This window comes from Festucalex cinctus, chromosome 6, assembly GCF_051991245.1.
Source record: "Festucalex cinctus isolate MCC-2025b chromosome 6, RoL_Fcin_1.0, whole genome shotgun sequence".
Taxonomy (NCBI): domain Eukaryota; kingdom Metazoa; phylum Chordata; class Actinopteri; order Syngnathiformes; family Syngnathidae; genus Festucalex; species Festucalex cinctus.
Window position 1 is genome coordinate 857,051 of NC_135416.1, and position 525,955 is coordinate 1,383,005.

A 525,955-nucleotide genomic window follows, 5' to 3' on the forward strand; every position below is an offset into this window, starting at 1 on the left:
TCCGCGAGGGCCGGAGTCCTGCAGGTTTTGGATGTTTCCCTGCTCTCAACGTTCCTGTTCCAATGATCATGATCTTTATTACGCTTGTGCAGAGCTTGCTGATGAGCTTCAGGTGTGTTGGAGAAGGGAAACATCCAAAACCTGCAAGGACTCGGACCCTCGAGGACCGAGTTTGGACACCACTGCCTTCGATGATGCCCAGTACGTTTCTTGACATCGTTTTTTTTTTTTTTTTTTTTTTTTTAAATGTTTTTCTTGTTGGGCTACTGGTTTGCCTCACATTTCTTTGAGATTTTTCTTTCTTTACCTCCAAGATTGTCGTCTCGCATGGTCGCTCGGACGTTTCTTCACATGCTTTTCAGATCGCTTTCCTCGTTCAAGTCCCAGATTGTCTTCTCACATGATCGAGGATTACGTTTGTTGACATAGTTTTCAGTTTGTCGTCTTGTTTGGACCGCTTTTCCCCTTTTCCAGCTTGCCAGGATTGTCTCCTCACCTGTTTTCTTCCCTGGAAACAGGAAAGCAAAAACATACAAACCAACGTGAAGACGAGCGTTTTGTGTTTCATCACGCAGCAAACGTGCAATGAAAGAGAGCGAGACGTAGAAAAATGTAACCTTTACTTATTTACACATTGTACAGAGGTACTGAGTGACAAGTCTTATGTACAACACAACCAGTAGCTTAGAAACCCCTGAACTTATGCACAAGTGAGAACAAAAGCACACACGCACGCACACCATTGACGACCACACGCAGACACACCACCAGCATAGAATGTGTATGTGGGTGTGTGTCTGTGTGTTGCGTGTGTGCGCGCGCTGGTCAAAAAATAAATACATAATAATAATTGAAAAAAAAAAAAGAAACCACCAGAAACACGAGCACAGTCATGCAAGTTGAAATAATAATTTAAAAAAAAAAAAAAAAAAAAAAAAAAAGGAAAAATCTCCAGTGATGGTACACGCACACACACAAATTGTTGTGTGTGCGTGTTGTGTTACATGAGTGGGTCAAATGTTACGAGTGGGATGAAGGGAAGAACAGAACAGAACAGGAAAGTACGCACACACACAAACTTCATCCATTGTCTTATATAAATGCCTACTTGGTGTAAAACGCGCGCGCGCACGCACACACAGGAGGTGAAACAGCACAAACTGGTAGTGAAAGAGAAGCGGGTAGGCGGCGGACTCGCAACCGCGCGCTCCTCATTGATCCCCTTGTTCCCGACGACCGCTGACATCACAGCAAGAATCCCCCCCAAAAAAAGAATCGAAAAACATGCCCGTTTATCGTCATAAGAATCGAAAGTTGTCATTGAAATGAAGCATCGGTAGCGTCCCGATCCAAGCAAACCCAAAGAAAAGAAGAACAAGAAAACGTCTGTACATAAATGTCATCATATTGCAACCTGATATTGTGCATATTACTCACACGAGGCCACGAACAGCAGATCCGAAAACGACGACGTGTGTGCGTGTTTGTGCCAGAAAGACGGTTTTGAAGGAAGGGGGAACATCGGTCCGCTTTTGACATCAAAATCCTGGTCCGCGCCCTCAAAAAGTCCTCGTTCAGAGTTACATGAGTATGTTATCAGCGGCTCCAGCTGTGTCCCGATTGAGGGCAACGTCCTTTGGAGGATGCATTTGAAGGCGGATGACGCCGTGAGAAGGTGGTTTGAATTGGAAGAAGGCTGCATTTGAAGGTTGTTGACATTATTTTCCCGGATAAAGTTGGCCCCTAAAGTAAGGTTCCTTCAAAAGCAGCCTCCGAAGGATGTATTTGAAGGTTGACGATGTAATTTTGGCAATTAAAAGTTGCTCCTAATCTGATTCCTTCAAATACAGCATCCGAAGTTTACAATTGAAGGTGAATGACATTTTCCCAGATAAAAACGGCTCCTAATCTAAGGTTCCTTCAAATGCAGCCTCCGAAGGTTACATTTGAAGGTTGATTGTTATTTTGGTAGGTTGACATCTTAACGTCACTTACAAATTCCCCAAATCATAGCGTCCTTGAAAAATATCCTTTCCAGGCTGTTTTGAAGGATGCTGTCTCAAAGCAAATGTACGTCTGAAGGACACATTTGAAGGCAAAAGTTTGATTATTTTTCTCCAACTTTTTTTTTTTTTTTTTAACTTGACCTGGGCTGGACCCGCCTTCAATTAGGACACAGCGTGCGTGTGTGCGTGTGAGTAAACCTCCCACATGATCTTGGTCTCCGACACAGTGTTATTATTATTATTTATTTATTTGTTTTCCAGAATCCATGCGACGCAAGTGTGCATTCATCTTCCGGGACCTTCCATCGAGTCCAAACTCAACATTTGGCCAAAAATTGCAACTTTAGAAAGCACGGCTAATCGATAGCCCTATCAGGCCTACGCACACTCGCACGTACATGTGAAAAATTAAGCCGCTAAAAAGGAATATGATGTTAGCTAACACTCGCCAAAAAACCCCCAAAAAAAACCAATAATAATAAATAAATAAATGAGAGAGAAAACATCAAATCCAGCCAATTGTGTGAGTATCAAAAAAGTGTTTTTGGTTCGTGTTTGGTGGCAGGTTAGAAAATGTACAAAGTGCACAAAGGCTAGGCTAGCTCACTGCATCAACACGCACATCGACTCGCGCACGCACGCGCACACGCACGCACGGTGTGCGCGTGCGTGCGCATATATGACCCTGCATACAGTACGTGTGTGTGCGTGAGTGTCGCGCAGGGCCGATTAAGGAAGCATGCAAAGTGTGTGTGTGACCTGAAGGCTAGGAGCTAAGAGAGGAAGGAAGCTAGGATGCTAAATGCTATATATATTATGTTGTGTGTGTGCGTGTGTGTGTGTGTGTCCATCTTGGGTCCCCCTCGGACCACGCCTCATCCTGAGAGCAACCCCCCCCCCCCCAACAAAATGATTGATTTTGTTTGGAATGTTCAATTGGCTGACATCAACATTCGCAAACAGTCTGTCCCCGTGTGCGTCTACTTGTACATACTACATTGTGAGGACCAAAATACATTTTTGTCAAGTGGGGACATTTTGGCAACTCAAGACCTCTTTTTGAGGGTCAAGACTTGCTTTTAGAGTTTCGGTTTGAATTGGGTTATGGTTAGGGTATAAGGGGGTTAGGCAATCAGTTGTGAAGGTTAAGGGTCAGGGCCTAGGAAATGCATTATGTCAATGGATGTCCCCACAATGATATATGTACAAGTATGTGTGTTTGTGTGTGAGGACCATCGGGACCCCGGATCACACAGCCACCCCCACTTTGGAGTCCATCTGTAGGTTCAATTCCTGCGTCACGTGCTCAAACAAGACCCAAAAAAGGGAGGGGCCAGGGAGGTGGGTGTCTCCCCTTGGTCCCGGGAAGGCTGGTGAGAGGGGCCGGGGCGTTCCAGAATTCCGTGCGTGTGAGCCAGTGACAGGAAGTGGCGAGTCTCACACGTCAGACTCGATGCTGGGCATGCGTCGGTACAGGCGGGGCCGGTTGCCGCCGGCACTGGAAGCTCGCGGCGCCGTCACGTAGCTCATGGGCTGGGCGGCGGCGGGCGGCACCATGTAGGCCACCACGGGGGCCTCCGGTTGGGGGTAGAAGACCTGCGGGTTCACGTGGTGATTGCCGTGGTGGCCTCCGTGGTTGCCCAGTGTGAGCGAGAGCGGCAGGCGCTGCTTATAGAGCGGCCGGGCGGCGGTCTGGGACACGGTGTGAGCGTGGGCGGCGGAGGAGTCGCGCTGCGCCGTGCCGGGGGCCGACTGGAGGAAGGGGTTGTGCGAGGGCCGGTCGGGGAAGAGGCTCTTGGAACGGCGGGGCAGGGGCAGGGGGGCGTCCAAGCTGTGGTGGTGGGAAGGCGACGGCGAGGGCGGACTGCGGCCGCTGTAGGGGCGGTCGGAGCGCATGGTGAGCACGTTGGCGTAGGCGCCCTCGTCCAGGGTCATCTCTCGGTCCCGGTCGGGTAGGCTCAGGCCCCGCAGTTGGTTGACGCCATCCGGAAGCACGTTCTCGTACGAGTGCTGGCGACTCAGCTGCAAATGTTGCGCCACGGGCGAGGAGGCGGCGGTCAGGGCGGAGGGCGAGCAGGGCGCCGCCGGCTCGAAGTGGCTGACCAGGTCGTCGCCCTCGCCCACCATCCCCAGCTGGCTCTGGGGCAGGAAGTGGGCAAACATGTCGGCGGCGTGCGAGTAGTTCAGGTGGTCCTCGCTGATGTCGTACAGGTTGCCGAGGTGGGCGCAGGCGTCGCAGCGGGCCTGCGGCGGGCGCACCGTGTACAGACCCGAGTAGCCGCTCAGCTTAGTTAGGCAGGAGCGGCAGTGGCCCGGACGCACGCCCTGGGAGCCGATGGCCGAACCGGGGGCCTCGAAGGAGCTGCTAGACTTGTCCTTTGCACTGGCGGGAGAAGAAACACGTTCATTTAGAACATGAAGCGTGAACACCAAAGACATTTACAAATAGATGCTTCATTGAGTGGAATGTCGCAGTCCTGAGATAAGGTACGAGTCACCAGAGAAAGTTGTAGTCCAGGAAAAGGTACTTATTTCAAGAGAATGTTTTCACCTCGAGAGAGGATAGAAGGCCTGAGAGAAGGTACTGGTCCTTAGGGATTATTCTAGTCCTTAGACAAGGTTGTTTAAGAAGGTCCTAGTATCTTTGTTAAGGTTTTAGTCCAGAGGCACAGTTGCAGTCCAAAAGGAAGGTTTGAGTTTTTAACTTTAAATCCAAAGATTAGAAATGTTTAGTCCTTACAAATTTAGGATACGCAACAGGTAAGCCCCAAATCCATGAGATGCTTCTTGTTCCCAAAGGAATGTCTAGTACTGAGAGATACTTCTCGTCTAGGGATGGTACAAGTCCCCAGAGAACGTTTTAGTGCCAAGAGAAGATACAAGTCCCCAGAGACGGTTGCAGTCCGAAAACAATGTTTTAGTCCTCGGTGAAGGTTCTAATTCCAATACAAGCTTGTAGTCAGGGAGAAAAGGTTCTTGTCTCAAGAGAAATTATAGTCCTAAGGGGGATGTACTGGTCTAGATCCCCAGGGAATGTTCTAGTCTATCGAGAAAGTTGTAGTCCAGAGAGAAAATTCTAGTCTGAGCAGATTCTACTCTTGCGAGGAGGTGCTAATAAGTTGTAGTAAGATACTAGTCTGTAGCAAAGGTACTATTTCCAAGGCAAAGTTCTAGTCCTCGAGGGAAGACTGGAAGTTTGCGAAAAGGTGCTAATCCACAGGATGGTTAGAATTAGGTTCTAGTCAAGTGGAAAAAGTAGCCTACATGTTTATCATTTTAAATCTGATATGTTTAGTATATAAGCACTGAAACAAAGAGAGAAGGACCCAATCCTAAGAGGGACAAAAGAGCAGGTTCTTATCTGAAGAGAAGGTTCTAGTTCTCAGAGAAGGTCTCAGTCCAGTAAAAGGTACAGTCTCAAGAGAAGGTGTTCGTCCCATGAGAAAGTCTTAGTCCAGAAAAAAAAAAAAGTTCTACACAGTAAATTCTGTGAAGTATATTTGACTCTCTTTAGAGTGGGACCAAATAGACTCAGTTTTAGGGTCAACTAAGATTTACGCTAAACAGAGTCAAATTTACACTACGGAAATTAATGTCTAGTTGCAAGAGAAGGTTCTAATCCTGCGTGCTGTCTATATAGAAGTCGTAGCGAGGTTAAACATGAAAATATCGATTGTGTTGTAATACACGAGATATTTCTGACCGAAGAATCAAAGCGATTTTGATTTAGATTTGTAGCTATTTGCACCTGCTGTGCGCGTAGGTGCTGTACTTCTTGTCCTTCATGGAGTGCAGGTCGGCCTCGGCGCTGTGGCTGTGGTGCAGCAAGGTGGCGCTCAACTGCAGGATGGGCGCGTCCGCCTTGTGCGGGTACGTGCCGTCGGGGGGGAACAGGTCTGGCGGGTACGGCTGCTCGTCGCTGCCCCCTTGGCTGTCGCGCTGGTAGGGTGGCGCCGACTGCAGGCTGGCCTGGTCCGAGTCGATGGAGTAGATCTTGGACCCGCCGCCGCCGCTGCCGCCCCCTGCGCCGCCGCCTCGCTTTCTCAACTGGTTCACGGACTTGAACCCGCCCCTGGCCGCCATGGAGTCCGAGTCTTTGTGTGACGCGGGCCGGCTGGAGCACTCGGAGATGTCCGAGTGGGGCGGGGGCGGCGGATCTTCGGGGAGATAGCGCTGGCTCTTCATGGCCGCGGGTACGACTGCGGTCGCGGTGGGACTGGGGCCGCCTCCCGGCGCCGCCCCGCCAGGCTGCGTCTTCAGGGTCTCCACACTTTTCTTCCAAAGGGCGCGGGGCTTGGATGGAGGCCCCCCGGGGCCTCCTGGGGGGCCGGGTCGGGTCTTGCTGTTGTCGTTGGTGACGGAGGGCGGCGGCTTGTTGGTGGGGCTGGCCTGGTGGGTGGCGGCCGCCTTCTGCGGGGCCGGGAATGGTGCCGCGTTGTTCAGGAGGTTCTTGTGGCGCCCGGACAGAGACAGGAAGGCCTGCGGGCCGCTGGCGTTGCTATAGAGACCGGGACCCTTCGGAGCGAGGCTGTGCAGCGAGTTACCTAGGAAACGAGGAGACGGTGGTGAGTGTGCGTGTGTATGCGTGCCCACGCCCCCTCCAACATGTTCCATAATCCATTTCAAACCCTAAGCCTGTCTTGAACCTCTCACCGAGGCTTGAGCCCATTATTTAAAACCCTAACTTGATTTGAAAGCCAAAGCCTGTCTCAAAACCCTAATGTGAAACCTTAACCATTGTTTAAAACCCCAAACTTGTCTTGAAACTGCAAACGAGATTTGAAACTGTACAATGAAACTCTCACCCATGTTTGAAATCCTAATCTGCCATAAAACCCAAAACCATGGCTCGAAACCCTAACCTATTTTTGAAACAATACCTTGAAACCCAAACCAGTGCTTAAAATCCTAACTCAGGCTTGAAATTTCAATTTGAAACCCTATCCCTGCCTTCAAACTCCACTTTGATTTGAAAGGCTTAAACCCCAACTCAGACAAAACAAACTCAGATTCTTGATTACAACCCTATCCAAGCCTTGAAACCAAACTACAAACCCTAAAACAGGCTTGAAACCCCAAATTCAGAGGTGTTTGATCCTCGGTTTCAAATTGGGGCTTCATGCCAGAATTAGGGTTTCACGCCTTCATTAGAAACTGTAACCCACAGGCTTGAAATTAAATCTGAAACTGCAGCACAGGCTCGAAAGCCGAATGTAGTCTTAACTTCTCAATTCCCGCACCTTTTCCCGTCATGACGTCGAGGATGCTGGGCTGCAGCAGCACCGTGTTGCGTTTGGGCGACGACATGGCGATGGACTTGGCCGACTTGAGCAGGTGCAGCATGTTGGCCTGAGGGCTGAAGCCCAGCTCGGGCGCCTTCTTCTTCATGTCGATGTGAACGCCGTGGATGCAGCTCCAGATGCCCTTGGGGGAGGCAAGGAGAGCCAGAGCGAGAGAGAAAAGGGAGACATGGTCAAAAAAAGAGAGAAAAAAAAAAGTGGTATATACTAGGGGTGTAACGATACCGTCATCAATATTCACATTCCTGGTGAAAACAGTGGTGTAAAGAGGTTGTTGCAACATGGTTGATCTCTTTTACTCTGCTGCCACCTGCTGTCCGTTTTTGATCATAACTACCATTGCTTTAAGCAACCTCTTCAGGTCAGAAGCTACATCAAAGCCTTCTGTGTGCTCTAGCATAGAAAAAAACAAACAAAAAAAACATACGTTTTTGGTAGGTAAGTATTAAAAAACGTATTTATACGTTTTTGGGTTTGAATGAGTAAAAACTGCCACAAACTGCCGCAAATTTGAATCTCTAAGTCTTAAATTCAAATTGAAACCCGAACCAATGCTTAGAAATCTTTATTAGAAAGCTCAACTTTTATTTGGTAACTAGAAACCATAATTTGAAGCCCTAATTTTTGTTTGTAAACCTTCACAACTGGCTTGGTACCTTAACTCGAAACCCTAACATTTGTTTGAAACACTAAGCACAGCTGAAAACCCAAATTTGGAATCCTAACCCAGTCCTCAAAACTCTAACCCTGACATGAAAACTTAATTAGAAGCTCAACTTGAAACCTGACAAAATGAGGCTTGAAATAGACCCTCGAAACCTGAACCCAGGCTAGAAATATCAAGTTAAAACATGAAACCTTGGACTTAACCGAAACCCTCATTTGTAATCCTAACCCGGTTCAACTTGAAACCCGACTTGCAAACTGAAACCGAAATTGAAGCCGTCGTTTAAAAAGCCCAATTCAACCGTAACCCTCGTGTGAAATCCGAAGCCTGCCTTAACCCCCGCCCCTCCCGTCAGCAAGCAGTAAGCCCCGCCTCCATGGCGACTCACCCTGCTGATGGTGAAGAGCAGGCCGGGGCGTCCCGAGCAGACGCCGGTGAAGCAGTAGCGCAGCCGCCAGTAGAAGAGATGCTCGGAGACGAAGGTGAGGATGGACAGGCCCATGGCCGTGGCCAGCATGTAGAAGACGCCCGCCATGTTGTCCACGTCCAGCTGGCTGGACATCACCTCGTTCTTCTCGTTGTGGCAGATGCCCGTCAGCCACTGCGCCTCCAGCTCCTCCATTTCGCCTGGGGAGGTGAACAAAAACAAAAATTAATAATAATTGAGACAGGTCAAAAAATGACAAAGGTTCAATTAAAAAAAAAAAAAAAGGTAGGGATGTAACGGTATTATCACGATATGAAGCTCACGATACGATTTTGTGGGGAGGTTGGCGATATTTCAAAAAGTTCACAATATTGTTAAAAAAAAAAAAAGTACAATATTGCACTTTTGTACATAACACTAATTTTATGTTATTATTATTATTATGTTATGTTGTCAATGCACACACATATTGAGTTGCTGCACAGGCATATTATGTTCCCCTTCATCTGACAATTAGTGTAGATTTGAAACATAGAAGGGCCAAAACATTCCTAATGAAAACTAAATTCCACAAAAAAAAAATAGCCAACAGAGGGTGCTAGAGCAACTCCATTCGCTCCCTGCTGTTTTACTGGATTTTGACTGATTTTGCAAGGCCCACAGAATATTGTTATTGCTATAAAAACATGGAACCTACCAAAAGACAGATTAGTCTATTTTTTTCATTAGGAAAAAAAAAGTATATTTCTATTTGTTTCCGTTTTGCAACAATTAGCATTAGAATATAGCTAAGTTTCGTCAATATTCACATTCCTGGTGAAAACACTGTCAAAAAGAGCTTGTTGCAACATGGCCCTGGCTGATCTCTTATTCTCTGCTGCCACTTGCTGGCCATTTTTTGTAATAACTACCATTGCTTTAAGCTACATCTTCATGTCAGAAACTGCATCAAAACCTTCTGTATGCTCTTGAATAAAAAAAACAAAACAAAACAAAAAAAACAACGTAAAAATACGTTTTTGGGAGTGAAGGATAAAGCATTAAAAAACGTTTTTGGGTTTGAATGAGTTAGATATAAACATGACGAGGACGATATTGTGGCAGTTTTAATATCACGATGTCACGCTTATCGTTCCATCCCTAATAAGGGAGAGGAAGGGGGGGGGGGGGGGGGGAGGTTGTGAAACACAATTAAGGGGTTTAAAGGAAAAGATGAGAGGAGTTGAAAAAACGGAATTGAAGGGAGGCAGAGAGAAAAATCGTTGGAAAAAGAGGAATAGAGGGGAAGCAAAGACAAGTGTTGAAAAAAGGCAATGCAGACGATGGAGGGGAAAAACGATAAAAGGGGAGGAAGTGAAAAACAAGTCGAAAGGAGAAGGGAGGATGTGAAAATGAAGGAAGGAAGTTAAAGACGAGTTGAAAAGGGGAATAGAGGGCATGCAAAGAGAAGAAAGAAGGAGTTTAATAAGGGACATGAAAGGAGGTAAAAAAAAAAACAAGTGACGAATGAAAAGGGAACAGAAGCCACGTAAAGAAGAGACGGATGTGAAAATGAATGAAAGGAGGTGAAGAGAGGAGGCAGAAGAGTTTGAAAAATGAAATCGAAGGTGGTGAAGGTGCAAAATGATTTGAGGGACGTAAAAAGAAACGGACGTGAGGAAGTGAAAATAGAAATTAAAAGGAGGTGAAACATTTATTTGAGTTAAAAAAAAAAAAGAGGAGAGGCGAGGAGCAAAGATAATTGAGGCAAACGGTTGAGCGGGAGGCATGAAAGAAATTGATGGAAAACAATTGAGAGAGGTCAAAAGAAAAGAGTGAACGACAAAATGAGAGCAGAAGAGATGAAAAATGAGGGAAAAAGTAGAAAAGGGGAATTGAGCAAGGTAAAAAAAAAAGGGCGAGGGGGCATTTACGTTCCAAAGAAGTCGACGTGAGGAGGTGGAATGAATCGAGGGAGGTAAAAAGGAGATAAAAAAAAAAAAAAAGCAGACGGAGACAAACAAAAAAGGGGAATTGAGAAACAGGCGTCTAAATAGATCCGTAATGGAACGTCAGGAGGCGACGGAATTGATCGTGATGGATTGATCACGAACGATCAGCACAACGTGCGTGCGTGCGTGCGTGCGGTTAGGAAGCACTTTAGCGGTCTTGATTTGTGTCTGGTCGGCCTCTCGAGGGGGCCGCGCGCGCACACACAAATTGAGAGGCAGTAATGATGATGAAATGCCGCGTTTGAGGCCGGCGGCGGCTAACGCTAACGCTAACGCGAACGCACCGTCGCCGATGATGCCGAGGATGGCGAGGTCCACCAGCCTCTTCCAGTACGAGCCCTTCTGCAGCGCGATGCCGTAGCCGGTGGTGGCGAAGATGTAGCCGCTGCCGATGGTCACCAGCTTGCAGCCGTCGTCGCGGCCCGCCATGTAGTTGAGCACCGCCGCGTCGTAGATGAACGCGTCCAGCTTGCTGCCGAGGGCGGGCAAAGACGCCGTCAGGCAACACGGCCAAGGCACGCTCAAAGACACTGCATACTCAAAGACACCTCATCAAACACACCATCAAAGACATCACCGTTGAAGCAACCTTCAAAGAAAACAAATCACAACATCAAAGACACCACATCGTAGACACCATTAAAAACTTCATCACCAACACTAAAATTCAGGAGAGACACCATCAAAAACACCACATAAAAAAACCACAATTAGACACCACATTAAAATACCATCAAAGACACACCGGACACCATTTAAATACCTTAAAAGAAAAAAAATCACAACCTCAAAGACACCACATCATAGACACCATCAAAGACATCACCGTTTAAACAAACTTCAAAGAAAACCTCGCCACCAATATCAAAACTCAGGAAAGACACCATCAAAGACACCATAAAAAAAACACAATTTAAATAACCTTAAAAGAAAACAAATCACAACCTCAAAGACACCAGATCATAGACACCATCAAAAACTTCACCACCAACATCAAAACTCAGGAAAGACACCATCAAAGACACCACAAAAACAACAATTAGACACCACATTAAAATATCATCAAAGACACAGCGGACCAGAATCAAACACACCACATCAGAAACGGTATCAAAGACAACACATCAGGTACACCATCAAATACAACTTCATGAACGCCACATCAAAAACACCACGTGACAAAAAGCTTTCGACGCTACATCACAACATCATCAAAAACACATCAGATTCACCATAAAAAAAAACATCAGGAGGGACATTAAGACACCATCAAAGATGTAGTAAATGAGAAGATGGAATACATTGCTTACCAAACTTCAAAAACACTACTTCAGATACACCATCAAAAACCACCCACCAAAGACACCATATCAGAACAGAACCAAATGTACCAAATCAAACACACAAGCAAGGACTCTGCATCAAAATTAAAGACACCATCAAAAACACCAAAGAGGGCAGAATTCACATTTGGCTAAAAACGATTTGAACAAACCCAAAACCATAAAAATCAAATGGTCGCGTGGAAGCCAACGAGATTCAAGCAAGTCAAACGAGGTCAAATCCCATTGGAGGAAAGCAAAAAAAAAAAAAAAAAAAAAAAAAAAAAAAAAAAAAAAAAAAAAAAAAAAAAAAAAAAAAAAAGCAAAGAAATGAGGCGGCGGCGCAAGAAGAAGATGAATGACGAGGACGCTCCAGTTCCTCGCCAACAATCGCACCTTTGTGAATCCTTTTTGTTCTCGGCTTGTTGTCGTCGTCATTCCGAGACGACGGCTTCAATTCAAAGACGCCGCGTGCGTGCGTGCGTGCGTGCGTGCGTGCGTGACATAACGAGCCGCCTGTGCGGGCCCGATACCGACCGACTCAGCATAAACACAAACTTTGATGTATGGCTGCTAAAAGTGACACACAATCGGAGCCCACCTGCAGCCAAAGTGTAATCTGGTCCACACACAACCTGGACTTGGAAATGGGTCAATTTGACCCGGAACTACGGAAGAACTTTTAAATTTCAGTAAGAACAAGTTCAGTGGAACAGTTCCAGACGGGACCGAGTCCGAGTTCTGAGCCAGCACCTACACCCTACTTTTCGAGATTCCAAAAAAAAAAAAAAAAACATTATGGTGGGTCAATATGACCCGGAATTGTAGAACAGCTTTGCAAGACATTTCAAGCTGGAGCGGGACTACTAGAAAACAAGTCCAAGCACTGATTCAGGAGCTTCACTTCTAGATTTCTTTCTATAATTTTTTATTTTTTTTTAAAACGGGTCAGTTTGACCCTGAACTGCAAAAGAATTTTGAATTTATTCCAAGCTGAAGCAGGAACATTAGTAACTTGGACGAAGCACTGGTGGTACATGACCTCCGCTTTTTCTTGGAATTTTTTTTTTTCAACATTTTTTAATTGGGTCAATATGACCCAGAACTGGAGAATAGTTGCAATTTCAAGTGCATTGGGGCCTCTAGAACCCAGGCTAAACGCCTTTATCCACAACCACTACTTTTCTTATAGGTTCCTTTCAACGTTTTTAAAGCGGGTCAATATGACCCAGAACTGGAGAACAGTTGCAATTTCAAGTGCATTGGGGCCTCTAGAACCCAGGCTAAAAACCTTTATCCACAATCTCTACTTTTTTTTTTTTTTTATATATAGATTCCTTTCAAAGTTTTGAAAACGGGTCAATATGACCCAGGACTGGAGAACAGTTGCAATATCAAGTGCATTGGGGCCTCTAGAACCCAGGCTAAAAACCTTGATCCACGATCTCTACTTTTCTTATAGGTTCCCTAAAACGTTTTTAAAACGGGTCAATATGACCCGCAACTTACAGAGCAATTTGAAGTTATTTCTTGCACATTTCAAGCTGGAACGAAGCTAATATTTTTTTTGAATGGGTCAATTGGACCCAGAACTACAGAAGAGCTTTTATTTTTCGTAAGCACTCGTGTTCCACAAATCACCAGTCCCAAGTGGAGCTGCAAGACCTCCAATTTGGAATCGGCGTTTACCCTGACGGCTTTTAGAAGTGGCAAGCGGGTCAGTTTGACCCGAGACGTCCGGCGACGTGACGTCGGTCTTACCCGGTTTTGAGGCTGACCAGGGCGTCCTGCACTCCAGTCTGGTGGTACTTGGTCATGTACTGGTGCATGTCCGGGTAGTTCTTGCGGATGTTGCGCTCCGTGCTGCCGTTGGGCACCGTGCCGAAACGGAAGGGCGGCGAGTACGAGTACGGACTCTGAAACTGGACCAGGACAGGACAGGACAGGACAGGACAGGAGGACCACGTTAAAGAGGAGACTGGCAATCTCTGTCGTGTGCGCGCGTTTGTGACAGCGGTGAAAGTGACAACCGGCAAACGGGTCCCCAGAGGGACCCGTGTGGCCACAGGGTTGGCATCCATGACAACAGCCTGCAGATGAAACGTGTCATGGCCGCTCAATATCATGAGGGACACATTTTTTACATTCTTTTGTTTTGCTTGTTTAGTTCCACTAAATAGAATAAAGGTGACAATTTGAATTATGACAATTATTAAAAAAAAAAAAAACAAACTCAACAATTAAATAGAAATAAAAGAAAAAATAAAGAAGGATTAAGTAACTAATTTATCTACGACATAAAAGAGTTATACCTTACTTAATTTTCATTTATTTATTTTTCCCCCCCCAAAAAAAGAAAGTTTACATTCATATTTATTACATTTTCTTTTTTTTCACGGAAGAGGATTAGGGCCAGTGAAGAGAGAACTTTTTTTTTTTTTTTCCAGGATTCTCATTTTAAAGTCAGAATTCTGAGATTAAAGTCCGAATTCTCATTTTAAAGAATTTTTAGATTAAAGTCAATTCTCACGAATTCTGAGATTAAAGTGGGAATCCTGCCAAACTTTTTTGTCTCTCTTCACTGGCCCTAATCTCTTATGGATATTTATTTTATTATTATTATTATTATTATTATTTTTTTTAACAAAATAAAGAAGACTATATATTTTTTAAATCAACTGAATTTATTATTTTCCCCCTCAAAATAAAACAAATGCTAAATTTAAATGTCATAAATATTGATGAAATATTTCTCAGAAAATACAATAAATGTCTAAAAGCAAAAACCTGGACGTCGGCCCCTCCCCCACTTCCCTACCTTCTTGTCCGAGAGTCCGGTGACCTGGTCCACAAACTCCTCCTGGATCATGAAGGCGGCCAGGTTGGCGGTGTACGAGGCCAAGAAGATGACGGCGAAGAAAGCCCACACGGACACGATGAACTTGCTGGTGGTGCCTTTGGGGTTCTGCACCGGCACCGAGTTGTTGAACACCAGACCCCACAGCAGCCAGATGGCCTTGCCGATGGTGAACGACGGACCGTGGGGGTCTGGGAGGGGCATGAATAACTCATTGGCTCCCAAAAAACGTACAAATACGTTCTATTTTAAATGTATTAAATGTCCCAAAGATGTTTTTATACGTTTTTTTTTTTTTTTTTTTGTGTGACTGGTGCGATTTATACTCTGGAGTGATTTATAGTCCCAAAAAAATGATGGTAATTCATTAAAATTCTTAGATAAAACGATGAATAGAGTTTTGAATATATGAAGTGTGGAAACAAATTAATTTAAAATTGCCTATTTAAAATTATTAATAATAATGATAATAATAAAAATTTATTCTTTAAAAATGATTAAAATTACTATTGATAATGTATTACAAATTAAAAATAAAAAAAATGTCACAGTGGCTAAAATGATTAAAATCATAATTCAAAAGACTAAATTAAAATTATTCAATTGTGTGTGACTTAAAATGATCAAATTAATAGTGTCAAAATATAAAAAAAAAATATATTTTAAATAAATTATTTAAAATAAATGCATTCAAATTCCTTTTCAATATATTCAAAAGTAATCAGAATTGTTGCAATGAATTAAAGAATAAAACATAAGTGAAATTCCTGAAATATTTAAAATCACCAACAATATTACAATTCCTAAACGTTGCATAATAAAAAAAAAAAAAATAGAAAATCATAACAAATATTACTAACATTCCGCTACCCGCATCCTTGATTGACTTTCAAGTTACCCACTGCTGCCCTCCAGGGTTTGCAAAACTTGTTTTTCTCCAAACGCGTCATTCCGAATGAAATGAGGCTAAAAATAGAAACGTCTAATTGACTGCCGGCTTTTTGGGGAGCGAATTAGCAACACACACTTGCCAAAAAAAGAAAAGAAAAAAGTCCATGTTATAATAGCGCCGCCTCCGGGGGGCCGAGGAAGGAAGGATGCTTGGATGCCTTCTGTTGTTTGTGCGTTTGTGTTTTTGTACCTTTTCCTTGGGCCAAGTTGCGGTTGAAGCCCAGCGGAGAAACAAACTCGAAAAGGAAGACGGCGATGGCCGTGACGATCAGCAGCATCACAAACATCATCACCCAAACGGACGCGCTGAACGGCTCTGAGGGACGAAGACGAGGAAGACGAGGAAGACGAGAGTCAGTCACAACGGCTTGGAAGAATTTGCATATTTCTTATTACTCCAGTGGAGGAGGAAGAGGAGGGGTGGGGGGGGTGGGGGGGATCAAACCCACACTGAAGCAGACAAAGTGTGTGCGTGTGTGAGAGCGATTGTGCGGCCAAGTGAACGACGACGGAGATACTCGAGCATCACTGATACCCCGGCAAACGCGCACACGCAGCAACATATTCGCATCGCTCAGCCACCGTGTTGCGTAACCTCGCAGGGTGGACGATAGCGTCACGTCCGCTACGGCGTGGAAATGGTGCAGGTTTTCCGTTGACACCAAAAGTGCGAGCAAATTGGCGTTCTCGTGCCTCAGAAGGACTGTTTTTACGGAATATTATTTTTTTTTTTTTTTGCTGTTTGACTGAATATTTTTTCCTGTCATAAGAAAAAAAAAAAATATTCGGAAAAAAATATTCAGAAAAACAGGAGGAAAAAAATACTCAGAAAACAGGGGGAAAAAACATTATTTAAAAAAAAAAGAAAAAAAATATTTAAAAAAAAACAGATAAAAAAATTCAGAAAAACAGAAAAACTTGTGTTTTTCGGAGTATTAGTATGATTATTATTATGATTATGATCTCTGAACAACAGTCATATATACAGATCAGTGGTCTGCAACAAGTCACTTGGAGTTCAGAGGTAAGAATAAATAAATAAATGAATTAAAAAAACAAACAGATATTGGTGCTCTGTTTTTTGGAATAATTTTTTTTTTTATGTTATTTTTATTTTTATTTTAAATAATGTTAACCCCCGTTTTTCTGAATATTTTTTTTCTCTAGATTTTCTGACCAATTTTGTTCCCCCGTTTTTTTGGATTTTTTTTTTTTTTTATGACAGAAGAAAATATTTAGAAAAACAGAAAGAATATTAAAAAAACGGGAAAAAAAATATTTTAACCCCCCCCCCCCTAAAAACTCCCCAAAAAATTAGTCAGAAAATTTTTTTTTTTTTCAAGTGAATGCAAGACGCTTCTGTAGACGTCTATTGACAATTTTTTTTTTTTAAACTCCAATATTTAACAAACCCTAAAGTAAACATTCAGTAAACATTCTAAAGAATAAAAAAAAAAAATCATTTTTTTCTTTTTTTTTTTCCCCCCAAATTTGGATGTCAACATTTTCCCTTTTAGAAAATGAATATCAGCTCCAAATATCAGCGTCCTTGATTATTAATAATCAGTATCAATACCGGCCTGAAAAAAACCCATTTCGGTCTATCTCTTAAGCAGTCTGTTTCTTAAGCCACATTTCCACCTAAAGTACCAGGAACTTGTAGATTTTGGTACTTGTAGTTCCGGGAAGGAAAATGTTGGAGTCAGAAATATTCCGTGACGGTACCTGGATTCTCAAAAGTAAAAAGTAAGTAAAAAAAGCAAAAAGTTTTGCTGGCGGTCACCGAGGAAGGCCGACGGCGAGACGGTGCCGTTGCTGCGCGACACCATCACGCTGATGCCCGTCTCCACGAAGGGCACCGAGAAGTCGATGACCTCCGACCTCTCCTCGTTGATGGTCAGGGAGCCCACGGCCATGGCGGCTTTCTTGTACACCACCTGGTGGACACACGGGGAGGCGCATTCAGTTCAAGAAAAGATTTTGTTTACATCCTACACCCTTCAAACCAATAGGTCAAAAAGAACCCAATTTTGGTAAAAAAAATAAAATAAAAAATGGACCGACCCGCTACTTGGATCAATTTGACCAACTTTGAGTTGGGTTAAATTGACCCAGTGTCGGAGTTACCTGTTTGACATCGATTGAACGCGACACAAAAAAGGAGGGAAGACATTCAGTTCAAGGATGACTGATTGGGGAAAAAAAAAAAAAAAATCCCCTCCTCACCCTCTCTTTTTATTTGGTTTCCACGCCCCGAGTTCCATAGTTGTTCCAACCCTAATAATGCAAATGCAAAACAGTGGAAGATTTCTGAGTACGTGTGTTGACGTTTGCAATCATTTAGTGCAGAAAAAAAACCTGCTGTCGCTAAGCAACATTTCCCAACCTGAAACGTTGCCACAGTATCACAACCGGAGTGACGATTGCGATACTGCCGACGTCAAAACTGTCGTGCCGCTGACTCCGCCTAAAAAGGGGGTTAGCATGACATGCTAACACCTGCTAAAGGAAGGAGAAGGATGCGCTCGTGCGCTCGTGCGCTCTTCCTGCTCTCTCGTTCTCTCTGTGGCCCGTAAAAGCAAGTCAAGCATCAGCACGAATGTCAGCCAGCGTTCGGGGGCATTTTCGGAGCACGAAAAAACAAATGGCGGTTGTCATCTTTAGCCGCCGAGCGAGCGAACGTATGTTGACGCGTGACGCCGGGACGGCGCCATCTCCTGGAGGGATTCCTTGTTTTTATTTGATTGCTTCCTCAACGATTCCGTTCGCATTCACGAGCTGATGGCGGAGACGGAAGGACAGCGGATGACTTATTGTGACTGGGACGCTGTTCAAAAAGCTGGGCCAAAAAAGGGGGGGGGGGCTGTTAATCGTGAATTTGGATCGATTTCGCCGCGGTGAAATATGAAATGTTTTTTGATGGGCCGGCGTGCGAGAGGTCCGCGCGACGAATAACGAGCAACGAGGCTTTAATTGCGCCGCATGTAACACGTTTGGAATGTTTTTATGAAAGCTGGCAGAAGTCCCGATTTGGCTGCTTTCAGAGGAAATACACACTTGACCTACTTTTTTTTTTTTTTTTTTTTTTTTAAACGTTTACCAATCAGAACATCAATTTTACAGTTGTTGAACCTTACCTACCTACTTTTACATCCTGCCTACCTAACTACAAGATCAATCTACCTATCAACCTTCCGCACTTAACTCCATCCATCCGTCCGTCCGTCCATCCATCCGTCCGTCCATCCATGGAAGATTCCAGCTAACACGAGTGATATGCTAACACGCAGCAGTTGAGTTGCGTGTCTCAGGGAGTCGATCAGCTGTCTCCCAAGCTGAAGGTCGTTTGTTTGTTTGTTCCTCAACCCTTGAGTGACTTTTATTGATTTTTTTTGGTCAAATTCTTTATTTTACTCTCTATCAAGTGTAAATATTACTCTAAAACTGAGTCCATTTGGTCCCACTCTAAATAAACTCAAATTTACTCTACAGAGAGTCAAATGTACTCGAAATAGAGTAAAATATACTTGAGAGTAGGGGTATTAAAAAAAAAATCAATTCGGCGATATATCACGATACTACATCGCGCGATTCTCGAATCGATTTTTTTTTTTTTTTTTTTTTAATTTTTTTTTAGGATTCACACCTTGAGCATGGAAGAATGTTATATGAACGGCACATTAAGCCTTAATATTTTTATTTTAATGCTGTTCAAATGTGAAACAGATTGCAAACTGTTTGTGTACAGTGGCTCACGGTTATAAGCCTCAAGTTTTAGATAAATATATTCATACAAATCTTACAGTGTACATGTACAAATTTACTGATAGTATTTTCTAAATTTGAATGGAAAAAAATCGCAACAATCGACTTATAAATTCGTATCGGGATTAATCGGTATCGAATCGTGACCATTTGTATCGGGATTAATCGGTATCGAATCGAATCGTGACCTGTGAATCGTGATACGAATCGAATCGTCAGGTACTAGGCAATTCACACCCCTACTTGAGAGTCAGATGTGCTCTACATTGTCAAATTTGCTCTAAATAGTGTCAAATTAACTCTACATAGGGTTAAATTTACTCTAGAGTGAAATTTACTCCAATAGTCCAATTTAGTCTACATAGAGTCAAATTTACAATAATCAAATTAACTCTACATAGAGTCAAATCTACTCTACATAGAGTTAAATTTACTCTACATAGAGTTACATTTACTCACACAGATTTAAAATTACTCTAAATAGTCAAAATTACTCTACAGAGTCAAATTTATTCTCCATCGAGTTAAATTTACTCTATATAGACTCAGATTTATTCTACTTTTAAATTACAGTGACATTTTTTACATTTACATACAAATTACAATTACATTTAAAGTCAAATTTACTCCGTATTGTCAAATTTACTCTCCATAGAGTTAAATTTACTTTACATTGAGTCAAATTTACTCATATAGAGTCAAAATCTACCCAACATATACATAGAGTCGAATTTACTCTAAATAATCAAATTTACTCTCCATAGAGTCAAATTGACTCTAAATGGAGTCAAATGACTCGACCTCGAGTTGAATCGATTGACTCTCCAAAGAGCCAAATCGACTGTAAATCGAGTCCAATTGACACGATGGAATTGACGGCGATGGTTTGCGTGTGCGTACCTCTCCGACCATGCCGTTCCACACGTTGTTGATCTTCTTGCCGTGCTTGCCGTTGGTGACCAGGTAGAGGTCGTAGGTGAACTTGACGTTGCGGGCGATCTTCTTGAGGATGTCGATGCAGAAGCCCTTGCAGCACTGCTTGATGTACGAGCCCCCCGAAGTGCTGTTGCTGCGCACACACAGACGCGCATTACGACAACATTTTGTTGTTGTTGTGTAGACCCGCAAAGACGCGGCGCGATCGATGTCAAACGAGCTTTCCACGCATTTGATGCGACCGTTTTCTCTCGTGCGAATGCGTCCGTCACCTTTCGGGACGTTCTGCCCGCATGGCGACATAACGGCTGATAAAAAAAAAAGAAAATGTTGATTTCCACTTGTGCAGTTCGAGCACCCTCTGGCGGCTAGATTTTGAACTTTTACAATGCATGTTTTGGCCCTTCTATGTTTAAAATCTATTTTAATGCTCAGATAAAGGGGAAGATAATATGCTTGTGAACCGAGTCAAAATCGTAATCGGCCTGAATGACTGGAAGAAAAAAAAAAAAAAAAAAAAAAATGGGGATTTTATTTTTGGGCCATATCACCCAATTACTAGGGATGTAATGATATCCAAACATCAAGATATGAGGTTATTATGATATTGTGGTGAGGTTGCATCGATACAAAAGAAGGCCACAATATTGTAAAAAAAAAAAAAAAAGTGCATACAAAAAAAACACGCACACAATATTGTGTTTTTGTACATTACAGTAATGAAAAACCTAAAAAAAAAAAATATATATATATATATATATAAATACTACACTACTACATCCATCACAATAAATTGATACATTTTTATTATTAACAAAATTAATAACTTAACACATGAGTAAATAATGAATTAAATTAAATAAGAAATGAATACATACAATAAATTGAGAAGATGATGATGATGTTCCTTCATCTGACCATGAGTGTAGATTTGAAACATAGAAGGGCCAAAATATGCCTGATAAAAATTAAGATGCACGAAAAAAATAAATAAACAAGCCACCAGAGGGTGCGACGACTGCACAAGTGGAAATCAACCCGACTTTTTGAACAGATGTGCTGCTTTTAAGAGCGCGACGTGACGACGACGACGATATATTGTGGCAGCTTTAATATCGCGTCATCACGATACTGTCATGATCGTTACATCCCGACTAATCGCTAGTCAACATCAAGTGGGTACACGACACAGACGGATGAGTCGCAATTGAAGAAGTTTGGCTCTGCTCTGCTCATCTCATCGCAAAGATCAGCGGCTTAACCGGACGGGATCAACAAGCCGCTCGTGTGTTAAGAACGAGCAAACGCGCTCAACCGGATACGACACGGAGATCAAGTTTTGTGCTTCACGCAGGGGAACAAAAAAAAAGCGAGAGAGAGAAAGGAGGCCGAGTGATGAAGAGGCAGGCAGGTATGGAGGAACAAAACTCAACAAAATTCAAAATAAATCAATACGTGACGAAAAGTGAAAATAAAAATGGATTGAAAAAAAATCTAATTTGAAAATTAGATAAAAAGAGAAATATATATATATATATATTTTTTTTTTTATTTAATTTTTGAATTATATTTTTTATATCCGTTTATATTTTGACTTTTATTTATTTATTGAGTCGTGTATTTATTTAGTCATTTATTCATTTAGTAGAGAAATTACTAAATAAATAAAAATTGTTATAATAAAAATGCACTTTGAAAATTATATTAAAAAAAACACACAAATGGAAATAAAAAGAGAAAAATATATGTAAATAAATAAATAAGTAAATATATTTGTCTTTAATTTTTGAATGATATTTATTTATATCATTTTTATTTTCACTTGCATTTATTTATTTCTGTATTTATTTAGCAAAAATTATATCCCAAAGATATAAAAATGGAAATTAAAAAGAGGAAAATATATATTTGTTTTGCTCTTTTTATTTCCATTTATATTTATTTTTTTGGATATGATTTTTTATAAATGATATCTTGTTATCTCCATTGTATTTTCCCTTTTATTACTTAATGTCGTCATTTATTTCTTGAGAATTTGGACAGTTTTGGTCCGCCATGCTCGTGCGTTGACGCTGAACCGGAGCTTCCGTTTTGCGCTTCCCGCAGGGGGAAAAAGAAGCGAGAGCGATGAAGAGGCAGGCAGGTAACAGGAAGCCGTGTCGGAACGGGAGTTGGAATGGGAAGACGCCCGGGAGAATCGTGGCAGGTTGAAGGCGGCGGGCGGCGTTCCAAATGGGACACGAGCAAAGTTTGAGAAGCGTCCCGTGAGAAAAGTCTCCTGATTTATTCACAAGTTTGTGTAAGAAATCGCCAAGCGTCTCGTTAAGCATCCGCCACCCAATTTGCACGCTGAAGTGGTGTCAATTTAAAAAGCGCCCGAGTCATCTCTTGCGCACATAATCGAGTCAAAAAAAAAAAGAAAAAAAAGAAATGGATGCAGCTCAAGCGGCCACGTTACCGTCTTTTTTCTTTTTTTCTTTTTTGCTTGATTGCACACAAGCTGGAAACAAACAAACAGCTGGAATATAAATATGAATGCTAATAAGGATGACGAAGAACAAAACCGTGATTAATAAATGCAATATTGGGACAACGCGTGAATCACAATGAATTAAACGCGGCGCTCGTCGTTAGCCTCGGCGCTAACGGCGCAACAAAAATAATCGAGCGGGAAACAGATTGTCATGGAGCAGTGAGACGGCGCTAATGAGCTGGCGGTCACGTGACCGTGAACGCGTCGCCAACGTGTGCGAGCCGTCGAACGGCCCCCAGGAAACGTTTGCTATTAATTACAAAAATCGAAACTGCACCCTTCAACATCTCAATGTCATTATCAAAACAAATTCTGCGCTTTTTCTTGGGGGAATCGTCATTACACAAACGCGCATTATTATTATTAGTATTTTTTTTTGCAAGCGTGTATTCGACTGAGAATTTATTAAAGAAAGAATAAACAAGACTGTGATGACTTGACATACACCAAAAACAACCAAACAAACATTTGATTATTTTATATATATATATATATATATATATAAATATATACAGAGCTCACGATATGATAATTATCACAATATTGTGCGGCGGTATAGCGATATTGTAAAAAAAAAAAAATCGAATTTATTTAATACAATTTGAATATATACTAGAATATATTAATCAATATTAATTCATATTAATATATGAATTCATATAATATAATACATTTTAATAAAATAAAATAAATATTTTTTTAATTAAATTTTTTAATCAAATTTAAATTAAAATAAAATTTGAATATATAATAAGAATAATATTAATAAGGAGAAGAATAATCATGGGGGGTGCTGGAGCCTATCCCAGCTGGCTCTGGGCAGTAGATGAGGTACACCCTGGACTGGTCGCCAGCCAATCGCAGGGCATATTTTAATCATTTAATTAATTTAATTTAGAATTAGAATTTTTTTAGAATTAGATTTTTTTTTTTTTTTTAATTGAAGGGCCAAAAGATGCCTTTTGAAAATTAAACTGCACTAAAAAAAAAATAGCCACCAATTTTACAAAGTTGCTGATTTTGTAATTGTGGAGTGCAATAATTGAAATTGAATTTCTCTGAATTGCACAGCCTTATGCGGCAACATGAAATTTGGTCGATTATGAGTAAACCCACCAAAAATTTCAGGAACTGAAAAAGAAACCGGAAGAACAATTAGCAGCAAATCATAAATGTTTTGAAAATTCAGCCGAAAGCAATTTCACTTTAAATCATAACAACATGAAATTTTGGCACAAAACAAAACAACAAAAAATGAGAGAGGAAACGTCTTCTTACTCTTTGACATGCTTGCGACAGGGCACCGAGTTCCTCATGCAGGTGCCGGTGAGGATGTCGACGTTGTCCACGATGACGAAAGGTTTCTCCTCCAGCGTGACGATGGACAGGTGGTTCTCGTCGGCGTCCTCGTCGCCGTGCGAGTTGTAGCGCGGCCACACGGGGAACATCAGCGACAGCGTGCCGTTCTCCCAGCGGCCCATCTGAAGAAAAAAAAAAAAGAAGATGATAGTTCGAATAATAACAATAATAAGAAGAATTATAATAATAATAATAATAGTAAATAAATAAACAAACAAAAATAATACGGAAAAATTATAAATATAATAATAATAATAATAATAAATAAACCAAGCTAGCCCCCCAAAAATAAAATGAAAAATAATAATAAATAAAAAAATAATATATAATAATAGTAGTAGTAATAAACAAAATAACACTAATAATTATAATAATAAGAAAATAAATAAAAAAATAAATAATAACAGTAAATAAATAAAAATAAATAATAACAATAGTAATAATAAAATATAAATAAAATAAAAAAATATATAAATTAAAAAAACAAAAAGAAATCAAGCCTGCCTGCCCCAAAATAAATAAATAAATAAATAAATAAATAAATAAATAATAATGATGATACTACTACTAACAATAAATAAATACAAAATTAATAATACTAATAATAATAAAAAACAAATCAAGCAAGCAAGGGCAAAATGTAACGTGATTTATGTGCTGGCCACCTTCTCCCACGTCCTTTCGCTGTTGAGGACGATGACCACCAGCTTGGGGTTGGCCTGGTAACCGTCGGGCGTGAAGGACAAATCTCGCCCGTCGTTCCACACGTGCATCATGTGTCTGCGAGGGTTGCGTCACAACGACCACACAGTTATTTCCTTGCGCGTCAACATGGGACCTGCGAGCTCCCTAAACGGGCTGCTGAGCCAATTACGGAGCCGCTTCATGGGACCATTTCTGGCTTGTTTCATACAAAATCAGACCATTTTTTTTTTTTACGCTGACCCATTCCTTGACTCAAATCGACCCGAGTTGAGGTCCATTTTGCATCCATAGTTGGCTTATTTTTGACCCAAATGTTTACATGTTAAAAAAACGTCACGTGCGCAAGCTAACTTTGAAACAAGTTCAGCGACTAGTAAGAGATCCTCTTCACATTGATGCTGCCTTCACGTACGTGGGAGGGGGAGGAGTCAGAGGGCACATTTCTCACCTGTCAACGCTCGCCAGTGATTTCTAAGAGTCGCTCGCTCGCTCTTACTCACCAGCCACATACGCACACGCACAACCAACACTTCAACGCAGACATGGAAAACGAGCAGGTGGAAAATACATAAAAAACATTCTGAGCAGTTACCAATCAATATCGAACGACACTGTTGGTTTTCTTCACCACCCCGTTTAGGTAGCACTACTCACAGCATCATTTATATTTATAGTACTATGCAACGTTGCTAATAACGTTCGAAGCACAACATCAAATGTTTTTTTCAAGTTGACTTTCTTCAGCTGCCCGTTGAGGCAGCGCGACTAATGATGGAGTACGATTTGCAGCAATGTTGATATCAATGTAAGGGAATTGATACTTGAGCACATTTGAGCTCGTTTTGTTTATGTTCACATTCTCCAAACAGCCCGTCTAGGCAGCATTAGCAACATTTAATAGTACAGCAACTACTACACAACGACTGATGTCGGTGTGAGCGACCTGCCGCCGACCATTCCAAACTTCAGTTTGTTTTTTTATCATGTTTACTTTCTTCAGCAGCCCGTTTAGGCAGGAAGAGCAACGACCCATTGCTACTTCGTGCCACACAATATTGTTGAAGTCAACATTTGAGACATGACGCTTACTAAACCAAACTGCACCTTGCTTCTTTTAAGTTAACTTTCTTCAGCTGCCCATTTAGGCAGCACTACTAATGATGGAGTACGATATGCAAGCAATGTTGTCGTCAATGCAAGGGAGTCGATACCTTGATAACACTTACAGTACAGCAAATACTACACAACGACTGATGTCGGTGTTAGCGACCTGCCGCCGACCATTCCAAACTTCAGTTTGTTTTTTTATCATGTTTACTTTCTTCAGCAGCCCGTTTAGGCAGGAAGAACAACGATCCTTAGGTACTTTGTGCCACGCAACATTGCTGAAGTCAACATTAGAAACATGTCGCTTACTACAACTTCACCTTGTTGCTGTTTGTTGACATCTTTCCACTGCCCATCTAGGCAGCATTAATAGTGACCTATTACGCCAACATGTCGCAAAGGTAGCGATGTCGGTGTCAACATCAGAGACACGATTCCAACCAGGACAAATTTCAACTTGCTTCTGATATGTGTGGATGTACTGTCAGCAGCAACCCGTTTAGGCAGCACTTTGGACGACGTAGAACTGCACAACATTGTTGTCGACGCCTAATTATGTTTACTGTATTCAGCAGCCCGTTTAGGCGGCCCTACTAACTACATAGTACTTGACTGCACCTGTAAGTAGTACATGACAACATTAGAGACGCAACACCGTACTTGCCAAATGGTTTCTTTTATGTTTTGTGTTCTTCAGCAGCCCGTTGATGCAGCGCAACTAACAACGCAGCGCTGACTGAAAGCACCGCAGTCCTACTCAACACTCGTGTTTTGAAAACATTTTGAAAACATTCGAGACGTGAGATTTGTTTTTTTTCCCACTTGTTTCTTTTGAGTCTTACATCGTTCAGCAGCCCGTTCAGGCGTCAATCGCGCTTGTCCTCTGTGCCTTCCCTGCTGTGTTTGTGTACTGTATTCTATTATTAAATGTGTGTTGCGCTGTTGTGTGAGCACTTTCACCCCCCAAAAGTATAAATAGTCAGTCAAATGGGCCTCAGACATTTTATTTCTGTGTTTCGGAACATCTTTTTTCGGAATAAAAACGAAAAGTGCTTCGGGTTTTGGAGTTTTGCACACTTCAGCGGCTCCATTAAATGTATAAAAACTTTCAAATGGATGACAGCACTCACAAAAAAAACCCCAAAAAGCACAAAGACACATACGTGTAATAGTCATTCAGTTGTTGTGACAAATCCGCAAATTGGACGTAATAAGTTAGCGAGACAAACGAGCCGCCGGCGAGCGTTCGAGGAGTAATTTCGGATCAAGCTGTCAGCGGCGGCGATATTGAAACGCGCTTTGATATATTTGCTAGCATGTGCTAATAGGAGAGGCGGCGGGAAGATAGTCGTAACGAAGCCGCTCATAAATCAGCCAACGTGACTTTGAGAGACAAAAAAAAAAACAACAACAACAACATGACCTTGGCTCTACTCGCGCTGCATAAACGGGACGCGGAAGAAATCCTGAGTCAATTGGTGATTGATGAAGGAACAGTAACTTTTTAACTAATTAACTCACAATAATGTGTAAATACGTTTTTTTTTTAATGTTCTAAGTGTCCCAAAGACGTATTTATACGTTTGTTTGTTTGTTTTTATGCTAGAGCATACAGAAGGCTTTGATGCAGCCTCTCAACTGCAAAGAACGGTTGCAGATGCAATGGTAGTTATTACACAAACGGCCAGCAGGTGGCAGCAGAGCAAAGGAGATCAACCAGGGCCATGTAGAAAAAAAGCTAAATTACTTACAATTCCATCAAGTTTCAGAATTTGTTGAAAAGAATCACCCAGAAAAAGTTGGGCGATCGCTCACTAAGATGATGTTTGTTTTGGATTGTTTAAAAAAAAAAAAAAAAAAAAAAAAAACATCCTTGGATCAGTTCTTTATAAAACAGCAGGCAAAAAACACTTCTAAGAGAGAACATGAACCAAAAAGAGGGCAAAAAATGATGATGACAGCAGTTAAAAAGGTAAATGACCATCATTTTTATTCGTTACTCTATTCTTTATTTACATTATGCACAACTCTCATTTATTGTGCAATAATCTAATTGTAACATGTATTTGTTACATGTTTTGATGCATTTTAACGCGTTATAAAACATTTATGTCTGAATTTTAGGAGGCTCGGAACGGATTAGGGCGTTTACATGGAAAATGCGTCTCGACTTACAAAATTTTCTACATAAGAACTTGTTTGGTTTTTTTTCAGCTACTGTTTTGATGCGTTTCTTCCCTAGCAGCCCATTTAGGCGGAATCTTGCTCAGTCCCAAATCAATCATATTTTCTGCCGGTTTGCTCCCAAAGTCGTGCAAACGCCTTCGCCTTGCGAGACCCGCTGGAGCGACCACGCAACCGAATCTCGCTTGTTCGCTCATCACAGGAAAGACACGCGCGCGGGCAAAAGGTGTGTGCGTGCGTGCGTGCGAGTCAAACAAGACGGAACGGAGAACAAAAGCGGCTTTCATCCCGACTATGCGTCCAGTCATGCGACGATAACGCGCCAAACGCCACCTTGTTTCTTTCAGGTTTGCTTTCTTCAGCGGCCCGTTTATGCGGCGCCGGCGACAGCGCAGAAAAAAAAGAAAAAAAAAATTGCCGTAAAAACGACACGACATTGTTGATGGCGACGTTATTAAACGAGAAACGTTGATATCGGCCCGCGTGAAGAGTTATCTTTATTTCACAAAACTAAATCGACTTTGTTTTTGTTTACTTTATTCCGCAGCCTGTTCAGGTCGCACTAGTAGTGACATACAACTGAAGTCTCAGAAACATGAGAGCAACATTAGCGCTGTGATAGCTGCCGCAGAAAATTGCAGTTTGTAGTTTGTTTAGGATATCCAGCAGCCCGTTTAGGCGCTAGTTCTTCCTGTAAGTACGACACAATATAGTCGATATCAACGATAAACATACAAACATGATACTAACCACTTCCTATTGTTTGTTTACATTGTTAACATTGTTCATAGTGACATGAAAAGAAATCATTCCAAATCAGTCTTCATTTTTTTTTCAGCCTGACGAGGCACCACAACCCAACTCGGAAGCAATATTAACTCATTTGCTCCCAAAAACGTATAAATACGTTCTATTTTAAGTATTACCAGTGTCTCAACGACATATTTATATGTATTTTTTTTATGCTTTTTTTTTTCCAGACAGAAGGCTTTGATGCAGCCCCTGAACTGAAGAGAACGGTTTTAAGCAATGGTAGTTATTACAAAAACAGCCAGCGGGTGGCAACAGAGTATAAGAGACCAACCAGGGCCATGTTGAAAACAAGCTGTTTTCCCCACAGTTTTAAACAGATTTGTGAATAATAATGAAACGTAGCTACATTTGAATGCTAATTGCTGTAAAACGGAAACAGATTCTTCTGATGAAAGAAGAGACTCGAATCTTTCTTTTGGTTGTTTCCAAGTTCTTGTAGCAATATTACAAAATATTCTGTGGGCCTTGCAAAATCAGTCAAAATCCAGTAAAACAGCCGTGAGTGGAGGGTGTTGCTTCAGTCAAAATGGCTGCCAGTCAATGAGTTAATGAACTACGACTACTCTGAATAATTACTACATCTTTTTTTTTTGTCCACATTGAATGCTTACTGCACCCAAACTGCACTTTGTTTCTATTTTGTTGATGATATTCCGCCACCTGTTTACTACTCGTCGTACGTTCTTTGCAACATTGTTTTGGCCGCATTAGAGACAATAAACAACAAACTTCAGCTGGTATCGCTTGGGTTTACCTTCATACCCGTTCAGGCACCGGATGGCAAACGGATTGTAAACGCACCTGCGCAGGGCGCTGGGCGGCAGCTTGCCCGGGCTGCGGTCGGCCGGCGTGCTGTAGCAGCCGCCCTGCGCTTCGGGCAGCTCGCCCTTCTCCCGCAGCATGGCGGTGGCGGCCGACGAGATGATGCCCACGCCGTCCCGCACCCGCGTCTCCAGCGGGTACTCCCAGTCGTCGTACGACACCGAGATCATGCCCAGCGGAAACGCCTGCGAGCGAGCGAGGAACATCCAAGGCATTAGCGGGTTTCTTTTTGTTCCTTCATTGGGGTGAAAACGGTGTCAATTAGTGTTGAAATTCATCTTCGTTGTTGCGGCGATGTTAAGTGACAGCAACTTATGGCGATACATCAACCCGCTATTGATCTTCTTGCTCGCTAGATTCCCTGCCAAAAAAGCGACAAAGTGCATTCACAAAAAGTGCTGAATGTGCGCGCTAGTCTTTCTTTTTTCTTTTTTTTTTTAAGCAACCAAGGGATTAAAAGCCGGCATAAGAGCTCAGCTGGGAGAACAAAAAAATCGACTTCAGCCTTTTGCTTCTTCTTCGGCTTTTTGGACGGAAAAATGAGGATCGTCTATTTTATGTGCCAAGTTTTTTTTTTGGTTACCAAAATGGGTTTATAATTGAAAATAAAATAAAATCATATAATTAATAATAATAAAAATATATATAATAAATAATAAAATAAATAAAATATATCGTGGTTGCCAAAATCCATAACAGCATGAAAACCCGGGTTTTTCCTGTGCACAAAATTCAGAGGCAGCCACCTCCAGCTTATGTGACTGATCATGAATGAATGCTTTAACATAATAATTAATAGTCATATTCTTATTGGAAGTATTATGATTAGAATTGCAACATGGAATTATTATGTTGCCTGTAAGTTGCCTTTTGCATTCATATAATTTCTTGTCCCTGATTGTAAAACGGCTGCAGGACGGCGGCAGATAATAATCGGTCACAGCCATCAGTACCGATACCTGAAAATAAGACTTGTATCGATATTTATGTATATATATGCGGTCAAATCGATATTTAAACATCCATTTTTGATGGAAATATTCGACAAAAAAGTTTTACTTAGGGTTACGCTTCACACTTTAAGCATGGAAAAATGTTATATTAACTCACTTGCTCCCAAACATGTACAAATACGTTCTATTTTAAATGTTTTAAGTGCCCCAAAGACATATTTATACTTTTTGTTTTATGCTAGAGCATACAGAAGGCTTTGATGAAGCCTCTCAATTGCAAAGAACGGTTGAAGAAATGGTAGTTATGACATAAACGGCCAGCAGGTGGCAGCAGAGTATAAGAGAGCAACCAGGGCCATGTTGAAAATGATGAAACTTAGCAATATTCTAATGCTAATTGCTACAAAATGGAAACAGATAGAAATATACTTTTTTTTTTTCCTGATGAAAGAAGAGACTTTAATCTTTCTTTTGGTAGGTTTCATGTTTTGATAGCAGCAGAACACAATATTCTGAAAAATTTTGCCTTAATATTTCATTTTAACGCTGTTCAAACATGAAACAGTTTGCAACCGGTTTGTTCAATATAATATTGAAGTTTGAGTCAATTACATTCCAAATCTTACAAGTTTCCTGATTTTTCTAAAATTGAGTTATAAATAAATCGCAATAATCGACTTACAGATTCGTATCGGGATTAATCGGTATCGTTACCTATGACGAGAAGAATTGAACGCTCAATCGTACCTCTGGAGTAAAATCCGGATTTCCCGTGGTGAGACTGGACACGATCCAGATGTAACCGGCCCCGATCAGGCCCAACGAGCGCGCCTCCTCCAAGATGTAGCTGTCGGGGGAGGGGAGGGGAGGGGGCGGGGTCAGAGTCTGGATGACATTTATTCGGTCAGAAAAAAATGCTCTTACACGGCCTCGTCCTTGGAGCAGTACAGCAGGATGACGGGACTCTGGATCCTCTTGAGGGCGATGTGAGACTTGGAGTTGGGGTCTCCGTCCACGGCGTCCAGAGTCACCACGCTCTGGAGGTCCCAGCGCACAAAACTGAAAAGAACAGAATCAACGACTTTGACCAAAGACGACGCACGGAGAACGCGTGACAGGTTAAAACAAGCAGCGAAGACGTTCAGAATCGACACGTTGGACCGACCGGCCGACCGACGACTCTCGGACTGACCTGTGGTCCACGGTGACCCTGAGGGTGCCGATGAAGTCCTGGTATCCGGGGAACTTGGAGGTGACGATGGAGAAGACGTGCCAGTCGTACTCCTCCATGATGGCCAGCATGAGGAGCGCCTCCTGCTGCAGAGCCGCGCCGAACTGGAAGAACGTCGACTTCTCATCCTTGAGAAAAACAACACACACACAAAAATAGTCAGCATTTTTTTTGTCCTTCCCTTCCAGCTTCATTTATTTCATTGCGGCGCGGATGTAATTAGAAGCGTTTTCAATTGTGTAATCGCTAAGTACAAGATAAGAGCCCGAGAGGACGCGAGAGGAAGGAAAAGGCAAACACGGCGCGGAGAGCTTCAAAGTCGTCTTTTGCAAACCGCTGGAAAATTATGCAGCGCGAACGGGCAACACGATGCTCGACAATGACTGGATGAGGAGATCATCTGTTTTTTGTTGTTTTTTTTATTTGATTTGATTTTTTTTCAAACTGGCCAAACCAACCAATCACTGTTTCAGTCATATTTTGTTTTCTTTTTTTTTTCTTTTCGGACACATGACAGCAAAGGTGTCCAAACTACGGAATCTTTGACTGTCTCACGATTCGATTCGATTACGATTTTTGGGTCTACGATTTGATTCAGAATTGATATTCGATTCTCCATTCAAACGATTTTCGCTTCAAAATGATTTGATTGACAAATGATTTTCTGCTTCAATTGACAGATATGCACAATAGGGCTGGGAATCTTTGACTGTCTTGATTCGATTCAGAATCGATTTTTGATTCTCGATTCAAAATGATTTGATTGACAAATGATTTTCTGCTTCACTTTACAGATATGCACAACATTGTCATGATCTGTTTTGCAAGACAAAATGACAAATAGAGACATTAAAGTGTTTTTTTTTTTTTTGTTTCAACATTTATTAATTTTGTATCGTATGTGCCTTTTTCCACAAAAACAGCATGTGGGCTACAACTGCCTTTTCTCCTTCGTCTTCATTTCTAATTGAAATAAAATTGATTTTTGGATATTAAATATTGATTCGATTGTATTAATAAATGAGAATTCGATTCTTTTGTGAATCGATTTTTTGGCACACCCCTACTGACCAATGACCGGCCCGGCGTCCCAATACTTTCGTACAGCACAATGCTGCAAACTTCAGCGAGATTTTGATGTTTCCCAAAAAAGTTTTGTTCGGGAGAAAGCTGATGCGGCACTTTTCTTTTATTTATTTATTTATGTTTTTTTTGTTTTTTTTCCTGACGTCCGAATGCTGACTTTGATCACTCTCTCATCCTTTTTTTTTTTTTTTTTCTTTTTTCTTGACTTCACCTTCTCAAAGGCAAAAGTCCTCAGGCGGGCATATTTGATCCAAACGGATTAACTGTTTTTGGCTTTTTCTTTCTTTCTTTCTCTTCTTTTGCGAGGCCACGCGAGACTTCCGCTCAAGTCTGTTGCATTTCCCAAACACCTGCTGCTGCATGCACGCAGGTTGGGAAAAGTGCAGCCACACATCAAAAGCGTCCTCCCGCAGTGCGTACGATAGCGCGCGCACACACGGAGACCGCGACACATTTAGCATCAAAGGCGTCACAACAAAATCGGCTGTCAGCGCCTGTCTACCTTCACCTTTGTGTGTGCATGCGGTTTTTTTGTGTTGTGTGTCCAAGTGTTGGCCAACAGACACACGAATGCAAAATACACACTGAGACGACCCTGCGGAGATTTTCGACAGCCTCTCGTCACGTGTGAGCGGAGAGAGGATGAAATCGTGCTTCAAAAAGATCCGTGTCGCCACATCTGCGTGTGTGCGCGTGCGCGTCTCGCTGCAGGTGAGACTTTGTACTCGGGTTTTGTTTTTTTAAGAGGAGAAGAAGACAAAGACGAAGAAGAAGAATCCCTGTGCGGCAACAGGCTTATCGTCGCTCGGCAGCGATGGCGCGATCGCGCCTGCGGGTGCGCACAGTACGACACACACAAAAAACAGACACGCACGCGCACACGTTTCACCTTGATGAGCGCATGTTTGTTTGTTTGTTTGTTTGTTTTCCCAGATCATTCATGAAACCAGACCTGCTCAAGATGTTGCGCTGCACATTGAGTGGGAAGAAGAAGAAAAAAACTAGTTGACGGCAATTAACGTTAACGGCGTTACTCATTGGAATTTACATTAACGATAATTAACGTTAACGGCACGAAAAGAGTTAAGACCCGTTGAAACTAGATGCCGGTTAACATCGGTTCAAAACAGACACTTGACCTCACGGTCATGACCCAAACATAACCCTGGCATGACACAGTCATGACAAGAAAGTGGAAGACAGAAAAGTAACAGGACAGGAAAGAAAAGTAAAAAAAAAAGAAAAAAAAAAGGGAAGAGTTGGAAATAAAAAGACGGTAGAAGACAAATCAAGTCACATAAAGCAAACAAAACAACGAAAGGGAAGAAATGGATAAGAAAAATGAAAGAAGTTGTCCATCAAGGAAAGGACATATACGAAGAAAAGAGAAAATGTGATCCGGAAGCAACTTGAGAGGAAATCACGTGAAAATGTGGAAGGACGAGGAAAAAAGAAAAAAAAAAAAAAAGGATGACGACACGTCATTTGAGTTAAGTGGCGGAGATCGCGCGCATCGATTATACCCGCGCGCGTGCGCGCGTGTCGCCTCACCTCGACGTTCGCTCGTGACATCTCGCATTCATGATGCAAATTGGGCGAAGTCGGCGCGCGCGTCCAAATCCAGCCGTGCCGACGGTTCGGGGGAAGGCGGGAGCGAGCGCATGAATAATGGAGCGGGCCGCGCCGAATCGCGCGAATCGCGAATTGCTCCGCTGGCCCGTGGAAAAACTCGCAGCCACGCGTGTGAGCTCGCGTCCGATTTCATCGGCTCGTGCGTCCGATGCGTGTGCGTGTGCACACTTCAACACATACAACAATATATTGAGTATTTGGTACATTTTGAAACATGTACTACGCTCCGTTTCAGTAAACAAACACGTTAACATTCTTCTTTTTGTTTGAATTCATCTTAGTAAGTCACAATGTCCCATCACTGGTGAGCTATTTTTCAAACAGACCTGTGGGCTACTCATGTGTCCATGGGGCTAACAAGTACAAGCACTTTATTTTGGCCTAAAGTGAGAGTAAACGGGGTGAACGATTCATTTATAGAGCAAAAAGGGCTGTTGACGATGTTGACTGATGCACAAATAAGACATTCCGGTTTTTGTTTCCTTCATGTTGTTGTTTAGCACTTAAAAGCTTTTCCAAATGTGTCCTAACAAGGATAATAAGAGCTGACGGGTCACAAAGCAGACAAGCTAAGAGACGCAGAGATAAACGACGATTAAGTCAAGCAGCGTGAATGCAAAAACCTCATGTGTGAAGTGCGCTACGCTATCTTTTAATACGCGCCCACGGAACGTCTCGATAAGGGTGCCAGACCGCTTCGTTATCCCGCTTTTTTGGGGTTTTTTTTTAAATCGTCATCATCAGGGTGCAGAAAGTCAAAAGGTTTTGGCGAGACGTTTCCTTAAATGCGCGACGCCGCTTAATCTTGGAAAACAAGAGCAGCCGGTTTAAACGCGGGTGTGTTTTTTTCCCGTTGTCTCGCTAATTCTCCCTAAACGCCCAGCAGATGTTCTTTCAAATCCGAACGCTAACAAAGAATTAGCGCTGACAAAAGACGGGGTGGTGGGGGGGGGCACAAAAACAGTCTGGAAGAGGAAGATTATACAAAAAAGAAACACCTTTTTTAAAAAAAATAAAATATTTCTTACCAAGTTTAAAGACGATGCTAAGCGCAAACAAAATAAAATAAAAAAAGAATACTGCGCTAAGCCAATCAGTACATAGATTAATTTTAAAAAAATATGGGGAAAAAAAAACTCCATGTTTGGTCACTTACAACAATAATAAAAATAATTTAAAGGCATTTAAACCAGGGGTGTCCAAACTTTTTCCTCTGAGGGCCACATACAGAAAAATAGAAAGCTGCAAGGGCCACTTTGATTTTTTTTTTTTTTTTTTTTTTTAAGTTATTTATTAACACATACATTGCCAGACCAGCAAAAAAATGCATCATTTGACGTCTTTTTCCGTCAATGGCAGTGAAGGAGTTAAACATGGTAAAAATCAATGAAGCAATTATAAATTGTTGATATGTACAGTTACTTATTGAAAACTGCTAACAGTCACAAGGCAAACCGTGACCGCTGTGTGCCACTACAATAGATGAACCACAAGAACAATCTTTTTTCTTTTTTTTTCTCCTGGCCGAAACGCTGGAGGGAATCAGGTGGTAGACATAAATGAAACGTCTAGACAAGGGGGCCAAGACGCAACAGGGAACTTGAAGATGCGTTTGAGTCAGCGACACTCCCGAGGATTTCAAAACGACCGACGCGGGGCAAATCTGCATCCGGGCGCGTTTGAATCGCCGCCTCTGTTGCCTTCGCGACTTTCTTTCTTTCTTTTTGCGGGAGGAGCCCGCGGTGAAAAAACATTTTGCTCCATTAAGCAAGCCGCAAAGTCGGCGGGAGAAAAAGTTGAGCGCAGACAAGACGCTGCAATCCATCATACCCGACTCGTGTATTTCCACCGCCTGTCACGACGGCAGTCCGCTTTCTACCCTGATTTTCAGGGGGATCTGTTGTTTTTATGGCCACACATGGGTAAGCGCGCTCACAAAACACCAGAATATTGCAGATGTTAGCATACCAACTCTTAGCATGTTAGCAATTCACATTAGAAACCATACATGTGAAATCAGTATTTACTCGGCTTAGTTAGCGCTTTCTGTACTCGGTTTGCTAACCCGGCTAGTAGCGTACCACTTGTTAGCATGTTAGCAGTTCTCATTAGAAATCATACCCGACCACACACAGTCACATATGATGTCAGTATTAACTCGCCTTTAGTTAGCGCTTTCTGTACTATGTTTGGTAACTGGCTAGTAGCGTACCACTTGTTAGCATATTAGCAGTTCTTATTAGAAATGATACCCATGTACACACTCTCAGGTATGATTTCAGTATCAACTTGTCTTTGTTAGCATGTTGCTATTTGTAAGCATGCCAACTGCTAGTAAGTTTGAATTTTTGCCATTCAGATTAGAAATTATACATAAAGGTCACTTGTATCTCAAGGCACCAGTGTATACTAAATAGTAAATATTGTTAGGGTTTCTATTATTTGTACATTTTTAGAGCTCGGCCGAATTTAATTGGCCGACAGCGCTTTTAAAACTGGCCAACTTTTTGCGTTTTTTTTAAGTTTTTTTTTTAAATCAGCCTATTTTGCTCATTTTTCTCTCTGTTGTAAATCTAAACAAATACAAAAGTACCAAGTAGTCAAATGTTGTGCCTGTAATTCATATCTTTATTGTTCTAAGCGTTATGGGACCAAATAAGTTACTTCATTAAATTAATTGCCCAACAATCAGCCAAATAAATATCAGACTCTGCTTCAGCCTCAAAAAATAAATATTGGTTATAGCCCCAGCAGGTTTTTTTTTGCAATTGATGTCAGGAGTTGTTGTCTAACCCCCCCGCAAGTCGCAAGGTTTTACTGTCCATACAATAGTGTCGCGTATAAAAATGAGATGAGTCATAATAAGCGTTTGACTTATGGCACTTGGAAGACAAAGAGATGCTAATGTGGTTTTGCGGCCGGCGCGGCAGATAATCGACGGCGCGGAGCCTCCATCTTGGGAAAAAACTCCACTTCCCTTCTCCTCTGGCAGAATCAGAGAATTGCCACTTGGATATTTATAGCAGGGAAGAAAAAAAAATATGTATCCCACTCTTGTTTCACTCACTGCCCACTGATGATGACTCGGTTGGACTGGAGCGACCCGAGGCCGGATGGAAAAATGGCAGCAGGCGCTATGAGACAAGCCAAAGGACCGGACAGACTCGCGGACGGATGGACGTGCGTCGCAGGTTCCAAACCAGGAACGGCGCATAAAAAAAAATATTGAGTAATGATTGTCTGTCAGCTGTCGTGTAATTCGGGCGCGCTATGTGCGTCTTGGTGTTTGTACGGAATCGTCTCGAAATCTGTTGAAATGTTTTAAAAATCATCATTCTAAAAATGTCAGCGGGCAAAATCATGGAATCTTCGTCAATCTGAACAAATGAACGACAACTTTCAGTGATGCGACTTTTGAAAACGGTCAAATTTGACCAGAAGATTACACAATCGTGAACACGTCTACATATCATCATTTTTGTTGATGTGATACGGATATTGATATTGATACTTACAAAAACATGCAGTCAACGAAAGAATTGTCGTATTGATAGCTCGGCATCGATCCATCTGACACTAGAAACCAAAACATTTGATGGAGGACCAAGACAAAAGACAGCAGTTCAGTGTTTTGTTTTTTTGTTTTTTTTTAAACGAGAGCCCGGTCATTTGTGCAATTACTAAATGCCACCGACTGTTCCTCGCCTGAGAGCAGGATGCATTCTGGGAGAAACGGCGGCAACAGGACCACAAGGAGGTTTTAGCCAAATCGCTAATTGTGCAGACAGAGGAAGAGCGAACGAGCGAGCGAGAGAAAAATAAACGGCGCTCGCTAAAGGCGGATTTGCTCATTATACAAAAGCCTTCGTGGGGTCTGTGTAAGCCTTATTAGAACTCTTCGTGTACACTTTGCCAAACACACGCGCGCACACGCACACACAGATTCAAGCAGCAACAGGCGAGCGATCTCGGCTGGCTTCGGCTTCAGCATAGCGAGTGAAACTTCTTACAGGACTGTCGTCAAACATGTCACACTTCAGGAAATCTTAAGAGACGTCCACAAATCTTGCAAACTGCTGCAAATCTCACAAATCATCAGCAAATATTGTGAGTCGTTCAAACAGTTTGGCAGACTTAAGCAAACGCTTTCAGACTCAAATAAAATAAAAATAAATACTCGTGATTTTGTGAGATTTAACGAAATCTCTTCCGATTTCATCAAATATTGCAAGGCTTCTGAACATGCCATCAGACTTGTAAAAATCCCATCAGTCTTTAGCAAATCTCTTTAGTAAATCACCTGCAATTGACACAAATATTGCAAGACTTCAATAAATCTCACAAGACTTCAGAAAATGCCGTTAGATTTAATAAAACCTTGTGAAACTAGTAAATCCCATCAGACTTTAGTATATCGTGAGACTTTCGCAAATCTTGTCAGACTTTGGGTAATCTTTCGAGACTCAAGCAAATATTTTGAGATTTCAACAACTCCAGCAAGACTTCTGAAAATCCCATCAGACTTCAGCAAACATCGCAATTCTGACTTTAGCAAATCACATGATGCAACTTCCACAAATCCTATAAGAGTTGTGCAAATCTTGCAAATCACCGGCAATTGTCACAAATATTGCAAGACTTCAATAAATCTCGTAAGATTTCAGAAAATGCTGTCAGATTTAATAACCTTTTGAAACCAGTAAATCCCATCAGACTTCAGTAAATGTCGTGAGACTTTAGCAAATCTTGTCAGACTTTGGGTAATCTTGCGAGACTCAAGCAAATGCATTGAGATTTCAACAAATCTAGCAAGACTTCTGACAATCCCATCAGACTTCAGCCAACCTCACTGACTTTCACATGATGCAACTTCCACAAATCCTATAAGATTTGTGCAAACCTTCAACAAATCAGGTAGGAATTGTGCAAATCTCATCAGACTTCAGCAAAATCTCACAAATCCTCATCACATCTCTTCCTCTCCTTTAGCTTTAGTCTCTTGCCCTCCCAAATTCCAACATTGCCGCTCGGCCATCGCTGCTTTTGTTCACACAACCGCCACTGTTTCCATGGCGAATCGATGGCCGGTCCGCAGAAGGCAGCGCGTTTATTTCTCTCTCGCGCACACGCCCCGACTGGTTCTGCGAAAACGGCTGATGGATGGGATAGGTCGTCGCGTACGGACGAACGCGCGGGGGGAGGCAGGTGCGCGTGTGCACGTGTGTGTGTGTGTTGAGCGTACGGCCCACGTGTCAAAGAGCAGATAAGTGAATCTATTTCCCGCACTAATTAAAAGCTGGCTGGCCATTCCCGGCGGGAAAAAGGAGCACCCGCCCGCCGCGCGTGCCTGCATATGCGCAAAAACACTTTTGGCCATTTCATCTGTGGGGGTGGATGGCGTGCGTGTGCGTGTGTGTGTGTGTGCGTAAGCGTCCTGTGGGGGGTGCTTGATGCCAGATGCTTAAAGCCAGTGGCTATTAGACAGCAGAGCAGAGATAATAGGCTTCGGATGCCATCACCTACTACGCCCTATTAGCCACAACATGAGACCCCCAATCACACACACACACACACACACCCAAACATGAGCAACCAATGTTAACGCACTAAATTTGGAACATTTTGGAAAATGACCAAGATTTGCATGACAAATGTAAAAATGGTAGAAACTGACAAAATGTCCGCATATTGAGCAAGATGTGTCGCGAACCTTGTGATACTTCAGATAATTTTGCAAGACTTTTGCAAGAAAATTTGGTGGGTTTTCAAGCAAATCAATCTAGACTTCAGAAAATCTCATGAGACTTTAGAAAATTGTGTGAGACTTCCAAAAATCTCATTATACGTCAGGAAAATCTATCGAGGCAACAGAAAATCTCAAGAAAGTTCAAGAAATCTTTTAAGACTTCAGCAAATCCTACAAAAATTTAGAAAATCTCACGAATCGTCCGCAAATCTTGTGAAACTCTAGAAAAAGACTTCAACAAATCAGGTCAATAAATCTGCTAAAACGCCAGAAAAATCTACTGAAATTTCAGAAAACTTCTCAAGACTTTAGCAAATTGCACAATACTTCAGCACATCCCATCAGCTGTCAGTAAATTTCATGAGACTTCAGCAAAATCCTGGCAGACTTGAACAGATATTAGGATTTCTGAAAACGCTATCGGAAGTGAGAAAATTTTGTAAGATTTCAGAAACTCATTCAGACAACATCACAAGATTTTAAGAAAGGATTGAAAGATTTTGGGTAATGTTGAATTAAGCAAATCTTCAGAGACTTCACCTAATTTTGGTTGAAAAATCCCATCTGACTCCATCAAATCTTGTGAGACTTCAGAACATCTTGCAAAATTTCATAAAAGTCATCCAAATCTTCAGCAAATCTCCTAAACAAATTATGTGGGGCTTCAACAAGTCACACCAGATGTCGGAAAATTCTCTCAAACTTAGTCAAATCCTGGCAGATATGATTAAATCTCACAAGCCTTCAGCCAATTTGACAGAATTTTAGAAAACCTGATTGGCAGTGAGCAAATTTTGTAAGATTTCAGAAACTCACGTGAGATTTCAGAAAACATCACAAGATTTTAAGAAAAAAATTGCAATATTTTGGGTAAACAATATTTAGCAAAGTATAAGAGACTTTTCACCTCATTTTGGCTGAAAAAAATCCCATCTGAATCTTGTGAAGAACATCTTGCAAAATTTCATAAAAATCCCCCAAAATCTTCAGCAAATCTCCTGAAAAAATGACGCGGGGCTTCGACAAATCACACCAGATTTCGGAAAATCCTCTCAAACTTAGTTAAATCCTGACAGGCATGATCAAATCTCACAATCCTTCAGCAAATTTTTATAGGATTTTTTAAATTCACAACAAACTTCAGCAAATTTTGTGAGATTTCATCAAATCTTACCAGACTAAATCACATGAGACTTTGGAAAATTGTGTGCAAGGTTTTGGGGAAAGCCCATCAAACCAGCAAATCTTGTGAGATTTCAACAAATCTTATAAGATTGTTAATGAAGTTGTTTCTTAGTGATTTGTGTGATGGAACGTCTACGTTTGAAAGCCGAGTGTCATATCGACATGGCGGCACAGCGGCAAGGTACAAGTGAACGACGGCTGAGAGGAAAAAAGCTCCTGTTTGAGCCCCTCACATGGAATCCAGAACAGCACTTTTTGAGCGGAGTAGCACTAGCTCGATGCTAATAAGAGGCAATTCACTGCACTCCGCGCTTCCATCACTTCCTCTTTCCCTCTCATCAATCTCTGCAAAGCCCTCGCTGCCCACTCCGCACCTCACTCACGCACTCACAAACACTCTCTCGCTATATGTGGATTATTAACTCACTCAGTCACTCACTGATGGAGTGGAAAAGCCAAGTCAAAGAACAGACTGACAATTAAACCGTCGAGATGGTAACCAAAAAGCTTCCCAGAGCTGGACGCGTGTGCGGTAGTTTAGTCGGAGGCAAGCTTGGTGCTCGTCAAACTGCATTAACCAGCTAGCAACGAGCTTACGTTGGCTCGCTATGTGGCTAAACACAGTTTGTAATGATGGCGTCCGCCATGGCGGCGAATGAGCTGCACTTCTGACAAGTATCGTTCCCACAATTCTGACTTGAGCAAATCACATGATGCAACTTCCACAAATCCTATAAGATTTGTGAAAATCACCTGCAACTGACACAAATATTGCAAGACTTGAATAAATCTCACAAGACTTCAGAAAATGCCATCAGATTTAATGAAACCTTGTGAAACTAGTAAATCCCATCAGACTTCAGTAAATATCGTGAGACTTTAGTAAATCTTGTCAGACGTTGGGTAATCTTTCGAGACTCAAGCAAAACTTTGATATTTGAACAAATCTAGCAAGACTTCTGAAAGTCCCATCAGACTTCAGCAAACGTCGCAATTCTGACTTTTCAGCAAATCACATGATGCAACTTCCACAAATCCTATAAGATTTGTGCAAATCTTGCAAATCACCTGCAACTGACACAAATATTGCAAGACTTGAACAAATCTCGCAACACTTCAGAAAATGCTGTCAAGATTTAATAAAACCTTGTGAAACTAGTAAATCCCATCAGACTTCTGGAAGACTGAGAAGCCATGCTAATTGCTAAGCTAACCTTAGATTGACACGTAACCGTTTATCCTCACAATTAAGTGCTTGTGTGATTATCCTTTTACAGAGAAGTGGCTCGAAGTTGGGATAGACCGATTAATGGCCGGGATGATTTTCAGGGCCGATATCCAGCATTGTGATACCTTAAATTGCTTCCTGTGTTCTATGGTTCTGATCACAAAACCAAACTACAGAACCTAAATTCAATTTCTTCCACGTGGTTAAGTCCTACTTCTTGGTCTATCCTTATATCCAATAAATAAAGTAACCCAGGCCCTTTCCTATTCGGTCCTACTTCCTGTACTATGGTTATCATCACAGCTCGCGAGCAGTAAAGAAACTGGATGGATCCGAAAAACTAACCTACATAAAACGATTGTGGCTATATCGGGCATGTACTCGTCCTGAAAAGCAGCGCGGATGACACTCCTCCAGCTCGCTCCAGTGCTGCTTAATACACTTAACGCCGTGCGTGAGTGTGTGTGTGCGTACGTCGTGCCGAGATGGGCCGAAAGAGATGATTCAGTGTTGGGAAAAAAAAAAAAAAAAGTGGAGCGTCATCTCCTCCTCCAGTCTCTCATTGGAGTGCAGATGAACAACAGTTGTATTCGCATACTTTCACATAAATGCCTTCACATGCGCGCGCACACAATGTGAAGGCGATTAAGCAGCGACTCACTCAATCACTCTCACTGACGCACTCACGCAGTTTTCTCACTTTTTCCATTCACTCACTCACTCAGCCCCACCTTCCATTTCTCTCACTCACTGTCATACGTTCTAATTCTTTCACTCACTCACTCACTATCATACTTTCTAATTCTTTCACTCACACATTCACTCACCCACTTCCTAATTCTATCACTCTCATTCCCTAATTCTTTCACTCACTCACTCGCTCAATCACTTGCTCATTCACTCACTCGTCATAATTTCTAATTATTTCACTCACTAATTATTTCACTCACTGTCATACTTTGTAATTCTTTCACTCACTCACACTGTCATACTTTATTTCACTTCCTCTTTTTCATTCTTTCTATTTTCAAATTTTTTCACTCACTCACTGTCACACACACACGAGGTCACTCACTCACTTTCTAATCTTTCTTTCACTCACTCACTCACTGTCACACTTTAGAATTCTTTCACTCACTCACTCACTGTCATACTTTCTACTTTCTAAATCTTTCACTCACTCGCTGTTACACTTTAGAATTCTCTTTCACTCACTCACTCACTCTCATACTTTCAAATTCTTTCACTCACTCACTCACTCTCCCACAGATGAGGCTGAGTTTTGTGCGCACACTTTGAGACAAACGCCTTCCCACGAGTGCACGCCCGAGTGCAGTCAGAGTTTCTCCATCAGGAGCTTGCTGAATAATTGAGTGGGAGGGAAGTACACAAGACTGTGGCGAGCGTATCGGGCGCTGGCTGGCCTGAGGGCCGCTCGCTCGCTCGCTCGCTCGCTCGCCCGTCGCCGCTCTAAAAGCAATGATGTCACCACCAGCCAGCTCTTGTCCCTTTTTCGCCTTTTAGCTCTGCGCACCCCCCGCTTGGCAACTTTGCCTTTTTGATGCCCCCCCCACCCCAACAGTACTCCAAAAAAGAAAACAAGTCGACGCTTAGCAACAGGATGCAATAAAAGCTTCCAACATGAAGGGACGTCCTCGTGGAATTGTCGTCGGGTCACTCTTTCAATTAAGACAATTGCAGACAGAAAACAATCATACGATGGCTCCACTTCACAATTGTTTGTCTTTCTCCAAATAGGCAGCTGCGTTTGCTTCCACCTCTAACTTGTCGTTACAGGAAAACAAAAAACAAAAAAATTTGCATCGCCAGTCCAGATGTAAACATCTGCATTACAAAAAACAAAAACAATCATTTGGATTCACAATTGCTTGTTTTTCCCCAATTGGCAGGTAATCCATTAATTTGCTTTGCGTTTCACAATTGCTTGTTTATCACTTCAACTTCACAGGTCGAAGTTGTGCATCCAATCCAAATTGATGATGATGAGGAATACCTGAAGCCATAACAAAATGTATATCCGCAACATCCACGTTTCCTCGATTTCACAATTGCTTGTTTGTCACCCATAGACAAGTCTCTCTGACTTACACGGCCTTGACACTGCCAACTAGTTTTTACAGGCCAACGTTGTGTTACCAAGCAAGATGTAAACACCTGAATTGATGGATGGAAAACAGCATTCTATGTTCACAATTGCTTGTTTTTCACCAATCGGCAAATCTGTTTTTGACGTTGGTGAGATGATTTGCTGATCATTTCCTCAGCACAACTCACTGCTTTTATTGTTTACGCCTCAAACTAGAAGGAATCATCCAAGGGGGGGATGCAATACATGTTCAGTCAGCTTTACAATTGTTTGTTTTTCACCCATAAGCAGCTTTCTGAATCTCGTGTTGGTTAAACCTCTAACGAGTACAAATGTAGTTTACCGAAAACAGGAAAAATGTTTGGCCATTCGTCGCTCACATTTCACAATTGTTTGTTTATCACCGATATACAACGCTGGTTTTTCGATGCTAGTGACGCCTTTAGCTGGTATTAACCACTGATCTATATATATGACTGGATAGCCGATAGGCCAAGACATTTAAAGTCGCGAGGCCGCCATATTTATGCGCTCAGCCCAAAACTCCCAGCATGCATTGCCAGGACGACACCATCAAAAGCTCCCGATGACATCACGACGGCGTCGACATCACTCAACGAGGGATGAAAGCTGTCATAAAACGGCGATTCAATTTGCTTTTATTGGCTTTTAACAAGCTTATAAAAGTGTGGCTTGTTCGCCCTCTGGCCAGCAAATCATCGTCACAAAAACTGCCACCATGCCCCATCCAAACCGCCAGGATGACAAATGACTAAAAATAATGAAGCGCTGATGTGACGCAAAGCTTCGGGAAGCGTGTTAAAAGTCACCTGACGAGTTGAAGCGGACCTTTTGGGAGGAGGGGACCTGAGAGACTCGAGTCAGCGCCAACCAGCCAACGAGCGAGCGAGCGAGCGAGCGAGCGAGCGAGCGGCAGCCGGGTCGCTGCCTTGATGACTTGTGACGCGACGGCAAAGAAATGACACGGGCGAGTTTAATCGCGCGTGACAGGATGACTTCCAGGACTTTTTTGGAGGTTAGATGCAAAAAGTTTCACCCCCCACCCCCCTTCCGTGAGCTCCACATCTTTATAATCACCTTTTCAAGGACGGCAAACCAACTCGTTTGAAAAGTTCAAGCAAATGTTTTCTACAATTAGCTTAGTCCATATGAATTTGTCCCTGCTAATTTGTCACAGTGACACTGTCATGTGACCCACAGTTGACACGCCCCCTTTCAAATCTGCAGCTAGCGAGTGCAACATGTACAAACACATGAGGCAGACAGGAGGTGGATTCACCGTGAACGGTTAAAAAAAAAAAAAAAAAAAAAGGTTATTTCTAGTTATAATGTAACATTAATATAACGGCTATAAAATCTGACCACTAGCTAAAGCTAGCTAATTTACAAGTTCATAGCATGGCGTCAGAGTAGCCACTTGTTGATAATACTGTACTGTAATTGTGCGTCAAGTTTCACCAGAAAAGATGAGAGAAAATTTGATGTGACAAAAAACAAAAAAAATACTGGTGTTAAATGATTGTCCTGACGAAAACGAGACTAAAATGTTGACTAAATTAGATAAATAAAATGATGTTTTCTTGGACTAGAATAAAGACTAAAATGCTCGATTTATAGTCGACTAAAACATACTAAATAAAAAAGGGGTGCGGTTGAATTACTAGAATAATTTCCGCAGAAATTTGGGATGTGACTGCGGACTCTTGCAATCCTGTCGAAATCAAGTCACTTCCTGTTGGAATCGGGCCAGTTCTGGGTCACTTCCTGTTGAAATCAGGTCACTTCCTGTAGCTTTTAAGCCATTCCTGGGTGACTTCCTGTTGAAATCAAGTCACTTCCTGTTGAAGTCAAGTCACTTCCTGTTGGAATCAGGTCAGTTCCAGGTCAGTTCCTGTTGAAATCAGGTCTCTTCCTGTTGCTTTTAGGTTAGGCCACTCCCAGGTCACTTCCTGTTGAAATCAAGTCACTTCCTGTTGAAATCAGGTCAGTTTCTGTTGAAATCAGGTCTCTTCCTGTTGCTTTTAGGTTAGGCCACTCCCAGGTCACTTCCTGTTGAAGTCAGGTCACTTCCTGTTGAAATCAAGTCACTTCCTGTTGAAATCGGGTCAGTTCCAGGTCACTTCCTGTTGAAATCGGGTCAATCCCTAGGTGCTTCATTTGTGGATTTCTGGGTTTGGCGTAAGATTCTGGTTTTGTAACCATGTGGGTTGGCAGGTGGTGTTTGGTTGCTGCTGGATTTCACTTTCTTTCCTTTGACCTTTTCTCTGGTCTCCTGACCTTCTGAACTTTACGACTCTGGCGAGACTCTGAAGTATGTGGATTTTTATTCGGTTTTAGGTGAACTATTGAGTACAAATTGACACGAATTCACCACCAGCCAGTGCTGATTCCACCTAAATGAATACCACGTAGGATGTTTTGTAGTCGTGCTGATCCCCGGACGGGCGCTACCTTCAACGCTATTAATCATGGCGGGTCGGTGACTAACGCCGATGGTGTCATACGAGCGCCAACACGCTCAGTTTTTTGAAGGCTTGATCTTCACATCGCACTTGTTCCCTCTCATCTTCTCAACAGTTACCAAATATGGTGCAATCATCGCAAACGCCGTCAACTCCGTCCTCCCCGCTCCCTACTTTTTTTTCTTTTTTTCCTTCTCCCTTGCGAACGTCCTTCCCCTCAACCCCGCCTCCTCCCGCGTCGCCCTTCTTTCTGCCGCTCTCCCATTGGCTGGCAGAGTTTTATTTATACAGCAAGAAGCGGCGGCGTTGGCGGCCCACGCAGCAGCGGCGGCGGCAGCGGAGAGGAGCGGAATTGGACTTGCCAGAGAGCGGGCGGCCATCACCTCGCAAACTCCGACCGCAAACTTGCCTCGTTGTGCCGTTGTTGCAGTTTTTTTTTTGTTTTCATCTGCATTTAATACCGACAGCGCATTGGCAAAAGTATTCACAATGCGTCACTTTTTCCACACATTTATGAGTATTATGTTACAGCCTAAAATGGAGTCAATTCAATTGTTTCCTCAAAATTCGACACGGAATACTATAATATATATATAAAATGTAAAAAAAATAATAAAATAAAATAAAATAAATACATACTAATTATAATAATAATAATAATATAAAATATAAAATCTTCTTCTTTCTTCAAAAGCTGTGCCGATCGCAAACCGAAAGCGAAGCAACGGCGCCATCTATGTGGATCTGTTTGTCATTACAGTGCCGCTCCAAACCTGAAGTTCACAGACGAAGAAGGGCGACGCCAAAAATTCAGAAATGTCAAAAAAAAAAAAAATAATTCTCGTGATAGACTGATATGTTTTTTTTTCAAGGCTGATACTGATACAGATTATTAGTTGTCAAGCAGGTCGATAACCGATATTTCAAGCCGATATTCATTTGCAGTAAGATAGAAAAAAATATATATTTTAAACAATATTGACAGATTTGTTTAACTCTGACTGCCAAATGTTATACAAAAAAACGTTTTAGAGCATTTTCACTCATCTTTTAAAGCAAACAGAATATTATGACGACATAAATATGGTGGATACCATATGAAAGATTGGATTCCATTCTTTCATGAGAAAAAAAAAGTATGTTTCTACCATATTCCGTTCTTTCGTAATCACCATTTGAAATGAGGTCATTTGAGTGACATAAGCGAAAATACAAAAATATTAAGAGAAAAACAAGCTTTTTGTGAAAAGATAACATTTTTTTGCACAGCAGTGACTTTGACACTAATATTTTTGTTTAGTGAAAAGGCAGCACTGCACAAGACGTTGCGCTGCCCATTGAGAGAAGAAAAAAAACAAAACAAAAAAAACGTAATAAACGTAAATTAACGTTTGTGGCGGGATTCGTTATGATTTTACGTCATTAAACGTTTTGGGCAGTCAAAGAGTTAAAAAATTAAAACAAAAATTGTGGAGGTTCCAGGGTCATTAGCATGTGCTAAGCTAAGGGTTACGCCATTTAATCCGTGAAAAAAATAACCGAACATTTTTCAAACCATAAATGAGAAAGAAAAAAGTAAACACATTGAACACATTTTACAACTAATTAAAAATTTGACGTTAACTTTAGCTTGTGCTGCAACCATGACTTTGCGTTCCAATGCTAACATTAGCCATAGCCGCCACCAGGAGACTCGTCGATGGCCGCTCAAATTCATGATTTCAAACTCGACGCACGCGCCGTCCCCGCTTTACGTTCCACATGTCAAACGCGACATGAAAACACAAAGGGTCCATAAGTTCCCGCTAACGAGACGTCGTGCATTATTAACCAGACGGAACAAAAGCCGCGCCGGTCGCGAGGGTCCGCAATTGAAATATTTACAAGATGAAGACGATGAGGAAGAAGAAGAAGCGAGCGCGTTTTAAGCAGCAGCAAAATGGCTGCTTTGTTGCCGCTTGAACCCAAAAACTCGCATGATTTATTTAGCGCGGCCTTGTGTCCACAGACACTTAAAAGCACACTTTCACACCAGCTGCCTTCAAGAAAAAAATGATTTCATAATATTTTGAACCCTCCCACATGCTTTGAACTTATTACAACATACTTATGAAAAAACGTATGAAAAACCCCCAACAGTTTTTAAAGTATCACAGCTGTCCAAATATTGGCACAGCGTGCTTGCACTGTCACTCCCAATTTTCAAAATGGAAGGTCAAAATATTCAACCAAACCTTTAAATTTCAGCTCATAAAAGTCCGCTAGCTTAATGCTAATATGTAATTGTAGACGCCTCAAATGGAAATTAGCATCGCTGTGAAGTTAGCGTCAAACTATTTCGACTTGATTCACTCACAGAGCAGCTAACAAGTCGCACATTCAAAACCACGCAAACTTTCCATCAGCAGTTTGACGATACGCAAAACGTGATTATGATGTTAGCGACACATTAGCGCCGCAAGTTAGCTTGTCTACGATCGCCTTGTCTTGAGGCAGCTAACATGGCTAGCATGGATAACGTCAGTTGGTTTCTGCTCTGACGTGACATTTTATGACATTTGAAAATATCATAATACAATGAAAAATGAAATTTTCGCTGAAGATTATCAGGGTACGACGCTGAAGGCGCACATTCTCTTGCATGTACACTGCACTCCCAAAAAACGTATAAATACGTTCTATTTTGAATGTTTCAAGAGTCCCAAAGACATAATTACACGGTTTTTTTTTGTTTTTGTTTTTTTTTATGCTAGAGCATACAGAAGGCTTTGATGCAGCCTCTCAATTGCACAGAACGGTTGAAGAAATGGTAGTTATTACACAAACGGCCAGCAGGTGGCAGCAGAGCAAAGGAGATCAACCAGGGCCAAAAAAATAAAAATAAAAAATACAATTCGAAATAGATTTGTGAATAATGATGAAACTCCAATGTCGCACATTTACATCATACTTAACGCAATACGTTCTATTTTTAATGTATTAAGGTCATGTTTTTTAAAAAATGTTTTTTTTTTTTTCATGCTAGAGCAGAAGACTTTGATGCAGCCTCAATCGCAAAGAACGGTTGAATAAATGGTAGTTATTACACTAACGGCTAGCAGGTGGCAGCAGAGTATAAGAGATCAACCAGGGCCATGTTGCAACAAGCTCTTTTGGACAGTGTTTTCACCAGGAATGTGAATATTGATAAAAGTTAGCTATATTCTAATGCTAATTGCTGCAAAACGGAAACAGATAGAAATATACTTTTTTTTTCCTGATGAAAGACGAGACTTTAATCTTTCTTATGGTATGTTCCATGCTTTTATAGCAATAGAACACAATATTCTGTGGGCCTTAAGGTAAATAATATGGAGCATTCGAAGTGTATAGATCTTGTACCTGCGGTGTCCAGGCGAGTCGTTAGGTCTTTGCTACAAGATGTCCGCCCAGACACAGTTGGGGGGGGGGCGGGGAAGCGACCCTGTCAGCTGTGCGACATTTTGAATCGCGCCGTTGCTTTCGAGACGGCCAGCAGCTCTCTGAAGACGGGCGAAGCGTGAATTGGATTTTGTGCGACCACGGCGACGCGAAGGCACCTGGCGCCAAAAACACTTTTTAGGGACAAAAGCACTTTCACCACCTTCAAGTTTACGCCGCTTTAAAAGGGCCAGGTAGTATAAAAAAAAAAAAAAAAAAAAAAAAAAAAGGACGGTGCCCGTCTGTCACATGCGATGAGGAGAGAGAAAAAAAAAAGAAAAAAGACCAAAAAAAAGACGACCGACCGCCGCCGTCTCTCGTCATCCATCGTCATAAAATAAAAAGTCAAGTAAAGAATAAAGGCAAAGGAGCCATTAGTATGTCTAAATAGTCACTTTTGTTTTTTTTGTTTTTTTACAGCCTCTTCCTGCTAGCTGCTCATCTGCATATGCTGTTGACTGACTGAAAGAGGAAATTGTAAACATGTCCTCTCGACTCGAACGTTCACAGTTTGAACATTTAATTCAGTCATTTCTTTCGAGGACCACACTTGGAGAAAAAAAAAATGGCCGACAAGGTTTACTTTAGACAGCTAACATAACCACATCGCACCTACGCAATTACATACGCGATTCGCATTAGCTTGCTAACATGAAAACAACACACCTCTGTTTTAAACACGCGCTTAGTATTTAGTTTGCTAACATAACCACATCGAAGCTCTGTTTAAACACATTCTTAGTATTAGCATGCTTTTTTAACATGTCCTTAGCTTGCTAATACAACCACAGCGTACATCTATTTTATATACAGTTAGCGTTAACTTACACCAGCTAGCACAAACACAACGTACATCTATTTTACATGCGCAGTTAGCATTAGCTTCAACAACAATATGTTTGTGAATTACAGTTATGTTGTGTTGAACGAGGACCACATTTTGAGAAAAAACTGGCATAAAGCTAACATGACCGCATCTACGCGATTACATACGCGATTCGCGTTAGCTTGCTAACATGAACACATCACTTTTTTTTTTTTTAAACACGCGCTTAGTATTTAGTTTGCTAACATAACCACATCGCACCTACGCGTTTACATACGCGAGTCGCATTAGCTTGCTAACGTGACCACAACGTACCTGTTTGACGTACACGCTTAGCATTAGCTCGCTAACATGAGCACACCACTTTTTTTTTTTTTTTTTTTTTTTTTAAACACGCGCTTAGTATTTAGTTTGCTAACATAACCACATCGCACCTACGCGTTTACATACGCGAGTCGCATTAGCTTGCTAACATGAATACGCACTAAAAAAAAAAAAAAAAAAGGTGCAAACAATCATCCAAAGTCTTGGTGCAGCTGACGCGCACGCGTGTGTGCGTGAGCCTGAATCAAGCTCCACTTTTTAGCGCAGACGTTGACAAACGAGCCGCCACCACCATCGTGGTCGTCGTGGTGATACAAATGGCATCAGAGTGGCACAAATGCACGCAGCAGAAGAAGGTGGAGCAGAAGTTTGAGTGCACTTATGCCGTCTTCTCTGCAGCCATGGCAACAACAGACTTTAACTTATATGAACAGTTTTTTTTTTTACACAATCCATGCACCTCCACTGTCGCATATTTACGTCATATTTACATATAACATCCCAAAAATGTTCAAAATAAATAAATAAATAAATAAATAAAAATACAATAAAAATAATTAATTAATAAATAACTTTTTCTCAGTCCCTTAATAAAAAAAATAAGATTGTGTTTAACAATACTTTGTTTTTTAGCAGTATTCATTTAACTTTACAACAAAGATAAAAATGGGCAAAAATCGGCAAATTTTTCTTCTGTTAACATCTGGAGGAGACGAGCAGAAAGTGACCCACAACCAGCAAAAAGATGCCGTCAGCACGTATGTTGACGTGCCGATATGCTAAATGTGTCAAATGTTGGACTCGCGGCGTGTTTGTTTACATGTTTACATTATAAAACAAAAAAAACACTATAATTCATAATGTAATAAAAATAATATAATTAAACTCATTCACTCGCCGCCGTTTTCACATTTCGCAATCCCGTTCGCTCGCGGCTGTTTTACTGGAATTTGACTGATTTTGCAAGGCCCACAGAATATTGTGTTCGATTGCTATAAAAGCATGGAACATATCAAAAGAAAGATTAAAGTCTCTTCTTTCATCAGGAAAGAAAAAGTATGTTTCTATCTGTTTCTGTTTTGCAGCAATTAGCATTAGAAGAGAGCTAAGTTTCATCAGTTTTCACAAATTATTCAAAATTGGAAGTAATTGAGCTTTTTTTCGACATGGCCCTGGTTGATCTCCTTTGCTCTGCTGCCACCTGCTGGCCGTTTGTGTAATAACTACCATTTCTGCAACCGTTCTTTGCAGTTGAGAGGCTGCATCAAAGCCTTCTGTATGCTCTAAAAACAAAAACAAAAACGTATAAATACGTCTTTGGGACACTTAAAACATTTCAAAAAAACGTATTTACACGTTATCGGGAGCAAATGAGTTAAATCTAAAATACATCATATAATATACATATATAATATCTAATAATAATAATAATAATAATAATAATGGCGTGAGGTGACGGGATGAGAGCGGCCAAGCGGACGACGGGGAAAAAAAAAAAAAAAAAAACGGAGGCAGGAAGAGAGTGTTTCCAAGGGCGAGAAGGACGCGTGGGAGATGACACGGCGTGGGCTCGCGTCCGCCCACTCGCGCAACAACACGCACGATTTGTGCCAGCCAAAACCAAGAAAGAAAATAAACAAACAATCTCGCCGCCTAAACGGGTTGCCGTAGAAACGTGCACCCGTTGACGTATTTTTAGCGTTTGCCAAAAGGGCGTGGTCAACTGCTCAATCAAAATGTTTGGATCGTGAAATTTTAGGAGAATTGAGCTTGTGGGGATGCACGCAAGTTTGATGGCCAAATCGATTTTTATTGTCATTCTGTTTAAAAATGGATTCGAAAATTGAATCGATTGGCAAAAATTGAAATTTATTGCAATTAATCGAAATTCAATTACAATGTCAGTTATTACACTCCATAATTACAAAATCAGCATAATCATTAAGATTATTAATACTAATTTTGAGTTGTTTAAATTTTTACATTTGGACATTTAAAAAAAAAAATTAAAACAACAAATTTAAGCAATTTTGTTTTCATCCAAAAGGAATTTGCATAATTAAAGTGTTTCAAATAATTTTATTTGTCTTAAAAAAATTTTTTTTACATTAAAACATTTTCTTGTTTTGTACCAAAATAATGAGCGTTATTTCAATTACCAAAATAATCATTACTAATAGTATCTTCATAATCCAGTGCAATTAATCGGAATTAAATTGCAATTACACTCTACAATTACAAAATCAGCATAATTGTTAAAAAAAATCTCAATATTAATTTTGAGTTGTTTAAATTTATACATTTGCATATTTCTTATTGTTATTTTTTTAAATAACCAACTTAATCAATTTTGTTTCATCCAAAAGGAACTTGCATAATTATAGTGTTTAAAAGAATTTTATTTAATATTTTTTACATTAAAACATTTTCATGTTATGGACCAAAAAAAATAAAAATAATAAAATAATCATGCTTAATATTATCTTCATAATCCAGTGCAATTAATCTAAATTCAATTAAAATTTCAATTTTTCCACTCCACAATTACAAAATAAGCATAATCATATAAAAAGATTCTTAATACTAATTTTGAGTTTTTTTTTAATATATTTGCACTTTTTTTTATACTAAATATTATAATAATAATAATCAGCAGCCCATCAATGGGTTTGCTACACAACCACAAAATAAATAATTGTCCATCTCAAATATATCATTTACAAAAAAACAAATAATCTGAAATAATAAAAAGAAATGATACATTTAATTAATACCGCTGCCTTTTTAGGCAGAAAACTACTCCATAATCTTATTATGCAAACTCTGTATTGATCAAACACCACACGATTGACTCGAAAGAGAGAGAAAAAATAACGGAATAATTGAGAGAAATGTATGAATTTCGAAAAAAAATTCCGTTGCTGTACTGTTGCGAAATTGTTTGCCAGTGCACAAGTTGCGGCGTTCAACAGATGTTGCTCACCACTAAACCGCTGTGACACGCCGTCATCTGACACCATCTTGGTGGGGGGGGCGACATGGCCGGGGGGCGGGGTTCAAGTGGGCGCCTCGCCAATCGTACCATTGCTAGTTTGCCCCCCCCACCCGTCTCACAACCTGTCAACGATTTCTGGAGGAAGAAGCCCACAAGTTGCGCCTGACCGATGTTACGCTGTCAATCGCATTTTCTTCTCTTTGGTTTTGCCCGCGTGCAATTACAAAAAAAAGATAAAAAAACATTCATTTCGACAGCAGTCTGTTTAGGTGGCAAATAGACGGGTAACATACAATCACATAATAGGCAAACATGAAAAAAATATTAACAAATGGCTTCACGCATTATTAGGGCTGGCTCTAAAATATCCATACAAAGATATCGAATCGATATTTCCTTAAATTAACTCATTGACTGGCAGCCATTATGACAACGACATGCGATATAGTTGCTGAATATAGCGATAGCGATATTATTGCAATATTTAACGTGTGCCTAAAGAAATGACATTTTTATTTTCATGCAGCAAAATAAGCAAAGAATATATTCTTAATTAATTGTAATTATTCATGAATAACTATTGGACGTTCCATTTGAAACTTATTGCACGTCTTTTGCATATTGCATGGGCCAATATCGCGATATCGATATTTGTTCCATATATTGTGCAGCTCGACTGTATATAAACGAAAATGTCTTCCACTGCCCATGCAGCAAACTTGTCAGGTCAGTGCCTAACCTTAATATTTTTTTTTATCAATTAGCTAAAAATTAGTTCAATTGAACGATGAAAAAATGGCTCTAATTTCCACCGCAGTTTGCATTTTTAGCACCATCGTTTGTTTCCTTTGTACTTGTTTGCATGGACAAATTGCATCTGTGTTAAAAAAATAATAAATAAAAAATCAATAGCATCCAAAGTGCTATAACGAGGATGTTCTGAACTTTTTTTTTTTTTTTTCCTTCCCCCCATGTGTAAAAGTGCCTTGGGAACTTTGCAGCGAGACGTCTTGACATTTATCACCGGTATTGTTTTTCAGACCGGCTCGTCATATTTTGTTGCTGCTTCCACTCTTGGTATTTTGTTTCCATTTAATGTGACATTTGTGTTTGTTTCCTCGCAATATTTTCAACACCGCTGCCATCACTCCATTGGATTTTTTTTTTTTTTTTTTTTACCGATACCGTATGTGGCATATACGACGTATACGCTCTACAATCTATACAAGATTGTTTTGTTTTTTAAATATGCTTTACTGGATTTGGACTGATTTCAAAAGGTCCACAGAATATTCTGTTCTATTGCTATCAAAACATGGAACCCACCAAAAGAAAGATTAGAGTCTCTTCTTTCATCGGGGGGGAAAAAAAGAAGGTATATTTCTATCTGTTTCCGTTTTGCAGTAATTAGCGTTAGAATATAGCTAAGTTTCATCATTATTCACAAACCTGTTGACATGGCCCTAATTGAGCTCTTATACTCTGCTGCCACCTGCTGGTCATTTTTTGTAATGCCTACCATTGCTTTACGTGACCACTTCATGTCAGATGCGGTATCAAAGCCTTCTGTGTGCTAGCATTTAAAAAACAACAACAACAAAAACGTATAAACGTATTTTTGATATTCTTTACCTATGAAAATATAAAGAGTCAAATGCAAAATAGCCGAACGTTGGTCAAAAAAGACACAAGAGTTAAGCGGTTTTGTATAAACTGGATTGTGCCAAAATAGTTTGCCGCTTCAACGTGGATGCTGCAGAAATGGATGTATGCCTGTATTCATTTTTCCGGATCATTCGATTTCAATTTTTGCGGGGTATTTGATCAGTTACTGTATGTAGCGACACGACTGGTTTGCTGCCTAAACGGGCTGTGGTAAAAAAAAAAAAAAAAAAAAAAATCATATATCCATTATGTTTATCAGGCTATTTAATTTTTTGTCAATCGTGTGATATTTGCAATATTAAAAGTTTGTCTAAAGAGTTTGTGTAGCATTTTGCTTAACTTCAAGACGCGTTGAGTGGAGATCAATGAAACACATCAGAGGAAAAAGTTTTTCCTTCGGACGTGGACGTGATGCAGACGACGGGCAGACGCGTCTGCGGCCTCGTCGGGCATCTCAACGAGCCGCCGCTTATAAGTGCAGACATCTTTCACTGTCATACTAATACGCCGCCTCCCAATTAAGCTTCCGTACTGTCAGCACGGATATATTTCATGTCAATTAATCATCTCTCCGGTGTCCCGCATTAGCGCCGGGCCCCGCTTGGTTAATATTCCAGCGGCGCTGTTTAGGATCAAACTTGAGCGAGAAGGCGCCGTCTGGCCGCATCGACGCCCGTTAACGCGACCAATAACTGAGTGGTGACACTTTCTTGACATTTTCCATGACGGTGATTAGTAGAAAACTTTTTAGAGCAGAGAAGAAGAAAAAAAAAAAAAACTCAACAACTATGAAATGCCTGGCATACAAAAAATATTTTTAAAAAATGTCTAAAATCATAAAGTCATGTTAAGCTCAAACAATATCATTTTTTAAATAATTACAAAATAAAAAGAAAATATATATAATATAAAACACAAAAATATTAAAAAATGCTTTCCATAAATAATAATAAAAAAAAAAAAAGTCTTTGTCTCATCTCTCCAAGTTTTGGTCTCAAGTCACCCTAAACCCCACAAGTTTCTGGTCTTGTCCCAAACTCAGTCGAGAACCTTCAAAGTCTTGGTCTCAACTTGGCCTGTACGCCTCAAATTCTTGGTCCTGATTCGGTCTCTAACCCTTAAGTTCTCAGTCTTGATTTGACCTGGACCCCTCAAAACTCTTGGTCGAGACTTGGTCTTGACCACTCAAAGTCTTGGTCTTGATTCTCCAACCATTTGTCGCAACTCTTAATTCTTCATCTTGGGCACTCCAATCCAAAAGTCTTGTCCCAAACTCAGTCTCGGACCTTCAAAGTCTTGGTCTCAACTTGACCTGTACGCCTCAAATTCTTGGTCTTGACTCAACTTTTACTCCTCAAAGATTTGGCCATTAAAGTCTTGGTATTAATTCAGTCTAGAACCGTCAAAGTCTTGGTCTTGACTCAGCTTTTACCCCTCAAAGATTTGGTCATTAAGGTCTTGGTATCAATTCATTCTCGACCCTCCAAAGTCTTAATCTTGACTCTGTCTCAACCCTTCAGTATCTTGGTCTTGACAATTCCCGTCCACCCCCCCATGTCTTGGTTAAGACTCTCAAAGACTTTTTCTCAACTCGGGTTTCACCCCTCAACGTGCAACATGTTGCAATTGAAGCATTTTTGATGGGAATTTAAGGCAGTAAATGAATTGATTGCACACTTGTGTGTTATCACTGAGGCCACATGCTCGCTGAAAGAACCTGGCATGGCAACCCTGACTTTTTATTTATTTATTTATTTGTTGTCTTTTTTTTTTTTATTCCCATGTTTTCGGGAGATAACATGGGTCTCCGGCTCGGATGAACTGCGGCCACCGGAGTTGGCATTTCGCAAACGCCGACAACTTCCCCCACCATCGGCGCGCAGATGCCGGCGTGGATTATTTCCTGGGGGGGATTACGCGCTGTCACGACGCCTGGCGCATATTCAAGGGGAAAATAAAAAAAAATAAAAAAGTGGAGGGAGAGAGAGAGAGAGAAAGGGAGGGAGGGAGAAGGTCAAGCCCCCGGAAACGGCCAGAAAAAGTTTGGACTGCCGGTTGAAAAGGGCAAAAAGAGGCGCTGGCACTCTCTACACACGTCGTCTTTGTCAAACATGACGGCTTGCAGCAAAAGTGCATCCATGGAATTGGGCGGCGGGAAAACCGCAACAGACATTAGTCTGATTGACCAACAGCGCCGACGGGAGTCCACTGGTGAAGTTCACTGATGACACTGATAAGGGTCACAATATGGATCCTGACACTGATTGCTTTTGAAGTTGTTCTCATCCCAAAAGAAGTCTGAAGGTCTTGGTTTTGAGTCAGTCTCAAACTCACAAAGTCTTTGTCTCGATCCCTCACTGTCTTGAAGATCTTGACCGCTCACATTAAAAGTCTTGATCTTGACTCTGCGTTAACCCATCCAACTGTTTGTCTTGATGCCCTGATGTAAAGTCCCAAGTCTTGGTTTGATTCAGGCTCGGTCTTCCAAGTTTTGGTCTGTACGTGGTCTCCGCACTTCTACGTTTTTGTATTGCCTCGGTTTTAACCCCCCCCAAAGACTTGGTCTCAACTCTGAAATTCTTGGTCTTGACACAGTCTCAACCAGTCAAGGCCTTGGTCTGGAGTCTCGAAGCTCTGAACTTGTTCAAATATTTGTTTTGACCCATTTTAAGACCCTTCTTGTCTCTGGCTCAACCTGTTCAAAGTCTTGCTCTTTATCCATGAAAGTTTTGGTCTTAACTCGGTTTTATTTTGAGCCTTAGGAAATACTAGATACATTTCAAAAATTCCACTTCACAGGAGTGATAAGACCTCAACTCGAAGGCCACATCAAAAAGGGGAAACTATTGTGCGTAAAGTTACGGGGAAAAAAATATTTTAGTCAAGTAAATAAATCAAATAAAAGTCAACTGAACCAAAGTAGACGCAATTATAGCGTTAACGTGTATGGGAACGTTCAGTATTGATGGTCGAAGTGAGTTTTGAGTGAACGATGTCGAGTATGTGAATGTGTTGAAAGGTGCAAACGTCGAACAAAACAACCGAACCAAGAACCACACATGTGGAGTGCAGGCCGGATGTGCTCTGCCTAGAAGCCGGAAGAAGAAGAAGAAGAGAGGAAAATGAAAGTGTTTCGCAACATCCCCCACATGACCAAGGGACTCCTGGGGGCCACCAGACTCCCAAATCACATCATCAACAGCAGAAACGTAGTTCAGGACAAGGTACCCACTAGTGGATCTCAGGGGCCATAATAAGAGCATTCCACTTCGTTGGTTTCCCAGTGCTACTTGGCGTGCAACTCGGTCCCTCTCTCTGTCCCGCTTCCTCTCTCGCTCGCTCGCTCTTCAATGCAGCCGTGACAGAATATTTCAAGTGTCTCTGGTGATGGAGTTCATTAGCGAGTGTACCTAATGCCGTGTCCTGAGCATGCGGCTAAAAGCCTGATGGAAGCACTTTTGAGTCGCAGGGAACAGCGGGAGGGGAAAATGTAACAGACGTACGTGTACATTAATCCGAAATCAGAATGCTGAACCAAAGCCTTGGTCTTGAGTCTCAGTCTTGCTTTCGTCATGAAAGTCTCGGTCTCGACTCGGTCTTGCTGTTCTTGCTGCCTAAAAAGTCTTGGCCTTCGCTCGGTCTTGACCCCGCAAAATCTTGGTCCTCAGTCTGTCTCTAACGGTCAAGTCTTTGCTCTCAAATCACCACGTCTTGGTTTTGGTCCATGAAACAAAAACAAACAAATAAAGAAATAAAATAACTTTTAAAAGTGTTTGTCTTGACTCAGTCTGGACCCTCGAAGTCTTTGTCTTGAAAGTCTTTCTCTTACATTGGCCTCAATCCCTCAGCCTTGGTCTAGACGAGGTCTTGACAATTCAAAGCCTTGATTTCGACTCTGTCTTGACCCTTCAAAGTCTTGGTCTTGTAAGCCTTGATCTGTACTTGTGAAGACGTGTTCTTCGATGTTTTAAAGTCTTGGTCTTGACTCAAGTCTCAACACCCTTTAAAGGCTTGGTTTTGAAAATCTCGGTCTTGACCCGGTCTTGTTGTTCTTGCAAATTCTTGCTCTCCAAAAGTCTTGGCCTTCACTCGACCGTGACCACCCAAAATCTAATCTTGGTCTTCAGTCTTGGTCTTGATTTCGTCTCTAACAGTCAAGTCTTTGCTCCCAACTCACCACGTCTTGGTCTTGATCCATGACTCAGTCTGGACTCTCAAAGTCTTTGTCTAGAAAGTCTTTCTCTTCCATTGGTCTCAATCCCTCAGCCTTGGTCTAGACTAGGTCTTGACAACTCAAGGCCTTGATTTCGACCCTGTCTTGAGCCTACAAAGTCTTAGTCTTGTAAGCCTTGGTCTGTACTTGTGAAGACGTGTTCTCGACTTTTATAGTCTTGGTCTTGACTCACTCTCAACACCCTTTTTTAAAGGCTTGGTCTTAAAAATCTCAATCTTGACCCCTTTAAGATTTGGTCTAGATTCCATCTCGGCCCATCAAAGTCTTGGTCTTAACTCTGTCAGCTATAATTTAGTCCACTTTCCATTCCACCTGCAATCTCCTTTTAAATGTTTTTTTTTAATCCCCATGCAAATTTGCACCGGCGGGCTTTGATTGCTCATCAAGAATTCATCATGGCGGAAGCACGTTGCAAATGAAATGGCGTGACTTGACCTTTGGCGACGGGGAACTCGACGGCGTGACGGAGAGCCGCTGAGGAAAAATAGTGTTTTGTTTTTTTCTTTCCAAATGACAGCTGATTTAATCAAGACGCAAAAATCCATGCGCCTGAAATTAATCGGTGTTGTTGTGTCGGACACAAACACACACGCACACACACTCGGTTGGGTGACGTATGACCCGGCACGTTTGCTCATGCACACAATTATTTGAATGTGATTATTCCTCGCCGGTTATTCACGATAACCGCCACCTCACACCATAGAAATAAGCAAAACGATTTGAAATAATCCACAAAGAAAGTGCACCAGCCACGGCACGTTCCGTACCGTCATAAAATTAAATATTAAAATGAATGCATGCAATCCATCCTCTTGTCAGTAATTTATTATAACCGCCATTTCGCACGGTAGAAAAAAAACCCAAGCAGACTACAAATAATCCACAAATTCCCCTCCCCAAAAAGTCTTACAATAACCTTTAAACCGAGTCTGTTCGTGGAACCAAAGCTTAATTGTCAGCAATCAGTAGAGGTCCATTAAGAGTTTAGCTCACAAGCTGCCCAGACGGGCTGCAGAAGCAAGTAAAGACGCTTCGATTTCACAACAACAATAATCGGTCGTCTCGAGTCACATTATTACAGTTTACGGGTTACAGTCGGCCGGGCCGCAATTAAAACTTAAATGTTTCATTGTTGCTCTAATTTGTTATTGGAAGAAAGATTTCATTTGGGCAAACAATGACAAATTAATCCATAAGTCATTTCGATTCTCCCACTGAGCTTTTTTCCCGAATGTCCACCGGCTCAATAAACAACATTTTCCAAATAAACTTCATTGAAGCGAGACGCTACTTGAGATAAAGTGGTTGCTTAAACTCAAATAGTGGATGACATTATTTCAAGATCGGCTATTTAGAACTCTTTATTTTTTTGCACAGTCTTTATTTTGCGATTTGGTTGATTCCATCTGTTAGTGAAAGGGAGTAACAGTTCATAAGACGTGCTAGCTAACTAGTAACTAGCAGTTCTGTGAGGGAAGAAACGCTGGCTAAAGACGTAGCCTGCTTTGCTAGCGTCTCATGCTAGCCACCTGTCACGTACTTGCCACATTTCAGTACCCAATTTCACAGGCTGGGTCACTGCGAATCTTTGGAGGAACAGACGTCGCATGTACTGGCTTGCTAGCTCATGCTACATGCGATTTAGCGGTTTTGTGTAAGTAAATAGGGTTGATCTCGAATGACGTCACCTTTTTCTGATTCATATGCATGAGGCGGACAAAATAACAGCGTAGTACACATCATTTTGGAAGGGAACGACGTCCCAGGCGTGTTAAATCGACCTGTTTTGCATATATATTGTTCCCAGAATGCATTGCGTGGCGCAGTTAATGACATTATAAGGACGGGAATTCTTGTCATATCTATTTATGTTACCAGTAATTGAATTTGTGTCGTATTTAACATGTTTATGTCCGTCTATGATTTAAAATAATAATAATAAACATAAAGTTGTGTGTAAAATAATGACATCCAGGACGATTCCCCATACAAGTTTCATTGCTCATCTGAGGACTGCTTGTGAAATTACTAATTTTATATATTTTGATTGTGGCCGGCTAATTAACTCATTCACTTGCCACCATTTTCACATTTCGCAATCCCGTTCGCTCCCGGCTGTTTTACTGGATTTTGACTGATTTTGCAAGGCCCACAGAATATTGTGTTCAATTGCTATAAAAGCATGGAACCTACCAAAAGAAAGATTAAAGTCTCTTCTTTCATTAGGAAAAAAAAGTATGTTTCTATCTGTTTCCGTTTTGCAGCAATTAGCATTAGAAGAGAGCTAAGTTTCATCAGTTTTCACAAATCTATTCAAAATTGGAAGTAATTGAGCTTTTTTTTCTAGATGGCCCTGGTTGATCTCCTTTGCTCTGCTGCCACCTGCTGGCCGTTTGTGTAATAACTACCATTTCTGCAACCATTCTTTGCAGTTGAGAGGCTGCATCAAAGCCTTCTGTATGCTCTAGCATAAAAAACAAAAAACAAAAAAACGTATAAATACGTCCTTGGGACAGTTAAAACAAAAAAAACGTATTTACAAGTTATTGGGAGCAAATGAGTTAATTAGTCTGACATTGCCATTTATTTATTTTTTAACTTTACAAAATCATCTTGCGGGCCGGAATAAACGCCTTTGCGGGCCTGATCCGGCCCGCGGGCCGTCTGTTTGACACACCTGGTGTATAGTAAGTACGTCGGTTAACAGAATCGTGAGACATCGGTGTGGGCTATCCTAACGCGCTAGCTCATGCTACGTGCTAGGTGGAAGTTCTGCGTGAGACGATTGAGGTGTTAGCTTCTCGTGCTAGCATCTAGCGAGCCATCCGCCACACACGCATTAGACCAAAAAACTTGGGAAGTTTTTGCCGCATTTTTGCAAGTTGAATCCTATTTTTGGATGATGCAGCAAGCCAAAGAGAAAGACGCAAGCGGGCAAACGGCTCCCAGGTTGGACTTTAAGACGGACCCGGTGGAAAGATGAAGAAGAAGCAGAAGAAAACGCAATCTTTTGAAATCTGTTGGGCCAACGACGCCTTAAGCGTCTTTTTCTTTTTTTCCTCCGAGTGTCCGAGCAGTCGCGTCTACGCTTTGATTCGTACACGACGTCGATTATTCCCTCCGTATTATTATTCTTTGGCGTTTGATGATCTCGCTGCCGCTGTCCGACTCCATTTTGGTGCGAGGCCCTCCGGTGAGGCGACGGCGCCATTCAATCAAAATCTGTTTTCCATATTTGCTGAGCTGCTGTCTGGATACGAGACGGATAAAAAAAAAAAATAAAAAAAATCGTGTCGACTTTATTATCAGCGTCTTTCAAATCCAACACTTGAACTCTTAAGAGGCGATTTCATCATTTACACGACGTGCGTTCAAGTAGTAAAGATGAAATATGATGTGCGGTGAATATGGAACGTTAGATGGACATCACATGAAATGAATCAAATATGTTGCATTAAAAGGTGCGCAAAATCTGAAAAAGATATGAGGCCTAATTTTACAAGAGTAAAGTCACGATGTTATAGATTAAAAATTGTAATATTCAAAAAGGGGAAAAAGGCAACTTCATGCAAATAAAATCATAGTATGACTTAAAATTTAACATTTTGAGAAAAAAGTTGCAATTTTACGGAATGAAAAGCATCAAAGTATGACAAAAAAATAAAGTCAAAATTTTATGAGTGAGAAAATAGTTCAGGAAAACAAGACAAATTTAGGAGGTTAAAAACAATCCTAATTCTAGGACACTTAAATTGCAATATTATATGAATAAATTCAAAATATTAAAAACATTTCAGTACGAGGAAAAACATTTTAGGACAAAGTAGGACAAGGAAAAGTAATGAGAGATTAAAGAAATGCAACTATAATAGTATAGTAAAATACAAGAATAGTGTTGAAAAAAATATGTTTCCCTACAGTAATATTACAGGAAAAAAAATCAGAGTATTATTTAATATTAAATTATTAAAGTAATACACCAATATTATAGGGAAAAAGTGACAACAGTATGAGGTTAATATTTGTAAAATGTTATAAATTCTGAATATTACTCACAAAAAAAATCAACATTTAAAGAAATAGTGTCACAAAATTATGAGAATAATATTTCAAATTTATAACAAAGGCACAATAAAAGAGTAGTGTTAAAAAAATGAAGTAAAAAATATTTTTAATATTATAGGAAAAAAGTATGAGGTTAATATTTGCAAAATGTTATAAATTCCGAATATTACTCGCGAAAAAAATCAACATTTAAAGAAATAGTGTCACAAAATTATGAGAATAATATTTTGAATTTATAACAATAAAGTCACAATAAAAGAGTAGCGTTAAAAAAATGAAGTAAAAAATATTTTTAATATTATAGGGAAAAAGTTAATATTTGTAAAATGCTATAAATTCTGAATATTACTCCTGAAAAATGTAAATTTTATAGCTGTTATGTTGGAAAAAATCTGAATGAGAAGAAACATGTTTTTTTTTTTTTTTTTTTTTTTTTTTTGGAAGAGTGCTGACGCGGCCGTCACGTTTCCAAAAGCGGAAGACGAAGAAAAGTGGTCATGAAAAGCAACAAACGGATATTAAAAGGAAAAGGACGCGTCTCTCTTTCTCTCGCAGCAGCAGCAGCAGCGGCAGCAGATGCCAATCGGCCATTTTTCGGCGGCGTCAAGAGTGCGCCCGCGTGTTTGACATTCACGTTTTCGCATCTCCGCCCGTGGCCGCTCGCGCTCAGGTGAGTTTTGGTGACTCACCGGAGCATCACGGCTCGTGACGCTTCAAAACAAATAATACATCAATAAATACATTAAAACAATGTTGAAGACGTCGTCTCCTCAAAACGCAAAATGAAGTTGTAATATTGCAGGAATATGAAGTCATATCTTTCCGACACGTCTGGTGAGAGCGCGAGCAAAATTTTTGGTCTCTTGAGCCGCTGAGCAGTTAAAAAAAAAAAATGGAAGTTTGGAGGATATTTTCTGTTGTTGCTCCCAAACTATGGAATGATTTGCCCAAGCCACTTCACTGTCCAGTTTTCAAAAACCTGCCTTGGAGCCATTTTATTTATTATTTTAAAAAACCTTGGTTTTCAATTCCCACGATTAATCATTTATAGGATTTCTGCAAGTATCAGCAAATCAAACGTAATGCTTTTTTTTTAAATGCTATTTTTATGCAACTTAATAAAACTAATTTAACTCATTTGCTCCCAAAAAACACATAAATACGTTTTTTAAAACGTTTTGTGTCCCAAAGACGTATTTATACGTTTTTTGTTTTTGTTTTTTATGTTAGAGCATGCAGCCTCTCAACGGCAAACAACGGTTGCAAAAATGGCAGCTATTACACAAACAGCCTGCAGGTGGCAGCAGATTATAAGAGATCAACCAGGGCTATGTTGCAACAAGCTCTTTTTGACCAGGAATGTGAACGTTAGCTATATTCTAATGCTAATTGCTACAAAACGGAAACAGATACAACTGTACTTTTTTTTTTTTTTTTTTTTTTTTTTTTTTCTCAGAATTGTTCATTCGGTAGTCTTACCGATTCAACGTCTTGTCATCATTGCTCTTTTCTTTTTTTTTTTTTTTTTTTTTTTTTTTTTGTGTGTGTGTATGTGTGCGTGCGTTTGCGTGCGTGCGTTTGCGTGCGTGCGTGCGTTTGCGTGTGTGCGTTTGCGTGCGTTTGCGTGCGTGCGTGTGCGTGCGTGCAAATACTTATAAATTTATACTCATTCATTCACCTAAAACCTTATAAATATCCCCTTACCCTTCGCCTTAACCAGGTACTTCAGAATCTTGCCAGAGTCGTGAGATTTAAATGGTCAGGAGACCAGAGAAAAGGTCAGAAAAAAAAAGAAATAAAGAGAAAAGAAAGGTAAATCAAAGTGACATCCAGCACCGACCAAACACTTCCTGCCTTCCCCATGATTACAAAATCAAAGTCTTACGCCAACCCCGGAAGCCTCTAAATTCCAGCAAATTTAGCGAGGTCTCAAGAGCCCAGAGGAAAAACTAAAGAGAGGAAGGAGGGAAGGATCGATAAGGCAGAGTGAGATCAATAGAAGCCAGTACATCCAATCCATCAAAGTGAAGTCCAGCACCAACAAGACCCCTCCTGCGTGGTTACAAAACCGGAGTCTTATGCCAACCCCAGAAACCTCATACTTCTAATAAATTAAGATCTCAAGTGACCAGAGGAAAAACTAAAGAGAGGAAGGAGGGAAGGATAGATAAAGCAAAGTGAGAACCACAGACACCAGCACCAACTGATTCAAGGGGCTGTGGGAGGGAGAGGGTACTTCTGTTGAGTTTCAGTAGATGCTGGTGCGACAGATCTGGCATGCATAAGGACCACCACCAAAGAAAGAAGCCGTCAACCGCGGTCCAGCAAAGCGAGCCCCCCCCCCCCCCCCCCCCCGCCGGAATCCCCAGGCCGCGGAAGCACCAAGGCCACCCCCAAGCCACCCGAGCGGACACCGGTCGGCGAGCCGACCCAGACACCCGGAACACCCCCGCCCCAGCCCCGGCCCACACCCCCGAGCCCAAGGCCGCAGAACGAGGCCCAGCGGGCCCCCACAGCGCCCCACCGGTCCCCAGCCCCCATCCCCCCACGACCCCCCCGCACCCCACCCAAACCCGCCATCCACCACGACCCAGGCCCCACCACCCCCGACCCCCAAACCCCCGAACACACCCCGACCCCCAGCACCCAACCCCCCACCCACCCATACCTCCACCCCCCCCCCAAACAAGCCGCCCCCCCCCGACGGCCGCCACCCCCCCCCGCGAACCCGGCCCCCCGCGAGAACCCCCCACCCCCCCCCGGAAACCGGCACCGGGCAGCAGCGCAGAGAGGGAAGATGTGCCCACCCCACCTCCAGCCGCGCGAGATTTGCACAGCGGCGGGAGGGGGGAAGCAGAGGAGGAAGCACCAGGGGAGAAGGCGGAACACCAGAACACCGAGCCCGGTGGGGAGAGGCCCCGGTCGTCACGCCAGAGTACAAGTGACACCTAACCCTGTTACTGAGTCCGCCAGCTCGCCGACTGGCGAGCTCTACCCTACATCGTGAATGTGGCCCCACCCAGTGTATATACAAGTGTGTGCGTGTGGTGCATTAAAATTGGGAGCAGGTGAGTCGGAGCAGAGGGAAAAAATTTACCCTATTCCGACACACCCGTATCCCCCCCCAAAAAATGAATATGTATATGTGTGGTGCATTAAAAAAGGGAATGGAGGGACAAAGTGGTGGGGCAGGGACACAAATGGGGGGGACCACAGCGCTGCCAGGCACTGCAGTCCATCCCCTCTGATGGCTCCCCGCCCCAACTCACCCCTCCCCTTGGACGTGAGGTGCATTAAAATTGGAGGGGAGTTGAAGGGTGAAGACGGTGTTTCCACCCTTCCCCACCCCACCAAGAAATGTGTTGTGTGCCCTATGTGTATATTTACAAAGTGTATAGTGCAAGCTAGTGAAGTGAGTAAGAGGAGCGACCAGCGGGGCCTCACCCAACCCGGCGGGTGTAGGTGGCACGCCCGCCCCCCAGCACCCCCACCCCCTGCCGCCCCCCACCTCATCCACCCGGCACCACAATGGGCGGACAGCCAGCGCAGCAGGGCTACCGGACAGCCCACCGGCCACCGGAGCCCGCCCGGGGCGCCAGGAGTTATACCGGAGTGGGGCAGGCCCCAAACCCTCGCCCGGCCCCCGGAGCCCGACGCCCGGGCCGGGGAGGGAGCCCCAGGCCCAGGGAGAGGGAGGGGGAGGGGCCGCAGGGCAGACAGGGAAGGGGGGGGGGGGGGGCGGGGGAAGCGGGGAGAAGACGACAAGAAGGCGAAAGGGCGGCTGCAGGGCAGGAGGCGGGGGGGGAGAGGAGTAGGGAGGGCGACAAGGGAAAAGGGACCGGGAGGCAGAGGAGGATGGGCGGGAGGAGGCGAGGAGGGAGAGGCGACGGGGGGGAGGAAGGGGGAGGGGAGAGGGAACCACGGGGCACACCGGAGGCCCACCCACCCCGAACCGCGCCGCCGGGCACGGAGCAGCGGACCGCGCCGGGACGGCACCGCCCCGGGCACCAGGGGAAGCACCCCAACACCGCACCCCACAGGGGGCCCAGGGAGCGGCCAAGACGCAACCGCTCCTGATAAAGAAGAGACTCTAATCTTTCTTTTGGTAGGTTCCATGTTTTTATAGCAATAGAACACAATATTCTGTGTCAAAATCTAGTAAAACTGCCGGGTTGCTTCATTGAAATTGGATGGAAGTGAGTTTAAATAAATAAAAAAAAATGCAGCCAAAGAGACTAACAAAGGACCCTAGTAAAAAAAAATGACAAAAAATAAAATAATTGTTTGAAAACCAAAGCCTCCCCCGATGCAAATGTGGAGCAAGACTGTGTAAACCTCGAGAGCGAGCGTCGGAATACGCGAGCTGATGTCGTCACGTCTTCTTTCGGAGCAGGTGTTAAATATTGAAAGCCGCTGCAAATGGCCCCCGACCGATGTGGGACATCCCAGGCGGGGCACACGTACACTAGCCCCGCCCCCGCCGTCGTAAACAACCTCGAAGATGCGCCGGCTGGCGAGGGGGGTTGTCGGGTTGGCGGGTTAGCGGGAGGGCGGCGTCCCACGACGCGGTAAGACAACGACGGCCATGTTTAATTCACAACCTTCCATTTCCACGTCGCCGAGCGCCGCTGCCACGCCGCCGTGTGACCCCATTTTTCTTTTCTTTTTTTTTTCTTTTTTTTTGACCACCGCATGTAACGGAAGTTACGACGTCTCACGCGGCCGTTCGCCATGTTGGTTCCGTGACGACGGCTGAACCCGATTCACGCAAAATTCGCCTGACACAAAATGACGAGGACGTGGAAAAACGTGCACAAGCGGGTTGCTCTGCAGTTTGGTTTTTTGGTTTTTCTGATACGGAGTCAAATTTTAAACAATACAAGAATACACAAGAATAAATGATTCCACCTTTTTGATTTTTGGATGTATATTCAGTTTGTATGGATTTATGTATTCATGAAATGTAGCCAGATTATTCAACGTTGCACCAAATGTGATATTGAATGCACATAAATAAATCAGGCTACAAAATGTTTATTTTTAAAATGTCCTAAAAAAAATAAAAATAAATAAATAAAAAAATAAAGGAGGGAACTGTAAAAATCCAAAAGTTTTATGCACAAACTAAATAATGGTGCAAAATGTGATACTGACTGAAAAAAATGTATTATATTAAAAATTGTCATATATATATATATATATATATATATATATATATATATATATATATGTATTTTCTTCATTTTATTTAAAAAAAAATTATTTTGTGACCAAAAAAAAAGTTAAAAATACTACTACTAAATAATAATACCTTAATAATATGTATCCAGTCATGTATTTGTGTGTTCTTATACGTAGCCTAATAATTATTCAACGGTTGCACCAAATTTGATACTGAATGCACATAAATTAATAAGGCTACAAAATGTGTATTTTGAAAATGTCCTTAAAAAAAAAAAACATTCATAAACTGAATAATGGTGCAAAATTTGATATCGATTTAAAAAAAAGCCAAAAAAATGTATATTTTAAAAATTGTCACAAATATATATATTATTTCTCAATTTTCTTTAAAAAAATAATTGACAAAAAAGTTAATAATAATAATAATAATAACAATAATAATAATAATAATAATAATAATACCCGCGACCCTTGTGAGGAATAAGTGGTCAAGAAATGGATGGATGGATGGATGGATAATAATAATACATATAATATGTATTCAGTTTGTATGTATTTATGTATTCATGTATGCAGCCTAATTATTCAACGTTGCACCAAATTTGATATTGAATGCACATAAATAAATAAGGTTACAAAATGTTCATTTTTAAAATGTCCTTAGAGGGGGAAAAAAAAAAAAAAAAAAAAAAAGAGGGAACTGTAAAAGTCCAAACATTTTATGCACAAACTAAATAATAAATAGAGGGGAAGTCAGGTCAAAAATGTTCTTTAAAGTCGTGTTCTATGTGTGCCTGCGTTTGTCGCTATTCTGATTGTGTTAATTAAGCAGAAAGCACCACAACTTGGACCTGCTTTTAGTTGGTCTAAATTCAAGTCAGTCATTCTCTCACACACAATTTTGCTCTCTCTCGCTCTCTCTCTCCTCCTCACAATGTTCTTTTCTTCCCCCATTCAGCCTGATGGTCAATGCAGTCAATCATCATTATGTACGTGACGCTTATTCCACTGAAGCGCAAGTAAAAACATTTGTTGGCTAGAAAATAGAGCAAAGAAATGACTGGAGCAGACATTTGTTTTCAAGAAAAACAAAGCTTGTTTTTGTTTTTTTGGTGAAAGGTAAAGAGCGCGGCGCTAATTAGGCTCGGCTCGCGCTGACAAGCAACATTATCTCTCTCGCGGTCGCCCATCGACATCCAGTTGAAGCCCATCGAGCCGGCGATGCTCGCGCGGTGATTTACTGCCCGTCCGGTGGGCGACCAATCTTGTGCCGCGTGGCTGCCGGTTGGGAGGAAGATATCGGAGGCGTTCGATAGCTTGTTAAATGGCACGTCGCCATCCGCGTTTCGCGCAATTTATTCATTTCCCACGTCATTATTTACCCGACGGGGCGTTTCAAAAGCCGCTGACCTTCACACGGACGACCGACGGTCGACCGACGGACGAGCGACGGACGGCCGACGTCTCCGTGCTGATCTTAAGAAGGTCGTCGTTTAAAAAGGACGAGTTCATGTTGCTATTTTCAAAACATTTTTCTTCCTGGCTTTTGTTTGGAGCTTAATGGCAAGTGATTTTTTTTGGGAATGTGATATTTTGCTCGACTCCTGATAGTAGAGCCACAAACAAAAAAGAAAACGTCTCAAAGAGCTATGCCCGAAAATGGACGGGAAGGCGGCCATATTGTTGAAAAGCTTCCCAGAATTGGACCGATCTGATTTTTTATTTTATTTTATTTTTTTTTTAAGAAAATTCACCTCGGAAGACAGTTAAACATAAACTTGACATTTTCTATCAATGATTAAAACGAGCAGACCCACCCAAATATTGATTTCAAATATTTCCAATATTTAAATTGTTTTATTTTATTTTTTTATTGTGTGCTTTTATTACTTTTATTGTTACCTGAGTTGTGCACTTTTTTGTTTAACAAATAAAATCTATTATTATTGTTATTTAAAAAGGTATGCCTGAAAATAGACAGGAAGTTCTTGAAGCCCCAATAGAATTAGACACGTTTTTGAAAATTCAGCCCCTAATATAGCGACAAGAAATAGGTTAGAAAATTTGATCGTGAGTACAACCGCAATAAAACCGGTAAGCACCCAGGATGTCTTCTATTTTTGCTCGGTATCACTATGCAGAATCTTAACTCATTTGCTCCCAAAAAACGTATAAATACGTTCTTTTTTTAAATATTTGAAGTGTCCCAAAGATGTTTTTATACGTTTTTTGTTTTTTTTTATGCTAGAGCATACAGGAGGCTTCGATGCGGCCTCTCAACTGCAAAGAACGGTTGAAGAAATGGTAGTTATGACACAAATGGCCAGCAGGGTGGCAGCAGAGTATAAGAGATCAACCAGGGCCACATTAAAACAAGCTGTTTCCTCACAATTCTAAGCAGATCTGCGAATAACGCTGAAAATTTGCTAGATTCTAATGCTAATTGCTGCAAAACGGAAACGGATAGAAATATGTTTTGTTTTTTTTCCTGGCCATTTATTTGCAAGCATCCTTCAAATTTGAAACGCTAATATCCAAAACCACGACTCGAGCCCATTTCGGCTTAGATTCCATCGAAACACATCATTTTCCAACACATTCTTCTCCCCGTTTCAAGCGCTAACCTCTCTTAGCGTCGCCATCCATTTGAACAAGCCGACCTTCAACAAAGTTTGGTCAACGCTCGCCGACGACAGTCGCCATCAGGCGTCGCTCGCTCGCTCACCTTGTCGGCCATGATCATGGAGGAGCCCCCGTGCACGCCCAGCACGGGAAGTTGTGTCTGCACGGACAGGAAGTCGAGGATCTGAGAGATGGCCTCCTGGTCGGTGCCGTCGGCGAACACGATGCCGTGGAGGCGGGAACGCGACAGCAGCTCGCATACCTTGAAAAACAGGAAACCATCCGTGATAGGGAAGCGCTCGTGGTTTTAGCGAAGGGGCGGGAACCTCCGAGTGCCTCACGATACGCGATACAAGGCTCACGACAACGATGATCTCGCCGGATGACGAGACCGGGATTAGCGATGGATTGCTAATAAATCCACGATAAAACTACTCAAGACATAAGCTGATGTTTTTTCAATGAGAAAATCGTTTCATTTGGTACCGTCACCGAAACACAATATTAAAACTGGGGTCTTCTTCAAAGTGAGTACTTGAGTGATTTATTTTTTTTTTCTTAACAGAGACAACTTTCTGTCAACGAATTTGTGTCTTTTTTTGGCATGCAACATGTCATTTTTTTAAAGTAACATAAATAAAACATTAAAGTAAATCAAATAAATCCAATTACTTAAATATTAAATCAATTAAATCAATATTAACTAATTTAATCCCAAAAACCTATAAATACGTTCTATTTTAAATGTTTTAGGTGTCCCAAAGACGTATTTATACGTTTTCTGTTTTATGCTAGAGCATACAGAAGGCTTCGATGTAGCGTAGCCTCTCAACTGCAAAGAACGGTTGAAGAAATGGTAGTTATTACACAAACGGCCAGCAGGTGGCAGCAAGGTATAAGAGATCAACCAGGGCCATGTTGGAAAAAAAAAAAAAAAAAACTCATTTACTCAGAATTCTAAATAGATTTGTGAATAATGATGAAAAGAAATTACTTTTTTTTCCTGATGAAAGAAGAGACTTTAATCTTTCTTTTGGTAGGTTGCATGTTTTTTTTTTTTTTTATACCAATAGAACACAATATTCTGTGGGCCTTGCAAAATCAGTCCAAATCCAGTCAAAGAGAGTGAAGGGGATTGCTTCTGTGAAAATGAGTGAATGAGTTAATATTCCTCGGAAATTTTGTGCTTCAAAAAGTCGAAACACAAAATCTGTTTTAAAATGTTAAAACTCAAGCAATAAAACACATTTTTCATAGAAATGCAAAACCGAGTCAGTTGCTGGGCAGATAAATGTCTTCCACAAGTCAAAGTGTCGTCCATTTCCACGGCACTCTTATGAGGCGCTCCCCCTAGTGGCCTGCCAAGTAATTGCTCAATAAGTCATGAACAACGGAGCCGTTATAGTGGCTGCATATTAACTACAAATATTGTGAGACTTGCGTAGGCGCATCGATAATCTATCGGGAGGCAAATGATCACGATTTATCCCGATATCGATATATCGTCACATTCTTAGTTTTACCCCTTTCCATATAATCACGTGAAGAAAATTAGCCAATCGAACCACCCAGAAGAGATTTGCAGGATTTTAGACACACAAAGTCTAAAAGTAAAAAAAAATAAAAAATTGTCCGGATGATAGTTGGTATCTGGAATTAATTTTGCTTCCCAATTTTTTTTTTAACCTTGTGTGCAAACTAAAACAAATAATTGTAAAAACCCTTGCGGTGGGCGCTGCCTGTCTCACCTGCGTGATGACAGACTTGGGGTCGGTCTGGTTGATCCTTAAGGGCACCACCGACACGTCCAGGGCGTCGTCGGGGCCCCGTGGGGGACGCAGCTCCTGGTCCGGGACCAGCCGGGTCTGGCCCATCACCACGCCCACGCTGAGCCCCGGAGGCTTCTGGGACGCGGCCGGCGACGCCCAGAGCGAGAGGAGCAGCACAATCCACAACGCCGCAGACATCCTAACCTGGAAACACACAACACAAAACAAAAAACGTTAATACATTTCATTATTTGATCAATAATGGTGAAGTTAAACGGAAAATCGCAAAAACAATTTCCATTTGTTGGCCTTCAAACGATGCAAATACATAAAATGACCTGAACTTCTCATTGAACCAAGGGCTGCTCGGTTATGGAAAAATAATAATAATAATCACTATTATTTTGGCAATAATTGATAAATTAATCATAAAATAATAAATAAACACAATCGTGATTATTCAAATGATTATTTATTTTTGGTCCAAAACAAGAAAATGTTTAAACATTTTAAAAAGTTGAGACCAATTTAAAAAAAAAAAAGAAACAGTATAATTATGTAAGTTCCTTTTGGACCAAACCGAATTTCTAATAATTTATTTATATAGGATGATCGTTTACTTTTTGGTACAAAACAAGAAAATGTTTAAAAGTAAAAACAAAACAAAAACTGTTAATTTAATTTATTTCTTTGAAGCAATGAAACACATTTATTAAATGAGTTATTTAAAAAGAAGAAGAAGAAGAAGAAGAAGAAGAATGATTGTTAAAGATATTTTGAGTGACTCAGGCGGCCGATTTGTAAACGAAGAAGAAAGTTGCTGACGTCTTTCGATCCAAATCAGGAAACAACGGCGCCGGAATGTCGGAACTTTTGCAGGGAGCAAAAGTAATGGGACGATTGTTTGCTCCGCCCTTCGATGTTCGACTGCCAATGGAACGACTTCCCTTTGTATTTGCTGATGAAATCGGAAGCCTTTTGGGCGACCTGCTCCGATTCAGCCAAACGCGTCGCAACCGATCGGCCGGACATCGAAATCCGAAGTCTGCTGACGTCATCCGCGCCTCCCGGACTTCAGCTTGCAATCCACTTTGGGTCCCGTCGGCGTTGAAGAAGATGAGAAGCGCGAGGGGGTCGTGACTCACTTTCATATTACGCTTATGAGGTCGCCAGGATAAACAGCGTGCCGCCGACGCCTCTTCACGGGCAACTTTGCGGTAAACGACACCTCGGCCAAGATGATGACACGTTAGCGCTGATTGATGCTTATTGCGCAGCGCCGACATCAACAAAACTCGTCTCAGCCAGGCGACGCGTTGGAAAGAACACAATTGACTGGTCGCCAGCCAATCACGTTAAGGCAAACAAACGAGCGAGCGAGCGATCCCACTCGCGTTTTTTCACGTCTCTGGACAAAATCTTGGACGCAATCTTCACAGATGTTTTAAAACGGAGATTCGAACTGGGACCTCCCGACTGTGAGGCAGCTGTGCCGACCACTACGCCACCATGTCAAGCATGAACCTGTTCTCGAAACCCTACTTTGAAACACCCGAGCCAGGTTTAAACTCAACAACACTGGATTAAAACAAAACAAAAACACATTTCAAACCCTAACTACTTTGAAAGCTTAAACTCTAGTTTAAAACCCTAACCCAGGCTTAAAACTGTAACCAAGGCCTGAAACCTCAATTTCAAACCTTAAACTTTTTTTTTTTTTTTTAAACCATAACCGAGGCTTGAATTCGCCCATCCTTGAAAGCATTTTTTTTTAATCCTAACCATCTTGAAACTACGGATATTTGATAACTTTATTATTTTTTTCAGACCGATATAAGTATGATTATTCACTCGTTGAGTCCTCACCAAATACTTAATACGTTTTACCAATAAAAAAAAAAAAAAAGGTGACTAAAGACCTCTCTTTCTAACGCAGATGATGATCCGCCAATGCGTCAGCGCCAACTACTGCCGAGGAAGACTTACTTCATCATATTTTTTTTAGGTATGCACGATAATATCGGTGGCCGATAAATATCGGCAATTACCGACCAATTTGATGTCATGCAGATAAACCAAATAAAAAAAAATCCGGCAATAATAATAATAATAAACATGCCATGGGTTTATCGGTATCGGTTGAAAATAGCTTTATCGTGCATCCCTATTTTTGTTTTGCCTTAATATCTGGTATTTCCATCATGAATACATGATACCTTAAAAACCTTAACTTGGGACTTAAGCCATAACTTGAAACCCCAATTTCAAACCGTTTACCTTTTTTTTTGTAACCGAAACGTAGGCTTGAAACGTCATTTATAAACCTAAACTTGAAACCCTAATTTTGAAAACGCCACCCTTCCTAACATAGACTTGAAACCTTAATTTAAAACCCTAATCCCATCTTTATCATTTGAAAAACCTAATTTTGAAACGCTAATCCCATCTTGAAACCCTAATTTGAAAGCCAAGTCCGAGCTTGAAAAACCCTAACTTTGGTGATTGCATTCCAATGGTTAGGTCGAAAGGGCTTTAAAAAAAAAAAAAATTAAAAAAAAAGCCTCCTCATTGCTGTTTGTTGCAAACCTTCTGACGCGCTTTCCACTTGGCCCAAAGACGAGCGGCGAGCAGCAGATGCGGCGGGTAATAAACGCGCAGCGAAAAGGACCCGTCGGCGCAACCGGCGCTAATGAAAGCGCCACAAGAACGCCGCTTTGCATCTCGGCCAATTTCCGACAACGCCGCCATCCGGTCGAGCCCCGCAAGAAAACCCGAAGGGCGAAACGACAAACCGATGATCTTTTTTGTTTTGTTTTGTTTTCTTCCTCCCTGCTAACTCGGTCAAACAAGTCCGCATTGTGTCTTTCCGACCAATTTTTGTGATCTTGGCACCCGGAAAAATCAGGCCAGTGAGCGGGTAAAGCGCCAGGCCCTGACGGATGCCGCCCCCACCCGCAGACGAGCCCCGCGGCCTTCGCGCCGCTTAGCGTACTTCGCAAAATCACGAAAGCGCTACGCTCACGTCCCTGACAATTAGCTTCAGCTAAACCCCGGCGGCTCAAGATGACGCTAACTTTTATCCTGCCCTGCAGTTAGCATCCTGGCTAACTGGCTTGAAACCCTACTTTCAAACCCTCCGCCTGTCAAATAAACCTCATTTGAAACCGTACCCTTGACTCAAAACCCTGTTTTGAAACACTAACCCTGTATTAAAACCCTTGAAAACCTAAGTATATCTTGAAAACCAAATTTGAAACCTTAAAACCCTGTGTTGAATCCTTATTTTCAAACCCTAACCCTGTCTTAAAACCCTGCTTTAAAACATAATGGCTTCAAACCCTACTTTGATACCTTAACATGTCTTGAAACCCTAACCCTGGCACAAAAACCCTACTTTCAAACGGTTATCCTATCTTGAAACCCCACACTTGGAACTTGTGACACACTCAAATGGCTTCACCCGATTCCCGTCTTGAAACTTTGACACCCTATGTATGTCTTAAACCCTAATTTAAAATGCCAACTGTGACGTCAAACTGTCTTTAGACCAAGCTGTTAGCTAGGTAGCTAGCTAGCTAGCTCCCTAGCTAGCTCCCATGGTGCTTGTTTACGACTGCTAAAGAGCTAGCTAGCTATCTAGCTAGCTAGCACCAGGGGCTAACGCAGGCAAGGTATTTACTTTCTGGACCTGGATTTGCCACCTCTAGCTATTATTATTGTAGCATGCCTTGCTATTAGCAGAGGTGTCAAATCCAGGTCCAGAAAGTAACAACCCTTCCCCGTTTGGCTTTAGCCTCAGGTGTTAGCTAGCTAGCTAGCTCCCTGGATAGCTCCCGTAGTGCTCGTTTACCTGCTAAAGAGCTACATAGCTAGTTAGCACAAGGGGCTAAAGCAGGCAGGGTACTTTGTGGACTTGGATTTGCCACCTCTAGCTATTATTATTGTAGCATGTCTTGCTATTAGCAGAGGTGTCAAATCCAGGTCCAGAAAGTAAAAACCCTGCCACTGTTTGGCTATAAGTCCCAGCTGTTAGCTAGCTGGCTCCCTCCCGAGATAGGTCCCAGGCAGGGTACCTGGATTTGCCACCTCTGCTAATAGCAAGACATACTGCAATAGTAATAGTTAGAGGTGTCAAATCCAGGTCCAGAAAGTAAAAACCCTGCCAGCATTTGGCTTTCATCTCAGGTGTTAGCTAGCTAGCTAGCCAGCACCCCAGATAGCTCCCGTGGTGCTCATTTAGCTGCTAAAGCGCTACCTTGCTAACTAGCACAAGGGGCTAAAGCAGGCTGGGTACTTTGTGGACTTGGATTTGCCACCTCTAGCTATTATTATTGTAGCATGTCTTGCTATTAGCAGAGGTGTCAAATCCAGGTCCAGAAAGTAAAAACCCTGCCACTGTTTGGCTATAAGTCCCAGCTGTTAGCTAGCTAGCTCCCTCCCGAGCTAGCTCCCATGGTGCTTGTTTACTTGCTAAAGAGCTAGCTACCTAGCTAGCTAGCACAAGGCGCTAAAGCCAAACTGTGGCAAGGTATTTACTTTCTGGACCTGGATTTTCCACCTCTAGCTCAGGATTTCTTTCATGTATTCACGGCCAGTGATTTCTAGAGCAGTAGCAGAATTTTCAAATCTATTTTACAGCTGCCTGGGAGCCCGCGTAAAGCATTTCGGACCGGACTCTGAAGTAGGCGCACGCAATCGGTCCATTCCGTCGCGTATAGTCACAGAAGTTAATTTCTTCCGCCGTATGCTCGGCTTGTGATCATTCAAATGCGTTTGGCTTAAAAAAAAAAAAGAAGTACAGATTTGCCTCCCGGCGGTGAAAATTAGCAGCCGACCAAATTTGGCGAGAAAGATGACGCTCGGTCAAAAAAAAAAAAAAAAAACGCCGGGAGACGAGAGACGGCATTAAAAGCGGCGACGGCGGCAGCTGGAGCGGGAAAGAAGAAATCAGACGACATGATTGCTCAGCGTGAGCCCAACCTCGGGCTTTGTTTTCACCCCCGCCGCGCTCCAGCGCATTTTCCGGTTCAGCGCCGTTAGCCTTAACGGCGAGCGGATAACGCGCTGGCTGCAACGTATCGGTTGAAAAATGTCATTATTTCCATTCGCGGCCGCTCAAGCGACTTTCATTTGGGGCTACGGATTCCAAATCGGGTGCGAGGTTGCACCCAAAAAAATACAAAAATAAAAAAGTGAACGTCTTGCCCTTTAAAAACTTTCTTCGTGGATCATAATCAAGTCTGCGGCTATTGCATGCTTCAACAAGAACAAAACATCATAGAGCAGCAGTCTATTTAAGGGGAGGCATTTATTTGCACATTTGTATTTAACGATATTTGAAAGACTGTTAACTCTAATGTCGGAACGTGTAAAACTGAGGCCATTACACTCGCCGCCAGTTTTTTGTTGTTGTTGCTCCTACTGGGAAAGTAGGTGTTGATTTCAGGGAGGCATTTTTATTTGAGTCATTTTGCAGTCTGACAAATTAATCTAATCTTTCATTCTGTTTTGCGAGAAAACTTTCAAACTGAGGTAAACGTCAGCAACACACCAACGGCTCAAGATTATCTTCCTTAAAGGGACAAAAACTAAGCAACTATTCTGTGAAATGCTTCATTTCAAATCTTCCCTGAAAAAAAAATGCAATTTTTTGTTGAGCAATTATGATTTGATAGCACTTTTTTTTTATGAATATTTTTGCGTGACGTACTGTATCGGGCATTTTGGACGGTCACGTGATCATCGTGACGAATCGCGTGCGTAAAATACACATTGAATGACAACAAAAACACTCACGAGGACGAATGTCTGAATGTCCATATACGCGGACATCATCTATGAAGTTTTTTTTTTTTTTCATTTGTTAGTTTTTTTCTAATTACAGTTACTACTTTTTCTTCTTTTTTTTCCCCCTGCTGCGAATAATAAATATTTCAGGTCGGCATTTATTGGAACAACTGACATGTACAAAAATGTATAAATTAAATAGACTTTCCCCCCCCCCCTACATATTTTAATATTTAGTATTAATATAAATATTTATTTTATATATAAATAAAAATTGTTAGATTGAAATTAAATTAAATTTATATTTTTTTTTTCCTGCTGGGAATAATAAATATTTGAGGGAGACATTTATTGGTACAACTGACATTTTGATAAACAGATTTTTTTCCCATACATATTTTAATACTTAGTATAATACAAATATTTATTTTACAATATAAATGATAATTGTTCAATAGAAATTTAATTAAATTTTTTTTCCTGCTGGGAATAATAAATATTTGAGGGAGGCATTTATTGGTACGACTGACATGTACAAAAATTGATAAATTTTACCTTTGTAAAAAAAACATATATTGAATGTTTATTAATTTTTTTAGGGGGCTTTATTCATTTTAATGGGCATCAATTACACTCGCACTGTTTTTAGACTAAAGGGAGCAAAAATGGCGGTTAAGTTTAAAAGCGACAGTAGCGCCTCAACCATTTTTTTTTTTTTTTGCCGCCATCCTCAACTGCTTTGATTTAATTTGGTGTTGTTAATCTCCCCCACTCATCAGATTTCTGCGCATATCCGCGCTCTCAATCTGCATGAAAATGAGCGTCGAAATTAGCGGCTAATTATCGCTAAACAGGAAGTGAAACGGGAGCTAAAATGAGTCCATGGAAACGAGATCAGGAAGCATTTGATGACGCGCCATCCCGCTTTTGTTATGCTAATTGAAGTCGTCGTGATGAAGCCAAACATTCATCAAACATAGAAGAGCATCTTCTTCAGAAAAGGGAAAAAAAAGAAAAAAAAAGCCGCACGTTTTGTCAAAAAAGTGGACCGGGCCTCTTCAACGCGATCCTCAATCTTGTCATCTCGCAAGCGTCGGCTCTTTTTTTTTTTTTTTGGATGCTAAATGCATTTGCATGTCGAAGACGAGCGCGCAACTCCGCTGATGGCACGCGAGCCGCGTCTCGGATGACAGGAAAAAAAAAAAAAAAAAAAAAAAACTTCCGGGCGGGTTGTTTGATAAATAGCACGCATGCTATGTCGTGCGTTTGCACAACAACAACAACAACAACAATTGGATGACATGAGCAAAAAAGTTGGAGGTCTTGTCCTGAATAGTCAGTGGCCAGTGGCTAATGCAAAGCCGAGAGACCAACCAAGCAAAGGCTTAAATCCCCCAAAAATTAAAAATAACTGCAATATTTTGTTTTGTACATAATAACAGCAAAGAACTAGACTTGGCCAGTCATTTTATTTTAATGCCTCGTGGCCATTTTGATTCAAAATATCACAATCTTGCCGTTATCCCTACAAATTAACTCATTCACTCGCCGCCATTTTCACATTTCGCAATCCCGTTCGCTCCCGGCTGTTTTACTGGATTTGGACTGAATATTGTGTTTAATTGCTATAAAAATATGGAACCTATCAAAAGAAAGATTAAAGTCTCTTCTTTCATCAGGAAAAAAAGTATGTTTCTATCTGTTTCCGTTTTGCAGCAATTAGCATTAGAAGAGAGCTAAGTTTCATCAGTTTTCACAAATTATTCAAAATTGGAAGTAATTCAGCTTTTTTTTCTAGATGGCCCTGGTTGACTTGCTGGCCGTTTGTGTAATAACTACCATTTCTGCAACCGTTCTTTGCAGTTCAGAGGCTGCATCAAAGCCTTCTGTATGCTCTAGCATAAAAAAAACAAAAAAACAAAAAAACGTATAAATACGTCTTTGGGACACTTAGAACATTAAAAAGAAAAAAGGTATTTACACGTTATTGGGAGAAAATGAGTTAATCAGCCAATATGAGCCCTCTAACATTTTTTAATAGTCACACGAAATGTCAATCAGCGTTTATATTTATGATCTCATATTCATATTTTTTCTTCAAATTATTTTTCTTCGATTGCACACTATGTATCACTGTATCACGATACTATTAGATGCTAATCATCTCATCCAGCAAGGCAGCGACGCACGCACGCACGCGGACGCACACGCGCAGGTGAGGAATTAGTAATGCAGTCAGGACGTGGGTCACCTTGAGATGGAGATGAGGTGTCATTTGAGGGGTGTCAGCACTTTTGCAGGAGAGGTCGAAATGAGCTCATAAGAGACATTTGAAAAAGCGTCTAATGCGCCACTCGGGTTCACGAGGACAACGACCGCAATCATCCTCCAAAGAGAATTAAAAATAAAATTGAAAAATGATATAATTTCCGGGGAAGAGTGTTTGTGATGAATGCGCTATAAAAAAAAATAAATAAAAAAAAAGATAAAATGTCCGACATTGATCGGTCAGTGATGCTGCCGCTTGTCGTCATTTCAGCTCTTAATTTAATCGAAAATATTGGACCAATCGGGTAATAAATCAAAGTGATAAAAAGTGTAAAAGTAATTGCTTGCTTGCTAATTTGGTTCGACAAGAAAGTGTTTGAAACATCTCCATATTAACACCCACGTTTTTGTTTTTTTTTGTGGGGGGGGGTAAAAATTAGGACTGGACAAATTAAGTCATTTGATACCAAAAAACATATAAATACGTTCTATTTTAATTTGAAATAAACTGCATGCCCATCTAAGATATCCTATTGGCCCTTGAATGCCCTGAACCAATGGCAGGACAGCTTTTTCATGTTGAGGGAAAAAAAACTGAAATATCGGTATCGGCCGATACTGCAAAGCTGGGTATCGGTATCGGAAGCCAAAAAACGGTATCGGAACAACACTAGTTTTAAGTGTCCCAAAGACGTATTTATATGCTTCATAAGTCAATGAAGAATCCCATTGACATGCTAACGCTAATGCTAAATTAGCATCAGAGTGGTATCCCTTCAAGTAACAAATATTATTTAACATACAAACACTGTGAAAATTTACAGAAGTGTGCAACTGCCAATGTGGAGTAAACAGTTTTGAGCGTGACTACAAGGTCTTTGTGATGTGACGTCTGTGGAATTATGGGGAAAAAAAATGTAATGCGTTTAAAGGCTACCGTTCTCAGGGTAACACTTTTTGGGAGATTTACGGTAATCCTGCACAACCTTTGCGGTTTTGCAGTTGTCTTATTCATTCAACCTGTTTTTGTTTTTAACTCATTTACTCCCAAAAACGTATAAAAACGTTCTATTTTAAATATTGCCATGGTCCCAAAGACGTAACTATACGTTTTTTTATGCTAATGCACACAGAAGGCTTTGATGCAGCCTCTGACATGAAGAGGTCATGTCATGGTAATGGTAGTTATTACAACAACGGCCAGCAGGTGGCAGCAGAGTATAAGAGATCAACCAGAGCCATGTTGCAACAAGCTGTTTTCAACACATTTGTGAATAATGATGCTACATTCTAATGCTAATTGCTGCATAACAGAAACAGATACAAATATACTTTTAAATCCTGCTGAAAGAAGAGACTCTAATTTTTCTTTTGATAGGTTCCATGTTTTTATAGCAATAGAATACAATATTCTGTGGGCCTTGCAAAAAAGTCAGTCCAAATCCAGTAAAACAGCCGTGAGTGAAGGTAAAATGGCGGCGAGTGAATGAGTTAACTGCACAACTTCACAGCAGTCTCATTTCACTTCATGTACTTTTTGGGGGATGTAAGTGCAGCCGCGCAAACATTGACTCAGTGCTCATCTTTTTTTCAAAATATGACATTGTTAAAAAGGTGAAAGTGGATCTGAATCGATAGTTCCCAACATTTTGGGAAGGTTGCAGGCAGCCGAGCCAAGATGACGACGGCAGGCATGTGTCACCTTCTTGAAGGTTTTTTTAGCTGAGCTTTTTTGAAGGAGCTCGGGAAAAAAAAAAAAAAGAAAAAAAAAAAAAGTCACATTTCCATTCAATATTTGATGAGGGACTTTTTACACGCGAGCGCCATCGGCGACTCATCTTAAAACAGTTGCAGTCGGATCATCAAAGTCATCGCAGACACGCGCACGTCAAAACGGGAACTTGCTTCATACGTGGATGATTTTTTTTGTGGGGGTGCATCGGTGGGATTAATGCTGTGATTACAAAAGCAAGCACTAATAATAAGAGGAAGAAGAAGAAGAAAAACAGGAAGTGATGCGCAGCATATTTGGCCATTTTTAAAAGTCTAACGACCTATTAAAAAGAAAAAAAAATCCATTTAAAACTGTGGTAATCTCAGGGAACTATTTTTAGTTAACTTTCTCAGAGATGCAACATATATTACCCTCATATGTCATAATTAAAAATTGGGTTCGCTAATATGATATATTGAAATCAAACCTTTCATGCTTTGATCTGAATTTGGCCAGTCGGCCGCTCACTAAAATGTGCACCACCATCCAATAGTTACAATTAATTACATGCATACTGTCCGAAGCCAGCTGGGATAGGCTCCAGCACCCCCCAAGATCCTTGTGAGGAAAAGCGGCTCGTAAAATTAAGTGGTTCAGAAAAGGGATGGACGGATGGATATATTGAGTTTGCTTATTTTGCTGCATGAAAAAAATTCACTTTTATTAGACTAAAAATGTCATTTCTTTAGGTTCATGCTAAATATTGCAATAATAATATCGATATCGCTATATTCAGCAACCATATCGCATGATTTTCCAAGATGGTGCAGCCCTACTTCAGAGTCTCGCCAGAGTCGCGAAGTTCAGAAGGTCAGGAGACCAGAGGAAAGATCAAAGGAAAGTAAGATGAAGCAAAGCGAAATCCAGCACCAACCAGACAACATTTGCCGCCCAAATGGTTCCAAAACCAGAATCTTTCACTCCCATTTTCTATCTATAAAAATCTCGCAAGAAAGTAACTAGTGCAGTATGTTGACACATACGCACGCTTACAAGAAGAAGAAGAAGTTTTGTGGTCAGAGGTGCTGGGGATTTTGCAGCACATTTCTCCCCATCCGCTTCCTTGCAGGACATCGTGTGCCATTTGTCCAACAGCCACAATGACACTCAAGTGCGAAGCGCGCCTGGATGCGGCACGCTCGGGGATTTGCGGTGCGCGCCCGACTAGCCAGACACTTTTTAATGAACTCCTTTTAAGGAAGGGACGAAGGCTTGCGGTAGGAAAGAAGCCAGGAAGGGCGGAAAGGAAGGATGGGAGGAGAGATGGAATCATGTAAGAATGGAAGGAAGGAGAGACGAAAGAGCGAGGACAAAGGAAGGAAGGACAAACAAAGGAAGAAAAGAAGGGAGGGAGGGAGGAAGGATGGAAGAGCGTTATGAGAAAAAGCAAGAGAAGAAGGTTGAAAGGTTGTTCAGGGAGGAAGGCCGAATGCAGTGTAAAAAAGGAAGAAAGAATGTAAGACAGAAAAAAAGGTATAAGAGAGGAAGTAGAAAAGGAAAGAAGGATGTAGGAAAGGAATAACTAATGCAAGGAAGGGGAAGGGAGGGAAGATGATGTGAAAGGAAGTAAGGGATGATAGAAAGGAGGGAAGGAAGGAAGGAAGGAAGGAAGGAAGGAAGGAAGGAAAGAAGAAATGGATGAAGGAATGATGAAGGAAGGAAGGAAAAAATGAAAGAAGGAATGGATGAAGGAATGAAGGAAGGAAGGGATGAAGGAAGGAAGGAAGGAAGGAAGGAATGAAGGAGGGGATGAAGGAAGGAAGGAAGGAAGGAAGGAAGGAATGGATGAAGGAAGGAATGGATGAAGGAAGGAATGAAAGAAGGAAGGAAGGAAGAAATGGATGAAGGAATGAAGGAGCGGGATGAAGGAAGGAAGGAAGGAAGGAAAGAAGGAAGGAAGAAATGGATGAAGGAATGAAGGAGGGGGATGAAGGAAGGAAGGAAGGAAGGAAGGAAGAAATGGATGAAGGAATGAAGGAGGGGGATGAAGGAAGGAAGGAAAGAAGGAAGGAAGGAATGGATGAAGGAATGAAGGAGGGGGATGAAGGAAGGAAGGAAGGAAAGAAGGAAGGAAGAAATGGATGAAGGAATGAAGGAGGGGGATGAAGGAAGGAAGGAAGGAAGGAAGGAAGAAGGGAAGGAAGAAATGAAGGAAGGAATGATGAAGCAATGGATGAAGGAAGGAAGGAAGAAATGAAAGAAGGAATGGATGAAGACATGAAGGAAGGAAGGAAGGAACGCAGGAAGAAATGAAGGACGGAATGAAGGAAGGATAGAGGGACAGAGAGATGAGAAGAAAAAGAAAATTGAAAGAAAGTAAGAAAGAAGTAAAGAAAGAAAATGTGAGAGAGATGGGAAGGAATGAAGGCAATTTGTATGAAATATGGGCAGGCTTGAAGCGCACCTATTTTGAAATTGTCCACTAAACGTGAAAAGTGCAAATGCCAAGAAAAAGAATTGTTGCGTTTGTCTTTGAACTTTTGACGCGGCCTCCATCTAAAAACGAGCGGAAAAGACAAAAAGGAAGTCAAAAGCGGCCTTCAACTGCCCGTTGTCCCTCGAGCCGCCTCAAGACTCCAATGCATCAAACTTTGACAAGGTCCGGGGCCGGCGTGGAAACATTTTGCGGCCATTTTGCCGTTCTTTCCCTTTTGCGGCACACGCGGCGGCCAAGCAGGCCCAACACGTCGCGTCATTCATATTTCATGGCTGATAAATATGAATAAGAAGGACGGGGGCAGCCAGAAAGGACACGCCGTCTTTCAGCCGTGCGCCTCGATGACTTTTTTGGTTTGTTTTGTTTTGTTTCTTTCAGCGCGTTGGGTAGAGGTGAGCGGGGGGGGAAAAGAAGACATATTTCAAAAAATAAAGTTGGGATGGAGCGGCGCCAGTTTTCGGAGGTCTTATTGACCGTTTAGCCGACGCGCTCGGCGACCTTGGAGACGATCCGACGGGCGCGCCAGATAAGATTGATGGGCCGCATCGGCGTTCGGCAGCGACTTCGACCGTATCGCAACGGCGGAAAGTTGGAGAGTGCACTTCACTTCACAAATACGCCACTTTACTGTATTGTACTGTATTTATTTGCATTTATTTCATTCAATCTCCGGTGTAATAACCTTATTTATTGATTGATTGAATTGTTTATTATTATTATTATTACTATTAATTCAATCTCTGGTGTAATAACCTTATTTATTGATTGATTGAATTTTTATTATTATTATTATTATTATTTCAATCTCTGGTGTAATAACCTTATTTATTGATTGATTGAATTTTTATTTTTTATTTTATGATTATTATTATTATTATTATTATTATTAATTTAATCTCTGGTGTAATAACCTTATTTATTGATTGAATTTTTATTTTATTATTATTATTATCATTATTATTATTTGTAATAGTATTAATTCAATCTCTGGCGTAATAACCTTATTTATTGATTGATTGATTGAATTTTTATTTTTTATTTTATTATTATTATTATTATTAATTCAATCTCAGGTGTAATAACCTTATTTATTGATTGAGTGAATGTTTTTTATTATTTTATTTTATTATTATTATTATTAATTCAATCTCTGGTGTAATAACCTTATTTATTGATTGAATTTTTATTTTTTATTTTTATTATTATTATTATTATTATTATTGTTGTTATTAATTTAATCTCTGGCGTAATAACCTTATTTATTGATTGAATTTTTATTTTTTATTTTATTATTATTATTATTATTATTTCAATCTCTGGTGTAATAACCTTATTTATTGATTGATTGAATTTTTTTTTAATTTTATTATATTATCTGTTCTTATTGCTGCTGGAAATGTAAATTTCCCAAAGGGATCAATAAAGTCAAGTCTAAGTCTTTATTAAAAAAATAAATAAAACATAAATTGAAGCAAGTTGAAATTTGAGCGGTGTAAATCGTAAGTATTATGTGGGAGTTGTTTCTCGGCAAATAAGTGAAAAAGAAAATGCATGCACAATTGCAGTAAAAAAAAAAAAAAGAACAAATCTGGGGAAAGGGCGAGGTCATGAAAAGTGAGCCGCATTATAGCAAGGGAGCACTTATTAATTTTTAAAAGCTTGGAGCTAATCGGCGTGACTTTTCGCAGATGAAAGCGGCCGGTCGGCGTCTCATCACAAATCCGATTCGACTTCATTTTTCATCCAAATTGACTGTCAACTTTGGCCTCGGGCGAAGGAGAAAGGTTGATCATTTGTATGCCACATGCTAGGCTAGCAGTTGGCGCAACATGTGCCTGCTAAAAATAAATTAATATTATATTTTTTTTTGTTTAAACTATCATTTATTCGGCCGGCGGCTTGAAATGCTCGCTGTCCAGATGTGGCATATGGCAGAAACACAGCGACCTGTCACAGCTGTGAGAACACCTCACATGATGGATGACGCCACAATATTATTATTATTTTTTTTTTTTATTTATCTCAATGACTCTTCAAATGAAAAGATCAGTTCACAGGTATTTGAAACCCTAACCATGGCTTGGAACTCTAAATTGAAACCTTAAACATGGTTTAAGATCCTAAACCTGACCTGAAACTAAAAGTGGAGCCTTCATTATTGGTTGAAACCTTAACTCATTGAAACCCAAAAACGTGTATACACGCTTTTAATAATTTGTCATTCGCTCCCAAAAACCTACCTATACGTTTTGATGTTTGTTTTTTTAATGCGAGAGAGCATACAGAAGGCTTTGATGCAGCTTCTGACATGAAGAGGTTGCTTAAAGCAATGGTAGTTATTACAAAAAACGGCCAGTAAATGGCAGCAGAGTATAAGAGACCAGCCAGGACATGTTGCAACAAGCTCTTTTGTTTTCAACAGGTTCGTGAATCATGTTGAAACTTAGCTATATGCTAATGCTAATTGCTGCAAAACGGAAACCGATACAAATACACTTATTTTTTTTCCTGATTAAAATAAGAGACTCTGTTTCTTTTGGTGGGTTCCATGTTTTTATAGCAATAGAACATAATATTCTGCGGACCTTGCAAAATCCGTCAAAATCCAGTAAAACAGCCGGCTGTTTTACTGGATTTTGACGGATTTTGGGATTGCTTCAGTGAAAATTTGCTGGGCGTGAATGAGTTCATTTAAATCTTCATCTTGAAACACTAAAATTTAAACCCCAACCTTGTCTCTGAGCCCTAATTTGGTATCCTTAACTCTTGAAACCTGGAAATCCAACCCTAACCATGGTTGGAGACCCTAATTTGAAACCTTAACCAAGTCTTTGAAACTGGTTTGAAAACCTTAACCTCACTTCAAAAGCTCACTAAACTTTGATTAAACCCAAATCTGGGATAAAACCTTAATCCGGTCTGGAAACCCTCCTTACAAACCCTAATCCTTGTTTCAAAGCCTAATCCATTCGATCGACTCCCTTAACCCCGCCTCCAAAACCTCATTTTCCCTCCCCCTTGCTTTGGCAGAAACGTTGTCAGTTGATGTTGTCGGCATCCGGTAGCGACTTCATGTAGAACACGAGCGCGCTTGTCACTTCTCATTCCGCCTTGTAAACATCTTTAAATATGGAACGCAAATCAGCAGGCAAAGATACGGACGCGCTTAACGAGACCAACGTCGACGACATCCTGCGTGGCGCCGGAACCTTCTTCTTCTTCTTCTTCTTTTAAACCGCTATCGATCCTCACCGGCTGTTTACAGCGCTTGCCCGCTCACCTGTGAGGCACTTCGTCAAAGGTCCGTTAGGCGCACCTTTATTGATTCCGCCGTAGAGAGTTTTATGCGTGTTATTTATCCACTCGAGATTACCGTGGTCGTGATTTGAACAACACAACAAGGTGGAAGGTGGGGGGAGGAGTTTAGATTATTACTGGCGGTCACATCATTCTCCTTGTAAGCGGTCACAAATCTTGCTAGCCGCTAATAGCATTTGGGAAGCAGACAAGATGTTGGCAAACGTGCTCATATTGAGGTACAAGTACAGTGATGCCTTGGTCTCTTTTTTTTTTTTTTTTTTTTTTTTGAATGGGCTGTTCACAAATCAGTGGCAACTCAAATTGAGATGTTAAAAACAAATATACCTAGCATAATTGTCGCGTGCGCTAGTGTCACGGGAACGCCACACGTGTGGCGCACGTACGTGTGCGGGTGGGGGGGGTCACAACATCATCTCTTTGTTAGCATGCGCTAGCCAGCTAATGAACATGAAGTAATCAGTCAATAAAGCCCAATCTGACAACGTCCTAGCATAAACAAGTGTGCTAACCTGGATGCTAAGGTTAGCTTAGCGCTGGCTAACTAGCTAACAATAAAACAAGGATGGATTTCAAACTTGAATGTGGATTTTTTGGTGCGAGTCTGAGCTCCAGTTCTTCCTTAGTAAGGGATAGTGTCCATTTTGTCTGACATTTTTTAAATTTAGTCTCAGTTTTCGTACAATTTCAGTCACGCTTGTTAGTTTTTAATCAGTTAGTCAACCTCATCCCATTTTTTATTGAGTCCATTTTCAGTCGACTATAAATCTAGCTTTTTAGTTTTTATTTTAGTCCAAGAAAACGTCATTTTATTCATCTAGTTTTAGTCAGCAAAAATTGTCGTTTTAATCGACAACCATTTTTACTGCTGTCTGTTTTTTTGTTTGTTTGTTTTGTCAGCAGATTATATTGAACCTTTTCAGATCTAAAATTATTTCACATCAAATTTTCTCTCCTCTTTTTGATGGAAAACAACTTCACATTCACTTCAATTACAGTGGCTACTACGGACGGCTCCATGCTATGAGCTAGTAAGTTAGCCAGTTTTCGTTAGCAGTCGCGTTAGCATTATTGTTGGAACGTTACAGCCGTTGTATTAATGTTAAATTATAACTTAATTTATTATTGGTTTTTTTTAACCTTTCACCGTGAATCCGCCTCCTGATTGTTCCATTTGTTTGGCGCTACGTGTCAATTAACAGTAGGGATGTAACGATAAGGGAAAATATCGTAATATTAAAACTGCCACAATATCGTCGTCATCATGTTCAAGAACACATCTGTTAAAAAAAAAAAGTCAGGTTGATTTCCATTTGTGCAGTTCTAGCACCCTCTAGTTGCTAGTTTAGTTTCATTAGGGATGTTTTGGCCTTCTACGTTTAAATACACTTAAATGTACTCAAGTACAAAAGCAGAAATTCATTTTTTTTTTTACTGTCAGTACTATAAAATGTTTTGGCAACTTGGCACGATGGAAAAAAAACCCCAAACCAAATGTGTTTCTCCTCTTTTACATTGTGAGCAGAAAACATTTTTATCTTGCTTCTCCACAAATGTTGCGTCATATTCGTGGTAAAGCATTTTGAGTTTGAAATACATAACGAGCCTATTTGGACACATTAAAAAAGGAGTAGAAAGTAAGTCAAATGTATAATGTTAGAAAATGAAATACTCAAGTACAGTCATGAAATATTTGTTCTGCTTTCCTGACATGAGAGGACCTCAAATTGAAGGCCGACCCGGCGGCGGCGGCGGTCACGTGACCTGCTCTAAGCCAATCGGCGGAGAGGGAGAGCGGACGTCGTCCCTGATGAGAGCCGGACAGACTGTCAAGCGTGTTTTGTTGACACGGCCGCCAGAGATGGTTCAAATTGAGATGGCGCCACTTCTCCCTCAGGACAACGTTTGATTTCTTTTTTTATTTACCTTCCGTGTTGAAGGCAGGCAGGCGCTCAGGCGGTCATTTGATTGGCTGATGGGAAAAGCTGCGGCGTGTCCAGCACCAACGCCGACTTCTGACCGATGTCCTCAGAACTGCAGGACGTCACGGAAGTACAAAACATCCCCGGAAAACATTCTTGACTGTGAAGAATGACGTTGACCGATGTGTCAACAAATGGGAAATAGAGGGTTAGGGTAGCAAATTTGGGTTTTCAAGACAGGGTTAAGTCTTCAAAATTTGGGTTTTAAGGCAGCGCAGTTGTTTCAATTGGGGGTTTAAGGTGGAAAAACTGGTTAAAACTACAAGTTAGGGTTTCAAGCTATGGTTAATATTTCAAAATATGTGTTTTAAGACATGGTTAGGGTTGTAAAGTCGGGTTTCAAACCCGTCATGATCTGTCTTTTGCATTGTTGTCCTTGTGTGTCTTGTCAAGCATTGTCAGGTCCACCTCTTTGTATTATTACTATTATACATATTTATTCATATTTCATATTTATTTGGTTTTCATCAGTCCGTCAGTCAGTTAGTTAGTTAGCTAATAGGCGGACACATATTTCATATTTACGTTGTGTTAGTTCACACATTCTTTGACAAAGGTTAGTCGGTTTGTTTTTGTTAACATTCTTTGGTCATTGTTAATTACCTCGTCACTTGTTTCATAGAGAAAAAAAATACAGAGTTAAATAATTGTTTACTCGCCTATTGGTCAATTTTGTATTATGCTAGTTAGTTAGTTAGTTAGTTGAAAGTTTGCCAGCTCATATGTTTTGGTTTTTTTTTACACGTATTTGGTATTTAAGTTAGGTTAGTTTACACATTCTTTGACCAAGGTTAGTTAGTTTTGGATAACATTCTTTAGCAACCAAGTCACTTGTTTTTTTGTTTTTTTTGTTTTTTTTTAGTAAGATCGAAACTAGAAAGTAAAACAATTGTTTATTCGCCTGTTTGTCCATTTTGCATTATGTTGAGTATGAGTTAGTTAGTTAGTTAGTTAGTTAGTGACCTCTTTGGACTTTTCAACCACTACGTGTTTCTCATAGTATCGCTTTTGTCTGCCTACTTCTGGACCAGTTAATTCATTTGTGTTTTTTTTTGGTTTGTTCATTTATGGTCTCGGTTATGTTTTGCCCAGGGGCAGGATCACTAATGGGACCACTCTGAGCTACAAGCAGGAGGGGGAAGCTATCAGTGTCGCTGCTACATGCGGCACTAATCAAGTGAAATCAAGCTCTTTGAAAAATAAAATAAAAAATAAAAAAATCGAGTCAGGGACACGCGAAAAACATCTTGGACGTTAGCGCCAGGCGCATCTGCGCCTTCCTCCACAATGGCCGCCGCGTATCAATATTGAGCTTGCCTTTGCTTTCAAAATGGATGACAGATGGCGTAAATCCACACCAAGCCGCGGCGTTAATATTCCTCGACGCCGAAGGTGTTTGTGGCGGCGCTGACGAGCCGCGAGAGAATTCGCATCCTGGCGGCTAAACGTGGCTCGTCGGTCGGTCTGGCTTTCCAGATGCCGCCGACAGATGTTGACATTTGCTGGGAAATCTTGCGTTTTGCCGGAGAAACGCAATTATACGACGCCGCCGAGACCGGCGAGGAGGAGGCGGTACGGCCACGTCGTTACGGCGGCGAGCGTCGGGGGATCGCGGCGACAGCTGGTACGGCTTTCAAATTAGGGTTTCAAAGTCCAGACTTCAGGGGGTTTCAACATTTTCAACCAAGGTTACAGCTTCAAAAAAGTGAGATTCAAGTCTGGTTTGGGATTTTAAAAATGGGTTTGGGTTTCAATTCATGAAGCATTTGGGTTTCAAAGTATGGTTTCAAGACAGGGTTAGGGATAAAAAGTTGGGTTTTAAATCTGGTTTGGGGGGGGGGGGGAAACAGTTTGGGTTTTAAGATAGGGTCACGGCTTCAAATTGGGGTTTAAACATTTGGCACAGATTTTAAACCGAGGTTGCAGTTTCAAAGTAAGGTTTCAAGTCTGGATTGGGATTTCAAAAAAAGGGTTAGCGTTTTACAATTAAGCACTTGGGTTTCAAAATATGGTTTCATGTCAAAGTCTGGGTTAGGGGGGAAATAAAAGGTAGGGTTTTAAGCCAGGGTCACTGTAAAAAAATAACAAAAAAGAAGGGTTTCAAGGGGTCAAATTAGGGTTTCAACATTTGTCACAGGTTTTAAAACAAGGTTACAGTTTCAACGTAAGGTTTCAAGTTTGGATTGGGGTTTCAAATTCGAGTTTTCAATTAAGCATTTGGGTTTCAAAGTACGGTTTCAAGCCAGGTTTAGGGGTACAAAGTTGGGTTTTAAGTCTGGGGGAAAAAAAACAGGGTTTTAAAAGAAACGTTTCAAGCCAGGGTCACCTTAAAAAAACATACACAAAAACCGGTTTTAAAAGAAGGGTTTTAAATATAGGATCAGGGTTGGAGTTTCAAAAACAGTTAGAGACGAGTGTTTCACAATCTGGTTCCAAGCCAGGTTTGGGGTTTTAAAAAAAAGGGTTACGGTTTTCAAGTCAGCATTGATGTGACAAGGTCAGCGAGAAGATTTCAAATGTGAATTCCAAAGCAGGGTCGGGCTTTCAATCCATGTCGCAATGCGAACGCGTCTCCACCAGACATGACGCAATGAGGCGATCGGATGAGGGAATCTCCCAAAGGCTTGACGTCACATTTCCTCCTTGTCACGCCGGCCCCCCTCCAGCAGGGGGACCCAGCTTGCATCCGACTCACAAAACCCCCCAAACATTTTGTGGGGCCCGGCGGTCCGGAATGATGTCGCCGGCGCGACGAGGCGGCGTCGTTTTTTGGCGGAACCAGTCGGAGGCACAAGCGGCCTGACTCGAGGGGGCGGGGCCGCAGATGTTCCGGAATTTGAATTTGACTTTCAAGTCGCTCGTCCGCTTCTTCCTTTTCACCCGCTCGGTGGCCAGCTGACGGCCGGCGGCCGGCCGGACGGACGGACGGACGGCTGCGCACGCTAACGCTACAAGTGGAAAAGAAACACTCGAACACTCGGAAGGAGAAAACGTGTCACCTTCAAACAATAACTCGCATCTGGCAAGGCGGGAAGGCTTCCAGGACCTTTTTTTTGTTTTTGTTTGCTTCCAGGACTTCAATGCCTGCTTTTGTTTAGAAGGAACTTCCCATTTTCGAGTCAAGGTTAGGGATTCAAGTTGGGTTTTTAACAAGGTTTGCAGTTTGAAATTTGCATTTCAAGCCTGGGTGAGGGTTTCTAGCTAAGATCAGGGCTTCAAATTAGGGTTTTAAAAGAGGTAGGATTTCAAACAAATCAGAGTTTCATAGTAGAGCTGCAAGATTTGAATCTGGTTTCACATTAGAGTATAAAACCAGGGTTAGGGTTTCAAATTAAGGTGTCAGGATTGGGGTTTCAAGTGAAGACTGGGGTTTCACAAGCTTTGGGTATGGTTTCAAATGATGGTTTAAAGCTAGAGTTAGGGTTTTAAGTTGGGGGTTTCCTAGAATGCTCGGAGTTTTAAATTAGGGTTTCAAGCCTTGTTTGGGGTTTGAAGGCAGTGTTTTAAATAAGGCTTAGGGTTTCAAATTAAGGTGTCAAGATAGGATCAGGGTTTCAAGTGAAGCCTGGGGCTTCACAAGCTTTGGGTATGGTTTCAAATGATGGTTTAAAGCTACAACTATGAACAGCAAGGATTAAGGTTTCTTCGTAGTAGGGCTTCAGGCTAAGATTAAGTTTTCAAAGTAGGGTTATGGTTTCAAATTACGGGTGAGGGTTGCAAATTAGGGTCTCGGGATTCTATACTAGTTTTAAATGAGGTTTTTCAAATTATGCATAGTTAGTTAGTTATGATCAGTTATGTTTGTATCACAGAACACTCCCAAGTTAGTTGATTTGTTTACGTTCTGATCGTGGCATGTTAGAGATGATAGTTTGGTTATGATGGTTAGTTCACTGGTTAGTCAGCTAATACGCATTTCATTTGAACAAATCAATCAATCAGTCAGTTTTTACTATTGGTAATCTCATGTTATTTTGTTAGCAATCAAGACAGTTGGTTGGGTCCAATCGGTCAAATCGTTTTTGTCGTCGACTGCTTCCGTTTGTTTCGCTGCTTGGTTAAGCTTTCACCATTGCTGGTTGGTCAGTTAGTTAGTCGGGTTGATTATGTTTTTGATCGCCATTTGTTATCTTGTTAGAGATCGCGAGTTTGCTAGAACTGAGCGATTTGCGAATCGGAGAGCTTTCAACTGTTGAAGTAGTCTGCATCCCCCATCAAGCGCTTGAGAAAACATGGCAGTCGGGGAGCGCAGACGGTCGACGTGACCAGGTTTTATGTGTCGGAAAATCCCAAGTGGGTCATCTTTTTATAACCCAGCACAAGAAGAAGACGGCGCGAGCGCTGCAAAAAGAGAGCGAACGAGCGAGCGGCGTTTAACGGAACGGATTAGGTGGGTTATAAACGGAGGCGAGGCGAGGCGAGGAGACGCCGCCGAATGCCGAATGCCGAACGCCGAACGCCGAACCCGCTCGGCTCAACCGCGACGGCAGCGGCGGATCAGGTACGACTGACGAGCAGCTCGGGGCGACTCGGCGTCACCTCGGCGCCGCTCGTGTCACGCTCCGGCCTAAAACGGGGCCTTTCCGATGCACTCGCATCACATCTCGTCACAGACTTCCTCTCTCGCTCGCTCGCTCGCTCGCCCTGCGTGATGTGGCCTGCTTTTTCGCCGCTCGGACTTTTACAGCAAATTAGCATCGTTTCAGCCATCGCCATGAAATTCCATGCACGTCTTTAACTCGTTCACTTCCAGGACATTTTCGCTGTTTTACTGGATTTGGACTCATTTTGCATATTGTGTCCTATTGATATCAAAACAAGAAAGATTAAAGTCTCTTCTTTCATCAGGGAAAAAAAAAAAAGTGTATTTCTAGCGGTTTCCATTTTGCATCAATTAGCATTAGAACATGGTTAAGTTTCATCATTATTCACAAATCTGTTTAAAATAGTGGGGGGGGGGGGGGGGGGAGCTTTTTGATCTCTTATACTCTGCTGCCATCTGCTGGCCGTTTTTGTAATAACTACCATTGCTTCAAGCGTTCTCTTCAGTTCAGAGGTTGCATCAAAGCCAAAACGTAGAATTACATCTTTGGGAGTATGGTAATATTTAAAATAGAACGTAAAAGGACGCAGCAAAAATAAAAAAAATAAAAAAAAAGGAAAAAAAAGTATCAAGGACCCCAAAAAAGAAAAAAGAAAAAAAGATTGCCTACCCTCAACCATAAGCCAATTCAAACCTAAACTCGAAAACAAAGTCTTGTCTCTCAAAAAGAGATCTGAACTTGTAGTGGGGGCACCAAAATGTCCCCCACAATTTCAAGTCCGTCCCCACAATGGTAGTTAAATCTGGGGGGGGGGGGGGGAAACCCACTCACATTTACATGCATACTGAGTGAACTGACTGCAGCGTTTTTTTTTTTTTTTTTTGCACAAGTTATTTATATTAATGAAGATTGTCAGTACATTCCACTCAGTCGTGCCCCACAGAGGCCGGAGATGCCCTCTCTTTTTTTCCTCTTTTTTTTTGGGTTGTGTGTGTGTGTGTGTGTGTGTGCGCACACACACACACACACACACACACACACACACACACACAAACAGGGTCCCCATACGAGCCATTCCTCATATATTTCCCTTTTATTGGCATGTCGATATTAAGCTTCATGTTTTCTATTAAAGTAAGGGCAGTTATAAAAAGTCAGTCTTCTCTTCTCCCTTTTTAGTCCGATCGAGTCGATGAAAGAGTGCATTTTATACACACATGCGCACACACTGAACACAGCTGAAACGATACGCCTGATGGAGAATGAGGAGGCTGCTTGACTTCCATGCAAGTGCGAGAGAGAGCGAGGGAGAAGATGCGGGTGTGTCTATAAAACGTGACCGTATTCAAAGTGTAATTTGAGAGCGCATTTGCATGGCCTCTCTCGTCAGCATCATCACGAGCGTCACCATGTGATTGCGCCAGCCGGGCGATGCAACAGCGCCGCCAAGCGTCAGGCGCCTCAACAACAGGCTGCGGCGGCGGCGGCGGCGGCGGCGGCGGCGGCACACGCGCGCGTGCGCGCGCCCATCTATTGCTCGTCTCGTCTTTTCTTTTATTTTCTCTTTTTTCTTACCTTGGCTGTCACAAGGCGCGTTTTGCGCCTCGGTCCCGCGGCTCCGCGCGCGCCGCCGCCGTGGCCGCTTCCCTGAGCCGCGCGTCGCCGCCGCCGTCGTCGCGGCCGGCCATCGCGCCTCTTCTCCGGCTCCTTGTCCTCCTCGTCCTCGTCTTCTTTCCGCCTCCTCCTGGTGCCAAAGTGTTTCAACTTGATCTGCCAATCATACACAAACGTACACGCGCGCGTGTGGGATGAGTACAGGTGTGGGGAACATCTGGCTACCTGACGATACGATACGGTTCACGATAACGATTCTCTCGCGACGTGACGATACCACAATTATCAATATATTGCTCAGGTAATAAATCCAACGATAATCTACACTAAAACTAACCATAAAATAATAATAATAACAATGATAACAATAATATAAATAAATAATAAAAAATAAAATTAATAAATATATAAAAATAAATAATAAATCCATCCATCCATTTTCTAAACCGCTTACTCCTCACAAGGGCTGCAGGGGGTGCTGGAGCCTATCCCAGCTGGCTTCGGACAGGTGGGGGACACCCTGAACTGGTTGCCAGTAAATTGTTGAATAAATAAATAATGATAAAAATGTAAAAAAAAAATCATAATAATTATATTATAATAAAATAAATATAAATATATAATATATAAGTCGTATATAAATATGTATATAATAATAATAATAATAAATACAGAATTCATAATGTAATAAAAATATAATTAAAAATCAAATATATAACATATATGAATATATATAATATATATAAATTATAAAGAAAATAATAATATAATAATAATAATAATAATAATAATAATAAATTATTATTATTATTATTATTATTATTATCATCTAAAATTAAATTATTATTAAAAAAGAATAAGAAGAAGAAAAACTAAGCTCATGAGTCTTCTTCGCCCGAAGACTTGCGTCGATTTCACCGCCACTCTCATGAGGCCCTCCCCCTAGTGGCCCGCCAAATAATTGCTCAACAAGTCATGAACAACGGAGCCGTTCTAGTGGCTATATATGAACTACAAATATCGCCATACTTACGTCGGCGTATCGATAATCTATCGGGAGACAAAAGTATGACGATCTATCTCGATATCGATATATCGTCACACTCCGAGTGACGAGCGTATGTGCTTGTTGTCACTGTTGTGGTGGTGGTGGCGGCGCGCGTGCACCGCATGCAGCGACTTGTTGAATCCTGCCAGGCAGGCACGGCAGCGTGATTCATTAGCAATATTTAACAGCGCGTGCGCGCGCGTCAGCATCGGAGTTGAATTAAAAAGTGTGCGTGGGAAAAAAAAAAAAAAAAAAAAAAAAAAAAAGAGAGAGAGAGAGAGAGAGAGAGAGAGAGTTGCGGGGAAAATGACGCCTCCCCTCGCTCCGGTAACACGCAGCAGGTTGTGATCCACTTTCCCCTCCGATGCATCCCCATTCCAAACCACAAGCAGAGCTCCGTGCAAAAAACAAAAAAAAACACAAAAAAAGCAAACAAGGATTCCCAAGCAAAAGCCTGCATGCACGCCACTCACCCCATTCCCGTGACACATCTCTCCAGGCGGCCGGGCGGAGATGACATTGCAGCCTGTTACTCCATTCGGGTTGCCCTCCAAGGGGTGAGTCTCCCCACCTCCACCCCCAGCACGTCAAATTAATCCATCAATTGCACCTCCATCCGTGGGAAACAAGTCGGGGTGGAAAACCACGCACGCACGCACGCACGCGCGCACGCACCAGGATCACCTCCAGCCAGAAAAGGAGAAGCAGCACGCTGGGATTAATCCACCTGTCGTTGTCCGTGAAGAAGACCCAAATCCCCCCACCCACCCGCCCGCCGGCCGTGGACACCCTCCCGGACCGGACCGGACCGGACCGGACCGGAGCTCAGGTGCCGATTCCCTCCTGCTCCCGATGGAGTCAAACGTCCGCGGAGTGCAGGCGGTGGAGGGATCGGCCGATTATTCGGGATCGGCAGCTCCGCGCGCGCGTTCCGCAGTGTGAGAGCCTGTGGACAGCCTCCTCCAACTCCTCCTCCTCCTCCTCCTCCTCCTCCTCCTCCTCTTCTTCTTCTGTCCTCCTCCGCGTGGATTCTTGGAGACTCGAGAGCGTGTGTGCGTGGAGGGGAGATTCCGTCACACACGCACATATATTGATACGTACGTATGTAATCCTCACAGGGACAAAAAACATACAAAACAAAAAAAACCAAAAAAAAGCGAGCTCACCCAAGTTGGTAGTTGGCGAGTGGAGACGCGGCCGGAAACGTTCCCCGCGCTCGGAGTGTCTCGGTTCGCCCACGCATGCACCGCTGGCTGACGGCACTTCCACAGCAGCAGACTGGTTAATTAAACATAAGGACGCCGGGGCCTGAATGAGAGCAGGATGCATGCTGGGACGGGGTGGGGTTTGGTGCGGTTTGGTGGGGGGGTTGCGCACAGTCGCTGACTTCATCTTCCGTTTATAAAATATTATCAGATGTCTATTTAGCAAGTGCATGACGGGAAAATGACACGCGGCAATATAATTCCGCCGGGAGAATCCGACTCGTGCGCTTGTCAGAAAAAAAAAAAGAAAAAAAAAAAGAAAAAAAAAAAGAAAAAAAAGTCAGTCGTGTTTTTTTCTCTGCCGCCTTTTAAAAAGCGATTCGGAGATTTATCGCGATATTACAACGCGCAATTCTCGTATCGATACAATATGCGGCCGAATCGATATTTAAACATCATTTTTTGATGGAAATAGTCAAAAAAAGAAAAAAAAAGTCTTACTTGGGGTTAGGGTTCGCACTTTAACTCATTCACTTCCAGCCATTTTGACTGAAGCAACTCCCTTCGCTCCTACGCCCAGACAATTGTGTTCTATTGCTATGAAGAAAAAAAAATGGAATCTACCAAAAGAAAGATTAGAGTCAGGAAAAAAAAACTATTAGACTTCTGTTTCCGTTTTGCAGCAATTAGCATTAGAATATAGTTGAGTTTCATCATTATTCACAAATCTGTTGAAAACAGTGCGGAAAAGAGCTTTTTGCAACATGGTTGATCTCTTATACTCTGCTGCCACCTGCTGGCCGGTTTTGTAACAACTACCATTGCTTCAAGCAATTCTCTTCAGTTCAGCGGCTGCATCAAAGCCTTCTGTATGTTTTAGCATAAAATAAAAAAGAAAAAGGTAGAAATACGTCTTTGGGAGCAAATGAGTTAAGCATGCACTGTAAAAAGAAAAACGCTGTTTATACGGTAAAATACCGGCAGCTGTGGTTGCCAAAAACGTACCGATGAATTCCGGTAACACATTTTCTACATTTACGGTAAAAATTTGCATTGACACTGTTGATTTTACAATTACAAAATGTACTTAATCCAAGATTTTACTGTTAAAAAAAAAAAGTTTTGACATTTTAAAAATAATGTTTTTCCTGGAAAATTTACATTTAAAAAATGCTTTCTATATGGTAAAATATGGTAATAAAGCGCTTCCCTACCTTCACATGTGCCCTCAAAGAACATATTTATTTTATTTGTACCATAATAGAATAAAGTGTAATTGCACATCCACTACAGTAGGTGTCAGTGGCGCTCTCAGCTCTCATTGAATTTGCAAAGAGTATTAGCTGATATGCAAGGGGGGGGGGGGGCATGCACAATATATTTTTCTTCTTCCCTGGGGAAAACGGTAATTGGGATCCATCGGAGGGGAAAAATTGGCCGATTTATGCCGATTTTACAAGAGCTACGATCAGCTGATGATTTCCGAGGCCGAATGACTAATTCATTTGAATGTGCGTGTACACATGTGGGTGGCGGGTATACGCCCGCACTTGTGCGCGTGCACGCTACGCGCGCATGCGTTATTCACGCGTCACCACCGTCACACACACACAACAGCAGCATCGGTCCCGCTCAGTGCGCATGCACAAGACTGAAGAACATTTCAATATCCGCTCAGCCGCTCGCTCGCGCCTTCACTCACGCGCACGCGCGCGCTCGCGCAAACGAGCCCGATGATGTGTCATGTTCCCCGTCAGTGGCTTTTGCTCGTTAAAGCGGGAGCGAGATGGGGGAGGGGGGGGGGGGGGGGGGGGGGGTACTGGAGAGGCTTGTGAGCCGCGCGCATGAGCCTCAATTAGACGTAATTAGCCCATCAAAACTGCAGCTGGGGGGGGGGGGGGGTATGCGCGTGTGAAGGGGGGGGGTCCTCGGGGAGCCCCCCCCCCACCTCCCCTCGTGTCTCTCTAGAGAGAGAGCGAGAGAGTCGCCTTGTCGTCCCGACGCAGACAGATGGCGTGCACTCGGGTCACGTCGGCTCGAATCGGGCTATAAGCATTAAAAAAAAACAAAAAAAAAAGGAGACTGCGGGGCTCATTGGCCTTTTCCTCGTCATCTCCTCACATCCCGAGGATAACATTCTCCACCTGTTGACGCCCCCCCACCCGCGGGAGCCCGCCAGGCTGGGACGAAAGGAAACTGACGCTTGCGTAACGTCAACATGAAAGAGGAACGAACGAGTGCGCTTTTCTTTGGAGGAAAAAAATAAATAAACTCCAAACAGAAACGATTTGACTTTTTTTTTTTTTGTTTTTTTTTTTTGTCTTTGATTGTTGTCAAAAAAAAAAAACAACAAAAAAAACGAGCCTGCAGTGCAGATGCGACACCAGGTCCGTTTTGCCAAGCAAAAAAAAAAAACAAGAGCCCCGGTGGAGCAATATTGCAAAGCTGCTCTTCGATATTCTTGCAATGAAGGTTTGGTTTTCTGCTTATAAAAGCCGCGCCAGGCTATACGTGACCTTGACAGAAAAAAAAATGCTTGCTCGGCCAATCCGGAAGGAGAAGAAAGTCATCATGGGGCAGACAAGAAAAGAGGAGATACGTGATGAACACTTGTTGTGGAAGGAGCACTTGACGTTTGTAAACAAGAGCACTTTTAAAAAAAAAAAAAATGTGACGAGCTCCGCCAAACAAGGATGCCAGATTCCACTGAAACAAAAACAAAACAAAAAAAACAACTTACTTCTCAATAAATGTTAGATATTCTTCTAAAAGAATGTTTGAGAAATTGCCGCTTAAAAAAAAAAAAAAAAAAAAAAAAAAAAAAAGCAATGCTAATTACTCGTTGCATATTGAAAACGAGCTTCAAGTTTATTGGGATACTTGAAACATTTTCAGCAGTAAGAATTTTTTATTATTATTATTTTTAATTCATTTTCAGGGTGGTTTTGTTATTTATTTAATAAATGCTTAGTTTTAATTTTGTTTTAGTTAGTTTCATTATTAGTTTTAGTTTTTAAAAATAATGTTTATTACTTGTATTATTTACAAATAACACCATGGGAGTGATGTCACCTGAAGGTGCTTTTCTATTGGCTGCTGCCGGATGACGTCACTTCTGTGTGACACATTAATAGTTTGTTTTCATTTTTTAAACGTAAAATGTAGCCTCAGTTAGTTTTCGTTTTTTTTAAAAAAAAGCATTTTCGTTTTATTTCGTTAACAAAATTGTTTTTTGAATTTTAGTTTTAGTTTTTTCGTTAGTTTTAGTGAACTAAACTAAACTTGCTCCTTACTGAGTCAAAAAGGTCCCGCCCACCGTAAAACCACACCCACACATATCCAAACACAAAATCAGACGCAGCTACACACAAAAAGTGAGCCGGCCGCCGCCGCTAATCGCTCCAACGAGTGTGTGATTATGGAAAATCTGTGCGGGAAAAAAGAAAAGAAAAAAAAAAGCCATTATCGCGGTGCGCTATGTCGCGCTAACAATCAACTAGTTTTCCTTTTGTTGCATAATTAGCCAAGACAAAAAAAAAGGCTGGCGCCGCTAACGACGTGTTGCTAGCATAGCGGCGGAAATGAAAAGACGAAATCAAAGGCGGCGATATGAAAAAAAAGAAAAGAAAAACGAGTGCCAGGCAGCCAGTGCACAAACTGATAAATATGAATGTACATAAATAGATTAGAGAGGAGAGAAAACCATTACACAAGGCCTCTGACAAAAAAAATAAAAAAAATAAAAATGATGTGGGCAATTTCTGGTTGCCATGGTAACTACTTTATCAGTGTCACCACTTTTTTTTTTTTTTTTTTTGTGAAGGCAGCAGAGCAATCCCAGTTACGGGCTAGCGTCCCACTCGTAGATGAGCGCACCAGGGAAAGCTAAAAAAAACAAAAAAAAACACCCAGGACCAAGCTGATAGCGAGACTCGTTTCCATGACAACAGGAACGGAGGGTGCAACTCCAGGAAAAAAAAAAAAAAAAAAAAGTGCAGATTTGGATTACGGCGTGAAAGAGAAATGTTCTTCATGCGCGAGAGGGAGACGAGGGAGGTGAGAAGTTAGCGTTAGGGTTTCAAATTAGGGTTGAGAGAAAGCTTGGATTAGGATTTCAAGTCAGGTTTAGAAAATCCGGGTTTGAAGTCACAATTAGACTTCAAATTTAGGCATTATTGATTTAAGTTTTTGTTTGGTTTTTTTCACTCCTGACTGTTTTACTGGATTTGGACTAATCTTACAAAGGCCCACAGAAAATTCTGTTCTTTTGCTATGAAAACATGGAACCTACCAAAAGAAAGATTAGAGTCTCTTCTGTCATCAGGAAAAAAAAAGGATATTTCTAACCATTTCCATTTCGCAGTAATTAGCATTAGAATATAGCTAGCTTTCATCAAAATTCACATTCTTGGTGAAAACACTGACAAAAAGAGCTTGTTGCATACTCTGATGCCACCTGCTGGCCGTTTTTATAATAACTACATTGCCATTACATGCTCTTCAGTTCAGAGGCTGCATCAAAGCCTTCTGTATCTAGCGTTTAAAAAAAAAATAAAAAATAAAAAAAAATTTAAAACGTATAAATACGTCTTTGGGAGAATGGTAATATTTAGAATGGAACGTATTTATACGTTTTTGGGAGCAAATGAGTTAATCGGTTATTAAAATAATTGTGAGTGAGCAGCACTAAAATTGAAAAGATAAATGGATAAATTGCAATCCATATGATCGGCATCGGATTCGGTATCGAGCCGATCTAAGTCATGGATGATCGGTATCGGAATCGGCTGCATAAAACCCTCATCAGAAGAAATAATAATAATAATTAAAAAAAAGTAGTTCCTTTATTTTATTCTGCCAAATATTGGAATTGGTCTAAAAAAATATATAAATTTTTTTGGTCCTTGGACAATCTATGTTTTCAAGAACTTGTTAGGGTTTTTAAAGCTGTATTAAGGATTTCATATTAAAGTTTGAGGCCAAGTTCAGGTTTTCAAAGCAGGGTTTCAAGCCTAACTTAAGGTATCAAACTAGAGTTGGGGTTTAAAGTTAAGAGTTTCAGGCCCAGGGTTCCAGTTTCTTCAAGTTAGGGTTTCAAGACTGACTTAGAGATTTAACCAAGGTCAAACGTTCCATATTAGGGTTTCAAGCCAGGGTTGGAGTTTTAAAGGTGAGTTTCAAGCTGGTGTTAGGGTTTTAAACTAGGATTTATGAGACACGAAAAGCCTGAATCACTCGCGGCGTTGTGCAAGTGGAAAGTGCGGACGGCGTCGGTGGGCCGCGCTCGCGAATCCCCCTCGTGCCCGCACGCCCTCGCTCGCTCGCTCGCTCGCTTCCGTGCGCTCAGTCAGCGCGCCGGGTTTTATTTAGACGCAGGAAGTGAATCACCGCGTCAGTCAGCGTACCTTTCGTTTCGCTTGCCATTTATCACTCGCTCTTCCTTCACCCACAGGGGGAGCCGCTGAGCGAGTGGGTGACCTGGCATGATGTGGTAGGGTTTCAAATTAAGGCTTCAAGAAAAACGTCGAGGTTGAAATGACCAAGTCAGTGTTTCAAGTTATTAATGGGTAAAGATTCAAGACAGTGTTAGGGTTTCAAGCCTGGCTTACACTTTTAAACTAGTGTTAGGGTTTGAAGCCAGGATTGGCATTTCAAAGTGGTATTCAAAACAGGGTTAGGGTTCCAAACTGGGCTTTCATGCCTAGGCTAAGGTTTACAGTGGGGTTTGATGCATCAAACTAAGGGTAGGGTTTCAATTCATGATTTTAAGCCAACGTTACTTTAGTTTAGGGTTACGGTTTTATATCAGGATTGGCATTTCAAAGTAAGGTCTCAAGACAGTGTTAGGGATTTATATTAGGGTTTCAAGCCTAGGTTGAGGTTCTAAATTGGGGTTTAAAACCTGCATTACGGTTTCAAATTAGTGTTAGGGTTTCAAGCCTTGATTAGGGTTCTAATGTGGGATTTCAAATTGTAGTTGTTTTTTTTAATTCAAATTAATGTAATGGTTTCAACCATGAGTGTTTTAAACTCGGGTTCGAATTTCAAACCAGGATTGGCATTTCAAGGTAGGGACTCAAGGCAGTGTTGGGGTTTCAAGCCGGGGTTACCATTTTAAACTAGTGTCAGGGTTTCCAGTCAGCAATGGGATTTGAAAGCAGGGATTCAAAACAGTGTTTGGATTTTATATTAGGGTTTCAAGGATAGGTTAGGGTTGAAGAAAAAAATGACTGCTTGATTCCTATTTGACCAATACAAACATTATTCCATGTTTAGACTAGGCATGTTTTTTTTGTTTTGTTTTTTTAAACGACTTCATTTTGAAGCTCAGGTTAGGGCTTCAAATTGATTTTGCGAGTTGACGCCGGCCACAGCCGTCCGCCCGGTGACTTGTTAGGTGGGTGCGTTGGAGCGTGGCAAAAGTTGCAAGCAGCGGCGGTGGCGGCAGGCTGCAGCTAATTGGCGCAGGCCACTGAACAATTCAAAATAGCTCATCTGGAGGCCATGTTGTTGTTGTTGTTGTTGTTTTTTTTTTGATGGTCCTTCTATACCAGCGCAGCCAGAGGGTGCATTAAATATGTTCGGTGAAAGAAAGATGTCGATGAAAGGGAGCGGGGCCCCCGTGGCCTCCGCATGCAACATTCATCGAGGCTTTGACTGCGCTTGTATGATTGAAGCATTAGTCGGGTTTTTTTTTTTTTCAGCGTCCGCCGGACACTCGGCGCCGAACGCTTTCGCCCATTTGCGCTGTATTTTTAGGTGCGCCCTCGAGCCGCCGACTGGGGACAAGTTGGATTACATCACCACTTTTCAAGTGCTCTCAAACGAGGATTAAGGCTCCGAAATGGGCTTTCAAACCGGGGTCAGGGTTTTTAGGGGTTCAAATAAGTTTTCGAGACAGGGTTGGGTTTCAATCCATTGTTAAGAGTTTCAAATTCGGGTTTTCACTTTTCAGCCAAGGTTAGGGTTTCAAATGAAGGTTTCAAAGCCAGGTTACTTCGAGTTTCAAGGTAACTGGGGTCGGGGTTTAAAGCAGGGTTTTTAGAGGTTCTGATTTGAGTTTCAAGCCAGGGATAGGGTTTGAAATGAGGTTATCCAGCCAAGGTTAGGGCTTCAAATGAGAGTTTCAAGCCAAGGTTAGACCTTCAAGCCAGTCTTAAATCAAGGTTTCAAGCCAGGGTTACTTTGAGTTTCACAAGGTAACTGGGGATTAAAGCAAGAATATTTGAGGTTCAAAATTTTCAAAGCAGGGACAGAGTTTGAAAATAGGGAACCTCTCGCTACCCGACAGTACGATATATGTGATACAAGGCTTGCGATAACAATTATCTCACGATATGACGATGCCGCGATGATCGATATATCGGTCAGGTAATAAATCCATGATAAAACTAATCATAATCTAATAATAATAATAATAATATAAATATCTAATAATAAATAAAATAATACAATAAATAATAAAAATTAAAAAAATAATTCATAACCTAATAATAATAATGATAAAAGTTATATATATATATATATATATATATATATATATAAAATAAAAAAAACTAAGCTCATGGGTCTTCTTCGCTTGAAGACTTCCGCCCATTTCCCAGCCACGCTAATTAGGTGCTCCCCCTAGTGGCCACCAAGTAATTGCTCAATAAGTCATGAACAATGGAGCCGTTATAGTGGCTGTATGTGTACTACAAATATGGCGATACTTGCATAGATGTATCGATAATCTATCGGGAGACAATATCGATATATCGTCTCACACCTAGTTTAGAGTGGGGGTGCATTGGATTTTTTATTTTTTTTTTAATCTAAGATCTGCAAACTCGGGTCAATTAGTGTAGCCCAGAGTTCGCAGCAAACATGGTGAAGCAGCATTTAGCTGTGATGCTGCACATAAATCGAATAATTTAAGTCAGCCAGAAGTGAACATTTTTTCAAGGCATTTTAAAAATCATGTTCTCCAAATTCATGTTCGCACGACCTATTTTTGTCACATATTACTTTTTCCTCAATTTTCCCCCTCATATGTCATTCGATTCAAGCGGTTGTAAATTGCAGGATGGTTTTTTTTTGTTTTTTTTTTCGGCGCATTTGCGAATCTCCCCTTTTTACTGGAGACTATCGTGAGGTTGCAGAACTGGCAGCGCCCGGCGAGGCGAGAACGACGGCGGCGGAGGCATCCTCGGGCGACAGATCGGTCGCACGGATCACCGACGTCGGCTTCATCGCGCCGACGGAGTGGGCGGGCGACGGCAGCGGGACCAGCTGCTCGGAGAGCGAGCGGCGCAAGTGGGCGATAGGCGGACGGGTCTCGGCCCGCCTGACACCGACGCCTGAAGCCGCGCTTGAAAAAATACAAAATAAAAAAAAAAGTCAGCAAGTGGATGTGCCAAAAGCGGCTGCGGTAAAAGGCCCCTGCATGCCCGCCCACCCGCCCGCCAGCCTGCGTGCGTGCATGCGTGTGTGGGATTTTCAATGTTCTATTTGCAGCAGGAGACACAATATCATCTTCACATCAAAGACGCGGGCCCTCCGCTACTGTATAATCCACACATGCAAGGCAGTCGGAGGACGTTCCCGGGATAGCGCGCTACTCTTTACTGCTGCTTCGTGTCCCACATTTGACATATTTGCATCTAATAACTTTGTGTGGGGGGGCCAGGGATGTAACGTTGACGGCAATATCGTGATATTCAAACTGACAATATTCGTCGTGGTCATGTCACGATATTAAAAGCAGCACATCTTTAAAAAAAAAAAAAAAAAAAAAAAAAAAAAAAAAAAAAAAGTCAGGTTGATTTCCATTTGTGCAGTTCTAGCACCCTCTGGTGGCTAGTTTTTTTTTTTTGTGCAGTTTGATTTCATAAGGCATGTTTTGGCCCTTTGATGTTTAACTCTTACTGCCACCTGTTATCAAAAAAACTTTAATAATGATGAAGGATTTGATCATTTCACGTCGTCCTTGAAAACGTTACATCAGATTTAATTATATTATGCAAGTTCCTTTTGGACCAAAGAGAATTTATAATAATATGTATTTCTTTATTTATTTATTTGTGTTGGCAAAAACTTGAAGTTGGAGAGCAACATGTGCACTGTGCAGTAGGATGATCATTTATTTATTTAATTTGGTACAAAAAAAATGTTTAAACATAAAAAAAAACACACAAAATATTTAGACAAGTTAAATTCTTTGAAACACTATAATTAACAAAATGTATTAGTTACTTTAAAAATTTAAAAAAATTGTGCAAATGTATACATTTAAACAACTCAAAAATTAATACAGTATTAATAATCTTTTTTTTACGAATATGCTGATTTTGTAAGTCTATTTCTGTTTATTTTCATATTTTTGTTTTTCCAAATGTTCTTACCATTCTTTTTTTAATTGTTTATTTATATTTTGGTTTTTCATTACTATTTTTACTATCCCAATAATTGCATTTCTTATTTTATTTATTTAACAATTATTTCTAACATTTTTTCCCATTAATAGTTTGTAACTTTCATCAAATATTGTCATTTTTTTTTAATCATCTATTTTGATTATACCTGTTGTCATTTTTCTCTTTCCATTTTTTCCCCCATTGCCACTTACTCAACAGAAGTCGGAATCAAGCATTTTGTATTTATTTATTTTTTGTATTTTTTTTTTTCCTGAAGAAAAGACTTTGATTTAGATCTGATGTCCCCTGAGCTACACAATCGCAACTGCACCAAAAAAAAAAAAAAAACTCGACACTTGCACCAAAAAAAACCTGCAAACGTGTCCTATTGGTTAAAAACCTATCTATGTCACTCCAGGAAACGCTGCTAAAAATAGCCCAAATGTTGCCAAAATGTTCTAGAGGAGAAAAAAAAAAAAAAAAAAAGGAGCAAGCGAGGGAAAAAAAAAAATCCAATGACGTGTGGCACTGGGATGCAGAACCTCTGGACTTGTATGATCAAAAAAGCAGGCGAGCTAGTGCGCGTGCGCGTGGTGGGGAGCAAGGTCGACTGGCTTGCGGAGACGAACCAGAGATGATGATGATGATGTTGATGAGGATGATGAGCAAAGTCGGCTGCTGTTTGTTCTGCAGGCGGGCTCCCCCTGGCGGCCCGCGGGGGGACCACATGGGGAGTAACTGGGGTGGGGGTGAGAGAAACAAACGCGCCTCACCTTCATCTGTTATGCTCCATTTAGCCCTTTAAGCCATCTCCTGACACACTTTTCCATCGTGCGCGGGCTCGGCCTGAGAAGAAAGGCGAAAATAAATGAGGGGAACATGACGTTTTTTTGTTTTGTTTTTTTGTTTGCTAGACGAGGCAATTTCAGAGGTGAAAAGGCCAGTTTGGAAATGCACTAAACATATTTGGCCCGACATGTAACTGGTCAGGTGAAACTCGGATTTGACAATTTGCTGACTTACCTTGCTTATTCACAGAAAAAGTGGCCTATTTGCTGTTTTTTTTAAGACCCTATCTTCCATTATTCACTAAAAAAAAAAAAAACTCCATATATGAATGTTTGTTTTTCCGACGCTGTGAAGGTACCCTGAATGCACCCATTTTGCTTGCGTAGCATTAGCAACTAGCAAGTGTGTAGCGTATGTTATTCTTTTATCCCAAAAGCGTCCTTCAAGCTGTATAATGACACCGCAGTTGGAGTTAACTGTAAAACTAAACACAAAACGTTAAGAATTACATCCCTTGTATATTTAAACACTAAACATGCTTCGTTTTTAAAACATCGCTAGCCTGGCGCTAACAGGAAGTTCGCAAATGCTAACAAGAAGTTAGCATCGACTTCGGGAGTGTTTTTAACGAATATCCTCACAACAATGTTGTGGGAACACATACCCATGATATGAGATAACACTACGCAAAGGCACAAATTCTTCCCATTGTGTGAAAAACAAGTTATTTTAATAGAATTCAAATTGAATCGCAACTTTCTTGTGTGTACGCAATGGCTGCATGGCACCACACTGCCCCCAAGAGGCCTAAACGCACAGGAACAGTCAATACGTGTTCTATTTTTTTTTTTATTTGCCATTATTTGAGTTTATTCTATTCTTATTTCTTTAATTTAGTTATAAATACTTACCATGTTTGTCGTTACGGGCCACCCGCGGCGTCCACGTCATTACGGTGTGAGCGTGTGGAACTCAAGCCCCCACAGCCGGGGCGGTCACCACCGAAGAATGGCCGGTCGTTAAAAATTCATCCTGCGGCTGGGCCGTGGCAACGTATCTCTCTCTCTCTCTCTCTGCCTCATTTGCTCCACTTCCGGTCGACTTGGAGCGTCCAGTCTCCCTCGGTCGAAGCTGCAAATTCGAAGCCACCTGCGCCATTTAGGTGAGCAAAACCAATCATTCGCTTTCCCCACTTTTTTTTCCCGCACTTCCGCATTCTTTGGCGACACCCCTGAGGGATGACGGGTGTCACGTGACGTGGGAACTCCAGTGACGCTAGAAAAAAAAAAAAAAAAAGGTGAGCAAAAAAAAAAGGGGGTGTTTCCCGAAGCTTCTCACCTAATTTTCATGTTTCTTATCGTGACTGTCAACATACTTTCTCTTTCATCCTTTTGCCACTCAAGACACTTATTAAATTTATTATAACACAAAAAGGAAACTTACTAAGTTTGTTGATTCGTGTGTCAAAGTGGATGAGGAAAGCAGCTCAGGGAAAATTACCAACATCCGGGCATTTCTGATATGTCCGCAATACAACGGAAATCAAATGTTTTCCTTTACACGGTGACAACAAATGGCGTATTATATTGCTTTTGTTTTGTGACTAACACACAAACCAGTAAAAGATTTCATTGCATTTTGAAATCAAAATAATCCTCACAAATCAAATTACACCAATCCAAAGTCCAATGCTGTTCAATGAGCGGAGCGCATTACTTCACCGAGCCAGTCCGCCATTTTGGTTTGTGACGTAAGTTCGGAGTTGTCAATTGTGATACAGTGTATCGATGCACAACTGTCAAACATTTATAGGAGGCACATTTTATGTCAATTTTGCACCTAATATGAATTTCATTACATAAAGTACTGGACTATAATCACTACATATCTTAGTAACGTGATTAGCTTTGTAAATATTTTTAGGTCAACCCACTTGTTTCAAATTCAAGGTCATATGTAGTCAGCAAAACCTTGCTAGTCATAAAAAAAAATTAATAATAATAGCCATGTGCAGAGGGAGTATGTAATGAGAAAGTGTTCCCACAAAGAATATTATCTGCTCCTCTGTAAAGAAATAAAGTGACTTGAAACCCTACTTTGAGATACTTGAAAAACGTTTTTTTTTTTTTTTTGTAATTATAATTTTGGCTAAGTTTACGCTCGCGTGGGCGTACTGGAGCCTATCCCAGCTGTATTTGGGTGCAAAACCCTGAACTGGTCGCCAGTCAATCGTAGAGGTTTTTCAGCATAATAATTATGTTTAAACTGAAAACTCAAGAGAAGTAAATCTACAAATGTTGCACTTTTCTAAAATGAAAATTAGGGCCTGACCGATTTTTTTAGGCCGATGCCAAAACAGAGTTCAGAGATAGGCTCCAGCACCCCCCGCGACCCTTGTGAGGAATAAGCAGTCAAGAAAATGGATGGATGGAGAAAAGATTGTTCACCAGCATCAATATGATAACGTGGTACCGATGTTTCGTATGTTATCGTTGGCATTCGCAGTGGCATCGCATCATTGGTTCCCTTGCCATTTCCAGCCGTTGTGTCAACCAACCAGGAGAGCCGCTTGTAGGTGTCATGCAGGACCGCTAGATAGCAGCAGTGTGTGTGTGTGTGTGTGTGTGTGCGAACGCCTTTGATGAACCCTGATCAGTGTGCTTCTTTGTTGTATTCACCCCCTATTGCCCCCTCCTCCGTGTTGGAAGACCACCCGCCTTGCTTCCTCTCTGATTGGACCTTTTCATTCCCGTTCAAAGTCGGGCATGTACAATTATAGATCCAAATCGTAAAAAAAAAGGGGAAAAGACACAAACTGGCGCGCCAGCCGATGTGTGTGCTCTTTGCCGCTTGGTAATGATCAGATAGGCTTACGCTTCGGGGAGCAAAAGATCACTATCTGGCAACCCGACACCAGGACACGGGACAGATCTGGCAATCCGACCCCTGAGGAATAATTTGGTTGATGGCACTCATAATCACAGCCCTGACACCGATCCTTCTCGAGGGCCTATGTGTCGGAACTGAGTCGTCTGCCCTGATACCGATACCCGGCGGGAAGACGTCACATACAATGAACCTTTAATCTGCAAAAATGTACAAATAATGGACAACTAAACATTTTTGTAATAGTCTATCTTAATATAGTCGCCCTTAAATGTACCCATCATATGATCAAAAAACACTTTAATGCAATTTCAAATGAATCTTATATTACTCTTAAAACTTAATTGATTCTTTTTTTTTTTATGATGTAAAAAAAAAAAAATGCACTAGCAAAAACATGCTGCTGACGACCCAGGTTAAAACTTAGCTTCTACTCGATATACAAACATCTTTATACAACTAAAATAAGTGCAATTTCTGGAGAAATTGCGTGGGAATGCTGAAAGCTGAATGCTAATAGCTGAATACTAAGCTGAATGCTAATAACTGAATGCTAAGCTGAATGTCTATGAGGGAAATTGAAGGAAAAAACTATGTTAAAATTACAAAGTAATTACATAACTAGTAATTATTCGTAATAGTGGTAGTAGTATAGTAATATTATTATAGAAGTTGTGTATTTAGTGCAGTTAGAAATGTTTTTATTAGGGATGCACAATAATACTATTTTCAACCAATACCGAAAAACCAATAATTTAGAGTGCCTATGTCGATAACCGATAAGCTAATTGTTGTTTTGTTTAAAGTTTAGCATTAGCTTAGCATTAACTTAGCATAAGCATTAGCTTAGCATGCTAACCTAACATGATAATTTAGCATTAGCTTAACATTAGCTAAGCATTAGCTTATCATTAACTTCGTTTTGGAGTCAGCCAGTTCTCCTTCAAGCGTCTACAGTTGGTCCATAATGCTGAAGCTCGCCTCCCAAATGGTGCTCGCAAGAGGGAACATAACTCCGTCTTTGCGTTTTCATAACTCACCGGAGGACACATTTTTTTTATTCCTCTTCGACTTTCGACTCAGCATGAGACTGTATTTATTGTTTTTATATTATTCGTTGTTTTAACTGTCTTTGCTCTTATAAGTATGATTTATTTCTTTTTGGACAGTACTTTGTATGCAACTCTGATTGAAACTGGCTGGGAAAAAATTGCACATGACGGCAGATTTACTACATGGCCTGATGCGGTGATGTCATCTGAGGAAAACACGGCCTTGTCCTTTTGCGCTTTATCTTGAGCGTCCCAACGTCTCATCCTTTCTCTCGGCCCCTCGTTGTCGTCTCTGTCAACCTTTTGTATTATTTATGCCCCGCCCCCTCCGCCGCTACCCGGCACTCTCGGGTTTCACCTGTAGAGCCGGATGACAAATTAAGACTCCTTGCGCCAGCCGGCGCAAGAAACTCCTATCAGAGTCGTGCTGGAAAAACACAGCAGACAGAGCAAGTGTTGAGTGAGAGGGACGCGCTACCGACAGAAGATGGTGTAAGGGTAGAAGAAGAGTACATCCTAAAGACTTTTCTTTGTATTTTTTTTTTCTATCTAGCAGCCTCCAGAGGAAGAAGGCGTTGGAATACCGCCAAGATCCTGGCAACCTCAACGGTTCCATTTCTGTACTTGTTGCTGGTTGAGTGCGGAGGTGACTATAACCTGGTGTTGTGCGTGTGTGTGTTTCAATTGCCAGATTGAGATTTACGGGAGGTGTTTGTCCTCCTGACCCGATATCAGAGCTTATACACATCGTGATGGCGGCCATGACAGGTCTTGGAAGACCTCAACTAAATTAAAAAAACAAAGGCAATAGGTTAGTCTGGGTTTAGTTTAAATAGTTCTTAAGAGATGGGCATTTCCCCCACCACACAATTTAACAAACTTTAAGACTGTGTGTCCCTGTGCCTGCGCTATAATAACAATAAAGGCATACTATCCAACACGATCAATGTATGTATCGGTCTTAATAGGGGGTCTCGTGATACGTCAACTAAACTAACAAACAAGGGCAGTTGGTCTGAAATCATGTTTAGACCAAATATCTTGTTAACTGTTCTTTTTTTTTTCACTCACAATTTAAACCACCACCCAAAGTCTTAATGACATGGCCATGATGAGGATTTATTTATTTTTTTGTCAAACCACCCCAAGGATCTTGAAGTTTGAAATTGTCCTGTTTTGAGAGGGCAGCCCTGTCTCATGCAAATGAGCAGCTGCTCACCCTGCCCCCCTTAACTCAAGGACCAATGCCTCTTAAGGTTTTCCTTACTCGTACAGTGTCCTGGTGTAAATGTATATATATTTTAGGTGTCACATCTTCATGTTTTGTTTTTACACTCATTTTTAAGGGTATTGAAATACTAAGTGTCTGCATATCCGTGTCCTTCCAGGAGGCTTCATGGGGACCAGGTGCAGACAGTGTAGAGCTCTTGAGAGGCAGGCGTGCCGTCACACGGCACCAATCCACCAAGGCATATCGAAACTCTCTTAAAGGTCAGACTCTGGAGAATTTTGTTTCTCTCTTCTGAACCTATCAGCCCCTATTTTTCATGCTAAAAGTCAACCTGATGTTTGTGTTTAAATCTCTTCCAGTATTTGGGAGGGGGTGTGATGGTGGTGCACTCTAAATAACTCGTTGCAAAATGCCTGGCAAGAAAGACCCCAAGAAGGACGACAAAAAGAAGGGTGGGAAACCTGAACCCGAGAAAAAGAAAGAGGAAGAAAAGAAAGGTAAAGATGACAAGAAAGGAGGGAAGGAGGACAAGAAATCTGCCAAGGATGACAAGAAAGGAGTGAAAGATGACAAGAAGGGAGGGAAGGATGATAAAAAAGGAGGTAAAGATGACAAGAAAGGGAAGGATAAGAAAGGAAAGGATGATAAGAAAGGAGGGAAAGACAAAGGAAAGGGAAAGAAAGTGGAATCAGAGGAGGAGGAGGAAGAGGATGAACTCCTGGATGACGAAGAAGAGGATGAGGAGTTCAGTGAAGATGAAGAAGAGGAGGAGGATTACAGGGGAGGCCGGGGGCGAGGAGGACGCGGGGCGGCGGCAAAGGGAAGACGGAGAGGTGGTGAAGATTCGGAGGAAGATGAGGAGGAAGATTATGAAGATGACGAGGAGTACGAAGAGGAGGAACCCATAAGGAAATCCAAAGACGGCCACCACCACCGCCATAAAAACGGAAGGTCAGATGCCGATATGACAAAGAAGAAAGGGAAGAAGAGCGAGGGCGCAGCTCCAATTCCCATTCGGGAAATCCCCAAAAAAGGCCTAAAGAACATGTCCCGTATGTTCATGAAGTTTTCCGGCTTCAAGCGGCGGAGAAACAGCCGGAAGAAGCTCAAGAGCACCTCACGTTTGTTCCTAGGCCTGGGCAAGAGACGGAACCGAATGGCCAAAAAAAAGCGCCGCAAGTCTATGCTGAAGAACACGTCTCGCTTCATGATGAGGTTCAAGGCCAGCAAGAAGAAAAAGAAGGAGGCAAAGGAGAATGCAGCGAACGATGGGAAGAAGGCCACCTACATGCTGCTGCGCCTGGGAGCAGGCGGCAACTCGTCTGAGAAGAAAAGCGGCTTCTTCAAGGGCTTGTTTGGGAAGAAAAACGGTGGACTCAAGGGCAGGAGTACAGTGCTCGGTCGGGTTGCCGCGGCAGCGAAATGGCTGAACAACCGTTTCGTGTTCAACAAGATGCGAAGGCATGCGGAACAGCATGACTGGGAGGGACACCGTGGGCACAGCCGCCGACGCCACATCCATGGCTACCACAACCATGGCTATGAGCAATGGGAAGACCCCCATGAATACGATCAAAATGGTTACGGACACTTCGATGATGGCTATGGCGGTTTTAGTGACCAAGTAGCATACGGTGGCCAAGATCCATATAGTTATTATGATGATGGAGGAGGGGCAGACTACCAGGACTTGGGGTACTACGAAGATGAGGGCATCTATGACCCCAATGTAGAATATTATGCGCAAGGTCTTTATGACGAGGACACAGGAGCTTACTTTGGCCCCCATCTGGTTGCCCAAGGGTACTACGACAACCAGGAACCAGCGTTATATGGCTATGAGCAACAACAACAAACAATACCAATGTACAATGAAGTGGGTGTGGACTACTATGCGCCAATGGGTGAGGATCCAGTGTATGGGCTTCATCAGGCTCAGGTTCACTATGACGAAAATGGGCACTCTGGTTATTATGACAACAGGCTAGCATATTACAATAATGCCCATGCAACAGCTTTTGGAATGCAAGGCGAAGCTCTACCAAGTCACCATGATGTTGTGGGTGTGCCTTACCAAGACTACAATTCTCAGCAGATGGTTGGTTATCCCCCAGGAGTCCAGCAGGTCTCTGGAGGGCAAGTGATGGGTGTACAGGGTCTGTATGGGGACCAGTATGCAGACCAGATGGATCAGTATGGGGGCGATACTGGGGGCCCTCAAGGGGTCGAGACATTCCGAGTTCCCAGACCTCAAGTGCGCCTCTTTGGTAAAGAGCGCCTCGAAGTACCGCTTCCCCCTCCACCGAATCTTCCACCTGATCCAGAATTTGAAGACATGTCCGATATCCAGTACGAAGACCAGATACCCCTCGCACCAGGTCATTCAGCTGGCGTGATGTTACAGCATCAAATGATGTCTCCGCAAGAGCAAATGATGATGTCCTCTCAGCAGCTAATGCCAATAATGTCACCACAGCAGCAAATGTTAGCGGATCAAAGTATGGCATCCCAAATACTACTACACCAGGCCATGTCCCCACAACACATGTTAACCCCACAGCAAGGGATGTTACCGCAGCAAGCTTTTTCGCCACAGCAAGGGATGTTGCCTTCAATTGTTATTCCCCAATCAATGATGCCGCCAGAGGAGCAAGTAGCAATCTCACAGCAACCAGTGATGTCGCCACAAATGATGCTTCCCCAAGCCATGATGTCGCAAGGAGAGGATATGATGTTGCAGCAGCCGATGATGTCACCACAAATGATGATTCCCCATGCAATGATGTCACCGGAAGAACAGATGGTGTCACAGCAAATGGCATCACCCCATCCACAGACGATATCCCAGCAGCGGTATGGCCTTCCGCCAATCCCCACACCAACTGCGATGATTATCAAGCAAGCGGGTATGTCCCCACTTCCCGCCCGTCGCAGGCCACCCTCACAGAGTCCATCCCGACGCTCTGTCATAATCCCCCCACCTCAGGTACCACATCACCCCAATCCTATGGCCTCAATGGTACCTTCACCAGTCCCACCACAAAGACAAATCCCCTCCCCACATTCAGCCATGAACACCCAAAGAGCCCCCTCTGTCATTTCACGGCAGATCTCGCATCCGCCCTCTCCCGTTGCCTCGCCACTGGCTCGGCCCAGAATGCGACCTCAGTCCCCCCAAGCTCGGGTAACCTCGCCATCATTTTCACCTCGTGCCTCCATGATTCAGAGAAGTCCTCCATCTTCACCGAGGACCTCAATGATACAGCGTTCTCCTCCCTCTTCACCGCGTGCCTCAATAAGGATGCGAAGTCCACCGGCAACTCTTGCCAGGAGTCCGTTTGGAGGAAGAAGGTTGACTGGACAGCCCTCTCCAGATCCTGTATCTCCGGCCGTCTCTCCTCAACTCAGTAGAAGACAATCTCCCACTCAATCGCACCGAAGTTTATCCCCCGAAGGGCCTCGACCAACGTCCCCCACTCTCTCACGTCGCTCGACACGGCTACTAAGGGATCCCACACCACAAGCCAGACCCAGGATGGGGGGAAATCTTCCATTAGGAACTGTCAGACCCTCACCTATGGGTCTTAGAGGGCGTCCAGTACCCCCACCCACCCAGAATGTGCGTCCATTCCGTGCCGGCTCTATAAGAAGCAATAGATCATCTGTCCTTACGATAGACTCTTCTCATCAGTCTTCTCCTTTTCAGTCACCTCACATGATTCACCGTGCGCCCCTTGTGAGGCGGGAGTCTGGTCGTTTTCCTCCGCGTCCTGTGGCCCGCGGGCGTCCCCTTGTGGCCCAAAATTCCTTAAGGAGGATGCCTCCTGCTACGGCCTCGCTCAAGCAAATTTCGCATCCTGCATCCCCACGCCTTTCTCCTCGACATTCTCATATGTCCACGCCCCTCTTGCCTCCTCCGGAGCTGTACGGCTCGGCTCCATACGTGGATCCTTTCACCGATCCAGTTGCCACACCTGCTTCACCGATGCTATCTAGCGCCTTACAAAATCAAACTATCAGACAGGCCTCTTTATCTTCCCCTTTTGGCCCTCAAGCCGTCCCAGTGGTGGACATGGACAGAACGGCAGCCCAATATGCAGTGCCGCATCCTCCATCATCCCCTTTGCTCTCAGCTGCAATACAAAACCAAGCACTTCAAGATGCTTCCTACCTTTCCCCTTTGGCCCCCGGCATTCCTTCTTCTCCACTCTTGGCCGGAGCACTGCAGAATCAAGCAGTGAGAGATGCATCCTACGTTTCACCTTTGCTGAGGCCACTATCCCCTTATGAGCAACCTGTAGCCCCTTCCTCCCCGATGGTGTCTCGAGCACTGCAAAACCAGGCAGTGAGGGATGCATCCTATGCTTCACCTCTACCAAGGTCACTATCTCCGTATGAGCAGCCCATGGCCCCTTCCTCCCCGATGGTGTCTAGAGCGCTGCAAAACCAGTCGCTGAGAGATGCATCCTATGCTTCTCCTCTACCTAGACCGTTATCTCCTTATCAGCAGCCCCTTCCTCCAACTTCCCCAATGGTCTCCAGAGCGCTGCAAAACCAGGCGCTAAGAGATGCCTCCTATGTTTCTCCCCTTCAAAGGCCTCAGTCCCCATACGGTCAGTCTGGGCCTTCACCTCCACTGCTTTCTGGAGCTATGAGACATAGTCAAGCACTCAGAGGTATGACTGCCTATCCCACTCCGCAGCTCCAGTCGCCATATGGACAGACATATGTTACCGGGTACGATTACATATCTGAGCCTGGCCCAGCGCCGCTGCTGCATGATGCTTTGCAGAACCGTGCCGACTTTCAGGGCATGGCATCTTTAAGATCCCCAATAATGCAGCGCTATAACCCTTACGCGCCTGCCAGCCCCAAGCTCCATAGCGCACTGCAGCAGAACCCTAACCTCCGCCACGCATCCTATCAGACTCCTTTGCAACTCAGCCGATCCCCCTACGGACCACCGCCACCTTCTTCACCAATGCTGGCGAGTGCCATACAGAATCCACAGCTGGTGCGGGCATCATATCGGCTACCAGACGGAACTGTAGTGTCGCCTTATGTGGAACCACGTTCCTCACCGCAGCTCGTCCAAGCCTTGCAGAACCAACAAATCCGAGGAGCCTCATACATTTTGCCTGATGGATCAGTTATCAGGGTGGGTATTAAAAGCCTTTTTTCTCCATATACAGTGTGTCCCAAAGATATATACTTCCTCTTTGACGGGCCATGACTTATATATAACATTTTTATTTTTATTTTTGTGTTTGTTGATAAAGACACAAGTCTGATCAGTTAAATTACTGACAAAAATAACATAAAATCTATGACGATTTAATGTCTAGTCTGCTTATTCCTGCACATTAAAAAATATTAAAATTGGTTTCCACCATTTTCCAAATATAACTTGTAACGTGAACCAATGGATTTTACAACATTACAGAACATTTCTTTTGGAATTGTGAGACATTGTTATCTTCTGTGGTACCTGTGGATAAGTATATACGTAATGGACAATCAAAGAAAGAATACTTTTAATACTAAATATTTTTCTGGGGGACAGCCTGTTTAAGCGTTTTTGTGTAGTTCTCACCAAGTAGAATGTCACTTTTAATTCTGCAAAATGCAGGACCCGCGAATTCCCCAGAAACCCATGTCTCCTAACCTTGCCAGAGCGCTTCAGAACCAGGATCTCAGGACTGCTACGTACACTCTACCTGATGGTACAATTATAGACCCTAAAAATCAAGTAATGTATGATTTATAAATCATGATTTGAATATACATTGTTTCTGCCTTTGATAACCGTTAACCAAATCTCTTCGCATACAGCAACCTGTTTCCCCAGACCTCGCTAAGGCCCTAAAGAACCCCGCTTTACGTGACGCTTCCTACTCACTGCCCGATGGTACCATCGTCATTGACCCGAAAAAACAGAAATCCCCCAACCTGGCGGCAGCACTTCAGAACCCTTTCCTGAAATCGGCATCTTACACGCTGCCCGATGGCACGATCATCATCGACCCACGCAAGCCAGTCTCTCCGAGTCTGGCCAATGCCCTTCAGAACCCTGCCCTCAAGAATGCCTCCTTTAACCTGCCAGAGGGAGTTCGAGACCCCAATACGCCCATCCCACCAGACTTGTTGAAGGTTTGTTATTAACCCCTCATTGAAATGCACCAACGTGACTAAATAGTTTGTCTCTAATGCCGTCACCTTACCTTACCTGAAACTAGCTGTCAACCTTCTCCGTAACAGGCTCTCAATAACCCGGCCTTGAAGGGGGCAACCCTCACCCTCCCCGATGGAACCATGATTGTCGACCCAAGAAAACCAAAGAGTCCCACCCTGACCGCTGCCCTTCAGAACCCCTTCCTGAAGGGTGTATCATACACCCTGCCTGACGGAACCATCATCATCGACCCGCGTAAACCGCTCACTCCTGACTTGTCAAAGGTACATAATCCGATTAACCCTGTTTGTTTTCACACTTCTCCAGGTGGTGTAGACTTTTCAAATAGTTTCTCACTTTTACCGCCTGGTAGGCTCTTGCCAATCGAGGCATGCGGAATGCTTCATATCAACTCCCTGATGGTTCCCTGGTCATCCCTGGTCAGCCTCCAAACCTCACCGGTGCTCTAAGAAAGAACATGGCCCTCCGTTCTACTGATCGCTTTCACCTCCCTCAAAACTCTGTGTTCACGGGGGCACCACAACCCGACAGTCCGAAACTCTCCTCCGCCCTGAAGAACGATGAACTGCGCGGCGTCCGTTACAGGTCAAGAAGAACGAAAAACAGACATAAATCAGGGCATTCTTACGAAAGGCAGCAAACAGCGCATAGTTAAGTTATAACTTAAGACACGTTTAACCCACAGGCTGCCGGACGGCTCCGTCCTGACAAGACGGTTCCACAATCCCAGCCTGGCCAACGGCATCCAAAACCAGCAGCTTCGCTACGCTTCGTACAGGCCCCCAGCAGCGCTATACGGTGAGGATAATCGCTACGCTGCAGTCCCACCCTATGGGCCGCGCTCAGGCCACTGGGCTCGGAATGCCAGAGGTGGTGGTGAAACAGGGGAGGACGTGTGGGCTGCTGAGAGAGTTTTACCTCACGGCACAGTCCAGCATCTGACCAAGTGGTCCATGTATAGAGAAACGGGTGTGTTAGATGGCTACTTACCCACGCCCAATGTTGAGAATGGACAGCTTCAGGATCCAGACTGGACTCCTGTCCGAGAAAGGGTTCCTGGTCAGAGCTGGTATGACAAGGTAACAGAGAATCATCTCAAATCTGGACCATGAAGACCAAATCTTTCAGAATAACTAGACCATTATTTTTCAGATCTACTCCATCCTAAGCATGCCGACAACCAGCCACAGGGTGAAGCGCTGGGCTGAGGGCATGGAGGATTTGACGCAGCTGCCGTAAGCTCCACAAGTCTAATATTTGGGTGCCCGTTTGTAGACCCGTTCTCAACATCTTGACCTGTTTAATTTCAGTGAACTGAATGAGACCACCGTCCTGATGAACCTCAAGAAACGGTACGACCAGGATCTCATTTACGTAAGTGTCCCCGTGCGCATTTAATAACCTCAAAAATGTACACTTCCTAATACAAAACACTTTGATTTTTGTCTTCCAAAAGACGTACATCGGCAGCATCCTGATCTCCGTCAACCCCTACAAGCTGCTCAACATCTACGGGACAGACGTGGTGCTGCAGTATGAGGGTCACGGCCTGGGCGACAACCCTCCGTAAGACCCTCGTTTTGCTGTGCGCGTCCAACACTGACACTTTTATGTCCTAATGTATTCTCAAAATTGTATTCAGCTTAGTGTAATACTATACTTCAAATTCCACTCTTCTAGATTTGTGGCTATGATAATACTGTATTGTACCGCTGTTTTAGTTATTAGCATATTACTGTACTTAAGAGTCCAACCTGCTAGATTAGTTGTTAGTGTAATATGTTATTAAAAAAGAGCCCCCGCTGCTAGTTTGGTGGATATTGTAGAAGAAGAATCCACCTGAAGAAGAATCCACTAGTGGCTAACTGTTCTTCTGTACTTCAGGCCATCCTGCTAGCTTAGCGAGTAAACCTAGCTAATGTGCTAACTAGTATAATACGTTACTGAAATGTCCACTCTGCTTGTTGACTTGTTTTTGTCAGACCGGAAAGAACAGTCTGCTTTGCTAGCTTAGCGGTATTAATGTCATATGTTATTGAATATTGAGCTTAAACGTATGCCTGTGTTGCAGTCATCTTTTTGCCCTCGCTAACCTCTCCTACACCAACATGATGGATGCCAAAGACAACCAGTGTATTGTGATCAGGTACCAAGTTTGTGTCCCTTTTGTTCCAGAACCTCATTCCGTTTTTTTTTGTTTTTTTTTAAACTGATATTTTTTTTTCTTTTTTTTTTTGGGAATGATTTATTTACAGTGGAGAAAGCGGATCCGGGAAGACGGAAGCCACCAAACTGATCTTGCGTTACCTGACAGCCATACACCACAAGCGCAATGTGACGCAACAGGTACATCTGCCATTTTTCATACTTTTTTTTTACATAATAAATCCATATACTGCGTATATAAGCAAAAAAATTAGGCTAACTCAATTGTCACTTTCCTTTGTCGTGACCGTGTCCTGTCAGATAGAGGTAAGGTTCTTCAAGTGGATTGTTGTCGAAGCCTGTTGGAGGTTGCCAAGCTAACACATATTTACATATTCATTAGATCCTGGAAGCCACGCCCCTATTGGAGTCCTTTGGCAATGCCAAAACGGTGCGCAATGACAACTCATCACGCTTTGGGAAATTCACCCAGATCTGCATGGAGGAGTGAGTAGTTTGAACGTTCATACTTTTCCCATAATTCCATGGGTGGGGGAGGAGGAGGGGGGTCACATTGACAAGAATTTTCCCAATTGAATTCATCCTGCTGAATTTCTCGACATACTCAAATATTGAAATCATTCCAACTTCGAAATGTTGACATTGTTTTTGTTTTTTTTTTCCCCGCCGACATTTCCCAAATTCCAACATTTTCCATGACAGAATTCCTGAATCAATGCAGAAATGGTCAAATTCAAATTGTTCAGCTCAGTCGGGACATCTTCGGGAACAATTTTGCCACATTCTAATAATTCTCATTTTTTTCAAGAATTTACACTTTTGTTTTGTTTTGTTTTTTTACATTCTGTCATTCACCTTTATATTTCTGTGTTAAGATTTTATATATATGAGAAAAACAAAACAAAACGAAAAAAAACTCCAGTCCAGTTGCCAATTAAACACGATAATCTTGATTTTTTTTTTTTTTTTTATGAAAACATGACCTCTATGGTGTGGAATTTAAAAAAAAAATAATTATATATATATATATATATATATATACATATATATATATATATATAAAACCATTGTAATGATGAGTAATGGCCTCCAACGTTAGCGATACGACACATGCAGAGGAATCGAACACTCGTAACTTTGGAACATTAACAGACCAAACACATGACACATGCACGGCTTGTTACTTAACTCTCAAATGTGTTTTTTGTGCGTGTGCTTTGTGTCCACTCCCACCTAATGAACCAGGGGTGTCATCAGCGGTGCCATAACGTCTCAGTACCTGTTGGAGAAGTCTCGCATTGTCTTTCAGGTAAACTGGACACACGCGCGCACCAACGGCGTTTTCTTACAAGTGAGTCAGAGTGTGAGAAAGAGGAGCCAGATGAGTCAGTCAGTCAGTCAGTCAAGTCGGTGTGAGGTGTCAAACACGAAGCGTGCGTCCCTTTAATCCCGAATGTCCATCAAACGTCTCCATCGATAGCGTCTGCTGTCGTCCGCGGGACGAAGATGACCTCGCGCTCGCACGCGCAAACGTCTGTTCTGATTGCGATCACTCAGACGCACCTGTCCGACTTTCCCATGCACACGTCTGATTGGTATTTTTCTTGGCACATGTCATGCCGTCTATATCTGACCTGAAAGTGGCATTTCATTTGTAATGTTTCTTTTATTTTGTATTCAGTGTTTGTTCGGAATTTGCAAATTCACGTATTAGCGCATTTTATTTTTTTAACCAGTTTTTTGTTGTTTGAGGAAACAAGTCGCTTATTTTTGAGGGGGTTTGCATGTTGAGATGTTTTTGTTCATGGCAAAATTTTTATCCATCCTTTAAAAAAATATATACTATCCCACCACCCATTTTGTACTGCTTGTCACGTTCAGGGTGACAGGTGAGTTGGACACATTATTATTATTATGAATTAATTTGTTTATTACCCATCCTTTTAAATCATCAATATTAATGTAACTATCATAATTATCCATACATCCATTTTCTAGCTTCTTTCCTAGCTGGAGTGGGGTTTGGAACGTATATTGTTTTTATTTTGATATTTAATTTGTTGAGTTAGGATTAGTTCATTCTTTTTTATTATTTTTTTAATTTCTAAAATAGTTATTAGCTATTATTTAAAATTACTATTTAAAATCATTATTTAATTTTTTTATTTAAAATAATAATAATAATAATTTGTATTATTATGATAACAATAATAGCGTATTATTATTATTATTTTAAATACAAAGTTTAAATAACAATTTTAAATTGTAGTTTTGAATAATAGCTAATTATTATTATTACAATGATAACAATAATGGTGTACTAATTATTATTATAGTATTATATTATTAGAAATAGTATTATTGTAACGATAATAATAACAATAATAGTGTATTATTATTATTATTATTATTATACATTAATAATAATAATTAGTATTATGTTAATAACAACAATAATTGATGGTTATTATTATTATTATTTTAAATACAAAGTTTAAATAATAATTTTAAATAGTAATTTTGAATAATAGCTAATTAGCATTATTATAATGATAATAACAATCATGGTATATTATAATTCTTAGTAGTAGTAGTAGTATTATAATAACAACAATAATAGTGTATTATTATTATTATTATTATTTTAAATCCAAATTTAAATAATGATTTTGTTCAGGCACTTTTGCACAAGGTACCTTAGTTACAAATGTTAGTTACATTCTGAAACGTAGTACAGGAGAAACTCAGTTAGCCATTTAGCTTAGCATAAAAAGTGAAATGACAGTCAACCACTAATACAGTACAGGATGCGAATACTGTTTGTATTTCACATTGAAATGTCCGACATATCTTGAGTGTGTTTTTGTTTTTCAGGCCAAATCGGAGAGGAACTACCACATTTTCTACGAGATGCTGGCGGGCCTCCCTCCGCACGAGAAGCGCTCGCTGTATCTGCAGGATGCCGAGACCTACTACTATCTCAATCAGGTGCGTGCACACGCCGAGAAGAGCGCAGCTCATCACTTTCTGGCTTCACAAACGTCTCTGCGCCAAGGTGACGTTCATTCGGCGGCCGTTGACGAATGGCCACAAATGTGAACGTGGCTGGCGTAAGCTTTCGTTTGAAGTCAATGCACTGACGTGATGAAAATGCCGTTCTGCGACGCTCGCCTTCATCCCGGCCGACTGACACATTTTTACTTACCTATTTTTGTGGACTTTTAGTTTTTTTTGAGAGGCCTCTTTGTGTGTGCACGTGAGCGCAGGGGGGCGACTGCAAAATCGAAGGCAAGGACGACGGCGAGGATTTCCGGCGCCTGGCGAGCGCCATGGACGTCCTGCGATTCGGCGCCGAGGAGCAAAAGGACATCTACCGCCTCCTGTCATCCATCCTCCATCTCGGAAACGTCTACTTCCAGTCGCACCAGGTCAACAACGTCGCACACGTGGATGCTAAACCAAACTTTTTTTTTGAGAGAGAGAAAGAGAGCTGAGTATTCTTCATTCAGCAGTTTCACCGATTCAGCATGTCATCATCATTGCTCTCCTATATGCGTGCGTGCGTGTGAGTTTGTGCTCATGAATTCACCTGAAACAAAAATCCCGTCACCCTTCACCTGAAGCGGATACTTCAAAAGTCTCGCCAGGGTCGTTAAGTTCAAGAAGGTCAGGAGATCAGAGGAAAGATCAAAGAAAAGAAAGAGGAAGCAAAGCGAAATCCAGCACCAACCTGCCACTCAGTCATGAAGCGCGGAGCGAGTGGATGAGGGGAGATGGACCCAAAGGAGGAGAAACAAGGCAGGGAGACAGACCGGAAGCGCAACGTGAGGAAATTGACAATAAAGATGGTGACAGACAGGACGGGATGGAACGTGAGCAGACTGGTTGCCATGACTGGAGTGAACGTGGACAGACTTGGCAGGACAGACTTGGCATGACGTGGACCGACTTGGCAGAACATGGACAGACGTGGACAGACTTGGCAGGACAGACTTGGCAGGACAGACTTGGCAGAACATGGACAGACATGTCATGACGTGGACAGACTTGGCAGAACGTGGACAGACTTGTCATGACGTGGACAGACTTGGCAGAACGGGGACAGACTTGTCATGACGTGGACAGACTTGGCAGCACGTGGACAGACTTGGCAGGACAGACTTGGCAGAACGGGGACAGACTTGTCATGACGTGGACAGACTTGGCAGAACGTGGACATTGGCAGGACAGATTTGGCAGAACGTGGACAGACATGGCAGGACAGACGTGGACAGACTTGGCAGAACGTGGACTAACTTGTCAGGACAGACTTGGCAGAACATGGACAGACATGTCATGACGTGGACAGACTTGGCAGAACGTGGACAGACTTGTCCTGACGTGGACAGACTTGGCAGCACGTGGACAGACTTGGCAGGACAGACTTGGCAGAACGGGGACAGACTTGTCATGACGTGGACAGACTTGGCAGAACATGGACAGACATGTCATGACGTGGACAGACTTGGCAGAATGGGGACATTGGCAGGACAGATTTGGCAGAACGTGGACAGACTTGGCAGGACAGACGTGGACAGACTTGGCAGAACGTGGACTAACTTGTCAGGACAGACTTGGCAGAACATGGACAGACATGTCATGACGTGGACAGACTTGTCATGACGTGGACAGACTTGGCAGCACGTGGACAGACTTGGCAGGACAGACTTGGCAGAACGGGGACAGACTTGTCATGACGTGGACAGACTTGGCAGAACATGGACAGACATGTCATGACGTGGACAGACTTGGCAGAACGGGGACAGACTTGTCATGACGTGGACAGACTTGGCAGAACGTGGACATTGGCAGGACAGACTTGGCAGAACATGGACAGACATGTCATGACGTGGACAGACTTGGCAGCACGTGGACAGACTTGGCAGAACGTGGACATTGGCAGGACAGATTTGGCAGAACGTGGACAGACTTGGCAGGACAGACTTGGACAAATGTGGACAGACTTGGCAGAACGTGGACATTGGCAGGACAGATTTGGCTGAACATGGACAGAGTTGGCAGGACATGGACAGACGTGAACAGACTTGGCAGGACAGACTTGAAAGAAAGAAGGAAGGACGGAAGGAAGGATAGATCCACAGACACCAGCCTCCACTGTTTCCGTGAATTTAACAAGCCCCGCCTCCACCAAACACTTGTTAATGACACTGATTGGCGCCCCCTGCAGGCTGGAGGTGCTCAGGAGGCGTCGGCGTCGGTGGCGAGCACTCAGGAGATCCGAGTGGTCGCCGAGCTGCTGCAGGTGTCGCCCGAAGGCCTGCAGAAGTGCGTCACCTTCAAAGTGATGGTGAGCGCCGCGACGCGCCGACTACACGCCAACGACACGCAACCGACATAAACGACATCATGATGTCGGCATGCTCCCGTTGCAGGACACAGTCAGGGAAAAAATATCCACTCCGCTCACGGTGGAAAGCGCCGTGGATGCCAGGTCAGTTTTTTTTCTATTTACAATTATTTGATGTTAGACTATTTTAATTGGATTTTTTTTTTTTTTGCGCTTTAGCAGTCACAAAAAAATATTTGTTAACAGAAGTGTGGCCCTTCACCCTTAAAACAAAATGATTTTTAACATAAAATCCTTTTAAAAATTGTAAAATTGTTGTCAAAAATTTTCTTTGTATTATTTTCTATGCACCCCCACTAGTAAAGATATATCGTTATGTGTTTTTTTTTTTTTTTTTATGTTTTTTTTTCAGGGCCGATACAGATGCCAATTACAGTATTAGTAGTCGAGGAGGCCGGTAACCGATATTTGAAGCCAATATTCATTTTTAGTAAAAAAAAAAGGGGGACAAAATAAGAAGAAATAAAAAAGGTTTTAAAAAAATTAATGAAAACTTAAAGTAGCAAATACCATAGCTCTATCTTCCCCCCCCCCCCCCAAAAAAAAAACAAACAAAAAAAACAGAAATTTTAAACTTCCACATTTCTTTGTTTTAATGTCAAACAAAAACAGGTTCCAGTCATACTCCACAATATTAATCAGAATACCGTGTTTACACTGTTTTTTTTGTTAGTAACAAAACTTTGAAAAAATCAACTTGAATTGCTCTGACTTTACGTTATTGCTGAGTGAGACCTCTTTGATATCCTCTTCCCATCTTTGACGGAGCCAAGTAAGGACAGAGGATGTAAAGACAAAAGGGGTTTCAGGGGGGTTTGGAGACGTGACGGGGGGGGGGTCATATCTTTTCAGATGCCCTCTTGTTTCCATAGGAACCAGGTTCCCTTGTTTCCATAGCAACCCTGTTGTGTGTGTTTGTGTGTGCGTGTCTGGTAGAGACGCCGTTGCCAAGATCCTCTACTCGCTGCTCTTCAACTGGCTGACGGAGCGTATCAACGGGCGGGTGTACCCTCGCAACGAGGCGCTCTCCGTCGCCATACTGGACATTTATGGATTTGAGGTCCCGCTCATATTAGTCCAAATTGTGGTTGGTGTTGACCCCCGCCCGCTCACTTTTAATGAATAAAATCTCTGTAGGAGCTACAGGTGAACAGTTTTGAGCAGCTGTGCATCAACTACGCCAACGAAACTTTGCAGTTCTTCTTTAACAAAGTCATCATCCAGCAGGAGCAGGTCAGGGAAATCCTTGGGCTTTTTTTTTTTTTTGCACGTCTCCTTTTACTATACTTATTACTATACCAAGAACTTCCACAATAGCAAAAAAAACAAAAAAAAAAACAAAGAAAAGTAATTGACGCACTCATAAATTATTTTGAATCGTCTATCTGGTATATGAATTAAGCAGCAAAGTCCACCTGTTTGTAATCATCACGTGGGTGGCCATTTTGCCACTTCAACATCACATTTCTCATGTTGTGATTAGATTAACTGTATATGTCAGGCTTTCTTTTAACTTTTACTTTTTTTGCATAAGCGTTTATAACGTACACTAATATTTGGAAAGTCCATGTTCTGTTTATTTTCAATTCTTTTTTTCCTTCATTCCTTTCTTTTGTTTTCTATTTTAATGATACACGAGAAAAATGTTCGTGGAAATTTTGGATATGACTGCTGACTCTTGCAAGGTGCAAAGCCGCATGCACTGAACAGTTTGCCAAATCCTGTTGAAATCAGGGCACTTCCTGTTGAAATCAGGTCACTTCTGGGTCACTTCCTGTTGAAATCAAGTCACTTCCTGTTGAAATCAGGTCAGTTCCGGGTCACGTCCTGTTGAAATCAGGTCACTTCCTGTTGAAATCAGGTCACTTCCTGTTGATTTTAGGCCACTTCTGGGTCACTTCCTGTTGAAATCAGGTCACTTCCTATTGAATCAAATCACTTCTTGTTGAAATCAGGTCACTTCCTGTTGAAATCAGGTCAGTTCTGGGTCACTTCTTGTTAAAATCTAGTCACTTCTGGGTCACTTCCTGTTAAAAATAAAGTCACTTCCTGTTGAAATCAGGTCAGTCCTGGGTCACTTCCTGTTGAAATCAGGTCACTTCCTGTTGATTTTAGGCCACTTCCGGGTCAATTCCTGTTGAAATAAGGTCACTTCCTGTTAAAATCAAGTCACTTCCTGTTGAAATCAGGTCAGTTCCGGGTCACTTCCTGTTGAAACAGGTCACTTCCTGGTCGCTTCCTATCAAGTCACTTCCTGTTGAAATCAGGTTCGATGTTCAATAAACCAAACCAAACCAAACGTCACAGTCGCTCAGGTACTGACCAGTCGTGGCTCACCTGTTTTCCGAATTTGGTCATGTGACATTTGAGAGCTGATCCAAGATTGGTTGTTACCGGGAGCCCTGAGCAACTGTGATGTCATCTTCAGAAAGTGACAAAATGGCCGCCCCCTTGAGATGGATAAAAATTGGTGGCTTTTTCTGCTTAATTCATATTCCAGAATCGCAACATTAATCAGAATGCTGTGTTTAGATTATGGACGGTGCGTAGAACAGATTTTTGTCAAGATTTTTGTTTAGCTTGACTTCAAACAGTCAAAATCTATCACTTCAACACAATTACTAATTTCCTATTTTGCCACTCTATGATGGCATTTTAGGGAGTTACAGCAAACACGTAAATGTGAAAAAAATGTGAATCGATGAATTCAGAAATAGCATTTACTGTATACTATTTTTTTGAAAATGAAAAAAAAATGCAAAGCAGCTCATTGAAAAGTAGTAATTGATATTTTTAGGTTCTAAGCCGTGATATACACACCAACGCTGTATTAATGATAACATGAAAATAATAAGCTAACAGTTTTATACAGTACATGTTATACATAAAAAAAATTTTTTTAAAAGTATGAAAATGTCCACGGTTTGACTGTAATGGTAAAAATTGCGCCCATAAGGAGGAGTACATGCGCGAGCAGATCGAGTGGCAGCAGCAAGCCTTCAGCCACAACCAGGCCTGCCTGGACCTGATTGCCGCAAAGCCTCATGGGATACTACGCATACTTGACGACCAGTGTGGTTTCCCTCAGGTAGCCTTTTGTTTTTTTTGCTGCCAAATGTCCCCAAGAAAAAAAGGGACCTAACGAGCGCTGACCACCTGCTCTTGTGTCAATTAGGCCACAGACCACACGTTCCTGCAGAAGTGCCATTATCACCATGGTAACGACCCCCTGTACGCCAAGCCAAAGATGCCGCTGCCCGAGTTCACCCTCAAGCACTATGCCGGCAAAGTCACCTACCAGGTATGCATTTTTCCATTGCTTGCAAATTTGCAAATAAACGTTTTGTTTATTGCCATGACTTATGAATATAAATTTGGGACCGAGTGGTGAGTAGTGATCATTTGGTTAACAAAAAATTAAACAAAAATACATTTGACTTTTTATAATATTTATTTTATGATTACTATACTATATTATATTATTATATATAATATATACTATACATTACTATACTATTTTATTATTATTTTATATATAATATAATATTTATATTATAAAAACTTGTAAAATAAAAAATAAAAAACTGGGCTAAAATCTATGGACATTTTAGTTCATGAGCAAAGATGAGAGACAAAAATTATATGATTTTGTGAAATTACTATACTATATTATATGATATGATATGTGAAATCGTGTCTCTGCTAATATGTCACCGTGACACTGTCATGTGACACACAAAGACACACCCCCTTTTCAAATGAAAACACATCGGACAATACAGGAGCTGGATTCAAGGTGAAAGATTAAAAAAAAAAAAAAAAATTGGGGGTAGTTTTAGACCCGAAATGTTCAACATTATCCGTTGACAAAAAATATATACGGTATATATACGGGTATAAAATGACTGTCCTGACTAAGACTAGACTTGTTTTCTTAGACTAAACTTGAGACTAAAATACTAGATTTATAGTTGACTAACAATAATAAAAACTAACAAGCGTGATTGAAAACAAACAAAATTTAAAAATCGCGGATAAAATTACCACGAGTGGTGAAAAACCTCATAAGTTACAATTTGGCTAGTGGCTAAAGTACGGTAGTTTAATTGGTAGGTCACTTGCTAAAAATGCTTTTTGGCTCTTAGGTGAACAAGTTTCTGGACAAGAACTTCGACATGGTCCGCCAAGATGTTCTGGACCTTTTCATCCTCAGCAAAAACCGAGTCAGACTTGGACTATTTTGAAGCAGTCTTCCTTGTTCGTCGACTCGGCGCTTACCCGTGTTTGCGTGCGTCACCAGATGGTGTCCGAGCTCTTCCTGAAGCATTCCGAGGCGGCGGCGCGGCATCGGTCCAGCGCCGCTCGCTGCTTCCAGGCCGGCACGGTCAGCGCCAAGTTCCAGAGCAGCTTGCAGGAGCTGCTGGAGAAGATGGAGAGGTAAGAAAATCACGCCGGCAATTTGCCGTTATAGCTCCTTTCATTCCCCCTTTTCTTTTTCAAGGTGTCACCCGTATTTTGTACGCTGCATCAAGCCAAATCAGCGTAAGGTTAGCTAACGACGAGAACTCCGCATGATGTTTTTCTGCACCAAATAAAGTGCTCATGCGGTTGTTTTTTTGTTTTTTGGTGCCGGTTCAGGAAGCTGCACTGTTTGACATGGACCTGGTGTGCACGCAACTGCGCTACTCCGGAATCATGGAGACCATCCGGATACGCAAGGACGGCTATCCCGTCAGATTGACTTTTCACAGCTTCCTAACCAGGTGGGTGGGTAGCAGTGGCATGATGTGAGGATCACGGCTGGTCAGGCAGACATTTAAAAAAAAAAAAAAAAATTTTTATACAAATTTCTGAGCCAAAAACCGTGGCTTCTATACCATCAAATTAACCTAACATAGATTGGGAAGCTGGATGTTTGGAACAGAGCTTGCTTCAATCGCTTTATTCAACAGATCCAGTTTCAATTGGCATCTAGTTTTGGAAAGAAAAAAAAAAAATACTTATATACATTCCATGTATGTACGACTGCGTATTAGAGCCACGTATAAATGTTTTTTTAGGGGGGAGAGGGATAATATTCACAGAAACAGCTTGCAAATTTGCCACTTTAAATAGCGGCAAATTTGTGACTTTATAAAGTGGCAAATTTGTGACTTTATAAAGTGGCAAATTTGCAAGAAAAAAATGCTAGAATTTGCCAATTGAGAGTGACTTTATAAAGTGGCAAATTCGTGAGAAAACAAAAACCTTTGCCACTTTACAAAGCAGCAAATTAGGGACTTTCTAAAGTGGCAAATTTGCGAGGTTTTTCTCACAAATTTGCCACTTTATAAAGTAGCAATTTTGTGACTTTATAAAGTGGCAAATTTGTGAGAGGGAAAAAAAAACTCAGAAATTTGCCACTTTATCAAGGGGTAAATTTGCCACTTAATAAAGTGGCAAATTTGTGAGAAAAATTGATAATGTGACTTTATAAAGTGGCAAATTTGGTAGAAAAAAACTTTTCCACTTTACAATGTGGGAAATTTGTGACTTTATAAAGTGGCAAATTTGCGAGAAAAAAAAAAAAATTGCACTCTTGCCACTTTGTAGAGTGGCAAATTTCCAAGTTTGTTTTCTCAGATTACAGACAAGTTTTTCCCACCTATATATATATATATATATATATATATATATATATATATATATATATATATATATATATATATATATATATAGATCCCCCACCAGATGCACTGCATGCACGACTTTTCATAAGCATCTCTTAAGTGCACTAAACGAGACCACATCCTATTACCTCATTCACTGCCATTGACGGTTATACACGTCAAAAATCCATTTATTAACTGGACTGGCAGCGAATGAGTTCATGTACTGTATAATGTTGAAATTGAATGTATATATATTGTATGCGCATCTGCAGGTACAAAGCGCTGCTCTGCTTGAAGGACCCGCCCATGGGCGACGGAGAAAATTGCGTCATCATGCTGCGAAAGCTGGGACCCGTCAAGGTGGGCTCCTACCAGCTGGGAGTCACGAAGGTCCGCTGACACGCAAACAGGCACGCGCGACGTGTTGTTTAACTTCCCGCGCGCGTGTGCAGATCTTCCTGAAGGAGGAGCTGCACCGGCTGCTGGAGGGCAAGCGCGAGCGCGTGCTCAACATCGCCGCCCTGACGCTGCAGCGATACGTGCGCATGTACTTCATCCGCAAGAACTTTGTGGACTTCCGCCGCTGCATGACGCTGCTGCAGGCCCGTTGCAGAGGCTACATTGTCAGGTTGACGGTCACGCGGCGTTCTCCAAAAGCGAAAAAGTGCCTCCGCTCACGCTCACTTTGTTGTTGTTGTTGTTTTCCATTGACAGAAAGAAGTTTGCTCGCAGGAGGAAATGTCTCGTCAGGTTACGCGCCGCCATGCGAATCGTAGTCAACCGGCAGCGGTACATGAGGGTACGGACGCGGGCATGCGTGTGGAATGGAAATAATTTGAATTATGGAAATTTGACAAATTGATTCACTGACAAATTACAACAAAATAAATGTGTGGGTGCTATTTTGGCCATTAGAATTATTTTTGTATTGCATTTTTTTTGTATAGAAAAAAAACTATATGCAACAAAAGCTATGATTCTAATGACATATCTTATGAATGACGTGTTGACTTATATTTGGCTGGAAAATTTAAATTAAATACATCATGAATAAATTTTTTATATAAATTAATTTGGAATTCAATTAAATTTGGCAGTTTAAACTGAAAAGAAAAATAAATAACGTAAAGTAGCTGGTATTAAAAAAATATTACAATTATTTTAAATAATCTTTTTCCAGTTTTAACAGTTTTTTTATACGGATAATTGATTAATACTTGATTAAATACAATGCTTCCGCATTTTTTCTTCATCCTTGTCTTCCTCTTCTTTTGTCTTCTTCTCTCTTATTCTTTTGTCTTCTTTTTTCTTCATCTTCTTTTGTCTTCTTTCTTCTTTTGTCTTTTTCCTCTTTACTCTTCTTTGTCATGTTTTATTGAGTGCCAAATAATGAAATTCAACATATATATATATATTTTTTTTTAAAAGATCATTTAATCAAACATGAAAAAAAACATGTCACCACATGAAATTAAAATGTGCAACTTTAACTTCAGCCAGATGTGCACCAACAATTTGCCTTTGCCGATTTCCCTCTGTTATACAAACTTCCATCGAAACTCCTTAAGAAGACGTCTGTCTGCACATTGTTGCCTAATAACAAAGCAGCAGCCATGAAACAAAACAGTATTGATCTGATTTGACTTTTTTTCTTTTTTTTTTTACTAGACGGTGGTGCAGCCAGCGAGGAAGGCTGAGGAGGTGAGCGATGAAGAGGAGGATGAGGATGATGACAAGTTGAGACAAATGTCCCGTCCGTGTGCGTGTGTGCGCAGGACCGCGTCAACCGCGAAGTGGTGAACGTGAGCGCGCTGCCCATCCCCGCCGAGTTGGCGCCGCTGCTTCAGGCGGCCTCAGGTGCGCACGGGACGGGGCTATAAATAAACACGTGCCGTTTGTGCATGCGCGTGCGTAAAAGTGTGAGCGTGCGCGTTGGCAGGTGGCACCGAGCTGCACTCGGACTGCCTGGCGCTGGTCCAGGCTCCCAAAGTTCAGGTTGAACCGCAGCTGACCTTGCCCCTGGACATCAACAACTACCTCATGACTCATTTTGTCCGCGCCATATTTCGGGTGAACGCGCGCACAAACACGCACGCACGCACGTACGTGGAAGAAGCAGTGCTTCTCGGTTATGTATGTTTTGGTTTGTTTTGTTTTTTTTAGGAGCCACACTTTGGGATGCTGACAGCCCCTCTGGAGGACTCCCTGACCCGTTTGGATCCCAACTTGAAGCAAGGAGCCCTCAACATCTTTCTTCTGGTAAATTCACAAATCTTCATTAACTGGTAACATTTTAATTTGGACCGTTTTACCACCTAACTCGCTTACAACCAACTAACTAGCCAAGCATACATACAGCTAACTAAATTGACAATCGACATCATTTTCACGTAACCATGCAAACAACCGCCTACCTTACAGTCGTCTAACCAACTAACCATGCCACTAACTAACTACCAATCTCACAGACTTCCTAGTTTGACAGTGCTAACTAACTGTCCACCACTGACCTAACTAGCCATACAATTAACAGCCAACTAACTATTGTTTACAGAACCCCCACTGACCAGCTGAACATCAACCTAACCAACCAACCAACCACATTCCTTACTACAACCAACCAACTAACCAAGCATACATACAGCTAACTAAATTGACAATCTACTGTACTTAATATTCACATAACCGTGCAAACACTCGCCTACCTTACAGTCAACTAACCATGCCACTAACTAAATAACTAGTTTGACAGTGCTAACTAACTGTCCACCGCTGACCTAGCTAACCATACAACAAACAGGCAACTAACTAGTGTTTACAGAACCCCACTGACCAGCTGAACATCAACCTAACTAGCCAACCACATTCCTCACGAGCTAACTAGTATTTACTAGGGGTGTCAAAATTAGTGCGTTAATTTGAAGTTCCTTTAATGCCACAATTTTTTTTTTGATTTTATGCGCGATTTTCATGCAAGCGTCTGCGTCAGATTCTACGTTTCATGGGCGACCCGGAGTTGAACGGAGCTCAGGAGAACCTGTTTGGGAATTACATCATCCAGAGGGGACTTGCCAACGCCGAGCTCCGGGATGAGATCTTTGCTCAAGTGGCCAACCAGGTCCAAACGACATTCGCTGAAATCGAACGAACGTGGACGTCGTCTTTTACGTCTACGTCTTTGGTTTGCCCCCTCGCAGGTTTGGAGGAATCCCAACGTGCTGAATTGCGAGCGCGGTTGGCTCCTCATGTCCTCGTGTCTGTCCGCCTTCCTGCCGTCCCCGAGGCTGGCCAAGCACCTGCTCAAGTAAGTCTGCAAACGCAGAGCGCACATTTGCCGCTCAACACGAACAATCGCTCGCTTTGACGTGTTAGCGCGCGTGGCCGTACTTCTCGAGGAGGCACGAACTTTGACAACTTTGCAACAGTAACTCCAATTAGTTCATGACTATCGAGCTAACTAATTTGCTAGAACTTATAAGAATGAACAACCAACTAGTTTTGCAAAAAGCGGTACGTACATGTTAGTTAGTTCAGGGGTGGCAAACTGCGGTCCTCGAGGGTCCTGCAGGTTTTATAGATTTCCCTACTCGAAGTGCAGCTGATTCCAATTAACAGGCTCGTTGTCAGGATTCTGCAGAGCTTGCTGATGAGCTGATCATGAATCAGCTGTGTTGAAGAAGGGAAATATCCAAAACCAGCAGGACTGCGGCCCTCGAGGACCGGATCTCGCCACCCCTGAGTTAGTTAGTTAGTTAGTTAGTTAGTTAGTTAGTTAGTGCCGTGTCTGGTTAGTTAGTTAGTTAGTGCATTGTCTGGTTAGTTAGTTAGTTAGTTAGTTAGTTAGTTAGTTAGTTAGTTAGTTAGTTAGCTAGCTAGGTAGTTAGTTAGTACTTTGTCTGGTTAGTTAGTTAACTAGTGAGTTGGTTCGTACCTTGCCTGGTTGGTTAGTTCGTTAGTTAAATAGTTAGTTAGTTGATATGCCGGGTGTGTTTAGTTAGTTAGTTGGTGAGTTAGCTAGTTAGTTAGTTGGTTAGTTAGCTAGTTAGCTAATTGGTACCTTGTCTGGTTTGTTTATGGTGAGCTACTTGGTCAGTTATTGAGTGAGTTGGTTCGTTGGTTGGTTACACAATTACATACAAATAAGTCTGTGAGTTAGTTTGCTTGTTGGGTTATTTTTTCAGTTGGTTCGCTAGCTCGTTAGTGGGTCAGTTTGTCAGTGATTACGTTTCTTAATGAGTTGGTTAGTTATTCAGTTAGTTGGTTCTAATTTGTTCAAAATAAGCCAATCGACCACTATCCATGCAACTAACCAATAACCATGCCTAACCAACTGGATTAGTCATGCTTATGTCATTTTTGTTAAGTGACCAACTAACTTGCAAACGACCACGACACTTAATTCATCCGACTCCATATTTTGGGGAATTAATGTGTTAACGTGTTGTTTGTCGTGCTGAAATAATCACGTACTAGTTTTGGTCGTGTGCATCTGGGTCCCGTTCTCAGGTTCGTGTCAGACTACGGGCCCGAGGGCTACGACGCGGTGTGTCAGCACGCTCTGCTGCAGGCCATGCAGCGGTGCGGCGGCGGCGGGCCCGAGTACACGCGCACCTACCCGCCATGTCTGCTGGAGTGGACCGCCAACCGCAAGAGAGCGCACACCTTACTCCACGTGCACTGCTTTGACGGTACTCGGTCACAACACGGCACCATTTACTTTATAACACACTCAGAGGAACATCGTCTATACATGGTGGGGGATATTCTTTCAATAAAAGTCTTAAAAACATGTAACCCATTCATTAGTTGGATGTCATGATTTACAGTAGATTCACATTATTATTACTATTAGTAGTAGTAGTAGTGGTAGTACTGGTAGTAGTACTAGTAGTAATTAATATTTCGAATAACTTTTTTATGCAACTAGGTTTAGGCTTTTTATTTGATACAAGACATTTGTTTGTTTGGTTTGTCGTATGGTCAGTTTAGTTTTTTTTTGTTTAGAAAGTCACGTGTCAGCTGGTTATTTGCTTAATTGGTCAGTTAGTCGGTTAGCATGACTGCATAGAAAGTAGTTACTATGTTGGCTGGCTGGTTGATTAGTTGGTTAATTGTTAGGTGGTCATTTAGCACAGTTGTGTTAAGTCGGTTTGAGCTGTGATTTTATGAGTGGTGAGGTGCTTATTTTAATCTTTGTATTAGTTAGTTAGTTAGTTAGTTGTTCAACTTGTGTGTCCCTCCAGGCGTATCCGTCCTGTGCCCTGTACACTCCTGGACTACAGGGGAGAAGATGGCTAAAGACATCTTGCAACACAGGTAACGGAAAAGATGACGGGTTAAGTTAGCGCGAGTTATGTGAATGTCATGTGAAAGTGAGCCTGGTATATGCGTGCATCCGTGCGTGCGTGTGTGTGTGTTGTCAGGGGCGTGACAGAGGGCCGTCGGGGCTGGTCTGTGCTGCTGAAGGAGTCGGCGCAGTGGGTGGAACTGGAAGGATCGGACTATGTCCTGGACCTGATGTCGGACCTGGAGTTGCCTGCCCAATTCCCCAAGCACAGCAGCTACTTCATCATCTCTGCGCAGGAGCCGGGACGTGTGCGGGCCAATGCCAGCATGTAAGACACTTACGCACATATTAGTTAGTTAGTTAGTTAGTTAGTTAGTTAGTTAGTTAGTTAGTTAGTTGGTTGGTTACACGATTACATTGAGTTAGTTGGCTTGCTTGTTGGGTTGTTTTTGGGTTTGTTCGCCATCAGGTTAGTCAATCAGTTTCACAGTTAGTTATTCGGTTACTTCATGAGCTGGTTGGTTAGTTATTCAGGTAATTTGTTGGTTGGTTGGTGGACAGTTAGATGGTCACTGTTAATAAGAAGTTAGTTCGACGGTTGATTGTATTGTACGCCAGTTGGTTGATAGTTTGTCAGTTGGTCCGTTGGTTTGTGGTTAGCTAGGTGGCCAGATAAGCTGGTCACCAGCTGGACCAGCCAGCTAGTTGCTTGATTAGTCAGTTAGTTGTGTGTTAGTTGGTTGTTATTTAGGTGATTATTAAGTTGATTACAACCATTGCATCAAAACTCGTTGAATGTTTGGTTAGTAGTTTTGTAGTCTGCTAGCACAAACGCATACAAGCTAGTTTCTTGGTTGTATGGCACATCGACTAAAAGTCCTGAATGTTAAATATTTGCTTTCAGTTTTTTGAATCTGAAAAACAACAACACATTTTTTCTCCTAACTTGTTTTTGTAGAAGTCTTCTGGGTGTTGGCTTTGATGACAATGACGAATTCATAACCTCGGCCATCATCGCCCGCGATGGATTTGCTAGCCAAGGTAAGCGCATGCGCGCGCGCACGCACGCACGCACGCACGCACGCACGCACGCACGCACGCACGCACGCACGCACGCACGACAGTATGTTTGACGGAAGCAGGCATCCTCTCCTTAGACTTGGAGCCTCATCGAGGAATGGATCGCTATCTGGATAGCCTGTTTGACCCGGTGCTGTCCGACGGGAGTGCAGTAAGTTACAATACACAGACATCAACCAAAGCGGGTGACGAGTCATGGATTTTCAGTTGTTTTTGGTCAACACACAGAGACAATTTCAAAACTTTAAGACTCTAAGATACATAGTTGACGTCAAAACTCACACTAGAAGCTGTGTAAGATTCTTGTCACCTTGTAAGCTCCGCAACTCAAATATTCTTTAACCGCCTTCAAAGTTCAACACACGACAATGAAGTTGCTTCAATTTCCACCCGCGGCCTCCGTCAGTCACTCGCTATCGGATGTAGCCGACAGGAATTCACGTGTATCAGATGTGTCGGACAGCGTTCTCTCGGGCCGATTACGTTACCCGGTTACCGCAACTGGCGCAGGTACCAGATGGCCACGGTGATTTCACTCGGCTGGGCGGGCGACGGTGGCAGTGGATCCGCTTACCAGGCAGGAACTGACACTTTCCTGAGGAAGGGCGACTTCTCCACTTACTGACGCATGACTGCTTTGATTCAAAACGGAAGACAATACTGTACGTCTCTCTCGGTTGGTTGGTTATGTTAGTTAGCATGATCACTACTTTGCGTGCTGGTTGGTTGGCTTGGGTAGTGTGCTGGTTGGTCAGTGGGTTAGATCATTTATTTTGTTAGTTATCAAATAATGGATCAGATTGGATTATGTATAAAGTAGTTAATGTGTTTGTTTGTTTGTTTTTTACAGTTTGTCCGTTTGTCAGTCAGCATGATTACTTACAAACTGGTTTACTTGTTTAGCACAATTACGCGGCATCCTGTAAGTGAAGTTAGTGCTTAGTTGGTCATTTGTCAGTGTATTAGTTACTTAGCATGATTTTAGTGGGTTTGTCGGCTGTTTAGTTAGTTAGTTAGTTAGTTAGTGTGTAGGTTGTTTTGTTGGTTATATCCTGATCAAGTATAAACTAAATAGTTGGTTGGTTGGTCGGGCATTTTTTTTTTTTTAGTAGGTCTGAATATGTCAAGTTAGTTAGTTAGTTAATTAGTTAGTTTTTTATTTGTTAGTGTATAGGTTGTTTTGTTGGTTATATCCTGATCAAGTACAAGCTAAATGGTTGGTTGGTTTTTATTTATTTTTTTTAGGTATCCTGAATATGTCAAATGAGTTACCATGTTAGTTAGTTAGTTAGTTAGTTAGTTCATTCAGGTTTTGTTGGTTATATCCTGATTGAAAAAAAAAAAAAAAAAACTAAATGGTTGGTTGGTCGGTCGGACATTTTTTATTTATTTTTTTTGTTTTTCTTTTTTGTTAAGCCTGAATATGTCAAATGAGTTAGCATGTTGGTTGGTCGGTAGGTTAGTTAGTTAGTCACATTAGTTAGCTATTTAGTCAGTTAGCGAACTAGTTAGATAGTTATTGTGTATGTTGTTTTGTTGGTTATGTCCTGATCAAGTACAAACTAAATAGTTGGTTGGTTGTTCGGTCTGTCAGTCAATTGTGTTTTTTTTAAGTTAGCCTGAATATGTCAAATTGAGTTAGCATGTTGGTTGATCGGCAGGTCAGTTAGTTTGTTAGTTACTGTAGGTGGTTACGGTTACCTGCATGTACAGTAAGTGTCCACAGAAGCTTTTGCACGTTCCACAAAGTCCACGGTGTGGATTCCCAACAGCACATTCCCACATACAGCACTTGCATTTTCGTCTCCTTTATTATTTATTGCCCCAGTGCTTTCCAAAGCTTTCCCTCAAGTGTATTCCGACCATGTTTTATTCACCAAGCTGTGCTCAGAGACCGCCGCAACGCACTCATAGGATTTGGCCTCCGGTGAGCACCCTCACCCCGATCCGCTTGTGCTGCTTCACAGCCAGACCGCCATTGATTTGAAACGATATCTGACAAATGCTGCTCGAGTCGTGTTCAGTTTCGGTGATGTGCGAGCTTTCGGCCTGGGCTCAATTCTTTCATCCAAATAAGCGGAGGCCTTGCATTTCTTCAGTTAACTTAAACAACCTTGGACTATCATGATTTGTTTTGTTTTTTTAAATTTTCCGTGTATTTTTCAGAACTTAGCAGAGACAATACAACTGCCTTGTAACCACCGTTTGTGGTCCCTGACAGGAGGCGGACTCGACCGCGCTGCTCTCCAGCAGGCTGAAGGGCCGCGGAGGAGTCGGTTGGCAAGACGAGGGCCCCTCGAGTGGCCCCCCGCCACCACCTGGCGGTCAGACCACCCTCAGGAAAACGCCGCCTCACATCGTATCGTGAAAGCTTTTCGTGTCTGACACAAACCATTTTGCGTCCTGCAGCCGTGCGAGTGCTTCCCGTCGGAGCTGTGATGTCACTTCCTGTTGCCGCCGTGGCCCCCGCCGTGACGCACGCCCCCCCCTCACCCATCACGAGCCCCCCCACCAGCCCCCTACCCCGGCACCCGCCCAGCCCGTACGCCGCCGACATCCCGCCGAGTCCCTACGCCAACATCCCGCCCAGCCCGTACGCCAACTTCACGCCGTCTCCCTACGCCGCCGCCGGCTTGCCGTCCGCTTCCGATGCTCCGACGGACGAGCCCGAGCTGCCGGAACCTCGGACGGGCGACGCCCACGCCGACGGGGGCGGGTCCACCTCGCCGCCGCGGGCTAATGCGCAGGTTGCTGCATCCGGACACTCAAAGACAATAAATCGTCTTCGAAAATCGGCACTCAAAGACACCGAGTTGTCTTGAAAATTTAACGCTCAAGACGGTTTGATGCTTTGTCGCCTTCAAAATTCAGCATCAGAGACCATTTGTGGCCTAAAAAAAAAAAAAAAAACTTAAAACTCAAGATGCTTAAAAGCTCAAAACTCAAAGACCCTCAAAAACACCTTTTGACCATAAAAAGTCAACGTTAAAGTCAGCACTCTAAGACACTGTCGCCATGAAAACTTACACTCAACAAGTTACTCAGATGCTTAGTTGCCTTAAAAACTCAATGCTCAAAGACACTCAAATGTGCTTTGTCATTTTAAGAAGAATTGAAAGATGTGTTATCACCTGAAAGGCAACTCTCAAAGATGCCGAGTCACCCTAAAACTCACCATTTAAAGACACTGAGACATGTTTAATGCCTTGAAAAGTCAATACTCAAAGACGCGTCATCGCCTTAAAACTCAAGATTATTAGCTGTCTTTAAAAACGCTCAACGCTCAAAGACCCTCAAAAACGCATAAAATGTCAACATGAGTCAGCACTCTAAGACAGTCGCTATGAAAAATTAACACTCAGAAGGTGCCTTAAAAACGCAATGCTCAAAGACACTCAAATATGCTTTGCCATTTTAAGAAGAATTGAAAGATGTGTTATCACCTGAAAGTCAACTCTCAAAGATGCAGAGTCACCCTAAAACTCACCGTTTATAGACACTGAGATGTTTAGATGCCTTGAAAAGTCAATACTCAAAGACACGTCATCGCCTTAAAATGCAACACACAAATGATGATCTGTCACTTTTCAAACTTTAATACTCAAATACACTCAAGACACATAGTAGCTTGAAAAACAGCAAAGACACGTGTGTGTCTTTGAGCTCAAAGACGTTTCATCAACTCAATGACTATACTCAAAGACACGCATCACTTTAAAAACCTCAAAGGTCTTATTAAACATTTTAAATACCTTTTTTCACCATTATTTTGTGTTAAACATTCTGCTCTTCTCCAAATGTTTTGTGTATAATTTATTTCTAGGTCAGTTCTAATCAATTCGTAAGATTCTTTTTCAAGATTACATTGATGTTCATATTACACAACACATTTCTTTGTTTTCCAGCATTCATTGAGCTATTTTTATTTTTTTTTTGCAACATACCAAACGGCTAAAAAGTTGTTTCTGACATTTATAACCATGTAATATTGATGCTAATGAGTAATGTTATGACGTTCAGGCGGTGTCTCACGTTGATAAAAACGACGGCGGTCGTCAGAGGAAAGCTGCTGGAATTCCCATCGACAAGGACAAACCAGCCAAAACGTTGGGTGAGAAACAACTCGACTCTCTCGAGACTGTTCTGTGAACTTTGAATAGCTTTTTTTTTGTTTTTTTTTTGGATTATGTTTGTGTGCGTGAGCAGCCCCAGTGGCTAAGTCTCCTGCCCCCCCTGCTGGCGAGGTGGTGAAGTACTCAGCTCTGATTTCTGAGCATATCGTGCCTAGTCAGGATATTCAAGGTAAAAAAAAAAAAATGTTTCGAAAACGGAGGAATAAAACTACATCGAATTAATTCTATATAAATAAGTATTCCTTTTGAAATAATTCATAAACAATATTTCTCAAATTGTTTGTTCATTTGTGACATGAACACAACACTGCATTTTGATTGTTGATGGTTTACCCCAGAAATGATCAGACGCTACAACTCTCCACCTCCCCCGATGGAACCACTTCCACCTGGAAAAAGGTGCATTTGTTGTGTTTTTCATTATTGTTATAATAGAAAGCACAATGACATAAGGGTGTGTGCATTTATCATGTATTTATCATTTAGGAGACCCGAGGGCAAATTTAAGACGAAGCAAACAGCTCGTGATGAAGCTTTGCAGATCTTAAAACCACAGATGGACCACCCTCCTGCTGCGCAGGTACGCACGCACACTCAAAGACAGTTAGTCGCCTTGAAGACTGTCAAAAACAAAAAAAGACTCAAAGATACTTAAGAACACTTTAAAAGTCAGACACTCAAAGACGCTTGGTCACCTTAAAACAGCCCTCAAAGAGGCTTAATCATTTTAAAATGTCAACACCGAAAGACACAGTCACTCTCAAAGACACCGGAAGAGGCCTTGTCGTTTTTGAAAATCAATACTCAAAGATGCATAGCCACTCTATAAACTAGACAAACAAAGACACTTGGTCACCTTAAAACAGCCCTCAAAGAGGCTTAATCATTTCAAAGCATCTGAATGACAGTCACCCTCAAAGACACCAGAAGAGGCCTCGTCGTTTTTGAAAATCAACACTCAAAGATGCATAGTCACTCTATAAACTTGACAAAGACACTTGGTCACCTTAAAACATCCTCAAAGAGGCTTCATCATTTCAAAATGTCAACACTGAAAGACATACAGCCACCCTCAAAGACGCCGGATGAGGCCAAGTCGTTTTTGAAAATCAACACTCAAAGATGCATAGTCACTCTATAAACTTGACAAAGACACTTGGTCACCTTAAAACATCCTCAAAGAGGCTTCATCATTTCAAAACGTCAACACTGAAAGTCACCCTCAAAGACACTGAAAGAGGCCAAGTCGTTTTTGAAAATCAACACTCAAAAGATGTATATCCATTTTATAAACTTGACAAAGACACTCGGTCACCTTAAAAAATGCAAAACTGAAAGACCTTGAAAACTCAAAGACACTTTATCGCCTTAAAAACAACGCTCTATTTTTGTGCCACTGTGCGCATGGGTGGAGTTTTAGTCAACTTCAAAACTCAACACTGAATGACAGTCACGTTTAAAGGTATGCCACTCAAAGACACAACTTCGATGTCCTTAAAAAGTTGAATGCTCAAAGACACATGGTGATGAAAACGTGTCTTTGTATGTTCAGCTCAAGCGTCCCGTGGTCCCCCCACCCGCTGCACCTGCCATCACGGAGGCCAACTTCCAGCCCAGCAAGAGCAGAGCGCCTCATCGTCCGGTGCCGGTGCCTCCGCCAGGTCCCGACACACCTTCCGCTCACATACGACTTCCGGGTCACATGACTCACGTGAATTTGGAACCGCCCACAGTTTCTCGAGAGCTTCCGGTGGAATCGGCGCGCATCCAGACCAGACTGCACCGGAGCGCCAACCAGGAACACTACACCTACACCAACGTTCCCTGGAAACTCTACCTCAGGAAAGAGGTGTCTTTGATGGGATTTTTGCGTGACGATTCAGGCAACAAATCGTAATGACGAGTATGACGAGTGATCGTCTCTTTGGCAGGTCTTCTACCCCAAAGACAGCTTCAACAATCCGCTGGCGCTGGACCTCATTTTCAAACAGGTGATGCAAAACATGACACTCAAAGACATCAATTAGCCTGACTTAAAAACTAATACGTTATTGGGTCAGCCGGGCGGGGTTTTTGACTTTTGAGTTTCCAAGGAAACTATGCTTCTTTGACTGCTGAATTTCTACTACAATTAAGTGTCTTTGAGTTTGTGTTTTTGGTGTTTCATTAAGTACTTTTGAGTGTCTTTGAGGGTTGATTTCTAAGGCATCTTAGGCTTTGAGGGTTAGTTTTAAGGTGACAAAGTGTCTTTGATTGTTGAAAGTCAAAGACCCCGCCCGGTTGACTTAAAAACCTATAAGTTATTAAGTCAGCCGGTCGGGGTTTTTGACTTTTGAGTTTCTAAGGAAACTATGCTTCTTTGAGTGCTGGATTTCTACTACAATTAAGTGTCTTTGAGTTTGTGTTTTTGGTGTTTCATTAAGTACTTTTGAGTGACTGTGAGGGTTGATTTCTAAGGCGACGACGCATCTTAGCCTTTGTGTGTTAGTTTTAAGGTGACAAAGTGTCTTTGATTGTTGAATTTTACGGCAAATAGGGTCTTTGATTGGCTGCCTAATAACGTAAACGCGATTTCAAAGGCCCGAGTACACACTCAGTCTCACTATATAGCAAGTCAGTATTCCGTCGCAACCCTCAAAGACACCTTGAAACGCAACACTCAAAGACACGCTCATTCTTTGGAATAATGTGGCCCAAAATAAAATAATAAAAAAGCAGCTGCACATATTTAATCTGCTGTCAATGAGACCGAGCGAAGCATTTGTGACGTGTCACTAAACATACTCTTGATTTCCCACTAACGATCTGCAAATATTGTTTTAGGTGCTCCTTTTTTTTTTTTTTTTTTTTTTTCTCCCCCCCCCCCGGCTTGCCGTCATCGCCGCTTTCTCGGCCGACGCGGCGGCGGCAGATGAAAGGCGGCGCGCTTAATTTGTGCGCTCCTCCGCAGATCGTCAACGACACGCTGTCAGAGGCGTGCGTCCGCATCCGCCGGGATGAAAGGCAGCGGATGAAAGCTCTCTTTGGTAGTCCCTCTCCTCGTCTTCTTTTTCTTTTTCTTCCCACGCGCCTTTTTAACGCACGCTTAGCCAAAAAAAAATAAAAAATGACACACTCGTGACACTCTCGTGCACGTGCGTGCGTGTGACTCACAGATGAACACGGCGTGCGACAGAACACGGATCCGGTGGAGGAACGCGTGAAGAAAGCCATCGTCACGGCCGCCAGGGACACTTGGGAAATCTACTTCTCACGACTCTTCCCGGCATCGGTGAGGGCGTGCCTGGAAATCGGGAAAAAACAAACAAAAAAAAGTGACTGATAGATGTCATTTATAAAATAATAATAATAATCATACATTTTTTTTTATAAAATCAATGAAATTCCTGAAAAGGTTGTTTAAAAAATCTTGGCTGCTTGAGCGCCGAATAGAAACTACAGTACACCGAAAAGACACTATTTTGTGACTGATAACCTTTTTGAAATTACTCGCGTTCTTACTATAAAATGATTTCAAGTTTAATCAAAAAATAAATACAAATCATGACTATCCGAGCGCCGACTAGAAGCTTAACGGTGTACTGATTAGACTCCGCCCACCTCTTTAAATGATTGTACATGAGCTGAACAGATTTACATTGACACTGTTTTTGCACACGTTGCTATTGTGCGCAAGTGGGTAACATTACGCCACGTGACCAAAAGGCCGTGGGTTTGATTCCCCCATGTTGCTTTTTGTGCGTGCGTGCGTGCGCGCAGGGCAGCGTGGGAACAGGTGTGCAGGTGTTGTCGGTGTCGCAAGGCGGCATCAAGCTGCTCAAGACCGTCAAGAGCAGCGCCGCTGCACCGGACTACTTCAGGGTCCTCGGAGCGTACACGTATGTATGGATCCCGCTTCTGACGTCAACGTCTGATGCATACTTTTAGAACGCAAAAACTTTTTTTTTTTCTTAAATGAGACTTGCAAGATATATTTTATCACCTGCTAGTGGCACCTTTCATGGTGCTTTTTTTTTTTTAAACAAGATTTGACTCCGCTTCTGACACCAAAATTTGATTGCCCAATTTGAGAAATTTAAAGGGTCAAATATGGGTCAAACCTCTTTTAAAGCTGATTGGGGTTGAAAGATGCTCAACCGCTGCCCCTCAACACAAGAAAAATTACTTGTGTAGCCCCATTTCTGACACCAACATTTGATGGGCCAATTTGAGCAATTTAATGGGTCAGATTTGTCACCTCTCTTAAGGCTGATTGGTGTAGGAAGATGCTCAACCTCTGCCCCTCAACAGAAGACAAATTACTTGTGGCACCCCACTTCTGACACCAACGTTTGATATGTTGTTTTTCATACAAAAATATTTTTGTTCTAAATAGGACTAAAACGTAGCGCCCAAAATGCACTTCAACACCTGCTAGTGGTACCTTTCATGATACTTTTTGTTTTCTTTTTTTTAACAAATTTTGCCTCCCCTTCTGACGCCAAAATTCACTGGCCCAATTTGAGTAATTTATTGTGTCAAATGTCGCCTCTCGTAAGGCCGATTGGTGTAGGAAGATGCTCAACCTCTGCCCCTCAGCGAAAGACAAGTGAATTGTGGAACCCCACTTCTGACACCAGCGTTTGATATGTTGTTTTTCATACAAAAATATTTTTGTTCTAAATAGGACTAAAAAGTAGCGCCCAAAATGCACTTCATCAACTGCTAGTGCCGCCTTTTATGATTTTTGTTTTTTTAAAACAAAATTTGCCTCTCCTTCTCACACCAAAATGTGAAGGCCCAATTTCAACAATTTAATGGGTCAAATATGTCACCTCTCTTAAGGCCGATTGGGGTAGAAAGATACTCAGCATATGCCCCTCGGCGAAAGACAAATGAATTGTGGAATCCCACTTCTAACACCAACCTTAAATACAGAATATTTTTTGAGCTAAAAACCAATAATAATACACCTCTTGTGAGGCGAAATCAAAGTTGGAGCACACGCAATCACTGTCGTTGCTAGATCCCATTTCTGACACCAAGCGGTCTCAGTTACGCAGACATCCTGTTTGTGGCCATCCCCTCGGCCAACATGCTGGAGTTCAACCTGAGCAACGAGAAGCTGATCTTGTTCTCGGCCAAGGCGCCGCAGGCCAAACAGCTGGTGGACGCCTTCATCGGCGAGATCAAGAAGGATTCGCAATACGTCATCGCCGAGCGCAACTTTGTGGCCGAGCGCCGCGACATGCTCAACTTCCACAAGGGGGACGTCATCCGGCTGCAGGTGCTGGACGGTCTGGACAAAGGTGACTTGGGGGAAGAACCCACTCAGTATTAGTTTTAGTTTTAGTTTTAGTTTAAAAAAAAAAAAAGTGTATTACTTGTGCGCAATATTTGAAACAAGAAAGAAAAAAAAACTTTTTTACCTTTTTGTTTTTTTAGTTAGTTTCAGTATTAGTTTAAAACAAAGTGTATTACTTCTGTACAATATTTAAAAAAGAAAGTAAAAAACATTTGATAGTTTTAATCAAAACTTTTTTTTTTTTTTTTAGTTTTTTTTACTTTTTGTTTTTTAGTTAGTTTCAGTATTAGTTTAAAAAAATGTGTCTTACTTTTTTTGTTTTACTAAAACTTTCTTTTTAGTTTTTTACTTATTGTTTTTTAGTTAGTTTTAGTATTAGTATTTAAAAAATGTGCATTGTACGTAATATTTAAAAAAAAAAAATTTTGTTTTACTAAAACTTGTTTTTTTTAGTTACTTTGGTATTAGTTTTTTTTTTTTTAATGTGTATTGTGTGTAATATTTAAAAAAAGAAAGAAAAACTTTTTTTAGATTTACTAAAACTTTTTTAGTTTTTGTCGTTTACTTAGTTTCAGTATTAGTTTTGAAAATGTGTATTACTTGTGCGCAATATTTAAGAAAAAAAGAAAAAAAAACTGTTTAGTTTTACAAAAACTTTTTTTTTTTAGTTTTTTACTTTGTTTTTTAGTTAGTTTCAGTATTAGTTTAAAAAAGTGTATTACTTGTTCGCAATATTTTAAAAAAAGAGAAAAAAAACTTGTTAGTTTTACTAAAACTTTTTAGTTTTTTACTTTTTGTTTTAATTAGTTTCGGTATTAGTTTTAGTTTTTAAAAAATTGTATGTGCGCAATATTTTAAAAAAGAACTTTTTTCATTTTTTTTTTTACTTTTTTTTTTTTTTAGTTCGTTTTAGTTAGAAAAAAATGTGTATTACTTGTGCGCAATATTAAAAAAAGAAAAAAAAACACCTTGGGAGCGACGTCTTGCGAAGGTGCTTTTCTATTGGCTGCTGCGAGATGACCTCACTTCTGTGTGACACGTTCAAGCATCCTTATTCCGATTAATATCAAAATAACTCGACTTCAAATCACATTTAAAATCATCCCGAAAAGGCTCATGCATTAAATTAATTACCAAAGACTAAAACGAAGGATATTTTTCCTACGATGGTAGTTAGTTTTGTAAACATAAAATGTAATTTGTTTTTTATTCATATTACTTTTTGAATTTGTTTTCGTTAGTTTTAGTTGACTAAAACAAGGTTGGTGCGTGCGTGTCCCAGGTTACAGTTACGGCTGCGTGGTGAGGAAGAAGGTGGTTTTCTTGGAGGAGCTCAAGAAGGACACGCAGGACTTTGGTGAGTGGAGGCGATCAACATCAACTTCTCAACGGATTTTGGTTTTGCCGCCACTGACGTCCGTCCGTCCGTCCGTCCGTCCGTCCTTCCGCCAACTCAGGTTGGAAGTTCGGCGCGGTGTTCGGGCGCTCGGGCGCCTTCCCGTCCGAGTGCGTCCACCCGGTGGCGCCGCCCGACTTCCTGTCCCTGCCGTTGGACCGCAAAGCGGAGCCCCGAGGCGGCGCGGGCCAGTTTGCCGCGTCGTCGGCCGTGGCCGTCGCCGTGGCGTCCACCATGGCCGCGCACGAGATCGACCAGACCGTCGAGGTAAAACGCTCCTCCGCCATTTTGTGTGCTCGCATACGCACCAAAATGGTTGTCAATCGCGCTTGTTACTACTTTTAGTCGGGACAATCATTTTACTCCTCTGTATATTTTTGTCAATATTTCATATCAAACACTATTTCACATGACATTTTCTCTCATCTTGTTGATGATAAAAAAGCTTGACACACAATGGCATTTTATCAACAAGTTGCTAGCAACTCCATGCTATGAGCTCGTAAGTTAGCTAGCATTAGTTAGATGTCAGATTAACATTATTGTTGGAACGTTATCGCCGTTGGATTAATGTTATTTTATAACATTTAGTTTTTTGTTTGTTTTGTTTTTACCTTTCACGGCGAATCCAGCTCCTGCCTGTTCCATCTGTTTGCGCATGTTGCACTCGCTAGCTGCAGATTTGAAAGGGGGCGTGTCAACTGTGGGTCACATGACAGTGACACGTGAGCAGATTTTTTGATCAAATTAACATTAGCCCAAAAATAAATGACAATAATAATAATGAATAATAGTCAAAACGAACTAAAATGACAAATTCCAAAACTATAATAACCTTGGTTCAATACAAACCATTCTCCTTATTCAGAAAACCAACATGCCACATATAGATGTCAGTATGTGGTTATTGTAAACGGATTCAATATTTCCTCATCTATTCATCATTTCATATTTATAATCATCAGAAGTAGAAGCGTCTCTCGGGACTGCAACCTTCTTACTTGGGACTATTTTCCAAAAAATGATGAATGACTGAGAAGCACTTTTTTTTTTTTTTGCCACCATGTCGGCCATCTTTGCTTTGGTCAGAGGTTTTCTCCGGACGGCTTCGACGGAGAAACGGACGACGAGAGGATTCTGCACGACAGTCAACACGACATGCTGGAGTTTGCCAGAAAATACTTCAGACAGGCCGAACCCGGGAGAGGGTGAGATCGACGCACAATATTATAATAGTAATGATAATAATAATAAATAAATGCTAATAAAATAAATAAGTAAATAAATAATTTGTATAATAAAAATAATATAAATAAATGAAATATAATATCAATACATAATATATAAATATAATAATAATAATAATAATAATAATAATAAAATTAAGCTAATGAGTCTTCGCCTGAAGTCTTGCGTCCATTTACCAGCCACTGTTATGTGGCTATAACATTATAATGTGTTTTACATTTAACTGATATATTTTTTTTTTTATTATATCTCGTGTACACATTCAAAACCAACTGCTACAAACACATACAAAGTTAAATTGGCTATTATGCAGTATGTCATTATACTGCATCATAATACTGACATTTTCCATAATAATAATCATAATAATAAGTGTTTTTCTACTGTTTTAAGGGACTCACTGAAGAATAAGAGCAAGAGCCGAGTCACTAGGGAGCCTGAAGAAATGATCAAGTTCTCCAAGGTGTCCCAATGACCTCATTGATGACATATTTATTTATGTTTTTTTTCTGTGTGTGTTTTATTACTAATGTAGCAACATTTGACTGGTTAAAAACAAAGATGAAATGACACCTTTTGAGTGTTGCGTTGTGTCCAGATTCCGCTGACTGAATCACTCATAGAGTTGACGGATCCCGCCATGAACCGAGTGGCGGCGGATCTTTTCCTCGGTGTGTCCTACATTTATCTCCCCGACGTCTGACAAACAACAACACAGGAAGTGACCTGTTTCAACAGGAAGTGACCAAGAAGTGCTAATCCTAGCTTAGCATGCTAATGCTTAGTTAACATTCTAATGCTAATGCTATGTTAGCATGTTAATGCTAACTTAGCATTCTAATGCTAATGCTAGACTAGCATGCTAATGATAGCTTAGCATACTAATGCTAGCTTAACATGATAATGCTAATGCTAGCTTAGCATGCTAATGCTAGCTTAGCATTCTAATGCTAATGCTAGGCTAGCATGCTAATGCTAGCTTAGCATACTAATGCTAGTTAACATGCTAATGCTAATGCTAGCTAAGCATACTAATTAGACGGTTACACTGCATCCGGAAAGTATTTCACTTCTTCCACATTTCATGTTGCACCTTTATTGCATTTATGAGAGAAAATGAATTTGAATACATTTTGGAAAAAAAATGTTGTAATAACAAAAATCTGGCATAAGTGTCACATCATGTAATGTTAATATATTTTTGTGCAATTATGCTGTGTAACAAATAACATTTTGTGTGTTCGTGTCATTTTATGTAGCGGTGATGCGCTTCATGGGGGACTCACCGTTGAAGGGGCTGACAGAGCAGGAAGTGGTCAGCACTTTCCTCAAGGTACGTACGCACGCACGCTCACTGGACACTTGATTAGGTACACCTGGGTAAAAAAAAAAAAAAAAAGATTCTCATAAGAACCACGATTTATTTATAGTAGCGAGTGGCGCGCTAATTAGCGTTAGCCAGTCAGGCCGGATGAGGCAGAAATCAATCATTGTCAATCAAATCATTTTGAATCGAAAAATCGATTGTGAATCGAATCGCAGACCCAAAAATGGAATTGTGAGACAGTCAAAAAGATTCCCGCCCCTTTTATTGTACGTTATTGTGTGTTGCTTTAACATCCAGTGGGTGTGCGTGTTTGTAGCTGGTCGGAGAGTTCACCTTGATGAGGGATGAGGCCTACTGTCAAGTGCTCAAACAGATCACGGCCAACAGCAGCTCCAAACCGTGAGTTTGACGACATCACAGAAAATCGGTTTGGATTTGGGAGCAAATTTTCAGCTTCGACATGTTCCATGTTTTGAGAGCAATAGAACACAATCTTCTGTCCGAATCCAGTAAAAAACGGCCGGGAGCGAAATGAGTGCTGGGAGTGAATGAGTTTTATGAACAGTTGGACATGCATGAAAAAGTTTGCAGAAGGTCACATGAAGTTCACCCGTATAGCGCCGTTAATAAGGTTGAATTGCACCCAAAAGACCGTGCGTGCGTGCGTGCGTGTGCGTAGTGAGAGCTGCCAGCGAGGGTGGAGGCTGCTGTACATCCTGACGGCGTTCAGTCGCTGCTCCGAGGTCCTCAAGCCCTTCCTGATCAAGTACCTGATGCGGGCCTCCGTCGGCGCCGGGCTGCAGTATCAGGGTATTATCGCACCAGTCTTCATTTTGACAAGACATTTTTTTGATACAGCTTCTGAGATTAAGAGGTGGCTTAAAGCAATGGTAGTTATTACAAAAAATCGAAATGTATGCTGAAGGAATAATACCGAAACTGTCAATTTAGTTGACTAAAATTGCTCTTTTTTTTTTTGGTTTGTTTTTCCATCGACTAAAATTGGATTAAAACGAAAAAACAATCAAATGACGAGAAAACTTTCATTAATTTTAGTCGAATGAACACTGATTGTCAGTCAATTTTAGTTGTCATCGTGTCAATGAATGGCTTTTATTTGTTTTTGTTTCATTTTCGTGACGAATAATATGACAAAAATTTTCATTTATGAAATTATCGCTGAATGACACAGAAATGCAAATATCGTGTTTGACTTAGACTCAACAATGACTCCTTGGAGAGTGAGAATCAAAACACCAAAACCAGCCAAAGGCTCTTCATGTAAAAAACTAAATAAATAACTGATCGATGCGCTGTCAGTGTGCCAATACTTTTTGTGCACTTTAGGAATCGCAAAGGCGTGCGTACAGAATCTGAAGAAAACCTTCCAATACGGCGGCCGCCTCGTCCCCCCCAACAACATGGAGCTGAAAGCCATGATGGTGAAAACAAACGTCTTCATCAGGTCCACACTCGTCATTCGCTTGCTATCTGACGCCGTCCTCGTTTTTTGGGGGTTTTTTTTGGACGTCCTCAGGCAGGCCGAAGCTCCAAGCGCCAGCTCGTCCTCTTCCCGGGCGGCCTGGAACGCCACGTGAAGATCAAAACCTGCTCCGTTTCCCTGGAGCTGATGGAGGAGCTGTGCTACGAGATGGGCCTGCACCGGCCGGAGGCCGTCGAGGAGTACGCCATCTTTGTGGTCACCGACGGAGGTGCCTTCCAAAGACGTGCACCGCAAAAAAAAAAAATAATTCTTACAGTCCACTTCTCATTCCATTCAATTTTGATTTTTCCAATTCGTTCAATCCGATATTGATTACTTATGGAACATCAATTCTTAATGAAATATCAAGTACATGATCAAAACTACACAAACATTAAATTCCAAATTACATTGTGCGGCGGCTAATGAAAGTAACGTGTGCTATAATTTAGGGTGAAAATGTTATGATATATAATGATTTTAATAATTTAGTTAGCATAGGGTTAGGGTTAAGTTAGCTTAGTTTAACATGCTAATCTAATGCTAAATTACCTCAGCATGCTAAATTAATTCTGAGATACTGCTAAGGTAATGCTAACGCTAAATTGGGCCATTTATGTCAGCAAGGACAAGATGAAAATATTTTCATAATTCATTGTAAATATAAATTAAAAAGATAATAATTCCAAAATTCATGTAAATAGTAAATTTGTAAAAAATGGTAAGACACAAAAACAATTGGCATGTAAAATTCTATTTTCTTATGAATTTATGGGAAACAGCGATATTAAAATAATCAATACATTGTTTTGTGAATCTATATCAGGCTTGCAAAGGAAAATAAATTCAATATTGTTAATTTTTTTGTTTTTTTAACCCAGCCCTGTTGTAAAGTAGCTAGCCGCAATTTTCCACTGACACCAGTAAGTGGCGCTGTGGCGCAGTCAATAGGAAGTAACTGTAAATAACAATGCACAGTACACTAATTTTTTTTTTAAGGCTGTTACATGCCAATAATTTGATGTTTGCTATGAAATTATGCAAATAAATCTGCACGTTGGTCTGTTGAGTACGAAGCACTCTTGGCCACTTTACTAGGAAATAAACATGCCACATTTGTTGATGCTAGCACTTAGCTGCCTAGCATCAGCATGTAAAGGTCAGGGTGGTTTTGTTTTGAATTGAGCGCACGATGGCGGGATGTGCTCCGTCCGGCAGGTCAGAACGTGCGTCCCCTCAACAAACACGAGTACGTCCTGGACGCGGCCACGCAAGCCGAAGCGCTGGACAACAACTACAGCTTGTGGTTCCGACGCGTCGTCTGGACTCTGCCGCTCAAATTTGACAACGAGCTCTACGTCGCCATGCACTATAACCAGGTACATCTGGAAGAAAAGAAAAAAAAAGTGGAGACTCTTTATATCATAGCACAGAAAAGTGAAGCGCTGTGAATACTTTTGGATGCAATTGATGACAATACTGTCGTAATATTTCAGCTGAAACGTACTTTGCGTATGGAGGAATAAAGCTGTCACAAATAAAAATAAATATAAATAAATATCCTATAACGGTGTTCTTGTGGCTAGATCCTTCCGGACTACCGCAAAGGTCTGCTGAACGTTCTCCCGGCGGGAAAAGTCAGCGATCAGCAGTTCCATCAGATCGCCAAGATGGCCGCCTTGCAGCACCGGGCCAAAGACGTCGTCTTCATCCCCAGCATGTGAGGGAGGACGCTTTCATTGTCAATTGAAGTCTGCCTAGCAACAACTGACTTAAGCAAACGTAATGAAGGGAAAATGTCTTCATGTCAATCATTGATTGTTATTTTCTAGTTTATCAGCGCGCGACACTGACGACGTTCAACAAGCGCTCGCGCGAGCAGACTTGTTGACAGGTTCGGCGTCGGTTGCGCTCGTTTGTGCGTGTCCTCTTATCTCTCGCTCGCTCGCTGGCTGGCAGAGGTAGAAGACGCGTCAGTCGAGCGGAGAAACTCGCCGACTTGTGTCAAGAGAAAAAAAAACCAAGTTGAGTGAAGTGGAGTTGTGTGACTGAGAAGGCATTTTTGCGTCTCTGGCGCAGACACGAGCTGTCGGAGTACGTGGCGGCGCCGCTCTTCAAAAAGCAGCCGCCGCAGCAGTGGGTTGCCATGGCGACGCAGCACATGCAGCAGGTCCGCGCGCTCAGCCCGCATCAGGCCCGAGCGCAATTCCTGGGTGAGACCACAACATCCACCTGCTTCTGTTCGTTTCTTATTAGATTTAGTTATTTTTTTTCAAAAATGTTTTGTTTTTTATTGACAGAATACCAAATGACAATTCAATAACAAATCTTTAACGGCCAATCACAGCTCACCTGTTGCTGTGATTGGCCGTTGCCTGAGCAACTGTGATGTCATCTTCAGTCGACAGAGAGCGGCAAAATGGCCGCCTTTTACTTTGTTTTAGTTTCATTTTTTTTAGGTTTAAAAATTTTTTTATTACTTGTGCACAATATTTTAAAAAGCAAGAAAAAAAAACTTTTTTTTTTTTTTTTAGTTAGTTTTGGAATTATTAGTTTTTGTTTTAAAAAAAAGTGTCTTGTGCGCAATATTGAGAAAAAAAAACACCTTTTTTTTTAGTTTTACTACAACTTTTTTAACATCATCTGAAGCTGCTTTTCTATTGGCTGCTGCTAGATGACATCACTTCTATGTGACACACTTTCAAAACGTACTTTTTCCGGTTCATATAAAAATAAATCCACTTCTTAAAATCACATTTAAAATCATCTCCAATTAATGACCAAAGACTAAAACGAAGGACATTTTCGCAATAATTATATTTCTCTTTTTTTTAAAGTGTTTTTGTTATGATTTTTTTATTTTTTATTTTAGTTGTAGTTATTTTGGTAATTTTTGTTAGCTAAAATAACCTTTGTTGTAACTCGCCTGCCTGCCGCGCAGGATTTATGCTGCTTATAAAATTTGTAGTTATTGATCTGTTTCCTCTGAAATGTTATATAACAGAATGCCTCGTTTTTATATCGAAGAGTGAAGAGAAAGTTCCCAAGTGCTCGAGTGGCAAAAAAGAAAGTTTGTTGGACTCCAGCTATCTCCAATTACATTTGATTGTAATATTTGACTTGAAAGCTCCGGGGAAATCATTTATTAACAAATGGATCTTGAAGAGTTCCAACACTTTAATAAAGCTCGGGTTGGAAATTGCGGACGTGTCCGAAGCTCGAAATGAATCTTGATGATGTCCTGCATGGCTTGACGAGAGCAAAATGTAAATGTTTTTTCATCTCACGTGCGTGTGCAGGACTGGTGAGCGCGTTCCCCATGTTCGGCTCGTCCTTCTTCTACATCCACAGCAGCAGCTCCACCTCCTTCTACGCCCCCTGCATCGTGGCCGTCAATCAAAACGGTCTTCACTTTCTGCACAAGAGCACGCACGTGAGAACACGCGTGGAAAGTTCAAAGTTCAAAGGGCCGCCTGCCTACAAACGCTCAATATGGCCATGAAATGGCCGCTTCAAACCAAAATGGCAGACTTTTCCGACATGGTTTCTTGAGACTTTTTTTGTTGTTTTTTTGTGGGTCTGCTCTAGTGTAACTTTATCTGCCATATTTAAATTTAGTCTCAGTTTTAGTACGGTTTCAATCTGGCTTGTTCATTTTGATCATATTTAGTCAACCTTATCCCATTTTTATTTTGCCAATTTTTTTAGTCGATTATAGCCTAAATTTAGCATTTTCGTCTTTATTTTTAGTCCAAGATTTTATTCGTCTAGTTTTAGTCAACAAAAACTCAACATTTTAGTTTAGTTTTAGTCAGGACAATCATTTAAAGGGATACTCATAATTGCAATAAAAACTCAACATTTTGTCTATAATAAATTTTGATACTTTCATTATTTTTCACGTACAATTAGTTTTAATTAAAAAGACATTTTGCAACTTGCTGTCGACTGAAAATGACATCACAAGGGCTCAGGTAACCAATCACAGCTCACCTGTTTTCGAGGTTTGGTCATGTGACATTCACAAGCACACACATGTTATTGTGATTTTTTTTATTCTCCACACTTTTTTTTTTTTTTTTTGCCGTGTAATAACTCCCACATAATCACTTCCGATTTACACCGTTCAAATTTCAACCTGCTTCAAAAATTCGCGCCATCTTGGGAATATAAATTTACAAATTTACCATTTTATTCATCTAGTTTTAATCAGGACAATCATTTTAAAGGGATACTTTCCATATTTAGCCATTTTTACCTATAGTAAATTTGATATTTTCATTATTTTTCATGTTTCAAAACACATTTTGAGCTGTGATTGGTTACCTGAGCCCTTGTGATGTCATTTTCAGTCGACAGCATGTTGCTAAATATGCTTTTGAACGGTACTAATTGTACATGAAAAATCATGAAAATATCAAATATATTACAAGCAAAATATGAATGACCTTATACTAATTGCCTCCGAGCTGCATATGTCTCATCTGTACGTATAGTTTATAATGCTTGCGAGATGGGAATAACAAGATGGCCGCCCTGTGACTTCAACGGCTTGCACTGGCGTGGAAGACGTATAAGACACTTTTCTAGTGTTAGATTTGAACACTCGGTGTTAATGTAACACTTGCGCCTTTTACCGTGTGGGGACTCGGTGCTATGTCGTCGCCAACGTCGTGACGTGACGTTTGTCCGGCGTAGGAGGTGATGGCAGCGGTGCCCCTGACGGAGGTGCAGTCCAGCCGCACCCAGAGGCCGTCTGCCGGGGCCAGCTACCCGTACGTGGACCTGGCGCTGGGCGACGTGGACACGCAGCGGCTCATCCAGCTGCAGCTCGAGCAGGTCAGGACAAGAAGAAGAAGTCGTCATGCCGCCACATTTCTTTGTAAATGCCGCTGTTTTTATTGTCTTTTTGTTCACAGGGCCTGGAGCTGTGCCGCGTGGTCGCCATGCAGGTGGACAACATGCTGTCGGTGCGCGAGAAGCGGCTCACGCTGCCCCCTAGCGAGATCACCGTGTTATAACGCTCCTCGCGCTGGATACTCGTCCAGAGCTGACGTCACATTTGGTGCTCGGTGTGGGGGTCAGCTTTCATTCACACTTTTTTTTTTTGCTGTGTGAGAACTCCCACATAATACTTCCGATTCAAATTTCAACTTGCTTCAAAAATTCACGCCACCGTGGGAATATATCGTCTGATTTCACAGTGCTTATCGTATTGGCACAATTTATTGTTAAATATCATATTTTCCCCATTCATTTTCAATGGGACTGACATTGAACTTTTTCTAAGTCCCACTTTCCACGCCCACTTCCATACATACAACTTCTCATCATTACCAGTTCTGTATTACTGCTCAGTGGGGCAAATGCATTGTACAGTAACCAGGAGGTTGCGGGTTTGAATCCCACCTCCGACTGTTCATTGCAAATTTGTCCATGGCAAGTGGTTGTATACCAAATGACTTGACTTTACTATCATAGTTCCACTTTTCCATCTAAATCAATGGTGCATGCCTAGGTGGCGCTATTGTGTGATTTTTTATTTTTTATTTTTTGCATTTTTCCATCTAAATGAATAGAGGGTATTTTCAGATAACAGTTTTACATATAAATAGGCCATTAGCCAAGTTGGCTCACGTGTTAAAAACAGCATTCAGCTTTCAGCATTCCCACGGAATTTCTGCCGAAATTTCACTTTGTCTAGTTTAAAAAAAAATAATAATAATACAATGATGGGCCAGTTCATTTGTAGATGACATCTGGGGGAGTTAAAAGTTAAAATGTGCATGTAAGATATATTAAAACAGCAGTTTGGTATTTAAATTAAAACCTTTCCAGGTCGTATAGACAAAGAAAACGAGTAAATAGTAATATATAAAAACTTGTTTGAAACATAATTCATTCTCACATTTTAATGTCATTTTTTAAAAATAATTAATACAATAATTTTTCACTTGGATTGTACGTGTAAATGAATTTAAATATTTTTTTAAATTTATATTATAGGTAAAATAAAAAAGTAAACATATGTATATAAAAGTTTGTTTTAATTATAAAATACGAATTCTTATTTTTCATTTTATTGAAAATGTATTTAACTAATCTTTGTATTTTAGCAATTACAATAAATCAATTATTGCATTCGTGAAATAAAAAAATATATATGAAATACATTTTTATAAACCCACTTCAAAGCAAAAATGTCAAAATGAATGAAAGCAATATTGAACGAAAATGTTGAAAAAACGGAGTCACACTTTTCACTCCCTTGAGTTAAGCTAACACATCCTACCTCCAAACGTTGCTCACCGGATGCAACGTTTGCTACACCTGCACACGGATGAATGGAAAAAAATTAAAATCTGTCTGTGCAAAACAAAAATATAATAATCATGCTCACTAGTTAAGTGTCCTCTTTCATGCAGAGACACCACCAAAATGCCACATTAGTGATTTATCAGCCTTTTACAGTGTGCAGCTCTTTTAGCATCTGGGGCAATGACCCACCAGACCCACCAGGGGGAGCTGTGGTGTGGGGAAATAAAAAAAAAGTGCACTAATTTCATCAAGCACCTAAAATGTTTGTTTTTGTCATCTTTTGATTTCTAACGTTGAGTGCACTTGGACCTGTTATGCTAATATGCTAACATTTTGCTTAGCTCGCTTACCTATGCAATAAGTCTAATTAGCAAGTGTGCCGAATGTTGCGACCGGCAAGCGTATGTATGTTCATACTTGTATGAAATATTGTAGCATAGTTGCGGGAAAAACTGCAAACCAAAGGTACTGACTCACTATATTTTACATGAAGTGTTTTGTATTGTATTATGTTTGTTTTGTTTTTTTAGTTTTGTAAAAGTTCTGTTAAAGATCAAATCAAATGTAATGCATTTGTTGATACTTTGTAAAAAGAAAACATGTATAACATGACAATAAAATCAGCTGTCAAGTCAGCATTCTTTTGTCAAAATGTCACGTCCTTATAATGCTAGTTTGCATATTTAAAACCTAAATGCAAATTAACATTGAGTTTGTTAGTTTTTATGTTATTTGATCATTGCTTTCGTGGGTCAGATTGATGTCCCCAGGTGTCCCAAAATGGCCACGGCGTCTTCATGTGACACGTGACTGTCCGAAGACGTCAGTTCCGTTCACCACTGCGCATGTGCGAAGACCTGACTTTCCACGCGTTTGTTTCCATGTTTCCCCCCCTCCCCCTCTGCGAAGACGAGTTTCGGTGCTCGACTAGACTGTTCGTACGGAGTTCGGATGCGTGGAACGACGAGGTTTCTCAAAAGCTTCCACATCGTCGATCCGGGTGGACAGGCCTTTATTTGACAAATATAGTCGCCACTTGTCGTGAAATGTTGCTGCGTGGTTGGTTTGTGGCATTTCCAAGCGGCGGCGACGGAGCGTCCAAACCAGGCTAAAGCTACGTCGTTGTGACGACGTCGTGTTCAACTTTTTTTTTTTTTTTTGGTTCCGTTTTATTTTTGTCTGTTGGCTGTCTCTCGGAATATCATCTGACACCCAGAAACATTAGTTATAATGCTCGTGTCAAGCGGCGGGACGGCCAGAGGAAGTTAAGATTACCGAGCTACCAGCTAGTGAGAGAACCGAGCCACTTCCACAGCAGCGCGGATTATTATTTTTTTTCAAGTCACCCGGTTTAGAGGTCGGAACACCGGCGGAGGATTTCAGTGGACTAAACTAAGGTTGGCGATCATCCGTCGAGCCGAGCAACATCCACACAAATGTCCCACTATCTGATGTTATGCTGCCGAGTCAAACCTTTTACGACCTCGGCCTGTTTTTGACGTCACCCCGGCGGAGGACTGGAGCGGACTAGCTTCTTTAGCAATTTAGCCTAGCGGGCTAAAGGTTAGCGAGGGAAGCCGAACCCCACCAGCACCAGCGCGGATTGATTTTCAAAGCCATCCGGCGGGAGAAGCTAATAGGTATAGCAGACATGCTAATGTTAGCTAACTGAGAACAGCGGATTGATTTTTGACGTCATCCGGCGGAGGGATCTAGCAGGCTAGTTTATGTTAGCTTCCATTTGAGCCGAGCGTCATCCAAACGAACTGGGATTGATTTTTTTATTTTTTTTATTTTTGGTCCTTCCCCGGCGCAGCAAGCTAGCGGACTGGCTAACGTTAGCCTAGCGCGCGAGCCGAGCCATATCCTTACGACGAACCGGTGGACAGGGCACCGGCGGAGGAATCTAGCGGACTAGCTTGGCGTTAGCCAAACCTAGCTACAGGCTAACGACGCTAACATCCGCACCAGCCACGGGGCCGCGCTTTTGACGTCGTGTCAGCCCGACGCATGACACCCGCCAGCTAAACGTAGCAGCGTCGTTTCCCGGGAGCGAACATGGCCACCGGCAGCGGCTTCTCCGACCTGCGCGACAAGCTCCGGTCGATGCCGCCGCACCGGGACGACTACCGGACGAGCAACGGAGGAGGCGGCGGCGGCGCTGGGGGGCGCAACAAGCGCCGCCGCCGCCGCGAGTCCGACGACGACGAGTGCGAGCACAGCGACGACAGCGGCGAGCTCCGCGAGCAGGAGGCCCACCGGGTGCGCAGCAGCGTCCTCCAGAAGAGCATCTTCACGCCGGAGGAGTGCGCGCGCATCGAGGGCAAGATCGACGAGGTGGTGGCCGCGGCGGAGGCCGGACTGTACCGCGAGCACACGGTGGACCGCGCGCCGCTGCGCAACAAGTACTTCTTCGGCGAGGGCTACACGTACGGCTCGCAGCTGGAGAAGCGCGGCCCGGGCCAGGAGCGCCTCTACCGCAAGGGCCAGGTGGACGACATCCCGAGCTGGGTGCACGAGCTGGTCATCCAGCGGCTGGTGGCGGCCGGCGTGGTCCCGGAGGGCTTCGTCAACAGCGCGGTCATCAACGACTACCAGCCCGGCGGCTGCATCGTGTCGCACGTGGACCCGCTGCACATCTTCGCGCGGCCCATCGTGTCCGTGTCGTTCTTCAGCGACAGCGCGCTCTGCTTCGGCTGCCGCTTCCAGTTCAAGCCCATCCGGGTGTCCGAGCCCGTGTTCGTGCTGCCCGTCCGCAGGGGCAGCGTCACCGTCCTCAGGTAGAGCTCCGATGCCAACTCGCCTTTTTCCACCTTGATTTGATAGAAACAAAAAAAAAAATTTTATTTATTTTTTTTAAAGCAGTCATTTACAACAATATTATTCATCAATATGTTCTTAACAGTCGTCAGATTTTAATTTAAAAAAAAAAAATATGTTGGACTGTTTAAAACAATCATAAAAAAATATTGGATTGCTTTAAATGTTTCTACACAACTTGAATTAAATTAGTATTAAAAATCAAATGTTTGGTGGGGATTAAATGCTGTTTTTATTTATTTTTAATTTTTCTTTTTCAGTTATACAGTTACAATCTAATATGGGTGTTCATCGTTGGTGGTGTAATTTTTAATTTATACTTGAAATTTGGCAGAATGTTTTGTTTTTTTTTAAGTGAATTTACAAATTTTTCCTGCTGTCCTTGATTGAATTGAAATTGTGCAACATGTTTGTTTGTTTGTTTGTTTGTAAGTGGCTACGCTGCTGATGACATCACTCACTGCATCCGACCTCAGGACATCAAGGAGAGGCGAGCGGTCATCATCCTGAGGAAGTGAGTGCACATGTGGTACCCCCTTGATTTTTTTTTTTATATCACACTAAGCCTAGCTCCGCCTCCTTGGGTGCCTTTCCTCACAGGGTTCTTCTGTGCCCCGCCATGTTGTGGTTTGTGTCTGTGGATACGATCATGGGGGTAATTGGAGGGGGCGGGGCTTTTTATTTTTATTGTATTATGGATGTTTTAATTTTTCAGCACTTTGAGTTACATTTGAATGTATGAAAGTTTCTATATAAACTAAAGTGGGAATGCTGAAAGCTGAATGCTAAGATTTGAATGCATGTGGAATGCTTATGAAGTACATTGAGAGCTAAATTATGAAACGATGACCTCCTGGACAGAGTTAGGGTTATGATGATAAGTTATATGTATGGAAGTGGGCGTGGAAAGTGATACCGAGTATGTCTGTCCCATTGAAAATGGGGAAAAGTTGATATTAAACGTTAAATTGTGCAAATACTGTAAGTAATGTGGAATCAGACGATATGTACCCCGGGAGGCGTCAATTATTGAAGCTCGTTGAAATTTGAACAATGTAAATCGCAAGTATTATGTGGGGGTTGTTATGTGGCAAAAAATTGTGGAGAATAAAAATCACAATAACATATTGTGGGAATGCTGAAACATTCCCATAATAAAGTTTGATTTGATTTGAAAATGCAGACAACAGGGAGGAAAGACATGTTGCCGTGTTATATGCTAAACTTTCCTCAAAAGACGCCGCAGCCACCTGAAATGGCCAAAAAAAGTCAAAACAAAGTCCAATCTTTGTTGTTGTTTTTATTTTTTGTAATGACGCTCAATGAAAACAAACGAGAAAATGTTGATGAAGTTGAACGCAGCCGAGACTTTTTCCGCCGATCCTCCCTCAGCGAGTGAGTCGATTTCCTCCGCCGCATAATCGTCTTTTTCTCCTTTCAGAACCCGACCGGACGCCCCCAGACTGGACTCTGACAGCCCTTTAAGGTCCGCCCCCGCGGAGCGGCCACCGCCCCTCAAAGCGAAACGCTCGCATCGCAAGGCCGACCCGGACGCCGCTCACAGGTACAAAAAAAAAAAAAAAAAAAGTGATGACGTCATCAATTATTGGAACGTCATCCCGCTCATTTTGGAACAACAAGTGTCGGAAATGCCGTGCATTGACCTCATCACTGACCTGCGCAGCCGTCAACGTGACCATCCGCGGTTACGCTCAAGTTCAAAACAATACGTGACTAATGCAACATTTTTCTGTGATTAATACGTACATTAACGCTTTAACTTTGACAGCCCTAATAATTATTTTAATCTTTAAAATAACATGTCCTAAAAGTAATGAAATTAAATAACAACCTTTAATATTTAATTTTAAACAATTCCTGGAAATATATGTAAAGACATGAAACAAATGAGTTATGGCTTCTATATTAAAATACATTTTTATTAAACACAAAAGTCATTAAATAACTGAAAATTAGCATGAAAAAGTCATTGAATAGTTGAAAGTTGAATGGAAAACTGTCAAAATGCCCTCAAGCAAAAAAAACAATCATAAATTTAATAGGTCATTAAGTAAATCAAATTATTTTTTAATAAATACAAATGCAATTATGTTAATCTTTGGAATGCATGTCCAAAAGTAATGAAATTAAAAAAACTTTTAATATTTAATTTAAAAAAAATGCCTAGAAATACATGTAAAGACATTAAATTATAGTGTCTATATTAAAATACTTTAATATATAAAATTAGCAGGAAAAAGAAAGTGCTATTGAATATTTTAAAATTCTGTCATGGAAAACTGTCAACATGTCAAGCAAAAAAAAATAAAAAATTTAAAAGGTCATGAAGTAAATCAAATTATTTTTGAATAAATTGCAAGTGTAATAATGTTAATCTTTGAAATGTATGTCCTAAAGTAATATTTAATAAAAAAAAATATATATATATATATATATAAACGCATGATAGCTTGTATATAATTTTAACGTCAACGATTTGCATTGTTTAATGTTGAGTGTCATTTTGCTATTTTGTACGCGTGAATGTATTTTTTGTTTTGTTAGGCCGCGCGTGCTGGAGATGGACAAGGAGGAGAACCGTCGCCCGTCGTCGTTCGGCCAGCGTCGTCACAGCGCCCCGTCGGACGACGACAGGAAGCGCGGCGACGACGACGACTACGACGACAAACGGCGCGACGGCTCGTCGCGCAAAGTCAAAATGCGACGACACTGAGACCACGCCTACTTTTTTTTCTTTTTTTTTTTTCTCGTTTCGTCTTTAGCGGGGAGAGCAGACGTGTTTGTGTTCACAAGTTGTACATACCTTTGACGACAAAAAAAAAAAAAAAAAGCTGCTTGTTACAATAACGTTCAAGTCTTGAAGCATCTGCATACGTTTCTTACAGTTTGGTTGGTTTTTGGTTTGTTTGTTGGCGTCAACAACAAAAGTTGTAATAGGATGATTGCAAACTTGGGCCTCTGTTTTCTTTTTGCGAGTGTCGGAGGCCATCTTCTTTGCTTTTTCTCCATTTATTAAAGCACAACCTTTCCTCACCGTTTGCTTTCCTGCTTTCGTTAGCGGCTGACGAGCTCCTTCGGTTACGCGCCGACGCAAATAACCGGCCCACGTGTGCAAGCAAACAACTTTCGAGAGGGGAAACCAGTTCCAGTTCCAGTCGGGCTATTAATATTTCACTCGGCACAGTCGACCACGACACTTGACCTTTTTCAGCAACAAAATAAGTTGATGGGCGGACACATTTTGATGCCACCGACTTAGGTTGGGATTTGTTTGTGGACATATAGTATTACCAAAATAAAATACATTTTAAAAATTGAACTCCAAAAACTCATGTTTAATATTGAAAGTTAAAAATGATTTTTTTTTTCTATAATTATATTTATTTTATAAACAAATGAGGTTTTGTTTAAGCATTTTCATTTCTATTTTGTAAGAAAAAAAAAATATATATATATATATATTAGCTTTACTTTTTTTTTTTTAAATGTTTTTGACTATAAGCTTGGCTGCCACCAAGAAAAAAAAAAAAAAAGTTCAAATATAATTTCACATTTTAATGCAGTAAGTTTCACAATGCAATTACATTTCATGTTTTAACTTAAAATTAAATGAACATTTGTGCTATAATTATAGTTCATTTTACAAGCATAAATTAGTTTTTTTAAGCATTTTCATTTCTATTTTGAAAAAAAACCCAACAATTTTAGCTTTTTTTTTTTGCAAACTTGTTTACATTTACACATTTGTCAGATTTATTTTATTTTTTAAGTAGTTGTGTCATAACCTTTAATACATCGATTTTTAACTCCAAAAATGCTCCAAATAATTCTAATAATAACAGTCTTTTAATAATGAAATGCGCACTTGTATTTTTAAGACTTAAATATTCAAACCATATAATTCATATGACATGGATTTTGGAATTATTTAAAAAATATTACATATAGTGATAGTAATGTGTTCATTCACAATTCCCTTATATTCAACAGTTTTTATTGGTACATTTCAATTCATATATTTTTAAGTTGACAGTACTTTTTAAACGGGGATTTTATTTTGCAACGTGAGCGGATGTCACGGCTCTTGCTCAATCTTTTACTTTTTGACGGAAACGGTTGTCGTTCCTGAGCCCGTGTAACTTGATTGCAACACCAATTTGGTCAAACATTTTGAACACGCAAAAGTTTCCAAACCGCAGTCACATTTTAGCCGCTGAATTATTGACACTTGAGTTGACTTTTTGTCCCTTTTTTTTTTTTTTTAATCTCCCTTCCTGGAAAAAAAAAAAAGGAAGCGAATCCCGGGAAGCGTGTGACTTACTTGTGTCAGCGGCGGTCACATGACTCCATCTTGTCGGTGTCAGCTGTTCCCATCTGACCTGACGGGGGGGTCAACCGATGATCTCGTCCCCGGACTTGCTGCCTTTCACCGGGCCGGAGGGCTTCGGCGACTCGGAGGGAGAGCGCGGAACGGCGGGGGGGCTTCTTCCCGAGGAGCTCTCCGTCCCGCCGCTCCCCTCCTTGGCCGGCGGCGGCGGCGGCGGCGGCGGCGGCGGCCACCCGTGGAGCTCCTTGGCCGCCTTTGACAAGGACTTCGTGCTGGTGGCCGAGTTCTCCGAGCAGGTCGGTGATCATGACCGCCAGGAGTCGTCCTGACTTGGCTGGATGATTTTTTTTTTAAATCACGTTATTGATAACGTACATGTTGACTGACTGATTACAATCAGCACATTGGCTGTCTCTTTCCCCCAAAAGATTTTAAATAACATGATCCATTATTTATTTATTTTATGGTCCTAATTTTCAAATGTTTGGCCATAAGATGAAGATATTTCTATTTTTGTACCTCAACATCTTAATTTAATACATTATGCTCCATTTAAAAAAAAAAAAAAAAAAAAAAAAAAAAAAAAAAAAAGATTTGTACTATTATAGAATAATGCATATAATGTAAAATGTAATATTCATTACACATTTTCAAATTTTTGGTTATAAAAATGTTTTCTATTTTTGTACCTATAAATCTAATTTAATATATATACCAAAATGCTGTAGTTTTTTTTTTTTTTATAAAAAAAAAAAAGTTTAATATTATAGAATACATACATATAATATTCTTAATACACCGAAATATGTATTTTGTTTTTATTTAGATTTTATTATGGAATGCATTTATAATGTACTTGCATTAGTAATAGATATATATATTTTTTTTTATTTTAATAGTGTAAAATAAATATTTCTATAATTGAATACATTTCGATCAATATGTGAAAATCTACAAGATGTTCATAGATAGCAACATGAAAATAATTGTTTATTTTGTTTAATAAAATAACGTATGAGCAATTTTGTCAAAATTTGCATCTATAATTTCTGAAATACAAACGATAACATCTTTATTATATACTTTACTGAGAAAGGTTTTATTTTTTTTTTAAATCATATACATGCGATTTGTGCTCAAATAATGAAATCGACAAAAATAAAAGCTGATTTAACTGAAAAAACAATATACTGAATAAACTATAACTTTCGGCATTTTAAATAAATTGTACGTAAATATATTTTCGGAATGTAGTAAATTACACACCTGTATTCCGATTAGCGTGCGTTTGTTGCGTAGTGACGCAGTACTGCCTAACGTCCACCAGGTGGGGCCCACACCGGTGATGACCATACCCGACGAGGCGGGCGCGTCGGGCTCCCTGGACCTGAACCACTTCTCCGTGCGCATCATGTCCGTGGACTACCAGGCGTCGGGCCCGGGAGGCCCCGCCTCCTCCCCGGCCTCGGGGCCCCGCCTCAACTTCCACGAGGACTCCGAGGTGGTCCTGGGGGACTCGGCCGACTGGGCCTTCGCGTACGTGCGCCACGTGACCCTCCTGGACCTGGCGGCCCGCGGCATGGTGCGTCCCTTCTGCATGGCGTACGTGTGCTCGCGGCAGGCCAAGATCATGGACAACTTCCGGCGGCTGTCGGCGGGCTTCGGCCGGGCGGCCGACAGCCTCAAGACGGGAAACCGGCAGGCCTTCGCCTTGGAGCTGCACCGCAAGCTGCACCAGCTGCAGTAAGATGGTCCAATTTGGTCTTCATTGAGTTGTTTAACGGAGGCGTCTTTTCCATGCTAAGAGACGATCATTCTGATCGCGTTTTCCGTGAATGCTGAGAGACGAACATTGTCGTTTGGAGTCAAAGCTAAGAGACAGACGACCATTCCAGATTTTTTTTTTGTAATGCTGAGAGATGAGAATTCTTGTTTTGTGTGAATGCTGAGAGTTGAGCATTCTACAATAGTAACCGTATGTTAAATATTTGTACGTAAATGCAGAGATATGAGCATTCTATTTTTTCTATCAGCATGAATGATTGTGTGAATGCTGAGAGACGAGCATTCTACGACACAGTAGTTACGGCGTGTCGGAAAGGTGTCAATATAGAGAGGGACAGTAATCGTGCATCAGAAGATTTTTGCAAAACTGCTGAGACACGAGCATGCGTGCTCAGGGACGACCACCTTTTTTTATTTAATGAGATTGCATTCTCGTGTTCGTGTGAATGCTGAGACGAACGTTGTAAAAATGTTTTGAGTGAATGCTGAGATACGAGCATTCTTCTAAACAGTCGTCACTGTGTCGGAAGTGTGTCAATGTAGAGAGACGGGCAGTTTTAGATCAGTTATCGTACATTAGAACATTTTTGGGTAAATGCTGAGACAAGCATGCATGTTAAGAGACCGCAATTTTTTTTTATTTTTTTTTGGGAGTGAGAGCATTTACCATTCGAGTTTTTGTGTGAATGCTGAGACAAGCATTTCACTATATATTAACGATGTCAAATATTGAGTGAATGCTGAGATACGAGCATTCTGTTATAGGACTCTTCTCTGCGTTGAAAAATTTTGTGTTAATACGGAGTGACAATAATCTTCTATGTTAGAAAACGGTCGTGTGTGTATAAATGCTGAGAGATGAGCATTCTCATATCAGGGAGTAAAGTAAAAAAAAATTAAGCGATACGAGCATCTCTCAGCATTCACAAAGTGTCATGTGACCGTTTCAGGTACGACCGGTTGGCGCTGCTGCAGGACGACGGCGTGGCGGAAAAGCGCGAGGAGGTGGAGCGAGCCATCGCCACGCACAAAGATCTCCTCCGCCAGGTGACTTCCTACCCCAACAGGAAGCTGCAGCAGCCCGACTTCCTGCCCTACGAGCCGGCCGACGCCTCCACGGACTCGGACGCCGCCGTCGTCCCGCCCCCACCCAGCGAGTCCGAACGTCGCCTGAAGCCCATACAGGAACTGTGCAACGCCTACTTCCTGTCGCTGACGACGGAGCAGCTGGCGCAAACGGAGGCCCGCCTCCGCGGCGACGCGGCCGCCCTGCGCGCCGCCGGCATCACGCGCTCGCTCAGCAGGAAACTGCGACTGACCAACTTCCTGTTTGAGCCGCCAGAGGGTGATGAAGAGGAAGAAGAGGAGGATGGACAGGAAGTGGCGGTGAGGGAGACAGGAAGTCGGTCGTGCGCGGAGGCAGGAGAAGAAGAAGAAGTAGAAGAAGCGGCGAGCGGCGAGATGACGGGAAGCGTCAGCAGCGGCGACAGCATACAAGTGATCGGGACCGAGAGATCCTACCGGACGCTCGCCGATCTCGCCGATGCGGCCCCTCCTCCCTCGTCCGACCCGCCTCTCATGGTCGCCTCGGACCCGGGACCTCACCGCCTCAGAGTCTACGCCAGGAGGACCAACAGCGAGGACAGCATCGAGGTCCTCAGCACCAGCGAGTCCATCGCGCCCGAAGACCTCGCCGCCATCACCGAGGAGGAGGAGGAGCCCAAAAGCGACATGGCGGCAGAGAACGGCGGAGGAGGAAGTCGTCATCTCCCGGCGGAGCCGTGGTCGGCGGGGTATAGTGCCGGCGAGACGCACCGGAGGGTCCGCGGCGTCCCCTGGGACAAGCTGGGAGCGCCAGCGCAGCGCTTCGTCAAGCGCAACTCCTTCGCTCGGCACGCCGTCTTCTGCCTGCTGAGCGGCCGCCCGCTGGTGCTGCTGTCGGGAGAGGCCAGCGAGCTGAGGAGGACGGTGGAAGCGCTGGCGCTCTTCCTGCCGGCCCCCGACGGCGCCGTCATGCCGTGTCTGAGCGCGCCGCTCCAGCTCAGCGACCTGCTCAAGTGGAGGCTGATTGGATTCCACAGGTGAGGCAAATTCAATGCACAATTTGGATTTTTATTTTGTTTGTTAAAACGATGTAGACGTTCATATTTTAAAAAAAATAAATAAACGGCTTTTTTCCCTAATTATTTTTGGGTGGGAGAATGATTGTAGAAGGAGGTATTAAAAAAAAAAAAAAAAAAAAAAAAAAAAAAACGCCAAAAAATATTAGGGGTGTCAGGCAAGTAATATTTTTAATCATAATTAATCACGACTTCAATGGAGGTCGATGATGAGCAGTAAAAGGTCTGATTACCCGCAATCTCCTCCTGCCGCCGGCACGCTTAAAAAAAGAAGAAAAAAAAAAATAGTATAATTGTATTGCAAAAATAATCATCAAAAGTCACACCGGCAAGAAAATCAGAATTGCCACATTTGAAGTGTGGATGTTGTGACCAAAATGAAGCTGATATCTACCTCAAATTTTGGACTTTTTTTTTTTTTTCTTTATCTGACCATGAAATGACTTAAAATATTTAAACACACATGCAAGCTAACCGCTGATGTCGCGGTCTACTCACTTTGGGTCTTGAAGCCGTAACCAGTTTTGTCACCGTGCCGTCGTCTCCCCACGACCACGCAGGTCTCCGTCGTCGGGCCCGCTTCACTGGCTGAGTCGCTACCGTCGCTACATGGGCGTGCTGGACTTGGACCAGAGGACGCTGCGCTGCCCGTCCTACTCGGGCTCGCTGGTGGGCTCTCTGGTGGGCTCGCACGTGCCCGCCGCCGCCTTCCTGCCGCACATGCAGAGCGGCCTGACGGCGCTGGCCAATCGGGCGCTGCACTTCACGTTCGCCCGGCGGGAAAAAGAGGAGGACGACGGGCCGGGCGGCGACGATGGAGACGACGACCTGAGCGTGATGCGCTTCCTGTCGGACCTCATCAAGCGCCGGCACGCCGGACGAGGACCGCCGGCGTTGCGCTTCTCCTACGTGGCGATGCACGTGCACAAAAACACCACTGCGGCATAGGGTGGGAACATTTGCGGGACTGCAAAAAAATTATTTCGCTGATAAACCTCCAATATTGTATTTTGCACAAGGGGGGGGGGGGCTATCGGGTCGCTATTGAGTCATATCTTCAGAAGAGTGGGGCCTCCTCAGTGTTAGCATGGCTCACAGTTGCCCATCGCTGGTCTATATTGATGCTCCTCAAACTGTTGCTTTGGCACTTAATTGCCACTAGGTGGCACCAAAGTGATAAACGTTACTGCTTTGGCCTGAGCACAAAAACAGCGATCTGTCTTTCAGCAATTAATGGGAGGCAGAAGCCCCCTCCCACCCAATAAATAAATAAATAAATCTGTGAATGTGTTGCAGTGTTACAGTGAATTTAACAAATGTGTGTGGTTTGAACATACTTTTAATATATTCAACTTTTAACAAGTGAAAAAACATTACAAAAATTAATAAAAGGCACAAAATGTAAAGATGCTGAAAAGAGTCAACATTCTTTACTTTTTCTTTTCAGTGTTTGGTCAAGTTAGCGCGTTCATGTCAAGTGTTCACACGATTAAAAACAAATCAGTATTTTATACAGTCGACATTTCGTTGTTCTTGATTGACACTTTGGCCGCAGTGTTTTTGTGTGTTTGTGTATGAAGCGCCCCCTGGTGGCGGTTACACGACATGATTTACCAGTGCCTTACTTGCCGGAAGGATCCAGAAGGTGACAGACGGACTGGAGAGAAATCGAATTGCTTCCTGGTGACAAAAAAAAAAAAAAGACAAAAAAAAAAAGGGGGGACACAGGTTATTTTAGTTAACTAAAACTAAATTTCAAATAAATAATAAAATAAAAACGAAAACTAACTGAAACTACATTTTATGTTTACAAAACTAACTAAGACTATAATAACAGCAAAAATGTCCTTCGTTTTCATCTTTGGTAACTAATTAATTTAATGCAAGAGCCTTTGGGGATGATTTTAAATGTGAATTTTATGTCGCTTTATTTTGATATTAACCGGAATAAGGACGTTTGAAAGTGTTGTCACACAGAAGTGATGTCATCTAGCAACAGCCAATAGAAAAGCACCTTTAGGTGACATCGCTGCCATAGTATTTTTTTTAAATATTGTGCACAAGTAATACAAAAAATAAATTAAAAAATAAATAAATAAAATAAAACTAATATTGAAACTAAGCATTTATTAAATAACAAACTCATAAAAATGAACAAAACCACCCTGAAAACTAATTAAAACTATCTAAATAAAATGAAATAAAAAAATAAAAAATAAATAAATAAAATAAAAACTCAAAACAAAATAAAAAGTAATTAAAATGAAAAATTCAAAAACTATAATAACCCTGGCAACACACAAGCGTACACACCGGTTGTTTGATGCAGCTCTCGATGGATCGTCTCCATGATGGCGGCGTGGCGGCCATCTTGGGACAAGCATTTCCAGAACCAGCGCAGAGCCCACGGGCTCTTCTGACATTGGGCAACAAAACGAAGCGTGTCCGTTCGTGCTGACGCGTCCGTCGGATTCATCGAAGGCTCGAAAACCGACTCGGTGACGTTTTTCTTACCTGGAAGCAGCTGAGAATGGGGACGATGGGCTTGAGGGCAGGATTGAGGACGGTCTGTCGGAAAGCTTTGGTGACCAGCAGCAACATGGCCTGACATTGGTGCCGCTGCGGCAAAAACACACGCGCACGCGCATGTGAATGTTTGCGCATCCGTAAGATGGACGCCGCGTGTGTCGTGTTGTGTTGACGTGGGTACCGGCAAAAAGTGCTGCGGAATCTCAAAGTCGGAGAAGAGGCCCTTGCTGAAGGACAGCAGAACAGAATCCGCAAATTCCACAGCTTCCTGACGCCCACACAGGGAAATGCATCAGTTCATCTCTCACACAAACACAAACTAAATTGACAAACCCGATGGGGAAAAAAAACAAAAAAAAACCAAACATACACAAAAAAAAAAAGAATAATAAAATACAACCCAATACAAAAAGTCACAACCCAGCACATACATAAATAAAAAATAAAATAAAAAAAAAAACGAAAAAATGTCAGTCCAACACACCAAAAAAAAGAAAAAAGAAAAAATGTCAACCCAACACATACAAAAAAAGAGAAAAAGAAATGTCATCCCAACACACAAAAAATATAAAAAAATAAATAAAATAAATAAATAAAAATACAAAAAAAAAGTCCCAACACAGCACATACACAAAAAAAAAAATCGCAACCCAACACACGTACACAAAAAACAAAAAAAATGTCACAACCCGACACAAAAAAATGAAACATGTCAAACCACCAACACAAAAAAATAAAAAATAGTCAACCCAACACAAAAAGATGAAAAAAAAAGTCACAACCCAACACGTACACAAAAAAAAAAAAAAAAAATGTCAACCCAACACACACAAAAACCGTCACAACCCAACTCATACATTTAAAAAAAAAAAACTAAACAAAAACATCACAACCCAACACATACACAACCAAAAAAAATAAAAATCTCTCAAACATTACAACAAAACAGACATCCAAAGAAAACAAAAAAAACACCCAAATAGCGAAACACACAAATAAAATGTAACCACCATCACCTACAACTGCTACCCCCATCCAAACCAAACATCCATCCATCCATTTTCTTGACCGCTTATTCCTCACAAGGGTCAAACCAAACAATACATTAAAAAAAAAAAAAAAAACCTACTTGCATGAATTTGGGACTTGGTTCTGGGATGCTTTGGAGCGAATCTGTTACGCTGACCACATTGAGCAGACTGATCCAACACTGGCTCTGAACAACACACCAACACAAAAGGAGATTTCAATGAGAAGTTCCTGTATCTCACCATACAACAAATGCACCGAAATGTAGCCAATTTGGTGTTTTCGTCAGGATTCGTAAAAGATCAAAAGATCTTCGGAGTCTGTGAAAAATTGCCTGAATATGTTTGAAATGTCTCTGCGACAAGCTCAGAGAGATACCGGCTTCATCGGCCTTCAGATCCATAAGAAGACCGATGCCAATATTTGTCAAAATGCCAAAAATATCGGCACCGATAATCAACCCGGTCACATCCCAAGTTGTCACGGGACAAATGAAACAATTACGTGAAGAGTTGCAACTTACGCTGCTGTAGCAGGCCGGGTAGTTTTGGAAGACCTTGAGTGCAAAGTGCACCAATCGTGGACGGCTCAGCGGTACATCACCTGAACACACGCGGGTCAACGTTGGAGGACGCAAGAAAGGGCGACGGGGAACGGCGCGCGCACACACCTTTAATGCCGTTGCCGTCGTCGTTATTGGCGCAGCCTTCCCCTTTGCTCGAGACGCTCATCTTGGGCGCCATGGCGGAGGCGAGCAGGCGGAGGAAGGCCGGGAAGGTTTGCGGCGTGGGGACTGCGGCGAGGCCTTTCTCTGGCAAGAACATCCTCAGCGCGTCGCCCGTTTGGCCTTCCAGGCACAGCAGGAACGGCAGGATGTCCTTCACGTGCAAGAGTCTAAAAAAATAAAACAAAACAGACAATTATTGTAAAATACGGTTGGATGATTGATTGGATGGATGGATGACTGAGGACAATTGGACAGATGGATGGATGATAAGGACAGATGGATGGGTGAGGATGACGATTGGATGGATGGACGGCGACGAATGGATGAGGATGAAGGATGGATGGATGACGTCTGGATGGGTGGATGATGACAATTGCATGGATGGATGACGACTGGATGGATGATGACAATTGCATGGATGGATGGATGGATGAGGATGAATTATTGATGGCGTTATGATGATTATTATTATGGATGCACGATATCGGTGGCCGATAATTATCGGCAATTATCGACCAATTTGATGACATAAAGCGATCAATAAAATTCAGCTTCCTGCTGCTTTACACAATGTTTCAATGTACAGGTAGTTGTACGTTAGACTTATAATTGGACTCAAAGAATATTTGTATTCAGGTTCATTTTTGCAAACAATGACTGGATTAGCGGCACTTTCTAATTTATCGGTATTGGTTGAAAATAGTGTTATCGTGCATCAGACCCTGGGCACCGGCAAATATGTCAACAAGTTTGGTTTCTTATTAAACCCCTGGGGGGGTCTTTAAACTAAATATGTGTTCACCTATTTTACGTTCGGCCATGTGGCGAATTTGGCTCCAATAAGTTGATCAAAACGATTCTGATGCCGATTGGATGGCTTCTTACAAACATCAACCATGCTGCTATGATACGTGTCCACAATTCATTTGATAACTTCATCAGAAATAGTATGAAGAGCACTTACGGGTCCCAGGTCTTGAAAGCGGGCCACAGAACGTGCACGCTGGACTGATGATCTCCCGCAAGCTCTTTCGTGGAGAGGGGGGGATAAAAATTAAAAAAAAAGACAACGGCCAAGTCAGAAAGCCAAACACAAATCAAGCAACGGGGGACGGACGGACGGACGTCCTTGTCGGATACCGGTGGTGTCATCCCACCTGCTCGCGTGGCCAGCTCCCAACAGAGCACGCGCTTGATGGCCACATGTTGTTTGGTGCCAGGCGACAGGTTACGCCAATAACCCGTCCAAAACCAGTGGAGAGCCCACATGTTCTTCTGCCATGCAAACAGACATACATTTATTTAAAAAAAAATTAATAAAATAAAATAAATATTTTGTCTATAATTCATTATTTTTCATGTACAATCAGTACCTTCAAAAAGTCATTTTTCTCCTTGCTGTCGACTGATGATGATGACATCTCCTGTGCTAACGACCAATCATGGCTCAGTTTGCTGACCAAACCCAGAAAACAGGTGAGCCATGATTGGCCGTTAGCTACTTCCTCAGCACAGATGACATCATCAGTCGACAGCAAGTAGAAAAACGACTTTTTAAAAAGGTATCAACTGTACATGGAAAAAAATAATGGAAGTTATCAAATTCATATTTGGACAAAATATTAATTTTTCACTAGGGCTGTACAATATAAAAAAATATCGATATCGCGATATTGCTCCATGCAATATGCATATCGCAAAGACATAAAATAAGTTTCATCACCCGCTTAAAATAACTGCCTAAGCCATTTTTTTTTTTTGCAAATTGTTTTTTAGCCTAAATCATCTCATAGTGCAAATGGTTACATTTTTGTGTTTCCTGAAAAAAATTACTTGGGCGATTATTTTAAGAAGGCATTGAATATGGAATTTTATGCTTTTATCTGAATTTGACCAATGAGTTTCTAACTAAAATGTGCACCACCAACCAGTAGTTGAACATTATTGAGAGGTAATTACAATTAATTAACTACAAATATATTGAGTTTGCTTATTTTGCTGCATGAAAAAATGTCATTCAACTCCCACATAATGCTTCCAATTTATACTAGAATGCTAATGCTATCTTAGCATGCTAATGCCAAATTAGCACACAAACGCCAAGTTAGCATATTAATGCTAATGCTAACTTGGCATGCTGATGCTGACTTAACATGTTAATGCTAACTCAACATGCTAACACTAGGTTAACATGCTAATACTAAGTTATTATGCTACACTGTTACGTTAGCTTAGCATGCTAATGCTAGCTTGCTGACTGATTGAGATGTAAAGTACACCAACATTTGGCAAACTGTCCAGTGTATTCGGCTTTCCACCTTGCAAAGGTCAGCAGTCACATCCAAAATTTCTGCGTAAATTTTTCTAGTTGTTGTTGTTACCTGAAATGTGCAGAGCAGCGGGATGATGGGACCCATGGAAGGTTTAAGGATGACGGAACTCAAAGCGCCAATGACCAGCAGCAACATGGCTTGATCTGGGAACGCCTGCCATCACAAAAAAACACGTGTGAATGCCACTCATTCAACTTGTTTCGGTTCCTTCCATGTCTGTGTGTGCCTGTCAAGGTTATTATGATCACTAAAATTGAAAAACATTTTGGTTGAAATACAATAAAAGCTGACAAACTGTATATGGCTTCAAGCAATAGTAGTTATTCCAAAAAAAATGCCCAGCAGGTGGCAGTAGAGTATAAGAGATCAACCAGGGCCATGTTGCAACAAGCTCCTTTTGTCTGTTTTCACCAGGATTGTGAATATTCAGTAAATTTAGCTAGATTCTGATGCTAATTGCTGCAAAAACATAAACAGATAGAAATACTTTTTTTTTTTTCTTGATGAAAGAAAAGACTAATCGTTCTTTTGGTAGGTTCCATGTTTTTATAGCAACAGAAAGCAATATTCTGTGGGCCTTGCAATATCAGTCCAAATCCAGCAAAACAGCCGGGAGCGAAGGGGGGTTGCTTCAGTCAAAATGGCTGCCAGTCAATGAGTTCAGGTTCAACACAATTTGGCTGTTTGTCCTCTCATTACACGAAAAGTTACAAACGACATCACTTGTGGTGCATGACGTAGTTATTATACATTTGCTAAAATGCTTCACACTCATATGAACTTTAAGTGAACTATTTTGCACCCATTTTTTTTTTTCAGATGAACTGTACCAGACAGTGTGGCTGCGTTCAAAATGAGTCACACCGTCTGGAGCAGAAGCGAAAACGACAACTTTGATTGCTAATGGATAACCTCATGCTTACTTGCAACACACTTACACTATTGCGCTTTCCCCACCCTCTTACTAGTGCAACGCTCCTTTTTTGTAAGGATAGGCAACAATCCCCAATAAAAAGAGAGGACGCCAGGGAATCTTTGACAGCTTGTACCTGGCAACTCTGCTCTCCTCGCTGCGAGTAAAAACGAGTAAGTCTGTCTTCTCATCCTTTGTTTTCATTCTCATATGTTTTGATGTGTAAAAATAACAGTTATCTACCTGTGACGTCTCTGTCTATAAGAGTTTGTGTGCATGCTTCCGTACCGACACAAAGTGCTGCGGGACTTGTAGTTTGTCGCTGGACTCATCTTCCACAATGAGTCGGGCTGTGCGTAAAGCGTCCTGGTTGAAGAGGGAGGAAGGAAGAGAAAGACAAGGCGATGAAATCGGACAAAATGAAAATAAAATGAGTTCATGGGCGAACGATATGAAACGGACATACTTGTAGGAAGGCCGGCGTGGGCGCAGGGAGACCGGCGGGCGCCTGGCGGGTCACGTGGACGATTTTCAGCAAGTTGGTCCAAAAGACGGACTAGGTGAAGTGGAAAATGTTATGTTTTTAAAGACAAGGAATTAGGGATTTAGACTCACATTTAAGGAGATTTAACACCTCTATTATCACATCTAAAAGGCCGCTTAATGATATGCTGACATCTGGAGTGTCAAGCATGGGACAAGACTAAGCAATTTACACTTACGTTCATGTAGACACTCGGGCAGCACTTGTGGACCTTGAGCGCAAAGCGGACCAGCTGTAAACGCGGCAGCGGCGCCGCACCTAAAACCGGAAGACATACTCTTACGGAGAAGATTCCCGGAAATGGAAAGTCACGCGGATGGAAGATTTCCAAACCTGGGATGGCGCGCCACTCGTCGCCGGCGACGCCGATCTTCCCGGCGCGACTGACGGTCAGCTTGGGCGCGGTGGCCGTGTCCAGCACGCGCAGGTACATCCCGAACGCGTGTTGGTCGATGTGCGAGGCGTACCGGCTCGACTCAAAGAAGACGGACAGCGCGGGGGCGAAGTCGCCCTCCATGCACATGAACAAAGGAACGCGGTCCTTCAGTGGCAGAAAGCTAAACCGAGAAGAAGAAGCAGAAGGGGGTGGTGTCACAGCGCCATCAAGTGGTGGGAGGCCGGTACGGCACATGTACGCACCGAGAGAGCTGGTTTGTCCGTACGACTCGTACGTAGCGACTCAACTCTCGGAACCTGCAAGACATTTATTTTAACAAATTAACTGTTTGCAAGTTTATGATTGGCGAAGGTAAGCTTTAGAAAAGTGGCAAATTTGCCACTTTAGAAAGTCGCAAATTTTATTTTTTGTTCCCCTCGCAAACGTGCCGCTTTAGAAAGTGGCAAATTTGCCACTTTTGAAAGTCGCAATTTATTTTTTTTCCTCGCAAACGTGCCGCTTTAGAAAGTGGCAAATTTTTTTTTTTTCCTCACAAATTTGCCACTTTCTAAACTCGCAAATTTTGCCATCACCGCGCCGATCGAGCCGAAGCTTCAATCTCGTGCGTTTCCAGCGCATGCGTACCTGCTCTGGTCCAGCAGTCGCTGCACCCTGAACAAAGCCACCTCAATGTCCTCAGTCAGCGTGTCCTTCTTGCCCCGGTTGGTGCGCACGCCGCTAACGTTCTGTCCTTTCAGCACGGACACCAGCAGGATGTCCTCCCAGGGGCGCACGTCCAAACTTGAGACAAGCACACAAAACACTTCATGAACAAACAAACAAACACACAAAACAAACACAATGTGGAACACAAACACACCTGAGCTTGATGTGCTGAAGCTCAGGTGGGAAATTTAAATTCCGGTAAAAGTCCTGCAGCTTTTTTCTGAACTCGGGCGTGAAGCCGTCCACGACCATCTGCCTCTGCAGCGAAGACAGCAACCTGACATACAATCGCATGTGTGAGCGCGCGCACGCGTATGCGTACAATTAAAACGGGGTCACAAGCAAATTCTACCTGTGCACTAACGTCCATTTGTCCGCCGCGGCAGTGGAGGCGGAGAGCAGCGGCGAGCAGCAAATCCTAAACACAAGGCAAGAAAAGAAACAAACAAATAAAAATAACAGATTATATATGCGCACGACAAAAAAATAAAAAATAAAATACTTGTGTTAATTTAACAAAAAATTAAATTAACAAAAAAATAAAAATAATTTCGTCAACACATTATTCACAGGACTAAAACTAGACTCGACTAAAACCCTTATTAATAAACAATAACTGGGACTAAATCAGTATTCATTTTCGTTGACTAGTGAACTTCATAACTGGACTAATATCTATGGACATTTTAGTTCGTGAACAAAAACGAAACAAAAAGGATATGATTTTGTAAACTGCGACACACGGGACCAGTGATAATTTCGGCGACAAAAAAATTACATCAAAATGAATTTGTCACAAAAAAATAAAAAATTCCAGACGAAAATTAAATGAAAACCAAAATAGAAGCCATTCATTGAGACTATAACGATAACTAAAATTGACTGACTATGTCATTAATGACTAAAACAAAAATAAAAAACAAAACAGTGATGAAAATTCACACAATCCAATCAGAAGGAACAAAACGCGAGTTGGAGAAAACGTCCTGACTAAAACGTTGACGTTTTCTTGCACTAAAATGCTCAATTTATAATCGACTAAAAACTGACTCAATAAAAATGGGATGAGGTTGACTCACTGTGATTAACAAGCGTGACTGAAATTGGACAAAAATGTTTTTTTAAAATGGCAGACAAAGCACGCATACCCTTTGGCGTAGAAAAGTTGAAAGAACTCCTGAGCGGCCGCCAGCCTCATGATGGCCGCCGCTCGGCCATCTTGTTGCTCCGCCGCGCTCAAGAAGGCCGACACGTACGCGTAGGCGGGCGCGCAGCTGCGGGGAGGAAAACAAAAAACTGTCGTCCGTCATGGGAAAAGCCACGCGGGTGTTATTCGGACGCGGGCGCGACTCACTCGTAAAAGACGCCGTCGCCGGGACGATCGCCGGCCGTCAACGACGCCATCTGAGCTCGGAGCTTCTCCTTGAAAGTTCCCACCATGGACTCTGCGTGAGCGATTCCACAGCGTTATTATCGGGTGAGAGGAAACGGGGGAGGAGGAGTCGGGGGGGAGGTGGGTTTGCGAGTACCCGCTTGCCGGAGGTGGGCGTCGACCTCGGACAGCGTGACCTTGAAGGGCGCCAGGTGGCCCAGCAGCGTTTCGTTTCGCACGCCTTCCCACAAGTCGCTCTTCTTGTGGCTGTTGCAGTGGCACACGCCCACAATCTGCCACTTTTCACACTTGCCCCAACACACGCACAAAAACACACAATTCAGTGCTTTGGCTACGATATACTAAACAGAAAAATGCATATCAACAACCTGCAATCTCTAATAACACTTCATATTGAGGCACTTACTAATACACGCACATCTTAAGTTCCTCCACATATTGGCTCTGTTCACACGCATATTATATTCCCCTTCATCTGACCATTAGCGTGGATTTGAAACAAAGGGACAAAACATGCCTTGTGAAAATTAAACCGCACTTAAAAAAATAATAAAAAAAGAACTAGCCACCAGAGGGTGCTAGAACTGCACAAATGGAAATCAACCCAACCTTTTTCTTTTAACAGATGTGCTGCTTTTAATATCGTGACGTGACGACGACAATATATTGTTGTAGTTTTAATATCGCGATATTACGATATCGTCGTTAGGAAGACTAAGAGAGTGACGACACATCGATATCGCAATAAATCGTGATACTTTGTCTCTCGATAGGTTATCGATACGTCTATACAAGTATCATCATATTTGTAGTTCATATAACTGCTACATTGTTCATGACTTGGCTGGCCACTAGGGGGAGCGTCTCAGAGTAGCGGGGAAATAATAATAATAATAATAATAATAATATAATATAATATAATAAAACAGATGTCTTAATTTTGGAGTTTTGAAAATACTGCGAATGTTAATGAGTTGAACAATTTTAAGTTGGAATGGTTTGAAATCAATAAATTTTGAAGGAGGGTGAAATGTTGAATATGTTTAAATGTGGGAATTTTTACTGTGGAAAAATATGGAATTTTTTGTGAAAAAAAAATTGGAGATTTGGGTAATCTGGGAATGTTCAGGGTGGTTCTGTTAGTTTTTATTAGTTTTAGTTATTTAATAAATGCTTTGTTTAAATTAGTTTCAGTATTAATTTTCCAAAAATGTGTATTACTTGTGCGCAATATTTAAAAAAACAGCATGGGAGCGACGGCATCTTTTGGTGCTTTTCTATTGGCTGCTGCTAGATGACGTCACTTCTGCGTGACACATTTTCAAACGTCCTTATTCCGGTTAATTTAAAAATAAATCTACTTAAAAATCGCATTTAAAATCATCCCCAAATGCTCATGTATTAAATTAATTACCAAAGACTAAAACTAAGGACTTTTTTTTTTGGCGATAATTATAGCTAGTTTTGTAAACATGAAATGTAGTTTCAGTTAGTTTTTTTTTTTTTTTTTTTTTATCATTTTCGTTTTTATTATATTTAGTTAACACATTTTTTTATTTTATTTTTTTTCGTTAATTTTACTCAACTAAAATAACCTTGCCAGTGATTTGGAATTGTCAAAGTGCCGCTGCGCATCTCGAGATGCCGTCACATACCTTGGCTGCCAATTTGTCGCAGATGTAACAAAAGCACTGGTCGCACACGAGCTGGTTCCCGGACACGGGCTCCTCGTTCTCGTCTGTAGCTCTGAGAATGAAGTGAGTATGTTGATGCTCAGTTATGACATTCCCATTTATGTATGAGACTTCTTAATGGGCCTGGTGTCTGATGTTTGCATGATATGAGCTCAAAGTAGCCGTTTACATCGCGCCACTTTTTTTTTTTCTTGCAACGTTATTGGGTACTAATCACAATTATTCGCCTCATCACGAACGCAGCAGCTGCTTGTTTAAGAGCTAGCTTATAAGCAAACTTAGCTTGCAGCAGACTGTGTGTGATGTCATTTGTGACGTTGAGATCACGTCTCTGATCAACTTTTGAAAGGAGACCGATTCTGTCCTCTTTCATCTATAACTGCTTCAAACATCAAAGCGTATGTCGGGACGGACGAATGCTGATTCGTTGTGATGGCCTCACGTGAACGGATGTTTGGGGCAGTCGAAGCGCGCGTGGGGCAACAACTCAGGCGGACGGCTGAAGGTGACCACCAGGTCCTCGTCCAACTTACTGGGAGACAGCAGACACTCTACAAAAAAAAACAACAACAAAAAAAAAAAAAGACAATAATAACGCTGCGTTTATTTGGCGCGCACACAAAATGGAGGCCGGCTCACCCTTCAGTGGCACATCTTCCGTCTCCATGAGGATCAGCGACGATTCGTAGCCGGATTTGTTCCGGGTGCAGTCTTCTTCATCATCGCTGATGAGGATGATACTGGCGTTTTCCACAGATGTGCACATCATGAAAGTCTGGGGGGGGAAATTAGACGTTTAAAATGAGATAATACTGACAGATAATGACTCACTGAGGCCTTATAAACTGCCAAAACTGAATACCTTACTTCCATATCAACATCCTACGATTGTGAATTTGTGAAAGTTAATTTTATACAAGGACTGCTATGAAAGAAGCTAACTACATAAATAAATAAGTTGTCTCGCATTGACTCAAAATGGGCGCGGCTTAATTTTTTTATTTTTTTGACCAACGACCAATTGACAACATACCGAACGGCGAAGCTAAAACGCTTTTAAAAACAAGACACAAAGAATAAAACACTTTCGCTTACATTATGAAGCAACAGACGTGATTAGAATTCGATAAAAGTGTGAAGAAAATGAAAGTTTTGTCCTTACCGGCGTTGGCCAAACATTCGACGGGACGAATTTTTCCGCGCGGCGAGCAAACTCACTATGCACATCCGGTTTTTTCTTCTTCTTCGGTATTTAAACTATCAGCGGTTGGCATCGATTGCGTTGCATTACCGCCACCTGTCGGATGTTGTACGCTCTACAATACATTTGCAATCGACAGTACTCTCGAGGTAGCAAATTAGTTTCATAAATCGTGATATCTCGTTTCCGATTATCCCGCACTCTAAAACGCCCTTTATTCTTTCACCTTTCATTCCTGATGTCTTCATTGGCTTAATCATTTCATTTCCTTGCACTATTTACAGCTACAATGAAAGAGGAATGGTCCCAGAAAATAAGACATAACGCCACTGATATTTATAAAGCTTGTATTTATTCTTAAATAACATTTACAATAACAATACAAAAGTCATGATGACGAAGGCGTCGCGGTTTTCCCCACGCTGCTCAGTTTGATCCTCGCCGCCGCCGCTCTTTGCTTCCTGCGGCCCGCAATCTTCTCCGCCTGGTTTTTGACGAACGCCGCGCTGGCGAGCGCCGGTCCGTCCTGCTGCCGTTGGGCCGGCACGCTTCGCAGCCACTGCTGGTAGTAGCCGCGGAAGCCGTCAATCTGGACCAGGTAGTTGTTGCGGGACTTGTACTTGGGGAGGAAAAGGACGACACATTCAAAGGGGTGATATGAGTCAGAAATATGTACATTTTATGGTTTTGTGTACAAATAATAATATGTCAATTTCCGAAAATGTGTTGGTGAGACGGCAACATTCTGCGAAACCTGATTTCATTATTTTTTGGGTATTTGGACCTTTTCCTTGGTGAAGTAAGATTTCATTCTGCACTTTTATTTGTTAAAAATATTCTTGCAATAATTTGTCTTTATGTAAACAACTTTATTTTCGTAATGTTTTTTTTTTTTTACTTAATATATTTGCAAAAATATCAATACAACAACTTTCCCTGTCATTATGAAATGTAATTAAAAAAGTTAATTAAATAAATAAATTAAATAAATAAATAAAACATAATAAATAAATAAATAAATAAATGAAATGAAGTGAAAAAAGCTGATTGCATTATTTTTGTGATATTTGGGAAGATCCAATTTTTTTGTTAAAAAAAAAAAATATATATATATATATATATATATATATATATATATATATATATATATATATATATATATATACATACACAGACACACAACTTCTTGCAATAATTTGTTTTTATTTAAACACAACTTTATTTTCATAATATATTTTTTACTTAATATATTTGCAAAAATATCAAAAACAACTTTTCCCTGTTATTCTGAAATTTAATTGAAAAAAAATAATAATTTAAAATAAATAAATAAATAAATAAATAAGGAGATGAAATGAAGTGAAAAAATCTGATTTCATTATTTTTGTGATATTTGGGCCTTTTCCTTGGGGAAGTAAGATTTCATTCTGCACTTTAATTTGAAAAAATATGACTGAAATAATTTGTTTTTATTTAAGCACAACTTTATTTTCGTAATATATTTTTTTACTTAATACATTTGCAAAAATATAAAAAAAAAAAAAATTAAAAAAAAAGAAGACTTTTGGCTGATATTATGATTTTTTTTTTTTAAGTGAATTTAAAATAAAAAAATAAATTCATAAATATATAATAAAAATAATACATAAATAAATTTAAAAAATGAAATGAAGTGAAAAATGAGTTTTGTTCATTTTGGAATGAGACTGTAACATAACAGAACGTGGGAAAAAGTGAAGCAGTGGAAACACTTGGCGGATGCGTCGCACTGCAATATCATTAAGACGCTGAAAAGTGTTTTCATGGCGTGAAAACAATTCCTAACTCCTCCTCTTAAAGGAGCAGTGGCACAGTGGTCGCCACGGTTACCTGGTCGTAGTTGGGAGGATACTGAGCGGCAAACTCCAGCTGCTTGACCACCACCTGGTTAGGCCACACCCCCTTGTCGCGCATGCTCTTCAGCAGCGTCCTCAGGTACGCGTAATCCAGACGGCGACTCGCTCGGCCAATCAGGGCGGAGAACACGTGCGCGTTGGGCTGTAGCCCCGCCTCCTGGCACAAAAAAAGTTTTAAAAAAAATTACGGAGCCGTTGGTCAGCCTTCATGTCAATGATGTACTGATCGTGTTAAAGTTTTGTCACTTATTCAAGGGACTTAGTTTATATTTTCAAACGACTGTTTCAGTTATTTTTTAGTTTTGAAAAGCATTTGGATTTTTATTTTATTTTTTTTATTTTTCAAACAACTTTAGTTTTAGTCTGTTTTTGGGGGCAGGCTGTAACAGATGTAAGTATGTTAATAGAGATGAGTGATTTATTATTATTATTATTATCATTATTAGTATTATTATTATCATTATTATTATTATCATTATTATTATTATTATTCTCATTATTATTATTATTATTATTATTATTAATGAAAAATATTGCTTTAAAATTGAATTATTTAAAACATTTTATTTTCTAAATATTTTCAGCAGGAAAAAAAAAGACAAATTAAAATAATTGTTAATTAATTATGGCTTACAGCTTAAGAAAACTCAAATATCCTCGCTCAAAATATGAGAATATTTCCTCAGACCAAGTAAAAAAAAAAAGCGCTAATATATATATATATATATATATATATATATATATATATATATATATATATATATATATATATAAATATTTGCTGTCAAAGTTAAATAATTAATCACAAAAAATAGTGCATATTAATATTAATATTAATATTAATATTAATCACACTACTAATTTTGACCACAGACGTTACTTTATCTTATAGCTTATGGTTACGTTAAAGGTAGCACAGGTCGTGTCTGAGCAATAAATATAACTACAAGCATTAAAGTAAAGCGTTTAATAAATATTTACGTATGACATTCAGAATATTTGTTCATGTCGAACTATTGGGGTCATTTTTTTTTTTTTTTTTTTTTAATTATGCAAGTAATTAGCTGATTAGAAAAAAAAAAGGAGGATGAGCGCGTGCAGTAGATACAAAATTCTGAAGATTAAATGTTGAAAAAATTAACACATAACACAATTGTGCTTTAAATTTGGCAGGCAAAAAAATGTTGATTAAAAAAAAAAAAAGCCTTTTTAATTAAGTGATGAATCAAAATTCTAATATGTGATTAATCTGAGTAAAAAAAATGTAATCGTTTGACAGCCCTAGCACACTTTAGTTTAATAATAACCTTGATGACGATGATGATGACGAAGACGATGATGATGATGATTACCTCCATGTCTGCGAGGAGTTGAAGTCCTTCCTTTTGCCTCTGGCATCCGAGCGCCAGGCTGCCGAACGTCTGCACGTCCACGCTCACGTTGCGCTGCCGCATCACGCTCAACACCGCCTGCAGACGCAACAAATTGGAAAATAAGACGTTAAATTTAATTTCCCGTGTTCAAATATATAGGAAGGGGATGTACGGAAATCATACGACATAAGCAAAAGGACGGGGAGTGACAGGAGCTGGATTTTTTTTTTTTTTAGCGGCTTTTGAACTCTGCCTAGCAACAATATTTGTCATAATTTATATATTTGTGGAGACTGAGCTCAAGCTGTTTTTGACAATTTTAACAATGTGCAGAATTTCACAATTTACTTCACGTTAAAAATTTGCTCTTAATGAAAAGAAAAATGCACTGAGCTGTCACCAATGTAACAAATGCAATTATGCCATCTAGGGGCAGAAAAAAATGACCAACACAAATCAATATCACACTTTTTTCTTTTTTTTTTTTTTTTTACATTACAGTAAATCTTTTTTTAATTTGAACTCAATTATGTTTTGTTTTATTTGTTGATTTTTCCTTTCGGAACAATCGTGCCAAATTTCAACATACAGTTAACAGCATGCATAGTAGCAAAAAGAAAACAGGGCCAAACAGGATGAAGCCAAAGCTTATTAATTCCCATACCCAGAATACACTAGGACGTACTTTATGAATTATTATGAAATTACTGTTTCAATAACTAAAAGATGGAGCCATATTTCTGTTAGTTTAACATCCCCCCCACACTTTTATGTTACGAGTATAAAAACTTGGGGAAAAAAAACATTTTATTGTGCATTTAGAACATGTAAAATTTGTGATTAATCGCGAGTTAACTATTGAAGTCATGCGATTAAAAATGTTAATAGCCTGATACCCCTAATATATATGTACAATATATTGAAAAAAAATATATATATCTATCGCGATATTGGTCCATGCAATATGCATATCGCAAAGACATACCAATAAGTTTCATGTGGAATTTGATGCTTTTATTTTAATTTGACCAGCCAGCCGCTAACTAAAAACATTATCGAGAGGTCATTACAATTAATTAACTAAGAATATATCGCGTTTGCTTATTTTGCTGCATGTAAAAAAAAAAATGCAATCATTTCATTAGATAATAAAAATGTCATTTCTTTCGGTACATGTTAAATATCGCAATAATATCGATATCGCTATCGATATCAGCAACTATATCGCATGATATCCCAATATGGGCAATATGTTGCAACCCTAATATATATACATATATATATATACATATATATATATATATATATATACATATATATATATATATATATATATATATATATATATATATATTAGGGGTGTTAAAAAAAATCGATTCGGCGATATATCGCGATACTACATCGCGCGATTCTCGAATCGATTCAATAATCGGCAGAATCGATTTTTTTTTTTTTTCGATTTTTTTTTTTTTTTTTTTTTTTTTTTTTTTTTTTTTTTTTTTTTTAGGATTCACACCTTGAGCATGGAAGAATGTTATATGAACGGCACATTAAGCCTTAATATTTTTATTTTAATGCTGTTCAAATGTGAAACAGATTGCAAACTGTTTGTGTACAGTGGCTCACGGTTATAAGCCTCAAGTTTTAGATAAATATATTCATACAAATCTTACAGTGTACATGTACAAATTTACTGATAGTATTTTCTAAATTTGAATGGAAAAAAATCGCAACAATCGACTTATAAATTCGGATCGGGATTAATCGGTATCGAATCGTGACCATTCGTATCGGGATTAATCGGTATCGAATCGAATCGTGACCTGTGAATCGTGATACGAATCGAATCGTCAGGTACTAGGCAATTCACACCCCTAATATATATATATATATATATATATATATATATATATATATATATATATATATATATATATATATATATATATATATATATATTTTTTTTTTTTTTTTTATATTATTATTCGATTAATTATTCTAATTACCTTTGCTCCATCCAGGTCTCCAATCTTGGCAGCCCTGCGAACGACCGTGTTGAAAAAAGCCACGTCGAGCTTGATGCGGCGCTCCGCGGCCACCTTCAAGAGCGCGTCCAACGACTGGAGACCGGGCGCCATGGTGTCCGCCAGCAGCGTCAGAGTCCGCAGGTCCGGCTCCAGCCCGGCCGCCGCCATTTTCTCCAGGAAGCCCCGCCCCCCGCCCAGCAACACCAGTCGGTCGGACGGCCCGTCCACGGCGCCCAACGAGATCACGCCGCCACCGTCCTTGCCCTCCAGGAGGTCCAGCATGTTTGGGGTGGCGTCGACGGGCAGCGGTGCGCTTTCCGCTGGTCTGAGCGGCACCAAGGAGTTTTGCGGCGCACCGCCGCCTTCCGGCGCGTCGGGCGGGGCGAGCAGTTGACGCTCCAGAAGGTCGACGTCGACTCCTTGGCGAGACTTGACGTGAGGCTCGTTCGAGTGGAGCAGGATGCCGGAGGCCAGCGCGGGGTCACCGATCCCACAATCCCTTGCGGTCCTCAGGAGCAGGTTGTAGTTCTTGGAGTCGGGAAGGAGGCCGGACCGGAGCATCTGCCGCCACACCTGTAAAAGGCAAAAAAATTATAATAATAATTGTGTGACACAAATACACACATAAATACATGATGAATGCGCTCCGTTTTTATGATTAACTCATTTGCTCCCAAAAACGTATAAATACGTTCTATTTTAAATCTTTTAAGTGCCCCAAAGACGTATTTATACGTTTTTTGTTTAATGCTAGAACATACAGAAAGCTTTGATGCAGCCTCTCAACTGCAAAGAACGGTTGAAGACATGGTAGTTATTACACAAATGGCCAGCAGGTGGCAGCAGAGTATAAGAGATCAACCAGGGCCATGTTGGGAAAAAAAAAGTTCTAAATAGATGTGTGAATAATGACGAAACTTAACTATATTCTAATGATAATTGCTGCAAAATGGAAACAGATAGCAATGGTAGTTATGACAAAAAACGGCCAGGAGGTGGCAGCAGAGTACAAGCGATTCCCAAGGGCCATGTTGCAACAAGCTCTTTGTGTCAAGTGTTTTCACCAGGAATGTGAATATTGATGAAAGTTAGCAATATTCTGACGTTAATTGCTGCAAAACAGAAAGAGATAGAAATATACTTTTTTCCTAATGAAAGAAGAGACTTTAATCTTTCTTTCCGTTTTTATAGCAATAGCAATCTTTTTTTTCCTAACAAATATTACATTTTCATTATTTTACGTGTGTGGCTAACTAGCTTGTTTTGTTCAGGTGGCTAACTGTTAGCCTCTTAACATGGATTTAAGTTGAAAATATGTGATGTGACCAACCATCATTAAATTGTAGTAAAATTGTCGATAATAGTAAATAATGCGAAAGAATACATCTTTTATGTGTTTTTAATAATTAATAAACTGTGCCGTAGCTGGTGAAATTCTTATCCGTCACTGATCCATTTACATTTAACATATCTGTCCAATTTAATCCACCTGAGAAAGTGTTAGCATGCTGTGTTAGCAGAAAAAAAAAAAGACCTGCAAAGCCAGCCTGAATCCAATCGCTTTGTCCTTCACACATCCCATCAGCAAGTAGTGAAACGTCTCCTGAGTGACGGCGTGGCCAACGTCCAGCATCTCCTGGAAACATGATTAAGCACGAATACTATCAATTAAAAATTAAAAATTAAAAATCCTGTTTTTCTGACTATATTTTGGGGAGTTTTGCTTTTTTTTTAGTATTTTTTATTAGATTTTTTTTCTGTTTTTCTGAATTTTTTTTCTGTTTTACTGAATATTTTTTCTGATGTATATAGAAAATATTTTTAAAAAAAGGGAAAACAATTATTCCAATAAACAGAAATAAAATTATTACAAAAAAAAAAACAGAGCACCAATTTGGAGTATTTTTTTCCTCCTGTTTTTCTGAGTAATTTTTCCTCCTGTTTTTCTGAATAATTTTTTTCCGTTTTTTTTTTATATATTTTTTTATGTCAGAAAAAAATATTCAGTAAAACAGAAAAAAAAAATCAGAAAAACAGAAAAATAATTTTAAAAAAAATACTCAAAAAAACAAAGATCCGGCTATCCAGTCATATATACCAGAGGCAAAACAAAAACAAAAATTACTCCAAAAAACAGAAGTTGGTGTTCTGCTTTTTGAAATTTTTTTTCTTCTTCTGTTTTTTCCGTTTTTTTAAATTTTGAATAAGGTTTCCTCTTGTTTTTCTGAATAACATTTTTTTCCCTGTTTTTTTGAATACTTTTTTTATCACACAAAAAATATTCAGTAAAAAGAGAAACAAATATTAAAAAAAATAAATAAATAAAATAATAGGTAGGTCTCACAATTTGCTCACGGTAGTTTTTGCTAGCTTCTCCTGCTAGCTTACTATTGTTAGCCACCCCAGCTAGTTCCTACTAGCCACTTTTGCTAGCTTCCTCGCGCCAAATGACAATTGGTAGTCATTGGTGGTCGGCTTGCGTGTGCTTCAAAATGGTTGAATTCTATTATTTCACCACCAGATGGCACTAAATTCTACATACTGTAGCTTTAATGAGCGTTTTAGTCTAGTCTAGTTTTCGCCCGGTGAAATTCTGTTCGAAATTAGTTTCTGTTGACGAAATGAACGCTAGCCGACGCACAATGTAAAACGCCATGCGCAAGCTAACGATGTTAGCGTCGCTAGTTGGAACTCTTTCATGGACAAATACAGACACAAAAAATACACACGCACGCACGTACCCGCAGCGTGTGCACGCAGGCGTGCAGGTCGTTGTGGAGCGCGTGCGTCTTGAGGACGGCGTGGTAGGTGGCGGCGCTGAGGACGATGTTCTTGCGTCTCAGTTCCTGTTCCAGGTTCAACGCCCGCTCCAGGGCCACGCGGCCGTGCGGCGACTCGGCGCAGGCGTTGAACAGGGCCGTGTAGGTGGCGTCCGACGCCTCCAGGTCGCGCTTCTTCAGCTGGAACAAACATTTGTTATTACCAAAGCAGATTTAATAAAAAAATAAATAAAATAAAAAAAGTAAATAGTAAAAAGAAATAAATGAATAAATGAATAACGTGTCACGTGATGCGTCCAACTCACGTCATTGTAGAGCTTGAAGGCCTTCTTGAGCCGGCCAGCTCGCCCGCAGCCTCCGATGAGCACGCTGTAGTTGTACTCCTCCGGCTGCAGACGCTCCCCACGCAGCATGTCCTTCTCGAACGTCTCCAACGCCTCATCGAGCTTCAACGGAACATTTGTCATCTCTCACTATATCAGCCACATCACAGCGCTCACAAAATATCTAATCGTACGTATTTGCTTAGACGAAAACAAAAAAAATATGCCCGTTGTGGTTAATTGTGGAATGGGCTATTAAATGGGGATGTAACGATACCGGCAATATCGTGATATCGCGATATTAAAACTGCCACAATATCGTCGTCGTCCCGTTCTCCATATTGAAAAAGACAGGTTGATTTCCATTTGTGCAGTTCTAGCACCCTCTTGTGGCATTTATTTTTTTTGGTGCAATTTAACTTTTATTAGGGATGTTTTGGCCCTCATCTGACACTCATTGTCAGATGAAGGTGAACGGAATATGTTTGTGAAGCAAGTCAATATGTGGAGGAACTGAATGTGTGCGTGCATTAGCAACATAATAACATAATAATAATAAAACATAATAATAATTACAGTTGTGCAATTAATCAAAATTCAATTACAATTTCAATTATTACATTCCACGATTACAAAATCTGCATAATCGAACTTGACTAAAATGATTATTGAGTTGTTTAAATTTATACATTTGCACAATTTTTTTAATTTTAAAATAACTAATTTGATAAATTTTGTTTCATCCAAAAGGAACTTGCATAATTATAGTGTTTCGAATAATTTAATTTGTCTTAATATTTTTTTATTTGTTTTTTTTACGTTTTAATTTTTTTTTGTTTTGTACCAAAAAATAAAAAATAAAAAATACCGCCCTACTGCACAGTGCATATATAAATATATATTATTATAAATTCTATTTGGTCCAAAACTTAATTATAGTGTTTCTATTTTTTTTTTTTCAAATTTAGCCCTAATATTTTTAAATGCTTAAACATTTTCTTGTTTTGTGCCAAAAAATAAATACTTTTAATAATCGTGATTTCAATTGGTGCCAAAATAATCCTGATTATTATTTCTCCCATAATCAAGCAGCCCTAATAATAATAACATAACGTTGATGTTATGTACAAAAACACAATATTGTGTTGTTGTTGTTTTTAATATCGCCATAATTATTGTATCGTGAGCTTCATATCGTGCTAATATCGTTTCATGACATTTGGATATCGTTACATCCCGACAACTAGTATCTCCTCTCAGTCAGGACCAGTATCTCTTTATGGATTAGAACCTTGGCTCTTACAAACCTTGCCAGCTTTAATCAGCTTCTTGCACTGCAAGAAGTACCAGTAGGTCGTATTTCTCCTGCCGGGCCTGCGTGAAGGTTCTTCTTCCGGCTTCTGGTCGTCAGCGTCTTCTCGGTAGTTCAGGTCCAACATCTCCGGGCTCACTTTCCTGAAAGACCTCCGGGCGGAAATGTCTGCGGACAGAGCGCCGAAGTTCTCCTCCTCGGACGGCGAAGCGAACTCCTTCGCGTCCTGCTGCCGCCACGAAGAGGCCGTCAGGGAGAACCGCCTGGCGTGCGTCGGAGCTCCGTAGCGGCTAGCAGCTCGCTCATTGACCGCCGGTAGACGACGGGACAACTTGGCAACCATGACTGACATCGTCGCGCCATTTCGGCAGCAAAAAGATGCTACAGATTGGAGCATGGTTCGAGATAGTCGGTTATAAAGCAGATATTTAATAAATTGGAGTTATTTTACGAACTTTTTGTTTGGCAACACGAGCTCGTATTGTGTCATGCGCGCCGCCATGTTTGGTAACGCCTACCGCAGAAGTCACGAGTAGTCGATAGTCGAACAAAAATAAATACTGTAGTGTAAATAATAGATGACCAAATGTGAACACTCGACTGGTACACATTCAGGTTCATGTAAAACTTTAGTTTTGTGTGCTTAGCCTAAAAAAAAAAAAAAGCGTTTTATTTAGTTAATGGAATCAAGTCGATTGACAGAGTCAGTAATCGATTAGTATGCCTGCTAACATGTAAACGTTACGTTTTATGCTATTTTGTTATTCGCTCATATATTTTATTTATTTATTTATTTATTTTTAAATGACTAAACTCTATGTTGTTAAATATGGTGCAAATAAACAAAAACATTTGTGCGTAAAAATTTGTACGTATAAAAAAAATAAATTAAATTGTACCTGTAGAAAGTAGTGTAAATTTGCATCTGTATAAAAATCCTGATTTGTACCTGTAGAAATGACAACTTATAATCAAATAAGTCGCCACTAGGAATCGGTTTTTTTTTGTTTTGTTTTTTATCTTTTGTATTCATCTTTGCATGAATAGTATTTCAAAACAAAACCCCATCAAAAAATTTGGAAAGAATGTTTAAACTAATTCCATCTAAATTACAATAAAAACAAAACTGAAATAAAAATCAGAAAATGACAATGAGAAGCAATAAATACACATTTAAAAAGTATTTTTTTTTAAACAAAGTAAAATTTAAAATTCAGAATTAAATCCCTTTAAAAAAAATATAATACAATAAAAAAGATTTTTAAAACAATTTATAACATATATATATAATTTTTGTATTTTATTTTTTTATTGTATTTTTTTTGCTTTTATTTTATTTTTTATTGTGATGGACACAAAAATCAAGTCATTTAAAAAAATAATTTATTGAAATTGTAGGTGCAATATATATGCTTGTAAACAAATACATCCTTTATTAAATTGGCACTTAGCAAAGAGTGGCACGTTATTTTTTTGACGCCCCGGAAAAAATCAAAATTGAAAGTTTTGAAAGACGCCTCCTTTCTAATCTGACTAACAAAACGCAACTCCATTTGAGGCATACCAAGCTAACGTTAGCAGTCTTTTTTTTTTTTTTTTTTTTTCAAGCATAAACTTCAGCACCAATGACTTGTTTGGAAGCGCGTTATCGCGTTGTCGTCACCACGGCGACATGCGCGACGGCTGGGCCACGTGACTCTGGAACAACGTGGTGCCGTCCAACAGGGCGAGCGGGATGTCCCGGATGACGGACGGCAGGTCTTCGTGCTGGATCGGGTAAACGACCGCCGAGAGGCCCGGACGCTGCGAGGAAAACCTGCAAACAAGAAAACACAGGAAAAAATATTCAACGATGAAATAAATACTGGACTTTTTTTTTTGTTTTTTGTTTTTTTTTGGAACGCGGACCTGTCGAGGAGCGTCTTCTGCAGATCGCGGCAGGCCGCCAAGGTGCCACCGGTGAACACGTGGCACACGACCAGGCGGCCGCAGCGCTCCACGAACGACTCGGCGGCCGCCGCCTCCAAGGAGCCGTTGCGCGAGATGAGGCAGAAGCGCTGCAGGCGGGAGCAGCGGGAGAGGGCGTCGAAGAAGGACCGGTTGGCGTTCAGGTACGGCTGCTCTAACCTGAAACACGCGTTCGCAACAAGTACCATTCAGAAAGAAAAAAAAAAAAAGGATGCTAATGAGGCAAAAGTGTTCAACCAAAATGGCAGACTTCCTGTGTCATGTCAACACTGATCTGAATATGACTGGATAGCCAACAGGCCAAGAATTTTGAGGTCGCGAGGCGGCCATGTTGCTCCTCCCAAAAAAACGTTTCTTGCCATACCATCCTGTACATTCACAGTTTTGAAATTGGAGAATATTTGAGACAGTGCTTCGTAAGAACAGCATGATTTATGGTGTTTTACATTCATTAAAAATTAGGGATGCGTTAGGGATGCAACGGTAACGGCAATCACGTGACATTAAAACCGCCTCACTATATTGTCGTCGTCATGTCACGATATTACAAGCAGCAGATTTGTTAAAAAAAAAAAAAAAAAAAAAAGTTGTGTTGATTTCCATTTGTGCAGTTCTAGCACCCCCTGGTGGCTAGTTTTTTTTTTTTAAATACAGTTAAATTTTCACAAGGCATGTTTTGTCCTTTATATGTTTAAAATCCATAATGGTGAGATGAAGGGGAACGTAATTCAATAAGTCAATATGTGGAGGAACTCGATGCGTTGTTGAATAATCAAGTAAGCGCCTCAATATTAACTCATTCAAACCCAAAAACGTATAAATACGTTTTTAATACTTTGTCCTTCACTCCCAAAAACGTATTTATACCTTTTGATATTTTTTTTAAAATAATGTTTTGTTTTTTACGCTAGAGCATACAGAATGCTTTGATACAGCTTCTCAGATGAAGAGGTCGCTTAAAGCAAAAGAACGGCCAACAGGTGACAGTAGAGTATAAAAGATCAACCAGGGCCGTGTTGCAACAAGCTCTTTTTTATTTAACTCATTCACTCCCGGGACAGTTTCGCTATTTTACTGGATTTTGACTGATTTTGCAAGACCCATAGAATATTGTGTCCTATTGCTATAAAAACATGGAATCTACCAAAAGAAAGTTTAGAGCCTCTACTTTCATCAGGAAAAAAAGTATATTTCTATCTTTTTCCATTTTGCATCAATTAGGATTAAAATATGGTTACGTTTCATCATTATTTACAAATTTGTTTAAAACTACGGGGAAAAGAGCTTTTTGGTCTCTTATACTCTGCTGCCATCTACTGGCCGTTTTTGTAATAACTACCATTGCTTCAAGCATTCTCTTCAGTTCAGAAGTTCAGAGGCTGCATCAAAGCCAAAACGTATAAATACATCTTTGGGGGCATGGCAATATTTAAAATAGAACGTATTTATACGTTTTTGGGAGTAAATGAGTTAATAATGACGAAACTTAGCTATATTCTCTCTTTCATATCATGATATCGTATTGTGATGTTAACATATCGTTACATCCCTAATCGCCATCCTCCCCACCAATATCGTGATAATTATCGTTTTGTGAGGTTCATACTATGATAATAATCATATCGTTTGGATATCGTTCCATCCCTACTCATGACAGACACTACCAAATTTCCTGTTACTTCGAGAAACTCGCATCCCCATTACCGGAGTTCGCGTAGCTGCGAGCAGTTCCTCAGCGCCTCCAGCAGGGCGGCGTTGTAGTTCATAATTTTCAGCGTGCCGATGTTGGCGAGCGACAGCGCCCGCAGGTCCTCGCAGCGCGCGGCCAGCCGGGCCAGCCCCGTGCCCCGGAGGACGCCGGGCAGGCCGGCCAGCGTCAAGCGGCGCAGCCGCCGGAAGCCGCCCAGCGCCGCCAGGTGGGCGTCGCCCACGCCGCGGGCCCACGCGCACATGCCGCGGGGCTCCACGCTGGCCCGGGCGCACGGCTCCAGGCGGGGCAGAGCCGAGACGAAACCCGGCCCGATGAGCTCCAAGGTCTCCAGCGAGAGGCATCCCGAGGCCAGCTGGCCGATTCCACAGGTGCTCTCCCCTACAGGTGGGCGGAGCAGACAAAAAGATTGATTCAAGTGGAAAGTAGTACTCCAAATGATGACGTGAGTAAAAAGTATTCCATGGGTTGTTTTTTGGGGGGGGGGGGGGGGGTGGGGGGTGGTCAACAACAGATTCATGGTATTTCCTAGGGCCGGGTTTAAAAAATAAAAATTAAAAAAAATTTTTTAAAAAAATCGAATAAGCCATATTGAATCGGATTTCCCTGGTGTCCCGCCTTCTCCCCTGGTGCTTCCTCCTCTGCTTCCCCCCTCCCGCCGCGGTGCAAATCTCGCGCGGCTGGAGGTGGGGTGGGCACATCTTCCCTCTCTGCGCTGCTGCCCGGTGCCGGTTTCCGGGGGGGGGTGGGGGGTTCTCGCGGGGGGCCGGGTTCGCGGGGGGGGGGGTGGCGGCCGTCGGGGGGGGGGCGGCTTGTTTGGGGGGGGGGTGGAGGTATGGGTGGGTGGGGGGTTGGGTGCTGGGGGTCGGGGTGTGTTCGGGGGTTTGGGGGTCGGGGGTGGTGGGGCCTGGGTCGTGGTGGATGGCGGGTTTGGGTGGGGTGCGGGGGGGTCGTGGGGGGATGGGGGCTGGGGACCGGTGGGGCGCTGTGGGGGCCCGCTGGGCCTCGTTCTGCGGCCTTGGGCTCGGGGGTGTGGGCCGGGGCTGGGGCGGGGGTGTTCCGGGTATCTGGGTCGGCTCGCTGACCGGTGTCCGCTCGGGTGGCTTGGGGGTGGCCTTGGTGCTGCCGCGGCCTGGGGATTCCGGGGGGGGTGGGGGGGGGGGGGGGGGGTGCTCGCTTTGCTGGACCGCGGTTGACGGCTTCTCTCTTTGGTGGTGGTCCTTATGCATGCCAGATCCGTCGCACCAGCATCTACTGAAACTCAACAGAAGTACCCTCTCCCTCCCACAGCCCCTTGAATCAGTTGGTGCTGGTGTCTGTGGTTCTCACTTTTCTTTATCTATCCTTCCCTCCTTCCTCTCTTTAGTTTTTCCTCTGGTCACTTGAGATCTTAATTTATTAGAAGTATGAGGTTTCTGGGGTTGGCATAAGACTCCGGTTTTGTAACCACGCAGGAGGGGTCTTGTTGGTGCTGGACTTCACTTTGATGGATTGGATGTACTGGCTTCTATTGATCTCACTCTGCCTTATCGATCCTTCCCTCCTTCCTCTCTTTAGTTTTTCCTCTGGGCTCTTGAGATCTCGCTAAATTTGCTGGAATTTAGAGGCTTCCGGGGTTGGCGTAAGACTTTGATTTTGTAATCATGGGGAAGGCAGGAAGTGTTTGGTCGGTGCTGGATGTCACTTTGATTTACCTTTCTTTTCTCTTTATTTCTTTTTTTTCTGACCTTTTCTCTGGTCTCCTGACCATTTAAATCTCACGACTCTGGCAAGATTCTGAAGTACCTGGTTAAGGCGAAGGGTAATGGGATATTTATAAGGTTTTAGGTGAATGAATGAGTATAAATTTATACGTATTTGCACGCACGCACGCAAACGCACGCAAACGCACACACGCAAACGCACGCACGCACGCAAACGCACGCACGCAAACGCACGCACACATACACACACACAAAAAAAAAAAAAAAAAAAAAAAAAAAAAAAAAAAAAGGAAAAGAGCAATGATGACAAGACGTTGAATCGGTAAGACTACCGAATGAACAATTCTGAGCTCTTCAAAAAAAAAAAAAAAAAAAAAAAAAAAAAAAAAAAAAAAAAAAAAAAAAAAAAAAAAAAAGAATCGGATTTCCCATTTTTAAGCGTGATATTAGGGCTGCTCGATTACGGGAAAAAAACGTTTTTATCTCATCCATGCTGACGTTAATTGACACTTAAGTGATAACATATTGCTTTCATTTGCTCCCAAAGACGTATTTATACGTTTTTTTGTTTTTTTTGGGGTTTTTTTTTTTTAATGCTAGAGCATACAGAAGGCTTTGATGCAGCCTCTCAACTGAAGAGAATGTTTGAAGCAATGGCAGTTATTACAAAAACGGCCAGCAGGTGGCAGCCGAGTATAAGAGATCAACCAGTGCCATGTTGCGACAAGCTCTTTTGGTCAGTGTTTTCACCAGGAATGTGAATATTGATGAAAGTTAGCTATATTCTAATGCTAATTGCTACGAAACGGAAACAGATACAAATATTTTTTTTTTCCTGGTTAAAGAAGAGACTTGAATCTTTCTTTTGGTAGGTTTCATGCTTTTATAGCAATCGTGTGCGGCCTTGCAAAATGAGTCAAAATCCAGTAAAACAGAGGGTGAAGGAACCCACCCACCTTGTGTCCCCGTTTCCGAGCCAACTTTGTAGTTCTGGACGCCCACTCGAGGGAGTTTCTTCAAGCCTCGCAGGGGCGCCGCGAGGGACGAGTCCCGCGCGGCGCCGAGATGCGACTGGACGCCGTCGGAAAGGGCGCAGGCCGGCAAGGCGAGCGAGCGGAGGTGCCGGAGCCGAGCCAGGCTGGTGCACAAATGGGGCGGGGCCGGCGGCAGGGCGTGGTCGTCGCGCTCGTCGTGATGGTAGTGGGTGTGCATCAGGTTGAGGTGGCGCAGGCCGACGCAGCGGGAAGCCAGTCGGCTCACGTTGTCCGGGAGCAGCTGGTCGTCGGCGCCGCGGCACTCCGAGTACGGCGCGTGGTTGACGCCGCTCAGGTTGAGGCTCAGCAGCCGCGAGGCGTCTCGCACGCCGCCCTCCAACAAGGACTCGAACACCTTGGAAGTAGTTAGGCAGGTAAGTAACGGTCACAGTACGATCACAGTACTTGCAGTAATTACACAAACTCATTTTCTGCCAAAAACGTATAAATACGTTCTATTTTTACTGTATTAATGTGCCAAAGACGTTTTTATTTGTTTTGTTTTTTTTCTTTTCTTTTTTTTTTTTTATGTTAGAGCATACAGAAGGATTTGATGCAACCTCAAATGCAAAGAATGGGTGAAAAAATGAAAATGAAAAATGGTAGTAATTACTAGGGATGTAACGTTAAGCTCGATATCGCGATACCGTGATATTAAAACTGCCACAATATCGACATGTTCACGATATTTAAATGCAACATATCTGTTCAAAAAGCCAGGTTGATTTCCATTTGTGCAGTTCTAGCACCCTCTGGTGGCTAGTTTTTTTTTTTTTTAAGTGCAATTTAATTTTCATTAGGGATGTTTTGGCCCTTCTATGCTGAAAATTTACACTAATTGTCAGATGAAGGGATAAAGTCAATATGTGCATTAACAACATAACAATAATAATAATAATAATAATAATAATAATAATAACATTGCTGGTATGGACAAAAGCACAATATTGTGCTTTTTTTAAGTGTGAGCTCTTTTTTTTCTTTTTTTTTTTCAGTATTGTGACCTTTTTTTAAATATTGCCAACCTCCCCACAATATTGTGACAATTATCGTATCATGAGCTTCATATGGCGATAATATCGTATCGTGACGTTTGGATATTGTTACATCCCTAGTAATTACAAAAACGGCCAGCAGTGGGCAGCAGAGTATAAGAGAAGATCAACCACAATTCGAAGCAGAAATTTTGAATGCAATTGATTAATTTAAAAAAAAAAATAAAAAATCTGATATTTGAAGCATTGATACTTCTGATAATGTCTTCCATAAAAAAAAATAAAAAATCAAATTGGTAACTGCATGAAATGAACGTGAATGGAATGGATCTTGGAAATGTGAAAACGGACACCTGCGGCCACAGGGCAGGACATCGGCTGAAGCTCAGGTGCTTGGGGCTGTTGCCCTCCAGCGCCCGCTTGAGCGACGAGGGGTCCAGCCAAGAGCGGGGCAGCTGCAGGGCCTCCAGGTCGCCGCGGAGGCCCAGGCTCCGGGCCAGCGAGGGGGCGGCGGGCCAGCGGGCCGGGTTGGGGCCCGGGACCGACACCAGGAAAACGCGCAGGCGCTCGGGAACGTGAACGCTGAACACGGCCAGGTAGAGCAGAAGCAACGTCTGGTTCACCTGCAGGGACCGACAAACATGGCTACCGTTAGCAAACCAGTCTTATGTAGCGCGTTTGTTGTTATATGCGTTAGGGATAGACCAATTATCGGCCGGGCCAATTATCGGTGCTGATATTTGCCTTTTTTTTTTTTTATCTGATGGTATCTAACCGAGCAGTGAATACTTGCGAACGTAGCGAATTTTGGAATTGGAAGATGTTCAGTCAGTTTTTATTTGTCGTAAACACATTTGGAACGTATTCAGACAATTTTTCCTCTGCAAAGATCTCTTGAAACGTTTTACGAACCCTACCAAAAAACTGCAAATTAGCTACATTCGCATGCATTTGTCACTCAGCAAAATACGGGGAATTTTCATTTATGGATCTATTTAAATTTCCACTCTATTTTATTAAAAAAAAAAAAGGAACTCCCTTCACTTTTTATTAAAAATAAATAAATCAAGAAATTGTGTTGAAATTTTAGAAAGATTTAGATTAACATGCTAATAACCATGGAAGCTCTGCAATTTTTGTAATTTTTTTTAAATAATAAAAAAAAAAAAAAAGGAACTCCCTACACTTTTTATTTAAAAAAAAAAATCAAAAAATTATGTTGAAATTTTAGAAAACTTAGGGATCTATTTACTTGCTCTTGAATTTTATTATTATTATTATTTTTAAATTTAGCTTAACACATGCTAATAACCCTTGAACCAAAAGTCAAACTGAAGTAAAAAAAATAAAATAAAAAAAAATAAATAAAGACGTGTTTTGAAAGCGTACCTCTCCCGGAGCCAGTCGGGCGCTGAACTCTTCCAGCTGCTCGTAGTGCGGCACGCTGCTCTGGCCCACCATCAGGTGGCAGCTGACGCCGAAGCCCTCCCTGGTCACGTCCGCGATGTCGAACTGCAGCATCAGCCTAATGACGTACAAACGCGCAACGCCACATTTGCACTTGCATGAGGGGAAAGGCACGTCCAAATGACATTTCAGTGCTTTATAATTAATTTGCTCCAGCGCCCCCACAACCCCTTTTTTTACTTTAACAACTTTTTTTTTTTTTTTAAAGAAATAATGTGTATATATATTTTTTTTTAATTTAGATTAATTTTTTTGTTTTAATGCCATTTTCAGTTGTAATCTGACATTTTAATTAAATTTCTCTCATTTTATATTTTTATCACAACTAAATATTTAAATATCACAACTAAACAGAAGCAACTTAAAAACATCACCTTTACATATTTTTTTCTGACATGAATTTAATTTTAAACTTATTTTAAATGTAAATTTATTTTTTTACTTTAAATTTATATTTGTAATTTAAGTTTTGCATTTTAATTTAATTTATTAAATTGTATTTATAATTAATTTGCTCCAGCACCCCCACAACCCCCTTTTTTTTTTACTTTCACAACTTTTTTTAAGAAATAATGTGTATATATATAGCAACTTAAAAACATCACCTTTACATATTTTTTCTGACATGAATTTAATTTTAAACTTATGTTAAAATTTATTATTATTTTTTTTTTTACTTTTAATTAAATTTGCATTTGTAATTTAATTTTTTCAAATTATTTTTTTTAATTTTTAGTTATGTTTGATTTGAATTTATTAAATTGTATTTTAATATAAATATGTATTTTTTATTTATTTATTTTTTTAATGCCATAGGATGTCCACGGCCACCGAGACTATAGAAATGACGACCAGATGATACTTTTTTTTTTTTTTTTTTCCCTCTCTCTCAGCAGCGCAAACTCCTCCTTACTTGCGTAGCTGCGCGCAGCAGGGCACCACGCCGTAGCTGGGCGTCAGCAGCGTCTGGCGCAGCTCGGCCAGGCGGCTGAGCCCGTCCACCGCCTCGCCCGCCAGCTTGGCGGCGTCGAAGCCCGGCCGCACGTCGAAGGCCAGCGAGCGCAGCAGAGGCAGCGAGGCCACGAGGCGAGAGAGGCGCGGCGCCGTCAGCCGCCACCCGCTCACGTCCAGGCGCGCCACCGCCTTGCAGCGCCCCGCCGCGTCCAACGCGCCGCCGCTCAGCCAGTAGACGCCGTTCAGGCTCAGGGACCGCACGTGACTGGACAGCTGCCGCAGCGCGTGGCGGAACGTTTCCTCGTTCATCTGCGCAAGAAGGTGAGGGGAGGGGTAGCGCTAATTTCGTAAAAAAAAAAACTGAACAAAAATTGTTTCGTCAACACACATTTTTCACTGGACTAAAACTAGACTAGACTACACTAAAACCCTCATTAATAATTAAACAATAACTTGGACTAAATCCGTATGCGAGACAAAAATGATATGATTTCGTAAAATCTTATCTCTGCTAATCTGTCACTGTGACACGCCCCCTTTCAAATCTGCAGCTAGCGAGTGCAACATGCACACAAAAAAAAAAAAAGGATGATAATGGCAACATCGTGATATCGCGATATTAAAATAATTTATTCACGACATTAAAAGCAGCACATCTATTAAAAAAATCAGGTTGAATTCCGTTTTTGCAGTTCTAGCACCCTCTGGTGGCTAGGTTTTTTTGTTTTTTTTTTAGTGTAGCTTAATTTTCACAAGGCATATTTTGGCCCTTCTATGTTTAAAATCTAGGATAATGGCAAGAGATCTCTCTCTCTCTCCCCCATCCAAAATCCTATATTAGCGTTAGAATTAATGATATCGGCATGTTACTTGTGAGTAGTCACCGATACCACTGTTTAATGCAGTATCGGCACCTCTGCCGATACCGGTATCGGTATCGGAACAACACTAGTTCCAACAATAATGTTAATCCGACCGCTAACGACCGGTCATGCTGGCTAACTCACTAGCTTGTAGCATGGAGCCATAGTAGCCACTAGAGGTGGGAATCTTGGGGCACCTCACGATTCGATTGCGATTACGATTCAGAGGCTACGATTCGATTATAAAACGATTATTGATTTCCCCCCCAGGCAGCAGAAAAAAAACAATGTATTTTGGTGCTTTTAATGTTTCGTACATTAGTTACAAAAATAGTACAAAAGTCCTCTCAGGCCTACATAAACTACTATTTCAGTATCAAGTTAACAGTTCAAAACAGTAAATAAAATACTCAAGTCCTCATTCTGTAACAACAGCTTTTAAGTCCACTCAAAAGTGCATTGAGGTATAAATGAAAGACAATGTGAACTACTACTTCAATACAAATGCCTAAAAAAAAAAAAGTGCTTTCCTGCTTTTTAAGTTGTGTAAAGATGAACGTGTAAACATTAATGGGATCGTTCGGCTTTTTTAACATGAATCTCGATTTGATCCTCACCTCCCGTGTGTGCGATCAGCACTGACTTCTTTCTGACAGCGTTCTGTGACACCAGTTCTGGTTCGACGTTGGACGAGAAGAAAATAAAAAAGAAAATAGTCCAGCAAGTTGGCTGGGGTCTCGGAAATAAAGCGTTTTTCTTCTAAAAACTTTTTGTTTTCAAAAGCGTGATACATTTCCACCACAATACTCTTTTCTGAATAAAGTCAGACGCCATTACCGCCAGCCACTACTTTTCTGTTCGTTCGTTCGTATCACTGCGCGGCGCCCTGTAGAACGCTAACCGACGCACTGCAGCCAGCTAGCTGATACTTCCGCCTCAAGTTGTTTGCCTTTTCGGAGCAGGTCTGATGTCATGAAGAGGTGGGTTGGTCAGCTCAGCCATGCTTGTTGTTGTTTTGAATCTCGAGGCGTGAGTTGTGGATGTGTACTCTCGGTCCGTCCCAAAAAGCGTCCCGAAGACCGCGCGCGCTACTGCGTTTCAGTTCCGCGTACTTTTCGCTCGTTTCGCTTCCCTTGGCATATTTATATAATCGGAATTTGGACGTTTGTGAATCGTTCTCGATTGTTCCACGGCCGAATCGTGAATAATCTAAGAATCGGAAATTTTGCACACCTCTAGTAGCCACTTGTTGATATATTGTAATTGTGTGTCAGGTTCTTTTTCCATCAAAAAGATGTGAGGAAATTTTATGTGAACGAGTTTTAGATCCAAAATGTTCAACATAATCTGCTGTCAAAAAAAATAAAATAAATTAATTAAAAATAAATACAGGAGTTCAATGATTGTCCTGACTAAAACGTTGACAGTTGTTGTTGACTCAGACAAATAAAATGATGATTTATTGGACTAAAAACTAACAGGCGTGATTGAAACTGGACTAAAACTGAGCCTAAATTGATCAAATGGCTGATAAAAAACGAACACTACCGTGTACTCCTCGGTTAGGCAAACGTGCGCCAGCAGACTCTTGTCGCGGCAGAGCGTCTGCAGCCGCTGGCAGACGGGCGCCACGTTGGCGAGCAGGTCGCACACGGGCACGTAGCGCAGAATGCAGAGAAGGATCTCGTCCGACAGGTCGGACATGCCCACCGTCGCCATCGCGGGGTCCTCCTCGGGCTGGCCTGTATTAATTAACACATTGATTAGCGTGATTGGAGATTAACAACATTTGTGGGTTAATATTTGGTCCAGAATTAATTTGATAACTTCGTTATTTTTTCAGGTACAATTAATACCTTTAAAAAGTATTTTTTTCTACTTGCTGTCGACTGATGATGACATCACCTGTGATGAAGGAGTAGGTAACGACAAATCATGGCTCAGTTTACTGACCAAACACAGAAAACAGGCGAGTCATGATTGGCCGTTACCTACTTCCTCAACACAGATGATGTCATCTGCAAGCAAGTAGACAGCAAGTAGAAAATGACTATTTAAAGTATTAATTGTACATGAAAAATAATGACATCACCACATTAATAATTGGAGACAAAATATTAGCTTTTTACTGTTGAAAATGGCTCAATGAGTCACGTGTCCCTTTAAGCTACATTATGACAACATTTTCCATTTTGGGGATAATTTCTACATTTCAAAACATATTATTGACAAAAAAAAATACATGTGATGAAAACGAAAGATGATCTTGAGTTACACGAGCTATTATTTGCTTTTTATTTCTTTTTTGTTTTATCGCTGACGTTTTTGATACAATCACGGAAACCAGGAAGTTACAGAAAACTGAAAAACCTTCAGACGGAGGCGTTTAATCGACAGTCGAGAAAGTGATTCACGCCAACTGTCTTTTAGCCATAACGTTCGTTAAAACTAAATAATATCCATTTGGTCGGTCATAAAACAGGTAGAAAATTTGGACTCGAAGTCGTAAAAAAAAAAAAAAAAAAAAAAATCACCTGGCGATGCGTCAATTAGCCCCACATGCTAACACGATTCAGTGTTGCCGCTAAATTGCTAAACATCCCACCTGGTGAACGTGTCGTACCTTTGACGTCCGAAAGGTCACCGGCGCCGCTCACCTTGGACCCCATGGGGCGCTACTATTTAAATGTCAGGTGTTCGTTCGAGACATGCTTGCTTTCGGGCTTCGGGCTCTCCCCCTAACCTCCTCTCGCTCGCCTTCTTTGGGAGCACGGACATAATTCACCGCTGCAAGATGGCGGAAGAATTTACGCGTTGCACTCAACGCAGGTCACAGCTATCGAATTCCGATGAGTCGATCAGTACAAAGCAAGATGAAGGCAACCTGTCAAACTCAAAATGGGTGAGTTTTAGTCGACTTCTAATTTAGTGTTCAGTATTGGTTAAGATGTGTAAAAACGAATGTATTTATTTACAAACAATCACGAGAACACGAAAAGGGAAGTCAACCCCCAACTTTTCTTCAAAATAATGCGTTGTGTATGCCCACTTGTCTAAACACGGCATTCTGATTAATAATGTGTTCCTGTTTTTTATCCATCTCAGGGGGGCCATTTTATCACTTGCTGTGGACTGACGATGACATCACTTAGTAACAACCAATAACGACCCAGCATCAGAAAACAGGTAACACGTGCATTTTTTTTTTTTTTTTTTTTTTACGTATGATGAGTTGTGCATTTAAAAGTGGATGTATTTGATGAATGATTTCAATAGGTCAGTACTTTGATGAAGTTAGTTTTTCAGTATGTTTATTTTTAGATTTTTAGATTTCTTGTGCACTGCGTTAAAGTTTTAATATGTTATTGCAAAGAAAACAAAAATGACACAAACATAGTATCTGAAGTTTACTGGGGGAAAATACACGTTTGCACAACCCCTGAATTGATAGCGTTAGAAGACAAGTCCACAAGAGGGCGACATTCAGTTGAATAGTTCACATTTGGTCACCGTTATTTTGTTTTAAAGTGACACGACAACAAATTATAGGGAAAAAACTGAAGGGATTGGTTTTATTACAATTTGTATGTACAGAAAAAAAAATATGGCATGACAAATGCCTTGCTGCTGGCATTTTGGGTGAAATAAATTTTTTTATGATGTGTCACTACTGCAATGGTTAAGTTGAAATATTCGCTAAATGTGCAGTTTATTATTTTTTTTAATGACTTTTTACAGCCTTTTAGTTTGGTTCAAAGAGTGTCCGGTTCTAGAGTTTTGTGTAAATTCAATTGTTATGTCTTTGTTCTCATTGTTTTATAATCATGTTTGAATTTGATACCTTTCCCGTAAATTCCCATGGAAAGTTTCCAGTTTGGAATATTTCCTAAATCCCCCACTTAACCCTAACCCAGGGGTGTCAAACTCATGTTAGCTCAGGGGCCGCATGGAGGAAAATATATTATCAAGTGGGCCGCATTGGGAAAAATAACCGTATATAACGTAAAAACAATTGCCGTCATTTAAACGCAGATTTTCGTGGACCAGCAGTAAATTACGGAGCTCAACTGTAATCGTATTGTTCCGAAAAGTAACACGAATGCAAATGGAACTAGGCAACACTTTGCCGGTATACATTCCGGATGTGTTAAATTGACCTTTTTTTACATATATATTGTTCCCAGAATGCATTGCGTGGCGCAGTTAAATGATGTTATAAGGACGTTATATCTATTTGTGTTACCAGTAATTGAATTTGTGTCAGATTTAACATGTTTATGTTGGTGTATAATGACAACAAAAATATGCTAATAATAATAATAATAATAATTAAACAAACCATAGTTTAAGTTGCGTGTAAAATAATCACATCCAGGACGACGATTCCCCGTACAAGTTGCATTGCTCATCTGAGAACTGCTTGTGAAATTGCAAATCTCTATGTTTTGATTGTGGTCGGCTGATTAATTAGTTAAACATTACAATTTTAGTTTTTTTGTTTTTTTTATTTACAAAATCATCTCGCGGGCCGGATTAAACCCATTTGCGGGCCTGATCCGGCCCGCGGGCCTTATGTTTGACACCCCTGCCCTAACCCTTTTGCAAGACCAACCGTTCCACCCCACATGGTGATGACTGATGGAGTATTTATTCAATGTAAATCAAGTCCTGGCTTCCTCAGTTTGGCGACACGGTGCGACTCCTCAGACAGCCGCAGGTGAGGTACTTGATGGCGGTCATGCTGACGTGCATGAGCGAGCCCAGGTTGAAGAGCATGTGGTAGAAGGCGCGGACCGACAGGCCTCCCGTCTCGTCGGCGTACTTGAGGGCCACGATGGGCGTGTACAAGGGGTTGGTCAGGTTGCGGAATCGCGGGCTGCTTGCTTCGATCACCTTCTTGGTGCACTGGGGGGGGGGAAACGGCAGAGGTGGCGAAACACTAAGATGAACTGATTCAGTTCCTGTACATATGTAAGTACAGGTAAAAAAACAACAACAACACATTTGCTCCCAAAAACGTATAAATACGTTCTATTTTAAATGTTTTAAGTAGGGATGTTCGATACCACTTTTTTTTCATACCGATACTCAGACCCTCAGTACTCACCGATACCGATACCAATTGCCGATACCAGTAGTACATTTTGACAAATAAAAAAAAAATCACTAAAAGATATTTTGAAACAAATATATTTCCTTTAATTTCGACAAAAAAAACAAACAGAACAGTCACTCTTCAATAGTCTTAACGCTCAAAATAAAACACAAAAATGCTCTTTTAGTTTAAGATTCGCAATTTTGAAGTATTTTCAAGCCGGTGAAGTTTTGGTGAAAAACTGCTGCAAGTTAGCGCCACTTACAGGCAAGGAGGACTCACTTCACGTCTTCCCCCTCTGCCGTCGCTCGCTTGTACTCGTCTGCGTCACAAATACTCGAGTACTTGAAAAAAGGCTGGTATCGGCCCGATACCGATACCTGGTATCGGTACTCGGCCATCCCTAGTTTTAAGTGTCCCAAAGACGTGTTTATATGTTTTTTTGTTTTTTAATGCTAGAGCATAGAGGAGGCTTTAATGCAGCCTCTCTACTGCAGAGAATGTTTGAAGCAATGGCAGTTATTACAAAAACGGCCACCAGGTGGCAGCAGAGTATAAGAGAGCAACCAGGGCCACGTTGCAACAAGCGAAAGAACAGGAAAGTGTGGCATGACTTACTCGGGCGATGTCATCCGGCGTTTGTCCCAGCGTCTCAAAGATGTCCACGGAAGACGGCAGGTAGACGTTCTTGAAGTAGTGCACCGTGTCCGGGTCGGTTCCCGGGTACTCCTTCTGCCGCACGTCTTGAATCATCTTGGCCTCGAACTCGGTGTGAACTGGGCCGGGCTCGATCATTGACAACCTGGGAATATCAACACCAGCAATCACGGGTTCATAACTCTGTATTATGTTTTAATGGTGGTTCTTAAACTGAGGTCCTGGGGGCCACGAGCCATAGCTTTGGGGTCTGCAAAATAATTTGCAATAAATTACCGTATATTCTTTTATTAGTTCACTTGCAGCCATTTTGACTGAAGCATCACCCTTCACGCCGACTGTTTTCCTGGATTTTGACTGATTTTGCAAGGCCCACAGAATATTGCGTTGTATTGCTATAAAAACATGGAACCTACCAAAAGAAACATTAAAGTCGCTTCTTTCGTCAGGAAAAAAAAAAAGTACATTTCTATCTCTTTCTGTTTTGCAGACATTAGCATCAGAATCTAGCTAACTTTCATCAATATTCACATTCCTGGTGAAAACACTCACAAAAAGAGCTTGCTGCAACATGGCCCTGACTGATCTCTTATACTCTGCTGCCACCTGCTGGATGTTTTTTGTAATAGCTACTGTTGCTTTAAGCCAACTATTCAGGTCAGAAGCTACATCAAAGTATGCTCTTGTATTTAAAAAAAACAACCAAAACAAAACAACAAAAAAACGGAAAAATGTCTCCCCTGTAATTTGTCCCTGAACCCAAAAAGACATAAAATAATGCTTACGTGACGTTGAACTTGAGCAGCTGCACGGCCAGACTCTCGCAGAAGCCCTCCATGGCAAACTTCGAAGCTGCGTAGACGTCGTTGAAGACCACCCCTGTCATGAAAAACAAACACAAACAATATAGTACTGGAATTGGTTCGAAATTGATTATATACTTACAAATGATGAATTTTTGACTGAAGCATCACCCTTCACTCCCAGCTGTTTTACTGGATTCTAACTGATTTTGCATGGGCCAAAGAAAATTGTGTTCTATTGCTATCAAAACATGGAACCTACCAAAAGAAAGATTAAAGTTTTTTCTTTCATCAGGAAAGAAAAAGTATATTTCTATCTATTTCTGTTTTCTAGCAATTAGCATTAAAATATAGCTAACTTTGATCAATATTCACATTCCTGGTGAAAACACTGACAAAAAGAGCTTGTTGCAACATGGCTCTGGTTGATCGCGTATACTCTGCTGCCACCTGCTGGCCGTTTTTGTAATAACTACCATTGCCTCAAGCACTCTCTTCAGTTCGGAGTCTGCATCAAAACATGGAACCTACCAAAACAAAGATTAAAGTATTTTATTTCATCAGGGAAAAAAAAGTATATTTCTATCTGTTTCCATTTTGAAGCAATTAGCAATTAGAATATAGCTAAGTTTCATCATTATTCACAAATCTATTTAGAATTTTCCCAACAATCCCGCCATTGTCCTGGCTGATCTCTTATACCTTGCTGCCACCTGCTGGCCGTTTGCGTAATAACTACCATTTCTGCAGTTGAGAGGCTGCATCAAAGCCTTCTGTATGCTCTAGCATAAAAAAACAAAACATTTAAAAAAAAACGTATAAATACGTCTTTGGGACAGGAACATTTAAAATAGAACGTATTTATATGTTTTTGGGTGCAAATGAGTTAAGTGTGTAATCCACCTGTTGCCATTCATCAACAGAATAGTCAGTTGCTTCTAAAAAGAAGCAATACTTAACGTGTCTTTCAGCTGTACAGCAATTTTTGCTTTATTTCGAAATTCATCACTTTCAGTTTTCGTGTCAAATTGAATCCCGGCGTTATTGAAAGCAGCACCAGGAGGCGCCCAGCGCCCACCTTGGAGTCCCATGACACTGCTGACCACGATGATGTGTCCCCCTTTGCGTCTCTTCATGTCAGGCATCACCTCCTTGATCATTCGGATGACGCCAAAGAAGTTGGTTTCAAACACCTTCTTCATCTCCTCCATGGGAATGCTCTCCAGGGGGCCCACCAGGCCGATGCCCGCGTTGTTGACTAGTCGGGGGGGGACAGGGGACACAAAAGAGAAAATATTAGCATCAAATTTGTAAATTGATTCGAAGGAATCTTCTTCCATGTGGCGCTTTTCCTCCAATGACTCTGCTGAGTCACTTTATCATCTTCGTCTTGTGACAGTTAAGGCTGTTTGAAAGCGCTACTTGACTTGACTTGACTTGACTTACTTAGTCAATGAACAAGTCGTCACACTCAAGATGACTTACTAAGGACGTCGACGTGGCGATCCTTGATGCCGTTGATGCACTGTTTGACCGACTCGTCGCTGCACACGTCCAGCACGGCCAGCGAGAGCGTTTTGCCGTAGGCGTCGCCGGCAGCTTCCACCAGCTTGTCCTTGCGCTTCAGGTCTCGCATCGTCGCTATGACTGTGTTTGGATGAAGCAAAAAAGTGAAATACAGTTTGGAGTTGAACTACATTTTGCGATATTCCTCAAAGCGTTCACACTAATCATGTCATGCTTGTGACTCTCGTCGGGGTTCTTACAATCGTACAATCTGAGGAACAAAATTAAACTCTTTGACCGCCAAAAACGTCTAATCACGATTTGGAAAATCACGCTGTATGCCACCATAAACGGTAAATGACGTCAATTACGTTTTGTGTGTTTTTTTTGTGTGTTTTTTTTAAATCAATGGGCAGTGCAACACTGCCTGGTCAATGGGTTGAACAAAACACTCACTAGCTATGTCCAGCAGATGGCAGCCTTGTATCTGTTTTCAACACAAATACAAATTTCAAAACCATGCCGCTTGGTTGAACAGTTAGCAACAATGCTATCTGGTTGGTTCAGAGGTGCCAAAAGTACTCACATTGTGTGTTTAAGTCGAAGTAAGAATATTCAACTGCTCTCTGAAACGATTTAGCCAAAAATATATTCACAAAAGCCTTTTTATTTGACGATTTATGACTGCAAAATCTTTTGATTAGTATATTAACACCTTAGTTGTTCATCGTGGGTAGTCCTGCAAGCATCTGGCCAACAGATTCCACTTCTGGATTTGGGTTCATATTTCCTGCCCTTTGTCTGCAGATGTGACGTCATATGAAGAAGGGTGTGTGCAGTTTCATGTCTTGGCCACAGGTGGCAGTAGTGATTCATATGACCCCGAAATGTAGTTAGCAACAAAAGTATAAAAAAAATTTTTTTTATAGTTAACTCATTTACTCGCAGCCATTTTCACAGAACCAATCCCCTTCACTCCGGGCTGTTTTACTGGATTTGGGCTGATTTTGCAAGGCCCACAGAATATTGTGGTCTATTGCTATAAAAACATGGAAACTACCAAAAGAAAGATGAAAGGGTCTTCTTTCATCTGGAAAAAAAAGTATATTTCAACCTGTTTCCCTTTTGCAGCAATCAGCATTAGAATTATGAGTATTTGAGCTTTTTTTCCACATGGTCCTGGTCGATTTCTTATACTCTGCTGCCACCTGCTGGCCGTTTGTGTAACTACCTCTTTTTTTTTTTTCAACCGTTCTGTGCAATTTAGAGGCTGCATAAAAGCCTTCTGTATGCTGTACCATAAAAAAACAAAAACATATAAGTACGTCTTTGGGACACAGAACATTAAAAATAGAACATATTTATACGTTTTTGGGAGCAAATGAGTTACTTGTCTTTTTTTTTATCATCGTGGCCTCATTTTTATTCCACAAAAAAATGGTATTTAAACAGGATATGTAGACTTTTTATTTTTTTAATATTCTACACAACTTGCTCCCTTTGGCAGCGACCCCATCGCTACTAACACAATGTTCTTCTGCCTGGTCTAAAAACACTCTCGTTAACACATGCTTAATTAACCGCGCATCTTGCAATAAAATCATTTGCAGCAAAAAAAAAAAAAAGTTTTGTGATCAGTTCCATTTCCACGATTTGCAATGGAAATCAGGCTGAGGCTAGAAATAGAACAGAGATTACTCGTCGTCGGTTGCAGGAAAACGAAGCTATTAAACGCCGTGTCAAACTGAGTTCACTGGCTCACACCACACACAACACACAAAAGATGCAGTGACCGCGTGTGGTTGGATGGATGGAAAACAATGCTACAGCATTAAGTATCCTATGTAACCATGCGGCCTACATACTACGTAGGTCGTCATGACGCAAGTTGTTGTTTGACTTTTGGGATTAGTCCCCATCAAGTCTTACTTAATAGTCCTGAGAAAAAAGATGGGCTTATTAATATTAGTGAGCACAGCAATATTATAATATTGTAAATTTGACATGGAATCACTGCGTTTAGTATTTTTGGTGCCTTGCTCCACAAGACGACCAGTTTGTCACCTTTTTGTATGACGGCATATTATGTGTATGTTTTTTTTAAGGTAAATTTTAATTGCATTTATTTGTGAATATGACTGCAATAAATTGCGGAAAATATCATTATTATTATTTGAAAAGTTTTATTTGTATTTAATTGAATTTGGATGTATAATTTTTATATGCTGCATTACATTAGAATTTTTAATACATCTGCAAAAAAATAATAATAATCTAAAAACACGATTCCATGGTGTCATGATAGGAATGATTAAAAATAAAAAATAAAAATGTAAGTTAAATAAATAATAAAATAAATGAAATTATATACAGTAAGTATATGATGTATGTTTTTTAAGGTACATTTTATTTGCGTTTATTCGTGAATATGGCTGCAAAATAACAAATTGTGGAAAATATCTCATTATTATTTGAAACATTGTTTTATTTATATTTAATTGAATTCGGATATATAATGTTTACATGCTGCATTGCGTTTGAATTTTCAATACATCTGCAAAAAAAAAAAAAAAATTAATTTACATTTAATAACTTAAAAACATCACCTTTACAGCATATTTTTCAAAAGGGAATTTACTTTTAAACTTAAAGTTCCATTGTAAAAAAAAGTGCATTTTATTATTAGAATTATTATTTTACTTTTAATTAAATTTAATCAAATTAATATATATTACATATATATATATGAAATAAAAACCTAAAAAAAATGTTAAGGGTAAAATCAATTTTTGATGATGGCTGTAAGATAACAAGGCCGTGTTTTGTCAGTTTGAGGCGGTTGAGCAAGTGTGAACGCACGTACCGTGGTAGCGCTTGTGTTGGTCCTTGGCCAGCATGACGGCCATCCTGAGGCCGATGCCCGACGAGCAGCCGGTGATCAGCACCACTTTCTGGCCGCCGTCGCCGCCGTTCGCCATCTCCGTCCACCACTGAAGGCTGAGAGGCGGGATGAGCGCTCGCTCACCCAAAGAGGATCAAAGTCACATGGGCAAGACGCGGATTAACCTCTGCTAGTCCCGCGGGTCACTTACATTACAGTCTTTATGACACAATTACCCCCTTTTTTGGGGGGGATTTTGAAACTCATTTAAATTGAAACAAATATTTTACAAGTAGGAGAAAAAATGGAAAAAGAAATAATTTGTCCTTGGATCTGAGAAGTCGTTTTAGTGGTGTTTTCAGAAACAAGCCGCATCTTTTTTTCCCCAACGTAACCATTATTAACACATTCATTGCCATTGACGGTTAAAGACGTCAAAGTTCCATTTTAACTGGGCTGGCAGTGAATAAATTAATAGTATACTAAAACATGTTAACAAGGGTATTTTTATCATTTCATCGAGTCATTTTTCTTATTTTCTGGATATTACTGTTAGTTAGTTAGTTAGTTTTGCGATTTTTCTTAAACAGGATTATGAAGAAATGTATATATTTTTTATTTAAATATATATTTATTTATTTTTGCTAAGTCTTGGTCTTATTAAATCACGTTATATTTAATAATAATAATAATAATAATAGTAATACATTTATTTATTTTGTAAAGCACTTTTCAAAATACGCTTAACAGGTAGTCCAAAAAAAGAAAAAGAAAAAGATCGAGTACAAAAAGCTTTAAAAAACAAAACAAAAAAACCCCCAAAGAAATAAACATAAAATCATTACATATAATAAAATCGGCACAAAACTAAACATTCATAATACTAAACATTAAACATTAAAGTCTAAATGTAAATGTAAACCTAGCTACTCTTGTTAGCAGAAATAATGCTCATTAGCGAGTGACGAGAAACGTTTTAAATTAATTGGTGGAGAAATTTGGGAGTATTATAGAAGGGAAAAAATATATATATATAAATTATTTATTTAAATAAAAAATAAATAAAAACTACGTTAATAAAAATATATTAAAATGACTTTTTTCATTACTCCACATTTTCCAATTTATGTATGGACAGTGTAAAATGTTTTGAGTAATGAAAAAAGTCATTTAAATCCGCATCACATCAATTCATGTCAATTTTATTGACGACGTTGGACGAACCTCCTGCGATTGGCTGACAACCAGTTCAGCCCCGCCTACTGCCCGAAGCCGGCTGGGATAGGCTCCAGCACCCCCCGCGACCCTTGTGAGGAGCAATCGGTACAGAAAATGGACGGATGGAAGAACCTCATTCCCCACTTAAGCTTTAAAAAAACAAAAACAGTTTTACGTTGATGGGTATCGTATGTGATGTTTGCTCAATGTTCTTTTTAATCGCCGCTGCCTTCTTCACCCCCATAAACAAAACGTCTTCCTGCGAGCAAATGGATTTTTACGGCCGACTTTTATGGGCCGTCTTTTGACTGAATTAAGAACTTTTTTTTTTTTTTTTTTTTTTTTTTACATGACGCTTTCATCGCGCGTGTGTGCGCGCATGTCGGTTGGCGTGGCATACAGCGACTCGCAGGAATCTGCAGCAGCATATTTTTATGAGTTGGGCAGCAGCTTTGTCCTGTCCTAGCAAGCTTTGGGGTGCGCTCGTGCGCGCGCGCATATGTTTGTGTGTCCTAAACAAAGCACCGTTTTCATTTGTAATCACGCTTGTGTCATTTCCCGTCAACTTTTACTTTTCCAGTCACTTCATATTGCCAATTAAAAGAGTAATTAAGCAGATGGAATTTCATAAGGGGGGAGGAGTTTGGGAGGAGGGGAGAGAAAGTGAGGGAAAAAGTCGTCCAGGGTGGGAGGGGACGAGTCAACTTGCAAATAATTGAGGGGGGAATTTTTCTTCCCTCCTTGCCGTCCGTTGCTGTTTTTTTTTTGCCATCCAGGAAGAAAAAAAAAACGGCTCGTTTGGAAATATATCGCTTTGAATTGATGAAAGCCTCCATGTTTGATTGATTGATTGATTGGTTAGGAGGAGTAGCAGGAAAAAGGAGGCCGAGGAGACGTCGGAGGAGGAGGCAGGATGCGGAGGATGGATCGATGGACGCTGCTCCTCGTCTTCGTCGCCGTCGGGCTTCGCGGCTCAATAGCAGGTAGGAGATCGATCAAGCCGTTTTTATTGGATCATTTTTTAATTTTGTTGACGTGAGGGCAGCACATCGGCCCAGAAAAATGTCACAGCGGTGTTGCCGTTTTCCGAGCTCGCTCAATTATTTGGTCTTGAGTTGTGTGCAAGAATTGGAGTCGCAAGTAGTGTTGATTTGATCCGCCATTTTTTTTTAATTTAGTCTCAGTTTTCGTGCAATTTCATTTAGAGATCGACAGATATGTTGTTTTTTTCCAGGGCCGATACCAATTATTAGTAGTTTAGGAAACTGATAACCGATATTTTGAGCCAATATTAATTTTCACTAAAAGGGGAAAATATTAGCATCAAAATTTTGAAAAAAAAAACTGAAGCAACTCCTTTTTCTCTCGTCTGTTTTACTTAATTTTGGCTGATTTTGCAAGGTCCACAGAATATTGTGTTCGATTGCTACAAAAAAAAAATGCTGCCACCTGCTGGCCGTTTTTTGTAATAGCTACAGTTGCTTTAAGCCACCTCTTCATGTCGGAAGCTGCATTAAAGCCTTCTGTATGCTCTTGTATTAAAAAAAAAAAAGTGTAAATCCATCTTTGGGAATGAAGGACAAAGTATTTAAAAACGTGTTTACACGTTTTTGGGATTGAATGAGTTAAAGTCAATAGACATTTTTGTTTTTAAAAGTTATAGTTACAAAACGTGTACCATTAGTGGTGATTTTTTTTTCATGCATGTGGAGTAAAACTCGCTGAATTGTCTTATTATTGTGGGAATGCTGAAGCATTCATATGTTATTGTTATTGTTCAAATTCACGCCTCCCGAGGTATATATCGTCTGATTCCACATTACTTACAGTATTTGCACAATTTTAAATGTTTAATATCAACTTTTATCCAATTCTTTTTCAATGGGACAGACAAGTTGTTTTTTTTTTTTTTAAGTTTGAACTTTTTTTTTTCTTTTTTTCTTTTTTGAGAGCTCAGAATTGTTCATTCTGCATGCATCCAAATCTTAGCATTCACCTTTCAGCATTCCCACGCAATTTCTCCAGAAATTGCACTTAGTATAGTTTTGGGAATGCTGAGCATTCCCACAACTATACTAAGTGCAATTTTCTTATTTTGATTTTTATTTTCCGCACTTTTTTTTGCCGCCTAACAACTCCCACATAATACTTCCAATTTACATTGTTCAAATTTCAACTAGCTTAAAAAATTCACGCCTCCCGGGGTATATTTCGTCTGATTCCAAATTACTTACAGTATTTGCACAATTTCACATTTAATATCAACTTTTCCCCTTCATTTTCAATGGGGCAGACATTGAATTTTTTTTAAGTATCACTTTCTACGTTATATCTTATCACCATTACCAGGTGTCTGATACTGCTCGGTGGCACAGTTGGTCAAGTTCAGCTCTCAGCATTCCCGCGCAATTTCCCCAAGAAATTGCACTTAGTCTAGTTATCAGTATTATTGCTTTTGATCATATTTGGGTGCTGTACAGTCGCTGCACATTTATTCGACATGTCGTCTGTCTATGTGTTTGGACTTGTTCTTCCATACCTTTTCTTTCTTTTTGCGCCTCGCTGCATATTTCAACCCGCGCTGCAGCTTCAAACTCAACTAACTTTTTGTGAGTGCCGCTCATTTCTTATGCCGACTGCTGTTACAGTACTTGAATTCAATTTAAAGCCACAGGTGGCCTTCTTTTAGTGTTTCATGGCTTGTGTAGACCCCAAAAGTTTTTCATTTTTAGCTTCGCTTAGTAAATTCTTCAGCTGTGAAGAAGCAAAGTATGAGCCCGAGGGACTTTTAAAAATCAAAGGTCACCAGATTAGGTATCATCAATCGAATGTAGATACATTGTTTTTATCGTAGGGGTGTCAAAATTAGTGCATTAATTTTGAATTAATTTAAAGTTCCTTTAACGCCACCAATTTTTTTTTGGGAGGCTCGATTAATCACCGCCCCTTACTTGGACTGGGGGAATTCCAGTCGCTATGCAGCAGACACATACGTCCACGTCAAAAAAATTTTTTTTAAATAATGCATATATTTGTGGAGATTGGGACCAAGTTGACAATTTAAAAAATGTGCAGAAGTTCACAAGTTATTTCATGTTAAACATTTGATTGCTCTGAATGAAAAGAAAAATGCACTGAGCTGTCACCAATGTCTTACAAATGCAATTATGCCATCTAGTGGCAGAAAAATGACCAACACAAATCAATATCACACTTACTTTTTTACATTACAGTAAATCTTTTTCATTTGAACTGAATTTTATGAATTACAATTATCATGAAATTACTGTATAAATAACTAAAAGATGGAGCCATATTTCGATAAGTTTATCATTTTTACCCCACTTTTATGTTAAGAGATTAAAAACTTGGAAAAAACATTTTATTGTACAGTTTATTTCGCATTTAGAACATATAAAATGTGTGATTAATCGCGAGTTAACTATTGAAGTCATGCGATTAATCACCTGACACCCTTATTTTATAGTACTTGTGTATTTGTCTTTTTTCACTTATTGTCACTAATAACTTTTTTTTTTTTTTTTGAAGGAGCAATCACATGTTGCTAAATAAATACTGCATTTAAAAAGAATATCCAAATTTTTTTTAGGTACCCAGTAGTCAACTACCTTTTTTTTTTTCCTTTCAGATGGATAACAAAACCCCTTTTTTGTTTTATTCTGTGACGGGTCAAATGTAACTAACCCTATGGGCCAATGAAGACTGTCAGTTTGTTGTTAGGTAGAATTCCCGGGGCAAACATTAAACTGCCCCTTGTTCCAACGAAAAACATGGGTGCTTGTTGCTAGGCAGAGTTCATAGGTCTTAGCTGCTCCAGTGGCCAACGGAAAAACATACTATGTGCTGTTCGACAGAATCCATACGACTCAAATTTAACACTTGTCACTTGTTGCTAGGCAAAGTTCACAAGGCTCAAACCTAACCCAGCCATGGGCCAATGAAAAGATTTGTCCAGTGTTGCTAGGTAGAGTTCATATACAACTTTTATCACAACCAACACATGGAATGAAAAACATATTTCATTGTTGCTTGGTAAACTACATAGTTCTTAACAGAACCGGCCAACAAGCTATGAAGTATTTGTCCGGTTGTTGCCAGGCGGAATTCATATAGGGCTCAAGCTGGGGCGGACTTTATCGCACACCTGGATGACACGTCCTTGTAAAAACTAGAATTCCACCTGTCGATCATTCCTGGAAGGATAAGCATGCTTTATGTGTTGTAAATAATGCGAACAGTCAAGTTTTGCCTGGGGTTCTTATTAGCGTGCTAACTTATAGCCGCGAGCGTGACACCTCTCATAGGTATTTACACTATTCGGGTTTCCCAAAATACCTCATAAATAGTTTTTTTTTATTTTATTTTTTTATCGTTCCTACTGTCACACCAGTGACAAATGTTAATATGAAATGTGAAAATGTGTCATGAAAAAAATATGTTGCTTTAAATAAAAAAAAAAAGCCATAACACAAAAAGTATGACACTTTTCTCCCTTTTTTTTCCCATGAGTAATTTTTTTTTGTACAAAAACAAAAGTTTTTTTTATATATCGAAACATGGTCCTTAACTCATTCACTGGCAGCCATTTTTTTCCGGCTGTTATACTGGATTTTGATTGATTTTTGCACAGAATATTGTGTTCTATTGCTATAAAAACATGGAACCTACGAAAAGAAAGATTAGAGTCTTTCATCAGGGAAAAAAAAAAAAGTTCTTATCTGGTTTCATTTTGCAGCAATTAGCATTAGAATATAGCTAAGTTTTGTCAATATTCACATTCCTGGCGAAAACACTGTCAAAAAGAGCTTGTTGCAACAAGGCCCTGCCTAGTTGATCTCTTATACTATGCTGCCACCTGCTTTATTTGTAATAACTGCCATTGCTTTAAGCCACCTCTTTATGTCTCTGTATGCTCTTGCATAAAAAAAAAACGTATTTACATGTTTTTGGGAGTGAAGGGCAAAGTATGAAAAAAACGTATTTACACGTTTTTGGGTCTGAATGAGTGAATAAACGAAAATGTTCTCATGTAGAGTTTTACAGGTCAGTCAAGGCGAACACAGCCTTGGAAGCACGTACATCGTGTCAAAAAAAATGTTCTGTTTATTTTTAACATGGCTGCCGCCATCTAGCGGACTGAAGTGAAATCTGACCAGGCCAAAAAGTCAAATATATGTATAAGAAATATTTGTGAAGGTTCTGGACAAGCGTGCCGGGCGTAGGAATGCGCTCGCTCGCTCGCTCTTTTGTTCACGACGTGACGCGTCCGAGAGCAAAACTGAGAAGCGAGCGTGCGTCAGCCCCGCCGACTCGCAACATGACCACTTTGAAGAGCCTTTGACGCCCCGCCGAGATTTGCCATCAGTCGGGATTACGTACGCCGACGCGAGCGCTAATGATCCGTTCGCTTTATTGTTCGTGCGCGTGTGCGCGTGCGCGCGCGCGCGTGTGTTGTGTCAGCTTTTTTCATTGCGTTTGATCCAAGAGGAAATGGAAGACATGCACCGTCCGTCGGATTCTTTTACTTCCCTCTCTACTCATTTATTCTGATTTTTGTTTCCGCCATGATTGTTTTTCTACGTCAAAATAATAAATACATTTTTCTTTTTCTTCTTTTTCCCCAAAGCAATGAGAAAAGTTTAATAAATACTAGATTCAGATTTATATATATGTATATATAAATTATTATTATTATATGAGACAAAAATAAACAAATAAAAACACATTTGTACCATTGAAAAAAATTGTGCCATTAAAAAATAAATTAAAAAAAGACAAAAAAGAAAAGTTGAATAAAACCTAGATTAATACACATATATTAATTATTATTATTAATATCCGAGACAAAAATAAAAAAATAAACTAATAAAAAACAAAACTTTTTTGCCAGTAAAAAAAAAAAAAAAAGTGCCATTAAAAAAAAATTATGCCATTAAAAGAATAAAATAAAACAAAAATACAAAAAGGAAAAGTTTAATAAAACCTAGTAAATAATAAAAAAAAAAATAATAAAAATAATTACAAAAAGATTATATAAAAGTTATTTTTGATGTTATTTTTGTGCTGATAAAAACTACTTTTTTGGGTTTTTTTTTTATCCTTTTTGTTGTTTTCCCACCTTAAAGCGACACTGTATCTTATTTTCCTTTATTAAAAAAAAAAAAAACTGAAAGTTTTTTGTTGTTTGAATTACTTTTTTGTGCGCGCTTCAGACTTGCCAACCAAATTGTACATGACTATTTAGTGTCTCCACTTTATGGAGGACCAAAACTGCCAAAATTCAAAATAAATACATGAGTAAATAAATAAATAAATAAATGACTAAAAGTGAAAACAAAAACATGTCAAATAAAAAATATATCATTTGAAAATGTTATCCCAGAAAATAAATATAAATGGAAATAAAAAGAACAAAATATTTCTATTTACTTTTTGAATTGTATTTTTCTAAATCAATTTTTATTTTCACTTTTAGTCATGTATTTATTTATTTATTAAGTCATTTATTTATTTATTTTTTATTTAGTCATTTATTAATTTTCAATTTTGGCAGGTTCACAAGATCCACATGATTATCTTCACATTATTATCATTTTTTTTTCTGTTCTTGCCGCTTCAATTGTTCAACGCGATTGAAGGTGCACAAAAGTATTGGGACACGTGCTGGAAGCCAAATGGAAGTCGAGCGCTCCGGAAAGTTCGGAATGATTGACAGATTGGTAACTTCATGCTTCTCTCGACTGGTCCTCGGGCCATGCAGCTGCAGCTCCTCTGTGTGTGCGCGTGTCCGTGCGTGTGTTACTCCATGGTGTGACGAAAGGTTAGCTCAGTCATTTATGTGAAATATAAGAATGGCGATATTTCAAATAGAACGTATTTATACGTTTTTGGGAGCAAATGAGTTAATTTCACGCAGTACTAATGATGCTCCGTTACGTGTCATTCGGTCAGTCTACATGTCAATCGTTGCATGCGACGCTTGCGATTGGTCAAGTCAGTCGCCCACTTTTGTCAGCCATGAAACGCGTTTTTGTAACCATCCAAATTGCGGTACGCTTCTCTCGTCATATAGCACATGCGACGTGCACTGCAAACTCGGCGCCTGCTGTTTTCATCCACGTGCGAGCGTACGTTTGTTTGAAAAGCAAACCGGCCGTGTCTCGTCTTGTCCCGCCTGTTCTGAGCGTTTGTCGTCACGTTTGACTGGAAGACCAAAACAAAATACAAATCAGAGGCTGAACTTGACACGAGCTCGTCATGAAAATAACACGACACAGAAAGATCCTGTAATAACACAACGTAGCTTATGGATTAAGCGTAATATCTCGACATACCAATGGCGGCCTTCAAGCGGGCGAACGGAGCTGCCGGCAAGGAATCCATTGAATTGTGCTGGAACGAGATCAATTCTGTCATCAATGAATCGACTTTCATCACGTTACAATATTTGAGGACAAAATCATTTTTAGACCTGGTTTTGATCCCGAACCACGTGGGGCGAGAAATTTGGTGCAAAAGTCACGTGACTGGACAGCAGCAGAAAAAAACACGTGACTCCTAGTGGCGACTTCTTTGACTACAAGTTGTCATTTCTACAGGTACAAATCAGGACTTTTACAGATACCAATTTACACTTTTTTCAACAGGTCATTTTTTATGTATTTATTTTTTTACAGGTAACATTTTTTTAGTACATATTTTCTTTTTTACAGGTAAGTTTTTACTTTTTATTTCCAGATTTGTTTTTGTTTTTTTGTGTTTTTTTACGTACACTTTTTTTTGTATTACACATTGTTGTAAACATTTTCTGTTTTGCAGGTAATTCTTTTTTTTTTTTTACAGGTCAAAATGTATTTTTACATACACATTTTTTTTTAGGTACAATTATTTTTACAGGTACAAATCACGACTTTTACAGATACAAATTTACACTTCTTTCTACAGGTACAATTTATTTATTTTTTTACAGGTACAAAAAAAATGTTTAACGTACAGTTTTTTTAAGTACAGATATTTTTTTACATACAATATTTTTTAAGGCAAATGTTTTTTTTCAAACAATTTTTTTTGGACATATTTTCTTTTTCACAGGTACATTTTTTTATGTACAGATTTTTTTTTATGTATGTTTTTTTTTAGGTACAATTTTTTCTTTAACGTACACTATTTTTATGTACATATTTTCTTTTTTTGCATGTTTTTTTTTTTTTTTACAGGTCCAAATATTTTTTACATATAGATTTTTTTTTTTACATGTAATTTTTTTTACAGGAACACATCACGACGTTTTTTTACGAGTCACTTCTGCACCATATTTACCTCCATAAACCACCAAACATAGCCATTTTTGTTGTTTTTAAGATAAAAGCTAAACATTCCAACATTTCATTTCATTTGCGAGACAGAGCTACTTTTTGCCCAAGTCTCGTTTTTGTGAGAAAGCAGACAGGAGACATTTTAACGGCGTTTTCTCAGCCAGTAAAGCAGCAACAAAAGAAAATCATTTAGTAGTCAGCACATAAAAGGTCAAAATGACAAACACATGAACACACGTAAAAACACAATAAACATCTGGCAGACTTTTAACAAGACATGTAAATGTGTGTGCGTGCGTATGAAAGCTTTCCGTAATGCTTCCAAATCCACGTGAAGATGATCCACACCGGTCCAGACACGTTCTGCACTTATTAGCTTCTCTCTCTCAAGCTCCTTTTCGTGACTTTCCTTTTTATGTGTGCTTGGAATGTCGCTCATTTTTATTTCGCTCCAAAAAATATTCCATTTGGATATCTTCGGTTCAGAAAATATCATTTCGATCAGTCCAGGAACCCAAACAAAGATGGTTTTTATAAGCAACTTAAAAATAGTTGCTTCTTAACCACGTCAGACACACATTTGATTTTTCTGGGCAATTTTTTTGTAAATTTTGTAATTTTCAATTTAATTATTATTATTATTTTTTTACTGATTTTGAGTTTTCCCACGTAAAAATTATCTCGTGTTTTTATTGTATTTATTTATTATTGTATTTATTTATTTTTAATATTACGTTCCATATTATTGTCATCATGCAAACCAACTTGCGATTGTGATTGGCTAGCTGGTTGACATCATCCAAATGATGCGTTTTTATTGGTTTAGACACGCAATTGTGTCAATCATCAATGGGGGGCGAAGGGGTTAAACATCAAAGACAACTTTTTGAGTAGCCAACGTAGCTTAACGTAGCTGTTTTTTCTAAATATCAAAGAAAATATCAAATGGTTAAGGAGGTTAAGAGACTTTATACCGAATACATCAAACTTCTGTTGACATCAAAGAATTTGACCTGTTAATAAAAATCAAAAGACCTCATTTGGAGTCATCAAAGACAACTGAGAGTATTCGATGAACTTAACCATACATGCTTCCGTAAACATCAAAGAATTGATTCCTAGAAAACGAACACACCTATTTTGTAATCATCAAAGACACTTTACAGTCATAAAAGACCTAATTTAGAATGGTCAAAGACAATTGAGTCTCTCATGAACTTTAAATTGAATGGAACATCCAAGAATTGAATCCTAAACGAAAACTAACGCACCTGTTTTGGAATAATCAAAGACACTTCAATGTCTTAAAAGACCTCATTTAGAATTGTCAAAGACAATTGAGAATATTCGTTGAACTTAACCAAAAATGCTTCCGTACACATCAAAGAATTGATTCCTCAAGGAAAACTACAACACATCTGTTGTGAAATCATCAAAGACACTTTACAGTCCTAAAAGACCACATTTGGAATCATCAAAGACAATTGAGAGTAATTCAATGAACTTAACCACACATGCTTCTGTAAACACCAAAGAATTGGTTCCTTAACAAAAACTAACACACCTGTTTGGAATGATCAAAGACACTTTACAGTCTTAAAAGTCCTCATTTGGAATCGTTAAAGACAATTGGCAGTATTCAATGAAATTAACCATACATACATACGTCCGTAAACATCAAAGAATTGATTCCTAAAAAACTAACACACCTGTTTTATAATCATCAAAGACACTTTACAGTCTTAAACGAGCTAATGTGCGAGCTAGTTTTGTAAGAGGCAAATGATAGCCTTCATTTAAAAAAGTGTTTGCTTGTTTTTTGTCCAAATCAAAGGCAGTTTAGTCTTCCACAAACATCAAAGACAGCCTCACGTTTTCATAATCATCAAAGACAATTGAGTCTTGAATGAAGGGATTGTGCAGTTTCTTGTGAACTTTTAACCGAAGCCAATGTTGCAGTTCCCTTGTCTTGTCTTTGGCAGTCAGTCCAATCGACGTCCTGAAGGTCTTGGAGCTTTCGGAAGACATGGAGGGCGTGTCCCTGGAGGCCGGCCTGTGCATCAGCCGGACGGGCCGGGAGGAACCCGACCTGGCCTTCAAGATCAACAAGAAGATCCAGCTGAGCGCTCCCACCAAGCAGCTTTTCCCCGGTAGGTCAAAAAACAAAACAAAAAAGAAAAACAGTTTCTGACCACAGCGCTTATGAAGTTGAAAGGAACCAAATTTTTCCACGTGCAACTCGCCTCAGATTCTCCGTTCCCGGAAGACTTCTCGCTGATGACCACGGTTCGAGCCGTGAAGGGCTCGCAGGTCTTCCTGCTGTCCCTGTACGACCCTCAGGTTTGTGGCGCGAGTACAGTGCATTTATGAACTCATTTGCTAGCAAAAACGTGGAAACACGTTCTATTTTAAATGTGTCCCAAAGACGTATTTATACGTTGTTGTTTTGTTTTGTTTTTTATGCTAGAGCATACAGGAGGCTTCGATGCAGCCTCTCAACTGCAAAGAACGGTTGAAGAAATGGTAGTTATTACACAAACGGCCAGCAGGTGGCAGCAGAGTATAAGAGATCAACCAGGGCCAATTTGAAAACAAACTTAGTTACATTCTAATGCTAATTGCTGCAAAACGGAAACAGATAAAAACATACTTTGTTTTCCTGATGTAAGAAGAGACTTTAATCTTTCTTTTGGTAGGTTTCATGTTTTGATAACAATAGAACACAATATTTTGTGGGCCTTGCAAAATCAGTCAAATCCAGTAAAATAAAAGGGGTTTGCTTCAAACTTTTTTTTTTTTTTTTTTTTATGTTATTTTTAACTAGTTTTCAGGCTGGTTCTGTTAGTTTTTTTATTAGTTTTAGTTATTTGATAAATGCTTATTTTTAGTTTAGTTTTAGTTAGTTTAAGTATTAGTTTTAGTTTAAAAAAAAAAGTCTATTACTTGTGCGCAATATTTAAAAAAACGCCATGAGAGCGACGTCATCTTTTGGTGCTTTTCTATTGGCTGCTGCAAGATGACGTCACTTCTGTGTGACATACTTTCAAACGTCCTATCAAAATAAATCGACTAAAAATCACATATAAAATCATCCCCAAATGCTCATGCATTGAATTAATTACCAAAGACTAAAACGAAGGACATTTTTGCTATCATTATAGTTAGTTTTGTAAACATGAAATGTAGTTTCAGTTAGTTTTCGTTTTTTTCCAAAGCATTTTCATTTTTATTTTGCTCATGAATTTGTTACTATTTTTTTGTTGTTGTCACAGGGTACACAACAACTGGGTTTAGAGATCGGTCGTTCTCCCGTCTTTCTGTACGAGGACCACGAGGGTCATCCCACCCCGGAACTCTACCCCACTTTTAGGAGGATCAACCTGGCGGATGGCAAGTGGGTAAAAAACAAAAAAAAAAAAAACGAGTGCAAAGAGTGCAACTTCAACTGTTTGCCCCAAAACAAATGATTAGAAACAGTTTTTTGAAAATAGCAGTCACAATTAGAGTTGTTTTGTTTTTTTTAACACATGAAAGACAATTTTGTCAAGAAAAAGAGAATAATCTTCAAAGAACCTAATCGACATGTTTTTTGTTGTTGTTTTTTGTTGTTGAGCATTCCGCCAACCAAAAAGGTGTGCAATTTTGTAAACATCCAAGACAATCGAGAGCGCTTGTTGTTGACAGTTTGAACCCTTGGTCGCGTCCACTAGGTGGCACCGAGTGGCGTACAGCGTGAAGGGCCAGCGGGTCACGCTTTACTTGGACTGCGCCAAGCTGGAAAGCTTGGAGCTTCTGCGGGGGCCGCACGCGCACGTCAGCACCGACGGCGTCACCGTCTTCGGAACGCGACTGCTGGACCAGGACGTCTTTGAGGTCGGCTCCAAACTTTGGCATTGGCTTGCAACATATGTATTTATATTTAGACCTCACGATACGACACAATATGCGATACAAGGCTCACGATAACAATTATCTCACCATATGACGATACCGTGATTATCAATATATTGGTCAGGTAATAAATCCACGATAATCTACGATAAAATTAGTCATAATAAAATAATAATAATAATAATAATAATAATATAAAATAAAAGAAATTATAATAATATAAATAAATGAATAATAAATATACAGTATTTGAAAAAATAAAATAATTAATACTAAATAATAATTAAAAAAAATATATATTAATAATAGTAATAATAATAATGTAAAAAAATATATAAAAAAATATGGTTATATTTAGTTTATTATTATTATTATTATTATTATTATTATTTATTTATTTATTTTTATTATTTATTTATTAACTGTAAAGGGTGACAAGGCTCTTTGTGACTGCTCCCATTTTGTGTTTGTGTTTCACTGTTGTAAATGTCAATGTTCACAAAGTGGTCATGACAAATGTATATACAGTATTTGATTTCAAAAACATAAAAAAAAAATAAGGTAAAATAATAAATACTAAAAAAATAAATAAAAATAATGATAATACTAAATTACATTAATAATAATAATAATAATAATAATAATAATAATAATAATAATAAAACTTAAAAAACGTTTAAAAAAACTGTATTTATATTGAGTTTATTAATTTTTATTTACAGGGCGACATCCAGCAACTGCTGCTGTCGGATGACCCCGGGTCGGCCGAGACGTACTGCAGGGACTTCATCCCTGACTGTGATGCCGCGTTACCCTACGAGAGCATCGTCATGGACATGGCCGCAGACGAGGTGACAAACCCCGCCCTCGCTTCACTTCACTTCACTTCACTTCTTTTCGTTCCAAAGACTACAAATGTTTTTTGTTTTTCTTCTTGCCTACCACTGTGTGATTTACGATCTGGCTGTGGGCTCAAAGGCGCCGCAGCATGTCTTTTTTTTTTTCTTCTTTTTTTTTGGAGGATTTATTGCAGTCACTCCCGATGGTGATGATGAAAGAGGCCGCTCCAAATTGAAAGGAAAACAGTGCAAAAAGAAAGAAACAAAAAAAACTCCCCACTTTTTCTTCCTTTCATTGACACACACACAAAAAAATATCAAGAAAAACAAGACGAAATGTTGATGTCAAACAACTTGAGCGCTCATCACGAATTTTGTAGCTAATCGACGGCGCGTGTTCCTCAGGTGGACGTGACGCCTAAGAAGGCCGTGGTGGAGGAGTTGGACGAGTACGACGACTTGGGCGACATCTACGGCGACGTCGCCGTCTCCACGGTGACGGTCGCACCCAACCTGACAGAGTATGAGGTGAGGATGGGCGTCTCTTCCCATTTTTCTGAGGTCGCCTCTCACCTGCCATTGCTCGACCAGATTTTCGAGTACGAGGACTACAACGCCACCGACGACTACCAGGTGAACGAGTACGACCAGTACGACGACGAGGACGAGGAAGCGGATGAGCGATACAGGCCGGCCGAGAGGGAAGGAGGATACGGTCTGGACGCGCAGGTATCGACGCAACGCGTTGGAGGGAGATGATACGTCTGTTCAAAAAAAAAATTCAGGTTGATTTCCATTTGTGCAGTTCTAGCACCCTCTGGTGGCTATTTCTTTTATGAAATAAATAGCACTCACTGGCTAAGTGGTAGTCACGGGAAAAAAATGCTTCTGTCATACACTTTTTTGCAAATGTAAAATGACTCCGATTAGTTGATTCATCGATTGAATAATCGATTTTGATCCTGTTGTTGTCTTCCAGCATATTCCAGAGAAAGGAGAGAAAGGAGAACCGGCACTTTTGGGAGTGGTAAGAAAACTCATTTTCAAAGACTTGACTCGTTTTGGAATCGTGCCAGACTGGCCAATTCCGATATCGGAGACCGAGACAATTCAATGAAATGTCCACCGTAATCATTGAGGACTCAGTCCGTTAGAAATGTTGAATGCAATTGATTAATTGATCCCTAAAAAAAGTTTTTACACTATTGTAATTGCCCATACATGCCACAAGGTGGTGGCAAAGGACTACTTTTGTCTAAACGAAGCGTAATGACTGTAAATGTATTATCACATCATTAAATTATGCAATATACATTCATCGAATGAGTGAATGAAATCATGTCAAGACAAATAGGAGTTCAATTTATTTTAAAATTATTTATTTTTTGCCTTGCAAAAATTGCAACATCTCATCATTATTAAAGGGGAGCCATTTTTTTTTAAGGATACATTGCATGTGCCACCAATTAAAAGACGACATTCTGATTATTATTGCATTCATGGAAAAAATTAAGCAGAATAATTCTTCATTGTCAACTGGCATGACACTTTAAATGACTTTTTAGCTTTTTTTTTTTTTTTTTTGCTAGAGCACACAGAATGCTTTGATGCAGCCTCTCAACTGCAGTGTACGGGTGAAAATAGAAATATACATATGTAATATGGTTTTTCATAACTCATTCAAACCGAAAAATACTTTGTCCTTCGCACCAAAAACGTATTACATGTTTTACATATCCTCCCTTTGAGAGTATATAAGATTTATGTGATGATAAATAATTGATGCAGCTGCTGACATGAAGCGTTGGCTTAAAGCAACTGTAGTTATTACAAAAAACAGCCAGCAGGTGGCATCAGAGTATAAGAGATCAGCCAGGGCCATGTTGCAACAAGCTCTTTTTGTCCGTGTTTTCACCAGGAATGTGAATATCAGTGAAAGTTAGCTATATTCTAATGATAATTGCTGCAAAACGGAAACAGATAGAAACAAAGTTTCTAACTTTTTTTTTTTTTTGTGGTTTCAGGGCACACAATTTGTGGGTTCGTACGGGCCTCCGGGACCTCAGGTTGGTGCCGTACAGGATATAAAACGCATCACAACACGAAATCAAAATGATACACATGACCGGCCTTATGTGTGTGCGCGTAGGGTCCAGCGGGCCCCCCCGGGATCACGGGGCCGGTGGGACCCCGAGGAGACCCTGGAGAACTGGTCAGTGGTTTTTCCTCTGTTTTGTTGTCAAGCGTGGCCCGACGCCCGAACTGGTCTAATCATATTGCGGCCTTTCTTAGGGACCCCCGGGACTGCCGGGCCTCAACGGAGTTGACGGGATAGCGGGACCGCCGGGAAACGTCGTGCTTTTACCGGTAACGTGGAGACCATCCATCCATCCATCCATCCATCCATCTATCCATCCATTTTCTTGTACCGCTTAGTCCTCACAAGGGTCGCGGGGGGTGCTGGAGCCTATCTCAGCTGCCTTTGGGCATTAGGCGTGGTACACCCTGGACTGGTTGGCAGCCAATCACAGACGTGGAGACAAAAAAAAAAAAAATAGACAAATGAGGACTGTAGGACTTGTCCACATTTGAATGCATGTTCCGGATAAAGCTATGCGGTTGTCCGCATAGCCACAAGACGGAGAGTCTTGAGTCTGTTTGTGTGTGTGTGTAGTTGAAACCACACACATATTTCGTTGTTCCTTTTCCACAAATAACTAATGTGAATCAATGTAGTTTGTGGATAAGCTATGCGGAAAAAAAAGCCAAAGTATGCAGTAGTGTTTTGAGGGCTTTGTCAGGTGGAAAAGCGCTCAAAAATGGTCCGCGTAGCCACTAGGGCAGAATTATGAGCGTCTGTTTTTTTTTTTTTTGTGTGCAGTTTCGTGGGGGTGGCGGTCCAAAATCGCCCATCATTTCTGCGCAGGAGGCTCAAGCTCAGGCCATCCTGCAGCAAACCAAGGTAAAGCAACGCCTCACCTCCAATAAATTCAACCGCTTGGACCTCTTTAAATTGCATCTTGCTTCTTTTTTTTTTTTTTTTTGTAGTTGTCAATGAAAGGTCCTCCTGGTCCACTTGGCCTTCGGGGACGACCCGGTCCACTTGTGAGTTTTTACTCATAAACACACACGCACACGTACATATTATATTAACTCGTCTGCTACCAAACAAGTATAAATACGTTCTATTTTAAATACTACCACACTCCCAAAGACATATTTATACGTTTTTTTAACGTTTTTTTAACGGTTTTTTTTTTTTTTTTTTTTTTTTTTTTTTTTAAATGCTCGAGCATACAGAAAGCTTTGATGCACTAAAAAGGTAGTTATTACAAAAACGGCCAGCAGGTGGCAGCAGAGTATAAGAGATCAACCAGGGCTATGTTGCAACAAGCTCTTTTTGACAGTTTTTTTCACCAGGAATGTGAATATTGATGAACGTTAGCTATATTCTTATGCTAATTGTTGCAAAACGGAAACAGATAGAAATATAATTTTTTTTCCTGATGAAAGAAGAGACTCTAATCTTTCTTTTGGTAGGTTCAAGGATTTATAGTGAACGAGTTAATTATTTTTTTTTTTTTTGTCTTCCAGGGCGTACCAGGTCCATCCGGCCTGAAGGGCAGCAATGGAGAAATGGGACCACCTGTAAGTATGAGCTGGTTGTCATGGTAACACACACTCCATTCGTTCCTAACACAGTGCCCCGCCCCCTCATCAGGGTTCACCCGGAGCCCCTGGAATCCCAGGCCAGAATGGACGCCCCGGGAAAAGGGTGCAATTTTATTTTATTTTTTTAAACTCGCAAGTTTATACGTGTTGATGCGCGAAGGCTAACGTTTGTTTGGGTGTTTGTCAAGGGACGAGCCGGGGCAGATGGCGGGCGAGGCGACATTGGAGAGACGGGGGTCAAGGTGAGTCGGGAACCGAACGCCACCGGTTGGTTGGTTGCGAATTTCATCCTGAAATTTTGGTTCTCGTAGGGGGACAGAGGATTCGACGGCCTGCCTGGTCTGCCCGGAGACATGGGACATAAAGTAAGTACCTCAAACAAAAAAAATTAAAAAAAAAACATTTTCACCCATTGACAATTAATTTACTTTGTGCTTCATTCCCAAAACCGTATTTATACGTTGTTGTATTTTTTTTATTTATGAAAGAGCATACAAAAGGAATTGTTGATGCAGCTTCTGATATGAAGAGGTGGCTTAAAGCAATGGTAGTTATTACAAAAAAAAAAACGACCAGCAGGTGGCAGAAGAATATAAGAGATCAGCCAGGATCATGTTGCAATAAGCTTCTCGTTGTGAATGTGAACGAATATTGATGAACCTTAACTAAATGGAAACAGATACAAAAAAAATTTTTTCCTGATGAAAGAAGAGATGCTAATTTTTCTTTTGGTAGGTTCCATGTTTTTATAGCAATAGAACACAATATTCTGTGGGACTTGCAAAATCAGTCAATATCCAGTAAGCCCAAAGGGGTTGCTTCACTGAAAATGGGAGTGAATTCACTCCAATCCCTGAAAGTTTTTTTGGGGAAAAATATTAATTAAACTCGAAGTCAGCCATTTTGGTTCAGAGCAGCCATTTCGGCCAAATTCTGGCTTTTGTACTTTAAAAATCCCCCCCTACCAGAGGATTGGATATTGTTACAAATATATGGCCGTTCACATAGTCGTTTAAATCCAGAAAATAACGCTAACGTCATGCCACTAACACGAGACGCTAACCAAAACAGCAGCACCCACCAAAGCACACGAACAGTCCCTTAGACAAATAAAAAGCATGGGGTCTTATATTTCAAATATATTTGAAATGCTTGATGCAACTAGCCGCCATTTTATGCATTTTTTTTCCAGGGGGACCGAGGAAAACCGGGACCCCAAGGTCCTGCCGGAGAGCCGGGAGAAAAGGTAGAACATTGAAATATTGATGGGAGTCATTTTGACATGTTGTTTTTGATGCTGTTGTCGTCCGCAGGGTTCCGAAGGCCCGCCTGGACCGAGAGGACAACCGGGAGATGCTGTGAGTCTTCACATGCACTCAATGACTTTTTGGTTTTGGTTTGTTTTTTTTCCTCCTACTGGAAAAGTATTACTTTCGTACACCACAGGGTTATTTTAGTTAACTGAAACTACTACTAAAATAAAAAAAGTTATAACGCAACATTACTCCAACAGCCTATAACGTTTCCAACAATAATGTTAAGCCGATCGCTACCTAACGCTGGCTAGCTTACTAGCTCGTAGCATGGAGCCATAGTAGCCACTGTAATTGTGTGTCAAGTTGTTTTTCATCAAAAAGATGAGAAGATTTGATGTGAAATAGTTCTAGATCCGAAATGTTCAACATTATTGACTGACAACATTAATCCAACAGTTTATAATGTTCCAACAATAACGTTAACCCGACCGCTAACTAACGCTGGCTAGCTTACTAGCTCGTAGCATGGCGCCATAGTAGCCACATGTTGATGTACTGTAATTGTGTGTCAAGTTACTTTTCATCAAAAAGATGAGAGAAAATTTGATGTGAAATAGTTTTTTATCCTAAATATTAAATCATAATCTGCTGACCAAAAACAAAACAAAACAGGGATTAAATGATTTTCCTGACTAAAACGTTGACAGTTTTTGTTGACTAAAATTCGACGAATAAAATGATGTTTTCTTGGACTAAACTAAAGACTAAAATGCTCGATTTATAGTCGACTAAAAATGGACTAAGTAAAAACGAGATGAGGTTGACTAACTATGACAAAAAAGTTTGATTGAAATTGGACTAAAACTGAGACGAAATTTAAAAATGGCGGCTAAAATGAACACTAGTACACCGAATGTAAACTTGCACAGTGTTGGAAAGGAGTTCAAGCCTTAACGAATGTCAAAAAATTGTTGTGTGTTAGGGTTCGAGAGGTCTGAATGGCCCTCGAGGTCGTCCGGGACCCCCAGGACAGTCAGTGAGTGTCAACGTTTCCCAAAACGCACACACACGCACGCTCCCTTTTTAAACACCCGTCTCATTTCTTCTCGCAGGGCATTCGGGGAATCGATGGCGTTCAAGGGTCAAAGGGTAACATTGTGAGTCTGTCAAATCATGTTTTGGCCTGATCTGGAGCCCCGCCCCCTTCATTTCATCGTTTGTTTGTTTGTGTGCTCGCGTTGAAGGGCGCCCCGGGAGACATCGGCGCACCGGGACAGCAAGGCAGCTCTGGAATTCAGGTACGAGCGCACTCAAAAAAAATAAAATACAAAAAATCACCTTGTGAAAGTCAGATTGTTCCAAAAACGGATTTTTCCCGTGGCTCCCTCAGGGCTTTCCCGGTCCTCAGGGATTAGTCGGGCTGCCTGGAGAGAAGGTAAAACCCAAAGAACAGATGGAGGATTTTAGTGCTTCTTCTTGGTTCGGAATTTCAGCTTTTCTTTTATTCTTGTTTTTGTCCGACAGGGGCCGCAAGGGAAGAAAGGGATGCAGGGTTTACCTGGAAATGACGGCCCACCCGTAAGCTAACAACTTTTCCATCAAGTCGTGGCATGTAGAAGAGTTTGACACGCCACTTTTGCAACATCCGACTGACTGACTGAGACATTATTTTTGCTATGAACAAATTTGCCGACTTACTGCTTGATGGGAAAGTTACAACTTTCCCCTACTCTTACAAGCACTACCGTATGGAGGACCAAAACTGCCAAAACTCAAAATAAATAAATGACTAAATAAATAAGTAAATGACTAAAAAAATGGATATAACAAAAATATCATTCGAAAAATTATATCCACATAAATGGAAATAGAAAGAGCAAAATATATATATAAATAAATCAATACATTTGTATTTAATTTTTGAATTATATATATTTTTTTATCCGTTTTTATTTTCACATTTATTTATTTATTTATTTATTTATTTATTTATTTATTTATTTATTCATTTAGTCATTTATATATTTTGAATTTTTGACAGTTTTGCATGGAGGACCAAAACTACCAAAATTCAAAATAAATAAATGACTAAATAAAAAATAAAAAAATAAAAAAAAATATATATATATATATATACATATATATATATATATATATATATATTTTTTTTTTTCCTCTTTTATTTCCATTTACATTTATTTTTATCAAATTTTCAAATTATATTTTTTTAATATCCATTTTTATTTTCACTTTTAGTCATATATTTATTTATTTAGTCATTTATTTTGAATTTTGTCAATTTTGGTCCTCCATGCTAGCGGACACGTTAGCATGTCATGTTAGCATTATTAGCGTGTGTTTCTCGCTTAACAGGGTCATCCCGGACGGGAAGGTACTCCAGGTGAAAAAGGTTTGCCGGTAAGATGAGCGCATTTGTTTCACTTGTCGTCATCCATGTTAGTGAAATGTTTCAACGTTAAAAAAAATAATAAATATATTGTTTTTGGTTGCAGGGTCCCGTAGGAGTGCAGGGGCCTGTCGGATATCCTGGACAACGAGGAGTCAAGGTTGGGGTTATTGCATCGATGCGGGAAAACAAAATGGCAGACACCGTGTGTGTTTTCGGGCATGGCTGCTTGAGGCTTTTTTTTTTTTTTTTTGGGGTATAACGATATCCAAATGTCGGTATGGTACAAGTTTGTCCTTGTAGGAAATTGCCAAAAATGAGCCTAAAACTTCAAACCATCTTGGTGTCTTCAGTTTTTTTTTTTTTTTTTTTTTTTTTTTTGTGGCTCACCTCCAGCTAAGACAAGCCTACGTAGCAAATGTTAGGTTGCTAAAGGAACGTGACTTTGGGGACTGAATTTTTGTTGGAAGGCAAATGGACAAAATGAGTCTTCAACTTGCTCCATTTTTTCGTGTTGTGTTGTTGGTCAGGGAGCGGACGGCGTCCGAGGACTGAAGGGCAACAAAGGCGAGAAGGTCATCTTCTTCTTCTTCATCTCCATCTCCATCCAGGGCATCTTCACCATCTCCTCAAACGTCAACTTTCCCCTCGCTAGCTAAGCAACCTCTTTTGGTCCCCGACTTCAGGGCGAGGACGGCTTCCCCGGGGCCAAGGGCGAGATGGGCGGCAAGGGCGACGGCGGCGACAACGGCGCTCCGGGAGCGCGCGGGGAAGACGGGCCCGAGGGACCCAAAGGGCAAACGGGGCCTCTGGGAGAAACGGGACCCGCGGGGACCCCTGGAGAAAAGGTATCGGGAGTATTGTACTAAAATATTATGGCTGGGTAATTCAGCAGTTTTACAAAAGGTTACGCAACAGCTTTTTCGGCTCTTTAACTCATTTGCTCCCAAAAACGTATAAATACGTTCCGTTTTAAATATTACCATGTTCCCAAAGACGTATTTATACGTTTTTTTGTCTTTTTTTTTTTTTTTATGCTAGAACATACAGAAGACTTTGATGCAGCCTCTCAACCGCTAAGAACGGTAAAAAAAAATATGGTAGTTATTACACAAATGGCCAGCAGCTGGCAGCAGAGTATAAGAGAACCACAAGGGCCATCTTGAAAAAAAAAAAGCTCAATTACTCACAATTCTAATTAGATTTGCGAATAATGAGCATACAGAAGGATTTGATGCAGCATCTCTACTGCAGAGAACGGTTGAAGCAATGGCAGTTATTACAAAAACGGCCAGCGGGTGGCAGCAAAGTATAAGAGATCAACAAGGGCCATGTTGCAACAAGCTCTTTTTGCCAGTGTTTTCCGGCCCATAATAAACAACAGCAAAAAAAAAAAAAAGAATACTGGACAACTTGTTGGTGTTTTTCAGGGCAAATTAGGAGTACCCGGGTTGCCAGGGTATCCAGGACGACTTGGACCAAAGGTAAATTTCAGGAATAATCCAACTACATACAGCAAATAAATGGGAGTTTTAATCAGCTGTGTTGTCATAGGGCTCTGATGGCTTTCCTGGAGTACTCGGAGGTCCCGGGGAGAAGGGAAAAAAAGTCAGTGTTTAAAATTTAAAAAAAATATATATAGCACTATTTGTACTTGATCCAAAAACATTTCTCTTGCTCCACGTACGCAGGGTCCTCCTGGACAAGCGGGAAGCGCGGGACAGAGAGGGCCAAATGTAAGTGACACTTTATTAGGTACATCTCGTCAATCACTATACGAAATTAGTCAAGTAATCAGATGTATAAATGAATCCAAATATCGCTTGAAAAAAAATCAAATCAAATAATAATAATACGGTGTTCCCTCGTTTATCGCGGGTGTTACGTTCCAAATTCAAAACATTAAAAATTAAATTAAAAAATTAATTTAAAAAAAATAAAAGTTCCGTGAACTATATATATTTTTGCATTTATTATGTTTTTTCGTTTTCATGTGATTTTTACTCTTATTATAAATACTTTTTCATTCATAATATGTTTTTAATTTACATTCATTTTTTTACCATTAAAAGTATGGTTTTTTTTTGTTTGTTTGTTTTTTTTTAATTACAGTATATACAGCACAGTATCATTTTTTTATTATATGTTTTTTTGTTTTGGTGTGATTTTTAGTTTATTATAAATGCTTTTTCATTCATCATATATTTTCTTTTTTCATTTACATTCATTCTGTTCCATTAAAAAGTATGTTTGTTTGTTTTTAATTTATTACAGTATACAGCACAGTATTTTTTTTTTCATTTAATATATTTTTTTCATTTTGGTATGATTTTTACTATTATTATAAATGCTTTTTCATTCATAATAAATGTTCCATTTTTAATGTACATTCATTTTTTTCCCATTAAAAGTATGTTTTGTTTTTTCATTTATTACAGAATACAGCACAGTATGAATTTTTTTTCGCTGTAAAAAAAATCCCGCGATGAACTAAAACTAAATTAATGGAAAAATAATACATATTAATAATAATACATGAAATGAAAGTAATCATTTCCTGACATGTCCCTTCAGGGTGCACGGGGAGGTCGAGGACCCAGAGGGCCCACAGGGAAACCTGGAGAAAAGGTCAGCTTGGAGGGTCACGAAAGGTCACCGGGATCCACACTTTACTTGCTGCATTCTTCTTTTTGATTGATTGATTGATTGATTTTTTTATATTAGGGAGCGTCCGGTCACGATGGCTCCCCTGGATCGAGTGGCGAGCGGGTGAGAGACAGCATCAACAAATGAGTTTTTTTTTTTTTTTTTTAAAGGTAAAAAATAAAAAAATTAAAACATTTAATTATTTTTTTTTTTGAAAGGGACCACAAGGACCTCAAGGACGTGGTGGAGAGCCAGGACCAAAAGGAGCGTCGGTGAGTTCCAGTGTTCATTTCGTCAACAAAAACTGACCACAAAATAATTTTGTCAACGCACGTTTTTCACCGGACTAAAACTAGATGAGACAAGACTTAAAAAAAACAAAACAAAACAAAAAAAACCTCTCATTAATAAACAATAACTGTGACTAAATCAGTAAGCGTAAATGCTCCCAAAGATGTATTTATATGTTGTTGTTGTTTTGTTTGTTTTTTTATGTTTTTTAATGCTAGCGCATAAAGAAGGCTTTAATGCAGCCTCTGACCTGAAGAAGTCGCTTACAGCAATGGCTGTTTTTACAAAAAAAAACAAAAAAAAACGGCCAGTAGGTGGCAGCAGAGTATAAGAGATCAACCAGGGCCATGTTTTTTTTCCCCCCCACTGTTTTAAACAGATTTGTGAATAATGATGAAACTTAGCTATATTATAATGTGAATTGCTGCAAAATTGAAACAGATAAAAATATACTTTGGGCCTTGCAAAATCATTCAAAATCCAGTAAAACAGCCAGGAGTGAAGCAGTCAAAATGGCTGCCAGTCGATGAGTTAATGTGATTCTTTTTTTTTTTTTGTCCCGCCCACAATCTGACTCTCTTGCGTAGGGCCCAGGCGGGAAAGACGGTCTTCCGGGACACCCGGGTCAACGAGGAGAAGCGGTAAAGTGACGCAGCAACTTTTCTTCTTCTTCTTCGTTGTGGATAATTTATTTATTTTTTCTCCCCTGAACGTTTTTGTTTTTAAATTGCAGGGATTCCAAGGGAAGACGGGGCCCCCGGGACCCTCTGGTGTGGTGGGGCCACAGGTGTGTGTCCACAACCCAAAAAAAAAAAAAAAGTGCGTCTGTAGCAACCGTGGAAAAGTTCAAGGAAAAATTCAACTCTGACACGTTTTTTAAATTTTTTTTATGTGTATTACTAGTGCACAATATTTAAAAAAAACACCATAGGAGTGACATCATCTTTTGGTGCTTTTCTATTGGCTGCTGCTAGATGACATCACTTCTGTGTGACAAACGTCCTTTTTCCGGTTTATATCAAAATAAATCGACTTGAAATCGATTCGGCTGCCAATTCAATTGATTCGAGAATTGTGCGCTGTAATATCGCGATATATTGCCGTATCGATTTTTTTTTAACACCCCAAATTATAATTATTGTTATTGTTATAAGGGTGTGGCATAAAAGTTTTAATAATTTCAGATTTCTGTGAGCTCGCAGCTGTGATTTTTTTTTCCTTCTTTCATTGAGCCAGTCTTCCTTTTTTTTGTGTGTGTGCGTTTCCAGGGCAAATCAGGCGAGTCCGGCCCAACGGGGGACCGAGGTCACCCGGGTTCACCCGGTGTACCCGGTGAGCACGGTTTGCCTGGCCCGGCCGGGAAGGAAGGCGGCAAGGTGTGGTTTCCGGGAATTCACTCGCACCCGTCGCCATCATCGACACGGAGTCGTCTTATGTCGGTTTGGTTTGGTTGATCCTCAGGGTGACCCCGGATTACCCGGAACGATGGGGAAGAACGGACCCCCGGGATTGAAAGGGTTCAGGGGGGGCAGAGGTGCTCCCGGCGTTATGGTAACGCAATCAAAGTCACGATACTGAATTGTCGATGATGATTTCAAATACAGTAACCATAAGTTTCGCGTTGTTAGGGGCCTCCTGGACTGAAAGGAAGCGTGGGACCCTCTGGTGCGCCAGGCGCCATCGTAAGTTACCGTGAAAGTGGGCGGGGCGAAGCATCCGACCAATCCGTTCTTCACTTCAGCCTATTGTGCTTTTATATTATCAAGCTCAGCTCATATTTGTAAACAAAAGAGATATTTTTGTATGATAGGTTTGTTTTACGTCACATGATCTGCCCGTTTTTACAAATCAATTTTTTTTTTAAGCTATTCAATTGAAGCTGAACAGATTTTGTTCCTGTTCGTTGTAGGGGCCGTCCGCCGAGAGAGGCCCCCCCGGGTCGGCCGGTGCCATTGGACAGCCGGGACGGGCTGGACCCGCTGGAGGACCGGGACCGATGGGAGAGAAGGGCGAGCCTGTAAGATATTAATACCTGAAAAGCATCTTTACTGTTGTATTTTCTTGGACCTGACTGATAGAGATTTATTTATTTATTTTTTAAGGCCAATGCCGATTCTGATATTTGGCAGAATAAAATTTTGATAACCGATTTTTATTACTATTATTATGTTAAGTTGTGAGTTTCAGGTAGAACATTTGATTGTTCATGATACATTGTCCATTTGCATTTGCAACTGAGAGAAAATTTTTAAATTTTAATTTTTTTTTTTTTTATTAAAAAAAAAAAAGTTTGTTTGACTAACCTTATCTTTCACTTATTTTGTAATGGGTTGTTTAATTAAAAAACAAAAAACAAAAAAAAAAACATATGTTGGCAGGAATGAAACGATTTTTGCCGATTTGAAATAGTGCTTATACTGGCCAATTAAATCGGGAGGGCGATTAATTGGTCGGTTCCTCGTTGCCTACTTACTCAGTGCATGTTTGTCCTAGGGTGAGAAAGGTCCGATTGGACCAGCAGGTCAGGATGGAGACCAGGGACCAGGGGGCATGCTCGGAGCTACGGGCCCTCCGGGACCCGCAGGAGATGATGGAGACAAGGTAAGGTAATCAAAGCCAGGGCTGCCGTAGGAAGTTTAACCGTGTTACTGTCTCGCTATCATCCATGCATCTATTATTTGATAATATGTAGGTTTTTTTTATGAAATGACAACAACATGATGTCGTATTATAACAAGGCGTGCGTCTACAGGGGGAGCAAGGAGGACCGGGCCAGAAAGGAAGTAAAGGCGACAAAGGCGAAACCGTGAGTCTCAAACTAGACCCTCAACATGGCCGCCATAAACATAACATCTCGGATCATGTCTCCCGCAGGGACCCCCAGGACCCACCGGTACTCAGGGGCCCCTCGGACAACCGGGACTTCCCGTGAGTCGGCTCGTTTCGATGTTATACCGGTCAAAGCAAAAAAAAAAAAAAACGAGGTGAAAGCCGATTTGGACGACTTCCCTGTGTGTTCCTGCAGGGTCAAGACGGGGAAGGAGGGCCCCGGGGCCAGCAGGGAATGTACGGACCCAAAGGGGACGAGGGACTTCGTGGTTTCAAGGGTTTGCGAGGACCAATAGGATTACAGGTGAGACACGCATGGCCAATCAGGACGCTGTGTTGCAGCGGCCGATGATTTGGCGTTTTCTCGTTTTCAAGGGCATGCCGGGACTTCCTGGTGAAAAAGGCGAGAGCGGACATGCCGGGCTGATGGTGAGCTGGCAGCCATTTTCTTTCGACATCGCATGTACCTGGATATTTGTCCGTCATTAATGTTGAGGTCTTTTTAGGGTCCGCCTGGGCAACAAGGGCCCACGGGTTCTCAAGGACCAATCGGAGGACTGGTACGGAACATCCTACGTATGTTTCAATACGTTTTAATTAATTGGGTTCTGATGAGTTTTACGTTTTACACAGGGGCCCACGGGTCGTCAGGGTATGATTGGACAGCCCGGTGTGGTCGGAGAAAAGGTACTTACACTTGCTTTAGGTCACTTGCGACCTTGGTTCAAATACGATATCCCGTCATCCGTCTCTCACTTAGGGGGAGGATGGTGAATCGGGTGATCCCGGCCCAGTCGGTTTTGCGGGGAAAATGGTGAGTCTGAGTTTGATTTGTGTCTCACGCTTTGTCCGAACCGACCCTTTACGTCTGTCTTCTTTGCTACCTTAGGGCGAGACGGGTGACCAAGGGGAGAAAGGAGATACTGGTCTACCAGGAGCAGCTGGTCCTCCAGGTTCTCGAGGCACCCCGGGGGAGGACGGAGCCAAGGGCAATGCGGTGAGTAGCCATCGAACCCCCGCAAAAAAATAAAAAATAAAAAAACATTTGGGAAATATATTCAACAGCAAAACATGTTATAATAGGACTGCTCTGGTCTCAGGGTCCGATTGGTCTCACTGGGGACCTTGGACAGCAAGGGGAGGCTGGACCCAATGTGAGTGGAGTGGACCCGCTCCGCTACATCCTAGCCACTGACTAGCCAATGACTCCCCCATCCTCACAATCAGTGATTTTCATGTGGATACATTTCATTGCTGTCATCACTGAAAGCCGATTTGGTGTTTTGTCAGGGTGTTGACGGCCTTCCTGGGACTAAAGGAGACACTGGAGAGCCTGGAAAATCTGTGCGTGCAAATCATACCTGTTAAGTATATAAAAGATACGATGACTGATAGTATAACCTGTTTCTTGATTCATTTTCCGCTTCCCAGGGACCACTAGGAGCAGCAGGAGAACCAGGACCACCAGGACCTCCTGGCCGAAGGGTGGGTTTATATTTTCAACCTTGAATCCAAGATGACATAAGCTCATTCAATGCCAGCCCAATAAAAATGGATCTTCGACGTCTACAGCCGTCAATGGCAGTGAATGAGTTAAAAATGAAACACTGCAGATTTAAGGGAGACACTTGGGTGATAAGGTAGATTCTCTTGGGCTTAGTCTCGACTTTGTCTAACTCCTCAAATACTTATTCTCGACTTTGTATTAGCTCTCCAATGTCTTGGTCTTAACTTTTGATGAACTTCCCAAATTCTCGGTCTTGACTCTTTTCCTACCTTCTTAAAGTCTTGGTCATGACTTCATACTAGCACCTCAAACACATTCTTGACTTGGTCTTAACGTCACAAAGACTACGTCATTACTTTGCCCCAACTCTGCAAAACCTTGTTTGAGCTATCAAGTCTTGGTCTTGACCTGACCTTAACTCCCAAAAAGTCTTGCCTCAGTGGAATCTTAGCATTTCTATAATGTCCCTCTTCAGGGCCACTTGGGCAAAGCTGGAAAAAACGGAAAAGAAGGCCTTAAAGGAGCCAAGGTAAGCACCAGAAAGCGGTTCTTGAATCACAACTTTGGAAAGTTCACATCTTTACAAAGTGTTGCTGCTTTGTACTCATGACAGGGAGCTTCTGGAATTGAGGGTCCCGTTGGAAAAAGAGGGCCGGTGGGCCGTCAAGGCCAATCCGGAAAGGCCGGTCCACAAGGTCTCCGAGGGATTCCTGGTCCTGCTGTAAGTCGTCAAGAGATACATTTGTGCAATTGTTAAATTTATCAATCATTTGTTTGTTTATTTTTCTATCAGGGTGAACAAGGCCTAACTGGACCATCAGGCCAGACGGGACCACCTGGCCCAATGGTAAGACGGTTTTGACCACACTTCTTTGGACATCATTCAATTGACAAAGTGTGCCACCAAATCTTTCAGGGTCCACCAGGATTAATCGGACTAAAAGGAAATCATGGAAAAATCGGAGACAAGGTGAGTTCAGGATTAACGGCGCACATCAGCAAACAGTCCGAGTGAGCTCAAGCTTCCCTGTGCTCCAGGGTCATGGCGGCCTCATAGGTTTGATCGGACCCCCAGGGGACATCGGAGAGAAGGGGGACCGAGGGCTGCCGGGAAATCAGGGACTGCTGGGTCCAAAAGGAGATGAGGTACTGAAAACACAATCTCAAACATCCCAAACACGAACCTGGGTGGCCATCCAGGCAAAGTCATACTGGAGCAGTGGAAACTTCACTTGACACAAATCAAGACTATTTTTGAGGGTCTTGGTCTTGCATAGGAAGACATTCTATTTTAATTCGCTCTTACAAGGTGGACTTAGCATTTAGTCTCAAGATCAGTCAAGACCAAGACTGTGAATGTCATCATTTTTAAAACTGTTCCCAAAATAAGAATTAGTTCACGTGCGTTGGTTTAGACTTGGTCTAGACTCTTCAAAGTTGTGTTCACTTGGTCTTCAGTCTTGATCGTTAAGTGACCCGATGGTGAGTGACCTCTGCTTGTTTTGTGTTTAATCTCAGGGCCCCGTTGGCCTTCCAGGTCCTCACGGCCCTCCTGGCCCTACAGGTCTTTTTGTGAGTACAATTCTTAAGATTTAAATATGCATTGTAAGGTAGAGTTGTGGATCAACCAACTGTCTTCCTCCCTGTCCTTTGTAGGGCGCTCTCGGTGTAAAGGGTTCGAAAGGAAATCCGGTAAGCGTCTTTAGCAACTTGACAGTGTCTTATATACCAGCACTAAACTAATGGGTTTTGTGAACCTAGGGTCCGATTGGACCCCGAGGAGACACTGGACCCGCAGGACCTCGAGGACCCCCCGTGAGTACTGTCAAATAAAATGGAAAAAAACAAACAAACATTAGCTCAATAAAGACTTTAGAATTGAAATTGGACCAACTCTAAGGGACTTCCTGCGGTCACACCACTGCGGCCAAGGCGGCCCCACGTCCTGGACGGTGCGGTTCTGGAAAGCGAGGACGAGATGTTGGATGGCAGCGAGGAGGACATGGAGTGGATTCAGGGGGATCAGGCCAAGTTGGACGCTTGGACCAATGACCAGAATGAGGATGAAGGCATGGAGGAGGTGTTCGCCTCACTGTCCTCCATGAAAGTGGAGGTGGAGGGCCTGCGCACCCCCCAGGGAACCTACCACAGCCCCGCCCGCTCCTGCAAGGAGCTCTGGCTACTCAGTCCAGAACTTCCCAACGGTACCTCCACATATCATCTGTTCAGCAAACAGTATTTATTTTGCGACTCCCAATTTGGGACTTGCATTCCTAAAACTTATGAAAGACCTGACTACAGTTAGATTTAAACTATGTGACTTGACAAATCATGTTATGTGAAAAACAACCAAAACTAAGAGAACTAACAACAAAATAGAGAGTCAAAAGGTTGAGGTGAATTAATGACTTGATTTATAAGACAGTAAAGTTGGACTTGCTTGGAACTTGAAGTTTTAAGACTTACTTCTAACTTCCCACACATTTACAGGGTCTGCAAGTATCTTCCTGACTCAAAGTAATATAGTAGTTCACAAGCCTTATCTGAATATACCGTCCGTACCAAACCGTTCTATAAGTGAACCGTATCGAAACTCTTCCAGGTGAGTACTGGATCGACCCCAACCAGGGCTGCCACCGAGACTCCTTCAAGGTGTTTTGCAATTTCACCGCTCAGGGTGAGACGTGTCTCTACCCTGACAAGAAGTTTCAGTCGGTGAGTTTGACCGCCGCATCTTAAAGAACTTAATGGCTTCTCAAGTCTAAGGTACTAATTGGACTTTGTGTTTACCATCAGGTGAAACTGGCTGGGTGGAAAGGGGAGAAGCCGGGCACCTGGTACAGTAAATACCGGAAAGGGAAAGAGGTACATGGTGATGTTTGTGAATGTATCAAACAGTTGGGTAAACTTGAGCCCAAGTCGAATCGCATCTCTCACTTGTGCCACACATTTGCATTGAAAGCAATTGTTTCAGCTATTTGAAACATCACACCAGACCTGGTTGTTGACGTCATTAAATTACACTACCTGAATGCCATGTAGCTAATTTACACAAATAGGGCTATAACCCCTCATAGTTATTGTTCAGTGACAGTTGCTCTCAACAAAACATGGTAAGTGCCCTGCTGATTCTGCCTGAAAATGTGCTCTTCCACCCCCCCACAGTTCTCATACACCGGCGCGGACGGCGTTCCGGTGCAAGTGGTGCAGATGAACTTCCTCAAGCTGTTGAGCGTGACGGCCAGGCAAACGTTCACATACCACTGCCTCAACTCTGCCGCCTGGCTGAACGGCGAAACCGGCAGTTACCAGTCGGCGCTGCGCTTCCGCGGCGGCGACGGCGAAGAGCTGACGCACGAAAGCGCGCACTACATCCGTGCCCTCTATGACGGCTGCCAGGTAAGCGGGAAACACGCTAATGTTTCTTCTTCTTCTTCTTCTACTTCCACTGGTTCTTCTGCTTCTTCTTCTTCTTCTTCGTGTTCTTCTTCTGCTTCTTGTTCTTCTTCTACTTCCACTGGTTCTCCTTCTGCTGCTGCTTCTTCTGCTTTTTCTCCTGCTGCTTCTTCTTCTTCTGCTTCTTTTTGTTCATCTTCTTCTACTTTCACTGGTTCTTCTTCTTCTGCTGCTTCTTCTTCTGCTTCTTCTTGTTCTTCTTCTTCTGCTTCTTCTTATTATTATTATTATTCTGCTGCTTCTTCTGATTTTTCTCCTGCTGTTGCTTCTTCTTTCGGTTCTTCTTCTGCTGCTTCTTCTTCTTCTTCTTCTTCTTTTGCTGCTGCTGCTTCTTCTTCTTCTGCTGCTGCTTCTTCTTCTTCTTCTTCTACTTCCACTGGTTCTTCTGCTTCTTCTTCTTCTTCTTCTTCTTCTTGTTCTTCTTCTGCTTCTTGTTCTTCTTCTACTTCCACTGGTTCTCCTTCTGCTGCTGCTTCTTCTGCTTTTTCTCCTGCTGCTTCTTCTTCTTCTGCTTCTTTTTGTTCATCTTCTTCTACTTTCACTGGTTCTTCTTCTTCTGCTGCTTCTTCTTCTGCTTCTTCTTGTTCTTCTTCTTCTTGTTCTTCTTATTCTGCTGCTTCTTCTGATTTTTCTCCTGCTGTTGCTTCTTCTTTCGGTTCTTCTTCTGCTGCTTCTTCTTCTTCTACTCTTTATGCTTCTACTTCTTCTTTTTCTGCTGCTTCTTCTTTTGCTTCTTCTTTCTCCCACAGCCAATCACTTTTCCGTATCTCCCTCTCCTCTGCATCTTGGGCTCATGCCCAAACCATATCCAATGCTTTGTTTACAAACTTTCCAACCTGTGCTGTGCGTGTGAAGACCTCAATCCTGATCCTGTCCGTCCTCGTCACTACCATAGAGATTCTCAGCATCTTCCCTCTACCCTGCCAGTGCTCTCTTCCAAACCCCTCGTTGTTCTGAACAATTGATCCCGTTTGTACGCGAATGACCTTGTCCCCCCCCCAAAAAAATACAAACATTTGCTTGATGGCACTTCTTCCATCCCAGACACGTTCGGGGCAGGAGAGGACGGTGTTGGAAATGGACGCTCCCCAGTCCTCGGCGCTGCCGGTCGTCGACGTGGCGGTGAGCGACTTCGGCAACGCAGGCCAGAAGTTCGGCTTCCAGGTCGGGCCTGTCTGCTTTGGCGGTTAAAAGCTTCTGGACTGGATGGAACGGAACGAAAAAAAAAAAAAAAAGAGCAAAACTGACTGACTCTTTTAACGTGCAGGGAAAAGAAAAACAAACTACTTCCAAGACTCCGAGCGGGTGCCTCGCCATATTTATACTTTATTGCTTACTGATAAGGCAGCATGGCGGTCTCGTGGTTAGCACGTCCGCTTCGCAGCTCTGAGGTGCGGGGCTCGAATCTGATCTGAGCTCCATCCTTCCTGCGTGGAATGAGTTTCCTCCGGCTTCGTCCCACATTCCAAAAACGCATGTTAGGTTTATTGAAGACGCTAAATTGTCCATGAGTGGGAATACTTGCTTGTCTGAGTGCCCTATGATTGGCTGGCGACCAATCTGGGGTCTACCCCGCCCTCACCCAAAGTCAGCTGGGATAGGCGCCACTCCAATGAGGACAAACACAAAAGAAGATGGATGACACCTGATTGTTGCCTTCACATGCTGCTGCAAAAAAAAAAAAACTTGAATGGCCGCATTTCGCCCAAATTCACCCGCCAAAAACCTCATTGCTGTTGCTTATTAGCTTTAAGCCACGTTGTTACTCTTGTGATGTCATCCTGGTGCTATTGTCTACAAAGGGAAACTGGGTAAGTGCTTTTTTTTTTTTTTTTTTTTGTTTTTGTTTTGTTTTTTAGAAGTTTTCATTGTTTGTACTGGGAAGTGTCTTAATAATAAAAACAAAGTACATAATGTACATTTAAATATACACTATCCTCCCTCATATGTCCCCAACCACAAAAAAACAGCACCTTCTCAAAAACTGCTGTAAAAAAAAAAAAATCAAATTGACATCAGTGGTCATTTACAGGACTATTTGCTTTTTTTTTTTTTTTTTTTTTTTTTTTTTGGTATTATTAGATGCCGAGATCACTCCGTGATTGGTAGGACCACTGATTTTTTATAAGTATATATTAGATTTTCATGTTTTTCTTGCATGCTTTCAATGGGAAAAAGTGGCGCTCTCTGGTGGGCAAACCTACAAACTACCATTCATTATCTAAATAGTACAAATAAAAAAAATTAAAAAAATAATTTTATTATACCTTCATATGGCTTAATGATTGGCAATAATATTGATATTTTTAAGGCTTATTTATGCAAAAGAGTACCGTGTAAAAAAGTTTTGAAAATCAAAATCATCTGGCAAATTCCAGCCACAGCATGTTCATGCAACATATCCAAGAAGGCCCGATAGGGGTAATTCAACATTTTGTGGTGTCTTGGATGACTATTCTTTTGCATCCCAATCCTCTACCTTCCTATTCTCCTGATGTTTTCCCACAGCACAAAGCCATCGGGAATGGGAGAGTTTTTTTTTTTTATGTTATTATTAGTTGAACAAATGTTTGAACGGAGTTTAACTTTTAACAATGGATCCCCATGAGGTTTACGTAACATCGGCCCGTCTTACTGCGCAGACTATCATCCGGCTGCATTTGGAGCGAGACAATACTGTACATCAATGCCAGCCTGATTTGGATCACTTCCACAGACACACACAAGCTTTCTCCTTCGGTCACATTTGTGTTTTATTTCTATAGAGGAAGGAAGAAAAATGTATTTTAAAAATTAGAATGTTGACACAAAGTGTTTGTCTGCTTGTATTCAAGCAGGTTTGGGTTCAAAATGCAACTTGAAGAAGGTCATGAACAAGAACGTGTTGGTTTGTAATCCTCACCTTTGACCTGTGATTACCAACCACTGCGCTTTGTTGTCCTAGTGTTCTATTTTCAAATTCAGCGCGGCCTAAATCTGTCCAGATGGGGGCGGTAGAACGTATATCGCGCTCAATCTAAAGCTTGTGTAAGAGAGACACTGTCCGCTTTATTCCCTCCCCTAAACCTTCAAAAAAAACTACGAAAAAATGTCTGCGCTGGATCAAACTTTGTGGAAGATCACACGACCAGTCAAATCCCTCCAAAATGACCAAAAACAACTACGTCTGCACTAAGGTAATGTTCTCCATTGTTGTTTTTAGCCAAAGGCTAACGATAGCTCCGGGTAGCTAACAGTCCACACGTTTGTTGACTTACTATTTACTATAAATGCCAACAGAACAAACTTGCACACACGACCAGTCGAATCCCTCCAAAATGAGCAGAAACTACTACTCTGCACTAAGATAATGTTCTCCATTGTTTTTTTTGTTTTTGTTTTTTTTAGCTAAAAGCTAACGATAGCTCCGGGTAGCTAACCGTCCACACGTTTGTTGACTTACTATTTACTATAAATGCCAACAAAACATTGAAACTATGAGGTAATATAAATTCATTCTTACACTGCTTGACGGGAATACTGTCCACAAACTTACCGTTACTGTGAATGCACTTCAGCTCTTCTCGACCGGTAAATGTCGGAGGACGCTGTTGGTCGCATTTTGTGGGCGGACAGGTGTGTGCCACGGCAAGGTCAATTCGCCGCAAATCGAAACAGCACCTTTCACTTACTCCAAACAGTGTATCGTTGTACGTCAATATCTATGCCTGTTAATGTATAACTTGGAGTAGCAGGCTGAACAATTACAAGATTTTTCTAGTCTTATACAGCATTCATACACAATCATATCTTTGTGTCAGCTAAACAGGCCCAAATTTCACATATACTGTAGCCATTTTGTGAGTAAATTGAGATGAGATCATCATTACTTCAGCGTGTGTACTTTTTGTGACAATTATGTGTCTGTAATGTGATGACACAGTTTGTCTCATTTATGAAATCACATGATTAGCAGCTTGTTTGGAGAACATTTCAGAGCGAAAAAACCTGAAGCACCATCATGTCAAAGCTATAAGGTAAGCAGAGCCCCAGTCTGATCAGCGTTAGCAGCATTAGCTTGTATTAGATAACCTTTAGCTACATCCTTGCACTAATGAACAAATGTAACTCGTGATGAAATATAATTTTATATATACAGCATTGTATACTGTATATTGGATCACTCTGATTCACAGATTAGCATACCGGTGTTAGCTCTTAATAATTAGCATAGCGATAGCCGAGAGCCACGGAACGGTATATTAAATCTCTCTGATTCACAGATTTGCATAACGGTGTTAGCTTTTAATAATTAGCATAGCAATAGCCACAGAACGGTATATTAGATCTCTCTGATTCACAGATTAGCATAACGGTGTTAGCTCTTAATAATTAGCATAGCAATAGCCACAGAACGGTAGAGTAGAACAAGAAATAGGAACTTTTTTTTGCTACGTAGCAGTAGTGACGTTGGCAACTGCATATGTGTACTTTGTTATTAACAATTTGACAACTTTACTTGCAGTACCAACGGACAGTTGTTCTTCCACCTGCCGCAGTCCCCGTCGGGCGATGAGCACGCCGTCATTGAAGAGTATTCCTTCATCACGATAGATGGGTCGTACTCATATTTTATTTCCACCTTCAGAATTACGGGTAAGGCAGGCAGGTACTGTAGGTGATTTGCATTCAGCACAGGCTGCTCATTCATCATTCATGACATCTTAAGCGCGTCCGCAGCACATCTAGCGACACGCTCGAGTGAACACAACAAGCCGTTCGGGACTGTTCGGAACCCATTTTCAGCCATACATTATACATCACTTGTCAAAGGCGGCGGTTTGAATTTAGGCAATTTGAGGGTGATGGAGTTTTTAATCTTTTTTTTTTTTTTTTGTACCTTCTTCAAGGAGGTCAAGTAAAAAAAATGTTTTTGCAATAGAATTTTGTAGTCTACAGTATTGTGAAGAATGTCCTAGTGGAGCAATCCCAGAAAACATGAGCAAGCTAGTTAGCTTCCTAGGTATGCTAATGACGTGTTTTTTTGTTTTAGTTTTTTTTTGTCAGGACTTCAACACAAACACGGATGTTTTTGTTTGTTTGTTTGTTTGTTTGTTTTTACCGTCATGTGCCCTTCAGTTTCCACCCACAATGCTGTAATGCTAATGTTAGCATGTGAGCGAGCTAACGAACTCCGTGTAAATAATAAACCTGCCCGAATCCCTCATTCTTAGTTCCGCAACAATAACCAAGGTTAGTAAAGCTATAAGTTTATCAGTGGTCTCATAGCAAGGAATTGGAAATAGTGCTCTTTAAATTTGGCAAGCAAAAAATGTTGCTAAAAATGAATGTTTATTAAAGCGATTACTCGTGATTAATCAAAAGTCTGAGATGTGATTAATCTGATTTTTAAAAAAATTATTGTTTAGCTCTTTTTTTCTCGTGTTTTTTTTTTTTTCCCCCTTTGGTGTGAAAAATGTAAATAGATTGTTTATTGTTTTGTTTGTTTGTTTTGTTTGTTTTTTTTTGGGGGGGGGGGGGGGGTGGAACTTCCCCCCCAATGCACTTCTATGTTTGACAATTATATACTGATTTTTTTTCTTTTCTAGCCCAATGCCTACATGTACATGATTATTAATGGCTTAGTAAATATGAACTTTGAATTTGTTCTTTGAATATGCATTGCTGGATTGGGCAAAAAGGTCACGCAGAAATTGGACATCAGAAAATATTTAGTAATTTTTCAAATATGGGGACTCACTTTGGCTCAGTATCTTTTTTTTTTAATTATTATTATTATTATTATTATTTTTGTCCACATCAGTCCCTGCTGGTCAATTTTTGGATTTGTTTATTGAAATGTGTTTTATTTAAACGTAAACGTAGAGTAATAATTGTTTGATAATGCTGGTTGTCTGTAATGTCCATTTACTGGCTAACAATAAATATAATTTTAGAATACGTTGTACATTTGTTATTCCATAATTTGGCTCCACCATTACTATCTTGCAGTTGAACTGAGGACATCCTGATCAGCACTCGAGCCGAGTCCACCACTTGGCTAGCAGCCCCCCCCCAAATCCCTTCAGCAGGAAGCTCCACGCAAATCATACAAATGAAACGGCGGGAGACTAATTGATGACCACAAGGTGGGAGTGTTGCACTTGAGAAAAAAATGCACCACAATGCAAAAAAAATAAAAATAAGCATCTGATCAATTCCCAGCATCACTCTCTCTCTCTCCTCTCTCTCATGCAGGCAATCAATCAATACGTGGACAGGAAGCAGAGCGAGGAGGCGGACTGCAGTGGACGGGAAAAGGAGGACAAGGACAAAAGGGAGGGAAAGGAAAAAAAAGAGGACACGGGCTTTTTTTTTTTTTTTTTGACGTCATCTCAGGTTGGAAGAGGAGGGATGCGAGAGAGAGAGAGAGCGAGAAGGGCTCCTGACAGCATCCTGGAAGCAAGCTCACATGGCCATGACGGGATGGAACGGCATTGAGGAGACTTGACGTCGGGGAAGCAACAGAGCAGACGTTTTTTTTCTTTTCTTTTTCTTTTCTTTTTTTTGAAAGCATGTCAAGAGTTTAATTGCGCGCGCGTGAAGATGAGCGTGCCCATGCTGAAGATCGGCGCCGTACTGAGCACCATGGCCATGGTCACCAACTGGATGTCCCAAACGCTGCCCTCGCTGGTGGGACTGAACGGAACCGCCGTCGGCGTCTCGCCGGATGGCACGCACGAACGCATCGTCAGCGTATGTACTCGCTTATGATTACACACGCACACGCACGTGTCACACACACAAAAAAGGAATTAAGCATCCAAAAAGTCCACGGAGGGTGGATGAAAACTGGCAGGTCAAAATATTAGGCGCACCTTCTAGTCGTGGGAATGCTGAAGCATTCCCACATATGTTGTTATTATTTGCCGCGTAACAACTTAATCACATAATGCTTCCAATTTCAAATTTCAACTATCTTCAAAAATTCACGCCTCCCGGGGTATATATCATCTGATTCCACATTACTTAGAGTAGAATTTAACATTTAAAATAAACTTTCCCCCATTAATTTTCAATGAGACAGACATTGAACTTTTTCTATGTATCACTTTCCACGCCCACTTCCATATATATAAATTATCATCATTACCAGGTGTCTGATACTGTTCGGTGGCACAGTTGGTAAAGTGCATCGTCCAGTAACCAGGAGGTTATAATTTCATAATTTAACCCTCAATTTGTTTTCAGCATTCCCACGCAATTTCTCCAGAAATTGCACTTAGTCTAGTTTTGGAAATGCTGAAGCATTCCCACATATGTTATTATGATTATTTGCCGCGTAACAACTCCCACATAATACTTCCAATTTACACTGTTCAAATTTCAACTAGCTTCAAAAATGGATGCCTCCCGGGGTATATATCGTCTGATTCCACATTACTTACAGTATTTGCACAATTTAATATCAATTTTTCCCCATTCATTTTCAATGGGACAGACGTTGAACTTTTTCATTAAGTATCACTTTCCACGCCCACTTTCACCATGTTTCCTTTGAACTCTTGCTTCCACTGGGTTTATATTCTGTCAGCAATTTTTAATTTTTAATTATTCTTTTTTTTAATAAATGTACTCAAGATCCAACTCATTCAGTGATTTATAGACCAATAGCAGAATTTTTGAAATCTTATTCTGCAGCTGATTGGGAGCCAGTGTGAATAAACAGAGAGAAAAATCGGCAAAAAAAATGGCAACATTTTTGGAGGCGGATATTTGAACGTCATTATTTTTTTCCTTAAAAAATTTCAATTAATTTTCTTAAATAAATTAAATTAACAAATAAAAAAATTAACAAAATTAAAAAACGAAAGATTTTAAAACGCTACCACCGGTCCAATCACGTAGCTCCGCCCCTGACGAGGACTCAAGGCCAGCGTTGGTGAATTGTAACGTTTGCCATTTTCTTGTTATGTGCAACATTTTGAAATGCACACATTTGTTGGTTCTGCTACCAGGGGTGATATTTTCTCTCTGGGAAGGCTGGCTGGCTGGCTCGTGGGACATCATCTGCCCATTTGTTACCGTAGCAACAACAAACCTTGGCTAACCCTGGAGTTGATGTCACCGCACACATACAAAGCAGACGGAGATGTTGGAGGCTGCGTGAGGCTCCTTAGAGATGTTTGTCATTTTTGACGGCAACGACTGTTGCGTTGCATTCTGTCGGGATTACGAACAAAACAGAAAAAATTAGCCAATCACTGCTCCTCATCATCGTATCGGGTGAAAGCTAATGAGGGAGTCCTCCAGTTACCATGTATGCCTTTCAATATTTATTTCATTTATGGCGCCCGTGCCTTGTCCGTAGCACCTTCTTTTTTGTTAATTTCCACTAATATATATATATATATTAGGGGTGTCACGATTCGCCAACTCCACGATTCGATTTAAATTTCGATTTTGGGGTCACGATTCGATTTTTTTTTCGATTTTTTTTTTTTTTTTTTTTTTTCGCTCCCCCACTTTATAACACAGAGGCATATGCTTCTGTAGGCTAAGGCTAGTCTATGATCATTGGTTCTATTCATTGTACAGTAAATCTTATTTCAAAAGATCGGCTACATATAGGTGATGCAATTTCCATATTATTTTTGTGTAAATTTATGTAATATATGATAATTGACATTAGGCAGGAATGATCAAATTCAAAGAATTTATTTACAATATAAAGTTAACCGTCTTGTTCTTACTGAAGTGTAAAATAAAAAATAAAAAAACAAAAACAAAAAGTCACAGTGGGTGCCTGCCATCTATTGACTGTTTTTGGTTACAACAGTGTGCTGTGCGTTCCTCTTAAAATAATGTGCAATGTGCAACAACAACAAAAAATATATTGTATCCAAAGTCATGGAACAAATACAGCCTGAACAAACTATATCCCAACATTTACAGTTGCTGGGCATACTGTAGCGTGGTTCAAGTACACTAATTAAATGTTTGAATCCAGCGTTTTCCAAGGCTGCAGGTCTGCTGCTATAAATAGACCTATGGATCTGGCGTTTCGCGCGAGCTGAAGTGTGTGGAAGTTTCACTGTAAATGAGGATGAAATAGTTGGTTGGACCGTTGTTTTCCCACTTCTAGTTGAATTTGATAAATCTAAATCTTTGTGATGCCTGCGTAAATGTCCCGTCATGTTTGTCGTGTTTCCCGTTGTTATAGGCTGGCGGCTCGGGCCCGCCGCCGGCTCCGCTCCCCTAGTATGTATGTGTGTGTTTGTGTCGGCTGGTGCCCGTATAATGGTACTTCAGTTTGAATGCGCCAGCGCGACACTCTGATTGGAGGACTGTGCCAGCGCGACACTCCGATTGGACGACTGTGCCAGCGCGACACTCCGATTGGACGACTGTGCCAGCGCGACGCTATTGTGTATCCGTGTATTATACCCCTATTGGTTATTGTTTCTCCTCCGTTCTGTCAGTTCTGTCAAATGCGGTTATTATTTGTTCACCTTCCACTTTCACTCCCTTGTCAAACCCCTGCCTGAAATTTCAATTAAAACTACTCAGATGTTAAAGTCGACCCGTGTTTATCTACTCTATATTTTCTGTTATTGTGTTACTTCCCTTCCCCTTGACGAGCCGGGCGTAACACCGTGGCCGAGTACAGTACGCGCACATAGCATATATTGCAACTGTGGTCTTTTTATCGACAACGTGAACGTTGTCGACATAACTCACCGGGAACGCAAAATGTTTCCAAACTGGTGACGAGAGAAGCGGGAGCGGCTTGAAGCACCATTGCTGTGTCTGTCCGCGCTTGCCATCATGACTGCAGGAGAAGTCAGCTAACAAGTGCCGTTAGCTAGTAGCTGAATGGCTGCGTCTCATTTGCTTTCCTGGGAGGTGGCGGTGGCGGCGGTGGCGGCGGGGGGGGCGGCATAGAATCGTGTGTCCTCTCTTCTATTTCGATGCTCGAAATCGTGACGTAATTTCGATCGATTTCGATAAAAAATCGAAATCGTGACACCCTTAATATATATATATAATTTTTTCGTTAGTTCTAGTTAACTAAAATAACCTCGCTCCGGCCTTATACTGTCCACGAGCTGTATATGTCTAATATGTACGTAGACGTACAGTTTATACAGTAGTCTGCTCGCGAGATGGGAGGAGCAAGATGGCCGCCCTGTCGCTACAACGGCCTACGTGGGCGTGTACGGGTTATCGGCTATCCAGTAATAGATACGGATGAGTGTTAATTTCCCACAGTCATCGCGCCATTTTGACGTTATTTCAGGTTGTGTTGTTGTTTGATAGTGCAAACCGTTGAAGTCACAGGGCGGCCATTTTGTTACTCCCACCTCGCCAGCAGACTACTTTATTTTAAATCATACGCTTTACGTGTGGTTATACGAGACATATATAGGTCGTAGGCAGTTAATATAAGGCCGTTGTGGTGACTATTTTTTAACAAGTAAAAAATAAATTAATAACGTGTGTTGAACGGCACAGTTGGAATTTGGATTACGTCGCCGGCGTAGGAACGGAACTCGTCATCGTGATGTCATTTGGGGGCATGTGTTTATTTGAAACGTGTCCAACTCCAAAAATGTGAAAAGGAATTTCTTGGAAAGCGCCAGCCGGACGATTCCCGCCAAATCTGCCGCTCGCTCGGAGATGCGGGGGGAAGAGAGAGAATCAGTCGGCTTGGGATTCTCCGATTTTGAATGCCTGAGTGCACAATTATGCAAAAAAGACTCGACAGCGGCCGCATTTATGAAGCCATAAAAAGTGGGAAGGTGGAGGATTGCTGTTGACGTTTGTCGGTGTTGTGTTTGTATCGCGCAGGGTTTGTATCCGGGCTCGGAGGAGGCTTGGCAGGTGTACAGCACCGCGTCGGACCCGGACGGCCGCTGCGTGTGCGCCGTGGTCGCTCCCGCCCGCAACCTCTGCAAGCGAGACCACCGCAGTCGACAGCTCAACCTGCTGACTCAACAGGTCGGTGTGCGCGTGTCTTTGAGGTTGACAAAAAACATGTATGTTAAAAAGGCGCAGAATTGTCTTTCATGTTTTACATTAAGTTTGTCAAAGGCTCAAAAATTATTGATGTTCTCAAAAACATGTACGTTGCGTTTATCAAAGGCTCAAAATTGTCTTTGATGTTTTACACTACGTTTATGAAAGCCTCAAAATTGTTATTGATGTTGACAAAAACGTATGCTAAGTTTGTCAAAGGCGCAGAATTGTCTTTGATGCTTCCAAAAACAACTACGCTTTATCAAAGGCTAAAAAATTGTCTTTGATGTTTTACATTAGGTTTTCAAAGGCCCCAAATTGTCTTTGATGTTGACAAAAACATTTATGTTGAGTTTGTCAAAGGCGCTAATTTGCCTTTGATGTTTAAATTAAGTTTTCAAAGGCTCCAATTTGTCTTTGGTATTGACAAAAACACGTACGTTAAGTTTTCAAAGGCGCAAATTTGTCTTCGATATTTACGAAACGTACATTGTTTGTCAAAGACGAAACAATGTCTATAATGTTTACAAAAACGTGCACTAACTTTGTCAAAGGCTCAAAAATTGTCTTTGATGTTTTACATTAAGTTTTCAAAGGCCCAAAATTGTCTTTGATGTTGACAAAAACATTTACGTTGAGTTTTTCAAAGGCGCAAATTTGCTATTTATGTTTTACATTAAGTTTGTCAAAGGCTCAAAATTGTCTTTGATGTTGACAAAAACATGGACGTTAAGTTTGTCGAAGGTGCAACAGTGTCTTTGATGTTTACCGAACGTATACATGGTGTGAGTGCATTTGTCTTAGAAGTTTACAAAAACACGTTAAATTGTAAGTATCAAAGACAATTAAAGCTTCCTCAATGAACCCAACATACTTTTTCTTAACTCAGTGTTGAAATGTTGTTGAAAAATCAAGACAATTTCCAATCTGTGCCGAAACATGTTTTTGTAATTTATACACATTTCATATTCACGTATTCATTGAAGACTTGAAATGACGTTTGATGATTACAAGGATGCGTTTGCTCGTAAAACATCAAAGATAATTTGAGTCTTCAGCAACATAACTTATGCACTTTGGTAAATATCAAAGACACCAAATTTTTTTTTTTTTGTGGTTCAGGTGCAGAACGTGAGTCAGTCGGTGGAGGGGGTCCACCTGCGGACCTCCCGGGACCTGCGACACTTCCGCGAGTCGGAGCCGCTGCTGCGGGGCGTGGACGGACGTCTGCACTCGTACGCCAGCAGCCCCCGGACGCTCACGTCCAAGGGTCTGCAGGTACGCGCGCGCACGCACCAACACGCACACACATTGATTTCAAGCATTGCGGGGGGGGGGACATTAAACAGCGCGCGGATGCTGTCCTCATGCTGACACCTGCATCGCGGCACTAAGTCGAAGATTGAAAGCTCTGCATGGGAGAAAAGAAAAACAAACAAGAAGAAGAATCCGATGGGGAGGGATGCAAAATTGTATTATTGATGTTGGCTTACGAAACCAAAGCAGAGGAGGCGCTTTTATAGTCGGCTCTCTGCCGGTTTTTGTTTTTTTTGCACTGCAAAAATATATAATCTGGCTCGTTGAAGGGGCTAATAGCATTTTATTCTCCTCACTTTTTTTTGGCATCAAACAACTCCCACATAATACTTCCGATTTACACCGTTTAAATTTCAACTTATATATATATATATATATATATATATATATATATATATATATATATATATATATATATATATATATATATATATATATATATATATATATATATATATATATATATATATATATATTAGGGGTGTGAATTGCCTAGTACCTGACGATTCGATTCGTATCACGATTCACAGGTCACGATTCGATTCGATACCGATTAATCCCGATACGAATTTATAAGTCGATTGTTGCGATTTTTTTCATTCAAATTTAGAAAATACTAATCAGTAAGCTTGTAGAGTGTAAGATTTACATGAAAATGTATTATTTATTTATCTGAAATTTCAGTCTTATAGAGGTTGTAATCTGTTTCATGTTTGAACAGCATTAAAATAAAATATTAAGGCTTAATGTTCCGTTCATATAACATTCTTCCATGCTCAAGGTGTGAATCCTAAAAAAAAAAAACAAAAACAAAAAAACAAAAAAAAAAAACAAATCGATTCTGCCGATTATTGAATCGATTCGAGAATCGCGCGATGTAGTATCGCGATATATCGCCGAATCGATTTTTTTTTTAACACCCCTAATATATATATATATATATATATATATATATATATATATATATATATATATATATATATATATATCGTCTGATTCGGCACTCGCACAATTTAACGTTAAAGATCAACTTTTCCTCATTCTTTTTCAGTGGGACTGACATGGAACGTTTTCTAATGCTAAGCTAATGCTAATGCTAATTTAAAATGCTAGGTTAGCATTAGGGATGTGAATTGCCGAGTACCCGACGATTCGATTCGCATCACGATTCATCAGGTCACGATTCAACGCAGATTAATCCCGATACGAATTTATAAGTCGATTGTTGCGGGGGGTTTTTTGTTTTTTTTTTACTCAAATTTAGAAAATTCCAATCAGTAAAGTTGTACATGTACACTCTAAGGTTTGTATGAAAACGTATTATTTATTTATCTGAAACTTCAAGTCAAGTCGTCCATGCTCAAGGTTTGAACCCTAACCTTAAGTAAGAAGTTTTGTTGAATACTTTTCCATCAAAAATGAATGTTTAAAAATCGATTCGGCCGAAAAACAAAACAAAACAAGAATGCTGTTTCATTTTTAGGCCACAGGTGGTAGTAGCGATTCGAAATTAATATTAGGTTTTTTTTTGTTTTCTTACGTAGCTTAGCTCAACTAAATATATACACAAAGTTAATTACATTCTGTTCAGCAAAGACTCAAATTTTTATTAAAACACTTAGGTTAGTTAAAAACTAAATTACTATGTACATTTAATAAGTTTCATTATGTTAGGTTCATGAAAGACAAATTGTTTTTCAAAAATCTGTATGCTCGATTAGTTGAAGACATTTTATCTTTTCTTTTTTTTTTGCGCACGATGATCCCAAATGTTCGTTCCGCTCTCGTTTGTGCTCGTTAGCTTGACTGGAGCGGCGCGCTAATCAGTTTCACGGCTAACTTTTCCGGATGGTTCCACGCTCAGATGTGTGAACTCCTCTGGGTGAGCCTGCAGAGTTGAAAGCGCTTCTTTTTTTTTTTTTTTTAGGACACAAGGCATCATCTCTGTGTTTTTTTTGTTTTTTTTTAAATCTTCCCCCCCGTCGCCTCTGAGTGCCAAAAAAGCAGCGAGACGACGATAGACGATAAAAACGCTCCCTCTGCTTTGGTTTCACTAGTCAACATGAATAATACAATTTCACATTTTTCCTTTTTCAATCTTCTATTTAGTGCAGCCAGAGTTGTTTCACTTGACAAAACCTATTATTATCATTATTTTTCTTGTCAACATTCTCTGATTTTCAAAGGGTGGTACTAAGATTATGATTTTTTTTTTTTGTAAATAATTACATAAATAATTTTCCTGAAAAATATTTAAAAAATAAAACAAAAATGTTTATTTATTTTTTATTCATTTATTTATTTATTTATTGTTAAAAGGTTTTCAAAAAAATACATAGGCGTTTTTCTTGGTTGGATGTGGACGGACTTGGCTGGATGTAGACGACTTGGTTGGACGTGGACGGACGTGGATGGATGTGGACAAACTTGGCTGGACGAGGGGAGACACACAGGTGGAAGAGGTTAACTATGATGAGACAAGGGGAGACAAACCAGACAAAAGACAACATAAACACCCAAAAACTAAACAAAAACCCAACCCCACCAAACCGAAACATGACAGACTTTGACGACATCAAAAACACGCAAGTTAGGTTCGACGAAGGAAATCGTTCCCACATGATGCGAGGAAACGATTATCATTTGACATCCTAATCAAGAAACAACATCTGTAGCTATATTGGCTGAGATGGGAAAAAATAAATAAATAAATCGATATTCGTTGTGCTCTGACACCTTGTCGAATTCCCCGCGCAGCATCTGATTACAGTCAACGAGAGTGTGGAAAGAAAAACAACAAAAAACACAAGTTGATTTTACTTGCTAATGCTGCTCCTCCTCTTCCTCATCTTCATCTTCATCTGCCTGCGGGCAACCATTTTCCAATTCCTTCCTTTCATCCGGAAACCCCTGCGGAGAGGAAACCCTCCTCCGATGTCCCGCAGCCCGACTTCCGCACCCTTCCCGCGAGCGTTGCTAAAAATAGCACGTGGCGATTGATTATTGAAGTCATTGAATATAAATTCAACATGCGGCAGCAGCTCCACTTGCCAGCGGCGTGAATGAATGAAGCCTTTCGTCCAATGTCTTGAATCGTGTGACTTGGCAAAATATCAAAGGCAATTTCCTCAACGTGTTCTTGCGACAATTTAACATCTACGACAATACGATATTGTGGGAAGGTTGGCGATATGAAAAAATTTCACATTATTGTAAAAAAACAAATTGAACTAAATTGATACTAAAAAAAAACTCAATACAGGGTTCCCTCGTTTATTTTGCGTTATGTTCCAAAAACTACTCCAGATAATTGAAATCTGCATTAATTGAAAATAAATAAATAAATCACTTTAATTATATATATATATATATATATATATATATATATATATATATATATATTTATCATTTGTTTTTTCGATTTGGCATAATTTTTACTTTATTATGAACGCTTTTTCGTTCATCATATATGATTTTTTTCATTTACATTCATTTTTTCCATTAAAAGTATGTTGTTGTTTTTTAAATTTACTTATTACAGTATACAGTATATATTTTTTCATTTATTGTATTTTTTTGTTTTGGTATGATTTTTAGTTTATTATAAATTATTTTTTATTCATTATATATGGTCTTTTTTTTCATTTAAATTCATTTTTTTCCATTAAAAGTATGTTTTTTTATGTACTTATTACAGTATACAGCACAAGTGTATATTTTTAACATTTATTATATATGTTTTTTTCATTTTGGTATGATTTTTACTTTATCTAAATTCTTTTTTATTCATCATTTATGTTTTTTTTTTTTTTTTCCATTTACAGTTATTTTCCGCGCAAAGGCCAAAAAAGTAAACAAAGCAAAAAGTATGTTTAAAAAAAAAAAGGAAAAAAAAAAAGCACGGCATGATAGGATAGAGTCGACGAGCATGATGATGATTGATGTGCATGACTTCCCTCCAAATAAAATGGAGGCAAATAAGCGTCACAAAAGAAAGACCTGGATAACAAGTCCAGAGAGACCTCCCCCAAAAAGAAAATCTCCAAGCGGATGCGCTTGGCCTGGATTCATTCTTTCATTCATTCATTCATTCCCCAATTGTGCAATCTTGCGCATGCAGCCAACTCATGAAAAATAAAAAGGCGTCTTGTTGCGCAACTCGTCGCCCGGAGTGGCACACGACGGGAATCCGCAGGGATTATTCTCGTGCCCGGCAGATGGGACTTTTCTTTTGGGGCTCATTTCCGTTTAGCGAGCGCCGCTCGCGTCTTGCTTTGGCGGCGCCTTCGCGCCGGCCGGCAGAAACAAGATGGAGGACTAGAAAATCAACAGACAACTTGTCATGAAATTGAAGAGAACAAAAAAAGTGTCTTCTTTTCAAGTGCAAAAGAATTGCAATTTTCCCAAAATGAATTACAGTAGTACAGTTTAAACATGAGGTTGTTTGTTTTTGTTTTTTGTTTGTTTTTTTAATAAAATACTTCATATCAGACGTTTTAATTTTTTATTTATTTTTATGTTTTTAATGAGCAGGATCATCATAGAGAATACACAATTCAGATTTTTCTAGAATAAAGTAGACTTTTTTTTTTTTTTTTAATTAAAAAGTCACAATTTTTAAATCCTAATCTGAAATTGGATTTTTTAATAATTAATTTCTATTTGTCAGGATACAAAACTGCAAAAAATTTTTTTGTAGTTGATTCATTAGATTAGATAGAGCTGTCAAACGATGAATTTTTAAAATCAGATTAATCACATCTTGGAATTGTCATTAATCGCACATAAAAGCAGAGAAAAAGAAAAGAAAAAGTGGCATTTATAAAAATTGTGATTGGTTTTTTTTTTTTATGACAATGAAGTCAGATTTTTTCAAAAAAGATGGTTTCAATCTCAACCATACCAGCCGTTTGGGGCCAAAAAAAAAATAAAAAATTACATTTACAAACCAAATTACCTTGTAAATCCAATAAAAGAATATCCCAGATTATAAAAATGTTTTTTTTTTTGTTTTTTTTTAAATAACCCTAATATTATATTACAATATTAGGGTTAATATTAATTTATAATATTATAATATTAAATTATTCTATTATTATTATTACATTTTAGACTATTTTATTCAATATTATATTATATATTTTATAATATTATAAAGAAGCCTCTCCCCTGCCCCATTCCGAGTCCATTTGAGGTGTTGGGGGGGTGCTAACCGTCTCGTGTGCTTGTGGTGGTGTTTGTTCAGGAGCTGAAAGGTCAGGTGACCCAGCTTCAGCCCCTGCTGTCGACGGCGGATCAGTACCGCGCCGACGTGCAGACGCTGGCCGCCCTGCGCGGCGAGCTGCTCAACCTGTCGGCGGCCCTGACGGCCATCCAGGAGGAGGTGGGCGCGTACGACTACGAGGAGCTGCAGAGGAGGGTCCTGCTGCTGGAGACCAGACTGCACAGCTGCATGAACAAACTCGGTCCCGTAACTACTTCACTACGCACTATTGATTACTCATTACTCATCGTTTGATAGTGGCTTTTTGGGAACCCATTGCCAGGTGGGAAAAAAAAAAGTGGAAATAACGAGCCTAATAGCCAATTAGTGCAGTAATTGGCGTCAACGAAGTACGTTACAGCAGCTGGGTGTCCAGACTTAAAATTGATGGGGTTTTTTTGGGGGGGGGTGTCATGATTTTCGTTGTTCACAGCCCTATTTGTTGGACTTTTACTGACATGGACATTTTTTATTTTTACACAAGTCATTATTTTTCTCATGAAGCTAGTTATACAGTAATATTATGAAAACAAAGTCAGATTTTTTTTTTAAAGATAGATTTTAAGTAAAATAAAAAAAAGGTCCAATTAATAATTAAGAAAATACCTTGGGATATTTTTTTTGGGCCAATAAAATTTATTTTCATATTTCTTTGACATATATATGTTGTTTTTTTTATATAGTTTTTTCATGAAAAAAAAAAATAGAATACAGTACTATGAGATTGTTTTTTCAAAGTACATTATATATATTATATAGTATTGTAGTCTTACCAAAAATAATTTTATTTTATTTTTTTTGGGAGGGGGGGTGTCAAAATCATTTTTAGTATTGTCTTAAACTTTCAAAATAAAAGGGCAGATTTATTTATTTTTTTATCTTGCAAGAAGGGCAGTTTTTTTTTTTTTATCTTGCAATAAAGTCAGATTTTTTTTTAAATCTTGCAATAAGGTCAGATTTTTTTTAAATCTTTCAATAAGGTCAGATTTGATTTAAATCTTGCAATTAAGGTCAGATTTGTAATTTTTTTTAAATCTTGCAATAAGGTAGGATTTTTTTTTGGGGGGGGGGGGGGGGGTAATATTAATTAATTTAAAAAATCTTGCCAGAAAAAAAAAGTCCTTTAACATAAGCCACCATATTTCAAGACTAAAGCCATTAATTAGATTTAGATTTTAAAAAATTGTGATTATCTTTTTCCAAGATGAAAAATAAGAATTTTCAACATGTTTTTATTTTCTGTGGGGAAAAAAAAGGCATAATATTACATGAATCAAGTTAAATGTCTTCAAGAATTAAGTTGCTTTTTTTTTCTTCTTGGCCCAAAACTTTACTTATAAGTAAAAAGTATGTTTTGGAGAATAAAGTCAGATTTTTTTAAATATAATTTAATAAGATTAACTCATTCACTGCCATTGACGGAAAAAGACGTCAAATGATGCATATTTTTTTTCTGGTCTGGCAGTGAATGTGTTAAAGACTTGCAGCTTTTATTGTATGTGATTTGGTATTTTGTACCGAATGAAACATCTCGAAACATCGAATGAATTACAAGGTGACCTCAGGGGAAAAAAAAAAAAAAAAAAAACTACCCCACAAGAAAATAGAATTGTGTTGATTTAATGGACTTTTTTTCTCCACACGCGCTAAAATAAAAGCATGTTCTGTTTTTTGTTTTGTTTTGCGTGTTGTGGGCGGGCAGGTTGCGGCCGTCTGACAGCCGTCAACGGCCCCATCACCGTGCGGGCGTCGGGCTCCCGCTTTGGCTCCTGGATGACTGACGCCATGATTCCCAGCTCTGACAGCAGGGTGAGTCCGACGCTTCTGCTCCATGCGCGTGACTGACAAGAAAGGTTATTCGAGTTAACTAAAACTAACGAAAAAACTCAAATTCTAAAAACAATTTCGTGAACAAAATTAAAACACAACTAACTCTAATAATAGCAAAAATGTCCTTCGTTTTAGTCTCTGGTAATGAATTGAATGCATGAGCCTTTGGGGCCGATTTTACATGTGATTTCAAGTAGATTTTTTTTTTTAATATTAATCGGAATAAGGACGTTTGAAAGCACAGAAGTGACATCATCTAGCAGCAGCCAATAGGAAAGCACCAAAAGATGACGTCGCTCCAATCTTTTATTTATTTTTTTTAAAACATTGCACACATGTAATGCACTGAAACTCAACTAAAACAAAGCATTTATTAAATATCTAAAACTAATAAAAACTAACAGAACCACCCTGACAACTAATTAAAACTAACTAAATTTAAAAAATAATAATAATAAACTCAAAACGAAATGAAAAGGGACTAAAATGAAAAATCCCAAAACTATAACAACCTTGGTCAACACATATTTAAAAAAAAACAACTAAAACTAAAAGTAATTCTGAAACTAACAAAACTAAGTAGTTATTAAATAACTAAAACTAATAAAAACTAACAGAACCATCCTGAAAACCAATTAAAACTAACTTAAAAAAAATAAAAATAAAATAAACTCAAAACGAAATAAAAACAAACTAAAATGAAAAATTCCAAAACTATAATAACCTTGGTCAACACACATTAACACATAAAAAAAAAAAGTATTTATTAAATAATTAAAACAAATAAAAACTAACAGAACCACCGTGAAAATTAATTAAAAATAACTAAATTAAAAAAAAACTCAAAAAAGGAATAAAAAATTTTTTTTTTAATCATGTCCATGCTATTTAAGAAGAATTGATTTTCCATTATGAATCAATATTTGATTGAACTAAGTGAATCGAATCGAATTGCGTGCGTGATATACACATTTCTTTTTAAACTAAAACTAACACTGAAACTAACTAAAACCAAACTAAAACTAAGCATTTATTAAATTACTAAAACTAATAAAAACTAACAGAACCACCACGAAAACTAATTTAAACTAACTCAATCTAAAAAAACTAAACTCAAAATGAAATAAAATCTAATTAAAATGAAAATTCCAAAACTATAATAACCCCGTTTTTTTTGTTTTTGTTTTTTGTGTGTGTGTCTATCTCTGCCTGGTGTTTCAGCAAAACTGAACGTCCACCATATCCACTTTCAAAACTTGTATTTATTTATCCCAATTCATGAAGGGAGCGGAAAGTAGCACAGTTTCCGACACTCGTTTATAAATAAACGCGAGCTCCTCCATTTTTTTCTTTCCGAGCGTGTGCGCGCGCGTCCGCACGTGCGCTGGATGTGAAGTGAGGCCACGGAGGCGGTTGTCAAGGCAACCGTCCCAACCGGCCCTTTTTGCGAGGTGTGATTTATTTGGCCGCCTTGACCCGCATCGGCGCCCCGTTGTTCTTCCTGTCCGCGTCTTGTTGAGACAAAATGGCGGACCGGGCGTAACCCACTGATCTGCATATATGTGACTGGATAGCCGATTAGACTTTTGAGGTGGCGAGGCCGCCATATTGCTCCTCCCAAAGAAACGGTTCTCGCCATACATTGACAGCATCGTAATTGCTGCATTCGAGGATGCTCGGAAGTCGGACTTTTACGAGTTCAAAACAGGAAGTGAACTTGGAAAATTCCACTTGCGAAGTCGGAAAAAAAAAACAAGGAAAATATATATATTTTGCTCTTTTTATTTCCATTTATATTTTTTTTATATATAATTTTCAAATAATATTTTTATATCCATTTTTATTTTCACTTTTAGTTATTTATTTAGTCATTTAATTTATTTTGAATTTTGACACTTTTGGTCCTCCATAGTATATGTCTCATCTGCACGTATACCGTATAGTTTATACGGTAGTCTGCTCGCTAAGCGGGAGCAACAAGATGGCCGCCCCGCGACTTCAACGGCTTGCACGGGCGCGTACGGGCTATCGGCTATATCCAGTCATATATACAGGTCAGTAACCGTTGTAAAGACGAAACACCTTAACTCAACGACTCCCTTATATTGGAAATTTGTGTTTTGATATCAACATCACACATTTTTTTGCACCAAGAAAGTTGTTGAAAAGTTTGACCGTGTCCTGCTCGAGGTGTGGTCCATGGACGGCTTCTACCGTGGCCGGCGCGTGCTGGAGTACCGCACCATGGCCGACTTCACCAAGGGCCAGAACTTCGTGCAGCACCTGCTGCCGCACGCCTGGGCCGGCACGGGCCACGTGGTCTACAACGGTTCGCTCTACTACAACAAGCACCAGAGCAACATCCTGGTACGTCCAAAAAAGGACAAACGTTCAACCCTGGCACGCGCGCTAATTCCGCCATTTTTAACTCTCTTCCTGCCAAGGACGGTAATTAACGTTAATGGAAATCCCGACGACTTCTGCCAATGACGTTAATTGTCGTCAACTGTGTTTTTTTTTTTTAATCACCCACTTTGTTTGTTTGTGTGCACGCGTGTGTCGTAGGTGCAATACCATTTCCGCTCTCGCAGCGTGCTGCTGCAGCGCAGCCTTAGCGGAGCGGGCTACAACAACACCTTCCCATACAGCTGGGGCGGATCCTCCGACATCGACCTCATGGCCGACGAGACGGGCCTGTGGGCCGTTTACACGTCCATACCCAACGCCGGAAACATCGTAGTATGACGAAACTTATTATAAACTTCTATTTTACCTGCTAGCATTCATCAAATTTATGACATAGCATATTGTCGAAGCTGGCTAATGTTAGCATTTAACTGAATTAGAGTGGATATTTATAACGGGCTAATGTTTGAGTTCATCTGAGATGCTAGCTGGACAATTATCGTAAGTGGCTAATGTTAGCATGAATCAGAATTCTTGTTGAAATAGCGAACGTTTGCATTCATTTAAATTAGTGTTAGTTATTTGATTGTAGCTGGCTAATGTTAGCATTCATCACAGTTGCTGGTGAGCCATTTGTGAGCTAGTTGATGTTAGCATTTGTCGGAGTTGCTAGTTAACAGATTGTCGTAACTGGCTAACATTAGAATTCAGTTGACAATTATTGCAATTGGCTAATGTTAGCATTCATCAGAATTTTTGTATAACCAGCTAACGGCTAACATATCATTATCACATTAGCCCAATTATCGTAACTCGCTAATTGTTACATTCATCAGAGTTACTAGTTAGCCATTTTTAAATGGTTGACATGAGCATTTGTCAGAGTTGTAGATTTTAGAATTTTTATAACGGGCTGATATTAGCGTTTCTTAGAGTTGTTAGTTAACTAGCTAACAGCATTCGTCAGTTTTTAGCCAATTTTTGTACCCGGCTGACATTAGCCTAATCACAGTTGGCTGATCGTAACTGGCTAACGGTAGCTTTTGTCAAAGGGTTGTTAGCTTGCTAGTTGCTCCTGGCTAACGCTAGCATCCATTTAAGTACTTAATTAGCAGATTGTTGATCCATTTGTTCCGCGTCCAGGTGAGCCGCCTGTGCCCGCGCTCCCTGGACGTACTCCGCAGCTGGTCGACGGGCTTCCCGAAACGCAGCGCCGGCGAGGCCTTCATGATCTGCGGCGTCCTCTACGTCACCAACTCGCACCTGGCCGGCGCCAAGGTCCACTTCGCCTACAACACCAACACGTCCACCTACGAGTACACGGACGTGCCCTTCCACAACCTCTACTCGCACATCAGCATGATGGACTACAATCCCCGCGAGAGGGCGCTCTACACCTGGAACAACGGACACCAGGTGCTCTACAACGTCACGCTCTTTCACGTCATACGCACCGACGGCTAGACCGCGTTAGTTTAGCGCGGGTCTGGAGACGAGTCACGGACACGGTCGGGTTTGTTGAATTTTGTGGTGGATAGTGTTGGGTCCGCATGTTTTGGGTTTTTTTTGTTCCGTCAATAAATATCAACAAACTTCATGCCTCTCTTCTCACTCTTATGTTTCAGACAAGGAAAACAAAAACAAAAACTGAAAACGAATGTCGTCGTATGTGTGGATCCGAGGTTTTGATCCGAGCATTCATCAGTAGTTAGCAAGGAAATTGTTGTAACTTGCTAACGTCTAAGGTAAGAAAATGGTTGTTGTTGGCTAACATTACAATTTGTTTGCGTTATTAGCTGATTTTCGTAACTGGTTTTAGCATAAGCATTAGTTTGCAAATTAGCATAACTTGCTAACGTTAGCTTTCATCAGTGTTGTTAGCAAATCGCGGCTAACATTAGCATTCATCAGAGTTATTTGTTAGCCAGTCGTAACTAGCCAACATTCTTACATCCTCAAGTTTTTAGATAATGGCTTTTATTTTGTTACCATTCATTGTCGTTTTTTAAGTAGCATTAGCTTTAGCTTAGCAAATTGACATAAATGGCTAACATTAGCGTTTATCTGAGTTATTAGCTGATTTTCATAACTGGCTTTAACATTAGTATTAGTTTGCAAAAATTATCATCACTTTGCTAACATTAGCCTTCATCAGTGTTGTTAGCAAATTTTGGTTAACATCAGCATTCATCAGAATTATTTGTTAGCCAGTCGTAACTAGACAACATTCTCACATCTTCTACAGTTTTTAGATCATGGGCTTTTATTTGTTGCCGTTCATTGTCGTTTTTAATTAGCGGATTGTAATTAGCATTCATCATTTTTGCTACCAAACTCATAAGCGGCTAACGTTAGCATTTTTCAGAGTTGTTCGGTTGTCATTTCTTACCAACCAGCATTAGCGTTAGCTTTAGCAAATTGTGGCTAACATTAGCATTCATCAGAATTATTTGTTAGCCAGTTGTAACTAGCCAACATCCTCAGGAGTTTTTAGATAATGGCTTTAGCGGATTGTAATTAGCAAACATTAGCATTCATCATTTTTGCTACCAGACTCTCATAAGTGGCTAACGTTAGCATTTGTCAGCGTTGTTTGGTTGCCATTTCTCACCAACCAACATTAGCCTTAGCTTGCAAATTGACATAAATGGCTAACAGCATTCGTCAGTGCAATTAATTAGCGGATACGTTTTATCATTCATTGGGGTTGTTTGCGATGCTTTTTAAATGCGCTAGCTAACTCACGCTAGCAGGCAGTGTCACCGCCACACTACAATTGCCAGTTTTGTTTTGTTTAATGACTGTTTTTTGTTTTTTTTCCTCTGCACTAGCTTCTTAATTATTGATGGTGGCCAACTGGAAAATGTTATTTAGGCTCCGTTCAACCTTGGCGTCTGTATCACTTCCAACCTTCTCATTTATTCATCTCCTCGTTTATATCCTCTGGCCTGCTAAATGATGCACCCTCCATTAAAAAGAGACCACCTGAGCAAGGGTGGTGAAATAATGGAGAAACAAAAGGGAATGGTTGTGTGTGCATTGGACAAAAAAACAAAACAAAAACAAAAACACACAAGAGAAGCGTAGACGAGCGGCCGAGATTCTTGTTAATATTTAACAAGCAGGGAGGACCACCTTGTTGAATCTATTTATAGCCTCCAGAGCAAGCCAGCAGCCAATTAGCATCACACGCACACACACGCACACTCACAGCCTGAGGTGAATGATGTCGCTTTTTTTTTTTTTTTTTTACACAAAAGGGGAAGTCGTCCATTCAAATTTGAATATTTTGTCCTGGATATAACGGAGGCGGAATTCGTCTGTTTCTAAGGTCAAACTTTGGACATCAGAAAATCTAGTCAGGTGTTTTGTTTTTTGTTTTGTTTTTGTTTTTTGCAGTTATTTTTAGAATGATCAATTGTCATAAAAGTCTGATGAGAATTTTGCAAAAAAACAAAAAAAAAAAACTAAATAAAACACAAATGTAAAAGGAACTGTGTTAAATATGGCAAAACTACCTAACTTAAATAAATAAATAAAATAAATGCAATAAATAAATGTAATAAATAAATTATGCTCAAATTACATTATTATTCCATTATTATTATTATTATTACATAAATTGTTCCCAATTACAGCTCACCCTGTGAATGTCACATGACCAAATCGAGAAAACAGGTGAGCAGTGATTGGTTACCTGAGCCCCTTTGTGATGTCATTTTCAGTCGACAGCATGTTGCAAAATGTGTTTTCAAAAGCTACTAATTGTACGTGAAAAATAATGAAAGTATCAAAATAATTATAGTCAAAATATTCATTTTGTTGCCATAATGGGCTCAATAAATGAAGTATCCCTTTGAACTACATAAACACATAACAGATGACATTAAATAAAAAAAAAATACCGCAAACAAATATAAGAGAAATAATCCACCAAATAAAACTAGAATGTTGAAATTGTGTTGTTCTTTTTTACGACTTCTTCGAATCTCGTTTCATTACAAAATCCAGCCAATCACACGCCCCCTACCTCGTGCATATTAATGAGCGGGGCGGAGACTTTAGCCTCCCGCGTTCTTAGACTACATAATGTGTTTTTTTGTGTACGCGTGTGGCGCCAGTTTGGATTTGCTGATACGCACTTTCACCCTGAGGAAGCTTTATATATATTTATATCCGTGCGCGTGCGCGTGTTTATCCAGATTGTGTCTCAGTAGGACACACAGGAAATGGGCGTTCGGTCAGGAAGAGACGCACATTCTGTTTCCCACTCTCAATTATTTATGTACAACACGCACACGCACACATACGGGTCCATTGTAAAGCTTGTTTGTGTTTGTTTATCTGCGAGGCAACCATTATGTGTGAATTAGAGCGTGTGCGTGTGTTTGTCTGTGTTTGTGTGTGACCGGAAGTAAGTGCCTCACTGGGCACGTGTAATTTAGAATCGCACAAAAACACGCACTCATGCATAAAAGATGAGTAACTTTTGGAACACACATGCGCACACATTTTGTTGTGTTCCCGCCTTCCCCTTTCTCATCCTTTCTTTTCATTTTTCCTTTTCCCGTTTCCTTCGTTTTTCGATTTTACCTTTCGCCTTTTTAAGAAGTGGAGCATGCGCAGTTGTGGGAAAGGAAAGGAAGAAGATTATCTCTTCTATCGATCTGGTAATCCTCTTCTCTTCTGTTGCTGCGTGAGAGAGGGGAAAAAAACAACAACATCTCGACAGCGGCTGAAGGACAAGAAACACGAGGACGGGAAGAGAGTTGAAGAAGAAGAAGAGCAACATCGCCATCTAGTGGTTGACATGCAGTACTGCAACATGATTATGTTTGCCTTTTATGGCGACAGGTGGGCATTTTATGAGGTATTATCTATCCAATCTGTCAACCCAACCATCGATTGATCACCCAAAGCGTCTGCCCATGATTTTGTCAACCCAAAAGGAATCCATCTCTCCTTGTATTTTACATTTTGGTCACATGGTCTAATCGTGTCTCTCTCGCTGTCCTACTTTGTGACGTCATGTTTTTTTTTGATGATATCCATCATTTATTAGCGTCGGTTTCCACGGTGGCAAGAGCAGAGCTCTCATCCCCAGAATGATGAAAAGAAGAAGAAAGGGAGGGGGGGGGTGTTAGATGCCCAAGTTGCCGTGGCAACATGATCAAACACGTGCAGGACAATGTCACGTGACATCCGCCATCGTCCGGCGATTCGGATCCCGGCGGGATTTCCTGAACTTCATCATTTCAAATGATGCAAATTTATAGGAAATCCCGTGGTTTTAAAAATTCAGTCAAAAACATTTTGATTTGTTGAGATTGGCATGTCACAGTTCAGCTCATTTCCATCATCGCTCTAATATCCACCGATGGTTCGGCAGCTCGGCTGGACCGAGTTTGTGCAGAAAAACAAACACCGACTCGCTATCTTGTTGGTTTTCCGTTGGTAAGGTTGTTTCTTTATTACTTAGTTACTTAGTCAGCTGACACCGTCATTCTTTCAGCAGTTTGATATTTCATTCCTTTGTTCGTTCTTTCATAAGTTCACTTGCTCACTAACAGTTAAGTTACATACTTTGTTCATTTTCTGTAACCGTCATTCTTTTATTCATTCACAGTTAGTTAGTTAGTTAGCTAGCTAGCTAGCTAGCTGCTAGCTAGCTAGCTAGTTAGTTGGTTGGTTGGTTGACACCATTCTTTCAGCCGTAAGAAATTTAATTCCTTTGCTCATTCCTTAATTAGTTCGCTTGGTCACTTAATTGTTCAGTTGTTGTAACAGTTAGTTACATGGTTTGTTCATTTTGTGTTCGTTAATTGACACCTTCATTCTTTTATTCATTCACTTTGTTCTTTTTAATTAGTTTACTCATCCAATTTGTTAGATAATAGTTATTTACATAGTCTCTTTATTTTCCTTTATTTAGTTAGTTAATTAATGAGTTACTAACAGTTAGTTACATAGTTTGTTCATTTTCTGTTTGTTAATTGCCATTAATTCTTTTATTCATTCCACTTTGCTCATTAATTAACTTGCTCATTCAACTTGTTCGCTCATAGTGTGTTTATTTTCACTTAATTTGCTAATATTTATTTACATAGTGTATGTTTTCACTGAGTTAGTTTAGTTGACGACTTCATTCTTTCAGCAGTTCGAAATGTCTTCAGTTAGTTTGTTCGCTCACTTGCTAACGACAATGAAGGTACATAGATGATTTCTTTTCTGTTAGCTCGTTAGTTACTTGACAGCATTCTCTCGTTCACTCGCTTCTTTGTTGCTTAATTCAGTTTGTTTGTCCGTTCAACTCGTTCGCGAGTAGTCGTTGACATCGTGTTGTTCATTTGTTTGCTCCTCAATGCTTTAATTCATTTGCTCATTCAACTTGTTGGTTAATAGTTGACTTTTATTTTCATGCTAAAGTAAATGTATTCGTTTTTGTTGCTCACCCCTTCTTTATTTTCTTTCAACACATTTCATAAGGATGTGTGCTGATTATATGGAAGTGTCTCATTCCAACGTTTTTTTTTTTTTTTTTTTAAGCTTTGTTTCGATGTAAGTTGCTGCTACTACTTTAAAATCAGCTCAGCTTCAGGACTCCTCCCCTCTTTTACTCTCTCTCTCTCTCTCAGGACGCAAACCAGTTTCAAGAGAAGGGAGGGTTTAAAAAAAAAAAAAGCAGCATTATTTTGTGCATGGAGAAGGCGTGTACTTCCTCCAAAAGACTTCCAGGAGAACTCCAGCTTGAGGGACGTGTTGCGAGAGGTGCAGACATGGACTGGGGAACTGATTTGTGGGTGAGTTTCAACACTTTTTTTTTTGTTTTTTTGACAACAACAAATTGTAACTTTTAGGTGGCCTTGAAGTCCCGTCAGGAAGCAGAGTGTGTGTGTGTTTGTGTGTGTGTGTTTTTATAATACGTGTGAGTGTGAAAAGAAGATTTCGCAATCCCTCCCCGCATACCTTCTCGCTTGTTTTCTCTTAAAGGTGTACACAATACGTGACGATTTCACCTGTTTGCGTTTCCACGCATGACAGGAAGTCCGCTTGACTTCCACCGGGCACATCCTTGTTTTTGTTTTTTTATGACCAATGAAAATGGTGATGTCAGTTTTGTCCCGTGCGGCTGAGCAGCTGTTTAATATTTTTGTTGCTTATTTATCTATTTATTTATTTTGCTCCTCCTCCCAAGCAGTCAAATGTCCTAGATTGACATTATTTCAGATTGGTGGGAGTAAAAAAAAAGTTTATTGTTGCTCAATATTCAGAAGTTATGTTTATGTTTTTGTTAGCTAGTTATTACGTTAGTCTGTATTGTTATTTTATGAGTATGTAATTGTGATTGTTTTTGATTTGTTCTTCCGTCCGTCGGCGTGTTTGTTTGTTTGTGAGTCGTTACTTAACTCGATTACATTGTAATCTCAATTTTATTTATGTAGCGCTTTCGAACGGCCTGAAATGTTACAAAGCGCTTTACAGAAACAGAAAAAAACAAACATAACCTAACATAAAATATGAACTTTCTTCCATCTCTACATACGCTTTGATGTTAAAGCGGTTTTTCGATGAAAGAGGACAGAATTGGTCTCCTTTCAGCAGTTGATCAGAGACACAATCGCAACGGTTTGTTTTTGTTACCTAGTTAGTTTGTGTCATGAAGTTTGTTGTTGTTGTTTATTGGTCGCCGTTCGTCGTTTAGTTGTTTGTGAGTTCTGTCATGACCTGCTTGCAGAGTTTCCTCACCAATAAGTTGTTTGATTGCTAAGAAGGTCAACGATTAATCAGGACAACTTTGGCCAAAAACGCCTATAAAAAAAAAAAAGAAGTAAATTTGTAGCTGTTCATGAGCCATTTGTAGTATCAGCGTACGTTTGGTCTCTTTTTTGAAGATAACATTTTGAATTTTTCCTCCCAAAACAGTCAGAATCTGTGTAAGTGCTCCTGTCACTGATTTTTGAATACAGAAAAAAAAAAAAGAGGCGAATCTTATGTGCATCTAATTTCTTTTCACAAAATCTGCCTCAAAAATGAATTTAGAATGTTGATGAGGACTTGAAAATGCTACAAGATCAAAGCTTGAGGTCAACCTTAGTTCCAGTTCAAATTTGACAACAATCCTACCCAAAAAAAGAAGAAAAAAAGGCATTTTACACATTTTACAGGAAAGGTACAGGTGAACCCCAAATGAACATTTGACCTGTTTCAATTCTGGAACGTTTCAACATACAATCATGATCTTTGGCTCGAATGAAAGCTTAGACTTCCATAAACCCAAGTATTACTGAAAAATAGTCATCGAAGCATAAACACATGTTTTGAATTATGAAACGGTTGTGCATCGAATAAAATGAGTCGGGCGATAGAAAGAGAAATAAAAGAAAGAGGTGAAAAGTCGGAATCCTTCCTGCTAAGAGTATAGTTTTACTCAGTGAAGCATCAAAGCCAAAGCCAAAGGCGGCCATGCCTCGCCATGGCGCACGCACCCCCACATGTTCGCTAACATCAAAGAATCAAACATTCATGCAAAAAACAACAACAACGCAATCATTACTTAACAAAAGAGTGCCAAGAACAGAACCCTGTGGAACACCGCGTTTGAATGGATTGCGATGAAATGACTCCGTTTTGGATTCATTTCATACAGAATGCAAAAGTGTGCCATATTTCCCAAGTACATTTTTCTACAACTGTTCAGGAAAACTTCACTTTCATCGTTTACAGCCTGCTTGCATTTTTTTTTTTCCTCAATCGTTAAATGATTTGCTATGTGGTAGGCCGGCTCAATATCATTCTTGATTTGTAGGTTTGCTTGAGTTTTTTTGGGTTTGCTAATTTACACATTGGTCTGTTTATTCATATGCTAATTAGTCAGTTAGTTGCTTGCTTGGTTGGTTATAGTACTTCTCGCACTTCTTAGTTTGCTCACTCTGGAGTTGGTTAGTTAGTTAGTTAGTGTTTTGTTAGTCAGTTTGCTATTCAGTTAGTTTGTTGTTTAGTTAGTGTGTTATTCAGTTAGTTCGTTTGTTGTTTAGTTAGTTAGTATGTTATTCAGTTAATTAGTTATTCAGTTAGTTAGTTAGTTATTCAGTTAGTTTGTTATTCAGTTAGTTCGTTTGTTTAGTTAGTTAGTATGTTATTCAGTTAGTTAGTTATTCAGTTAGTTAGTTAGTTAGTGTGTTATTCAGTTTGTTTGTTACACAGTTAGTTATTCAGTTAGTTAGTTTGCTGTTTAGTTAGTGTGTTATTCAGTTAGTTTGTTATTCAGTTAGTTAGTCAGTTTGCTATTCAGTTAGTTTGTTGTTTAGTTTGTGTGTTACTCAGTTAGTTAGTTATTCAGTTAGTTAGTATGTTATTCAGTTAGTTTGTTATTCAGTTAGTTCGTTTGTTGTTTAGTTAGTTAGTATGTTATTCAGTTAGTTAATTAGTTATTCAGTTAGTTAGTTAGTTATTCAGTTAGTTTGTTATTCAGTTAGTTCGTTTGTTGTTTAGTTAGTTAGTATGTTATTCAGTTAGGTAGTTAGTTATTCAGTTATTTAGTTAGTTAGTGAGTTAGTGTGTTATTCAGTTAGTTAGTTAGTTAGTTATTCAGTTAGTTTGTTATTCAGTTAGTTCGTTTGTTTAGTTAGTTAGTATGTTATTCAGTTAGTTAGTTATTCAGTTAGTTAGTTAGTTAGTTAGTGTGTTATTCAGTTTGTTTGTTACACAGTTAGTTAGTTATTCAGTTAGTTAGTTTGCTGTTTAGTTAGTGTGTTATTCAGTTAGTTTGTTATTCAGTTTGTTTGTTATACAGTTAGTTATTCAGTTAGTTAGTTTGTTGTTTAGTTAGTTATTCAGTTAGTTTGTTTAGTGTGTTATTCAGTTAGTTAGTTAGTGTGTTAGTTAGTTAGCTAGTGTGTTATTCATTTAGTTCTTCAGTTAGTTAGTTATTCAGGACGATTATGACACAACCCTCAAGTGTATGCTTCGACTTTCCTCTGGCGAGTACGCTGTCGGTCTCGCCGGCTGAGATTGGATCACATGTCGTCGTCGGGGGCGGACAAGTTGGACCGGTTCCGACTTGGGCGGAGCTCCCAGCGTCGTCGTCAAGTCCCCCGGGGATGACGTCAGCGCGGACACGGCCAAGCCAGTGTGACGACTTCGGGGCGTTATCGAGCGGAGCCCTTCTGTTGACGTTTTAGCCGACTTCCTCACCCTTGACCCGCTTTCCTCTCCATTGTCTCCCCCCTTCCTTCCCCAACAGGACACTGCACACCCTTTAACCCCCCTCCCCCCCTTTTCCCCTAATGGCCCTGACATCACTTAGGTGGAGTCTTTGTCGTGCTCGGCGTGCGGCAATTCCAAATCGACGACGTCATCGTGACGTTCCGCTGCTGTACCACACACACAACACGCACACACGCAAAACACACCCATGAGGAGATTTGCTCAGGTGCCAAAACGGCAACATTCCCATTACACAACTTTTTTTTGTTTTTTTTGGTCCACTACTGCACACAGAACGTGCGCTTACATGCGCTCCACTGTGTGTGCGCGCTACAAACACACACCGTTCACAACAACACACACTCGGGTCATTTTTTGGAGCGTGCTCAGGTTGTGCCAATTGTTCTCGTCTTGTCGTGTGTTGCGAGTCTTCGGGTTGTGCGTCCATGTTGTTTGTGTGTTGTGTGTTCTAGTTCAGTTCACATGTTAACATATTCAATTGTCTGTTTTTTTGCGTGATCATAAAGTGTACATGTTTGTATGTGTTTGTGTGTTCGAACGACTTTATCAATACGTTTGAACGATGTTACCAATTTTTTTTCCAAGAGACTTCAGCAATTTGTTCGGATCGACTTTACGAACTTATTTGAACGATTTTACCAATACGTTTGAACAAATTGACCAATACATTCTAACGGTCCCAATTTGTTCCAATGACTTTTATCAATACTGACTTTGCAGTATTTTGACGTGACGTCACATCACGACATTACCGTAATTACGGTCGTCTGCTTTACTAACGCGACTTGAATTACTGTATTATCAATCATCATGATTGTATGACTATCATGTCTAACAATGGGATGTCCCCGCTAAGATAGTAAGACAAACGTGTAAAAGTTTACTGACGAATGTTGGTTTTATTTTTAGCACCATAAGTCATCGTACATCACCGTAAGAGCTGAAGAGATGTTACAAACTAGGCATACAACAATCGAAAAGAAATATAAAGACTAACGAACGAATAAAATGTACCTTTTGCCTCTTTGGAGGGGCTAAAAGAGGACTTTTATCGACGCTGCGCAACAAAACTTTTCTAGCTTACAGACGCTATTAAGTTACCATAAGTACAAAAACACTAAACAGGAAGTGCTTCTTCAACTATAAAAGCATTATCGCAAAACCGGAAGTCATGAATTACAATGTGGATGTCCAAATAAAACACATTTCTTCGGTAAGAAAATAATAATTCAGGTTATTTATAACGTGTGTGCGCGCACTTGGCATCAGGACCAGAACGAGGTGATCGACAAGCACACTCAATCGGGTCTGGACCTGGTGGAGCGCTACATCAAGTTCGTCAAGGAGCGCACCGAGATCGAGCAGAGCTACGCCAAGCAGCTCAGGTGCGGCCGCTTCCGCTTCCGCTTCCGCTCGCTCGCGTGTGTGTGTGTGTGTGTCACTGTGCGATTTTTTGTGTTGCAGGAGTCTGTCCAAGAAGTACGCCAAGAGAGGAAGCAAAGATGAGCAAGACTGCAGGTCACAAACTGCATCTTTGTTGTTGTTGTTGTGCGTCTTCGTCGTGTGTCTGTTCATGTTAAGCTTGTGTGAAATAGAATTATTGATCTTGTTTTCATGATTTGACTCGGTTTTGTGTATTTTAACGTTTTGTACGGCAACATTGAGTGTCCTCGAAGGCGCTGCGAATAAAGTTTATTCCAGTATTATTTTTAGGGGTGTCAAAATTAGTGCATTAATTAATGAGTTAATTTAAAATTCTTTTAACGTCACTAATTTTCTTTAATGCACAATTAAGGGCCACCCCTTAATTGGAATGCTTGTACTGTGGGTCATGAATTGAATAATAATGCATATATTTGTGGAGGTTGGTCTAACAGATGAAACTATGCCATCTAGTGGCAGCAACAAAAAAAAAAAAAAAGACCTCAAGACAAATCAATATCACACTGATTTTTTTTTGTTTTTTTTTTGCTTTTTTAAAAAACGAAAACGAACTGAAACAACATTTTATGTTTACAAAACTAACTAAAACTATAATAATAGCAAAAATGTCCTTTTTCTTTTTTTTTTTATTTTTTTGTTTATTTTTTATTTTTTTTATTTATTTATTTTTTTTAGTCTTGAGTAATTAATTGAATGCACGAGCCTTTGGGGATGATTTTAAGTCGATTTATTTTGATCTTAACCGGAAAAAAAGGACGTTTAAAAGTGTGTCACACAGAAGTGACGTCATCTAGCAACAGCCAATAGAAAAGCACCAAAAGATGACGTCGCTCCCATGGTTGTTTTTTAAATATTGTGCACAACTAATACACTTATTTAAAAAAACTAAAACTAATACTGAAACTAGCTAAAACTAAACTAAAACCAAGCATTTGTTAAAGAACTAAAACTAATAAAAACAAACTTAAAAAAAAACAAAACTCGAAATGAAATGAAATCAAAACTAGCTAAAATGAAAAACTCCATTTGTGTGTTCATGTTGTGTTTTTCCTCTCCCGTTTTCGGAGCGTTGAGATTTGTTCGGTAATGGTGCAATGTGTCGCTCAGGTTCAGCAACCACGCGGCCCTGCAGGATATCGTCAACGAGCTGAACGACTACGCGGGCCAGCGGGAGATGATCGCCGAGAGCATGATGACCAACATCTGCGTGGAGCTCGCCAAGTTCCTGCAGGACCTCAAGCAGGAGCGCAAAGCGGTGACCGACCGAGCGCGAGCGCGAGCGTTACACAACACCGCACGCACGCGACAGTCGTCCCTGAACGCATCGTGTCGCCTTCGCAGCATCTCTACGACGCCAAGAAAGCCCAACAGAACCTGGAGAGCAGCTTCAAGCAGCTGGAAAGCGTACGTCCTTGCTCGTTTGTGGGTTCCTTGTGCGTTTTGTCGTCAGATTGCACCAAAAGATGACGTCGCTAGCATGGTGTTGTTCTTTTACATATTGCACACAAGTAATACACATTTTTTAAACTAAAATTAATACCAAAACGAACTAAAATAAAAAAAAGTGAAAAACTAAAAAAATGTTTTCGTAAAACAAAAAAATGTTTTTTTCTTTCTTTTTTAAAAAAAAAAGTGCACAATTAATACATATTTAAAAAAACAACTAAAACTAATACCGAAACTAATTAAAAAATAAAAATAAAAAAAAATTAGTCAAAAAAATATTTTTTTTAGAATATTGTGCATTAAAAATACACATTTTAAAACTAAAACTAATACCGAAAAAAGAAAAAAAATATTTCTTTTTTAAAAAAAATATTTTGCACAAGTAATACACATTTTTAAAAACTAATACCAAAACTAACTAAAAAAACAAAAAGTAAGAAGCTAAAAAAATATTTGAGTAAAAGTAAAAAAAAAATTCCCTTTTTTTTTTTTTTAATATTGTGTATAAGTAATACACATCTTTTAAACGAAAACTAAAAAATGTTTTTTTTCTTTCTTGTTTTAAAATATTTGCACACAAGTCATCCATTATTTTTATATTAACCACCTTGCAAGTGTGTCACACAGAAGTGATGTCATCTAGCAGCAGCCAATAGAAAAGCACCTTCAGATGACGTCACTCCCATTGTGTTTTTTTTTTAAATATTAAAACTAAAGCTAATACTGAAACGAACAAAAACTAAACTAAAATAATTTTTAAAAAAAACTAACAGAACCACCTTGAAAACAAACTAAATTAAAAAAAAACAAAACTCAAAACAAAATCGAAAGGAACTCAAATGACAAATTCCAAAACTATGATGATATCCCTGACTCGGTCTTATGTTCGTCCTGCTTTTGATGACATCATCAATGACGTGTGCATGTTTGTGTGTGTTTGTGTGCGTGTAGACAAAGAAGCGCTTTGCCAAGGAGTGGGCGGAGGCGGAAAAAGCGACGCAACAGGCGGAGAAAACGGAGGGCGACCCCGGCGCCACCAAGATCGACGTCGACAAAGTAATCACAAAATACAAAATTCCATTTTATGAATCCGAGACGCGCGATAATAACTGACGTCAGACATTTTATTGTGGGAATGCTGACAGAAAACTATTTGACGTAAAAAAAAAAAATTAAAAAAAAGAACTTTGTTTGGATTTTTTGAGATATGAGAAATGACTTTTATGAGTTGGAAAATGTTTGAAAAAATTATTCGCAGTCAAAACTAAGGCCGGATATTGATTCAAATTTCCTCAATCGATTCGATTTTGATTCACAAGAGTTCAGTTCGATATTGATTCATTTTGGAAAATCAATTCTTCTTAAATAACATGCATATGATTAAAAAAAAAACAGCTCAGTAAACATTAAATTAAAAATAAAATTTCGAGAGGCAGTAACTCATTAAATGATTTATTTATTCATGAAAATAACATGTTATAATCCTTCAAGTGTTGCACAAATATTGATGTCAGCAATATGAAAATGTGTTCAAAATTCCAATTCAACAATCATCAAAGTAAAGTGTCATAAAGCGCAATAAGTCATGTCTTTCATAAATGTGAGAAAATACTTTAAATTCCCGTAAACATTACATTTCAAGAAAACTCTAACATACAACAAATTTTGGCCTTTAAAATCACATTTGGTTTTTAATTTATGGCAAAAAAAAAAGATATTAAAACAATGGAGTTATGGTTGTATGAATCGATATCACGCTTGAAAAGGAAAATCGAATATTCAATTTATTTATTTTTAAATCCAGCCCAAGTAAAAATGCAAATTTTGAGGTGGGAATGCTAAAAGGCAACAATTTGACTATTTTACGTAAAAAAAAAAAAAAAAAAACTTTTAGTGGATTTTGATCAAATGAAAACTGACAGTTATGAGTTGGAAAATGTGTGAATGCTTGTGAGAGAAATATTTGCAGTCAAAATGCAAATGTTCAGAGAGCGACATTCCCACTCGCAATGCTGACGTTAAAAACGCGGGAATGCTGAGAGGCAAACATCAATTGGGGTCCGGCCGCCGATGATGTCACGTGTGTGGTTGCTCCGCCCCCTTCCCATAGGCCAAGCAGCACGCGCACATCCGCACGCACACGGCGGAGGAATGCCGCAGCGACTACGCCGCGCAACTTCAGAAGTACAACAAGGAGCAGAAGTTCTTCTACTACACCGAGATACCGCAAATATACAACGTGAGAACGTCATCGTGTACATTTCCCGTCCCCTCAAAAATGATTCACGGCTGGCAGCAAAAGTGCGTACACCCTGACGTGAAAATGGGCCCAATTAGCCATGTGACTCGTTAATGTTACAAGGTGGCGAGAATTTCCTTTTTTTCTTTTTTCTTTTTACATTTAGAAAAAAAATGTTTGTATTGGACCTTAGGATATGAGCGAACGGCGACCTGTGGTCTGACGAGACCAGGATATTTGGTTTAGATAGTATCGGGCGTATGTGATGTGCTCGAAAACGATGGCAAAAACAATCCCGACACTTGGCTCCAATTGGGTCATTTTCACGAAGGGGTGTACTCGCTTTTGTTGCCAGCAGTTGAGCTATTAATGGGCTGTGTTGTTTTGTGGCCGTGCGTAGAAGCTGCAGGCTCTGGACGAGCGTCGCATCCGTCGGCTGGCGGAAGGTTACTGCCAGTTCTCCGACTTGGAGAAGAAGGTGCAGCCCATCATCTCCAGATGTCTGGACGGAATCTCGGCCGCCGGCGCAAAAGTGGACGAAAAGCAGGCCAGTCGCGCGCGGGGAAACGCGTCAACAAACGCACAAAAAACGACACGCTGTCATTACTCGTTACTAGCTTACCTTATATACGTACGTACGTACGTATTAACCACAAACAAAACTAGCCCTTTGCTAAACGGTTAGCAATTGCGATTAGCATTAGCGCGCTAGCGACTGCCATTTATGTTAAACCGCTGATCTATTTGACTGGATAGCCAACGGGTCAAGACTTTTGAGGTCACGAGGCCGCCATATTGCTACTCCCACAAAACGTTTTTTACTCTGTACGTATACCGTATAGTTGTGGGAATGCTATCAGCATTCCCAACGTGTTATTCGGCTTTTTATTCTCCACACTCATTTTTTTTTTGCTGTGTAATAACTCCCGCATAATACTTCCGATTGACACCGTTCGAATTTCAACTTGCTTCCGAAATTCACGCCATCTTTGGAATATTTTGTTTGATTTCACAGTACTTACAGTATTTGCACAATTTAATGTTAAATATCAACTTTTCCACCATTCATTTTGAATGGGACTGACATGGAACTTTTTTCTTTTTTTTTTATGCTAAGCTAATGCTAATTTAGAAATGCTAGGTTAGCATGCTAAGCTGATGATAAGCTAATGCTAAGCTAAAGTCCCACTTTCCACGCCCACTTGCATACATACAACTTCTCATCATTACCAGCACTCTGATAATGCTCAGTGGAGCACTTGGTTAAGTGCATTGTCCAGTAACCAGGAGGTTGCGGGTTCGAATCCCACCTCGGACTGCACATTGCAAATGTATTCATGGCAATTGTGCTAAGTGATTACATATATACCAACTATCTTAGTTCCACTTTTCCATCTAAATGAATGGCAGGTACTGCATGCCTAGGTGGCGCTATTGCGTGATTTTTATTTTATTTATTTTTTTGGCATTTTTCCATCTAAATGAATGGAGGATACTTTGAGATTTTCAACACGCCAAGTTGGCTCTCATGCTAAATATTTGCCTGGCGTTCCGGAAACATGCAAGTGCAAATATTTTATTAGCATTCAGCTTTCAGCATTCCCACGGAATTTCTGCAGAAATTTCACTTTGGCAAAATTTGACAGTCGTCCGCTCGCAAAGGTGGGAGTAACAAGATGGCCGACCTGTGAATTCAACGGCTTGCACTGGCGTCCGCTGGCTATCCAGTCAAATATATTCATATTCATAAACAAACACGAACCGCCATTTAGTTCACACGTACATCATCATAATATTTACATTTACAAATATATAAAAAGTGACTTGCAGGTGATGAGAGTCAACAAGTAAACGAGCGAAGTCGCCTGTTAGCGACAATGAGCTCGCTAACTTCCTGTCGAGTCGCTGCGTGCGGCAGACATTTTTTTGTTTTTTAGTTGACGTTGCTGTTGGTTGCGTTTGCGTTTCAGGACTCGCTGCTGTTGGTGGAGCAGCACAAGTCGGGTTTCGAGCGACCCGCCGACGTGGACTTCGAGGATTACTCGCAGGGCATCAAAGCGGCCGTCTCCGACTCCAGCCTCAACCCGCCCAAAGTGCGAGCCAAGCTTTGGCCCTTCAGCAGGAGGCACAAGGTCAGCACGCGCACACGCACGCACGGACGGACGGATCGGTCGCTTTGCATGTTAGTCGTTACACGCCCCAACAGGCGACCAGTCACTTTGTCGTCCTATTTGGGCTGTCTGCATGTCAATCTAACTAAGCATCCAGGATTTCGTCACGTGGCATCCGTCAAATGCGACCGGTGAAAAAACAGCACCGGTGATTGGTCGCTCTTCAACCTGCATTGGTCATTCTAAATGTCAATCATTACATTGACACCAGTGATTGGTCATTCAGCTCTCTTTATTGGCCTGTCTGCATGTCAGTCATAAAGAGCACCACTCGTGATTGGTCCCTTTTCAAGCTACATTGGTCAGTCTACAAGTCAATCATTGCATCAAACACTGGTGATTGGTCGCTAACCACTCCCCATTGGTCAGTCTAAATGTCCATCATTACATTGGCATAAGTGATTGGTCGTTAGGCTCTCTTTACTGGCCTGGCTTCATGTCAATTAGAAAAAGTAGCACCAGTGATTGGTCGCTCTTCAACCTGCATTGGTCAGTCTACACGTCAATCATTGCATGTAACACTGGTGATTGGTCGCTTACTACTCCCCACTGGTCAGTCTAAATGTCAATCACTAAACTGGCACCAGTGATTGGTCGCTCTTACACCTGCATTGGTCAGTCTAATTGTCAATCATTACATTGGCACAAGTGATTGGTCATTCAGCTCTCTTTATTGGCCTGTCTGCATGTCAGTCATAAAGAGCACCACTCGTGATTGGTCCCTTTTCAAGCTACATTGGTCAGTCTACATGTCAATCACTACATGTAACACTGGTGATTGGTCACTCACCACTCTCCACTGGTCAGTCTAAATGTCAATTATTACATTGGCATAAGTGATTGGTCGTTAGGCTCAATTTACTGGCCTGGCTTCATCTCAATCATAAAAAGTAGCACCGGTGATTGGTCGCTCTTCAACCTACATTGGTCAGTCTACACGTCAATCGTTGCATTGGCACAAGTGATTGGTCATTCAGCTCTCTTTATTGGCCTGTCTGCATGTCAATCATAAGAAGTAGCACTTGTGATTGGTCGGTCATCAACCTGCATTGGTCGGTCTCCATGTCAATCATTACATGTAACACTGGTGATTGGTCACGCACCACTCTCCACTGGTCAGTCTAAATGTCAATCACTAAACTGGCACCAGTGATTGGTCATTCATCACCTGCATTGGTCAGTCTCCATGTGATTGGTTGGTTGCATCACTTGCTCATCATTGGTCGGTCAACGACGCACTCATTACATCACCCTGAGCGCAAGTGATTGGTCGCTGACATCATTGGTCAGTCAACCCGTCAATCATGACACGAGCCGCCAATTTGCATTGACGTCCTCGTCATCCCATATTTGGTCGCGGTAACTGTTGTGTTTTCCTTCCATTTTGAGAGGCTCTCGTCTTGCACGGTCGCCACGACGACGACTTAATAACCGACGCGCGCACGCACACACGCCACACGAAAGAATGCTGCCAAGTGAGTCTGTCGTAAAACCAAGTTCGCATTCCTCGTCTTCCCCCTCGGGGCCCGTCTAATTCCTGCACTGACTTGTTTTCCTCCTCCACACAGCAACAGCACTTTTTTTTTTTTTGGATTTTGTGTTTTGTGTTTTGTGTTTGGTCCAAACGAACGATTGATTGATTTTGTGTGTCCGTCCAGACGTCGCACGCCGAGAAACAGCAAGCGGTAACTTGTTGCCATTTTGGCGGGGGTCAACGCTTGCGGGGGGGGGAGCTGCCATCTTGGTTTTCATTTCTTCACAATGATGACGTCGTAACGTCTTCTGTGATGTCACACCTGCGCAGTCGGCCGCTTCGTTAGGGACACCTGCGTGTGTGGGGAAAAAAGTGAAGCATTCGGACAAAAAGAAAAGAAATAAAAATGTTCCTAATATTTTGGTGGTCTCGTCGGGGCAAATTATTAGGAACATCTTTCTGATTGATGGGATGCAGTTCAGTATGTCCAGACCAGGAAAAAATTAAATAAATACATCAAAAATGTTCTTTGCTCAGGTGTACCTAATGATGTGGCCCCTAAATGTATGTCAATTGGGGGAAAAGCTTTGAGAAAGAGTTTTATATATTTATATATATATCCTAAATTAAAGTATCTAAAAGTTTTATTTGAATTATATTTGATTTTTTTTTTATGTTGCATTATTATATATTTGTGTTGATTTTTAGATACTTGGAAAATGTTTTAATTTTTTTCCCAATGTTTAGTGTCTGTAAAATTGTGATAAAAAAATTCATTTTTTTTTTTTTTTAATTTTCAATTTGAATTTCCTTTTTAATTTATTTTTCACATTTTTATTTTACATTTTAATTTTCATGTTTGTCATTTTAATTTAAATTATTTTTTTTAATTTAAATTATGTTTGTTTATATATGTTGCATTATTACTATTATGTTGTTTGTTAATTTTTAGGTATTTGTAAATTGTTTTATTTTTTTTTCAAAGTTTAGTAACTGTAAACTTGTTGCTAAAATTTTCATTAAATATCTATTTGAATTTTCAATTTGAATTTCCATTTTAATTTATTTTTTAAACTAATATTTTATTTTCATTTCAATGTTTATCATTTAAATTTACATTAAAATTTTTAGATTTAATTTCATTTTGATATATTTTTTATTTTCAATTGGACTTTTTTATTAAATTTTGTTTTAAGAATATTAATGCTCATTTTTGTTGCCTTATTTTATATTTTTATTTTTCCCATTATAAATGTTACCATTCAAATATCTTCAGAATGAAAATGAAATGATACGTCTTCATTTGTATTTCCTATTTTTATGAATGTACAAAAAAAAAAAAAAAAAAAAAAAAAAATCAAATTCTTGAATCATAAATCTGAAACATGAAATAAATGAGAAATGTTGCGCAATTGTGACATCACAGAAGCCAACAAGAATGATTGTGGCTTTTGTTTGGAATCCGGTTGGTGGTCGGCATCGTTGTTGAATAATTGACGTGGAAAAAAAAAATGACCATTTTTTTTTTATTGCATATGTGCGTGCGTGCGTGCGTGCGTGCGCGCGCGTAGCCGCCGCCAGCCGAGGACTTTTCTCATCTTCCTCCCGAGCAGAGGAAGAAGATGCTGCAGGCCAAAATCGACGACGTGTCCAAAAAGCTTCACATGACGCAGGAGACCAGGTGAGACGGGACGCAACATTAGGTACGCCTGCCCCGCCCACCTCTTCCTAATAAGGTCGCCGCGGGGGTGGACACTTATTAGGAAAAAATTGCATCCGTTTTCTACATGTGCCACTTGAAATGAATACACAAAATTAATTTCAACATTTTAAATATGAATAAAATTCAATTAAAGTGTAACACAAAATGTACATTATTTTTTTATGTATAGAAACAAAATCAGTAAATACAAATATAATTAAAAATGTCTATTAAGTTTGACTTTTACGAACACGAAATTACATTTCACAAAATAGTCATTTAGAAATGAAAAAATTGATGGAAAAAGTACACATTTAATTAAAAATGAAATGTTAAAAATCTGTGCTATGTTATTGGAAAACACGCAGATTAAATTATTTAAAAATGTATCATTGAAAATGTATTAAAAAAAAAAAAAAAAAGATTGGTCTTAAATTAATGATTTAATTAAACCATTAATTTTATGAACGATTAAAAGATGGGATACATTGTTACTAAAACACTAAAATGAATCATAAAATGATTTATTTTATAAATGAAATATTTAATAAATTACTGACTTAATAATTTCATTTCATGTAAATACAAATGTTGATAGTTACAATGAAATTTAATTGTAAAATTTTTAATGAAAAAATAAATGAAAACTTTTATTTGGTGTATGTAAAAACAATTTGAAATGTCTTTTTTTTCATGAAAAAAACAAAATTGAATTGACACATTTCAGTCATTTAAACGTTTTATAAAAATATATGAATAAAAATAAAATTTCGTATTAAAATTGTGATTCGAAATTGTATTGAAAAACAAATTAAAGCGGAATTTTTGAAAATGTCACAAGCGAAGTTTTATTTTTACTAAAACACTAAAATGATTTATATTAAATAAAATATTCAATAAATTACTGACTTAATAATCTAATTTGGTGCAAATAAAAATTTTCAATGAAAAAATAAATCAAAACTTTTATTTGGTGTATGTAAAAACAATTTTTCATGAAAAAAACACATTTCAATAATGTATTTTTTTTTTATAAAATCTATGAATAAAAATACAATTTCGTATTAAAATTGGGATTTGTATTGAAAAAGAAATGAAAGTGAAATTTTTGAAAAAGTTTGATTTGCTGTGATTTGATCCGATTGATTGTTGTTCTTTTGTATTTGTTGCCTGATTGCGTTTCATTTTTCTCCAAGTGGAATTTGGGAAGCTAACGCGAGCGTGCGCTTGTTTGCCAGTGAAGCGCTGGAGAAGATGAAGGGCGTGTACGAGCAGAACGCCGACTTGGGCAACCCGACCATCTTGGAGCCGCAGATCGCCGAGACGGCGCAGAACATCGGATACCTGCGCGGCGAGCTCGCCAAATACGAAGTAACAGACGCAACAGCGACGACAACCAAAAAAAAAAAAAAAGTCCAAAATCAAATTTGGAACAAATTCTGACTCCTCCTTCTTCTTCTTCTCGTCCGTTTTTGCAGACGTGGCTGTCCGAGGCGGTGGGAGGAGACGAATGCGCCAACGCCGTCAACAACAACAACAACCACCGCACGCAAAACACGTAAGGACAAACGCAAGGGCGCCGCCCTGCTGACCAAAAAATGAATAGAAAGACGTTTTCTTAGATGAAAAGTAAAACAAAGGAAAAAGAATTCCCAAGCTTTGCTCCAATAAGGGCGTGCACAGCGTGTGACTGGGGAAAAAAAACAAAAAAACATTCTCTGCAAAAGCCCCACGAACAGGAGACGTAAAAATCACGACTCAAATACTTGCAAATATGATATCGAGGAGGAGAATGTGGAATTTTCATTTTTGTTTCATTTTGCTTTTGAAATTGAGTTTGTTTTAATTATTTTTCAGGCTGGTTCTGTGAAGTAGTTATTCTTTTTATTTATTGAATAAATACTTTTAGTTTAGGTTTACTTAGTTTTAGTATTAGTTTTATTTGTTTATTTAGTTATTTCTTTATTTTCAATAAAAAAGGTGTATTACTTGTGCGCAATAATTTCCGTCAGCTTTCTCCGGATCGCCGATTCTTGGAGGTCAACTTGCAATTTGCAAAGCGACTCGAGAAGTCGCATTCAACCGGTCGATCGATGAACGTGCGTCGTTTGGGACCGCTCACGTGCGACCTTCTTTTGCAGGGCGGAGACGTCTGAAAACCGCCAGAGCATTTACACCGACTTTGACGACGACTTTGACGACTGCGGCCAGTGCACGGCTTTGTACAACTTTGAAGGTTTGCATTCTTTTTTCAACACATGCTGATGTATTTTATGGAATTCAAGGCTGAAAATAGTCCCTTTTTTTGGTTTTTGTTTGTTTGTTTGTTTTTTGGAGAACTCAGAATTGTTCATTCGGCAAAAAAAAAAAAAAAAGATGATAGTCTGTTTTTTTTTCGTTTTGTTTTTATGTTTTTTTTTCTTGGTTTTTTTTAGAGCTCAGAGTTGTTCATTCGGGGAAAAAAAAAAAACAAAAAAAGAAGAATATAGTTTTGTTTTTGGTTTTTTTGGGAGAGCTCATAATTGTCCATTCGGCAAAAAAAGGATTATAGTCTGTTTTTTTTTTCGGGTTTTTTTTTTTTTTTTTTTTTTTTTTTTGAGAGCTCATAATTGTTCATTCGGGAAAAAAAAAAGATTTTAGTTATTCGTTTTTTTTTTGTTTGTTTTGTTTTTTGGGGGGAGCTCAGAATTGTGCATTCGGCAAAAAAAAAAAAAAAAAAAGAATAATACATTTTTTTTTTCAGAGAGCTCAGAATTGTTCATACAGTAAAAAAAAAAAAAAAGATTATAGTCTGTTTTTTTTCATTTTGTTTTTTGAGAACAGTTTTTTTCTCTAGAAGAGTCATTTTTCAAGAATAAATTCATATTCTTTTGTGATTTTCAAGAATAAAGAGTCCTATTGGAATATTACGACAATCAAACCGTTATTTTGTCGGCAAACACCGTCATTATCTTGTGGGAATAAAGTCACATGTTTCAAACCAATAAAAGAATTTACAATAAAATTGTAAAAGTGATGGGGCACTTCTCCGACTGCCTTGAAGAATATTTTATTTTTTTTCTCCGCACGCAGGCAACAGCGAGGGCACCATCTCGGTGACGGACGGCGAGCTTCTGACCATCATGGAGGAGGACAAAGGCGACGGCTGGATGAGGGTCCTGCGTGCCAACGGCGAGGAAGGCTTCATCCCCTCGTCCTACGTCAAGCTGGTCACCTGAACGGCACAAACGTCGCCGTCGTGCCGTCGCCAAAATGTACAACGGCTTTCTTCCGCGGTGCAATTTAGTCAACAACAACAAAACAGACAACAAACGTTGGATTTAACAAGCTGCTGTAGCCACGCCTCTTTTCTGATTGGATGCTATTTTTGTCTTTTAAGAAAAAAAAACAAAAAACACTCAAGAACTCGTTCACTGCCATTGACGGCTATCGACGTCAATGATCCATTTTTACTGGGTTGCCATTAAATGTCCTTCCATTACCAAGGTGAGGGCTGCACTAAAATAATAATAATAATAAAATAAATGACTTAATATTATGAATACTTTTCAATTTAAAAAGTCTTTTTTTTTTTAAGTCAAGAAAGGGAAGAGTTATATAATGTTAGGACAATCGCATTTTTTTTTTTTCAAAAAGTTATATTTATTTATGATTAAAGATGTAGTAAAGATGTAGTACTAGAAAACTGGTATAAAAAAAATACGCATATTACGGGAACATTTCTTAACATAAAAAAAATGTGCTGAGGGCTGCACAAAAAAATAGTAATAATCAAATAAAGTTGTAATTTTTTCCCCTAATTTAAAAAATAATAATAATAAAATTAAGTTGTCATTTTTCCCATAATTTTTCCAAAGGAAAAGAATTGCTTAATATTTTGAATAAAACCAAATTTTTCAATTTAAAAAGTCATTTTTTTAGAAAGTGAAGAGTTTTAATGTTAGGACAATCTCATATTTTTTTTTCAAAAAGTTGTATTTTTCATGATTAAAAAGAAAATAAAAATATTACGAGAACATTTCTTAACATAAAAAATGTTTTTACTGTGTGAATACAAACGTTTTCTGAAGTGAAAAGTCAGAATTTTACATGAATGATTTTTTTTTTTTTAATTATCTTTAGCAGCCTTGTTAAAAAATATTTTTTAAAGAAAAATGAATTAATTTATTTGTGGTATTTTTTTTTCAGATACAAAAAAAAAATAATTCAAGATGAAGTCAGATTTTATTTTACAAATAAAATATTTAAAAAATCATGATGAAAGTAACTACAATATTAAATTCACATTTGTTCTGCTTAAATTATTGCAGTGTTGCTTAGGTCAAAGTTTTTCAAGAACTAAAAAGTCAAACTTCCGTTTTCAACGTGAAAAATTTGTATTAGAGAATTGGCTTCATATTTTGTGGAATTTTTTCTATTATTTCAAGATAAAACATTTTAATTACAGTAATGCCAATTTTCATAAACAAAGTGAAATAAATCTTTTTTTTTTAGTGCAGCCCTCATAGCCCTTCAACAGCACACCCACTTGACACTTTTGTTTGTCTTGTATTATTATTATTATCATTATGAATATTATTATTATTATTCAATAAGCCTGTTCAAGGTCACACAGTCAGTAGTACCGCATTTGGGGCCTGACTCACACTGGATCGTACTGCGCTGAAATGTTTGAACGGATGTATCGTGCAAAGTACATGAGCACAAAACAGAAATAAAAAATAAACTACCAAAGTACAAATTGAGTTGTCGATCTTATTTTTTGTGAGTCGGGTTGTGGTGTTAATTGGTCGAGAACCGGCGGTAAATATTTCCAAATCATTGCATGAAAAGTACAAGAAAAATAAAATATTTACTTGGTATTATTTACAAACAGCACATTTGTCCAGAATCAGTTAAAAAAAAAAAAAAAAAAAAAACATAACAGTGTAATTCTGTAGTGGACAACTGCCTAGATGGGCTGCGGTCCAATTAAAGACTGGTGGATATTATCTATATATTTTTTTGCATTTTTTGATTTAAAGATGACATGTAACGTCTCACAGTTTCACCACAAAATCTTTTGGGAGATGATTGCGCAACGGCCTGGACGGGCTGCAGTCCAATAAAAGGGAGGAGTCCACTCATATGTACAATTTAACAACGGCAAAAAGTCGTACCCCATCTCTCCAAATCCCTTTTTTTTTTTTTTTTATCCCAAAAGCAGATCGGGGTACAGTTTTTTTTTTTTTTTTTTGCAAAACCTGCCTAGATGGGCCGTGGTACACTTCATGAATGACGGGTTCACTTGTTTAACTATGATAAGTAGGGTTGTCACAATTGCCGAGATTCTGAACATGTGACGGTGCTGCCTTTTCAACAATCCCCGAAGTACCGATTGGTATCGAGGCAGCATATCTGGCCGCGTCTTTTGTGTTGTTTTGGGGGTGTTTATTTATTTTATTATTATTATTATTTTTTTTTTTTTTAAATCCCACACGCACTCTCTCACACAAGCTTACATCATGTAAACTGGGTGGATATGGGCGCTTATCTGGCAACCCACGTTACGTCTCGTGACGTCACGCGACTACCCTCCCGCTGCTACAATAACAAGGAAGTAGAGTCACATGCGCGCAACTTGACATCTGTGTTGCTTAATTTGTTTGTACTGTATTTGATGTTGGTGATGTCGAAATAAAAAAAATAAATAAATAAATAAAAAAACTTGACATCTGTGTCGTCTTCAACTGCAGCGGCCTCTCAATTAGTTGAGAAGAAAAAAAGTCTCGTATAGGTCCGTGTTCTTTTCGGCCATTCGTTTTTCCTTCTGAAGCAAGGACACGGAAAACTGGAAACAAACCGATTTCCGTTTTTTGTTTTGATGTGTATGAACAAATAACGGGAAACGAGTCGTCTCCCGTTTTAGTTGAATTAAAAATGAAAATGAAAAACGGGAAACGGGCACTTATCCCGATGTTCTATTATGTGTTTATTTAGCACAGATCGGGAAATGAAATGTGGCCGTAAACCGTTTTTCACAAGGTTTCTCCTTGACCCGGAAGTTGTTCATCTTTTTTTCAGTAGCAGCTTGCTGCCCCCTAGTGTCTATTCTTCGGGACTTCCAAACATGGCTTTAGATGGCTATCACAACTTGATAGTGGAAATGAAAAATAACTATAATAAATGGCCCTATAGGAGGACTTTCGGAGAGAAATGTCCGAAGATCGTTGTCTGTCACAGGCATCGAAATAGACACTAGGGGGCAGCAAGCTTCCACTGCAGCAGCAGCAGCAGCAGCTTGTGACGCGCCGCAAAAGATGAACGACTTCCGGTCAAGGAGAAACCAGCTTGCGAAAAACGGTTTACGGCCACATTTCATTTCGCGATTTGTGCTAAATAAACACATAATAGAACATCGGATAAGGCTCGTTTCCCGTTTTTCATTTTCATTTTTAAACAAAAAAAACGTAAATCGGTGTGTTTCCGGTTTCCCGTGTCCTTGCTTCAGAAGGAAAAACGAATGGCCGAAAAGTACACGGACCCGTATCGAAGTACTTTGGATTTGAGATGCCGAAACCGTTTCCGGACGAAAGGGGAACGCGTCCAACTTGGAAACGAAACATGGACATCCAGACTTGTACCAAGAATTCAAGGCAAGTGCGTTTGAATTCCCCTATTATCATTGTTGTCCATAACTAATAACGAAACTAATGACGTTAGTATGATGACCCACACTCAATCAGCTGCTTTGAGAAGTAACGTTAGCGTCGCCGATATTAGCAACCTTTGTTCTTTTTGTGAAAATGAACTTGAAACTGTATCTCATTTATTTTATGAATGTGTGATTACTAAACAGTTTTAGTGTGATTTAGTGGCTTTTTTTCCCTTTAAAAGCTTCTAAAACCTCTTACAATCTTAATCTAAATGATGTCGTTTGCTACTATAGTAACTCAGAAGACAAAAACTTGGAATATTTACTTAATTTTGTTATTCTTTATGCTAAGTTTTTTTTTTTTATTCACAAACAAAAATTTTCCAAGTCCAACCCCAGATTTGTGTGCTTCCTTTTTGGAATTGAAATCCATTTTCAAAGTTGTAAAATTAATCAACAATAAGAAAAGCAGTAAACTGTCAAATCTGTTAGAAGTTTTTCATTTATGATGCTTCGTTTGTGTAATATCCAATGATGGTTGACCTGTGTTTATGTCAATGCTTATTTTTTATTTTATTTTTTTGTATTTCTCGATCTTTAAACGTGTAACATGTAAAGCTGTATTGAACTGTGTTTAATAAAAGCATATAAAAAAAAAAAAAAAAGTAACGTTAGCGTTAGCGTTATGTTCAGCCTCGTCTGTCCCGCATAATAAAGTTAGGTAAAGTTGCCGGGCAGCTAATTTACTGAATCACCTGTCCTAAAGTAACATTAAATAACCCTCAAATAATATATCGTATATAATATAACGTTATTCGTTATTTTGTTTGTTTGTGTGTGTCAGGCTACGTGCTGCAACTGGTTGATAAATAAGCAGTACGGGATAAGATTTTTATTTTTATTTTTTTATGAATGCACAGTATTTTAATTCAATGCTTTAAAGCCACATGCCAATTGTTCTGTTTAAGCAGCACAGTATCATCGTTTGTTGTTAGTGTGTGTTGAAGCACAGAATTTATTGCTATTTTTTACCGTGGTATCGAAATGGCATCGAGAATCGTGGAATTTCAGTGGGATTGTATTGGCATCGACTACTAAATTTCTGGTATCGTGACATCCCTAATGATAAGTAGGTCATGTCAGAATTCATATTTTCATGAAGTCTTATGAGGGAAATTTGCACAACTGCCTAAATGGGCTGCAGGTCCGCTTAAAAACCGAATTATCCACAACTCGGCTGGTTGTGAAAAATAAAACAAAGAATTTCCCCCCCGCCCGTCACATTTTGGTCAGGCAAAGTTTGCTGGCTCCCTTCCGGCGGTCTCAGCTGAGAGCGTGCGAGAGTTCGGGTCGGACCTCGACCGGTTCCAGTTTGTCGGAGAGCACGCAGAGGATTTTGTCAAACTTGTCGTGGCGTTCCTGGCGCTCCGCGTCGGCTCCCGACTGGCCCCAGAAGAGGCGAAGGGCAAACTCGGTCCGGAAAGCCTCCAGCATCTCGGGAACGGGCGTCCAGCCGCCTAGACGGACATCACGACAAAAAGGCTTTTCTTGGTTTTTTATATTTAAAAATCAGTGCCTGTATGTACCATGATGGATTTTTTTTTTATATATATATACAATTTTAATATTGTGAAAATATTTTGATTTTTATTTATTTTTAAAATATTTTTTATATATTTTTTTTTAAGAAAAAAAAGTACTGGTAAAATTATGAGCATAAATTTATCAATTTATATATTTTTTCGATTAAGAAAGTTGCATTTTTTTTATGTGAAAATGTAATTGAAGAAAGTCACAAATCTTTTCATAAATAATCCTAAAATTAAAGATCTTTTTGTAGCAGAAAAAATTGGCAACAGTAAAAATAATACGAGAAATAACGTATTAAGAATAAAGTTGTATATTTAAAGATGATTATAGCCGCATAAATTCATATTTTTGGGATTGAGAACGTTGCATTTTTTTTTTTTTACATTAAAATGTAATTGAAGAAAGTCAAAATTTCTTTTAATAAATAATCCTAAAATTAAAGATCTTTTTGCAGCAGAAAAAATTGGCAACAGTCAAAATAAGAAAAAAAAGTAATTGAGAATAAAGTTGTTTATTTAAAGAATATTATAGCCACACAAATAGATATTTTTGCGATTGAGAAAGTTGCATTTTTTTTTTTTAACATGAAAATATATAATTGAATAAAGTCAAATTTCCTTTTAATAAATAATCCTAAAATGATGGAAATCAAGAGCTTTATGGAGCAGAAAATTTAACAACAGTCAAAATAAAAGAGAAAAAAAATAATTGAGAATAAAATCATACGGGATTCAGAAAGTTGCAATTTTTTACGTGAAAATGTATCAGTAATTGCATAAAGTCAAATTTCCGTTTAATAAATAATCTTTAAATTATGAAAATTAAGATCGTTTGTTGTAGCAGAAAAATATATATTTCAAGAATAATATGTATACATACATACATTTTTTTTTACATAAGATTTTAATGTTGCAAAAATAGTCAATTTTTTAAAGAAAAAGAACAGGTAAATTTATGATCAGAAATTCATATTTTTGGGATTGAGAAAGTTGCATTTTTTGACATGGAAATGTAATTAAATAATGTCAAATTTACTTTTAATAAATACTCCTAAAATATGAAAATAAAGATCTTTTTGTAGCAGAAAAAAAATTGACAACAATCAAAATAATAAAAGAAAAATGTAATTGAGAATAAAGTTGTGTATATTTATAGAATAATATTATAGCCGTATAAATTCATATTTTTTGGGGAGTGAGTTTTTTTCACATGAAAATCTATAATTGAATAAAGTCAAATTATGAAAATAAAGATTTTTTTTTTTTTTTTTTTTTTTGTAGCAGAAAAATATGTATTAAAAGAAAAAATGTATAGTTGCCTGGAAGTGTCCGTATGTTATTGCACGTACTTGCGAGCAGCGCGCTGGCGTGCTGCTGGTAGTCGCGCGCGTGCGCGGCGTGTCGTCGGGCCGCCTGCAGGACGTCGTAGAGCATCTGGCATCCCCGCTCGCTGTCCTCCACGGGGTCCTCGCCCTCCAGCAGCAGCAGCGCCGGCACCAGGTGGGGCACGGCCACCGGACCGCCCAAAAGGCATTCTCCGCACACAAACGACAATTCAGGAAAAACACCCACATTGCGGCCTGAAACGATTGTTTGCTTTGAGCGCTTTTTTTTTTCATTTTTATTTTTTTTACCGTCGCTGTCGTTGAGCGACTTGACGAAGGGCTTGAGGGTCTTCTCGAACAGGACGGCGCTCTCCGTGTGGTTCCGCCTCAGCGTGCGCCACGTCATCTCCAGCCGCGTCACCTGTCACGCGCGCAGCGCAAGACGTTCAAGTCGCAGGGCGGCCATCTTGGTACTCCCACCGGGCCACGCGAGCAGACTACGGTATCAACTAAACGGTACGCGTACAAGATGAGAAATATTCAGCTCGGAGGCAGTTCGTATAATGCCGGAGGCGGGGTGAGGGGGTTGTGGCATTGTGATCACTATTTTTTAGTTAAATAAAAAAAATAAAATAAAAAATCATTGACTGGCAGCCATTTTGAGTGAAGCAATATTGAGTTCTATTGCTATCAAAACATGGAACGTACTCTCTTAAAAAAAATAAAATAAAAAAATAAAATAAAATAAAAAGTAAAAATTAAAAAAATAAATAAAAATGGGACGTACCAAAAGAAAGATTAGAGTCTCTTCTTTTATCAAAGAAAAAAAAGTATACATCTATCTGTTTTCATTCTGCAGCAATTAGCATTAGAATATAGCTAAGTTTCATCATTATTAACATGCTGGTGAAAACATTGTCAAAAAGAGCTTGCTGCAACGTAGCCCTGGTTGATCTCTTATACTCTGCTGCCATCTTCTTGCTGTTTTTGTAATAACTGCCATCCCTTGAATGGTTCTGTGCAGTTGAGAGGCTGCATCAAAGCCTTCTGTATGCTATAGCATAAAAAAAACATAATAAAAAAAAATAATAATTTGTTTTTGTGTAATTTAATACATTTAAAATAGAACGTTTTTATACGTCTTTGTTTCATCACTATTCACAAATCTGCTTAGAATTGTGGGGGAACAACTTGGCTCTGGTTGATCTCTTATACTCTGCTGTCACCTGCCGGCCGGTTTTGTAATTACAACCATTTTTTTCAACTGTTCTCTGCAGTTGAGAGGCTACATCAAAGCCTTCTGTATGCGCTAGCATAAAACATATATATATATATATAAATACGTCTATGGGACACTTCGTAAATTTAAAATAGAACATATTTATACGTTATACGTAAAAAAAGAAATCAATTAAAAAAACAAAAAAATGGAATGCTTCCCAACACAGCCGTCCGGTCATTCCGAGCTCGGCGGCGACGGCGACCCACCTGAGGCATGTCGAGCGCCTTCATGACGGCGGAGAAGGCGTAGAGGTCGCGGGCGTGCTCCTTGAGGGCCTGCGCCAGCAGGATGAACTTGTGCAGCACCGTGGCCCGCTGGCTGACCGTGCCCGTGCAGCCCAGGATGTCCACGGCCACGCCCAACGCGATCAGATGGTGCCTGGCGGGGGAGCGGACGGACACTCGCGTTCATTTCTGTTGCGCAAGATAAACGTTGTCACGTTCATTCAAAATAGAACGTATTTATACGTTTTTGGGAGCAAATCAGTTCGTTCGACTGCGCGATTTTGCTTTCGATTGCGCGATTGCTCACTACCTCTCGAGCAGGTCCTGGCGCAACTGTCGCCCGTGCGGCAGCGTGATGAGCTCCAGCCCCGAGGCCACGCCCATGGCCCGCCTCTGCTGGGCGGTCACGCCCACGATGCGCGCCACCTGGCAGTCCACGCTGAGCATGTGCAGCGCGGTGGTGTTGGGGTCCGAGCGGTTGAAGAGCTCCTTCAGCGCCAGCAGCACGCCGGGCTCCAGCGGCCGGTTGTTGTCCGGCAACAGCAGCGACTCGAAGCGGTCCAGCTGGAAGCACGAGCTCCATTCCACCTGGAGGGAAAAAAAAAAAAACGACGTTATCAAAATATACCGCCTCCAAGGGAACGGTGTAAAAGGTACAGACAGATCAATTTGAGATGGAAAATTTGCACTTTAATGTAGCCGTCAATTTTTGTTTTTTATTTTTTTTTATGGTTAAGATGAAGTACGAAGGGGACATTTTTTCTCTGCGTGAAAAGGTATTAACATGAATATTTTTCTGCTTTTTGTGTGAAAGATAACAAATCAAGCCAGTATTTTTCCACTTCTCTATATGCAAGACGGGTTATGGGGGTGAAGTAAAAACATCATTTTTAACCTTTCGGCGTGAAAGGTACCAAGAGAGAATAGAGGTACAAAGCCAGCTGTCATTTTTTGGTTTTCTGCATGAAAGGTACCAACACAGAATGGTCAACTCAGTATTTTTGCACAATGCTGCGTGAAAGGTGACAGCACGGAATGCATGGAGGAAATCATTTTTTTTTTTTTTTTTACCTGTGTGTGTGTGAAAGGTACCAACATGAAATGGCAGACCAAATTCAACCCAGTATTTTTCCACCTTTCCGCATGAAAGGTGCAAATGCGGATTGTGTGGATGGAGTCCAAACAATATTTGTCAACCTTTCGGCGTGAAAGGCATTGACACGGAACGGCGGGACAAAGCCAACAGAGGATTGGGAGGAACCAAAGGGCAAACCCCTTTTCACCGCTGTTTGTGAGTAAGCAAGAATAAGTAAAAAAAACAAAAAACAAAGACGTGCGGCGAGTATAAAAACCTGCGGCCGTTCAAAGTGCTCCTTGTCGGGCAGTGTCGGCAGACGGGACGCTGCCGCCGCGTCGCCGCCGCTGTCGGCATCCAGGAAGCCAAAGGAAGTCTCGGTGATGCGCGCCCGGCTCTGCCATTTTTCCTCCGCCCGAAGACGGTCCACGTGACCTTTGCGCCGGGACGGAGGCACCTGAAACGCACACAGGCAACAACGAAACGGCGCCGCCGCGAAAGATGAACCCATGATAAACGAAGGAACACTGTATCGGAATCTGCTTGATAAAAATCCAATTTCCTAGTTTCTGTGTGAGAGGGGCCAACCTGAACGACCAGCTCGTCGTAGAACGCGGACGGGTCGTCGGACGGCGCGTCGGGTCGGGGTGCTTTGGGGAAGACGGCGGAGATCCTGAGGGGCTTGGGGGGCGCTCGGGAGTGCAGCTGTCCATCGGACCCTCGCAGCGTCACGCCCCCGCCTATCAGCGCCGTGGACAAAACATTAGGTACACCATCAGATGTCGCGGAAATGGAAAGATCCGCCTTTTGCATATCGATCACTTTTTATTGCCGGTGTGCGTGCGTTACCCGGGTGACAGGGACGCGTTTGCCGCGGCTTGGGGCTGAGGAGGGGCTCGCTCCCCGTGCGGAACACTGGCGAGATGGGAGGGGGGTCCATGTCCTCCGCTTTGGCGTTCTGAAGAGTGCCTGTGTGGCCAATAGGGGGAAAAAATATTTTTGCATCCGTTTCTGTTTTGCAGCAATTAGCATTAGAATATAGCTAAGTTTCATCAAGATTTACATTCCTGGTGAAAACACTGACAAAAAGAGCTTGTTGCAACATGGCCCTGGCTGATCTCTTATACTCTGCTGCCACATGCTGGCCGTTTTTTTGTAACAACTACCATTGCTTTAAGCCACCTCTTCATTTCAGAAGCTGCATCAATGCTCTTGCATAACAATTGCACAAAACATGTGAGCTTGTGAATGTCACATGACCAAACCGAGAAAATAGGTGAGCTGTGATTAGTTACCTGAGCCCTTGTGATGTCATTTTCAATCGACAGCAAGTTGCAAAGTATGTTTTGAAATGTACTAATTGTACATGAAAAATCATGAAAGTATCAAATTTATTAGAGGCAAAATATTAATGTTTGACTGCCAAAAATGGCTAAATAAGTATAATACCCCTTTAAATATTGCTCGCATTAACAAACAAAAACTAATACTGAAACTAACTAAAACTACTAAACTAAAAACTAAGCATTAAAAAAAAGAAACTAATAAAAACTAACAGAAACATCCTGAAAACTAACTAAAAAAAAAAAAAAAACTCAAAATGAAATAAAAACTAACTAATGTGAAAATGACCAAATTGTAATTACCCTGGTATTCATCAACTGTTCACTGCCAATGACGTGTATATCCGTCAAGTGCAGTTTTTAACTGGTAGACATGGAAGAAGGGCCTCAATTAAATAGTTTTATCATGGATTTCTTACCTGACCAATATATTCATAATCGTGGTATCCTCATATGGTGAGATCAACGTTATCGTGAGCCTTGTATGGCATATCGTATTTTATCGTGAGGTACCCGGACGTTCCCATCCCCAAGTGTACATGTGTGGTCACGTGATTGGTTACCGGGTCTCAGGTTGCTGTCCGACTGGGCCGTCTGGAGCGAAGGTCTGCACCCGAGGTTCTCCAGGTTGCCCGGGTGACTCCCGCTCCTGACGCACAGGAAGTGGTGGTTGAACAGGAAGTCGGATGCCAACGTGAAACACAACCGCCCTTGAAGCACTAGTGTTGATTTCATCAGCCATTTTTAAATGGAGTCTCAGTTTTCGTCCAATTTTAATACCACTTGTTAGTCAACCTCATCCCATTTTGATTTAGTCGCCTTTTAGTCGACTATAAGTCGATCATTTTAGTCCAAGAAAACAATTTTAGTCGTCTAAATTTAGTCAACAGGAACTGTCAAAGTTTTAGTCAGGAAAATAATTTTTCTTTTTTTTTTCTTTTTTTTTTGTCAGCAGATAATTTTGAACATTTCCATCTAATCTAAAACGACTTCACAAAATATTTTCTGTCGTCTTTTTTTATTTAAAAAAAGCTTTGCACACAATTAAAGCTACAAGCTAGTAAGTTAGCTAGCATCAGTTAGCGGTCAGGTTAACATTGTTTGAATGTTAGCCTATAGCTGTTGCATTTATGTTACGTTGCACAGTTACAGCGACAAGCTAGTAAGTTAGCTAGCATTAGTTAGCGGTCTGGTTAACATTGTTTGAACGTTAGCCTATAGCTGTTGCATTCATGTTACGTTAAGCTAGTAAGTTAGCTAGCATTAGTTAGCGGTCAGGTTAACATTGTTTGAACGTTAGCCTGTAGCTGTTGCATTCATGTTACGTTGCACAATTACAGCTACAAGCTAGTAAGTTAGCGGTCAGATTAGCATTGTTTGAACGTTAGCCTATAGCTGTTGCATTCATGCTATGTTTCACAATTACATCTACAAGCTAATAAGTTAGCTAGCATTAGTTAGAGGTCAGGTTAACATTGCTTGAACGTTAGCCTATAGCTGTTGTTGCATTCATGTTACGTTGCACTCGCTAGCTTCAGGCTTGAAAGTGTCACTGTGTTCGTAACAGATTAGCAGAGACAGGATTTTACAAAATCATAATTTTCGCCTCTTCTTTGTTTGTGAACTAAAATGTCTACAGATTGTAGTCCAGTATTTATTTACCAAGTGATCTACATTTTCATTTCGTCTTATATTAGTCGCTGAAAATGCGCACTAATTTAGTCCCAGTTATTGTTTATTAACGGAGTTTTAGTCTAGTTTTCGTCCGGTGAAAAATGCGCGATGACGAAAATATTTGTATTGAGTTTTCGTGAACAAAACGAACACCGCCGTCCCACCTGAGCAGAGGGTTGACGTGGAGGGCGTCGCCCGCGGCGCTGCTGCTGAAGCTGAGCCGCTTGCCGCGTTCGTGCTGGGACTTCCCCTCGGCGGACCTCGCCGCGCCGCCCTTGCAGTCGGCCTGCTGTCGCTCGGCGATGACGCGCAGGGGAAGCGTGCGGGTCAGCGGGTGGAAGACGATGGCGCCCGAGGCCTGGGAGATGGGCCGCCGCCCGCCCACGTAGAAGCGGATCAGAGCGGGGACGTTGTCGAAGCGGTCCTCCTCGAACTGGAAGAGCTCGCGGGAGTAGCCCTGTCGCAAAATAAATTACACATATATACATCTATAAATCAAAACTAACAGAACCATCCTGAAAACTAAATAAATGGGAAAAAAAGAGTTAAAACGAAATAAAAAATAACAAAAATGAAAATGACAAAACTATAATCACTATAATTACCCTGGTATTCATCAACTGTTTAGTGCCAACGACGTGTATATTCGTCAATTCAAATAATTCAACGGGTGGACATGGAAGAAGTATTGTGGGTGTATTTTATATAGAAATCAGGTATAAATATGAATTTATCATATTGCGATTCGATGAATTGTATATGTAGGGCTTTCTTTTATTTTTTTTAGAAAATAGAAAATGACGCCGCACCTTTTTGGGTCTCAGCACAACTCGTATGATCTTAAAGTGCATGGGCTCGTTCCTCCAGTAGCAGCTGAGGACGTAATCGCCCGGGGACGAGCTGGAGTCGCGGACCAGGAAGTCTCCGTCCCTCTCGAACAGAGCCTCGGCAGCCTGTCGGATACGCCGTCGGTCGCACCGATTGGTCCAGTTTTGTAGCGCGTTTGCGTGAATTAACTCTCTGTAAATTGTCGCACCTCTCTCGTGAGTGGCCCGTGGTACCAGGCGTGGCTCCTGGGGTCCTCGGTGCTGAGCTTCAGCTCTTCTTCCAGCTCCTTCTTCAGGGAGTCCATCTCTTTGCGGCCTCCAAACACCTGCGTGAAACGTCACGTCACCGTGCGTCACTTTTCACAATATTTCGTCACATACTCAGCACATCACAGAAATATCACCATGCATAAAATAAAAATTCCCGTCACACATTTTTACCTTCAGCTGGCTCAAGTATGCGGCAACGCTCCTTCTTTTGCTGGAAACCACAGAGTTGACAAGTTACTTATTTTCAAAATTCTCAAAAAGTTTGTAAACAAAGTGAATAGGTTTCGAGAATGAGCAATGTTTATGGAATGATAGTAACTAGCTAACGTTGTGATCAAGACACAACATTGAACAGGGTTTTTCTTGTCTCAAATTGAGGCAGAGAATCACGAGACGCTAACTTGGCTAACTTGGGCTGTGGAGGCGCACAGAGGAACAGAGGTAATAATCTGACAAAAACACACCCTTCTTCTTATTATTATTATTATTTTGACATCATAGACCAGGGGTGTCAAACTCATATTAGCACAGGGGCCGCATGGAGCAAAATATATCACCAAGCGTGCCGCATCGGTAAAATAACGGTATATAACTTAAAAACAATTGCCGTCATTTATGCGCAGATTTTCACTATTTGTTGGCCAGCCCTAAATTACGGCGCTCAACTGTCATCATATTGTTCTGAAAAATAACACAGATGCAAATGGAAACGTAGCGACATTTTGCCTGTATAATTTCCGAACGTGTTAAATCGACCTGTTTTGCCATATATATATATATATATATATATATATATATATATATATATATATATATATATATATATATATATATATATATATATATATATATATATATATATATTGTTCCCAGAATGCATTGCGTGGCGCAGTTAATGAGTCCTTGTCATATCTATTTGTGTGTTAACATGAGTTTGACACCACTGCTTTAAAGTTTAAAAAGAAAAAAGAAATGAAAAACTAGAAAGCTGTTTCTTCTTCGTTTGTTGCTTCAGGCCTTTCCGGTGCACTGCTGTTGAAATAGCGCCTCCATAATGGCGCAACACTGCAACTGCAGTTGAAAGGCAAACTAGGTGGAGGTGACCGCCTCTAAATTTTGTACGCAGGAAAAACCCTGAACAACATTATACTTTTCAAGCTCCCAGCTTGGTTTTGCGTACACGGCTCATAGTGGCGCATCCATCCCAATATCTGCGTGACACTCCCTTTTTTTTTTTTTTTTTTCTTTTTTTCCCCCTTCACACACGTGTGCGGGCCAATGTGGAGCGTCAGTCACAAGCGAGAGAGACAAACAGACTGCGAATCGCCTCCCTTTTCCCGTCTTTCCTTCCTCCCGTCGCCACCTCGTGCATCAAGGGACCGCTCCGGGGTCGAGCTCGCCGCCGCCACAACCTTGGATTTGCGTGGCTCTGTCGTATATATCCGCTCACAACGCCAACACGTTATTAGCGACGCCCGCGTCACCCTGCCATCGAATTGCAAAAGCACGATTATTATAAAAGGAAGCATTGACGACATTTCAAGGCCTTGATTTGGACAACAATGTCATTTTTTGGAGCAGATCCCTAACAGGAAGTGCTTGCTGGGAATCAATAGCCCATTTATAACAACACATGCACTGGCTTGAAAATGATTCCGCTATTTTAGTGATACGTAAACAAATGTTATTTCCAGGAAACGCGCTCATCTTTAAGTGGAAATTTTTGGCGACCAGGAAAAAAAAAGACGGAAACGTGCCTTATTGTGACACAGAACTGAATCTGGCTATTCATGATAATATGAACATCATATAACACATTAGTACACAGGTAGCATTAATTTTTTTCCAAGCAGATGCTCACGTCAGGCATTAATGTGAGTAGCATGTGGCTGAAAAAAATCACCAAAGGATACATCTGTATTCTTCCTGTTTACTTGATTTGATAACAAAACTTGCCACGCTCCCACGCACAAAGTACAAAACTGTTGGTGCAATTTATAAATAATAATTTGACAGAACCATGGCGCAATAATTGCAACTCATGATAACTTAAATAATCCACTAATCTGTCCATAATTCTTTTTGATGAATCAGATAAAAACATTTTATTTTTTTAATTCCATCGCTTGAAAAAAAACATGACATTACTTCAAATTGACATTGCAGAAAATGCACAAGCATGAATTGATTTTTTAAGTGACTGATACGGTCCAATAACATGTCAGAAAATTGGCAAAGAAAAATGTTGAGGATTGTTTTCAAAACTTAAAATGCAGATGTTTGAAAATGTAGAGAAGGACGAAATATATTGGATAATATTTGCTGTTGAAAAGGTGACATTTTGAGGATTTGGGCAATTTTACATTATACAAGTGAAAGGTCAGCCAAAAAAAATAATCGATTATCAAAATAGCTGTCAAATACTTTTGTAATTGGTTAGCTGTCAATTAATTGATCAATTGAGGCACGTCTCTGGCAAACTTAACCTACAAAACTAGTCGCAAAACTGCTGTTAAAAAGTCAAAGGTAAAAAAATAAATTAAATAAAATAGTGGTGAATATAGGGTGAGGAGTTATCGTTAAATTCAATTCAATTTATTCCAGACTCAAGGTCCACTTTTAAAAAAAACAAAAAGACAACAACAATTTACACATTATGGCTTTATTTTAGTTGATTTGTAGAAGGGTCACAACGAGACGGGCTCGACACGCGTGCAGCACCCACACGCTCTAGTAACCTTACTTAAAACACCTTTAAAATTCAATAACACGCCAAAAGTAGCTGGAAAAAAAAGTCAATCTTATTTGTTCTGCGCATAGTGAGTAACATCCTGTCTGAGGGGCGTTGGTCAAGGACACCTGAAACACCTGACCTGAGCACCGGCGTGCGAGGAGAAAGTCTGCCTAGCAACAAATATCTGATAAATGTCAAGAAAGTTTGTTGAGTTAAATTGTGTAATAGTTGGGGTGTAAACACGCTACAAGTGAGGCTAAGATGGGGCGCGGTACTTCCTGGTTCTTAACAGAAAAGTAAACACCGATTTTTATTTTTTATTTTTTTGCGACAAGCTTGGCATGTCGTAACATAGTCGTCCCGTATGGAAGATGAGCCGATCTCGCGCTAACATGTTTAACATCTCGCGTGAACTCCCGAGGTTTCCCCCCCAAACAACTCAAGAAGGAAGCGATGGCGGTCTTTCTCCTACCTGTCAGGCAGTCAGTGCCGTTCACAGCTCGCTCGTCCTGCGCATGTTGTTGACGGTTCGAAAGGGACTCGGAGACAAACACGCGGATGGCTTGAGGGAGGGGAGACGAACCTTCGACCCGGTCCCGCCCACCTTGCCGCCCTTTTTTTTTTTTCCTCCTCCTCTTCCCTCACTTCACCACCCGGCCGCCTCCTTCACTGCCGGCGTGTTCCCACAAGCCTTCCCGGGCACTCTCTCGCTCTCTGCCGCCCCGGGCATGCGGTACCCAAGCCCCGCTATCTGGACACATTCGTCGAATACCGAAACAAGACGGGCCCGCCTCTTCACCTGTCATCAAGTAGGCCGCCGCCTGGTGTCGAAACCCGAATTTTAAATCACAACAAGGTTTGTTTGTTTTAAAAATCCTTTTGACTCTTCAACACCTGGCACTACTTACCTGCGACTCACTCCGAAACAAAGGGATATTTGACTCGTTTTAGCAATTTTAAGCAATAAAACCATAACTATGTTGTCTAGAATTCGTCAAATAACTTTTTTCTCATGTACAATGAATACCTTTTAAAAACAAATCTGCCACTTGCTGTCAACTGAAAATGACATCACAGGTGCTCAGGTAACGACCAGTCACGGCTCACCTGTTTTCTGGGTTTGGTCATGTGACTTTCACAAACTGAGCACGCATGGCTGGACATTAACGAGCACACGTGATGTCATTTTTAGGCGACAGCAAGTGGCAGAATGTGTTTTTAAAGGTAGCCTACTAATTGTACATAAATAATAATGATGTTATCAAATTCATTCTGATGGGGGGGGTGCTGGAGCCTATCCCAGATGGCTTTGGGCAGTAGGCGGGGTACACACTGAACTGGTCGCCAGCCAATCGCAGACATCCAAAATTTCTGCTGAAAATTTTCTGGTTATTTATGTACTTCTTAGTGTTATTTCGTTAATACTTGTGACAAAACTGCCACTACGACTGCATCCGACCTAACCCTTCTGTTGTCCTCTTCTTCTTCTTCTTCTTCTTCTTCTTCTTCTTCTTCTTCTTCTTCTTCTTCTCCTTTTTTTTTTTTTTTTCTTCAAACAAACCGGCCTTCGTCTGTCCATTTGATCTCTAGCTGGTTGTGAAAGTGTAATCGACAAGTGAGTGGCTACTACATGACTTCGCAACCTTCGGTTTTACGGCGTAGCTGTTAATCATTAGCACTGACGCGAGTAGATTGAATTTATAACAAACACACAATCACACGCATGCAAACAAGACTATGTGAAGCCCCGCTACATCATTGGTGGTGGATAGGAGGACCAGGACGGAGACCCGTGTGCTTATTACCTGCGCTTGCTCTCCCGACAGCCGTCCAACGTGCCGGAGGCGTGGTCCTCGTCCAGGGGTCGCAGCTGCGAGCAGGACGCGGAGAGGCGCTGTTTTTTGTCACCGCGGTGGAGGCGGGGCAGAACACTCTGGCGGAACAGATCCTTGCTCGGCTTCACCTGCGGGAAGTGGTAATAATCCTCCCGTGTTTTTTGATTCGCGTAGGACTTTTGTGACTTGAGTCAGCCGTTGCACCGGTTGTGTCCGTGTGTGCTCTCTCACCAAATCCATGGACGAGCCCAGCGAGTACTTCCTGCTCGCCCTGCGCTCCATTTGCACACCTGATAGGATACGGGAGAGATTTTTAAGGGAGGAAAGTGCCAACGCCGTCTCGCTAGGCAGTGTTGACAAGTGCCAAGTCACACATTTTCCGAGTGAGTGTTTTACCCGAGTGAGGGTCCATCTTCTGGCGGTGCCTGACAAGCTGAGTCAAGATGGTTTCTCTGTGCGAGGCGTCCTCGATCCCCACCTCCTTCAGCTCGTGCTCGTTGACATTCAGCAGACCCTAAAGTCACATGACTAGGACTTGATTCGTAATATTGAGACTTTTTCAATGCCCAAAAATTCTTTTTTTTAATTTTTTTTTTAAGTAAGTTAAACATATTGGAGGAGTAAGGGGGAAGAACCTACATCTGAGCTTTCCAGTATGTTATCGGTGACAAAGCAAAACTTTTAAGTTTTAGTGTGTGATATATATTTTTTTTAAACATTTATTTAGGGGGGAAAAAAAGCAAATATTTTGTAATAAGAAAGCAATATGTTAAAACAGAGTGATGTTTTTTTTTTTATTTAAAAAAAAAATTGTCTTAGAAAAAATGACAAATGTGGTTTTAATTTTTAATCATTGAAATTAAAGGTAGAATAGCTTGTCGCATTCAAAATGTATTTAATTTGGTTTAATTTTTTTTAAATTAAAATTACTTCTGGTTTAACTTTTTATAATAATAATAATACATTTTATTTATAATGTACTTTAAATGTATAATTTTCATTTAGAAAAGAATTGACAATATCTTGCAAACTTCAAATTTAAAGTATGTTAAAGTACAGTCATGCAATACTTGATCTTATAATTTATATATATATATATATATATATATATATTTTCATTTTCAAATTAGAACATCACGACCACCTATTTCCATCATATTTTTTTTATAATTAAGCTAAATAGCCAATATTTTGTAATAACAAAGCAATATGTTAAAATAATAGTGTGATGTTTTTAAAATAAAAATTAGTGTCTTAGAAAAACTGACAAATTTGTTTTTTAATTTTTAAGCATTTAAAATAAAAATTAGAATACCTTGTAGCATTCAAAGTTTCAATTTTAAAAATAATAGTGATATCCTTCCACATTTTAACTTTTCTTAATGTGAGCCATCTTTTTGATGTATTATTTGAATACTTGGTGGCCATTGAAAAACGTGTCGCCGACCACAAATGACCCCCGGGGCCGGACTTTAGACACCCGCTGTTCTAGCATCTTATAATTCAAACTGTGCAATCTAAATTTGAGGCCCAATCCTGCTTTTTGACATACCTCCAGTCCGTAATATTCGCTCTCCAGGATCTTGGTGTACTGAGGCAAACCGATCTGCCGCAGCCACCAGGCGATGGAGCGATTATTCATCTGTGACCCGCGCAGACAAACACGATCAAGAGCGGAAAACGGCAGCCGGCATGACCCAACCGCTGCGGACTTCCAAGCAAACGTTCCGGTCCAGTCGGTTTTTCCTCCAGAGAATGTGGCACCTATACCCGTCGCCAGGAATTGTGGGAGCGCTTCCGTGCGATGTTTCACTTTCTCCCGCTTTCCCCCCCCACAGTAGAACTTGTCATTAACCGTCTTGTCTCTCAACTTCTCTCCTCGCAGGGGGGGGGGGAGGCCAATGGCACGGCGCCGTGGCAACAACGCCAGCGGGCCAATGGGAGCGCAGAGATGGGAAGCAGGTCCAGGCGCATCCCGGCATGAGAAGGCTAAGGGTGTGTATGTGTGTGTGTGTGTGTGTGTGTGTGTGTGTGAGAGAAAATGTAGCTGTCAACGTGTCACAGGTGAGACGCATGCACTCGAAGTGACGTGTGTGTGCAACAAGTCATTATGTTCTCTGAGTTAGTGTGTTAATATTCATTCATTTAATAAAAGTAATATTGAAAGTAAATAATGGGACACATTCAAAGACAAAATCAATATTGACAGCTTTTTATTTGATCAGGCCAAAGGAAGAAGCCGTTACATTTTTGGGGGGAAAATCGTCACGTGCCACCCGCTCGTCATCGTCCTCCACAAACAAGGATCAAGTCAGGTGACAAACTAACATGAAGGCCACACATTTTGGCCTTATGGTCCATAGGTCATGCACACTTATCATACCAAACTTAGCGACACTTGCTCATTCCAGCCACCAGGTGACAGTATTGTTCATGCTTTCAAAAAAAAATAAAAAATTTAAATTATCAAAATTATTGTTCAAGAAAAAAAAAAATTCATACAATTCCATCTGTTTAAATAAAATCTAAAAATAATAACCATAAAAATACAACATTTTTATCAAGAAAGACATTTACTGTAAAATACAATAAAATAAAACCTTAACTTTTTATCTTGGAAAAAAATACAACTTTGTGTCATGACAAAATAGGACTTTTAATCTTGAGAAAAAAATATTTTTTTTCATCTTTGAAAGAAACTTATTTATTCTCATATTTTTGTCCCCGCATAAAAGCACATTTTTCTTAAAAAAAAAAAAAAAAGCCAATCTTGAAAAACAGAATTATTTCATGTCAAAAAAAAATTAAATTTCATATTACAGCTTTGTTTCAACATAATAAAATGCATTAAAAATACTAATTTTAATCTTAACTCATTCACTGCCTTTGACAAGTATACTTGTCAATTGTATTTTTTAGAGCGGTGCTAAATGGGGGCGAATCTGAGCATGCTCCACTGTAAATATCAAACTTGGAAACAACTTTACTGATGCCCAACCACCGGTAGATGACATCATAGCCCCATTTTATAGGAAATAAACACAGTTTCAGAGTCCATGGGAGAAATGGCTGTATTTTGGCAAACCTACATTTTTCTGCTGTCAATTATAAAAGAACGGGACGGGACAAAAAGTAGGGAGTCTATTCTGTTATTTGGTAGATTCGGTTTATATATAATTATTGAATGGAATACCACGTGAGTATTGGAAATTTAAAAATTTTCTATAATGACTGGCAGTGAATGAGTTAAAAAGCAAATCATACTTTATGCATTTTTTTCTAATATAATAGCTTAATATCACAAAAAATACATTTTCTTAAACAAAAATTCTCTTCACATACCCATCAAGAATGTAAATATTCTAAAAACATGGCAAATTATGTTTTGTCTAAAAAGTCATTTTGATAATGCAACTTTTTTGCATGAAAAAAAATCTGGTTTTTATCTTGAAAAAAAATGATTAGTGTTGAAAGACTGGCTTTTTATCTTTAAAAAAAAAAAAAAGCTATTCAGGTTCAAATCAACAGGTACACAAACCTAATGTGTCTCAATGCAAAATTGAGCCTGAACAAAAACAATACTCTTCAAAATAATAAAATGAATGCGGTGGCTGCCTGCTGTTCAGAGCCACACTGACCTCTTTAGGACAAAGAACATCAAGATTTAAAAAAAAAAAAAAAGCCTTGTTTGCTAATTTCATTTCCATATACTTTCACTTCCTTTCTTCATTGTGTGATTCTTGCTTACATCACCGCGGAAAGTTGAGTCTATAAACTGCACATCTGACGAGCTCGCTAACTTAACACCTAACTCTTGCTGCTCATGTCGCCGTAGCAACAGCCCCGCTTCTGACACGAACGCGACCGCGCGCGTGTCAGGAAAAAGGAAGTGCCGCGACGGCCGCTGAAGAACACCCCACCGCGGAACCGAGGCGGAACGCAGGCAGAATGTGACAATGAAGTCACCGACGAGAGGCCGCCGTCCACGCCGAGGAACTTTTTGAAGGTGAGCTTCTTCGGCTCGTTATTTCTTTCTGGGCTGTCTTTTTATGTGTATGTGGTGTTTTATCGGAGCAAAAAAAAAATGACGTGAACAGAAATATTGGTACAGGAAGTGAAAAGCTGAAGACGATCATGAGTCTGGAGCCATTAACAGCTTCCTTTTAACCGCATAGTATCGGGCCGTTTCTGTTTTTTTCCAATTGTTATCCATTTACCAACACGCGTAGGAAAAACTAACTAAAACTAACAAAAAAAAATAACAAAACTAAAATTCAACAAACAATTTCATTCACGAAAAAAAAAAGACGACGACTCATCAGTTTACTCTTGTGTTTAGCTGTCCACCAACTGACTCACTTTTGCGTACGTTTCTGTGAAAAAAAAATGTGTTTTAAATCTTCAATTTTGACATTTTAAAACATGTTTGAAGCACACAATTTCTGAGCAATATTAATAATGATTTAGTTGGATTTAATACTGAAGTAATTTTATGTATTTATTTATTTACTTTTGCAATGGAGGAGGACCAAAACTGCCAAAATTCAACATAAATAAATGACTAAATAAATAAATAAATGAAGTGAAAATAAAAATGAAAAAAATATATATTTAGTTTGAAAATGATATCCAAAAGTATAATTGGAAATAAAAAGAGCAAAAAAAAATAATAATAATTTAAATAGATTTTGTTTATATCCGTTTTTATTTTCACTTTTATACATTAATTAATTAATTTATTTATTTTTGCAATGGAGGAGGACCAAAACTGGCAAAATTCAACATAAATGAATGACTAAATAGATACATAAATAAATGACTAAAAGTGAAAATAAAAAAGGAAATTTAAAAACATATAATTTGAAAATTATATCCAAAAATATAATTGGAAATAACCGTTTTTATTTTCACTTTTATTCATTTATTTATTTATTTATTTATTTATTTATTTAGTCTTTTTTTTTTTTTTTTTTTTTTTTTTTCCTTCCCTTTTTAGCTTTTGCTCCTTTAACTCATTCACTGCCTTGGACTGAGATGGCGGCACAGAACGAGATTATGTTCGCTGTAATCTTTTATTTTTTGCGGATCAGATCAATGATGTCATTGATCAATTGGCGAATAATGACATCACAACCGATCACTGATTTTTTTTTGTGTGTTTTTGTTTTTTTGTTAATGCCGATCCAGTCCAGCCAATCAGATCTGTTTAAAGTCTATTTTGAAAAATAAAACAACTTCATTCAAACTAACCGAATGTAAGAAGTGAAAACGAAATAAAAAGTAACAGTGGTCAAGGACAGTTCACAGATGGTGTCAAAAAGGTGGGGGGGGGGAATTGTGGTTGTGGCAGCTCACACCAGCGTAAAGAATATTGTCGAGACGTAAGATGATGCAAGGGGAAGTTTGGCGGGCGCCATCTTACAAAATTAGCCGTTCAAGCTAGCTACATTGTCACCAAAAAAAAAACAAAATGGCTGAAATATGTGTGCGTGTGCTTGTTAGCAGGACAAGATGGAGTTGTGGCGCCAGTGCGCAAAATGGCTGATCGAGTGCCGCGTCTTGCCGGAGACGCACCGCGTCACCGGGGAGAGCGCGCAGGTGAAGCCACGCCCACTCTGTAAAAAGCCGTTAGCGTTAGCTTGGTAAACGTAACGATGTTATTTGCGTGTGCGTCAGGTTTGCGACCTCGCTCAGGCCCTGCGAGACGGCGTGCTGCTGTGCCAGCTGCTCAACAACCTGCTGCCTCACGCCGTCAACCTGAGAGAGATCAACCTGCGACCGCAGATGTCCCAGGTGAGGCCTAGCGAAAGTCAACACACCCCCACTTTGTTCAAATGCCAGTGTTTTGGTCACGTCGTCCAAATGGCACCGAGATCAAATCGATCCAAATTGTTTCCGGGAGGGTTCTGAAGTAAAGATGAACTGACTGAGAGCATGGGGTTGCACAAGTGTGCACACCCTCTTGTCACAAATTTTGTGAATTACAGTACACGTTCCAACTCATGTTTAATGAGAGTCGGCGCACATTTGCCACCATTTAAAGTGCCAGTGATGACTCTCAAATAAAGTTTGGGTGTTTAAGTAGGCTTTTGTGACTTTTTTAAAATAAAATTTTATCTATCTATTTTTTTTGGCTTTCTAGAAGAAGCTGGAAGGTTTTGTGCTAACACTGACCGTTATTTGTAAGCTACTTTGACAAAGGCACTGATTTATGTTGGACTCATTTTTCTTTCTTTCTTTCTTTTTTTTTATTTATTTATTTATTTATTTATTTTTTTATTATTTTTTTTTAGCAACAATATGGCACTGGAATTAGGGGTGTGTAGACTTTTGTCGAATGTTTTCATTGCCACTTATAGGACTTATTTGGTAACTTGAGCTGTCCAAAATGGCTTCCTTGCATCTCACTTTAATATATTATATATCTATATATTTAGATTTTATATTTCTATATATTTTATATATATATGTATATATATATATATATATATATATATATATATATATATATATTTTTTTTTTTTAGTATGAGCTTTTTTTTTTTACAATATTGTGACCTTTATTTAACTCATTCACTCCCAAAGACGTATTTATACGTTTTTTAGGTTTTTGTTTGCTAGAGTTTTTGTATGAAGGCTTTGATGCAGTTTCTGAAGTGGAAGCTGAAAGCGATGGTAATTATTACAAAAAAAAAAAGTGTTATGAAACAGATGAAGCACACTTTTTTTTTTTTTTTTTTTTTTTGTAATAACTACTATCACTTTAAGCGACCACTTCAGGTCAGAAACTGCATCAAAGCCTTCATACAAAAACTCTAGCAAACAAAAACCTAAAAAACGTATACGTTTTTGGGAGTGAACGAGTTAATATTGCCAACCTCCCCACAATATCGTATCATGAGCTTCATTATCGTGATAATGTCGTATCGTGATATTTGGATATCGTTACATCCCTAGTTGGCACGTGTGTGTGCGTTTCATAAACGTGTACATTTGGGGAAATCCCCTCGTGGGGACAATCGTACTTTTAGGACACTTCCGGGTCACAACAGACGAGGACACTCGGGAATGTACACTGTAACGCACACACGCCTTGCATGGCGTTACACAACAACGAAGGGTACTTCCAGACGACGACGCCGAGTTGGTGGTTGCTCGTCTTTATGTGGGTCAGCGACATGCCAACGTGAACGTGGATGTGTGTCAGTCGCGACTCAGCATTTCCTCTTTTCTCAAGCGACACTTCCCACTCAGCTCGACACACACACACACACAGGAAGTTATGTAAAATGTCATGCCCCGCCCACCGTCAACATGTGGGTAGCACTGTGCATGGCGCTCTCCAGTCTGCGGTTCCTTTTTTTTTTTTTTTTTTTTTTTGTGGTTCGTATCATTCGTATTGCTTCTTTCACTAACGTCTTTTTTTTCGATTTCTTTCAGAGTTTTTGTTTTACGACAACACAAAAACATAATCATTTTCCAACAAAGCGTGGGATCTTATATTTTAGAGGTAGCTTCATTATTTTTCATGTACAATTAATACCTCTAAAAAGTCATTTTTTCTACTTGCTGTCGACTGATGATGACATCACCTGTGCCGAGGTTTACTGACCAAACCCAGAAAACAGGTGAGCCGTGACCTACTTCCTCAGCACAGGTGATGTCATCACCAGTCGACAGGAAGTAGAAAAAAATACTTTTTTTAAAGGTATGAATTGTACATGAAAAATGATGAAGCAACCCCATTAATTATAGACAAAATATTATTTTTTAAAAGCTGAAAATGGCTCAATGAGTCAAGTATCTCTTTAATTAATTAATTAATGTATTTGTTTATTGATATACAGAATTAAAGTGATACTGGTCTCATTGAACCATTTTCAGCAATGAAAAGTTCATATTTTGTCCAGAATGAATTTGATAACGTCATTATTTTTCATGTACAAATAATTACATTAAAAAAAGTAATTTTTGTACTTGCTGTTGACTGATGATGACATCACCTACGCTCACGACCAATCATGGCTCACCTGTTTTCTGGGGTTGGTCAGTAAACTGAGCCATGATTGGTCGTGAGCACAAGTGATGTCATTCATCAGTCGACAGCAAGTAGAAAAATCACTTTTTAAAAAGGTAGATGAAAAATAATGAATTTACCATGTTAATTAATAATTCTAGACAAAAATATGAACTTTTTACTGCTGAAAATGAAAGTAGAAAGTATTTGTGCTGTCAAGAATAAAAACAATAGACAAAATATAAATATGTCAATAATAATGATATGAGGGTAATATGTAAATGTTAATAATACTGCAGTGTCATGAAAAAACTGTAGTACAGCAGTTTTTTGTTGTTGTTTTTTTTGCATTTTGCCAAAATTATTATTACAGTAATACAGTAGTATTTTTCTTATTTAACTATAGGTGTTACAAAACATTTTTGCAGGAAAAGCAAGTCTTGTTTTAATTTTTAATTGGTTTAATTGTAATTTTTAAGTTTGAATTTCAAAAAAATGCTACTTATCTGGAAAAGGCAGTTTTTATTTCTCTTTAGAACGTCGGCTTTACAGATGCCACGTCCGTGTGGATCAAATTTTTGTTGCAGTTCCTGTGCCTGAAGAACATCCGGACCTTCCTGAGCGTGTGTCACAACAAGTTCCAGCTGAAGAAGAGCGACCTGTTTGAGGCCTTCGACCTGTTCGACGTGCGCGATTTTGCCAAGGTAGGTGGGCGGGCGCTTGCTCATGAGTTTCACGCCAAAACGCCAAACAGCAGCAGGCCTCGCCACGCCAAACAGGAAGTGGCGTGACCATGGGTGGAAATTGATGCCCGCTGTGGTCGTACATGTGTTTTATTAAGGTCAACTGTGGGTCAGTGTTTTTGTTTTTGTTTTTTTTAATTATTTCATTGAATTTTATGTATTAATCATGTAATTACATTTATACTGATCTAAATACATTTTTGATGACTTTTGTTACTCATTAAATTAGTTTTTTCCCAATTATTTAATGGATTTTTTAATGTATTTCATAATGGCGTTTTTCTTAAAGGGATATGTCACTTATTTAGCCCATTCTACCAATAAAAAGTGAATATTTTGTCTATAATTAATTTGATATTTTCATTATTTTTCACGTACAATTGGTACCTTTAAAAACACATTTTGCAACTTACTGTTGACTGAAAATCACAGCTCACCTGTTTTCTAGGTTTGGTCATGTGACATTCACAAGCTGAGCTGTGATTATGAAATATCAAATTTATTGTAGGCAAAATATTCATGTTTGACTGCCAAAAATGGCTAAATAAGTAAAGTATCCCTTTAATAAATTATTTGAATATTACATAATTAAATAATTATAATTATTGTATGTATTTCATAATAGCAGTCTTTATGGATTAAAAAAATGTACTTAATGACCGTTTGAATGATTTTTGCTTGCATTTTTCCATTTAATTGTACTTTGAATGTCATAAGTCGTACGAAACGAACACTTCAAATTACCTGTTTAAGTGATTTTTTTTATTTATTTATTTTTATTTATTTATTTATTTTTTATTTTTTTACCACAACTATTGTTTAGTCATTAAAAATCAACTCTGGCAACAGAAATACAGTGTTCCCCCCATTTTCCTCTGGGGTTAGGTTCCAAAAAAATTGACCTGCAATAAATGAAATCCGCGAAGTAGTTAGCTTTATGTTTTACATTTATTATATTTATTATAATAAAACCCCTCATCACACAATTGATACACTTTTCTCATTGAGGCATTTACATTTTCTCACATTTCTCTCTTGTTTAAACGTTCTCAATGTTCAAACCTTCATAAATGCTATAAAATAGGTACAATACTGGAAAAAAAAAAATGAATTCAAACTGATGCTAATAACTTGTCTTTTTTTTTTTTTTTTTTTGTGTGCACGCATTTGTTTCTTGTGTGGCAGGTACTGAGCACTTTGTCCATCCTGTCTCACTCACTCATTGCGACACAAAGAGGATTCCAGTGAGTACATCTTTATTATTAAACAATTCATCATAAATATATTATACATGATGCAGTGTGTGTATATGTATGTAGATGTACGTATATATTTGTATGGATATGTGTGTGTAATTTATTTGTATTTTATTTATTATTTATTTATTTTATTTTTATATATGTACATTCTTATTTTTTATTTATTTATATATTATATTATTTATTTATATATTTATTTATTTTAATTTTCTATATACGTTTTATTATTATTGGTAGTATTAGTAGTAGTAACGCTGTTATTATTAATGCTTTTATTTATTAATTTACATACTATATTTATTTTTACATATTTTATTTATTTATATATTATTTATTTATTTTTATATATACATTTATTATTATTATTATCATTATTATTATTATTATTATTATTATGAACGCTGCCCTGCAGGCCTTTCCCTTTGGGAGGAGACATTTGCGACGACGACGTCTACAATGGGCTTTCCGACCAAATCGAGTAAGCAGACGCTTCGATCAGGAGATGAAAAAAGTCACGTTGTACGTCTTTGCAAATGTGACGGCGTAAATATGTAATACGGTGTTGTTGTGCAGCGACACGGTCGACGAAGCGGACGATTTGTACGACTGCGTGGACGACGCGGAGGCCGAAGGGGACGAGATCTACGAGGACCTGATGAGGACGGTCCGACAACCCGAAATCGTGAGCGTCCTCGCCGACCAATCGACGTTATTATGACATGCCTGCCTCCCTGCCAATCTACTTCATCGACTACAGTTTGCCGACAATCTGTATCGACTTTAATTACTGACGTGTGTCGCAGAGGTCCGGCGTGGACAAGCGGGAATGCTGCCTCCAGGAGATCAAACAGACGGAAGAAAAGTACTCGGAAAGTCTGGAATCGATTTTACTGGTGCGACGCATCTACGTAAACACGCACATGCACGCAAGCCGTGCTGCTCATTTATTATGATTCATTATCGTCATCATCAGCACTTCAAGAAACCGCTGGCAAAATTCCTCCAGGTTCAGGACCTCGAGAGCATCTTTGTCAACATACAGGTTAGTGGCGGGAAGTAACAACGTACAAATACTTCGGATTTGGACAATTTTCAATAAAAAGAAAAAAAAAGAAAGAAATGGCTCCAAACAATTACTCAATTATTAAAATCGTTGTTGGTTACTTGTTGATTCATCTATTAATTTTGACAGCTCGAAATAAATACATAAATGAGTTGTGCGTGTGAATACAAGGAAAAAGTCAATATAAAAATAAAAACTTAAGTACAAATACTTGAACAGTATAATACTTTGTTACTGAACTTACTGGCTGATCTCTTATACTCTGCTGCCACCTGCTGGTCGCAATACCTACAATTGCTTTAAGCCACCTCTTCATGCCAGAAGCTGCATCATAGCCTTCTCTATGTTCTTACATTAAAAAAATAAATAAAAACAAACAAATAAATGTGTTTTAGGGAGTGAAAGACAAAGTATTTTAAAAAAACAAAACGTATTACCATGGTTTTGGGTTTGAATGAGTTCATTTTTTTATCACGATACAATTACTTTTTTTTTTTTTTTTTTCTCACAAGCGTTTCAAAGCGTGTACCGAATCGGTGTGTTTTTAGGATTTGGCCGTCGTCCACGGCGAGCTTCTGGACGAGATCCGCAATTCGGTGGCCAACGGAGCCAAGAACCTTCACCAGGTGTTTGTCAACTACAAGGAGAGGCTGCTGCTGTACGGCCGCTACTGCAGCCAAGTGGAAACGGCCACCAAGCACCTGGACACGCTGTCCAGCACGAGAGAGGACATCAGTATGAAGCTGAAGGTCCAAAAAACAAAAACAAAAAACACTTCTTGTGGAATTGTTTCACGTTAAGAACACATTTTAATTTTCGACTTGTTTTTATTAGGAGTGTTCCAAGAGAGCAAACAATGGCCGATTCACCCTCAGGGATCTGCTGATGGTACCCATGCAGCGGATTCTCAAATACCCTCTGCTCTTACAGGTACCTGTTTGTTACAAGTTTCTGTTTTGATCAGGAAAAACAAGTGTATTTGTATCTGTTTCCGTTTTGCAGCAATTAGCATTAGAAGATAGCTAACTTTCATCTATATTCGCATTCCTGGTAAAAACACTGACAAAAAGAGCTTGCTGCAACATGGCACCTGGCTGATCTCTTATACTCTGCTGCCACCTGCCGGCCGCAATAACTACTATTGCTTTAAGCCACCTCTTATTGTCAGAAGCCGCATCAACGCCTTCTGTATGGTCTTGCATTTAAAAAAAAACCAAAACAAAACATAAAACGTGTAAACACGTTTTTGGGATGGAAAGACAAAGTGTTAAAAAAACGTTTTTCCATGTTTTTGGGATTGAATGAGTTAAAGTAAAAGAAATGATAATTACTTGTGTGCTTGTGACCATTTTCCACCATGTTTTTTTTTTTCTTTCACCGTTAACAATCCCGTTTCTAATGAGCGAAACTATATGATTGTCTAATTGAATCCAATTTCAAATGTTTAAATGTTTTTGTTGTTTTTTTTTTTCTCTAGGAGTTGGTCAAACACACTAGCGAGCCGACGGACAAGGAGAATCTGCGTACGGCCCTCGATGCCATGCGAGTGAGTTGGTAGATAATGTTTTTACAATATTGGGACCGGTGTTGCCAATCTCCCCACAATATCGTGATAATTATGATAATTATTATATTGTGACATTCATGTGGTGATAATTATTGTGTCGCGATGTTTGGATATCGTTACATCCCTATTAGTAATGTCTTTTGACCCGGCCAGGACCTGGCGCAATGTGTCAACGAGGTCAAGCGAGACAACGAGATCCTCAAGCAGATTACTACTTTCCAAATGTCCATCGAGAACATGGTAAGGAGGGAAGCTCATGTGGAATTCTGTGAAAACTATTATGTTGTTGTTTTGTTTTTGTGTATATGTAAATAAGTCTGTGTGCGTGTGTGTTTTGAATCAAGGTTATTTTAGTTCACTAAAACTAAACGTGCACACACGCACGCACGACACAGCAAAGCCAGTGCATTTTCTCTTAGAATAATACTGCTATTATTAGTCCATAGGGGCATTAAAAATAAATAAATAAACTATATATGTATAGATAGGTCTGGTGCCACTGAACATTTTGAGTGGTTGAAATTGAATAAGAAAATATTCATAAATAACTTAGTTATCACACTTCAAAGGAAAAGCCTTTTTTTTTTGGACAAAATCACAACAATTTAATTATATTCAGAAAACTGCCATTGTGTATGCAAAAAAAAAAATTCAGTTTTCATGACTTATTAATCTTATTCAAGCCTCTAACTATGTCATATGAAATATTCAAATTAGACTTTTATTTTCTATATATCTACAGCATAGTTAGTCTTGCTATTAGAATAATACTGCAATTATTAGCCTATAGGGGCATTAAAAATAAATGAATAAATAAATAAATAAATAAATACATATGTATAGATAGGTCTGGTGCCACTGAACATTTTGAGTGGTTGACCTTGAAAAAATATTCATAAATAACTTAGTTATCACACTTCAGAGGAAAAGCCATATTTTGGACAAAATCACAAGAATTTAATTATATTCAGAAAACTGCCATTGTGTAAAAACTATGCAAAAAAAAAAAAATCAGTTTTCATGACTTATAATCTTACTCAAGCCTCTAACTATGTCATATGAAATATTCAAATTAGACTTTTATTTTCTATATATGTACAGCATAGTTAGTCTTGCTATTAGAATAATACTGCAATTATTAGCCTATAGGGGCATTAAAAATAAATCAATAAATGAATAACTATATATGTCTATATGTATAGGTCTGGTGCCACTGAACATTTTGAGTGGTTGACATTGAAAAAAATATTCATAAATAACTTAGTTATGACACTTCAAAGGAAAAGCCATATTTTGGACAAAATCACAAGAATTTAAACAAACAAAAATTTGTGCCCAGGGGCGACCAAATCTGAACTTTTTACTGCTGTAAAAGGCTCAATGAGTCAAGTATCCCTTTAAACTCCAAATGAAATGTATTCTTATTCCATAATAATTCTTCATTTTCTATGCTTGCAAAACAAAATGGCCGCATGCAGTCACAGTCCTTGGCGCTCTTCGGCCGCCCCAAAATGGACGGCGAGCTGAAGATCTGCAGCACGGAGAAGAAGTCCAAGCAGGAAAGGTGAGCGATTTCCTTGTTCATCTCTGTTATTCATTTTTTGTGTAAGTTTCCTCTTCAATGCGACGTCGCCCGCAGATACGCCTTCCTGTTCGACAAGGCCATGTTTGTGTGCAAGAAGAAGAGCGGCGAGACGTTTGAGCTGAAGGAGATCATCGCGCTGCAGCACTACCAAGTCCGAGACGAGACGGCGGGCGAGAAGGACAAGCGGAAGGTGCGATTCTTCTTCTTCTTCTTTGGAGAGAGATGAGACATGACTAACAAAACGGATTTTTTGGTGTTGCGTCTACAAGTGGTCCTACCTCTTCCTCCTGCTGGACTCGCACGGGAAGTGCGGCTACGACTTGTACTTCAAAACGCGCGAGCTGAAGAAGAAATGGCTGGAGCAGTTTGAGATGGCCCAGTGAGTTTGAACAAGCACCATTTTGAGTTCATGTTGTTCATTTTGGGAAATCGATATCGCATATGAATTTGTAAATAGGCAGTTAACGACTCTGGAGTTAATTGCCTCAATTAAGTGCACGTGCACTTAATTGCTAAGCAGCAGCAGGAGGAGGGAGTGGGGAAGCAGAGAACATAGCTGGTGCCTTCCTTGCAGTTTACTTAATTAAAAAAAAAAATAAAAATTGTACATGTACATGTGTCTGGTCTAAAAATAGCTCACCAGTTATTGGACACTGTGTCTTGTTAAGAAAAATTCAAACAGACATTCAACATTTATTTACGTATTTATATAAACTTAACATGTTTCTAACTCATTTGCTCCCAAAAGCGTATGAATACGTTCTATTTCAAATGTTTTAAGCGTCCCAAAGACGTGTTTATGCGTTTTTTATAGATTTTTTTTATTTTTTTATGCTAAAGCATACAGAAGGCTTTGATGCAGCCTCTCAACTGCAGTGAACGGGTGAAAAAAAAATGGTAGTAATTACAAAAACAGCCAGCAGGTGGCAGCAGAGTATAAGAGATCAATCAGGGCCATGTTGAGAGAAAAAAAAAAAAGCTCAATTACTAATAATTCGTAATAGATTTGTGAATGATGATGAAACTTAGCTATGCTCTAATGCTAATTGCTGCAAAACACAAACGGATAGAAACATCCTTTTTTTCCTGATGAAAGAAGAGACTCTAATCTTTCTTTTGGTATGTTTCATGTTTTTATAGCAATAGAACACAATATTCTGTGGGCCTTGCAAAATCAGTCAAAATCCAGTAAAACAGCCGGGGGCGAAGGGGGTTGCTTCAAGTGAAAATGGCTGCCAGTTAACTCTTTGACCGCCAAAAACGTTTAATCACGATTAGTAAAATTTATGCCGCCATAAACGTTAAATGACATCAACTATGTGTTTTGTTTTGTTTTTTTAATCAATGGGCAGTGCATCATCTAAGTGCAGCGCTGCCTGGTCAATGGGTTGTGGAATCAAAAACAGCCACTAACTATGGCCAGCAGATGGCAGTATTGTATCTTTTGTATGGGCTTCCGGTGTATGAAATTACAATGAAACATGACAAAATCTGATGAAGTAGAACGTTTGCAAGAATGACGTGAAAGTCTTTTGTTTTTTTGATAACGTGTCTGGTCAAAAATGCGTGTTGACAAAATTATTTTTGTTTAGTTTTCGCTGACAAAATTAACACTAGTTTGAACCAAAATGGCAGACTTCCCGTGTCTTTTCTGGTGTGGCTCTAGTACCAAATGTCATGTTGCGAAACGTCTGCGCAGGTCCAACATGTGTCCCGAGAACGCCGCGGCCAACAACCACGACTTCCAGATGCACAACTTTGAGGAGACGGCGTGTTGCAAGGCGTGCTCCATGATGCTGAGGTGCTCGCGAGCGCGCGTCCGTCTCGGATGTGCGACTGCCCCGCTCCCGACTCCAAACTCGGTTTCACGCTTCTCTTCTCTTCTCCTTCTTTCATCCCCGCAGAGGGATTTTCTTCCAGGGCTATCGCTGCGCGCGCTGCAAGATGGCCGCCCACAAGGAGTGCTTGGGCAGATTGCCAGCTTGCGGACGCAGCTCAGGTCAGTCGCTTGCACTTTAAATGAAGTCTTTCACCATTTTTTCAGAGGGGATAAGGGACCAAAGCGAAAATATGCGAGTAACTAATGGAGCCACCTTAAAAAAAAAAAATGTTGAATTATGTAGAAATGCCACAAGATGGCTGCAAAGCAATACTTTTTCTATGAAAGCTCCTCCCTTCATTTCAACATACAGAGGTGCCTTCACTTAACTCAATTCGACTCAACTTTATTTATAAAGCACTTTAAAACAAGCATTGCTGTATACAGTGTTGTACATGGAACAGAAATCGGTCATGCAGTCAATTTTATTTATTTTTTTGTTATATTTTATATATTTTTTTAATTATATATATATTATTAGATTTTTATTTTATTTTAGATATTTGTTTTTTATTTTAGATATTTATTTATTTATTTTAGATATTTTTTATTTATTTATTTTAGGTATTTGTGTTTATTTATTTATTTTTTTTCTTAAGAGCTCAGAATTGTTCATTCGGTAGTCTGACCGATTCAACGTCTTGTCATCATTGCCCCTTTTTTTTTTTTTTTTTTTTTTTTTTTTTTTTTTTTTTTGTGTGTATGTGTGCGTGCGTTTGCGTGCGCGTGCGTGCGTGTGCGTGCGTGCAAATACGTATAAATTTATACTCATTCATTCACCTAAAACCTTATAAATATCCCATTACCCTTCGCCTTAACCAGGTACTTCAGAATCTTGCCAGAGTCGTGAGGTTTAAATGGTCAGGAGACCAGAGAAAAGGTCAGAAAAAAAAAGAAATAAAGAGAAAAGAAAGGTAAATCAAAGTGAAATCCAGCACCGACCAAACACTTCCTGCCTTCCCCATGATTACAAAATCAAAGTCTTACGCCAACCCCGGAAGCCTCTAAATTCCAGCAAATTTAGCGAGATCTCAAGAGACCAGAGGAAAAACTAAAGAGAGGAAGGAGGGAAGGATCGATAAGGCAGAGTGAGATCCATAGAAGCCAGTACATCCAATCCATCAAAGTGAAGTCCAGCACCAACAAGACCCCTCCTGCGTGGTTACAAAACCAGAGTCTTATGCCAACCCCAGAAACCTCATACTTCTAATAAATTAAGATCTCAAGTGACCAGAGGAAAAATTCTGTTGAGTATTTTAAATATTTTTTATTTATTTATTTTAGATATATTATGTAAAATAAGTAATATATATATATTATTTTCTTCCCCTAAAAATAGAGTACTTGAAAAAAAAATGTAATATTAATAAGAAAAAGCATTCTATATTATTATGTTCTCTTTAAAAAAAAAAAAAACATTCAGTGATAACATTTAATTGTGTCAAAAAAAAAAAAAGTTTCTGCATCATAATAATTCAATTAGCATGATGCTGCTCATTGTGGTGTGTGTACTTTCACCACCAGGGGGGGTATAATACCGACACTACATACATAATACAGATGATGAATCACAAAAAAAACAAACATTCCAACTAAGCTGCAGTAATCACAAACCCTATCACAAAAAAAAGAAGAGTAACGCGCATTTCATCCATTTATTAGCACTGCTAACACTCATCTGTGACGTTTGCCATTTTCAGACCATGCAACGACTGCGAGAAAAGTGAGTCTCTCTCACATGATGACTTGAGTGTTCATTTGACATCTTGACCTGCTGAAATCATAATTGTGCACAAATCATCTCTTTTTCGTCTTTGTTGCACTCAGAATAGGACACAAGGGTCCTCGGGAAACTCCGGCATCAGTAAGAAAACACGGACTCAAATCTCGTCTCAATTTCATTGTGGGAATAATAAAAGTGTTGATTTTTTTTGTTACATTTGAATAATAACATGAATGACATCGCTGATGTGTGATGTGCTCAGGTTTTCCCAAGATGGAGGCGTGTCAGGAGTACTTCGGCCTGCCGCCGCCGCCCGCCAGCTTCGGCCGCCCGCTGCACCTGTCCAAGGGCGACGTGGTGGAGCTGACGCAGGCGGAGGCGGAGCTGTCGTGGTGGGAGGTACGTCGTCGGCCGCGTGGTCCGCAGTGGCGCGCGCGCGCGCGTTCGATTCCCGTGTTTGACGTCAACGCGCCCACGTAAAAACACTCACTTCGTTTTGCATTCACTTACGAAATCAAGTGTTTGTTTCTTTTTTTACAATATTTTTAGCGACATATTTATTTGGCTGCAAAATGTCGTTGAGGAAATAATTTAAATAAGAAATAATTCATTGCAGAGTAATTAATTGATTACAGTTTATTTGTAAATAAATGTTTAATTTGAATTAACAATGTATTTATTATTGACACTTTTAGTATTGTTTTTTTTTTATATATTATCAGCGCAGATTTAAATTGAATAATGACCAAATTGATTATTTAATTGAAAAAAAAGTTATAGTTGCTATTCCATATGGAAAAATATGTATTTTCCATTACTATGTTTTTTAATACTGTAAGCCACACCTTTTTTTTTTATAATTTGGCTGGTGCTGGGACTTACCGGTATTACTCAGGTACAACTTGTATATATTATATTCAAAGTATATTGAAAATAATACAAACAAAATCTGTATCAAATAATAATAATCCGTCATGTCGTCCAGGGCAGAAACTTGACCGGAGGCCAGACGGGCTGGTTCCCCTGCCGCAAAGTTATACCCTTCTCATGCGTGAGTATAAAATCACACTTATCTCAACAACTGACATGTGATCATGGGGTGTGTAGACTTTTGAAATCCACCGTGTTGCCATCCAAAATAACACTTTAAAAGTTCGAACGTTTAGCAGCTAACGTCAGCGCGATCTCACCTTTTTTTTTTTTTCCCCCCGCAGAGAGCCACACCCGATCTGTCCGCTTTCAGCTGGTGAGTTGCATCATTTTAATACGTTGATAATTCAACATATTCAATGTATTTTCCGAATTTCCATGACACGAAATGTGCGGCTCGAAGGTTCGCGGGCCACATGGAGCGACCCGCCGCCAAGAACCTGCTCATGCCTCGCTCCGACGGGACCTACCTGGTGCGGCAGAAGGACGGCGGCGAGTTTGCCATCAGCATCAAGTGAGATGCAGCACAGCAGCACATTGATTGATCGATTGATTGATCCAAACGCTACCGATCAATTCTTGGGTTCCATATAAAAAAAAAAATTAAAAAATAATAGAATTCTTCCAATCGGCTTCAGCACCTTGTTGAACTTAATTTTAACGGCATGGAAGACGTTTGCCTTCTTTTTTTGTTGTAATTACATATAGATACCACAAGATGGTGGCAAAGCACTTTAAACCAGGCAGATTAATGCACATTTTTTAAACTAAAACTAAGACCGAAACTAACTTAAAAAAAAACAAAAACTAAAAAACTAAAAAAGAAGTTTGGGTTAAACACATTTTTTTTTCCCTTTTTTAAAATATTGTGCATAAGTAATACAATTTTTTTAAACTAATACCTAAACTAACTAAAAAAACAAACAAAAAGTAATAAACTAAAAAAAAATTGTAAAACTAAATTGTTTTTTTTCCTTCTTTTCTTTACAATATTACGCACAAGTATTTTTTTTTAAATGCTGCGCAGAAGTAATACACATTTTTTTAAACTAAAACTAATACCGAAACTAACTTAAAAAAAAACAACTAAAAAACTAAAAAAAAAAAAGTATTAGTAAAACTAAAAAAAAACTAATACTGAAACTAACTAAAATTAAGGGTTCATTAAATAACTAAAACTAATAAAAACGAACAAAACCATCCTGAAAAGGAATTAAAAGTAAGTAAATTTAAAAAACAAAACTCAACACAAAATAAAAACTACCTAAAATGAAAATTCCAAAACTATAATAACCCTGATACTCAGTAGTTTTATTATTATTATTATTATCTATATTTATTTTTGGGGCGTTTGACACCCTTTATTAACCAGATTTGTCTTGTCCTCATTGATTGTAATTTTTTCAAAACTAATGTCAGTAAATCGTTGTCGTACTTTTGTCAGGTTAAACATGGACATCAAACACATCAAAATCACCTCGATTGACGGCCTGTTCCGCATCAACGACAAGAAGGCCTTCAAGGGTCTGGTGGTGAGTTTTGGCACGAAGATTGCGCTTTGTTTTCGAACTCACGACGTATGTATGGTTGTCAGGAGATGATCGAGTTCTACCAGCAGAATTCTCTGAGAGAGTGCGTGAAGGACGTGGACACCACGCTGAGCACGCCGTACAAGCAGGCCGAGCGCGCCGACGGCCACAAGGCCCGCGACGCCCCCAAAGGTTTGTGCTTTCTATTCAAACAAAAAATAGTATGACGACTCGATGTGGTTTGTTTCACTTTAATTTTTTTATTTTTATTTTTTATACATATATATATATATACCTTGAACACACAACGTGGAGGTTTTTTTTTTATTATTATTTTTTATTTTTCTTAATAAAATACATTTTAAGTAGCAGTTATTTTTAGAAAATGATTAAAATTCTTATCTTAAATTGAATTAATCAGTGACTACGTTTAGGACAAAAGTATTGGGACAATGCTAATGATGCTATCAATGCTTGGCAGACATTCATATACATTTTTATTTAAAAAAAAAAATTGGATTGTTTTTTTTCAGTTATTTTTTTTAATATATATATTTTTATAAATATTTATATTTATATATATATATATATATATTTTTTTTTTTAAATATATATATTTTTTTATTTATATATTTTTTAATATATATTTATATATATTTTTTTTAATAATAGCAGGAAATTTACAATTTTTATACTCTAATTTAGAGGTGACATGGTTGAGCACACAGTAAGGACAAAAGTATTGTGCTAATGCTAACAACTGTAATGCTACATGCCTTAGTAAATAAGTATTTATATCCAATTTTTTTAATAATGTCAAGTTATCAACGTCTTATGTTTCTGTACAAAATGGATGGCTGGACATTTTCAAGCAAAAAAAAAACATATTTTTGTGTTGTTGCAAAGGACAACATTAAGGTATGACTCGACTTTGGTTTGTCGCACCGTCATTTTTGACTTTTTTTTTTTTTTTTGGTTTGTTTGTTTTGTTTTGATTCCAACGTTGTTCGCACGGCAGGAGGCGGCGCCCGCACCTTCGGCATGGCGAGGGCCAGGTACGACTTCTCGGCCCGCGACCGCTCGGAGCTGTCGCTGCGCGAAGGCGACACCATCAGGATCCTGTCCAGGAAAGGCCAAAGCGGCTGGTGGAAAGGAGAAGTCTACGGGAAGGTGGGCGGGAACACCACAAAAACAAAAACAAAAACAATTGCAAAACGTACACGCGACCAATCACAATTGTCTTTGGCCCAGGTGGGCTTCTTCCCTGCCAACTACGTGGACGAGGACTACTCGGACTACAGCTAACCTGCAGGTCGGGACTTCCGTGCACGTCTTCTCATCGTGTGAATAAATTTGTTTTGATGACCATGATTGTCTTTGTGGCAGGTTTTTGAGATTATTTTTAGTCATTGCGTCCTCCTAGAATGTCAAAATGACAAAAAATATATATATATATCTGGGATGTCCTCGTCAATACGTTTAATTTGAGGTATGACTTGATGTGGTACAAATTGCGACATGTCGTTGCTCCACAATGTTGTGTGCGTTTGTTTATTTCCCGGGTAGCTACACTGTCTTATTTGTTCTGCCATTCTCCATTAAAGTCCTCCTTTATTGTATTTTTTTTATATACGTGGGAGGAGACAATTTAAGCTCATTACACTCTTTACATGCGGTCAATCCACAATGTTGTGTATGTTGAAGATTGCATTCTGGGAGAGCTACACCATATATGTGCTTCTCAGTAATACTAGTTTTTATTACATTGTTTATGTATAGATGATTTCTTAAACAATTCCAGCCAGAGGATTCTGACATGTGGTTACTCCACAACATTGTGTGCATTCATATTCGTGTCCAGGGAAAGACCAGATCTTACTTGTTCTGCCATTTTCCATAAAAGTCCATATATTGTATTTTTTTGTATATGTGGAACAATTTCAATCAGCTTTAGACATGGTCATTCCACAATGTTTTGTACTTCTATGTTCCTGTTCCGAGAAGCTATGACATTTATGTGCTCCTCTAATATTTTGTTCTTTCTATGTGTAGGCAATTCTTTCACGATTCAAAGTAGATTCCAATGAGTGGTCGCTCCACAAGGTTTTGCGGTCCGTGTTTATGTTCTGGTAGAGCTCCACTGCTTATTTGTTCCTCTCTAAAAGTCATTTTGGATTTTACCGTTAACATGTGCAGTGTTGTGTACGTCTGCTTTTATGCTCCAGAGGCGCCACACTACTTACGTGTCTCTGTTTAACAGTTGTTTTTATTATTTATACGTTCAGACGAGTTAACGGCATTTCAAATAGACTATGACGTGGTCACTCCACAATGTTGTGTATCTGTTTTCATTCAGGGAAGCTGTGTCAATTTGTCTCTCCACAATCTTTTTTTTTTTTTTTTTTTTTGATATGTGGCAGCGACTTCTAGACTTGATTATATGGTCGCTCCACAACGTTGTGGGCCCCCAAGTTTTTCAAACAAATCCTTCTGGAAATTAATCAAAGTCTCATTTTGCACCACGATGGGTAAACAATGACTTTATTTCCAAAAGATTAAAAAACAAAAACAAAAAAAACAACAACGTTGTGTCGCTCGCAATATTGTTTGTTTGTCCTGGTAAATACTAATGATGTCATGTGACAGAGTGGTCCTCGCTCTTCACTGGTAGTACAACTCCAGGTTCATGCCGTCGTGGATCTCATCTGGAAGACTCGCAGTTAAGTCAAACGCGTACTCGTTGACATGTAAGGATGCACCGAGACTACTATCAGTGCTGTGGAGATACTATGCATTTCAATAATATGCAAAAAATATATATATTCTATGACATCAACGTATGTTTCTTTCTGTGCGCAGCACGCCAAGTGTGAAGGATACAGTCACCCAGCGACACGTGGTCCTTGAAGATGGTGTACCTGCACAGAGAAGCGGTAACAAATGAAAAAAAAAGAAGAAAAAAAAAGAGAGGAACTTTATACATGTACAATATGTCAATATGTCCAACTGGGGTCACTCAACCTGGCCAGGCCCCGCCTTTTAAAGACACACATATTTAAAAACTCAGATACTACAGTGTCAAACGTGAGTTTGGCCAACCCAAGTGGACAAAAGTAATACGTTTTTCTGACTCATTTTTTGGGGGGTGGGGGGCTTTTGAGTATTTTTTTTTTCTTTGAATGATTTTTTTTCTGTCATAAAAAGTATTCAGAAAAACTGGGGGGGGAACAGAAAAAAACAAATTCCAAAAAACAGCACCACCATCTCTTTTTTTTTTTTTTAACCTCTGAACTCCAAGTGAGTTGTCGCAGACCACTGACCTGTATATACGGGTGGATAACAGCCCATGCATACGCGCCAGTGCAAGCCGTTGAAGTCACTGGGCGGCCATCTTGTTACCGCCATCTCACGAACAGACGACTGTATAAACTATACGGTACAGTACAGGTGAGAAATATACAGCTCATCGCCAGTTAGTATACGGCTGGAGGCGGGGTGGGGGCTTTGTGCCGTTTTTTTTTTCTTCCCCTTGTTAAAAATAGCGACCACCCCAGCACACCCTGGCGTGTATGGACTATCGGCTATCTAGTCATATATACAGGTCAGTGGTCTGCAACAAGTCATAAAAAAAAAAATTACTCTGGAAAAACAGAAGTTGGTACTCTGCTTTTTGAATAATTTCTGTTTTTTTTTTAAATAATGTTTTTCCCTGTTTTTCTGAGTAATATTTCCTCCTGTTTTTCTAAAAAAAAAAAAAAAATCCCTGTTTTCTGAATATTTTTTTTGAATGGCAGAAAAAAATAATCAGTAAAACAGAAAAAACAAATCCGAAAAAAATAAATACATACTCAAAAATACAAAGCTCCCCCCAAAAATAGTCAGAAAAACAGGAGATTTTTTTTTTTTTTTTTCAAGTGAATGCAATACACTTCCGTATACTTTTGCCACCTCTTATTTAAGATAAGGAAGTCCATGGAGTTTTGCTTACCATTTTTTCAAGACTATTTTGTCATACCGCGTCCCCGTCTGGGCTGCGATGAGCTTCTTCAAGTCTCCGATCGTGTCCTCGGAGCTGCAAGGTTTGACTTGTTGAGGAAGTAAGTGCACATGTGATGTGACGTCGTAGTCAGCAGGAGACCCTCATCCAAAATTCATCAATTCTTGGTTTAATTACAAGACGTTTTGTCTTGTAGCATTTCAATGTAATTTAATACGATTTTGTCATCCAATGAAGGATACTTGCACTTGACCCGGACTTTCTTGCCCAGTCGATCGTTGCAGACCACCTCGATCATCTTGTCGTTTTATCTGTCGAGACAAACGTGTCACGAGTGTTAAAGCGTCACAAGCTGATATCATTGTTATGTTATGTTATGTTGCTGGAAAAAGAAGATTTAAAAACGCACGTCTTTCGTTCAGTGCATGCTAACATGCTAATGCAGTAATATGTGTTATTTACGCAAACGTTTCACAGTGTAGGCACGCTTGGGGCTACAATGGTAAACATTTGCTTAACATTATAACTAGTGTGTATGAAACTACTCGATATTACCTCAAAAGCCGCAGTCGAGTAACAAAATTGAGCTTTCGACGCTAGCCTACGCTACTGTGTTTAACCAGACTCTCGTGAAAAAGCTGCCTTAGCGTGTTTAAACCAATCAAATCGGTGCAAATAAATGATTGACAGCTCACATCGGCCAATTGTTTCTGGCACGCCCCAATTAAAGGCGGGCGTAAAGGTGAAAACAATCCGAGAGCCGTAAATGCATCAGTGGTTGTCGCAAAGTGATGCGAAGCCGTTAAAAAGCCGCTTTGGCTGGTTTAAACCAATCAAATCGGTGTTAAAAAAAAAAAAAAAAAAAAGATTGACAGCTCACATCGGCCAATCGCGTCTGACACGCCCCAACTAAAGGCGGGCGTAAAGGTGAAAACAATCCGGGGGCCGTAAATGCGTCAGTGGTTGTCGCAAAGTGTTGCAAACTGCCCTGGCGCACGGCTGCTCCATTTGAATTTGTCACTTTTTGGTGAGGAAATCCTGCGACGGGATAAGGGGCGAAACAATGGCAGACGAGGACGCTTTACCAACGGGCTGGGAGAAGAGAATGAGCCGCAACTCAGGTGACAAAAAAACAGGCGTGACGGGAGGCCGTAAACCGGCTCGCTGGCTCGCTACGCGATGTCATGTGCAACCTAGCTTGGGGAGCTAGCGAGCCAAAATCAGCATTGCGGCTGATTGATTGGCGCTAAGCTAAGCTAGCCCAGCTAAAGCTTGAGCGACGTGAGGCCACATGTGATATTACTTATAAGTGTAGTGAAATGTGACGAATACAGTTTGTTTTTGTCTTATCAAAGCTTGGAAATGATGTTGGCGTGCGTAGACGATCCGCCCTCCTGGGCCCCGCGTGACGTCACTGCGCCGCTCGAGCTCACCTGAAGACGATATGAAGGATTTACAGATAAAAATGATTGTTTTTGTCGTTCACCATCTATTCGTCCTTCACTAGTTACAAATAATAATTTTCTTTTTTTCCCTCTGTAGACTCTATCCTCAGCTATTCATTTGAGTTTGTTTTTGTGCTTTTTTTTTTGGGTCAGGAAAGTAGTAAAATACCTCTCCTCTGTCTGCAGGCAAGGTGTATTACTTCAACCGGGTCACCAACGCCAGCCAGTGGGAACGACCCGCTGCGGGCGACACCCGCGCCGAGCCCGACAAGGTCCCGTCCCGTTTTCATGCGCTTTTCGGAACTGTTCATAATTCCCTCAGAGCCCTAATGTGCATTTTATTTTATTTTTTTTGCGCGTCAGGTGCGCTGCTCGCACCTGCTGGTCAAGCACAACCAATCGCGCCGGCCGTCTTCCTGGCGGGAGCAGAACATCACGCGGTCCAAAGACGAGGCTCTCGATTTGATTCAGAGTAAGTCGGCAAAGGTCACGGTTTACGTTTTTGAAGTTCCCGGTAACGATTTTCGGGCTGTCGTCGCTGTTTTCAAGACTACATTGAACGGATCAAGTCGGACGAGGACAAGTTTGAGAATTTGGCCTCTCAGTACAGCGACTGCAGTTCGGCCAAAAATGGCGGAGACTTGGGACTCTTTGGCAGAGGTCGGTACACAAATGGACGCAATAATTGGCATAAATACAACAATTGTATTTTATTTATTTTTTTTTATCTAGAACATATATGTATAATGATTAAATATATACATAAATTATGTACATTAAAAATAATGGCTTACATGGAAAAATGAAGCATAGTCGTATTTATTTTTAAAATTAATTTAAAAAACAAAATTATTAACTCATTTATTGCAATTGTACGTGTGTAAATTGAGGGGAAAAAAATGAATGACAAAATTAAGCTAAATGATTTTGAAAAAATACAGCAAAAATTTACATTCTTATTATTACAAAAATATATATTTAGTTTTAAGAAGCATGTAACAAAATTACTTAAGTATATGATTTCAATAAAAATAAATTAAAATTGCACTTGCGTGTTTAAAAACAGCTACATTAGTATATCTGAAAAATAAAAGTATACAAAATAGTTTTTTTTTAATGCATTCAAAAATATAAAAAAAATAATTCATTTTAATTGAAAATATTTTTTTTCCCTTTTTTTTGCATTCAACAAAATGGGTCATTTCAAACTTGAGTTTGAAGAATAAATTAAACAAGTTATTAAAATTATGCAACTTAAAAAATACGTTCTGGTTATCTATCTTAAAAATAAATCATATGTACAATAGTGTTATTGCAATTCAACATTTTCTTATAGAAAATTTTAATATTTTGGCAAAAAGCAGCAAGTGATTAGAATTACATGCATTTTGAAATTAAATAATAATGACAGAAAATAAAAATTTAATCACTAAGTAAAAATATTTTTTTTAAAAGAAGTGCATGTTAATAAAAATGAATGACTGAGCAACAATGATTACAATTTGATACTTTTTTTTTTTTTTTTTTTTCACGCATTCATTTATTTTTGTGCATTCGCTTTTTGGCGCTTGCTTAAAAGTCAATTTTACTTTGCACCAGTAGGGGGAGTGCTGCAGCGTCTCTTCAAATAACTGTGTACATATTTTTGTGCATGTCGTCCACCTCAGGTCAGATGCAGAAGCCGTTCGAAGACGCCTCTTTTGCGCTCAAGATCGGCGAGATGAGCGGCCCCGTTTTTACCGACTCGGGCGTGCACGTCATCTTGCGCACCGGCTGACCGCACACACGCACACACACACACACACACACACACACACGCTTGCACCCATCTTGCTTGATCACAATGGATTCAAAAGATGAAAGGCCAATCGTAATATTTTAAAGACGCAATAGAACAAGATGAGAGCGCAGATGTTTGAATGTGCAAGTCACCAAAACAAAAATAAAAAAACCTTCTTGCGCTTTTGTTTCCTGCTGAGGGGGGAAAAAAAACAAACAAAAAGAATTGCTCTTCCTCTCGTGTCATGAAAGTTTCCCTGCGTAATCAAAAATGGTTAACGGCCGCTTTTAAATAAAACAATTCATCATCCTCCATGTCAACTGTCAAGCCGTCAAAATAAAAGTCCTCCATATTTTTTTGGGAAGTGTCTGTTTGTTGGCGAGCGTAGTGTTGCCATGGCAACATGTCCTTCCTTGCAACCCCTTTGGAAACACACATCGTGAATGGTAAAAGTAAAAAAAAAAATAATAATAATAAATGAAGCAAAATTACAAGAAGGTAAATTTGCTTGAGGTCAAAAATGAGTTTTAAGATCCAAAAAAAAAAAAACTATTTATCACTATCCGCCATTTTGGTTGTTTACTTTAGCCTTGAACATTTTCAGATCGGAACTGGGGACAAATCAACTCTGATATATCCGACTTCCGACCATCCTCGAATGCAGCATTACTTAGCTGTACTGATGTCACCGGCGAAGACGCTTCAATCAAATTTATTTTATTTTTTTATTTTTCATTTTTAAAGTATCATGCTTTTATATTTTAAGGTTTATTTACGTTTTGTTTTGTTTTGTTTTTTTACATTTTTAGACCATAAATGTTATTTTTGAACAATTGTAAAACGGACAATTTCCGGACAATCTTGTAGCGTGACGTCATCGGCAGGCGACCCGATACAATCTGGCAGCCAGATCACATATGATACCGACGCCGGTCAACGCCATCCCAATAAAGTAGCAAGTAGGGGTTCAATTCAATCCATGATGACGGGGGTTGATGTTTTGAATCCGAGTTTTTTTTTTTTTTTTTTTAAACCAATAAAGATTCGAGTGTCAAACTCGGCTTTCGCGCCCAAGTTCGGGTTTTCAGACGGACCTAAAATCGTTTCAGGTGTGTCGTGTGGCTGTCATGCGTGCTGCAGTACCAAGTGCGGCCTCTGATGGACGAACTGTAGGGGGGGCGCCCTAGAGCGTAAAATGGGAGTTGGTCTGTCTCGTCTTTTTGTGTGGGTGCGTTTGTGGATGCTGTGATCAAATAACGCGTGGAGCTTCGCCTCCATGCAGCATCCGGCATCACGTCGCATCGCCCTCCCACCGGGAGCACCGCGTCGCATTCCCCCGAAAGCGTTTTGACTGCACACACGTGGATCTCGTTTAGGACGAGAGGAGGAGGAGGGATACAAACAAAAGTGGATCTTTTCAAGGGGCAGTCAAGTTTGAAGAAAGAAGAAGAGGACGAATCTGAGGAGTTGTGACATGTGGAAGGTCGCGTCGCGTGTCCATTTTGGAGACATCCTTCCCGAAATGTGTGAAAGGGAGCGGACATGCGGCTGCACGACTGCTCGTCACTTCTCCTCGTCCTCGTCCTCGTCCTCACAACAGGTAAGCACCAAAAAAACCACAACGAAAATAAGAATATATTGTCGACATTTGCATTCACTTGTACCTCGATGACGGGTTCTGTTTGTCTTGAAATGCTGACCAAAAAAAGGAGCAAAATGTTTGTTTTTGCGGTGATATTAAGCAGGCCACAGATTTCATGAATTCGTCTGAATTTTTAAGAAAAAGGGAGATTTTCTTCATGGGATGTTTTGGTTTTACACTTGTTCGTGAACTCACCCAAACATTTATTTAATTAGAACAATATATAGATTTTTTTTTTTTTTATGAAAGATGATTAAACCCGAATTTTCTAGCTTCATAAACTGAAAATATTATCTAGCGTGATTGAAACCAATTCCAGTAGTTCCAGAAGCTAAGAAAGTAAACAGTTGATTTAAAAAAAAAAAAAAAAAAAAAACTGTAATGGAAAAAAAATTGAGATGATAAAATCTTATTTTTACATATTTTCATGTAATCGTACCTAATTCAAATTTAAAATTTTGACTCCAGACAAAATGTATACATTATAAAGGTATATAAAATCTTGAATTTTTTTCAATCACATCTGTTTAATACGGTTTGTCGATGCAGTGTGAAAACGGTATAACCAGATTTAATCCCGATCAGATCCATGTTTGGCAGCAGTGTAATGTGGCGTGTAAAATCTATAATTAATTTGACATGATGAGTTTTTTGGTTGGTATTTTTTTTATTACATTGTAATTTACTGTGAGCACTGTAAATACTATCAAAAACTGTAACCAGGTTTAATCCACATCAAATGCAGATTTGGCAGCAGTGTAAATGTGTCAGGTAATTTCTAATTGAACACATTCCGTTTAATCCTCTTCTCGGTATCTTTCAATCATGTCATTTGTGTTGCTTTCGATGTTATAAAGTCTTTGGTTGAGGTCTTTGCTCTTGTTTACATCCTGTTAGCCGCTAATGAGCTTAAACCTGCTTCTGAGACTACTTTGATGTCCAATTAGAGCTCAGAAAAAAAAAGAAAAAAAAAAAGTTTCCCTTTGAAGGGCCCTGTAAAGTCGGCCCTAAAGCGTCTGCTTCAAAGCAAAATGGCCGACTTCCTGTGCGTTTCACAGCATGGCTTTTTGAGACTTTTTCGTGCGTCTTGTCTTTGTGAACACGTGCGCCGAATTTCGTGACAGTCGGATGCATTGTTATATAATTGAGGATTATTTTACCTGGTCACATGACATATTGTCACCTCAAATTGTCGCTAGGCAGAATTCGTCAGGCACTTTAAGGATTGTAAGGGCAGTTTGATTTACCGCTACTCTAAAATGCTTGAACAGGTGAACCCGAATAAAATTAAACAAACACGTATTATTATTAACTCATTCAATCCCAAAAACGTGTAAAACCGTTTTATTAATATTTGTCCTTCTCTCCCAAAAAACGTATTTATATGATTTTGTTTTGTTAATGCAAGAGCATACAGAAGGCTTTGATGTGGCTTCTGACATGAAGAGGTGGCTTAAAGCAATGGTAGTTATTTAAAAAAAAAAAAATGTCCAGCAGGTGGCAGCAGAGTATAAGAGATCAGCCAGGGCCATGTTGCAACAAGCTCTTTTTGACAGTGTTTTCACCAGGAATGTGAATATTGGTGAAACTTAGCTATATTCTAATGCTAATTGCTGAAAACTGAAACGGATACAAAGATACTTTTTCTTTTTCTGGTGAATGAAGAGACTCTCATCTTTCTTCTGGTAGGTTCCATGTTTTTATAGCAATAGAACAAAATATTCTGTGGGCCTTGCAAAATCAGTCAAAATCCAGCAAAAGGGCCAAGTGGGTTGCTTCAATGAAAATGGCCGCCAGTCGATGAGTTAAGAAAGATTTGTTGCTAGGCGGAATATAAGGTTCCCTCGAAACAGTCGATAAGAATGATAAAACAAGTTTATCGTCATATTGTGTTCTCGCTTGTTGCCAGGCAGAATAGAATATCTAATGAGAAAGCGGTTGCTTGTTAGTCAGAAATTGAGTCTGCGTGACCCACCTGGATCACGAGAGTCCTAATAACATTTTGTGCTTTCACTCTGACCTCATTTGGGAAAACAAAACAGAAACAGTTGTGGAAAGTTCTTATCATGGCGTGTGAGAACAAGAACGAACGTGTGTAGACGAGTAAGACAAACAGCAGCTTTGTTATTTTGATGTCCTTCGTGACTTTCTGTTTTTGTGTCCCGGTCTCTCCAGTCCAGGAAGAAGCACGGAATTCCACAGAGGACCACGCCACCCCCGTCACACATTCCGACAGAGACATCCCCAGTCCGCCTCAGGCCGCGTCCGACGACACGAGCGCACCAGAATCCTATAGAGGGTCTGGTTCTGAGCCTGGTCCCGCCTCGCCCCTTCCCGCCTCTGGTAGGCCTGATAGCGAAGCGCTGCAGCTTCCTGAGGAAGTTGGGAACAATGGAGCGGAAACATCTGTCAGCCGCTTTCCGGAGACGGCGGTGCTGACCCGAAACAGCCGAACGACGAATCCGGGAATGCGAGAAGGGACGCGTGGGTCTCGCACATCTGGGCGGTCCGCTTTTCCAACTGTGATGTCATCGAAGATCAGGTGGATGCTGGGAGCGACCCCTGCTGGTGCCACAGAGACGGTTGATCTACAGAACCGCGGTCGGACGTCATCAAGTGGGTTGGAAGATTTCAGGAAACTCACTTCTGACCCTGTTTGGGGATCCACGTGGTCCCCAACGGGCTTGCCACAAAGAACCACACGACTGCCATATGCCACTGAGGGGCCGTCAAGGATCGCCGGTTCGACTGTGCCCACCATGGGGTCTGGAAGGATCCAAAACCCGTCCAAGTTGGAGGATGGGATGGGAATGCCCAGACTTACAAGCACAAAAACGGAGTCCAGAAGGGTTATGAATTTTGGGGTCTCCGAAGATGGGATGGGAACACCCGGTTACTCGACCCAGGTGGGGGTCCTCAGTTTGGGGGGCTCCGTGGTGGGGACGAGCGCACCCAATTCCTCGCCGCATGTGAGCACCACATTGGTGTCCGAAAGGGTTCCAGACTTGTCTAAAGACCAGAAGGGAATGGGGGACACGCCTCAGGCAGGGGTCATGAATTTTGGGGTCTCCAAAGATGGGATGGGAACACCCGATTACTCGACCCAGGTGGGGGGCTCGCTGGTGGGGACGAGTGCGCCCAATTCCTCGCCCCATGTGAGCACCATTTTGGTATCCGGAGGGGTTCCAGACTTGTCTAAAAACCAGAGGGGAATGAGATACACGCCTCAGGCAGGGGTCTTAAGTTTGATGTTCTCTGAGGACGGGACGGGAACGCCTGGACAGTCACTGCACCCAAGTACCGTTATGTCCTCTGGAGGGGTTGAGAACGCATCTAGCTCAGAAGAAGGGATAAGAACGGCTGCGATTTCCGAGGATGGAACGGGAACGGCGGCACGCTGGTCCCATGTGAGCACTGCGACTGCTTCTGAAGGGTTTCTGAGCTTAGGGGTTTCCCAGAATGAGACAAAAATGCTCGGACACTCGCCTGGAGCCTCTGAAGGCAGGACTGGAACGCCTAGACACTCGCTACATGTGAGCACCGTGATGGTCTCTCATTCTGAAGATGTTACGGGAGCGCCCCAAGTGGGGCTTCTCAACTTGGGGGGTTCCCAGGATGGGACAGCAACGCCAGAGAACTCGCCTCGTGCAAGCACCATTTTGGAATCCGGAGGAGTTCAGTACTCGTCTGGCGCAGAGGCAGCAACACTCGGACACACAACCCAGGTGGGGGTCTTGGCCTCTGACAATGGGACGGGAGCAGCCAGATATTTTCACTACGCAAGCACTGTGACGGTGTCTGGAGAGCTTGTGGGATTCGGAGGCGCTGAGGATGTGAGAAGAACGTCTGGACACTCACCCCGTGCGAGAACCGTGACAACATCCGGAGGGGTCTTTGGTTTTGGCGGATCCCGGAGAACAGACTATACCAGTTACATTACACCCTCCCCAGCTACCCTGAAGAACCCTGCGTCTCCGTCCATCCCGATCCGGTCTTACACAACCGCTGCCCCGCCCCCGATCACACATGGAACACTGACAACTGATCGAAAAGCCATTCGGGACGAAAACTCCGTGACAACGCAGCAGCTGATTCCCGGAGCGCAATCTGCTTCGACCCCTTTGAGTTCCGTGACTATCCTCGTCCCCAAAGTTTACGTGGTGCCGGACCAGCCTGCCGCCGTCAGAGGTGTGCGTGTGTGGATGTGAGCCAGCATGTGCCAGTGGTAGTTGGTAGTTGTGTGTACCGACTAGTTATGCATGCGTTTGTCTTGTGGTTCTTGTCCAGTGAAGTCCATCGAGCTGCTGCTGCAGATCATCGTGGACGACTCCAGCTCAGTTTCTGGTCCCGACCTTGAGGAGGGTACCAGCACATGGGTGGGTGGGGCTCAATTGTACACATCTTGTATCCTTTTTTTTTTTTTTTGAACTCGTTCAAACCCCAAAACGTGTAAATACGTTTTTAAATACTTTGTCCTTCACTCCCAAGAATGTATCCATCCATTTTCTTGACCGCTTATTCCTCACAAGGGTCACGGGGGTTGCTGGAGCCTATCTCAGATGGCTCTGGGCAGTAGGCTGGGGTCACCCTGGACTGGTTGCCAGCCAATCGCAGAACGTATTCATAATTTTTAAAATATTTATTATGAAAGAGCATACAGAAGGCTTTGGTGCGGCTTCTGACATGAAGAGATGGCTTAAAGCGGTGGTAGTTATTACAAAAAACATCCAGCGGGTAGCAGCAGAGTATAAGAGATCAGCTAAGGGCCATGTTGCAACAAGCTCTTTTTGCCAGTGTTTTCACCAGGAATGGCTGGGAGTGAATAAGTTAGTGGGTCTTTGTCTTGTGTAAATACCATCATCAAAGAATTTTGGGGAAGTAGTCATACCAAGATTCCAGTGGCAGGATCCCTGTGAGTTTGAAGCTGACGTTTGCTGATGGCGCTGTCCACGTTGCAGTTGGAGCCTTACCTGCAGAGGGCGCCGGGGTTCAGCCGGACATTGGGAGTGTGGGGCCGGTGAGTGATCGCGCCGATCTTGTGACCAGCATCACAAATTCATACTGAACAGGGCTTGTGGGTTTTTTTTTGTTTTGTTTTGTGACTCCAGCGGACGCGCCGTGCAGACGCTGCTGGAGTTCGACAGCGCGGGCGCCCTGCGCTGGCTCTCCGCCTCGGGAGCCTCGACGCTGTTGCGCCACACGGGACTGGACGAGGCCGCGCGCCGGGGGAGGAGCTTCAGAGGCTCCAAGGTGGTCAACGTCACGCTGGGAGGTGAGAGTACTCTTATCGGTCTGAAATCACTTTTGATACTTCTCTCTTGATATCGGCACAAAAGGAGTTTGTAAACTCTTGATGCTGGACTGGATAGATTAATCGCCCCAGGTTAGCTTAACGCTAGCTAGCTAGCTCACGGAACACAGATGGATTTAAAAATGTACTGAAAGTGTTTTTAAAAAAACCCAAAACAATCTGAATAAGAAAATCAGTTTTGATTGAAAGGATGCGAGTGTATCAAATTGAACCATGCTAGCACAAAAAGAGTTTGTAAACTTTGATGCTGGACTGGCGAAAATAATACTCACAGGTTAGCTTAGCACTAGCTAGCTGGTATCACAGAACACGGATGGATTTAAAAACTTGCTGGTTGTATGGTAAAGTTCATTCATGTTGTGAAATACCAAGAAACTCGCAAACTATTTGGCACTCTATTGAGTACGAGTGAATGTGATCGGACAAATGATGCTAAGCTAAGCTAATAGTTTGTACGTACGTGATGCAGGGGTGCAGGCGGACGTTTGCGATTGGTTGCTCGGGTGCCCGGCGGGCTTCCACTGTGTGTCTCGGACCGCCAACAATTACAGCTGCTCCTCCGTCTGCCATTTTGACTTCTGCCACCATCACGGCGTCTGCGCACACCACCCGAGGCAACTTCCTGTTTGTCGGTAAGAACACGCCCACGTGGTGAAAAGTCTGTTTGTTTTTTGTTTCCTCACTTTTTTTTTTTTTTTGGCGCGTCGTTCAGCTGCCTGGTAGGCGAGGACTTCTGGTTCATGGGCTCGCGCTGCGACGTCCGGATGACGCGCGCTCGTCTGGTGTGCACGTGCGCGTCCATCTTGGCGCTGGCCGTGGCCGTCATCGGCTCGCTGGCCTTCGTCGCCGTCAGACGCTACCGGGACGCTCTCATCCGGGCCAAAGTGGACCAGACGCGGAGCAGGTACCTGCCGCACGCGCAAGTCGTGCTGGTTCACTCCAGACCTGTAGGTGGGGGTAGTGTGCAGTACAAAATGGATGCCCATACATAGGCAGGTTTTTTGTTTGCTTTTGTTTTTTTTGCCTCACCTCTTTGTTGCCATCTGTTGGACATGGTGGGTTACTACTCCACTTATCCACTTATCCTTTTTTGGTACTAATTTTTTTATGGACTTTTTTTTTTTTTTTTTATGTAAAGATTATTTTAATTATTATTATTTTAGTTCACATTTTCCTTTTTTACAGGTACATTTATTTATTTTTACAGGTACATTTTTTTTAAATACATTTTTTTTTTTTTTTTTTTTTTTGCAGGTACAATTTTTCAAATCATGACTTTTCCAGATACAAATTTATACCTTTTTCTCGAGGTGCAATTTTTTATTTTTTATTTTTCTCAACAAGTTACTTTTGCATCATATTTACCTCCATAGAATTTCATTGTTTTCATTCTTTATTTCAAATTTGTTCCCAAGCAATTTCTCATTTACTTACTAAATTTGTTTACATAATTTTAATGATTGAATTTATTTTTATTACATTTTAACGCATGGTCAGTATTTTTAATATTATTTTGTAATTGATGGATGGATGCGTTTAGATTTTTTTTTTTTTTTTTAACTGCAGCCTCCAACTGTGGCCTCCAGATGTCACACTAACTCTAAAAATAAAAAAATATATTTTGTTTTGTCATTCATGCAGAGCAACTGGGCAATTTTTGGAAATAAAACATTGTGAACATTTTATAATTGGAATACAGTACTAAAAATATTTTCGTATTAATTCACCAAAAGAAATATATTCGTTGATAAAATTAATAACAAATTATATATTATTTTGGTAATTCTAGAGTAAAAATATTTGTAATTTAGTCAATCATGGAATTTTTTTTTTTAAGTAAAAAAAAAAAAGTAGTTGTAACAATTAATTTTAACAATATATTGTCTTTAATTTTAAACTAAACATTTCTTAGTACATTATAAAAAAAAAGTTGATTAAATGAATGGAAAATATAAATTTATGTACTTAATTCCAAAAATAAAAATACTTTAAAAAAAAAAAACCCAGGTGATTAAAAAAATGAAAATATAAAAATGATACAGTAAATGTCCTGTTAATTGTAAATGAAGATATTTTGCAATTGAGTCAATAAAAAATAATTTGTTGATTTAAATTAATTTGAAAAAAAAAATCTGAATAAATGTCCTGTTGATTGTGATATTACGTTGTCAGTCTAATTGTTTTTTTGCAGCTACCGGCGCTTCAACCATTTTGACGAGCTGTCGTCTCGCTTCTGGCCGCGCTCGGCGTCGGCGGCTTCCGCCGACTCGATGGACAACCCGGCGTTCACGCGCTCCGACGAGCTGCTGCACATGCGAGCTCTGGACCGGCCCTGCTGTTACCACGACGACACCCTGTCGCTCGCCTCCGCCTCCGCCTCCGCCTCGTCCGCGTGCACCGGACGCGCCGCGCGCCTCAACACCGTCTACCCCGACAGGTACGTACGTGCACACGCCACCCAGCCAGGTCAGATGTTGCCTTCAGGGACAATCGAAGCGACGGTGTTTGTTTGCGTCAGCTCTCAGTACGGCTGGCGCGGCAGCGAACTGAGCGTGGGCGACGGCGTGCTGGACTCGGGCAAGGCCAGCGACCTGTCGGTGTGCAGCTGGCCCGTGGAGCCCATCCACTGGACGCCGTTCCCGCTCCTGCGCCAGCTGGCCGCCCCCCAGCGCCCCCAACGCGCCGTGAGTACTCGCCAGCCACATGCTGCTTCACCAAATCCACATACAGCATTCAACGCATTTCCAATAAAACCATGTGGAAATATTTACAAATACAATTTGCACACATTTTTTTTCACCGTCCCATTTCAAGTTCAAAATGTTTCTCATTCAGAACACATTTCGAAAAATTTGTACGCTGCCCAAATTACATATTTTCACCAAGAATTTCCCACACATCACACTTTTTATTTTATATTATTCCCTCCTACTTCGTAGTTTCTTCAACAAATCAATGTTTTTCATGTTCCAAAAATTCCCATGACCCCCAAATTAAATATCTTTATTTTTCATTGTAAAATTCGACATTTTAAAAACAGTTTTCCAAAATATAATTCCCCCCCCCCCCCCCCACACACACACACACAATTTAATGCACAACACACCATGATAAAATATATATTTGTTCATGTTTGAATTTAATTTATTTTTTATTTATTATTAATAATTTTATTTTATATTTGTATTATTTTATGAATAATTCAGAATTATTATTTAATTAACTTCTGAATTAAAATAAATACAAAAATAAAATTTAAATTTAACAAAAAAAAAATCTAATTTACGTACAGTGTTTTTAGAATTCACATTTTCACTTTTTTTTTCCCATTTGATATTTTTAGAGCCTTATTTTAAAATAGAACACATTTATTTATTCATTTTTCCCTTAAATTTCCCACCACGACATCCCATGATTTTTTATTTTCAATTTCTGTACATACAGGAAGTATTCACGTCAACACTATTTTTATTAAGTGGGGGGGGGGGCATTTTTTATATAAATATTTGTAACATCCCATGACAAAAATTTAAAACAAATTCAGGAAATGCGTATTTGCAAATGTTTTCAATTTTTAGTTTGATCCCAAAGTGGAATAAAATTTTCTCACAATTCTACATGCAAGATTTTTTTTTTTTCTTCCAAATTTTATTCCAATTTTTGCATGTAATGCTAACTCATTAGCATCTGTCAGCTCAACTTAGCAGGCTAACTATAGTTTGCGTTTGTGGTGACGGTCGTCGATAGAACGTCGACTCCCCGTCGAACCGTATGCTACGTTAGCTTAGCGCGTTTCCTTGTGTTGGCCGTGCAGGTTCGGACCTCCAGGCCGCGCTCGTACTGCGAGGGCATGGAGCTGGTGGACATGAACCGCAGCTGGACCGCGTGACTCGGACCCTCTTCAAATGCTCTCACTGTTTGTGTATATTGAGCCATTGCTAAATAAATAAATACTTTATGACCAACACGAATAAATAGTATTATTTGTCTATTAAATTGTTGTAAGTACAAATCTGCAGAGGAGCTCATTTCTGCTAGTGAACGCTGACAATAAGAGCGCCACTGCCACCTATTGTAGTGGATGTGGAATTGCATTTTATTGAAATACGGCAAAAAATAAATTAAATAAAATATATATAATTTGTTTTATTTTTATATAATATATATTATATTTTTGTATTTTATTGTAGAATGTGAAAGTCAAATTAATCACAAAAAGTGCTATGTTTCACATAATCTGATATTTTGTAATTGATGGATGTATTTATACTTTTTTTTTTTTTTTTTACTTTTTGGGTTGTTTTTTTTAAACCTCCCAACTGTGGCCTCCAGATGTCACACTAACTCTAAAAATAAAATAATTTTTGTCATTCATACAGAGCAACTGGGTTGTTTTTTGTTTGTTTTTTTGTAAATAAAAATTCACCAAAAGAAATGTATATTAGTTGCTTAAGTTAATGACAAATTATATATTATTTCGGTAATTCGAAACTAAAAATATTTGTAATTCAATCAATAATCATGACAATGTTTTTTTTTAATATAAAAAATAACAGTAGTTGTTACAATTAATGTGACAAGTTTATAATTTAAAACTAAACGTATTTCTTAGTACGTTACAAAAAAAAGGTTACCAAAATATATGTATCGCATTAGAATGTAAAAATCTAATTAATCACAAAAAGTGCTATGTTTCACATGATAACCTGATAATTTATTTGTATTTTTTCTTCTGACGTACCAGCAATCCACTTCCGCTGTGTTATGAAACGCTCCATTTGACCATCTTCTGATTTTCACCCCCACCCCTTTCGACCACTTCGCCTGGAATGCCGGACCATAAAAGCATAAAAAGCGACGCCTGGGGGCAACGTGAAAACCGGTCCATGTGGATCCAGCCCGTTGGGAACGGCAACGAATGATGGCGACCAAGTAAAAGTTGCTAAAGAAGCTAATTGTTAGCTTAGCTTCGTTCCATATACGGTCTTGGAGCCAAGAGGCAGGCATGTGTGCGCGTGCGCGTGCGCGTGGCAACATCCACATGTAAGGAAAGGGATATTCATTCATTCATTCATTCATTTATTTTCTCACCACTGCTTGCTTGCTGGTCACATGACCCCCAGAAGCCGGCAATACATTCTTCTCCATCGCAAGTCACGTGACTTACTCACGCCGATATCTCCTTATATGGACGTCATCCAAAGGTCCTCTCAAAGGCACCACAGCCTGTGTGTGTGTGTGTGTGTGTGTGTATGTGTGAGTGTGGATTTGGATAATTCCCTGATTGGCTTGTTGACCTTTTAACCTCTCCCTGCAGACGACGTGTGTGTGCGTGTGTTTGTAAGCGGTTGTGTGTTCACTTCCTGTATACATAGAGGTGAAATAATGGTTAAAAAAAGAGAAAAAAAATCTATTTCCTGCCCCCGTGGCTGGCCATATGTCCTTATTAGGAACACGAAAGAGCGCCAAAGAGAATTCCTGCTTTATGGTCATTGTCCGGGCACGCGCACGCGCACATCATCTCTCATACACTCGGACAATTGCGAGTGGGAATCGCAAGTCGAGGTATTTAAGATCCAGGCGTGTCATCATCTTGCATTCCCATGACGTCACACCTGGATGTTGTCACCTACTGTGACACGCACACACTTGAAAAGAAGCTTCCGGTAATATTCCGCCAGCACGCCTTAAAAAAAAAAAGAAAAAAAAAAAAAGAAAAGAAAACTTCCTAAGGAGGAAGTTGATCCCAGGGGAAGTTTTGCAATTTTCATTTTAATTGGTTTTTGTTTCGTTTTGAGTTTTTTAAAGTTTTAATTCAGGGTGGTTCTGTTAGTTTTGATTCACTTTAGTTATTTAATAAATGTTTCATTTTAGTTAGTTTCAGTATTAGTTTTAGTTTTTTAAAGAAATGTGTATTATTGGGGTATTATAGTTTTTGATTTTTCATTTTAGTTATTTTTTTCATTTTGAGTTTTAGTTTTGTTTTGTTTTTAGTTACTTTTAATTAGTTTTCAGGGTGGTTTAATAAATGCTTATTTAATTTTCGCTATAATTATAGTTTTGTAAACGTAAATGTATTTTCAGTTAAGTTTTTGTTTTTAAAAAATCATTTTTGTTTTTATTTTATTTCGTTAACAAAATTATTTTTTTATTTTATTTATTTTTGGCTCAATGAGTCAAGTATCCCTTTCGTGCTCACAATTTTATTTTATTTTTCTTCTTTCAAAAAAGTTATACTTATTAAACAAGGAATCGGTATCAGGCCAATATCCGGCCGTATTTCACGTTTTGGGTCTTTCATGACTCTTGCCTGTTTACGATCAGGAACCTAAGGCACAACAGCAAGAATTTAATATTTTAAATTCATTTTCTTTTGTGTTGTATATAGAATGTCTATTTAATGAAGCAATGGAAAATTATCATTTATTTCTTGCAATTTTAAGGGGAATACATTGTGCTTATACGGGTCTTTCTTTAAAATGATCTGTCATTGATTTTTTTTTTGGAGGGGAATTCGCCGTACAGATAGCTTGTTGCTGTTTTGGCAATTTACTGGATGAAACTTGTCAAACTATAACGTACAAAACATAACAGTACATTACAATGATAATATTTAAAGTTTGAAACAATATAGATTTGTATCATTTACTACATTTAACCCTAAAAAAACGCTGTTAGCATAATGCTAGTTTACATGGGCGCTAGCATCGAAATGCTATGCTAACTAGCGCCGAGTAACTTATGTCATATTGAAACTTAAAAAGTCAATTCAATCATCAAGTCAATTCAATAATAACTGTGCGAGCCAATACTCTTCAAAATAGTACATACGAACAGACATATATTTATGGTGCCAAAATGAAACTCTGTAGGCTTCACCACTTTGGATTAGCTGTGTGGCCGCGTTGGAGCTTTGCTGAGGATTCAATGCAACTACGACGGCAGCACTCGAGGGTCAAAAATATTCAAAGGCGCAGAGGCCACGTTCTCTCACCAGAGGGCAGTACAGGGGGAGTTTTGCTTTGATGTCTTTGATTTGTACCCAGTTTTACGTCATAAAGCATGAATTTGGCCATTTAAACTTTTAAACAAAACCATATATATTTTTTTTTAAATCTTGTCTTTGGGAATTTGACTAACAAAATTATTATTTTTCTTATGAAATGGAAATGAAAAGGTACTTTATTCGTCTTTGCGGCATGAAATGCTTCACTTTTCTCTTTGATTCAGTTGTTTGATGTTGAAATTGTTATGTTTTGGTTTGTATCTGTGTACAGCACATTGTTCTAGCTGTGGGTTTTTCCTTCACAAATAAATAAATAAAAGTTGAGATTTTCCAAATATTTGGAACTAACTTCGGAGATATTGAGCAACATCACACCTGTTATTTGAGTTTGAAAAAAAAAAAAAAAATGTTGTGAACATGAGCCACCGTTTTTCTTCCTCGATCGTGTGATGTTAGCAAACATTACCTGTTTCCTGAGCACATGCAGTGTCATCATCAGTCGACAGCAAGTGGCAAAATGTGTTTTTAAAGGTATTAATAATTGTATATATGAAAAATAATAAAGTTATCACATTCATTATAGACTAAATTTACTTTTTATTGTTATCTCATGTGTTTTTATTTGTTAATCATCTATGGTTCTGAAGAGTTTAAGTCACAAATTAACTTTGTGTTGGTGCACGTTTTCAGAATATTAATTTTTCCACCTCTGTTACTCATCTACAATCGTGATGACGGCTCATCTTAGAAATGTGTTTGCCGTTCAATATGAATTCAAAATGACTGATTACATGTTAGATTTTGGGGAAAAAAGGCAGCCAATACCCTTTTTTTTTTTTTTTTTTTAGTGTAATATGATTTTTTTTTTGAAGGATAAAATGGCGTTATGACTTCTGCCTACATTTCCAAAACATGTCACCCTCTCCGCAACCGATATAAATGACATTACAATCAAATATTGTATTCTAAAGAAAATATTCTATAGCTTGTACTCTCTGAAAGGCACTTACAATCATGAGAAATGTACAAAATGGCAGCGTCACTGTGAAATGGAGTCAATGTTCAAAAAAAATCTTTCTAATCGTCACGCTAGTCATACAAAGCAAACACTTCTTTGACAGTTTCAAGCTGTTTACATCATACATAAAAGGAATAAATCACGCCATCACAAATGCGCACATTTTACTTCATAAAAACATCAAAGGAATAATAAACATGCAGGCAAAAATACACATTTGATTAACACTTTTAAGGAACATAAATTAGAAATGTTCTTCTACCAACAATAAACAAACCAAAACAATTGAATTTCATAAATTCTCATCATGTGCTCGAAATTAAAATGACCCTCAATAGTGAGACTGGGTGACGAGTGCTGAGATTTACATGTTGACTGTAAACATACCAACGTGTTAACACTGCTCGGCTATCACTTGGCGCACTAATCTCTGTGTGTGTGTGCGCGCGCGTGTGCGTGTGACCTTTAGGCCGGGTGTTAACCCTGCCGCCAGTGACCCCTGCGATGGACAAACTGACCTCCAGATGGCCTTTTTTTCTGTCTTGAACATTTTCACTGAAATGCCATTCAGTATGCTGTAGTGCACCAAATATGATTGATTGGCTAAGATATAGATAGAAAACTTTTTTTTTATTTTCTTTTAATGTCCCAGAAGGCAACAATTGCACTGATTTAACATTGGATAGATAGATAGATAGATAGATAGATAGATAGATTAGATACGCCTTAAAAACACAGTCGACATTTTTTTTTAAAAGCCCCCCTATTCCGCAATAAGTTAATTAAATTGGAATGACTCCAAAATGATTAAAAAAATTAAACATTTAAAAAAAAAGGGGGGGGGGGGAGACACCTTTTGACCACAATGTAAAGATTTGGGGGGGGTCAGTTCAGTTTGACGGGCGATCCGCTCACGCCACGCCCATTGGACGCGGGGGGAACCAATCGGAGGCCGCCGTGAGAAAAGTTCTCCTTATATGGAGAGGGGGCTGCAGCACGAGCATCTTTAAAAGCGCAGCCGTCAGCCGGCAATACGTCACACGCAGTCAAGCTTGGGAGCTCGCCGGACTCGCTCGCTCACACGCACGCCTCGCGCATTCCCAACGAGACATCGCTCAACGCAGCTAAGTAAGGCTTTTTTATTTCGTTTTCTGTCTTTTATTGAATGCCAAGTGAATGTCTGAGAAGCTAAATTAACACCGACGTGCGTGTTGACTTATTTCGGGATTTTAGGAAAAAAAAATGGCTTTGAAGCGGCGGTGTCGTGCTAGGCTAGCATGTGTTAGCATGTTAGCCGCCGGGTCGTCAGTTAAAGGCACTGACGCCGGCATTAAAGGGGGGCGACGTCCGGCTCCGTGACGCAGCGACTCGCGTTTTACTTTTTTTACCCGCTGGCGTTGATGGCGGAGGGGCTCCCGCCGCTCCCCCACATCCACCTTCCCTGATCTCTTTGAAGGCTTTGACCGTCACCGACCCCACCCCGGCCGGTCGCCGGCATCCCTTTTGTTTTGTTTTTTAAAACACGCCATATAGTCAAGTCAGTCTCCCCACCGGCTCGGCGGCTAGACGGATTACAACAAGTGGATTAGCTCCCGAGATCACCCACCAATTAGTTTAATCTTCGAGATTGAAACGTGTAGCATCGACGTGAGCAACCTCCAATTGGTTTGAGGTGAATTTAAAATGGTTTTCTTTTGTGTTTGTGCTCGTGGTTAGGTGAGGCATCGATTAGAACAGGAATGGGCACTTTTTGTGTGTGTAACTGACTTGAATCGATTCTTAATCTGCTTTAACTCAAATAAGAAAACATGACAGTTAAATTGTTTTGTAAATGTAGTTATTCCATCCTCATCAGGATTTTTTTAATTAAATTTTTTATTTTATCAAAATAACTCCAAATTTTGACAAGTATTTTAGACACATTTAAAATTATTTTGATATTTTTTTTATGAATTTATATTAATAACTTGGTTACTGTGTAAAGGTGAATATAATCTTAAAATTGCTGATTAGAGAAATTATTTATTTTGAGTCAATTGATTATACAAATGGTTTTTATACAAGTATTTAAAACTATATATAAAATATTTTTATTTTACCAATGTAATAAATTTCACATTTTTATGAGCATTTTCTTTTTTTGTTGTTGTGAATTAATGACTTGGCTAGTGCATAAAGGTGAATATATTTTTAAAATTACTATTTAGGGGAATTTTAATGTATTTTGAGTTGCTTGATTATACAAGTATTAAAAAAAAAAATACTCAATTGAGGGGAGAATAAATTTAATGTTTATAATTGCTCAATGTGGTGAATCACTGGTGATAAAGTTAATTATTGGTTGTTTTTTTTTTATAATGTATTTTTGTGATTTTAAAATGGGCTTGTTGAGCCCAAGATTGAATGCAACAAATGGGAGGCCAGTTAACAATGTAATGGAATGTCAAGGGTGTTGCGTGCTGCTGCATGTGGCCGTTCCCTTTTTGCCCAGCCTTGATTTGAGGTTTGGTGTTAACAGGGGAGTGGTTGCGGTTGCAGGACCGGTTTGCAGCCGTGTTGAGGCGCCTCACTTTTTTTCCCATATATGGTCATGACCGGACCCCCTTTGCCTTTTTTTGGGTTTGGCGCCGCTGCGACATGCAGCAGAACGAGTCGGCTAACCGCAGATGTGGCGCAGCTGCCTGCTTCCACTCCCTTTCGTTCTTGCGTCTCACTTCCTCGTTGATGTTTTTTATTTTTGGTTTTCCTGGTATTGCAGGAACAAAATGGAAGACGAAATTGCCGCCCTGGTTGTGGACAATGGATCCGGTATGTGCAAAGCTGGCTTTGCCGGTGATGACGCCCCGCGCGCCGTCTTCCCCTCCATTGTTGGACGGCCCAGACATCAGGTACGCAGCTGCTGTTAATACTCGGGTGGGGGCGGGGTTGCTAGGCTGCACAGTATCGCTATGGCGATAATGGCTCGTGTAATATGCACGTCACGTGCCCTTTCATATGCAATTTCTCCTTGATCTGATCTTGGGGGAGGTGTCTTAACGTTTTTGTTTTTTTTTCCCCACCGGCAACAGGGCGTGATGGTGGGCATGGGCCAGAAGGACTCGTACGTGGGTGACGAGGCTCAGAGCAAGAGGGGCATCCTGACCCTCAAGTACCCCATCGAGCACGGCATCGTCACCAACTGGGACGACATGGAGAAGATCTGGCACCACACCTTCTACAACGAGCTGCGTGTGGCCCCCGAGGAGCACCCGGTGCTGCTCACCGAGGCCCCGCTCAACCCCAAGGCCAACCGTGAGAAGATGACGCAGGTACCCCGCCTGTTTCCGGCCAAGCCAAGTGTGGCGGTCGTGCTCTTTCTCCTTGCTTAGTCTGTTTCCTCCCTTGAACTTGCAGGTGTCCTTTTCCTGAGCTCTCTTTCCATCTCTGCGCAGATTTCAGGTTCCTTACGTGTGTCGCGTGCAGCATGGTGTGACTGCATTGCGCTCGCAATAGATGCTAAACGTCGATTAGATTTTTTCTTTTTTTTTTTTGTTCCAACATATATATTCAAAATGGGCCTAATTACAGATTTTTATGAATTTTCTGGTGTTTATTTTTGTAGAACAAAAATGAAAGGTAAAAATAGAATCCCAAGTTTGCCTTGGTAAACATTTTTATCAGGTCAAGTGACCTGTTGGAAAAATGTCTAGTATTTAACATGGGTAAACATGAATCAGTTTAAATGAATTAATATATATATTTTTTTAAATTAGGTTATGGTCTACAAACACTACAAAAATGACTACTTAAAAGTAGAACTGCACATTGAAAAATTAAATTTTCTTTAAGGTTTTTTTCTGCTATTTAAATTTTTTGAAGAACAAAATTTTAAGGAAAAATACAATCCCAAGTTTGCCTTGTCAAACATTTTATCAGGTCAAGTAACCTGTTAACGTGAAAAAAAGTAATATTTAACATGGGTAAGCATGAATCAATTTAAACAAATCTAAAAAAAAATCATGTTAATCTACAAACCAGTTCAAAAAAGTTGAACTGCACATTAAAAAGTACTGAATTGAATGTGTATACCCTTTTAACATTATGCAGTTAAAAGGGGTACTTGACTCATTGAGCCATTTTCAGCAGTAAAATGTTTTTGTCTACAATTAATGTAACTTCATTATTTTTAATTTACAATTGATACCTTGGAGAAAAAAAAAATAAATCCACTTACTGTCAACTGACATCACCTGTCCTGAGGAAGTAGACAACCAATCATGGCTGAGTTTGCTGACAACCCAGAAAACAGGTGAGCCATGATTAGTCACTACCTACTTCCTCAGCACAGGTGATGTCATCACTTGACAGCAAGAGGAAAAAAAAAATTTATAAAGGTATTAATTGTACATGACAATGAAGTTACCACATTAATTATAGACAAAATGTGAACTTTTTACTGCTGAAAATGGTTAAATGAGTTAAGTATCCCTTTAAAGTATTTTGCACACCACTAGGGGGAGCCCACAAACCACACTGGCTTCTTTAGCATGGCTAACTTGTTCAGTCCTAACTTGATGTGAAAGAAACCAATAAATCGTTTTCCAACTCGTGCAAACTAAGAATTGGCTTTGACTTTTTTTTTTCTTTTTTTTTCCTTCCCTTCCCCCTTTCCAGATCATGTTCGAGACGTTCAACACGCCCGCCATGTACGTGGCCATCCAGGCGGTGCTGTCCCTGTACGCCTCGGGCCGCACCACCGGCATCGTGATGGACTCGGGCGACGGCGTCACCCACACGGTGCCCATCTACGAGGGCTACGCGCTGCCGCACGCCATCCTCAGGCTGGACCTGGCCGGCCGCGACCTCACCGACTACCTCATGAAGATCCTCACCGAGCGCGGCTACAGCTTCACCACCACCGGTCAGTCACAAACCAGCGTTGCTAGTAACGAAAATCACTTTAGTGACAACCTCATTTGTGTTTGCAAGTGTCAAATTTGCACATTTGGTCATGGCGTGAATTTAATTTCATTGCTTTTTGTTTGTTTAAGCCGAGCGCGAGATCGTGCGCGACATCAAGGAGAAGCTGTGCTACGTGGGTCTGGACTTTGAGCAGGAGATGTCCACGGCCGCCTCCTCGTCCTCCCTGGAGAAGAGCTACGAGCTGCCCGACGGACAGGTCATCACCATCGGCAACGAGAGGTTCCGCTGCCCTGAGGCGCTCTTCCAGCCTTCCTTCCTGGGTAAGCCACGCCCACTTCCCGCCGCTCTCTCGCTCGCTCGCAGTCGGGAAAACCTAACGTGACGCTCGTCGCCTCTGCAGGCATGGAGGCTTGCGGCATCCACGAGACCACTTTCAACAGCATCATGAAGTGCGACGTGGACATCCGTAAGGACCTGTACGCCAACACGGTGATGTCGGGCGGCACCACCATGTACCCGGGCATCGCCGACCGCATGCAGAAGGAGATTACTTCACTGGCGCCCACCACCATGAAGATCAAGGTAATGTTGGAGGCGCACATTACACGATATTGGAAAATCTTTCGATAAAGTTGCTGAATATGATATTGATATTATTGCAATATTTAACGGGTATCTAAAGAAATTAGTTTTTGATTACCTAATAAAAGAATTACATTTTTTTTAATAGTGCAAACTTGATATAATCTTAGTCAATTGTTATTGCCTCCCAATAATCAACTATTGGATGGTGGTGCACATTTTAGTTAGTGGCTGACTGGTCAAATTCAAAAAGCATAAAATTCCATATGAAACTTATTGCATGCCTTTGCGATATGCATATTGCATGTGCCAATACCGCGATATATGTATTGTGCATCCCCTTGACTCATTGAACAGTCTTCAGCAGTAAAATGTTTTATCAAATTCATTCTGGATATAACTTTTTTTCCATGTACAATTAATACCTTTTTTAAAAAAAAAAAAAATAAAATTTCCACTTGCTGTTGACTAAACTAAAGATGACACCACCAAACCCAGAAAACGGGTAAGCCATGATTGGTCATTACCTACTTCCTCAGCCCAGGTGATGTCATCTTCAACTGACAGCAAGTGGGGAAAAAATTAGTTTTTAAAGGTATTAATTGTACATGGAAAAATGAGCTTTACTGCTGAAAATGGTTCAATGGGTCAGTATGCCTTTTGAAGTAATTTTTCTACTTGCTGTCAACTGATATCACCTGTGCTGAGGAAGTAGGTAGAGACTAATCATACCTCATATTAATTATAGACATGTTTTTATTTGAATTTTTTTTTTTACTGCTGAAAATGTCTGAGTCAAGTATCCCTTAAGAGTTTTTATCCCAAGAAATGTAAAATGTTAGTCCAAATGTCATTTGTGTAGACATCTTTTTATATTGTGAGATTCCCACCAGTCTTGGCTAACACACGTTGTCTTTCGCCTGGGCAGATCATCGCTCCCCCGGAGAGGAAGTACTCGGTTTGGATCGGCGGCTCCATCCTGGCGTCTCTGTCCACCTTCCAGCAGATGTGGATCAGCAAGCAGGAGTACGACGAGTCCGGCCCCAGCATCGTCCACAGGAAGTGTTTCTAAAGAGACTGTCGGACGCCCCGCCCCCCTCCCATTCCCTCCCATCCCACCACCTCGAGCACACACTGCTACCAACCCAAACGAGTGGCTCCCATCAACACTGTATGCTGAGCCTGCAGCACTGTCTCTTCCCTTCTTTTTTTTTTTCTTTTTTTTTTTTTTCCCTTTTTGTCACTGAGGAGCTCTGCAGGAGGTCCAGAGCCCCGCCCCCACCACAGGCAGTGTGAATGTGAGGAATCTGATTTAGTGTAGTTTAGTTTTTTTGTTCACCTTTATTTTGCCTCTATGAAGGTTTCCAACTTGCACTGCTGGGCCTTCCTCTTGCCGCGGCAGACCTGTTTAAGTAGTATTGCTTTATGTAAATTATGTCATCTTGTTTGTTTTTGTACTTTTCAGCCTTAAGATATTTGCTCCAGTTTTTTGTCAATATGCAAAAATAAGAGATGACAAAGCTTGTACTTTGTAAGCTGGTGGTAGAAAGAAGTTTGTACATGAGGCTCGCCAAGCTTCTGGTTACATGACGACCCAATAAAAGCGCACATGTCTGAGATCTCATTAGCTCACCTTGTCTTTATTTTTAACATGTCTTGTTTCAATGATTAACACTAATCATTGGGTAAACATATGTTTAAAGTGCATAACTCAAATTTGACCCACAGCATAATGGGACGTTTAATGGTAGTTAAAAGAGAACTGAAGTCCTTTTAAATGGGGTGCCCAAGTCTGGTCCTAGCGGTACCAGCCTGTTCCAAGTTCATCTCCAACAACTGACCGGATTCATGATCACGATCCGGTTAACGTTTTTGAAGTATCCCTTTTCAAGCACTGTAAAACTAGATGGGTTTTATGGGAAGGTAAGAATTTTAAATTAGGTTAATGTACTTATGTAACTGGTGTGGTGTCTGAAATGGTGACTTGATTCAACTGGATTGGGGAGACATCAGGGGGAAGAAAAGGCTGGTTAAGGAGTGGACTTGGGCAAATGCAACTTTTGGTCTTAGAGCATAACTGGCAAAAAAATTACTTTTTTTTTTTTTTTTTTTATTTCAATTTCTGCAGGTCTGCCTTTTCAAGCCCAGTAAAATAAGGAAAAACCGAATTGTTTTATGGGGGGGGAAATAAATAAATGATTAGGTGAATGTACTTATGTAATTGGGATTGTGTTATGAAAATCTAAAATTTTCCTAAAGTGACCAATGTATAATTTAATTGTACGTAAGTCTTATTTTTATTTTAATCTGTACTTTTTGAAATGGTGATGAAGTGTCAGTTGCTTTCTCAACCACCGATTAAACAGAAGTGGCAGGAGTTTGTTTACATTGTATTAAGAATTTCTGCATATTTTGTATACTGTTCAAATTAAATAGCTCACATAATTTAATTGTACGTTGAAGTCTTATTTTTATTTTAATCTGTACTTTTCCCAATCCTGGTCGGTGGCGATGAAATGAAGTGCCACTCAGTTGTTTTGTCAACCACCGATTAAATAAACACAGAAGAAGAAGCAGCGTGGCGGAGCAATTTGTGTACATTACTTATATTCAAAATTTCTACGTTTTATTATAGTTTGTTTAAAAAAAATTCTAATTTGCTCAAAGGCACGTGTTTCCGGTACAGGTCACGTGTTTCCGGTGGAGCTCCACTCAGCTAGTCAGCAGTACGAGTCGCGGGAATTTGTAAATCGAATCGAGCGTCGCGTCACCGTCCGATGGACACACCAACTTCCATGGAGTCCGCGTATGTGTCTCAATAACTTTGCCGTCGTTAACTGACAGCTAAAAGTTGTTTCTTGACAAGTTCGACATGTGTTGTAACCTTTCGACGTTTGTGTTTGCAACGGTAACAGCTTCCAGTTAAGCTAACTGCCCTGTCTTGCGTGTAGCCTAGCTTAGCTAGGCCTAGCTTAGTTTCATACAAAATCGAACGTGTATTTCTGTTTAGTTTATTCTGTGTGATTTATATGTTGTGTTGTGTTTAGTAGGTGAGCAGAATGCAGAACGGTGCCGTTTGGGATGTCCTGCGCTGCGAGGAGCAGCTGAGGTCAACACTCCACTGCGATGACAAGGACAATGTAAACATAAATAATTCACAGAATCTTCAGTTCATTCCTTGTGATGATTCCTTCTCATTTTTACATATTTTTTTTTTCCAGCTTCGGAGGAAGTTAGCCCAGCTCAGGAAGGAATATGTCAAGACAGCCCAGAAACTCCAGGTAAACGCAATACCACCATTTTGGAATGTATTGAGCTTTACAAGAAGCATTTTCTTTTTAGTTTGTTTATCTTTACACAATTTAGCCAACACAGTTAGCTTGTTTTTATGGTGGGGGGAGCCTATTTGGATACAATGTGCTGTTGCTAAATCCGTTTTCTTGTCTTGAGTTGTGAGCGCAAATTTGAGTTGAGCAAACGTCACGGCTGTTTATTGCCACTCCCATTTGAAGTTTACCGTCAAAATTAACATATTAAACCAAAAATGATTAAAAAAAAATGTGTATTGAAGCAATATAAATCTGCTAGCCTAATGCTAAAACATACTGGGAAACGCCATTGTCGGGTTAAGAAAATTGGCATTGAAGTCTCTGTAGTTATAAACCTCTAAAAAAATAAATAAAATGTTTTGGTGGAGCTTGAACAGATGAATGTGAACAATTTATTTTTTTTTTTTTACGTATGTATGTTGGCAGCGTGCCGAGCAACTGGAGGCGGCGCGGAAACACGTGAAGAACGATGTCGCTCCAATTGGGGTCCGCCACCGCCGCCCGGACCTGGCAGATCCAGATGTGGCGTCGAAGCCGACCGATGGAGCAAGTATGTGGAAAAAAAAAAGAAAAAAAAAAGTCTGTTCAGCACAGATGGGCAAAGTCCATGTGAGACCAACGTGCGCGACTATTTTGTACTTGTGAAAACAATGTGCCTCACGATGCCGCGTTCAAAGTCGAAAACATCAAATATGTTTTAAAATGTTAAAATTGAAGATATAATCCACATTTTTCATAGGAACGTGTGCAAAACTGAGTCAGTTGCTGAACAGAAAAATGTCTTACACAAGTCAAAGTGAGCTCATGATTCTTCTTCGCCTGAAGACTCGCGTCCATTTCCCCGCCACTCTTATGAGGTGCTCCCCCTAGTGGCCTGCCAAGTAATTGCTCAATAAGTCGTAAACAATGGAGCCATTATAGTGGCTGTATATTCACTACAAATATCACCATACTTGGCATAGGCGTACCGATAATCTATTGAGAGACAAAGTATCAGGATTTATCGCGATATCGATTATATCGTCACACCGCATCACACCGAGTAATTTTTTTGGGTACATAAGACATCGGAAACTCTCGCCAGGTCCCGCCGACTCGAGCTGTAGCGGCACGGCGAGGACTCCGCTGGACTCCACGCCGGAACAGAGCGGCGACGACCCGGCGCTCGCGTCCAGAGCCAGCCCGACCCCGAGCCTGCGCCTGCGCTCCCGCCGCAGCCGCATGCGCTGGCAGAGGCGCGGCGAGGACGGAGGAGGAAAGTCGCAAGGCGAGGAGGCGACGATGACGGCGGCGACCGCCGACGGAAGCCAAAGTTCGGAACCCGCCTCGCCGTCTCTGCTGCTGTCGCACTGGAACGTTACGCCGGCGCGCCGGGCCGAGAAACGAGAAGCGGACGCGCCCGACGATGTCTGCGGGAGTGAAAATTGCGCCGGAGGTCGAGATGCAGGATTTGTGGTGTTTGAAGAAAAGTCTCCTGAGAATTCGGTCAACCAGGTACAGGAGCAAAGTGCAGTTTCTAAAAAATAAGGCAAAAAATAGCTTAGTTTTTTTTTTTTTTTTATCAACTTTAAAAAAATAATAAAAAAAAATACAAAAAAGGGGGTAATTGATGCCCACTCAAAAAGGTATATAATCACTTATAGATAGATGCCACAAGATGGTGCCAAAGCACTCCTTTTTTTTTTCTATTCGACATGGCTGTGGCCTGACATGGGATTATTTTGGAATTTTCATTTCAGTTCGTTTTTATTTTGTTTTTTAAATTGAGTTAGTTTTAATTAGTTTTCATGGTGGTTCTGTTAGTTTTTAGTAGTTTTAGTTATTTAATAAATGTTTAGTATAGTTTTTTTTTTTTTGGTAACATGTATTATTTGTGCGCAATATTAAAAAAAAAAACACCACCATGGGAGCGACGTCATCCGAATATGCTTTTCTATTGGCTGTTGCTAGATGACGTCACAGTCCTGTGCGACACACTTTCAAACGTCCTTATTCTGGTTCATATCCACTTAAATATTCTTAAAATCATATTTAAAATCATCCCCAAAGGCTCTTGCATTATATTAATTACCAAAGACGAAAATGAAGGACATTTTTGCTTTAATTATATTTAGTTTTTGTTAGTTTTGTAAACATAAAATGTAGTTTTGATTATTTATTTTTTTTAAAGCATTTTTGTTTTTATTTTTATTTTTTTTATTAACAGTGTTTCATTTTTTTTTTTTTTTTTCTCGATTTTAGTTTTTTTTTTGTTTTTGTTTTTTTTTGTTAGATGTAGTTAACTAAAATAACCTTGGTGGCCACCAGTTGAAAATGGATTTTTAGTGGTGAGGTGTCAATTGCTGTGGGGGTAAATATGGCTTGGTCTTTCCCAATGTAATATGAATTCTTGTTTTAAGAAAACTTGCAAAAGCCCATATTCCTGTACTATTATTTTAATCAAATAATATAGTCCTCATCTCATGTTTTTTTTTTTTTCCTCACAGTCTAGTTCTTGTAATGTCGAATCGACGGGAGGAGTAGTGGGTAAGGTGGAAGGACTACTTTTCCCCGCGGAGTACTACGTCCGCACCACCAGGCGCATGGCGCTCTCGCAGAGCCGGCCGGACCCGCAGGCCGTCGTAGAGACCCAGCTGACCTCGGGACGACCCCGCCGGAAGAAAGTCTGCTCCGGCGAGCCGTCGTCCGCTCCGACGGCGTCCGTCGGTGGCACCCCGCCCACTCGGGTCACTCGTCCGGCGAAGGGTCGGAGAGGGGCAGGGAGACCCTCGCCTTATCCCGGCCCGTCGCTCATTGAGGTGGGTTCTCCAAATTCCCGCCCGACTCCCGAAGAGGTCGAACCGCCTTGCGACCATCCGAAGTCCCCGCCCCCAACCGGATCGCAGAAGAAGGTCTTCCCCATCTTTCGCACGACTGTCAAATCCACCCCGGTGGTCTCAAGTAAGACTCGACATGACACTGTGGAACGTTTCAGTGTCAACCATAACTTTTCCATACCTTTGCTACTCATTGATTTAAAAAAAAAAAAAAAAAAAAAAAAAAAAACGTAGTTAACGTCAGTTAACGTTTTTGGCAAGCAAAGAGTTAGTATGCAATTACTTTTTTTTGAATTTCCTCTTCCCAGTTTTAACAAACACAAGCAATACATCCATCCATTTTCTTGACCGCTTATTCCTCACAAAGGTCGCGGGGGGCGCTGGAGCCTATCTCAGCTGGCTTTGGGCAGTAGGCGGAGTCCATCCTGGACTGGTTGCCAGCCAATCACACAGAAACGAACAACCATCCACACTCACAAGCACACCGACGGGACAAATTAACCTGCCATGCATGTCTTTGGAATGTGGGAGGAGACCGGAGTACCCGGAGAAGACCCACGCGGGCATGGGGAGAACATGCAAACTCCACCCAGGAAGGCCGGAGCCTGGACTCGAACCCGAGGCCTACAAGCAATACATTTGTTACAAAAAAAAAAAAAAACAGACTTATTGTGGCGGCACGGTAGTCGAGTGGTTAGCACGTCCGCTTCCCAGTTCTGAGGTCTCCGGTTCGAGTCCAGGCTCGGACCTTCCTGGGTGGAGTTTGCATGTTCTCCCCGTGCCCTCGTGGGTCTTCTCCGGGTACTCCGGTCTCCTCCCACATTCCAAAGACATGCATGGCAGGTTAATTGGGCGCTCCGAATTGTCCCTAGGTGTGCGTGTGAGTGTGGATGGTTGTTCGTCTCTGTGTGCCCTGCGATTGGCTGGCAACCAGTCCAGGGTGTCCCCTGCCTACTGCCCAGAGCCAGCTGAGATAGGCGCCAGCAGCCCCCGTGACCCTTGTGAGGAATAAGCGGTCAAGAAAATGGATGGATGGACTTATTGTGTGTTTTCATAAAAAGACAATTTAGTATTTCATAAAATATTGACTTCCATCTGATGAGGGGGGCGGCCATTTTGCCACTTGGCATCACAGTGCCTAAGGGCTCAGGTAAAAACACCAGTCAGGGTTCACCTATTTCCTGGGTTTGGTCATGTGATGTCCACAAGCTGAGCACTGTGATGTCATTTTCAGTCGACAGCAAGTGACAAAATGGCCGCACCCTGAGATGGATTAAAAACTGCTAAAATTCGTCTTCCACAAATCATCAGATGTGTTGAACATACTAAAAATTGTTTACTTGACTTTACTTCATGAGTAATTATTTTTTTTAAATGCATTTTTATTTAATTTTTAATTTTTTGTGATATAATTTGATTCTTATTTATTTTATTATTTATGAAATGTATTTTTCAAACGTGTCCTCCCAGGTTCGGAGAGCTGGCGTTCCCTCCTCCTCCTCTCACCCCGACTCTCCCCGACACCGCCGCTCCTCCCCACCGGGCAGCTCGTCGGCGACCTGTCGCCCTTTGACCTCCATCAGGACTTCCACTTGCCTGACGACCAGTTTGCTTCGCTGAAGCTCAGCAAACTCCGCCAGGTGGCCACGCAATCTGAGACGGAACCGTTGGCGTCGCCGCGCCTCGGACCCGCCACGGGAAATTCGTCCGGCCGTCGGGAAGCGCGTTTCCCCCGCGATCGCCCCCCGGAGGACGACGCGCTTCGAGACGTTTTCCCCAAGGTGGAGCACCGACACGGTATCGACTCTCAGCTGCGACTGAGCCCCCCGGCGGCCTCCGCCCCGCGACACCCGAGCTCGCCCGCCCTCCCTTCCAGCCCGCCGCTGCCTTCGCTGGGGCTCACCCCGCTCGCTACCTCGCCTACCGATGCCGCCGCCGCCCCCTCTCCCCGCCTTAGACGCTCCGCCCGGGACTTCTCGCCGCCGATGCTGTCCCCACAAACGTCCGCCACACGCAAAATGGCCGCACCGACGCCTGACGTCCGAGTGCTCGTGGCGGCGGAAGAGCGCGGAAGCTGCACGCTGAAGGTGAGAAACTTTTCGGGTGTTTTGGGTAGGGCCCAACCAATTAATTGGACGATTATTGGCCTTCAAACATCGATCAATTGAGCCAAATGGCCGATTGTTTCCCCCTCAAAACGTTATCGGAGAAACCGAAGTTTCTGACGCTGTGAAAATACTCTGAACGCACCATTTTGCTTGCCTAGCATTAGCAACTAGCAAGTATGTTATTCTGGTTATTCTGTTGTCCCTTTAAGCTGTTTAATGACAACACAGTTAACTGTAAAATTAAACACAAAACGTTCAGAATTACATCCACTGTATGTTTAAATACAAAACATGCTAGCCTTGTGCAAACAGGAAGTTAGCAAATGCTAACATCGACTTTGAGTGATTTTCCTACATTAAAAATGAACAAGGCAATTATGCTAAACAGCAATTTGTGTGCACATGTGTTAATAAGGCCCCGGCAGGGAGTGGCCTGGTGGACGCATGCTGCCTGTTGGACTCGGGCGGCCACCTGTGCGTCGCCGCGGCGGGAAAGTGGGCGGTGTCTTTGTGGAGTCGGGCGTCGTCGTCGTGCGCTTGGACGCGACGACACGTGTGGCCCTTCGCTGAGGTGAGATATGTGTCGTCGGTAATTCCCTTACAAACGGGCTGCTTCACGCAATGCATTTTGGGTAAATTGGCATATGACATCACAGGCGCTCGGAGCTCGGGGACCGACCAATCACGGCTCACCTGTTTTCTGGGTTTGGTCACGTGACGTTCGCAAACTGGGTCATGAGCGCACGTGATGTCATTTTTAGTCGACAGCAGGTGGCAAAATGGCTTTTAATGATTATTATTAATTAATTTTTAATGATATATATATTTGTTTATATGTATTTATATATATATATATATATATTTATTTAGATATATGTTTTTATTCAAAAACAGGAGATTATTTCACCTTATGACGTGTCCGTTATCTCGTTGATGTGGTTTGTCCACGCAGCCGCTGATCAACGTGTTTCCTGTCCCGGATGCCGGCGGCCTCGTGTGCGTGACCGTGGGTCGGCCCGAGAGCAAACAAGTGAGGTAAAGCCAGCGGCCATTTTGTTCACCTTGCCCAAATTTTCTTCTTCGTGTTCCATAACGAGACATTTTACCGAGCGTCCACGTGCGGCGCAGGGTGCTGTCGTGTCGCGGCGGCGAGCCCGTGCCGCTCCTCGGCGCGGGCGACGTCCAGGCTGCGGTGGGCGTGGCCGAGCGCCGGGTTGTGACGTCGTCGCGCTCGGCCGCCGGCTGCGCGCTGCGGGTGTTGCCGCTCGCTAACGATGGCAGGTAAAGTGAGATTTTGCAAGCTAATGTGTGCATTAGGGTTAGCCTAACCCAAACAAAATTTCATCAACACACGTTTTTCACCAGACTGGACTAGAATAAAAACCTCAAATGTTTTTTTTTTGTTTTACTTTTTCTTTTTCATTGCAGCGCTTCCTGTTGTCTCCCTCTTGCCTCGCCCAAAGTTTGCGTGACATCGCTGGCCCCGGTGGACGGGCTCCCCGACGCTCTGATCGGCACCGATGAGCGAGGACGACTCTTTGTCTGGTGGGATGAAACGAGCTCCATGCCGCGGACACTTTATTAGTCGGGATGTAACGATGACGGCAATATTGTTATATCGTGATAATATATCGTCGTCGTCATGTCACAATATTAAAAGCAGCACCAACTGTTCAAAAAAAAAAAGTCAGGTTGATTTCCATTTGTGCGGTTCTAGCACCCTCTGGTGGCTAGTTTTTTTTAGTGCAGCTTAATTTTCACAAGACATGTTTTGGCCCTTCTATTTTTAAAATCCACAATAATGGTCAGATGAAGGGCCACATAATATTCTTGTGAACTGAGTCAATATGTGGAGTGACTCAATGTGTTTTTTTTGTTTGTTTTTTTACAGTATTGTGACCTTTTTTGTATCGCCAACCTCCCCACAATATCGTGATAATTATCGTATCGTGACCTTCATATCGTGATAGTATTGTATCGTGATGATCATCCAATAAGATTTAGCCTTTTGTTATACAGTAGGAAAAAAAAAAAGTATTTCGTCAGCCACTCGTTGTGCAAGACAGAATGTGAAAACAAATCACATTGTTGGATTTTGAAAGAATTTGAAAGAATATTTGATGCATGTTTTTTTTTTTTTTTTTTTTTTTTTCACCCCCAAAAGGAATTTAAAGAGTGGACACTTGCTGCAGAAAATGGAGCTTGATGACAGCTTATCACACACCACCTGTTTAAGAGGATTCTCCTGCCGTGTAAGTGCACATCTGCACCAGGGTTATTATTATAGTTTTGGAATTTTTTTTTCATTTTCGTTAGTTTTGATTTGTTTGTTTTTTTAGTAGTTTTTTAAATTTAGTTAGTTTTAATACGTTTTCAGGGTGGTTCTGTTAGGTTTTAATAGTTTTATTTATAAACGCTTAGTTTTAGTTCGTTTCAGTATTATTATTATTATTATTATTATTTTTTAATGTGTATTACTTGTGTGCAATATTGAAAAATAACACCATGGGAGTGACGTCATCTTTTGGTGCTTTTCTATTGGCTGCTGCTAGATGACATCACTTCTGCGTGACACACTTTCAGACGTCCTTTTTCAGCTGAATATCAAAATAAATCGACTTAAAATATATTATTTAAAATCATCCCCAAAAGGCTCATTCGTTAAATTACCAAAAACTAAAACAAAGGATTTTTTTCGCTATAATTAGTTTTGGTTATGGAAACATAAAATGTAGTTTGAGTTAGTTTTCGTTTTTTTTAAAAAGTGTTTTTATTTTATTTTGTTAACAAAATTGTTTTTTTGATTTTTATTTTTTTCATTAGTTTTAGTTCACTAAAATAAACTTGATCTACACACGGAAAGTCTGCCATTTTGATTTCAAGCAGCCATTTTGGAATCAAGTAGTCAAGTTTTTTAGGGGTTCTTCAAAGACACCAAAATTTCAAGCACATGTACTAGACAGATGGGTGGCGGACAAAAAAAATGTAACTGAGTTTTCATTTTTTGTGTGAGGGCGTCACATGGCGTCGACATCTGATACCATCGCCGTAACATGAAATTTGGTGAAGAATGTCTTTGCCCCAAATTTAAAAAAAAAAGAGAAAAAAAAAGGCTCAATAAGCCACGCCCTTAAAGACACAGGAAGTCTGCCATTTTGGTTGGAAGCAGCCATTTTTAAAGTTGTATCGGCCATTTCCTGGGTTCTGCAAAGAAAAACTCGTCCTAGAGATTTTTCCGAAAGATGTATAACATTTTAATTTCATTTTTCTCTTGTCGCTTTTTTTTTTTTTTTTCTTGTGTGTGTGTGTGTGTGTGTGTGTGTGTCTGTCCAGGGTGCCTTGTTAGTCGTCCTGCAGCATGAGTTTTTGGGCTGCCCCCAGACGAAGCAAGATATCGCCACGGGTGAAATGTTGAGCAAGCAAGAAGATGAGAAGGAGCCAGCACTCTTCTCCTTGGTCGCCGTCAACCCTCTCAGTGGCAAAAGCGTCCTGGCGGCCCGTTTGGAACCGCCCACATCCTGCTCAGGAAGGTGAGCTCTCCTGATTTTTGTTTGTTTTTTGGGTGAGCCTTTCAGTTGAACAACTCGAGATCAAATCTTAGTCTCAGTTCCGATCACTGATCTAAATATATAACTGGATAGCCGATAGGCCGCCATATTGCGCCACCTAACCCCGGGTTTTCACTGGATGCGGTTGCGGTGCGGTTGCGGTGCGGTCCGGCGACGCAAGCAATTAGATTCCATTCATTCGAATGGTGCAGTTTACACCGCTTGCGGGTGCGTTGCGTGTCGACTGCGGAAGGCCTGCGGCGTGCCGCAAGCCTTCCGCAAGGATAGACCTATTTTCTATTTTTGCCGGACGCCGCAGCGGTAGGCCTCCGGCAAATGGCAAGCTAGCACAAAACACATCGAGCGGGACAGGAAGACCGAGGCAGTTTCAAAATAAATTTCCGGTTACCTTTCAGAATAAAACACTCGCCAGCTCCTATTTCGCAAGCTTTTCAGCAAAACGTGACGTGGGCGTCGCCGGGCCATGTGCTCATTCACGGTTTAGACACCAGCGAACATGGACGAGGAGAGGTTTATATTGGAGGTGGAAAACCACAAAATAATATATGACACGGCACATCCTTTTTATAAGGACTGTAATGTATTGTGAGTTTGATGTTCGCGATTGCTTGTTGTGCCCGTCTCGCTTGCCGTACTGAGCGGCAGCCGGACGCGGAAGACAGAAATAAAGAGTGGACCCGCACTGACCCGACTCTCGTTATTAATATACTTTACAAGGACAACCAAAAAAAGGATGCTGCATGGAATCTCATAGCAGAAGAAGAAGAAAATGTTAAATAAAAAGAAGTCCACCTCTCGTTGTGAAATGCCACATGATCGCGCGCGCGCGGTCCCGCGAGACACGTTGGGAAGTGGGCGGCGACGGAGCTGCCGGACCGCAGCTGTGCGGAGCCGGTGTGGATTGACAAAAAAATTGACCCGTCCGGAGCACGCAGTCAAGACGCACCGCACCGCAACCGCACCGCAACCGCATCCAGTGAAAACCCGGGGTAAGGAGCGTTCCTCGGCATAAGATCCTAAACATTTACAGTATGTACGAAATAGGGCTTTTCACAAGTATGGCCCAAAACTGCCAAAATTAAAAATAAATCACTAAATAAATAGATGACTAAAAGTGAAAATAAAAATTGATATAAAAAAAATCATTAAAAAATTAAATAGAAATGTATTTATTTATATATTTTTTGCTCTTTTTTTATTTCCGTTTATATTTATTTTTTGTGATATATATATTTATTATTTTTTTATATTCATTTTTATTTTCACTTTCAGTAATTTATTTATTTATTTATTTATTTAGTCATTTATCAGCCATTTTCCCTGTTATGACCATAATTGTGCAACCACATGAGACCATTTTGAACGTCTTTGGCTCTCTGAATTCTTGACAACGTCCGGCTTGGCCGCAGGACGCACGACGCGGATGTTAGCGACGTGGCGGAGGCGGGCCGGAGTCGGAGCGGCCGCGTGCGCGCGTGGCAACCGAAGCGTCACCGTGACCCCGCGGCCCCCAACGGCGAGGGCTGGCAGCTGGCCCGCTGGGCGGAGGACGGCAGCACGCTGCTGACGGGCCACCGCAACGGCGACGTCACTTTGCACTTTGACCTCTCCGCTCACGACCATTTTATGTGCATTTTTATGAACACCCCGCTTGAAGGGTTTTAGAGCGTACACTTTTACGTTGACTACTGATTGTACAAGTTTATTACCACGCATCTCTCTGCTTTGTTGTGTTGGTTTAAAAAAAAAAAAAAAAAATTGTAATTTACATTAATTAAACTTATACATTTTGTTAACCCACTGGTCTCGCCTTATTTTCTTTATCAGACAGATTTCGACCATTTGTTTTTACTCATTTCAGTATATATTTAGTGTCAGTTTTTGTTATTTAAATGTAGTATTTATTTGAATATATTGACACTACAATTAGAAAATATTTAGATGTTGTTGAACTTAATATTGGGGCTTATTTATTAGTGGTCTATATTTTAATTGTAGTTTTACTAAAATATGAATAAGTTAAGGAATAAGTGGTTTGGAAAATGGATGGGCAAACTCATTTGAAGAAAAATGTAACTGTAAAAATAATTTTGTGTGAAATGCAACTTTATAATAAAAAATAATTATTACACATAGTTCATATACGTGTATTGTGTACATAGCTGTAGAAATATAAACGTGCCAATTTTTTATTGCATTAATTCATTAAAAACAAGATATACGCATGTGTGTATGAACATAAATGAGACGTTAAATTTAAAATGTAGTAATCATACAATCATACTGCATTTTAAATAAATATAGGTTATCGTCATCCATCTGACCGTACAACCGCCCTCACATTTCAATACTGTCGCAGTAAGCAGATATAAATCAGCATTATCTTTGTAAATGCGTAATTATGCTTATTTAATCCCATACATAATGTTTGTTGTACTCTACTAATATTTTCAAAAACGTTGCCAACCATGCATTCGATTAAAGCGCTAATGCTCGTAGTCAACTACATTTCCCATGAGCACCACGTCAAAGGAACACACATCCACCCAATCGGATCACAACGCTCTCCTTACGCGGTCGGCCATTGGCTCATTCCGACTCTATCTCCCATGATGCATCGTGGTTCCGCCTTGGAATTCAAATCCCGCCGACCAATGCGAAGGCGCCGCTGCTCGTGGTAGCTTTTAAATTCATATCGGCAACAGTTATCACAAGCTTGGACAGAAGTCGGAGGAACAAGTTTGGCGGTCAGTTTTCTACCTCACATTCGCCTGTTTAAAAGTGTCGGGCACACTTTTTATATCAAGTTTTTTAAGAGTTTGGTTCACGTTGTCGTCGAAACGCGGTGAGTTTTTTTTTCCAAGCCTATTTTCAACTCTCTTTTAACGTGAAGTCGGCGTTTTTCTCCGGCTAGTTTCACCGAACTCGAAACGACTTTTTCGAGGGGTGAAACAAAAAAAAAGAAAAAGAAAAAAGAAGAAGAAGAAGAAATGAGTGCGCCGACCGCCAAGAAGCCGCAACCGACGCCGCAGGTGGCGAACGGCGGCAAACCGTCGCTGGCCCCGGGCTCAACGCCGCTCAAGGAGATCCCCGAGTTGCTGGTGGACAAGCGGACGAAGCGCTGCTACACCCGCGGCCGCTTCCTGGGCAAGGGCGGCTTCGCCAAGTGCTACGAGATCACCGACGTGGAGAGCCAGGAGGTGTTCGCCGGCAAGATCGTGCCCAAGTCGCTGATGGTCAAGCCGCACCAGCGCGAGAAGATGACGTCGGAGATCGCCATCCACAAGAGCCTGGAGCACGCCAACATCGTCGGCTTCCGGGGCTTCTTCGAGGACGAGGATTTCGTCTTCGTGGTGCTGGAGATCTGCAAGAGGAGAGTGAGTACAGTACAGTACAGTACAGTACAGTGTGGTGGGGCCCCACCAAAAATCCGCGTGTAAACTGACCGCCATTTTAGATGAATCGAAAGAACGGGGATTGAACTCGAATTGACAGTTTGGAAACATCTGGGTGTTTCTGATATTTCTGCAATGCAAATGCTTCATTTGCATGGTCTAAAACAAACTTTTGTTTTTGCGTGATACTAGCATACAAACCAGGCACATTATGTTGCTTTTCTTATTTGCGAGCAACTGCTTTGAGATGTAAAGGGAAATGTTGTACGGGGAAGCAAATTTTACTCACTATATCAAGTACTGTTAATTTCATCAGCAAAAAACTAAACAAAAATAATTTTGTCAACACACATTTTTCACCGGACTAAAACTAGGCTAGACTAGACCAAAACCCTCTTTAATAAACAATAACTGGGACTAAATCAGTATGCGTTGTTGTCAACTAATGGAGACGAGACGAAAATGTCCATCACTTAATAAAAGCTGGACTAAAATCTATGGACATTTTAGTTCATGAACAAAAATGAGATGAAAACATTATGATTTTGTAAAATCTTGACTCTGCTAATGTCACGTCTGTGACACTGTCATGTGACACAGCACAAACACATGGGACAGACAGGAAGTGGATTCACAGTGAAAGGTAAAAAAAAAAAAAAAAAGGAAATTATAGTTAATTTTAACATTAATCCAGTGATTATAACATTCCAAAATAATGTTCACGCGACTGCTAGCTAATGCTGGCTAACTTACTAGCTCTTAGCATGGAGCCATAGTAGCCACTGTAATTATGAAGTTATTTTTCATCAAAAAGATGAAAACATTTTATGTGAAATAGTTTTAGATCTGAAAAGGTTCAATATAATCTGCGGACAATTATTATTATTATTTTTTTACAGGGCTAAAATGGTTGTCCTGACTAAAATTTACAGTAAAATGTTGACAGTTTTTGTTGACGAAATCTAGACAAATAAAATGTTTTTTTTCGTGGACTAAAATAAAGGCTAAAATGCTTAATTTATAGTCAACTAAAAATGGACTAATTAAAAATGGAATGAGTTTGACTAACTGTGATTTTAAAAACTAACAAGTGTGACTAAAGTTGTTTCTTGTGATTTTATCTATTTTTATCCAGACAAAAAAACATGCTCTACACTATAAATATCATTATTATTAGTTATTATTGGTTGATTTTAATTGAATTCTCAACTCAACTTTATTTACATCGCACCTTCACAACAAGCACCTTTGTAACAAAGCAACATAAAACAGTTACACAATCATAAGAAACCTGCCACATATCGGAAACAACCCCGCAAAAAAATGGCATCCAAAATTACAAAATTATCCAACTTGTAAACCTGCTTCGGAAATAATTAGAAAATTCTGGAATCGGCCACCAGTGCATCCGATTAGCAGGTCGCCTCGCGTGTACGGTATGTTATTTATTTATTTATTTAAAAATTTTTTGTTGTTAAGTCGCTGCTGGAGCTGCACAAGCGTCGCAAGGCGGTGACGGAGCCTGAGGCGCGCTACTACATGATGCAGCTGCTCAAGGGCGTCCAGTACCTGCACAACAACCGCATCATCCACAGGGACCTCAAGCTGGGAAACATCTTCCTCAACGACGACATGGACGTCAAGATAGGTACAGGTTATTGTTGTTGTTTTTGTTGTGATGGGGATGACAAACAAGTTATTTCATTCATTAACCTGAGTCTTTTTTTTTTTTTTTTTTTTTTTTTTTTTTCCCTCCCTCCTCAGGGGACTTCGGCCTGGCCACCAAGATCGAGTTTGACGGCGAGCGCAAGAAGACTCTGTGCGGGACGCCAAACTACATCGCGCCGGAAATTCTGGCCAAGAAAGGTCACAGCTACGAGGTGGACGTGTGGTCGCTCGGATGTATACTGTAAGCGCACGCCATAGTTCGTCAGTTGGTTTCCACATAAATTGATCGAGAAAATGTTGTTGAATTCCCATTTGTTTAAAAAAAAAAAAAAAAAAAGTTGACAAATATTCTGCCTTGAAAGCAATAAATAAAGAAATGTCAATGTTTGTTTTAAGGTACACACTGCTGGTGGGCAAGCCTCCGTTTGAGACGTCCTGCCTGAAGGAGACGTACAACCGCATCAGGAAGAACAACTACACCATCCCATGGGTAACCGCGACGTCTCGTTCGCGTCCGCTTGGCGTGAAAAGGCCGAAATGGCGAATCCGTGTCTTGTTCTTGCTCGGTCAGCACGTGAGCGCGACGGCGGACTCGCTGATCAAGCGCATGCTGCACGCCGACCCCAGCCAGCGGCCCACCATCCTCCAGATGCTGACGGACGACTTCTTCACGTCGGGCTACATCCCGGCGCGCCTGCCCACCACCTGCCTCACCGTGGCGCCGCGCTTCTCCATCGCGCCGTCCACCCTCGCCGAGACGGCGCAGCGCCGGCCCCTCACCCCCCTCGGCAGCAAGGGTGGGTGGGGCTCCCGCCCGCTCGGGACCGTTATTGTTTTTAGTAATTTTTTTGCCCCATTCGGCGTGGTGACGGATGACGGCAGCGGTTTGTTTTGTTTGTTTGTTTTTGCAGGAGGGCCCGAGAACGTGGAAGCCAGCGAAGACCAGATGGCCAAGTAATTACAAAGATAGCCTTCATTTATTTTTCATTTTTTTTTTAAATTTATTATTATTATTATTATTATTATTATTATTTTATTTCAGCCTGCTTTTTATACATATAAATGTCACTTTTTTTCTTTCACTTTATTTCACCTATTAATAAATATATATATATATATATATATATATATATATATATATATATATATATATATATATATATATATATATATATATATATATATATATATATATATATATTTGTGCTTGCGATTATTCCCATTTTGTCAATTCCCTTATTTATTTAAATAATGAAAGTTACATAAAATAAAAATCTGCTTTTCCAACTTTATTATTTCAAAAATAAGTCGGTGACGAAATGGTTTGGTTTAGTTAATTGAAAGTTGTATCTAGTTTGTTGTTTCTTTTTAAATATATATTGTATATTATTATGTATACTAGTATATGTTTTTAAAGATTGAATGTAAACGTCTTAAAGTTGAAATTAAAAAAAAAAAAAAAAAAAAGCTCATGATTCTTGATTGTACCACTAGCGGGCACTATAAGTGACGTGTGGCTGTTTTGTCCTTTTAGGGACGTGGAAGTGGCGGAAAACCACCTGCAAGACTTGCTGCAGCAGCTCAACAGCGTCATGGCCGCCAAACCGTCAGAGCGGGTGCTCGTGCACCAAGGTGACGAGTCGACCACGCGCTCGTTTTTTTATTTATTTTTGCCCACCTGAACGCCATTAATTAACTGTTTACTTGCCGCAGAGGAGGCCGAGGATCCCGCCTGCATTCCCATCTTCTGGATCAGCAAGTGGGTGGACTACTCGGACAAATACGGATTAGGTGAGATGCGAGCGCAAACTACGTTTACGACTATATTAAGTCGTCAGAGTTCACATAGGTCGGGCCAAATGGGTAGAGCAAGATTATTATTTTTAATGTACAACACCAAGAGGTCACTTTTGAGTTCTTTTTTGTGTTTTTAAATCAGATTACTTGATTTTTTATTTTTTTGTTGTCTCTCTCAAACTATTTTTAATTAATGAAAGCTCAGATGTTTGTTTTTTATTATTATTATTATTTTTTTTTAATCCAAAGAATGAAGAAATTATGTATCTTTGAGATTATTTTTTTTTAAATTAAATTGATTTCATCTATAGTTTTGTTTTTTCTTTTTTTTTCTTACGCGATAAAATTTTAAATGTAAATTTCTCCTTTTTTTTTTTTTTAAAGCAACATCATGTTGCAGTTTTGAGACATGGTGGAGGTGAAGATTTTTCAATTTAAAAAAAAAAAACATCTTTTTATTTAATCTTTGACAAATATAATGCTTGTTTTATTTTCAGGGGGAATAAAAACTTTTTTTCTTGTACATTTATAAGTTTTGAATAAAAGAGGGACGACCCGCGAGTGGCGCTTGGACCGATGCCTTTCCCCGTCTGCAGTTGAGTAACCGCGTGGCCGTTGCAGGCTACCAGCTGTGCGACAACAGCGTGGGCGTGCTGTTCAACGACTGCTCGCGGCTCATCATGTACGCCGACGGCGACAGCCTGCAGTACATCAACAAGGCGGCCCAGGAGACCTACATGAACGTCGGCTTGCACCCGCCCACCCTCAACAAAAAGGTTGGAATGGCGGGAAAAAAAAAGGGCGACAAATGGGGCTGCTGCTAGCTTGGTTTGCGGTTCATATTTGGCCTTCGTGCACAACCTTTCCTGCAAGGTGAATTCTTGCAAGATTTGTGAAGTTTTTTATATATATATATTTTTTCAATATATATTCAGAAAATTAACTTTTTTTTTTTTAAATTTTTTAACATTACAAAATTAAAACTAGAACTAATAATTCCTACCATTTTTTGTATTTTTTTTTTAAAACAGATTTAAAATGTCCGATTTTACTGCTAAATTCCACCCGACTGCGATTTATTTTTTTCAAAATGAAGCCCAAAATGATCTACATTACTATCTAATACTTTACTAATGAATGCATTACTAATGATCTACATTACTCTCCGCCTCTGCCCGGCCCCGCCCCCCCACTTTCCGTCCCAGATCACCCTGCTGAAGTACTTCCGCAACTACATGAGCGAGCACCTGCTGAAGGCGGGCGCCAACATGGCGCGGCGCGAGGGCGACGAGCTGGCGCGCCTGCCCTACCTGTCGGTGTGGTTCCGCACCAAGAGCGCCATCGTCATGCACCTCAGCAACGGCACCGTGCAGATCAATTTCTTCAAGGTGGGAGCGATTCGTTTTTTTTGGCCGTACTTTCACGGGTTTTACGTGACGATCAAACATCAGCACTTGAGAAATGTTGTTTGACGGCACTTCCAAATTTGATTTTATTGATTTGTTTTATTTCTTTTCCTGTCTACTAGGCTGCACAATATTTTAAAATAATAATAATAATAATAGTATGGGTGTAATTCAGGGTTATTTTTGTTAACTAAAACTAACAAAAAAACTAAAATTCACAAAACCATTTCGTTCATGAAATAAAATAAAAACAATAATTCGTTTTCTTTTTTAAATAAATAAAATAACTGAAACTACATTTTATGTTTATAAAAATTATTATTATTATTTTTAAATAATTATAGCAAAAATTTCCTTTTATTCTTTGGTAATTAATTTAATGCATGAGCTTTTGGGGATGATTTTAAATATGGTTTGAAGTCGATTTATTTTGATATTAACCAGAAAAAGGTCGCTTGAAAGTGTCACGCAAAAGTGATGTCATCTAGCAACAGCCAATAGAAAAGCACCTTCAGATGACATCACTCCCATCGCTGTTTTTTTTTTAAATATTGCGCACTAGTAATACACTTAGTTTTTTAAAATTTATTTTAGTTATTTAAGAAATGCTTTGTTTTAGTTTAGTTTTACTTTCAGTATTAATTTTTTTAAAATTTGTATTACTTTCATGGGAGCAACATCATCTTATAGAAATGTATGCAAAACTGAGTCTGTTTTACACAAGTCAAAGTGCGCTAATGAGTCTTCTTCGCCTGATGACTTGCGTCCATTTCCCTGCCACTCTTATGATGCGCTCCCCCTAGTGGCCCGCCAAGTAATTGCACAATAAGTCCTCAAGAATGGAGCCGATACAGTGGCTGTATATTAACTAACGAAGGACCGCTTTCTTGTCTTATTTTGTTTTTGTTTTCAGGACCACACCAAGTTGATCCTGTGCCCGCTGATGTCGGCGGTGACGTACATCGACGAGCGTCGGGACTTCCGCACGTACAAGCTGTCGCTGCTGGAGGAGTTTGGCTGCTCCAAGGAGCTCTTCAGCCGCATCCGTTACGCCAAACTGATGGTGGAGAGGCTGGTGGACAACAGCAAGGCCACACACTAAACGGCCACAAAAAGTTTTTTTTTTTGTTTGTTTTTTTCTCCAGTTCTCCTCTTCTTCCCGATTCAAACGTTTGGTTTTTAAATCTCGTTCGTGTTCTTTCTTGTTCTCATGTTTTTTATGAGTCTTAAAACCTTTGGATAGTTTACGCTTTTAAAAAAAAAATATATCTTTCTTTTTTTTATCCAGAGGTGTTCTTGTTCCAAGTTGAAATAAAGTTTCCTGTTAATGTTTACTGCTTTTCGTGCATTTGAAGTCCCAAACCTACAAAACTTATTTTTTTTTTTTTATAGCCAAATTGGCATGAGGTTTGTTTGGCAAAAACATTTTTGCATTAACTTTTTTTTTTTTTTTTTTAACCCACTGACCCATAAATCTTAGGTCAAATTTCATGCATGTCGCCCTGGAATGCATGAAATGCAATATAAATGCAATCGAAAGTGTTTGGACACGCTGTGCACGTTTGACTGTTTTCGATTGACTTCAATGGCGAGCTTGGTGTGTCTATCTTGGCAGAAAAGTGACATCTGATCGGCAATAGATTTGTTCGGGCTTGGGCTGAAGGTTGCTGGTCTGCGTGCGTGTTTATGTGGGGGCGCTCTTTGGGGCTCCACCTGTACAAATACACTGTGAGAGAGTCAGAAACATGAAGCCACACTGGGTTGTTTGCGGTAATGAGGAACATACTTGGAAGCATGCTAAAAAAAACTTTTAAGGCCTATACACAATTACACATCATTGTAGTCATTTAAAAAAAAAATACTCAATTTCAACAAAGTACTGTAAGTTGCCACACTTCCCTAGATTGTTCAAAAAGGACGTATTAAACACAGGTGTGAAAAGTGATGATTGGGGTGTCACGTCGCGTAGTAATTGGTGTTTATGGACGACTTTGAGTTATGAAATCGGAGTTTCAAACTGTATTTCGGTTGATTTTCAAATTCCCACTGGACATCTATCACGCCGGTTTTTCCTTTCGTTGATTCCCCTTATTCTATTGGAGGACAGTACTTGGAGACCCGCCCTTTTTAGAGTTGTTGGCCAATGAGAAAACGGGAAAAATAAAACGGAAGCTGCCCCCTCAAGCCACAAAAAGTTGTACGAACGTATGCTTTTCACAGTATGTTTGTTTGTATTAAATGTTCCATATATTTATCACCTTTAGTAGTTTTTACATATTTATCAAAGGATACCTATATTACTAAATTATATTCACCAATACATACACACAAAGACTCAAAATTTTGACACTGCGTTATCCGTGAATGCTTTTATTCTTTATGCGTGCTTGTTGCGTTTCCGGTTTACCCACCGGTTTTCCCGTTCGCCTGTCCTCCCCCCCAGTCGCCTGGTTGCTAGACGACCCGATGTGAAACAAGTAACCTCCTCCGCGAGACAAAAAAAAAAAAAAAAAAAAACACTCGTCGCTTGGAGACGCGATGTCGCCAGCAAGCCGGAGAACGCGAACGTCCAGTCGACCATTGCTAACGCTGACGCCGCGGTCCGTTTAAAGGGAATGGCTCTATGCTAGCGATGCTACTGTGCCGTTGCCGTTGTGCAAGCCCCCTTGGAGATTAAAACAAAGAAAAAAAGAAAATGAAGACCACCAACGAGGCGAACGAAGGTACAGTTGCTCTCTTTATTTTTTTTCCCCCACAATACAATGTCAAAACGTTCACTTGTGGAGAGCAAAAGGTCAGAAACAATTGGTGTGACGTCAAAAACAAACTAGTGACGCCATGTTGGCTCTTACTTTCTTCCACGCCTTTTCTTCGGTTAGGGATCGTTTCAGCGTGACGTCACAGGTACTTCCGGGTGGCTAAAGTATTGTCCCGTTGCGTTTCCTCCAACCCCCCCGGCAGCCCACTCCTCATGTCTCCTCCAGTCCACTCGAGCGGCAGCACAGGCTGACATGTCCGCCTAACGAGCTCCCTCGTCGGCCCGCCGCCAACATGTCAGGGGGAGCGAGCGACGTCCCGACGGATGAAGACTGCGAGGTGCTGGTGAGTTATAAACAAACTTGGTATGGTAGTTTGTGACTAGTGAAGATGTGATGGGCTGCCAGATTGTATCGGGGTCGCCTGCAGATGACGTCATGCTACAGGATTGTCCGGAATTGTCCGTTTACAATTGTGCAAACTAACAAAATTTATGGACTAAAATTATATATATATAAAAAAAACGTAAATAAACCTAAGACTATAAAAGCATGATACTTTCAGAGTGAAAAAACAAAAACAAAAAACAATCGATTGAAGCGCCTTGCGCTTGCCGGTGACGTCATTACAGCAGCGCTAACGAAGTTTGGTTTGTTTTCTTTTTTTAGCTGTTCACAAATTAATCACAATAACAAAAAAAAGCTGTTTTGATGATAATAGGAACACAAAGCCGACAACATTCGTCACATGTGAGACAACTATTTTGTGCATTTATCATTTAGTCAATCTATTTGATAATTTTTTCAATATGTTTTGCGTTTATATTCTTAAATTTATTTACGTTTTTACAATTTCAGTCCGAACATTTTTGTTATTTAAATGACATCGTTCATATTTTCTTTCCAATGTTTGACATCAACTGGATCGTTTCCTGGCGATATGTGTTTGTTAGGCGACCCCGATACGATACGATTCGATTAATCGACCATTCGGATTCCTTTTAATTTTCTATTAAAGTGTAATATAAAAGCATTTTTTCCCCCCGGGATGACTACTGTTTATTAACCTGTGATTGGTGGTTATCTATTTTGTACTCGATATTCGTATAGTGATTAAAAAAATAATAATAAATCGGTCTTCTTTCATGAAGGAAAACAGAAATCGGTGAACAATTACTGTTGATGTGCTGAAATCAGATGATTTGGACAATTAAAAATGGCTCCAAAGGATTGTTCAATTATTAAAATAGTTGTGGATTAATTTGATTGTCGATTAATCGATTGCTCTATTTGTGACATTCCACTGATCACCTCAACTGTGTACTGGACAGTCCAAATTTATAGATAACTCACCTATTTTATTCTTTTAATTTTTTTTATTATGATTGTTTCCACACTGTTGAATATGCACACAAAAAGGCTAATGCACCTTTTTTTTTTTTTTTACATGTGATTCAGCCCGGCAATGGCTTGTTGTACTCTGGTGATTATTCAAAAAAGGTACAACTCATCCTTCACGTGATCATTTCTCGTTTATATTATATAAACATTTCACTTCAATTCTGCACATTTTTTTTTTCCTTTTATTCCCAGACACCAAAGAAGAAAGCGGGCAAGCCGCCGCCTTCTCTCGCTAGTGCGTCCTCTGCCTCTACTTTTTTTTTTTTTTTTTTTTCTATAGTGGACCATAAGCCACCAGCCGGTGAATGAAGGTGTCGTGTTTTGTGGCCCGCGCAGGGTCGCCGTACCTCTCCAGCATGAACGTCAACCCCAGGAAAGCGTCCGTGTCGGCGTGGAAGCTGCCGTGGACGCCGCCGTGCGACACGCCCGGCGGGGAGACCAACTCCGCTCGCTTCACGTCCCTCAGCAACCATCACGGTCGCTACACGTTGGATGGATGAAAAAAAAAAACAAAAAAAAAACACCCTTGGTAGCAAACCCTCGGGGGGCGCCGGCGCGCACGTTTGTTTGTGTAGCTGGTCGTGATGAAGAAGAAGACGCGCCAGTCTTCATCTGCGCAACTTTTGGAGGATTCCATTTTGTTTCATCCAAAAGAAACTTGCACAATTTTAGTATTTAAAATAGTTTTATCTGTCTTAATATTTTTTTTATTTTTTTTATTTTTTTTTTATAGATTTAAACATTTTCTTGTTTTGTACCAAAAAAATAAATACATTAATGTGTAATAAATAAATATATATATTATTATAAATTCTGTTTGGTCCAGAAGGAACTTACCCAAAGAATTTTATTTGTTTTAATATTTTTTATTTATTAATTTTATACATTTAAAAATGGTTTGGTTTTGTACCAAAAAATAAATGACTAAATATAGAATAAATAAATATATATTATTATAAATGTGTATTTATAAATTCTGTTTGGCCCAGAAGGAACTTACATAACTATAATGTTTCAAAGAATTTTATTTGTTTTAATATTTTTTGTTTTCACGTTTTCATTTTCATGTTTTGTACCAAAAAATCAATAAATAAATATATATATTATTATAAATATATGTTATTATAAATTCTGTTTGGTCCAAAAGGAACAAAAATAATTATAGTGTTTCTATTTTTATTTTTTAAATTGTTCTTAATATTTTTAAATACTCTCTCTTATTCTGTCACAAAAAATAAATGATTGTTTGAATAAACGTGATTTGAATTACTGCCAAAATAATCGTGATTATTTATTTATTTTTAACCCAAAATCGAACAGCCCAAGATTATTTAAATTTTATTATTTATTTTTATTCTTTTTGGTGGGGATTTCCGATCATCTTATTGCCTGCCTGACTTTTGTGAAATATCAAACATTTTTGGACCTTTGCGGTACTTCAATATGAATTTTTATGAATTTTGAAAGCATTGACAATCACGTGAACCTGCACAATTTTCTTTGATACTTTTTTTTTTTTTTTGTCCAACTTCAGATCAGCGATCCGAGTGGGACGTGACGTCGGACTTTCCCAGACACACTTTGCCCACCAGGCGACATCATCATCATCATCATCATCATCATCACTCCACGCCCAACGGTGAGTGAGTGGAACCGCCATTGTGAATGTTTCCGTTTTTTGAAATATTTGTTTCCTTGTTGCAGTTGCCCGAGACAAGGAGGAAATGCACCACGAGATGACGCTCCTCAAGAAGGTAAAACAAGATGGCCACCCTAACGCGGGGAATTTTGCGCTAATTTGTGGCCGTCGCGCTCTTTGCAGAGTCTCCACGAGCAGAAGTCCGACAATCAGAAGCTCAAAGTCAAACTTCGCCGTCTGGAGGAGGACAACGCCAAGCGAGAGAAGCAGCTGGACGAGCTCCTCGATCCCAACAATGTGATTGCAGTTTTTTTTTTAAAATCCTATTATTGCCCCATGCAGCTCATTGTTTTGCAATATTGTGACCTTTTTGTGTCGCCAACCTCCCAACGATATCGGGATAATTATCGTATCGTGACGTTTGGATATCGTTACGTCCCTATTCAGTTTGCCAGGCAAAGTTGATATTTTTGCATTTTTTGGGCTGGTCTATACGATACGATACCGGCAAATATCGTGATATCGCGATATTAAACAATATATCGTCGTCGTCATGTCACATATTGATATGATATTTAAAACAGCACATCTGTTCAAAAAAAGTTGAGTTGATTTCCATTTGTGCAGTTCTAGCACCCTCTGCTGGTTAGTTTTTTTTAGTGCAGTTTAAATTTTCACAAGGCATGTTTTGGCCCTTCGATGCTTCAAATCCACGCTAATGATCAGATAAATAATAAGTAATTTTCTTGTGAACCGAGTCAGTATGTGATTCAACATTAATATTAAGTGTTATTAAATATTTTATATATTGTAGATTGTTTATATGCATTGTTGTAATGTACAAAAACACAATATTACGTTTTTGGGTTTTTTTTTTTTTTTTTTTTTAGTAGTATGAGCTCTTTTTTTTTTTTTTTTTTACGACATTGTGACCTCTTTTTTTTTTTTTTTTAAATATCGCCAACTTCTCCACAATATCGTGATAATTATCATATTGTGACCTTCATATGGTGATAATTATCTCCGAGTGATGTTTTGGATATCGTTCCATCCCGATAGTGATCTTGTACCAATCGTTTTATTGATCTCACAGAGCTCCGAGTACGTTCGCAGCCTGGTGGACAAGAAGCCCGAGGGCAGCGTGGTGAGTGACAACTGTGGTTATTATCTTTTTTTTTTTTTTTTTTTTTATATATATATTTTATTGAAATGAATCCTAACTTAAAAAAATGACGTCGATTCACGCAGGTGATGAACGGACTGAAGCAGAGAATTTTGAAGCTGGAGCAGCAGTGTCGAGAGAAGGAGAACGCCATCGGGTAACAACCTGCGTCAAAGATGTTTTGCTCTCTTTTGATGCTAAAATAATAATAATAATTGGAAAAAAATGATGCCACAGGAACCTTCAGAGTGAGTTGAGGGCCACTAACATGCTGGAGATGAGGATGACCGTCAAGAACTACTATGAGGAGGTAGATAAAAAAATAAAATAAAAAAACAAAAAAATCTGCCACACATTTGGGACCGCCTTCGTGCATCAATAGGACACGCCTCTTCCTCTTTTTTTTTCTTTTCTTTTCTTTTCTTTTTTTTTTTAGATCCAGAGACTCAAGTTGCTTCTGGAAGCGTCGGAGAAAAGGTTTGCAAAAAAAATTAGGGATGTCACGATAATGGCGATATCGTAAAATCGTGATATTAAAACTGCCACAATATATCGTCGTCGTCGTGTTCACAATATTTAAAAGGAACACATCTGTTAAAAAAAAAAAAAAAAAAAGTCAGGTTGATTTCCATTTGTTCAGTTCTAGCACCCTCTGGTGGCTAGTTTATTAGTGTAATTTAATTTTCTTTAGGGATGTTTTGGCCTTCTATGTTTAAAATCGATGCTAATCGATGCTTCAATCTAGCTAAACATTGACTCACCCTGATTAAAATAAATAAATACATAAAATAAATAGTGCTTTGCCGCCATCTTGTGGCATCTATCGTATGGAAGACCAAAACTGCCAAAATTCAAAATAAATGACTACATAAATAAATGACTAAAAGTGAAAATAAAAATGGATATAAAAAAAATATAATTTGAAAATTATATTAAAAAATAAATATAAATGGAAATAAAAAGAGCAAAAAAAAAAACATATTTACATTTAAATAAATAAATACATTTGTATTTAATTTTTGAATTATATTTTTTTATATCCGTTTTTATTTTCACTTTTAGTCATTTATTCATTGATTGATTTATTTAGTCATCTATTAATTTTGTCATTTATTTATTTAGTCATTTATTTCGTTATTTATTTATTTTGAATTTTGGCAGTTTTGGGCCGTACTCTGCCAAGTGGAAATGTTATTCAAATGAGGGGGCGGTCCTAAGCGCTCACTCGACCAATGACAGCTTGGCAGTTTAGTTTAGTCCAACCCAAGACACGCTTAGGACCGCCCCCTCATTTGAATAACAGTACGGCCCAAAAACTGCCAAAATTCAAAATAAATAAATGTCTAAAAGTGAAAATAAAAAAAAATGGATATAAAAAAATCTATAATTTAAAAATTAAATACATATTTATTTATTTATATATATATTTTTTACTCTTTTTGTTTCCATTTATATTTATTTTTTTGGATGTAATTTTCAAATTATATATTTTTTGAATCCATTTTTTATTTTCACTTTTATTCATGTATTTATTTATTTATTTATTTTGAATGTTGTCATTTTTGGCCCTCCATACTTATTCTAAACTATCATTTTTTTGTTGTTTTTTTTCAAATCTGCAGTGGCATATTCGAGAGTAAAGTTTTCCGCAAGCAGCAGAAGGCGCTGAGCTCGACCGTGCTGCGTCTGTCCGAGGACGTCAAGCAGCTGCAGCTGGACAACGCGGCGCTGCGGGACGAGTTGGACACGGAAAGCCCCGCCGCCGGCGTCAAAGGTTTCCACACTTCCCAAATGCACAAAAATCGAAATTCAGTTGCAATTTCAATTATTACAAAATTGGCATCGTCGCAAACAAAAGATGATTAAAATCTAATTTTGAGTTGTTTAAATTGATATATTTGCATTTTTTATATTTTAAAATAACTCTTTTAATAAATCTTGTTTGGTCCAAAAGGAACTTACATAATTGATAAGAAATGTATTTGTCTTCATATTTTTTTTTTTTTTACTTTTAACCATTTTCTTGTTTTGTCCCCCCAAAAAAAAAAAAAAAAAAAAAAAAAAAGATCATGATCATGATCTCAATTATTACCAAATGAATCGTGATGAATATTATCTTTATAATTGCCCAGCTCACATTTTGAAATGGATTTTTCAGTCATTTATGTTAGCATAAAATATGTGAGGTATCTTCTCATTTCTCACAATTGAAACGTTTCATTCTATTATGGAAGCAAACCGCTTTATATTCCTCATAATTTGTGTAGGTTATAAAGAGTGGAGCAAATACAGACTCTTGAGGAGGCTGCTTGAACTGGAAGAGGTGAGTTGAAACCTTTTTTTTTTTTTTTTTTTTTTTTTTTAAATATGTACTTTATTTAAACAAGCAATTCACATTATACCAGTGACGCGGTATATTATTTCCATTTTTTATTATTATTAGTAAAAATAGTAATAATATAGTTCATAATATAATTAAAAACAAAACCTGAAACAAATAAAAGTAAAATGAAAATTACAATATACATATACTGTATAAATAAATGACTAAAAGTGATGATAAAAATGGACATTAAAAAATTAATATAATTCAAAAATTATATTAAAAAAATTAATATAAATGGAAATAAAAAGAGCAACTATATATTTTAACAACAATAAGTATTACACATCAACATAAAAATGAAATCTAATAATGAAAATAAAACGAAGCTTTTTAAAAAAAAAAAAAAAAAAAAAAAAACCTAACTAATAAAAACTAACAGAATTATCGTGAAAACTAATTAAAGCTAACTCAATTAAAAACAAAACCCCAAAACTAATGAAACCTAACTAAAATGAAAATAATACACATTAAAAAAACTAAAACTAATACTGAAACTAACTAAAATTAAACTAAAACTAAGCAAAAAAAAATTAATAAAAACCATCAGAACCATCCTGAAAACAAACTTAAAAAAATAATAAAACAAACTAAAATTAAACCAAACTAAAATGAAAATAAGTAATACACATTTAAAACTAAACTAAAACTAAGCATATTTAAAAAAAACTAACAGAACCATCCTGAAAACAAACTAGAAAAAAAACAAAAAAAAGAAATGAAACCTAAAATGAAAATAAGTAATACACATAAAAAAAACGAAAACTAATACTGAAACTAACTAAAACTAAACCAAAGCTAAGCATTTAAAAAAAACAAACTAAAACTAACAGAACCATCCTGAAAACAAACTAAAAAAAAATAACGAAATGAAACCGAACTAAAATGAAAATTCCAAAACTATAACAAGCCTGCCTGCAACACACCTGATTCATGTAATCATCGCAGTCGCCTGATAATGACCCCGACCGATCTTTAGAATCACGGAAACATCTGAAACATGCGGGACTCCGCCCACCCCAAGGACCGGGATTGGGGAAACCTGCCGTAATGCAAAATGATCTGCGACGTGTATGACATCATCAACATAACCTTGTCTTGTCCAATCAGAGGCTGGAAGAGCGAAACGCCCCGAAAGCCAGGAATCGATTGGAGCAGGCGTGTCAGACCACGCCCCTTTGCTTCCTGGTCCACCGGGAGGCTCAGACCTCGCCCCGTCAGCTCTCCGACGTGGCGGTCCAGGCGGCGGCGGCGGCGGCGCCCGCCGACACGGCCGACGCCGCGACGGAGACGGCGGCGGAGGACGACGTGTCGGACCTGCGGACGCGCGTGGAACGTCTGGAGGCGGAGCGGACGCAGATGAGCCGGGCGCTGGCCAGCAAAGAGTGAGCGGCGGCCATCTTGTTGTTTTGTCCCCCCTCCCGTGGGCGTGGCCAAAAAAGCCGCTTGTTTACGTTTCCAGAGAGGAAGCCAGACAGACGACGACGCGGCGGCAAGAGGCGGAGGAAGAAACGCGACGGCGGCACGCGTACGTCGATCAGCCGCCATTTTGTCCGCCATTTTGAAATTTCCTCTCGGTTTCAGTCACGCTTGTTAGTTCTTAATCACAGTTCGTCCAACCGATGCGCGCTGACGAAATGAACGCTAACATTGAAAACGCGGCGGCGGCCATCTTGTGGTCGGCAGCGACCAGGTGGGCGAGTTGAGGGCGGAGAAGGAAGAGCTGGAGAAGCGACTGGAACGCTGGCGAGCCGAGCAGACGAGCGAGCGGGAGTTGCAGCGGCGACGGCAGCGGTACGTCAAGCCGGGCCGGAGGAAGCAACAACAACAACAACAACACGCCGTCCTCCATTTTGAACGTTTTTTTTTTTTTTTGCCTTTTCGACAGCGACGAAGTGCAACAGCTGATGAGCGAAAGGAAAGACGAGGCCGAACGGTGGCGACGCCAACTGGAAAGGGAGCGACAGCGGCACGAGTCGGTTTGACGCGCGCGGCTCCGTATTACAACACACTTGAGCCCATTGGGGCCTAAAGCGTCCGCACAAAACATGCCTGATGCCGAAAAACACGTTTTCCCGCAAAGGCGACAAAATTCAAAATGATTGATAATATCTCCGCTCCTGAAGCACATAGAAACATAATTCCAAAAACGTTTGCGCGCTTACACCTGTGGCGTTCACACAAACCCAAGTTTATTATTAGAAACCTTCAATATATATTCTTTAAAAATCAACTGTGTCGTATCTGCGGGTATAAATCTAAATCCATTTTCATCTCAGGGAGTTATTGATGTAAATTTGTAGTTAACTTTGTAGAAAACTATAGCGAACTATGATATTTACTTGCTTAAATTTCCGTTTGACTTTTTAAGATGTACTGATAACCTTGGGAACTCCTTGAACGTGGACCTGGATTTGACACCTCTGCTAATAGCAAGACATGCTACAATAATAACAGCTAGAGGTGGTAAATCCAGGTACAGAAAGTAAATACCCTGCCTGCTTTATAGTCCCTTGTGCTAGCTAGCTCGCTAGCTAGCTCTTTAGCAGGTAAACAAGCACAATGGGAGTTAGCTAGGGAGCTAGCTAGCCAGCTAACACTTGGGGCTAAAGCCAAATGGTGGCAGGGTTTTTACTTTCTGGACCTGGATTTGCCCCCTAAGACATGCTACAATAATAAATAGCTTGAGGTGGCAAATCCAGGTACAGAAAGTAAATAGCCTGCCTGCTTTAGCTCCATGTTCCAGCTTGCGCTTTAGTAGGTAAACAAACACTATGGGAGCTATCTAGGGAGCTAGCGAGCTAACACCTAGGGCTAAAGCTCAACGGTAGCAGGGTTTTTACTTTCTGGACCTGGATTTGCCACCTTTGCTTAATAACAAAACATGCTATAATAATAATAATAGCTAGAGGTGGAAAATCAAGGTGGTAAATACCCTGCCTGCTTTAGCCCTTTGTGCTAGCTAGCTAGCTCTTTAGCAGGTAAACGAGCACCATGAGAGCTATCTAGGGAGCTAGCTAGCTAGCTAGCTGTGGCTAACGCCAAACGGTGGCAGCGGTTTTACTTTCTGGACCTGGATTTGCCACCTCTGCTAATAGCAAAACATGCTTCGAGGCCCACGTCACCCTCTCGTTTATATTCTCTGATGCATTTCATCGGCTAACAGACCAAGAATTGGCCAAAACAAAACAAAAGGACGTATCCGCTCTCCCGGCTTTAAAGAGGCTCGTGACTTGGCAGCTAGGCCGGCCTAACGTTGGCTTCCACTTTTTTTGTTGTCGTGCTACTCCGGCTCGATTGCGCTCGTGTGGATCTTTGTCAGAGAGCAGCTGAGGCAGCTGAAGACTCAAGTGGAGAATCTGAAGGACAAAGGAAACGATGCCCGGCAGAAAGGCCAGGCCGGAGCGCACGGGGACGAGGCCGACGCCGACGAAGACGACAAGAGCGACGAAGAGGAGGAGGGACAGCAACGTCTGAAAGCGGATGCGGAGACCCGCCAAAGCAGGCGGAAGCACAAAACGGAGGTACGCGCTTGCTCTTTGATTCACGTGCAGTACAGGACAAAAGTTTAGACACACCTTCTCATGCAATTTGTAATTATTTTAGTTGTATTTATTATTATTAGTTATTACAGTACTGGGGAAAAACAAACGTACTCATGTTTACATCTGCAAAGTTGTGGAAGGAAACAGTGTTGATATTCGACTTTGATTTCAAGCCCACTTGAACCATAATGAATAAAGTGGACTTTTGTGCTCCCAAATTGTGTTTTGTGTGCCCCAAATTTTGTCCTGTTTTGTTTTGGGGTTGTTTTTTCCCCCAATTTGTCCTGTTTGTTTGTTTGTTTGTTTGTTTTTGGTCCTGTTTTTTTTTTTCCAATTTTGTTTTTTTTTTCAATTTTGTCCTGTTTTTTGTTTTGGTTTTTTTTTTTTTATTAATTTTGCCCTGTGTTTTTCCCCTCAATATTGCCCTGTGTTTTTCCCCAATTTTGTCCTGTTTTTTATTTATTTATTATTTTTTCACATTTTGTCCAGTTTTTTTTTCCATTTTGTTCTTTTTTTTCCAATTTTGTCCTGTTTTTTTTTTTTTTTTTTTTTTACATTTTGTCCTGTTTTTTTTCTATTTTGTCCTGTTTTTTTTTTTTTTTTTCAATTTTGTCCTGTTTGTTTGTTTTTTGGTCCTGTTTTTCTTTTCTAATTTTGTCCTGTTTTTTTTTTTTTTTAATTAATTTTTCCCTGTGTTTTTCCCCAATTTTGTCCTGTTTTTTTCTATTTTGTCCTGTGTTTTTTTTTCTATTTTGTCCTGTTTTGTTTTTTTTAATCAATTTTTTTTTTTTTTTTTTTTTGTTCTAATCAATTTAGTCCTGTAATAATGATCCGCCACACACCTGCTGATCTCTCTCTGTTCCTCTTCAGGCTGTCAATTTCAGCAACCCGCTGGACGGCCGAGTCCTGGACGAGGTCTCCTTGGTCAGCCTCCAGGCTGCGTTCAGGGGCCACCTGGCTCGCATGCAACACCTTGCTCACAGGTAAACCGCCGGCATCCTCTTCCATGAACACGCAGCAACGAGCTAAAGTCGTGCGCGTCCCGCGTCAACAGTTTGCCAAAGGGCGCGTCGTCATCGCAGTTGGAATCCGACACAACGGCCGCAGCCGCTCAAAAGAAGTTGGACGAGGAAGTGCTCTGGCCCGTCTCCAGGACGCGTCCATCGCTGACGCCCCCTAAAGGTGAGTGAGGGGAAATCAGCAGTTCATTTGTAGGATGCGAATCCGAAGGAACCTTTTGAAGAGGCCGATTTTTCATATTCACATAAGAGAAGCTCATTCATCTGTTTCCAGGATCTGTCACGGTGACAGTGCCACCTACTGGTGACTGACTGTCCGTGCAATACTTAACAATACTGAGAATCCGGCGGCCCTAATCGGAGCTGCCGTAACATCTGTCAGCTTAACTTCCATTTTGCCATTTACGCTTTTCAATCAAGGTTATTTTAGTTCACAAATACTAACAACAACAAAAAAGCTTCAACTAAAATTCAATTAAAAAAATAAAGAAATAAAAATAAAATAAGTGAATAAATAAATAAATAAATAAATAAATAAATAAAAATGAAGTATTAACATTAAAATTATCGCAAAAATGTCCTTCCTTTTAGACTTTGGCAATTAATTTAATGCATGAGCCTTTGGGGGATAATTTTAAATATGATTTTAAGTACATTTATTTTGATATTAACCGGAATTATGATGTTTGAAAGTGTGTCACACAGAAGTGATGTCATCTAGCAGCAGCCAATAGAAAAGCACCAAAAGATGATGTCACTCCCATGCTGTTTTTTTTTAAAATATTGCACACAAGTAATATACAATTTAAAAAAACTAAAACTAATACCAAAACTAAACTAAAATTAAGCATTTACTAAATAACTAAAACTAATAAAAGCAAACGAAACCACCCTGAAAACGAATTAAAACTAACGAAATTAAAAAACAAACAAAATTAAAAACGAAATAAAAACTAACTAAAATGAAAAATTCTAAAACTATAACAACCCTGGTTAGCAGTCGCATTAACATTATTGTTGGAACATTATAGCTGTTGGATTAATGTGAAGTTATAACTATAATTTATTTGTAATACATATATTAAAAAAAATTAAAAACTAAAACTAATACTGAAAACTAACTAAAACTAAACTAAAACTAAGGATTTATTTAATAACTAAAACGAATAAAAACTAACAGAACCACCACGGAAATTAATTAAAACTAACAAAATAAAAAATAAAAAAAAACTCAAAATGAAATCAAAACTAACTCAAATGAAAAATTGCCAAACCTCCCTGTTTTTTAATCCATTCTTTTTTTTTTTTTTTTTTTTTTTTTCCCTTCATACGCAGCCCGACCACCGACGGATTCGGACGACTCGGACGATTCGGACGACATCATCGTGGCCGAGTCGTACCCTCCTCGGAGAAACCGAGAAGCCCGAATCGTGTGAACTGTGGAAGAAAAAAAAAAGTTAGGATAATATTTCGTGCCCGTTGTTTCTTCTGGACCGTAAAAATTCATCTGCGGGCGACGGAACCCTCGCGTGAAATGAAATCCAGCCAGCTCGCCTGCCGCCAAAAGTGCCTACAAAAACGTTGGAGAGTCCACTAGCTTGATAGCAATAAAAACTTTTTTTTTTTTTTTTTTTTTTTTTTTTTGTGTCATGTAATCCGCACTGGAAATTGTTTGAATGAGCCTTCGTGACGTTATTTACTATGTTATGATTATTCCAATACAGGTGCAGCTCATTTTCTTACCGACGACGTTCTTCCACTTTTCCGGAACATTTTTTGAACGTAGTTTTTTTTTTTTTTTTTTTTTTTAAAGGGATTTCCATCACGTTTCAATTTTCGGCAGCTCCGATTCAGGCCGCCCGACTCGAAATGAAACGTCACTTCATCGTGGAAGACTGGATGAAAATTGAAAAATTGTCATTTTGAAATGATTTTCCAGACACTGAAATCAAAAGGACGTGTAAGAAGTTTTGGATGTGATGCCAAACTTGAAGAACGAGTCCAGATTTGGACTTGTTTTTTTGCCTTGGAGGAGGTCTGAGAGCAACTGATACGCGATGCCATATTTTGAGATATCAAACCCAGCTGTCCATTTTACAGGAAACATGAATTTTGTATTTAGCTTTTTTAAAACAGATAACTTAATTTTCCCGCTTTTCAAGAAACAAAAGAGGTTCTGAAAGTTCAAGTTGAATTTTAAGTTGAATGTTTTTTTTTTTTTTTATTAAAAAAGAAAAAAAAAGAATTATGATTTTTTCTCTGTTTAGGAATGGCATTTTTTTTTTGTATTTTTCTTTTATATATATTTGTAAAGTTGTTTTTTCTCAATATTGAATGTTTTTGTCTTCAAAGAAGTGGATTATATTTCTTTTTTTTTTTTAAGATAAATTTAACTTTTCCTTAACATGCAATCGTCAACGAATTTTTTTATTTTATTATTTAAATAAGTTGACATTAAATTCTAAGTGTGTTTTTCTTTTTATGAGATGTGACATTGTTTTCCTGGGAAGAAAAAAAAAAGCGTGTCACGTGACAACGTGAAACTTGTCATGGACGCCTCACAACAACACGGAATTGATCACGTAACGTCAAGTTTATCGCGTTAAGTCATTAACATATCACGTCAGAATGTAATATTGAATTAATTGATTATGACGTTTATCTCAACTCAACTTTATTTATAAAGCACTTTAAAACAAGCATTGCTGTATTCAAAGTGCTGTACACGAAACAAAATCGGTCATGTAGTAAAGAATAAGATTAGAAAAACATTTTAAGTTGATTATACGTTTTTTTCTATACAAGTAAATAAAGTTTACATCAGCCATTTTGATAAGAAGTAGGTGAGTGAATAAATAAATGCATGGACAAAAGTATAATAGTACTGAACAATTTTTTTTGTACTAATTTGGCACCCGTAGGCTTCCGTAGGTTTCCACAATCAATGACGTTATTTTTTTAGAACTCAGAAGCAGAATTTTTTGTGTCCGTCGGGGGTCGCCATTTCGCATTTTGCATGCACGGTTTATGTGTTGCTACCGCAAAAGCCTCCGCGCCGTCTTCTTGGCTCTTTAAACACTTGACGTGCGCGCGCACGCACGCGTGCTAGTTCGAGCACCTCCGCCGTTTTTTAATATGAGCAGCGGCGGGCCGGTGGGCGTCATCGCTGCTGCTACCCGGTGAGCAACACAAAGCGGTTGACGAGCGAGCGAGCGAGCGACCCCCAGGACTAAGCTGGAAATGGTCGCCGGGTACCGCCGGTGAACGCTCGCCAACGACCGACCGAGCGACCGACCGACCAAGCGAGCGAGCGAGCGTCCGTCCGGCCGCCCCACCGCCGCCGCGTTGATGCGGCACAGAGAAGGCGACACGCCGAGCGAGCAGGTAGGTTCAAACGGCGGGACGGGACGGGACGGGATGGCGGTCGCGGTCGCGGTCGCCTTCGCTCATTCTCCTCCGTGTGGTTCGTGTTGCCGTGGCGACTCGGCCGAGACTGCGGCACTCGGTGAGGACAAAGCCGCGGGCTGACCGCGAGCTTTAATCCGCAGACGACGGCGGAGGAGCCTCGAATATAGCGAGAAGCCCGGCGTCGAGTCGAGCCGCCTTTGCTTTGACCTACTTGTGTGTTCATGGAGCGTATATGTGCTTCAACCGCCATGTTTGCGGTTTCTTTCTTTCTTTTTTTTCTTTTTTTTTTTTAAGTTATGGCGGCGAGCTGGCAATGAATCAGCCTTCTTCCCCTTCGTTGTCGTCTTCTATTGTCAGCGTTCAAGTCCAAACAATGTGTCTATGCGTGCATACACAATGAGCTCTTTTGTTGAAAGGAACCCCCGTTCGATTGCGACTATAACCCCCCCCAACCCCAACACAAACCCCCCCCCAACACAAACCCCCCCAAGAGCTGTTTACTTGGAATGGAATCGATGGGAAAGTCAAGTGGCGTCAGCCTGCTGGCGTGGAATTAATTGACGCAGGTGACTCATCCACGTGGACGCGATAGGAAGGAAGGAGGACGCTCACCTGGGAAAGGAGAAAAAAAAAAAAGACGTGTGCAAAATGCAAAAGTTGACGTGCAGTAATTCAGGAAAAACAAGCAGAAACGACCCCAGTATATTTTTAATGAAAATATCAAATTAAATGGCTTAACTGGGGCTACATAGTTTTCTGACGGGGATTGATTGGGTGGTGGCTGTAATTGGGGTGGAGCTTTTTAGGAAACATCCGTAACGGGATTAAAAAAATATTTAGGGATGACCCAATCAGTAATAGGAGACCGATCACGTCATTTTTGGCTGGGTTTTCATTTTTTGCAATTTTGTTGTTGTTGTTGTTGTTGTTGTTGTTGTTGTTATTATTTTATATATATATATATATATTTTTTTTTTAGGGGCTACAAACCAACAAAATCATCCAGCGGTAAACATATTGCCAAACAAAACGTTTTATTTATTATTATGTGCACTTCTGATGGCACCCCCCAAAATTACAGGGATAGTTTTGTACAAAAAAAAATAAAAATGGAAGGAATCCCCCCCGCCAAGGAATCAGACCAGGACTTGGATTCAAACTCGGGTGCAAAAATATGTGATCATGACAGCCCTAATACATTTTATTAGTACCATGTAGTAAAGAGAATTTTTTTTTTTTTTTTGAACAAATGTGTATTTTTTTTTTTATTATTATTATTTTTTAAACACAAACATCCTTTTTTTTTTTTTTTTTTTTAACAATGTGGAACTTCAGATTTTTTCCAATTAGATTGAATTGCTTTTGTATTAAAATGCAATAATAAAATACACGGGGGTTTTTTTTTTGGCTTTTGAGACTTTTTTTTTTTTTTTTTTTTTTTTTAAGAAAAAAATATTGATTTTATTTTTAAGAGAGAAGTGTAATTTTTCTTTTTTTTTTTTTAAAGGGACAGTGTTTAGAAATAGATTTTCCAATCTTTATGTATTTATCAATGTACATTTCAACTACTTCCTACTCCCTTTGAACATGTAAACTGTCACTGTTTCTTTTTTCTTTTAATTTAATTTTTTTTTTTTTTTGCTTATGTTCAATAAACAAACATAAAAAAAAAAACAGAAATGTAATCATAGGCCTCGTAATGGCCTAAGATGCCTCACCGCCATCTTTCTGGCTGCTACGGCTACCCAAAGTAGACAAATTTCACAGCTTGCAACGTGTATTCTCTCTCGACACCGACTGGCGTCATTGCACTCAATGTCAAAAATAATTCTGCACACTGTGCCTTTAAGAGCAAGACTATTGAATGTTTTTCTTTTTCAGTGTTTAACGCAACATCATGTGCCTTCAGAAATGTTTTCTGTCACGCGTAAGTGATTCTTGATCGTATTATTATTATTATTTTTTTTTATGTTTGGCCGCCTCCCCGCAGTGTCCGCGCGAGTGATCGTGTTTGGAAGCGAGTGGACGTCTCCAAGATGGCGGCCGTGGTCAACTACTCGCCGCCGTGGTGGGTCAACCTGCTCCACCGCTTGCCTCACTTCAACTTGGACTTCCAGGTGGTCAGCAGCGACTTCCGGCCCGAAGACCCCGAGTATCAAAAGGTAGCCGTGGATGATGGATGGATGGATGGATGGACAGATGCATCGTACTTGGTCGCAAATAAGGCTTCACTCAAATGATCGTTCAGGATCAATAGCAAGCACGTTTGTGTAGTTCGTCAAGGGTGGGTGGCTGTTTTTTATGTCGTACTTTAACGAAATGACTCGGATTATCTGAATAACTTTTTTTTTATTTTATTTTATTTATTTTTTTTTAAATGAGAGAGAATTGTGTGTTTTTTTGTATTTTTTTAAAGAAATAACATAAGAAGTGAAATGTCATGCAAGTGAAGTTTTTTGAAGGAACATAAATGGAAGTTGTTGTTTTTTTTAAACAAGGATATTTAAATGATTTTTATTTTTTTTACTGAAAGAGAAAATTTAAGGATTTTTATTTTTTTTATTTTAAGAGTATTGATTTTTTTTTTCTTTTTAAGAACATGAAGCATGATTGATTTTGGATTTTTAAAATTATTTTATATATACATTATTTCTTTAAAAAAAAATCTTAAGACAAACTTTTTATCTTTTCAAGAAAGATATAGGATATTTAAATGTTTTTATTTTTACTGAAAGAAAATGTAAGGATTAAAAAAATCATCTTTTTTTGAAACTGTAAACCTTATTTTCTAGGATATTTAAACGTTTTTTGTTTTTTTACTGAAAGAGAAAATTGACCATTTTTTTCTTTTAGGAAAGAGAAAAATTAAGGATTTAAAAAATTCTTTTGATGAAACACTAAAAGTTTTTTCCTTTTTAAGAACATTTCTTTTTTTCCCCTTTTTAACAATGTGAAATATGATTATGATTTTGGATTTTTTAAATGTATTTTTTTATTATATATATTTTTTTATTTTCTTAAAAACAGAAAAAAACTTATTTTTTAAAATCTTTTCAAGAAAGATATTTCAGGATATTTAAATTATTATTATTATTTTTTTTTACTGGAAAAGAAAATTGACCTATTTTCTCTTAAAAAAAATCTTTTTATGAAACAGTAAACCTTTTTTTTTTTTTTTTTTTAAGAACATTGATTTTTTTTCCCCTTTAAGAATATGAAATATGATTTTGGATTTTTTAATTTTAATTATTTTTTATTATATACATTATTTTCTTTTCTTATAAAAAAAAACTACTTTTTTTCTTAAGACAGGAAAAACCTTTATTTTTTTTGTGTATCTTTTCAAGAAAGATTTTAATCTTTTTAGGATAGAAAAAAAAAATATTGAATGCATGAATGAAAATGTATTCGGTTCATTGGCAAGATGAATCAAAAAGTCCACCAGGACAAAAACAAATTCAAATAGAAAAAGCGAACGGGTGTCGGCCGAAGCAAAATCTTTTCTTCTTCTTCTTCTTCTTCTCTTCTTCTCTTCTTATTCTGGTTGCGTAAAAAAAGCACGTCGGAAGGTGACTTGCACTTTGCAGCATTTGTGCTGACAGCGTGGGAAGAAAAGAAGGCGAAGCGCCACCGCAGTCGTGAACAAAACAGAATTGGGGGGGGGGGGGGGGGGGTGTTGGTGGTCATGACGACGACAACGATGATGATGATGATGGTGGTGGTGAAGAGGAGGAAGAAGATGAAAAGAGTGGAGAGGCGCAGGCTTGATGGGCCGTGGGAGGCGCTTTTTCTTCTAAATGGTTACTTCCTGTCGCACATTCACTGCTTCACGCAGCCTCTTTGTGTGTGTGTGTGTGTGTGCGTGTGCGCGCGCGTGCACGAGCAGCGGAATTTTAAGTAGCCCACCCCCACCCCACTTGTTTCAACTTGGGGTGTCACACTCATTTTAGTTCCGGGACAATGCACTAGTACACTAATACACTAATAATCTGTTTAAAAAACAAAACAGAAATTACTTTTTTTTTTTTTTTTTTTTCTTCCAAATTTCAAAACAAAATTTCAGCATATTGGATGTGCCTTTTTATATAATTTTTGCATGTATCCATGAAAAAAAGTTTCACCAAACTAACCAATTAAAGTATATTTGTTTGTTTATTTGTTTTTTTAAGCATATTAGCACAGGGAAAATTGATTTTTTTTTCTTTAAGAATGTGAATTTGATTTTTGATTTTTTTTTAATTATTTTATTTTTATTATATTTATTTTCTTTAAGAAAAACTACTTTTTCTTAAGACAGGACAATGATTTTTTTTTTATGAAACAGTAAACATTTTTTTTTTATTTTTAAGAAAAAATATTCTTTAAGAATGTGAAATATGATTTTTTTATTTTGTATTATACATTATTTTGTTTAAAAAAACTAAGTTTTTTTTCCTTTAATTTGTATTTTTTTATGAAACAGTAAACATTTTTTTATTTTTAAAGAAAGTGATTTTTTTTAATGAAACAGGATTTTTTTTTTTATTATACATTTCTTTTCTTTAAAAAAAACTGCTTTTTTCTTAAGACAGGACAAGGATTTTTTTCAATTTTTTTTATGAAACAGTAAACAATGTTTTAGTTTTAAGAACATTTTTTTTTCTTTAAGAATGTGAAATCAGATTTTTGATTTTTGTAAAAAAACATTTTTTATTATACATTATTTCTTTTCTTAAAAAAATGATTTTTTTCTTAAGACAGGGCAAAGATTTTTATTATGTTTTATGAAATGGTAGACATTTTGTTTTTTTTTAAGAAAAACTATTTTTTTTTTCATTTTAAGAATGAAAAATATGATTGTTTGTATTTTATTTTATTTTTTTTTTAATTATATACATTCTTTTTTTTTTTCTCTTTTTTTTTTAAAAAGCTTTACATTTTTTCTTAGGACAGCGAAAACATTTCTTATTGTTGCTGTTATTATTTATGTATGTCTTCATCTATAGATTTGAATCCAGTTTCAAATGAGGGCCTCTTGTCCGTGTCGTTTCTGTGTCAGTGCGTATTGAGCACTTTTGAAGGGGCGAGGTCACAAGCTTCCCTCGGGGCCTTTTGTGTTATGTGAGGGGCGGGTGGGAATATGGGGAGGGGGGGGGGGGGGGTTCCATTCAGGGCGCAATCCTTAATTGCGGCTCGACGGATGAGGAGAGGGAGCCTAAAGTGGGTGAGAATGAAAAGAGCGCTCTCTCCTTTCTTTCACTTTTTCACAGCGAGCCATCCTTCTTTCCATTGGCTCGCCGGATCCGTCGCCGAGACGCGTTCGTGCGTCCAACGCGTACGCACACGCGCAGTTTCAGGAGGGAAAACGGCGGAAAAAAAAATGGCGACCCCTTTGGGATAACCTGCGTTTGGCAGCCATTTTGGCTCAAACGTCAGCAGAAATGTCAACAAGCGTCGTGGAAGCGCGTACGTTCGCATCAACGGACCGTAAAAGGCAACGTTTCACTTGCTTACTGCACACAGTTGTTCAAATTGTATTTTATTTTATTTTATTTACAATTGGGGGAAAGGCACATGTCTGGCTGCCATTTTGTTTCAGCCAGCATCTGAAATACATTGACAAGCTTGGTTGAGATTTAGCTACAATTGAAAGAACATTTTTGCTAACAAAATAAAATCAGAATTGCTTAAAAAAACAACAACAGGAAACTACACTTTATTTTTACAAAACTAACTCAAATGAATTAGAATTATTAGTGAAAATGCCAGAAGCTAAAATGGTTGCCAAGATTGTTTAGTTGAGACTCAAATGTTTGCGTTTTTGCGCAAATGAGCAACCAAAATGAGTTTCTTTCAAGATTGTTTTCCTTCTTCTGTGGCGGCCATTTTGGCTCAAACACTGGCTGAATTAAATGTAATTCTCTCGGTCGCTCTCGCTCTTTTTCGCTCTTTCTCTCGCACTCTTTCTCTCTCGCTCTTTCACTCTTTTTCTCTCTTGCTCTCTTTTGCTCTTTCATTCTGTCTCTCTCTCGCTCTCGCTCTTTCTCTCTCTCTCTTTTTTGCTCTGTTTTGCGCTTTCTCCCTTTCACTCACTCTCTTGCTGTCTTCTCTCTTTCATTCTTCCTCTCTCTCTCTTGCTCGCTCACTCTCTTGCTTGCTCTTTCTTTCACTCTTTCTCTTTCACTCTTTCTCTCGCTCTTTCTTTTCCACTCTCTTTTGCTTTCTCTCTCTTGCACTCTCTTTCATTTTGCCTCTTTCGCGCTCTTTCTCACTCTATCTCACTCTTTCGCACTTTCTCGCTCTCCCTTTCTCTCTTTCACTCTCTTTTTTTTCTTTTTCGCTCTTTTGCTCTCTTTCTCTTTTTCTCTCACTCTCATTTTCTCTTTTTCTCTCTTGTTCTCTTTCACTCTTTCATTCTTCCTCTCGTTCTCTCTCCCTCTTTCACGCTCTCTTTCCCTCTTCCTCTGTCGCTCTCTCTTGCTCTTTCTCCCTCATTCTCTGTCGCTCTCTCTTGCTCCCTCTGTCTGTCTTTCTCTCTCTCCCTCTTTTGCTGCGTCTCTCAGGCGTTTTGTTTTTTTTCCTTCGAAAGCTGAAATTGGAGATTACATCCTGAGGTTCTGTCGGGGCCTCAGAATAGAACTCGTGTGTGCGTGTTTAGTGTACAACGGCGGAACTGCCGAGTCAGCTTTGCGGTAGCACAGCTGCCGAACGTTACACGACGGTCACGTGATGCGTATAATTACACACAAACTCCTCGGCTTTGCATTTTAATTGTCACATTCGTGAGCGCTTTCCGAGGCGTTTGAAAGCGTTGGTTGGTTGGTTGGTTCGTGTGTGTCTCGTTGACTGGGTCATAGGCAAGCGTCGGGTGGGCGGAGCTTTGGGATGAACTGGAGGTCAGTGAACGCCTCGGGTGAAGACCCGCCGTTGTTTGCCAGGCAGGCACAGACTGCACGGTGCAATGCCGGCGGTCGCAGGGTGCAAGGACGAGTCAGTGCAGTGGAAGCGATTGATCGTGTCACGATACGCGCTTGAAGAGCACAGATTGAAAGTAGATCAGAGTACAGCGGCTGACCGCTAAATCCCCTCCTCCACTCGGCAAACCCTTCGAACGCACGTGCACGCGCTCAGTGAGCGCGCTAATTACAAGCTAATTGGTCCTCGCTTAATCTTGTGTTGACGCTTTGCCGGCTCCGCGTTTTAAGCTCACGTCTGTCGGGTTGGACATGCCAGGACATTTTTATTTTTTTTTAATTTTGCGTTGTGCTTTAAAAGCGGAGCAATTTTGGGTCCAACGGTTGATGAAATTGTGTCAACAGGCTTTGTTGTCTCAACATGTTATTTGTTGTGACAATCAATGCAGTCAATTCTCACCGATTTTGTAATTGAAAGTTTTGGTCGAAAAAAATTAATCTTGACGATTCACAAATTCTCGGTTTTATTTTGTGAAATCGAGCCTATTGGCATGTTTTGTGCTTGTCCAAAAAAAACACCGGCAAAATCTTGGCTAATTAGCAATTAGCAAATTAGCAATTAGCAAAGGAAGTATGCTGAAGTGATTTAGATTGCGGATGTTTACATGCATTAAAAAAAACTAATAATTAAAACCCGAATATTGGCAATATTTGGGGGTTGAAACTAAACAGGTCGTGAATATTATTTCAATTTTTCAAACCTGAATAAGACACCTGGGTTATCTCTTTCTTAACCGGAATTTTGTTTGTATAAAAGTATTCGGAATACCTCGACTGAATGGGGCTTTGGTTTGCCTTTTTATGCATGTTTTCTTGAGTGATTGGGTAACATAAATAGAACAGCTTTTTTTTTTTTTTTTTTATGTAGAAAGTTAAAAGCGGAAAACAAATTGACACGGTACGAGTAAATTTTTCATTTAATTTCACAAGTGTGACCAACATGAAAGAAACAAAACAAAATGATTACAACGGACATCACAATGTTGACATTTTGGTTTTTTGTTTGACGGTATGCCCGTGAACGCAACAGCACCCCAAACATTTGACGATGAATATAAATATATTACGACAAAGAAAAAAAAACGGCCTTTAACCAAGTAGCAGTTTTTCAATTTGACATTATTTATCATTGATCTCTTATTAAATTCAAGGTTTGTGCTATTGCTGCATAATCCCACACATATAAATATATTTGTTCACTTTCTGACCTTCCTGGTGGGAATTGGGGCTCAAAATCGTCTGCTAAGCTTTTGTCCTCTTTTTCTTTTATGCTAATGGCCGCTAACCACATCCAGTGTTGTGCATATGTCGAGCGGGGTGAATTCCTGGCTGGATCCAAGCAAGGTCACGAGGAGTCTTGTTTAAGCGGGGGGGGGGGGGGGGGGGGGGGGGGGGGCTGTTTTGGTGACGATCCAAAATGGAGTCCTGAGAACGTTCCGGCTGCTTTTGTCTGCTGGAGAAGCGGAAGCATTCTGGAAGCGCGCGATGTTCTCCGCGTGGTCCTGCCTCACAATGACTTTTTCCAGGCCGTCCCGGGGGAGTGGAGGGGGGGTTGGCAGACTAACCACCAGAGATGGATGGATCGAGATGGGTACTGAATGTTGAACATTATTGCGCAGTATCCCACTTGCAGTGGAGCGTTGTCGTGTACAACATGACTAGCGATGAGCAGCATAACAGACTGAGCATCTTTTTTTTTTTTTTAGTCTTCGCCTACCACCACCTGCTCCCTGGTTTACACATGAAAGCTTTTTGCGGCCTGCATCGCGTGTCTGGTCCCGTCATTGTGGTTTTTGGCATGCTAATGTGTTAGCATCACGGCTTCGCGGGCAGAACACGTGTTACCAAGCTCGTAACTGTGAATGCAGTCAACCCCAACATATTGGCGCTTGAATTCTTACATTGTTTTTTTTTTTTTTAAAAGGAACCAACAGACCCATTATTTGTCCATTTTTTAAAATTTATTTTCATACTTTGTATTCTTTTGTTTACCACACAGCACTTTTACAACTGCGGAGATGAAGTTGCATCAGATTGTGTTTGTTGTGTTAGTGGCATCTTTCAACTGAGGGGAGGAGCTTCTGTCTTAAAAAAAAAGTGCTTGGTTGCCATCTTGTGGCATCTATAGGCAATTACAAACCATTGTCTGGGACTTGTTAATAAATATATATGAATACAGACTGCAAAATTTGCAGCAGCAAGCTTATGGCAGACTGCGTCTTTACCGTTTCTGTTTACATAATTATTATTATTTTTTAATCCATTGGCAAGCATATGGCAGCTGAGTTAGCAGTTGTTGGCTAGCATGGGAAGCTCACCTAGCAGTTTGTGTTTTTACTCTGTCATTATTTATTTATTTTTAAATACTAAATATAAATTACTATTAATTAATTAATTAATAGATTTTTTTTTTTTTTTTATGTCCAGTGGCAGCTAGCTGGACCGCAGCTAGCGCTAGACGCTAAACTTGCGGTGCAACTTTTTACTCTGTGGGCTGTTTTACTTTTTTTTTAATTTAATTTAATTTTTTTATACAATCTTCTGTGGCATTTCTTTTTATTTTTAGTGCATTTATCTTTATTTACTAAAATTTTGAGTGGCAAGCAATGGAAGCTAGTGGGTTGGTGGCTAGCGCTAGAAGCTAACTGAGCAGTGTGCATTTTTATTCTGTGCTCTGTTTGTTGATTTCTTTTATGTATGTGGTTTAGTTATCATGCTATTCATTTAATTCTAAATTAAAAATAAAAAAATCTCAATTTGCACACACGTCTGATTTTGAGTCATTTTCCAGCGACTTCATGACTTGTTTTATTTGTGCCTTCCCCAGTCGGTGCTGCTGCTGGGCTCGGTGGCTCTGCTGTGTTTGGGTCTGGACCTCCTCTTCCTCCTCTTTTACTCCTTCTGGCTTTGCTGCCGCCGCCGCAAGAGCGACGAGTCGTCGTCTTCGTCGTCGTCGTCGCAGTCGCACCACGCGCACTCTCAGCGGCCCAGCGGCGACTGCTGCTGCACCGCCTGGTGCGTCATCATCGCCACCCTGGTGTGCAGGTGAGCCTTTCCGCAATTAATAGCTTTAGCGTTTATCCCCGTTTGCCTTCTAACACTGTCAGATAGCCAAAACAAAAAAAACAGAACAGTATTTTCCAGGAATTTTCAATTATTAGGGCCAGTATAAATATTTTTTTGAGGGCTGGACAATATTCAGGGAAAAAAAAAAAAAGCTCTCGTAAATTTGTGAGTTTTAGAAAGTGGCAAATTTGCAACTTGACTTGTACATTTATGTTTCCATAATTTATTATTTACACATCCATACATTGTGTATTTTTCTTGCACAAGTGTCTAAGTCAGGGGTGTCAAACTCATGTTAGCTCAGGGGGCCGCATTGAGGAAAATATATTACCAAGTGGGCCTCATCGGTAAAATAACAACTTAAAAAAATGATTGCCGTCAATTATATGCAGATTTTTTTGCTATTTTTGTGCCAGCCCTAAATGACTGAGCTTAACTGTGATCACATTGTTCCAAAAAAAATAATACAAATGCAAATAGAAGATGGCAACACTGAGTCCTGGACGTGTTCAAATCGATCTGTTTTGCATATTTATATTGTTCCCAGAATGCATTGCGTGGTGCAGTTAATGAAAGGACACTAATCCTTCTCCTATCTATTTGTGTTACCAGTAATTGAAATTGTGTTGTATTTAACACGTTTGTCGGTCTATGATTAAAAATAACAATAATAATCAAACAAACCGTAACTTAAAATTGTGTGCGTAAAAATGACGACATCCATGACGACGATTCCCCCGTACAAGTTGCGTTGCTCATCTGAGGACTGCTTGTGAAGTTACAAATTTTATATATTTTGATTGTGGCCGACTGATTAATTAGTCTGACATTACATCTATTTATTTATTTATTTTTTAACTTTACAAAATTATCTCGCGGGCCTGATCCGGCCTAAATTGATGTGTCGAATCTGCTGCTCTCCGTCATTAACTTGCATTTACCTAAAGTATGCTCGCTTCTGATTGGTTCGTGCTAGTCAGCTGATGGGGGACCAGGAAGTGTTGGCGCTCTCGCTGCCGCGTATGACGGATAAAGTTTAAATGAAGAATGAATCCGTCTCCATCCTGCCTTTTAATTTGATAAACGGTCCCATTAACCACCATAGAATCATCAAATGATTGGAACAATAACTACGCTACGTGTATTTGTCGTAAGTTTGAGTTTGTTTGTTTTTTCTCGTAAATTTGCCACTTTAGAAAGCGACTTTCTATAGTGGTAAATTTGAGTTGTTGTTTTTTTCTCAGGGTATTGTCCCCGCCCTCTAAAAAAATATATGTATTTACGTGGCCATAATACGCTTCCTCACAGAGAATTTGTGAATGAGAGCCATGGTAGAAAAAATTAGTGTTGTTCCGATACCGTTTTTTGCCCCCCGATACCGATACCCAGCTTTGCAGTATTGGCCGATACCGATACTTCAGTTGTTGTTTTTTCCTCAACATGAAAAAGCTGTCCTGCTATTGGTTCAGAGCATTCAAGAGCCAATAGGATATCTTAGATCGGCATGCAGTGAACATATCACATATCAGTGAATGTGGTGCACGAGCAAGACACAAGATGCTGCATCCAAAATCCTATATTAGTGTTGGAATTAATGGTATCGGCATGTTGCTTGTGAGTAGTCACCGATACCGATACCACTGTTTTTATGCAGTATCGGCACCTCTGCTGATACCAGTATCGGTATCGGAACAACACTAGAAAAAAATCATTTATTTGTGTTTTCCTTTCATGTAGAAGAGAACCCAGGGAATTTGGCCACACAGAAACACAGCAAAAAATAATAATAAAAGCATCAAAATGCTGTGCCTTTTTCCTCATTGAGGTTTTATGAAATAGGAAAATCAGTCAGTGGAAAGAATCTGGCACGAACCGGCAAATAGTCGCGCGGCGTAACAGGAAGTGGTTGTGCGACTGGCTGCACCAGATTGTTTTACGCCAGCCGAACGTGTGAAATGTGATTGACAGATGACTGAGATGTTCTCGCTTCCCACTTCGTCCTCCGCTTCCTCAGCTGCTCTTTCTCGTCATCTCCTTTCGTCGGCCGCGCTCCACTATTTAATTCTTCCGCTCTCTTATTTGGCCCTCACGCTGGCCTAGAAAGGTTGCCATGGCGACAGAAGCAGATTGGACGTGGAGAACAGAAGCGAATTTTACAGTCACGAGGAAAAGCCGTGCGTGTGTGCTGGCACGGATTTGTGTTTTGCAGGTTTTAATATTTCATCTTGGCCTAAAATCTGTTTGTTTGTTTTTTTAATTTTCTGTCCAGAAACATGACACCGTTATCATCATCAATTCAATCAATCAATCAATAAATAAGGTTATTACACCGGAGATTGAATTAAATAAATTAAACTCAACTCAACTATTATTATTATTGCTATTATTATTATTTTTATTATTATTATTATTATTATTTTTGCATAAGAGTACCTGGCGTCTATTTTCTCATTGAGTTCAATGTACACATCTCCTAACTATATGTGTTTACTGCAGTGATTGACTTGGGAATTTCAAAATAAGGGATGCAATGGTTAGAAATTCTCATAATATATAATATCTCATATTAACTGATGGCATCAATTTCGTAACCTGACAATAGCCAGATTTGATATTGCGCTTCGCTCAAGTGAGTTCTCCACAATATCCATCTGGGACTGCTCCACGGTAAGGCGGGACATTCTGTACAATACTTTGAGCTGATTGGACGATGCGGCGTTGTGCGCGTTTGTTTTGACCGATCGCCACCACGGATGAAAATGTTGTCTTCGTTCTCGTCGAAGGGGGGAAAACACAAAACATCTTACCAGCTAGGAATGCACGAAGCGCCTCTCGCTGTTCAACAGTAAACAAACTGAGCGAGAATCCAAATAAATGTCACTTCCTGCCAGGCCATAAATGGACGTTTTGTTTATGTTACGGAGGTTGTGAGCCGAAGAGCGGGGAGATGATGAAGCGTGCGAGCGTGAAACCGCATTAAGACGCTCGTAAAAAATCATTTCATCCCATAAAGTACAATCGATGCTCGTGTCCGCTTCCTTCTTGTTTCCGTCTGCGGATGAGGATTTATGTCGTTGCTGTACTAACGCACGCGTGCGGAGAATGTAACGGTCTGCAATGAATTGCCTTTTAACTGTCGTCGTCAATTTACTTCCGCACAAACAGCCAAATTACACACGTGTGCCAGCCAGTATACAATGGGGGTGAGGGTTTGCGCATATTTATGCGTGGAGTCGACTGTGGCGCTTGAAAGGACAACATTTTGGAAGAAACTAAGTGCAATTTCTGGAGAAATTGCGCGGGAATGCTGAAAGATGAATGCTAATAGCTGAATGCTAAGCTGATTGATTCATGGCTAATGGCGTATAATTTTTCGGAAGTATTATGTTGGAGTTGTTTCTCGGCAAATAAGTCAGGGGAATAAAAATACTTTCAGCATTCCCACAATGATCGGTCACATTTGATCAATTAGATCTGTGAGTAATGTGGACATCCTTTGGGATTCCTGCTGCAATTCTGTTTCTTTTTTTAATTTTTTTTTTTTTTTTTTATAAATAACTGAAAACTAGAGCGTTGCAAAATAATTCACCCCCTTTTCTCTCAGTGCAGCCAACTGACGCCAGAAGTTTCCTGATGATTTCTGAATGATCCAATGATGAGTTGTCCATGAATTAGCTACGTGATAGGGCGAAGTTTAACACCCACAGCAGAAAAAATAAATAAATCCTCATCATCGTCGCGAACCCGTTTGTTTTCCCTCCAGCGCCGGCATCGCCGTGGGCTTCTACGGCAACGGCGAGTCGAGCGACGGCGCCAGTCGCTTGGCCTACTCCCTGCGCCACGCCAACCGCACCGTGTCGGGCATCCAGAAACTGGTGAGAGGAAAAACAAACTTGCCATTGCTCCACGTGCCACTAGAGGGAGCCATACAATGACAGGCGGTGCGGTTCTCCCGCGACAGGTGTCGGACAGCGCCACGGCGCTGAACCAGACGGTGGAGGAGAACCTGGCGCAGCTGGAGACGACGTACCAGGAGCAGACGGACTACGTGTCCATCGTGCAGAAGCTGCAGGGCCAGCTGGACGAGCTGGTCAAGCTGATGGTGGACGTCCCCTTCTGGTCCAACACGGACGTGTCGCTGGAGGAGCTGGCCCGACAAACCGAGGCCTTCGATTTCTACAGGTCACACTCGGCCACGCGTGCAATGATTGACGGATCTTGTTCTTATTTCATTGTGTCAAGATTGACTTTGGATTTTTCTTCAAATGACTACCAGACTGATCCAAATCGTTCCATCTTGAAAATATTCATAAAATTGAGGACATCTTGAGTTGGCAAAATTCCACGTTGGCTGCTATAAAATTTCCAAAATGTTTTACATATTTACATTTTCATTTCACATTTCCCTATTCAACTTGAAAGTGGTGGTGTCACTATCGCATATTTTTAGAATCGATTAATCTATTGATTATTCAATTGATTAATCGACTAACCAGATTCGTTTTATTTTTGCATTGTTTATTTAAAAAAAAACAAAAAACATTTTATCCCTGATTACCTGATTGGTGTTTATTTCCAACTCTTTATTCGTATAGTGATTTTAAAAAAATATATATATTATATATTATTATTATTATATAAAAATATAAATATTATATTTCTAAAACTATTATTTTATTATCTAATTATTTTATTTAATTATGGATTTTTATTGTGTATTTATTATATTATTTTTATTTATTGTTGTTATTATTATTATTATCAGTATTATTATTTTATGATTAGTTTTATTGTAGATTATCGTGGATTTATTACCTGAGGATATCGATAATCACGGTATCGTCATATCGTGAGATAATTATCGTGAGCCTTGTAATCACCTCATGAGGTAGCCAGATGTTCCCACCCCTATTATATATTTACTTTTAATTGATTTATTTCTAATTAATTAATTTATGTATGTATGTATGTATGTATGTATGTATGTATATTGATGTATGTATGTGGTTGTTTCCTAATGTGTGCTTGCAGGTGGTTGGGCTACCTCGGCCTGCTCTTGTTCGACGTCCTTATTTGCCTGCTGGTTCTCTTTGGCCTCATTCGGAACTCCAGAGGAACCCTGATCGGGTACGTGCGTACGTGCGTGCGGACGCATTCAAAGTCCACATATCGACGTCGGACGTTCTGTTAACCGACTTGTTGTTGTTTGTGACCGTCCGTCCGCAGCGTGTGCCTGCTGGGCGTGCTGACGCTCGTCATCAGCTGGGCGTCGCTGGGCCTGGAGCTGGCCGTCGCCGCGGTAAGCGCCGTAGCCGCGGCAACGTCGCAGAGGCGCCGCAGTGATGTAATCTCCCTCCTCCTCGTGTTTGTGTGTGTGTGTGCGTGCGTGCGTGCGCTCGCTCAACAGTCGGCCAGCGACTTCTGCGATTCTCCCGAAGCGTACGTGGCTCGCGCCACCAAGGAGAACGCCGTCATCAATCAAGGTAGCGACAAACGTCCGCATCATCCCGGCCGGCCCCTGATGGAGCCAATCAAATGTTATATATGCTTGGATGACATCATCTGATATTTCTTAATCATCGCGTTATTACATTGAGCGCGCTCCATTTTTAGCCCACCTCCCCGTTTCTCTCCCGTCGCCTCCTCTTGTCTTAATGAGATCTGTCGTCTCGCACTTGTTTCCGCTCTGGCTGAATGTGCACGCTGCAACCACATAAACGCACACGCCCGGGGTTATTATAGTTTTTGAATGTTTTCATTTTTTAGTTAGTTTTGATTTTGATTTGATTATTGCTTTTTAAATTGAGTTCATTTTAATTCATTTACAGGGCGGTTCTGTTAGTTTTTATTAGTTTTAGTTATTCAATAAATGCTTCGTTCTAGCTTAGTATTAGTTTCACTATTAGTTTTAGTTTTTTTTTAATGTGTATTACTTGTGCGCAATATAAAAAAAAAAATAAAATAAAAAACACCATGGGAGCAACATCATCTTTTGTTGCTTTTCTATCGGCTGCTGTGAGATGACGTCACTTCTGTGTGGCACACTTTCAAACGTCATTATCCCGGCGGTTAATATAAAAATAAATCTGCTTAATATCATATTTTTAAATCATCCCCAAAGGTTCTTACATTCAATTTATCACCAAAGACTAAAACAAAGAACATTTTTGTTATAATTGTGGGAATGCTGAAAGCATAACATACATGCTAGGTTAGCATGCTAAGCTAATGCTAATGCTAAGCTCTAAACAAAACAACAATTATCGTCGTATGTAAATACTTTTACTTTTGTAAACATAAAATGTAGTTTCAGTTAGTTTTCATTTTTTTAAAAAGAATTAGTTTTTATTTAATTTCGTGAACGAAATTGTTTTTTGAATTTTTTATTTTTTTTCCTGAGTTTTAGTTAAGTAAAATAACTTTGCACACGCCACATTGAATCATTGTATGCACGTATGTGCCTGCCTGCCTCTTGTAAAAAATAAATAAAATAATATCGACGATAAATTGCATTTCCTGTTTATGTGAAGCAACTCATATTGACCGGCAAATATGGTGTGAATATGGATCCATAAAAAGCTTCTTATGCTTAATTCAAGTACATGTTTCCTTCTCAGATATTCTGCAGTATTACCTGAAGTGCAACCCGGGACAAGTCAACCCCTTCCAGCAGGTAAGTGCACAAATATTTGCCGATGCCGACCTGGCGGGCCCATCGATGGGTAAAATTTGAAAAGAATTGCTCCCTGTTAAAAAGGCATTGGGTGGAAAAATCAAACATGTTTCTTTTTTTATAAACACCAAAAATTCTTCAAAAGATGTTGATAAACCTTCAATATACATTTTTGTTTTTAACCACAGAATGGCCACAAGAGGGCTCCAAAAACAACCGTCAGAAGTCCAAAGTCAATCTTAAAGGGATATTTGACTTATTTGGCCGTTTTTGGCAGTCAAACATGAATATTTAAATTTGATATTTTCATTATTTTTCATGTACAAATTAGTACCTTTAAAAACACATTTTGCAAGTTGCTGTCGACTGAAAATGACATCACACGGGCTCGCTAGCATTTTGAGGCAAAGAAAAATATTTATTCTTCACTGTATTAAAGATGCCATCTCGTCTTAAATATGTGCGTGTGTATTTAGAGGCTGTCGGGGAGTCACAAAGCGTTGGTGGAGATGCAGGACGACGTGGCCGAGCTTTTGCGATCGGCCACGCGGGAGTACGCCAACACCAAGGTGCGTGCGTGCGTGCGTGCGTGCGCGTTCGCTCTCGGCGTTTCCCACACACGTAGGCGAGGTTACCAAATGTTTATCCCCATGTTGCTTTCTTGTCGGCGGATTATGACAGCTTGTCCCAATTTCCATAATGTATGAGTTTTCTTTTGTTGTTGGAAAACTTCATTTTTGTAAAGTCAGGATGTTTTCCCCTCGTTATTTTTTTATTTTATTTTTTATTTTTTTAATTAAAATTCAGACTTAAATATTTTTTCACCTCATTATTACTTATATCCCATCAATTTCTGAGTTTAGTTTTGTTAAATTCACATTTTTTTTTATGAAATAAAATTATAATTGTATAAATGTTTTTTTTTTTCTTGTAAAAGTATGATTATTCTTTTAATCTTTTTTTTTTTCTCATCATGGATCACGTATACACCTTTAAGTAAAATCACGACTTCATTCTTGTGAAATATTTTTTCACCAATAAAAATGACTTGGGTAAAATGTTTTTTTTTTAATTGTTTTAAATACAATAATTCCCCCCCAATCCTCTTTCTTGTCATATGGTCTTTTTTATTTATTGGGGGTGAAAATGTAAGATTATTTTTTTTCTTTTAAAATTTAGCTTATATTTATATTTTTATAATTTTTTTCCTTTTCCCTGTCATACAATTCAATGCAATTTCTTGGCATTAAATTCAACTTGAAATATTTTGACTTTATGCCTATAAAATGCTGATTTATTTATTTTTTTTTTTTTTTTTTTTTTTTTTTTTTTTTTTTTTTGTGAGTCTATTGCTAAACGGTTGTTGACTTGTGTTGTGTCGTGTTCAGGCCAGTCTGGATGAGATCCAGTCGGTGCTGAACTCCACGGAGGTGGGCCTGCACCAGCTGACGGCTCTGGTGGACTGTCGCAGCCTGCACATGGTGAGTGGAACATTTTTTTTTCGTTTTTTTGGAATAATTTTGCCTCCTGATTTTCTGAGTATTTTTTTCCTCCTGTTTTTCCTGAATTTTTTTCGTTTTTCATTTTGTTTTATTTTTTTTATGCCAGAAAAAAAATATTATTAAAAAATAAAGCTCCCCAAAAAATTTGTCAGAAAAACAGATGTTTTTTTTCTTCAAGTGAATGCAATACTACTCTTACCAAATCGGTATAAAAAAAAAAAAAGGGATAAGTACACCAGTTGGTGCTTTTCTCACGGGCGCCCCCTACGTCCGTCTTTTAGGACTACGTGCAGGCGCTGACGGGCCTGTGCTACGACGGCGTGGAGGGCGTCATCTACCTGGTGCTCTTCTCCTTCGTCACGGCGCTCATGTTCTCCTCCATCGTCTGCAGCGTCCCGCACACCTGGCCCGGCAAGAGGTAACGCGCGCGCCTGAGCGCGAGCGCACACGTCGGTGTCATGAATGGATATGCTAACATGCTAACGTGCTACTAACCACCACCGATGCAGGGTTTCCTGAACTTTCTTGGCTCAACGCTCAAATTAGAAATAAAATATCGACAATTCTTGTCAAATGGCGACAACGTACGCCGACTTGAGACAAATTCCTTTGTTCTTGTGAACATCACGATCGATAACAAAAAAAATGTTCATATTACATAACTTTCATGAACCACGTATTTCTTTGATGACGACGTTCTTAGGTTGTAAAATCAGGATTTTATTTGAGGATTTTTACCTTAAAATAATTCCCACACTATCACGACTTTGTTCTGAAGGAAATACAACTTCAGTCTTGCAAATTGCAGATTATTATTATTTTTTTTTAACCCTAGTTACCTTTTATCCTATAAAACAAAATCTTTATACTTGCAGAATTATTTTTTACAAATGATTGGTATTTTACTTTATTCTCAGGAAATTGTCTTTGTCACAGGTTTATATTTACACCCATAGTAGTATGACTTGAATCACTTTTGAAAAAGATGCTAATATTGCAGTTAGGCCTGGGCCGATTATTACATTCTGACGGTACGATAACTGAGCAAAAATATTGCGGCATCTTAGTATTCTCTAAAATGACCTTTTTTAAAATAATTGTGCAAATAGAAACTGCATTTTCCCCCATTGAACACAATTTATTTGTGATAATTAATTTTTATTTTTTATGAATTATTTGTTAACAAAACATGTATCATGTTTAAATGAATAAATGTTAACATTCTTCTTCTGTTTAAATTCGTCGTAAGTCACAGTGTCTCACACTGGTGAGCTATTTTTAGAACTGGCCCATGGGCTAATCATGTTGTCCTTAGGGCTAAATAGTACCCGCTGGCACCGTTTTTTTACATTTTTAAAATATAATATTAATGTGCCCACGCCTTAACGAGAAGCCATTTTGAGTTTGGGAAGCCCTGCTGCGCAAACGGGTTGCTCGTAGGAGGCTCGTTGCATGTTGTGTTTGGGCGCTGTGTCTCCCCGCATAATCCATCTTCAGCCTCTTATTCGCTCCACGTTGACTTTTCCGCTAGCACCAGATTGTGTTTTATGATCAACCCAACCCCCCCCCATGTTCCTCCTCCTTCCGTTGCTTCCTTCCTTCCTTCTTTTCTTCTCCTTCCCCACAACGAACGTCCTGATTTGGAAAAGGTCAGGGGTTAGGATTACATCATCGATTTGACGTCATTAGCAGCTAATTGAGCTGCTGAAACGAGTAGAAAAGGCGAACTACTGTACATGATTTTGCGGGATTGTGATTTAGATTTATGCACACAATCAAATTTGCGAGATTTATATCTTATTTGGATTACTTCTTAATACATTTTCATCAGATTTTTGAATATTCCCACATATAATAATTCCAGACTTGGCCCATATTGGATATTAATAATAACTCGCTATTATCCACAACTTTTTCTGTCTTGAATTTCGTACGTTTAATGCCAATCGATATCATTGAGGTTCCTGAAAGAAAACCGACTTTAATCCAGCAAATTTACGACAAAAATGCTGTTTTAAATATGGGCAATATATGTATGTGCAAAATACACGCTCTTAATTTATTATTTTAATTATTTTCTTGTAATATCAAGCAAGTTCTGATGTATTCTGATTTTGAAGGGTTTTATTTATTTTTTATTTTTTACATGAAATACCAGAATAACAATTGTCACTGAAAAATTATGAATTTATTCTCACAAAAATCAGAATTTATACATGAAACACTGAATTGTAAAATTTAGGTAAAAAAAATAATTGTTTCAGAGCAGTTGTTTTCCCCTATTGACTGTATAAGCAATGTTTTAAGTAGGGATCTCCCTTCCAAATCAGCACCAACCTTACTTTAAATTCCTCATTTCCTTTTTATGGCTGCTTCACATTTTTGAACTTTTTTTTTTTTTTTTTTTGCCCGAAAATGGTTTGCTTGCCCCTTCAACCAGCCCATATTATTATTTATTATTATTACGATTTTTTTTTATTATTATTATTATAAGTTCCATGGAGCGCCGAGAGCCCAAAAGGCTGCATGTCCGCCGATTGGCTGCATGTTTTCTGAATGACGGCGTTAGCGTTAGCGTTTAGCATCGAGCTGCCCTGCCGCTTTTGCGGGCACGTTTAGCAACGAGCTTAAGTAGCCCTCGAGCCCCTTCTCCTCTTTTGCTGTTTGTTTACAATCTGTTGTCTCCCCTCCACCTCCTTACCACCAAACTTCCAACCCCAACCTCCCCGCCGCTCCCTAACCCCTCCCCCAAAAGGACGGATGAGGAGGACGGCGAGGACGAGTCGGGCGCCTCGCGGGGCGGCGGCGGCGTTCACGATAACCTGTACCGCGTTCACATGCCCAGTCTCTACAGCTGCGGCTCCAGCTACGGTAGCGAAGCGAGCCTGCCCGCCACCGCCCACACCGTCAGCAATGCCCCCGTCACTGAGTACATGTGAGTGAGTTAGCGCACCACGCTAGCCAAAGAGCTAGCTAGCAGCAGCCTAGAGTAAGTTAGCAAAGGCAAGCGTGACATCAAGTAAGAAAACAAAAAAAAGCCTTTTCCATCAAGTACGCTACACTTGGGTACGGTTAAGGCGGTTTTTGCTAACGCTCAACTTTTTGGCATCCAACATTGGCGCCATCTTTAATGGCAGTGCCCAAAAATAGTAGTTCCGTATGGTAGCACTGTTTGGTACCCCAGTACGTGGGTGTCATCTGCAGTGGTAGGGTACGACGTTTTGCACCAGTCGTTGTCCTCCAAGGGTACCAAGGTAATTGACTTGCAAAGTACCACTTTTTGGTACCACATATTCGCAATGGTGAGGTATCAAAAATGTATAAAAAAAATATATAAAATAAACACCTTACCCCCCACCACTCCAAACAAGAGTACCACTTCATGGTACCCTATGACTGCGAAACGGAAATCTAAAAGAACTGTCAATGAGCAATTTTTGGCATCTTAAATCTGCAGTGATGGGGCACCAAAATCTTTGGTGCCCACTACCAGGGTGCCTTTCAAAATGGCACTGTAGAAAAACTAGTGACTCTGATGAGTGCCATTTTTTGGAGTCCAACATCCTGCCGTTGTGGTAGGATACCAAACAATGATTGATTTGAAGAGTTCCACCTTTTGGTACCCTATAGTCAAGGAGCCAAATATCCATAAGAAAAAAAAAAAAAAAGCAGTTCTGTTGAGGTCCAATTTTTTGGCTTCTATCATTGCGGTTCCTTCTGCAGTGGTACGGCACCAAAATAAAACGCTTTATTTAGTTGCCACCCGCAGTGTTAATGTACCCATCATCAGGGTGCCAAAATAATTGCTCGAACGAGTGCTACTTTTTGGTGATAATTTACCAAACAGTGCCATTTTTTTGGCATCCTAACTTTAGGTTGCTAGCCTTGTATGTTGTACTTGTATTCTATAGAACTAATTTACGGCACCCTACTTTTACTGTGGTAAGGCACCAAAATAAATGAAGTATATCATACCCATTTTGGTATCCATTGTCCAGTGCTCAGACTAAGTGCCACTTTTTGGCGCCCTATATTTGCACAGCACCAAAATAACCTTTCTGTAGATGACCACTTTTTTTGCTACCCTCAACTGGAGCCTACCACTTTTCGGCACCCTACTTTGGAGTTCCAAACTCAAAGGTGACGTACCAAAATGACTGACGACGCCCGACTACTGTAGTAGAGTTCACATATCAGTATCCAATATTGAGGTCCAACTTTCAGTGGAGTGTTGCCAAAATAGAGAACCCGTCGAGTAGCATATTCTAATAGAGGACACCATCGGTAGTGGTAGGCCCCAAAAAATTATTAGCACCGTTGAGTACCAGTTTTTGGTATCCTGAACTAGACTTGGTACCCTAAATTGGCGTGCGACCCACAGTAGTAGCACACCAAAGTAACGTTTTAAGACGTCACTACACGACTCGTTCCGTCCCGCCTCAAACATGTACGGCTTGGTGGAAACGTGCCCTCGATGTCTTCAGGAAAATTAGCGGCCCGCCTGCTTCAACACCAAATCACAATCCAAAAGACGATCATCTCAATCCATTTTTTTTGCTAGCCTGACACGCTGCAGTTTAGTAAGCCAAGCCGCTAGCCGTTTGCCCGCCGCCCGCAGTAACCTCTGATTCTACAACGCAGGAACCAGAACGCAAACTTTCAGACCCCCCGGTGTGAGAACACCCCCTTGATTGGCAGGGAGTCCCCTCCACCCTCTGTAAGTGCACACTTTCTAGAACACTCCCCACCACCCCCTGCACGCCCGCCGCCTTCCAATAAGCCACGCCAACAATTGGATGTTTGTCACCTGTGGTTAAAGTGTGGATATTGGAAGGTAGCCCCTCCCCCCTACCACCCCCCACCCCCATGTCGACCACCACAATCCGGATCAGGGTCATTTTGGCAGCCTGGGGAAACGGGAATAGGCGAGTCCTCTACTTCTGATGTCTGCAGGTTGACTAGGGAGAGTCCAAGTAGACTTTTTTTTTTTTTTTTTTCCAGTCGATCCTCACCCACCCCGTCCACCCGCCCCCCCCCCCCCCCCCCCCCCTCTTGGATCCCCACCATCCCAAAACCCGCCTCGCCCACCCCCTCCCTTGCTCCACAGTGTTTCATTGTGTGCGTTTGAGTGGAGGTGTGTGCGTCCTTGTCCTGGAGTGCACTTGCTACATGCTCAATCGATGTAGCAGGTGGTCGGCGGCTAACTGGTTAGCAGGCTAACGTCAGAACTAGAGCACTAACATTTAATTAATGAGCCATTGACAATAACATCATCTCCACCTAATTGATTGCTAATTAATCAACGTAATCAAACCCCGGCTGTCCAAATGACTGGTCCGAATATTTCTGTCATGATGTCATCCACCAACCTTCTAACTAACCCATGTGTTGCACCTACCTACCTACCTACCTACCGACTGAGCAACCAACCAATGATCCTGACCACTGACCAACCACCTGCCCTACCTCCCTGCCAACCAACTTAACCATGTGTTACACATACCTACCTACCCACTGACTGACTTGTCTCCACCCGACCCATCTACTTACCTGCCTACCTACTACCCTTTCTACACACTCACCCATGTGTTCCACCCTACCTTTAACCAAATAATCGACCGACCTACGCCCCAATCTTACCAAAGTGTTGTAACTATCTGCCAACCCTCTGATGGACCGACTGACCAATCAATCTTCTCTTATCTACTTGCGTACCTTCCTGCTGACCGACCGATCTCACCTTGACCAATCTCGGCATACCTTACCCACATGTTCCAACCTACCTGTGGCACGCCCAGACCAATAGACCTACCTATGTACCCCAAATGACCTATGTACCCCAAATGACCTATCTACCCCAAATGACCTACCAACATCCCACCCATCCATTTTCCTGCCTGCCTACCTACCTACCTACCATCTGAAGTGTAGTTCCACCTACCTACCGATCGACCAACTGATCTTCTCCCCACTTTTCAACTTACCTACCTCCATCCCGACCAACTCATCGACGCGTTCCACCCTACCTACGGACCAACCAGACAACCGAACGACCGCCCGCCCCTCTTACCCACCTAACGACCAACTTTACTGTATGTTTCCCCCCGCCTATCTAGCGACCTATCTACCTACCATTTCCATGTGTTCCACTCACCGACCGACTGATCTCCTCAACTTACCTACCTCCTTTTCTAACAAGTTACCCGTGTGTTCACCATACCTCCAGCTCTACCTACTTACCCAAGTGTTCCACCTACTTACCAACCGACTGATCTACCGACCCATCTTCTTACTTTTCTAATTGCCCAACTTCCTGTTTACCAACTTATGTGCTCCACTTCCCGACCAACTGATCAACTCATCCATGCGTTTGACGTGGATCCGACCAACTGACCCAACCATCTTCCTACCTGCCTATCGTAGCCTTGTGCTCAACCAACTTACCAGTTTGTTTCACTTACCTACCTCCCTTCTACCGTCTTCCTCCCCAACCTACCTACACTCATCCCATTGATTCAAGCACAACTCAACTGCTTTTTATTCCATTAATTTTTTTATTTTTTATTTTTTTGGTGTTCTTCCTTTCTACCCCTTTTGACCTCTACCACCCTACTCCTTCCTGGTGGTCCTCAGTACACCTCCAGTATGAGAGCCAAGTACCTGGCCACCAACCGCCCCGACCAGAACCGCCGCTCCGTCCCCAACGACCAGCTGGACCCGGCCAGCCGGCCCCACGCCACCGCCCGGCCGCAATCGTCGGTCCACTAGTGACCCGCCATAACACACTTAAACACACATACACGCACTGTATAGGTTACAGAAGCTGTAAATATGAATCTTAACTTCCCACCACTGATTTCATAACTGGTGATGTGATGTGCCGTGCACTTATGTTGCTGTATCTCACACATACACACACACACTTACACGCACACTTGTTTCGTCTAACATCGTCATCATCATCATCATAACACCTAAGACTCGTCCATACATCTCAATTTTTATGTTTTTTTTCTGGATTTCAAGCACTCGGGAGTGTTTCAACCACGTGCCAAAATTAACGAGTGGTGCCTGAAGATGACGCCAGGAAAGACGCTCGCTTTCCATGTAAATAGAACAAAATAAGAAATCAGAAGAATGGAAGTTGAAGAAGTGGAGGAGGAAGGACTCTGGAAAAAAGCAAGAAATTGTTTGTTTTGGTGCTAACATGAGCCGGCGAGGGGGGAAAAAAGCAAAATCTGTTTTTAACCCGTTTTTCCACCCCAAGTATTTTACCACGTCATACTGTGATCATTTTTTATTTTTTTTTTGAATCCTCATAAGCACAATTTATTTTTTTTTTCCTTCAAGGTGACTTTTGTGACGGCTAAATGGGACACTGCCAACGTTGCTCCTGCTACTGTACAGTATGTAAAGATTATTGTCGTGGGTGTGCGTGCATGCAGGTGTGTGACATCGCCGTGGCGTGTTTACAAGCGTCGTTTTGTTTGTTTACATTCCAGACATGCGGCCAATGCACGCCCGTGCGCACACTTACATGCTTATTTTTTTTTTTTGGTGTACGTGTGTCTCAGCATTTAGTCAGGAACGTTAACTTACATTTTCAAAATATTTCCAAACTAAAGCCTGTTTTTATTTTTTATTAGCCATTCACCATCACATAAATCGATGTACAATGCTAAACGATTGTCAAACAGATGTGGGTGGGGGAAAAAAATGCTGTAATATGCATGCCGGGCCAGTAGGTGGCAGTGCCAGTTTGTGTCATATGTAGATTTGTGGGGAAAAAGCGCAGTTAGCATAAACACTTGTGTAGCGCTTTTGGTTTTTTAGCATTTAGTCGGTAACGGTAACTTCCACTTTTCAAAAATGTTCGTTTTTAGGATGTTGGTGTAAAAACAAAAAACAGTTTTTAGTAATTAACAATGGCACATACAAACACATTCTTAAGCAAACGTTTTAAGCGATGGCATCTTTTTTTGGGGCTTGATTTAGATTAAAGTTTATATTTGCCAGACCAGCAGTTGGCAAAAATTATACAGACGTTTTTTGTTGTTGTTTTGCTTATGAGGGAACAGTCCTTTCCTCTTTTTTTAAAAAAGTTTTTCTTTTCACTTTAGCCTGTCGACAACAGAAAAATAATACCCACTTTTAGCCATCAGCCATCATCACACAAACGTGTGAAGCGTACATTTACACGATAGCAAGCTAGCATAAACGTACTGTTTTAGGTAAAATGATAATCGCCGCACAGATGCACACGCAAACTGAGAATGTGTAATATGCATGCCAGGCCAGTAGTTGGCGATGTGACTGTGTGAAGAAAGGCGCGTTGGTGTCACAACAATTGCGTCGTTAGCATAAACACGCGTTTGTCTTTTAGCAGATAGTTGGGAACCGTAACGACCACTTTTTTTTCCATGTATTTACATTTTGTTTAAATGAAAGGGTGTTTTTACGATTCTCTCTCTCTCTCGATGTTTGTTTACATAACCGAGCAACTGAATTTTTTTTGGGTGTTTTTTTTTAATTTTTTTTAAATATTTCAACTGGGGAAAAAATGATCTCATACAACATTGACTGAAGTTGGTGATGCCTGCTATGCACGTCGCAAATGTTGACTTTGGTCAGATAAGCATTTGTGAGCAACAAATTCCACGAGCGTGCTTTTGTCCTACTGAGTTTAGTTGACAATTTTTTATTTTTTTCCAAACATTTGCATTTTTAGACTTTTTCCGTTGAATTGAAAGCTTGTTTTTTATTTTAATCATTTTGATGTCTGCACATCCCGTTAAATGTGCACTCGTGCATCATAAATCCGTACACGATTGCCAGTGAAGGGACGTTTGTGTTCCAACTTGTACATTTACAGATCACAAGTTTTAGCGCTTAGGATGCTAACATTTTCAAACAAATGTGCAGGCTGTCGTCGCGTCGACAAACGGGCTAGAACCGCTTTGTTTTACTGCCCGATTCTTTAGCATTTTAGATTTAGCGTTGTGAGCGTCGTAGTCGACTTGGAAGGTCGCCTAATTTCCTTCCCTGTACAGCATTAGCACATTTTGAATTCACTTCTCGGACTAGCGAGACAATCTTACATTTGTAGGCTAACTATTCGACTTATAGCTGCGTCGTGCTACGTTCAACGAGCGTTTGACGCCTTTTCATAACGTTTTTAAAATGTTTTTCCATGCTCCTGTTTTCACCAACCTGTTTTTTTTGTTTTTTTGTTTTTTTAATATCTGTCTTGTAACATAATGGACGTTAAAATATTAATATAAAAATGCTAGTTCAATGTTTTTCTACAGAATGGCTGTTTTCATTTCCCCCCCATGATTCCACTAAGAAAGAAACCAAGTATTAACGATGTACATGTCCAAACTGTGGTGACGATTATAATTCAAGCTGGAAACTAAATGTTGAAAAACAAAACAAAAAGATGTGACATTAAAACAACTTTAACATGAATTTGTTCTCAGGTTTGACTTCCTTTCTATTATTACCATCTAGTGGTCAGTTTCAGGATTTCACCCAAAGCAGAATGATTGAAAATGGATGGATGGCTTTGGATGGCTAATAATAGCTTACGATACTTTGGACAAGAATTCACTGGTAAGTGTTTTTTTTTTTTTAATGTAATAATTTAATTGTAATACTCTGTTAATGTACTTTACTTGCTTAATTTAAAGTAAAAACCACCAGAATATAAAGGCTATTAAGAATGACCAATATTTAGTGTTGTATTTTAATTGTCAAACTAGCAAAGTGAAGTCTTGTCCTTGCTAAGTTAAAGTGAGGTTGATTGTTTTTATTGTTTAACGTAGTTTTAATTGTTGTGTTTTTGTTTAATATAGTCTTCACAATTTCTATTTGTTTCTGTGTAGTAATAAATGTGTATTCATCACCAGATTTGTTGTATTTCCGTTATATACTGTATTTTACGAGTACTAAATTACAATTCTATCAAAATTAGGAGCTACTGTTGCAGTACCACATTCATCCACCAGATGTAGTCAGACACATACATTTGAGCAAAAATGTTTTATTTCATCGTCAGTAAAATCGATTGCTAGAGTCCAGATGCTGGCGGCCTGGCGTGAAAGCTAACTGGTGTATTACATACATATGACAGGCACAATTAAAAAAAAAAAAAAAACCTTTATTCACACATGACGACCCAACGTGAGTCATTATTAGGGACCTTCAAAAGATTCCTTTTAAATGTTTTTTTTTTTGCATTAAAAGACACAAATGAACACATTATTTGATGATTCTGCAATTCTACATTAATATTTTTTGAGTTTGAAATAAGTGTCATGGCAGGAGTTGCCTTTTAGCTTCAACACAAAGCCAATTGGACAAAAGATAACCCAATAAAATTCACCTTAAGAAAAAAAAGCTGTAAAAACTGAACACGCTTCTGAAATGAAAGTTTAGAATATGACACTTGTTTCTTTTGCTGTTCGCTTGCTGTTTGGCTTTATCTTAACACAAAGCAAAGAAAAATAAATAAATACAAAGCTCATGCATATCTTCAACAGTGAAGGGGGAAAAAAAAACAAAAAAAACACCAAAAAGTGACATCAATGACATTTGTAGGTCAATTTTCTTACCGCATCATTTGATCAGTTTCAGCGTAACACAAAAAGTTCGTGTGCTGAACAGACGTTTTTGTGTTTTAGAGGATGAGCGCTCGCCGACATGTGCTCGCGTTCGCGTCCAGCACGACGTGCCAGACATCAAAAGACAATGTCGCCTCACAACTACGTGACGGACGACGGCAGCTGATGGGAAACGGAAGACGGCTGTCTGAATGATCGCAATGCACCCAGTGAAAGGTTATTTTTTTTAATTTATTTATTTTTTTCAGAACAGCTGGAGTGAGTGTGAACGCTAGCTGGAACCTACCAATAGAAAGATTAGTCTCTTCTTTCATCAGGAAAAAAAAAGAAGTACTTTTGCATCTGTTTCTCTTTTGCAGCAATTAGAATTTTAATAAAGCGAAGTTTCATCATTATTCACAAACCTGTTGAAAACTGGCAAAAAGAGCTTGTTGCAACATGGCCCTGACTGATCTCATACTCCACTGCCACCTTCTGGCCGTTTTTTGTAATAACTCATTGCTTTAAGCAACCTCTTCATGTTAGAAGCTGTATCACAGCCTTCTGTATGCTCTAGCGTAAAAAAAATAAAACAAAATAAAAAAACGTATAAATACGTTTTTGGGTTTGAATGATTTGAACTCGTTTCAATAAGGGGAAAAAAACACATCACATGCATGCCAAATTGTTTTTCTGCTTTTAGAAAGTAAAATGAAGATGTTTTAAGGTGGTAAAAACTACAATTTTCTTTGTCCAAAAAATGGCTTCTCTGGCACTTTGTAGCCTTTTTTGTTGTTTTGTGTTATCCAATTATTTTTTTCCTAAGATATATATTTTTTTTTCATAATGGGGAATTAAACAAAAAAAAACAACTTCTTGGTGATTCTGATTTGTATTTAAAAAAAATAAAAATACAAACGTTCACCTTTATACAAAAAAGAACTAACTTTTTTTTTTTCCTAAATATTTGTTGTCGGTTTCGTTTTAAAAGGTAATAAAACGACCCTTTCTTGGTGGGTAGTACAAACAAACTTTACATGAACACGAAAAAGAAAGTAAAGTACAATAAAACAATCTCAGAAAACAAGAAAAATGACTTTCATTGGCTTTGGATTAAAAAGAAACAAAACAAACGCCTACGTTAAGTGAAGTGAAGACATTTCAGTATTCGGAGTGACTAAATGGACGAATGATGTGGCTTGTTACCGCAAACGTTGCCAGGATACGTCTTCAAAAGCTTTTTTGACGCCCAAAAAAATTGGACCGTCATGTCTTTTTCTCAGATTCTTCGGCACTTTAATTCCCCCAAATGGGACTTTTTTTTTTCTTCTTTTTTTCTTCTTCTTCTTCTTTGTATTGTCTGTCTGCATTCATCGCTGGCACCAGTGTGTGTGTGGATGCAACACACAATGCACACACTTGAACCTAAAATCAACACGCACACAAAGAAAACGGAGGAAGTGAGTGTCACAATGCCTGGAAGGCGCCATTTCACAATAAGACGACAACAATGGCGAAAGGGGAGGAACAAATGTGCTCTGCAGCAAGACTTGAATGCATGGGAACGTTTCTCTGGATTTGTGAATTGTGAAGGACACGTGCAAGTAACTGACCCACCAACCTGCTAACTTACTCGCTAACCAACCAGCTAATTACGAACTAACAAACAGCAATCCAACTTGGGCACTAGCTAACTGAATGTCTGACAAAACAACCATCTCATTTGCTAACTCACAACCAGCAATGCCACTAACCAGCTAACCAACTAACCCATTAACTAATCAATCAGCTAACTAGCTTACGTACTTTCCTACCTAAAACAAGAAACAAGCTAACCTCACTCACTCACTCAGCAGCTAACTTTCTAACCAACTAACTCAACTAACCCATTAACTAATCAATCAGCTAACTAGCTTACATACTTTCCTACCTAAAACAAGAAACAAGCTAACCTCACTCACTCACTCACTGACTCACTCACACTCACTCAGCAGCCAGCAATGTCACTAACCAGCTAACCAACTAACCCATTAACTAATCAGTCAGCTAACTAGCTTACATACTTTCCTGCCTAAAACAAGAAACAAGCTCACCTCACTCACTCACTAAGCAGCTAACTTCCTAACCAACTTACTCAACTAACCCATTAATTAATCAATCAGCTAACTAGCTTGCATACTTTCCTACCTAAAACAAGAAACAAGCTAACCTCACCCACTCACTCACTCACTAAGCAGCTAGCTTACTAACCAACGATTAACTCCCTAGTGTACTAACTCACTTGCTAACTAACTAATGATGATCAAAGCGTAACAAACTAACTAACCTTGGTCAAAACAAAAGTGTGAACAAAGAAATTAATTACTGCTAAAAATGTGGCTACGTAATAACTAACTAACCAACTAACTCACTTTTTCTCAGCGAGCAAACAAAACCACTAACTATATTTCAATATCTGACTAAATGGTGACAGATAAAAAATAAACACCACCCTAACTAACTAACTAACTAACTATTAACTAACTCACTTTTTTTCAGCGAACAAACAAAACCACAAACTATATTTCAATTTCTGACTAAATAGTGACTGATAAAAATTAAACACCACAGAAACGAACTAATTCACCAATTAACTAACTAATTAACTGACTGACTGACTAATGTTGATGGCAAGGAGATAACGTCGCACAATGTGACATCATGCTTAAGCAACAAATTTAAAATGAAGTTTTAAAGCGAACAGAAAAATACATATTTAAAAAAAAACAACTACTCGATACTTCAATAACATGCTGTGTAATAAATGTTACCTTGTTGGATCTTGTTGTATTGAAAACGGTCCTTTGATATTGACGGTGTTATTCTCGTCCTTGCTGTAGCTGAGAGTCACCTGATCAAAACGTCAATGGCATCATTATTATAGATTTCTTTTTTTTTTTTTTTTTTTAAGAGCCGCTAAGTTTAGTTAGCAACAGCAACACGCGCGCGCTACCTGCTCGTGCACCCGCGTCAACAGCGCCAGGCTCTCCAGGTGCGAGTGGAAGAGCGGCGAGCGGGTGAGGCCCACGCCCAGCAGCGCCCCCACGATGTAGCCCACCGCGCAGTCGTCCGGCAGACGGATGCGCTCGGCCGTCGACGAGAAGGCGCCCTCGCTAAAAAATAATAAAAAAATTTAAAAAATGGACGAGCGTATGAAATGCAACGCATCCCAAAATAAAACGTCGTACCTAGCCCACGGCCGCATCTTCATGGCGAGGCCACGACTCAGGCAGAATCCAGCGCCCCCTGTGGCGAACCAGAAAACAACCTTCCGCTGCGCCCACACACGCACGCGCGACGGTTAGCTTGCTCTGAAATGCTATGCTAATGTGATGCTAAGTGTGTTTTAGATCCAGTAAATGCCAACAGTTACCGAAAAAAAAATCATTTTTGTAGCTAATTGCTAGTGTTGTAAATGTGCTACCTACTAACAAGCTGTAAAGTAAGCTAATTAATTAGCTTTTGCTAACATTAAACAACTGTTGTAACTATGCTAAAGCGTCACAAACGCGCTAGCTAACTCCTGACAAGGAACGTGTCGGGAAAAAGTGCTGTCGATGGGATGTCACGCTAACAGGCTAGCGGCTTTTTTGTTGTTGTAAATATGCTGATGTGTCGTAAATGCGCAAGCTGACGTTTGCTAACGTGCCATTTTCGCATTGGGCAGCGTCTCGGTGGCCTCCAGGGGGTGCTCCAGGCTGGGCCGCCCGATGTAGACGTCCTGCACGTGGCTGTACTGGGACAACAACGTCAGGAGGGCGCCCACGTTCAGGTAGTTGTCGTCGTCCATGTGACAAAACCACCTGCAACCACACAGGATGGACATTAGCATTAGCAGTACTAGCATAATTGGCTCCCATTTTGTTTTATTTTAGACTATTACATCAATTTAGTTATTCGACCATAACATGAGGCGATTTGGACTGATTGCGTGACGATATGCCACGATTTGCCCGGCATGAAGTTAATTGGTGACGTGAAAGATAAACCTTTATTTATGCAGGTTTCCAAAACAAAGCAACTTATTGCGATCAGCCATTTTTTTTTTTGTTTACATTTGCCTGCATCGCTTTGAGGTCGCAATTGGTTAAAATCCGATCGACTCGCCACATTTCTGGAATGTATTTATTTGTTTAATATGTCACATTTGCAGTTAGCGTAGTTACAATAATGCTAACATGTTAATACTTATGTCACTTGTAGCATATTTAACATACATTACCAGTTAGCATAGTACTTGCGAGTTTATTAGTACACAGCATAATTACAAAGCATTCATAACAGTAATTATTTTATGACATATTAGCAATGTAGTTATATTGTTAATACTCAGTTTATTTACTTAGTTGGAGTTAAACTTGCTATTATAGCAATTATTATCGCACTTATGACACATTAGTAAGTAGCTTGACATATTACGAATTAGCCTAGCGATTTCTTTTTAAGTAATTGCTAGCATATTTATCACTTAGAATGCGCTCAAGAATGAAGGCATTAAGAAATAGTATATTTATGACATATCAATAAACAGTTCCATGAGCAGTCCTCGTATTTCTAGAACTGTGATCCGTTAGCATCCTATATGTGGCTAACAAGCTTAGCAAGTTAGCGCCTTCGCGACACTGCCCGCGTGACTTACTTCCTGTCGGAGTTGAGGAACGCGTCGTACTCGGCGGCCATTTTGCAGGAGAGGGCTTGTCGGCTGTGAGCTGCCGAGCAGTTGGTGTTGATCAGGTGAACGCCTTGCGACCACAAAAAAAACAGAATCGTTTACTTCACTGCGGTCAACTTAGGAGTTTACATCGGAATCGTGTGTCGCGCTGCCCGTCAACAGCCAACGCTAGCTAGTCCTTGGCTAACTAACACCGTTATTCATCTCATAAGTTAAGCGTCTTAATGTTAGCTTCCTGTATTTGTGTCAACATTAGCCTTAATGTTAGCCTCCATTGTTGCTTCAGTGCTAGCTTTCAATGTTACCGCCAAGTGTTGAATTGTGAAGTTAGGCTCTAACACCACTGCTAGCTTCTGACACAACGTTAGCCTAAGCATTAGCTTCCAGCTAGCATCCAATTGTTTGATTCAGACGGCTTCCCTGTGGCCGCCATTCATTCCAATATTCATGTTGTGCATGGGGATCCATACTTGACTGTACTGCTTCTACACTGGGAAGAAAAAAAATAAATAAAAAAATCTGCTGCAGGGGGATCGAACCTTTGTGGGTCACAGGCCACACTAGACCACAAACTCTCTCATATGACAGTCACTTCCTGTCTGCTGCTCGCTATGGAAACTCAAAGTCAGCAGCAGCAGCGGCCTGCTTCCGGATGCTCGTAACGCTGCTGTCTGTATGTGTGTGTATTTTGTGTGTCTGTGTGTGTAAAACTCACCCATCCGCTTCCTCAGGGCTGCATCCTCGCCGTCGGTGAACACGAACGTCTACACGAGGGGGAAAAAAAAAACATTTGAATGCTTATCTATCCACACAGCATGGCGGCTGCTCTCGAATGTTTCTTTTTGTGTGTGTGTTGTGTGTCTGTCTTTTTATGTTTGTGTCATTTTGTGTTTATGTATATATGTTTTGTGTTTGTGTGCATGTGGGTTTATTTTTTGAATGTGTTTGTGTCTGCTATGTATGACGGCGTATTAGGGCCACATATAAATTATAAATATATATTTTTTTAGAGGGCAGGAGCAATAAGCTGAGAAAAAAACTTGCAAATTTGTGACTTTCTAAAATGGCAAATTTGCAAGACAAAACCTCGTAAATTTGCAGGTTTAGAAAGTGGAAAATTTGTGAGTTTCTAAAGTGGCAAATTTGCGAGACAAAAACTTATAAATTTGCGACTTTCCACAGTGGCAAATTTGCGACTTTCTGAAGTAGCAAATTTGCAAGACAAAAACTCATAAATTAGCAAGTTTAAAAAGTAGCAAATTTGTGACTTTCTAAAGTGGCAAATTTACGAGACAAAAACTCGTAAATTTTCGAATTTCTAAAGTGGCAAATTTGTGACCTTCTAAAGTGGCATATTTACGAGAAAAAAACATGTAAATTTGCGAGAAAAAAACTTTAAATTTGTGAGTTTAGAAGGTCGCAAATTTGCCCCTTTCCATACTCGCAAATTTACGTTTTTTCTGTCTCGCAAGTTTGCGAGAAAGAAACTCAAACTTATGAGAAACACACGTAGAGTACTACTTGAATGTTTGCGCCAATTCTTTTCGTTTGGGTTTTCAAATAAGGAGATGTTAAGCATTTGCTCTTTGAAGCATTTGAAGTCTTTTTTTTTTTTTTTTCCTTCTTTTTTTTTTTTTTTCGCGCAAATCTGCCACTTTCTAAAATGGCTAATTTGCGAGTTTTTCCCCCCGGCATATTGCCCCTGTCCTCTAAAAAACAAAATATATATATTTATACGTGGCCCTAATACGCCGTCGTAGTTTTGTATGTTTTTGTTTGTGCATGATTGTTTTTTTCAATGCGTTTACTTCTTTTTGTGTGTTTGTTTTAATGCGAGTTTGTGCGTGTTTTTGTGGGTCCATTTGAGTGTTTGCTTGTGTGTGTTTGTGCTTTTCTTTTTGTGTGGTTTTATATTTGTCTTGGTGTGAATTTGTCTTTTTGTGTGATGTTCTGAATGTGTTACGTTTAGTTGATGTGAGTGTTTTTTTGCCAGGATGCAGAAAACCAAACGGAGCCTTCTGACTTTCCACAGGAAGTCGCGCAAACCTTCAGCTAAGAGCTTGTTTTTGTGCGTGCTTTTAATACATTCCTCAAGTAATGTGATGATCTTGTCGAGCAGCAGTCATCTGACGCGTGTATTTAAAAAAAAAAAAAAAAAAGAAGAAGAAAGGCTTCATCACAGGCTTAAAGCATCACAAGATGCTAATAAATCTCCTAACTCATTCACTCCCAACCATTTTCACTTAAGTATTTTCCTGGATTTTGACAGATTTTTCAAGGCCCGCGAAATATGTTCTATTGCTATAAAAAAATGGAACATACCAAAAGAGAGATTAAAGTCTCTTCTTTTATCAGGAAAAAAAAAGTATATTCTGTTTCCGCTGTGCAGCAATTAGCAATAGAACATAGCTAAGTTTCATCGTTTTTCACAATTCTGCTTAGAACTGTGGGGAAGTCAGCTTTTTTTTTAACATGGCCTGGTTGATCTCTTATACTCTGCTGCCACTCAACCATTTTCTGCAGTAGAGAGACTGCATCAAAGCCTTCTCTATGCTCTGGCATAAAAACAACAACAAAAAAACGTATAAGTACGTCTTTGGGACACTTAAAACATTTACAATATGACGTATTTATACGTTTTTGGGAGCTAATGAGTTAATGGCTGAATGTCACAAAAACCTGCAGGCTGTAGCGTGTACCTTTTACTCATACACAAACTCCATTCAGTGGAACGTTCCCAATCGTTTGTCAGGGTTACTCATTTTAAAGGACAACAGAGGCTACTTTGACAAAATGGACGCGAGAGAAGTGAAAGTCAAATTTGGAAACCGATCCATGTACAAATGGAGTTCAAAAATGAATTTAAGACACTTCACGGCAATCCTCTCGAATTTTGACCGAATGGTTAAATCGGTTGGACTAATTTACATAACCCCGCCCCTCACTCACTTTCTCCACCAATGGCAGGATCAGCTCTAAAATGGCCGACGTTCCAGCGCGAAGGAGCCACTTTGACTGAGAACCCATCACGTCAACGAAAGGTAAGCAGAGCTGCAAGTGTTGGGATTAGCATTAGCACCATTAGCGTCAGGTAATTATACAGTGGTGCCTTGACGACCACGTATGTTGCTCAAATCTTTTAAAATCATGTATGGTAAATGCCATCAATACAGTTCAGCTTGCGCTCTAAAAGTAAATTGTAATTGTGGGAATGCTGAAGCATTCCCACAAATGTTGTCTTGATTTTTATTCTCCACACTTTTTTGCCACGTAACAACGCCCACATAATACTTCCAATTTACATTGTTCAAATTTCAACTAGCTTCAAAAATTCACACCTCCCCGAGTATATATCGTCTGATTCCAAATTACTTGCAGTATTTGCACAATTTAATTTGTTAGCATTCAGTTTTTAGCATTCCCACGCAATTTCTCCAGAAATTGCACTTAGTCTACTGTCTTTGATGATAAAAATTAAGCAGTTTTTCCCCCATTTTCTTTCACAATGCTATGGACATTTGCTGCTGCTCCTTCTGTTGTTTGCGCCGTGGCCACCTGGGGGCAGTATAATGCTGACCTAGAAACGCGCACAAAAAAAAAAGTTTCGCAACCCAACAACAAGCTGAAGTAATTGGTAAGTTACCTCTCAATTTTCACTATTTTTTTGTAATTTTTAGAACAGATTAGCTACTTTTTATTTATTTTTTTAAAATGTTTTTTAGTTGAATTTGTATTAGTTTTAGTATTTTTTCATCCCCTTAAGGTGTCTCACCTTGCAATGTTAGCCACAGTTGGCACTTCCCATGAGAAATCAGCTGCGTTTCCCAGGGCGTGCGTGTGTGCGTGTTGCCGCATTATTATTTCCACGAGTCAGCATTCTTCAAGCATGTTGGTGTGCGTGGGAAACAGGTAACGCTCGAGCGTGAGAACTTCAATCAGCTGATTGCACACAAACGAATAACAAGCAACGTGGCTTGAAGTCCATTAGAAAATGTGCACAAATAAGAAATTGTTGCATATTTTCCGCTCAAAATCGCTCTATAAATTATTGGAGATTTTTTTTTTTGCCGTGAAGTTATTTTTTTGGGGTGACTTTGTTCGGGATCATTTCCCTCCATCCAACGATTTGTTTTCAGAGAGAATATCAACGGTGAGGACGTGGAAAGAAAAGCAATGATGTCATATTTCGTTACAAAATATGACAAATTTAAAGTCATAACAATAAACTATTGTAATCTTTAATTTTTTTTATCAGTTTAAACTTGAGCATGACTAACAAAAACAATCTGAACTTTTTTTTTTTTTCCTGCAGCACATCAAAGGTGAGGAAGCACTTTGCTAATTACAGCAATGACATAATTGAAGCCACAATGCATGACAACCAATTTTATTTTTTGATTTTTTTTTAACCCAAGCTATTAACACATTCATTGCCAGACCAGCAAAAAAAAAATGCATCATTTGACGTCTTTTTCCGTCAATGGCACTGAATGAGTTAAACATGGTAAAAATCAATGAAGCAATTATAAATTGTTGATATAAAGTACAGCAGGGGTGTCCAATTTTTTTCCTCTGAGGGCCACATACAGAAAAATAGAAAGCTGCAAGGGCCACTTTGATTTTTTTTTTTAGTTATTTATTAACACATTCATTGCCAGACCAGATAAAAAAATGCATCATTTGATGTCTTTTTCCGTCAATGGCAGTGAATGAGTTAAGAATGACATTTAAAGCTGTTGGTTGGGATTTGGCCTCTTTTTTTTTTTTTTTTTTTGCGCGCTCTGTGTCGCATGACAAAAGGCCCCCCTGTTGTTTGACAATGCAGCGTTGCTTCAAAGACTTTACGACTTGAGGAAATCCTGCCGTGCGCTCCCGCCGGACTCGTAAATAACAATAACCCACTTCACAGGATGAAGATCAATTTGACCACCAAACGGCACAAGAACGATTTGCATCGGCTCTCTGGTATTGAACATAACTGGTGGCTTTTTTTTAGGGTTCGGGTTATATGATTTTTTATTTTTTTAGGTCAACCCCCCCCAAAAAAAAATCTTGACAATAATTGCTATGCTATGAAAGCATGTTGCATTCACTTGAAGGAAAAAAAACAAAACAAAACTCAAGGCAAATTTTTTTGGGCAGCTTTGTTTTTTTGAGTAATTTTTCTAATGAATATTTTTTTTCCTGTTTTACTGAATATTTTATTCTGTCATTAAAAAAAAAAAATTCAGAAAAACAAGGGGAAAAAATATTCAGGAAAACTGAATAAAAAATAAAATTACTCTGAAAAGCAGAAGTTAGTGCTCTGTTTTGTGGGAAAAAAAATGTTTTCTGTTTTTTGGAATAATATTTATTTCTGTTTTTTTGAGTATTTTTTTTCTGTTTTTCTGAATAATTTTTTTATGTTTTTCAGATTTTTTTTTCTTCAGTTTTTCGGAATATTGTTTTCCACTGTTTTTCGGAATATTTATTTATGACAGAAAAATATTATTCAGTAAAACAAGAAAAAAAAATACTCCAAAAAAAAACAAAAACAAAACTCCCCCCCAAAAAATCTGAAAAACAGATGTTTTTTTTTTTTTTTTTTTTTTTACCCCTTTCCAAGTGAATGCAATACGCTTCCGTACTATGCAGCTCCACTAGTCTATTTTGGTTAATATTGCATTAGTGGAATATGACTTAAGCAGCAACATCCAGCTGTTTTTATCAATATCAGAAGGCGGCCATTTTTCCACTTCCTGTCGACTGAAGATGAATATGACAGTTGCTCAGGTCTCGGGTAACGACCAATCACAGCTAAGCTTCAGAAAACAGGTGAGTTGTGATTGGTCGTTGCCTTAGCAACTGTGATGTCACCGAGTGGCAAAATGGCCGCCCCCTGAGATGGATTAAAAACAGCTTGATTTTGCTGCTTCACTCATAGTCCACGAACGCAGTATTAACTGGAACGCAGTATTTAGATTAGTAGGGCTGCATAGAACATATTGTCAAAAACGTTGTTTTTTTTTCGTTTTTTTTTGTGGTTTGACTTCCACTTGAAGGATCAAGTGTTAAAAGTCGCTTGAAACGTGACCTGACGTAACATTTCCTCGGATTGTGCCTGAACATTCCAAATCGCAAGACCCGGAAACTACAACTTCCTGTGTTGCAGGTTTCAATCACAAGAACTTTGCAGTTCAACTACTTTCTTGGAAGGTTCCATACTTGAGGACAAATACTCAGACTGAAATTCAGTCTAAGAAGTTCATCTTTGATGGATATGGAAATCGTCGAAAAATGAAATTACTGTGCGGACCACGTTTGGTACCTTTGGGACCACCGATGGCCCGCACACGACATGTTGTGAAACTACACGCCTGGAACGTGCCGACCATTTTAATTCACTTTTTTTTTTGTCGTTTAACCACATAATCATGAAAAAAAAATGTCATAAAATATTTAGATACAGTACAAGTTTACGTTAACCACATGTACAAAACCATTAAAAAATCAAGCTAAAAAGGAAAGAATACTGCGTTTCCACTAAACTCACATGTCGCATATTGTCGGAGATCCACGTGTCCAAAAGGAGCTCCAGTCTGCTGCGGTGGAATTTGCTGGTCGTCTTGACGGCGACGAACACGTCGTCGGCGCTCACGAGTTCCACCGTCGCGGTCCCCGTCGGCGCCGGCCGGCTCACGGCTCTCCTCTCCCGGCGAAGCTGCCTGAAGTAGTCCGTGAAAACCGCGCGGTTCGCCCGGCGAGATCCCTCCGCCGCTTCCGCCGCCGCTTCCGCCTGCTCATGCGCGCGTGTGACGGCGAGCACGCCGGCGACGAGCAGAGCGAGGACGGCGACGCGGCGGCGCCGCTGCCGCTGCCGCTCCCCCGCGGCGGACCTCCACATGGTGCGTGCGTGAAGGGGGTCGCCGCTGCTCTCATCTGGCGACGAACCGAACAAACAGTTTGGTGTCGTTTGTGGCTTTTTGGTCACGCAGCTGCGCTTGCGTTTCCAAAGTGCGCCAATGGGCGGCGCTCGATTGTTTGACCAACCAATGGGAGGCTTGAGCGCCTTCTAAGGGCGGAGCTAAGTACACTTAAAAAAAGGAAAACAAATATTGTACAGCTTAAAATAAATAGTATATTATAAAAATAAAAATAAAGTACAATGTAAAAAAAAGTACATTAAAAATATAGGAAATCCAACTAAAATGTACAAAAAATATATATATACTTAACATTTTTAAGGGAATAGAATACAATAAAGTACAAAGAATAATAATCATATACTATGAACAAAAACAAAACAGAATATGTATCAAAAGTAAAGGAAATATGAAAACAAATTAAAAAAAAAATATATATATATATATATATATACGCAATAAACCATTTAACTAAAAATATAATTTAAAAAAATGTTTACAATGCAAATATAAAATTCTTATATAAAGTAAATATAAATTACAAGTTAAAAAGGAAAAACCCAAATGAAACAGGATTAATACACCAAAAAAATACAAATTTAAATGCAAAATGAATAAAAGTTCATTGGTAATATACCAAATTACAAAAAAAAAAACTGTTTTCTAGGTTTGGTCATGTGACATTCACAAGCTGAGCTGTGATGTCATTTTCAGTCGAAAGCAAGTTGAAAAATGTGTTTTTAAAAGGTACAAATTGTACATGATAAATAATGAAAATATCACATTTATTATAGGCAAAATATTCATGTTTGACTGCCAAAAATGGTTAAATATGTAAAGTATCTCTTTAAATATTGCACACAAGTCATACACATTTAAAAAAAACAAAAAAAACTAAAACTAATACTGAAAATAACTAATACTAAACAAAAAAGCATTTACTAAAGAACTAAAACAAATAAAAACTAACAGAACCACCCTGAAAACTAAAACTCTAATGAAAAATTCAACAAAAAAAACAAAAAACTGGGATTTTCTCCTTCCCCCTTTCCCGCCATCCCCCCTCCCACTTCCTTTTTTTTTTTTTTTTTTTTGTCCCTCCTCCTGTTTTCTGGCCTGCTCACAAAAAAAATAGCAGTGGGAAGTCCTGAATTCAACTTTTGCTTTGAGCTTCTTCTCAGAAGGAAAACAAACCAAGCAACAAAAGACGCTTTCTTACACGTTTGCGCAAAGCGTGTGCGTTTGCGGTCGCTGTGGCGTCAGTGGTGCTGTCAGGGGGTTCCAGTCACACAATGTGTGTCTTATTACCAAAAAAAAAAAAAAAAAAAGCACAAGGACACAATGGGTCTGTTGTGTGTGTGTTTTTTTTTTTAAACCAAATTTTGTTTGAATTCTTTGATCGATTTGATATAAAAAGTTTACACACCCCTGTTCAAATGTCAAATGACCAACCAGAAAAGTCATAATGAATTGCAATCGTGTAGTTGCGAAAGTGCGCACACCCTCTCACGCTGGGATGCGGCTGTGGTGAGAATGAAACGATTCCGTTCAAACTCGACGGTGGTCGGCACACGCTTGGTGCCGTTTTTAAAGTGCATCTTATTAACCACCAACAAAGCTTAGATGTTCTAGTCGACTTTTCCTGACATTTTTGTAGTCACACCTTACAGCACAAGTAAAAATAAATATATTTATAATTATAATTAATAATGAAATTATTGTTTTATTAAAACAAACGTCAAAACATTAAAAAGGTAATGATATATTTTTCTTTAATCTCTTTAATTAATTATAATTTTATTATTAATTATAACTTAGTTATTTAATATAATTAACGTGAATTAATTTGAATTTTATTATTACTTATAATTTAATTTAATATAATTAAAATGAATTAATTAATTAGAGATTAAATAAAAATATATCATTACTTTTTTAATGTTTTAATAAAACAGTAATTTAATAATTATGAATTATAATTTAATTTAATAAAATTAAAATGAATTAATTAAAGAGATTAAATAAAAATATATCATAACTTTTTTTTTTTTTTTTTTTTTTTATGTTTTAATTAACATACCCAAATTATGAGCCAGTCCATGTATACCTAATATCGACATATTTATCACCATTGAAAGTGGGGGGAATAAAGTTGATTAATAAAAGTCACACAATGACTTGACCAATGATTTATTTCATTTCATTTTATTTTATTTTATTTTATTTTTGGTAGCTCATGCAAAAGGTTGAAATTTGGAAGCAGACGACATTTGCAAGACGCGTCCAATCCATATTTCAAGACAAAGGACCTTTTTGGAAAAGTTCCTCCTGGGAAAAACCAAAAAAAACCCAAAACAACATTTGGATTTCAAAGCGTTCCAAGGAATCGTTTTGTCATCTTAAACGTGATTGTGCAGTCATGTGCGTCTCATCCAAATAGTTTTGGATGAAAGGAGCCACTAGTCACTTTCAGATCTGCGTTTTTATGAAATGATTTCAGTCAAAAATGGCTATCATGTGAGAAATGAAAAGTGGATTAAATATTGTATGGACCTGCCAGCTAATATGTGCACTAAGATGATGAGCTTGTCGTGTGCGTGTGCGCAACTAGAAATGATCATATGATGAAAAGGAGGCCAGTCGAGATATTAATAAATACATCATGAAGTGTGTCTGTGTGTTAAATGGGAAATGCATATTTTTGCAATTACAAGTTACTGCAATGACACAATCCAATGATACGATTGACTCCGATTACAATGATTGGCTCAGATTTTAATACACGATTCACAATTATGATGCGATCGACTCCAATTACGATACGATACTTCATTTACAACATGATTTGCTCCAATCATAAGATTTACTCCTTATGATGCAGAGAATTGACTGTGATTACAATTCTGAAATAATCCATTTGTGATGATCGATTAACTCCTTTTACGGTGCAATTATTATTTTTTTTCTCCAACTGCAAGCCGAACTTCAGTTTGAGTACGATTAGGGACGTAACGATATCCGAATGTCGCAGTACGATATGAAGCTCACGAAACCGCAATATTGTGAGGTTGCCGATATTTAAAACAGGTCACAATATTGTAAAAAAACTAACAAAAAAAACACATCATTGTTATATTTCATTATTATTATTACTATGTTGTTAATGTACGCACACATTGAGTTCCTCCGCATATTGACTCACTTCACAATCATATTACGTTCCCCTTCATCCGACAATTAGTGTCGATTTTAAACATAGAAAACATGCCTAATGAAAATTAACTTGCCACCAGAGGGTGCTAGAACTGCACAAATGGGAACCAACCGGACATTTTTTTGAACAGATGTGTTGCATTTAAATATCGTGAACATGACGACGACGATATTGTGGCAGTTTTAATATCACGATATCACGATTATCGTTACATCCCTAAGTACGATACAATTGATTTTGCTCCCATTATGGTACGATTATGTATTGCATGTTTTCCTGCAATGACATTGACGGATTTGCTGCAAAGTGTCTGTTTCTGACTTGTAGTCACATTCTTCTCCACTAGAGGCCGACAGAGTTCCTCTGCAGCAGCTTCACCTCCAGACTGCAGTTGTCCTCGTCCTGCACATCCAGTAAGATATACTTTCTTTTTTTTTAATTTTAGTTTGTGTGTTTTTGTTGTCGGCGAATGTGTTTGTGAACTCGCTCTAGTGCCTCAAATAGGGCAACGCGTGAAGAACGCAAGGAGCTGACACCTTTCATGTTATCTCACGCGGGTGTCGGGGGGGTCGGACGGGGTCTTGAACGGTAACACGTCCTCCGCGGAGGCGTCTCATCGATGTGACACCCGCGCATGGAAACCTCGGCAACGCCATGCGCTCGTTACGGCTTCAACTTTGTGTGATTTTCTCGCCAAAACGTGATGCGCGCGACATTACGCGCCGAGTGTGAAGACATTGTGCGGGTCACGTGACTTACATGGAGCGTGTCGCATGCGTGCAGGGTTGCAACTAACAATTATTTTGATCCTCGACAAATTGATGACTAAATTGGTGTAAAAACTGAATTCAGTCCAGTCACGTCCAGTTCTGTCAAGTCAAGTCAAGTCTAGTTGAGTCATGTCCAGTTCTGGAACGTCACGTCCAGTTCTGTCAAGTCCAGTCGTGCCCAGTTCTGTCACGTCAAGTCCAATTCTGTCACATCACATCCAGTTCTGTCACGTCAAGTCTAGTCCAGTCACGTCCAGTTCTGTCACCTAACGTCCAGTTCTGTCATGTCAAGTCTAGTCCAGTCACGTCCACTTATGTCACGTCACGTCCCGTTCTGTCACGTCATGTCCAGGTCCATCACATCCAGTTCTGTCAAGTCCAGCCACGTCCAGTTCTGTCACTACACTCAAGTCCAGTCACGTCCAGTTCTGTCACGTCAAGTCCAGTTCTGTCACATCACATCCAGTTCTGTCACATCACATCCAGTTCTGTCACTTTAAGTCCAGTTCTGTCACATCACATCCAGTTCTGTCACGTCAAGTCTAGTGCAGTCACGTCCACTTCCGTCACATCACGTCCACTTCCGTCACGTCACGTCCAGTTCTGTCACGTCCAGTCATGTCCAGTTCTGTCACTTAACGTCCAGTTCTGTCACGTCAAGTCCAGTTCTGTCACATCACATCCAGTTCTGTCACATCATGTCCAGTTCTGTCACGTCAAGTCTAGTGCAGTCACGTCCACTTCCGTCACATCATGTCCAGTTCTGTCACATCCAGTCATATCCAGTTCTGTCACTTAACGTCCAGTTCTGTCATGTCAAGTCTAGTCCAGTCACGTCCACTTATGTCACGTCACGTCCCGTTCTGTCACGTCATGTCCAGGTCCATCACATCCAGTTATGTCCAGTTCTGTCACGTCAAGTCCAGTTCTGTCACATCACATCCAGTTCTGTCACATTACATCCAGTTCTGTCACATCATGTCCAGTTCTGTCACGTCAAGTCTAGTGCAGTCACGTCCACTTCCGTCACATCATGTCCAGTTCTGTCACATCCAGTCATATCCAGTTCTGTCACTTAACGTCCAGTTCTGTCACGTCAAGTCTAGTCCAGTCACGTCCACTTATGTCACGTCACGTCCAGTTCTGTCACGTCATGTCCAGGTCCATCACATCCAGTTAAGTCCAGTTCTGTCACGTCAAGTCCAGTTCTGTCACATCACATCCAGTTCTGTCACATCACATCCAGTTCTGTCACATCATGTCCAGTTCTGTCACGTCAAGTCTAGTGCAGTCACGTCCACTTCCGTCACATCATGTCCAGTTCTGTCACATCCAGTCATATCCAGTTCTGTCACTTAACGTCCAGTTCTGTCACGTCAAGTCTAGTCCAGTCACGTCCACTTATGTCACGTCACTTCCAGTTCTGTCACGTCATGTCCAGGTCCATCACATCCAGTTATGTCCAGTTCTGTCACTTAACGTCCAGTTCTGTCACGTCAAGTCCAGTTCTGTCACATCACATCCAGTTCTGTCACATCACATCCAGTTCTGTCACATCATGTCCAGTTCTGTCACGTCAAGTCTAGTGCAGTCACGTCCACTTCCGTCACATCATGTCCAGTTCTGTCACATCCAGTCATATCCAGTTCTGTCACTTAACGTCCAGTTCTGTCACGTCAAGTCTAGTCCAGTCACGTCCACTTATGTCACGTCACTTCCAGTTCTGTCACGTCATGTCCAGGTCCATCACATCCAGTTATGTCCAGTTCTGTCACTTAACGTCCAGTTCTGTCACGTCAAGTCCAGTTCTGTCACATCACATCCAGTTCTGTCACATCACATCCAGTTCTGTCACATCATGTCCAGTTCTGTCACGTCAAGTCTAGTGCAGTCACGTCCACTTCCGTCACATCATGTCCAGTTCTGTCACATCCAGTCATATCCAGTTCTGTCACTTAACGTCCAGTTCTGTCACGTCAAGTCTAGTCCAATCACGTCCACTTATGTCACGTCACGTCCAGTTCTGTCACGTCATGTCCAGGTCCATCACATCCAGTTCTGTCACGTCCAGTTCTGTCACATCACGTCCAGTTCTGTCACATCAAGTCATGTCCAGTCACGTCCAGATCTGTCACGCCAAGTCAAGTCCAATCACGTCCACTTGTGTCACGACGTCAAACTTAAAAGTTCATAGAAAAGCTAGCCCTAATCCTCTTAATTGCTATTATGCTAGCTTTCTGTTTGCTAGTATTGACCTATTTGGAGATGCTTTTCTTACTACAGCTAACCAGTGGAATTTTGCTCGTAAAAAGTTGGCTTGCAAGGAAAAACAAAAGTGGACTGCAATTTTGGAATTGGCATGCCGATTTTAATTTTAAACGGCATAAAAATTCAACTGATTCCCCCCCCCCAAATAGTTCTGGAAATGTGTGACTATTTTTTTCATGAAATTTGGACTGTGGCTGATGTATGATTGACAAACAATGACCTCAAATTGAGTTGTGAGCATGCGGAACGGACTGTCTGAAAGGTCAAAATGCCGCAGTTGTTTATTTTTATTTTTATTTTTTTTTAATACCAGCCCAGGCCTGCCCTTTCCTTCGCCCGACCCCGTCAATAAAAGCAAGTTCATTAAGTTGATCCTTTTTCTCCTCCCAATGCTGACATCAGCTCAAGCACGCGGACTTGACTCATCACTTTTTTGTTGTTGTTTTTTTTTGTTGATGCACTTTGTGGCAAACCTTTGCTGTTGCCGCATTGAACATGCTGTCACCACATGGGGGTGCTGACGCGTCTTTAAATGTCTTTTACAAGCGCCTCGGCCACAATATTAGATTGGACGCACACAACAAGTGTACAACTGCACTGCGTCATGATGGCTTGCATGGAGACGGGAAATCTACTCTGTAAAAAAATTCATTAATAAATAAATAAATAAATAGGTCGTTCAGCATGTTGAAAATTCACCATCTTGTGCTAAATTCTTTGCATACATCAATTCATTAAATGAAGCAACAAATTTAGACATTTTCCATAATTTATGAATATATTTTTTTTCCCTAACATAAACAGTTTGAGTTGTGGTCACGCAGGTTCCTCAGTAGCCTTTTTTTTTTTTTTTTTTTTAAACCCATTCCCTCCCCGCCATTTTCTTTGAAGCACCCCCCTTTACTGGATTTGGACTGATTTTTGCAAGGCCCACAGAATATTGTGTTCTATTGCTGTGAAACCCCCCCCCAAAAACAACAACATGGAATCTACCAAAAGAAAGATTAGAGTCTCTTCATTCATTACGAAAAAAAAAAAAAAAAAAGTATATTTGTATCTGTTCCGTTTTGCAGCAGTTAGCACTAAAGATGGCTAAGTTTCAATAATATTCACATTCCTGTCAAAAACAGCTTGTTGCAACCTGGCCCTGGCTGGTCTCTTATACTCTGCTGCCACTATAACAGCTGGTGACTTATTGAATAATTACTTGGCGGGCCCCTAGGGGGAGCGCCTCATTAGAGTGGCAGGGAAATGGACGGAAGTCTTCAGGCGAAGAAGACTCATCAGCTTAGATTTTTTCAATTATTATTATATATATTATTTTTATTTATTTGTTATTATTATTATTATTATTATCATTATTAATTCAATCTCTGGTGTAATAACCTTATTGATTGATTGATTGAATTATTTTCTATTTTATGATCTATTCTCATTGCTGCTGGACATGTCAATTTCCCAGAGGGATCAATAAAGCTAAATCTAAGTCCAAAACCTGCCGAGTTGAGTCGAACAGTGTTCATTTTGACAACAAAAACTTACTTTGATGGACTGGATGTGCTGGTGTCTGTGGATCTCGCGCTGCCTCATCCATCCTTCCCTCTTTCCTCTCTTTAGTTTTTCCTCTGGTCTCTTGAGATCTCCTTAATTGGTTGGAATTTTAGAGGTTTCTGGAGTTGGCGTAAGACTCCGATTTTGTAACCATGCGGATGGCAGGAAGTGTTTGGTTGCTGCTGGATTTATATTTCCTTCCTTTGATCTTTCCTCTGGTCTCCCGACCTTCTGAACCTCACGACTCTGACAAGACTCTGAAGTAACCGATTAAGGTGAAGGGTCATGGGATTTTTTTATTAGGTTTTTGGTGAATTAATGAGTATATATATATATATACGTAGTTACACGCACGCACACATGCAAAAAAAAAAAGACAGCAATTTTTTGTGTTAAGTTGACTTGTGTCCAAGGCCTGCGGTGAAGCAGCATGTGGCTCAAGTGATTACCTTTAAGTTGCTGTGTGTTGACTCCACACTTGCGATGATGTCGTTGCTTATCGACTCCCCGCCAGGAATACGCTCAAATGATTCATTTCTTCATTAGGGTGTCCGATTATTAGACGCTGACCCACATTGACGATGCGACAGACAACAAAAACACCGCGCGCTCACCTTGATGAAAGTACACACGAGTACACGATTAAGGGACTCGCTCGCATGGGGACACTAAATGGGTGCGTGCGTGCGTGCGTGCGTGCGTGCGTGCGTGCGTGCGTGCGTGCGTGCTGCTTTGACGGACGTGTGAGGAAGCAACAGCGGGGAACAAGAAAACATGCTGGCTTTGCCTTATTACATTTCACAGTCTTTGTTTGTCACCTCCTCCGATCATACAGGAAAAACAAAAAACAAAAATGGTTGTAAACTCGAGATGTCCTGCAGGTGGCAGTAGTGCAAAAATGTTCAATGGATGACGATTCTCGCCCGTGAAGAATCAAACTCCAGTTGAGTTTTAAAACATTTGCAGCAGTGAAAAGTTCATATTTTGTTTGTATCTGTAAAAGTCGTGATTTGTACCCGTAAAAAAAAAAATGTACCTGTAAAAAAAAAAAAAAAAAAATTGTACCTGTCAAAAAAAATAAAATAAATTGTACCGGAAAAAAAACCAAGCTATTGTAACTGTAAATTTTTTTTGCAAATGTAAAAAAAAAAATAAAAAGTAAAAAAAATGTACCTGGAAAAAATAAATCTACCTATAAAAAAATCTACCTGTAAAAAAATTGTACCTGTAAAAAAAAAAATTGTACCTGTAAAAAAAGAAATACAAAATTCTCCCTGTAAAAAAAATACATCCACCTGTAAAAAGATTCTACCTGTAAAAAAAATTGCAAATGTAAAAAAAAAATAAAAAGTAAAAAAAAAAATGTACCTGAAAAAAATAAATCTACCTGTAAAAAAATTGTACCTGTAAAAAAAAAAATGTACCTGTAAAAAAAAATACAAAATTCTCCCTGTAAAAAAACTACATCCACCTGTAAAAAGATTCTACCTGTAAAAAAAATTGCAAATGTAAAAATAAATAAATAAAAAATTGTACCTGTAAAAAAATATAAAAAACTACCTGTAAAACAAATGCATCTAACAGAAGCACCACGAAACCTAATTAAAAACGAACTCAATTTAAAAGAAAAAAAAAAAACTCAAACCGAAATGCAAACTAACTATCAAGAAAAATTCCAAAAACTATTGTCACAAGGGTTCCAAATGACAATAAAAAAAACAAACAAAAAACCCATTGAGACTTTGTTGCCACCTTGAATGCACCATGAAGGTCACATGAGGGACTTTCAAAATCCATATTTCATGACTTTATAATGGCTGGAAAAAATATTTTCGTTTCAAATAATGAAGAGAAATTATATTAAAGGGTTAATCATTTCTAAAGATAGAAAGCAAATATCTATAAATAATGCGTATGAGTATCTCCCAGTGGGGGGGGGCACTGAACTGCGGACATTAATGCATGACACGGCGACCGCACACACAGTCGCATTTTGAGCAAAATGCGTTGTGAGATCAACGCCACAAGGGGGATCGTTTCAAATTGAAATAAACATTACATACAATAATAAATAAAAATAGCTCGCCGGGTGACTCACCGATTACATCATCGTGTTCTTTACATTTCAATAATTTTTTATTTTTTATTTTTTTAAATATAATTTCTTTAAAAAATTGGTCAGAAGTGGAAGGCCGCCGTTGCCATGACACCATCGGTCACGTGAACGAGCGATTCCATTGCAATGACTTCAATCGGTCGATCGGCGGCGGCGGCGGAGCATCCCGAGCGGGAATTAGCGTCTTTGCCGAGGCGTGGCCCGAGACGCGCGCGGCCTCATTTTGCCGTCCGATACTGCACATTGGCTCTTTAGCCGATATACGGATGGAACGATATCCAAACGATATTATCACCATATTGTGGGGAGGTTTGCGATACTCGTTCACAAGCATTTGATGTTCCCCTTTATCGCACCATAAATGTCAATTTTAAAGGGAGACTTCACTTATTTAGCCCATTCTAGCAATAAAAAGTTCATATTTCGTCTATAATTAATTTGATACTTTCGTTATTTTTCACGTACAATTAGTACCTTTTAAAAACGCATTTTGCAACTTGCTGTCGACTAAAAATGACATCACAAGGGCTCAGGTAACCCATCACAGCTCAGCTGTTTTCTAGGTTTGGTCATGTGACATTCACAAGCTGAATTGTTGCGCCGCCGGCGTTTTGGTCTGACGTCAGCCTGCAGGGGGAAAAAAAAATAAAAAAGGAAACTTTTGATTAAGATGTCACATGACAGGATATTATTAATTTACTAATGCTGTTCAGTCAGGCTGCTCCCTTCAGCATTACGACTTCATTAGTCTGCTTTGTGTGTGCTTTTTTTTTTTTTTTTTTTCAAGCTTGATGCGCTTTGCCGTATTTCAAAATAAAAGGGATACTTGACTCATTGAACAATATTTTAGCAGCGAAAAGTGAATATGTTGTCCGGAATGATTTTGATAACTTCATTATTTTTCATGTACAATTAATACCTTTTTTTTTTTTTTAAAAGTCATTTTTCTACTTGCTGTCGACTGATGATGACATCATCACCTGTGCGGAGGAAGTAGGTAACGATGAATCAGGGCTCACCTGTTTTCTGGGTTTGGTCAGTAAGCTGAGCCATGATTGGTCGTTAGCACAGGTGATGTCATCATCACTTTGTGATATCGAAACTGCGACAATATCGTCGGTGTCATGTTGACGATATTTAAAAGCAACACATCTGTTCAAAAAGTCGAGTTGATTTCCATTTGTGCAGTTGTAGCACCCTCTGGTGGCTTTTTTTTTTTTTTAGTGCAATTTAATTTTCATGAGGGATGTTTTGGCCCTCCTATGTTTAAAATCGACGCTAATTGTCAGATGAAGGGGAACGTAATTTTCTTGCGGACCGAGTCAATATGTGGAGGAACTCACATATTGCGTGCATTAACAAGTAAGCGCCTCAATATTATTTTTAGAGATCGTAGGTGGTTTATATGCATTGCTGTTATGTACAAAAGCACAATATCGTACTATTTTTTTTTCTTTTAAGTCTGAGCTAATTTTTTTGTACAATATTGTGACCTCTTTTTTTTATTTATTTTTTTTAGTCTGAGCTCATTTGGTTTTTTACAATATTGTGACCTTTTATTTTTATTTTTATTTTTTTAGTCTGAGCTCATTTTGTTTTTTACAATATTGTGACTTTTTTTTATTATTCTGAGCTCTTTTTTTTATTTATTTATATTTTTTTACAATATTGTGACTTTTTTTTTTTTTTTTTTTTTTTTTTTTATCACCAACCTCCCCATTAATTAATATCGTGCCAATTATCGAGCTTCATATCGTATGGTGACGTTTGGCTATCGTTCCATCCCTATTTGGAACATGCCATTTGTTTAAGATGGATGAATCGAAACTGGGGAACCATTTTGAGGTTTTTATTAATGCGCGTGGGTGACAAAATTGGAACGCATCGCCACAAAAAAAAAAAAAGTCATCAAAAAGGTCCAATTTGAACCGCTCGCTCTCGGCCCGATCCGTATTAGCGATAAAAGCAAACAGAAGCACGATCACACGTACGCTCGCTCGCTCGCTCCATCTGCTCGGTCGCGCGTGTGCGTGTTTGCGCCCCCCGTTTCCTCCCTCCCCCGTTTCCTCCCTCCCTCCCTCCCTTCGCCGACTTGACACTCAGTCAGTTGCTGGGTTCGACGGCGAGCTCGGCGGATGCTCGGCGGTTGCTCGGAACGCAGACTTCCCAGCCGGGGAATTATGGTGACGTGTCTTTTGAATCAAACGCGTCGTCAGCGCGCCGCTGGTCAGTAAACGACAGCTTTTCAAATGTTTTTTTTTTTGTTTTTTACTTGAGAATGCGTTTGACTGCTCCGTTCGTGTTTTCTTGCGTTTGATTGTGTCGAGGAGGGTGAAAAGTCTGATGTTGAAATGGTTAATATGAAAAGTGTGTCCTAATATCTTGTGTGTTTTCCCTCCACAGTGTGCTGGTTTGTGTGCGGGGGTGGGGGGGGTCTCTCACATCAGGTCCACCTGCCTGGAAGGTAAGAAAGTGGATTAGAGGCGGATGTTTGGATCATCCCATGCTGACTCGCTACGAACAAAAACGGCGGCGGCAGGACCGAGGACATTTTTTTGGGGGGGTCTTTTTTTTTTGTTTTTTGTTTTTGTTTCCAACAAAAGATTAAAGACGGCCCCAGGAATCGAGAGCTTAACATTTTTCCCCTATGATTTTGTTGTCCTCTGAATGGATTTCAAACAGGGGGGGGGGAGATTTGTGCTGGTCCTTTGAAAGGTTCCTCATAGGGTTGAACGTCAATTGAATTCTGATGTTACATAATAACTTGCCGCTTCGGAAAAGAAACGAAAACGTGTTGAAGCGTTCATCGAAATCATCTGCAGCAAAGAAAACGTTTGTTAGCGGAAAGGTGATACGAGCAACAGTTGATAATATATATATAAAAAAAAAAAAGTGTTCTAATTAAGCCAGTTTCAAGCCCATTTGTGTGTCAACTGAACCAGTTCTGAACAGGTTTCGAACCAAGTTGAACATCATAAATCATCTAATGAATTTGTCAGTCACAACTAGCAAGAAAAGAGAAAAAATTAAAACCATTGAGCTAATTAGAGCAGTTTCAAGCCCAATTTCATCATGGCTGACTCAATTTTAACCAATTTCAAACCGGTTTCAAACCTCATTGAATGTCAGAAATCATATAATATGATTTGTTTGTCCCAACTAGCAAGAAAAGAGAAAAAACAAAGCATTTTGCTAAGTAAACCATTTTCAAGCCCAGTTTAAGCATAGCTGACTCAATTTGAGCCAATTTCAAACCGGTTTCAAGCCTCATTGAACCTCAGAAATCATATAATGTGATTTGTTGGTCCTAGCTAGCAAGAAAAGAGAAAAACTTAAAAACATTTAGCTAATTAAACCAGTTTCAAGCCCAATTTCATCATGGCTGACTCAATTTGAGGCAATTTCAAACCGGTTTCAAGCCTCATTGAGCGTCAGAAATCATATAATGTGTTTTGTTCGTCCCAACTATCAAGAAAAAAGAAACATTGAAAAATATTTCGCTAATTAAACCAGGTTTCAAACCCAGTTTCATCATAGCTGACTCAATTTGAGCCAATTTCAAACCAGTTTCAAGCCTTATTGAACACCAGAAATCATATAATGTGTTTTGTTCATCCCAACTAGCAAGAAAAGAGAGGAAAACCCCCTCCCCAAAACATTTAGCTAATTAAACCAGTTTCAAGCCCAATTTTGTCTTGCCTGACTCAATTTGATCCAATTTCAAACCGGTTTCAAGCCTCAATGAACATCAGAAGTCATCTAATGCGATTTGTTGATCCCAACTAGCAAGAAAAGAGAAACATTTAACAACATTTAGCTCATTCAAATGAATTTAGTCAAATTCCATTTTAGCTGACTCATCCTCTGCCTGTTTCAAATCCGCATCGAGCGTCGTAAATCATTCAAAAATAAATACATCAATAAAATCAAACTTGCCACCGAGCCTAAATGAATCACATGAAGGCAAGTTGAAGCAAAATAATCCAAGTCACCTTATTTGCCCTCGACGATAACTCGCAAGCAGCTGCGATTATCTTCATGTTTTTTTGCCGTCACTTTGTAAGACAATGCAAAGTAAATGAGCGTTTGTCATTGGCGTTATTTTTAGTTTTGCAGATGGCGGAAACGTCGCCGGCGCCTTTTGACACTCTGCGCCTCCGCATGTCGACACGTTACACCTTCGCCAGACGGTAAAACACAAAATGGAAACGCTTGATCAAATCCTCGTTGGAGGTTTTTACTTATTAAAAAGTGCCCAGCAAGCCTGATCACGATCAGCCTAACAATTCATGAGCCGCTTTTATGATGGCTTCCTCTTCAAAATTCTGAGCCGCTTTGCCATTACTTTAAAAAAAAAAAAAAATCAGTCATTTTCACTTGCGAGGATAAAATTTGCTTGATCAAGAGTAGACCCACCAAAAAAATGTTAAGAAGCCGTGCCTGAAACTAGACAAAAGGTCGGCCATTTTAGGTAAAAGCGGCCATTTTGGCTCAGAAGGGACCCTTCAAAGTATCAGCCCCCCCAAAACAGTTTTCTTTAGCGATAATGAGTTGACCCACAAAAAAAGTCTCAAAAAGCCATGCCTGAAACCAAACAAGACAGTCGGCCATTTTAGGTAATAGCGCCCATTTTGGATGAGAAGTGACCCTTCAAAGTATCAGCCCCCAAAAACGGTTTTCTTTAGCGATAAGGTGTTGACCCACAAAAAACTGCCAAGAAGCCGTGCCTGAAACCAGACAGGACGTCTGCCATTTTAGGTAAATACGGCCATTTTAGGTAAAAGTGGCCATTTTGGCTCTGAAGTGATCTTTAAAGTACCACTCCCCTGTAAAGACAGTTTTCTTAAGCGATAATAAGTCGACCCACAAAAAAAGTCTCAAGAAGTCGTGCTGGAAACTGGACAGGGCGCTTGCCATTTTAGGTAAAAGCGGCCATTTTGGCTCAGAAGTGACGATGAAATTATCAGCCCCCCCAAACAGTTTTCCTTAGCGAGAATGAGTTGACCCACAAAAAACAAAAAAAAAGTCTCAAGAAGCCGTGCCTGAAACCAGACTGCCATTATAGGTAAAAGCGGCCATTTTGGTGCAGAAGTGATCTTCAAAGTTATCACTCCCCAAAGACAGTTTTCTTAGTGATAATGAGTTGACCCACAAAAAAAGTCTTAAGAAACTGTGCCTGAAACAAGACAGGACATCTGCCATTTTAGGCAAAAGTGGCCATTTTGGGTCCGAGGTGACCTTGAAAGTATTGGCCCAATTTTCTTTAGTGATAATGAGTTGACCCACAAAAAAGTCTGGAGAAACCCGTGCTTGAAACCAAACAGGACATCGTCTCTTTTAGGTAAAAACAGCCATTTTGGCTCCTTCAAAGTATCAGCCCAATTTTCCTTGGCAATAATGAGTTGACCCAGAAAAAAAGTCTCCCCAAAAAGACATTTTGGACTTTTTGAACAGTTACTTCTGGATCCTTTAACGCCGGCTGAGGTCGTTGGCGTTGCAAGTACTTATTTTGGACGTCATGGACTCTGTCCGGAGCGGCGCCTTGGACCGGCCCAGCGCGCCTCCAACGCGGGAGCGACTCAACGGCACGCTGGAGCTGTCGGACCTGGAGAGCATGTTGCTGTGGACCCTGCACGAGCCCGCCACCGTGGCGCTGACCCTCATGTACAGCCTGTCCTTCCTGCTGGGCCTGGCGGGCAACCTGATGTCCCTGCGGGCGCTGGCGGGCCGCCGCAGCCGGCGGCTGGCGGGCGCCAGCGCCACCCGCAGCCTGCTGCTCAACCTGGCCGTGTGCGACCTGGCGGTGGTGTGCGTGTGCATGCCCATCACGCTGGCCAGCCGCATCTACACCGCCTGGGTGTACGGCGACCTGCTGTGCCGCGCCGTGCCCTTCACGCAGGCCGTGTCGGTGTCGGCCAGCGTGCTGACGCTGAGCGTCGTCAGCGTCAACCGCTACTACAGCGTGCGCTGGCCGCTGCGGGCCCGCTCCATGTTCACCCGCCGGCGCGTGCTGGCCGCCGTGGCCGGCGTGTGGGCCGCCTCGTCCGCCATGTGCGCCCCCATCGCCGTCGTCAACCGCCGGCGGGAGGTCAGCTTCGAGACCTTCTCCATTCTGGTGTGCCAGGAGGAGTGGCCCAAGCCCCGCCTCAAACAAGGGTACGTCACGGCCAAACGGACATTTAGCTCGTGAGCTCTTAAAAACCTCTAAACACGTTCGATTTTAAATTGGGCTGGGATCATGTATCGTGATTCATTTTTTTTACTCAGATTTCGAAAATAGTCATCATTAAACTTGTACAATGTCCAATTTGTGTCACACTAACCCCCAGTAGGATGTTTTGTTGAATATTTCCATCAAAAATTGATATTGAATTGTGCACTGTAACATCGCGATATCGTCAAATCGTAGTTCCAAAAACGTATTTATACGTTTTTTTGTTTTTTAATGCTAGAGCATACTTTGATGCAGCCTCTGACCTGAAGAGGTTGCTTAAAACAATGGTAGTTATTACAACAACAAAAAACGGCCAGCAGGTGGCAGCAGAGTATAAGAGATCAACCAGGGCTATGTTGCAACAAGCTGTTTTTGCCAATGCCGTGTTTAGCATATGTCGCGGGCCACAAAAAAAGTGGACGGCATTCGGACGGGTTGTTGTTTGTCAATCTGACGACGTTGCGCTCTTTTCCGATGATCTTGAGTCTCACCTGGTTTGCCTGGAAAGAGCCCAGATGCCGCGACGTGCGATGTCGCCTATCTGGAACGTGTTATTCAGGTGACTGTGAGAAACGGAGGTGTTGATTGTGTCGGATTTTCTTCTCGTGTTCTCTCTTTCCGACATGAGCGGCCCCGTTTGGGTGTAATTCGCCTTTTCCAAAACGTGAGAACGATGTTGGGAGATGAGAATCGTGTGATGCGGCCTGGACAGGCTCTTGAAATCTAAATCTGACGATCTTCTGGGGATCGCTTCATGGGGGGCTAAACAGATGTAATCGTCATAAGTTTGGCAATCTGTCGATGATGGACGTCCCATTTTTGCTTACATAATGACGGATGCCCACTTGGAATGACGGAAACATTGACGGATGCTCGTTTTGCTGAGCCAATGACGGATGATGATTGACATATTGCCAGATGGACTATGACGGATGAGGGTCCCGACTTTTGACGATTTGCGCAACGACGGACGCTCAAAATTCATTGACGCACGCCTGCCTTGATTGGGTTATGTAAAAAATTAGATTGATCTGGCTTCATCATGTTATCTAGGTAAAGGGATAGGAGGTGCTTATGCAAATAAGAACAATTTAAATGAGTAAATTAATTATGAGCTATTAAAGTTTATGTATTTTATTTTTTATTCATTATTTATTTAGTTTATTATTTATTTATTATTTATTTTATTCATTAAAACTTTATTTTATTTATTTTCTTTTTTTCTTTTTTAAATGACCATATATATTATTATATATTTATTTTATTTATGTAATTGTTCTTTTTTAAATGACCATGTAAATATTATTATATATTTATTGTTTATTTCTTTCTTTTTTTTTCATTTAAATTAATTTAATTTATTTATTTAATTGTTCTTTTTTAAATGACCGTGTATAATTATATATTATTTGTTTATTTATTTCTTTTCTTTTTTCATTTAAATTAATTTAATTTATTTATTTGTTCTTTTTTTAAATGACCATGTATATATAGAAAGGCTTTTTTTTCTATCTAAATAATGACTGTATTGTAAGGCTTTTTTTTTCTTTTTTTTTTAAAGTTTATTTAGTATTAGTTATTAAAGTTGTTAAATAAGTAAATAATAATAAAAGATTATGAAGAACCATTCAAAAGGTTCCAACCACCTGTTTTTTTTTTTGTTTTTTTTTTGTTTTTTTGTTCTCGTACTTGTAACTTAACGTGTTTCAGCCTCCTGGTGAGTTTGAGCCGTTGGGAACCGACCAGTTCTGGTTTGTATGCCGTTTGCTCCTCCCACCAACAATTAGGCGGGATAGGCTGCAGCTCACCCGTGACCCTGACCAGGAGAGAAAAAGAAGACGACCGCTTAATCAAGATTCATGGCCGACGTCTCTCGGGATTGTCAGCCATTTGCATTTTGCTCACAGTGCTCTTTTATTTTTTTTGGGAAGCCAAAAAAAAACAAAAAACTTTTTTAACGACTTCCTCCTCTTTCATCACGGTGAAGAAGTCACCTTTGACTCGCAGCTTCACCTTCTTGCAAAATGAATGCAGGGCTTGTTATGCCGCGGAATAACAATGAAGCGGCTTTCGCAACACGGGAAAAGACTTGGACACGAGCACGTCTTCATCCGTGTCCGCAAATAGTCGCTTGCACGCTGATGATCGACTTTCACAAGTGAACACGACTTCTTTCATTCATGAACTCACCGACATTTTCTTTCAAGCAACCTCCTGTGCAGGATTCGGACTGATTTTTGCAAAGCCCACGGAATATTATGTTCTATTGCTATTTAAAAAAACAAAACAAAACATGGACTCTACCAAAAAAAAAAAAAAAAAAAGATTAGAGTCTCTTCTTTCATTAGGAAAAAAAAAAAAAAAAAGTATAATTTCGTGTCTGTTTCCGTTTTGCAACAATTTGCAATATAATTAAATAATAACATTGGTGAAAACAATGTCAAAAAGAGCTTGTTGCAAAATGGCCCTGGCTGATCTCTTATAATCTGCTACCACCTACTGGCCATTTAAAAAAAAATTTTTTTTTTAAATAGCTACCATTGTGTTAAATTAAGCCACCTCTTCATATCAGAAGCGGCATCAAAGCCGTATAAAACAACATTTTTAAAAAATGTAAAAAATGTTTAACTCATTGACTGGCAGCCATTTTCACTTGAAGCAACCCCCTTCGCTGCCGGCTGTTTTACTGGATTTTGGCGGATTTTGCAAGGCCCACAGAATATTGTGTTCTATTGCTATAAAATTAGATATATATTGATCTGTTTCTGTTTTGCAGCAATTAGCATTAAAATATAGCTAAGTTTCATCATTATTCACAAATCTATTTAGAATTCTGAGTAATAGAGCTTTTTATTTTTTTTTACTTGGCCCTGGTTGATCTCTTATACTCTGTTGCCACCTGCTGGCCATTTGTGTAATAATGACCATTTCTTAAACCGTTTGTTGCGGTTGAGAGGCTGCATAAAAAAAAAAACAAAAAAACAACTTAAAAAAAAACGTATAAATACATCTTTGGGAGTCTTGAAACATTTCAAATAGAACGTATTTATACGTTTTTGGGAGCCAATGAGTTAATGACCACAACATGCAATCCAAATTTTAAGATTTCCTCTGCGGCTAAGTCACGCTAGCAAAAGAGCAACATCAGAGAAACATCCGAGAGAGGAAGCTCATTAGCATTCCGTCCGTTACACGAGTTTAACGAGAGTTCTCGTCATTCATTTCTAAAATGACAGGCAGGTTCTTGGCTCAAGTTGAGGAAATAAATCCCACTGGCCTTTCTTGCAGGAAATCAGTTGTGAGAAAATTCTGTCGGCTGAGATCACATAAGATGAACCATAATAGACAAAAAAAAAAAAAAAAAAAAAAAAAGAGAGAAAACACAGAACTTTGGAAGAATAAAAAATAATCCCAAAAAGTCGATGCACAAAATAACCAAGAAAAGGAAGAAATAAACTTTGAACAAAAAAAAAAAAAAAACGGTTAGCGTGACACATGACAGCAACATTAATCAGAGGTGTCAAATCCAAGTCCAGAAAGTTTGTCTCAACCAGCCACCAGGTTGTCGTTGACTAAGTATGATGAAAAACGAACAAGCGTGATTGAAACGGTATTAAAACTGAGACTAAATTGAAAAACGGTGGATCAAATGAACACTTCGTGTCGGGACAGGATCAACTATTAATTGCTGACCAGACGGTGACCAACAGAGGGAGTCCTCGAGTTACGTCGGAGTTTTGTTGCTTGGATGGAAGCTTTCTTCGTCTTTCGGGGACGTGATGTGGAAAAAAAAAAAAAAAAAAAAAAAAAAGAGGGCGAATAAGCTAAAGATACTCCCACAAGTGCGCTAGCGCTAGCTAAGGGCTAAATAGCGGACCAGAGGAAAACACTGCGGGCTATATATGGCGGAGGAGGAGCCAAAATGGCGGACGGGGCCATTTAAATGACAAAATGTGTGGACTGAAATTGTAAAAATGTAAATAAAACTAAGAATAGAACCGCAAAATATATTGATTAAATAATACAACTCAAAACGAAACCAAACCGAAGCTAACTTTGTTAGCGCTGCTGTACTGACTTTACGTTTTTTTTTTTACTATCCTAGAATAAAGTGTAATTGCACCTCCACTACATTAGGGGGCAGTGGCGCTCTGATTATTGGCAGAGTGTGCGCAGGGAGCATTCGTGCTTCGCATGCGTGCTTGCACCCAGCAAAAAAACCCCAAAACAAATCAGCACAAATGATTTATTTAAATGAATGTTGTTTTGTTTTTGTTTTGCTTCCCCTGGCGCAGCTACAACGTGCTGCTGTTCGCGATGCTCTACTGCCTCCCGGTCACCTTCAACCTGACCGTCGGCTTCCTGACGGGCCGGCGCCTGTGGGGCGGCGCCCGCTCGGCCTTCGGCGAGCTGGACCCGCGCAGCCGGGCCCTGCACGCCTCTCGGCTGAGGAGCCGGCAGAAGATCGCCAAGATGGTGGTGTGCCTGGTGCTGCTGTTCGCCGCCTCGTGGCTGCCGCTCTACGTGGCCGACCTGTGGATCGACCGCGAGCTGCGCCCGCCCTCCTGGCTGCTGCAGACGCGGCCGTTCGCACAGTGGCTGGGCCTGACCAACTCCAGCCTCAACCCCATCTGCTACTGCTTCATCGGGGACCTGTACCGATCCGCCAAGGTGATCCGGACGCGCTACTACCAGAAGGTGGCCGCCCTCTTCGGGGGCTCCTTCGTCACTTCGGGGGCCGACGCGTCCCAGTCCGCCGCCGCCGCTACGGAACGGGACCGCGCGGGGGCGGCGGTGGCCTCGGTGGCGACCGTCCCTCGCCCGCTGAGGGTCTCGGACCGCGGCGGCGGATCGGACTGGCGCCTGTCTAGCCCAAGCATGTGCGAGAACGGCGGCGGCCTTTTGCCCTGCCGGTGGCGCGCGTTCGATCCCGCCCTCGGCCCCGCCCTCGGCCCCGCCCTCGGCCCCGCCCTCGGCCCCTTTCGACTGGACTTGCTGCCTTCGCGGAGGCACTCGGCACACGACGACTTTGGCGGCTCGTTGCCCCCCAGGATGGAGTCTGAGAACGATTCGCTCCCCCTGAGGAGGCATTCGGGAGTCAGACGGTCCGTTGCATGCGTTGATTGTTAGCGAATCGTCACATTTCCAAACCTGGAAACAAGGCTTGTTTCAGTTTGGAAATTTCATTGTTAGTTTTAATTAGTTTTAAGTTTCGTAAGTTTAGTTTTAAGAGTGGCTCTTTTATTTGTTTCAGTTATTTTAAAAATGCTTCGTTTACAGTATTACTTTTAGTATTATGCTGCATTCGAGGATGGTCGGAAGTCGGACATTTCCGACTTCAAACCAGGAAGTGTGAGCAGAAGCACGACGTCATAGGAAGTCCATATTTGGGCCTAGGGAATAGGGTCTAAACAGGACATGTTGGGACCAGCCACCGGAAGTGTGACGTCATAGGAAGTCCAAATATGGGCACAATGGGTGGGGCTGGAAGTGTGACATCATAGGAAGTCCAACTATGGGCATAAGGGGTGGGGCCGGAAGTATGGTGTCATGGGAAACATGCCCATATTTGGGTGAAAGGGGTGGGACTGGAAGTGGCATCATCCTTTACCAAAAGAGGCAGGAGGGGGCGGGACTTTTGCTGCATTCACGGCTGGTCGGAAGTCGGATTTTTCCGAGTTCAAACCAGGAAGTGTATGAATTTGTCACGAGGTCGCTCTCTGGCCACAGAAGCCAACAAGTCTTTGGAGGCGGGACTTGTTTGCGTACATTCTCAAGGCGCCACTCGAGAACACCAAAAGGTGAAACTGGAGAGTGAAACGCGGTCGCGTCGACAATCGATGACAACGTTGGGTCGTTACCCTCGCCCGAGAATGGAGTGTGAGATGGACGACGAGGCACTCGGGTGACAGACGATCCGGCGCATGTGACCAATCATTAGCGGCGAGAACAGAACTGGCGGCGGCGCACGGACGTCGATTGTTCCGCGCTGATGTTGTCCGTTAAACCCCCGAAAAGGAAGCCGGCAAATGTTTTTTTGTTGCGAGGGGCGGAGCTTGAGCATCACAACGGGGCTCTCTGGTTGGCGTTCGGGCATCACAAAGACACGGAGAGACTTCAGTTTGGTGTTTTGGAAAAACGTCATCGGGTAACGCGCTGATATCGCGCGTTGAATCCTCCGCTGAACCAAAACAAAAAAAAACAAAAAAAGTCATCAGAAACTCTTTGTCATGACATGAGCGTCCCAAAGTGGCTTTCTAGGCGGCGCTCGAGCAGCCAAAAGACACTTGAAAATGAAACTGGCGGTATGTCAAAATGATTGATTGTTTTGATCAAATTGCAGAAGGTATCGCGCTGATATCGCGCGTTGAATCCTCCGCTGAAGCAAAAAGAGTCATCAGAAACTTTGTCATGACAAGGCGGCGCTCGAGCGTCTTAAAAAAAACAGACGATATAACTGATGAATTTTGGCCAAATGTCAAGTTTTGCTTTGTTGTGCAATTAATCCCCCCACACGCAAGCCTGCAATGACGACTGTTTTGTTCATTCCAGGCGGCGCTCGGGCAGCCAAAAGACACTGAAAATGAACCTGGCGGTATGTCAAAGATGATTGATTGTTTTGATCAAATGGCAGAAATGTGTCACGCTGACGTTGTGTCTTAAGTCCCCCCGCAGACGCCAGGAGCGATCTTTGTCACACTCGGCGGCGCTCGGGCATCCAAAAAGACGCTTTATGTTTTCAGAGAATGGGATTGTCAGGTGAAAGCTGATGGTTAAAAAAAAAAAAAAAAAAAGTTGAATTCAATTGTTGTGTGCAGTTGAAACCACCGAACAGTCGACATTAGAATTTTGTTTGATCACAAAAGGCGTCGCTCAAGTATCCTTGAAGACATTTTCTGCTGCGCTCGAGCACCCCTGAAGACACACTGGGTGCAGAAAGTTGATTGTTTTGGTCAAATCTCATTAAGCATCACATTGATGTCGTGTGTTAATTCACCAATGGAATTGCAATTGTCACTCCGGGCGGCGCTCGAGCACCCAAAAAAACAAAAAAAAACGCTCTCTGTTCACAGCAAATGTGTCTGCCATGTGAGAGTTGATTGTTTTGGTAAAATGTGAAAGTATCACAATGATGTCGAGTGTCTTTATCTCCCGTGGAGTTCTGAAATCATTTTGAGTCACGAGCGAAGGCGCACAAGCATCCCAAAAAAGCTTTCGAGGCAGCGCTCGAGCATATCCAAAGATGTTCTCTCGTCGCAGGGATTGAACACTTCAGTTTAAAAAAAAAAAAAAAAGTTGATCGTTTTGGTAGAAAAAAAAATCATAAATTCTTAAAAAGATGTTTTGGGTTAAACCCTCAACCAAATCTTTAAAAAAAAAAAACTAAAAATGTAGATATCCAAAAGTCGTTCTCGGGGCGGCACTCGGGCATCCCAAAGACGGTGAATGAAAGTCACGTGCGAAACGAGATCATTTTGCTCAAATTTCCGAAAAAAAAAATTAACGTGTAAGATGATCATTTTGGTCAAATGTCACCAACAAAAAAATACAATAAATAATAATGATGATAATAATAATAATAATAATAATAATATATATAATTTAAAAAGCAAGCACCAACATTTTGTTGGTACAAATTATTCTGAACAAAAAAATAAATAAATCAACAACTCATGTTAAGATGATCATTTTGGTAAAATGTCACCAATAAAAAAAATAAAATGAATAATATATATATATATATATATATATATATATATATATATATATATATATATAATAATTTAAAAAAGTAAGTAACAACATTTCTGTAAATGCCGTATGGAAGCCATAAAATTATTCTGAACAACGCAAAAAACAAACAAACTGTAAGATGCTAATTTTGGTAAAATGTCACCAGTAAAAATAAATAATAATAATAATAATAATAATAATAATATATATATATATATATATATATGAAACAAAAGAGGTAGCAACATTTAGTTGTGCCTTAAATGGCATATGGAATCGAATGATTGTGGCCAATTTTGTATTGCATCCCAAAGAGACTCTGGATGGAGGCGGCACTCGATCTGCTTCCTGGTAACTGGACGTCACTGGACGCTTTTAAAAGCGCCGCGAGGCCACTTATCAGCCTGGAAGCAGACGGACGCCGCCTGCCGCTCCTTTTATCTGCCCGACGACAACAAACACAAACAAACACACTTGAGCTTTCCAAAGAATGCGCCGCCGGTGCTGTTGAAAGCCGACAACGTTTTTTCGCAAGATGTTGTGTACCAGCTCGTTATCGTGTCATACAGTCACTATTGGAAATATTCAACAAATCACGACAGATCACCGCTTGTTTGAAGTGAGCAAAAGTATCGGAACAGACTTTTTTTTTTTTTTTAAAGAGATACTTGACTCATTGAGCCATTTTCAGCAGTAAAAAAAGTGAATATTTTGTCGATAATTAATGTGTTAACTTCATTATTTTTCATGCACAATCAATATTTTTAAAAAGTAATTTTCATCTTGCTGTCGACTGATGATGACATCACCTGTGCTGAGGAAGTAGATAACGGCCAATCATGGCTCACCTGTTTTCTGAGGTTGGTCAGCAAACTGAGCCATGATTGGTCGTTAGCACCGGTGATGTCATCATCAGTCGACATCAAGTAGAAAAATTACTTTCTAAAAAGGTCCTAATTGTACATGAAAAATAATGAAGTTGCCACATTAATTATACACAAAATATGCACTTTTTACTGCTAAAAATGGTTCAATAAGTCAATTATTCCTTTAAAGTATGGAAAGAAATTTTGCACAACCTTCTCTGATTCCCGAATTGTATAATTTATCAAAAAAAAAAAAAAAAAAAAAAGCCGAGTCACGCTTGTCTGAACTGCACGTAATGAAAAGTTTCTTGAGTATTGCCTCGTTTTTTTCAAATCTTGATTCAATCTCGGTCAGAGTTGAGCCCTGGAAGACGTTTTGTTCCTTCAATCAAGTAAATTAATTGGGGGCGAGCGCCGGGGGAGGTTTTTGGGGGGGTTCGTGCGACCCGAGCGGTGATTGCGACAATGTCACATGACACCATCAAGACTTCCGCCGGAGGCTGGCGAACGTCTCCATGAGCTTTTTTTTTTTTTTTTTTTTCTTTCCACTTCCTCCGACGCCGCTTTTGCTTCGTCATCTGCATTGTGCAGCGACGTCAAAAGCTGAGCAGGTTTTTTTCCTATTATAATACAGATCAAACATAAAAGAAAAAAACATTTGGCAATTTGGAACAATATTTTTCAAAATGCAAAGGAGATTTAAAAATAATTGTATGTACATTTTAAAAATATCAAACATGTTCAAAAATGGAAACAAAAAATATAAAACAAATATTTTTTTAATATTGTTTTGACATAATTTCAAATATTTTTAAAAAATGTCCTAAAAAGATGTCAAATCATTTTACATGTCAAATTTGGACAAATGTGATGTGTACGTCCCCCGCAATGTAGCAAAGACAAAATACAATAAAAATTTTAAAAATAAATGGATTCCATGTGGTTCATTTTCTCCGTTTGCGCTCCTCCCCAGGAAGACGACTTGGCCGCACTTGCGCATGACGTCATCAAGCAGACAAAAGCGCCCACCATGATGTTTTCCAAGTCATGGTTTGCCATTTGAACCGCCATTTTCTAATAGCAGATGTGGACTTTCCGCCAAATGAAGGACATCCGTAGAGCGGTGCCAAAGCCCTTTCCGGACAGTCAGACCACCTGTCGGTCTTCCTGTACCCACCTTGCTGACAGCTTCGAAAAAGAGCCCCACCCACCCGTAAGTCAAACAATCAAAGTATAGGTTGCGATCAAGAGATTCCGGCGGCGCGTTGAAATTCAACTGGAAGCGTTTGGTGAGCCTGGACGTAGTTGACTGGCTCTAAAAATAGCCAAATATGTCGGATATGATCCTGACGCTGAGGAAAAGAGTTCGCCAACGACCTCCAGACATCGCACGACACGGCTAGCCAAACGAAGGCGTATAAAATCCTGGAGGCTTACAAAGATTTGGTGTGCGGTTGGGTCAGCAAACTCGGATCAAAAGAAGCACGAAAATGGCTGCCGTCTCGGTTTTGTTCGGGTGAGTAAATGTCTTTTTTCAACTCAAATGTACACAAAGGTAGCACTGGCGTCAGGCGGCTACAAGCTAGCTGGCTAACTGTTACTTGACTTGCTATTTTCTACGTGTTGCGAGCTTAACCATTCTCAAGAGGTCTAAAGTATGTTGTGGTCTTTCTGGAAGAAGGACCTCAATTTAAGAACCGCTCGTTGTGATAGCTAACTTAGCTAGCATTGCTAAAAACCAAGACACAGCCGCCTAGCATGGACACACAAGCTGTAGAACAAACTCCACATAGTTTTATCACGGTTAGCGACGTTTCCAGTAATATCACACCGGCCTGTTGAAAGTTTTATTCAACTATTTATGTAGTTTCATTACTGTATGCTTACCTGTCACGAAGTGATCACTGCATACACGAGCGTTTTCTGAGTGTTTCTTGACCTCCGTCCAACCCCCCCCGAGACCGAGACGGACACCTGGGCTTTGATGAAACCCGGGTTAAGAACCAGACCTATTCCAAGTATGACGTCATAAACGGTCCATTGATTGTGCCATTTTTTGTCACATTGAGCCCTTTTGTCCATAAAAGGGCATATAAGAAGCTCCTCCTCCTGCAACTGACACATCTGCAGCGTGGTTCGGATTAGGAACTTTGACAGACACGAGTCGAGTCAGGCAGACTGGAGAACTGGACATCAAGTACCCGTTTGTCTTAGTTTGGAGTCTACTGTTTAGTTCGACATGCCGTTTACTCGCGTTTGTCTGGCCGCTTGGGATGCTGAAGCTCCGCCCCTCCACAGTCGTAGGGTTCGAGGTAGACTCCAGGCCAAAGGTGGCCTGGTGTCAACGGAATAATTTCACCTGGAATGCAGATTAAAACCAAGGAAGGACTGAGGTGGAAATAGTGCAAACCTTCAGAACCGCCGACGATCTCGGTTTGCTCCAAAAATCCTCCTCAACATGTACAGACGAGTCGAGCGAGTCGCGGCAGTTCAGGCACTTCAGTCGCGGGGTGACCCGCAAATTGCTCCGAGCAGGCATGCAGCAAAAACCGCGCAGCACATTTACGCCAGCAGGGTCATCGGGAGGGCTTGCGGCATCATCAAGGATAATCGCAGGCACGCACGCACGCCGTCTTCGCGCCGCTTCCCTCGGGGATGCGCTTCGTTCGCGAGGGTGACATCGAGGACTACTTGACTTCCAAACGCGTTCGTCACAACAGACGTTAGCCTCCTCATTAACTCCACGCAAACGTCTGGAAAAATCCACAGATTTGCTGGAAGACGAGTCCTGGAAAAACGTTTGCAAAGACTTAAAACTTTATTTGTGGACATCGAGCGTCAAACTGCTTTTCACCATTTTCGCTTTCCGGATTTTTGTGACGCGTCGGCATAAGAAAGATACCGAATGAAGATATATGCGTGTTTCCAAATTGTAATCATTGCTCGGATATGATTGACAGTTGAGTGCTGTGTGTTTTCAGCGCAATCAGCAGACACGCCCACATCGTTTAACAAACAGCAAAAAGAACAAATTCATTTGATCACAATTTTGGAGTCGTTCGTTCACAACACTCTTCTATATCATATTTACAAGACATTTTCACGTTCACTTTACGGCGACTTCAACATCTGTTCTGAATCTTGAACGTCCGCAGGCGCGCAAACGCATCCAAACGTTATACGAGGGTCCTGAACGTTGCAGATAAGCATTTCTCTTTTTTTGGCCCCAACACTCATTTGAAATTTGAAATGAGTAAAAAAAAAAAAAAAGTTGCCGTCAAATGCGTTCCTTGGTTGTGTCATCCTCGCAGATTTCCAATATCCCCATCAAGTCGAGCAGAAAAAGACAATTTTTTTTTTTCCCTTCGTCTCTGCGACCGGCACGGCGCCATAGCGACGAGCTGCCCGCGTCTCTTCTAAAAGTCTCATGAAGACTAATGGAGCTTGGAAATAGGCTGCTTCCTGTTTTCCATCACCCAAAAAAAAAAAAAGCCAATGCAGTCACGTCTGGTTGAACTGGAGGCGATCGAGGACGCTGCTTGCAGTCGTTTGCTTGGTTGAAACGCTCCGATGGAGACAATCGCAGATCGTTGTCACGTGATGGGAACCGGCCAGGCGGCTCCTTGAAAGCCATCAAATATTTTTGGACAACAAATTTCATGGGAGTTGAGATGAAAACGGTTCTCCCGTTCATGTCATTTTTTTGTAAGGCTTCCCAGCCCAATTTTTGGGAAATAGGAGAGCGAGAGTTTCCAATCCACTTCTCGTCAAACTGTTCACATGTGTGATGTCACTTCCGATCCCGCCCCTTCACTTCCTGTCTGTCCCGACCCCTCCCACCTCTTTTGGTATCTTGTCACTTCCGGTCCTCCCCCTTCTACCCAAATATGGGCACATTTCCCATGACTCCATACTGCTGGCCCCACCCCCTTATGCCCATATTTGGACTTCCAATCACGTCATACTTCCGGTGGCTGATAGGGGTGTGAATTGCCTCGTACCTGACGATTCGATCCGTATCACGATTCATAGGTCACGATTCGATTTGACACCGATTAATCCCGATATGAATTTACAAGTCGATTGTTACGATTTTTTTTACTCAATTTACAAAATACCATTCAGGAAACTTGTACATGTACACTGTAAGATTTTTATGACGATTTATTATTTATTGATCTCATTTCAGTATTATAACTGAGCCACTGTATTTAACAAACAGTTTGTAACCTTTTTCATGTTAGAACAGCATTGAAATAAAATATTACGGCTTAATGTTCCATTAATATAACATTCTTCCATGCTTAAGGTGTGAAAGTTAGACGTTTTGTTGAATATTTTTTCATCAATAATGGATGTGAAAAAATCGATTCGGCTGCCTATTGAATCGATTCGAGAATTGCGTGCTGTAGTATCGCGATATATTGCCGAATCGATTTTTTTTTTTTAACACCCCCAGTGGCTGATAACATGTCCTGTTTAGACGCCGTTCCCTATGCCCAAATATGGACTTCCTATCACGTCATGCTTCCGGTGATTCCGAACGATAACCATCGCCCGACTATATTCCTCCAGCACCTTTAACGTAACTCCGTGATGAAAAGGTCTTCACACCCTAACCCCAAATCACCGTAAATTCGAGATTGCCGTCACGTGGAGGACACAGTCTGCATTTTCCCAGAATTGGCAGCAGCTTCCTTTGCTGTAGAAAACGACGTTTCCAGTGCATCTGCTGTGAGCAACATCGTGCATGAGTAGAAATTAAAAATAGGTGTTTGCGTCTGTCTGTGGCCCGAGGCCGGGTCCGTGTCCCACGACTGCAAATGCACCTGAAGGCAGCATCCGAGCCCTTAAAATAGCGACGTTAAAAACAAGCTGCTATGCCGCAGCAGTCACGTCTGCTTCGCATACATGATGAAGTCAAATGGATGACAATTAGTCTAGCTGACCGTCTTTCATCAATGTGTCCCGTCTGTCCATCCGTCAATCTAAAACGGTCGTCCTCGGGTCCAGAGAACCTTCAATCACTCTGTTAGTCCACCTGTCTGTCTGTCCATCCATCAAACCCGACAGCACTACCTTTCTATTTTCCTATCCGTTCGTCCACTCGTCTACTTTCTTTCTGTCCTACCTTCAACTCGCCAAACCATCTTTTTGTCACCCTTCCCTTAAAACACATCCATTTGTTCGTATCCATTCTGGTGCCGGCGGTTCCCAACCGCGGTCCTCAAGTCCCCCTAATCCAGCCTGTCTTCCATCTCTCCCTCAGCCAAGCCAGGTGTTTCAAACGAGTCGCTAATCAGCAAGCTTGCATGAAGCCTGATAATGATCCTCAGGTGTGTTGCTGAATGGGACATTGGAATAGGGGCACTCGAGGACCGCGGCTGTTCTCTAGGACAATCTCAACCATCCAACCATCCCTCTGTCCATGCTTCAGTCCTCCCTTTGGTTGGGAGAACTATCCATCATCCCTCCATCATCCAACATCCATCCTGGCGGTCCATCCATCCATGCACAACTTCCTATCATCCCTTCGTCAACCATCCCTTCATTCGTACGCCAATCTAGGGACGCAATCATTGAGCATTTGACACGCGTTGATAAAGTATCATCGCGCGACACACCCAAGCATCCGTCGTAACAACGTCCGACCATCCCAATGTCCGATCGTGCGTCGATGTCGTGCTTCAAAAGCTCAACTCGATGAGTTGCATCCGTTGTAATTAACACACTCGACTTTTCCTGTGTCTTCTTTCTGAAAGCCCAAATGGAAATAATTCACGTTCTTTCCCTTGGTAATAACGTTGCTGATAACACACCACTCCACTGCGCTTCACTTCACTTTCTGATAGCGCTTGATAGCTTGCTCTGAGCTACTACTTTTTGAGGAACACTGCAGCAGAAATAATCGCCCCACAAACCCACGCTCAAGCCTTTCAAAGGGGAACGAGAACAATAGTCTCAGGCAGCCAGAGAGGACGATCAAAACAGAAGTTGTATTGACAAAGTTTTTACGAGGTCAAAAAGGAATTTGTTAAAAGTGAGGTTGTACGAGATGCTTGGATTGGTTCTTTTCTCTAGTAAGAATTGTGATGATTGAACAAAAAACAACAACTCTAAATGCCACTAAAATGTGCTTCACTGCTTCTTGCTTGAAACGTTCCCTTAAAGAAAGGATGTGTGGAACCGTTGGCTGGGAAAGCGGAGCAAGTGATACCACAACACGTTGCCATCCATCTTAATCAGAGACTTGGCCAAACAGAGGTCTGGCAGACGGCCTGACTGCCGTGCGTAAAGGGTCCTAGTAGGGCTGGTCAGAAGGACGTTCAGGATACCAAGAAGAAGGTTCTCTGCAAGTATGGTTGGGGGAAGGATGCCAGTCTCACCGAGTTGTCTTGACTGCTCTGCCACGGACGAGGGTCACAACAGGGACGTTGGCCATGTTCTACAGAGGCACCTGTGAGTTGCCAGGGTATCAGCTACGAGAGTCTGGTAGTCTGGGAAGAAGCAGAGTTCTCGGGACCACAGTGGGCAACGACCTACGTGCTAGGAACAATGGTCTGGTCTGGTCTGGACTGGACTGCTGCTTATAAGGCACAAGTGGTCAGGAGAAGGAAGAGTATGCCACGCACAAGGCTGGTCAGGAGGACAGCTAGGTCCACAGAAGATGGGATTGCCAGGATACCAGGGTCTCTGCAAGTTTTGGTAAGACTGAGGGCTGAAATGGCCGCGTCATCCGGACTGCTCTGAGTGGCGGTCAGGCACAAGGTTTCGGCAGGGCTGCTCCTAAGGATGTTGGGTACACGACTGGTCATGAAAACTAAGTAGATGTTTGGCACAAGGGTTTTTGTAGGACTGGTATGAAGGACTATAAGACCTAGGGTCTGTACGCCAGGCCAAACTTTGACCACTTTGGGGATGCCTGGCACAGGTTAGCAGTCCTGACCAGGAGACCGAACAAGATGCCAGGCACGTGGGTTTCCACGGGTTTAGCAAGGAGGATGCGCCTGGTACACTCTGGGTAATGTCCAGATGCCAGGAACAAAGGGGTCTTGACATCTTAGTGGTACGTCCGGAATGCCAGGTCGCCAGAGTCATCCGGGTTAATCTGGGGGACTACCAGGACACTAAGTACAAGGGTCTCGCCAGGATTGGTTAAGAGGACGGCCAGGCACAATGATCTTGGTCGTCAACAGGGAAATCTTAGCCGGACATCCTGCATATCTTGATGCTTTTTCCTGCATGCTGTAAGTAGGTCATGCGCCTCGCTGCTTATGAGTTATGACTCACTTTGGTATGGCTAACGCGGTCTCGGGATCAAGTTGCGTCTCAAACGTTGCTAGTTTCTCGGAAATGGTTGCGTCTCGTCTGTATGCTTCATCCTTGACTTTGTGACCGCATCCTGCAAGGTCAAGGCGAGCGCTGTGGTGACGTCGAATGACAAGCAGCTCTTATAATCAGGCAGAGTGCTCGGCAGCGACCTGGCAGGAGTTTCGCTTCTCGTTCATAAAAATAATAATTAAAAAAAAATAAAAAAAAATCCTTCCTTCTCCTGCAGACTTTTTCATCTCTTTTAATTGATGTGCAACAGGCATGACCGTTCTTTGCAACTTGCAAAATGACAAAATGATCAAACAAAGTGTGCACCTTTGGAAACTCTTTTTTTTCTTTATACATTTGACATTTGAGTACAATTCATAGGATGTGCTCAGGTGTCAAATAAGGATGACGGATGACAGTCGTTCTCCACGGCGACCGAGAAAGGAAGACGCATGACAATGGATCCGCATCGGGAAGCGTTTTACAAACGTCGCGCGTTCGTCATTCGAGGATGCGGACGGCGCTGCTGACGCATCGCGGCTGCCGTTGCTCTTTTTGCTGCGACGCAAGCACGAAGACGCTGATGGTCTTCGGAGATGGACGAGCGGGGGATGAAAAATCGATAAGGCAACGAGCTTGATCGATGGGCCGACTCCTCGGCCTGGACTTCTCAGGGAATACGGTTCCGCCCACACTCATCACTTGCACCTCATTCTGGGCAAAAGCCAACGAGAGACATACCGGATGACATTAAATCATACTTAACTCATTCACTCGCCGCCATTTTCACATTTCGCAATCCCGTTCGCTTCCGGCTGTTTTACTGGATTTTGACTGATTTTGCAAGGCCCACAGAATATTGTGTTCAATTGCTATAAAAACATGGAGCCTACCAAAAGAAAGATTAAAGTCTCTTCTTTCATCAGGAAAGAAAAAGTATGTTTCTATCTGTTTCCGTTTTGCAGCAATTAGCATTAGAAGAGAGCTAAGTTTCATCAGTTTTCACAAATCTATTTCAAATTGTAAGTAATTGAGCTTTTTTTCTACATGGCCCTGGTTGATCTCTTATACTCTGCTGCCACCTGCTGGTGGTTTGTGTAATAACTACAATTTCTGCAATCGTTCTTTGCAGTTGAGAAGCTGAATCAAAGCCTTCTGTATGCTCTAGCATAAAAAACAAAACAAAAAAACGTATAAATACGTCTTTGGGACACTTACATAAAAAAACGTATTTACACGTTATTGGGAGCAAATGAGTTAATAATGTGAGTAGTGCATATAACACACTTGTAGCATCATGTCATGTAGAATAGCATATTGTATATACAATCTACTTGTACTACGCCATCTTTTCAGTACTTTACACTATACTGCGCTACACATGCGCTACCGTACGAGACCGTACTGCACTATGCCATACGATATTGCACAATACCATGCTACTGTACTGTACATGACATGAAACTACACGTATGTTATACTATACACAGCTCACTTCACTTACATTATTAAACGATACGACACCATAACAAACCACATCATACTCGATGATACGTGAACACGATCTTCAATACTGCACTACACTACATGATATTCTCATGATATTCTTTCTCTTGGTGAAAGATTCTGGTTTTTGTAAGCATGTGAGCAGGCAGGTGGTGTCTGGTTGGTGCTGGGTTTCACTTTCCTTCCTTTGAACGTTCCTCTGGTCTCCTGACCTCCTGAACTTCACGACTCTGGCGGGACTCTGCAGTATCCGGTTAAGGTGAGGGGTCATGTTTTTTTTTTTTTATTGGGTTTCAGGTGAATTCATGAGCACAAATGCACACGCACACACAATAAATAAAAAAGAGAGCGTGTTTATGATGATATGAATCAGTAAGACTGCCGAATGAACAATACTGAGCTCTCAAAAAAAAAGATACTCGGCACCAATTAATACTACGCTATAGGAAACCATGCTAGACTGTATAACATATTACACGACAATATTCTTGGTCCCTCTATATGCTGTACACGTCGCATGACTAATACTAAACTAAAACGATAAATGAAAGCGTATTCACTACACACATCGTACTGCCTTGGTGCAGGATTCCATTTGCGTCATCTTGCTTTCCTTTGATCTTTCCTCTGGTCTCCTGACCTTCTGAAGTTCACAACTCTGGCGAGACTTTGAAGTTAAGGTGAAGGAAGGTTGTGGGATTTATTCATGCTCATTTTGTGTGCGTGTTCTTCTTACAAAGGGACACGAGCGTTTGCTCTCTGAGACGTCAGTGAAGTGCGAGTGGCGCCGACGGCAGCTGGCCGACGGCAGCGCCGATCACATAATCCGGTCGGTTGACGCAGGTATTTATTCTTCTCGTGTCACTTTAATGAAAGAACACTTTGTAAAAGTCGAGCATCCCCCGAGCGGGGGCACTGACGGAAATTGACAAAGAGAAAGTATGATAGGTACGACGGGATGAATCACACTCAAGGCTGATTATGAATCATTTTTCATCAGCAAATTCAACGAGCGTTATTAAAGGATCTCTTACGCACTTGGATGTTATTCAGGTATCGTTCTCATCTTTTTGAAAATGAAGAGACCGCCGCCTCCACACTGCAGAGGCCCGCATGCTTCAAACGATTGTTTCGGGTTTATATATATGTATATGCTGCTATTTCATTTTTTTTCCCTTCTATGGAAGCCCAAAAAGTGTCAAAATTCAATAAATAAATACGCCATTTTGAAACAAATATCCTTTTGATATATAACAGACAATTACGTAATATGGCCATTAAATTGTAAAATGAGGTTTTAGTATTATGTGTTCTACTATTCTTTAATATGTAACTAATATTTTATTTTTGATTATTTTATAAAGATTCTTTTAACAAGGTCGTACTTTTTAAGAATAATGACATTTAATTTATTTTTCCAAGGTTTTCTAAGATAAGAAAAAAAAAATCTTTTCTTTTCTTTTTTTTTTTTTTACAAAGTCAGTTTTTATTTCATAAAGTCCTTTTCCACAAATGGTCTTCTATTACATAAAACCTTGAAAAATACATTAAATGTAATTATTTTCAAAAGTATGACCTTGTTAAAATAATCATTATGAAATATTTCATCAAAATAAAATATTAGTTATATAAAAGAATAGTTTAATACTTACATTTTGTCATTCACTGACGTTAGTTAGCCAGTAATTCTTAACAAGTCAAACTTTTGATGATGATGATGATGATGATGAAGATGATGTGACTTCTTTCTGGACGGTGTTGGCAAGTGAAAGGTCACGAACCTAATCAAGCGCCTGCTGATGACACACGAGGGCCGACATGTGCCCCGCCTTCGAAAATATTCCTGCAGGCGAGAGAGAAAGACGTGGCGAGAGCGAGATGGCCGACCTGTTGCCTGTGGTCTTGATTGAATGTTTTCCTTTTGAGCGTAAAGTCGTTAGCGTGCTTTGTAATGTGCTTTTAAACTCTTCTGATTTGGCCGTGTTCTCGACCTTTTTCATGTTTTGTTGCCGAGGCGACGCCATTTGGGGTCACCCTGCGGCCATTGGAGCTTGCGCAAAGTGAATTTGAACCGCCCCCACAAAGACCGAGTCGACTTCAGGCAGGCACATCATTTGTGCCATCGTGGGAGGGAATGCGGCTGACTCGCGGCCAATCGAAGCGGCTCCCAACTTATTCCCTTTCAATTCAGCGCACACAGAGTCACACTGTCGACATGCAGACGCGCAAACCAACAATACTTGATGTTTTCCAATGTTTAGGACATGAATAAACAACAATTGGTGTCAGAAGTGGGATCAAATGCCTGAACAGGACTTCTAAATGACAATTAAACACAATTCTTGACGTCTGCGGGGGTTTATTGGTGTCAGAAGTGAGATTCAAAGATTGACCGCCCCCCATAAATTTCAAGTCTTTTTTTTTTTTTTTTTTTTTTGGGGAAAAATGATTACATCATCCCCTCATGATGCAAATGGTTCGTTATTTTGTTTCACGAAAAATCTAAAATCTTTTAAGAAGGCGCCGATTGCCATTTTCTAGTATTTGTTTTAGTACTTTGTAAGTATTGCCATAACAATTGGTGTCAGAAGCTGGATCGAGAATTTAACCAGCTCCACTAAATGACAGTTTTTTTTTTTTGTGATGTAAGAGGTGGGATCCAAGAATTGTCCATGCCTAGAAGAGGATGTAGAGAAAATTTGTCATGTTCCAATGCTTATTTCAATAATGTAAATATTATTTTGACAAAATAATTAGTGTCAGAAGTTGGAGCAAAAAGATTGAACAGACCCCTTTAAAAAAAAACAAAAGACACACAAAATCACATCTTTTGTTGTTTTTGTTTACAGCATTATAACAACTGTTGCCACAAAAATTCAGTGTCAGAAGTGGGATCCAGGGGTTGCCCAGCTCCACAGAATTACATAAAGATAGCGCTTGGTATCACTGTCTTACAACATCAGCATAGAAAATATTACAAGGGGAAAAAATGGTGACAGAAGTGGGATGCAATCCCACAAAAAAAGATACAAAACAAAGACAATGTTTTGTCTTTCATAGTTTGATAGAATATGATTGGCATGACAAAAAAAAAAAAAGCACGTGTTCAGTAATCACAGTATTATAAAAATATATATAATAACTTTTCTCTCTTCATTTACTTTCAAAAAGTGATCAAATAATGATCTTTTTTGGCCAGTCAAATATTATTTTTTTTTTATTTTTTTTCAGCGATGCTGATGTGAAGACGCCAGCGACAGTCACGTGTTGCAACAGATGCTTTTGAAGGGCACATCTGCCGCAAAGCTCTTGTGGCTCGTTTTGCTCCTCGCGGCGCCGGCGTGATCGCACAAAATGGCCACTCCTGCTGTTTTTCTGTGATTAATACGGAAATATAGAAAGAACTAAAACAACAATTGGGAGGGGTTAAGAAGTGGCATCCAAAGAGCAGGCAGGAGCATCCGGCGAGGAGCCTGATGGAAGGTGAGTCATCGAAAGGAGGGTGCAAGGCAAGGTGAGGTCAGGTGGCCAAAAATAAGCGACGGGACGCCATGTTGAGAGTGAGACGACTGAAAGTGGAAAACGACAGCCACGCTGGGAATAGCGGCGATGACGTCACTAGTCCAAACACCACCACTTTTTTTTTTTTTTTTTTAACTCCTCTTTGACCTTTTGAGTTCACACTACAGTCGCCATCAGATCCCCTCCGTCAAGTTGGTCATTGGCGCCCCCTAGCGTTCGTTGTAAAGTTACAAGTGCGGCAACCACACGTATTTGTCGAATGTAACACTGCTTCCATCTACTGGACCAACAATACAAGTGGAGGCATTTTTTTAAATACCGATTTTAGAGTTACTGAATTGGATTAATGTAGCCTATGTTGTTGTTGGTATAAAAATAAAAAATAAAGTAAAAAATGTGTGAAAATACGACATGAGGGGGCGTTCAGGTGCAGCATAAGGAACGAAGCAATAAAAGAAAAAAAAAAGGAGGGGTGGGTCTTCAAAGCAGCACATAACGTCCACTTTTTTTTTTTTTTTTACTTGTTAAAAAAATAACACAAACCCACCACCTTGCCTCCGGCCTTATACTAACGGCCTACGAGCTGTATATGTCTCATTTGTACGGACACCGTATAGTTAATAAGGTAGTTGCTAGCGAGATGGGAGGAACAAGATGGCCGCCCTGTGACTTCAACGGCTTGCACGGGCATGTGTGGACTATCGGCTATCCAGTCATATATTCAGTTCAGTGGCCTTAACCATTACAAAGTACATTTAAAATAAATAAAAACCAAATTAAAAAAAAAAATCATAAAATAAATAACGCAAACTGTCAAAACTCGGCTTAACTTTATCTACTATTTCCTACTTGACGTCATTACCATGGTGGGAAAATCTTCACCTGTGAGAAGATCTCTGGTGGTGTCAACTCTCGCGACAGTTGGTTTGAGTCAAACAGGAGGGATGCTAGCGTGAAGCTGCTATGCTACAAACCGAAGCAACAAGATAACTTATCAGCTATCAGCAGAAACATCGAATAAATATCACAAACAAGACGCCACCGAAGTGACGACGGGTACGTAAATACTTAGAAAGGCCCAGTTAAAAAAAAAATCTAAATAAATAAATGTATGTATGTGCATAGACTACCAAGGCTTTGGCAATGAATGGCGGGGGAATGTTACTTGTGACGATTTTAAATGAGACACAACATCCACTTGCATTGTTTGGTCCATTATTGTTTTTGTATGTAGCGTCTTTATAACATATAACATTGGCAATAGAAACAAGACCCCAAAACAAGTCGAAAGTTTGTCTTTACACTTTCTTCTGGTTACGCCAAAATGTCCACCGGCCGACCGAGGTGGTACGCTTCTTCTTGTTTTTGTTTTTTTCAATTTCACATCTTTCAAATTTTCTGTTAATTTTTATGTATAAAATTTAGCATTTTAGGTCATTAGTTTCCAGGTCATGTGACCTGTGGACTCAATATCAGTGTGGGAGAGTTAGTTCTACGCCTCGTTTTTTAAATTTCACATATCTCAATTTACATTAAAAAAAAATATATAATTTTAGCTCAATAGATTCCAGATCATGTGACCTGTGGACTGAAAATCATTGTGGAATCCCTGTGAGATTCGACTCATTTCATTGCAATATGATTGCACAATGCTGACTTGTTGACACACATCTTATATCTTTTGTTTCCACGTGACAAAATTATATATATAAAAAAAAATGTGCTTCTCGTTGCCCCTCAATGACACGCCCCCGTCGAATTTAACCATAACTTCCGAAATAGGGCCACACGAAAATGCTTTTGGCTTGACTCCGTGGCTCAGTTAAGTATAAATTATCACAAAAGTAACTGAAGTAATGTTCTACTTTGTGGCTAAATTGGGGATGTAGTTTTAAAAAAAAAACGTGAAATGTTCATCTGTTAAAATGATTTAAAGGTGTACGCAATGTTTGTGATTTTTATTCGTGATGAATTTGTCTTCTAGGGACCCCTTGCAATGGATTGCGACGAGAACACCACCGTGCTTTCCACTTTGAAGTCCTTCAACTCGTTTATCGGCTGCTCTGGGCGCGCTCCGCAGCTGCCGGGCTCCTCAATGGCGGCCGGTACCAACCTGCAGAACAAGTACAAACTCAGCATGGAGGTATGTGGAGACATAAATAAACACAACGGAAATGCTTCCATTTCTCGTGAACTGGACTCAAAGATCTAAAACTTTTGCGACCTTTACAAAAAGCCATTTCCTGTCTAAATTTTGATGGTGAGCATTTCTCCGATGTCGAGTTCATTTCACCTCACAGGTGAAGATATCAAGATGCCGATTAGACAGCGTGATTATTGCACAGGTGTGCCTTAGGCTGGCCACAATAAAAGGCCATGTGGATGAGCTGCGCTTGGAAACTTTTCCTCACGTGGTTTCTCTGTGCCCTGCCATGTCATTTCACATAGTTTTCAGGTTGTGCGTGTGTGCGTTTTCTTTTTTTATTGTACTAGGAACGCTTTAATTACACAGCAATTTGAGCTGCATTTTTATGTATGAAAAGTGCGATGTAAATAGAATTTGAGTTCATTTGCAAACAGTATTTGAAGCTTTTTTTGTGCATGTAGAAAACGTTTTAGAATTTTGCGTCCATCCGGCTCACGAAAAATGGGGGCAACAAATAAAAGTGCATTCATATTTGTGTTCAGTCTACGCATCCATGACACGTATCTTCCCGCGCAGTTGCTGGAAGCGGCCGAGAAGGTCCAGTCGCACAGTCGCTACCTGAAGCTGGACCAGGAGAAGAAGCAGATGGAGCTGAGTCACAAACGCGCTCGCGTGGAGCTGGAGAAAAGTGCCAGCGACACGGCGTGCAACTTGAAGGTAGCGCATGACCTCGACCTCGCCCGTTCGCCGGAAGGCTCACTTGAAATCTTGCAGACCGGAATAAACACGGACTTGATGGGTGCTTGGGGACAGTCCCAAAAAAAAACTCAAAAACTTTCCGTTTTAAGATTTTTTTGTTTGTTTGTTTGTTTTGTTTTTTATGATTAAAAAACATATTTTTTCAATTTTACAATGAAGCATTCATTTTACATATTAATATTGTCTTTGTTTTCAATTAACTTCATTATTTTTCGTATACAGCGCCTTTCATAATTAATGGCATCCTGTTAAGGATGTGTTAAAAGTCTATTATTAACATCCGGGTGCCAATAATTGTGGGATTTGATATAAGAGAATTATTTCTGTGTGGGAAATGTTTTTTCCCACTGAATAAATGCACATTAATTAAATGTTGAATCACCCTTTTTTTTAATAAAAATTTTTGTACTATATTATTTAGGACCAAAAAACCCCAAAACAAAACAAAAAATTTATTAGAAGCTAAAGAACACATCTTAAACAGGGATGCCAAAAATTATGGAGGGCAATGTGTTTAGGATGGTAAACAATATTAAAAAGGAGACTTTAATTGTTTGTTCATTAATTTCAGAAGGTAAAAAATAAATTTAAAGAAAGCATTTATTCGAAATGTTTATTCAAAGTAATTTTCATTTTAAAGGACTCTTCAATTATCCCTTGATTTTTTTTTTAAATTTATTTTAACAGGTTATTTAAAGGGTTTTATTATTTTTAAAATGAAATGAAATATTCCCAAAATTATTTCACTCAATTAAAAATGTAAATTATAGCACAATCTAAGTTATGTCAGCCCAGTGATCTTTGTTCATAATATTTTTGCAAATTTTAAAAAATCATTTACATACTAATTAATTTACCATGATTTATTCGTCAATTGTTTTTCCAAGAAACAGCGTAATGAAAATGATCCCTCTGCTGGCCGTGTTGTGAAGTGCATTGATATTTTTACGCGAAATGATCTTGTTTGCTCATTACAATTGCACGTTACTGGTGAATTAAAAAAAAAAAAAAAAAAAAAAAGTGAAATGAGCAGCGGCCTCATTCATATCGCGTCCGCAGCAATTGGAGGAGAAGAACAGTGAAATTGCATCGCGGCTCAGGAAGTCAGAGGAGCGTGAGACGGAAGCCGTCAAGAAGCTGGCGGAGCAAGTGGAGGCCAACCGGGAACTCGCCAACAACATGGAGGTCCTCGGCAAGAAGCTCGACGAGCGAGACGGCCGACTCGGCGCCGCTAACCAGGTACGCACGCTCGCGCGCTAAAAACACGCCAGCATGCGAAAAGCACAACTCGCCAACCGTGGTGCAGCACTCAAACTTTGCTGGTGTTTACTTCACTAAAATACTGCAACAATTGGCATCAGAGTCAAGATCTAAGGGTTCACAAGTCCCCCCAAAAAAACAACTTTTTCCAGGACTTGTTACTCTAATAATGGCTAAACATGTGGTGTTTGTAATGGGATCCAATGGTGGAGCGGCCCCACAAAACGGAACCATTCTTAACTCATTTGCTCCCAAAGACGTATAAATACGTTCTGTTGTAAATGTTTTAAGTGTCCCAAAGACGTATGTTTACGTATTTTATTTTATTTTTTATGCTAGAGCATATAGAAGGCTTTGATGCAGCCACTCAACTGAGAACGGTTGAAGAAATGGTAGTTACACAAACGGCCCAGCAGGTGGCAGCAGAGTATGAGATCAACCATGTTGAACAAAAGCTCAATACTAACAATTTTAAATAGATTTGTGAATAGTGATGAACCTTAGCAATATTATAATAATTGCTGCAAAACAAAAAAAAAGATGCAAATATACTTTTTTTTTTTTTTTTTTTTTTTCCCCCCCTGATGACAGAAGAGACTTTAATCTTTCTTTTTGGTAGGTTCCATGTGTTTATGCAGTATAACACAATATTCTGTGGGCCTTGCAAAATCAGTCAAAATCCAGTAAAACAATCCGGAGTGAAGGCGATTACTTCTATGAAAATGGCGGCGAGTGAATGAGTTAATATGTCCAAGTGCTTACAGCGATGAAACTGTTGCCACAACAATTGGCGACACAAATTGGATGCAATGATTGACCGGCCCCACAAGATAACATAATGACCATCATTCACAGTTTTTATTACAATAATAGAGAAATTATTGCCACAGTAATTGGTGTCAGAGATGGGTTACATGGATTCATTCACAAGTCGTCCGGTAATTATTCTCTGTGTATTTGACAGCATATTTCCAAATGTACACCATGACCGTTGGTGTGAAGCGGGATCAAAACAACATCGGCAGCTTCACAGTGGCATAGAAAATACTGCTTTTCACATTTGTTGTCAGAAGTGGGATCTACTTACCTGTCCCGTAAAAGTATATGAAGTCAACTCGAGGGGTTTGTCACCATTATGTAGAAAATTCTGTCACGATGATTGGTGTTAGAAGTGGGATCCAAGCATTGTCAAGCCCCACAAAAGGACATAAGGCAAAATCAAGCAAATATCAACCGATATCAGAACTGGGGTACAAGGCTTGATCAGCCCCACAATATTGAAAAAAAAAATATTAGGGATGTAACGATAATCCAAAAATCACGATACATTATTATCACAATATGAATGTCACAATACGATAATTATCACGATATTATGGGGAGATTGGTGATACAAAAAAAAGTCACAATATTGTTAAAGAAAAAAAAAAGACAATATTGTGCCAGGGCCAAAACATGCCTTGTGAAAATTCAACTGCACTAAAAAAAATAGTCACCAGAGGGTGCGAGAACTGCACAAATTGAAATCAACCTGACTTATTTATTTATTTATTTATTTTAACAGATGTGCAGCTTTTAATATCGTGACATGACGACGGCGACATATTGTGGCAGTTGGAATATCGCAGTATCACCATATTGTTGCTATCGCTACATCCCTAAAAACTACAGTTGGCGACAGAAGCGGGATCCAAGTATCGAGCAGCCCCACAAAAAAAACCAACTTTGAATGTCTCTCCTAATTGTGTGGCCAGGCCGTCATCTGCCTGACGGACGAGATCCGAGAGCTGAAACAGAAGCTTCAAAACCAGGACTTGCTCATCTCCACCAAGAAGTTGGAGAAGCAGGCGCTGCAGGAGCAGCTGGATTTACAGCGCAGGTATTCGGGCACAAAATGGCCGCTTGAAGGCCGAGGAAAAAGGAAAGTGCCTTCCCCTGATCGGTCCCTTTTCTATCAAGGAAGTACCAGGAAGTGTCTGAGCAGTGCCAGAGTCTCCAAGCGGCGCAGTCGTCCTGCTCCGAGCACGTCTTCAAGATCAAGGTAAACACAAACGCGTAGCATAGCAAAGCAACCACCCACCATTTCTTTTTTTGTGCAGGAGTTGGAAAGGCGTCTGTCTCTCCAGGAGCAAGACTTCGCCATCGTGAAGAGCGTCAAGTCCGAGGCCGGCAGGGTGCCCGATCTGGAGAAGGATCTCAAGCGCCTGCGAGAGGAGAACCTTTTCCTCAGGTCGGGCGTGCGCTTCCATCCGAGTTTCTACATTTGCTGCCTGCCTGCCATTTTGGATCGCGGCGGCCATTTTTTAGGCTCGCTCCCGATATTTCTCGGCAGTAGAACATAATGTGGATGTAACGATATCCAACAATACAAGACAATTATCACGATAGTGTGGGGAGATTGGCGATACGAAAGGAGGTCACAATATTATAAAAAACAAACAAACATTACAGCAATGAAAAATATAAATATTAGATATATAAAAAATACATAAATATAATATATATATTGAGGCACACTGAGTTCCTCCACATATTGACTGTTCACAAGCATATGATATTACGTCCCCTTCATCTGACCATTATTGTGGCTTTCAAACAAAGAAGGGCCAAAACATGCCATGGTAAAATTAAACTGCACTAAAAAAAATTAGCCACCAGAGGGTGCTAGAACTGCACAAATGGAAATAAACCTGACATTTAATTATTATTATTATTATTATTATTTTAAACCAGATGTGCTGCTTTTATTATCGATACAGGACTACGACGACGATATATTTGTGTAATAATATCACAATATTGCCAGTAGGGCTGTCGCTATCGACACATCTGAGTAATAGCTCCTTAGATATATTTTTTATTTGTATTTAAAAAATTTTTTTGTTAATCCACCCAGGTTGAATGTGAGTTGAATTGAGCTCGTAATTTATCTTCTGTACGTATGCATTAGTAAACGCCAACAAAATTCGCCTATGCTACACGGCTAGCAATTGCGATTAGCATTAATGCGCTAGCGACTAACATTTAGGAAAACAAACAATAATAATTATTTATCATCTGTGAATGAGCATGAATTAAACACCAACAATATTCGCTTGCGCTAAACGGTTAGCAATCACGATTAGCATTAGCGCACTAGTGATTACCATTTAAGACGTACGAACTCAAAACTACCCTTTAGTTCACCCATACATCATTATGTTTACATTTACACATGTGATAGTGTCTTAAAAGTCACTTGCAGACAATGCTGAGTTCAACGAAAGGTCCATAAGTAAATGCACGGAGCTGCCTGTTCGCTTGACCGCGTTGTCGATCGTGTTCACGCAGGGAGAGCCGAGAGAACTGCAGCCTGCTGAAAGAAGAGGCGGAGGGCTTGAAGAGGAAGCTGGAGCGCATGGCCAAGACCAAAGAAGATTTGGTCAACATGGAGCTGGAGAAGGAGGTATGGAAGAAAACTTCACTCTACTTTTTGGTCATTTTTTTTAAAGGTGTTCCCTTGTTTATCGCGGGTTCATCTTTTACAGCATCGCTGTTTCCCAGATTTTTTACAATGTACTTTTTGTTTATTAACTCATTCACTGCCAGTCCAGGAAAAAAATAATCTTTGACGTCTAAAATCGTCTATGGCAGTGAATGTGTTAATTTATTTTTGGTCTTTGCACGGCCATATCTGTCGAACCATACGTCCGACCGGGGACATACGGGCATCCACGGATTCATCTCGATGAGACCTTTCCAATTGTCGCTCCACGACATTGCATTCCGTGAATTAAAAAAAACATACATTTATTTAATGAAAAATAAAAAAAGGATGAATGAAAAAGCATTCATAATAAACTAAAAATCATACCAAAACGAGAAAAAAAAAAAAAAAAAAAAAAAATATTGTGCTGTACACTGTAATAAGTAAAAAAAAAAAAAAAAAACCTAGACATTTAATGGAAAAAATTACTGAAAATGAAAAAAAAAAAACATAGATGAATAATAAAGCATTCATAATAAACTAGAAATCATACCAAAATATAAAACGTATATAATAAATGAAAAAATATATGCTATAATAGGTAAATAAAAAAAAAAAAAACTTTTAATGGAAAAAAAATGTAAATGGGAAAAAAGAACATATTTACCGTAGAATGAACAAGCATTTAGAATAAAGTAAAAATCATACCAAAATGAAAAAAATATAAATAATGAACGAAAAAATATATATAATTAACGGATTTTTTTTTTCTTCTTCAATTAATGTAGATTTCCATCATCGCCTGTAGTTTTTGGAACGTAACACCCATGATAAACGAGGGAACACTGTACAGTGTTGCATTTTTATTTCTATTCATTTTTTGTTTGTGCACACATGATTCTTGAACACACAGAGATTGACAGAGAAGGTCCGAGCATGGGAGAACCTCGGCCAATCAACTGGACTCAACATCAGGTTGGTGTGCGTGTGCTTGTGTGTAATGTAACAAGAGACCTGTAGGTGGAGCTGTGGTAATTCTCCAAAACAACCCTCTCAAGGACGTGTTGGTTTCTAATAGTGTGGGTGTTTGTGTTAAATGCCTGCCTTGTGTTTGTCTTAATGCTTTCTAGTCCAAACAGGTAATGAGTGAATGATTGCATGTTTCCTTTAGAGCAGCCGAGCAGTTCTGACGGATGATAAAACGCCGCCAGCCGCCCTTGACATGTACACGCGTTGCACGCACACACTGTCTCGTGCGCGTGTGCGTGCGCACACTGAGCACGTCCCTGTGATTAAGTGTGACAGTGATGCAAACAGAATGCTAAATGGAACGTGACCTCCGGGTGTTTAACTTGACTCGTGCTCGTGATGAGGAAGCAAAAAAGGTTGACAGTATTAACTTTTAATTGACTTGCACGTTGTTGATGCGTTGCATCCGTTTACGTCTCGTGTCACACATGAGAATAACATCGCACTCTGATCTGGTAGAGTCCCACACACGCCGCTATATATTTATTTATTTATTTTTGGCTCTGTTGTTTCCCACCGTCATGCTGCTTCCATGTTGTCTGTCAATGTGTAGTGGTGATTTTTCTACTTAACCCATTCAAGCACACAGCTCACTTCCTGGTTCTCCACCAATCACCAGCCGTTCCGTATAATTCAGCCCTAGAAGCCAGTTTCACATTTGGTAGGCATGTTTATCATGAGCTGACAAAAAAAAAAAAAAACACAAAGAAGTCCACCGGTTCATTTTAAGCGGCCATTTTGACTCAATTTCACCCCTTTACATTTTTTTAGGGGTGTATTCTGACCCCAAGAGCAGTTTGAATTGGCATCATGGAATTTGAAAGGCATGGCTATCATAAATAAGATGAAGTCTGCCATTTTGGTTTGAAGCGGCCATTTTAGGGTGCTTTTGGCTATTTTCATAAATATTGTCTGAATTGCTTCCAAATATTTTACCTCGTGAACAAAACAATTTCGAAAAAAATTGTGATAGTAAATTGCAAAGGGTTTAGCCGTTCCTGTTGATTTTAGGTCAGTTCTGGGTCACTTCCTTTTGAAATTGGGTCACTTCATGTTGAAATGAAGTCACTTCCTGTTGAAATCAGGTCACTTCCGGGTCACTTCCTGTTGAAATCAAGTTACTTCCTGTTGATTTTAGGTCAGTTCTGGGTCACTTCCTGTTGGAATCAGGTCACTTCCTGTTGATTTTAAGTCCGTTATTGGTCACTTCCTATTGAAATCAGGCCACTTCCTGTTGAAATTTGGCCACTTCCTGTTGATTTTAGGTCACTTCCGGGTCACTTCCTATTGAAACCAAGTCACTTCCTGTTGAAATCATGTCAATCCTTGGCAAGTAAACGTAAAAAGTATTTCATGGTAGAACTACTGTTAAAAGTACATTACAGTACTTTTAAAAAAAAAAAAAAATTTTTTTAAAACGTTACTTAATTAAATGTAATCAAAGTGGATCAGTGAATTTTTATCTTTGTGTCGCACCCTCGGCGCCTGCACCCAATCAATATTCCGTGCACGGCCCCTGTCAATCTGCCACTCGTGGAAGCTGGAGAAGTGTCACGGCGACGGCGGCGGGCCGAGGTGAGCCAACCCCCGCCGAGCGCCGTAATGACACCGTCGCACTTTGATGAGCTTTTATCTCGGGCGGTGTGATTACGCAAAGTAGATATCACGGAGGCGCATCTCGGCTCTCATCAGTCACCTTTGGTAATTGACAAGGCAGGGAGGCCCGGCTCGCCTTCGTTAGCTTGCGCCGTCGGCTCCCCCCGCAGACCGCTCGGATGATCTCTTCAAAGTGTCGGCTGCGCCTCCTCGGCGCTGTTGGATGAAACCGAAAATAAACAAGCGCGTTGCACATACCGCTGGCAAAGGGCAGCCGCATGACTGAGGCTCAACACGAAAGGTTAATGCGGCAAATAAATATTTAGAAACTTCCCCTGGCCGCCTCCTGATGCTGCTGCAGAGGATTACGCCTCCTCTTCGCATTGTCTTGTCCCAGCAGCTCTGCGGCTTCCTTACAAAAACAAGCCGCATCTAATTAAAGCCCTAATTAGGACGTATCGATTCGGTAACGTTCGGTGCTACCTCGTCTTTATCTTATCATATATTGGAAGCACGAATATATCGTGTAATACAGCGTTTCAAACAGAAATGAAATCTACTTGGGTGGGTGGACTCGGGGGTGGGGAGTGTGGTTTGGAGGCGGGGTTCTCAGTTCTGTTACTTGCATCTCCTCTATACATATATATTAGGGGTGTCAAAATTAGTGCCTTAATATAAAGTTCCTTTAACCCCACTAATTATTATTATTTTTTCTTTTCAAATGCCAAATTACATTACTGGGGGAATTCGCAACGCAGCAGACATGTCAATGTCAAAATTTAGCAGTAATAAATTGAATAATAATGCATATATTTGTGGAGACTGGGGTCAAGTTGTACTTTGCAGTTTTACAAAATGTGCAGAATTTCACTTGTGACTTCATGTTAAAGATTAGATAGCTCTTAATATGAAAAGAAAAACTGCAATTGGTTGGCAACCAGTTCAGGGTGTCCCCCGTCTAATGCCCGAAGCCGGCTGGGATAGGCTCCAGCACCCTGCGCGACCCTTGTGAGGAGTAAGCGGTCAAGAAAATGGATAGATGGATGAAAAGAAAAATGCACTGAGCTGTCACCAATGTCTTACAAATGCAATTATGCCATCTAGTGGCAGAAAAATGACCTCAACACATCAATCACACATTTTTCTTTTACAGTACAGTACATCTTTTTCATTTGAACTCAATTTTATGAATTATTTACTTACTGTATCAATGAATCAGTTTATTAGTTTTTTTCAACTTATGTATGTATAAGTATGAAAACTTGGGAAAAAAAGATTTTACATTGAGAGCAGACCTCATACCTGATTGTTTTGGGTGCTTAGTTCACAAAATAATCAGCAACTTGTGACGCCATAGTTGGCCAGCTGAATTGATTCATCCATTTTTACTTAGAAAATTGGCTTAATGTTGGAAAATAGCCCAGAAATGCATATGGGCACACACACACACACACACACACACACACACACCCACACACAAAAACAAAAAACGTTTTTTTTGTTTTTTTTTACATCCCATCCTTTGTTCAAGTAGCTTTTTAGCGTGATCCTGCAAAGAGGAAGTAATGCAAACATAATAAATTGTGCATTTTCCTCCATCTCTGAGACCGTGATGTTGTTTTGAGGCCGATTTCCTGGCGCTCCGGGCTGTGGCGAATCACTGTAGTTATTCCGTCGTGTGATTCACGGTGCCTCATGTTTTAGTCATGAGTTTACTTTGGTGCCCCCCCCCCCCCAAGCGGCATAAATATCCAACCTCTCTGCCCCGACTTCAAACTCAACAGCCTTGTCATCCCTGGTGGAATTGAAGTGATCCGACGTGGAAGGTACTGTAGAAAGTCGGAAGCCAGCCAGAGCGAGCGAGAGCGCGATTGATTTTGAGCGACTCGAGGTGGCCGAGGAGTCCGTGCACGTGTCATTTTTGCTTGATTTTTCCCTTAATACCACAAGGGGATTGTTGTCCCGTGTCAGCCTATTGATTTTGATCGAAGGCCAAGGCACCAAGGATTTTATGCTTGGACAATGGCCGCCCTATTGATTTTTGAAGGACCCTCGCTCGCTCCAGGTTCAGAGTGCACATCGAATCATATTTGTGCTGTGGTTGATATTTTCTTGTCGGATGCCCACAGCAGTGCTAGATGCTGACTGGCTAACAAACAAACCAAGCCCATTGGCCCGGGGGGGGGCGGGCTTCGAATCCGTCATGAATGTAAAGGTTTGCCCACAGAGCTAATCCTCGTAGCATTCACATGCAGCATGAAGTCCAAACAAAACTTTCAAATTCTTAACTCATTCAAACCCAAAAACGTGTATATACGTTTCTTAATACTTTGTCCGTCACTCCCAAAGGCGTATTTATACGTTTTTTTTAATGTTCTGTGTGTTTTATATTTTGCAAGAGCATACAGAAGGCTTTGATTGAAGTTATTGATTTTAGGTCAGTTCTGGGTCACTTCCTGTTGAAATCAGGTCATTTCCTGTTGATTTTAAGTCAGTTTTGGGTCACTTCCTATTGAAATTAGATCACTTCCTGTTGATTTTAAGCCACTTCCAAGTCGCTTCCTGTTGAAATTAGATCATTTTTGGGTCACTTCCTGTTGAAATCAGGTCACTTCCTGTTGATGATAAGTCAGTTCTGGGGCACTTCCTATTGAAATTAGGTCACTTACTGTTGATTTTAGGCCACTTCCAGGTCACTTGCTGTTGAAATCAAGTCACTTCCTGTTGAAATCAGGTCACTTCCTGTTGAAATCAGTTCACTTCCTGTTGATTTTAAGTCAGTTCTGGGTCACTTCCTATTGAAATTAGGTCACTTCCAGGTCTCCTCTTGTTGAAATCAAGTCACTTCCTGTTGAAATCAGGTCACTTCCTGTTGATTTTAAGTCAGTTCTTGGTCACGTCCTATTGAAATTAGGTCACTTCCTGTTGATTTTAGGCCACTTCCAGGTCACCTCCTGTTGAAATCTGCCTGAATTTGAGCCAGGAAAACCTCTTGACAGATGCACACTAATTTGCCTCAAAGCAAAAATTTGTGAGTCACCTTTGACCTTCAGATGGCCAGTGTAAAAACGATTTCAGAGCCTGACACTGATACTGTACTGCCAGACTTTTAATTATTCGTCTGAAAGGCACAGACAGAACTTACGACCGTCTTTCTCGCATCGGTACCTTACATGCAGGATGTCAAACTGTGAAGAAAAAAAGAAAAAAAAGCCCACAGGCGTAAATAACCTTGTACCTCTCGACAATTTATTACGCACACTCCAGCATTCAAGTGTTGCTCAAGGTTCCGACGCCGTGTCACTTCTCAGGTGTTAAGCGGCGGCTTAAGTGGCTCGCTTCAGTCCGACGCTAACGCTAACGAGTGGTTGCGCTCTCGGACTCTCGCTTTACCAATGTGACCTTTTGCATCGTGGATTGTGTGTGCGTTTTGGGGAACGTTTCGCCATCATATTGACCTCACCCTAATTGTATTTATTTATTTTATTTTTTTACAGGAAACCGGAGGATCTGTCCAGGGAGGTGATTCAGATCCAGCAGAGGGAAATTGCCCTGAAAGAACAGAACTACACACTCAACAGCCGGTAACCACCCGCAGTTCCTCTCCCGCACACTCGTGTTCATTTTCGTCAACAAAAACTAGACAGAACACACATTTTTCGCCGCACTAAAACTAGACTAGAACCATCATTAATAAACAATGTCTGGGATGAAATCAGTAGGCATTTTCATCGACTAATGAAGACGAGACGAAAATGTACTTCATTTAATTAAAAAAAAAAAAAAAAAAAAAAATGGACTAAAATCTTGGGACATTTTAATTTAAATTTGATAAGGAGTTGAATTAGAATTTCTGATGTGAAAAAACTATACTAGCTTTTTTTCAAGTAATTTACTAGATTTTTTTCAAGTAAATATCAATCCCCATTTTTTCCGGGATACCTTATTACCGTATTACCGCCCAACCCGAGTGTGAAGTTGTTTTTCATCAAAAAGATGAGAGAAAGATGTAAAATACTACTTTTAGATTCGAAATATTCAACATAATCTGCTGATGGAAAAAAAAATACAGGAGTTAAATGAGTGTCCTGACTAAAACTAGACCAATAAAAACATGTTTTCTTGAAGTAAAATAAAGACTAAAATGCTAGATTTATAGTCGACTAAAAATGGACGAAATAAAACTGGGATGATGTTGACTATTCGTGATAGACCAATTTTTTGTTTTTGTTTTTTTTGCCAAAGCCGATACAGATACCGCTTATTAGTCGTCAAGAGACCGATAACTGATATTTCAAGCCGATATTCATTTTAAAACAATCATACAACAAAATTTAAAAAAAAAAAAGTACTTTTTAAAAATATTTTTAAACATACAAAGAATTGACAGCATTTGATTAAAAATTTGAACAAAAATTGCAGGGACTTTTGCTAAATGAAAAAGTAAATTTCTACTGGAGATATTTTATTATTATTATTTTTTTTTAAATAAAACGTGCAGTGAATTCTCAGTGTCAGCATCATTTTTTATTTATTTATTTATTTTTTAAATTATAAAGTGGAATTATAAATAAATCCATAAATGAATTTTTCTGTATCTCACTGAGCGACAAATGCATGTGAATGCAGCTAATTAGGGTTTTTGGTCAGGGTTCGTAAAAGGCTTCAAAAGATCTTCGTAGACGGTAAAAAATTGTCAGAACATGTTCAAAATGGCTTTGGGAAAAAGTCTAAACTGTCTGTGAGCATCTTACAAATCCTGACGGAAACCCGAAACTTTGCTACGTTCTCACGTACAAGCTCAGTGAGATACCAGCTTTATCGGCCGATGCTGATATTTGGCATTTTGACAATCGGTCTGACCGATAATCGTTCTATCCCTACTAACTATAACAAAAACTAACAAGCGTGATTGAAAGTGGGCTAAAACTGAGACTAAATTTAAAAACCGACTGATCAAATGAACACGACCGAACACACATCCGTTCGAGCGTATCTGTACAACTCCTTAATTGTCACCAAGTTAATTAAAGTGCTTCTCCGTTCCGATAGCGGGGCTAATAGTAATGCGTGTGTGCGGGAACAGACGAGGGCACCTAATTAACGGCGTCCTCCTTAGGCCGAGGTGAACGTCTGCACGTGCGCGCGCTTCCCCCGAAAGCTTTCGTGAGCTAACGAGCGTCTCTGCTGCCCGGCGTATGGGCCTCATTATGAAATACTAGAAACGGAAGAATTGGTGACGGAGGAAGAGGGGGGGGGGGGCTCGTCATGTTATTAAATCCACCCCCCACTGTATAATTAGCATCATTTTTTTTTTTTTTTTTTTATTTTTTTTTTTTTATTTTTTTTTTTTTATTTTTTTTTTTTTTTATAAACGCGATGGTAAACTATCTTGCTGTATTTGTTGTCATTGCAAGATATGAAACGACAGTGAAGTGAAGAAAATGTTGCCTATGCAGGGATGCACAATATATCGAAAAAAATATCGATATCGCGATATTGGCCCATGCAATATGCATATCGCAAAGACGTGCAATACGTTTTTATGAACATTATCGAGAGGTAATTACTAGGGATGTAACGATATCCAAACATCACGATACGATATTATCACGACGTGAAGGCCGTGATACGATAATTATCACGATATTGTGGGGGCGCTGGCGATTATTTAAAAAAGATCACAATATTGTAAAAAAGAGAGCTCGTACTAAAGAAAAAAAAAAGCACAATATTGGTAATGCAAGCACACAATGATCACTTCACAAGCAGTCCAAAACATCCCTAATGCAAATTAAATTGCACTAATAAACTAGCCACTAGCAGGTGCTACAACTGCACAGATGGAAATCAACCTGACTTTTTTTAAATGATGTGTTCCTTTTAAATATTGTGAACATGACGACGATATTGTGGCAGTTTTAATATCACAATATCACGATATTGCCATTATCGTGACATCCTTAGTTATTACTAGGGATGTCACGATAAGGGCAATATGCTTGTGAAGCGATTATTGTGTGCTTGCATTAGCAAGTAAGTGCCTCAATATTGTTATTAGAGATTGGTGTGATTGCTGTTACGTACAAAAGCACAATATTGTCCTTTCTTTTTTTTCTTTTTTTATTTTTTTTTATTATTATTTTTTTTTTAGTATTTAGAGTTGTCGCCTGTGGTGAAGTCCCGTCCCCCCCCCAACCCCCCTGAAATTCCTCAACAATCCCACAGCAGCGCGAGGATGCCGTAAACGATGCTCCGCTCTTTTCCCAGCGTTCGAAGTGTGGAGCGCTCGCTTTGTGAGCTGCAGGCGGAGCTTCTGCAGCAGCGCGGCAAAACGCTGGAGGAGCAGAAGAAGCGGGAGACGCAAGACGTGCTCCTGCGCCGGCTGCAGAAGAGGCTTTTGCTGCTCACCAAGGTGCGCTGCGCAACATGCACGCAAACAAACAAAAACAAAACAAAACAAAAAAATCCCGATCCACATACCAATCGTTATATGCTTTGTCATTTACCAGAATAGGCTAAGGCCAGATCAGGGTCAATAAGATCTTCCAAAGCCAAACTTTTTCAGCCAAGTACCACATTATTTATTATTTATTATTATTATTATAATTATTATTTTGTACTTAAATATATATTATGTATGTTTATATATTAAATTATGTATTTATATTATATCTATATTATTTTTATTATAATATTAGGAATATTTTTTTTATCTTAATTTTTTATTTATTGATATTTTATTTTGATTATTATTTAATTTGTATTCATTATTTATTTACATTATTATTATTTTATGATTAGTTTTATCGTAGATTATCGAGGATTTATGACCTGCTTTTTTTTTTTTAGAATTTTATGCAGAATCAGTGATCAGTTGTAATGTCGTAATTTGCCCAATCGATCAATTACTTTATTGATGGGCTCCACGAAACAAGATATTACTTTTATTTAATGTTTATCAGGATTTTTTTTTTTGAAGATTTCTGCATTTCAATTGACGCCAATTAATGAATCCGTTTTTCATGGGCGGGGCTGTAGACTATGAGCCCCGATCAGAAAACAGGGTTCCTAGATTGAAAAGAAAGTACGCCGATCAGCTTATTTCATATTTTAATATAGTCTTATTTTGGCTGTAGGAAAATCATTACGCCCCCCCCATAAAAGTTATAATGGCGTTGAGCTCATAACTGAAGGCAGAATGTGGGCACGTTGGCTCTTTTGAATAAGAAAGCTTAAGGGCGAGTTGGAACAGGAGGAGGTGGTGAACATGACTCATTTCCAGTTACAGACTTTTGTCTTAAATATGTTCCATATATACTGACTGTACATTGGATATAAAAAAAAAGTTGATACACCCCTGTTCACTTTTTGGCCACGACACCATACGGATGTTTTGCGCAAATGAAGCAATTTGGTATCCAACCACATAGCCAGTTTGAAAAGAGTTTTGCACATAAGTGCAACCCCACATTATTTCTAGGGATGGGCGAGTACCGATACCAGGTATCGGTATCGGGGCGATACCTGCCTTTTTTCAAGTACTCGAGTACTCGTGATGCAGTCGAGTACAAGCAAGCGATGGCAGAGGGGGAAGACGTGAAGTGAGTCCTCCTTGCCTGTAAGTGGCGCTAGCTTGCAGCAGTTTGTCACCAAAACTTCACCGGTTGGTTTGGAAATACTTCAAAATTGTCAATCTTAAACAAAAAGATCATTTTTGTGTTTTATTTTGAGCGTGAAGACTATTGAAGAGTGACTGTGCTGGGGTTTTTTTTTGGTCAAAATTAAAGGAAATATATTTGTTTAAAAATCTTTCTTTTTTTTTTTTGTCAAAATGTACTACTGGCAGTTGGTATCGGTCTGAAAAAAAAAGTGGTATCGAACATCCTTAATTATTTCAGTTTATTTTTATTTCCCCTCTCAAAAAAAAATATTTTTTATTAGTTGACAGCTTATAGGTCACATTTATCTTGGTCTCAATTTTTTACAGCCACCAAGACAGATAAAACAATGTTCGACACAGTTATGCCTTACGCATCCTTTCCATCTTTGTCCACTCAAATGCACTTTAAATGAATTTGTTCATGCATCCTTTTCCAGCGCTTTAGGGGATTTGGTGCGCTCGGTAGTCGACTTGTGGCTGTTGTGATGGTACGTCGTGTGATTTCTTTATTTTAAATCCCTTAACAATAAATATGTCGAGCAAGCACACTAACAATACACACATCTAATTATGTTCAATCATCGCAAAGTGGACTTTTCAACGGGAAACAAAAAGCAGGCTCACCACCCGCCATCTTTTTGTCAGCCGTTGACCTGCAGGCGCTGTTTAAAGGTGATGAAAATGCTAATGACTGTTTTATCGCCTCGTCCTCCTCCCGTTTCCCTTTTGTTTATTTTCCAAATGAAGCGCTTTTCCGTCTTTATCTGACAGATTTTTGATTTAGATGAAGCGTGCGTTAATAAACGATAAACAGCCACCGGGGGCGCAGCTGTTCAAACCCGACCTCTAATCGTCCTTTTTTTGTGCCTCGCCGGTTTCCCTCTCCCCTCCCTCTTTTTTTTTTTTTTTTCCTCTGCGGTTTGTTACGCGACCTTAACACCATCAAATTAGGCACGTCGGATTCGCTGGTGGGCCTAATCAGCGTCTGATTATAGTGATCTTTTTTTATTTATTTATTTTTTTCCCCTTTTTGTTTTTGACACGATGAGGCCGCCGGCGCGTCTTTCTCAAGTAATTTCAGCCCCATTACGCATTGATTTTTGACACTTGCAAGGTGCTTTTTGAGGACAGAATTCGTCTGAATATCCACTGAAAATAAACATCCACGGCGAGACGGTGGACATTTGTGTAATAACTACCATTTCTTCAACCGTTCTTTGCAGTTGAGAGGCTGCATCAAAGCCTTCTGTATGCTCCCGCATAAAAAAAACAAACCAACGTATAAATACGTCTTTGGGACACTCAAAAAAATAGAACGTATTTGTACGTTTTTGGGAGCAAATTAGTGAAAGTAGCTTGGTCACTGTTCACTTCTGTAGTCAAATCAAATTCATTCCAACACAGTCGACAACCTTTTTGGCATTCGTTATTGTCAAGGAAAACAGAACGAACATGACGACGACGACGTGTTTTTGTGCAGTCAAGCTGTCGTTTGGAAAACATCGACATTTTCGAAGAACGATCAGTAAAGTTACAGTATGTGTCGAGAAATCAATGCAGTTCTGATTACCTTTTGGGTTTAACTCAATTTTTTTGTTTTTTCAGCCAGTGTAGTCTGTCCACCAGAATTTCTTTCGTTAGTGTCGTGCAAGTATATAAATTAAAGTTAGCCTCAACTTTTGACGAGGTCAAATTTAATCCACGCCTCTGCCAAAATATCCCGTCTTATTATCCCTTCAACCGCCAAATACATCACAAGCACACAAACACGTCTCGCCGCTGGTCCGTATCTTTTTTTTTTTTTTTTATTTATTTTTTGGTGCATCACGTGCGCCACACTGACAGTGGCGAGCTATTTGGAGCTATTTGTCACAGTGAGTGACACTTGTGAAGACGCTGACTTGAGGAGCTTTTTCTTCTTCTTCTTTTTCTTCTCTTGGTCTCGTTTTCCCCACGTTCGCCTGTCAGCACTCTCCGCTTTGTTCCCCCCCCCCCCCGTCGTCTTTCAACCTCTGCAGTTTGATCGGCGCGCGAGGGAGTAACGATGGCGTGACCCCGAGCTCCTCCTCTGACGCAATGAGAGGACAGACAGACACGTAAACATTTCTGTCCATTCATAAAAAAACAAAAAAACAAAAAACAGACATTTATATACAGGTAAACATCTGTTACCATCACATCTGCACCATGACGGGTCCTGACTTCTGTTTCAGCACAATGCTCAGTTTTTCCCAATTTGACCTACTGGTTTCGCGTTTTTTTTTTTTTTTTTAAGTTTAGTTTTTATTAACTCATTTGCTCCCAATAACGTGTAAATGCGTTTTTTTTAATATTGTAAGTGTCCCAAAGACGTATTTAAATGTTTTTTTTTGTTTTTTTTATGCTAGAGCAAACAGAAGGCTTTGATGCAGCCTCTCAACTGCAAAGAACGGTTGCAGAAATGGTAGTTATTACACAAACGGCCAGCAGGTGCCAGCAGAGCAAAGGAGATCAACCAGGGCCATGTAGAAAAAAAGCCAAATTACTCACAATTTTAAATAGATTTTTGAAAACTGATGAAACTTAGCTCTCTTCTATTGCTAATTGCTGCAAAACGGAAACAGATAGAAACATACTTTTTTTTTTTTCCTGATGAAAGAAGAGACTTTAATCTTTCTTTTGGTAGGTTCCATGCTTTTATAGCAATTGAACACAATATTCTGTGGGCCTTGCAAAATCAGTCAAAATCCAGTAAAATATCACACTAAATGCCAAAGCATCCATTGCTTTAAAGCAGGCTTCCCCAATGTTGGTCCTTGAGGGCCGGAGTCCTGCAGGTTTTAGCTTTTTTACATCCTCCAATGCAAAGGTCAAAATTGTGATGAGGCTTCTGCAGAGCTTTCTGATGAGCTGATTATATGAATCAGATGTGTTGTTAGTTGGCAGCAGTAAGTAGTTAGTGTATTTTTTTTGGTGGGGAATTGTATGTACTTGTGGTATCTGGTATTTGGTATCGGTGCCTACTGAAGAGTTGACTACTTGTACTCGTGTCGGTTTGAGAAAAAAAAAGTGAATAAATAAATCTGCCCATTCACATACTCAAACTCTCACATGTGAGACGTGAGAGAGGAGCAGGCGGCGCCACGTCACGCGCCCGAAGACGCTCCTCTGTCATAACTCGCGCTTTGATCCCCCCCCAACCCCCACCGTCTTCTTCCGATTGGAGTCCCGCGTGAGGAGTAACTGCGACAAGCGTCACCCCGAGCGCCTCTCGTCAGCCGCCTGTTTCTCATTTACACACAAAAAAAAAAGAAGCCTTTTCCTGTCTGTCACACGCCGACTGCTGAGAAGTGGCAGGCCAATCAGGGAAATGGCAAATAAGGAGACACACTTCATTTTCCTTCACAAATGTTAAGCGTCAGAAATACCGTCAAGTCGCGACCCTGTCTGGAAGCAAGATTTCCCAGGAGGTTAATGTGTGTGCGTGTGCGTGTGTGTTGCAGGAACGAGACGGCATGCGCTCCATCTTGGAGTCGTACGACAGCGAGCTGGCGCCCGCCGAACATTCGCCGCAGCTCGGCAAGCGCGTGAAGGAGGCGGAGGAAGTGCTGCACAAAACGCAGAATCTCAACACCGAGATGGAGGTGGGGAAGTCGCCATTTTTACTTGATTGGCCATTTGCCGTTGGGCAATGTAAAAACACAAAATGGCGGGTGTTAGGGGTGTGAATTGCCCAGTACCTGACAATTCGATTCGTATCACGATTCATAGGTCACGATTCGATTTCCTGATGAAAGAAGAGACTTTAATCTTTCTTTTGGTAGATTCCATGATTTTATAGCAATAGAACACAATATTCTGTGGGCCTTGCAAAATCAGTCAAAATCTAATAAAACAGCCGGGAGCGAATGGGATTGCTTCTGTGAAAATGGCGGCAAGTGAATGAGTTAATTAGTCCGACTTTATAATTTATTATTATTATTTTTTTCCCCCCCACTTTACAAAATCATCTCGCGGGCCAGATTAAACCCCTTTGCGGGCTGGATCCGGCCCGCGGGCCGTATGTTTGACACCCCATGTCTTAAGACATTACACAAGAAGCGCAAAAAACATGAATAGGAATTTTATTTTTTATTTTTTTGTCGTCCATATACTGTGAATTGTGAAGAGAATCTTTGTATCGAACGTTGTTGTGTTCACGTTCTCAGGTGCAGCTCGCCAAAGCGCAGGAGGAGACCGGCACTCTTAAATTGCAGCTTCAGACCGTAAGTCGCAATTTCCCCTTCGAGCCTCCGCGTTTCAAGCTGAAGTGTTTGCTAAACAAGCGTCAAGCTGTAAATCGGTATCGTAGCGCTGTCAGGCTTCTCACTTTCTTTGACCTCACGAGTCGCTTGATGTTTGCGGCGTGGAAAAACGTGTCCTATATTCAAGCGCTGGCTAAAAATATCAACGGCACCGCAAAAAAAAAAAAAAAAAAGCTGTATTTGTTAATGCCACGCCACCACATCACACTTTTTCTTTCAACGTTGAAATATGGATGTCACGAAATGGATCCATCCGGCATTGATTCCGTACAGTTGAGCAAGTAACGGTAACGGTTTGCATGAGGTGTTCGTACTAAAAAAAATGAGTAGAATTTCTGAGGTTGTCCTTGGCATTTGTAAGTCCTTTCGCACATACAAATTATGTAAAATATACTTTTATGTCTGACCAGTCTAACACAATTCTAGTTAATGAAAACCAAAATTTACAATACATTTTTATTAACAAAAATTAAACAAGACAAGGCAACATTTTGTATTTTGTAGCACATTTCTTACACAAATAGGGTAAGTATCTTAACGGCAATATCGTGATATCAAAATATACATAAATAGGTATTCCATTTTTTTCTGGTCTGGTGGTTAGTGTATTAGTGCAGTTGAATTTTAATTGGGAATGTTTTGGCTACTGCATGTTATCACTCTCAAAAATCATTCATTTCAGCAAATATTTTTCAACATCCCTGTCAAAAACACATTACTTTTTCGCCCGCTTTCAGCCAAAGACGTCATGTTGAGCACTATAACTTTGTGCCACTTTGTCAACAGGAGCACATGACAATGACGTGACATGACATGATGCAGTTATGTACAAAAACACAATACAGTATTGTGCTTTTTATGCCCCCAAAGTGATTTTTTTTTATATATATATATATATATATATATATCTATATTGCCAACCTCCCATGGTGTATTTACCGTATCACGATAATTGGATATTGTTACATCCCTACGACTCAATATCCGTCACATAGCCAAATGCACAAGTCAATTCATCTTTATTCATATCGCACTTTCAAACAGCCTTAGCACTCACAAAGCACTTGACAGAAACACAACAAAACAAATATAACTTAAAACATTAACACACAATACAATTACAACAATTGAACATTTTTTCATTCCGACACCTAAAAGCATTTACAAAGAGAACCGCTGAAGACATTCGGGAGTAAAGTGACGAGAACAAAAGTAGCTCGTTAAAAATAATTACAAGAACGTAAATTGACAACATTCAAACACATTTACAAACAAAATATTTAGAGTCCGTTAAAAGCAAAGACTCTGATGACACATTGAAGCTGTGTATCGTACTTCTCTGTTGAGGTTGAAGAAAAATTTGAAATGCAAAATAATTCATGCTTTTATTGTAAAACATTTCCGAATTATAATGTGAGTGTTGCTCTTTGTAATTGTAGGTGATTCATGGGACAGTATAAGATAGACAATAACAAGCCTGGTGCATCAATGCGCCGTATTCCTTTTTCACGAAAGGATGTTTGTCTTTTCTGTGATGTGGGACCAGAATACTGTAACCTGCTCAAGATGAAAACATTGCATCATAAACATCAATTTGCACATTCACATGCGCATTTAACTCATTCGCTCCCAATAACTTGTAAATACGTTTTTTTTTTATGTTCTAAGTGTCCCAAAGACGTATTTATACGTTTGTTTGTTTTGTAATGCTAGAGCCTACAGAAGGCTTTGATGGAGCCTCTCAACTGTAAAGAACGGTTGCAGAAATGGTAGTTATTACACAAACGGCCAGAAGGTGGCAGCAGAGCAAAGGAGATCAACCAGGGCCATGTAGAAAAAAAGCTCAATTTCTTACAATTTTAAATAGATGTGTGAAAACTGATGAAACATAGCTATATTTCAATGCTAATTGCTGCAAAACGGAAACAGATAGAAACATACGAGATTTTAATCTTTCTTTTGATAAGTTCCATGCTTTTATAGCAATAGAACACGATATTCTATGGCCCTTGCAAAATCAATCAAAATCCAGTAAAACAGCCGGGAGCGAACGGGACTGCTTCTGTCAAAATGGCGGCGAGTGAATGAGTTAATATAGGAATCCTTTCTACAGAATATTTTCATTCTCTCGCATGCTCTCAATCGTCTATCGAGGAGCCGACAGACGTGCTCCTGTACTCAACCGTCTTCAACTTGACCGTCAACCAACGTCTGCGCTCCCTCCGTCGTACTTTTTGAAATGGCCCTCGGTTGCCGGGGAAACGTCAACGCGGCGAGTAGCTATTGACGCGTGAAATCCACCTGTCGGCCAGAGCAGTAATTACTTATCTGTCTCGTGGAGGCAAGCGGCGAGGATTAACGGCAGATGCTGTCAGCGAAAGGCAGGCAAATGGAAATGAGGGATAATTGTCGGAAACGTCGCAATGTCAGAACAAAAACGTGCGAGGGAGATGTGGACAAAGTGTTGGGACGCGCGCCTCGGATGGAGATTCATGAGCCCAGCAAAATCTCAAGGATTTTTAGGTCCTGGTTACTTGGGATGGGCTTAATGAAGAGGAACTAAATTGGACGCATCAAGAAACTTTTTACCCAGTTAGTTTTTGGCGGAAACAGACAGCGGTATGAAAGTATACCAGAGTAAACCAGGCAAAGTTCCTGGAAAATTTCCTGCAACTGTGCCAAACTGCGGTCGTCGAGGGTCGGAGTCCTGCAGGTTTTAGAGGTTTCCCTACTCGAACTGCAGCTGATTCCAATTAACAGGGTCGTTTATCAGGCTTATGCAGAGCTTGCTGATGAGCTGATCATGAATCAGCTGTGGTGAATAAGGGAAATATTCAAAACCTGCAGGATTCCAGCTCTTTCTTTGATTTTTTTTTTCCCACAAAAATGTGGATGTTAAATTCTCTAAGGACTAAATAACCTTTGATTGAGATATATATATATATATATATATATATATATATATATAACCCTAACCCCCACCCTGAACTGGTTGCCAGCACATCACAGGGCACACAGAGACATTTTTATATATATTATATATATATATATATATATATATATATATATATATATATATATATATATATATATATATATATATATATTTGTATATTATATTATTTATATTATATCTGTATTATTTTTCTTAGAATATTATGAATTATTATTTTTTTATTATTATTTATTATTTATTGATATTTATTTGATCATTATTTTAATTGTATTCATTATTTATTTATATATCTTTTTTTTAATTAGTTTTATTGTAGGTTATCAAGGATTTATTACCTGAGCAATATATCGCTAATCGTGGTATCGTCATGTCGTGAGATCATCGTTATCGTGAGCCTTGTATGCAAAGTGGGTCATTTTTAGAAAAAACATTCGATTCACTAAAGACTAATGCTTGCTATTTACATAAACACATTCATTACATTCCCCGATTTAGTTTAATATTTATGAGAACGGACATGAGGTTCACGGAAAGCAAATGTGTCTTGGATATTCATAAGAACGTATACTGTATGTTGGTTTCGCTTAAGTCTGAAGAGTCTTAAAAAATCGTTTTGGGCCACCCGTGTGATACAGTTGCAGTTTGAAATGGAATCTCTGAAGAAGCTGCAAGCCTCAACAGACGACATCGTCCCCTCAGTGAGCAAAGAGGAGGTCACCTTGCTCAGGTAGGTGGCGACGCCCACGCAGCTTTGTCAAACTAGCAGTCATTGGGGTGGGGGGGTCATTCAGTAAAACTCCATTTACATGTTACAGACAGAAAATTGAGGATCTGGAGGCGGAGCGTCAGCGTTTGCAGGAGCAGAACGAAACGCTGGAGATGAGACTGGAGAGACACAACCTGCAGGCATGTACCGTCCGTCCGTCTTCTTTACCACCTCTCCAAAAACATACGCAGCCCAGGGTGGGCGTGTCAAACTCATTTTGGACACGGGCCACGTCGCGTCGCGGTGATGATGCTTTCACTCAGATGGCTGCTGGGATGACCGTGAAAATCACAACAGTGGAACCTCGGATTTCTTGATTGATTCCTTCCAGAAAGTCTGTCTAAAACTATCCATCCATTTTCTTGACCGCTTCTTTCTCGCAAGGGTCGCAGGGGGTGCTGGAGCCTATCTCAGCTGGCTTTGGGCAGTAGGCGGGTACACCCTGGACTGGTTGCCAGCCAATCGCAGGGCACACAGAAACGAATAATATTCACACCTCGGGACAATTCGGAGCGCCCAATTAATTAACCTGCCATGCATGTCTTTGGAATGTGGGAGGAGACCGGAGTACCCGGAGAAGACCCACGCGGGCACGGGTAGAACATGCAAACTCCACCCAGGAAGGCCGGAGCCTGGACTCGAACCCGAGTCATCAGAACTGGGAGGCGGACGTGCTAACTAGTTAGCCACCATGCCGTCCTGACTAAAACTAAATCCAAGCAAAACTAAAGCTGTGAGGGCCTTTGCAATCCGGGCTTTGCCCTCTAAAATATAAAATATATTACAATAATAATAATAATAATAATAATAATACAATATATATTTTCATGGAATACCTTAAATTAAAAAACAAAACAAAACAAAAAACAAAAAAACTAGTGGCCGCCAGTTGACCACTCGTAGCCAAAAAAAAAAAAAAAAAAGTAGTCGGCGAAGCCTGCACTCTGCGTGACATTTCAGTCGAGTCCGTCCACGTGGCTCGCTGTGCTTTGGGCCTCACTTAACTAAAGCTCCTCAGTTCCACCCTCTCCTCTTTTCAAATTGTCCATACGTGAGCGTTTCATCCCCACACTCGTCGGGGGGTCCTCCAGGTCCCCAACTGAGCGCGGCGATAATGAAACGAGCGAGAGCCGCCGTTTCTGCTCCAATATGAAAAGAATCGGTGATTTCTGAGGCATGACCAACACGTTTAAGTCAATTGGCGCGGAAATGTGGGCGGGCGTGAGTGCGCGAGCGCGGCCGATGGATCGGGTCGGCTCTTTTGGAGAATTTGGACTCGACTTTTCCGTGCTCACCGGGGGAGTGGGGGGGGGGCGACACTGCAGGAATGAATGAAAGTGAGCGGATGAAAAGGCATGACAGACTTTTTTTGAATGGTGTCAAAAATATTGAGATTCAACCAAGTTGTCTCTGTGGCCGAACGGCGTGGTCTGCAGGGATTTACTTTTTGCTCTTTTTTTTTTTTGATACTTACAAAAAGACACGTTAATTGAAGACGAGATTGTTGTCAGTGTTTACAAAAATGTGTGTTGGCTTCACTGGAGACTTAAAGTGTTGCTTTGATATTTTTCAGAGACATAAATGTTTGGTTTAAAAAAAGATTAAAGGATTATTAGCCGTGTTTACGTTTGACCAAACTTGATGATTAGCACTCCTTTGATATTTAACAGAAATGTGTTCTTTAGGTTCATTGAAGAGTCAAAATTCTATTTTTTCTGATTAAATATATCCATCCATCCATTTTCTTAGCCGCTTGCTCCTCACAAGGGTCGCGGGGGTGCTGGAGCCTATCCCAGCTGGCCTCGGGCAGTAGGTGGGGTACACCCTGAGCTAGGGCTGGTCGATTTTGCCTGAAACTAAAATCTCCGATTTTTTTAAAAGCATGGAATCTATCAAAAGAAAGATTAAAGTCTCTTCTTTCATCAGGAAAAAAAAAGTATGTTTCTATGTTATTTTGCATCAATTAGCATTAGAAGAGAGCTAAGTTTCATCAGTTTTCACAAATCTATTTATAATTGTAATTGAGCTTTTTTTTCTACATGGCCCTGGTTGATCTCTTATACTCTGCTGCCACCTGCTGGCCGTTTGTGTAATAACTACCATTTCTGCAACCATTCTTTGCTGTTGAGAGGCTGCATCAAAGCCTTTCTGTAAGCTCTAGCATAAAAAACAACAAAAAAAACGTATAAATATGTCTTTGGGACACCCATTGAGTTATTTGAGTCCTATAGAAAATGGCACCACACCAATTGGACACGGAAGTTGGATCCAAAAACTAAACACCCCTCCCCAAAACAACATCGACACAACCCTAACTCGATAATCAAAGAGAAGCGGAAAGCAACCGATTTCACCCTTTTTTTTTCCTCAACCCAAAACAAGAAAACAAGCACACGAACGAATCTTCACCGCGGCCGACTCGGCGGCGGAGCACAACATAGCGAGAGGGAATCAAATTAGCTCTCGTCGCGCGCGCAGCCTCTGGCGTTAGCGAGGCAAACGGAGATAAAGTGACGCAACATAAACGATCGTTTAGTCGGCAACAGAAAGAAAGAAAAAACATTTCAAAGAGAATCCCCGGCAAAACGACGCAATATTAGAGAATTTTCGTGCCGCGCCCGAGGCCGCCTGGCTCGTCATTCTTTGAAACGACGAGAACGCGCTTGAAAGTGGAAGACGTGGTGGGAGGGACCTCGGCCACCAAGGTCAACGTATGCGCTCGGGGAAAAGAAACAAAAACAAAACATATAATAGGAGGAGGAGACACGAGCAACCCAGAGAAGATAACTTCTATCAGAATCAACAATTTGAAAACAAGATCGACCAGACAAGACCAAAAAATGTCTGGTTAAAAAAAAAAAAATATATATATATATATATATATATATATATATATATTAGGGGTGTTAAAAAAATCGATTCGGCGATATATCGCGATACTACATCGCGCGATTCTCGAATCGATTCAATAATTGGCAGAATCGATTTTTTTTTTTTTTTTTTTTTTTTTTTTTAAGGATTCACACCTTGAGCATGGAAGAATGTTATATGAACGGAACATTAAGCCTTAATATTTTATTTTAATGCTGTTCAAACATGAAACAGATTACAACCTCTATAAGACTGAAATTTCAGATAAATAAATAATACATTTTCATATAAATCTTATACTCTACAAGCTTACTGATTAGTATTTTCTAAATTTGAATGAAAAAAAATCGCAACAATCGACTTATAAATTGGTATCGGGATTAATCGGTATCGAATCGAATCGTGACCTGTGAATCGTGATACGAATCGAATCGTCAGGTACTAGGCAATTCACACCCCTAATATATATATATATAAAAGTGAGGATAGGAGGAAGTGAGGAAGTCTCAGGCCATTGAATGGATCGCAAATGGACTGTTCTGAGTCAGGTCAAGTCAAGTCAAGTCAAGTCACCTTTATTTTTATAGCGCTTTTGGTTTGCTTAGGACTCCTAAACAAGCCTTGTTGTATGAACAGACTAATGAATGAAATAATAATGATAATAAATTATTATCATTATTATTATTTATTTACTTTTAAAGTATACTTGATTCATTGAACAATTTTTAGCAGTGAAAAAGTTCATATTTTGCCCAGAATTTATTTGATAACTAAAATATTTTTCACGTACAATTAATACCTTTAAAAACTATATTTTTTTTTTTCCCCTCTTGCTGTGTCGACTGACGATGACATCATCACCTGTGCCGAGGAGGTAGGTAACGACCAATCATGCATGGCTCAGCTGTTTTCTGGAATTGGTCAGCAAACTGAGCCATGATTGGTCGTTGCCTACTTCCTCAGCGCAGGTGATGATGTCATCATCAGTCGACAGCAAGTAGAAAAAAAGACTTTATTTAAAGGTATTAATTGTACATGAAAAATAATGAAGTTAGCACATTAATTAGGGCCAAAATATTAACTTTTTTACTGCTGAAAATTAAGTCAAGTATCTCTTTAATTACGGTAAATGTAATATATTTACAAAGCATATACATTAGGCCAGCTGTTGAATAACGTCTTGGCTCTTTACAACAAAATGCAGATTTGTCTCAAGGATGATGTAAAAAATAAAAACGTACGGGAATTGTAAAACGCATGATCCTACAGTCTTGGATAATCACACGACACATAAATTGGGCTCGCTCATCTTTGATATTTCCAAAAGCAAGACGAAAATATCCTCCGAAATGTCTTTGTAATCCCGAGTTGCTTGACAAACTCGCACCAAATCTATTCGACGCCATCTTTCTTGCCCAAAGCCGAGAAACAAAGCCTCTTTTTGTTCACTTATCAAGATAGCACAACCAAAAACGTGTCTTAATCCGCATTTTGTATGACGCGAGCCAAACTGATGTAAATAGATGGGAGGCTTCATCAGTGTATCTCTTCTCATCTCAAACGCATACCGCGTCTGCAGCAGATCGCTTGATGCAATCTCTTGCAAGGGCAACAATTTTCTCCCGACTTTGGACCCCTTGACAGCAACAACATGAAAGACAAAGCGGAGAAATATTCCAGCCAGCCAGCCAGCGTCATTTCGACTGAAAGTGAGCCCCGAATCGAAGAAACGAAATTGAACAATAATGTTGATGCTTTAGCGCGCCGCAGCCGGTTATATACACAGACTCGCTACACGTTTGCTTATTTGCTGGGCTGCTACGTGATGGGGGGGGGGAAAGTGAGGTCCGCTGTCATCAATACTGCATCTTTGGAATGGAGGAGCGAGCCGAGGAATGCTTGTTTTCTTTCTGCACTACCTTGTCAACAACGCGCTAGCATGAAGGATCAAAAAGCCTTACAAAGACACTTTGGTCTTCAATGAATATGAGCGTGTACGTATATTTTAAGAAGTCTTTATGTAAATAGGGAAAAAGGGGGCGGAGGTCAAGGACACTTGAGTATGCAGTGTACAATGGTTTATTAGGCCCACATATAAATTATATTAAATAAAAATAAAATAAATAATAAAATAATAAATAATAATAATAAAATAATAGAATAAAATTAAATATACATTTTTAAAAAAGGGGGGGTAATATTCTGAGAACAAAACAACTCACAATTTTATGAGAAAAAAAATAAATGCGGCATTATAAAGTGGAAAATTTGCAAGGAAAAAAAAAACTATTTTGAGGGTTTTAGTATTTCCAGGTAAAAATTTTGGGGTATATTCACTAAGAATGAGCTGCGTCCGGTAGTAGCGCCAAATATTGCACCACAACTGCACCCGCAGTATGCGTCCAGTTACCCGCCTATTCACTAAGGATGTTGCTCTAATCATATACTGGCGCAAACATGTCTACAAAACTGACAGCTTGGAGCAAATTTGCACCCGATTGACCACACATGGCAATGGATTTGCGCCAAGAACATGGTTGTTATAGTGACAGTTGCGAGAAAGATGACATTGTCAGAAAGTAAGGTTGGAGCGAGAGGAAGCGTTTAGAGCGCCATTAAGGGACGACAACGACGTCTTTCATTCATAAAGTACAAATTATTGGTGCGATCGTTTTTTAAAACTATATATTCAGAGGTTGGCGTGAGCGTACAGTATGCATCTGGCACGTAAAATGATCGTCAAATGTCTCCCCGCCATTGCCGATCAACGCGGGTTACGTTATGTGTCTTAAACCAACATAGAGAAATGTCCCCTTCCCTCTCTCTCTCTCTCCTCTCTGCGTGATCGGCCAGAGAGCGACGTGCACCGCGCCATGCACTGCTGTCATGATCTCGGGATCCAGGTTGCGGCAGGTTTATACATGCTTTCCAAAAACGTTATTGGCTATTTGCGCTGGCGTTAGTGAATTAGACGCTGCATATCATTGAGTCTCATTTACAATTTTGTGGGCATATTTTGCATCAAATGGATGCAAATGAACTAATTTACATACGCACAAAAGAAAAAACTATTTTGAGGGTTTAGGTTTTCCAAGTAAAAAAAAAAAAAATTTTTTTCCGTCTCTCAGGGCGACTACGACCCGCTCAAGACCCGCGTGCTCAACTTGAAGATGAACCCCACGGCGGTGGCCAAGCAGCAGCGGCAGCAGGAGACGGAGGCCCTGCGGCAGGAAGTGGAGCGCCTCCGGGACGTGGTGCGCAAAGTGCAGGAGGGGGGCCGCGGGGCCGACGTGGACGCCGCCCTGCGCTCGGCCGACCTTAGCCTGCCGCCGCCCAAGGAGGTCCTCGGTGAGAGAAGCGCCACTTTCGGCTCAGTGGTTTTGAAATCTGTGTGTCGTTCGTTCCGTTGTTCTTTCCAAACAAAACAGGAAGTACAAAAACAAAACAAAAAATTTGACTTGTATTCTTAGTATTCGTTCCAAGAACAAAAATGAAGAGAAAGGAGAACGGATTTTCAGGAAGCTGAAGAAATTACACGATCCAGACAGGAAGTCGGGCGTCTCTCGCATCCAGGTAAATCTGGTATATTTCAAAATAAAAGCGTTTGCGAACTCGTTTTTTTTTGGAGGGGGAGGGAAGCTAGCTAACTACATAGCATGACATGAGTCAGGCATTTAAGACAAAATAAATCAGATCTGAATAAATTAAACATGACAAAATAAAACAATTTAAACACAAAACGTACTTTGCCAATGTGAATATGAAGACATGACCACCGTCAAAGTCGAGCCACGATTCAGGTAAAATGACCCAAAAAAAATCGCTCCCGGGTCACACAACTTGCGTCAAGTGAAAATATCCAAACTGGTTGAAACGTCAAATCGCCCGTTGTCCGTGTTTCCATTTGTGCACAAAATCGGAAATCGGAAAACGAGTCCTTCTCCGTTTTGTTGTTTTTGTACTTCACATTTTGTTTGGAAAAACGAATGAGACACGGATTGTTTTGTTTCCGCGCTGATTCGACGAAGGTTCATTTTGTTTTTATAGCGCTGACGTTCAACGGATGGTGCAAAATGGACGCCATCGCGTGAGACTGCATCGTGCATTCTCGAGAATTAACAGAAGAACTTACAGAATGCCCGTGTAGTACTCTTGGCTAGTAGGTGGCTCCTGTTTTGGTTAGCAACGCTGTTGAAATGCTCAATGACAGCATTTCCATGTATTGCCTTTGAAATCAAATGATTATTGGCAACAAATATCGGTATCAGCACTCAAGTTAGCGACCCCTTGAAAGGTCAGGGGGGGAAAAAATCAGTCCCCGACTCCGGTTTTAACTGCTAAACACGAAATTGGGTGTACAAGTCTCAAGGTTAACCCCCCACACCCCCCTGCAGATTTGCTGAAGCAGATCGAGCTGTCGGAGCTGAAGAACCAGCGTTTGAAGGAGGTGTTCATGCAGAAGATCCAGGAGTTCCGCACCGTCTACTACATCCTGACCGGCTACCAGCTGGAGATCCCCATCGAGAACCAGTACCGGCTCACCTCCGTCTACGCCGAGCACGTGGAGGACTGCTTGGTCTTCAAGAAGGTGCGTGCTTCCTTCCCGTCGCGACGTCCGGCTGTGCCGCGCATCCAAATAATACACCGAGAAAAGGAGAGAGCGAGATGAATTTGACCTTGCGGCGCGCGAGCGCATTTATGCACCATTAGGCTACCTTATTGCTTTGTGCCGCACTCAGCCGTGCGACGAGAACGACACAACGGCAGCACTCTTTTGTTCTTTATGTGTGCGTGTGTGTGTGAATGTGTTGCCGGGCAGAGACTGATGACAGGGGGCAGTGTCATGGGGTCCGGCCTGCATAAATCCAAACCAGTCCTTTTGCCTTTGAGCAAATGCTGTCTTAAGTACGATTCATCGAGCAAGTCAACATGACCCGGCTAATGGCTTTCAAAAAGAACATGCGCTATAACTGGTACAAATCAGTTGGATTGATCAGACTTTTTTATTTATTTATTTATTTTATTTATTTATTTATTTATTATTATTATTATTTTTATTTTAAGCAATGGCAATACATGATCACGTTTTTTTTTTTCATAGTCAAATCATTCAATAAATTGACATTCTGGATTAGTTGTCTTTTTTTTTTTTTTTTTTTTTTTTTTTTTTTTCTATGGTGCAAGATGGCGGTTATTGTGAACTCATTCACTCCCAGCCATCTTCACTTTCGCTCCCGGCTGTTTTACTAGATTTTGACTGATTTTTGCAAAGCCCACAGAATGTTGTGTAATGTTGCTGTAAGAACTTGGAACCCACCAAACGAAAGATTACAGTCTCTTCTTTCATCAGGATAAAAAAAAAAATATTTCTATCTGTTTCCGTTTTGCAGCAATTAGCATTAGAATATATATATATATATATATATATATATATATATATATAGTTGCCACATGGCTCTGGTTGATCTCTTATACTCTGCTGCCACCCACTAGCTGTTTTTGTAATAACTACCATTGCTTTAACTGTTCTCTTCAGTTCAGAGGCTGCATCAAAGCCTTCTGTATGCTCTAGCATTAAAAAAAAAAAAAAAAAGAAAAAAAAAGAAAAGTATAAATACGTTTTTGGGACACAGGTATTATTTAAAATTGAACGTATTTATACGTTTTTTAGGGCAAATGAATTAATGACCGCGGGCCGTATGTTTGACACCTCCGTGTGTCGCTGGATAACATATTGCGCATATGCGACCGAGTATGCCATCAACTTTTTTTTTGGAACTGGATTATTTGTGAGTCGTTCTGACCATTTTGAACGTGCAAGCTGATTTTATTCTAATATATAATATAATAATTTGTTTGTAGTCTACTTGGTGATTACACATCATTACAAAAAAAACATCCTCATAATTACGTCATCATCTCTACAATTAACTTCATCTGAGCCTACTTAGGTGTCTCGCACGGTGCTGCTGTTTTGGTTAGCAACAGAGTTTGAGCGGGGCTTGCCGCTTTAATATCAGTGCATGGATGATGGCGTCTCTTTAGATAATCACAAAAGATAAGAAGAAAGAGGAGGAGTGCGCCTGCATCCAATCCACCTGCGACCCTGCCAGAAGAGATAATTCACTGTCCATTTTTATTAACCTCTCAGCATGCACGCACACACGCACGCAAGCAAGTGTGCAGTGTCACACTCAAATGCGTGCACACTCGTCACACCGTGTGCCCCCCCCCCCCTTTCTCTCTGTTGGACCACATGCATACAGATGTACACTCGCACACAGTTTTATTATTCCGGCTGCCCTCTGCAGTCTGTGTGAGTATGACGCACACGCCCGCTAGGCTGTGGCCAGGTGTGTTACACGAACGCACGACGACGACACGCGTACGCGCTAATCAACAAATTGAATTATTGACCCCGAAACACTTTTAATATAATTCCAAACTCATCTCACAACTAAAAACAAATAAAAGGCTTTTAAGTGTCCCAAAGACGTATTTATACGTTTTGTTTTTTGTTTTTAAATGCTGGAGCATACAGAAGGCTTTGATGCAGCCTCTCAACTGCAAAGAACGTTTGCAGAAATGGTAGTTATGACACAAACAGCCAGCAGGTGGCAGAAGAGTATAAGAGATCAACTAGGGCCATGTTGCTCTCACTTGTTGCCTAGCAACCCAAGTCGCAAGTTGAGGCGACAGCGGACACGATAGTGGCTCACTCGACCAATCGCGGACAGTTTGCAACGGCGGAATAACATTTCCACTTGGCTGTACGGCCCCAAACTGCCAAAATGAAAATAAATTAGTAAATCATTAAATAAATGACTAAAATAAATAAATAAATAAATAAATAAATAAACCAAATAATTAAATAAAAGTGAAAATAAAAACGGATATAAAAATATAATTAAAAAATTAAATGCAAATGTATTTATTTATGTATATTTTTTTGCTCTTTTTATTTCCATTCATATATATATTTTTTAACATATTTTTTTAAATTATATTTAATTAAAATTAATTATATGATATATTTTTATATCCATTTTCATTTGGACTTTTAGTCATTTATTTATTTATTTCATCATGTATTTATTTTTAATGTTGGCAGTTTTGGTCCTCCATATTGCAAAACTGTTGTGAAGTCTGCTGAGTTCACTTCTTCTGTCTATAACTCTGCTCACAACTCAAATATTTGCTCATAGGTCAAAGCAAAACAATCTTCTGAAATCTCCCATCAGGCTCCTGTTCTCTGCTAAGCCAGCCGGCCAGCTACGCTAGCTATTATTCCACTAACATGGTGCCGGCAATTTAGGTGGCATTTAGTGTTGAGAGAGCACAAAAATGATCAAAAAGGTGCAAATAGTTTTATGTACAGAAAAAAAAAGTGCAAGTTGACGTGAATCTCCGCGGGCACGTAAATTGGACTAATTGCGTTGATGAATTAAAAAATGAAGGATGCGAGTCTTACAAATGCGATTGTAACGTCGTTCAAGTGAGGCTGCGGGATAATCCGGCTAATATGGCCGTCGAGACAACGCCACCGCAATCCCCACGTGCTGTAAGCTGTTTAACCTGCTCTTTATTCCTCAATTATGACAATGGGGGAGGGGGGGGGGGTGGGGGGGTAATTCCCATAGGATACAATAAATGTGCAAATTTAGTTCCAAAGTCAAACGGCTGCTGGTATATAATCATTTTTAGTCTTTATTCTTTCATTATGCACAATTCCCATTTATTGTGCAATAATCTAATTGTAACATGTATTTGTCACATGTTTTGATGCTTTTTATGCTTTATAAAACATTTGTGTCTGAATTTTGGGAGGCTTGGAACGGATTAGGGCATTTGCATGGAAAATGCGTCTTCCTTCCAGAACCAATTCATTTCGTAAGTAGAGGTACCAAAAAAAAGCACAATATTGTGCTTTTGTACATAACAGCAATATTATGTTATTTTTATTGTTATTATTTTGTTGTTAATGTACGCACACATTGAGTTCCTTCACATATTGACTTGCTTCACATGCATATTACGTTCCCCTTCATCTGACAATTAGTGTTGATTTTTAAACATACAAGGGCCAAAACATCCCTAATGAAAATTAAATTGTACTAAAAAAAACTAGAACTGCATAAATGCAAATCAACCTGAGTTTTATAACATATGTGTTGCATTTAAATATTGTGAACATCACAATATCACGATATTGCCCGTATCGTCACATTCACGCTCTCTTTTGCAAAAATAAACAATAAAAGGTGTACGTGAGATTCAACACAGCAATTAGAATTTTCTAATCTTTTGGTATAAGTTTGCAAAAAAAACAAAAAAAAAACAAAGCAGTAGTCGATCGTTTAATTGCTTGTTCGATTGAGCTCTCGTTTCTCGTGCGTTTTTGTGTTGGCAACCCAAGTGTGCGCTTGTTTTCCTCCATTAAGCGGCGTTCACGCCTCCTTGTCGGGCAGCTGCTCCGACGTGTCCCATCGGTTGAAATCGGCGCAGACGATGCCAGCGTGGCATCGCGGGATGGATTCGGTGGAAACGGGAAGTCGCCACGGGTCATCGGCCCGCTTGGACCCGGGCCCGCTTCTCCTCCGCAGCTCCGGCTTGGTTAGGGGCCAGGTTTTTTTTTTTTTTTTTTAATGTTTTTCTTAGCATAGTGAGCACAACGTGTCGCTGAATAAACGTGTCGATTGAGTGCTCGGTTGAGTCTTCATTTGTGGAGGTAATAACAAAAGCTGGCATGTGTCATTTTGATATTTTTAGCGCACCCAAAGGTGAGACACCTGATTAGCATCCGTGATGAGGTATGTATGAGCTCCTGCTAATCAGGCAGATAAACGGCGTGTAGCTGTGCCAGCTACTCATTTCCTTCACGCAAGTTTCCAAAGTAGGGGAATTACTTTGCAGTAAAAAAAATACAAAATAAAATAAAACAGGATTTGCATGGTTTGGTCCGTCAAATTGGATCTGCTGTTCATCTGGAAAGGTCATAACATGCAAAAAAAATTGAAAACAGGGTTTCCGCGGATTTTGCTCACTGTAAGGCCTTAATTCATTTGCTCACAAAAACGTATTAATACGTTCGATTTTAAATGTTTTAAGTGTCCCAAAGACGTATTTATACGTTTTTTCTGTTTTTGTTTTTTTATACTACAACACACAGGACTGTCTCAGAAAATTAGAATATTGTGGTAAAGTCCCTTATTTTCTGGAATTCAATTAAATATGCAAAAATGCCATACATTGTTGATTCATTACAAATCAACTAAAATATTACAAGCCTTTTATTGTTTTAATATTGCTGATTGTGGCATTTTTTTATTTTTTTATTTTTTACTTGGTCTGAGGAAATATTTTGAGATCGGATATTTGAGTTTTCTTAAGCTGTAAGCCACAATCAGCAATATTAAAATAATAAAAGGCTTCCAATATTTTAGATGATTTGTAACGAATCCATAAGGACTTTATGACAATATTCAAATTTTCGGAGACAGTCGTGTACACAAGGCTTTGATGCAGCCTCTCAACTGCAAAAACGGTTGAAGAAATGGTAGCTATTACACAAACGGCCAGCAGGTGTCAGCAGAGTACACGAGATCAACCAGGGCCATGTTGCAACAAGCTCTTTTTGACACTGTTTTCACCAGGAATTTTAATAACGTTGAAACTTAGCTACATTCTAATGTTAATGTTTTTTTTCATGATGAAAGAAGAGCTGTTAATCTTTCTTTTGGAAGGTTCCATGTTTTTTCTAGCAATAGAACTCAATATTCTTGCAAAAACAGTCCAAATCCTGGAAAACAGACAGGAAATGGCTGCGAGTAAATGAGTTCAATGGCAATGAAAAACACGATGTTTACATAGAATGGATGTAAAAATTGTTGTTCATGCTTTATTTCACATAAAATGTTGTGCAATGGAGTCACGAAAGCCAATTTAGCAATAATCAATGAGATGAAAAAAAAAATGTATTTTGGGGGTGGACTGGTGACCGGTTGGCTGGAACGGATTAATGACATTTGTGTTTATTTCAAGGAGGGAAGGTGTTTTGAGTTACAAGCGTGGCCCCTGAACGAATCTTGTCACGAACTCTCGTCGTCGGCAGTTTTTTTTTTTTTTGTTTTTTATGTCTTTGGCTAAGCGTAAGAAAAGCCGGTGGCGCACCTGCGCAAAGCGGCCGTCGAAGCGCCGCTTAATCAGCCCCGAGCGGTCGATCAAACTCGCGTGGCTCATTAAAGGCACGTTGCTGTTCATAAAGTGCACTTTATTAAGTGTCCCCGTCCCTCTTTGGTGCACGCGGCACCAACGGAAATCTTGACGCTCGGGCCCCACGTTTGCTTTTGCTTTCTCTTCCCGGCTGTAAATTGGAGACGGTTTTTTTTTTTTTTTAATGAGTCCATCTCCTCCCCGTATTAGACGGAGTCATTGTGAGACGCACAAAAAAAAAAAAAAAAACAAAGGTAGGAAATGAAGAGACCGGGGAAGTGGTAAGCGGGTGGCATAATAGAACATCTCGTTTTTTTTTTCTTTGCTTCTGTTGCTGCTGTGCAGTGTTTTTTATTTTTTATTTTTTTTATTATTATTTTTTTTTTTAACGAGCAAATCAATCGAAGCAAGCCGAGCGCCGTCTCGGTTATTGCTTCTTTTGAAACTTGTTTTTCTACTCGCTTTTACTGAGTTAAGGTGGAGAATAAAACATGACGTGCTACAATGTCCAGGTTTGATCTGGTTCTGTTGGTTTCCGTTCTTGCAAGGTGGCGGCTTTCATCAATAACTGCTGAGCGAGCTTATTAATTATGACAGCAAAAGTGCACGCGAATGTGCCTTGGGCGCATGATTTTTATTTCTTTATTTCTTTATTTCTTTATTTATTTTATTTATTTATTTTGCATGCTGACCTTTTTTTTTTTTGACTCATTCACTGCCCGCTATTTTGAAAAGCAGTTCCCCATATTTGACACTAGGGCTGGGTTTAAAATATCAATATATCGATATCGTATTGATACACCATATCCCAATATCGATACATAAAACCATGTATCGATATATCGAATCCCCCCTTTTGTCAATTTATTTACACAGACTGTACTGTGATTGTAATTGATTTAAATGATCATTTATTTTGTTTTATAAGGCCATGTTAAATAAAACAGATTATTAACTCATTCACTCGCCGCCATTTTCACATTTCGCAATCCCGTTCGCTGTTTTACTGGATTTTGACTGATTTTGCAAGGCCCACAGAATATTGTGTTCAATTTCTATAAAAGCATGGAACCTATCAAAAGAAAGATTAAAGTCTCTTCTTTCATCAGGAAAAAAAAGTATGTTTCTATCTGTTTCCGTTTTGCAGCAATTAGCATTAGAATACAGCTAAGTTTCATCAGTTTTCACAAATCTATTTTAAATTGTAAGTAATTGAGCTTTTTTTTCTACTTGGCCCTGGTTGATCTCCTTTTCTCTGCTGCCACCTGCTGGCAGTTTATGTAATAACTACCATTTCTGCAACCGTTCTTTGCAGTTGAGAGGCTGCATCAAAGCCTTCTGTATGCTCTAGCATAAAAAAAAACAACAACAAAAAACGTATAAATACGTCTTTGGGACACTTAGAACATTTAAAAAAAAAAACATATTTATACGTTATTGGGAGTAAATGAGTTAATGTAACTGCAACGGACTCAATTCTTAATGTAAATATTCATATTTTTAATAATGCATTAAATTAGAGCAACATTAGTAACTTTTGACTGTCTAAAAAGCATGAATTCCTCAACTAAATCTCAAATGGTTGTGAATCAAATCGAATTGGGCCCTGTATCGAATCGAATCGATTCCGGGAATCCGAATCAATACCCAGCCCGAGGATTGGGGGGGGGGGGGGTAGCTTTGAATTGTATTTTGTTTGGGTTTGGGGTGACGGTTCGGTTTGGGCAATCGGTTGTGCTGGTGAAGGTTTCGGAAATGCATTTTGTCAACGGATGTCCTCACAACGATACAAGTTCCAAGCGTGTGTGTTTGTATCCAAACATGAGAGCAGCTGCAAAAAGGTCGTTATCAACACAGCAGCGGCGGCGGCATAATGGCAACATTTGGTTTGTTTCATCATAACAAGACGGCAGTAAGAAATGTCGGCCGATGGCAATTACGCAACATCGACTCCACCAAAGTGGATTTTTTTTCGCCACAAATCGGCCGACGCGCTTCAAAAGCTTCCGAGGGGAATGTCGACGCTTTTAAACCCGCAGCTTGTTGACTCTGACGCCGCCTCACATGACATCTTCCCCCCCCCTCGTGTGTTTGTCCACAACATATGTCCACGGTCGCCATGGCAACGCAATGCACTTGGGAGGTCGGCGTCGTGTGAGGTTGGCTGTCATTCCTGAAAGTTTGAATTGCCTGCAGCATTTTTTTTTTTTTTTTTTTGTCCGTTCTGCTTTATTTGGCGTTTAACAAGCTGTAAACATCGACTTCTTCTTCTTCTTCTTCTTTTTCTTGGAGCTTTGACGGCTGCTAATGAAAAGCGTTCTTCGGCGCCGGCTAATTAGCGGCCTCTTTTTTTTTTTTTTTTTTTTTTTTCTTTTTGCGAGGCCATACGTCAAAGTAGCGTAAATGTCTCGTTTGCCACACTCGGGAATTGAATGCATCTTTTTATTTTTGCCCCCGAAATAAATGTCAAATCAAAATATGCTAAACGACCGCGTGATGTAGTGCAACCACAATAAGAATGAAAAATGCAAATTAAAACGGAGCCTTGCAACCTCGTTGACATGGCGAATCCGCAACGAGCGTCAAACTTGAAACCAAGTTTGGAAATAAGGGGGGGGAAATAATAATAATAAAAAACTGCTTTCAAAATATATATATATATATACATTTAATTTATGAATTTTTTTTACACCTGCTTTATTTATTTATTTATTTCATTTTGTATTTATTTTTACTTATATATTTTTTTTATTTCCATTTATATTTATTTTTTGTATTTCATTTTTGAAATTTTTTATACCTCTTTTATTTATTTATTTCATTTTTGGATTTATTTTTACTTGGATATATATAAATATATATATATATATAAACAGGGGTGTTAAGAAAGGTCCATTTGGCAATATATTGAGATATTACAGCACACAATTCTTGAATCGATTCAATAAGCGGCCGAATCGATATTTAAACATCAATTTTTGATGGAAATATTCAACAAAAAAATCTTACTTAGGGAAGGCTTCATACTTTAAGCATGGAAACATTAAGCCTTAATATTTGTATTTTAATGCTGTCAGATTGCAACCATTGTTATTATTATTATACTTTTGGAAGTTTTCATTTTAGTTCGTTTTTTTAGTGTATTTTTTTTATTAGTTGGTTTTAATTAGTTTTCAGGGTGGTTCTGTTGGTTTTTATCAGTTTTAGTTATTTTATTTCCTTTTTTGTCGTTGGGCACCAAATCTTTCCTGAAAGTTCTTCTCAAGGGTTGCTCAACGTTTTTGGATTTCTAATCAAAGGCAGACACTTTGAATTTCAATTTTTGTATTGGAGCTCATTGATCGCAAGCCAGCCAATTAAAAAAAAAAAAAAAGATGACTCGTTTCCTCATGCAGGTACCAAAAAAAAAAAAAAAACTGGAGCGCCCGTCACTTTGTAATTGGACTTTTGTGTTGAAAATGTTGCGTCCGATGCTTCTAATTAGCGCCGACGGCGGATAAATGCGGCCGAGCGCTTCAAGGCTCCATCGTGACATGTTGCCACGAAAACGCCTCACAAATCTCCTTAATTAGGACCAGTAAATGAACGCACAAATGCCTTTTTTTTTTTTTTCTTTTTTTTTCTCGCTCACCACGTGTGTAAAGATCAAAAGTCTGATGTTGGTTCGTTGGCGTTCGTGAGCAACGTTCGGCGCTTCAAACGCTCACTTGTCACTTTTTCCAAAAGTGTGAATTGTTCTTCCGCGCGTGATGAAATGAAATCGGCGGCGGCTTCCTGCTCGTGTATGGAGGAGTCGTTAGACGTTTTTAACGGAATACAAGACGCTGATTGGAATATGAATATGGAAGACGATGCGCTGAATGCCAAAATCTGCATTTCAATACAAACAAGCTCATCTACATTTTGCATGCATTTAGACAATTCAAGCCTGATGTCTTTTTATTGTATTTTTTTTCCTGACTCGCCTCAACGCACCGATCGACAGCTTTCCAACTTTGATCGATGTGATGTTGACCGATCGACTCGATACGATACGATACGCGATACAAGGCTCACGATAATGATCATTAATTCATTAATTGCGAGATGACCATGAATTGTAAGGCGTCTTTTTATTTTTTTATTTTTTTATGACCATTTATAGTAAGGCGTTTTTTTGTTGTTGTTTTTTCAAAACAACCATGTTTTTGTCGTCGTCGTTTTTTGTTTTTTTTAAGCAACCATATAGTAAGTTGTTTTTTAAATAAATTAAAAAAAACATATATAGTAAGGAATTCTTTTTTAAATGACCATGTATAGTAAACCATTTAAAAAAAGATGACTAAATTGACCAAAAAAAAAAAAAAAAAAGACGTTTGTCATTTCATGTTGACTTACCATAAAATCCAAAAATCGTTAACTAAAAAAAAAGAAAAAAAAAAAAGACTAGTTTGTCATTTCATGTTGACTTACCATAAAATCCAAAAGGCGTCTTTTTTTTTTTTTTTTTTTATGACCATTTATAGTAAGGCTTTTTTTCCCTTTTTTTTTTAATTATATATTTTTTATTTTTTATTTTTTTTCAAAACGACCATGTTTTTGTCGTCGTCGTGTTTTTTTAAGCAAGCATATAGTAAGTTGTTTTTTAAATAAAAAAAAAACAAAAAAACAAAACATATATACTAAGGCATTCTTTTTAGAATGACCATGTATAGTAAATCATTTTAAACCATGTGACCAAGATGACCAAAAATAAAATGGAACTATTATCGGCCAAATGATGATTCAAAATGGCCGATACCGATATTCTCCAAAATGCTGAATATCGGCGCCGATAATCGGCCCATCCCTATATGAAACGATGAAACACAATTTATTTATTTATTTATTTTAGTGTAGCATGTGTGTGTGTAGTTATACACGTTTCAAATTTGGGAGCAAATTGCACAAAATGTTGACTACAAAAATATTGAATACAAATTTTGCGGGATCTCTTGAAGGAAAATGAACCTTCAAATTCTTGGGATATATATATATATTTTTTTTTGTTTTTGTTTGTTTTTTTGTTTTTTTTTAGTTAACGATTTTTGGATTTTATGGTAAGTCAACATGAAATGACAAACATGTCTTTTTTTTTTTTTTTTTTTTTTTTTAGTTAACGATTTTTGGATTTTATGGTAAGTCAACATGAAATGACAAACGTGTCTTTTTTTTTTTTTTTTTTTTTTTTTTTTTGTTAACTATTTTTGGATTTTATGGTAAGTCAACATGAAATGACAAACATGTCTTTTTTTTTTTTTTTTTTTTTTTTTTAGTTAACGATTTTTGGATTTTATGGTAAGTCAACATGAAATGACAAACATGTCTTTTTTTTTTTTTTTTTTTTTTTGTTAACGATTTTTGGATTTTATGGTAAGTCAACATGAAATGACAAACATGTCTTTTTTTCTTTTTTTTTTTTTTTTTGTTAACGATTTTTGGATTTTATGGTAAGTCAACATGAAATGACAAACATGTCTTTTTTTCTTTTTTTTTTTTTTTTTGTTAACGATTTTTGGATTTTATGGTAAGTCAACATGAAATGACAAACGTCTTTTTTTTTTTTGGTCAATTTAGTGTTGTTCATCTGCCTAGTGTACAAATATGGTGGCAAGTAGAACTTTGAGCCTAAAATGGCTGCTTCAAACCAAAATGGCAGACTTCCTGCAGCCCCTCGGAAAAAAAAAAAAAAAGCCTCCTTCCCTGAGAAAGTTTGTTTTGTGGTCCTCCTTTCTCATCTTTCAGCGGTCATGTAAGGAGGAGTTGCGTCATTAGCATTCAGGCGGCTCCTCGCTCGGATGAGGTCACTAATAAGCCCCGCCTTGAGGTCACTAATAAGCCCCGCCCTGCATCTCAAGCCGGGCAGGATCGATTTCCTTTAATTGGACGGACAAATGAAAAGAGCGCATGAATGGCGTGAGCTCCTTTTGGTTGCAAATGAAACCGCTTTTTTTTTCCTCACGTCTGTTCGACTTTCACACGCAAACCAGCAAAAAAAAAAAATATTCAAAACAAGCGTGTTGTTTTCTTAAAGGTCAGAAATGGTTTCGTCTGATGACAGGAAATGCAAACGGACGCTGATAAGGTCACACGATTTTTTTGATTTTTTTTTAATAGATGTGATTGAAAGGAAAACCCGCGGCGACCGTTCCCTCGCGTCCACACGTGACGCAAAAAGGCGAACGCGAGCTCACTTATTTATTTTTTGGAGCGGAATGGGAAGATTGTGATTCAGCGTTTGTTTTCAACGGCCAATTTGCGGTGCCACCGATTCGTGCACGACTTCATAAGAGAACATTTCGAATCAAATTCTCACCAATGAAATGTCGCATTTCTGCCAGACTTAGTTAGTATAAAAACGGGTATAAAAAAAACATCATTCGAAAATTAAATACCAAATATAAATATTAATGAAAATTAAAAAAATAATCAAAAATTTATATATAGCAAGTAAAAATAAATACAAAAATGAAATAAATAAATAAATACAACAGTTATAAAAAAAATTCAAAAATGAAATACAAAATAAAATAACTATAAATGGAAATAAAAAAATATATAAGTAAAAATAAATACAAAAATGAAATAAATAAATAAAAGTTGTATAAATAATGAATTAGTGTGGTCTCTGTAGCCGCACCCAAAAACGACACAAATTGTATTTTTTTTTTTATATATCTGCTTTATTTTCACTTCTACTCGTTTATTTCGTGAATTGTTTTGGCAGTTTTTGTTCCTCAAGATAGCGGCAACGCAAGATGGCCGCCGGGGTGGCTTCACTTCTCGCTACGGCGACCAAGTTGACATCGTTGCTGCGTTTGCGAATGCGTCCTTGAGTTACTTGACATCTGCTGGGATGGCATAACATTGTGGTCTCCATGGTAACGGTGCGTGCGTGCGTGCGTGCGTGCGTGCAAGTCGGCGGATCGCAAATGTCTGCTGCTCCACCTCCAATATTTCCCAATAGGAAATAATGCAAATCATATGTGCATTTATTGTCCGTCATCAAATCCAGATCGTTTTCGATCGTTCACATTTCCTTTTGTTTGTCATCATGAAGACGTTTGCGTTGACTTCCCAGCATGCCGCTGGGCTCGCCCGGCAACCTGATTTCCTTCCTCGACGAGATGTTTTAATTACTCCATCCTTGACTTCCCTCATCACTTTTCTTCCTGCACTGCGTCGCCCCGAGACGCTCGTCTAATTAATCCTCGCAGATTTACATACGCCGACGCCATCTTGAACGAATCTCCCGGGAAAACGAACGGCGGCGAGCTGACCAAAGTGACGCTTTTTCTTTTTCTTTTTCTTGTTTTTGTCGTCCTTTCCAGGGCGTGTCGGGCAACATGGAGCTGATGGAGACGTCGTTCTCGCGCACGCTGGGCGATCTGGTGGATTTGCACCTGCGCCACCAAAACAGCATCCCCGTCTTCACCGCCACGCTCACCGTCGAGATGTTCGCCCGCCAGACCGCCGTCGTCGCCTGAAATGAAGGACTTTTTTTTTTTTTTTTTGTTGTTTTCCTATCATTTTTAAATCCATCAAATTAAAAGTTGCCTCGGTTTTAGTTTTTTTTATTTATTTAGCACAAAAACAGCTTTGCAGTATCAGCCGATGCCGATACCATACCGATATCTGTTCTATTTTTTTTTTTCTTTTTTTTAAACCATCTACAGTAAGTGTTGTTCTGATACTGTTTTTGTTTTTTTTGTTTTTTTTGTCCCCCAATACCAATTCCGATACCCAGCATTGCAGTATCCGATGCCGATACCATACATAGCTATAGCTTTTTATTTTTTTTTTAAAACCATGTATAGTTAGTAGTGTTGTTCCGATACCATTTTTTTTTTTCGTCCACCGATACAGATTCTGATACCAAGCTTTGCAGTATCAGCCGATGCCGATACCATGCTATGTTCTTTTTTTTCTTTTTTTTTAACCATGTATAGTAAGTAGTGTTGTTCCGATACCATTTTTTTGGCCGATGCCCAGCTTTTCAGTATCAGCTGATGCCGATACCATACAATAGCTAAGTTTTTTTTTGTTTTTTTTTTGTTTTTTTTTATTAAACCATGTATAGTAAGTAGTGTTGTTCCGATACCATTTTTTTTGTCCCCCGATACAGATTCTGATACCAAGCTTTGCAGTATCAGCTGATGCCAATACCATACCGATTTGTTTTTTTTTGTTTGTTTTTTTGTTTTTTTAAAACCATGTATAGTAAGTAGTGTTGTTCCGATACCATTTTTTTGGCTGATGCCGATACCATACAATAGCTAAGTTTTTTTTTTTTTTTTATTTTTTATTTTTTTTTATTAAACCATGTATAGTAAGTAGTGTTGTTCCGATACCATTTTTTTGGCCCCCGATACTGATTCCGATGCCCAGCTTTGCAGTATCGGCCGATGCCGATACCATACCAATATCTGTTTTGTTTTTTTTGTTTTTTGTTTTTTAATCTTGTAAAGTAAGTAGTGTTGTTACGATACCGTTTTTTGGCCCCTGATACCGATTCCGATACCCATCTTTGCAGTATCAGCTGATGCTGATACCATACCGATACCTAAGGATTTTTTATTTTTATTTTTTCCCCTCAACATGAAAAAGCTGTCCTGCCATTGGTTGAGAGCATTCAAGGGCCAATAAGATCTCTTAGATCGACATGCAGTGAACATGTCAATAATCAGTGAAGGTCGTGCACGAGAGCAAGACAAGATGCTGCATCCAAAATTAATGGTATCGGCATGTTACTTGTGTGTACTCACCGATACCGATACCACTGTTTTGATGCGGTATCGGGGCCTCTGCCGATACCAGTATCGCTATCGGAACAACACTAATAGGAAGGCGCATTTAAAAAAGAAAAAAGTCTAGTAAGTCAGATTTTTTTAAGCGACCATGTATAGTAAATCATTTTTAAAAAGATGACCATGCGTCTTTAAAAAAAAGAAAAAAGAAAAAAAAAAGACCATGTATAGTAAGGCGTTTTTTTTTTTTTTTTTTTTTTTTTTTTTTTTTTTTTTAAATGACCATGTATAGTAAATCATTTTTAAAAAAATTACCATGCGTCTTTAAAAAAAGAAAAAAAAGAAGAAAAAAAAAGACCATGTATAGTAAGGCGTTTTTTTTTTCACACTCGGATCGAAGCAACAAATTTCTCATCCTGCACTGCAATTGGATCGTCATCGGGAGAGTTCGTACGATGCGAAGAAAGAGTCCGACCTTTCGACGGAGCTGACAAGAGTCCGCCGTGTGATATTTAGTTTGCATTCCGGACACTCGCTTTGAGCCGGTAAAAGACAAAGTGACATTTTCGTTTCCTCTTTGTCAAGTCCTCAACCTGCGCAAAAGATTGACAGAAACCCGAACAAGAACTTTTACCCTTAGGAAGTTCTAAATGATTGCAAACCAATGAAAGAAATGTAGATATTTTTTTATTGTGCTCTTTTTGAACCGTTGACAAGAAAACGAAAGAAAGGAACAAAAGCAGATTTGCGTCTCTTCGCCGAGAAATTTCCTGACGTGTCCGTCAAAACGGGATCGTCGGCTGCGTCCCGCTTTCAAGGCGTCGCCAGTTTCCAGAAGTTCACGCTTGCTGATGAGCTCGCAGAAAACAAGTAAAAAAAAACCAAACAAAACAAATCATGGCTACAATGACAA

General features: G+C 40.2%; 24 protein-coding genes and 1 long non-coding RNA gene across 60 annotated transcripts; 16 read left to right on the forward strand and 9 right to left on the reverse strand.

Moving 5' to 3' along the window:
• Positions 1 to 250: 250 nt before the first annotated feature.
• Positions 251 to 111,982, reverse strand: grin2ab (glutamate receptor, ionotropic, N-methyl D-aspartate 2A, b). 2 transcript variants are annotated; one of them, XM_077523696.1, is made up of 21 exons: positions 111,615 to 111,982; positions 110,688 to 110,760; positions 98,228 to 98,422; positions 74,522 to 74,746; positions 72,877 to 73,035; positions 31,891 to 32,057; positions 31,623 to 31,757; positions 31,446 to 31,545; positions 29,725 to 29,930; positions 24,780 to 24,894; positions 24,034 to 24,236; positions 20,187 to 20,355; positions 17,305 to 17,458; positions 15,712 to 15,837; positions 14,532 to 14,761; positions 13,475 to 13,635; positions 10,676 to 10,863; positions 8,362 to 8,600; positions 7,247 to 7,430; positions 5,755 to 6,550; positions 251 to 4,389 (listed from the first exon to the last, which is right to left on the reverse strand). In XM_077523696.1, the coding sequence occupies exons 2-21, from the start codon at positions 110,691 to 110,693 to the stop codon at positions 3,444 to 3,446; spliced, it is 4,704 nt and encodes a 1,567-aa protein (XP_077379822.1). In that variant the 5' UTR covers positions 110,694 to 110,760; positions 111,615 to 111,982; the 3' UTR covers positions 251 to 3,443. The 2 variants fall into 2 exon arrangements, with proteins under 2 accessions (XP_077379822.1, XP_077379820.1); XM_077523694.1 differs by lacking the exons at positions 110,688 to 110,760; positions 111,615 to 111,982 and adding an exon at positions 99,788 to 100,051.
• Positions 111,983 to 120,090: 8,108 nt separating this feature from the next.
• myo15ab (myosin XVAb) lies at positions 120,091 to 163,463 on the forward strand. Its single transcript, XM_077525779.1, has 69 exons — positions 120,091 to 121,030; positions 121,502 to 121,621; positions 121,705 to 122,022; positions 122,131 to 122,328; positions 122,418 to 122,650; positions 122,751 to 123,144; positions 123,218 to 123,300; positions 123,376 to 123,439; positions 123,522 to 123,631; positions 124,137 to 124,211; positions 124,321 to 124,411; positions 124,532 to 124,537; positions 124,614 to 124,717; positions 125,477 to 125,540; positions 127,106 to 127,219; positions 127,498 to 127,659; positions 129,459 to 129,578; positions 129,664 to 129,722; positions 130,575 to 130,698; positions 130,776 to 130,871; positions 132,595 to 132,726; positions 132,814 to 132,939; positions 133,784 to 133,861; positions 133,939 to 134,075; positions 134,140 to 134,185; positions 134,277 to 134,401; positions 135,562 to 135,679; positions 135,742 to 135,917; positions 136,004 to 136,088; positions 136,958 to 136,990; positions 137,065 to 137,146; positions 137,229 to 137,359; positions 137,453 to 137,548; positions 138,279 to 138,407; positions 138,487 to 138,593; positions 139,796 to 139,977; positions 140,533 to 140,605; positions 140,713 to 140,904; positions 141,535 to 141,617; positions 141,719 to 141,807; positions 143,878 to 143,980; positions 144,066 to 144,403; positions 145,677 to 145,767; positions 145,863 to 145,958; positions 146,128 to 146,188; positions 146,276 to 146,369; positions 147,342 to 147,450; positions 147,523 to 147,638; positions 147,721 to 147,780; positions 148,740 to 148,815; positions 148,945 to 149,060; positions 149,549 to 149,667; positions 150,824 to 151,077; positions 152,356 to 152,430; positions 152,531 to 152,736; positions 153,559 to 153,677; positions 154,111 to 154,180; positions 154,316 to 154,388; positions 154,977 to 155,050; positions 155,361 to 155,443; positions 155,724 to 155,854; positions 156,392 to 156,486; positions 156,582 to 156,756; positions 157,746 to 157,906; positions 158,114 to 158,247; positions 158,607 to 158,740; positions 159,827 to 159,960; positions 161,226 to 161,366; positions 161,447 to 163,463. The coding sequence occupies exons 1-69, from the start codon at positions 120,188 to 120,190 to the stop codon at positions 161,546 to 161,548; spliced, it is 9,138 nt and encodes a 3,045-aa protein (XP_077381905.1). The 5' UTR covers positions 120,091 to 120,187; the 3' UTR covers positions 161,549 to 163,463.
• On the reverse strand, positions 133,745 to 153,181 carry LOC144021451 (uncharacterized). The gene is made up of 3 exons (XR_013284149.1): positions 153,084 to 153,181; positions 148,943 to 149,072; positions 133,745 to 134,055 (listed from the first exon to the last, which is right to left on the reverse strand). It is a non-coding gene; the product is annotated as an uncharacterized LOC144021451 (long non-coding RNA).
• Positions 163,464 to 163,675: 212 nt separating the features above from the next.
• Positions 163,676 to 168,720, forward strand: alkbh5 (alkB homolog 5, RNA demethylase). The gene is made up of 4 exons (XM_077525778.1): positions 163,676 to 165,625; positions 166,099 to 166,179; positions 167,107 to 167,229; positions 168,231 to 168,720. Exons 1-4 carry the CDS (start codon positions 164,904 to 164,906, stop codon positions 168,397 to 168,399), a joined length of 1,095 nt encoding a protein of 364 aa, XP_077381904.1. The 5' UTR covers positions 163,676 to 164,903; the 3' UTR covers positions 168,400 to 168,720.
• Positions 168,721 to 169,748: 1,028 nt separating this feature from the next.
• Positions 169,749 to 175,324, forward strand: smcr8b (Smith-Magenis syndrome chromosome region, candidate 8b). Its single transcript, XM_077525777.1, has 4 exons — positions 169,749 to 170,309; positions 171,341 to 171,756; positions 172,749 to 173,879; positions 174,479 to 175,324. Exons 1-4 carry the CDS (start codon positions 170,085 to 170,087, stop codon positions 174,864 to 174,866), a joined length of 2,160 nt encoding a protein of 719 aa, XP_077381903.1. The 5' UTR covers positions 169,749 to 170,084; the 3' UTR covers positions 174,867 to 175,324.
• On the reverse strand, positions 175,240 to 187,463 carry LOC144021447 (uncharacterized). The gene is made up of 25 exons (XM_077525776.1): positions 187,345 to 187,463; positions 186,822 to 186,957; positions 186,625 to 186,733; positions 186,144 to 186,234; positions 184,625 to 184,775; positions 184,450 to 184,540; positions 184,244 to 184,369; positions 183,448 to 183,513; positions 183,250 to 183,372; positions 183,015 to 183,170; positions 182,633 to 182,686; positions 182,327 to 182,550; positions 182,172 to 182,251; positions 181,916 to 182,005; positions 181,738 to 181,815; positions 180,585 to 180,689; positions 179,361 to 179,478; positions 179,168 to 179,231; positions 178,147 to 178,370; positions 178,000 to 178,079; positions 177,577 to 177,663; positions 176,629 to 176,715; positions 176,433 to 176,537; positions 176,232 to 176,334; positions 175,240 to 175,598 (listed from the first exon to the last, which is right to left on the reverse strand). Exons 2-25 carry the CDS (start codon positions 186,949 to 186,951, stop codon positions 175,540 to 175,542), a joined length of 2,601 nt encoding a protein of 866 aa, XP_077381902.1. The 5' UTR covers positions 186,952 to 186,957; positions 187,345 to 187,463; the 3' UTR covers positions 175,240 to 175,539.
• Positions 187,464 to 187,716: 253 nt separating this feature from the next.
• ptcd1 (pentatricopeptide repeat domain 1) lies at positions 187,717 to 197,610 on the reverse strand. 2 transcript variants are annotated; one of them, XM_077525492.1, is made up of 8 exons: positions 197,089 to 197,610; positions 195,764 to 195,904; positions 195,420 to 195,638; positions 194,213 to 194,314; positions 192,658 to 193,251; positions 190,631 to 190,747; positions 189,253 to 189,432; positions 187,717 to 188,002 (listed from the first exon to the last, which is right to left on the reverse strand). In XM_077525492.1, exons 1-8 carry the CDS (start codon positions 197,488 to 197,490, stop codon positions 187,772 to 187,774), a joined length of 1,986 nt encoding a protein of 661 aa, XP_077381618.1. In that variant the 5' UTR covers positions 197,491 to 197,610; the 3' UTR covers positions 187,717 to 187,771. The 2 variants fall into 2 exon arrangements, with proteins under 2 accessions (XP_077381618.1, XP_077381617.1); XM_077525491.1 differs by having other exon boundaries at positions 189,253 to 189,435.
• An 849-nt stretch (positions 197,611 to 198,459) lies between these two features.
• Positions 198,460 to 210,842, reverse strand: fbxl18 (F-box and leucine-rich repeat protein 18). 2 transcript variants are annotated; one of them, XM_077524133.1, is made up of 9 exons: positions 210,391 to 210,842; positions 209,334 to 209,527; positions 206,882 to 207,231; positions 205,891 to 206,026; positions 204,855 to 205,124; positions 203,429 to 203,861; positions 200,766 to 201,150; positions 199,002 to 199,220; positions 198,460 to 198,909 (listed from the first exon to the last, which is right to left on the reverse strand). In XM_077524133.1, exons 1-9 carry the CDS (start codon positions 210,452 to 210,454, stop codon positions 198,753 to 198,755), a joined length of 2,208 nt encoding a protein of 735 aa, XP_077380259.1. In that variant the 5' UTR covers positions 210,455 to 210,842; the 3' UTR covers positions 198,460 to 198,752. The 2 variants fall into 2 exon arrangements, with proteins under 2 accessions (XP_077380259.1, XP_077380260.1); XM_077524134.1 differs by having other exon boundaries at positions 210,409 to 210,839.
• Positions 210,418 to 253,005, forward strand: LOC144020545 (uncharacterized). 2 transcript variants are annotated; one of them, XM_077524132.1, is made up of 68 exons: positions 210,418 to 210,687; positions 210,891 to 210,971; positions 220,808 to 220,928; positions 230,264 to 230,431; positions 230,530 to 230,621; positions 231,554 to 231,675; positions 231,992 to 232,154; positions 232,895 to 233,023; positions 233,417 to 233,539; positions 233,603 to 233,740; positions 233,991 to 234,038; positions 235,036 to 235,077; positions 235,161 to 235,223; positions 235,304 to 235,378; positions 235,893 to 235,973; positions 236,060 to 236,116; positions 236,606 to 236,659; positions 236,733 to 236,786; positions 236,872 to 236,925; positions 236,995 to 237,048; positions 237,876 to 237,929; positions 237,997 to 238,041; positions 238,922 to 238,975; positions 239,052 to 239,096; positions 239,184 to 239,237; positions 239,330 to 239,374; positions 239,464 to 239,517; positions 240,313 to 240,357; positions 240,453 to 240,506; positions 240,877 to 240,921; positions 241,033 to 241,194; positions 241,777 to 241,830; positions 241,901 to 241,954; positions 242,038 to 242,082; positions 242,921 to 242,974; positions 243,071 to 243,115; positions 243,211 to 243,264; positions 243,871 to 243,924; positions 244,017 to 244,070; positions 244,552 to 244,659; positions 244,745 to 244,834; positions 244,912 to 244,965; positions 245,193 to 245,300; positions 245,777 to 245,884; positions 246,036 to 246,089; positions 246,158 to 246,211; positions 246,309 to 246,416; positions 246,488 to 246,541; positions 246,619 to 246,672; positions 246,746 to 246,799; positions 246,873 to 246,926; positions 247,002 to 247,109; positions 247,213 to 247,266; positions 247,403 to 247,456; positions 247,544 to 247,597; positions 248,095 to 248,148; positions 248,233 to 248,340; positions 248,413 to 248,466; positions 248,536 to 248,589; positions 248,658 to 248,765; positions 249,138 to 249,191; positions 249,276 to 249,311; positions 249,381 to 249,434; positions 249,520 to 249,823; positions 250,222 to 250,334; positions 250,416 to 250,484; positions 250,785 to 251,018; positions 252,120 to 253,005. In XM_077524132.1, the coding sequence occupies exons 3-68, from the start codon at positions 220,859 to 220,861 to the stop codon at positions 252,264 to 252,266; spliced, it is 5,217 nt and encodes a 1,738-aa protein (XP_077380258.1). In that variant the 5' UTR covers positions 210,418 to 210,687; positions 210,891 to 210,971; positions 220,808 to 220,858; the 3' UTR covers positions 252,267 to 253,005. The 2 variants fall into 2 exon arrangements, with proteins under 2 accessions (XP_077380258.1, XP_077380257.1); XM_077524131.1 differs by lacking the exons at positions 210,418 to 210,687; positions 210,891 to 210,971 and having other exon boundaries at positions 220,675 to 220,928.
• On the reverse strand, positions 211,180 to 218,865 carry LOC144021286 (retinol dehydrogenase 8-like). Of its 2 annotated transcripts, XR_013284095.1 has the most exons (7): positions 218,710 to 218,865; positions 215,826 to 215,987; positions 215,419 to 215,598; positions 214,323 to 214,416; positions 213,499 to 213,682; positions 212,374 to 212,690; positions 211,180 to 211,688 (listed from the first exon to the last, which is right to left on the reverse strand). XR_013284095.1 is itself a non-coding variant. In XM_077525440.1 (6 exons), exons 1-6 carry the CDS (start codon positions 218,822 to 218,824, stop codon positions 212,463 to 212,465), a joined length of 963 nt encoding a protein of 320 aa, XP_077381566.1. In that variant the 5' UTR covers positions 218,825 to 218,865; the 3' UTR covers positions 211,180 to 212,462. The 2 variants fall into 2 exon arrangements, 1 of the variants encoding a protein (XP_077381566.1); XM_077525440.1 differs by having other exon boundaries at positions 211,180 to 212,690.
• Positions 253,006 to 254,070: 1,065 nt separating the features above from the next.
• Positions 254,071 to 279,655, forward strand: LOC144020550 (noelin-2-like). Of its 3 annotated transcripts, XM_077524140.1 has the most exons (13): positions 254,071 to 254,251; positions 255,580 to 255,710; positions 257,067 to 257,203; positions 257,313 to 257,810; positions 261,906 to 262,055; positions 263,196 to 263,351; positions 268,636 to 268,855; positions 270,356 to 270,462; positions 272,674 to 272,850; positions 273,049 to 273,222; positions 274,033 to 274,305; positions 274,515 to 274,634; positions 279,525 to 279,655. In XM_077524140.1, exons 4-12 carry the CDS (start codon positions 257,661 to 257,663, stop codon positions 274,599 to 274,601), a joined length of 1,494 nt encoding a protein of 497 aa, XP_077380266.1. In that variant the 5' UTR covers positions 254,071 to 254,251; positions 255,580 to 255,710; positions 257,067 to 257,203; positions 257,313 to 257,660; the 3' UTR covers positions 274,602 to 274,634; positions 279,525 to 279,655. The 3 variants fall into 3 exon arrangements, with proteins under 3 accessions (XP_077380266.1, XP_077380265.1, XP_077380267.1); XM_077524139.1 differs by lacking the exon at positions 279,525 to 279,655 and adding an exon at positions 275,721 to 275,738 and having other exon boundaries at positions 254,071 to 255,710; XM_077524141.1 differs by lacking the exons at positions 274,515 to 274,634; positions 279,525 to 279,655 and having other exon boundaries at positions 254,072 to 255,710; positions 274,033 to 274,486.
• On the forward strand, positions 277,460 to 298,332 carry trip10b (thyroid hormone receptor interactor 10b). 4 transcript variants are annotated; one of them, XM_077524138.1, is made up of 16 exons: positions 277,460 to 277,743; positions 279,525 to 279,689; positions 284,386 to 284,501; positions 284,581 to 284,634; positions 285,667 to 285,814; positions 285,901 to 285,963; positions 286,957 to 287,061; positions 288,116 to 288,244; positions 288,645 to 288,791; positions 290,215 to 290,376; positions 292,074 to 292,100; positions 293,461 to 293,570; positions 294,788 to 294,962; positions 295,070 to 295,149; positions 295,733 to 295,827; positions 296,664 to 298,332. In XM_077524138.1, the coding sequence occupies exons 2-16, from the start codon at positions 279,588 to 279,590 to the stop codon at positions 296,807 to 296,809; spliced, it is 1,659 nt and encodes a 552-aa protein (XP_077380264.1). In that variant the 5' UTR covers positions 277,460 to 277,743; positions 279,525 to 279,587; the 3' UTR covers positions 296,810 to 298,332. The 4 variants fall into 4 exon arrangements, with proteins under 4 accessions (XP_077380264.1, XP_077380262.1, XP_077380261.1 ...); XM_077524136.1 differs by lacking the exon at positions 277,460 to 277,743 and having other exon boundaries at positions 279,526 to 279,689; positions 294,830 to 294,962; XM_077524135.1 differs by lacking the exons at positions 277,460 to 277,743; positions 292,074 to 292,100 and having other exon boundaries at positions 279,526 to 279,689.
• Positions 298,333 to 299,901: 1,569 nt separating this feature from the next.
• vav1 (vav guanine nucleotide exchange factor 1) lies at positions 299,902 to 336,068 on the forward strand. Of its 7 annotated transcripts, none has more exons than XM_077523653.1 (33): positions 312,646 to 313,424; positions 314,159 to 314,183; positions 314,395 to 314,543; positions 315,983 to 316,398; positions 316,629 to 316,718; positions 318,239 to 318,409; positions 319,909 to 320,001; positions 320,080 to 320,196; positions 323,007 to 323,123; positions 324,348 to 324,406; positions 324,834 to 324,899; positions 324,995 to 325,103; positions 325,225 to 325,314; positions 325,395 to 325,463; positions 326,033 to 326,233; positions 326,319 to 326,414; positions 326,962 to 327,030; positions 327,205 to 327,291; positions 328,530 to 328,615; positions 328,691 to 328,826; positions 328,906 to 329,015; positions 330,336 to 330,437; positions 330,541 to 330,635; positions 332,216 to 332,238; positions 332,343 to 332,418; positions 332,501 to 332,637; positions 333,224 to 333,289; positions 333,453 to 333,484; positions 333,572 to 333,682; positions 334,613 to 334,700; positions 334,763 to 334,889; positions 335,716 to 335,867; positions 335,949 to 336,068. In XM_077523653.1, the coding sequence occupies exons 7-33, from the start codon at positions 319,915 to 319,917 to the stop codon at positions 336,000 to 336,002; spliced, it is 2,562 nt and encodes an 853-aa protein (XP_077379779.1). In that variant the 5' UTR covers positions 312,646 to 313,424; positions 314,159 to 314,183; positions 314,395 to 314,543; positions 315,983 to 316,398; positions 316,629 to 316,718; positions 318,239 to 318,409; positions 319,909 to 319,914; the 3' UTR covers positions 336,003 to 336,068. The 7 variants fall into 7 exon arrangements, with proteins under 7 accessions (XP_077379778.1, XP_077379779.1, XP_077379781.1 ...); XM_077523655.1 differs by lacking the exon at positions 314,159 to 314,183 and having other exon boundaries at positions 315,983 to 316,202; positions 316,289 to 316,398; XM_077523652.1 differs by lacking the exons at positions 312,646 to 313,424; positions 314,159 to 314,183 and adding an exon at positions 299,902 to 300,226.
• On the reverse strand, positions 301,110 to 316,272 carry sh2d3a (SH2 domain containing 3A). Of its 3 annotated transcripts, XM_077523660.1 has the most exons (17): positions 315,956 to 316,260; positions 314,800 to 314,917; positions 314,635 to 314,693; positions 314,374 to 314,531; positions 310,006 to 310,045; positions 309,774 to 309,890; positions 309,547 to 309,690; positions 308,902 to 309,194; positions 307,627 to 307,712; positions 306,570 to 306,689; positions 306,309 to 306,460; positions 305,998 to 306,177; positions 304,956 to 305,233; positions 304,628 to 304,799; positions 303,449 to 303,560; positions 303,164 to 303,349; positions 301,110 to 301,742 (listed from the first exon to the last, which is right to left on the reverse strand). In XM_077523660.1, the coding sequence occupies exons 1-17, from the start codon at positions 316,043 to 316,045 to the stop codon at positions 301,549 to 301,551; spliced, it is 2,499 nt and encodes an 832-aa protein (XP_077379786.1). In that variant the 5' UTR covers positions 316,046 to 316,260; the 3' UTR covers positions 301,110 to 301,548. The 3 variants fall into 3 exon arrangements, with proteins under 3 accessions (XP_077379786.1, XP_077379788.1, XP_077379787.1); XM_077523661.1 differs by lacking the exons at positions 301,110 to 301,742; positions 303,164 to 303,349 and having other exon boundaries at positions 303,500 to 303,648; positions 315,956 to 316,272; XM_077523662.1 differs by lacking the exons at positions 314,374 to 314,531; positions 314,635 to 314,693; positions 314,800 to 314,917; positions 315,956 to 316,260 and adding an exon at positions 313,041 to 313,308.
• Positions 336,069 to 337,209: 1,141 nt separating the features above from the next.
• ubl5 (ubiquitin like 5) lies at positions 337,210 to 416,658 on the reverse strand. The gene is made up of 6 exons (XM_077523681.1): positions 416,646 to 416,658; positions 339,250 to 339,296; positions 338,937 to 339,005; positions 338,686 to 338,769; positions 337,578 to 337,615; positions 337,210 to 337,402 (listed from the first exon to the last, which is right to left on the reverse strand). The coding sequence occupies exons 3-6, from the start codon at positions 338,990 to 338,992 to the stop codon at positions 337,359 to 337,361; spliced, it is 222 nt and encodes a 73-aa protein (XP_077379807.1). The 5' UTR covers positions 338,993 to 339,005; positions 339,250 to 339,296; positions 416,646 to 416,658; the 3' UTR covers positions 337,210 to 337,358.
• Positions 339,632 to 342,274, forward strand: pin1 (peptidylprolyl cis/trans isomerase, NIMA-interacting 1). The gene is made up of 5 exons (XM_077523679.1): positions 339,632 to 339,815; positions 340,326 to 340,411; positions 340,503 to 340,611; positions 340,689 to 340,799; positions 341,807 to 342,274. The coding sequence occupies exons 1-5, from the start codon at positions 339,758 to 339,760 to the stop codon at positions 341,914 to 341,916; spliced, it is 474 nt and encodes a 157-aa protein (XP_077379805.1). The 5' UTR covers positions 339,632 to 339,757; the 3' UTR covers positions 341,917 to 342,274.
• LOC144020973 (uncharacterized) lies at positions 343,144 to 352,847 on the forward strand. Its single transcript, XM_077524908.1, has 10 exons — positions 343,144 to 343,519; positions 345,737 to 347,749; positions 347,849 to 347,937; positions 348,520 to 348,578; positions 348,670 to 348,833; positions 349,342 to 349,504; positions 349,585 to 349,776; positions 351,064 to 351,309; positions 351,391 to 351,556; positions 352,687 to 352,847. Exons 1-10 carry the CDS (start codon positions 343,462 to 343,464, stop codon positions 352,759 to 352,761), a joined length of 3,225 nt encoding a protein of 1,074 aa, XP_077381034.1. The 5' UTR covers positions 343,144 to 343,461; the 3' UTR covers positions 352,762 to 352,847.
• Positions 357,865 to 363,999, forward strand: actb1 (actin, beta 1). 2 transcript variants are annotated; one of them, XM_077525638.1, is made up of 7 exons: positions 357,865 to 358,024; positions 359,655 to 359,784; positions 359,965 to 360,204; positions 361,550 to 361,796; positions 361,927 to 362,118; positions 362,199 to 362,380; positions 363,309 to 363,999. In XM_077525638.1, exons 2-7 carry the CDS (start codon positions 359,662 to 359,664, stop codon positions 363,450 to 363,452), a joined length of 1,128 nt encoding a protein of 375 aa, XP_077381764.1. In that variant the 5' UTR covers positions 357,865 to 358,024; positions 359,655 to 359,661; the 3' UTR covers positions 363,453 to 363,999. The 2 variants fall into 2 exon arrangements, with proteins under 2 accessions (XP_077381764.1, XP_077381765.1); XM_077525639.1 differs by lacking the exon at positions 357,865 to 358,024 and adding an exon at positions 358,338 to 358,568.
• Positions 365,051 to 375,998, forward strand: palb2 (partner and localizer of BRCA2). Of its 4 annotated transcripts, none has more exons than XM_077525605.1 (14): positions 365,051 to 365,186; positions 365,428 to 365,520; positions 365,602 to 365,661; positions 366,136 to 366,259; positions 366,794 to 367,203; positions 368,196 to 368,649; positions 369,996 to 370,612; positions 371,049 to 371,204; positions 371,586 to 371,668; positions 371,762 to 371,914; positions 372,062 to 372,178; positions 372,798 to 372,885; positions 373,967 to 374,163; positions 375,612 to 375,998. In XM_077525605.1, the coding sequence occupies exons 2-14, from the start codon at positions 365,440 to 365,442 to the stop codon at positions 375,865 to 375,867; spliced, it is 2,796 nt and encodes a 931-aa protein (XP_077381731.1). In that variant the 5' UTR covers positions 365,051 to 365,186; positions 365,428 to 365,439; the 3' UTR covers positions 375,868 to 375,998. The 4 variants fall into 4 exon arrangements, with proteins under 4 accessions (XP_077381731.1, XP_077381733.1, XP_077381732.1 ...); XM_077525607.1 differs by having other exon boundaries at positions 365,077 to 365,186; positions 365,431 to 365,520; XM_077525606.1 differs by having other exon boundaries at positions 365,165 to 365,288.
• plk1 (polo-like kinase 1 (Drosophila)) lies at positions 376,860 to 383,802 on the forward strand. 2 transcript variants are annotated; one of them, XM_077525414.1, is made up of 12 exons: positions 376,860 to 377,047; positions 377,117 to 377,579; positions 379,077 to 379,245; positions 379,362 to 379,506; positions 379,662 to 379,755; positions 379,837 to 380,062; positions 380,177 to 380,219; positions 380,800 to 380,897; positions 380,979 to 381,056; positions 381,684 to 381,838; positions 382,268 to 382,450; positions 383,382 to 383,802. In XM_077525414.1, exons 2-12 carry the CDS (start codon positions 377,193 to 377,195, stop codon positions 383,568 to 383,570), a joined length of 1,767 nt encoding a protein of 588 aa, XP_077381540.1. In that variant the 5' UTR covers positions 376,860 to 377,047; positions 377,117 to 377,192; the 3' UTR covers positions 383,571 to 383,802. The 2 variants fall into 2 exon arrangements, with proteins under 2 accessions (XP_077381540.1, XP_077381539.1); XM_077525413.1 differs by having other exon boundaries at positions 376,860 to 377,579.
• iqce (IQ motif containing E) lies at positions 384,879 to 398,175 on the forward strand. Of its 4 annotated transcripts, none has more exons than XM_077523665.1 (22): positions 384,879 to 385,191; positions 385,430 to 385,570; positions 386,683 to 386,724; positions 386,818 to 386,860; positions 386,962 to 387,102; positions 388,160 to 388,264; positions 388,330 to 388,379; positions 388,448 to 388,561; positions 389,358 to 389,408; positions 389,513 to 389,583; positions 389,664 to 389,736; positions 389,863 to 389,903; positions 391,049 to 391,200; positions 391,694 to 391,749; positions 392,920 to 393,194; positions 393,272 to 393,337; positions 393,496 to 393,603; positions 393,698 to 393,788; positions 395,132 to 395,333; positions 396,225 to 396,337; positions 396,409 to 396,536; positions 397,709 to 398,175. In XM_077523665.1, exons 2-21 carry the CDS (start codon positions 385,520 to 385,522, stop codon positions 396,532 to 396,534), a joined length of 1,971 nt encoding a protein of 656 aa, XP_077379791.1. In that variant the 5' UTR covers positions 384,879 to 385,191; positions 385,430 to 385,519; the 3' UTR covers positions 396,535 to 396,536; positions 397,709 to 398,175. The 4 variants fall into 4 exon arrangements, with proteins under 4 accessions (XP_077379791.1, XP_077379793.1, XP_077379790.1 ...); XM_077523664.1 differs by having other exon boundaries at positions 384,880 to 385,191; positions 385,348 to 385,570; positions 393,698 to 393,784; XM_077523663.1 differs by having other exon boundaries at positions 384,880 to 385,191; positions 393,698 to 393,784.
• Positions 399,377 to 427,443, forward strand: ttyh3b (tweety family member 3b). Of its 6 annotated transcripts, XM_077523670.1 has the most exons (16): positions 399,377 to 399,757; positions 401,772 to 401,943; positions 409,562 to 409,779; positions 413,564 to 413,675; positions 413,762 to 413,982; positions 414,832 to 414,927; positions 415,027 to 415,099; positions 415,208 to 415,283; positions 416,418 to 416,473; positions 416,950 to 417,042; positions 417,862 to 417,954; positions 418,257 to 418,393; positions 420,731 to 420,910; positions 422,617 to 422,692; positions 425,326 to 425,420; positions 427,284 to 427,443. In XM_077523670.1, the coding sequence occupies exons 2-16, from the start codon at positions 401,818 to 401,820 to the stop codon at positions 427,309 to 427,311; spliced, it is 1,680 nt and encodes a 559-aa protein (XP_077379796.1). In that variant the 5' UTR covers positions 399,377 to 399,757; positions 401,772 to 401,817; the 3' UTR covers positions 427,312 to 427,443. The 6 variants fall into 6 exon arrangements, 5 of the variants coding, with proteins under 5 accessions (XP_077379796.1, XP_077379794.1, XP_077379795.1 ...); XM_077523668.1 differs by having other exon boundaries at positions 399,378 to 399,757; positions 425,326 to 427,443; XM_077523669.1 differs by lacking the exons at positions 425,326 to 425,420; positions 427,284 to 427,443 and adding an exon at positions 424,609 to 425,318 and having other exon boundaries at positions 399,378 to 399,757.
• A 117-nt stretch (positions 427,444 to 427,560) lies between these two features.
• Positions 427,561 to 463,888, forward strand: LOC144020317 (neuropeptide FF receptor 2). 4 transcript variants are annotated; one of them, XM_077523677.1, is made up of 7 exons: positions 427,561 to 428,813; positions 432,283 to 432,387; positions 436,255 to 436,328; positions 443,750 to 443,816; positions 452,512 to 456,264; positions 460,618 to 460,993; positions 462,875 to 463,888. In XM_077523677.1, exons 5-7 carry the CDS (start codon positions 455,627 to 455,629, stop codon positions 462,983 to 462,985), a joined length of 1,125 nt encoding a protein of 374 aa, XP_077379803.1. In that variant the 5' UTR covers positions 427,561 to 428,813; positions 432,283 to 432,387; positions 436,255 to 436,328; positions 443,750 to 443,816; positions 452,512 to 455,626; the 3' UTR covers positions 462,986 to 463,888. The 4 variants fall into 4 exon arrangements, with proteins under 4 accessions (XP_077379803.1, XP_077379799.1, XP_077379800.1 ...); XM_077523673.1 differs by having other exon boundaries at positions 460,618 to 463,888; XM_077523674.1 differs by lacking the exon at positions 427,561 to 428,813 and adding an exon at positions 431,898 to 431,915 and having other exon boundaries at positions 460,618 to 463,888.
• On the reverse strand, positions 428,002 to 440,259 carry LOC144020318 (beta-1,3-N-acetylglucosaminyltransferase lunatic fringe-like). The gene is made up of 8 exons (XM_077523678.1): positions 439,820 to 440,259; positions 434,003 to 434,051; positions 433,255 to 433,357; positions 432,265 to 432,418; positions 431,804 to 431,889; positions 431,569 to 431,728; positions 431,387 to 431,466; positions 428,002 to 430,001 (listed from the first exon to the last, which is right to left on the reverse strand). The coding sequence occupies exons 1-8, from the start codon at positions 440,168 to 440,170 to the stop codon at positions 429,947 to 429,949; spliced, it is 1,038 nt and encodes a 345-aa protein (XP_077379804.1). The 5' UTR covers positions 440,171 to 440,259; the 3' UTR covers positions 428,002 to 429,946.
• A 14,292-nt stretch (positions 463,889 to 478,180) lies between the features above and the next one.
• On the forward strand, positions 478,181 to 524,520 carry mad1l1 (mitotic arrest deficient 1 like 1). 2 transcript variants are annotated; one of them, XM_077524337.1, is made up of 18 exons: positions 478,181 to 478,326; positions 479,255 to 479,413; positions 479,993 to 480,133; positions 481,235 to 481,414; positions 483,190 to 483,314; positions 483,395 to 483,476; positions 483,535 to 483,665; positions 484,766 to 484,880; positions 485,815 to 485,876; positions 491,024 to 491,110; positions 493,797 to 493,941; positions 498,672 to 498,812; positions 499,377 to 499,433; positions 503,064 to 503,155; positions 503,244 to 503,334; positions 509,194 to 509,413; positions 510,460 to 510,653; positions 523,627 to 524,520. In XM_077524337.1, exons 2-18 carry the CDS (start codon positions 479,267 to 479,269, stop codon positions 523,780 to 523,782), a joined length of 2,166 nt encoding a protein of 721 aa, XP_077380463.1. In that variant the 5' UTR covers positions 478,181 to 478,326; positions 479,255 to 479,266; the 3' UTR covers positions 523,783 to 524,520. The 2 variants fall into 2 exon arrangements, with proteins under 2 accessions (XP_077380463.1, XP_077380464.1); XM_077524338.1 differs by lacking the exons at positions 510,460 to 510,653; positions 523,627 to 524,520 and adding an exon at positions 509,536 to 509,623.
• The last annotated feature ends 1,435 nt before the right edge of the window (positions 524,521 to 525,955 follow it).

Excerpts from the sequence above, each read along its gene's own strand:
- grin2ab (XM_077523694.1), bottom strand. Across the intron at positions 29,931-31,445 it reads ATCCGGATTTTACTCCAGAG|GCGTTTCCGCTGGGCATGAT; the intron begins GTACGATTGAGC and ends GCTCGCTCGCAG. Across the intron at positions 24,895-29,724 it reads CCGCCCAGCGCCCTGCGCAG|ACACATGATGCACGTGTGGA; the intron begins GTGCGTTTACAA and ends CAACCCTCGCAG.
- myo15ab (XM_077525779.1), top strand. The coding sequence starts at position 120,188 with ATGGTGTCTCGAGCACTGCAAAACCAGGCAGTGAGGGATGCATCCTAT. Across the intron at positions 123,632-124,136 it reads GGCCTGGGCGACAACCCTCC|TCATCTTTTTGCCCTCGCTA; the intron begins GTAAGACCCTCG and ends CCTGTGTTGCAG. Across the intron at positions 139,978-140,532 it reads CCACGTGCACTGCTTTGACG|GCGTATCCGTCCTGTGCCCT; the intron begins GTACTCGGTCAC and ends GTGTCCCTCCAG.
- alkbh5 (XM_077525778.1), top strand. The coding sequence starts at position 164,904 with ATGGCCACCGGCAGCGGCTTCTCCGACCTGCGCGACAAGCTCCGGTCG. Across the intron at positions 165,626-166,098 it reads GGCAGCGTCACCGTCCTCAG|TGGCTACGCTGCTGATGACA; the intron begins GTAGAGCTCCGA and ends TTTGTTTGTAAG. Across the intron at positions 166,180-167,106 it reads GCGGTCATCATCCTGAGGAA|AACCCGACCGGACGCCCCCA; the intron begins GTGAGTGCACAT and ends TTCTCCTTTCAG.
- smcr8b (XM_077525777.1), top strand. The coding sequence starts at position 170,085 with ATGATCTCGTCCCCGGACTTGCTGCCTTTCACCGGGCCGGAGGGCTTC. Across the intron at positions 170,310-171,340 it reads TGGCCGAGTTCTCCGAGCAG|GTGGGGCCCACACCGGTGAT; the intron begins GTCGGTGATCAT and ends AACGTCCACCAG. Across the intron at positions 171,757-172,748 it reads CGCAAGCTGCACCAGCTGCA|GTACGACCGGTTGGCGCTGC; the intron begins GTAAGATGGTCC and ends TGACCGTTTCAG.
- LOC144021447 (XM_077525776.1), bottom strand. The coding sequence starts at position 186,951 with ATGATGTGCACATCTGTGGAAAACGCCAGTATCATCCTCATCAGCGAT. Across the intron at positions 182,551-182,632 it reads CGGACAAACCAGCTCTCTCG|CTTTCTGCCACTGAAGGACC; the intron begins GTGCGTACATGT and ends TTCTCGGTTTAG. Across the intron at positions 178,080-178,146 it reads CGACGGCAACGGCATTAAAG|GTGATGTACCGCTGAGCCGT; the intron begins GTGTGTGCGCGC and ends GCGTGTGTTCAG.
- ptcd1 (XM_077525491.1), bottom strand. The coding sequence starts at position 197,490 with ATGCTCCAATCTGTAGCATCTTTTTGCTGCCGAAATGGCGCGACGATG. Across the intron at positions 195,905-197,088 it reads AGCTGATTAAAGCTGGCAAG|CTCGATGAGGCGTTGGAGAC; the intron begins GTTTGTAAGAGC and ends GTTCCGTTGAAG. Across the intron at positions 195,639-195,763 it reads CCTTCAAGCTCTACAATGAC|CTGAAGAAGCGCGACCTGGA; the intron begins GTGAGTTGGACG and ends TGTTTGTTCCAG.
- fbxl18 (XM_077524133.1), bottom strand. The coding sequence starts at position 210,454 with ATGGGGTCCAAGGTGAGCGGCGCCGGTGACCTTTCGGACGTCAAAGGT. Across the intron at positions 206,027-206,881 it reads TGCTGCGCGCAGCTACGCAA|GCTGATGCTGCAGTTCGACA; the intron begins GTAAGGAGGAGT and ends GTACGTCATTAG. Across the intron at positions 205,125-205,890 it reads CCCGACTGGCTCCGGGAGAG|GTGAACCAGACGTTGCTTCT; the intron begins GTACGCTTTCAA and ends CGGTCCCTGCAG.
- LOC144021286 (XM_077525440.1), bottom strand. The coding sequence starts at position 218,824 with ATGGCGAACGGCGGCGACGGCGGCCAGAAAGTGGTGCTGATCACCGGC. Across the intron at positions 215,988-218,709 it reads CCAACACAAGCGCTACCACG|TCATAGCGACGATGCGAGAC; the intron begins GTACGTGCGTTC and ends ATCCAAACACAG. Across the intron at positions 212,691-213,498 it reads CGCCGGATGACATCGCCCGA|TGCACCAAGAAGGTGATCGA; the intron begins GTAAGTCATGCC and ends CCCCCCCCCCAG.
- LOC144020545 (XM_077524132.1), top strand. The coding sequence starts at position 220,859 with ATGCGGAGGATGGATCGATGGACGCTGCTCCTCGTCTTCGTCGCCGTC. Across the intron at positions 239,375-239,463 it reads TCGGGCTGCCTGGAGAGAAG|GGGCCGCAAGGGAAGAAAGG; the intron begins GTAAAACCCAAA and ends TTTGTCCGACAG. Across the intron at positions 241,831-241,900 it reads CAGGACGACTTGGACCAAAG|GGCTCTGATGGCTTTCCTGG; the intron begins GTAAATTTCAGG and ends GTGTTGTCATAG.
- LOC144020550 (XM_077524140.1), top strand. The coding sequence starts at position 257,661 with ATGAGCGTGCCCATGCTGAAGATCGGCGCCGTACTGAGCACCATGGCC. Across the intron at positions 263,352-268,635 it reads TCACGTCCAAGGGTCTGCAG|GAGCTGAAAGGTCAGGTGAC; the intron begins GTACGCGCGCGC and ends GTGTTTGTTCAG. Across the intron at positions 270,463-272,673 it reads TTCCCAGCTCTGACAGCAGG|GTGTGGTCCATGGACGGCTT; the intron begins GTGAGTCCGACG and ends GTCCTGCTCGAG.
- trip10b (XM_077524138.1), top strand. The coding sequence starts at position 279,588 with ATGGAGAAGGCGTGTACTTCCTCCAAAAGACTTCCAGGAGAACTCCAG. Across the intron at positions 284,635-285,666 it reads AAAGATGAGCAAGACTGCAG|GTTCAGCAACCACGCGGCCC; the intron begins GTCACAAACTGC and ends TGTGTCGCTCAG. Across the intron at positions 292,101-293,460 it reads ACGCCGAGAAACAGCAAGCG|CCGCCGCCAGCCGAGGACTT; the intron begins GTAACTTGTTGC and ends GCGCGCGCGTAG.
- sh2d3a (XM_077523660.1), bottom strand. The coding sequence starts at position 316,045 with ATGAATAATCGCTCCATCGCCTGGTGGCTGCGGCAGATCGGTTTGCCT. Across the intron at positions 314,694-314,799 it reads GAAGATGGACCCTCACTCGG|GTGTGCAAATGGAGCGCAGG; the intron begins GTAAAACACTCA and ends GTATCCTATCAG. Across the intron at positions 310,046-314,373 it reads TGTCGGGAGAGCAAGCGCAG|CAAAAGAAGGAGCGTTGCCG; the intron begins GTAATAAGCACA and ends TGTGGTTTCCAG.
- vav1 (XM_077523652.1), top strand. The coding sequence starts at position 319,915 with ATGGAGTTGTGGCGCCAGTGCGCAAAATGGCTGATCGAGTGCCGCGTC. Across the intron at positions 320,002-320,079 it reads TCACCGGGGAGAGCGCGCAG|GTTTGCGACCTCGCTCAGGC; the intron begins GTGAAGCCACGC and ends CGTGTGCGTCAG. Across the intron at positions 328,827-328,905 it reads GCGAGAAGGACAAGCGGAAG|TGGTCCTACCTCTTCCTCCT; the intron begins GTGCGATTCTTC and ends TGCGTCTACAAG.
- ubl5 (XM_077523681.1), bottom strand. The coding sequence starts at position 338,992 with ATGATCGAGGTGGTCTGCAACGATCGACTGGGCAAGAAAGTCCGGGTC. Across the intron at positions 338,770-338,936 it reads AAAGTCCGGGTCAAGTGCAA|CTCCGAGGACACGATCGGAG; the intron begins GTATCCTTCATT and ends CAAACCTTGCAG. Across the intron at positions 337,616-338,685 it reads AAAATAGTCTTGAAAAAATG|GTACACCATCTTCAAGGACC; the intron begins GTAAGCAAAACT and ends TTCTCTGTGCAG.
- pin1 (XM_077523679.1), top strand. The coding sequence starts at position 339,758 with ATGGCAGACGAGGACGCTTTACCAACGGGCTGGGAGAAGAGAATGAGC. Across the intron at positions 339,816-340,325 it reads GAGAATGAGCCGCAACTCAG|GCAAGGTGTATTACTTCAAC; the intron begins GTGACAAAAAAA and ends CTCTGTCTGCAG. Across the intron at positions 340,412-340,502 it reads CCCGCGCCGAGCCCGACAAG|GTGCGCTGCTCGCACCTGCT; the intron begins GTCCCGTCCCGT and ends TTTGCGCGTCAG.
- LOC144020973 (XM_077524908.1), top strand. The coding sequence starts at position 343,462 with ATGCGGCTGCACGACTGCTCGTCACTTCTCCTCGTCCTCGTCCTCGTC. Across the intron at positions 347,750-347,848 it reads CCAGCCTGCCGCCGTCAGAG|TGAAGTCCATCGAGCTGCTG; the intron begins GTGTGCGTGTGT and ends GTTCTTGTCCAG. Across the intron at positions 347,938-348,519 it reads AGGAGGGTACCAGCACATGG|TTGGAGCCTTACCTGCAGAG; the intron begins GTGGGTGGGGCT and ends TCCACGTTGCAG.
- actb1 (XM_077525638.1), top strand. The coding sequence starts at position 359,662 with ATGGAAGACGAAATTGCCGCCCTGGTTGTGGACAATGGATCCGGTATG. Across the intron at positions 359,785-359,964 it reads TTGGACGGCCCAGACATCAG|GGCGTGATGGTGGGCATGGG; the intron begins GTACGCAGCTGC and ends CACCGGCAACAG. Across the intron at positions 362,119-362,198 it reads CTTCCAGCCTTCCTTCCTGG|GCATGGAGGCTTGCGGCATC; the intron begins GTAAGCCACGCC and ends TCGCCTCTGCAG.
- palb2 (XM_077525604.1), top strand. The coding sequence starts at position 365,253 with ATGTGTTGTAACCTTTCGACGTTTGTGTTTGCAACG. Across the intron at positions 371,669-371,761 it reads CCCGAGAGCAAACAAGTGAG|GGTGCTGTCGTGTCGCGGCG; the intron begins GTAAAGCCAGCG and ends CGTGCGGCGCAG. Across the intron at positions 371,915-372,061 it reads CCGCTCGCTAACGATGGCAG|CGCTTCCTGTTGTCTCCCTC; the intron begins GTAAAGTGAGAT and ends TTTTCATTGCAG.
- plk1 (XM_077525413.1), top strand. The coding sequence starts at position 377,193 with ATGAGTGCGCCGACCGCCAAGAAGCCGCAACCGACGCCGCAGGTGGCG. Across the intron at positions 380,898-380,978 it reads GCGGGTGCTCGTGCACCAAG|AGGAGGCCGAGGATCCCGCC; the intron begins GTGACGAGTCGA and ends TACTTGCCGCAG. Across the intron at positions 382,451-383,381 it reads TGCAGATCAATTTCTTCAAG|GACCACACCAAGTTGATCCT; the intron begins GTGGGAGCGATT and ends TTTTGTTTTCAG.
- iqce (XM_077523664.1), top strand. The coding sequence starts at position 385,520 with ATGTCAGGGGGAGCGAGCGACGTCCCGACGGATGAAGACTGCGAGGTG. Across the intron at positions 388,265-388,329 it reads TCATCACTCCACGCCCAACG|TTGCCCGAGACAAGGAGGAA; the intron begins GTGAGTGAGTGG and ends TCCTTGTTGCAG. Across the intron at positions 388,562-389,357 it reads AGCTCCTCGATCCCAACAAT|AGCTCCGAGTACGTTCGCAG; the intron begins GTGATTGCAGTT and ends TTGATCTCACAG.
- ttyh3b (XM_077523668.1), top strand. The coding sequence starts at position 401,818 with ATGGCGGCCGTGGTCAACTACTCGCCGCCGTGGTGGGTCAACCTGCTC. Across the intron at positions 409,780-413,563 it reads ATCGCCACCCTGGTGTGCAG|CGCCGGCATCGCCGTGGGCT; the intron begins GTGAGCCTTTCC and ends TTTTCCCTCCAG. Across the intron at positions 416,474-416,949 it reads AAGTCAACCCCTTCCAGCAG|AGGCTGTCGGGGAGTCACAA; the intron begins GTAAGTGCACAA and ends GTGTGTATTTAG.
- LOC144020318 (XM_077523678.1), bottom strand. The coding sequence starts at position 440,170 with ATGTGGAGGTCCGCCGCGGGGGAGCGGCAGCGGCAGCGGCGCCGCCGC. Across the intron at positions 432,419-433,254 it reads TTCCTCAACTCCGACAGGAA|GTGGTTTTGTCACATGGACG; the intron begins GTAAGTCACGCG and ends GTGTGGTTGCAG. Across the intron at positions 431,467-431,568 it reads TGACGCGGGTGCACGAGCAG|GTGACTCTCAGCTACAGCAA; the intron begins GTAGCGCGCGCG and ends CGTTTTGATCAG.
- LOC144020317 (XM_077523673.1), top strand. The coding sequence starts at position 455,627 with ATGGACTCTGTCCGGAGCGGCGCCTTGGACCGGCCCAGCGCGCCTCCA. Across the intron at positions 456,265-460,617 it reads AAGCCCCGCCTCAAACAAGG|CTACAACGTGCTGCTGTTCG; the intron begins GTACGTCACGGC and ends CCCCTGGCGCAG.
- mad1l1 (XM_077524337.1), top strand. The coding sequence starts at position 479,267 with ATGGATTGCGACGAGAACACCACCGTGCTTTCCACTTTGAAGTCCTTC. Across the intron at positions 503,335-509,193 it reads TGGAGAGACACAACCTGCAG|GGCGACTACGACCCGCTCAA; the intron begins GCATGTACCGTC and ends TCCGTCTCTCAG. Across the intron at positions 510,654-523,626 it reads ACTGCTTGGTCTTCAAGAAG|GGCGTGTCGGGCAACATGGA; the intron begins GTGCGTGCTTCC and ends CGTCCTTTCCAG.